The sequence below is a fragment of the Zalophus californianus genome, chromosome 10, assembly GCF_009762305.2.
Source record: "Zalophus californianus isolate mZalCal1 chromosome 10, mZalCal1.pri.v2, whole genome shotgun sequence".
Taxonomy (NCBI): domain Eukaryota; kingdom Metazoa; phylum Chordata; class Mammalia; order Carnivora; family Otariidae; genus Zalophus; species Zalophus californianus.
Window position 1 is genome coordinate 25,631,653 of NC_045604.1, and position 497,661 is coordinate 26,129,313.

General features: G+C 49.0%; 6 protein-coding genes and 1 non-coding gene across 31 annotated transcripts; 3 read left to right on the forward strand and 4 right to left on the reverse strand.

The window, feature by feature from the left end:
- Nucleotides 1-4,270: 4,270 nt before the first annotated feature.
- Nucleotides 4,271-43,862, reverse strand: TMCC2 (transmembrane and coiled-coil domain family 2). Of its 3 annotated transcripts, none has more exons than XM_027613351.2 (5): nucleotides 43,186-43,862; nucleotides 30,366-30,893; nucleotides 8,200-9,140; nucleotides 6,463-6,598; nucleotides 4,271-5,866 (listed from the first exon to the last, which is right to left on the reverse strand). In XM_027613351.2, the coding sequence occupies exons 1-5, from the start codon at nucleotides 43,390-43,392 to the stop codon at nucleotides 5,555-5,557; spliced, it is 2,124 nt and encodes a 707-aa protein (XP_027469152.1). In that variant the 5' UTR covers nucleotides 43,393-43,862; the 3' UTR covers nucleotides 4,271-5,554. The 3 variants fall into 3 exon arrangements, with proteins under 3 accessions (XP_027469152.1, XP_027469153.1, XP_027469155.1); XM_027613352.2 differs by lacking the exon at nucleotides 43,186-43,862 and adding an exon at nucleotides 42,145-42,797; XM_027613354.2 differs by lacking the exons at nucleotides 30,366-30,893; nucleotides 43,186-43,862 and adding an exon at nucleotides 9,882-10,378.
- A 6,564-nt stretch (nucleotides 43,863-50,426) lies between these two features.
- On the reverse strand, nucleotides 50,427-50,534 carry LOC113933830. The gene has a single exon (XR_003523525.1). It is a non-coding gene; the product is annotated as a U6 spliceosomal RNA (small nuclear RNA).
- A 9,786-nt stretch (nucleotides 50,535-60,320) lies between these two features.
- Nucleotides 60,321-107,830, forward strand: DSTYK (dual serine/threonine and tyrosine protein kinase). 2 transcript variants are annotated; one of them, XM_027611992.2, is made up of 13 exons: nucleotides 60,606-61,027; nucleotides 77,857-78,245; nucleotides 88,703-89,372; nucleotides 93,090-93,322; nucleotides 93,724-93,807; nucleotides 94,442-94,618; nucleotides 95,419-95,548; nucleotides 96,283-96,439; nucleotides 96,882-97,014; nucleotides 99,029-99,142; nucleotides 100,579-100,693; nucleotides 102,678-102,812; nucleotides 103,432-107,830. In XM_027611992.2, the coding sequence occupies exons 1-13, from the start codon at nucleotides 60,763-60,765 to the stop codon at nucleotides 103,617-103,619; spliced, it is 2,790 nt and encodes a 929-aa protein (XP_027467793.1). In that variant the 5' UTR covers nucleotides 60,606-60,762; the 3' UTR covers nucleotides 103,620-107,830. The 2 variants fall into 2 exon arrangements, with proteins under 2 accessions (XP_027467794.1, XP_027467793.1); XM_027611993.2 differs by lacking the exons at nucleotides 100,579-100,693; nucleotides 102,678-102,812; nucleotides 103,432-107,830 and adding an exon at nucleotides 100,167-100,549 and having other exon boundaries at nucleotides 60,321-61,027.
- A 19,377-nt stretch (nucleotides 107,831-127,207) lies between these two features.
- Nucleotides 127,208-164,596, forward strand: RBBP5 (RB binding protein 5, histone lysine methyltransferase complex subunit). Of its 2 annotated transcripts, none has more exons than XM_027612383.2 (14): nucleotides 127,208-127,354; nucleotides 139,709-139,734; nucleotides 140,601-140,773; nucleotides 147,618-147,758; nucleotides 148,613-148,775; nucleotides 150,602-150,711; nucleotides 151,735-151,854; nucleotides 151,943-152,096; nucleotides 152,193-152,264; nucleotides 152,893-153,010; nucleotides 154,672-154,741; nucleotides 155,126-155,355; nucleotides 156,403-156,594; nucleotides 162,538-164,596. In XM_027612383.2, the coding sequence occupies exons 1-14, from the start codon at nucleotides 127,336-127,338 to the stop codon at nucleotides 162,564-162,566; spliced, it is 1,617 nt and encodes a 538-aa protein (XP_027468184.1). In that variant the 5' UTR covers nucleotides 127,208-127,335; the 3' UTR covers nucleotides 162,567-164,596. The 2 variants fall into 2 exon arrangements, with proteins under 2 accessions (XP_027468184.1, XP_027468185.1); XM_027612384.2 differs by having other exon boundaries at nucleotides 156,403-156,480.
- Nucleotides 164,597-165,806: 1,210 nt separating this feature from the next.
- On the forward strand, nucleotides 165,807-167,408 carry TMEM81 (transmembrane protein 81). Its single transcript, XM_027613384.1, has one exon. It carries the CDS (start codon nucleotides 166,120-166,122, stop codon nucleotides 167,062-167,064), a length of 945 nt encoding a protein of 314 aa, XP_027469185.1. The 5' UTR covers nucleotides 165,807-166,119; the 3' UTR covers nucleotides 167,065-167,408.
- Nucleotides 167,409-174,018: 6,610 nt separating this feature from the next.
- Nucleotides 174,019-202,642, reverse strand: CNTN2 (contactin 2). The gene is made up of 23 exons (XM_027613933.2): nucleotides 202,452-202,642; nucleotides 193,082-193,237; nucleotides 189,045-189,189; nucleotides 188,734-188,909; nucleotides 188,507-188,602; nucleotides 187,920-188,129; nucleotides 187,544-187,643; nucleotides 186,019-186,194; nucleotides 185,497-185,633; nucleotides 184,872-185,001; nucleotides 183,302-183,452; nucleotides 183,049-183,176; nucleotides 182,532-182,707; nucleotides 181,886-182,006; nucleotides 181,202-181,360; nucleotides 180,639-180,788; nucleotides 178,710-178,780; nucleotides 178,153-178,387; nucleotides 177,709-177,821; nucleotides 177,066-177,252; nucleotides 176,418-176,530; nucleotides 175,790-175,958; nucleotides 174,019-175,357 (listed from the first exon to the last, which is right to left on the reverse strand). Exons 2-23 carry the CDS (start codon nucleotides 193,149-193,151, stop codon nucleotides 175,248-175,250), a joined length of 3,123 nt encoding a protein of 1,040 aa, XP_027469734.1. The 5' UTR covers nucleotides 193,152-193,237; nucleotides 202,452-202,642; the 3' UTR covers nucleotides 174,019-175,247.
- An 18,367-nt stretch (nucleotides 202,643-221,009) lies between these two features.
- On the reverse strand, nucleotides 221,010-399,086 carry NFASC (neurofascin). 21 transcript variants are annotated; one of them, XR_003523066.2, is made up of 34 exons: nucleotides 398,961-399,079; nucleotides 314,680-314,824; nucleotides 292,908-293,088; nucleotides 286,835-286,852; nucleotides 285,946-286,051; nucleotides 284,020-284,216; nucleotides 283,424-283,546; nucleotides 280,865-281,035; nucleotides 276,679-276,729; nucleotides 270,551-270,662; nucleotides 269,941-270,125; nucleotides 268,502-268,633; nucleotides 266,224-266,367; nucleotides 265,510-265,621; nucleotides 265,070-265,236; nucleotides 264,464-264,611; nucleotides 263,082-263,206; nucleotides 262,320-262,364; nucleotides 260,973-261,074; nucleotides 260,473-260,670; nucleotides 259,596-259,666; nucleotides 258,088-258,310; nucleotides 256,011-256,126; nucleotides 254,154-254,358; nucleotides 252,809-252,931; nucleotides 251,611-251,784; nucleotides 249,143-249,157; nucleotides 243,575-243,775; nucleotides 240,586-240,702; nucleotides 239,178-239,330; nucleotides 232,358-232,489; nucleotides 230,235-230,304; nucleotides 225,453-227,274; nucleotides 221,010-222,060 (listed from the first exon to the last, which is right to left on the reverse strand). XR_003523066.2 is itself a non-coding variant. In XM_027611565.2 (34 exons), the coding sequence occupies exons 4-34, from the start codon at nucleotides 292,996-292,998 to the stop codon at nucleotides 227,043-227,045; spliced, it is 4,059 nt and encodes a 1,352-aa protein (XP_027467366.1). In that variant the 5' UTR covers nucleotides 292,999-293,088; nucleotides 295,593-295,816; nucleotides 314,680-314,785; nucleotides 398,936-399,032; the 3' UTR covers nucleotides 221,010-227,042. The 21 variants fall into 21 exon arrangements, 20 of the variants coding, with proteins under 20 accessions (XP_027467366.1, XP_027467356.1, XP_027467354.1 ...); XM_027611565.2 differs by adding an exon at nucleotides 295,593-295,816 and having other exon boundaries at nucleotides 221,010-227,274; nucleotides 314,680-314,785; nucleotides 398,936-399,032; XM_027611555.2 differs by having other exon boundaries at nucleotides 221,010-227,274; nucleotides 314,680-314,785; nucleotides 398,961-399,086.
- Nucleotides 399,087-497,661: the final 98,575 nt, after the last annotated feature.

A 497,661-nucleotide genomic window follows, 5' to 3' on the forward strand; every position in this document is an offset into this window, starting at 1 on the left:
GTCCCAGAACCTCCCACCCCAGCCCCGGCTCCAGCATTTACCTCTGCCTTCCCTTGTTTCGGAGGGGTGTGTGTGTGTCCGTGTGTGTGTGTCCACTAGGCTGTGAGCTCCATGAGGGCAGGGACCATGTCTTACTTTACTTACTGCTCTGAATCGTGTTTCTGAAATTTAACTGAACCTAAGGTGGGGTGGTTTGGAGGCCACACACCTGGACCCTCGGCCACTAAACTATGATGAGAGTTCCAAGACTAGTAGAGGAGGAAGAGGAAGGAGAAGAAGGAAGGAGACCCCCTTTTAGCCCCTTTCTCCTAAGCAACCATGTTGCATCTCTCAGGTCTTCCCATCCGTGGCCCCACCTGGCTGAGAAGATGAGGAAGAAGTTCCAGTCGGAGACACATAACAGGTCCGTGTTGGTGACTTGTCTCTTGCATGAGTTCATTTAATGCCCAGTTTCGTGGGAAACCCTCTCCTCCTCACCTCCACAGAGCTGGGGACCCAAGAGGGTGGGAACGAGCCAACTCAGCCTTCCTGCAGGAGACCAGAGAGCAGAGCCCCCAGACCAGCCAGAGAGACCCAGATATTTCTGAAGCATTTACTTCAAACTTGTCTCCTGTGAGCTGAAATTGTGGCAAGCACAACCAAAAGGGGCACCTGGGTGGCTCAGTTGGCTAAGCATCTGTCTTCAGCTCAGGTCATGATCCCAGGGTCCTGGGATCAAGCCCTGCATCGGGCTCCCTGCTCAGCGGGGAGCCTGCTTCTCCCTCTCCTTCTGCCTGTCGCTCCCCCTGCTTGTGTTCCCTCTCTCTCTCTCTCTCTCTCTCTCTCTCTCTCTCACTCTGTCAAATAAATAAATAAAACTTAAAAAAAAAAAAAAAGACAACCAAAGGAAGGCAACCAAAGAACCTTTAGCTGGAAGGTACATGGGCAGCAGAGCCCAGGCACCTGATCAGAATTCAGGGAATCTCCTCTGGGTGCTTTTGGAAGCAGAGCCAGCTTGGTGGGTTGCTGCCTGGATCTGGTGCACAGTGGAGGGGACCTGTCCAGCACCGCTGGGTCCAGGCTACCTCATCTGGACAGTTGGCCTTGGGAAAGGGGAATCAAAGGCCAGAGATGGGCTGCTGGGGAGGGAGAGTCGCTCCTGGGGAGGGAGAGTCGCTCCTGGGAGGAGCTGAGTGTGGGAGGCAGGGCCGCCATCTCCAGCCTAGACTGCCCTTCTGGCTGACTCAGGTCCTGCCTGCAGGTCTGGATGTGCTGGGGCAAGTCCCAGCCTCCCCACCCTCCCCAAGTGCCGTGCCAGCACACTGGGTGGGGGCCGAGGTGCGTCCTTCCATTTTCATTCGGAGGTTGGCTACAACCCGTCCGGCTGAGGGGTCACTGTTGGCCACTTTTTCAATCCCTGCCCGCAAGGAGGTCAGAGCCCTCTCTGGGGGCCCCAGATGGCCCAGCAGCGGCCTTACAATATCTCCCCTAGGGCAGATCTGGGGGTGGCCTCGGGCAGGCACCCACATCGGACGTCTCCTCTGAGCCTCACAGAAGTCCTGCCACTCGGGTAGCACAAGCATCATCACATTTCAGATGAGGAAACTGAGGCCCGTGACCTCACAGACAGGGAGTGGCTGAGTCTCTGCTCAAACCTGGGCCTCTGGATGCTGATTCCGGAGCCCCCCTCGGGCTGGAGGAGGGAAGGCCCTGCGTACTCGTATACTTGTAGGACCGGGGTGGCCCCGGCAGCTGGCCTGGGCCAAGCGGGCCTCATTCCGTCCTCCCTCAAGCTGGGGCCTGACTCCTTGGGACTGGGGTTTGTCCATAAGACTTAGGTGAAAGGCCTCTGGAATAAGAAGGTTCTCAGCTCCCGGGAAAGGGGAGCTGTGAGGGCCTCTCCTGGGCTGTCGGGGATCAGAGGCCAACTCCCCGAGTCACCCTCAGCCTTGAAGTTTTCTGCAGGGTCTGCCTTTCACTTCCTGGGCAATTCTTCTGCACTTGAACGTCCCCTGGGGTCAGGAACGAAGAGAAAATTACAGCTGCCTTGAGTTAGTCTCTGACCATATTCTAGGTGCTGGCTACAGCCTCGAGGCGCAGAATGTCATCTTTCTTGTACCCCAGACCCACGAGCCCACACTCCTAGCCTGCTCCGAGGGCAGCTGGAGCCTTGTCTAGGGTGAGTGGCAGTGCTGGCATTTGAGCCCAGGTTGGCAGGCTCCAAAGCCCACGCTGTAATACTGGGATCTGGACTTCACTTCATGGCCCCCGCTCTGATGGGGGAATGAAGCCTGCCATGAGGATCCTTCCAGGTGCCCCAGCTCCAGCTCCCTCTTCTTCCACCCTGTGGCCCCAGGTCTCTCCTTCTGCCCCCTCCCTCCCCACCCTAGAATCAACCCAAGAAAACTGGAGTAACCTGGAGCAGCGAGGGGTGAGTCACCTGCCTCTGCCGGTTGGCTGTCAGAGGGCTTGATGTCTGCCAGGGCCCCTGCTGCCGCTGGATCTTTCCGCCGGGCCTCCAGCAAAGCAAGCTCTGCACGGGCACGGTCAACAGTGCTGCTCCGGCCAGCCGCCTGCGTGCCCAGCGCTGCCCGAGTGCGAACACCAGCGCCAGGCCGAGATGCGGTCTCAACTGCCCCCACCAGGGGCTGCACACGGCCTGGCTGAGCCCCCCGGGCCCCCACGGGTGGCGCTGGGGCTCGCAGGACAGAGCCCCTGGGAAGGAGACCGGCCCTGTCGGTCCTGCAGTCTGAAGGAGGATGGTCCCCTGCAGAGCAGGCCACCCCAGGAACCCGCGGTGGGAGAAGGAGGCAGGTGTGGAGTGGGGACAATTCACCCCCTTTTTACAGAGGGAAGGAGAGGCTCAGACACAAGCAAGGAAGTGTCGGTGACCATCGGAGGAACAAAACCCCACTCCCAGTCAGGGCAGAGCAGGGCTTTACTAGCTGCCTCCCCTGTCAACTGAGGCCTGGGTGGCTCCCTCCTTTCTGCAGATGACCCTGTGGCTGGGGCTGATCTGTCCCCTTTTCTTGGACTTGTCACTTTGCAGCTTCAGTTATCAGCTGAGAATGACCCCTGCACTCCCTCCTTCCCTCCTCCCTTTTAGTGCGGACTGGGGTTGGCAGGGACATTTAAGAGCCAATGCGGGGCGGGGGGGGGGGGGGGGGGGACAGGGGGGAAAGCACCTGACCTTGGGGAGGAATGTGGGAAATGTCTGCACCCTGGAGCAGCCACCCCCCACCTGGGGCCCAGGAATGCGGCCCTCAAGGGAGGTGTGTGTGTGGTTGGAAGAGAAGGGGGGTGCAGAGCCCAGGAGTGCCGAAGTGTGGGGTGGCCCCATAAGGTCACCTGCTGAGACTCCTACATGGTTACAGAGGGTGAGGATGAACTAATTCTGCCCTCCAGGGGGCGCCAGCACGCCACTCTCTCGGACCGGTTAGGGAGTGGTCCCTGACTCCTAGGGCCACCTCAAGCCCAGGGCCACAGATGCAGCTGCAACTTGTGACTTCTCAGAGCCCTTTGAAACCAGCAGCTACCACATCCATCCCCCATTACAGATGTGGGAACTGAGGCCCAAGAGGGGAATAGGAAATCGGCCACAGGTGTGCTAATTATGGGCCAGGACTCTGGGATGGGTGCCTTCCCCACACATCCTCCTGGCACCCGGCTCCCTCCTCTCATTAGGAAGATTTGGTGGCACCCCCATCCCCCTCCACACACACACACAAGGTCCTACAGGGTTCCTGCTGGGATTCCAGTGCCTTCTGTGAGTGCCCTGGACTGCCAGGGCCAGGAGCTGCACCCACAGGGCAGAGACTGGGGGCCCGGCCTCCGTGCTCAAAGCCTCACCGCAGCTCCTGGTGAGCAGGTGATCTGTGCTCTGGCTGGACAGCGGATAAGGTCCAGGTAACTCCAGCAGATGCCCCTCCTTGGGACTGCACCGGGAGACAAGGGTGAGTAAGGACTCTGCTGCCCTCTCGTGGCCACACGCGGGGCTTGCCTGATGCTGTCCAGGCCTCGGGCATCTCTCTCCCAATCCCCTCCCCCTGGAAAGGGCTCCTGGCAGCCGGATGGGCTGTCATCGGCTCACTTCCCTACCGCCGAGGCCACAGCTTTGGCTGCACAAAGCAGGACGGGAAGGGTGCGTGATGGTTTGTTCAGCGGTGGATCCTGGAAGAAGGCAGCTTCGGGCCAACAGGGGAGGCCCAATCTGTTACCCAGAATGCCTGGGTGTGGGGAGAGACCCGGTGCTTTCCACAGAGATGGCCCCATCAACCAACACTAGACAGGATGCTCTGAAAACTTAGAGGATATTTATTTTTCAGGAAAGTCCACCACAGCTGACGGGCACTACCCTCCACCGCTCCAGGGGATTTCTCTTTCGCTTTGCGAGAAATGCCCTCTCTTCTTGGAAGTGCCCGTGGGAAGGCTGGGATGTGAAGAGAAACCATACACAACACTCCAGAGCCTTAAAAAAATAAAGCAACAAACAACCTCCTCCACACAAATACACACATACAAAATAAATAGATGTATAAAAGAGAGGCTACGTTCCTCCCATCCTGGCCGAGGGGCTACTTTGGGAGAGTGGGGCTGGGTGGCTCTGTCCCCTTTCCCCCAGCCAGGATTATCCAGAGGCGAAATGGTATGGAAATGCCGGACAGCCGAGAACAAGCCAAGAACAAGCCCTGGCTTCCGGGAGAGGACCAGGCAGGCCCTCTCCCCGGAGCTCAGTGGGGGTAAGGTAACAAAGGAACAAATAAATAAATAAATAAATAGAACCCGTGCTCCCAGAGGCCTAAGGGCTTAGGCTGAGGCTCGAGGCCCCTGGGGCCTGTTTCCCTGAAAAGAGCAGATCCAGGGACAGGCAGAAAGAATCACAGGGAAAACACAAGTCCAAAGCCACCCCCCACCTGGCCTCCAGAGCCTGCATCCTTCATACCCTGGGAAAGGCCTGGCCCAGAAGTGAGCCTCAAACCAGTTCTGGAAGGAGGGGTGGACGGCGCCTACTCTCTGGCCCAGCAGGTGCCCAGAGGGTGGAAGGCCCTACCCTCTCTCCCTGGCATTCTCTGAGGCCAGCAGAACCCCTCCCCACCCCCACCCTTGCCCTCTGACCTCTACCCTGGCCATTTCTGTAGGAGGGAACTGTCCAGCCTCCGGGTTGGGCTCTTCCCTGGAAGGGAGAAGGGTTGGGGCCTGGCCCTCTCCTGCTCCTATTCTTATTGGCCTTCCTGACTTGCCGCATCCTGAGTCAGCTGGGACAAGTCCTGGGGTGACTAAATAATCTGGAACAGTCCATCCTGGTGTCCTCCTCTGCTCCCTTTGGCCACAGATGTCCCCACCGTCTCCGGTCGGGGCTGCCCTCGAAGCTCCCTTCAGAACATCGGGGGGAAGGCGGCAGACAGAAGCGAGAACAGAGAAGGGGGCAGGAGCTGCTAGAATGGACAGTTTGGGCAAGAGGCCAAACCAGACACACGAAGAAGTTCTGGGGACTCGGGAATGCCCGGGTCCCTCCTGGAGAAGCGCGGGCACCCTGGGGCCCCGGGAGAGCATGGGGTGGGGGCGGGCCGGCCGCTCAGCTGGGCAGCAGCACGTGCTCCAGGAGGTAGGTGAGGGAGTCCCAGTGCTTCCAGAGGAGGAAGAGGGCGAGGACCAAGAGGGCGGTGCTGGTGATGCGCAGGCGCGTCTTCATGAGGGGTGTGATGAAGCTGGCGACGGCGGACACGAACACCAGGAGCACGGCCATGAGCGCCAGGATCACATTGATGAGCTTGCCCAGCAGAGCCCGCGCGTTGGCATTCTCCACGCCCTCCAGCTGCACCACCTGCTGCTGCTGCTGCTGCAGCTCCAACTTGGTGACCCGGGTCAGGCAGGACTCCACGGCCTCCTGCGGGGGGTGGGGCGCACGCGGGGGCTCAGGGAGGGTGTGGCCCCCCACCCCCACCCCAGGGGGGCTGCACCCTACTGCCCCTCGGAGAAGGTGACTGCGCCCAGCGGCGGGGAGAGGCTGATCAGCTGCAGCAGGCGGCAGGCCTTTGATTACAACTATTTGGGGACGATGGCAGGAAACAGGAGTGGGGTGTGTGCGTGTGTATGTGTGTGCATGTGCGTGTGTATGTGTGTGCATGTGCGTGCGTGCGTAGGAGACACAGCTGGCCCAATCCCCGGGAGCTCCCTCTCCAGGCAGTCTGGAGCCTGGAAATCCCAACTACTCATTGGCAAGGCTGCCATCAAAGAGCCAGGGGCACAGGAGGCCCCGGCCCATCGGCTCGCACAAACTTGGCTTCGGGCCTGCCTCGCCCCTGTCTCCCCCCCGCCCCACGCTGCCCCCCGCGTGCCCAACTGCCCCGCCAATGGAACAGCCTGCGCCCATCATCCCCCCCTTGGTGGGGCCCTCCCCCTCCGGCGGCTCCCAGCTATCTCCGCACGTCCAGGCCCCCCCACCCCCTGCCCCCAGCCCCAAGGGTCAGGGTCGGGTCGCACCTGGATGTCCCGGGCCCTCTCATAGGACTGGTAGGCCACCTTCTCCTCCATGCTAGCCAGCTCCTGTTTCAGGTTGGTCATCTCATTCTGGTGAAGCTCCGTCAGGTCATTGAGCTGCTCCTCCAGGCGCTCGTACCTGGCCAAGGGACAAGGTGTGACAGCAGTCCTGGCCCCCTCACCTCCCTTCTCTCCCCACAATCCATTTCATTCCGCCACCCACCCAGGGTGTTCAGCCCTGTTCCAATTTTAACAGCAAGGACAATGGAAGTTACTACAGACACAGCCCTGCTTCCATGTAGACACCGGGCCAGGACTTCACGCACATTATCTCGTAGGTTCCCCGCCACCCTCAACCCCACAAGACAAGTACCAATGTCATCCCATTTTACAGATAAGACTAACACACAGAGAGGTGAAGGAACCTGCCAAAGATCAGAGCGCTCACGAATGGAGGAGTCAGGGACTAACGGACTTCAACAGAAGCCTGTGAGCCCTGGACTAAGAGGCTCTCCTGGGCACCAGGGACACAGCGGGACAGACACACGATCCCTGCTCTGCAGGTACACAATCTCCAAACACACACAGTGTGGGCTAGTTCGTTTTCAGGCAGGGTTTCCCTTCGACTTCCCAAAACTTCATATATATAAAGAAGAAAAAGGAAAAGTGCTAATTAAGGAAAAGATGGCCAAGAATCCCAGGGAGCAAGTGCCAAGTGCCATGCGAGAGGCACCGAGCACAAGGGTGGAAGGCGCAGAGGGGAAGGAGGGACCAGAGACTCCAGCATCAGCCAAAGCTTTAAACTGAGCATGCCAGATGTTCACGTACTTTGACTTTACAGGTTTGGACTCATTTAACCTTCAGGAACCCTCGGAGTAAGGATTCATGTTATTCCCGCTGCACAGACAAGGAGACCAGGTGTGGAGAGCAGTATTTTGCTCAAGGTAAACAGCAGAGTAGAGCTGGGCGGGCTGGGGGGGATGAGGAGGTGTGGGGCGGTGGGAGGGCGCCTGGGTGGCTCAGTCAGTTAAGCGCCTGCCTTCAGCTCAGGTCATGATCCCAGGGTCCTGGGATGGAGTCCCGCATTGGGCTCCCTGCTCAGTGGGGAGCCTGCTTCTCCCTCTCCCTCTGCCTGCCACTCCCCCGGCTTCTGCTCTCTCTCTCCCTCTCTTAAATGAATAAAATCTTTAAAAAAAGAAAGAAAAAAAGAAAGAAAAAAGAAAGAAAGAAAGAAAGAAAAAGAAAGAAAGAAAAAGAAAGAAAGAGAAGAAAGAAAGAAAGAAAGAAAGAAAGAAAGAAAGAAAGAAAGAAAGAAAGAAAGAAAGAAAGAAAAAGAAAGAAAAAGAAAAAGAAAGAAAGAGAATAGAGCTGGGGTTTAAACGCAGGTAACTTGGCCTCAGAGTCAGTGCTCTTAATCTTTCCAGATGAGAAGCCACATAGCTGGTCCCTGCCTCAGTTTCCCCTCCTGTACACGGACCCCATAACCACCAAGGAGGGGCATTCAGTGCTCCTGAGACCGGCAGCACCTTCTCCCCACACACAGGTCCCATAACCCTATCTTCCAGAGGCTCTGACCAGTCTGGAGGAAGCCTTCCCAGGGCCTTCCCAGGGCCTCTTCTGGCTCCTTCCAGCAGCCTGGGACCTTTCTACGTGCACCTCCGTCTGCCTCCGCCACCTGGAGTCTGCAGACCGGGGCCCATCACTGACGGCCAGGGCCCCGCGGGCGGGGGCAGCGCCTACCTGTAGCGCTCCTCCTGCAGACACTGGGTCATGTAGGTGTAGTCCCTCTGCAGCTGAGCCTTCAGGTCCTCCATCGAGTCCTCCAGGTGGGACTGTCCGTCCTTGATGTCCCGCAGCTCCTCCAGCAGAGCGTCCAGGTTGCCAGGGGCCCCATACAGCGCGTTCAACTTGGGGCTCCCCAGCGCCCCTGCTGGCCCGGCCCCCGAGTTGCTGCCCGCCCCGGCCGAACTGGCACTGGCGCTAGAACACTCGTCGTCACTGCCGTACTTGGGGCTGGACACCAGGGTGGCACTGCCGCTCAGCGCCCGGGCCGCCTCCTCGGGAGGCCCGTCCTCCAGAGGGTCCTTCAGGTGGGCAATGTTGTCGGCGCTGCCGAACTTGTTGCGGATGAGGCTGGCGAACTCCCGGGGCTTGGACACCACAGCGGTGTGGGTGGCCTGCGAGAGGCCCGAGAGGCTGCCCTTGACGCCCTCCACCACGCCACCCCCGAAGCCACTGATGCCTGCGCGCACATTGGCGCCCACGTCCTTCAGCCCCTGCTGCATGTCCCGCAGCACGTCCTTGGGCTGCCGCGAGGGCCCATTCTGCTCAATCTCCTTCAGGCGCCGGCGGTAGTGCTCCAGCTTCTTGTGCAGCTGTGCGATGGTCTGTGCCGACTTCTGGTTCTTCTTCTCGAACACCTGCTTGATGCGTGAAGCCTGCTGCTTGTCCGCGTTGTTGGCCAGCTTCAGGTACTCGGCCACGTTGTCGTCCCGCGCCTCCTGCTCGATCTTGATCTGCTCGGTGATCTTCAGGATCTTCTGGTGCAGGTGGTCAATGGCAGCCTTGGTCCGCTGGGGGTCCGGGGCCCCGTCTGGCACGTCCAGGCTGATGGGGCCATCGGTGTCACCGTGGCCAGGGCCGCCGGGGAGGCTCAGGGCCACCGGGTCTCCCTTGTCGACCTGGGGGAGAAGGGAAGCAGGGCAAGCATGGGTAAATCGCGAAACCATGGCAGGGGACACAGTGGGGATCTCTCGTGTGTCCCTGGACACCCCCAGACTTGGTTGCTCTGCCTGGAGGACAGATGCAGGATGAACAGGAAGCTTCAGGGCAAGAGTCCAAAATAACAACAACATAGTATTCCTTTTACAGCTACCATTAAAAAAAAAAAAGATTGTATTTCTAAGTAATCTCTGCATCCAAAGTGGGGCTTGAACCCACAGCTCTGATATCAAGAGTGGCATGCATGTTCCACCGATCAAGCCAGCCAGGTGCCCCTACAGAGGCCGTATTTGAAGGGCTCTCGCATCTGTGATCTACCTAATCCTCACAACTTCCCTAAAGTGCAGTCTAGGCAGATCTACCTTTGGCCCAGAGAGTTAAGCAAGTTGCTCAGGGACACACAGTTATGAAAGGATGGAACCTCTGACCCAGAACTCTTGTTCCTCCATCACATGGACTAAGCCGGTCTGAGGCTTCAGGGGAGAGTCACAGGACTGACTTGTCAGGGATGAGAAAACTTGTCCCTCTGGACCCAACCTCCCCAGAAGGCTCCTGCCTGGAGCAGGCCTCTCCCCGAGAGCTATAGTCTGGCCCCACACAGGTGCAGGAAGCCTCCCCGCCCTCCTCACCCCGGCTTCCCTGATGCAGTTCAGCAGGTCGCCGGCCTCTGCTGACACCCCCCCCCGCAGCCCCTCCATCACCTTCCAGCTCTCTTGAGTCGTCAGCAACCTCTTCCGCTTCATGATGGTGGGAGCACCAGGCCCTGCCCAGTCTCCCCGATGCGGGAGAAGAGCACAGCCCCACCCGCCCTGTGGGCCAGGGCCTGGGGACTCGGGTCCCAGGAGCAACCCCCGGGGCCAAGGGCAGCAAGGGCTGGTCCGGGGGCCTGAGGGCAGCAGGGCCCAGCTCAGAGGGGGTGAAGGTGCAGGAAGGAGGAGACAGCCCCTTTCCACACCAGCAGGTAGGCTTCCCAAGTGCATTAGGATGACACAGAGGAGAGAGGCTGAGAAAAGATGGCAAGATGGGGCCGGTAGGGAGAAAGGAAAGAGGTCACAAGAGATAGGAAAGATGGGAAACCCAGGGTCAGATGAACGCGGGCGGGCCTGGAGTCCTGCTCTCCCAGGGCCGGCTCCCCCTCGGCTGCTGGAGGATCTCTCTGTCTGCAGCTGGGTCCCCAGTGTCTTATCGCCATGCAAGAACGGAAGCGGCAGGAAATGGCTCAACCCTATGTATTTTTACACACAGCAACCCCCAGGACGGCCGGGTCGGATCATTCGCTCTTCGTGTGTGTGGGGCGGGAGGAGGTATGTGTGGGGGAAGGGGTTAAACACAAAGAGAGTGGCCCGGTCACACACACCGGAACCGGAAGCAGCCTGTGCCAACTGCAGGCAGAAGTCACTGCACTCGGCTTCTGCTGAGGTGCAAAGTTATTGGAAAACACTATTGAAAACAAAAGCCCTGCTAAAAATCATCAGGGGAGGGTGGCTCCTCTGGGGCCTGTTCAGGTCACAGAGTCACTGGGGATGCTGGGGACCACGCTGATCCCTTTTCCAATTTCTCCCCTTACATTTGCTTTGGGTCTCCCCTGGTGTCTCCTGGCCCTCCCTCCAGGTGCTCAGACCTCCAGAACCCTGGCTTCTCGGATTTTCTGACCTTGTATACCAGAGGAGGCAATTCCACAGTCTCCTTTAAATGATCTGTCCCAAGGTCTGTCACGCCAGTCCGACTTAAAACCCCATCCTGCAGTTAAAACCCCTTCTGCCTGTGCTGTTCCTGCAGTGAAGACAAACAGCCTGCCTCTCCACTGTCCTGACCCTCAGTACCCCCACCTGAGAAATGGAAAAATCCTGCCTATTCTCAGGTCTTTGTGAGGATTACACAAGATGATGTCTAGCAAGCACTTAGCCCAGTGCGGGGCATACAGAAGGCACTCATAAATGCTGTCTGAATCTAGGCAGCATAATTTGTGGTGGGGCGGGGTGGGGGATGAAGTTTAATTAAGAGATTATGCAAATCAATTCACTCAATACTGATACTACAGCACAGATATGCAATACAAAAAATTAAGTTTTCTAGGAATACATGACTTTTTTTTCTTAAGAGGGGAGAGCACATGTGAGCAAGTGGAGGGGGGCAGGAGGGAGGGGCAGAGAGAGAATCTGAAGCAGGCTCCATGCTCAGCACGGAGCCCGACACACAGCTTGATCCCACGCCCCTGTGATCATGACCCAAGCCAAATACAAGAGTCACACACTCAACCGACTGAGCCACCCAGGCGCCCCTAGGAACACATGACTTTTAGGATTAAATAATCCAGTCCTCTGCTAAGGCCACTGTGCTTCCCAAAGAGGCTCAATTCTCTTTCCCCCTCTTTGTGGGAGAAAAAAAATCCAAAAAGCGAGTTTTGGATCTGGCTGAAGCCTGGCTTGATGCTCAGCGCTAGGCGGTTTTTTGTCTCTATGAGGAGCAGAGCATCTGTTGCAGGGACTGGGAGGGGTGTGGGAGGAGCTAACGAGACAGGGATGCTTTAGGACTCCAAGGGTGTATAAAATAGCAACTCTTCCCCCTACCTTGGCCTTAGTCCGGCAGCTTGGTGTGTCTCCTCCCGTGATTTAGAGTCTGTCTAGCTTACAAACGGAAAAGCAGAGTGGAAGCTGGCTGTGAAATCCCCATGAATGAGAGGAGAACAGACATTCCTGGGGAAATGAGCTGGGGCCTGATGATGGGCTGCAGTGGCCTGGGGCTGGGGTCCCGGCCCCCTTGCCTGCCCCTCTCCCCTGTCCTGGGGCCCAGACTCGAGCCTGGGGGTCCCGCAGCAGGACACCAGCTCCTTCCTGCCCCTCCACTGGCGTCTACCACATCTGGATCCCGCTGGGCACCTCCAGTCACGGAACACCTCCGCTCTGCCCTCCTCTCCCATGGAGGAAGGCACATGTTGGAGTTGGAGGAAGGTGGGGAGCTCTCCACGCTCCCCCACCCCAGCACACCCCCCCCATGGCAGCAGGGCCCTTTCAGGGCTGAACCAAGACAGAGTGATTAAGGAACAGAAAGCCAAGAAGGTGGCAGACGGCAGGCAGAGGTACAAAGAGGGAGAATACTTTACCAAAGGAAGGAAAATTCAGGCGTAAGATGACAAAACGATGATGGATGGAATAAGCAGAAGAGGAGAAAGATATCTGAAAAAAAAAAAAGCACACACAGAAAACAAAAAGCACAAAGAAAAGCGATGAGACCGTGGCATTACTGACAAGAGCCAAGGAGGGAAGCAGCCCCAGTGTCCACGGACCGACGAGTGGATAAAGATGAGGCGGTGCGCGCATACGGTGGACCCTCCCTCAGCCGTAAGGAGGAGGGAAAGCTTGCCGTTCGCAAGGACATGGACGGAGCTAGAGAGTATAATGCTAAGCAAAATAAGTCAGTCAGAGGAAGACAAACACCATATGATTTCACTCACATGTGGAATCTTAAAAAACAAACAAAACGAGAAACAGACGCCTAAATACAGAGAACACACTGGTGCTCACCAGAGGGGCGGTGGGGGAGGGGTGGGTGAAACAGGTGAAGGGGACGAGGATTTAGATTGAGAAGCCCGGCTCTGTCCCTCACACGCTGTGTGCCCTTGGAAGTGTCATTAACTCTTCTGGGCCTGCATCTTCTCATCTGGAAAGGGGAGGCGATTCTACCTGCCTTAAAGGGCTGTCGGGAGGATGAAATCAGACACAGTACAATCTCAGGGCAGCCGGCAGGTGCTCAAAAACAAAAATAAATCGGTACTTCACACTCACTCGCATGGCTGCAATGTTTAAAGGGAAAATAACAAGTGTTGGCGAGGATGCGGAGAAACTAGAGCCCTCGCACCTGCTGGTGGGAACGGAAAGAGGTGCAGCCGCTGCGGGAAGCGGTTTGGGGGTCCCTCAGTAAGTTAAACATCGGTCTGCCATATGATCCCCCAATTCCACTCCTGGGTCTACACCCAGAGGAATTAAAAATGGGTGTTCAGGGGCGCCTGGGTGGTGCAGTCAGTTAAGAGTCCAACTCTTGGTGTCAGCTCGGGTTGTGATCTCAGGGTCCTGAGATCGAGTCCAGCATCTGGCTCCACACTCAGTGCGGAATCTGCTTGAGACTCTCTCCCTCTGCCTCCGTCACTACCCCCTGCTCACTCTCTCTCTCTAAAATAAATAAATCTTGGGACGCCTGGGTGGCTCAGTTGGTTAAGCGTCTGCCTTCAGCGCCGGTCATGATCCCGGGGTCCTGGGTCAAGCCCCACATCAGACTCCCTGCTTAGCGGGGAGTCTGCTTCTCCCTCTGTCCTCTGTCCCTTTCCCCTGCTCATTATCTCTCTCTCAAAAAAATAAATAAAATCATGGGGCGCCTGGGTGGCTCAGTTGTTGGGCGTCTGCCTTTGGCTCAGGTCGTGATCCCAGGGTTCTGGGATCCAGCCCCACATCAGGCTCCCTGCTCAGCAGGAAGCCTGCTTCTCCCTCTCCCACTCCCCCTGCTTGTGTTCCCTCTCTCGCTGTGTCTCTCTCTGTCAAATAAATAAATAAAATCTGTAAAATAAATAAATAAATAAATAAAATCTTAAAAAATAATAAAATAAATCTTAAAAAAATTAAAATTAAAATATTTTAAAAAATAAAAATGGGTGTTCGAACACGTGCTTACACACAGATGCTCACGGCAGCACTTCTCACAATAGCCAAAGGGTGGACACAACTCAGATGTCCATTAGCCAGTGAATGGCCAACAACACTGGTACATCCACACGGTGGAATATTATTTGGCTATAAAAGGAATGAAGCAGCTCCGATACATACTACAACATGGATGAACTTTGAGAACATCCCACTAAGCAAGAGAAGCCAGACACAAAGGTCACATACTGAAGGATTCCATTTATGTGAAATGTCCAGAATGGTTAAATCCATAGAGACAGAGGCAGGGTAGTGGTGGCCCCAGGGGCTGGGAGCAGGGGAGGAATGGATGTGGAGTGGCTGCTTCACGGGTCTGAGTTTCCTTTGGGGTGATGACCGTCTTCTGGAACTAGACAGAGGTGGTGATTACAAAACCGGGATGTGGAAGGCAAGGGGTCCTCCAGCCTGCTGGCTCTGGCCACAGCTCCAATTAATGTCCTATCACTGCGTGGGCCTATGGGAGGGTACCTGGTCCTTCGTCTTACTGTCTCATTTTCAACAGGGCAGAAGCTCTTTCTAACTCACTCCCAACCCCCTGTCCTGGGGCTGGGTCCAGATCGTTCAAGTCCTGGTCACTGGGGGATGAAAATCCCCTGGGTCCCCCAGCTGGGGCATGGCAGTGAGAGGGCTACACGGGCATCACCTCTCCTCTCTCCAAACTGTCACAGAGCCTCACGCGGCCCAGGTCGCCCAGCCCTCCGTCCATGCCCTGCGGCCAGCACCACACCTGGAGTTGTGGCCCCAGCACCATGGCCTCCCCACCCCTCTCTCCTGAGGCACCTGACCCCAACACGAATCCCTGTGCACGGGCCAGGCAAGTTCTTACAAAGGGAGAATGGTGGAGGGAGGGTCATGCTTCCTTCCACGATGCCATTCCATCCCCAGGAGGCCACGTCATGCCCCCCGCTCACAACAGTACCTACCGGCCAGGGCTGAGGTCATAGACCTTGTTCTAAACAGTGACTGAGATCCATGAAGTCCTGGTGAATGTTCTGGAAGAGCCAGAGATGCGACGTTGTCTGAAGTGTCCAGGGTGCAACTTTCTTCCTCTCCCTGCTTCCTGCACCTGGAAGCACCCCCTCCACGTGGCCTCACGGAGCTGTGGACTCTCCTCCCTGCCCCCTTCTGGCAACTCTGAATGAAGCCAGATTAGGCACGCTGCCAGATTACAGGAGCTCCCAGGCCCGGGCTCCTGTGGGCCTCCTGGGGCTCCCAGCTCCTCCCAGGCCTGAGCTCACATCCTCTGTTAACTTGGGCCCAGACATGGGGCAAAGGCTTGCCCTCCTGCACACCACCCAGCCTGGCCGCCCGGATCCCTGAGGCCAGGAGCACACCGTACACGCTCCAGGGCCCGGAAAGCGTCCCGGCTTTCGTGAAGCTCTGTGCAGGGAGGGCAAGGGACCAGCTCTTGTGAGATGGGGATCATGGTTCTATTTCTCCAGCAATGGACTAAATACACGAAGCGTTCTTCAAGGTGAGCCGTACAACAAGCACCACTTGCAAGGAGGGTGTGCTCCACACCTGGGCTCCCACGTTCCCACGAGGCTGCAGAGGGCTCCCAGCCTGACTCCCCGCCCCAGGGTACAAGAGCCCCTTCCCGGATTTACAAAGTACTACTGTTAGGGACCCCAGGGCAGGCTGACCCAGAAGATGAGGACTGCCCATCCTAGCTCTCTGCCCGGGGATCGGAAAGCCAACACTAAGGTCACTCCTAGACCTAAAAAAAAAAAAAAAAAAAAGGAGAAGGGAGGGGAGAAGAGCCCTAGAGCTTCTGTGCTTCCCTTTAGGAGAGCAGGCAGCCCCTGCCATCCTAGGACAGGTGGCCTTCAGGCTCCCTCCCAGGGTGGGAACAAGAGGGTCTGTGGATCTGGCCAAGCAGGCTGAGATCTATGCAGGATGCTGCTCCTGAGCAGGCCTGGGCTTCCAGGGGCTAAGAGCCCAGAAGGCAAGTGTGTTGGGGGCCGTGGGGCCCACGTGACTGAGCAGAGATGCTTCCATCTGCTGACTTCTGGCCCCAGGACGCTGATCTGAGCACCCCTCTCGGGAGGGAGAACACTCAGATTCAACTCTTTCTACCAGTTCCCAGGGGGAAAGGGAGGCAAGGCCGGGACCAGGACAGAAAAGAACGCTGATGGCCAGCTAACATCCTTCTGCCTAAACAGGCAGTTTGACCTGATGGAGAAGCAGAGAGGACAGGGACCTGACATCTCCCACAACAACCTGATATTCCAGCCGGAGCTGGAAACATGATCCCAACCCCTGGTCCTGGAGTCAGGGGCTGCCCCCATCCTCCCAGATCGGTAGGCATAGCCCGTGGGGCTGCAGGCTCTTTCTCTGCCTGGCGGGGGTGGGAGGGCAATTTGCAGTCCCCCAGTGCCGGCTCTGGACACACCACCCCCGCTGAGCCAGGCACCCCCACATGGGAAAGGTGCAGGGCAAGGGGGATGGGGACGGTCCCCACCCACCCGGCGGTCCCACTGGTGCCTGGGAGCCTAAGCGGCTTTTCTCCAGAAGGCAGGGACGCAAATGCTGAGGCACTTAATGGGGTACACGTGGGGGGCCGTATGTACACCCAGGTCTGTTCCCCGGGGTACAGTGGGGTGAAGAACTGCTGCAGCGAGGCCCCAGCCACCACAAGGGGGATTCACGGGGTAGGAGTCCTAGGGCCCTGGCTCTTCCTGTGGTGCCCCTTCCCTCCTGCCATGGCATGGCCTCAGCGGCTTTACAGGGAACTGCAAGCTGCAACAAGGGATTTGAGGGCGCGGAGCGCAGATGAGGAAATACACTCGCTCATCCTTTGGGACAGCACGTGCGATCTCACGGCAGCTGGGCACTGGGGTGGAGGCCTACCTCAGCCTCTGCCTGCAGCCGGCAGGCGCCCCCTCCCACCTGGCCCTCAGGGCCACCCTCTTCTCTCTCTCCCCTAGCTTCCCGTCCTTTCTGACAGGCCCATCCACTGGTTCTGGTCAAATCCATACCCTCCCCTCAGTTACCTCATCCCCTGCTTTGCTGACAACAATGTCCTTCTCCACACAAATGTCCTGCACCCTCCCCTGCCTCCTCACACTGGTTCCTGGGTTGGCCCGGAGCTACCCTCCTGCCCTGGGGCGTCCTCCGTTTGCCATCCTGCAAATTCTCCAAAAGCTCCAGGCACCAAGCACTTTGCTCCTTCTGGACCCCCCACCGTCCACCTGGGGTCAGTGCTCATGGGACCTTCACGCCCCTCCCTCCCTGGCAATGTTTGTAGGCAGAAGTGATCGAAACCAGGCACACACCTCCCACCTGATTTCACATCAGCTCCTCGGGCTGCGAGAGGAGTGACGCATGGCCACCGGTTTCTAGAGGCATCTGTGCTAGGGTTCAGCCATGCTCCCACACAAGACCCCCCACCCGACCCCAGGGGCCCTCCAGACACTCCTCAGCCGAGGCCTGGTGTTCACCCCCTCCTCCCTTCTCCTATCCACAAAGAGTTCTAAGGGAGAGAGGGGGCCACACCTTGAGAGACCAGAGGGTAAGCACAAAGGCGCCTGGCTTTCTCCCAACCCTGCCCAGTGAGCTTCTCTTCTCCCACCCCCCAGGGGCCTCACCTGTGTGGGTACCGCTTCCCGAAGCCGTGCTGGTGATGGGGTGCCAGGACCTCTGGGGCTCCAGCTTTCCCCGGGCTGGGTCAGGCCCCCGGGGTCACAGTCCCTGGGCAGCACAGGGCTTGCCAAGGGAAGCCGGGGTCTGCGAGCAGGTGTTCCCAAGCTCCCAGGCTCTGCAGCCGCCATCTCCAGCCTGAGGCCCAGCCTGGGGATTAGGGGCGGATTGCTCTGGGAGATTCCCCTCCCCTGGGCTCATAGGCTGTTCCTTCCCAACTGGGAGGAGACAGGCAGGATCACTGAGCGGGCAGACCCAGCTCTGATGAGGTGCCCCCCTGCTCTGCCCATCCGCAAGTCCAGCTGTTGCCATAGTGAGGTCAGTGTGCATGAGAACCCCCAGGTGTGACAGGCAGCAACTCCAGCCCCGGTGGGGGTGGGGCAGTACATGGGGACACAGGTACCTGCACCACGCACCCACCTAGACGGGTGCTCTGCTCATCCCCTCCCATCGCGCATGCCTCCCACCATCAGAAGCCCTTCTCATAGAGGCACGGTCCCATGGACTCCCCTTTTTCACCTTCTAATGGAAGTAGGGCTCCTAGCCAGCCTTCCGGGATGGAGGTCTCGAAAGCCAGAAAGGCTGGAGCCTGGAGGGGACTTCTTGTCAGATCCTAACACAGCGAGCTCAGCCTGGAGCCCCTTACCCCTCTCCCTGCTGCTCTGCTCACTGGCTTATGGCACCGTCACTCCCAAGGCGCCCTCCCCATCCAAGAAGTCCCTGGGGGAGTCAGAACTCAGCCAGCCTCATCTGCGGGACTCCTCTGCTCTCAGATTTTCTTCCACAAATCCACTTTTCTTGGACACCACTGCAACTACTTCTCCTCTGGCTTCTGCTCCCCATTCCCTGCTCTCCTCCCCACCCCATCCCCACCCCTCCACCCCCAGCATGGCCCAGGCAAAAACACCCAAGAGCAAACACAGATGGCAAACTCACAGCAGTCCCGACCTCCTGGGACTTCATCTCGACTCTCCCAGCAGGAAATCCTAGGAGTGGCCAGCAGAGGGGGCGAGAGGGCCACAGTTGAGGAGAGGACGCTGTGAGCAGGCAGACAGGACGGCCTGCCCGGTTCAGGGCCCAGCTGGGTCTCTCAGGGAGGCTTCGGAAGCAGACTCACCAAAGGCACGGATCCTGCACCTACTTGAGCCAGGCAAGGGGCTCAGGGCTTAAATACGGAGGGTCCACACGTGGTAGGGTGGTCCCAAGAAGGTGCAAAGAGATAAGGAAGGCCCAGGGCTATCTCTGGGGCCCAAGGCCAGGGCAACCAGCCAAAAACACCAAGAGCAGGAGTCCCCACACCCTGGGCTCGTGAAACCTTACAAACATTAATGGTGGCCGATGACTTGGAGTTTGTGACGACAGGAACCTAGCAAAAGCCCATCACATAGGTCCCAATTTCTGAGGCCAGCTCAGCCAGGAGCAGTCAGGAAACACTTCCATCAGTTCCCGACATCTGCAAACGATCTCCCTCCTATGATACCCGATTTTTACTTTAGCATTATGCACCACTCCTCTTGCATAATGGTTATGTGTAAATAGGCCTTAGGTCTTACTTCCCCGAGGAAGGCACGAATCACATCTTAAATATATCCGAGCCCCTCACGGTGCCCAGCATAGGACTGACCCTCCCTGCATATGCAGAATGACCGAATGACCTGACTCATCAAGCAGCAACAAACATAGTGCATCTACTACAGCTCTGTCCTGCATGGCCACACAACACAGCTGGGTCTTCTCGAGCAAAGACATCTCTCTCCTTCCAAGACGAATGACGGTCCTATAAAGTAATAATATCTAAGGCAAAGTGTAGCAGGACCAAAATTTTTTAAAGCATATTTTTGCACTCATTCTTAACGCAGTCTAGATAATAACATTTTGGCTACTTCAAAATTATCATCAAAAGACTACCTTTTTCTAAATCCAGAGCAGCTCTTACTGATTTTTTTCCCCAGTCTTTCTCACTGCAAAAGTGTTTTGTTTTAAGATTTTATTTATAAATCATCTCCACACCCCACGTGGGGCTCAAACTCACAGCCCTGAGATCAAAAGTCACACGCTCCACCGACCTAGCCAGCCAGATGCCCCTGCAGAAGTGTTCTGTTTAAGAAATTTTGGTTGGAAAACATCCATAACCAATCAAAAAAGCCATAATTTTAAAGGCCTTATTTTTGTATATCATGTGTCAAGTCAAATTCAGCATAATAACTAGGAGTGCTTCAAAAAATGTTTGTTGAATAAATGGAACAATTAAAAAACAAAAAAACAAAAAACAACAAAAACCACCCATCTCTCCCCTGCCTCCCTCCTTTCTAGGCTCCACCAAGCTAAGATCTGTAACTTTCCCTACAAGCAGAGCAGAAGGCCGTGCCAAAAGGCCAGAGCTGAGGGGGCTGGGGGAAGCTAAGCTCTGGGGCTCTCTCATGAGTCTCATTCCCTGGGCTGCCCAGGATCGTGAAGGCTCAGATGCACCAGAAAGAGGTTCCTGCAAAACACACTGCACCACCAAGATGACCCGGAGGAGAGTCACCGTACACAGGCCTCCGGTGTCTCCCTCAAGGGAGGGTTCAGCTCCTCGGCTCCGGGGACAACCCACCCATCTGCACAATAACCGAACAGCAGGAAAAAGGGGGGTGGAGCGCAGGGGTGAACCAACAGTCTGCTAAGAGAAAAAGAACAAACAGGAATCAGGGGGAGGTCTGCCAGGCAAGCCAGAGGGAGAGAGATCCCTTTTCCTCTAGAGTCTGTTCTTGTCTTTACACATATGAAATGTCCCCAGACCTATCAAGGACACAGAATTCCCTGCCCTGGGGGTGGGAAGCAGGGAGCCCGAGGCGTCGTGAGGTGGTAGGAGAGGTGATGCGAGGCCTGGATTTGGGTCTGAGTTCCATACTTGCTCTGGGACCTCGGTCAAGTCCGCACAGGCCGTGAGGCTCAGTGTCCCCAAGTGCAATGGGAGGAGGCATGTGGGAAGAGCAGGGGAGCCTGGGAAGCCCTGGCGGAAGGAGACTGCATCACAGGAAGACTCGCCGAGGCTGGGCTCTGTGAGGGATGGCTAAGCCTTTCAGTGGCACAGCACAGGGCCTGGAGCCTGAGGCCTGCCCTAAATCCTGCCCCTGCCACTCGCTAGCTTCCTCACCAGTCCAGGAGAAAGCAGCAGGACCCACACGGCAGCAGCCTGGGAGAAGAGGCCTTCAGGAATGAGACCGGGGGCATCGGGAGGCGGGCGGAGAGGGTTAATGAGCCCAGCACTGGAGGCTCTCCGTAGCTAAGCCTCAGTTTTCCTGGCGGCAAAATGGTACATATGATCATGAACTCCCCGGGCTGCAGTGAAGATCAAATGGGAACATGCCTGACACGTAGGTTTTACTGAACAAGATGACCAGCGCTGAGGCTCCCTCACCCCATGTGTATGTCCTCGCACACACCACAGTCGCCCCACGCGGTACCTGGGAGACGGGGCCTGGGACAGAAAGAGCCAGAAAAGCAGCTGCCATCTGAAGCCAAGAGGACAGGGGCAGGCAGATGTGGAAGGGCTGCAGTAGGCACTCAAGCACTGGGCTTGGAAAGGACCCCGAGCCCCAGAGCAGAGAAGGTGCTGCTGGGTGCATGCCACTGCGTGTACTTGCTGGTAAAGTCCTGGCCGGCCCGAGAGCCCTCTGGCTGGCCAAGACGCAGCCCCACATTGGCCAAGGCAGGGTAGTCCCTGTTCCTCCAGCGCACGGGCCCAGGCAGCTGGGCTGGGGTAGGTGTCTCCGGTGGCACATCCTCCACTTTCCCAGCTAGCCTGAGTCTGGGGTGACAGATGGGTTGGCGCCATCCTGGGAGGGGACACTGGACAGGAGCCCAGCTCCTGCACTGAACCAGCAGGGCCCCGGCCTCTCCACTGCTGTGCTCCCCTCAGTTTAGACTCTCCTCAGAATTCTCAAGCCAGGCCCCTTCTTTCTCTAACACTCTAAGTATCACATTTTTCTGGTCTCTTCCTCTGCCCTTGTTATGGTTCAGCCCCCTCCCCTTTTATCCTTCTACTTACTCTTCTTTCTCTTAGGGGGAAAAAAAAAAGCACAAAGCACATATTCTGAAGGATGGGAAACCAGAGAAGCCATTGGCTTTAGGAGCTAAAGACAGCTAAATTTAGGAGCTCAGAATAGAAGGTGAGGCCTTCAAACTCTCGGGCTCCAGGTGCACTGTGAAAATCTCCCCGGTAGGATCCCTCCGTGGGAGGGTGCTGCTTCTCTACCACTCACCTCTTTTTTTTTTTTTTTTAAAGCTTTTCTTTTTTTTACTTATTTATTTGAGAAAATGAGATGGAGCATGAGAGAGGGCAGGGTCAGAGGGAGAAGCAGACTCCCGGCCGAGCGGGGAGCCCGATGCGGGACTCGATCCTGGGACTCCAGGATCATGACCTGAGCCGAAGGCAGTCGCTTAACCAACTGAGCCACCCAGGTACCCTCTACCACTCACCTCTTAGAAATGCGGCTCAGCGAGGGGTCAGCATTCCGAGCCCCTCCCCTAACACTCACTTGTTGACCCTGCCAGAAGGTGCATTTTCTTAGAAACTCACGTTACCGTAAAGAGCCCTGCTTTTCCCCCGGGGAAAGGCGGGAGGGGAGGAAGGTTCACAGTCTTCAGGATGAAGTACAGCAACCAAGGTGGGCATGTTTTCTAGGAGCAGGTAGAGAGGCTTGGCCCCCAGGCAGCAAAGGCCACAGCGGAGAAGGCTGGGGGGGGGGGCGACGAGCATGTACACACCAGGCCACCTTTCGGCTCCGTCCAGGGAGGGAGGAGGCCACCTCTCCCACCTGCTGCTCCTTTGCCCGGCCGATGCTGAGGACCCTCCTGTAGGAAGCCCTCCACAGGCACGGTCGTGAAGCAGGTGCTGGGCAGTGGGGAGAACCACTGACCTTGGTCACTTTTAGGAAAATCAAAATTGGGTGTCAGGTGAATAGAACAAGCCACTCCATCTCCTGGGTGGTAAGGACACTGGGGAGAGGTCCAGGAGAAAGTGACCCAGAGAAGATGTAGCATCTCCTTTTTGGACAGATTTTAGGAAAGCAGAGCACTCCCCCCCCCACCCCCACTCTGTCTGCCAAGAAGAATTCAGAATGATTCCTCTCGAAAAACACAGGACTGAAATGCAGAACTCTTGGGGCATCCTGCTGACTCCAGGGCTCCTCACTTCCCATGAGCTGCCCTGATTAAATGAGAAATGGGTGTGACAGCACTCTGCAAGGTGCGACACGTTGCTCTGCTGTGTGCCCGAAGCCAGCTGGGCTCAGAGCGATGCGAGCAGCGAGTCCTAGGGGCCTGTCACCATGCCCCTGCACCCCTGAGAAGTCGGGACCCAGGCGCGGGGCCCAGATCACATGTGGGCCTGAAGCCGCCTGCTCCGGCAGTGAAGAAACTTTATATAATGACGTTAAGATTACAGAGCCCTTGTCTCTCCAGCCACCCGAAGGAGGTCACGGTATCGCTTCGGATCTGACTGAGCTTCTGCTGAGAATGCTCAATTATTCACTAGCCCTGGATACTGGCCCAGCTCTGGGGTCCTAGAAGTGGGCTATCTGGAGAGATGGAAAAGGATGCCGTGAGAACGCCCCCAATCCAGACTGGGGTGAAGGTCCAAGAGGACAAAAGAAGCAGAAGCATGAGAGTCAGCCTCTGGAGGATGTGGGGGGCAGGGGGCAAGAACAGTCAGACATCCCAGCGCCTGGCAGAGAGAGAGAGAGAGTGAGAGTGAGAGACGGGAAGGCTGGACAAGGCTACTGTTCCCAGAAACGTCGCTCATTGCCTCCAGCCCCCACACTGTAGGGCAGGGGAGCCCTTGGTTCCTGGAGCCTAGCAGGAAGGCAGTAGGGTGTGTGTATTCACCCCTGCTTCTGTTTCAGAGCCCTCTGCCCTGCGGGGTATAAACAGAGAAAGCCCAGACCGCCCGTGAGAAGAAAGAAGAGGCAGAAGAGGGGATCAGGTTAACGATACTATATTTCCATTGCCTCATCTGGCACCAGAGGGGACCAGGGTCATGTTTCGCATCTCAGGGATGTGGTGGATCCAGGGAGGAATGGGCACGGTGCTGGGGAGACCTGTTGCCAGCTCCCATGACCCATGCCCACATCACCAGCGCTGGCTCCTCACTGTCTGGAACTGGATAAGAGAGAGCTCCTACTGCTGCTGACTGTTACTGGCTCTGGCGTGGGGCTCACACCCCAGGGCACGCCTTCCACTGGGGTGCACCTGAGGGGGCTGAGGATCCCAAGGGAAGAGGCTGGGGACCCATGTCTGGGCTGGAGTCCACTCAGTCCCCAGGGGCTGCAGAGAGCCACAGGGTCTCCCACAAGTTTTTCACCTGAGCTAAGACACAAGAGGGTTGAAAATGCAAGACCATGGGTCTTATTAGGTAACTTGGACATGATCTAACTTCACCACCCACCCCCGGAACTCTGTACTTCCAGAAGCCAGGGCTAATCTGGAGAACAATGGGAACTTTCCATCTAGAAAGAAAGTCATGGGTGTCAGTGGGGAAAAGATGAACAAAGGCTAATTCTAGAAGCCAGGTGCCTCCTGGGACAACTAACTGAGCCCATGATCCTATTCAAAAAGAGAAGGCTGTAGCTCATGATCTCTGGGGTCAGAGCTTTAGGTAAGGGGCAGACTCCTCACCTTTTAGCCCCTCTCCTGCTCGGACAGGACCCCTACAAGGCAAGGCGCTTCACCCGAACATGAGGAACTCAGACTAAAAGCAGAACCCCTTGATTTGCCAGGTACCACAAGACAGACTGCTGTGTGAGGCCCGAAGGACCCTGGCAAACAGGGTCTTTGAATCACTGAGACAGGGAACAAAGGTTCATGGCAAATCACAGAGCTATCCTGCCTAGCTGACGGCACGGGCACAGCCTCAGGAGTCTCTTTGGAGGCCACCGGGCTGGCTGCCTCTGGTTCTCCCTCCACCTGAGGAGCCTTCCCATGCAGAGAAGAAGAGAATGGAAGAGGGCACGGGATGGGTGGCAGCGGGGAACAGAGACGGTGGCTATCCCTCCAGCAATTGGGTGTGAGCTCTGGCTGGCACAGACCCTAATGTGTACAGGAACAACTGAGCCGGCAGAGTGCCACATGGCTCTGAAGGTGGATGTATTCGTATGGACAGGCCAGTTGACCCTAGAGCAGGGGCCCCTTGGCCTCCCATGTTATCTGGCCTACAAGCTCAGACATACGAGGAGGCCCCACAGAAGAACGGTCTGGCCTCCCCCAGCTGCTGAGGGGCCATGGTTTGAAAACCTCTCTCAGCAGAGCAGCCCCACCCACCTCTGCCCCAGCAGGCTCTCAGGCATAAATAAACCAGGGCTCCTTTGCACCTGCCAACATCAATCGTCTCGGCAAGTACCTAGGGCTAAGGGTGGCCCCTCACTTGCCATCCCTAGGTGTAAACAGGGGTGCTTATTTATGCCAGGGCGGAGAAGAAATCTCGTTGTCGAATAAGTCTGGTGGAAGAGTCTGCTCTGTGTCCAGAGTCTGCTCTGGTTTGGGTGATGAGCTGAACATCCCTGGTTTCCCCACCTGGAGCCTGGAGATAAGACCTCCCCAAGGCCACAGGAAGTATCCAGTCATGACATGATTCCTCCACCCTCTGCACTTCACTGTGTGCACCTGGCCCTCCCCCACCCTGACTATTCTTGTTCAGCAGGGGCAGCAGGCCGGCCTGTCAGCAAAAGTCCTGCCACACGGAGCACCTCCAAACTGGTCTCCTAAGGCTATCCAGACACCCTCTGTGAGCTCCAGGCTCCCATCGCATACCCCTCCTTGTCCTCAGAGCGCACCCACCATACCACACAGAAGGGGAAGGTCAGGCACCAGCCTGGCAGAGCTGGCCATCAACCCAGCGTTCCTGCACGATCCCTCTCCCGAGACCCTCCAGCTGGGTGCCCCTTGCAGAAGCCCAGAAGGGGTGTGGGACATGGGGTGACAGCTGGGGCAAAGTTTTGACCAAGGCCAAGAGGGAAGCAATGACCAAGCCAGATGTGGAAGAAATGAGGAAAGGGGGATATAAGCCTCTGACCCCGGCAGGGGCTAATCTGCTCCCTGAAAGGCTGGGAGCAGGAAGTGAAGGTGGGACAGGAAAAGTTACTAGGTTTCTCTGAGAGTACACATTTTCTAGGAACTGCTGCTCAGCAAAAAGAGGCAGAGACAGGGAGGGAGGGAAGGAGAGAGAGAATGAACTCATCTGCCGGGAAACCAGGCAGCCCAACTCCAAGGCCCCTGCACCCAGTGGTTCCTGCTGCAGCCCCGGGGCCCAGGATTCCCAGAGGTTAAGGCCACGCTACACACAGATGGAGAACCCAGATGTCACCAGCATTCTCTATGCACCTGCCAGTGTCCCAGTGCCCCAACAAATGGTGACAATTTTTTTCCGCTTTCTAGCTATCAGGCAGAGGGAGAAGCTACACTGCTCAGTGCTCCACAAATGGTAGAGAGCAAGATAGGGGACAGAGATGGGCATCTGTTTTTGCTTTTAAGGGGAAATCATTTAAGGCACAATGTCAAAAACAGCTCACTGGATCTGGAGGGAACAATGACAGCCCAATGATGTCACCAAGGCTGAGCTGCTTCCCAGGACTGTGAGCCCCTGGCTTGTCCCCCTGCTGCACTCCTGCTGTCCTCGGGGCACCAGGCCCTCTGCTCTCTTTGGGTGGGGGCTAGGTGAGCCTCTCCATGACAGTTGAGGAGCTAGAGCTGCTTCCAGGCTGTTCCAGGAACTCAACCCCCGCCAGGGCCGCTCTGGTCCGAAAGCCAGCTGGTGAGTTCCAAACAATGGCAAGGGGTGTGGGTAGTGGGGGAGGCTTATGAATTAAAAATAGATGCTCGTAATCACCAGGGAGCTTGCAGAGAGCATGTGGGGAGCTGTGTTTACTAGAGAGAAGAATACCTTCTATTCATGCCCAGAGACTGGGGAGGAACCACCAGAGCATCTCACACGGACCAATGGTCTCTGGGTCTGGGAGAGTCAGCTGACACGGCGGACTTTCCTGGAGGCTAGAAGACCCCTTTCCTCCTCAGGAGCTCCCCAGGGCCTCGCCTATGCCTGGCGGGACAGTTACAGGGCAGGAAAGCTGTGTAACTGGGGGGGGGGGGGGAGGCAACCAAGCCATAGTGTCACCCTCTTGAGCCTAGGCAGACCCGCGCCCTGTGGATACTGCATAAAAGGGTCCCTACTACTTGTAGTGACTTCACGTCTGTTTGGCCCGACGAACCCCCTAGAATGTGGGATCCGTTCTCCTCTCTGCCAGGAAGTGGCCGGGTGTCCTCGGGAAGCAGTGTCCTCATTCGTCTAGGCCTTGTCTCTTCAGCTGGAAAACGGAGATAGGGCCCACTCTGGCAGCTTCATGGGGATGTTATTAACCAGGCAATAATACGGCAGAGTTTGGGAAAGCTGAAAGTTCTAAATACTGATAGAAGACAATCACAGGAACTACCCTTTCCCCTGTGACCACCCTGAACCCAGGGAACCGTCCTTCCCAGCAGGTCGCCCAAGAGTGTCCAGCCCTGGTCTTCCCCCAATGGCAAGAGGAGAACTCGGGCCACGTCGGGGGCAGTGTGAAGATCAAGCACCAGCCACGGGCAAAAGCCTGGGGAGAAGCTCCCCAGCGGATGCGCCTGCCCCCAAGCCCCAAGCCCCAAGCCCCCTGCACGCCCAGTCACCAAACATCAACAAGCCTTCATCAGCTTCGAACCACCGCCCGCCGCCCACCCACTCCGTCTGCTCAGGCAGCCGGAGAATACAAGGTTCACATTCCCCCCCTCAGAAAGCAGCTGTGGTCCCAGGGACCCTCGCTTGACAGGATCGTTCTAATTTCATTTTTAAAGTGTTTTCACTGGGCGCCTGGGTGGCTCAGTCGTTAAGCGTCTGCCTTCGGCTCAGGTCATGGTCCCGGAATCCTGGGATCGAGCCCCGCATCGAGTCCCACATCGGGCTCCCTGCTCCGCGGGAAGCCTGCTTCTCCCTCTCCTACTCCCCCTGCTTGTGTTCCTGCTCTTGCTATGTCTCTCTCTGTCAAATAAATAAATAAAATCTTAAAAAAAAATTAAAAAAAAAAAAAGTGTTTTCACTGACTCAGCACAGAGAGGTGGGCCGGGCTACGGTTGCACGCAGAGCACTCGCTCACTACAAGCTGATAACTCGGTTCATTCTGCTGGGCCCCTCCAGGTCCCCACTCCACAAGGCCTTTCAGCTGACAGAGGCAGATCTCACTCTTGGAACACACCCTCCACAGCGAAACGACGCTTGCAAATGGTCCAGTGCCATCGTTTTAAATCCTGTCTCTACAATGACAATTCCCAAACGTATGCCTCCAGCCTGGATCTCTCCCCAAGAATCCACTCACATATCTGACTGCTTCTTTGGCATTTCCACGTGGATGTTGAATAGTCATCTCAAACATAATCCGTCCAAAACCTTACTCTGATTTCTGGCCCCAATGGCCCCTGCCAGATATCTGTTCCATTTGCCTGTTTCCCCAACTCAATTAATGGCAATTTCTTCTTTCCAGCTGCCAGGCCAAAAACCTGTGTGCTATCTTTGCCTGCTTCCTTCCTGTCATGCTCCACATCCGTCAGAGATGGGGGTACCTCGAGCTCGGAAGCAAATCCAGGATCCAGCCCCTCCTCCCCACCTCCACCACTCCCACCCAGCTGCAAGCCACCACCACCTCATGCCCGGGCGATTTCATTAGCTTCCTGGCTGGACTCCAGGTTCGCACCCTGGCTCATAGCCTGTTCTCCACACAACAACCACAGAGATCTTCTTCTTCTTCTTCTTCTTCTTTAAAAGATTATCCGTATTTATTTGACAGAGAGAGAGCGCACAAGCAGGGGGAGCGCCAGAGGGATAGGGAGAAGCAAACTCCCCGCTGAGCAGGGAGCCCGATGTGGGGCTCGATCCCAGGACCCTGGGATCATGACCTGAGCTGAAGACAGACACTTAACCAACTGAGCCACCCAGGCGCCCCTACAGCGATCTTCTTAAAAGGTGTCCCATATCTGTACAAAAACCTTCTAATGACTTCCCATCTCACTTGCGAAAAAAGTCAGAAGTCCTTTTCCTTGCTGGCGAGGCCCTCTGTGATGCACAACTCTCCCCCTGCATCTTTAAAAAACCAACAAAACCCAAAGTGCCTCAATCCAGTATCTGCCATCCTTTCTCCCAGATGAGCAACACATGCTGTCCCCAATGCCACCATCTCCTCAATCCACTGAAACAGGTTTCTTGCTAGTTACCAATGACCCCCACTGCTTGCGACTGCGTGTACATTTCCGAACTCCGAGGTGACCTGTCACTCCTGCTACATTTCGCTCTGTTGAGTACTTCCCTCCTCCTGCAAACTCCTTCCACCTTTTGCTTCAGCATCACCTCTCTCCAGGACGACTCCTACATGTCTGGCTGCTCTGTCCCTTATACGTCGGATCTGTCCTTGGCCTCCCGCTCGCTCGACGCATGCCATGAGTTCCAGCTCAGTGCTGACTCCCAAAGTGCTAGCCCAACCCCAGACCTCTCCCTCAGGAACCCGACTGACTGCCAGTTGGTGCTCTTTAACTGGATGGCTCCCGAAGGTCCCTGCTCCCACTCCCATGTCTCCTGGTCTATTGATTCCAACTTCCAAATGCCTTCTGAATTTGTCTCCTTTCCAGCCTCCCTGCAGCCTAGTCTCCTCTGGTAGCTCCAAACACAGTTTCCTTGACTCCACTCCTGCCTCCACTCCACTCCTGCCTCCACTCCACTCCCAGTCTATCTTTCCAGTCCTACACGGAGACCCAGAGGGACCGCCTCCCCCCAGCTGGCTGCCCAACACCCATGGATAGTTTCACACTGCCCTTGTGATCAGGAGCTGGATGCTCCGACCACAGTGAAGCCCGGGGCCCCCTGCCCCAGCTAGCTGGTTTCTGTGCATGCTACACCCTCCCCTCCCCTCCCCCTCTCCCTTCCCCTCGTTCTTCCCTGGCCAAATTATACTCCTTCAAGATTCAACTCAATGGCTTCCTCCAGAAGGTCTTTGCCAACTCCCCTCTCTTCCCCTGCCCCCAAAACCCCCCATAGCCTCTATCACAACCTTATCACCCTATTCTGCCCATCCACCCACCTGCCTCCCCTCTGCTCAGTAAGCTGCGTGAACACAGCACCTTCATCTTGTTCACTCTCACAGCCCATAACAAGTGTTCAGTAAGTACTTGTCATGTGAAGAAAGGAATGAAGACAGAAATTCAGGAAGTGCCAAACTAGATGTTCTCCTTACCAAACAACCCTTCATGGATTCCTCTCCTATCTTCTTTGGTTGGTAATAATAATAAAAATGATACTGTGCCAGGCTCCATGCCAAATATTTATATAAATATGAACCCATTCGATCCTAAAACAACTCTACTGTTATTATTCTCACCTTCAGTTGGTGAAACTGAGGTACACAGAGGTTAAGTGACTGGTGCACCAGCATGTGGCAGAGCCAGGGTCGGTGCTAGTCTGGGCTTTTAACCAACTGCACAAAGGGCTTCTCAATAGCATGTTTAAGGTAAACAAGCTGGAATTCACATCAGCCGGAGCAAACTAAAATTTTGAAAAGCCCTGAAACAGAAATGCGCCATTCAGGGATCATCTCTTGCTTTGGGTCAGTCCTACCTCTGACTCCTGGAACAGGGCAGAGAGGTCTGAGGGGAGCAGGGTCTGGGTACCCGCCAGGCAGGGCCCTCAGCTCAGCCCCTCTCCACACCCCCCGGGGGGGTGGGTATCCGGCGGCCCCTCCGCCACCGCCGCCGGCTCTGGCCTCTGAGGACCTCCTCGCCCCACGGAGGCCCCCTTGCGCCCCGCCTCACCTTGTCGCCGCCGCCCTCGGCCTCCTCGGCCAGGAGGTACACATTGGCCCCGTCGGCCAGCAGCAGGGCCGTGTCGGTGGTGGAGGAGGAGCGGGGGCGGCACTGGTGCTGGTGCAGGATGGCGGCCAGACTGCTGTCCTGGGGGGCCTTGCGCAGCAGGTGGGGGCTGCTGCGCTGGGGCTCCAGGGAGCTGCTCTTGGTGCGCCGGCTGCCGCCGCCACCCCCGCCGGCCCCGCTGCCGTGCAGGCTGGCGCCCCGCTTGATCGATGGCCGGGAGCGGATCTGCTGCAGCACGCGGTTGAAGGCGGTGGGCCGCGCGGGCAGGTCGTGCAGGGACATGGCGTAGGAGACACGGTGCATCTCCGGGGAGCGCTCCTTCTCGTCTGGGGAGTCATGGTCGGACATGCCCTGCTGCTGCTGGGAATCCTGAGACGGCTGATGCTCCCTCTCCCGTGACCGGCGCCGGCTGTGGAACAGGTGCTTCAGGCCGTGGCCAAACATGGAGCCCTCTGAGAGCTGCTGGATTTTCTTAAGGGAGAGAGATGAAGAAGCTAGTGAGTGGAATGCTCTGGAACACCCAGTTGGTGAGGACAGAGCTGGGGGGGGGGGTGTCTGTCTGTCTGTTTGTTTGTTTTAAAGATTTTCTTTATTTGACAGAGAGAGACACAGCGAGAGAGGGAACACAAGCAGGAGGAGTGGGAGAGGGAGAAGCAGGCTTCCCGCTGAGCGGGGAGCCCGATGTGGGGCTCGATCCCAGGACTCTGGGACCACAACCTCAGCCGAGGGCAGACACCTAACGACTGAGCCACCCAGGCTCCCCTATGGGGGGGGGTCTGTTCTTGGGAGACCAGTGAAACCACTACAACTGTCTGAATCTGGAAGATCCCTGCAAATGGCCTGTCATGCCAAGGAAGGTGGTAAACTCTGACCCACTCCTCTTTTAGTCCCAAAGAGATGTACCCCCCACGACCCTCCATAGGACATTCCCAACCAATACATGGTTCGGGGTTACTGGGCATGATATCCTGTGGCTAGCCTGGGGCTCAGTGGCACCCACCAGTAGCACTTGGCCCCCAGGGTTGTATCCCTCTGGATTGATTCCCCAGCCCCTCCCTACCCTCTGGTCCCTCCCTCCTTCTAAGTTAGGTTCTCCTTCAAGCTGCACTGGCTCTTTCAGACCACCAGGCAGCCATTTCCAGAGATGCCTCGTTGCAACATCCTCTGAGAAAATCGGGGCCATACTGTTGCGGTACACTGCTAAGTGCCTACTGCACGTCTATTCCCCTTTCTTACCAGCCAAACTGCCTGGCCTTCATGCACCTTGCTGAAAATCCTTCCTTCATCACACTCCCTTGCAGCTAGGAGTAGCCACATGATAGCTTTAGCCAGTGAAAAGCAAGGTGAGAGTTTCTAGCAACACTTGCTTTCCTGATAAAGATCCTCGCCCTTCCTACTTCTTCCCGTCTGGAATGTAGATGTAATGTCTGGACCTGCAGCAGCCATCCTGCAGACACAAGATGACTGGCATGATGATGAAGGGCTGCACACACACACAAGAGCCGCAAGACACAGGCTTGGGAATGTGATGGCCCCATGGTGCCACCAGCACAGTTGTGAATGCCTATCTTGGAATTCTGGCTGCATGAAATAAATAAACTGATTTTTGTCTACAGAACTCCAGTACGACTTTCTGTTATTTGTAGCCAATCTGATTCCTTTTTTAAAAAAAAATTCAATTATTTTCGAGTAATCTCTACACCCAACATGGGACTCGAACTCACAACCCTGAGATCAAGAGCCACAGGCTCTGCTGACTGAGTCTCATTTCTGATATAGTTAGCAATAAAATAACCTTTACTGGAACTTCCAGGTTGGTGAACACATCCACATGCCGGAGGGTGGTGCACCCTCGTTCCATCAGAATAGAAGCTTCTGCCCTCAGGACCCTTCCACACTTCGTCCCAGGTACCTCTCCATCTGGCTAGTCATCTGTAGCCTTTGTAATACCTTTTATAATAAACTGGTAAACATAAAAAATAAATAATAAACTTTACTTCTGTGGGCATGCCTTGTAGTGCAGTCAGTAATGTGACCGCTTCTTTAGAATGTGGTTTCTAAATGAGTGTCTTGCCCCTCAGATTGGAACCAACCACTTAGGCTGCAGAGCCCGGCGCTGCCCTGGCCCCAGCCTTCCCCCGCAGCTCTGCTGCTCCTACAGGCAGGACGGCTCAGGCCAGGGCGAGACAGCGTGTGGTCTAATTCCAGACAGCATCTGTCCGGGGGTTGACTGATTTGGCCAGACCGAGCCCCAGGCAGAGAGCTTCGGAGCCAAAGTGGGGGACGAGGATGTGCAGGAGCTGGTGAGAACCACACTGTGTAACTCCTAAGAGGGAACCTCAGAACCCGGCCATGTGGGGCTCATGGAGCCACAGCAGGTCTTTGTGAGGAACAACCCATAATCTCACGAGACAAACTCATTTTTTTTTTAAAGATTTTATTTATTTATTTGAGAGAGAGAGAATGAGAGATAGAGAGCATGAGAGGGAAGAGGGTCAGAGGGAGAAGCAGACTCCCCGCTGAGCAGAGAGCCCGACGTGGGACTCGATCCCGGGACTGCAGGATCATGACCTGAGCCGAAGGCAGTCGCTCAACCAACTGAGCCACCCAGGCGCCCCGAGACAAACTCATTTTTGAAAAACAGTTCAAGAGGCACCTGGGTGGCACAGTTGGTTGAGCATCTGCCTCCAGCTCGGGTCATGATCCCGGGGTCCTGGGATCAAGTCCCACATTGGGGGTGGGGGGGGGTCCCTGCTCAGCGGGGAGTCTGCTTCTCCTTCTCCCTTGGCCACTCCCCCTGCTTGTGCTCTCTCTCTCTCTGTTAAATAAATAAAATTTTAAAATCTTTAAAAAAAAAGGAATATCATAAGGAAAAGAAAGTACCTTAAAAAACTAATTAAAAAAAAAAAACAGTTCAAAGAGATGGGATGCCTGGGTGGTTCAGTCAGTGAAACATCTGCCTTCAGCTAGGTCATGATCTAAGGGCCTTGGGATCTGCATCAGGCTCCCTGCTCAGTGGGGAGTCTGCTTCTCCCTCTCCCTCTGCCACACCCCCCTACTCGTGCTCTGTCTGCTCTCTTTCAAATAAGTAAATAAAGTCTTAAAAAAAAAGTTAAAAGAGTTACATGGACTGAATTTTCTTTTTTTCTAGAAACAAGCTCACAGAGCAGAAAACCTTAGACCGCCTGGGTGGCTCCATTGGTTAAGCGTCTGCCTTCAGCTCAGGTCATGATCTCGGGGTCCTGGGATCAATTCCCACATCGGGCTCCCTGCTCAGTGCGGAGTCTGCTTCTCCCTCTATCCTTCCCCTCCACCCCCGCTCATGATCTCCTTCTTTCTCTCTCTCTCAAATAAATAAACAAAATCTTTAAAAAAAAAAAGAAAACCTTAGACCATGCAGAAACCAAGAAAAAAACCCCACGTTTAGATCTGAATGAGCTGACCCAGCTCCTTCTGTGTCTTTACACCTCTGGGCTGTTTGTGGAGCAGCTGTGCCGACATCTGGATGTCAGTAACTACACTACCGTGGATTTGTGTAAAAGTTTAGGATTTCCATTTTTGGCCTCATTTGAGTCTCCCCACCACCATCCTCAAAGTAGGCAGGGCCCTTCCATCACCCATTTTACAGACCAGATATGTCACCTCAGCACAACTCACCATGGACTCACGGTTTACAGTTTTCAAGGTGTTTTTCCTTCTCACGTTATCTTACTCGATTTTCCCAGACACTAATAAAAGCAACAGTAGAAACACTTCTACGTTTCAATGAGGAGATGAAGGCTACCACCATTCCTTCTCAAGAATTTAATTCCAGAGTAGCCCTGGCGCCGTCAGGTTGCGCTGCGCCAGGCTCCCCCGTGGGAGGAACCCTCCCCGCAGGGCCAGCCTGAGGCAGGGCCAGGAGGCCCACCTGCATCTGCTCCGGGCAGAGCCAACATGTGCACGGCAGACGAACTGGGGAGCGCACTCTGCCATCAACCTGGAAATGACCAGATCCTGTGGCCTCCAGACCAGAGATGGCCAGGACATGCCTTCCTCCTCAGGCCCAAGCTGATACCAGCCCTCCCTCCAGGCATCACGGATGGGGCCAGCTGGCTCTGGCATTGGCCCAGCTGCTCCTGCCAAACAGTCACATTACATATTACACATCGTCCTTCTAGTATTCCATTCCAGGTCTCTTTGTCCTCTCCCGACCACTTCTGACCTAGCTTCTCCAACTCCGAGGCCCATCTTCTAGATCTGCTCGGTTCCCCTCAAAAGACTTCACCAGAGTTCCCCAGAGCTCGGAGCCATTTCCTCCCCCCTGGGCCCCGGGAAACGGGCAGAGGTGTGGTGGCCAGCAGCCACCGTCTGTCCTGTTGCCTCGAATCCTAAAATCCTTGGTCAGTTTACTTTAAAACCATACAGCATTTTTAAAAGCGCTTTCCAATTGACGCGGTCATTCTAACCTGATGCTAGAGCTTCATCTCAGGAGGGAGAGCGGGACTAGTATCAGCGTCTCCGTTTTGCAGATAAAAAAACTGAGGTTCAGCACAGTGCAGTGGCTCATCCAAGTTACACAGACAAGGCTCCGACCTCCGGTCTAATTTACCTTCACTGGCTCACACACTGATTCCAAGACTAAAGCAGACGTAGTATTTACAGACATCCCAGAACAGTCTCACGGGCAGGTTTAAAACAAACCCAAAACACCTGGGCCAGGGGGAGATGGGCCCCCCCCCCCCACCAACTGTGGTGGTTGATCTGCCCATGCTACATTGTAGGATGCAGGTAAGGGCTTTAACCACTGTCGGCCTTCAGTTCACGCCTTCCCCATCTGTTCTGCGGGTGAAGGAAAGCTACGGATGGCGGCTGGATGACCACAGGACCTTTGCCCCAGCAGCACCGAGGAGCCTGCTAAAGTCTGCAGTAGGCAGGAGGGGAAAGAACAAAAAAGAAGTAAAAAAATAATGGGACGGGGGTGTTGCTCCAAATGAAGGGGTTTTCCCTCACAAAGTGCAAGGCCAGAAAGCTGGGTGACACAGGAGCTGGGGTGCTTCTGCAGGTAGGTGTCAGAGAGGAGACAGTTGAGGAGTTTTGACATAACATGGTAAGTAAGTGTTCCAAAAAAAAAAAAAAAAAACACAACACCAACAACTCAGCCCGTACACATAACCAGCCACAAGTTTTGGAAATGAGGAAAACCATGGTGACTAGCTTCAGGGAACTTGGCCACCAACGCAGCAGAAAGCACCACCTGCTCTGACTAACAGGTTCCAGCTACTAAATGTCACTTGCTTTTCCACACTGACTTTTGCTTTTCCCCAGCTGCCAGAAACCATTTTGGTGGCCAAACGAAGCCATGTATTAGAAGAGAGCTGAGATGTTTCAAAGTTAGGGGTGAGACATAAACAAGAGCTCTTCCGATGTAATAGAATGCGGGAAAACTGTCCCGGAGCTGCCCGGAAGCCAGGACTTAGCCAGAAAGGACGGCTTCCCAGGGCAGGTGCCGAAGCCCGGGGAGGGGAAGGCCAGGGCATTTGCTGTCCCCTCCCCCGGAACTATTTTTCAGGGCAGAGAGGACCCCCTGTCCTTGGGGTGCCATCATCCTCTCAGGAAGAAAGGGTGACTTGGATGATTTCTGAAAGATCCTTCCTGAGAAGGCTGTGGTCTCTATAAACATTTAGGCTTCATCCGTTTTCCTCCCTGCGTGTGGGTCCCCCAAAGGGGAAGTGTGCTCCAAAATCTGCCAACACAGCTGCATGAGGCCAGAAGTGAAATGCTTTGGGGTACAGCGTCTTTGGCACCATCTGGTTAAAAATAGCCAAAAGCGGTTTCTGATTCCTACAGGTCCCTGTGTTCTTAACTCCCAGAAAAGCTGTGAGGCTCTTAACAAGTCACGCTAACCTATAGCTATTTACCCCAACCTGACAGCTCACCACACGTCCCTTCCTCCCACCTGGGTTCGGAACTCCCTCTGCCCCACCACAGCGTCGGCTGTGAGGGTTCAGTGGGGTGACTGGGTCACCATGAGCCTTAGCAAGCCTAGGTCGCCAACGTTCCTCTATTTATAGGGTCTCTATGGAAACAGGGCCAGCATTAGAGAGCTAATCGCTGTCAAAACCCACAGAGTCCTACTCTCAGGATACAAAGTGGATTGCGGAAGTCTCCAATTGCCCTTAAGAAGCTTTGGGTGGGAAGCCTGGGGCTGGAGTGGGAGAGGCACCCTGACTCCAGGTCTGGCACCCACGAAGATGATGTGGGAGAAGAGTGAGGAGCTGCCAGTGTTCAGGCCTGTCTGGGGTTTCTGTTAGAAACAGTGATGAAAGATTTTTCGAATCATTTTTTTCTTCCCCAGTATCACAGCTGACACTTAGAAAAACAGATCTCAACCCAGGGGCAAAAATGACTTCCCCACTCTCAATTTTATTTTAATTCCTCCTTCCTTTATCGCTTAGAGAATTCTGCCTGGTGCCAGTGCAAGTCTGGGAAGGTGGCCACAGCCCCTGGGTCTCTAGGCAGAACTGACTCAACATATACCAGCACAGAAGATTTAAAAAGTTACCTGTGTACCTCCTGTGGTCCTCCCCACCCTTCCCTGCCTGCCCCCTCTGTGAAGCCATCCCCGACCAGGTCTCACGGCCCTGCTCTGAGCTCCAGAGAGCTCATTATCTGCACCACTCACCTTGCAATTAATCATGTGCGTTGTGACATGTTCCTAGTGCTCTCTCAAATTGTTATCCAACTTTTCACTGGCTTATGGACAGAATCCTCAATGAGACTATGAGTGAACAGAGGGCAGGAGTTACACCATCTATATCTTTGTGTCCCTAATATTACCCGGCGATTGCTGCCTCATTATTTATTTTCTGACCAGAAACCATCCAAGCCTACAAAACCCTCTGAAAAAGGATTTAATCCTTAGACAACGACCTTTTCCAAAGACATAAAATGCTCAGTCAGGCAGCTTTCTCTTGTGTCTAACCCACATCCCTCCTGCTACAGTTCAAAGCCTTATCTGAGTCTATGTCATCCCAGTAAGCGCCAAGACTGAGCTGGCTTGGAAGGAGATGAACAGAGACCCAGAACCCTGAGTGCGTTTACCGACTTCACACACAGCTTGGGTCAGGGCTCGTGGGCTCACAAGCCAGCTTTGTTTTCCAGGGTGGACATGACTCAGTTAACTTGGCTGGAATAAGGAAGCCGTTAGCCACTTGATTTGCAAAGTCAAATACTGCTTTTCTCACACAACCACAAAACATACCTGCCGTCCTTCAACCGCTTTGTTCTAACTTCTTAACATGGAGAGAGGTTTAAGTGTTTGGCTGATAAAGGGGCACACTGTCCAGTCCTGGCCTCCTTCTAAGAACGTACCCTCCTGGTCTGTGAGGATTTCAAAGGGAGAGGCCATTTCTTAGAGGAGAGATGAAAACACAGAGGAATTTTGAGTTGGCCTCCAAAACTACCACTAAGAAGCCTTGTGAGCTTTTTTTCCCCCAGCTCCTGACACTCACTTTTTTTTTTATTAACTTATACCCAAAATTCAGGTCTCATCTGATGTTTCAATTCCTTTTTGAGGGAGAAGGAGACAGTGCTGTTCATGGGATTGGCTGCTAAGGATGGTTAGATACACAAACAGAAGCACATTCTGTAAATACTGAGCCTGCAAGACAGTTCGCACTAGAAACAAGAGGGCAGCTGCGAATTCATCTAGAACCCGAGATGTGGCAGGGGAACAGAGAGCTGCCTTTGCCACGTGCTTTCCCATCGGTCACCAATTCCTCTGGAGCCCACAAACAGGGCCGCTCCGAAAATTACCAAAGGCAAGAGGGGGTGGGAGTGGAGCAGCCTTGGGCCTCAGGATCCCCTGCCCTCCGCACATTAGGTGCAGGTGGGGTAAACACCAGGCAACCTCGACATTCCTGCTGCCCCTCAGCTATCCCTGACTATTTACAGGGCTGGGACAACAACCGCGTTCTAGTCAAGAAGGACCCGGGACCCACAAAGCCCCTGGCACTTGCTATCCTACTGCCCCCATTTAGAAGGCCCCTCTTATTTGGCCATTAACATCCTATTCTCTCTCTAATACCCTGCTCTAGGGGCGCTTGGCTGGCTCAGGTGGTTGAGCGTCCGAATCTTAATTTCAGCTCAGGTCATGATCTCAGGGTTGTGGGATCGAGCCCCATGTCAAGCTCCCTGCTCAGCAGAGTCTGCTGGTCCCTCTCCCTCTGCTCCTCCATCCACACATGCTCTCTCTCTCTCTCTCAAATAAATAAATAAAAGCTTTTAAAAAAGCATCTTGCTCTCAGCCCATCTCTTCTGATCGACTCCATCGAATGTTGCTCAAAGCACCCTTAAACCTATGTGTCCTCTGATGGATGATTTTCTTGCAAGTATTGCGTCCTGTTTGAGCGGGAGCTTACCTGGAAGGCCAAGGTACCACCTGCTGCCAAAGAACGAATTTCCCCTTCCCCTGATCCGAGGTCTACAGCAATCCTACTTCCCTGAGGAAATCTATTCTAGCCTCTCGTCAAGCCTGAACATATCACCTCTAAAGCAGAACTAGGAGAAGGCCACAGAGGGTCCGCTCTACCACCAGAACCCTCCACTGGAGTCCCAGAGCACACACACTCCTTCACCCCACCCACGTTCCCATGAAGGAGCTTGTCTTCTCCTCCACTGAACGAGCGGAGACGCTGAAACCCATCAACTTGATCAAGAGCCATGGTCTTAAACAAACAAACAAACAAACAAAACAACAAAAACAAATAAGGGGTGCCTGGCTGGCTCAGTCGGTGAAGCACACGACTCTTGATTTTGGGGTCATGAGTTCAAGTCCCACGTTGGGTGTACAGCCTACTTAAAAAAAAAAAAAAGTCAAACAGAAAAACAAGCAGGGCTTTTGGGAATGTCAATGTTCTCTTTCTTGACTTGGGCGGCAGGTAGATGGGGTGTCTGTTTTGCTGTTGTAAACTGTACATACGTTTTCAGACACTTTTCCATACATGTCCTACGTCACAGCTTAGAACCGTGCCTTTCCCACTGCAGTTGTTCAGTATCTGTCGACTCCTGACCCCTTCCCCATGGACTCTCTACAGGAGTGCTGAAGGAACACGGGCCATTCGCGGGGGGCTCCCACGCCCGTGCTCACCAGGAAAGGTGGTCTCCCACACAGTCTCCGGCTGGGACTTCCCCCCAGCTATTTGGCTTCTCCTTGCCTTTTCTCATCTTCACTGTGATCAGGCAGGAAGGCCAGGGCATGGTGTGAATGAGAGAACATAAGCTGGAACCCACATGAGTCTTGAGTCAAAAGCAGTTCGAACCAGGACTGTAGTAATGGACCTCAGGGTACCCCCTTTTTTCTCCTGGGAGAAATATGAATAGTGCCCAGAAATCCCTGGGGAAATTATTCATAGGGGCTTTTGTGAGGGGAAAAGAACATCAGGGGAAGGCCTCTGGCCGGCACACCCAGAGTCTTCCTTTCAGGAAGGGCTCGATTCTTCTGGCTGCAGAAGGGGTGGGAGAGGTGCTGAGGCTGGTGATTTCCTCCTTGCCTTGAGGCTTCTAGAACTCAGGGACAGAACCAGCTGACTCTTAATGCTTAGCCACTCATCCCAGGCCTCAGCAACAGCTACCACATGCTATGTTGTTAACAGGAATGTGCGTTCCGTGTCCCTCTCTGTAGTTACCCCTGAGCTCCTCCCTACCCCCATTCTTACTGGAGCTGGGTTTTCTTCCTAGAGAATTCCAGTGTACTTTGGGTCCGCAAACTCTCTCCATTACCAGCTATCCTGGCCTGTCCCCCCAACTAGCAGGGAATGTGGTAGCAGCACATGATGAGCACAAATGAACCAAGACATGAACCGAGGTGGTTAAATAGGACTTCCAGGCCACATGGGGCTGGGCAATGGGACTCTGGACTGTGGGTTCCTGTTGCAGGCAGTGTCACATCAAGTGTGTGGAGCAGCGAAGAAGGCCCCCAAGTACCCACATGAGCCTCCTGTGAGGCAATGTCCCTTTTCAGGTGATTTTTCAGTAACAATTATATAATTGCTCCTTTAAGATTGCTGTGTAACTATTTTTCCTTCTTTTCACTGGCCCTCCCACCCCATAATCCCGGATCCCAGACCCAGAAATTTACAGTGCAGAGTAATACACTCCACAACACTGCAGGACCGTGGAGAGAGGCCAAAGGAGCCCCTGAAACCAGTGGCGACCACCAGTTCGGGCATTCAGATCTCTTTGGCAAACACTAAAATCCCCCTGCCCCAATTGCCACTGGAGGTAGTTCAGACAAATCTTCTTATTTTTTTGCCCCTTTCTCAGGAAGATTTCCTCCAATGCACTTAATCTATCACAATGCCTGGAGTTGTCACAAGAAAACAGAAGCGGGACCAGGGGACCCAGAGTCCGTATCTCCCAAGTTTAAAATGAAAACAAAACCAGAGCTGCTGATGTTCCTAGGCCAAACACAGGTGTCGGGGGGGGGGAGGGAGTTACAAAAAAATGAAACTTGCCCCTTTCCGGTACCACCGGAAGAAACAAGCCTGCTTCTACCCAGTGCTAGAGCCAGGCACGGAATTTTTCCATCATTGGAAAACCGTGCCACCACTGGTAAACAACTTTTCCGGCCCTGTAAACCAAGTTTGGACACACTTCAATATTCCTATTCCCTTTTCCCAGAAAAAGGCTCAGAAAAGTTGAGTGATTTGCCTGCAATCACCCAGCAAATCAAATTCCGATGGCCCCCAAGTTCCTATCTGGTTTCCAAAGTCCGTACCTTGTAAACATGTTTTGATAAAGCAGACAGAGATAAACACGAAAAGGCGCTGCTTGTCTCCCCACACTCCCACTGAGCAGATAGCAGCTACGTTTTTTCCTCCTTGTTGCCAGCCTGGGTCCACACGGCTGTGATCTACCTCAGGGATATGTGTTGCGGGGGGCGGGATGAGGCTCCCGTTCCCACATCGAATCTCAATTCTGCTTCAGGGAAGTTCAGCAGTTAATATCAGGTGCGGAGCTGCTGCTGAGTCTGCCCTAACCACAGTGAGGGTGTCGCCAAAAAAAAAAAAAAAAGGATGAAGAAGAGAGAGAGAGACGATATAGGAGGGTGGAGATGAACGAGCTCCCTAAGGCAGCATTATCTACAGAGACAAAGACACCACAGCCCCCACACCAGCAGCAGCCCACCTTCGCTCGTGTAGGCAACCGAGGGGAATGAATAGAGCTGGCAGTCTCCACGGCTGGCCTGAGCTGGAGAGTGGGGGAGTTCCCAAGGCAGCTTCTCATCAACTCAGGGCAAGGGACCCATCTGGCCATGGAATCGGGGTTTGCTGGCCAGACTCATCTTGGACGGGCCCGGGATGAGGCTCAAGTGTGCAGCAGAAGGCTCCCCTCCTTCCCACATCCACATTAAGGGCACCCATGTCCGTTCATCATCTCACTGAAAATAGGAACCGCACCTCTTGACCACACAGGGTGGGCTCAGAGCTGACAGCTGGGACAGGCACCAAGGACTCCTTGGGCCTGACTAAAAGCACAAGCCTCCTGCGCAGGGCCTCTCCAGTGGAGCTCAGCGTTAGACATAAGGCTTGCCCCCAAACTCCGGAAAGGGCAGCCACAGCCCCAGAGGTCACACTCACGTAAATACCACAGTTTTTCTGAAGTACACACAAGGAGCTAGCTGTGTCCCTTCCTACCCCTCCCCAAGGCACACAAGACAGGTAACACAGAGCACACTCACCTGCGCTCTGACTTCCTGACTCTGAGCTGCTCAGGCCAAACGAGGAATGTCATTGGCTTATTCTGGTAAGCTCCTTAGTGGTTGCTGCCATAGGATACAGGCTCTATTTAACATAATGGAGTCCTTTGGCTCCCCTAGCCCAGACCTTGCACCCCCTCTGGAGAATATCTCCCCGGAGGCATCAGTCTCCAAGGCATCTAAGTTCCTTCCTCGGGCTGACATCTTGCTCAGCCCCGTGGTGAGCCGGCTTGCAAATCCTGAGCCTGCAGTCTCCGGGGCAGCTCCAGCAAAGGTGCATTATGTTTTAATTAATATAGAGACATATTCAACATAGCTCGATAATTGTCTCGGCAACCGCAGGCCAGAAAATAAAGGACTCCCAGCTGCATGTGACAGGCTCTTTCGGATTCTGGTTCTAACTGCCGGCTCAGCATGTGTGCCCCAAACCAGCCCAAGCACCGCTTGGCCACCTGTCAGTTCTCCACCCTGGGGGTTGGTTCAGCAGGCAGGCAGGGATCTCCAAGCACTAGCTTAACCTCTGGCTCCACCTAACGGCAAGAACTCCACACTCCCCTTTCACAGATGGACAAACTGAGCTTCAGCCAGGAAGATCCCAAAAGGAGGAAATTAATTCAGCAAAGGAAATGAATGGTCCTCTGCTTGGCCTCCCACGCGGCAATTCTCTTCCCCTGCCATCTTACAGGAGGGAAAGTGATGTCAAGTTTTTAGTTAGCATCTTGGATTTCTCCAGCCCTTTGTCTGCGAACAGCACTTCACACACATTATTCAAACAATCTCGGGTGGGTGAGTCACTAGAACGGTCTGCTGAATAATGAGGAACAAACACAGAGGCCTGAAATGGAGCTGAAAGACGGAGGCACAAATGGTACCTGACGTCCAGCCCAGGGTTCTAAGGCCGAACATCCTCTCTGACCTTTGCCTGGCTTCCCCATCACTTTCAATCCGTGAAAGCACTTTTCTGCGTGGAGCGGGGAAAGCTAAGTCGCCGGCCGGACTTGCCAGGGGATGGTCTGCGCTCACCTTTAAATCAGGAGGCTTGCTTCGGGGCCCCGGGTTGGGCGCCGCGGCAGCGCCCGCATCTGAAGTTGGCCCGGCTGCCGAGTTAGCACCCGTGGCCTCCCCAGGCCGGAGGTCCGCGCCCGGCAGGTGGCCAGCGACATCTTCCAGCCCAGCTCCATCCTCCTCGCCCTGCTGTTGCTGCAGCTCGTCCGATTTGCACCTCTTCATGGTGTATGTGGGTCGGCAAGGGGAATCTGTCCTTCCAGCGCGCCGTCTTGGGGGAGACCGCACCCCCTCTTACACTCAGAAAACGAGGCCCGGGGTCTAAATTAGTAACGGGGGGGGGGAGTCGGCGGGTCACAATTTCTTGAATTAAAAAATAAATCTTTTTTAAAGGAGGGTGAGGGAGGGGCGAGGACACGGAGCCTCGGTTACAGCCTGGAATAGTTCATTCCGACCTGGGGAGCGGAGGCAGGTCACAGTCGAGGCTGGGCAGCAGGAGTCCTTGGGCAGTCATTGGAGCGGGAGGAGGAAGACAGCCCCCGGCCCCCCAAACTTTCTGCTCCAGGGTGCGGGCACGGCGGAGGGGAGCTGGGCGGCACGGCGCATCCCTCCCGGCGGGCCGGGCTGCTGGGCGAGGCAAGGCACCCGGCAGCCGGCCGGGCAGGTCGTCGGCGGCCGCCCGCGGCGCGGGCTGCGGCCCGCCCCCCCCGGCCCTGCCGCCGGCCCCCGCCCCGCATGGGCCGGCCGCGGAGCCCGCAGGGCGCCCGGGCCCCTCCCCGGCCGCGCGCCCGGCTCCCCGCCCGGCGCGCCGCTTGCTGCAAAGCCGCGACCGCGGCCCGAGCCAGCGGCGAGCGCGCAACCTACCCCGCCCGCTGCCTCCGCCCGCGAGGGGGAAGGCGAGGCAAGCAGCGAGTGACAACGGCAACGGGCCAATGGGAAGCCCGGAGGGCTGAGGGGGCGCCGCGCGGCCACGTTTTTAGGGTTGGTTGCACCGCGCGGTCCCCCAGGAGAGGTCTGGAGGGCTCTGCTGCTGCTGCGTTTTGGCATTGCAGAGAGCGGGCTGCGAAGTAGAGGCGGGGCGGCGCGCCACCCCCGACGCGGTCTTGGCAGGGGTGGGCGGGACCCTCCCAGAAAAGGCTCTCTCGGGATTTCCCCCACCCACTCGTTTTATTTGGCAGGGAGGGGGCGGGACAGGGATGTTTATCATCAGTGCATTTTGCTCTAACTTTGCACATTACGTGTGTAGAGCCCTTCAGCGAAGGAGATACTGATCCCCTCCAGGATGCCTGGTCTGAAACACAAACATATGCCTACATGCAGAGCTGCAAATGCAGAGGGAGGGGGTGATCTTCTGTCCCTTCACCCCTTCTCCCACTTTAAGTAGCTATCTCGTATGAGTTTTAGCTTTATGCTCAGAAATTAGAAAGTATTAAATTATTTAACATAATAATGCAAACTGTGAGAAGGCTTTTAAATAAGGGGTGTTAATGGCAGGAAGTTGATACATATGGAAGAGAAGAAAAAGGAATGCAACCTTTTTTTCCCCTGAATCTCAGCCAAACTGTGCTAGTAATCTGGAGGCAGAAGAGAGTAAATATTGGGGCTACCAAGATATGGAGCAGAGTAATAACAACTCCATCTGAGTGTCTACTGTACGCTTACTATGGATACGATGCTTTTTGCCCACCCAGCAACCTAGACCAATGGTTCTCAAAGGATGGTCCTGGAACCAGCAGCATCAGTATCACCTGGAAACTTAACAGAAATGCAAATTCTTAGACACCAGCAAGACCGACAGAATCAGAAATAGAGAGCCCAGACGTCTGGGGTTTTTAATTTTTTTTTTTAAGATTTATTTATTTATTTATTTATTTGAGCGAGGAAGAGGGAGGAGGGGCAGAGGGAGAGAGAGAGAAAATCCTAAGCAGACTCCCCACTGAGCGTGGAGTCCTACGCAGGACTCGATCCCAGTTCCCGGAGATCCTGACCGGAGCTGAAATCACGAGTCAGACGCTTAACCGACTGAGCCACCCCGGAACCCCCAGAAGTCTGTTTTCACAAGCCCTCCAGGTAATTCTGATGCTAACATCTGAGACCCATTCATTGGCTTAGACTATAGTGAAGGGGCCACTCAGTCTGTGAGTCACAGTGACGATCCCTAAAGTGTTTTATGGTTTACCAATCGCTTTTACACCTGTCATGTCATGCTAGCCTTGCCTCTGTCCTACCAGGCTATGAGTTTCCTGACTCTGTCCTCCCATTCCAACCACTCATTTTAATGTGTATCCTAGAAGAGCCTAAGTTGTTAAGAATTTACTTCAGTCAGGCAGCTACTTTCTAAACTAGGCAGCTCCATTTTTAGAAGATAGGAATTTAGGATGGGCTGGGAACACAGAACCACCCCCTACATCCACTACCCGGTATCGGGTACAACGCGGAAACACAAAGCTTCCCTAGCACTCTGCCGTGAGCATTTTAAATGATGAGGGATCAAGACAGAAAGCCGGTGAAGTCCGTGGCAGGACTAAGCAGAACAAGAGGGAGCAGATTCCCATGTGCTGAATGTCAGGCAGAATGGTCTGCTACCCCCTACCTGACTCCTGACTCGCTCTAAAGAAGTATAGGGACCCCTACAGATCCTGGGCAAGTCCTAGGCTGGGAGGTAAGTGGTAGCCTTGGGCAAATGGTGAGCACGCGTTCATGACCTGACTGGAAGCTGAAAGAAAAGTGGAGGGAGTCACTGTGAGGTTTTAAGAAAGCAGAGGCCATTATCATTTGAATTATGCCCCATTTCTATGGTAGGTTGAAGTTGGCCTTAACTTTGACTATTATCATACACAATAGCATGATGGCCAAATTTCCTATTTGTGGCCATATTTAGTAAGGTGTCGTGCAGGTCAACAAAAAAGTCTGTGGTGCGTTTCATGAAATCAGTTAATGCTGTATATTCCATTTTGGAGAGGCAGTGTTGCATAGTGGAAGTTAAGAGCTCTAGACTCTGTGGCCAGACTGCTTGGGGACAAATCCTCGCTCTGTTCTACGCTCACCGTGTGATTGGGGCCAAGTTATCCAGCCTCTTTATGCCCCAGTTTCCTAATTTGCGAGTGAGGATCGTGACAGAACCTATCTTATAGGGTGTTGGGGTAGTGAATGTAAAGCATTTAGGCATTGCCTGGCACAGACTGAGGGCCCTAGCTATTATCAGAGATGTCATCCAGTTTCAGAAGTGTTACACATCCCATTTCAAGTGTTCTAACCTTGTTTCTCACCCATTCCAACTTTCTCTGAGGTCATATTATAGAATGAATACACTACTGCCAAAGAAGTTTGGGTGGGAATTCTATAAAGAGACCTGTGTGACTTGCAACTGCCAGTTTGAAGCTGATGGCAAATTTTCATTAGCCATAGTAAATTCTTGAGTACCTAAGATAACTAGAACTTGAAATGACTTTGAATGAAATTCTGTTGAAAGGATCGATCATTCTATTTTTCTAGGCTTCTTTGGAAGAACACAGGCACATAGTATGCTTTTTTTAAAGATTTTATTTATTTATATGACGGGGAGAGAGAGACAGCAAGCGAGGGAACACAAGCAGGGGGAGTGGGAGAGGGAGAAGCAGGCTTCCTGAGGAGCAGGGAGCCCGCCGTGGGGCTGGATCCCAGGACCCTGGGATCATGACCTGAGCCGAAGGCAGATGCTTAACGACTGAGCCACCCAGGCGCTCCAGGCACATAGTATGTTTTGATGCTCAAGATAAGACAAAAATTTGCAGATTCCCAATGCAAGAGATTATATTTGGTATGTAAGAGTAGCATTTTCCATTCTGCTTTGACACCACTAGTTAATTATAAATAAATAACATGGTGTTGAGGGAAGCACACAGGTCTTGGTGTTAGACCATCCATGTAAGAATTCCGGTTCTGTTACTCCCTGTGTGTTTTTGGTCAACCAGTTAACTTCTCTCACCCTTGGTTTTCTTATCTATAAATAGGCACTAATAATATCTATCCTCACACTGTTATCCTAAGGATAAAACTAGATAATGCATGTGAAAACATTTGACACATAGATGTGCTCAGTAAACCTAAATGAAACAAAAATAATTAGCAAACTTATCTAAGCCCCCAGTCTGCCACATGAAAAAAGCATAATTATTTCACCAAGCTTAATGCTTTTTGTGAAAGGAAATCCCGGGTAGGCTAATGAAAGGGGGCACTCCTGGTAGGATCAAATTTGCCAAACGAGTACGTGTATAACCAAGAAGGATTAAGATCAGGGTTATGGAATCCTGTTCCCTTGTCAACAGCCAGTTCAATTAGCTTGATAAACGGAAGAGGCTTTAATGATAGAGGATAAAGTGCCAAGATCAACAGGTAAACATAGAGTAGAGTTTGTTTTTTCTTTTTTCAAAAGGCTTCTCTTTATGCCGTTAGCAAGGAGTTTGCAGATTATCCAAGAAAATTCTGTTTCCTACACTGTAGGAATTCTTTAAAAAACATTTTAAACATCAAATGGGTAATAGTGGCCAGCTCTTGTGAGATTTAACATATTGAGAAGAATGCTTTGCTTAGAAGGTAGAAGTACTCTCTCCTGAGACCAGATATAATAATTTCCATCACTGTATTTTGATACCAACATCATTATAAATATTCCTTTGTTAATGTAATTTTCCTCCCTTTCTTTTAGAGATTTCCACTTCCACTCAATGCTCCTCTTAAAAGAAATTGGGTTCCGTTGGATTAGGAGAAGTAAACTATGCAAATAATCGTCAGGGAGATTGGCCGGATTGTCAATGACATCACCATCCCACCACCTAAATACAGGCTTTTTATTGGCTGTTCTAAGAGGCAGACAGGACCGGGAAGGCTCTGTCTGCATCACTGGTGAGTTGGAGAAAGCTCTGAGTCTATACTAAATTTTATTGTTTTTTACTTAAAATGTACTCAGAATCATTATCCACATATTATTACATCTTCCATGTTATTCCACATGGAAATATGTCTAAACAAATATTTTTAGTGACTACTTATCCATTCTATCAGGTGAATATATCATGGTTTATTTACCCACCACCATCTACCTTATTCTTAGATACTTAGGTGTTTCAATTTTTTGCCTTCAGAAATAAATCTGTAATTACTATTTTTATTCAAAATTGTACGTGTTATTTCCTCCATAGCATAGAATCTCTGATACCTAACTGGCAATGTTTTAAAAGAGTAACACTGAACAGTTTGCCATTCCTGTGTTGCTTCCTCTCACATCCCTGAGACCTGCATGGGAGATCCCAGCGTCCGGCTCATTCCTGGGACTGCTAAATCTCCTCTCTGTAATAGAAAAACCTGGAAGTGCCTGCATTTCATTGCAGGTAGGATGCATATTCTTCATTCTGGGTGCTTGTTGCTCCTTAGTATGGGAGAAAGGTCACAATAATCATGGCTATGAACAGAGGAGGTTTGTGAAGTGTAAACTTAAACCCTGATTGTACTGCTCTGGGTGAAAGCCTGGGACTGGTAAAATGGCTGCTTTGTGTCCTTTTCCATCTCTATAGGGAATCCATAGAAAACCTCTGGACAATCTGTTACTTAAAGCTGAAAAGGCTAGACCTTAAAAAAATAAAATAAAATGAAAGAAGAGGAAAAAAAAGAGAAAATATCAGCTTTGCTCAGAGAGAATCAGTGGTTTATTATTTTATATCTGAAGACAGATGTCTATGGCAGTTGCATCTATTATTCTAATGTGGTACTTTTAGATATGATAATAAGAATAAGCAGTTATACCATTGAAAGAGAACTCAGGTGTTGTGCATTTTGCTGGGAACCTTGTGAACACTGTCTTACTTAATCCCCACAGCAGCTCTGCAACGTAAATTATTCCCGCTGTACAAATGAGAAAACAGGCTCAGAGGGATTCTAGCACTTTCTTTCATAGGCCTGAGATCTGCACCTGCCCTGTCTGGCTCTAAACGTGAAAAAGCCCAGTAGCTCACCCTTCACAGCTATAATTCTGAGCCATTCCTGTGGTAAAGAATTTATCAATGAGAACTAGTCTACAGTTAAATATATCTGCATTCATTCAAACATATTTTTTTTAAAAGATTTTATTTATTCATCCGACAGAGAGAGACACAGCGAGAGAGGGAACACAAGCAGGGGGAGTGGGAGAGGAAGAAGCAGGCTTCCCGTGGAGCAGGGAGACCAATGCGGGGCTCGATCCCAGGACCCTGGGACCATGACCTGAGCCAAAGGCAGACGCTTAACGACTGAGCCACCCAGGCGCCCCCATTCAAACATATTTATGAACCACATATCATGTACAAAGGCTTTACAAGATGCCTGTGAAGACAGAGAACCAGAAAACACATGGGTCCCTGCCTTTGGACTTAAAGTCCAGGTGGGGAAATAAAAGGCACAAACAAAATGTAAAACAACAAAAGATTGAAATGGTGATGTGTGTCAACATTCCAAAGGGGAAATAGTTAAGGCCCCCAGTGCAGAGGGGAGAGAGGTTTCCTACAAGGGACGGAAATGACTCTGAGAAAGAAGTGTTTACACACATTCACCCATATCATGAGTGTTTAAAAGAATAATATGTTGTTTTAGGATGATTCAGAAGCCTTTAAGTAGGTAAGAACTATATAAGTCATCTTTTAAAAAAAAGATTTTATTTATTTATTTGAGAGAGAGAGAGAGAGAGAGCACACAAGCAGGGGGGAGGGGCAGAGGGAGAAGAAGAAGCAGTCCAGACTCCCCGCTGAGCAGGGAGCCTGCCGCAGGGCTCAATCCCAGGACCCTGAGATCAGGACCTGAGCTGAAGGCAGACGCTTAACCGACTGTGCCACCCAGGCGCCCCAAGTCATCTTGAAAATAGAGTCATTCAATATTCAGATCTCTTTAATTTTACATCTGTATATTATAGAGTTTTTATGGTATATTCATGATGGGAAAAACATTTTTTTTCTTTTTATTCTCTGAGACCATAGGACAGTGTTTCTCAAAAAGTATGTTTCATGGATTACTGGCAACATAAATCACCTTGGAGTTTAGTTATATATTCAGATCTCCAGACCCTACACCAAAAGGATAGAAACAGAATTTCCTGGGGAGAGGGGGAGGCTGAAAACCTGCACCTGAAACAAGGATCCGAAGTGATTCTTATACACAGTGAAGTTTAAGAACCCCTGATACAGGGGAAGACTTAGTTGATCACATTTATTATTTTTTTAATTCAATAAACATGTAGATTTATTTTAAATCAGAAAAATACGGAGTGCTTCACAAATTTGCATGTCATCCTTGTGCAGGGGCCGTGCTGATCTTGTCTGTAATCGTTCCAATTTTGGTATATGTGCTGCTGAAGCGAGCAGAGTTGATCACATTTATCGATAGGTTTGTGAATTAATAATATCTCCAGGGGCGCCTGGGTGGCTCAGTCTGTTGAGCATCTGGCCCTCGATCTCAGCTCAAGTCTTGATTTCAGGGTCATGAGTTCAAGCCCTGCTTTGGGCTCCATGCTGGATGTGGAACCTACTTACAAAAAAATATAACAGTGTTGAAAAAATAATAATATCTCCTATTTATTGAGCACTTACTATTTGCCTGTCACAAGCTCCCATCTGGGCTATAAAACAAACTTTGTAGGTAAGTTCATAACCTCCTTTTCACAGATGGGAAACTGAGGCTCAAAGAGGATTAAAACTTACCTGACGTCACCTGACTAGGAAGAGCTAGCCCAGCCAGTTCTGTTTGCCTTCAGTGTCTTCTCCCACAATGCCCACTGCCCTGTTGCTTACGCATGCTGTGGCTACACGCTTATTAATAATAACAACAGCTATCATCTGAGTGCCTTTTATGTGCCATATAATTTCGGCCTAAACCTTTCAATAAGTTCAAATGGTACTTTGCCATGTAAGTAACTAAGAGGCAGAGATATTAATGCATCTCTCAAAATTACCTTCCACCCATTGAAACAGCGCTTTCTTATTCTGGTAGGACTTTTCCTCACTTTTACTTCCTCTAGACTGTTTCTAAAACCTTTTTCAGCTCTGCTGAAAAAGGGACTTCCTTTCCTTGGTGTAATATATCCTGACCCTCTTGCACCTAGTTTGGAATGGCAAACCAAGGGTGGAATGTCGGCTTTCTCACAGCTACTACACCTTTTCCCAACACAGGAACGGACAGCTGTAGTCTGAATTAAGAGGGAAGTGTCAGTTGCTGGAAAAACCTGTTGATCTTGTGACTGCAAAAAGAAAAAGACAATTTAATTAAGGAAGTCTTTCTGGGAAAGGGGGATCACACTATCCCATGTGAGATCTTATTCTGGATTATGTCATAAATCATTTTCAGGGAGTCTCATATGGCCCCGGGGCATCCCCAAGCAGCTAGAGGGACAAAGGGCTGTTTTCATTGCTGAGTCCACCCAGGCTTGCCTTATGCCTCTCACAGGGTATGGTGAAGGAAGATAATATTCTCTTTCAAGATGCAATGATTTTGTACAATTCAGTCACATAAATAGCCAAAAATATATACATGTCTATACCCTTTTACCCAGTAATACCCTCCTGGGAAATAATTCAAAAGAAGGAAACAAAGCAAAAACACAACAAAAAATATATAAAGCAGCATTGTTTACAGCAGGGGAAAACCTGAAACGACCTACATGCCCAAGAATAGGAAGTGGGTGAGTAACAATGGTGTAAGAATGTAATGGAATGTTAGCTGCTATTGAAGAGATCCCTATGATAAGTATATAGAAACACAAAAACCTTCTTTAAGTAACATAAAATGAAAGCATTAGAGTGGGAAATTGTCTTGAGCTAGATAGAATAAGGAGTCAGGCAAACATGTGTTCTTAGCTATATGGACAAATCACTTAACCTGAGTCTTGATTTCCCCATTTATAAAACAAAGATAAAATACCCATCTTTCCAGGGTCATTGTAAGAACTAAAGTTGATATAAACCATGGATAAAGACGGGCAGGGAGTACTAAGTAATAATTGTAAGTTTTATGCTGGGGTATGGAACCATTGAAAACTTTATTTGGAAAGTACTTATTTTTTTAATATTTTATTTTTATTTTTATTATTTTAATATTTTATTTATTTATTTTTTAAAGATTTTATTTATTTATTTGAGAGAGAGAGCAAGCATGAGCAGGGGAAGCAGCAGAGGGAGAGAGAAGCAGACTCTCCACTGAGCAGGGAGCCCATGCGGGACTTGATCCTAGAACCCTGGGATCATGACCTGTGCCAAAGGTAGGCACTAAACTGACTGAGCCACCCCAGCACCCCAGAAAGTACTTATTTTTATGATGTTTTAAATGTTATACTATTTTCCTCCTTTCTTCCTCCACGCCCTTAAAAAATTGCATACTCCCTATGTGGGAAGTATGTGCACATGTCATCAGGAAACTTGCCTAAATGGATCACTAAGCCCTATTGGGAGAAGGGTCCTAAATCCGAGCATCTGGAATCAGCTCTAGGAAAATAATAGGAACCCCAAACACTAACATGTAGAAAGGTGGCTCAGTGAGGTTCCAGGGCCTGTTTTCTAAGCAAAGGGAGGGAACACAAGCAGGGGGAAACACAAGCAGGGGGACCAGGAGTGGGAGAAGCAGGCCTCCCGCCAAGCAGGGAGCCCAACGTGGAGCTCGATCCCAGGACCCTGGGGCTCATGGTCCTGGGATCATGACCTGAGCCGAAGGCAGATGCTTAACAACTGAGCCACCCAGGGGCCCTAGAAAAAGGTATTATTGTTAGATTTTCATCTGTCCATCTTCATCCAAGACCAGCGGAGAGATACAAGAATATAACTTGTTGCAAGGTTTTATTCTGGGCAAGTAAAGAAATTGATTTAAAATGGGTCCCCTTGAAGTGTCAGGCAACATAGTGCAGAAAGGATGAAAATCATTTAGACTTGAAAAAGCAGTAGCAATCTTCTCTTACTAATGAGAAATGAATTATGGCAACAGTATGTCCAGGGCTTCTTCTGGAAAGCTTTGGGTCAGTTACTTTAGTTCCTCTAAAAAATTTCTGGAAACTTTGTTCTACTTGGCAGTAAAACAAAGATGAACTCTATTTAGGGTTATACCAAATTCTTTTTAATTGATTGTTTTTCCTCCCCATGCTCTACCTTCCAACAGCCGGGGACACCACTGATGAAATATTCAGCATTGGAATATTTGATGTATAATTAAATAGAATACATTTAGAAGTTCAGTTTTATAGACCTTTAATCTTTTTTTTTTAAAGATTTTATTTATTCATTTGAGAGAGAGGGAATGAGAGATAGAGAGCACGAGAGGGAAGAGGGTCAGAGGGAGAAGCAGACTCCCCGCCAAGCAGAAAGCCCGATGTGGGACTCAATCCCGGGACTCCAGGACCATGACCCTAGCCGAAGGCAGTCGCCTAACCAACTGAGCCACCCAGGCGCCCTAGACCTTTAATCTTCAAGTTAATAAATCTTCATGGAGAGAATCTCACAAACCAAACCAAAATATTTTTGGAAATACCATTCTCCTTGGAAAAATAATCTTGAATGTAATTACTATACATAGGAAAAAAAAAACATTCATCAAGCACTTTTATATGCCAGGCAAGGTACTAAACGCTTTACACGTTATTTCATTTAATCCTCATGACCCTGTAAGTCGGTATTATTAGCCCCACTATATGGATGAAGTAACTGAGGCTCCAAGGAGTTAAGCCATTTGCTTAAGATCACAAAGTAACATGTTAGCACATCTAGGGCTAGAACTCAGGTCAGATTCTGACTCTCATGCTTTTGCTTAAATCTTTACAGGAGTTCATTTCCAAAACACTTTCATTTATGGCTATGGCTCATTCCATCCTCCCACCAACACAGTGATGTTGAATACAACCTTGGTATCCTCTCTTTTACCAGAAGTCACAGAGCCAGGGGCAGAACCAAGTCTTAGAGCAATCATAACTTCAGTGACCTTCTGTTGAGTGCCTTCTATATGGTAGGCTCTGTAATAAGTATTTTTTATACTTTTTCCCCCATGTTAATCTTCACAATAACCTTTTGAGGTGGGCACTATTATTATCCCCTTTGATGGATGAGAAAACTAAGACTCAGAAGGGCCAACCTCTTCCCCAAGTTTATATAGCAGCATGTCAGGACTAGAATTCAGGTTTGTAATAATGATAACATAATTGATATAAGCAATTGCCATTTACTGATCTGTTGTCATGTGTTAGATATTGCTTTAAAAATTTTTTCTCAACATACTTTGAGATTTACAATTGGCATCGCTCTTTTTTTTAGACTATTTTTTTTTAAAGATTTTATTTACGTATTTGATAGAGAGAGAGAGAGTGAGAGCACAAGCAGGGGTAGAGGCAAAGGGAGAGGGAGAAGCAGGCTCCCCATGGAGCAGGGAACCCGACGTGGGGCTCAATCCCAGGACCCTGAGATCATGACCTGAGCCGAAGGCAGATGCTCAACCAACCAAGCTACCCAGGCGCCCCTAAAGACTTTATTTTTAAGTAATCTCTACACCCAGTGTGGGACTTAAACTTACAATCCTGAGAGCAAGAGTTGCATGCTCTACTGACTGAGTCAGCCAGGCACCCCTGGCATTGCTCTTGTGATGCTCACAATTTTTCAGATAAGGAACTAAGATTTATAGAAAATAAGTTAATGCCTCCAAGGCATACAAATGGGAAAGGGTAGAGCCAGGATTTGAAAGCAGGTCTCTGGAGCACCTGGCTGGCTCAGTCGGTAGAGTGTACAACTCTTGATCTCAGGGTTGTGAGTTTGAGCCCCACACTGGGTGTAGAGATTACTTAAAAATAAAATCTTAAAAAAAAAAATGAATGCAGGTCTCTTTGACTCCAAGACCTATGTCCTTAACCCTGAAGCTTTGCTCACTCCTATTCTGTCTCTGTATATCCTTGCTACTCAAAGTGTCGTCCCCAGACCAGCAGCATTGGCACTTGTTATAAATGTAGAACCCCAAGCCATGCCCCACACCTATTGAATCACAAGTGTATTTTGACAATATCCCCGCATGATTCTTGCGTCCATTAAGCTTTGAGAAGCACTGCTCTGCAGCACCACCAGCAATATATGAAATAGAGATGAGAAACCAGATTGTCAAGAACAGAGATTCTCGAGCATATTCCCTTGGAAATCAGTTTTGAGCTGGAGGAAGGTATGTCCTGCTGCTAAACTTGATAATGGTGACCTTTTTTCAATTCATAGATCAAATTAAGTCAACGAATTATATTTTCTTTTTTTTTAAGATTTTATTTATTTGACAGATAGAGACAGCGAGAGCAGGAACACAAGCAGGAGGAGTGGGAGAGGGAGAAGCAGGTCTCCCGCTGAGCAGGGAGCCGGATGGGGGACTCGATCCCAGGACCCTGGGATCATGACCTGAGCCGAAGGCAGACACCTAACGACTGAGCCACCCAGGCGCCCAACAAATTATATTTTCTTGTCTTTTCTTCCATCATTTTCTTTCTCTTCTTTAGAGCGGACTATCACTTGCCTGTCAGTAACTTCGGAAGATGACAATAATTGAACAGTAGTAAAGAAATACCTATGGAAAACTCGAAGTGTTGTTTGTTGTATTTTTTCCCCCTTTAATTTGTAGGTTTTTAAATTCTTGGATTTTTGGGGGGTACCTGGGTGGCTCAGTCATTAAGCGTCTGCCAGCTGTTCAGGTCATGATCCCAGGATCCTGGGATCAAGCCCGGCATCAGGCTCCCTGCTTCACGGGAAGCCTGCTTTTCCCTTTCCCACTCCCCCTGCTTGTGTTCCCTCTCTCGCTGTGTCTCTCTGTCAGATGAATAAATGAGATCTTTAATAAATAAATAAATTAATAAATAAATAAATTAATTAATTCTTGGATTTTTTTTTTTAAAGATTTTATTTTTAAGTAATCTCTACACCCGATGTGGGGCTCGAACTCACAAGCCCAAGATCAGGAGTTGCATGCTCTACCAGGTAAGCCAGCCAGGCACCCCCTAAATTCTTGGATTTGTGATTGTGATTTTATATTGCATAATAGAGAACAGTTATTCTTTCTCTTCGTAAACTTGTTCCTAATTCACACTGCAGAAATGAATGTTACTGTCTTTTGGTGTCCCACAAAAAAACACCCGATTTCCACCTACATGAACATGAGGATCAAGACTCCAGAATCTTGGGGCACCTGGCTGGCTCAGTTGGTAGAGGTGATCTCTTGATCTCAGGGTCATGATTTCAAGCCGGGCATTGGGCATGGAGCCTACTTAAGAAAAATTAAAAATAGGGGTGCCTGGGTGGCTCAGATGGTTAAGCTTCTGCCTTCGGCTCAGGTCATGATCCCAAGGTCCTGGGATCGAGCCCCACATTGGACTCCCTGCTCAGCAGGGAGTTTACTTCTCCCTCTCCCTCTGCCCCTCCCCCTGCTTGTGTGTTCTCTCTGTCTCTCTCTCTCTCAAGTGAATAAATAAAATCTTAAAAAGAAAAAATATTAAAAATATAAAAATAAACCTAAAAAAAAAAAGACTTCGGAATCTCTCTAGAAATCAAATCATCTAACCAAGAGGAACTTGTCATAGTTCCAAGAGGAACTTGTTCTTACTGGATAGTAAAAATGTTAGTTTTTATGTTCTCCTTTGTGCTTTCCTGAATATTTAAAAATATCTACAGTGAACATTCATTCATTTGACAAATATCTAGGTGCTGGAGAGAGAGCAGTGAACAAGCCAGGAAAAAATCTGTGTTCTGGATTGGTGGTTGCCAGAGGCAGGGCAGGGGGATGGGGCAAAATAGGTAAAGGGAGTCAAAAGGCACAAACTTCCAGGTAGGGAATAAATCAGTCACAGGGATGTCACCCACAGCATGGGGACTGGTGTTAATCATACTTTATCGCATATTTGAAAGTTGCTAAGAGAGTAAGTCTTGAAAGTTCTCATCACAAGAAAAAAATTCTTTATGTATGGTAATAGATGTTAACTAGACTTATGGTGAATATATATTCATATACTGAATCATTATGTTGTATACCTGAAACTAATATAAACTTCAATGTCAATTATATCTCAGTTCAAAAAAAAAAAAATCTCTGTTCTGATATATCTTTGGGCTTTTCCTTTTGGCCTGGTCAGAGTCCTTGAAGAAGACACGTCACATTTCCTCTGTGGAAGGTCAACGCCTGGTAGCCAGACATCTAGGAATTGAATGGAGGAAGAGGGCTGGGAATCTAAGCATCCAATATCCATAAATCCACTTATCTCCCTGTTTATACAGAGACCCGCTCTGGAGAATAAATACTTCAGTTTTCTTTTAGAGGAAGGAGTGCAGCCATTGAAGAAGGGGGAGGTAAACTGGAGATGTTAAACAGCTCTTGAAATTCTTATTTTAATCCCTGCCCAGGGTACAACATGTAGGTGGCTCCTAGGCATCGCTGGTGGGTAGTGTGTGTGGGGGGTAACGCCACCAAGTTTGGAGACTTGAGGGATTTGGCACGTATAAATCAGGTTGGGCCTCGGCTTTATCCACTTTGGATTTAGGGTTCAGGTTTCTCCAGGTTAACTTAGTTAACGCTTGTCCATTTGCTTTCCAGCTTCTACTTTTTTTTGTTTTTGTTTTTCCTACTGGCTCCTCTCATTATTGTGGGTTCATGCTTAAAAAATCCCATTACTGTCATTTTCGTGGTGTTGTAGGAAGAAACAAAAGTAGATCTGTGTATTCATCCTTATTAACTGCTTAACTCTCATCACTTTTGAGGAACATTTTCCTATCTTAAGTTCTCTCTTGATACCATTCAAATCTTTATTCTCCTCCATTTGTCCTTAGATATTTGAATAAAATATGTGTTTTTACGTGTAGCTCATTGTAATTTAGGAAGAGTTCACTGACAGTCGCATATTTAAGATTTTAAGTAGCAGGAAACAAACGATCCCTTTCCTCAGCGAAGCAAAAATAAAGATGAGACATACACATACTCAGATTTTTAAATTACATATGTAGAAGGTTCGTTATGGTAGCATTATTTGTAATAGCAAAAGACTGCAAAAAACCTACAGGCCCATCAGTAGAGGACTTTTTTTTTTAAACATTTTATTTATTTATTTGAGAGAGAGAGAGAGCCCGAGCATGCATGCACAAGCAGGGGGAGGGGCACAGGAAGAGGAAGAAGCAGCCTCCCTGCTGGGAGCCTGATGTGGCTCAATCCCAGGGTCCTGGGCAGAAGGCAGACGCTTAACCAACTGAGCCACCCAGGCACCCTAGTCAGTAGAGGACTTGTTAAATAAAACATACCAATCCACATGGTAGCATATTATACAGTTAAAAAGAATGAAGCAGATCTTTATGTTCTGGTATGGAAGAGTCTGTAAAGGCAGAATAGAGTAAGTATAGTATGCTATCTTCTGGTTTAAAGATACATACCTATTTCTGCAACAGGGTTACCTCCTGGGAGGAGAACTAGGTGACTGGGAGACAGGAAATAGAAGACTTAGTTTTCCCTTGTATAACCTTTGTAGCATGTGCATTTTATACTACAGTCTTATATTACTTATTTTAAAAATAAAGTACTAGTGAATAGTTTTTTAAAGAATGAGCAGGGGCGCATGGGTGGCTCAGTCAGTTGAGTATCTGACTCTTGGTCTCAGCTCAGATCTCCATCTCAGGGTCCTGAGTTCAGACCCTATGTAAAAAAAATATAAATAAATAAAAGAATGAGCTCCATGACCTTTACTTGACATAATGCTCTCCCTGGTGACTTCCATCTTTCCAATTGTTACTTCTTCAAGATGGATATTGATTCCCAAATCCTTTTCTGGACAACTCCAACCCCAGTACTCTCTCATCTGATCTCCTTTGTTAGAAATGATTCTGTGCACGCTGATTTGCTATGCTGCTGCTACTTCTCTTATTTTTTAAAGATTTATTTTAGAGAGAGAGAGCGCACGAGCAGGAGGGGCAGAGAGACAGGGAGAGAGAGAACCTCAAGCCGACTCCGTGGAGTGTGGAGCGCGACATGGGGCTCAATCCCATGACCCTAAGATCATGACCTGAGCCAGAGTTGGATGCTCAACCAACTACACCACGCAGGCACCCCTGCTGCTGCTGCTTTTAAATAGTATCAACCATCTTGTATTAAACTTTCCATTTTGTATTTTCATTTGTGTTTTACTAAGCCTTTTAGGGGTTGCATGGGGGGTCTTGCAAAATGAGGAGTGGCCAGTGGAGAATATGTGAGCAAGTAAAAGGGAGGAAGTACATGAGAAAGAGTTTAGAGGCTCCCTCCTGACCTTAGTCTTTCACATGCACTTACCAAGCAGAGATTCATGTGAACCAGCGACCCCTTTTTATAAAATCCTAAAAGCCCCTGGAAATGTAAAGGCTTCACATTTTACGTTGAATTAACACAATTATCATGACATCACTTTGCTAAAACACTTGCACTCAAGGGATGACAGGTTGGGAGACAGAAGCAAATATTTTGAAGCAAGACTCGCAAAATTTTAGAGCCAGAAGGGCTTGAAGATCAACTAGTCCAAACCCTTAGGTCCAAGACAAGACATTGGAGGAATTCAGGCTCAAACCCAAGTCTCTTCTTAAATCCAGTTGAACTACACCATCCAGCCTGTGGGAGCAGAGGTCCGGCCTGGATGAAAGATGGGGTACAAGAAAGACAGGAGGGTACTGTGTCTGAAGAAGAGAAAAGAAAGCAGCAGGCGAAAAAGGGGTGGTTGTTAAGTTTTGTCTCCTCCGTAATTGTGTCCAGGGCTCCGTGGGAGTCTGTGTCAATAAAAGTCTATATTAGCAGAAGCCAAATTAAGATAATCAGAACTGGTTTGAAAAGCTGCAAACCTCAACTTCCCCTTACCCAGCCCAGTCTCTTGACTTCCAGAAACCAATGAACTTCAGCTTAAAGCTCTTAAACGACCTTTTCACAACCCCCTTTTCCACACCTGGAGAAGGAAAGTCAGAAGAGGACGCAATACAAACAGGAGCGGTTTCCCTATTTCTAGGGAATTTTCAGCAGATTCCCCAGTATCTACTGTATCGGGAAAGTGAGAACCATTTAGGGTAGGGTAGCCATGGAGGCATTACTGGCTTCAGTCTTGTTTCCTTCCTTCTCTTTGCTATTGAAATCTTTTGCTTTGATTTCAGTAAGACACCCCACTTCTGCTGACGCCGGATTCTGCAGCCACCTCTCTCTCGTCTCCATGCAGGGCGCGGGAACACGTTTTGGAACGAGCAGAGCGGGTGAGCACAAGAACCCGCGAGGTTCAATGGGGAATCAGTCCCATCCACCGTCTCCAGGCTTCGGAGCCCGCCCGGCCCAGACTACAAATCCCAGGAGACGCCGCTGAGGGACGGCGCGTTCCAGTGATCCTTCCCTCACTCTCCCGGAGAGTGGAGACAAAGGTTCCGTTGGCAGCGCACTGCGGGTTGGTTTATTTTCCTACGGCGGTGACGGAGGTTGGAAGCCCGGCCGACAGCAGGCGGAGGCGTCAGGAGGCGGAATCCTCCTGTCCGGAGCACTGGGGTGGGGAGGGGGGCGGGGAGGAGGGAAGCGAGGCCACGGGCCGCGAACCGAGCCGCCCGGACAGAGCAGGCTAAGGAGATGGAAGGCGACGGGGTGCCGTGGGGGAGCGAGCCCGTCTCGGGTCCCGGCCCGGGCGGCGGCGGATTGATCCGCGAGCTGTGCCGGGGCTTCGGCCGCTACCGCCGGTACCTGGGCCGCCTGCGGCAGAACCTGCGCGAAACCCAGAAGTTCTTCCGCGACATCAAGTGCTCCCACAGCCACAGTTGTCCCTCCTCCCCCACGGGCGGCGGCGGGGCCGAGCGCGGCCCTGCCGGCGACGTCGCCGAGCCCGGGCTGCAGGCGGGTAAGGAGGGCAGCGGCGGCGGAGACAGGGCTGGAGGGAGCAGCTGGAGGGCGGACCGCACCCCTGTCCCTGCAAAACAAGCCGGGAAGGGGCGGAAAGTGGGAGAAGGGCAGCTTGGCGGGGCCGCGGGGCCTGGGCCGGTCGGGTCGGCGAGGCCGTGGGCGGGCATCCCTCGGGGCGGGGGTGGGCGAGGGGCGCCCGGGGCCGCCCCGAACTCCGGGAGCGGGCTCCGGGGCCCCGGGTCAGCAGGCCGTGCGTAGGGGCCGGGGTCCCCCGAGGAGCGGGGAGGGTGGCTCTGAGTGAGGGGTGGGCCGCTGTGGTCGGAGACCCGCTTAGGGATGGAGGAGTGGACAGGCAGAGGAAGAGTAGCAGGCAGGGTGCCCCTGGAGCCCGAGGAGGCCAGGGAACTGGAGTGGATTGTGTGTGTTGTGCGCGTGTGTGTGGTTTTGTGCAATGTTTTTGCACCAATCGCGAGGCAACTCTGTGAAGAAGCAGGAATGTACTCTAAATGGGGCTGGGGTCGCTGAAGCAAATATGTGTCTGATGGGTGCCAGCGAGTTGCCTGAGAGGTTGATCGTGCTTATGGTGAAGAAGTTAGAGAGGAAGGGATGGGTTTTTTGGTGGTGGGGGTGGTGGGGCTGGTGCTGGTGCTGAGACTTATTGCCTTGCTTCTCCCTGGGATGTGCTAGAGTTCCTAAAGCACTTAGAATCGTGCAGGGGCTTTAATCTTTTCTAATTTCTCGCTTCATTTTCAAATGCTCTTGGTGGGGAACCGGAGGGTTTGTTAAGTACTCTGTCTAATTAGGAAATAGATTGGAAGGGAGAAGGGACTGGCGTCCTATGTGGACAAGTACCCTGGAGCCAACATAGCAAATAAGTCAGTGGGTTTAATGTAGTGATTCTCAAACTTAAGTGTGCACTAAAACCAAATTAGCATGAAAAATGTCTCATGCTCTACCCCACAGATAGAGTAGGTCTCATGGGTGGATCCTGAGAATCTAAACATGAAATGCCTCTGGGGTTTCTGTTGGAAGTGGTCTACAAACACACTTTGGGAAGCACAAATTAGTTGCTGATAGCACATTTGAACAGGAGGCTCAGAACAGAATGAATTGTTCAACTCTTCAGAGTTTGTGTGTTGGGTCCTGCATTTCCAAAGTTGCATGTTTGATATCCTAAATTTGTCGGAGACTCCAGAAATGGTGACCCAAGTAAGATAATAAGATTCTGATATGATCTTAAATGATACTATTCCATTTAGTTGGCCTGGATGTAATAAACATGGGAGGAAAGGCATGATAGCTTTTTTGGAGTTGTGGTTTTGACATGTGTGCCCAGAGATTTGCTGTTCTGAAAATGGACCTACCTACAGAGGCTGTCAGAACTGGCAAGAAGGACTAATGTTTTCAGAGATGATCCTCAGAATGTGTACTTTCACCCTCTCCCCCCGAGCAGTGCTTTCTAGCAGCTTCCCTGCTCACAAGTTTTTCTTATAGCTTACCTCAAAGAGTCCTCTATTGCTGTTACTTTATAACAACTATTTATTTTAGAATCACTACTGAAAAAACAGAGAGATGGAGGTTTTCAAGGCACTTTGACGCGGTCTTGTTTTTATTCTTTAAAAGCCAAGTTAAGAAAGACAGATGTACCCTTTGTATTTTGCCTCATTGGCTTTTCTAGTTGACTGCATCATGAACTAATCTTTGCATATTGTATTTAACTAATTCTCTTCACACTCTGGAGTCTGTCCATCTGAAATAAAAACCAGGGTAGGGTGCAGATGACTGGGAACAATTTGATTTTGTTCCATAAAATGCTTCCATTCTTTTCAGTATGGAGAGTTTTGTCCTTGGAGGTGAAAATGAGCTGATATCAGGGAAGATTAGTGAGGTGGCACTTACTATTTATATTTTGGGAATGCCATTTTCCCAGCTGTTTAGGTAACTGTGTTAGAAAGTAGAAACCACTCCTTAAAAGACAACTAGCTCTTGTTTTCTCCTTTTACAGGCTATCTGTGCAAGGTCAAGTTCACTCAGAGATTGTCTCAACTTTCTTTTGTGAATGTTGGTTTCTGAATAGGAACTTGGAATATTAAGAGAAGGAACACTCAAAAAAATTTTTTTATTCCCTTTATCTAACCAACCCCTACCCACCTCCCCTCTGGCAACCACAAGTTCTGTTTTGTTTGTCCCTTTTTTTTTTCTGTGCCCATTTCTTTTGTTTCTTCAGTTCCACATATGAGTGAAAGAAACAGTCAATTCCTAACCTAACAAACCTCTAGAAGTTTTGTGTTTTTTTTTTTTTTTTAAGATTTTATTTATTTATTCGAGAGAGAGAGGGAGCTTGCACAAGTCGGGGGAGCGTTTGAGGGACAAGCGGACTTCCCGTTGAGCAAGGAGCCCGCCATGGGACTCGATCCCAGACTGGGATCATGACCTGAGCGGAAGGTAGATGCTTAACTGACTGAGCCACCCGCCCCCTCTAGAAGGTTTTAATCATCATTTCAGAGTGGAAGTGTACTTCTAGGTTGGAGGTAGTATAGTATTTGAGCAACTGAAGATCATCGATTAACTCCAGATTTTTATTATATCACTTTTAACCACAAAGGAGATGGGAAGGACCCCAGAATAATGCTTTCTTCTTAATTTTGACAGTTTTGTATTCGTTGGAGTCAGTTTAGAGAGTATATAACATACATGATGTTTCAGGAACTAAAAAGTACGTGTGCCTGGCCCGTACAAAGTAAACTGAATTACAAGTGAAATTTCTTTAATTCCATTCCTCCCCTGCTGCCCAAATCATTGGCCTTCTTTTCACCAAACTCCAGAAGATGAGTTAATTTTCCAGCTTCAGAAGTAATGAGAAAAAGACTTTGAAAACTTCTTTGAAAAAAGTCAGAATGGAGTGTTACAAAGTAGCAGAGGGAAAAGTATTTTTCTTGTTTTGTGATCCAACAGAGTTCTTAGCTGTTGTAACATATCATAAACGTTTGAAGACATTGGAATGAGTTGGAATGCTTGCCTCTGTGCTGCATTCCTTCAATCCTGTTTCCACTCCTTAGTATCTGGATGACCTTGGGCACATCACAACTGTGCTGTGCCAGTTTCCTCATCTGGAATCGGAGATTCCGACAGTAGTGCTTGCCCTTAGGGTTGTTGGGAGTTAATATATGGTAATGTGTATGTTTAGAATAGTGCCTGTTACCGTGCTGTGTGGGTATTATAGGTAGGTCATATTATTCCATAGTTATTCAGTAAACATTTAAGTATCTGGTATAGGGGACAAAGAGTCAAATAAAGACATTGGCCTTCACCTTAGGCTAGTGGGAAGCAGTCTTTCCCTTCTATACTTTTCTCCTAAAAAAGAAAAAAGAATTATAATTATCATCATTACAGTGCACCTATTATTTGTTTCTGTTGGAGGAAGGATGAAAAGGACTAGGTAGACCTGAAGTCCGTCCTCTAGAAAGAGACAGTCTGACTTCAACCATATACATAGGCAGCACCTAAAGCAGAACAATGGCGGAGAGCTAAGGTATGGCTAGATTATAGGCATTTTATGGGAGTTACAATTCTTAGATTTTTATAGCTTTTTGCCTTTGGTTAGCAAACAGCTTAGTTTCTCCGACATTCTTCGCCTTCTTTTTTTCACACCTAGTATAAACTGGTTGCCAGAATTTAAAAGAAGAGGAAAAGCACTACTGCACTTATTTGAAATAGACATTTTTCTTGGACTCCTTAGACGGAAATCGGTATAGGTAATTAAGTGGCAGAGTGACATCTGGGGAAGAGACAGAAAACTGGGGAGAAAGGAGGTTGTTTACAGCCTGGTTTCATGGGGCTGCCTTCTTACCCGGCTGCGTGGTGGGAAGCCAGGTTGTGGGGTGAAACAGCCAGAGACTGGGACAGGTGTGCTTTCTAGAAAGTAGTTTGCCCTGATCTGTTTTGGCTCTTCGGTATAACCTCTGCAGGGATGGTCCTGTAATTGTGGTTCTTACCTATGACTTTTATTACCCCAAGCATATCGAAAACTTTTGCTTTCTCTCTCAGTTTTCTTCCTGTATGGAAGCGGTGATAGTGGTTCAAAAGCAAGCACAAGCATTGGAATCAGACCTGGGTTTCCTGTTGTAGTTCAGCCTCTCCTTCACAGTGTGACTTGGGCAAGTTGCTCAACCTCGTTGAGTCTTGGCTTCTTCCTATGTGAAATGGTAGTGGTATGAAATGCTATATATCGTATGATTCCATCTGTGTGAAATGCCCAGAATAGACGAATTCATAAAGATAGTAGGTATGTTAGTGATTGCCAGCGAATGAGGAGAGAGGAAAATGCGGAGTGACTGCTAATGGGTGTGGGATTTCTTTAGGGAGAATGAAAATGTTCTGGAACTAGATTGTGGTGATGGGTGCACAGCTTTGTGAATATGCTAAAAAAGACTGAATTATACACTTTAAGAGGGTGAATTGTATCTAAATACATACATACATACATAAAATGGGAGTGCTAATGTCTGTCTCCCAAAGTTGTTGTGACATTTAGAGATGATCTACTTTAAAGCACTTAGCGCAGGCATATAGTTAGCGCTAAGTAGATGTGGCTGTTTGAGTGTGTGTACGTATGTAGTTGGTGAGCACTAGATTAGGAGGTTGGAGCATGGTAGGTTGGGGGAAGAATAAGAGGAGCAGAAAGATGGAATGTGGGACAGAACAGTTTTGAGCTGGAGCCAGATTCAGCCCCGCGTCTCTAAACTCCCCAGTCCAGTTCTGCTTCTGTGATTCCTTCCTTGTTTTCTGACCTGGCCATGAGAATATAAAATGCACCCTGGCAATGGAGAGATTTTGTTACAAATGAGTCATAGCCCAGCTATGGAGCCATAATTGACTTCAGTGGGAGACTTTATCTGATTGAATTGAGTATAATATGACTCTACCTACCCTAGCCTCATACTCGTTTCTAGTCCCCAACATTTAGGACACCCAGCCCTCCTTTGCTGATTTTGCTACCTCCCATACCCTGGGAGGAGCCTGGGAGGAAGCCCCCCACCCTCCCATCCCCAAACACAATGGCTCTTTGCACCTTTACTTTTATCAGACTCTCCCTTCCTGGGATAATCTGTTTCCCATGGCACAGGGCAGCCCACTATGAAAAGGCTTAGATAATTTTGCCTGCCTTTAGAAGAAAAGACGTAATTACCTTTAAGATGTGCCGTGCGTGTAGTTTAGTCTGAAATGTCATCACTGATTTCAATACATTTAGTTCTTCAGCCTTGGAAGTGGTTTTTAAGGAAAGCATGGATTTAAACAAAAATCCATTCTGGTTTGTAAATTTTGTTTTGCTCTGTCCACTTTCCCAGCATCTCCTTTTATTTCTCTATGCTTCTCTTCTCCATCTCATTTCCTGCATTAAATGTACTTCTCAAAAACGGTCTTTTGAAAATAAAACCTCAAGAAATATGTTGTTGAAGTAAAGGGAAATGTGAATTTCACCTTGTACCTTTTGCTCAATTCCTGTAGGTTCTGGACATACAGAACATGCTTTTGTATATATGTTGTTTTGTTTGTATGATTGCTATGGATGTATTTGTTTTATCCCGCTTACTAGATAGTGAACCCTTAAGGCTAAAGGCTGTGTTTTATTCATCTTTGTATCCCCTGCAATGCCTGCCATAGTGCTTTATACATGGTAGGCAAATAAAATACCTGTTAGGGGCACCTGGGTGGCTCAGTCATTAAGCATCTGCCTTCGGCTCAGGTCATGGTCCCAGAGTCCTGGGATCGAGCCTCACATTGGGCTCCCAGCTCAGCGGGGAGCCTGCTTTTCCCTCTCCCACTCCCCCTGCTTGTGTTCCCTCTCTCGCTGTGTCTCTCTCTGTCAAATAAATAAAATCTTTAAAAAATATATAAATACCTGTTAAATTATTTCCATGGCTGGTAGATATTGGAATGACGTTTTTTTTCCACTTCAGAAGGACGTTTCCTCCCCATAAAAGATAGGGATTTTTGTAAATTTGCCCACATTTTACTAGCTGGACCCCTAAAAAAGAACAGTGATGCATTTGAGAGATGACTGACTAGGCTGGGTTGCATTCTGTGCTGATACCCAAATGATTTTCATGCCCCAAAGAATGAGTTGCATGCAATCCCAGTATGGCGGAGCATCACCATGGTAAGGGAAATAAATCCTTAATATTCATTCACTCAACAAATCTTTATTAATGCCTGATTCAGTAGTGGGCACAGGATACGCAATGGTGAACCACCATCCCACTAGCTGATATTATTACAAGTTGATGTTATGGAAAGAAGGATTAGTGTTTCATCATGTTCCCTCTAGAGGATTGTCTACAAATTGGTTATCTACTTAACTCTTACCTGTCTTTGAGGGCATGGGATAAGGCATATGGGAAGTTGTAAGATTAAATGACATTGACAGAAAGAGGAGTTGAGATGCTTTACTAACTTTCTGACAGAGTTCATAAAAATTAGCCCCAGTCTGTCTTTGATGGAGTAATTGTGATTGTCTTGTTTGTATGGCTCAAAAGCAGAATGCATTCACAAAGATTGTTGTTAGAGTGGCTTTCATCTTCCTAGCTTCTCTCAGAGCTTACTCAGAGGGAAGCCAGCAGGAAGAATATGAGGTGTGTGGGTGGGTGCATGTGGTTATCTCCCTAACAGTGTTAAGACCTAAGGTGAGTTTGGTGTAGGAAAATAGTTCACCTCTGGGGATGAAGGGCTCTGCTTCTTACACAGCGCAGGGAGTCTGGTGGTGGTATTCATAGCCAGGGTATAGAGTGAGTCCACGTGGAAGATGCAGTCTTTCTTGACTCTCAAAGGTTGGTCTGGAGTCCCCCGTAGGATTTCCAGTCTAAGTCTAGGCCACCCCATGCTTTGAAGATGTATTCAATTCTTTGCCAAATGAGGATCCTGGAATCTGACACCTTAATGAAGAACAGATGTAGCTGTGGTGGAGCTAGGTGCCCCTTGCTCAGAGCTATCTCTGAGAAAGTCTCCTTAGATAGGATACTCGTCCAAAGTCCAAACCAAAACTCTCTGAAGCAAAGTTGGCCAGAGCATGGGGACTCCTTGTGTCGCCTGTGGCCCCTGGTTGAAGTGCCCATCACATGCAGCGCTTTCTGTCTCCTTTAGCAGGCAGTGTGAATGGTTTGGACTGTTCCCCCAGCCTTGGGCCATGCGGCTGTGGGAGCCTTTTGACCACAGCTCTCTTTGGAGTTGGGCTTTGTAATGTGCTTCCGTTCCCTGGGGTGGTGTTCTCTGGGCAGGAAGATGGGAAGTAGGACTTGAGGATTGTTTTGCTTTTCACTTGTCTAATGAATAATGCCTCAAAACTATCCCGAAGAATGATGATAGGTTATATACTCATAAAGGCCTTTGATTAAAAACACACACACACACACACACACACACACACACACACACACACACAACTCGCATTTAAAAAAAAATGCTTTTATCCCTTGTCTTTAATCAGATGTTAAAAAAAAAGTCCAACTTTAGCTTCATCAGATTAAGAACTTTAGTGCCTTATTTATGCTGGACATATTTTATAGCTTAGTGGTTTTTACCCTTTCCAGTTGATGTAATGGGGAGAAAATTACATTTCCCAGGATTTTTTTTTTTTAATCAAGCCAAACTTTCCAGAGCAAAGACTAAGGCCCTGTCATAAATGCAGTTAGATTCAAGACTAATTTGAATAAAAGCTCACTCTTTATTTAATTAGAGGGCTAGTGTCTGAGCCCATATGGAGTGTATTTTTTAAGAATATTGTGTACAACATACTATAGCCTTAACTTTTTAAAGAGTTATTTATTTATTTGAGAGAGAAGGAGAATCCTAAGCAGACTCCCCGTTGAGTGCAGAGCCTGAACAGGGCTCAATTCCCCTCTGAGATCATGACCTGAGCAGAAACCGAGTCAAAGGTTTGATTGAGCCACCCAGACACCCCCCCCAATTTTTTTAAAGATTTATTTATTTATTTATTTTAGAGAGAGAGAGAGAGTGCGCCGGGGGGAGGGGCAGAGGGAGAGAGAGAGAATCTCCCCGCTGAGCGTGAAGCCCTGTGTGGGGGGGGGGGGGGCTTGATCCCACACCGCTGAGATCATGACCTGAGCCGAAACCAAGAGCCAGACACTTACCCACTGAGTCACCCAGGTGCCCCTAGCTTTAACTTTTAATATTATGGAGATATGTAGGTGCAAGGGGGCAATGTAGGGGGGAAATAGCCAGTAGGAGAAAAGTCGTTCATACTCTTCCTCTTCTGGCGTACAAGACCCCACTGGGGGAGCCTGTTTCAATTTTTCCTGAGTGAGTGATTGGCCTCCTCTGCAACCTCTTATTCCATGGAGAGAAATGGAGGAGTTCTGCTGCCCCAACTTGGAAACGTGCTTTGTAACTATGGGATACAAGTAGTTACATGGTATGAAGAGGTGGAGAGGTGTTCCCTACTGCTGAGTAATCAGAAGGGACTTCTGCAAGCGATGCAAAGTCATGCAGCTTCTGGTGGTTTCTCATTCAATGCACTGGATGCTTACAGGTAATTTTTAGCAGCTCCTGTCCTGGAGCATGTTTGTGTGTGCTGCTTAGCCTTGAGGATTTGGTTTCTAAGTCTGCTCCTGAACTGCCTACTTAGATGAGTGCCTTGAACTCCCCAGACAGAACCGCCCACAGTACACTATCACAGGAAGGTAGAGGAGAGAGGAGGTGATGTGCCAGGCAAAAGGAGGGGCAGTGAGGAAACAGTTCCTATTTCAGTTCTGTTAGGGCTGTATTTGATGTGTTTTTTACCTGTTGGGCTTTTTGTCAAGTAAAATTCTCTCTCCATCTCCTTTCCTGTGAGATCCAGAACTGGGTACACTTTGCTGGGTATCCTTCTGGCTCATTAAAAAAAAAAAAAATTCCTTTGAAATAATTTCAAATTTACATAAATGTTGCCAGAACAGTGTAAAGAACTCTACCCACCTCAGGCAGATTCCCCAGTTGTTAACATTTTATTGCTTTTGCACTTGCTGATGTTCGTGGGTGTGCTCTAAATCTCTCTCTCTCTTCCTCTATTATATCTGTTTCTCTGAACCTTTTGAAAACAGACTATTGATAGGTGGTCTTCTCTCCTCTAAGCACTCCAGTGTGCCATTGTCCCCAGCAAGGACTTGCTTCTACATACCAGCGCGCAACTCCCCAAGTCAGGGCATGAACAGTGATGCGGTGCCACCATCCAGTGCACGGGCCCCACTCACATTTTGCCAACTGTCCCAAGAATGGCTTTTTTTCTTTCTGATCCAGGATCCTGCCCAGCAACACATGTTGCGTTAGCTGTCATGTGTCTTCGGACTCCCCGAATGTGTAACAGGCCCTCGGCCTCTCCTTGGCATTTAGATCTTGGACAGGTTTAAAGAGTAGGCTTTATATTCCATAGGATGACCCTCAACCTGGATCTGCCTGTTGTTTCCTCACGACTAGACTCGGTCCTGAGCTTTTAGCAAGACGAGGCATGGAAATGATGGAATGTGCATCACATCGGGGTACTTGATGCCAATAACCCCCATCCCTGGAGATGTTAAGCTTTATCACTGGTTGTGTTGCTGTCGTCTAGGTCTCTTCACTTTAAGTCACCATCTTTTCCCTTTGCAGTTGATTAGTCTTTAGTGGGAGGTGTTCTAAGATTTTTGCTGAGAATCCCATTCCTGAAAACACCTCCCTCCGCTAGACCTTAGCACCCATTCACAACTCCCACCTGGCTCAGTGGGATTTTCATATCTATCATCCTTCTGTATTTCTTAGTTGGTATTCCATGGTAAGGAAGAGTTTTCCTTTTCCTTTCTTTGCTTAGCAGTTTATTCAGTTTTTTCAATGGATTATAATCCCTTACTATTATTTAAGAACATTTTTATGCCTGATTGTCCCTGATTTGGTCAGTGATCCCCTCCCCCTCCACCCCAGGTTCCTCTGTCCTTTTAACCCATTCCCATCATGGAGTCATTCTTAATGGTTATTCAGTGTAAGAGGCTCCCAAGGGACAGAAGCTAAGCCATCTCTGGAGCTTGGGATTGGCTTTGTTGGTGGAGCTCCTTCCATCTCTGCATCCCATAAGCTACAGCTGCCCACTGCCTTTCTGTTCCCTCTGCAGCGCCACCGGCCTCAGCAGCAGTTTTGCCTGGAAGGGAGCTTGTCAGCAGGCTGCTGAGTTTGGGCTCTGCATTTCAGGGCTCCCACGGTGTGGAAGTTTCCAGGGCTGGCCCTCTCCCTCTTCCAGGTGCCAGTACAATCTTCTTCTTAAAAAAATCATAAGAGACCTTAACATGACCTCCAGGTAGGATAAGTTACTGACATTTCTGCCAGCTCGACTTTTCAGCTTTCGAGAAGAGCTTTGGCTACTTGAGAACATTTCAATCTCTAATCTCCAAAACCATTCCCGTTCCACCACAATGTACTTGTCCGACTTGGTCCTGAGGATTCTGAAAACCAGACTACCTGGGCATATGTTTTCCTTAAATTCTCCTGGGCTCCTAATGTCTCCCCTGTAATTCAGAAGCCTTTAAATTGAGCTGACAGTCAGAGCTTGTTTGGGAATGATAAATAAATGTTTCGTGGAAGAATTCTTTCTCTCAGCTCCTGGGATTTTTGTACCTCAGTAGAAAATTTTTCTACAGTAGTAGAAAAATTTTCTATGGTAGTAGAAAAACCATATGACATTCACTTCTCAACTTAGGAGTTTGTCTTTTTCTCTACTCTTGGCACATGTAGTTCGTAAGAAATAAAAATGTCTCACTGCTTATTTGTGGAAATGCATATTTATGTCACTGATTACCTGAGCGAATTATTAAATCCTCCCATAAAATCCTGTGCATGTCACTCACTTTCAGAGAGGACTACAAGTTCACTGTTAAAAGCGAGGTAAACAAACTGGACCCAGTAGAGGGAAGTCCTCGGGTGCCAGGAACAAGGCTTGCAGTAGTGACTATCGGGATCTAAATTGACTATGAAGCCCCACCAACTGTGTGAGTTTTAATAGTATGAGAAGGCCACGGTAGAGTCCTGTTCACCTCCGTTCACCTGCTCCATACCATGCCTTCCCTACGTTGGCCGTGCTCTGGCCTTCACTCACCTCTCCAGTGTGTGTTAGTGATGGGAATGGAAAACAGGCAAGGAGTGTGCATTGACATAGATCCATTGCCATTACTCCAGAAACAATTTAAATAAAGTATCCTAATGGGTCACTAGAGACATAAGAGGTCGTTAGCATTTCTTCCCTCCAATTCTTCCTTTTTATAATAGTCTTAACCTCAAATGCAAAGGATAATACAAGCTGATAAGAGGAGCATGAAAAATTTCTCTGAAAATTTATTTTTGTTTTTTTTTTTTAAGATTTATTTATTGTTTTAGAGTGTGCATGTGGGGGTGGGGGGAGGGGCAGGGGGAGAGGGAGAATCTCAAGCAGACCCTGTGCTGAGCGTGGAGCCCGACATGGGACTCGATCCCACAATCCTGAGATCATGACCTGAGCCAAAATCAAGAGTTGGATGCTCAACTGATTGAGCCACCCAGGCACCCCCCCCCCCAACCTTTTCTTTTAGAAAGGGACTCTAGAGATCTTGGGCAGAATAACAACTTTCTTTAAAAAATGTGCACCAGCTAGTGGTACTAATGTGTTTTTTTTCCCCAGGCTTTATTTATTCCTCATGATTTGGGAGAGTTTTTGACAGTTTTCATAGAGACTCCGTCAGTCTGCTTTAAATTGGGTTCCTGGGGTACAGAGCCCACCTGAGGATTCTTTCCCCCCTCCCTCTGCTAGAGCTCTCTCTCTCTCTCAAATAAATAAATCTTAAAAAAAATAATAAATTGGCGTCCTGCAATCACCAAATTGTGTTTGGCTCCAAACTGGGAAAAATGTGGTAGTGGGTGCAGGGGAGGAAAAATTTCTCCTCTGTCCTTCTGGAGTCTCCAGCTGGGCCTAAGAAACTGATGTAAGCGGGTACACAAGAGAAAAGCATACACATTTTATTACGTTTTACATGTACGTGGAGTTGCCATGAGAGATGAAGACACAAAGAAGCAGAGCTGAACATTTATATACTGAATTGGACAAAGAGAAGTAAGTTATGAAAATGTGACAAGATAGAGGGGCTAGGCAGTTCCTAGTGGCAAAGTGACTAGGAAGATAAGGGTTAGTGTAACAAGGCTTATTTGTACTGATTTTCCTTGGCCTTGACTCCAGGTCTCTGGTGATAAGAATGTTCCTTTACTTCTGGTATAGGGAGTTCATCATCCAGATGGGGGTTTTATCTCCTGCTTTCAGGAAGAAAAAGCGGAGGAGGTCAGAATGCCCTTCTTATAGTGCTGTGTGTCAAGTCCCTTGAGCTCAAAATATCCTTTTGGATGACATATTCTGCGGCTCTTCACGGACCCTGTTTACCACCAGGTATTGAGCTGGCCCCCTGAGACCTAGGTCTAGCTCCTGCACTGTCCCGTGTTCCATCTCTTATTTGCTTCGATAAATGGAGAAACATGGGCTCTGCTTTGTTTTGTTTTTCAAGCTGCTGGTTCCTCGTCTGTAAATGGGGATAATAATAGTCCTCGTCTGGTAGAATTGTGAGCATTAAATGAGATGAGGCAAATAAAGAGATGTACTTAGAAAGGGCTTAGTAAATGTAACTGTGGGGAGGAAAATACTTCTTCCTTTGCCCTTCTAGGTTCTTGGCCAAGACACCTCTGTGATAAAAAGACACATTAACAGGAGAAAAACAAACAAGTTTAATAATGTGTATACCTCCTATATGCGTGTTTTTTCTCCAGGAAGAACTCTCCAAAAAGGTCCATGCCACCACCTTAAACATCATCTCCAGCTAGAGACAAAGATGTTGGGGGTAGGGAGTCAGTTATGGGAGGTTACCAGGAGGAGCGCTGTGAACAAGGGTAAACGTTATGCATTAAGATAAGGGTTTCTAGAGATTTAGACTCATCTTTCCCTTCCTGGTACAGAGAGGGAGACGCCCTTGCAAATGGAGATTTCCCTTGTACTACTGTAAGTGTCAGTGTTTCTTATAAAAGGGTAACTTGTGCTGAGTTTTTAGAGCTTCACCTGTGTCTGCTGTTTATTTAAAAATAACTAGCTTAAAATAGCATGCCAAAGAGGCATATCTTGGAGTGGTATATTTTGCTCCTCTTTGTGATGGAAAACAAATAAACAAAATGGGTTGCTACTGTAGATGCTTTTCTCCTCCCCCTTCTAGTTGGAAACCTTTGTTTAGAAGTAACCCTAATCAAGATGATCTGTATTTAAGAAGCATCCAGAAAAATAAATAAATAAATAAGAGCCTTGGCTTGCACTTAAGACCATTTGAGTCGCATTTCCCTGTAGCTAATGTTGGCAGGGTTATTGTGCTCCAGCTGAGAAGCCCTGCTGGTCCCTTCTGGCAGCCCCAGATGCAGATGCTGTTATATTAATTACAAAAGAAAACCTGATTAACTCGGAAGTCCTTAAACTGTCAGCAAGGCAGCTGCTCACGCTCTGGAGCAGGTCTTCTTCCTCCCTCCTACTGTCAGGCCACAGTTTGGAATCTCTTTTTTTAGAGAGCTGTTGAGAATGCACTCTCTCTAGGTCCTCGGAGCCCCTGGCTAGTTCAGTGAACTTTTTGATCTGCTGTTATAGTAGTCCAGGGAGAGCTTGCATGATTAAATTCACAGATAATTTAAGATAAAAACAACCAGCCCAGCCACTCATCCCCCTCAACTGTTCGTCTTGCACCAGTTAAAACCTGATGGCGTCCTGGAATTTTAGAACTGGAAAGATGTTAACGATGATGTCATGCACTTCCCTGAGTTCACAGATGAGAAATCCAAGGCTGAGGAAACTCAAGTGAATTGCCAAGTCACAGAGCTGATGAGCAGTGGAGCCTGGGATTCACAATCTCTGCCCTCCTCCCTCTGCTTTTCCTCTTGCTGCACTCTTCCTTCCCTGGACCCTTTGCCCTTGGAGAGGCAGGGAGGGAACCGATCTAGTGTTGACTTTCTGTCCCGACCGTGCCCTTGTTCAAATCTGGTAGACCTATGTCGGAGATCAGTGGAAAAGCTCAAGATTAGTGGCAGAAGTGAAGCACTTGAATCGTGACGTATTGAACAACAGATGGCGATACTCATATTGAAGATTTTATGCAGTCCACTAGTTGCCTGGAGAACCCCAGCAGGACAGTGCATGGAAACAAAACACCAGCCCCCTCTCCCATTGCACTGGTCTCTATGGTGGTATGAGCCTAGCTAGTTTATTTGTAGTGGCTGTTTTTGTCACTACAGAGATGGAGGGGAGAGTGATCATTTGGGTCAGATGATTAATGGGGTGTGTCTGCTGTGGTTTTGGCAGAGGCAGCATGTTTTACTGGCTTTCCTATAGTTGACACTTTGTCTCAGAGGTTTTTGTGATCTCGCCCTCTGGTCCTGAAAAATGATGAGTTGGTTTTAGTTCTCTGTTATCCACTTTCCACGCTCATTTAGGTTTCTTTTTATCATGTGTCAACTTTTGTGGTAGGAGTTATGGAGGCCGTCAGCGTGAGCTTACACCTGGAGCCTCTCTGAGCATCTGAGCAGCACTGGGAAAAGAGGAAGGGATGGAAAGTATGGCTGAGAGTGATTCCAGCTGGTGAATCTGTCTTTCTCACAGCTCAGGCTGACACCATTGTAGTTCATTTCTGCGCGGTGAAGGGGGAGGTCCTCTTCTGTTGTCCACATCCACCCTCTGCGTTGAAATGAAGGTTTTTAGGAACGACGGTTGCCCCTGGACTTTCTTGAGTACTTAGTGGAGCTACTTACAGCTTTTGGTAGATAATTCTCCATAGTAAATGGATTCTTACACAGAGCAAACAAGCACATAACTTGAGTCCTTGCTAATTGTCAGTCACTGGGTTAGGTGTTGAGGATACAGAGAGAAATCTGATGGTCCTTCTTGCTTTCAATCATTATAAACAGATAACCAGAATAGACTGTGATAAGTGTTGTTGAGTTGGGAACAAGATAAAAAGGGACTCAGGACAAGCCCGTTGCTACTTGCTCAGTGCACATACAAGCAATTGGCTACGTCCCCTTCCTTTTATTTATTTATTTGAAAGATTTTATTTTGAAGTAATCTCTACACTCAATGTGGGGTTTGAACTCACAACCTCAAGATCAAGAGTTGCCTGCTGTACTGACTGAGCCAGCCAGACACCCCTGTCCCCTTGCTTTTAGATTGTGGGTCAAAGGTTAGACCAGTGGTCTGGTGTGTTACGCTCGGGCGTGGTAAATGCCTTGCACACAGTTAGGCACTCTGTTACCACTCCTTGCTTTTTCGAAGGAACCCATCTCTTTCCCAGGAGAGTTGATTTCCTTATCTTGGTGTCCCGATGTACACACACAGGCCAGGTGTTGGGCTTACAGACAGACACGGAAGGAAGGGCTTAATGAAACGCACAGAGGGGTTTGGGCGAAAGCAAAACCTTCTTGAAACCTTTTGGTGGTGCCGTTTGTGGAAGGGAAGGGGGTTTGAGGATTTGTAACAGGATAGATAGAGGCTGAAGCAGAAGAGCCTCTTAAATCAGACCTCCCTTACACGGACGAAATAAACAGCTTACGAATGGCTTAACAGGTCACGCACGGTGAAGTGACTAAATCTAAAGTGAATACTTTTCAGCTGGTGCCACACAAAATTTCAAAAAGGTGTATTTGGCCCAGAGATCAGCCTTCTTCCGGCCTAAGAACCCTGGGTCTGTGCCTTTCTGAACAAGCTCAGGGGTTGCCTGAATCATAGACAGGAGCAGGCACTGGGACCGAACAGGTCGGGAATGATTGCATTCAGAATCTGAGAGGTTCAGGTCAATGAATTTCTGGTTCCTTTTCCCAGGCAGAGGTTTCTGCCCCTTTAAGAAGCTTTTTGTTCTCTCTTGAACGATACTTGGTGTGTTTGTGGAAGCTTGCCATTTACATGAGCGTGGTTGTCCTGAGTGGATGTTTCTGAGATAGATCACGTTCCTCCTAGATTTACCCAGATTTTCTCCTAACAGGCAGTTCTTCCCTTTGTCTTACTCAACGCCTTGTCCTCTGTAAACTGAAGGAATGTGTCTTGATCAGGAGTTACTGATCCTCACCGATCACCCGAAGTTATATGAGAACGGACAGGGCAGCTGGGATGCTGTCACCAGCTATCAGAGGGACGAACTGGAAAAGATTCTAGAACTAAGGCAAACTTGAATAACATTTTATTTTGATGTATGCATATGTAAAGATTAGCTCTCTCTCACATACACAGAGAAGATTAGTTCACACATTTAGTTATAAAAGATGTCACAAATGAGGAAAGTAACAAGCTAAAACTGCAGATGGTAGAGCCATTTAAAAGGGCCTTCTGTGTGCAAGTATTAGGTGTTCTGTCACGAAGGTTTTCATTTTGACATCTTCAGGTACAGTTTCTCCTTGGATTCATGTCCTAGTTTGTATAGTCTTCTCTGGCTCTGCCAATTTAAGGATCTCGAGATTGTGGTGGAGTCCTGTTGTACTCCTTGGGCTGGCCCTGCACTGCATGCAAAAGGAGTGGGGAAGGATCAGGTCCCTGCCACCTTTCTAGGTAGAGACACCTGCTCTGGAGACAAGCCAGGAAGGGGACTCCTGTTCGATCTTTGAAGAGCCTTTTCTGGCTGAGATGTTTTCCTGGTGTCTCGTCCAACCAAGAGCTTCCTGGAAATTGCTTCCCTAGGGCCCTGCCGTCCTGACTGGGTCTCTGGGAAAGTCTCTGTCTACCCCTCCTCACTGTCTCTCTGTACTCCTTTCTCCTCCACCCTCCCCTTCCCCAACCAGGCCAGCTGAGCTGCATCGCCTTCCCACCTAAGGAAGAGAAGTACCTCCAGCAGGTTGTGGACTGCCTTCCCTGCATCTTGATCCTCGGCCAGGATTGTAATGTCAAGTGCCAGCTGCTGAACCTGCTGTTGGGGGTGCAGGTGCTTCCCACCGCCAGGCTGGGCAGTGAGGAGAACTGTAAGCTTCGGCGCCTCCGCTTCACCTATGGGACTCAGACTCGGGTCAGCCTGGCGCTCCCTGGCCAGTACGAACTAGTGCACACACTGGTTGCTCACCAGGGCAACTGGGAGACCATCCCTGAGGAGGACCTGGAGGTCCAAGATGATGGTGAGGACGCCGCCCCTGTTTTAGCCGAACTGGAGGTGACGATGCACCACGCTCTCTTACAGGTACCAGTCTCATATTTATACAATTGCATACATGTGTACCAGCTTTTCCTGTATTTGAGCTTTCTCACAGAGCGATTTGGCAACATACAGTCTTGGCTCTGAGCATCAGCTGATAGAGCACATAACCTAGGAAGTTGAAAAACAGACAAGGCCTTAGCAGTGCCTGTCCGGAAGTCTGCTACCACGTGGCAGGAGCCTGAGCAATTTGCTTATCTCCTTGCCCCCCATCTCCCTTTCTACAATAGAAGGGATGTGCTGCTTGCATCTCGACAGACTTTTACAGAGTAATTATGATCAGGGCCAGAAATCCTTTTCCATTTCTCAGCAGGAAGGCATGGCTAGAATTGTCTCCAGCCATCCCTTTCTAAAAGGACTGCTAAGATGATGGATTATTAATGCCCTTACTCGAGTTGAGACCGAGTAAAGAATTTTATGAGTTTTTCCTTAGACCTAGCCATTATTTACTAAGCGGGACAGAGCATGTCTCCTACTTTCTAAGGAACTGGAGAACCTGAGGACAGGTCTGGCTCAGTGTAAGGAGATACGGAGATCCCGTCATCATGAAGGATATCTTCTTGGCTTCTCTCTTAAAGTAAACTCCCGAGAGAGCACAGCTCTTGCGGTGACTTCCAAGAGGTCATATCGACTCTCTGGTACTCATTTCTCCACTTAGGAAGGACTCAACTCTGGTGCTAGGCTTCCTGTCCTGCTCTATAAGCTGGGACCGGGCTATGTGATTAGACCGAGTGGGATCCACAAAGAATGTGACTGTGTCAGGGGTCAGGAGTGGGTAAGATGAAAATGCAGACCTGCTCGGAACAGAGAGTCCCATCACCTTGATTAGCCGTGCCAGGAAGGAAGGGCTAGTTTAGCAGGACTAGGAAGTTTTGTTTCTTCTTTCTTATAATCTCTGCACCTACCCCTGTTCTGAAAGGCCTGATCTCCCAGTCAATGAATGAGTCTGGTTGTGGCCATGGCCTTTGACACTCTAGAAGTAGAAACTGTCATCTTATTTCCTTCCAGAGACTACATTTCTTTTATCTTGATAAATGCCAGAGGGGCTATGTACATAAGCCAGCACTTTCTCTGAGCAGAGGTTCATCAGTGGCTTTCCTCTGTTTTCAGACCAAGAGCTCACACTCCTTAGGTCCAGGATGCTGAGAGGGTTCTTGCATAACTCTGACCGCAGCTCTGACAGTAATCCTTGTTTATTAACTGAGGCTGCTTGGTTGACCGTGAACTTCTTCACAGTTCATAAGTGTTTGAGCCACACACAATCTCTCTGTGATATACTGGCCCGATCTGGTTCCTTCAGGTTCCAGGGGTTCAGTGGCTTTCAAACTTTTCTAGAATTTCATTCACTGGGTCATCTGGCTGGCTCAGTTGGTAGAGCATGCTACTCTTGATCTTGGGGTTGTGACTTTGAGCCCCACATTGGGTGTAGAGATTACTTAAAAATATTTATATATATGGGGGCGCCTGGGTGGCTCAGTCATTAAGTGTCTGCCTTCGGCTCAGGTCATGGTCCCAGGGTCCTGGGATCAAGCCCCGCATTGGGCTCCCTGCTCCGCGGGAAGCCTGCTTCTCCCTCTCCCACTTCCCCTGCTTGTGTTCCCTCTCTTGCTGTCTCTCTCTGTCAAATAAATAAATAAAATCTTAAAAAAAGAGAGAACGTCCTGCCCCTTCTTTAAAAAAAATATATACATATACATATATATATACACATATATAAAGAATTTCACTGTAAGAAATAACATTTTGTATCAGGACCTAGTACATATATACACGTATACTTTTTTTAAAAGATTTTATTTATTTATTTGGGAGAGAGAGAGAGAAAACACAAGCAGAGGGAAGGGGTAGAGGGAGAAGCAGACTCCCCACTGAGCAGACAGCCTGACGCAGGACTCAGTCCCAGGACCCTGGGATCATGACCTGAGCCGAAGACAGATGCCCAACCGACTGAGCCACCGAAGTGTCCCTACACACATAGAAATAACATTTCATGAAACAATACTTTTACTTTTTGTAAAACACACTATTGTCTTCTCTTTTCTATTTGATTTCATTTTTTAAAACTGATGGTAGCAACCCACTAAATTGATGCTGTGAGCTGCTACACTCTAACCTGCAGCTTAAAAAACACTGTTAAATAGCTGGTCTGACTGCTATTGGTCAGGTGGCAATTCTTCCTGTTCTTGCCTTTTAAAAACAATCTTGGACTGTGAACAGAGCCATGTGCAGGAGAGGCACATGACTGGATTGATTTCTCTGGGTCCCTTCATTTTTTTGGCTTTAATTTTTAATGCTCATTTACTTTTGTTGCATGAATTGAGGCAGTTTGAGCAAGTGCCAGGCAGGAAAGTGAGAGCCGTCCCCCGTGCGCACAGCGGAGTGCACCCTCACTGGGGAGAGCTCGCCTGGTTGCTCCCGACATGGGCTAAGCACTCCACTGAGGTAACAGGTGAGGGGGGGCTACTTGGTTGGGAAGTGGAGGTACCAAATCAGCTTTCTCTCTGCACAGGTGAAATATGTATTTTCTTTCTTGAGGAATACTCTCTTGTCTTGAGGAATTCTCTAGCCTCTTGCATTCTGTTTCATGTGGTTTGTGAGGCTTCCTTAGCCCTTGTTTTTCCGGATCTGCTTTATTCTCCAGTGGTTTTGATGTAGAAATAACAACGGACCCCAACGGTTCTAAGTTTGGAACCCCTTGATGCCATGCCTCAGGTGTCCTTAGGAGCCCTTGTGGAGCTCAGGCCCTGCTGGGCCACCACAGTCAGGCTCCTGGCTTCATTGCATTTGTGGCCTCGGTTTCAGGAGCTCACTGCTGGGGGCGCTTCCCAGTTACCTTGAAGATTTGTGTGCCGGTGAAAAAGATCTTTTTGTTTAGCTCCAGTTATATTTAGGACCAGTGAGTTAGCTCCAAACAGCCCTTCCATTTGGTTTGCAAAGGGGCTGGTAAAGAAAGGAAAACTTGGCTCAAGGAAACCAAGACTGAATTAGGGGAAATGAGTTATTCATTTTCAACTGTCAGATTAGCAAAGCAGAGTTTCCCCTACCCTCTTATACAATGGTCATTCTTCTAATATGGTGCTTTAAAGTCCTCATAAATTAGCCACTTTCAGTGTGTTCCAGAATAGGCTGACCCACATGGACCCACAGTGCTTGGTATTCCCACCTTTTTAGCTCTGGGTCCCCTGAGATTCTCAGAGGAACAACATCAAGCTGTTAGTTTCCGTAACCTCTGTTATTGTTAAAACATAGTAATTTTCCCATTGGCAACACATTTCACCAGGTCTGTCTCCACTCACACGCCTCCCCTTCTCTACCCTCCCCCGCTGTGTGGCATGCATACCACCACCTCCTCTCATCAGTCCGGGGGAACACGGCTGTCTGCTTTGGAGTTGCCTCAGTCCGATGTGTGTGTGTGTGTGTGCGTGTGTGTATTTTTCCTGTGAACACCTATGAGAAAAGGAGTAGCAAGGAGCCAAGAGGATTAAACTCTCGCAGTCTGAGGTGGGACTCCTGCAGCCTGGCCGGTGTTTCACTCGTGGTGGTGCTGACAGAGCTTTCGGTTCTTCTGCCGGCCTGTTTATCTCCACCCTTTGGACAAACGTACGTGTTGCCTGACGGCCAGACTGCCACACGCGGACACAGTCATTGGCTCAGGATGGTGTCTGATGGGGTATCTTTCCCGGGGAACTGAGGTAGACTATAATGTTTCCAGGAAAGGTCTGATGACTTGCAAATAAACTTTATTTTTAACTCTAACCAGTTGGAGTAGTCAGTCTCAGTCAATCGCTAGCAATGGAAATCTATTTTTAATATCATACAGACCCAGGTGTTTTTAATTTCTCAGCAGTTAACACTTTCACAACCCAAAATCATTAAAGGATTTTACTTAAAAATAACAAAAGTTTATGCAAAATTTTAGCCCCCAAATTTACTAAATACTGTTTGTTGCTAGAAAACTAGCTTCTCTCAATTTTTGTCTAGTTTTTGGCATTTATGATGATGCCTTATAAAACTAAATCTTTTGTGTGTTGTTCAGGTTTACTTAGATACCATATCTTATCTTGAATGTCTCTAGATTGAAAGATAACAGTTGATTTGTAACAAAACGGAAAGAAGGCTGGGTAAAGGTCCTCAGGGCAAAAAGATAACCGTTAGGGGGAGATAGTATATGGAATTGGGTCAAAAATGGCCATTCTAAGGAAAAAGACCCAAAGTTGGGATAACATGTATAAGATGGAGAATGGCACTCTGGAAATAAAATTACAGTAAAGAAACCATGATTTTATGGGGCAAAGAAAAAGGGGAACTAAAGTGTTATCTTAGAGAAGGGTATCAGAAGTCCAGGCAAATGCGAAAATATAAATTCTTTCTAGGCAGCGAGCCTGTACCCTTCATATTTAACATCTCTCTTGCCTCTCCCCTAACACACTAACAGGTGTAGTGGAATGTAAGCATCCTGCATATCTGCATGTGTTGCTCTTGGCCAAGAAACCTGCAAATACCTAGTGCAGTGTAATTTACCTATTGAGGATGGTGGGTGGTTTAGAGGCAAGTTTTTTTTTTTAATCCCCATGCTCACTAAGATAAAAGTAAAAAGAATAGCTTGAATCTGAGGCTGTTTTCTCAGTTCACCACCAGGGATTCATTTGTGGCCTTCCAAGGTTAGCTCTTGGGGAGAAAATCTGGCAGAGATTATAGTCTTAATCTTCCTCTTTTGTCTCTTTTCTAGAATCCCATCTACCTCTTTTTTTTTTTTTTTTTAAGATTTTATTTATTTGTCAGAGAGAGAGGGAGAGAGAGCACAAGCAGGAGAAGAGGGAGAAGCAAGCTCTCCACCGAGCAGGGAGCCCGATGTGGGGCTCGATCCCAGGACCCTGGAATCATGACTGAGCTGAAGGCAGACACTCAACTGACTGAGCCACCCAGCCCCCTGCCCCCTTTCTTACACCCAGAGCCTTCCCTGTTTTCACTATGTCAAAGATCTGTGTGGGTTTCACCTGGAGGCGAGGATGGTGGGGATTGGGAATTCAGAGACTCAGGGGTGGAAAGTACTGTCACCAGGCAGAAACTCTGTTGTTTGGGCTATTAAAAATGTTCTTTTTTGACTTCTTTCATGGTATCTCAACCAGTCCCTGCAAGTTTGTTTCATGGCAGAGCCTTTCCTTCGTAGGATACACTTTTTAACCTGGGACACTAGAATTGTCAGGGTCCCTAAAGGTATCTTGTCCGTCCTTTATTCATCTTTCAGAACTTGCCCAACATCAGCCCAGACAGTTGCTGACAAACCGTGGACATTCAGTAACTGTTAAAGTGTGCTCTTTGTGGTCAGGCGGACCTGGATTTACATCCTGGCTTTGTCAGTTCCCTGACCAGGGGACTGGGCTGGTTCCATCTTGTGCAAGATGGGGGTAGCGATCCATATCTTCTAGGACTGGTGGGAGGCCTCAGTGAGAGGGTGTGTGGGAGGACTCAGCACAGTGTCTGGCACGGAGTAAGCCAGTTCCCTCCTCCCTTTGAATGTATTAATCAGCATCCTTGAGGAGAGAATTTCCCCCTCTCTCAGTCACCAGTCCCTTCCCTGACAACCATGGTGGAACGCCTTCCTTTTGTCAAACATGTAAGTCCTTCTGGTTCCAACTTACTTATCGTCATTATTCTGCTCCAGTTAGACACAGAGTTCTTCATCATTCATTTTAGAGGTTCTTTTGTAATGGAAGAAGAGAAAGATGTTATTAAAAGCTACATAAGACAAAAGTTAAAGTTATAAAGTTAAAAGGTAAAGTTTTCCCTTCTGCCTTCTCTCTTCTCCATTCTACTACTTCATCTCTCTGCTTTGATGAATCTAGTAAGTGACAAGAGAATAAAGTTTCAGATTCCTGCTTTTGTCTGTATCTCTGGGTACTGGATGTTTGAATAGCTGCAAGGTAGATTGCATAGAGGCTATTCAGTATGTATTCAGCCAGATATTTTCTACAATGTAGCAAGAACGGAGAGGTATTTTCCTTAATATGTAATTAACGTTTAAGAATGATCCTTCTGGGAATCACGTAGAAATGAAGAAGAATCAACCTGTGTAAAAACAAACAGGAAAAACCTCTGGACTGCCCCGTGAGAATGACGTGGGAGGAGAATGGACAGTAAAGGTAGGTAGATATGGGGACAGGGATTGAGGTCGAGACGGGATTTGTTGCTGAGCTTGGGCAGAGCTATGTTACATAGGCGTGTACTTCTTTTCGGTGTGATGTGAACCTGAGGCTTCAGAACTGTAGAGAAAGTGAAGACCTTTGTGACCTTCCTGAGAGCATGGCTGTCTTCTGCTTGAACCATCAGTTAGTATACTCATTCTTGGCCAGAACTGAGTTTCAGGGATGTGCCAGGAGCTGTAAGAGCCAGTGTTCTTAGGAAGTGGTCAGGCTTCTTCAGTGATTGAGCCATTTCTTGGCATTTAACACAGTATCATCTTACACCAAAGACAAAACCTAAGCTGGTGTTTGCAGAGTAACACTCTCCTGTTCATTCTCTTGATCTTGCAGAGAAAACTGATGGTTAGCACACCAACTTCTATCGATTCTGTAGATTTGTGCAGAACTCATTCTACAAGAGAAATCTCTTTAGGAATTCACTGTGACTCCCAGTGGGAATTTTGGGGGTACTCTCATTATTCCCTGAGATTCTTTTTCCCTGATTGAGTTAGGAGCAAAATGCTTACTCACTGCTTTATTCTTGGAGTAGGGGCAAACAAATCAGAGCTAAATGTATGGGATATGGGTTGAAAGATAGGAAATTTTACATATGATTATTGAAAATGGTTTTGAGCAGGTAGTGAAGGCCTCATTTATTCATCCATTCATTCCACATGTATTTGTTGGATGCTCACAAAGTGCCAAGTGCCATTCTAGGTCCTAGGAAGGCAAATAGCCTTCCACGAAACCATCTGAGGTCAGACTTCCCTCTCAGGGAGCCAGAATAGGTCTGGCTCCTCCTCTATATATTACTGATGACTTTTTTCACTCCCTCTCTCCAGGAGACAGTGCTGGCTTCCCTTTTTGTTTATAACTGTCAGAGATGAGTCATCCCTTCACCGTAAGTGTCACAGAATCACACAGCACATTCCAGCCTGGTTTGTACTGCTGCCAGGATGTCAGGCAGGCAGCTCTTTCTGCCTCTCTCCCGCACGCACGGTCATCGGCGCGGTGAGACTACCTGGGGAATGGAGGAGAGAGAGAGCATCGTACTTGTTGTCTATCCATTTTTGTTTAGTACAGGATATATTTAGGAGTGGACAACTTCTTCCTATTTGCCAGTATATCAGGTGGTATCTACCATTAGAAAGCCCTGAAGCCTTTAAAAAATGAATTTGCACCTGTGAGCAAATGAAGTCAGCAGTCTCCTAGGAAGGATATTGGTTCTGCAAGTGGACCCCACAGCTTTTGGTTTTCTTGCACACACAAAATGGTTCTTTGAGGAAACCCTGTGAATTTATTTTAGAATTTAGAATAAACAAGCAAACAAAATTATTCCTGACGATTTTCAAAGAACTCTTACTTTGGTTTTGCATATTTAGGCTTTTTTCTCATGATATTCCTGTAATAAGTTTGGTTGGTTTATATCTTTCAAAATGTATATATTTAAGAGAGGTTTGCAACTTTAAAATACATATTTTTAAAAACATGTTCACCTGTAATTCTCTATCTTACTATAACTTTTCATTTCTTGGGATTCTCTCCTAGTCTTTATTAAATTATTATATGTATTATAATGTTGGTATTTAGGCATTTGTGTGTTCTACTCTAAGCCATAAAAGTTCTTACCCACTTTTTGAATATGCCTCATGAAGTGATTCATACTCCAGCATTGTGACTCAGTGTAGTGAAGGGGGTTTGTCTTGAACAGTGGGGTGAGTGTCGACTAGTCTACCGACCAGAAAACATTTCATGCAATTCAAGGCATAGATGAAATAGCAGATCTCTTTTTGGCCTAGACTTGGATGGAAAGTAGCCGGATTTTCAGTGTTTGCTCAAATTAGAAATGGTGAGATGCTAAAAGCACTTTTAGCTTTAGAGAGTTCAGAGTGGCCAAATAATAGTTTTGTGATCTACCTGAGAATTAAACTTGCTAATTCTTTATTAGGGAAGATGAGATCTTTGTAAAGCTTTTCTGGGGATGGGAGATCTCTCTCTCTCTTACACACACACACACACACACACACACACACACACACACACACACACACACAGTACAAGAAATAATAGGCTGGCATTTCCCAGCCCTTTCTTATCTAGGCAAGGAGATCAAAAAGGAAAAGGTCCCAGGTTTTTATTTAAAATTTTTTTTTCATCAAAAATACCTGCTACTCAATAGGGTAAGGAATGAAAACAATATAAGCCCGAAAGAAAACAAATTGCATATTTTTTACATTTCAAATAAAGTACATTTGCAACATCTGATAAATGTTAAGGACACAAACTTGAACAGGTTTGTGTTGAATTCTTTTACAACTCTGTAAAATGTGCTAGAATTCCGTGGAGGATTGATTTTGAGTTTGCGGGTCGCTGAAGACATCCCCTTGGTGTGCCTACAATGGTGATACAGGTATGAGCCTCCTGGTCGACCCTTAGGTCTGGAATGCCAGGCAGAGTAGACAATTTCAAAGATAGAGAAGAGCAGCCTATGCCATGGATGGAAACATATGCTCTCTAAGTGCCTCAGGATCCTCAGGAAAGAAGTAGAACACAAAGCAAAAGCTATTGGCTAGAAAAGGACCTGTAGAGGTTTGTTTCTAAACCAAAGATCATTCTTGAAACTCACTTTAAGATCTTGGGTGTATGGGGGCGCCTGGGTGGCTCAGTCGTTAAGCGTCTTGCCTTCGGCTCAGGTCGTGATCCCAGGGTCCTGGGATCGAGCCCCGCATCAGGGTCCCTGCTCGGCGGGAAGCCTGCTTCTCCCTCTCCCACTCCCCCGTTTGTGTTCCCTCTCTCACTGTGTGTCTCTCTCTGTCAAATAAATAAAATCTTAAAAAAAAAAAAAAGACCTTGGGTGTATGAGTTATGATTGGGTTCAATCATATGTAACAGACGATCAGAAAAATGCGCTTGCTTAAACAAGATAGAAGTTAATTTTTTTTCCCTCACATGAAAGGAGTCTGAAGCCAGACTGGTGTGCCCACTCTGCTGTCACCAGGGACCCAGGCCCCCTATTTCTTTTTGCTTCATCATCCTCAATGCTGGCTTCTACCCTCAGGTTTGCTTTTGGGCTGTAGGCAAAAAGGGTGAGGCCAAAGAGCATACTTCCTGGTAGAATTGAACCCCCTCTAAAGAACCTTCCTGAAAGCCCCATGCACTTACCGGGCAGCCTTGTCTGTAAAGGCCATTGCCTTCCCAATAATGCAGAGGGTAAACATTGGATAGGCAAACCTTAGTCTCTGTCATACCACGTGATCACGAGAATAAAGGTATTACCAGGACTTTGGCGGCTAAGACTTTGGGATACCTGCAAACTTTTAGAACAGGACAGTAATGTTTGGCAAACCTGGTTTTAATTTGCTCCTTGATTGATTCAACAATAGTGAGGGCTATATGTTAGGCACTGGAATTACCATAGTTAACAAGGTAGACATGGTCCCTGCCCTCAAAGGGTTGACAGGCTATTGGGGAAACATGGATTTTATTTATTTTTTATTTTTTTTAAGGATTTTATTTATTTGTGGTGGGGGGGCAGCACAAGCTGGGGAAGAAGCAGAGAGAGAGGCAGGCTCCCCGCTGAGCAAGGAGCCTGATGCAGACTCGATCCTAGGATCCTGGGATCATGACCTGAGCCAAAGGCAGAATCTCAACCACCTGAGCCACCCAGGTACCCCGAAAAATGGGTTCGAAATAAATACATTATAAATGTGTTGAACATTAAGGAAAGGAGAAGTAGAGAGTGCTTGGGATTGTGTACTAGGAAGGACTCACTTAAGAGCATGATAGGAATACGCAGGGAGATCGGAAAGCTGCTTGGGAGTTAGCCTGGGAGTTAGCCACTTTAGAAAGGTGGGGCTGGGAAGATGAGCAAAGAGGAGAGTGGGAGGAATGTTCCAGGCAGCCTCAATCCCGATCTGATCATGTCCACATTAATTCTTTCTCCTTCCATCATTTGTCTTACTCCTTCATCGGAGGTCATCAGTGGGTTTCCAAACAGCAAAGGAAGCCAGGAACTGAAGTCTTTTTATCTGCCAGCCTTTCTACAGACTGTTTTCTCACTCACTCTAGATGAGTGCCTGCCTCTTAGGCTGCGGCAGGGAGTGTTGGGAACTCAGGGAAGGAGGTGGGCAAGTCGTTGGGGCGTCCCGAAGTCCCACTGCCCCGTCACAGGTCTGGATTTTGGTCTCATTGTGGGACTTTGGGGAGGCAAGGATTGGTTCTGACCCTGAAGTGCTGATACGACCCCCCTTCCCCTTCCAGGATGTGGACATTGTGGTAGCACCATGCCAAGGCCTCCGGCCTGCAGTGGATGTTCTGGGTGACTTGGTGAACGATTTCTTGCCTGTGATAACCTATGCACTCCACAAAGACGAACTGTCTGAGAGGGACGAGCAAGAGCTTCAGGAAATCCGAAAGTATTTCTCCTTTCCCGTATTCTTTTTCAAAGTGCCGCAGCTGGGCTCGGAGATCATTGCCTCATGTACCAGAAGAATAGAGAGTGAAAGATCAGCCCTCCATCACCAGCTGATGGGCCTGGGCTACCTGAGTAGCAGTCACTGCAACTGTGGGGCCCCTGGCCAAGACACTAAAGCTCAGAGCATGTTGGTGGAACAAAGTGAGAAACTGAGGCACTTGAGCACATTTTCCCAGCAGGTGCTACAGACTCGCCTGGTGGACGCAGCCAAGGCCCTGAACCGGGTGCATTGTCTCTGCCTCGACATCTTTATTAACCAGGCCTTTGACATGCAGCGGGACCTACAGATCACTCCCAAACGTCTGGAATATACTCGAAAAAAGGAAAATGAGTTGTACGAATCACTGATGAATATTGCTAACCGAAAGCAGGAGGAAATGAAGGACATGATTGTTGAGACGCTTAACACCATGAAGGAGGAACTTCTGGATGATGCTGCCAACATGGAATTTAAAGGTAGGTCTCGAGAGCTTGGTGTGGGCTGCTGGGACCACAGGATTCTTTAACCCTTTCTTAGCTGGAAACTGAGTCCCATGAATTCCAAAGGCCAAAGGCAGCTCAGGAACATCTTGTCTACCCAACTGTCATGAGTAGGAGCCCACCTTAAATCACTTAGCCAGAGTGGCCTCTCTTCTCAGAGGCCTTCCTGGAAGATTCCACTGTCATTCCTTCCTGGGACTGGTAGTCCAGCTTCTGGTAAGTTCATCCTAATAGCGCTCTTAAATTTCCAGTTTATATCTATATCCCCTCGACCTTGACGGAGCTGGAAAAGAGCTGCCTGAAGAGCATTACTAAGTCATGCTTTAACCTTGGCTTTAACCTTCAGCATGGCCCGTGCTTCCTTATTGGTTCTTTTTTGTGTGCTTTGGTCTCATTTTCTTTCCAAGCTGCTCCTGAAACCCAGCTCAGGAGTATTTCCCAAAGTTGTGTTTACAACTTTTCTGGAAGTCCATTCTTCATGAGTGGCTATTAACAACATTGGACCAAAGTGATCCGTCAGGTCTTTTGGGGTTGAGGTCTTGATGTGGCTGACTTTGTATACTGACTACTCTGTAAACCTCCCTGTAGGAACATTAGCCCTACCACCCATTAAGAACAGTGATGTGGTTTGCAAGTTACCTTGAGGTTCTCAATCATTGCTGTACATCCAAATCTCCTGGGGGGCTTTTTAAAAATAGATGTTTGAAATCACCCCAGAGCGCTCCAGACCGATTAATCAGAATTTCTGACGTGGGACCTCGCATCAGTTTTTTCTCAGTCCCTCCATAGATTCTGCATATTGCCATCTTCCTGATGAGAGAACTGAGGCTTAGGCAGGTTAAGTAATTTGCTCAAGGTCACAGGTACTGAAGAGTAAAGGCAAGAGTTTGAAACTAGCACTCTGATACCTGAGCCCATACTCTGAATTTCCATGCTTTACTGCCTCTGAATCTCTTCCCAGTTACTGCCGCCGCCATCTTCCTAGTAACCGGCTTCGGAACCTTAGCATGGTCTCCAGCTCTTTGCTCTCCCTTGTCCCCACATCCGGTCAGCGGCCAAGTTCTGATGTGTCTTCTTCCATATTTCATATCTACCTTTGCTTTTCTGTTCCCTCTTCCTCAGTCCACCTGAGCTACTGCTCTCCCTATAGCTCCTAGCTACCTATTGTTCTCCCAGACATCTTTCTCTCCTTTCTCCAGTTCATCTGCATTGGTTCTGTGTTCCTACAGACTAAGTTTAGACTTGTTAGCCTAGTGGTAAGGATCTTCCAAAGCCTAGCCCTGACCAACTTTCCTGGTCCTGTTTCCCACTAGGCACCTTCTGCTAATTTCACTTTCTCTTGCTCTCAGCTGCTTGCTGTCCTCCATCTCTTCTTTTGCTTTTTCTTTACTCCTGCCCTGCCCTAAACCCAAAAAGTCTTTTATTTGTGAATTTCCAAATCCTACCTACCCTTCAAGGCTTCTTCTAAATAACATCTTTCGTGAAGGTGTCTTTAATTTTCTTAGCTAATAGATATCACATCCATCTGAACTCCCACTGCATTTCATGCGTACCTGAAATTTCTGGCATATTTCATTTTCTTTTATTACAATTGTTTATGTTCTTCTGAGTGTTTTCTAAAATCTGAGAGAGGAAGGAGAATAGGGTCTTGTTTATCATCATATCTCCTACAGCAGTTCACACAGATGTGTACACTACCTCATGGGAGTTTGAATGAGTATGTGAATTTTGGTATATAGCTGTGTCACACTTACACAGAGGAAACAGAGTCCACTTTAGCAAGCACAGGAAGCTTTATTTCTTATAGGTCTTTCTAAAGATGAGCAAAGGTAACTCTGGTGAATTCCCAGTGTGGGGAGGACTTGCAGTGGAGATCCTAAGAAGGCTCCTGACCAACTTAGGATGCTGGGGCATCAGCGTCGGCATCATAGCGCACAGGATAAAGGGGGCAGGGCAGGGAGGTTGGGCAGTCTGTGAAATATTTGATTGTTTATTATGTGCCAGGGATACCATGTCTGGTACCTGGGACGCAGTGGTTAGTTCAACAGACGCAGGGGGAACTGGGAACAAGTAGATCAGACATCTGGCTCTGTTAACTACATGGTGGATTTGTGAAGCCACTTTCCGAGTTAGCTGTGTATTAGATGGGACTAACCTTGTTCTAAGTTCTTTCTGGGGATCCTTGAGGCAATGGTAAGTAGATTTAGAAGAGAGCTACCACGTAACCTAAGGAGCTGGATTTCTGGTATTGGTTTTTGTTTTAAAATAAAGGTAACGTGGGGCACCTGGGTGGCTCAGGCGGTTAAACGTCTGTCTGACTTGGGCTCAGGTCATGATCTCGGGGTCCTGGGATCAGGCCCCATGGCAGGCTCCCCCCTCAGTGGGGAGTCTACTTGTCCCTCTCCCTCTGCCCTTTCCCCTGCTCGTGCACATGTGCGTGCTCTCGCTCTCTCTCAAATAAAATCTTAAAAAAATAATAAAATAGAGGTAATGCATTACATACATACTTCAGAAAATACTTTTTTTTTAAAGATAATACCTACATGCATAGTACTAGATATAAAGATACTGTCCTCCAGCCACCTAGTTTTCCTCCATGTGTTCTTCTGCCCCTTGCTTTTTCACTGAACTCATATCGTAGAGATCTTCCCATAAATGTACACATGGATTTGTCTTCTTCTAATAGATGTACCTGATTTTATTCAACTATACCCCTACTGATGGACATTTAGGCTCATTCTTTCTTTTTTCTTTTTTGCTGTTACAAACTCTACTGCGTTATCATTTACATGCATATCTTTGGGGCTTGTAAAGGTATATTTCTAGAAAAACAGTTCCTAGAAGCAGAATAGTTAGGTCAAAGGCTATGTAGATATTTTTGTTTGTTGGTTGGTTAGTTTAAAATTTTGATAGGTTAAAAAAATTTTTTTGGTAGATATTATGAGATTTCCTCTAAAGAGGTGGCACCAATTTAAATTCCCACAGTAGACATCAGAGTGCCTTTTTAGGAGTGGAGTTTTTGCAGGTAATTTGTCTTCTCTTAAGTTCTGTCCTCTGACTTGCAGAACAGATTTCTAATTCTGGGAAGTAGTAGCAGGTTGGCAACAACATTTCAGGCTTACTTTTTATTTAGTAATTGATTAGCATCAAATCCCCAACTCTTGGATTTTTCCAGGAGTTCCGCAGTGTGAAATATTACAAAGATCCAAGGCAGTCCCTGAGCTGGGGTTTAGGTGCTGGCTGTCGCCCTTCCTAACTGTACCGTCGCCTTCCCAGTGCCCCCTCTGTCCTCTCCCTGAGGTTGTTTCCTGATCTATAAAATATCACCAGTAATACCCACCTGACAAAGTTATCATGAGGATTAAATTCGATTACATATATAAAATACTAATTATGGTGCCTCTCAAATTGCACTCAATAAATATTCCCCCTGTCCTATAAATGTGACATAAAAGCTGACAAAATCAATAGGTTCATTCTGGACACAGTTGCTCCCTCTCGGGATTCTTAGATGCCCTAGCAGTAGAGGACCGTGTGGCCCCGGATCACGCTGAGGGTCAGAGTTCGCCAGCCAGCCATGTGTTTTATAGCCGTAGTCATGGCAGCTCCTTGGCTTTGATGGGGAGAGACCTTTATTCTGAGTGCCTGCCCCTTCCCCTCACAGCCAGCTGGCTTCTCTCTCTGCCTCCATAGATGTTATTGTCCCTGAGAATGGAGAGGCAGTGGGCACCAGAGAAATCAAATGCTGCATCCGGCAGATCCAGGAGCTCATCATCTCCCGGCTCAATCAGGCAGTGGCTAACAAGCTGATCAGCTCAGTGGATTACCTGCGTGAGAGCTTCGTCGGGACCCTGGAACGCTGTCTGCAGAGCCTGGAGAAGTCCCAGGACGTCTCTGTTCACATCACCAGTAATTATCTCAAACAGGTACTCGAAGACCAGTTAGACACCACATCACAGATAACACAGGAAACAGAGCCCACACGCAAGCCTGACCTCAAGCTAGCCAAGAATTTCCCTTTCACCACTTTGCCCATCTGGTTGGAATTTTATTTAGTTTTCCCATCACATGACCCCTACCCATCGGAGATGCTTGTGAACTGCAAAATCGCAGTTAAGGCAACACGCAGGACGGTGAAGATGTAAGTAAAGGGGCCCAAAGAGTCACAAAATAGATGATCAACCCATGGAGACTCTGCACGTTTATGGAAGGATATATTTGGGAACCTTGAAACAGGACTCTGTGCTTTAAGTAAATATTTATCACATTTTTTAATCGGCCACTCTGCTCAGGGCATCTTGATTTTCTTTTGTGTGTTCTCTTTCAGATCTTAAATGCCGCCTATCACGTTGAAGTTACGTTTCACTCAGGGTCCTCGGTTACAAGGATGCTATGGGAGCAAATCAAACAGGTGGAGCTTCCGTAGAGAAACATTTTCCGCCCCTCGTTGGCTCAGATGAACCTTAGTCACTAAAAGCAACTGATGTCTAGGATATTCTGTTGGTGTAGGGTGGCCATTTGTCCTGGTTTGTCTGCCTGGGAGAGTTCTGATTTGTGCCTATTCTGAAATAATAAGGAGCAGTGCCCCTTTAACGCTTAAAATAGTGCGTTTAAATGAAATTTTATGCAGCCATAAAACTCTCCTTCACCAGCTTCTTCGTATTCCTTTTTCCCAGCTTAAATGTTTTCTCAGACCCAGGCTTTGTTGCCAGAGGCCATTTGTGTGGTTTCTTTTCCTGAATTTGATGTGGCTCTTTTTCCATACTGAGTTCAGAAAGAGAATTCTCAGGCACCCCTGGCACTAACTGTACATGGTGAGGGCTTGTGAGCACGTAGACTGGGCCTAGTGTTCCTTGATGCTTTCCCTTGGTCTGAGCCCTGATTCTGAGGTCGATGGAATGGGAGAGGGGTCTTAGCCATCACGTGGCTCCTTTCTTCACAGCCTGCTCCTAACTAGTGGCTAGCCCCAAGGGGAAGGGTTGTTGGTTCTTTCTGGTGGTACCTGTCTCCCACCCTTGAGTGTTCTCACTGACCTCATCCTGCAGATCATACAGCGCATCACATGGGTGAGCCCACCTGCCATCACGCTGGAATGGAAGAGAAAGGTAGCCCAGGAAGCCATCGAGAGCCTCAGCGCCTCCAAGTTGGCCAAGAGCATCTGTAGCCAGTTCCGGACCCGGCTCAACAGTTCTCACGAAGCGTTTGCAGCCTCCTTGCGGCAGGTGGGTGTGTGGGAAGAGAGAGAGAGGAATCTACCCTCTGGGGAATATTTTGCCCACTGCTCTTCATATAATTTTTATAAAATTACCGGTTATTTTCTTCCTAGCTATTAAATGATAATATTATGGGAATTTTCATCGGTACATTTTTCATGTGGAGATTTTTCTAACTCCAGGGAACATGGAGGGAACTCAGTTAATATCTCCCCATTTCACTGAGTGAGGAATGAAAATCAAGGGGTAGGAATTTTGGGCGCCTGGGTGGCTCAGTTGTTAAGCGTCTGCCTTCGGCTCAGGTCATGATCCCTGGGTCCTGGGATCGAGCCCCGCATCGGGCTCCCTGCTCCGCGGGAAGCCTGCTTCTTCCCCTCCCACTCCCCCTGCTTGTGTTTCCTCTCTCGCTGTGTCTCTCTCTGTCAAATAAATAAATAAAATCTTTAAAAAAAGGGGGTAGGAATTTTATTTAAGTTATTTAGTATTTTAGGAATGAGTCAGAAAAAGGATGACTTTGTAACTGTCATACTGGTTCACAGTTATGTGACATCTGCTTGTCCCCTTGGGGTGGATGTGCGTGCATGTGTGTGTATGTGTGTGTAGAGTGTGGGGTGCAGAGATGTGGGTATGCATCCAGGAGGAACAGTTATTGCTTACCAAGAGTTCACTGTGTACCAGTCACGTTACAAACGTCTTGTGTAACTCTCATAGTTACCTTAGGAGGTAGCTGTTATTACCCCATATAATAGGTGAGGAAGCCAAGCTGGGGACTTGATAAGTCACATGACTTTTTTCTGTTTCCCTCCCAGCTAGAAGCTGGCCACTCAGGCCGGTTGGAGAAAACAGAGGATCTGTGGTTGAAGGTTCGGAAAGATCATGCCCCACGCCTGGCTCGCCTTTCTTTGGAAAGCCGTTCTTTACAGGATGTCTTGCTGCATCGTGAGTCCTTGTTTTTCCCAAGTAGATGGGAAGAAGGTTCTGGATACCTGACATTCTCCTGTTCTACCTTGGAGAATCCCAGTGTCTAAAGCTGCTTCCTTGCAAAGCTGCCTCAGCACCCCCTGATGTGTTTTTGAATTCCTAAAGTCTGTTTGGTCCTGCTATTTATACAGTTCAGACAAGATGACTGAAGTTTATTTAAATCGGAGCAGTTAGGTTACTTTCTACTAGTTTCCAGTAGTATCAGAATTTCTCCCCCCAGCATAATTACGACTTCCTACTCCTAGGTCCACATCTAAGAATCTTTTTTTTTTTTTTAAGATTTTATTTATTTGTTGGAGAGAGAGAGCAAGCAAGAGAGCACGAGCGGGGGACAAGGGCAAAGTGAGAAGCAGACTCCCAGCTGAGCAGGGAGCCTGACGTGGGGCACGATCGCAGGACCCCAGGATCATGACCTGAGCCAAAAGAAGATGCTTAACTGAGCCACCCAAGCACCCTAAAAATCTTTTTTTTTAACAAGAGATTTTATATATTTTTTAATCTGCAGTCTTCAAGATTTTATTTTTAAGTAATCTGTACACCCACTGTGGGGCTCGAACCCACAACCCTGAGATCAAGAGTCACGTGCTCCACTGACCAAGCCAGCCAGGTGCCCTGCGTGTCTAAGAGTCTTAGGGAGGTTGCCCAGCAAGTTCTCATTCCTCCTGCCTTATCTCTGTGTCCATACTTGATAGGTAAACCTAAACTGGGACAGGAGCTAGGCCGGGGCCAGTATGGTGTGGTGTACCTGTGTGACAACTGGGGAGGACACTTCCCTTGTGCCCTCAAGTCGGTCGTCCCTCCGGATGAGAAGCACTGGAATGACCTGGCTTTGGAGTTCCACTACATGAGGTAGGTTCTCCTGTCATTCATCTCTATGGGAGAAGATCCAGAGAAGAAGCCAGAAGCCTGGTACGAATTTTGTACCAAGAGCTACAGCACGCCGTGCCTCTCCGTGCCTGTGTCCGCAGATGTTGTAGCCAGTGTTCCCGTGTTGGGCCCAGAAATGTGCTCTCTTGCAGGCCTTCGTGGTCTCTTCCCTCTCCCTCCCATCCCAATTTCTCAGACTCTGCCTTCCGTTTGACTTCTTAGTCCTGAAGGCCTTTCAGTCTTCAGATTCCGTAATTCCGACTCCTTGTTAGAGGGGCCATTCTCTTGGCCCTCCCTCTGCACTGAGGGCCATGACATCCGGCCCTGGACAAGAGCGGTCTCAGGGGACTCCTGCCTATGTGGCAGCACGCTGTCGCGATTGGAGCCGGAGCGTTGCAGCCCCGGCCTCTCTCGTTCGCACCAGGTCTCTGCCGAAGCACGAGCGCTTGGTGGATCTGCACGGCTCGGTCATCGACTACGGCTATGGCGGGGGCTCCAGCGTCGCCGTGCTGCTCATCATGGAGAGGCTGCGCCGGGACCTCTACACTGGGCTGAAGGTGAGGCAGGAAGAGGGGGCTGCGGCGCTGCCGGCAGCCACACCCGCAGGGTCCTCTCCGGCCTGTCTTCTGTTCCTGTTCATCCAGACCTTCTGGCTTTCACAGGACATTTTTGGGCAATAATCAAGCTTTATTACCCTTACTTCCAAAAAACCTTAAACATTTCTCAGAATCGATTTTTTGGCCCAGTTTATATCTAGAATACCACTTTTACCTCTTGTGGTGGTGGTAAAAATCTAGATGACTCAGAAGAGCAGAAAGGTGTCCTGTAACTTTGCTGTTTTTCCTCTTTTTTTGCTCTTGATGGATACAGCCAGTGTTTGTTTAGTCAACAAATATTTATTCGTGACTACTTTGTACAAGACCCTGTGTTAAGCACCATAAGGGGATATCAAAAAGTGTAATTGCGAGGGACACATGACTGACTCAGTCGGGAGAGCATGTGACTCTTGATCTTGGGGTCCTGAGTTCAAGTCCCATGTTGGGCATAGAGCTTACTTAAAAAAAAAAAGTGCAATTGCTAGAAGCTTTTAAGAGACTTGCTGTTGGTGAATATTTCATTAAGATTTGGTGTTTGAGTGTGATAAATCCACCTTGATGGGTAAAATTTGGGCAGGTAGAAGGAAGAGGCTGTCCCAGCAGGAAGGAATAGCATAATGCCCAGAGAATTTGAAGGACACTAGTATGTTGGAACAGCTGTCTGGGAATAGAGGGGCATGATGTGCAAAAAAATGTTGAGAAGAAAGTACAGAACACCAAAATTAAGAGTTTCCATAGAATTCAAATTTCATTGTACATCATGAAATGCTGTTGAAATATTTTTTTTTTAGATTTTTATTTATTTATTTGACAGATAGAGAGATAGAGCAGGAACACAAGCAGGGGGAGTGGGAGAAGGAGAAGCAGGCCTCCTGCTGAGCAGGGAGCCCGATGAGGGGCTCAATCCCAGGACCCTGGGATCACGACCTGAGCTGAAGGCAGACTCTTAACAACTGAACCACCCGGGCGCCCCGCTGTTGAAAGATTTTGAGTGAAGGTGAAGTACCCTCAGATGGATGTCGAATTTCTCGCACCCAAAGCAACCACAAGGGACATGGAGACGTTCCTTTGTCTGGTCCCTACATGGGGGCAGAGTGGGACGGGGGAAGCTAATCATTGAGTATCTGGGTAGGTCCCTTCTCACAGATTACCTGGAAGCTTCTGGATAGAAGACGGGAATCCTTAGAAATGATTGCAAGAGCCATGAGAAATCAGTAGGGTGGAGGAAATGACTCTCCTACTGGCTCTCCCTCTTCATTTCAGAGGAGTTAGGCTCAGCACTGTCTGATGCTTTCCCACAAGTGGGCTGAGCTTCTGGATGAGTGATGTAATGTTCTCTGGAATTCAAGAGGCCCTAAGTTGGAGGCATGGTAAAAGTAAGATGAATGACTTTGATATTTGAATCCTTAAAGCCAAACCTGGGCTAACCAGGCCTACAAAGCAGTGGAAGGCAGTCTGCCCGAGAGACCTAGAAATCCTTTTTTTTTTTTTCTAATACTTTTATTTTTTAACTTTTTAAAAATAATCTCTACGCCCAATACAGGGCTGGAACTCACAACCCTGAGATCAAGAGTCACATGCTCTACCGACTGAGCCGGTCAGGCACCCCGAGACCTAGAACTACTTTGAGCCTCAAGGGCAGTTCCAGAGTCTGTTCAGGGCTTGGAAATGAGCTCATGCCTCCAGGTGTTGGCCTGCGCCACCTCTAGTGCCATGTGGGGTCATCCGGCCACTGCATGCGGCCTCCGAGGGGTGTTATCAGGCCTCACAGCTTGTCCTTCCTTGCTTTCCCTTGGCTTCCTTCTAACTGCTTTCCTCTTCCTTTCTTCCCGCCTGCTTCTCTGCCCTTGTCCTCTGTGTGCCCCAGCACCGGCTGCCTCGCAGTGCCCCGCAGAAGGAGCTCTTAGTGGGTTTAAGCACGCTGGACTGAGGAGTTGTCTTGTTAGTGACGAGTGAGCCCTTTTGTCTCCCCAAGGCTGGGCTGACGCTGGAGACCCGTCTGCAGATAGCACTAGATGTGGTGGAAGGGATCCGCTTCCTGCACAGCCAGGGACTCGTGCACCGTGATATCAAGCTAAAAAATGTTCTGGTAAGTAGAGCTGTTTCCCCGAGATAACGCCCTGCCTCTGTGGCTTAAGTGGCTGTCCGAGGGTCCGCCTACATGTGAGTGGGCTCACGGGGTGCGCCTGCCAAGAACGCACTGGAGTTGACAGCAGATAGGTTGATGGCATCTTGGACGTAAGGCTTGGGGAGTGTCAGGCTGCCTCCTAGGCCAAGCTTCTGTTGCTTAAAGTTTTTTTCTGCCGACACTGTTGGGAACATGTAAACGTACAGAACAGAGTGGTCCGATGGAGACCCACATACCGTTCATCCGGATTCATGTTCTCTTTCTCTGGGGTTCATCTCTCTCTGTTCCTCAGTCTCTCTCTCTCTCTCACACACACGTGCACACACACACACACACACACACACACACTTTTTTACTCAACTATAGGAAAGTAAGTTACAGATAGCACAGTACTCCTAAATACTTGATCTCGTATCTCCTATAAAGGACATTTTTCTGTGTAATAAAAATGCTATTATCACACCAAAGAAATTTAACATCAATACAATACTGTTAGTTAATAAACAGTTTATATTAACATTTCCCAGTTACTCAGACACAGTCCGTTTGTTTGCTGGTTTGATCCAGGGTCACTCCAGGGATCAGACGGGGTACTTTGTTGTCATGTTTTCCTGTCCTCCTTTAATCTAGAATAGTCCTTCTGCCCTTTTTTGCTTTTGTGATGTTTTTGAGGATTCCAGGTCTGGTTGTTGTTTAGGGTTTGGTCAGAGGTGCTGGATAAGGGCTGAGATGGGTAAATGCACCGTCAAAGAGAAGGTGATCATGAACCCAGCAGTCCTGGTATCTCAGTTCTAAAGAACCTTCTGAGCCGCTCCTCTTGAAGCTGTATTGGGTACCATCAGGGTGTCTCTGGCAACAGACATGATACATAGAAAGATGGCAGTGGTGTGGGGGAGGGGAGAGGTTGCCCTAAAGTCATAGGCTGAAACCTGAGAGGCTTATCAGTAGTCAAATGAGGCACAGATTTATTCTCTTGGACCTTTAGGAAAGGAAACTGCAGGGAATCCAAGCAACTCTCCTCAGCTGACCAGAGGACCTCAGCCTTCTTCCTTCGTGACTTTCTGCCCTGGGGTCTGGAGGTCCGAGGACAATCATCAGGAACTGAAATACTTTCCTCGGTGTCTTTCACTTTATTCATTCTTCCAAGACTTACCAAGTTTCTGCGATGTGCCAGGCACTACGCTAAGGGCGAGGTATACAAAGGCGAAGAAGATAGCCCCTGCCATCCAGGTTGCTGACAGTCTGGGAAGAAGGCAGGAGTGGGAACAAATCTGGAGACAGGGAGGCTTGATTAAGTGCTACTTGAAGGAGGACACCTGCTTCTGAGCTTGAGTGTGCATCTGAGTGCTGTGTGCAGGATCTGACGCAGGCTCACTCTCACCCTGCTTTGTTGGCAGCTGGACAAGCAGAACCGTGCCAAGATCACTGACTTAGGATTCTGCAAGCCAGAGGCCATGATGTCAGGCAGCATTGTGGGGACGCCAATCCATATGGCCCCTGAACTTTTCACAGGTAAGCCATGGGGCAGGGAGTGGGCTTCAGCAGGGCTCCGTACTTTAACCCTGAGGGCTACCCCTTGGGCTGAGTAGTATCCACAAGTACTCCTGGCAGATCTGGTGCAGGCAAGGGAGAAGCAGAGGAGGGAGACCTAAGGCAGGGCAGGTCGAAGGGAAGAGGTAGAGCGGGGAGAAGGAAAAATGCACACAGGAGACACCAGGTCTTCTTGTGCAGGTTTCTCTAGCTGTTCGCGCTGTAATTGCCATAATCAGCCAATTGGTTGATCAGTAAATACTGATTGAATGCTTTCTATATGCCGGGAGTTGGCCCTGATCATTAAGGAACTTGCAGATGACAGAGATGCACTGAGAGAGGTAGGATAATTAGGAAGCAGTATAGGACAGCATGTGACAAGGCACTAAAATGGGTGCCACCTAATGTGACGTTGGTGTTCAGACAGGTGATAAAGGAAGGTTGAAATGTTTGACTTTTGTGGTAGAAGTGAGATGTTGGGTAGAACTTGAGTCAGGTCTGGAAAAATTGGTCTGTGGGAAGGGAACCTGTAGGAAGTGTGTTTTTTGAGCTGGGCAGCATGAGTATGCTTTTTCATATATTTTGTTCCATTTAATACTCACGGCCCTTCTGTGGTGATGGTGATGCATTTTTATGGCCACGTCACAGATAAAGTCGAGTCCAGATTGGTGAACTTCAGAAAGCCACCCCAAAACACTAGAGTTGATGGAGCTGGGATTGGAATCTAGGTTTTTCTGGCTCTAGAATCTAACCATGTGTCACGAAGGAGAGAACATTCTGGAGGCTGAGGAAAGGGAAGTAGGAAAATTGCAGCATCAGCATGACAGGAAGGAAATCCACGTGGGGAGTTAACAGCAGACAAGGCTGGAGATGAAATGCTCTGAGCTTGAACTCCGCGTGGAGGAGCGAAGGCTCAGTGTGGGGGCCGTGAGGAACTTGAGCTTGTGCGCAGGCGCGGGCAGAAAACATGTTCGCGGAAGGTTAGCTTAGCAGCAGGAGGTGGAGGGGTTCGAGTGGGCAAAGCAGTGGGGCCCCTGTCCAGGAGCAGGCTGCTAGTGGTGTGTCGGGTGCCAGGGCAGCTCGGGGGGGGGGGGGGCGGGGGGAGCGGGCAAGATCGTGTGATCAACCGAACACCTGCGACCAATAGCAAGGAAGGGCCGGACGAGGACCCGAGGGCTCGAGCCTCACGGACGGGGCATGGTTGTGGCGTTTGCCGAGGCAGATTCGAAGGTCACGGCAGGCCCCTCGGCCGCGCGGGGAAGAGCTGGAATCGGCGACCTGCACGGCCTCCGCTCGTTAGCCTCGCGCACAGGGCTGCCCCCGGCCCTCCGCGGAGTCGGGCATGGAAAGATTGGGGTTAGCTGGACCCACAGCGCAGCCAAGCGCGCACGCAGCGTTTCTCTTCTAGATTTACTTCCTAAAGAAGTTCTATTGCCACTGCTTTTGTTTTCCTTTGGCGACTTCATATTTCATTTCCCTGGATTGTTTCTCTGCAGTCCTATTGCTGACAGAAGAATCTTCCAAAATACATTCTTCGTGTCACCTGCTGCCCTAAAACATAAGGGACTTCCTGCTGTCCATTGAATCAAGACTTTTCTGTCGGACTTTTAAGATCTTTACGTTCTGGTTCCAATCTACCCACCCACCTGTTTCCCAGCCTTATTTCCCTAATCCGACCTTTCAGGATGAATCGTTTTGGCTGTTCCATCAGAATCAAAGGCCTGTCCTCCTTCTTTGTCAGGCTCTAGCCTCGCTCTCCTGGTGTCTAGCACTACCCTCCCGGTGCTGTGGTTTTGGGTGTAGTAAGATGGGCGTTGTAAACGGTCCTGCCAATCAGGGTTCTTAGGGTAGGCAATGGATGTTAAAAGCTTTCGGAAAAAAGGTGTGGAGACCTCTGCAGACCCTGTGAGCGGGGATGCAGTCGCTCTCTGTCCCTGGCTCACTGTCTCGACCCTTCTCGCTCCAGGGAAGTACGATAATTCCGTCGATGTCTACGCCTTTGGCATTCTCTTCTGGTATATCTGCTCGGGCTCTGTCAAGCTCCCTGAAGCATTTGAGAGGTGTGCCAGCAAAGACCATCTCTGGAACAATGTGCGGAGAGGTAAGAGCCACAAGTCCTACCTTGTCCTGACCCCCCACCGCCCCACCACCACCACCACTGAGAGCAGCAGGACCACATACCGTCACGGAATCCAGGAAAGACACTGAAGTCAGGCCTTTGCTTTCAGGCAGTACTGTACTGAATTGTTTTTCTTTCTTTCTTTCTTTCCTTTCTCTTTCCCTTTCCCTTTCCCTTTCTTTTTCAATATTTTATTTATTTGACAGAGAGAGAGCACAAGTAGGCAGAGCGGCAGACAGAGGTAGAGGGAGAAGCAGGTTCTCTACTGAGCCGGGAGCCCGATGTGGGGCTCGATCCCAGGACCCCGGGATCATGACCTGAGCTGAAGGCAGACGCTTAACCAACCGAGCCACCCAGGCACCCCTGTACTGAACTGTTTCAAGAAGGCTTTTTTCTTGAACACTTCCAATTCTTCAACTTCCTATGCCAGTGCATTCCAATTTGTTGTCACAGTTACTACTAGGTTCTGACCTCAGTGTTTGCGGTTGAAGCCAGAACTCCTGAGCCCCGCCTGGGTGATTGGTCTGTGAGCTGGTCGGGCCTCATCGTGGCACGGGCCCTCTCCCTGACTCTGGCTTTGTTTCCATGTGCCTTTCTCCAGGGGCCCGGCCAGAGCGTCTTCCTGTGTTTGACGAGGAGTGCTGGCAGTTGATGGAGGCCTGCTGGGATGGGGACCCCTCTCAGAGACCTCTCTTGGGCATCGTCCAGCCCATGCTCCAGGGCATCATGGACCGGCTATGCAAGTCAAATTCTGAGCGGCCAAACAGAGGACTCGATGATTCTACTTGAAAGCAAAGACCTTTCTCCTTTACTCTCTATTTCTTTCCTTCCCCTCACCTTTTGGCCATGGGAAGAATTTGACATTTATTCAGAGAGCTCCCGAGGGAACTGATGCTTGCTGGGCAGCTTGAGACCTTCCCAGGCAGTGATGCCTCCCGGATAGTGAAGAGTTGGCTGGCTGTGGGGCGTGTTAAGCACCTCACTGATGCCCCAAGCCATCCTGTTAGCAAAAGATTGTCTAGGACATGTAAACGCCGAAGAATGCAATGTTCCAGCCTCAGTACTGAAAAGGAGGCAAATGTACCAATTGTCTGTTCACTGTATGTTGCTAAGACAGGCGGGGCACTGCAGTGGCGATAGTATTAAAAACTATAATTTTCATAATTTGGGCTCTAGCTAGGAATAGTTTGGTTCTATCCCGTCGTCGGGACCCTTAGGAAATTTGAACTAAGTTCCGGGATTGTGAGAACATAGGAGCAAAACAGCAACTTGCTGCTCCCTGCACCCGGATCTCAGGTTGCAGAGGTCAGAGGCCCCAGTGAGGGAGCTAGAAACAGAGCTGTCTGTTCCTTTTAGTGCCAGCATGTTTACATTTATAGGACTGACTACTGGGGGTGGGTGTCACGGTTACATCACCAAGAGGCCACAGAAAGAAAAAAAAATGTGTACACATATGTATATGTATACATATGTGATTGGATTTTGAGTTACTGCTAACCCCAGGATAGAATCTCTTCTTCTTCCCTTTGGTCTTGATTTTTTTCCCCCCTTTTTGGTCTCAAGATGGGGAAATTCCATTTAACATGGTATCTGAGTAAAACTGACCGGTACGGAGTAACTGGTGAGACCGGAGATGTGGGCAGTGATCTGGAGGCCGTGGGCTTCCCTGCAAACCTACTAGAAGGATACCAGGTTGTTTCTAAAACTTAGAAGAATCAAAAATTCCCATTTTTGTGTTTGAATCTAACACACTGATGTTTTTAAATTCCATCAGTGAGCTTTTTAACCGAGATTTCTTTTGCAACTTGTCCCTTCATTTTACTTTATTTTGAATATAACGTAAGAAGGAAAGCACCAGATGAAAGAGAATGCTTTTTGTAGCTCTGTGTGTGCCTCTCACATCTGTGTGTGTGCGTCTGGGACGGTTCCCCTCCCCTTCAGCTGGGAGGCGTGCTGGTGGGCTTTTGGAGCGTGTGTCAGGAAGTGTGCCTAAGTGGAGAAATTCTGGAGGGGAACAATTTACATGTTGATGCATCTCAGATCTTGACTTAAAGCCCCCCTCAACCAAGATGGTCCATTTGATTTAGAACACCAGGTGGGTGAAGGAATAGACAGTGGAGGTCAGTAGCCTCTGTCCATCTGCCTAATTTCCAAGCACTCTGGTCTCTCCCCTGTGCCTGGCCCCCAAGTCCGTGAAGCAGGTCCCTGAGTAGGTGTGTAAGGAAATGGGCAGACTTGCTGCTAGAATTTTGTAGGGTTGTTTCTGAGAGAATGACCTCTTCAACATTAATAGAGTGTAAATGTCATCTACAAGAAAATTTTCATATAACTCTTAAAGTTCAGTTTTCACTCTTTGACTCTGCTGGGCTCTGATGATGATACACTTGAGCGTAGTAAGCCTCCAAGCACTTGGAGCCTTTTAGAAACTCCGTATAGTGCTAAGAACCTTTTTACTTGCAAACAGTAAAGTGACCGACCCAGTGTCTTTGGGTTCTGTGTGAGCTCCAGCCTTGTTCTGGTGGAATGTTCAGTAGATCTTTTAGAATTGTTAACAGCCATTTATAGCTTTACTTCTTCAAGTCCACTCTATTCTTGTCTGCATTAACTTGTTTGTCCTCCTGGGGACTATGTTGGGGCTTCCAGGAAGCCAGATTTTCAAGTTTAAAAAGGAGAGGTGAATAGTGTCTACCTGCCGAAAAATCAGTCTGTTCTGTACGAAATTTCAGGAAAGGTCTTCTATAGTTCCCTTTCCCAGAGAGTCTTCCTTTACTCCAGCTCAAATCAGGAGTCCGTGCTTATGCTGTGGAAGCCGCATTCCTAACATTCTTCCGAAGTCTTAGTCCCTCCCCCCATTCAGGCAGGGGCTGGGGGGGGGGTCCTCTACCCAGTGGCCCTTTTCAGTTTGTCCCCTTCCCGCAGCTTAATCTGCTCCCAGGCACCAGTTTCCCAGCAGATTCCCACATTTTTTGCCTGAGTGAGAAGGGAGGATGGGAGAGACCAATGCTAAGTGAGACAGTAGTTGTGTTAACAATGCATTACAAAAAAAGCATTTTGAGAAAAGGTGCAAGATATTCCTGAAGATCTCCAGGCCAGCCAAAGTCCACGTGGAGATATTTGGAGGTGTTGTTTGAACACTCAGCGGGCTGAGTGCGGGAATACATATATACAACATATGCATACTTTGCTTCTGTTTTATAACATTGTCAGCTAATTTGGGATTCTTTGTTCCTTGGCATCCATTATTATTAAAGTGATGGAATGCCATGAAATGTACTGTACTGTATATTACTTGGGAAGACACTAGGTATTCAAAGAAGTCTGGGAGCACTTGGGCTGTAGCGGGCTCAACAAGACCAAAGTCCTAAAGATTTTACCTCCTAGCTTTGGTTGTATGTGCTCCCAAGTGGTGAGGTGAGATTGTGGCTGGGGGAAGAGGAAAGATGGGTCGGGTTACCCTTACTGTGTTCCATCCTTCTAATCAACTTCATTGGGGCAACTTACCCCAGCCTGAAAATGATCACCTGGCCATTTTTAACACGCTTGAAGTCCAGTCACTTGCGTTACTTCAGAACTGAGTGAGGGACCTTCTTGCAGAGCAATCAAGAAATGGCGGAGCCTGGGACCCCGGAGCCTGGGGCCCTGGAGCAGCTGACCCTGTGCCTAGGGAGCTGGCAGGGAGGTCAGTCTGGCATGAGTTGGGGAACGCTTGTCTGGCTGAGGTTTCCACGGGCGTGCCCTAGTTCCTTGACCCTCTTTATAAAGAGTGGCTCATTGATGGAGCAAGCCTTCCACTTCTCTAGGAAGGAGGGCTGTGCGGGTTCTTCCCAGACCAAAGAGAATCACTTGTGACTCCATCAGTTTCAAGGGGACAGAGCCTATGTAGCAGCTTCTCCTAATTTTTAACACTACAATTCAAGGAAACAGTGAAGGAAAGGACATATTACTGCCACAGATGGAAACGGGGGCAACGGTAGAACTCCCCCCAGTACGTGCCAGCTCTCCGGTACATTTTGGTGCATCCTTGCTGAGCTGCCAAAGATGGCTTGGAAGTTGTTTCCCGACGAGAGAGGGGGTTTGGGGCGGCAGGGCTCCAAAGTAGTAACTGCACTGAATGACACTTTATTTTTTTGGCTTATTATTTAGCACTGAGAAGCCAAGAGGGATCGGTGATTATAGTAGCACTTAGGGGGCAGAGGTCCCCTGTGGCCTCGCTTTGGAGAGAAGGCAGGCTTGCTGTTCATCTGGCTAATCAGGGAGTCTCCGAAGCCCATACTTCGCAGCAGGATAAAGGGCCCTTGAAGAGTCCTTCGCCAAAAGAGTAGTTGCTTTCTTTGAGTTTTCAAAGTTTGACTTCTGGATTTGCTGGATCATATAACCCACTTTTTCTTTAAAAGAAAAAAGTGGTTTTATCCTTCTAAATATGGGGGGAAGCGGTTAGGGCTAGCGCTGTATTTAAGTGGGTGAGGAGGGAGCAACCTTCAGAAACTTGCATCGCAAACTCCTTTGGAGGTTGCGAGGAACACTGCTGTTCTTAAAGGGGTTTTATTTTTAACTTCATCTGCTTTGTTAACATCCAGTCCAGTCGAGATGCACGTGGAGACCATGGGAATACCTGGCCATCCGACTCAGAGGGTTGAGAAGGAAACCGGTCTGGACAGCGTGTTGTCTTTTATCCTTATGTAATATTTTTGTTTGTTTTAAAGGACTAATGTCTATTACAGTGTTAATAAAAGTGTAACATACTAAGTGTGTAGAATAAAAGTGCAATAACAAGAGGAAGTTACCTTGGCACAAACCTCAGTCCTTCACTCTCCCTGTGCCGTCTCTTTCCATAATATGGCAAACAAGACTGTGTTGTGTTTTTAAGAGTCATACCTATGGGTTAAATCTTTAGTGTCGTTTTGGATGGTTGGGTTTGGTTTTATAGAGTGTTCTGTATCCTTGTGGGGTTGCACAGATACCACACGTGCTGTAGAATAAAGATCACATTAACGTTTGAAGTTCACCTCCCTTTGGCTTTGTTTCCCTTCCCTCCTGGGGACAGAAGGATGCTGGAGCACCTTACTCCCCCGGACACTGCTCCGGATCTCTGGGTGCTTGACGTTATCACTACCAGAGGCTGGGGCAGGAGGATGGGAGGAGCAAGTAGGGTGAGAGCAGTTTATTTTTCAGAACCTTTCCTGGATTCACACCCTTTTCCCCAGCTTCTCTTCAGCACGGACTTGCTGCATTGGGAGCTCGTGTATGAGCCGGACTACTCTCTATTCCGCCGTGAGAGAATCTGAGGGTGGAAGCTACATACTGGCCCATCTGCATTTTCTATCTGGGCTCACCCCACTGTTGGGATCCGCTTGCTCGGCATTGCGTGGCGGGCACCAGCATCGGCCCCTCGCAGCCGAGGGCCACCCCTGGCCGTCACCGCTACCGTGGAAGGTCAGCAGGCAGCTTGCCGGGCTCTTGCACAGGGTGTGTGCCGGGTGGTTTTTTTTTGTTACAGGATCCTGCTAGTGTGGCGGCCTCACTTTTTGCTGCAACTGGTGCTCCAACTGCAGCACCCGTTCAGCCAGGAGGGGGCAGCACACCCCAAACAGTTGCTGTGTTTGTGCCCGAGTCTTCCAGGAAAAGCCGCAGTGGAACCCCAGCGGTTCCCAGCCCGCCCTGCCACCATAGACGTTTCATGCACATAAGCCTCTCCCCCTGGAGAAACTTTCCACCGGCTCCAGCCACCCTTCACAGCTAAATGCATCCGTCCTGGATGCATGTTCTCTCTTGTCATGTAAAGTTCAGGGGGACAGTTCGCTTCACTTCCTCTCTTACCAGGACGACTTTGGAGAACGTAGCTGGTGGTAACACCTTTTTAGCCTGGGCATGCTTTCCCAAGAACACCTCCCTCAGCAGGCGACTGTGCAGGGTAATCGGGGTGGCCTTCCCGGTCCTGTGTTTGGGTGGGGCTCAGAGGGGAGAGGCCACCAAGTGTCTGAACATTATTAAATTCAGCTTCAAAACGTCTGCCTTTAGCAGGATCCCAAGGAGGCCCCAAAGTACTCACTGACTAGCCTCCTTTCAAGTGCAGTTATCATGGGGGGCTGTGCGCTGGTTGAGCCTCGTGGGGCCCTCCTCGGGATGACCTGCTCCTCAGTCTATTCTAACGGTAGCATTTCAAGTCAGTGGAAAAACAGACTGTTTTATAAAACTGGCTATCCACCTGAGGAAAAGATCATGCAACAGAAAAGGTAAAGATCTAAATGTTAAAAAAATAATAAAAATGAAGGAGTTTTTCTATCTGCTAGGCACTATTCTAAATGCTTTCCATATATTAACTCATTAATCCCCACCACCACAACCCCATGTTACCGATGAGAAAATGAAGGCACAGAGAGATTAGCCAGAGCTCGGATCTGAACTTAAGAACTGCAGCTAGCTCCAGAATTTCCGCTTCTACAACTAACTGGTACACCATGCTGCCTCTGGGGGAAATGCACGTCAGTATGCTCATGGATAGTTTGGGGACAGGGAGAACTTTCTTGAGTGTGGTCAGGAACCCAAAAGCCATAAAGAAAAAAATTATAGAAATTACAAAGAATGTAGGGGTGCCTGGGTGGTGCAGTCAGTTGAGTGTCTGACTTGGTTTCAGCTCGGGTCGTGATCTCAGGGTTGTGAGATCGAGCCCCGTTTTGGGCTCTGCACTCAGCAGGGGGTTTGCTTAAGACTTTCTCTGCCTCTGCCTCTGCCCCTCCCCCCTGCTCTCCCTCTCTCTCTCTCAAATAAAGAAATTTAAAAAAATTATAAAGAATGTGTATGCAGCCAAAGACACCAAAACCAAGATTTAAGACAAATCACTAATTTGGAGAGAATAATTGCAATATATAACTGATAAAGTGTTCACATTTCTTTTTTTTTAAAAGATTTTATTTATTTGACAGAGAGACATCAAGAGCAGGAACACAAGCAGGGGGAGCGGGAGAAGCAGAAGCAAGACTCCCCGCTGAGTAGGGGGGCCAATGCAGGGCTCGATCCCAGGGCCCTGGGATCATGACCGGAGCGGAAGGCAGATGCTTAACGACTGAGCCACCCAGGTGCCCCAAATGTTCACATTTCTAATACATGAAGAAATCAAACAATAAAAAAATCTACAAGCAAATCGGCTAATGCATTTTTGAAAAAGATGTGCATCCTCATCAATAGGGAAATACATATGAGAAACAAAGATTTCCATCTATTGAATTACTAAAATATACTGAACTATTCGTAACTGGGGGGGTGAGCACTTCCCTACATTGTTGGGAAGTGGGTGTAACTGCAGAAGGGCAATTTAGCAGTATCTTTTATGAAAATTTTAAATGCATATATCCTTTTCTCCAGAAATGATTTCTATGCAGTCCTTACCTACAGAAGTATTTTCACAGGTATGCAAAATTATGTAAGTATAAGGATATTTACTGCATCATTATTTGTAATACTAGAAAGTTGGAGGCAATGTTCATGTCTGGCAACAAATGAGGATTAAATTGTGCTCACCCAGTGGAATACTATGCAGCCATTAAAAGGAATGACACAGATCTCTATGTACTGACAAGGATGTTTATACTAGGTCACTGAGGGAAAGAATAAATAAGAATATATTTCATATGATCCCTTTTTGGGGTAATAATCCCTCCCATCTCCCATAACCCCAAATTCTCTAGAGATCTAGTCTCTCTGTATATGGCTAGAAAAAGGTTTGTAAAGATACATAACAAACTAATAACAGTGGTTTTCCTGGGAGAGAACTCCAACTTCAATGTATTGCATTTCTGTTATTCTTTTGTTCATCTGCTGTGAACACCTATTTTACTTGCAATTTAAGAAAATAAGTGGAATGGCTAATTCAAGAGAAAGGAAATAAGTATTGGAAAGATATTACAGGCCCACAGACCAGTGGGTAGGAACCTCGGTAGATCTGCAGGCAGCTGCCAAGGGCTTCACTGTGGCTGTGAACAGTCCCCTTCACTCCCTCATGAGGCGACAGGGAGAATTTTCTCACTTGGCCCAGCACAGGTCCCAGGCCCATCTCGTAGCTGTGTTGGCTCGCAGCTGGAAGGCTCTGTCCCCTCCAGATTCCACGGCGGGAGGCAGGCATCTAGACCTGTCTGCCCATCAAAACTGCATTCAGTGGAGGAGATGTAATTCCTGAAAGGAAATCAAAGAACCGTTAGGAAAGGGACCTACGTTCAGGACAGGCTCAGATGACGTATGTCCACTATAGTTCACCTCTTGAGCTGCTCAGCATCCGCCCCCTCCCTTCTGGCACTACTGGGAGGCAAGGCGGTGAAAGTAGATGTACAGATTGAAGCCCAAGCATGGAGGGGTCATGGCTGGGGCTCTGGGAAGGACATTAAAGAGAAGACCCCCTTGGCTTCTCTTTCTTCTCCCTTCCTTGTTGTCTCAGCAGGGCGTCCCAAGGAGATCAATCCTAAAGATGCTCAAGCATCTAAGAAGATGCTAAATGACAGCCTTTCTATATGTAGAATCCAGGAGTTGAAAAGGTAGAAGGATGGGCCAATGCCAGACTCAATGTGAAGCCACAGGCTCTGAGATCCAAGCTGGGAATGTGCCGAAATGATGCTTAGTCTGAGACCTCTTAGTGAGCAGGATTTGCTTACAATTTCTAAAAACTATTACTTTCTATTTGATGCCTGCTAAAAATATATGCATAACATCCTTGCAAACTATGAACCATGATAATTTTAAAACCATGTGAACTTACCACAGTGTTGAAGCCCCTGTGTGTTCTTCCAGATGCCAGCCCTGTGTCTCTCTCCTGCTCCATGGTTACCGTTGTGCTCGTCATTCTCTTGCTCAAAAAACAAAAAGCTTTTCCAAATATACATGCATTTTAAACAATATATAATTTTGGATTGCATGTTCTTGAGCTTTAAAAATGGTATTACCGGGGCACCTGGGTGGCTCAGTCGGTTAAGCTTCTGCCTTCGGCTCAGGTCATGGTGGGATCGATCCTGCATCGGGCTCCTTTCTCAGTGGGGAGCCTGCTTCTCCCTCTCCCTCTGCCGCCACCCCCTCCCCCCGCCGCCGCTCATGCTCTCTCTCAAATAAAATCTTTTTTAAAAATGGTGTTACTTGTATTTCATCTTCTATAACTTTTTTCTCTTCACTCAGTATGTCTGACTTTTATCCAAGCTAATTGGCTGTCACTGCAGTTTGTTCTCACCATGAGAGATCATTCTAATGTGTGAATGTACTGCGATGTGGCCCCTTTCTCAGAGAACCCACTTTCGGTTTGCTTGTTTCTCTAACTGCACCTGTTTCCTAGCCCACTAATTCCTTCTGTCTTATTTATCGTCTTGGTTCTCCCTTTAAGGGTGAGTTCCAAAGTCCATTGTTTTCCCCCATCTTTTTTAAAGTTTTTATTTTTACTTATTTATTTGAGAGAGGGAAATCACGAGTGGAGGGAGGGGCAGAGGGAGAGGGAGAAGCGGACTCCCCACTGAGTGGGGAGCCCTATGAGGAAGAGGGACTCGATCCCAGGACCCTGGGACCATGACCTGAGCTGGAGGCAGATGCTTAACCAACTAAGCTACCCAGGCGCCCCTGCCCCATCTTCTTAAGTTGGATACTTAGCTCATGAATTTTCAATTTTCTTCCTTCCTCACACAAATGCTGATGTTTCAAATTTCCCTTGAATTATAACTGTTGCTGCAACCCGTAAGTTTTACTATGAAACATGTTTGTTATGGTTCAGTTTCAGTGTTTTCTATTTGCTGTTACTATTTCTTCTCTGCTCTGAGTTTTACGTGGGTATGTTTTTAAATTTCCAAGTGTGAGGAAGAATTTCTTTGTGTTTTTGTTAATGACTTACAACGACGACGTTGTGGGCAGAGAACGCGGTCTGTATGACGCCAGTTTTTAGAAATTTGTTGGAACTTGCTCTGTGGGCTAGCTTGTGGTAAATTTTTGTAAGTGTTTTATGTGTTCCTGAAAGTACTGGGTATATTCATTACTTTTTTATGATTCATTGATGTGAGTCCAGTGTCCTCTTTGAGACTGGAAACGGCAGGATGGCAAATGCTCTTCTGTTTTGCCCGGTGTCTGGCACACGGCAGGGCCCACACTGAGTGCTCTCTTTGCCCCTCCACACACACTCTGTCCCCTCTCCGCTCAGCTCCCTGGCCTTTGTGCACCCGATCTTTTGCTCTGCGCTTCCATTGCTCTCGTGGGAGTTTGGAGGGTGGCGGGAGAAAGGCTGCGGAATTTTTCACCCTAGCTCACCTTCAGCAACGGCTGCCTTCCTTCCCCCTGAAGGTCAGAGCTCCCGTCTGATGGCGCTCCTGTCTGATGGCACTCCTGCAACTACAGCTTTTTTTTTTTTTTTTTTTTTTTTACGATTTTCTTTTTTTCTTTTTTTAAGGAATCTCTCCCCGCAGCGTGGGGCTCGCACTCAGACCCGGAGATCAGGAGCGGCGCGCTCCGCGACTGAGCCGGCCGGGCGCCCCGAGCTCGCACCCTGCACCCTCCACGCACCACCCCTCCCTTTACCCATCGCTCTCGAGCTTCCGTGGCTAGGAGTCTTGGCTGCTTTGCTGGCCGCCCATCGCCCTGCTTCCGTCCTTTCGACAGCCCTTCCCTCACCTTTCCTCAGTTCCCCGTTTCGAGGACGCCCTCTCTTTCCTGTGGTTGACACCGTAGCATGACGAATACGTGTTGAACAAATTATGTGGAAACATCATGCACGGAGTCACACAGAGCTCAAGAGGGCATCTGGTGTCTGGGGAGCTGAGAGTTTGGTGAGGCCGAGGGGTTAGCGGGCAAGGTGGCCCTGGAGAGAAAGACTGGAAAGCCTGGCAGGGGCCCGAGGGCGAAGGAACCTGCAGGCCACGTGTCACGTTCCCAGAGCTCGGGTTCCTGAGCCACAGACTCCCAGGCAGAGACCCGTGCGCAGGAAGTAGCAGGGAGCCCTCCGGGCCTCCTTGGATCAGCAGTGAGAGGAGTGAAGGAAGCATGAGTGAGCCCAGGGGCATCTGCAGCGTAGGAAGTGGCCAAGGAGGCCTCCGCCGGCCCGCAGAGAACCGCAGGCTGCAGACAACACTTCCCACCTGTCCCACCTCGAGGCTGCAGGGAGGAAATCCAAGGTCTCGGCTTGTTTTACCCAAGAGAGGGCACAGCCCATGTCTTTGGCCCCAGAGGCAGATCTTAAGAGCCTGCATTCTTCCGCCCCAGACTTACACTTTCTCCCCCTCCAGCTTCTAGGGCCCTCACCAACTCAGGGAATACTTGATCATGTGGCCTCGTGAAGACCTAGTAAGTAGAATGAGAAGCTGTGATAAATATCCCTGCTGTTACCTTTTTCTCTCCTGAGACACGTGAGCCCTGGGCAGCAGCTCAGGAGGCTTTCAGAGACAGAAGTGGAGTTGGGAAGACCACTTAAAGCATCCCATTTAGGGGTGTCTGGGTGGCTCAGCCAGTCAGGCGTCCAGCTCTTGGTTTCGGCTCAGGTCATGATCTTGTGGACTGGGGGATTGAGCCCTGCATCAGGCTCTGCTCAGCATGGAGTCTGCTTGAAAGATTCTTTCCCTCTGCCCTGCCCCCTGCTCGCTCACACACTCTCTCTCTTTCAAATAAATAAATCTTAAAAAAAAAAAATAAAGCATCCCATCTAAGCTCCTCTGTGACAGCAGAGAACACGGAGATGCAGAGAAGTAAGGATGTTGCACAGCCAGCTGGCAGGGAGGACAACACTAACACCCATGTCTCCTGATCCCAAGCTGGTTCTCCTTTCGTAATTATGGCTCCCACTGGCCCTCTGAGTTGAAGAGCAGGCTGGCCGACGGGTTTCTTCATCTCCCTTCCAGTGGTGGGGTCTCAGGTATGGCATCCCCATCCAATTTCAGGCACGAAGGAGGAGTCTGTGGCCTGAGATACAAGAAGAGCTTTGGAAGAAGAGCTTGCTGAACCAGAAACTGAGGTGAGGGATGAAGGCCAGGGCAGGTGAGCAGAGAGGCAGCCTGAGGATGCTGCCAGGTGCTCACAAGTTGTGTAGTTGAGGTGGGGGGGTCACCAGCTGGGCTGGGGTTTGTTTGACAGGTAACTTCTCCATCCCCTGACCCGAGGAGGAGGACCTTTGGCTGGACAACACCACAGGCTGGATCCAGAAGAGCCAGCAGGAAAAGAAGGGTCTGGCAGAGCAGAGAATGAGGGCTCTGGGCAGCTTGAGAAGGTTTCCATTTGTCTTTGGTGGGTCTGTTGAGCTGCGGGAGGTAAGAGATTAAATTTTAGAAGGTAAGGCCTGGCCCAAGGAGGTAGAAGATTTAAAGATTTTATTTATTTATTTGACAAGAGAGAGCACAAGCAAGGGGAGTGGCAGGCAGAGGGAGAAGCAGGCTCCCCGCTGAGCAGGGAACCCGACGCAGGGCTCAATCCCAGGACCCTGAGATCATGACCTGAGCTGAAGGCAGATGTTTACCCGTTTACCCGTTTAACCAACTGAGCCACCCAGGCACCCTACCCTTGAGCTCTTGAGGCTGGTGTTTCTGGAATAAATTAGCGTTTGAATTGGCAAACTGAGTAAAGTGAACAACCCTTCCCAGTATGGGTGAGTATCATCTAATCCACTGAGGGCAGAGGAAGGATAAATTTACTTCCTCTGTTTGGGCTAGGACATCCATTTCTCCTGCCCTTGGATTGGAACTCCTGGTTCTCAGGCCTTTAGCTTTGGACTGGGACTTACACTATCAGTCCCACCTGGTTCTCAGGCCTTTGGACCCAGACTGAATTACACCACCAGTTTTCCTGGTTCTACAGCTTGCAGAAGGCATAATATGGGATTCTTAGCCTTCATAATCACATGAGCCAATTCCTAGAATAAATCTCTCATATATATTCCATACACACACACACACATATTCCATTTCTCTGGAGAACCCTGACTAATATACCAGTACTTAGAGGGAAATTCATAGCACTGAATGCATATATTATTTTATTTATTTATTGAGAGAGAGAGGGAGAGAGGGAAGAAGGGAGGAAGGGAGAGACAGAATCTTAAGCAGGCTCCAAGCCCAGTGCGGAGCCCAATGTGGGGCTTGAGCGCATGACCCTGAGATCATGATCTGAGACAAAATCAAGAGTCAGATGCTTCCCAGATGCCCCTGAATGCATATATTAGAAAAGAAAAAAGCTCTAAAACCAATAATCTAAGCTTCCACCTTAAGAAAAACTAGAAAAAGAAGAGCAAATCTGTCATCGCACACTGAAGTAAAGTTCTCAGATACCAGTCCGAATGGCTCTGCAGGGCTGCCTCTGCAAGGGAGAGTCGCAGCAGCTGAACCCCACACATAGCTTTTGTTTTATTTTTTATCAGAAAAGCAAGGACAGATGCCTCCAGGCGTGGGAAAGGAGTACAAAGGGATGGCAAATGAAGCAGGCTTGCATTTTCCCCTATGCGTAGGCATGCAGGGAGTCAGTCATGGGATAAGGGAGGAGTGGGATGTTTGGGCTGGCAATCACCAGGTGCAGAAAGCGGAGCCTGAGGGTTACACTCCTTCATAGCTCCTAACTTATGCCCTGTCCCTGGGGATCATGGGATCCTGCTCCTACGGGGCCATTGCGTTCAACAGTCTGCGAACAGGAACACTGCTGATGTTTCAGCTGCTTCCACAATCACTCCTTTGGGTTTATAATATATTTTCTAAGAAAAACTCCACAAGATCAAATCCAAAGTCAGCAGAAGAAAAGAAATAATAAAAATTCGTATTACATCATAAGTTACTTACATTGAAAACAGGAAATCAACAAAACCAAAAACTGGTTCTCTGAAAATATCACTAAAGTTGATAAGGCCCCACTGAGCAGGGAGCCGAATGCAGTTCGCAGTTCCCTTCCAGGACCCTGGGATCATGACCTCAGCCAAAGGCAGAAGCTCAACCAACTAAGCCACCCAGGTGCTCCTAATATCATTCTTAATAATGAGAAACTAGAAGCTTTTCTATTAAGATCAGGAACAAGGCAAGGATGTCCTCTATCACCACTCCTTTTCAACATTGTACTGGAAGTCCTAACTAATGCAGTAAGGGAAGAATAGGAAATAAAAAGCATACTCACTGGGAAGGAAGAAACAAAGCTGTCTTTGTTTGCAGATGACCTAATTGTCTATGTACAGAATCTGAAAGAATTGCCTAAAGCTTCCTGGAACTAGGGAGTGATTATGGCAAGGTTGCAGGAAACAAGGTGAATATCAAAAGTCAATTGCTTAACAATAAAAAAAAGTTTAAAAAAAAAAAAGTCAATTGCTTTCCTATATATTAGCAAGAAACAAGTAGAATTTGAAATTAATAAAACACAATACAATTTACATTAGCACCCCCAAAATGAAATACTTTGGTATAAATCTAACAGAAATGTCTAAGATCTATGTGAGGAACACTACAAAACTCCGATGAAAGAAATCAAAGGAGAACTAAATAAATGGAAAGATATTCCATACTGATGGCTCAGAAGACTCATTATTGTCATGATCAGTTGTTCCCAACTTGCTTTATAGTTTCAATGCAATCCCAATCAAAATCCCAGTAAGTTATTTTGTGGGTAGCAAGAAATTGACTCTAATGTTTATATGGAGAGGCAAAAGACCCAGAATAGCCAACACAATATTGAAGGAAAAGAACAAAGTCAGAGGATTGACACTATGTGACTTACTATAAAGCTACACTAATTAAGACAGTGTGGTGTTGGTGAAAGAATAAATAGACCCACCTAAATACAGTCAACTGATCTTTGACAAAGGAGCAAAGGCAGTACAGTGGAGGAAGATTATCTTTTCAACAAATGGTACTGCAGTAACTGGACATCCACCTGTAAAAAAAAAAAACCTGGCCTTCTTCTGCCGCTCCTGGTGCTGCTTGTGTGCTCGTTCGGTGCGGACCTGGTACCTCTTTTGTGAAGCGGCAGCTGAGGAGACTCCGGCGCTCGCTATGGCCGACGAAAAGCCCAAGGAAGGAGTCAAGACTGAGAACAATGATCATATTAATTTGAAGGGTTTGTCAATGAGGCAGATCAGATTCCGATTTGATGGGCAGCCAATCAATGAAACAGACACACCTGCACAGTTGGAAATGGAGGATGAAGATACAATTGATGTGTTCCAGCAGCAGACAGGAGGTATCTACTAAAAAGGGAACCTGCTACTTTACTCCAGAACTCTGTTCCTCCAGACCAAGAAGACATTCTCAATTAGGAGGCCGCAATTTGGTTCCACCACATCCTGACTACTACAGTATAGTTTTCTCTATTCTTTCATTTTCCCCTTCCCCATTCCTTTATTGTACATAAAGTAACTGTGTATGTGCACAAGCATATTGCATTTTTTTTTTTAACTAAATGGCCAATGGTATGTTTTGATCGACATCAAATGGAGATGGGATGGGGGAAAATACTGCTTCTGTGAAAATACCCTCTCTCTCCATTAGTGGCATGCTCAGTCAGCTCTTATCTTTATATTCCAGTAAGTTATTTTGCTCTCACTGTTTAACAAAAAAAGAACAACATAAAAATCCTTGCATACCTTGTTCGATTGGAGAATTTTCATGTTTTTCATTTATCATTGTAAAACCAAGGACAATTTTATAACTTTTTTGTACGTAGCTGTTACATGTAGGGCAATCTGTCTTTAAGTAGGGATAAATTACTCTAAAAGAAATGAATCCTAGATAGTTTTCCCTTCAAGTCAAGCGTCTTGTTGTTTAAATAAACTTCTTGTTTAAAAAAAAAAAAAACCTGAATCTAGGGGCACCTGGCTGGCTCAGTCAGTACAGCATGCAACTCCTGACCTTGGGGTTTTGAGTTCAAGCCCCACGTTGGGCATAGAACTTACTTAAATGAAAATGAATCTAGACACAGAACTTACACCTTTCGCAAAAGTTAACCTAAATGGCTCACAGAACTAAATGTGGGGCACCTGGGTGGCTCAGTCAGTTAAGCAGCTGACTCTTGATTTCGGCTCAGGTCGTGATCTCAGGGTTGTGGGATCCAGCCCCACGTTGGGCTCCGCGCTCAGCACAGAGTCTGCTTGTCCCTCTCCCTGCCCCTTTCCCCACTCTCTCTAATTAATAAATAAAGAAACTAAATATAAAATGCAAAACTACGAAGTTTTTAGAAGTTAAAATAGGAAAAATACAGATGACCTTGCACAGAGTGATAACTTTTAGGTACAACTCTAGGCAGGATCTATGAAAGAAAGAATTGATAAACTGGACTTCATCAAAATTAGAATGGTCTGTTCTGTGAAAGACACTGTTAAAAGAATGAAAACACAAGTCACAGACTGGGAGGAAATGTTTGCAAAAGACATATCTGATAAAGGACAGTTATCCAAAATATACAAAGAACTCTTAACACTCAACAAATAGAAAATGACCTGATTAAAAAATGGGCAGAAGATCTAAACAGACACCTCACCAAAGAAGATACAAAGATGGCAGATAAGCATATGAAAATATGCCCCACATCATATGCCACCAGCAAAATGCAAATTAAAAGAAGAGATACCACTATACACCTATTGGAATGGCCCAAATCCAGAAAACTGAAAACACCTTATGTTGATGAGGATGTAGCAACAGGAACTTTTCATTGTTGCTGGGAATGCAAACTGGTACAGTCACGTTGGAAGAGAGTTTGGTGGTTTCTTAGAAAACTAAACATATTCTTACCACACAAACAAGTGATCATACTTCTTGGTATTTATTTAAAGGAAGTGAAAAGTGTGTCCACACAAAAACCTGCACATGGATGTTTTTGGCAGCTTTATTCCTAATTGCCAAACTTAGAAGCAACCAAGATATCCTTCAGTAGATGAATGGATAAACATTGTCTGGTACATCCAGACAATGGAATATTGTTTGATGCTAAAAAGAAATAAGCTGTCAAGCCATGGAAAGACATCGAGGAAACTTGAATGTATATCGCTGGGGCGCCTGGGTAGCTCAGTCGTTAAGCGTCTGCCTTCGGCTCAGGTCATGATCCCAGGGTCCTGGGATCCAGCCCCGCATCGGGCTCCCTGCTCAGCGGGAAGCCTGTGTCTCCCTCTCCCACTCCCCCTGCTTGTGTTCCTGCTCTTGCTACCTCTCTCTCTGTGAAATAAATAAATAAAATCTTAAAAAAATTATTAACAAAATGCATATCGCTAAGTAAAAGAAGTCAATCTGAAGAGGCTACATATTGTATGAGTCCAACTATACGATGGTCTTGAGAAGGCAAAAAAACCAACGGAGATCATGTAAGGATCACTGGAGGCCAGCAGTTGCGGGTAGGGCAGGATAAGTTGGCAGAGCCCAGAAGGATTTTAGGGCAGTAAAATTACACTGTATGACACTATAATGGTGGATATATGTCATATATTTGTCAAAACCCATAGAATATACAATAGCAAGAGTGAACCCTAATGTAAACTAAGGACTTTGGGTGATAATGATGTGTCATTTCTTGTATGTTCATCAAAGGTAACAAGAGTACCACTCTGGTGGGAGATGTTGATAATGGGAGGTTTATGCATGTGTGGGGGCAGGTGGTGTATGGGAAATCTCTGTATCTTCTGCTCAATATTGCCGTCAACCTAAAACTGCTCTAAAAAATAAAGTGTATTAAAAAAATAAAGACATTCATTTTTGACTTAAAAAAACTAAAGAATAAAGAAAAGAATTACTGACTTTTCAACTCATTTTATGATGCTAATGTGATATCAATAGCAAAACCTGATAAAGATACTAAGAAAACTATATAGACCAAACTCAAGACCCTGAGATCATGACCTGAGCCAAAATCAAGAGTTGAATGCTTAAATGACTGAGCCACCCAGGTGCCCCCGTATTTCTTGATATATTCTGGATGTAAACCCTTTTGAGGTTGTCTGGATGAATAAGCCTCTACAAGAGAACCTCCCAGTTTCTGGGAGCACTGCATCAGGTTTCCACACCCCCTAGCAGATGAACACTCTCAGTATTTGGATTCTGGCCTGGGATGAGGTAGACCTCAGATTCTATTTATAGATCACTGAGGTTGGGAGACATTAGAGAATAAACTCTTCTTCCTTCCCTCTATACAGATTCATTGCCAAACAGAACAGTTCTCTTTCCTTAAAGTGCCCATAGCTTGAAGTCTGACTTGTATAACAAGTTATGTAAGTTTTCTTTAAAAAAGAAAAAAGGTAAGGGGTGCCCGGGTGGCTCAGTTGGTTAAGCGTCCGACTCTTGATTTTGGCTCAGATCAAGATATCTCAGGGTTGTGAGATCAAGCCCCGTATCAAGCCCTGTGTTGGGCCTTCAGACTCAGTGGGGAGTCTACTTAGGATTCTCCCTCTCTCTCTCTGCCCCCCTCCCCCGCTCATACTCTATCTCTCTCTAAAATAAATAAATAAAATCTTTTAAAAAAAGAAAAAAGGTAAAAATAGGCGTTATAGAAGGAAAAACAGGTAAATGGGGAAAAAAAGCTACACTGAAAATCTCATCAGGTGTTTTATCTAATTTTTTTTTAAAGGGCTTGAATTTGAACTTCATCAAGTATATTAGCATCCAGTCCAGTAAAGACGATTGAAATGACTACATTGGATCGGAGACTCAGAGACTTGAAAGAAACCAATGTGTTGTCTTTATATAATATTTTTTTGTTGCTTTTTCCTTTATGCAATGTTTTCCTTTGTTTTTGACAAGGAGCAACTGTGGGTTTTCTTTATTTAAAGCAACTTTGAATGGTTGTTTTGGTTTTAGAAATGGTTTTGTAAATCTTTTCAGTTTGAAATGATACTCCCTTCCAACAGAAATGGGGTTTGAGCATTCTGCCTTGTTGGGGATTGGAATGAATTAGGACTTTTGTAATCAACAGAACATGTTTTGGAATAGCACAAGCAAAAAAGGTTTTCTTTTATAAAGGTCCAAGGATATTTAACAGAATGAGAGGATGTTAATGCAGTATGTTCTTGGGAACAAACTGGGTGCAGAAAGTATTATCTTTGATTTGCTTCTGAACCTCTGCTTTATTGTGCAATCTGAAGCCAACTACCATGGTTTCCATTTGTTAGATGCCAGTAGCCCTCTCATTCATATCTGTTCTCTTCAACAGATGTGCCAGACTACAGGGCCACTTAGTCCACATTACAAATTCTTGGGAAGGAATCTAATTGGGTTCAGCTTGGGTCAGGGGCTTATCCACAGAGCAATCAACTGTGGCCTGGGGGGACAGGGTGCACCATGTGAATGAGGCTTCTCTTTCTGCTAAATTATGGTTGACAAGTGGAGGCAGACCGAACTCGCTACCTAATTTGTGGGGCCCTGTGCAAAATGAAAATACAGGGCTCCCTTGTTCAGAGATTATTAAGGATTTCAAGATTGCAACAGCAGAACAGTAAACCAAGGGTGGGACCCTTCTAAGCGTAGGGCCCTGGATTACTGCACAGGTCTCATGCCAAGAGGCTGCTCCACGCTCTGGACCTGGAGGAAGAGCCTCCAAAATGAATTTCTAGACTCCATATGTCGAAACTTGGAATAAGGGATTCTTGTTTTTGGAATTCATAACTTAGACTAAGGGAAACCTCCACCCCCCTCCACTTCTTTATCTTCTTCTCAGATCCAGTAACTTTATGTGGAATGGCTTGAGTGTGAATAAGTTGGTTTTTTAAGTCTTCTGTATCTTCCTTTCTATTATGAGGCAATGATCTGGAAGGTTGTACAAAGTGTGCATTTGACTTGGGTCAGTCATCCTCATAAGAGTTGATGAAGAAGGAGTTAATGTCCTTTTTTAAAAAAAGCTTTTTACCAACCCCCCCCACCTTTTTACCTTGAATTATTTTAGACTTACAGAAAAGTTGCAAATATAGTCTTGAGAGTCTTCATACATCCCTCCCGCATCTTCCCCTAATGTTAACGTCTTACATAACTATAGTACAATTGTCAGAACCAAAAAAATTAACGTTGGTACAATACTACTAACCAAAGACCTTTCTTGAATTTTATCAGCTTTTTTGCTCATGACTTTTTCTTATTCTAGGCTCCTGACCAGATCCCACACGGCATGTAGTTATTTCTCCTTGGTCTCATGCAGTCTGTAAAAGCTCCTTTGACTTTGTCTTTCATGACTTTGACTTTTTTGAAGACTACCGATCAGTTATTTTGTCAAATGTCCCACAATTTGGGTTTGTCTGACATTTTCTTATGATTAAGCTGAACGTTACGGGTAACATTGTGTCCTCAGCGCATTGTATCAGGTTCATGATTTTGCTTTGTCTTGTTACTGGTGATGTTGACCTTTATCACCGGACCAAGGGATCAGGTGGCTTCGGCTAGATTTTGCACTGTAAAACTACTATCTTTCCCTTTGTAGTTAATAGATATCTTGCAGGAGATATTCTGAGACTATGCAAATTCTGCTTCTCTTCAAACTTCTGCCCACTCATTTTTGCACTCATCAATGGCGCTTGTGTGCGACAATTACTAGTGTTTAGCTAATGGAAGTGTTCTCTGTAGTTCTTCTTTTGTCTCTAGGCTTGTGGTATCCAACCGAGGGCTCATGTTAGTTCTTCCCATCCTTTTTAGTGTAGCTATGTTTTTAACTTACAGTAGGTTCACTTAGTATTTATTCCATTTGGGCTCTCTCCACGTCCCAGTTGGTTTTAGTTATTTCTTTACTTTGGGGGTATGGGAAACACTACCATTGTTCTAAGAGTCAGAGCTACACAAATGTATACTCTGAGTATCACTACCTCCTCACTCCTGCTACCCCATTCTCATTTACCTCCCTTTTCCATCTTTTTCCCACCTACCCCCTACAGGAAACCAATCTCCTTAGTTTGTAGTTTATCTTTCCTGTACTGCATTTCTTTTGCACAAACAGACAAATGCAGCATATCTTCTTATATACCCTTCTTTCTTAGGGCAGCATTTGTGCTTTGCATTTTTCACTTAGAAATATGTCTTGGCAACCACTTTCCATCAATTCACAGAGTTCTTCCTCATTTTTTCTAACAGCTGCTGAGTATGACATTGTGTATTGTACCATAAATGTACAAACAGTTAGATTGTTTCCAAAATATTGCAATTACAAATAATACTGCAACAAATAACCTTCTGTGTGTGCCTTTTCCCCATTGTTGGAGAGTATCTTCAAGGGAATGTCATAGACACATATATACGGATATCTATTTCTTTCCTTCCAATCCTTCTCGCCAGAACGGAGAGCTATGTTGATGTTACTGTCTCTTTCATGCTTTGTTTCTTAGCTCCCATGGCTGTAAGCTCTGACAGTAAGCACAGATGGTGGTCATGAGTACATGAGTCCATTTTCTCAGAAAGTCTTCATTCCCTGACTAGGCCAATAATTTGGGTGGCACCCCCAGTCTTGCATTATGGAAATGGTTCTCAACCTTGTTTGAACATGAGAATCACTAAGAATCTTTTAAATATATCAGTGCCTAGGAATGCTCTAGGTAGATTCTGCAATTAATGCAGAATCTCTGGGTGGGGGACTCAGGCATTTGTATTATTCTAAGGTGCCCCAGAAATTGCAATGTGCAGCTTAGGTTGAGAACCACTGGGTTAAATCCTTGAAATGTGACAAAAATCTCCTGGACCTTACCATATTTCCTCTGATTTGAACCAGCTGCCGGAGTGTATCCTGGCTGACTTGGGAGGTGTTCCACTCAGAGAATTCCTGATTTTTACCTGGAGGAGAGGTAAGTACCAGTTGGCTTAATTTAGGAAGATCTGTAAAAGTCTTTAGTGAGATGGAATTTCAACCTAGCCAAGAAATAAGTTTTTTTCAGGTGCCTGGATGGCTTAGTTGTTAAGCATCTGTGGCTCAGGTTGTGATTCTGGGGTCCTGGGATCGAGCCCCGCATCGGGCTCCCTGCTCTGTGGGAGGCCTGCTTCTCCCTCTCCCGCTCCCCCTGCTTGTGTTCCCTTTCTCGCTGTGTCTCTCTCTGTCAAATAAATACAATTTTAAAAAACAAAAATTAAGTTTTTTCTCATATAGAGTCTGAATGACAGCGACAAGTTGCTTCAGGCCAAGAAGGAAGAATGTTAAATTTCCTTTCTCCCCTTCAACACACAAATCAGGGTACCTTCCTTTGTAGTTGGCAGTATTAATAAGCTCCAACTAACACTTGTAAAACAGAGCCCACTGGTTATGCTGTTTTTCATCAAATCAAAAATACCATGACTTATAAGACACACAGTTATCTTATGTAACACTAAATAAGAAAAAGCCCATTGCTAAATAATTACGAGATACAATTAAATAGAAGAGATTTTTAAATGTGGGGACATATTCATATTAGAATTGATGAAGTATAGTAGATCTTTAGCCTAAACCTCTTCTTTGAACTCCAAGTCACTTGAATTTCTCACAGGCTCTTTAAACCTAACATGTCCCATGGGGCGCCTGGGTGGCTCAGTCGGTTAAGCGTCTGCCTTTGGCTCAGGTCATGATCTCAGGGTCTTGGGATGGAGCCCCGCATCATAGTGATCCCTGCTCAGGGGGGAGACTTCTTCTCCCTCTCCCTCTGCCCCTACCCCTGCTTGCACACACACTCTCTCAAAAAAATAAATAAAATCTTAAAAAAAAAAAAAAATGAGCATACCTCTTTTAAAAACCCCCGAAAACCTAACATGTCCCAGTCGGGACTCTCCATCTACCTTGCCAAAGCTGTTCATTTTCCTGCATTCTCTGCCCTGTCAAACGGAGTCCCCCATCAAACTAGAAAAATGGAAGTTGAGCCAGTCTCCTGAAGTTCTTTGCTTTCCACATACAAAAGATCTTTCCCATTCTATCAGTTCTGTCTCTTACCCCTCTCTTGAAAGCACTGCCTTCCTCTTTCCCTCTGTCGTGGCTTTGGGTCAGATCTTCCTCACCTCTCCACAGGATTACTGCCGTGATCCCCTACCTGCTCTCTACTCCTTGAATCAATCCTACTTCACACCGTCCTTGTTTTTCTTCTTAAACATCGATCCGATCACATTATTCCTAGCTTAAATATCCTACAAGACAAATTACTGCCTCCGAAAAACAAGCAAAGTTCACGAACGGGCCACCTCACAGAAGAGAAAAATACACATTGATACATGTGAAAAGTTGCTCATGCTCATCACGAAATAAATGTAACAAAGACAATTCCCCACCTGTGCAACGGGCAGAGTTTGAGAGAACTGATGGTAACGAATGATTACAAGAGTGTGCAGAAGTACTCCTATTTACGGCTGTTGGTAGTCCAATATTTTGGGACGTCGTTTTTGCCACGTTTTGGGTTTGTGAACGAACGCAAACTGCCTCCTGTCTCTGAGCCTCGATTACTGAATTTGGTCAAATGGGGCTGATACCTACCTTAGGGCCTCAAGGAAGTGAAATAATTCTGGGTAAAGTGATCTGTGAATAATAATAGCTAACATTTTACAGGGCGCTTGCTGTTCTAAGGGCTTCATATGTGTTAGCTCATCTAACCTTCACAATAATCCTGAGGGTACTCTCATTATCACCCTCATTTTTACATACAATAAAACATTGCCCAAGGGGCGGGGTTACCAAGGAGTGGAGCTGGGATTACGGACTTTAAATCCACACAGGGGGATGTAGCTCGAGTCCTGTTTTTCCAGAAAGCCTACGCCATTATTTTCCTTCTTAGGATAGCCCACAGAACCCATAGTCAAAACTTGTTTATGTAGCTTTTGCTCTTCGTTAGCAACCACCAACTGGCTTCTCTAATTGCTTTGTGTATCTCATCACAGTCTCGTCTGATAGAGCTCCGGGGACCTCAGCCCACCTCTCATTCCAATTCGTTTTCGGCGTCCTGCTCATTGCTGGGTATACTGTAAACCCTTAGACAGAGGCCTAACAAATGCTATTGTACATTTCCGTGGGACCAAAGGCATAGCCTTACAAATATGAAGTAATTTTCACGAGACTGAAACATACACAGTAAGAAGGCTACATACTGAGGAGTACGCGCCTTGGGGACTAATAGCTCCGCTCCACACCGCAGCACTGCGGGCGAACCCTCCCCGCTTTCCTACGTCCCTCGGACCTTGCCCGGAACCTTTCCTGCGGCATCGGAAGCAACCTGCCCGGACATCGCCCCTGAACACACAACACGGCAAGGACTAGTAGTCTAGCTATATGCCTGAAATTTCTAGCTCACTTACATGATTCGGGAGAAAACGGCTTCAAATTCTTGCACTTTTTAAAGTACTAAATGACGATAACATTTTTGTCCCTTAGTCAATAGCGTCCTCAAATGATTCCGAGGAGTTTGTTCTTTTTTTTTTTTGATTAGGCATTTATATGGACAGCCCACTCGAAACGAACAAGGAAGGCGGGGGAAGAAAGCGGAAGCCGCGGGGTCTTCTAAACCAGAAAGTCTCCGGAGCTTGCGCTAAGCTATTTGCTGCGCCCCCGACTTACACGCTGGTCTCAGAAACAGGCGGGGGGGAAAGGCATCGTTCCTGGAGCTGAGACCAGGTGGCCGGAGTCCTCAGGGATGAACCTCGAGTTGCTGGGTGAGGAGGGCTATGGTTGCGTCTTAGAAAACCCTTTGGTCCTGGAAAGGAGGGAACCCGGGCGGGAGAGACTCAGGCTGCAACCTTAGGGACGTAGTTCTGCTGTGGATCATTGGGCGTTCCTGTTAAGGAGCAGCAACGGGAGGAGGAAGCCCAGCTTCTGCCTAAGCAGAGTGCATTGCCTTTCCCGAGGCTACTTTCATATCAGTGGTGGAGCGGTAGGCACAGTTTGTGACTTCGGTTTGATTACAAGGATCGAAGGTGCTGAAGTAGCCCAGAGCAGGCAGGACCAGAGTTTTTGGAGAAGAAGGAATCTGAGGATGTGAGGCTTGAGGTGAAGCTTGGAAGACTTGTCAGGGGTTTGGGTGCATAGAAAAGTTAGACTGTTTTGTAGAAATACAGGATGCCTAAGGAGGGGAACTTGGAGATCTTCTAGTTGAAGTCCCTCATTGGACAGATGAAAAAAGTCTTAGTGGGTAGTGACTGGAAGGCACTGAGTAAATGGCATAGTTGGCACTGGGATCCAGTTAATCTTGACTTTCTATTTAACTCCTCAACTACCGGGGACGGTGTGTAAAACACTGAGAACTACAGAAGCAGTTGCTTTTTGTCACCCTTTCTGTGAGTCATTTCCTCCCTGTCCCTTATCCAAGTTGTTTAAAAGCTTAGGCCCTTTCTTCTAGGTTTTCATTTGGTGTTTAGCGTGATAGCCTAGGGGTGTCTGAGGTTTTCCAGATTCCTAAATGACTTGCTGTAAAGTTAAGTTTCTTTAAAAAAAAAAAAAACACACAAACAAAACTCAGAAGTTCTACTGGATGTTAAAAGGGCTGCAAAGATTTTAAAGAATTTAAGGAGCTTTTTGTAAAGCAAGGAGATTAAGGTGATTATCTAAATAGCCATAATATATTGCAGAACATAGGTCTTTAAGGGTCATTACCAAGTGCTAAGAACATTTAGAAGAGGGAGTGAATGTCTTTGAGGCAGGGGAAGAAGGGTATCCAGGAACAAAAAATCTATGGAGAAGTTGGAGTTTTGAGTGGACCTTTAAGATTAGTAAAATAGTGACAGACTGAAGCATGAAGGTACAAGGAGAAGTGCAGGTTAGGAATGTTTGAGCTAAGACATCAGTGTGAGAACACCTAAAGAATGTTCCTGCTTGGCCACGTTGTGGGTACTGTGAATAAAGGGAAGGCTAAGAGATGCTGTCTGTTCTTTGGAGGCTCTTGAATGCCCAGCTGAAAAGTTTGTGTTTTTTCAGGGAGGTAGGGCAGATCCATTGAAGGGTTTTGACCTGGTAAGTAACTTAATCAGAGCTATGATTTTTATTTTTTTTTTAAGATTTATATGACAGTGGAACGCCTGGGTGGCTTGGTCGTTAAGCGTCTGCCTTTGGCTCAGGTCATGATCCCAGGGTCCTGGGATCGAGCCCCGCGTCGGGCTCCCTGCACGGTGGGGAACCTGCTTCTCCCTCTCCCACTTCCCCTGCTTGTGTTCCCTCTCTCTGTCTCTCTCTCTGTCAAATAAATAAATAAAATCTTTAAAAAAAAAAAAGATTTATCTGACAGCAACATGTCGTTGAGTCTTGGATGGTGTCAAACCACAGTTTGGAGGGCTAGAGTAAATGAGTGATAAAGAAGGCCTGAGCTAGGAAATGGAACGAAGAGACACTGAGGAGGTAGAGTTGACAAAATTTGAGTATTGATTGCGTGTGGTGGTGGTGCCGGTGGTGAGGAACTATGAAGTGAGAATAATGGGAGCCAATGGTGGTATTACTGATAAACTTTTACGGAAATTGGGAAAAGAGAGCATTGGGCATGTGGAGTGTGGATCTGGGGTTCAGGAGGTAGGTTTACATTTATGAGAGAGATGTGTACTTTTCCTGCATGTGGGCTTGTTGAAACCTTGTGAGTGGATGACAAGACCAGGGGAAAAGGTGGGAGGGGCAGAAAGAGAAAACTGCAGAGGGCAGAATCTTGGACAATTACCTATATTTTAGAGTTAAGAGGAGGAATAAATGATAGTAAATTAAGAGTTATATAGTACTTAGTAGCTAGGCAAATTTTTGCATGCTTCTATATATTTATCCATGTAGAGGCGGAAGAGGATACTCGTTGGTGTGTGCTCAGAAGCCAGGTGAAGAGCACTTGAGGCTGAGAGCTGAGAAGGGGCCGCTTGGTATAGGCCTTAGGCACTTGGCACCCCTCAGCAACTTGAGTGGAAGCCAGATTCCAGTCATTTTAGGAAGGTAGGCGGAGTGGAGACCAGAGGTCGACCCTTATTTTTAAAAACTTCAGGGTGGAGGAAAGGTGATAGGCTAGTACATTGAAAGAAGTAGCCCTGGGAAAGGTTTTTCTTGAATGATACAGAAGATTTGGGAGGGTGAAATTTAGGAATATTTAGCATTGGAAGTTTAGACAATTTATTTTTAAAGATTTTATTTATTTGAGAAAGAGCGTGTTGAGGGGGGCAGGAGCAGAGGGAGAGGGACAAGCGGACTGATTCCATGCTGAGTGTGGAGCCTGATGTGGGGCTTGATCCCTTCACCCTGAGATCATGACCTGAACCGAAATCAAGAGTCGACACTTAACTGACTGAGCCACCCAGGCATCCAAAGAAGGTTAGACAATTTAAAAGAAGGCTGGGCCCAGAAATCTACATTTCTATGGAAATGACTGAGGTTTAAAGGAGAAAGTTGATTGCAGATAAAAAGCTTGAAGGAGCAGAAGTGAGTGATTGTGGGAGCATGCATATGAAAGAATATCTGGCCGGATAAAGGAAAGGAATGATAACGTGCTCCTAATGTGAACTCAGGATACTAATTTAAAAATTTCTGCAATCACTTTTGAGCCCTTGCTATGTATCCAACAGTATTCACTGGAGATACAAAGTTAAATAAGAGTTTTTCAGAACTATTTTTACTACAACTCACAGTAAGAAGTCTCTTTTTCTTTTTCTTGAGGGAGAGGACAGGGAGGGGCAAAGGGAGAGAGAGAGATCTTAAGCAGGCTCCATGCCCAGTGCTGAGCCCGATGCGGGGGCTCGATCTCACAATCCTGAGATCGTGACCTGAGCCGAAATCAAGAGTCAGATGCTCAAATGATTGAGCCACCCAAGATGCCCAAGAAATCCGTTTTCTATCACAACTCATCATATATTCAAATATGTATAACTGACTTTCTCAAAATTATACTTAATCCCTGTTATGGCCAGTGTCCTCTGATGTCTTCTGTTCTAATCTATTAAAAACCTTGGGGCTCACTAAATTGATTTATCCACTTATGGTGGGTTGGTTCCTACTGCTTGAAAAACACTGAAATAAGATACAGCCTTTGCCCTGAATAAATATTTAGAACTAGGGGGAGCGAAACATAAATAATTGTGTCTAATATGGAACCGTAATAAGTGAATGCATTATGGGAATTCAGCTGAAAGCAATTAATTCTGCATTGCTGAGGTTGGCAGTAGAATTTGGGGATGATAAGCATCATTTAACCCAGACAGTACAGATAGGGTAGGGTTTTTCCAGAGGAAGTAGTTAGAGAAGGTAATTAGTGCAGAGAAGAGTTGAGGCAAATGTTCTGAGGCATGACTGCATGTGGTATGTTCAAGAAATGGTCAGTGATCTACAGTTGGTGCTTAGGGTGGTTTATGCGAGGTTCTGTACTAGGTGCTGATGGGAAGTTAGCTAAACATGCCGTGGAAAATACTGGTTGGGGCCAGAATGAAATCACTTTTTTAAAAAAATTGTACTTAAAAGTTTAGTATATTGTGGGGTGAGGAAGATTTTTAAGCAGCTAAGTGACAGGTGAGATTTGAGTCTTCAGAAGTTGGCTGTGGCAGCTCAGTGATGGAGGCGAGACTGGAGTCGAGGACGTGTAGTAATTACGGTAGTGAAGGCATCGGATGAGGGTGGGGTGGGATCCGTTATCTAGACACCTGCAAGTTGCATTTCTCTAAAAGAAACGCCACCGACTGTGTCCTCACTTTTTAGATTGAGGAAACAATGGAAACTGCTACTCCGCACCTAACCGTTACAACAGGGAGGAATTGGCTGGAATCGAAAATAATAGGGCCATTGGGAGAAAAGGTCCGTGCAGCTTTAGAGCTCATGATAATCAGGTCTTTAAGGAGGTGGATGTTCAGCAGTGTAGAGAATAGACGTTATTCCATGTCAGGATACCAGGAGGAAGAAGGCTGGAAAGGCCTGCAAGCTGAAGGGCAGTTTGGAGAAAGGATCTTCACAGGACAGAAAGGAGGAGGCCCCTTGGGGAACCTGGTGTGGCTGCGCTGGAAGCAGGGTGAACTCGGATTCCAGAAGGGCGGCTACAAAGAAAGGGCGCATAGCTGAAGTGAAGGTCTAAGCGGGCACAGGCTTGGAAGAACAGTGTCAGGAAAATTAATGTGGTGGAAGGCCAGGATTGTAAAAGTGAGGCAACTAGAAAGGATTTGTAACATTGTGTGGAGAGTGAAGAGTAAAAAAAGTTTCCTGCTTGGTTGGGCTCGTTGGTGTAATACCAAAAATTATTCATTCAGCACTCAGCAAAGACCTTTTGTGTGCCTCCTGTGGGCTTTATTGGCAGAGGGGAGGTGGGAAGCTTCTAATTTTTCTTTTGTCTTTTCTGGGGAAAAGGATGGTTTTTTGGAACAAATAAAGTGAACGCTGGTTGTTGCCAAGAAAAACCCTCAATAGGTGGAGATTTTAGGTAGGTCACTTAGCTCACTTCTCTTGGTTGAATTACATTCCTTGGCCGTGATGGAGTAACTGGTGGTGATCTTTGAGATTTGTGGAGAGAAAGGAAGATGTACTGAAGGAAAGCAGATGGACACATTTTGACTTTCAATAAAGGGTGGGTGTGTTGTGTTTTACAGATGATAAGACTAATAACCTTGAGGTCAGATTTGGGCAAGATTCTAGAGGCTTTTTAGTGTAGTTAAGAGTATGGTTTCTGGGTCAGGTTCCAATTTTGCTGGTTTTTAACTGTGTGAAGTTGGGAAGTGACTTAACCTTGAAGCCTAACTTTATCTGTGAAATGGAATGTAATAGTGTCACTGAACCAATGGGAGTTTGCTCCTTGGTGAGTCACAGATATACCAGATGGAGTTGGTGCACAAAATAAACTTTATTTGAAGCAAGTAAGGAGATCATGGAGAATAACTTCCAAAACTATGACTCTCTGAGCAAGCGTGAATGGGTTCCTTCTATTTACGGTTAGGATGAATACTTAGTTGGGAAGCCTTGTCCTTGCATGTAGAGGTGAACAGAAGGCCACATAAGCGCCTTAAGGAAACCTGCTATACATACATTGTTACGTAAATGAAGCTTGTGCTCCTCGTCTGGCAGAGATTTTAGTATTATAATGAGGTAGAGGTAGTTGGAGGTCACTCCATGGTCCTTCTGCATAGGCACCAGGCAAGGGTTATACTCAAACTGGTCTGGGTGGTCTGGCCCCTGCTGCTTGAGGGGTGGTTTCAGTTTCCTTTTGCCTGAGTGAAGAGATCAATGGGAAAGAGGAGCTTAAGGAAGAATGTGGGACAGAGGTTGGTGAGTACAAGCAGGTGGGCAGTAAAGGTCAGGTCTTGGGGTCTAGCTGCTGACAGCAGTAGTCACTAGTGAATTGAGAGGACTGAATGGGAATATATGAAAGACCTCAGTACAGAGTCGGAAACATCAGCATTCAATAAGTGGTAGCTGCTAATGATAAATACAGGTTTGAGCACTGGAGAGAAATGATGAGCCACTGTGAGTTTAAGTCTGGAAATCTCATTGTGGTTCTAATTTCTTGCTTTTCAAATGAACAAATACAACACATATTTATCACAACAGTGGAAACAGTTCAAACACGCATACAGAAAAAACTCTTTCTCCCCTTCTCCGAATGGTAACTGTCTAGAGTTTATCCTTTTATAGCTTACTTCTTGCTCACACAAACATTTAAACAAATTTATTAGGGCTTTGTTTTTGCCTTTTTACAGAAATAGAACCTTTTTATACACATTATTTGAAACTTGCTTTATTCACTTAACACTGTAGGATACTATGCCTACACATTAGGAGATAATAGATCTAAAAGTAGATTTTAATGCATTCATGTGGGTACACAGGATACATAATTTTAACAGTAAAATTTCCATGCTTTTTAAAAAAATGGTCTTTTTTTCCATTGCTGCCTCCTTTTTGTTGGTAATCCCATGTATTTCCTACCATATTTTTCTCTGTGCTTATATATACTTGTGTGTGTGTGCATGCGCACACGCACATGATAATAAAAAATGAGATTATATAATATACACTTTGTGTTTTGCCTTTTTTTCTACTTAGTAACACCAATGCAAATTTCTCTAAGGGAATTAGCATAATTTATTAGTATTTTTATTTGAATACAATGTAATTTATTCATCCATTCCACTATTAATGGACATTTACTTTGTTTCCAGTTTGGGTAAGTTTTCTTTGTTTTTTCGCCACCAAGAACAGTACTTGAAATATTTGTACTTCTATCTCACTGTTGTGTTTACATCTATGGAGATTAGATTTCCAATTGTAGGATGGCTGAAGTAAGGACTGTATGTGTTTTGCTTTAATTTTTTATTTTATTTTTTTAAATATTTATTTATTAATGAGAGAGAGAGAGAGAGAGAGAGGCAGAGGCAGAGGGAGAGGGAGAAGCAAGCTCCCCGCCTAGCGGGAAGCCGGATGCGGGACTCGATCCCAGGACCCTGGGATCATGACCTCAGCTGAAGGCAGACGCTTAACCATCTGAGCCACCCAGGCGCCCCTTTGTTTTGCTTTTAATAGATGCTGTCAGGTCCATTTTCCAAAAGGCTATAACAATTCCCATTTTTACAGGTAAGGTGTAAAATGTCCCTTTGCCCTCCCCTCCATCCCCAGGTGTTCTCTCCCTAAATTTTCCTTTTTTTTTTTTTTTTTTAAGATTTTATTTATTTAAGAGAAATAGAGCAGGAGCGCAAGAAGGGGGAGAGGCAGAGGGAGAAAGGGAGAAGCAGACCCTCTGCTGAGCAGGGAGCCTAATGCGGGGCTCAATCCCAGGCCCCTGGGATCATGACCTGAGCTGAAGGCAGACGCTTAACCGACTGAGCCACCAACGTGCCCCTAAATTTATCTGTTTGTTGGATGAAAGTGGCGTCTCCTCTTTATTTCTCCAACTACAGCTGAGTTTGATTACATTTTCCTGTTTAGAGGCCATCTGATTTTGTTCTTCTGTGACTTGTTTATTCATGTTCTTTTTGTCTTTTGGGTTTTTTCTTACTGATGTATAAACTTGCTTTGTAATACAGGTATCAACTCCTATCAGTCATCTGCCTTGAAAATTTGTTTCTAAATCTTGACTGTTTATGGGAGCTTTTGCCATGCAAAATGTTCAATTTTTATTTAATTAAACCTATTTCTCTTTTCTTTTGGTGTTCCTCACTTGGTTAAGGTCTCCCTACCCTAGATTATACATGTATGTAGTCTCCTAGATTTTCTTCTAAGATTTTTGTTCTTTTAAACTTTAATTTACCAGGGCACCTGGGTGGCTCAGTCGTTAAGCGCCTGCCTCCGGCTCGGGTCATGATCCCAGGACGAGACCCTAATTGTGCTCCCTGCTCGGTGGGAAGCCTGTTTCTCCCTCTCCCATTCCCCCTGCTTGTGTTCCCTCTCTCGCTGTGTCTCCCTCTGTCAAATAAATAAAATCTTAAAAAAATAAAAAAAATAAAAACCTTAATTTACCTGAAATTTATATGTAATATGAGAGGAATTATAACTTTTTCCTCCTTCCAGATGGTCACTTGTCATTCCCTATGTGTTAAAGAAATCTTCCACTAAATTGAAATGCCACCTTTATTACATATCAGCAGCCTTACAGTACATTTAGAATTTTTTTTTCACATTTGTCTTTATTCCATCTGGAATTATGTAAAATTTATTTTTAGGGAAAACCATTAAGTTTTCCCATCCCAGAATGTAGATTGTCTTTTCATTTATTTAGATTTTATGGCCTTACCTAAGATTTTATAGTTTTCTTCATACATGTCTGTGTCTTCTTTATTACCTTATTACCTATTCCTTAAATATTTTATATGTTTGTAGCCATTCTGAATGGAATTTTTCCTTGTATTTCCATTTTTGGATAGTAATTGCTAATGTAAAGAAAAGCTATTAGTGTTTGAATATTTTTCTTGTAGTAAGCCACCTTACCCTATTTTCTTATTTTTTAAAAAAGTTTAAGTAATCTCTGCACCCAACGTGGGGCTGGAACTCATGACCCTGAGATCAGGAGTTGCTAGCTCTTCTGACTGAGCTAGGCAGGAGCCCCTTCCCTATTTTATTATTAATTTAAATAGTTTTCTTATTAGAGTCTCTTGTGTTTTCTGGGTATTCAAGGATGGCAAAAGAGAAATAGTTTTATCTCCTTATATTCAGTGGTTAAGCCAGTTATTTCATTTCTTTATTTTTTTTCTTTTCTTTATTTATTTGACATAGAGAGACACAGCGAGAGAGGGAACACAAGCAGGGAGAGTGGGAGAGGGAGAAGCAGGCTTCCCGGAGCAGGGAGCCCGATGCGGGGCTCGATCCCAGGACCCTGGGATCATGACCTGAGCTGAAGGCAGCTGCTTAACGACTGAGCCACCCAGGTGCCCCAGTTATTCCATTTTCTTATTCCATTGACTGGAACCACCAAGATGATATTACCTAATGATATGTCCCTTCCTAGTTGCTGATATGAATTGAAATGGTTTCAATATTTCATCTTTTTGAATGATAATTGTGTTTTTGATAGATTTTGTCATTTATTGTAGTCCTCTCTTATTAGAAGTGATTATGGAGTTTTAGCAAATGTGTTTTCAGTATCTACTGATAGGATTGTGTGGCCGTTATATAAACATTCTTGACTAAGGATGTACATTAGAATGCATTGTGCCCTGAAGGTGTTTAGAGTGCCCTTGCCATAACCCTGTTCCTTGTTTTTCCTGCTATATAGTAATGTCTTCTTACATGGTACAAGAACAAACTTCAGATGCTTTGTGTTTGGAATTTGGTTATAATTGTATATGCTGTTAGAAGTTACTTTGCAAGTCTGCAGAGTATAAAAGAGAAACCATTTATGTTGAGAAAATTCTTCTCTTTTTTGTATTGTCTCTGAGGGTTTGGTGTCAGTTATGTTGGCTTTATAAAACACTATAGTGTTTTTTCTGCTCAGAATAGCTTGAATAACGTAGTAATTATCTGCAGCTTGAGGTTAGGAGAAACTGCTCTTAAAACCTTTATGGGTCTGCTCCCCCCCCCACTTTGAATGGTATGTCTTTAACAACCTTTCAGTGTGTTTTTTACTCATTGATCCAGTCAAGGATTTTTCTTCTGTAATCAGTTTTGGAAATGTATGTTTTTGGGGCGCCTGGGTGGCTCAGATGGTTAAGCGTCTGCCTTCGGCTCAGGTCATGATCCCGGGGTCCTGGGATCGAGTCCCGCATCAGGCTCCCTGCTCCTTGGGAGCCTGCTTCTCCCTCTGCCTCTCTCTCTCTCTCTCTCTCTCTGTCTCTCATGAATAAATAAATAAAAAGTTTAAAAAAAGAAGGAAATGTGTGTTTTGCTATAGAAGCCACTCATGTTTTTTGTATCAAGTGTATTATGAAGTTAAATCTCTGACGAGGGTTTTATTTCTCCTTGGCATCCACATCTTTGGGCATCTTTTTTTCCCCCCTGCGTGGTGTTTAAAACCTAAGAAATCTAATTGTTACATAAAACAGTAGATGGTGGCAAGATGGAGAATATAAAAGTGATTTTGAGCATTCTCTGAGGAAAGGGCCTTGTGTCCCTGTAATCCCGTTTAACAGCAGTCTTGCTCAGGCCCTCCAAAAGAACTGCCCCAGGTTAGCCTAGTCTTTCTTTCTTTTTTTTTTTTTTTTAAGATTTTATTTATTTGACAGAGAGAGACACGGCAAAAGAGGGAACACAAGCAGGGGGAGTGGGAGAAAGAGAGAAGCAGGCTTCCCACTAAGTGGAGAGCCCTATGTGGGACTCGATCCGAGGACCCCGGGATCATGACGTGAGCCGAAGGCAGACGCTTCACGACTGAGCCACCCAGGCGCCCTAGCCTAGTCTTTCTTACGTGTCGCTTTTTCTTTGTGCTCCTTAAACACCTTATTGTAATTCTGTTAACTAGGATGATCCACAAAAAAGAAAAACCCACCCTAAAAACATAAACCAGAAATATAAGGGGTAGTCTGTGTTGAGAGGTGATCATACATTAAAATGGTCCCTGGATTCTGGACTTGCTCAGAATCTTCTATGTGGATTTCCTTTATCTCACTCAACACAGCATGTTGCACTCTGCTCCTTCCCCAGTACTTTATAGTTTCAGGTTGTGTTTTTTGTTTGTTTTTTTTAATTTTTGGATAAATGCTGTTTTTTTTTCTTTTTCTCTTTTGTTCCTCAACCATGTGAATATAGATCTATCTTAACTGATTTGGAAAGATGTATAAGCTAAATTGCTAATGAAACAAGTCACATTGTATGTGTAATGTTTTATTTAAAAACACAACTATAAATATGAACGCTTATACAAATATATGCTTCTATATTTGCTTATACAAATAAGCATATAGAAACATATGGAAGCTTTTACCTTGGTGGTGGGTTGCAGGGAGGAAACGATCGTTTGTTAATTACACATTTCTGTATTACATGTATTACTTCAGTAACTTGAGAATATTTATTTCAAAAACCTCTCGATCTGGGGCACCTGGGTGGCTCAGTCGGTTGGGCTGGGCGTCTGCCTTCTGACCTGGTTGTGAACTCCCGGGCTCCCTGCTTGGTGGGGGGCCTGCTTCTCCCTCTGCCCCTCCCCCCCAGACTCACTCTTTCGTGCTGTCTGAAATGAATAAATAAAATCTTTAAAAATAAAAAAATAAAACCCCTCTATCTGGTTTCAGCATTTCAGTTCATTCTTTCATAATTGAATGCAGTCAGCCACCTTCAATCTGGTTCACATTAGATACATCAGGGTAATTTGGGGACATTTGCTTTTAGTTTCATCTTTTAGTGTTGTTTGTTGTAGGGCGGGTGTTTTTTTTTGATAGGTTTTGTTTTTATTTATTTATTTTTATTTATTTATTTTTTTTAAAGATCTTATTTGACAGAGAGCACAAGCAGGGAGAGTGGCAGGCAGAGGGAGAAGCAGACTCCCTGCTGAGCAAAGGCGCCTGATGCAGGGCTCTATTCCGGGACCCTGGACTGAGCCGAAGGGAGTTGCTTAACCAACTGAGTCACCAGGGTGCCCCTTGATTGGTTTTAATGTTTTCGCTCTAGTTTTTCTTTTCTTTCTTCTTCTTCTTCTTCTTTTTTTTAGTAATTCCTACACCCAACATGGGGCTCAAACTCATGACCCCAAGATCAGGAGTCACATGCTCTTCCAACTGAGCCAGCCAAATGCCCCCACTCTTTAGTTTTCAGTTAATTTTTATAAGTTTTTTTTTTTTTTTTAAGCAGTAGACTTCTTTTTTAAAATGAAATCTGATTTGGATGCCTTATGTGTGAAACAACTTTCATGGATCTGTAGTTCTCAGTATAGTTTAAAAAGCACTGTAATACAATACTTAGGTAATGTTGTTAAGTACATCCTGACAAAGACAGTGTTGCTGCTGATGGGACACTTCTGAGAAGCAGGGGGTAGCATCATGCTGTCATTTGCAGCTTAAGATGTTTGTGTCTTGTGTGAACACTGCATTTCATACAGGAAAAGCATTCAGAGGTGTTGGCCTCCAAATGTCATTTGCTTAAGAAATTAATACAGAGAATTGCATCTTTAATCAACTACCAGACTGACAACATAAATGTCATTATTAGGAAGGAAATGACACTGCTGGTTGGTGTTCGTGAAGGTTTTAGAGAGTTCATCCGACTTAAGATAGTTTGACAGATTGGATATTTAAAAGTTTGTAATTCAAAATAACTAACATAACCCCATTACCTGTTTACATAAATAACATTTTTTTTGTGAAAAATAACTTTTCTAAAACAAAAATAGTGAGAAGAGCATTGTTTCACAGTTTTACAAATTGTCCTTAATGCTTGCCTAAGTAGAAGTTGGCAGAATTCTTCCGTCTACTTTTGTATGCACTCTGTTACAATATCACTGCTGCTGTGGCCTCAGGAGAGCTCATCTGTAAACTTAGGAGATAGGAGAGTAAAGAGGCAGATGCCATCTTGGTATGATAATGAAAATAGGTGTGACCCCCTGGAATCCCTGAGCCAGCCATCCACACTTTGCAAACCATTGCGTCCACCATTTGAGAGCTGGAGGATTCCTGCTATGTTGCAAATGCTCCATGAACTCTTTCTGTGCTTTGTTGCAGAGTCCTTTGGGCAGAATTATCCAGAGGTAAGAGTATAGTCTTTTTTTTTTTTTTTTTTAAAGAATATAGTCTTATTGTGAATTTAGGAGTATGATAACTTGCTAGCTTTTGTGTTTGAGCGTTATTTGATCCCCCCCCATTTTCTTTGACAACAGAAGCTTTAAGTGCTATAATAAAGAACTCAGTGTTTAATTTTGAGGAGAGAGGAAATAGATAGGCAGTACTGGTGGGAAATCTCACCATAACCTTTTAATCTTACGCAATTCATTTGCCAGTAAATTAAAAAAAAATACTTTGAAGGATTTTTCACAAACAGTACCATCACCTACATGTAGATTTTTTTTTCTGCGTGCTTTTCTAGTTTCAGTCAGTGTTTTTGCATAGTAATAATATGTATGCCGTAAGTGTGTTTTACTTTTTTAAATGTAAAAATATTTTGTAATATTTGAAATGTGTTTCAGTGTAGCCATTATGGTTATTTTAAATAGCTTGATATGAATATAAAATAATGTATTTGACTTCCCTAATGTTGCACATACAGGTTGTTCTAGGGGTTTTGTTTTAAATTATTTTTCTTGTAATAAATCCCAAGAACTATGATGACTGGGTCAGTAGGATGACTCTTTTCAATGAATCTTATTATATTTTGCCTAATTGCCGTGCACAGTGGGTACAAAGTCATACTGGTAATGTATGGGATTTATCACATCTGTTTATAAATATTTCCTTGTTTTGGCTAGTTTAATAGGTATAAGAACATACGTAGAGTTTCTTTTGGTATACATCGTAATTTAAATTAAAAGAGAAGTGTCATAGGTGATAGAGAATCTTTAAGAAATAATTGGGTACCTGGTGGCATTGTCTATATTCTTGTATTCATTTTAATTTTTAGGAAGCTGATGGAACTTTGGATTGTATCAGCATGGCCCTGACTTGCACCTTTAACAGGTGGGGCACGCTGCTTGCAGTTGGCTGTAATGATGGCCGAATTGTCATCTGGGATTTCCTGACAAGAGGCATTGCTAAAATAATTAGTGCACACATCCATCCAGTTTGTTCTCTATGGTAAGGAATTTTAATATTAATGTGTTGAATATGAGTTGAATTAGGGGGATGAATGGTGACTGTGATATTGCCAGTCTCATTGTACTAGATATTTTAATACTTAGCATTTTAAGTGTTCAGTCATTAGTAGTACAATTTCTCATAGCATCTGTAGACCTTGAAAAAAAATGCTGTCCTTGGAATACCTTTGTGGGGGAGAAATTGAGTGTACTTGTGGATCTGTATCAGGCTCTATCTGAGAATATTTCAGTACTGAAACGAGATATTTACAGTTTTCAGCTGTAGTAGTATTTGTGATGTTGACCTTTCATTTAGAATGGAAAATCTTGATTCGGAGGGAAACTTGGAAGTCCTCTCCTTCAGCTTTGTCCAGGTTCTTGAATTCCAAGCAGTTTTAGTGATCATAGGCATGTCTGTTTCTTCACTAAATTATAGTTAAGGCTTTCTATCAAATAGATTGAGCTAAAATCTAGTGGAATATAAATTCCCATTGATTTCTTTCTTACTCTCTGGGACTATGGGTTTGCTTTGGAAAGTTTTATTTTAGGGCAGCTCTTCTAAATGAACTTGGGGCCAGAAACACCTAATCAGATCTAGATTTTTTTTTTTAAGATTTTATTTATTTATTTTTTTTAGAGAGAGCAAGCAAGTGCACACAAGCGAGCTGGGGGAAGAACAGAGGGGGAGGGAGAGGAACAAGCAGATTCCACACTGAGCATGAGTCCCATGTGTGGCTCAGTCTCACAACCCCGACATCAGGACCTGAGCCAAAATCAAGAGTAAGATGTCCAACTGACTGAGCCACCCAGGCGCCCCGTAATCAGATCTAGATTTATGAGGCTTGTAACCTATTTCTTTTTGTGTAAATGGAAATGGGAGCTATATTGTAAAGCACCGGATTGGGAGGAGGCCTGAATCCCAATCTAGGTTTGGCTGCTAATAAACTAACTTTGGCCAAAACTTGTCTGTAATATGCAAAATGAGAGTACCAGCCACTCCCACCTGTTAAAAATAATGCATTTGTTTTTATTATAAAATAATACATAATCATGTAGAACCTTATGGAAAATATAGCAAAGCAAAAGGAAGTACTAGTATCTCCCATAGTCCCACCACCCAAGTATTCCTACTGTAAAGATTTTAGTATGTTTCTATATATAGTTTTTAAAGAGCAGAATTTGGGGGTGCCTAGGTGGCTCAGTCGTTAAGTGTCTGCCTTCGGCTCAGGTCATGATCCCAGGGTCTTGGGATTGAGCCCCCTCATCGGGCTCTCTGCTCTGCGGGAAGCCTGCTTCTCCCTCTCCCGCTCCCCCTGCTTGTGTTCCTTCTCTCGCTGTGTCTCTCTCTGTCAAATAAATAAATAAAATCTTAAAAAAAAAAAAGTCAGAATTTGTAATCATGCTATGTTCTGTTTTATATTTTGCTTTTTTTCTCCCTAACACCGGACAGTTTCCTACTTGCATACCTCTAAAAACCTTTTTTATGGCTATATGTCTTCTCAAATTATAATTTATTTAACAGTTTTTTTGCTAGTTTCTCTGCTACATGTTTAGTAAATGTCTTTGTGCATAAACTTTTTCACTTATACATTCATTCAGCAACATTGAGCATGAATTACGTGGCAGGTACAGGTACTGAAGCTTTATGGTTCCTATACAAGAACTGTGTTTGAGATTTAGTGGAGGCGAAGGTGCAAAGGAAGAGATGATCCATGTACTGGAGGAGAACAGTGGTCAGGAAAGGCTTCCTAGGCAAGATAATTTCTAACCTCAAACTTGTGAGATATAGGTGTTTGCCAGTTGTATTCCAAGCAAAGGACGCTGCCCAGGCAAAGGTCCATCAGCTTCAAACAAGCATGGTAAGATGGGGAAACCGCAGGTAGTCCAAGATAGCTGGATTGTGGTGTGGGCGATGTGGTAATGTCAAGAGCCCGTAAACTGAGATCCTCATGGAGGATGCTGTGTTACCATAGTATGAATTTGAACTTCATCTCGTAGGTAACTGTGAAGCCATTAAGGCATTGTAGGAAAGAAAGTGACATGGTGAGCTTTTTATTTTTAAAAAAATCTCTAGGACAGCATGTGTTAAAGAGATTGAAGAAGAGAGAATGAAGATAAGGGAAGTGCAGAGAACTTGGCTAGAGATGATGAGCACAGTGGCAGCAGGACTGGGGCTGAGCAGTGGGGAGAGGGGAGAGGGCAGAAGTAAGAGTCCTGGTCATTAGTCTGATGTGGAGTCTGAGTGAAGTGCAGAAATTAGGATGATCCTTAGACTTCTGGCTTGCATGAAGATACTAATGTAAAATCGAGGGGGGAAATGTAAGTTTGAGATCATGGCTGTGTGTCTCCTGTTATTTTATTGCAAATATTTGTCATAATTATGAGTATCTTCCCTGCGAGATGGTAAGTGCTGTGATTTATGAACCTTGTTTGCTGTTTTACTGCTATAATCCCAGTTTCTGGGTTTTGTGTGTTTTTTTCCCCAAGCTTCTAATTTTGTGCCTGCTTATGGAGTTTGGAATTGTTGGATATATTAATACTATGTTTTTTAGTGGGAGAGCCCCTCTTAGTTTTCACTTGTTTATAATTTCATTTTCAAAATTAGAGTCCCTTCTATTTTAACAGAAATACAAGCTTACTGTGGGGAAAAGAGAAAAGGATATTATAGTACAAAAGGGCTTAAAGAAAAAAATGGAATGATAGCTAACATTCTATTCTGTAGTCAGGCTATAGGCTACACTGTAAGGCTTACAAGAACAGCAGTGAAAGCTGTCCCTTGTTTCGCCCCACTCCATCATGGCCTGGTCCCCTGTCTGCTTTCATTTTTTTGTCTGTTTCTCCTGATATTTATCTCCATATTTCTAAATAACATGTGTATGTTACTTTTTCTTGGTTGTTAATTTCAGAAATTATCCATGGACGTACTGTTACACCGTATGCAAGTTTTAGCTCACCCTCTTACCCTCCTATCATTCACTGAAATGGGATGGGTCACTGGCATTTTTTTGTGAGTCCTTACAGAAGGGCATCTTCAGGCCTCTTTTTTTTAGGTTCGCATTCTCTAGAAGGATCTACTTGCCTTTCTGAGGGGTAAGCATGACTGCAAGTGTTCTAGAGCTGGTGGGAGAGAGGCACAAGAGTCCTCTGGTATGCAGACTCGAACTTGATCCCTTTATATTCACTTCCTTATTTTACCCCTGCCTTCCTCTGCCCCTTGAGTCCCAAGTCTGGGAGTACATTCATCTTGTCTCTGATACAAATAATTGTTAATGTTTTTGAGCACTCGTTATGTGCCAGGCATTGGGGTAGGAATTTTATATATACTGATCTTAATTCTGTCAACAGTCTTCTGCTGGTTAGGTAATATTATTGAGCCCATGTTATAGGAGAGGAAATTGAAGCTCAGAGGGTATATAACTTGCCCAAGATCACACAGCTAAAAGGTGGTAATGTCCAGGCTTCAGCATAAGTCTGACTCTTGAGCCTATGTTCTTAACCACGGAGGTATTCAGCCAGCCAAGTTCCTCAGTAGCAACTCCTCTTTATTGTAAAATTTGGGTAAATACTGGTTTTGGGTTTCTCTGTCTCTTCTGTCTCTTTTTTTTTATGTTTTAAATTTATTTATTTTTGTCCCTTCTGTTTTTCATTTTTTCCCCTGCCTTCCTGTGGGTTTCTTGAACATTTTTTAAGAATTCCACTTCATCTGCAGTAGTCCCCCTTATCGGTGGCTTCCCTTTTTGTGGTTTCAGTTACCTGTGGTCAACCACAATTAGGAGCAGATGATTCTGACGTGTTGTCAGAAGGGCGGTAGTGGCCTAAGGCTGCATCACGATGCCTTTGTCCCTCCCTCCCTGTGCTTCCGGTCCTCACTTAGGCACTTGATCATTTCACACCATCACAAGAGTGAGTACAGTAAGAGAATTTGAGAGAGACCGCATTCAGACAACTTTGATTACAGTATATTGTTAATTGTTCTGTTTTGTTATCGGTCATTGTTAATCTTTTGCTGTGCCTAACTTATAAATGAAACTTTCTCATAGGTATGTTACGTACGGGAAAACAGTCTGCATGGCATTCGATACTGTTGGTGGCTTCAGGCATCCATTGGGGGGTCTTAATAGCCCCCATGGATAAGAGGGAACTGTATAGTATTTTTGAGGGTATTGGTATAACTTTTGGGTGGTTACTAGGTATTACATTGTGTACACCTAACTATAACTACAGTCTACTGGTGTTGACATTTTACCAGTTCAAGTGAAGTGTAGAAACCGTACTTCGATTTACCCTTCTTTGTATATAATTGCCTTAAGTATTTCTTCTATATATGTTGAGACCCACATAAGATGACAGTGTTACAATTTTTCGTTCAAATGTCAAAACTAGAGGGAAAAAATTGATCTTATTTACCTATATTTTTATTCGTTTTCATTGTTCTTTTTCCCTCATGTTCTAAGATTCCTTCTTTTATCATTTCCTTTCCATTTAGAGAACTTCTTTGAATCATCCTTTTAGGGTAGATCTTCTGGCCAAATATCTTGATTTACCTTTTTGTTCCTGAAGGATATTTTTGCTGATAATAGAATTTGGGTTGGCAGTTCTTTTTCTCTCAGCACTTGAGTGTGCCACTTCCTTCCATGCTTTCTGGTGAGAAATCTGCTGTCATGAATTTTTTGTGTGTTTGCCTGTTTGTTTTGTTTGTTTCCATGGGTAAGATGTCCTTCCTCTCACTGCTTTAAGGACTTTTTTTTCTTTGTCTTTAGGTTTCAGAGGTTTGTCTCTGTATCTTGCAAGTGGATTTCTTTGAGCTCACCCTGTTTGACGTTTGCTCATCTTCTTGAATCTGTAGGTTTTATATCTTTTGCCAAGTTTGGGAAAATTTCAGCCATTATTCCTTCAATACTTTGAAGCCCCATTCTTCTCTTCTAGGACTCTGATGATGTGGATCTTAGATCTTTTATTATAGTTCCACAAGTCCCTGAGGTTCTGTTCATTTTTTTTAGTCTGTTTTTTCTCTTATTCAGATTGGATAACTATTATTCTGTTTTCCAGTTCACTGATTCTATCCTCTTTTTTTCTCCATTGGCTCCTGAACCCATCTGTTGGGTTTCTTATTTTAGTTGTTTCATTTCTAAAATTCAGGTCTTCTCTGCATCTTTTATTTCTTTGCTGAGACTTTCTTTTTTTTTTTTCATTTATTTCAAGCATGTTCATAATTGCTTATTGAAACATATTTATGATGACTGCATTAAAATCCTTGTCAGATAATTCTAACATCTATGTTATCTCACCGTTAGTATCTGTTGATTGTCTTTTCTCATTCAAGTTGAGTTTTTTTGTTCTTGGATTGATAGTCGTTTTCAATTGAAACTTGGGCGTTTTGGGTATCCTAAGACTGTAGGGCTTATTTAAATCTTATGTTTTAACTGGCCTCCTTTGACACCGTATCAGCAGAGAAGAGAGGGCTCTATCTTGTTAATTGCCAGATGGATTAGAAGTCCGGGCTTCTTACTTGGCTTCATTATGCTAGGTGCGGTCGGAAGTTCAGGCTCCCCACTGGCCTCCTGGTCTGGACCATGCTGGTGGGGAAGGATAGGAATACCTTGTTCCTGTTCTCCATGTGGCCTCCACTCACACTCAGTGGGAGTCCTCATTACAGGCTGGTGGCTATGGAAATCTGGCTGCCCCCTGAGCTTTCTCTGACACCAGTGCAGTGAGTGGAGAAGGGTACCTTGCTATAACTAGGCAAGGATGGAGGCCTAGATTCTATTTAGATTTTGTTGACTGGGATGGAGGTGGGGCTGCAATTTTTTTCACGGTGGTTGCTGGAGGAGTCATTATTGCCTAAAAGTTTTCTGTCTCTCTGTGCTGTCCAGTACTGGTCCTTTGGCTATGAAAGCAGGCTCTTCTTGAGGCTTTATTTGTGTGAGTGAGCCCATTGGTGTTACTGGGCTGTTGGCTTCTCCATCACTCAGTCTGGGATATATAAGGCAAAAAAGAAAATCGAAGGAACTTTCTATTGTGTCATTCCTCATATCCTGTAGTCTCTAGCCAATCAGTGTTTGCTCTGCCCTTCAGTCTTTTTTTTTTTAAATAAAGATTTTATTTATTTATTTGAGAGAGGTTGAGAGAGAACAACAAGCAGGAACAGCAGCAGAGGCCGGGAGAGAGGGAGAAACAGACTCCCCACTGAGCAGGGAGCCCGACGCGGGGCTCAGTCTCAGGACCCCGGGATTGTGACCTGAGCGAAAAGCAGACGCTTAACTGACTGAGCCACCTAGGCGCCCCCCGGAGTCTTTGTGTTTTATGTGTAATGTCCAGTGTGTTTAGCTATACTTAGCAGGAGGAATTGATTCCTTTCTTAGTTATTTTAAATAACAGATACTTATTTTTATTGTTTACGCTGTGATGGTGCTGTTTCTGGGACAACCTCAGAAAGCTCAGATACTCCCTTACCTCCCACTCCCTAAATAACTTGTTACATCAACATTTAAGGGCAAGCCAATGATAGACTCTTTTAAACGTTTGAGTTTTATTTCCTGGAGCCACTTGTTACTGTTAGCTTGAACTATTACGAGCTTTTGTTGCTACATACAAAAATGTCATGAAAATATTCTTATTCATTGTTTAGTTGGGAAAGTTTGTGGTTTTTGAGTGTGTGTGTGTATATATATATATATATATATATATATATATATATATAAAGGAATACTGTTGACTCCTGCTGCTAGGGCAGATGTGTGACTCATACATTTTTATCCTTAAGAGTGGTACAGTGTACTTAGAATTTGTGCTAAATTACTTTAACTTAGAATATGTGCTAAATTACCCACTTTTTTTTTTTCCAGCTGGAGTCGAGATGGTCATAAGCTCGTGAGTGCTTCCACTGATAACATAGTGTCACAGTGGGATGTTCTTTCAGGCGACTGCGACCAGAGGTTTCGGTTCCCTTCACCCATCCTAAAAGTCCAGTACCATCCACGAGATCAGTATGTTTAATCTGTGCTGTTCTTTCCTGGGGCAGGGTCTCATTCTCTGTGGACTAGCTCCAGGCTCATGACAATTGCATTTTAAGGTTGTGGGAGGCAAAAGCACACATCTCTTCAAATCTTCTACATAAAATAATGTTTCTGTCTAGGTTGTCTCTACTGAACAGATTTTTTAAGGAGAGTGTTATTGTATCATATAATTAAAAACTGGGCAGTATTCAGACTTTGGAAGTGGGCAGAGGTAGGAAGAAGAATAATAACTGGTCCTTGACCTGGAGCTTTCCACACCAACCCCCCCCCCCCCCCGGTTATTTGAATTTCTTTAGAGGGAAGTAGTTCAAATATTAAAACTACATTTTAAAAAAAATGAAACTACATTTAATAGTACATTTAAGAAAGAGTTACCCACCATTCCATTACCCAGACATAACTGTCTTCATTTCTCTTGGTTCTTCATTAGTCAAGTTCTTTAAGTGTAATGCTTGTTATCTGGTGCTTTATAGCCCACAAAGCAAGTTATATGCATATGACATGTATATTAAATTACGTACTTTTACATAGTTTTAGTTAGCATTTTGCATTTTTATTGCATACATATTTCTTCTACTAGTTTGCTACTTCTTCGTACTTGTTTTTAATGACTACATTTTATTTTGTCAAACTAGGATCCCATGGTTTATATTTAGTCATTTCCCTATTGTTAGACATTTAGACTTCAGGCTTTTTCACTATTTTAAATTTGCTTGAGCTGGGAGAGTTGATGGAGGTAGTGACAGGAATTAGGGAAAAGGGCAGGAGAATCAGCCTTCTGATACCAAAGCAACAGCCAATGTACTGTTCATATTTTTAAACAGGAACAAGGTTCTCGTGTGTCCCATGAAATCTGCTCCTGTCATGTTGACCCTTTCAGATTCCAAGCATGTTGTTCTGCCGGTAGACGATGACTCCGATTTGAACGTGGTTGCATCTTTTGATAGGCGAGGGGAATATATCTATACAGGAAATGCAAAAGGCAAGGTAAGCCTGGAAGCTAGTGAAATAAGCGTCAGTCATCCTGTGCATTGGCTTATTTCATGTTTACTTGTTCTGCTTCCTTTGAAATATCTTTTATCCCTGGACTAAGCATGTCTCGTGCTTTTGGCAAATGTGGCCTATTTTTCTCTCATGCCTTCATGATAATTGTTTTTTTTTTTTTTTAAAGATTTTATTTATTTGACAGAGAGAGACACAACGAGAGAGGGAACACAAACAGAGGGAGTGGGGGAGGGAGAAGCAGGCTCCCCTGTGGAGCAGGGAGCCCAATGCGGGGCTTGATCCCACATGACCTGAGCCGACGGCAGATACCTAACGACTGAGCCACCCAGGCGCCCTGCCTTCATGATAATTTCTGTTCTTTTGATTTAGAGTGATCAGAGACTACTCAGCCTAGGAAGGGTAGAAGGGCATTTTGCTAATAACAAAGGGCTGTTACTCATTTATAAAGTTTAAAAGTCAGAGTATAAAATGGAATACATTTGATAAAAATGTCTTAATACCTAGTTCTGTAAATATTGTATAATTTAAGCCCGCTTAACCTGTAGTTTTGTGGAGTAAGAAGTTAGCTGGGCTTTTAAGGTCCTGTTTTATTTTGTTTTGTCTTGTTTTTAAAGATTTATTTATTTATTTTAGAGAGAGAGAGAGAGTGCGCACATGCATGTGTGCGAGTGGAGGGGCAGGGCAGAGGGAGTTGCGGGGGAGAGAAGCAGATTCCCTGCCACTTGATCTCATGACCCTGAGATCACAAACTGAGCCAAAACCAAGAGTCTGATGCTCAACTGACTGAGCTACCCAGCACCCCTTTAATAAAGGTTAGAGTTTGTAGTTCCATTAGGCAACTTGTTTTTTTTTTTTTTTTGGTGATTGGGGTGTATAGGCTAATATAATTTCATGGCTACCTTAGAAAGTGGCCATTTTTGGAAATGGTGGTAAAATACACATAAAATACAACATAACATTTACCATCTTAACCATTCTTAAGTGTACGGTTTTGTGGTATTAAGTACATTCACATTACTGTGTACCCATCACCACCATGTATCTGCAAAGCTTTTTTCATCTTATAAAACTGAAACTCTGTACTTGTTAAGCAGGAACCTCCTAGTCCTTGTTACCTCCCCGGCCCCTGGCAACCGTCACTCTACTTTCTATATCTGTGAATTTGGCTACCCTAGGTACCTCATGTAAGTGGACTCATACGGCATTGTGTCTTCTTGTGACTGGCTTATTTCACTCAGCCTGATGTCCTGAGGATTCCTTCATGCCCAGCATGTGCCCGAATTTCCCTCCTTTTCCTGGCTGAGTACTGTCCCACTGGAGTACCTTCCCCCTTGTGTTTATCCCTTCATCTGTTGATGTATCCTTGGGTTGCTTCCACCTTTTGACTATTGTGAATAACACTAAACATTGTATTTTGAGAATAGATTAAGACATGGTTCTTTATTTGAAAAATTAGAAGACACTATCAGTTAATCAGGTTGAATACATGAGATGTTATATTTTTTTAAAGATTTTATTTATCTATCTGAGAGAAAGAGAGCGAGCACAAGCGGGTGGAGGGGCAGAGGGAGAGGGAGAAGTGGGCTCCCCGCGGAGCAGGGAGCCCGATGCGGGATTCAATCCCGGGATCCTGGGATCATGACCTGAGCCGAAGGCAGACGCTCGACCAACTGAGCCACCCAGGCACCCCCGAGATGTTTATATTTTTACCCAGTCTCTGCCCAGTTTTAGAAATGGAAGCCAATTCTAATTACTGTAAGTTATCAGAATACTTAATGGTATTGTTTTTTTTTTCCTTTGAACTTTAGATTTTGGTCCTAAAAACAGATTCTCAGGATCTTGTTGCTTCCTTCAGAGTAACAACTGGAACAAGCAATACCACAGCTATTAAGTCCATAGAGTTTGCCCGGAAGGGGAGGTGAGACCTTGTCTTTTTAGGGACAGTTTTAAAAGTGAGTAGAATGCAAAAATACATTGAGATTCACAGTTTTTGTGTCTATTAAATCTTTAAGAAAGTTTACTTAAAAAATAACTAGAAACTGTCAGTATCTGGTTCTTATGTTCGTAAAATTTATTGCATTGAACCAGTAGTCACATCTTCTTTTTCTGGAGATGATCAGGCAGAAAAGATATCGGGGTGGTATATGCTTAGAACTAAAATGCCTGCCACATAGTACGCTCTGGGTAAAGATCAGCTGTTTTTATAATCCAGAGTCATGTCACAGATTTCACATAGTAATTGGACATACACTCTATTTACATAAAACTATTTACCCTTTTACTTTCAGATGTTTTTCTGATAAGTGTGGTTACCCAACTAGAAGTAGATAGGTCAACAGAAACGAGAAGAATTAGGTTGTCGGTGTCAGGAAGAGAGGTGACAGTCCTTCTGTCTTGTATAGGAGCATGCATGTGTACTTAGAGGACTTTCATGTTCAAAATTCTTTTGAATTCAGGAAGGCTTAGTGAAATCTGTAGGAAGGTAGTGAAGTAACTTACATTTTAGACAGATTTCCAATGTCATTACAGTAAAAGAACATTTTAAAATGACATAGTTTATTAACTAACTCATTAGGAAGAATATGTTATGTATAAGATAGGCCAGAGAAATGAAGTATGCATTGTACGTCTAACTATAAGTTTGTGAATTCAACAAACTGGTTTCAGTTTAGAGGTCATGGATTTCAATCAAATACTAAAGATTAAAAAAAAAATACTGAAGATCAGTTTGTGCATATAGGGTTCAGGGATACACAGAAAGTATACAACATATCTTCACTTCAAATTCTATTTTGCTTTGGAAGGTGACAAGTGCATAAGTGTTCTAGCTTATGTGGAGTAGTTGTTCTATGGTACTGTTCTAAGTAACAGATATTAATAGAAAATGTTAACAGAAACAGATTTCTGACCTCTTGTGTTGATATTTTTATCCTTTCTCTAGTTGCTTTTTAATTAACACAGCAGATCGGATAATCCGAGTTTATGATGGCAGAGAAATCTTAACTTGTGGAAGAGATGGAGAGCCTGAACCCATGCAGAAGTTACAGGACTTGGTAAATAGGTGTGTATCACCACATAGAAGAATATGGGGCAATACATGACCTGAGCTCAGCTTCTGGTTCTCCTTGGGTACTTTCTTTGTCCTTCAGGACCCCGTGGAAGAAATGTTGTTTCTCTGGGGATGGAGAATACATAGTGGCTGGTTCAGCCCGGCAGCATGCCTTGTACATCTGGGAGAAAAGCATTGGCAACCTGGTGAAGATTCTCCACGGGACAAGAGGAGAACTCCTCTTGGATGTAGCTGTGAGTAGAACAAGAGGTTGCTCTTGTTACTGATGTGAAACAGATAATCTTGGATCCATTCTTAGAGCTGATTTTTCTTTCCTTCCTTAAATTTAGTGGCACCCTGTTCGACCCATCATAGCATCCATTTCAAGTGGAGTGGTATCTATCTGGGCACAAAATCAAGTAGTAAGTATTTTTTCTGGTTTAATTGCTTTGAGGCTAGATATCCATTCTTTATATCAGAGAACCTTACAGGTAGTAAGCAAAAAATGACCTATTTAATTTCTTTTGCATGTGATTCTTGTAACCTAATTAAAATTGATTCAGTTTTGCTTTATTTTGATGTGAAGGTCTTGGTCCAAAGCTGATTTACTACCTCTGTCTTCAGGGAGAAAGTCTGGTGTACTTCCTGTTACATTTTTCTGTTACCTGAGAGAGTTTTCTTTTGCTTTTCTTATTTTCAGCTCAATTAGTTTCTGTTTTATATCTTGGTTTTATTTTAAACAACTTTAATCATGTTTGTAATCCGTGTACTCCTAAGAAAATGCAGTGTTTTACCTGATAATTATATCTTTAAAAGATTAAAGATGGCAGTTCTCATGAGAGAACTGTAGTTAATAACTTGGAATGTTTAAGATCTAAATACCTTAAGACAGTAAAACCTATAGATACCTAATTTTTGTTATCTGCCAGATTTGTTCTCAGAGTTCTGAGTCTCGTATGTGCTCCGATCTTCCATTTCTATCAGTAATGTCAAGCTCACAGACCGTTGCTTTCTAATACGGTTAAGTAGTGTATTTTGTTTGCGGCATAGGAAAATTGGAGCGCATTTGCCCCAGACTTCAAGGAGTTGGATGAAAATGTAGAATATGAGGAAAGGGAATCAGAGTTTGATATTGAAGATGAAGATAAGAGTGAGCCTGAGCAGACAGGTAATGTTTCTCGACTGCAGTCTCTTTTTCTTTACACTTACACAGTTTTGACGGTGTTCTGAGAGTCTCTGTGTGGAACACACCAACTGAGGGCCTCTGTGAGCATTTTTACTAGGGTTTAACAGCTCTCTTACTATTTCACTGTGTTTCCTGATGAATTGCTGATGATCACCTGATCACCTGCACATGCTGGGTGCTCAGTCTGTATTAGGTATTATCACCCCCATGGCAGGAAGATGAAGGTAAACAGCATGAGCTCTGGAGTCCAGCTGCCTGGGGCAAAATGCTTATTACTCTTTAAACCTGAATTTCCTCATCTGTAAAATAGTGGTAATAATAGAGCCTGCCTTTTAGGGTTGCGGGGAGTAATTTGTCTAAGGGACCCAGTGTAGCGTCTAGGCCAAGGTAAGCATTCAGATGTTACTCGATTAGGATTGTGATAGTGCTCATTGTTTGTTTGCTTTTTAAGTAAATTCTGTGCCTGACATGGGGCTTGAACTCACAGCCCCAAGATCAAGAGTTGCCTACTCTACTGACTGACCCAGGCAGGCGCCCCTCATTGTTATTCTTATCTTGTTTTCTGAACTAGATAGGAAGCTCCTTTAGAATAAAGATTTGACTTTTTAATCCCCATGGTTGTCTAACACAGGGCTTTATACCTAATGGGGGTTCGTGTGTATGAATGCTTAGTATTCCCGGTTGTAAGTTAATTACTCACTAAGTAATTAATGTCACAGGTCATTGCCTGCTGGACCACTTGATGGTGACAGGAATCAGGGAATTGGGACTGAGGTTGGTTCTTCCAGCTTGGAAGTGCTGGTCCTCATTTGTGTGATATTATTATTTTTTTTTAAAGATTTTATTTATTTATTCATGAGAGACAGAGGGAGAGAGAGGGAGAGAGAGAGAGAGAGAAGCAGAGGGAGAAGCAGGCTCCCGCGGAGCAGGGAGGCCGATGCGGGACTCGATCCCAGGACCCTGGGATCATGACCTGAGCCCAAGGCAGACGCTTAACCATCTGAGCCACCCAGGCGCCCCATTTGTGTGATATTAGATCACATATATGCCCCCGTGTTTTAGGAAGATCACCGGGGGGGCGGCCTGTTTTGTATTCTATTGATGTTGCTGGATTATGTTGTGTGAAGCCTTTCCAAACTCAGATAACTTGTTCCTCCTTCTCATATTCGTAGCACATCACACTTACTGTATTGAATGGAAATTATCGGGCGCCTGGGTGGTGCAGTTGGTTGAGCGACTGCCTTCGGCTCAGGTCCTGATCCCAGAGTCCTGGGATCGAGTCCCGCATCAGGCTCCCTGCTCAGTGGGGAGTCTCCTTCTCCCTCGGACCCTTCCCCCCTCTCATGCTCTCTCTCTCTTGCTCTCAAATAAGTTAAAAAAATTTTTTTGAATGGAAATTATCTGTTGATACCTGTCTCCCTGGTTAGGCTGTGAAGTTTTTACTGGAGAACTGTGTGCGGCTTTCTTGGTCATCACTGTATCCCCAGTGCCCAGGATAGGGTGGAGATTCAGCACCTCCTTTTGAATTACTGAGTAAAACGAATTGTTTGGCTGTCCTCCTTTGTTTCTCCTGAATTTAGTTTATGGAAATCATTAGGCTGCAAAGAAAAACTTCTTACACCTGTGCCGTTTCTCTTCTGCAGGGGCTGATGCTGCCGAGGATGAGGAAGTGGATGTTACCAGCGTGGACCCAATTGCTGCCTTCTGTAGCAGGTGAGCCACCTCTGCAGGCGAGGCTGTGGGGCGCTCCTCCCCCTCCTCCTCAGGCTCTGGTGTACGCTCACCTCCCCCGGCTGTCCTCCGTTTGTTAGTTCAAAGTGATAACTCCTTTGGTGTACGAGAAATCCCTTCCCTTTTCCCCTGATAGAAAATCTTAAGAGAAACTGAGATAATTCATTTATACCATTTGTTTTTACTACTGATTTTGTTATTCATATTGTCTGATTTTCTTTTACTCATCTTGGCTTTCTTAAAGTTCTAGATCCATACCTGTTGCTTATGGTTAATATAGGTGATTCTGCCCTAGAGGAAGGGTTCATGGTTTAAGCAACTGTCTCCTCTTTTTTCCAATCCCTTGCCTGATCCTGTTCCAAATAGTGATGAAGAGCTGGAAGATTCAAAGGCTCTATTGTATTTACCCATTGCCCCTGAGGTAGAAGATCCAGAAGAAAATCCTTATGGCCCCCCACCGGATGCGGTCCAAACCTCCCTGATGGATGAAGGGGCTAGTTCAGAGAAGAAGAGGCAGTCTTCAACAGATGGGTCCCAGCCACCGAAGAAGAAACCCAAAACAACCAATATAGAACTTCAAGGAGTACCTAATGATGGTAAGGGCTGCATGTTCTCCCTATTGCCTGATAGACATCACTTCTTACTCTCTGACACAGTCTGGTAACTTCCCATTTGAGTGATCTTATCTTGGAGGAAATTTCCTATGAGTCTTTTTTTTTTTTTTAATAACTCCTTATGACTTTGTAACGATTTCATCTGCTTTCACTTCCCTTTTAAAGTGGAGAAATTGTGCCTCTAGTACTTGCCTAAATGACAACGTGCTGTCTTCCGACTTCTGGCTCAGAGTTTGTTTCATTATACCATTCTTCTTTTTTTCATGTAGAGTGGTTTTATTAGGTGGTAAAGTACTGGTCAGACCTGGATAATCTTTTCATTCTTCCTCCCTGCTTTTAGTCTGACTGGGCAGCCTTTATTCTCATCTTTTAGGATAGGTTGGGGGGTGTATGTGTGTGTGTTTACTGTTGACTATCATCCTCTGTCTTTTAGCTGAGCGCAGTCAGTTCATGATGCAGCTCTGTGTCTCCGTGATGCTGCTGATGGTGCACCTGCTTGTTTCAGGCACTGTTTGCGTTTCTGTGTCACTGCTGAGTTTTACAACAACTCTGCAAGTTGTTTTTATTCTCTCTGCTTTACAAAGGAGAAAATTTAGGCTTGGAGAGCTCAGGCGGCTTGCCCAAGGTCTCAGGGAGTGGAGGAGTCAGGACTGTCACCCCGGTTGGCCTGGATCCAAAGCCCCACTCCCTTTCTCTCCTCACCTGCCAGTGTGCTTGTGTGTGTTCCTGGTCCGGCTCAGTGTGCTCTGTTGTCACTGTCTCTCAGCTGCCTTTTTGGTTTGGAGCTGTTGTATGAGCCATGGAGGACTTGCGTGCCTGTGGGCCAAGCAGCGATTTCTCCTGCAATAGCCACTCTTTTATAGTTTTATAATTAGTAAGTGCACACTTCTCTCCTGGTATTAAGGGGTCTGGGACATGAGGGCGGCACTCCTTGTTCCCGGGTAGTCACGGTGTGTGGCCTGTGCCTGGTTGGGGCGCTGGGATGGGCGGTTTGTGGATCCCTTCCCGTGCCTCTCTGTCCTTTTACAGAAGTCCATCCACTACTGGGTGTGAAGGGGGATGGCAAATCCAAGAAGAAGCAAGCAGGCCGGCCTAAAGGATCAAAAGGTAAAGAGAAAGATTCTCCATTTAAACCGAAACTCTACAAAGGGGACAGAGGTTTACCTCTGGAAGGATCAGCGAAGGGTAAAGTGCAGGCGGAGCTCAGCCAGCCATTGGCAGGTAAGGACACACTGGGAGCGCTGTCTGGCTTGCTTCACGGCCTTGCTTTGTACAGCCCCTGACTCCGTTTAACTGCAGCACCCTTTCCTTCCTTCCCTCCTTTTCCTGCTGGTGGACTTTCGCAGAGTGTTAGGCTGCCACCAAGGGTAGGCTAAACCAGATTTGGCTTAATTCAGTGGCTCTTAACCTTGGGTCCATCAGTAGATTTCAGGGGATCTGTATTCCCCTGATATTATATACAAAATACTGTGTGAATATTTTTGTGGGGAAGATATGCCCATAGCTTTCATCAGATTCCTGTAGGAATCCGTGGCCCCCCAGAAGGGTAAGAACCCCTGGTTTAATTCATTTCTTTGCCTGTATTTGCTTCTAGATTTTTTGTTTTTGTTTTGCCTCAAATGTAAGAGCCAGATTACCAGAAGTAGAAGTTTGCTTTGTACAACCCTGTCTGTAGTGTTTTGTCTTTCTTTAAACTATTCAAATCCCAGAGGTGGTGGTTCTTTCTGTCCGTAGTCTAGAAGCAATAACAAAAAACTTGTCAGTAGTACCATCATGTTAAGGAAGAAGGTGAAATGTTTTTCCATATAGGAGATTATTAACCAATAAGACAGCAATTACAGTATCTGTGTAGCTTCTTAACACCTACACCTTTGAAACTTCCTGATTTTTGTCACTTTTATATGATGGAGGGAGTTTATTGGGGGACGGAGAACTATTTGAATTTCCTATCAAGTACTTGTGAATGTAGGCTAGATGGTCTCTTGTTTGGAAAACAGTAATCAAATGGAGTCCATTTCTATTCAAACATTTTCGGCTTTTGGAAAATGTTCTGTATATGAGCACCACTTTCGTGAATACAGTGCTCTGAATTTCCTGTGGCTAGCTTAGTAGACTCAGAGATAGGACTGAGAAAATACCAGTGGTTGTATTCAGGTTTTCTTCCTCTTGCTTTAAAATTTTCAACCTCAGGGTATGACCTCCAGTGTGCTGATGAGACGTGACAGACGGTGAAACCGAGTTACTTGTTTGAGGTACACCTGCAGTTAATCGTGTGAACGGGAATTCTCTTCTTTTGGGAAGCTAAAGCCGACTCAGTTACTCATTTTGAGTAATTCCACCTCACATGCGCTGGATTTGGATTTTAGGTGTTCACAGCAAACACATGACACTTGAGCCACCAACATTTTTTCCTTAACAGCAGTATTTATGGTGTTCCACTGAATACCAGTTCGCACCTCCACGTTCAGTCCACTTAAGGCTCTCTATATATTTTAGAATAGCTGAGAAGAGTTACATGGCCATTGCCAACAAAGATTGCAGGTCAGTAATTGATTGATGTAAAAAAAAAAAATAGATCCCTCTATAACCTATTTTTTGTACAAGCTGATGCCACTGCAGAAAAACAGTTTAAATTTCAGTAGATTCCTCTGACTTAAAAAGCTGAAATGCTTCAGGGTGATTTAAAATGTGGCCAGAGGGATGCCTAGGTGGCTCAGTCAGTTAAGTGTCCAACTCTTGATCTCAGCTCAGGTCTTCATCTCAGGTTCGTGAGCTCAGGCCCTACATTAGGCTCCACCCTGGGCATGAGGCCTACTTAAAATAAAATAAATTAAAGATAAGTAAATAAATAAAATGTGGCCAGACATACTGAATTAATTGAAATACTGTAGGACATAGTCTCCTAGCTTCTTCAAAACCTGCCAGTAATTAATCATTCGCTTATTAACAGTATGTGTATGGCATATAAACCATTTAAAAGTTTTAGAAAATTCACATTTTCCTCTCTTTAATACAGTGATTTCAGCTTTTAATTATAATTGATGCGGTCACTAGCAGTAAGTAAGTATCTCTGGCCTTTCCCACTTGGTTTTCTGTCAGAGACACCATGAGCCACTGTTAGATTTTAAGCTCAAGAGTATAAGAGCAGTGGTGTTTCCCAGCTATACTTCAAAAATGTCTAAATGAGAGTCAAAATCAAATGTCGGAAAGTTTACTCAGCCATTTTTATTTTCTAAAATTCTCAAAATATTGAATAGCTTGCAGTGAAATTTTGAACTGTATGTGAAATAGGTACTTCAATATTAGAAGTCAGTGTTTCAAAGCTCCTAGCAAGAGTGCATACTAGGATCTAGGGCTTATTAGAAGTGTATTTCTGCTCACTTTGCTGACAAGATTAAATGAGGTTCTGACCTCAGTAAAGGCTAGAACCTGTATCCTGAGCAGGTGCTGTAAACTGGACTTTCACTTTGTGCATTATTTTTATTGGGTGCTTGAGTTGATCAGCCTTGGAGAGAGGCAGCTGTTTTAACAGCTTCACCCTCCAAAGGGACTGGAGGAGACTTCCGCATGCAGGCCAGGGCGCTGGTACCTTTTCTGACGACACACACACAGAGCAACTACATTGATGATGCAAACATCCCACCAGCTTCTCATGACTGTGCAGTGCATCCTTCCCCGTCTAAACTACACTTTCTTCCTCCCATTTTCTCCTTGCTCCTCTGGCCCTGTTCCTTGACCTTTTCCTGAATGGACACCTCCAAAACTGCAGTGACCGGATTAAACCAGAGTGCTGAGGAGCAGGATCTTTAAAAAAACCTCAAAGCGGGGGCATTGTGGTTTGCTTCCACGACTTTCTCAGAAGGGCTGCACCCTGTGTCATGCTCCAGCTGCAGTGTGGTCTGGAGCTTTGTGGAGGCTGCACGTCACAGGCGGTGAAACTGGGTGTCTTATAACTCTGTCAGACGTCTGAGTTTCGGGACAACCTAGCATATCTTTTGTGTGGGATTCTTGGGGCAAAGGCCATGGTCGACCTGCAGGGTCCAGAGCAGGCAAAGGTTGGCTGGCACATGCTGCTGATTTTTCACTTGGTTCTCTTGCCACGCCTCCCTGCAAAGGCCACTGAGGTAAAAAAAAACCTCTTTGGCAGTTGAGTTCTGTATCCTTCCACACCTCAGAGATTTTCCGTGAAAAGTGGTATGCGGTCATTGTAGATTCTCCGAGAGATAACTAAGAAGCGAAACTTGATCCAGAATGCCTGAGGTTGAAGCGTCTTCAAGAATCAATTCCGTCCAGAGATTGTACTTGCAGATTCAAGGCTTTGTGGATCTCGCCTCTGCCCCCAGTGCCTTACTTTTCCATTAGAGCTAAATTGTTGTTGTTGTTCTTTTTAAAGATTTTATTTATTTATTTGACAGAGACACAGCGAGAGCGGGAACACAAGCAGGGGGAGTGGGAGAGGGAGAAGCAGGCTTCCTGCGGAGTAGGGAGCCTGATGTGGGGCTTGATCCCAGGACCCTGGGATCATGACCTGAGCTGAAGGCAGCCGCTTAATGCCTGAGCCACGCAGGCGCCCCTAGAGCTAAATTGTTTGAAGGGATTATAGGCGCAGGCTGTGTTGTTGCTCAGCCTAGATAAATGGCAACTGTTTGTTAAAATCTGCAGTTGACCACTTATGGAAGGAGCTATTGCGTAAGCCTTCACCGGCCCTGACAAAGCTGCTACGGTCTGTCAGATGTTGCTGCAGGATATTATGCAGGAAGATTGGAAGACACCTAGACCGCTATAGAAATAATCTGGCCATCTGGAATCTGGGGCTACAGAAAATTCTTCCATATCAAACAGCTCATTGGTCTTAGCTAGCATCAGTGGACCCACACCCATGAAGACACACCTTGTCTGATGAATGAGGACCCATCAGTGGAAGCTTACTTAGTGAGGGTAGCCCTGAGCTTGGGACTTTTCGGAAAGGCCAGATCAACATCAGCACCGTCTATGTGATTCCCCTAAATTTCCTTATTAGATTCTCTCCAGAGTACAGTCCTCAGAACAGAAACTTGACATTGAGTAGAACCACCAGGGTCCTTGTTGTCCTGTGAGGGCTCAAGGATTGCCCAAGAACTAGGGCTTCTTGGCAGTAAATGTCATCAGTAGCGAGTGTGACAGAGTTGTGGCCCATCACATACATGGTCTAAAGGCCTCTTGGAAAGGTGGGCATGAAGTGGTTGGTATATACCTGGGTCTCTTGGGGGTGGCAAAGGCCAAAGTGAGCAGAGGTGGTGCTTCTGGGGGCGCATGGACATGCGGATTTCCCTGCGTGTGGCCGTGCCACCGCCATCCTGGTGCTGGCCACCACCCCAGGCCTCTGAGCCACCTCCTCAATCCGATTGTTTTGAGTGCTTGGTAGGGAGTGAGGGTTTTTTCCCCACCTCTTCTCTTTTTTTTTTTTAAATGTCAGTCTTTCAAAGACTAATTCATGAACTCCTACTAAAATCAGATAGCTAGTAGATAATTCTTTTTCATTCTTTGTGATCTTGCTAGCGGACTAAAGTAATATCTGAGAGTTCATATCCAGCGTTTTCTTAGGCCACCTTGGCTTTGGATGCCGTCGGGAGGACCAGTAACAGCTCATCGTGAGCCCAGTTTTTCTTAATTTTATGTTATTGGCGATTTCCTTTATGTTGCAGCAAAATACTGTGGATCCTTGGGGCAGAATTTTAAATAGCCTGGAGCTCTTCTCTTGTGTTGCTGTTGCTCTGTATTTTATCTACTCATAGTAGTATTGCTGGCTGTGGTTTTGGTTTGTTACCTGATGCCTTAGCAAGCCTTTATTTATTTACTTATTTTGGTCTATCCACGTGAATGAGGACTATACAGAAACATTAACTGATCTCAGATAATCAGTATAATGTACCTCATTAGTCCTCTTGAGTGCTCATTATTAATACTATTGATTTGTGATCAAACCAGTTTTTCCTCTTGTGATTTAGGCTTAAAACGTTAGTGGTGTGTTCATTTTTAAACGGCTAAGAGAAGATTGGTCAGGGTACCTGTGGGAACACTCAGTCAGATTGGCCTTAATGCGGTAAAGGCATGGTGTTGCGCCCTGTGGAGTAGATTCCCCCACCGCAAGGATTTTTTTAAAAAATCAATTCAAGAAGTTGGTATGTTTTGAAAAACAAGTGCTAAAGAAACTTTTTCTCTTACTGAAATATATAAAGTTTAAATTTGATTTTTAACAATGTAGCATCCAGAAGAGTTTATATCTCCTAATTTCTCATCTGTCCTCAGAGAAATGGGAATATATTTTTATTGCCTGTTTTCATCTGTGCTTGAACTTTTACTTGAAAAATCAGGTTAAAAGCAAAGTTTATAAATGGATACTTTTCTTTCATAACTGGGACAATTATTTTTTAACCATTTTATACCTTCAAGTGGCATGTTTCCCCCACCCCCCACCCCAATTCCAGATGATATCTGGAAGGATTTTCTTCACCTTGTTCTCTTCTTACACTTCCTAGTTAATATTTCACAGCAGCCCATTTAAGGATGTCCCTCAGAGGTTGAACAGCTTCTATGGAATAATCAGGGAAGTGTTCATTTGATTTTACTATTGAGGATTTTATTTATTGATCAGTTGTTGGCGCATAGAAATGCCGGCAGTAGGTTTCTTTAACATTTCACCATGTTGGGATTCTAAGGTGAGGAGGATGTCACTTAAGGCCCAGGGGTGCTTGGAAAAGGGTCTGTTGCTCATTGTTAATTATTTAGTGACTCACTAATCTAATATATGAAAGATGAAGAGAAGTAGCACCCTAGAATTTCCTTTCCTCTACTTACTGCACTCCTTGGATAATAAAGCATTTATCAACATGTTGGAGAATGGTTAGCAGCTTAGAAAATGTGTAGAACTCTGACCATTTTGCCTTTTTTTCCCCTTTGGGGCAGTACTAAGGGAACTGGTAGGATGTGAGTTTGGGATTTGGATTATTTGTTGCTTCAGTAAAGAGCAAATGGGAGTTGCGTTGGTTTTAACTTAAAGAGGGAATTCTTAGCGCATGTGTGCGTTGTCAGGCGTCATCCAGCATCTGTCAGTATTTCTGTTCTTGCACGCTGCTGGTCCAAGTTGCTGCTAAAAGACGTCTTTTTTGTGTCTCATCTCTTTAGCAGGGGGAGCAATCTCAGAACTGTTATGAAGACGCTTGAAGTTCTTCGTTCTTCCCCACTTTGCCATCATGTGGCATCTGGACACTGTGGTCAGTCATTTGAGATTGACTTTAATTTAAAACAAAGGCCTCTGCCTCCAGCCCAGGAGGTGGAAGGAGTGAATCATATATTTGAATGAAGAAGTGAATTATGGAAGAAGAGTACACGGCCCTTCCCTTTCAAGCATAAGTCCAAATAGGCTCTCAGGAATGAGGATTTGTGAAGACATCAAACAGGAGTTTTGACTCATTCAGACTTCAATGCTTAGTTATGTTGCTGGAGAAAAGAGACCGGTTTTGCTCATCTAACCATTGTGCCCAGGACCATTTTGACCTGACATTTCCTATCCTATTTGCCTTCCATCCTCCGTGCATGTCCTCGAGTGACTTACTCTCATCTGAAGTTTTGCTGCCGGTATCCTAGAAAAACCTCTGTTGCATACTCTGTCTTCCATTTTTAACCTTAACTCTCTCACCAGATACCTCCTGTATTTCCCTGTTGTGTACAGAGGATGGGCAGAAAAGAAAGTGCTCGAAAGCTTTCAAGTTTTCAGAAACGGAAGAAAGATAAGAAAGGCCCCCTCTTCTTAACATACCCCATTTTGCTCAAGAAGCTGGGCTGTAAGAGGGTCAAGGTTTTTCTTTGTTTTCCTTCCATTGCATGTTTTCCTCCAGTAGTGGTTCTTTCTCATTAATCATGGTTTTTGAAGATAGCTAGTTTTATCCATCTGCAGCAAAGAATCATCAGTAGGTCATATTGCTTCACCTGTGCTGGCGCCCAGAGAGGGAAACAAACCAAGGGGTCTCTCCACGAGCTTCTTTTTTATTGGGGTGGGGGAATCTATGCAAGGACTAAAGTCAAACCGTCCGCAATCAAAGCAGCAACAACACAGTTCAAATCAAAGATCAAGGAGAAAAAAATTTTTTTTATCGCGTGTGGATCTCTGTCCCTTCCCTCCTGTCGTGACATTTTCCCCTTCTTGCATCCCCGCTCCTGCGTACGACATGTTTTCAGTCTCTTCCTTTCTGTGAAAGGTTGCTTAGCTTTTTAAAAAAATTTTTTTACTTCCTGCTTCGTGCTTTTTGCTGTTCTTCATATACAAAGTAGCAGATAGGATGGATGTGTACATGAGGTGTTTGAAATTCTCTGAACCCAGAGTTCCCAGGTGTGGAGAGGACTCTCTGCAGAGAGCTTTTAGCTGACCTGGCCTGTCATCGGTGCGGCATCCTCCGGGGAGAGTCCCACCAACAGCCGGGTGCTCCTGTGGGGCAGCCCCACACGAGTGGGTTACCTTTGGGATTTTAAGATAGCAATCAAAGTAGACTTACATCGGGAAGAGCCTCTTTCTCCTCCATCTTTTAGAACCAAAATATTCGGTAGTTGAAGTAAGAGCTCCCCCTGAGTCAGTTGTGAAATGCCTATTTTTAGCCGCCATGGCTTTTTTCGGCTTTTTTCCTTAAACGCTCATTTTGTGAATTTCATTTCTGATTTCACATCCTACCAGTGGTTCAGATTGGCAGGTGGCTCACTGGGCGGGTTTTTTGTTTTGCACACATTGTTTCCATTCCATTTCGCTGTGGATGTGCACCGCGATCTCGATCTTGCACAAACTGTGATACAGAAGGTCTTTGCCCTACTTACAGGGGCAGAGTTGCTCGGTGTCCTCTGCCTGTGTGTTGGGATGTTTCTGCCATGTCCGGACACCTCCTTGACTGGCTCCTGAGAAGATCGGCTTTAGCCCTGCCAGATGGTGTCTGGCAGCACTTCCTAATAATTATTTATGCTTCGGGAATTTTTTTCAGCTCCTGAAACTTTCTATCCAGTTTTATTGTTTTCTCAATATGTACAATATATGCGTATTCTCTTCTCTTTTGTCATTCCCCCCCCCCCCCCGTCTGCCCCATCCCGCCATTTCGTTTTTTAATGTTCCATAGTTTTGTACAAGACGAGACTTAGCCTTGGGTTACTTCTTGCTGAAGCTTTAATGCTTTGTAAATAAAATTGGATGTTTATTAAAGAACAGGTGTGGATGTTGGTTTGTGGACACTGCTTCTGAAAACTCACTAGCCCCTTTGGTTTGTAGGACAGGAAATGCAGTTTACTGTGCTGATGTTAGATCTTTCTGTGCAGAGATGCAGACCTGGGAGGAGTAGGGGGTGCTCGGGGAGTCCAGAGTTCTGCCTCTGGACAAGATTATAAATGAATGATTCAAGCAAAGAGTTGGTGTTATACCACAAAGATCATCTAGGAATGACCTCTCTCCAGATTCTTTAACTCCGTAAGTGTGTGTCAGTGCTTGGCAGAGGCCACGGTGCTGGGATATTCTGTATATTACAAAAACGCATGCGAGGCCATCCCTGCCTTCCAGGGGTCTTTCTTAAAATGTAAGTACTGTTAAATTCCTCTTTGACTTTTTTTTTTCCCCCCTTAGGTTAAATTGCTTTCAAACTCATAAAGTCTATTCAAGTCTTTGGTTTTAATCATTGTCAAATCTGAGTGTCTGCCGCTCATTTTTTGTTTTGTTTTGTTTTGTTCTGGGACTAAGAATCCGTCTTTGACATCATAGCTGTTTCATAGCAACCTTGACCCAAGTGAATGACGAGCTCCTCCGTTCTGTGGAGGTAAGGGAGTAGGCCGAGAGGTGGGCAGGATTATGTATCCCCCTCCCCCCAAAAATACCTTCAGTGCCCTCGGGAGGGAAGAGTGTCTAGAATGGGGAGAGGGTCTGTGTGGGGTATCACCCCTCTTGTGGATAAACATTCGGTTTCTAAAAGGGCAGCTCGGTCCTTGTCTTCATGAATTCTTCATTTCTGTTTAAAATTCCTTACCCATGAACAGTGTTTCACACTTTCCAAAGTGTTTTCAATGTACAGTTTATCATTTATTGCCCAAAGTGACCCTCCTGAAGTAGGCCAGGCGGTCTTAATTTACAAAGGAGGAAATAGAAATAGAAATTCAGGAAGGAATGCTCACTTGGCTTCCAGTCCAGAGTTCTTAATCCTTTTTTACAGAAGGGTTTAGGAGCCTTTGAAGTCAATAACTTAATGCAAGGTAATCCTCTTTTTTTTATTTATTTTTTTAGACCTGGTATTTGATTTCTTGGTCAGATTTAACTGGGTTTTCGAAGCCCTTTAATTTGGATCCTATAGTTCGGAGAGGGGTGGCAGGGGTGCGGAAGAGTAGCTTTGCTATGCATTTGAAGTAATTTGGACATTGACTTCAGAAGCTGAAATCTCTTCATCTTTGTCTTCCCAAGAGGGTGGATTTAAGTTCATTACAAGGGCGTGGACAGAATGGGGACTGGTGAGGTGGTCACTGACAAGCAAGAGCTAGTAAAGCAGCCACGTGATGACTTTTTCCCTGCCTGTGGGGACTGGATTTGTTCATAAGGACTGGATTTGTGTTGATCGAGTTGCAGTGTTTCATTGACAACAGGTGCATCCTGTCTTTTGATGCTGAAGGAGAACTTGTGTCAAGGGAATGAAGTGACGCTATAGAGGATTCACCTGGGACACCTCGGGTGCCGGCTGACGGAGGTGAGACATGAGGACTTCGGCCGCTGGTTTCCTCCTCGGGAGCCTGGTGTTGGCCTTTTGTCTGCCTTTGGTGGTGACTTTACCAAAAACACTGGCCATCCCAAAGAAACTGCAGCAAGCCGTGGGGAGGGTTATTGTCAATGCCACCAGCTGCACGGTCACCTGTGGCCTTGGCTATAAGGAAGAGACCGTCTGCGAGGTGGGCCCTGATGGCGTGAGAAGGAAGTGTACGTCTCAGCGCTTGGAATGTCTGACCAACTGGATCTGTGGGATGCTCCATTTCACCATTCTCATAGGCAAGGAATTCGAGCTGAGCTGCCTGAGTTCAGACATCCTGGAGGTGGGGAAGGAAGCTTTCCGGTTCACCTGGCGACTTGCTCGCGGTATCATCTCAACTGATGATGAAATCTTCAAACCCTTCCGGGCCAGCTCGCACTTTGTGAGGTTTGAGTCTATTCAGGAGTATGACTCTGGGACATACCGGTGTGATGTGCAGCTGTTAAGAAACTTGAGGTTTGTCAAGAGGCTCTATTTTGGGCTTCGGGTCCTTCCCCCTAACTTGGTGAACCTGAATTTCCATCAGTCCCTTACTGAGCATCAGAAGTTAGTCGATAAGGGCCTGGAAGTGAATCTGGACAACGGTTCTAAGCCTCATGGCCCACCGTGGAAAAAGAAGGTGGCTGTAGCTTTGGGAATAGGGATTACCAGTGGAATGGCTGGTGGTGTGTTGGTGATCATTGCCCTGGGCAGTGGGCTGAGGCTGATCTACAGCAGTGCTGGCCTTGAGTCCTTCAGAGCCTCCCTCCGGAAAGGCTGGCTGCCCAGGAACCTGGACCTGTTCAGGAAGGCAGGCTTGCTTTTTAAAGGAGTATCTGGTGGTCTGATTGTGGCCTGGCTAGGAGGGAGGGCTTCTACCGCCAAAGGAGTGAGTGGGGCACATGGAGAGGGGTAACATCGTGGTAGCGCAATGGGCAATACTCCAGATGGATGTCTTCCTGATCTTCCTGCCACTAGGCCCCCAGAAAGCCTAACCGTAGGCACTGCCGCTGCTCCTGGGAAGTTCTGGCTTCTGGGTTTGCATTCACTATCTCTTACAACTTGATGCCTCTCCACCTCTGTCCCTTCTGAGCATATGATCACATAGAAGGACATGTTAATAGCTTTTCTAGTGGAAACCTTTTTTTCCTCTTCAATAAAAATCATTCATAGTAGCTGCGTGGAGACTAACCTTCTCTACTCTTTAGTTAAAAATCTCTTGCATCTGTTTAAATTGTCCCATAATCTGTCTAGCTTTCCTTTTCCTCCGATTTCTTAGAACAGACATTGCACACATTGCTTTGTAGGAGGGCGTATGCCCTCGTGTGGCGGAGCCAAGGCTGTTAGAAATGACATCTGACCTGGGTATGTTAACAGTCACTAAATGTTAATAAGTTGTCTGCCCCTTCTGTACTCCCTGGGCGAACCCTCTGTGCGGTGTTACATTGATTCCTGGCGGAACACTGGATTCCTCACGTCTGGTAGGTTTCCCCTGAACAGTTCCTTGACTTGCTCCCTGCTCCTATCCTCCTTGCTCTTCCAGTGCCCGGAAGCATGTGTTCCTGGAGAAATCAAGTGTATTAGTTTCTTAGAGCAGCCAAGGCTGCCCAAGGAGGGACTAAGACCTTCCTACCTCCATAGGAAATCAATCCTAAGACCCTCAGAGGCCATTCAGACTGTGTGAGATGATAATTGGCTTGTGCGATTGTCAGGGAAAAGGCTCTTGGCCACCAGCTGAACTCATTCTGAGAGAATTTGGAGCATTTCTTCCCCTTACTTTGCTCCAGCTGCAGACGTGGGGTAGATGTGAAGACTTGGACTAGCGGTCCTCTTCTCTGGCTGTGTGAATGAGCTTTTGAAGAATGAGATTCCTGAGCCCCAACCCCGAGGATGCTAATAAATCAGTTTAAATTATGGCTAATGGCTCTCTATTATTCTACTGTTAAAAATAATTTCAGGGGCACCTGGCTGGCTCAGTTGGAGTGTGTGACTCTTGATCTCGGGGTTGAGTTCAACCCCCCATGTGAGGCGTAGAACTTAATTAAAAAAACAGTTAAAATAATTTCAACCCCATAGAAAAGTGGGAAGAAAAATTTGATGACACCCCATAGATCCTCTACTTAGAGTCACCAGTTGTGAATGTTTTTCTACGTTTATCTTTCTCTCTAAATAGATGCTGATTTTACTGAACCACTTGTGAGTTAGTCACAGACTTTGTGACCCTTTACTCCGAAATCATGTACGCCTCTGCTAATCAAGACGTTCTCCTGTAGGACTACAGTGTCGTCGCCCCACCTCAGAAAATTAACAATTCCCTAATCTTACGTATGGTTGAGGTCATCTTCCTGGCTTCTGAAATCTTAAGAGCCTTTTAGTTGTTGATCCAGGATCAAGTGAAGCTTCACATAATACATTTGGTTGTTTCTCTTAAGTCTTATTTTACAACAGACCTGCATTTTGGTTGTTGATGACACCGATTTTATCCAAGAGTCGAGCTGGTTGTCTTGGATAGTGACGCACCATCCAGGTTTGTCATGACTGTCCCCCGATTAGATTCCTGAGGAACAGATCTTCCACAGTTTTGACCACAGCCCCCCACAAACGGTGCGTGCTCCTTGTATCACCTCAGGCACACGGTGTCGGGGCGACTCGCAGCTGACAGGTGCGGTGATTGGGTTAAGGTGCTGACTGCCCGGTCTCTGCAAAGGTGTATGTTTTTTCCTCTTGTAATTAGTAATTTGTTGGGGGGGATACTTTGTGATATTCCTAATAACCATTAACGCCTTAGAATCCATTCATGATCCTTGCCTGTTGTCTGCCAGGAACTGTAGGATGGCAACGCCAACATGCCCTTGGCTATATTCCTTAGCCTGCATTTTTCTGTAAAGAACAGCTGCTCTTTTTATTTTTGAGGATGCTCCATGGATTCTCTCTTTCAGTGAATTATATATAATCCATGACTGTTGTCCTCTATTTTTGATGTTTAAGTTGTCCCCAGTTTTGGCTGGTAGGAATCTCTTCAAGCCAGCGCTTTTCATCCTTTTGTTGTGGTCCCATTTGACCTGGAGCATGTCCTTGCTTTCTAGAACAAGATGCCTTAGATCCACATTTGGACTTTGTTTTCTCCAAACCCAGACTTGCTGTTTGCCCAAGGGATTCTGGTTCCCTTTTAGTGTGGGGAGGAGTATTCAGGAGGCAAGGTCTGGGTGCTAGATGTGCTCACGGCCACTGGGGAGTCATGCCCTTAGGCCCTTTCAGTGTCCCCGAAACACATAGATCACGAGTTCAGAGTGTCTATGTTTTTCAGAAGTTCTATAGGTAATTCTGCTAGAGAGCAAAGACCGAGGACCACTGCTGTGGCCCATGCACAAGTTTACAATTTACGATCGCTCTTATTTCGAAAAGGTCTTATATTTTCCACATGCTCTTTCTTTCCCCCATCCTCTGCCTCAGAGGGGCTGGGTTCCAGCAGAGCTGGGTTCTGGCCCCGGTTCCGCTGTTGAGCATGTCACGGAGCAGGCAGACTGACCCCGTGAGTGGGCGGGCACGGCGAGAAGCATGCTGTGCCTGGAAGGGCAGGAGGGAGGGGATCACCTGGGGCCTCGGTTCAGGGCCAGGCAGTTTGCTCAAGCACTCGGGAGAGCGCTTGCTGGTCTTGAAAAGAGGATAAAATAGTGTCTTTGATCTAATGAACTCAGTACGGCGGGGCTGAGGAGGGAGGGGGCTGATGGGGGCAGTTCCCCATTTTATAGCCGCAGAGCCAGACCCGAGGTGGGGCGGGGGGTGAGGAGCTCGGCCGGCACCTGTCGCAAACCAGTGGGACTCGGCGATGGGAGCCTGTGCAGCTCTGGGCTCACAGCCCTCTGTGCTTGGGGCTCTGAAATTCTGACTCTGAGACTGTGAAGAGATTGAACAGGCAGGAGGAAAACAAACACCCCAAACCCTCCGATGTGTCAGTAAAGACAGGAACTCTGTCCAGTTCATTGAATTCTGTGCATGTGATCTGCCTCTGGAGGGAGGGTGAAACACATGCTGACTAAAATTTGGGTGCCGGACTGGCCGGTGCTCCCAGCAGCCCCTCTGGGTGCAAGGTGGAAGGGATTAGCCCACCGTCCCGCTGCCCTTGGGCAGGCCCCTCCTGGGGGCTCCCCGTCGGCCCTGGGCACGGAGCTCAGCCCCGAGGGGCGGGGGCTCTGCTCACCCTTGTCTCCCTCTTCCCGGACGGGGGTGCCGGGGCGCAGTTGGCTGGGAGCCCTGCCCGCTGTGCACTGAAGGACTCAAGTACTCGCAGGGCTGTGCACGTGTGTCTAAGATGTAAGGGAGGCTTAATGAGTGTGTGTGTGTGTGTGTGTTTTTAAAGATTTTATTTATTTGAGAGAGAGAACGAGAGAGAGCACATGAGGGGGGGGGGTCAGAGGGAGAAGCAGACTCCCCGCCGAGCAGGGAGCCCGACGTGGGACTCGATCCCGGGACTCCAGGATCATGGCGTGAGCCGAAGGCAGTCGCTTAACCAACTGAGCCACCCAGGCGCCCGATGAGTGTGCGTTGAGTGCAGGAGAGAATGTGGCCGCTGTCAAATGTGAGTAGGGATTCACAGCCTCCTGGCACCTTGCTAGGTGGGGGTCACTGTGTCCCTGCCGGGGGGGAAGGCTTCCCTTTGGTACCATTGAGTCATTGCTGTCAAACGTCTGAAAAGCCAGGGAAGCCTGAAGCACCGTTTGCCCCCCTGTGCTGGGTAGAGCCCGTGCGGGCTTGTAAAATGCCTGCTTCTGTTCTGCTTGGGCCTGCCTTACAGTCCCTTGGCCTCATTCTCCCCGTCCCAGGCCTGCGCGACGCAGTAGGGGACTGTGTGCTGTGACTTCCTTCGAGCTGACCGTGTGAAGGGGGGCGGGCGCTGGCCACCGGCCTGGGCCAGTGAACAGGATGGACCGTGCGCTCTAGCCTGATGATAAACACCCACAGCAGGTGCCCACTGCCCCAGCACGTTGAGAAATCATCTTTATTTAAGAACTGCCTGCTACCAGAGTCAATAAATAACTACCATCAGAAGTATAAGAGAAACGAACAATAGGCCAGTGGGAGTGGTTCCATTTCAACAAGAACAGGGTCAAGTCAGGGGGATCTGATGGAGCCCTAGCCCTTGCCCAGCCGTGAGCCCGTGAGCCTGCAGGCCCTGGATGGGGCTGGGTAATTTGGAGTCGGGGCCAAGGCAGGGTGCACCCCATCGAAGGGTGCTAGGTTCCTTGGGGCTCTGGGCAAAGTTATCTGGCCTAATTTTCCCCCCTCTCCAGTTTCCCTTTATTATCCTGCCTTCTCAAAGCCTATGACCATATATACAGCTACCAGGCACCTCTTTCCATGCAGCTTTTAGAAGTCCCTTACGGATGCCCACCTAATCCCTCACACCCCTCCAGGAGCCTCTCGGGCAACCTCGTTCATCCCAGGACAAAGCCCCGCTTAGGTCTGACCTGGGGAAATGGCACCACACCTGGGCCTCGGAACCAGGTTTGAGGCTAGCCCTAGCCCGCCAGCACTACCCTCTGGTTGGTGGTCACATTCTGAGCCAGGAAGAGAAAAGAGTCCTCTAGGTAGGGAGGAGAGGAAAGGGAGTGAAACACCCTTAGCCAGCTTGGGTTCTTGCCCTGAGGAGCCTCCGTGGCCCCTGGGGCTGCTGAGAGGCAGTGTCTGCCACCAAGGAATGCCCGAGGCGAGCCTCCCCACTCCGTGACAGTGACTGTGGTCGCTACATCTGCGGGAAGGGACCACGGCGGGAAGGAGTGCCGAGACCCCTCCTGTGCTGACCGCAGAATCGCGGTCCTGCAAGGACGCTCAACAGCATCTCCTCACCCTCCAGACTTCACCGGGCGTAGACCCCGGACCGACAGCTGTCAGAATTCCCCAGAGGTCCCTAGAAAAGGAAGCAGCCTCTTCATCCCTCATCCCGGGCTCTCCCTGCAGAAGCTCTTCCTGATGTCGGACCTCAGACTCTCCTGTTATTTTATCAAAAGAAAAAGAGCCCCTTTTTTCATGGCTTTTCTGTTCCCCGGCCCATCTCTGTCATTTGACGACCTGAATGGAAGTGGGTAGCCTGACCTCGCTGGCCCCCAAGACCTGAGCTGGAGAGAGCTGTCCGCCTGAGGGCGAGGTATACGTCCAGACTGTTAGAGCAACGAGGACCAAGTACCCCAGACCAGGGGGCAGAGGGCCCTGTAGGCCGAGCCCAGACGTATGTAGAACTGTGAGACTGTTCCCTGTGGCCCCGAGGCCGTGTCTGCAGGCTGTCTCTGTCCCTAGTCCTCAAGGCACTTACTGGCCACTAAGCTGTGGGTAAAGGATTTCTTTGTGGCTGTCCCCCTTGTCGCCTCCTCTGGGGCTTGGTGTGTGGGAGAGGAGAGATCCAGAATCGAGTACTGACCACAGCAGGGGCGAGACTCAGCCTATGCGAGCAGAGAAGGTGGAAATCAGAGGCCCCCCGGGCGGGAAGGGGCTCTTCTGCGTAAGCCACCTCAGCTGGGGGCTATTCTGTTTTATGCGCTTGCATGTCCTCCAGTCACCCACTGTCTTACTGAACCCGAATCCGTCCTCTGCCTGACGTCTGAGGCTGCAGGTGCACGAGTTTCCAGACAGCTCTGCATCCCCCGGACAAGTTCTGGTGAGGTTTTCCTGGGCTGAGTTCTCCTAGTTCAAAGCCCTTGCTAGGTTTTCCAGACGGTCTGCTCTCCTCCCCTTTGCCAAGGGGCCTCATTGGAACTAAGGTTCTTAGTCAAGAGTGCCTTTTGCCTCAAGCAAGCTCAGGGACCTCAGCCTCCCCCTCCCTGGTTAGGCCCTGTGCACACCAGCTCATCCTTCCTGCCCCAGCATCTACGCACCGTCCTGCTTCCCCTGCGACAGCCCGAGGCAGTGAGGAGAGACTCAGCTAAGCCTTAGAAGGTTTTTTTTGTTTTGTTTTTTACCCTCAGCATCCCCTTTCTGATAGACCTGGGGACAGGCGGGATCCCGGCCACGGGGGACCAGGAAGGGTGCTAGACCATCTGGGGTCTCCGTGTTCGGGTGTGGCCACTTAGCTGAGCCCCCAGCAGCGCGCCTAGGGGGAGGGGAGGATCGCTGGAGCAGGTGAGGAGGGTTTGGTCAGTGTCCCCAGGGAGGCAGCCCCGGGCCGGGGCCGGAGTGGTGGGTGCAGCGGTGGCCCGGAGAAGTGGTGTGAGCTGACATTTTAAAAAAATTGTAGCGGGTAAACATCAACAGAAACCTGCCCAGGAAAACAGAGCAGGACTTAAAAGTTAAAAACCCATAACAAAATAGAGCTCTAACTGTAAACTACAGAGGCCAGGCTCTGGGGTCCTCCATGGGCCTGTCCCCTACGAGATGCCGTCCCGCTGCTCTCGTAAGTGAAGGGCCACCTGTCAGAGCATGGGCCTTGGGGTTTCCTGGTTGTGTCACCACTGCTGCCTGGGTTTGGGGAATCCCTGTCCTTGCCTTGGCCCCTTTTCTTGGAGCCAGGGTGAGGGCAGCAGGGGGCTTCAAGCCAGCGCTGCATGTCGAGGGCCCAGCAGAAGCTCGGCTTGGAAGGCGAAAGACCGGTGTCTCCTGGCATTGGCCCATGCCTCGGGCGGGGACCCAGCCATGCCGGTCACCCCACGATCACCCACCTGAACCTCCTGAAGCAGAATTGTCATGACGCCCACCGCCCTTCTTAAGACCTTCTTAACCAGGCTGTAGCCATTGGGTGCTGCCCCCTTCCTCTGGACAGACAGCCCGGAATAGGAAGGCAGGACAGGCTGTGTGACCTTGGGAAGTCCCTCACCCTTCCATTTCATCTGTAAAGTGAGGGGCTGGGGCAGGTGGAGCTCGAAAGCCGCCTCCAGCTCTGTTGTCCCGTGACTGGGAATGTACCCAGAGCGCATGATTTATTAATGCCTTTTTCTCCTGGGGAAATGCAAAAGAGCAGTCGGAGGTGGCCTGGGCGACAGGTCTGGCTCGGTGGCCCAGGGCATTCCTGGGAGCAGGCAGGGCCACAGGTATCCCTGGCCCTTCTCGGAAGACTCCCGACTGCAGAACGCACAGAACTGAGGCCGCCTCCCTGTCCCCAGGCTTGCGAGAGTCGGTGCCGGAGAGCCGCGGCCCGGGGCCTGCAGGCAGAGCGGGAGGCAGGGGGTGGGCACATGAGCCCGGTCTCCTGTCTCCTGCCCACACCCTGGAGGAGCCGTGCAGGATGGGTCTTGGTGGGGTGGGGGACCTCCCCAAGATGAGCCCTTTAGTCACTCAGCCACTGGTGGTGGCTTCTGTCACTCTGGGGGTGACAGGGTCAGATTGGCAGTGTTGGCTAAGACAGCAGCGTCACCTGCCTTGGGACCGTGCCTCAGGCCAAGTCTGGTGCCCCTTTCTACCCGGTGTCCCAGCCTCTCAACCCCTTTGAGCTCCCACCCTCGGCAGTCTGGAGTATCATCCACCAAAGCTGCAGGGACTCAGGCTCCTGGCCTCGGACTCTGGCGCACTGGTTTTCAGCCACCTGGGTAGGTGGCAGGGGCCTCTAGGGGGCATCAAGGATAATATCAGGGGCCAGCTCTGTGGCCCCTGGGGAAAGTAGGGGAGTTCTTGGTCCTGGGTCTGGCTCTATCCTTAGACTGAGGGACGTTGATGTTTATGCTTCATCCTACTGCAGCCCATTGGTGTCCAGTGTTCCCACTGGGCCAGGCACTCTGCTCCAAGGGGGTGGAGTGCGTCTGCAGGACCAGAGCGCCATCTCCCCCGATGTGCCGATACGTGTTTCAAACCCCCTTCTTCCCATGGGCCTGTTCCTTCCGTCCAGGCGCCCGAGAGGGCCCAGGCATAGGGTTCAGTATCATCATGGAAGTTACTGCCTGGTGTCTTTTGATTTAAAGAAAAAAAAAAAAATCCTTGCACGGGTTCTATCCTGTGGCAGAATATGAAATATCCTACCTCCTACAAAAAAGGGCACTGTTTAAGATAGGTACTGAAAGCCAGCCATTCTCAGGCCCAGTGTTGGGCCACCTTGGCATCAGGAAGGGGCCAGGGCCAGCTGGCTGTGTCCATCAGAGGCGGGGGTCCGGCTGTGGCAGAGAGGGAGGGATGCCAAGATCAGAGCTCCAGGTAGCCTTCGAGGACCAGCATTGCCACCAATGAGGAGAGAATGGTGCCAGGATGTGGGGCCGGGCTGATTGCAGAGTTCTCCACCATCATGCTTGTGCCTGAAACCAGCAGGTGGAAAAGTGGGGCTGTGGTCCGCTGGGCTTGGGGCCAGCCTGCCCCCGACCCACCCCCAGGACAGGATCCAAACCTTGGCTAAGGAGACTCGGGGAGGGCGGCTTCAGGCCTGGGAGGTGTTCTCAGCCCTGCTCCTACAGCATTTTCTAAGACCTTTGCTTCTGCAGTCTCGAGACCGGCCCTGTACCCCGTGAAGGGAGCTCACTCCTCCCTGGCCCTCAGGGATGTGTGGGGGTGGGGCACGGGTGGCAGGGAGGGCCGTGCCAGGACTCGGTTACACTCCGTTCCTGCCTCCCTTCCTCTTTCCCCTGGGGGTCTGGCTGAGTTGGGGTTGGTTTGGGTGGGAATGGTTCCTTCATCAGGCATCTGGATGGACCCTGATGCTCCTGGGGGATAAGGTGGGGAAGAGACAGCACCTCCATTCCTCACAATGTGGACTTCTGCTGGGGTCCCGTCCCCTCCAGGTCCTGTGGTCCGAATCTGCACCAGGGCATGGCCGATGTCTTCCGGAACGGCAATGTCTATCCAGTTCCTGCTGGTGAGGTGGAGCGTGGGAGTCGGGTGTAAGTCATTCTGGTACAGCATCTGGGGGGAGGAGGTTAGCCAAGTTAGAGTTTACTTACAGCCTCTGATTCTTCTCTCTTCCCCAGCTCTGGGCACGGGGAGGTGCCCATTTGGTGCTGGTCCTCACCTTTCCTGTTGCCCGTTGACCCGGACCAGGCTCTTGAACAAGCTCCTCACTGGTGGGAGGAAAGCTTGCAAGCAGCTGAACCATCTTTGCAGACTCCTTAGGCTGGAAGGACCCTCAGGCTTCACCTAGTCCATCGCCGCCCCCTTGAGCCCTGCCTTCCCGCCGTCCTCCCTCCAGACCCTTTTCTTCTGTCTCTGCTACAAGCTACCTATATTTTGTGTCTCCGACAATCCCAAACTCTGCTTATGTCTGACTCGGAGCCCTCTTGCTCCACACTGCAGCTCCCTGTGTCCCCTGGAAATGCAGAGGCGCTGTGCCCGACCACTCAGTGCCTGGTGGGGGCCCTTCCTTACCTTATAGCCTGTGACTGCAGACTCATTACGGAGAGGAACCACAGGATCCCACTTGATACTAAGACTGGAGCTTGAGAAAGTCCAGGAGATGTTGCCAGGAGGGCGCTGTGGGGCTGCCGGAGGAGGGAGAAAATTGAGAAATGTTCCCAATGTTTCCTCATCAGCCGCCCCCTTGCCTTAGCCGGTCTTTTTCTAGGTGTCTGCCCACAGCCGTTAAACCCAGAACATTCTATCTATCTGCTGCCTAAGAAACAAACCTCATGAAAACCCAAAGGCTGGAGAAGGGAGAGGTGCTTCAGAGGCCATGAATTCTCCCTATTTTCATTAGTCTTTTTTTTTCTTTAAACATTTCATTTATTTATTTAGAGAAAGAATTTGAGCATGAGTGGGGGGAGGGGCAGAGGGAAGGGGAGAAGCAGGCTCCCTGATGAGCAGGGAGCCCAATGCGGGGTTTGATCCCAGCACCCCAGGATCACAGCCTGAGCTGAAGTGATACTTAACCCACTGAGCTACCGAGGCACCCCTATTTTCATTAGTCTTGTGGTTTTGTATCTGTCCAGCCCGGGGTTAGTGGGCTAGAACATTAGTCTTATCGCAGGGGAGAGAGTGGTTCTAGAGGCCCTCCCACCCCCCAGGGGACAGACTCACGGGGCTTCATGGTGGTGGCATCGGCAGAAGGACTGGCGGGCCCAGTGCCTGCCCGGTTGTAGGCCCGCACGGTCACGTGGTACTTGGTGTTGGGGTGCAGGCCAGTGACTAGGGCACTGGTGTCCAGCCCGGCTGTCCTCACTCGGTCAGCGGCTGCTTCTTTGTCGCCAGCCTTCCAGTAGCGGAGCTGAAAGGGGCAGGGAGACCCCTAGGGTCAGCAGCCAAGCCCACACCTCAGGGCGACCCTGACCCTGACCCTGGCCCTGGCCACCGACATTCTATTCCTCTCCTGCTCCCTCTGGTCCTTCTGACCTGGTCTCGGGTCTCAGACCCCGGACACTAGGTCATGAGCTCCAAGACAGCAGGGACACGTGCGCGTCGCCGCCGGCTTGCTGGCGCCCCGCAGAGAGCCCAGGCAGGGCTGGCTCTAGGCAAGCACTTCACTTCAAGGCTGTCCACAGGTCAGTCTTCGGCTCTGGACATCAGCCACAGGGGCTTGGCTAAGGCTGCCTCCCCAGGGCCGCCCAGACTGCGGCAGTTCCCCACGTCAGTGAATGAGTGATCCCAGGAGGAGCGACCAGTGAGTGAGCTGTGAGGTGCCCCCAGCCCCCCTTCCTCTCCCAGGTCCCAGGTCAGTGCTCACCTCATACCCCAAGAGGATGCCATTCATGTCCTGCTGCACCGGTTCCCAGGTCACGTTCATCTCTGAAGATGACACCCCCTTGGCCCAGACCTTGGTAGGGGCCACCCTGGGCTCTGGGGACCGATAGAGAATGGGTTTGGATTCCCCGGGGCCTCCCTGTGTCCTACAGAGAAGCTGTCGCCCGGGACTGCCCTTGCTTAGGGTATTCGAGACCGCAGGGCCCTGGATGAAGGCCACAGCATCCCCCAGGCCCGCTTCTCTTCCCAGAGAGCCCCCCTCCTCCTTCCCCCAGGCCTGGGCGGGAGACAAGGTAGCCAGGGCTGGGAATGAGGCCGGGGGCCCTCCCGAGCCCCTGGGGTGGCACCGAGCTGCGGTGTGAGCAGCACCCTCCGCACGCACACCCCACGGCCGAGTGGCGGGGGCGGGGCCGGGGGAGGGGCGCACCTTCCTCGGCGGAGTACACCAGCGCCAGGAGGCTCTCGGGCCCTTCCCCGCGGCGGTTGTAGCTGCGGATCTTGACCTCGAAGGGCGTGTAGGGCCGGACGCTGTCGTTGCTGTAGACGAAGTGCTGGGTGTGGGCGCCGGGCACCCGGGCGGTTTGCCAGCGGTCGCTGCCCTGCCTGCGGAAGGACAGCAGGTAGCCGAAGCCGTCTCCGTTCTGGTACTCCCGCGACATGGGCTGGGGGGCAAGAGTGTGGCGTGGGCGAGGGGCCACCGGGCGTTTGCCTGGCCGGCCTCCGGCCCCAGGCAGCCTCGGCCAAGCGGGGCAGCCCCGGGGCTGGGCGGGGGGGGGGGGGGGGGGGGGGGGGGAGGGTCCTGCAGTGAGTGCCAGGGGAGGGGAGAGGATGCTGCCCGCCCCCACTCAGGGCCGCACGGCGGCTCTGTCTGGGTCCTCTCTACACGCAGCGCAAATCTGGAGGTGCGTGGGGACGGGTGGGGGGCAGGACGTGTCCCTCCAGAGAGCTTGGAGGCACGGTTCTGCCTCTGTCCCTGCAGCTTACCGTCCAGTTGACGATGAGCTCTCCGGGGGCTCCACCCCCTCCGCTGAGTCCTGAGGGTGCCACCGAGGGGGCTGTCAGGGCCAAGGGACACAGATGTGGCTTGTGAATGGACCGTGACGGGGCATAAGCCTCGCGCCCGTGCCCATGCAGCAGACTAGGAAGGGGACACCCCTTCACCCTGGCCGTAGTTTTGTCCTCCAACAGGCCCTCTGGATGTGGGCTCTGGAGTCAACGGAGACGTGACATCAAGTCCCACCTCTGCCACTTACTAGCTCTATGTCCCTGGGCAAGTTACTTAACCTCTCTGAGCCTGAGTCCCCTCTCCGTAAGATGAGGATAATAATGTTTCTCTCAAAGGGCTCTAAGAAGAATAAAATCGAACACGATGGTGCCTAGCTCGTGTACCAATCCATGCTCCGTACTAGTTGATGCTCCATAAGTGATCTTTGTCTTCTTCTCTCCTGTCAGTTTAAAGTAAATAAAAGAGACCAACTCCAGTTTGCTCTAAAATGAGGGCAATAAATCATCTGGAACAGCAGTTAATGCAAAAAATATTTCTTTTGGGTTGCAGGGGGTTTTATTATTATTTTTCTCTTCATGGCAGATTTAATTTCCTAATTGTCTCTAGTATTCAACAAAGCTGATATTAAAACAAGACTCTATTTAATTAGATCACGAATCTTGGCAGGGGGTAACTTGCCTGAGCATCAAAATATTTCCACAAAGAATCCCGCAAGGGGAAACTTACCACTTGATTCTGATGTCAGTAGTTTAGGGCCTTGTAATGTGCAAGGGGTGCTTAACCACATTGCCCATGTGATCCTGTGAGGTGGGCGTTCTCATCACCCTTGTCAAGTGGAAAGACCAAGGCCCAGAGCAGTTGAGTGACTTGCCTAAGGTCACACAGCTAATAAATGGCACAGTTCAAATTTGAACTCAACTCTTCTGATTTCAAAGCCCATCATCTTTGTTCTGCACCCTAGCTGTCTTTTGCTCACCAACTCCTGGGATACCAGAATGAAGGAGACCACTCCCCTCCCTTCATTTGTCTCTCTGAGAAGTTCAACCAAAGAAGGGGCTTTTTCTGGAATTCCTTACTCTGGAGAGGTACCGGTTAAAAATGTTGACTGACTGGAGAGTTGGCCTGGGGCATATGGGAAACCATGTTTAAGGGACACAGGGAGACAGACCCTTACTACACATGGTGGCGGGGGGCGGGGGATGGCTGGGTGGCCGGGGAAAGGGAGACAGGGTCCTGATTCCATGTTGCCCATCTCAGGACCCCAAGGTTCTCATTCTGGAGCTTCAGCTGTGAAAGTCTCAGAGGGTGGGCAGGTGCCTCTCCTGGCTTCTCTCTCCTTCCTTCCCCACTCAAGATGTGACACCTACCTGCCTTTCAGGGAGGCTTATGGGAAGATTGTCCCATTCCACCTGCTCTGAAGGATTTAGAGACACGGACTTCTTCCCTACACACACACACAAACACACACACCTTCCTTATTAACTGATTTCAGCAGCTCACGTACTACCAGGGAGGACGTCTGCCCATCACCCCATGGTCCTGGGTTCAAGTCCAGGCTCTGCCGATGTGACTCTTCTTTTCTCCAGACTTCGATTTTTCCTTTTATTTTGAGATCATCGTAGATTCACATGCGGTTATAAGGTTGGGCCATTTTTTAAAAGGAGGAGTTTGGACTGGATGGTTCTTCCAGCCCCAACAGGCCCAGGCCATGGCCCAGGGCAGAATGAATCGTGTGGTGCAACGGCCTTGCCCTGACTGTGTCCCTTTCTCATCTGTTTTGTTACAGTCCGAAGCCTGGTGAGCAAGGTGGGAACTCCCGTAATTGCTGCTCCCCTGGGGTTCCCTCTCAGGAGGGCTAGGGGCTGTGCCCTGACGTTACTTCTCTTTGGGACCCCCAGGACTCTGACCTGCTTCCTTGGTCCGGATTTTGCTAGAGGGCCCACTGGGCTCCCCGGTGCCCAGGATGTTGCTGGCTAAGACCCGGAACTCATAGTCCATCCAGGGTGTGAGGCCCAGCACCTGGGCGGTCTCGGCGTTGCCCTCGATGTTGGCGGGATCTGCAAGGGACCCGGAGTCAGGGTGCTGGCACTTGTTAGTCTAGATGGAAAGGGCAGGGACTAGGCCTGACTCACCTCATATCCAGCCCTCACGGTGGTGCCTGCCATATGCTCAGTGCTCAGCACCTCTTTTAGAAAGGATGGGAAAACTAGTAGACTTCCCTTCCCCGGGGGCCTCTGTTGATGCTGTGTGCATCAGTGTGAGCCCCAGAGATGGTCTGTCAATGTTCTAAGGGCACAGACTGAGCGCTCCCTTCTCCAGCTCTCTTCCCACTCTCTTGCCATCTGTGGGACCGCCTCCCCCAAGGGCCGGGGAGCTCCCTGCAGGCAGAGGAACTAAGCTTGTCCCTCTCGGAAGTTCCCGGCTCAGCCAGGCCTTATCTGCACTGACCTGGGTGGAACCTCACACTTACTGGTGCGAACCTGCTTCCACTTCCCTGCAGGTGGAGTGCGGGCTTGCAGGGTGTACTTGGCAATGGGGCTGTGGTTGTCGAAACCTCGGCTCCAGCTGAGCTGGACGGTGGTGTCGCCAATGTTCCTCACCACCACGCCTCCTGGGGGACCTGGTGGACCTGCACCAGGGGGTCAGAGTGCAGTGAGTCAGAACTGGGCAGCTTCAAATGTGAGCCAATCTCCTCCCGGCTGGCTCGGGCTGGTGCAGTACCCAGAGGAGGCAGCAGGGGGCGCAGTAAACACGTTCGGGGTGGGAGGGCCAGGAATGGGGGCAGCAGCAGATGGGGGACTGGGAGGTTGGAGAAATGTGTCCCAGGCTGGAGGGGCTCACAGAGGCCCTCACGAAAAGATGTGTATAGATTTCCCAGCACTAGGCTTTGAAAACTGCTGGCCTCAGCCGAGTTCTCCTGTCTTGGGAAGTGGATCTTTAAAATTGTGACTCTGGAGGAGGAATATTTTATTCATCTGGGACCTTCAAAAAACCATGGGATAAGTTCGGCTCCGGGGACTTAGAAGCCCTTCTCTGTCAAAAGCTCTTCCCCACAGCCTTCTGGGAGAGGAGGGGAGTAAGGGAGGAAAGGACAGAGTAGCCCAGCTGGCCCCTGAGGGCGCTGGGGCAGGAGCGGGTTGGGAAACCCCATCACCTCGGACCAGGACTGTGGCCTCCTTGGACGCACTGTCCACCACCGTTTGGGCCATGCACGTGTACTTCCCGCCGTGACGCAGCTGCGCATTCAGGATGGTCAGATCCCCAACTGTCTCCTTCTGCACATGGGGGACAGAGAGTGGGCGAGCAGGTCAGAGGATGGGGCCCTGGCTAGTGCAGTGAGCCATGAGACATGAGGTAGGGCTCAGAGTCCCCTGCTCTGTTATGTCCATGGACCCCTCAGCATCTCGGGGTTTCTGTCTGTTCAGCGGGAGGTATCAGCTTCTCCTCTCTTAGTACCATGGGACTAAACAACAGTTTGTTATGGAGACAGTCAACTGTGGTCCAAGTTGATGATGTCATTTGCGTTGGGGTCAGGAAACAAGAACAGTAGTGGAGGCTTTGCTGGGCGCCTGGCATTCCAGGTTTGTCCCTAACCCTCTCCTAAATGCATGGCCTTCAGGTGGGATCCAGGGAATTGCCTGTCTAAGGTAGGGGCTTCTTCTGAATCCAAGGATGAGTTTGCCATGCATGCATTCCTGAGGGAATGGGGAAAGGCTCTGGGGGTAGTCACAGTTAAGGACATCTTGGGTCCCCTTTCTGTCGGAGGGAGGAGCCGTGAGTTTTCTGGTTTCAGGCCTTACCGTGCTGGCTCTCCGGTAGTGACCCCCAGGCTTATCAAGGTCTATGGGGAAGTCATCCAGGGTCCAGATGAAGGTGAGATCCATGGTGGGGTCATGGGAGGCGTGGCATTGCAGGGTCAGGCTATCTCCCAAGTTGATGTCCGCACTCGAGGGGGCTAGAGTGATCTTGGTTGCATCTGCCAAGCAAAACAATGTCCCTGGGTGGATGGGGGAGGAAAGAGGCCCAGGCAGAGGCAGCAGGGCAGGGTGAGAGGGTTTGACCCTAAGCCCCAGGAAAGAGAAGAGGCAGCATGGCCAACAGGATCTTGACCTCCTAGGAGCCTCACGAATGTGTGAGAGGGAGGCAGGAGTAGATTCTGGATGGTGGCAAGGGGGTGGTCCCAAATGAAGTCCAATCCTGGGATAGCCTCAAAACTCAACTAGGAGGAAGGTGGAAACACAAGAGCAGGGTGGTGAGGAGGGACTGGCACCCCGTGGCAGCTGGGCTACCTGCCATCCGCCACGCCACACCCCTCACCTCGCACAGATAGGATGCCCGTGCTGTTGGCTTTCCCCATGAAGTTCTCAGCAAAGCAGGTGTATTTGCCTTCATCTGACCGACTGATGTTTCTTATGATCAAGGTGCCTTCCGGAGTTACAGTCACTCTGCAGCAAGGAGAAAGCAGATCTGGCCAACCTAGGGTCACAGTGTCGTCATCGCGGGAAGGGGACTTGCCTTCAGGGTGGATGAGGAGGAGCAGGAATTGGGCCGGGTGGAGTAGGGGTTGTACCTGCTGCTGTTGACCAAAATCTCAGTGCCTTTGCTCCAGAGTACCACGGCCTTCGGAGCCGCCCGGGGCTGACAGGGGATAGCAATCTCTCCCCCGCGGGCTGCAGGGATCAGACGCTTTACAGGGTTCAGCCTGAAGTCGGGGGCCAGGGCTAGAAGGAAAGGGGAGTGCCCTGCAGTCACCCAGGGAATCCTAACCCTGCCCATTGCCTTGATGAAGACGTCCCCCGGCTCCACGTTACACACTTTACTTGCTTTACGTACCCTCCGAGGCCAATCCATGAGTGACTTGCAGTAGCTGCACTGCCCAAATACACCCAGAATCCAGCCCCTTCTGGTCACCCCCCCTAACCGCCACCACGCAGGCCCAAGCCACCAAATCTCCTGCAGAACTATTGAAAAGCACCCCCCCTCCCCAGTTGGTCTTCCTGTTTTTGCACTTTCTTTCTACAATCTCTTCCTCCACTCAGCAGCCTGGCATATCTTTTAAGAAACTGAAACACACACTCAGGATGAAGTCCAGCTCCTCACAAGGGCTCACAAATATGACCCTACCCCTCCACTCACTTCTCACCCCACTCTCCTTCATTTATTATGCTCCAACCACCTGGGCCATTTTCTGTCCTTTGGGGATGCCAACGTTTTTTCCTGCCTCAGGACCTTTGCACTTGCCATACATTTTGCTTAAAAATCCCTCAGATCTTTGTATGGCTGGCTCCTTGTTAACACTCAGGTCACACTCCAAATATGACTTCCTCCAAGAGGTCTGGCCACCCTAACTGGCCCACCTTCCTCCTACCACTCCGCTGGATTTTCTTTATACTGTAATTTTATTATGGCTGTCCAAAATTGTTTAATTACATGATTTTGTGCTTGTCCCTCTCTCTCCACTGGATTGTAAGATACTTGAAGGCAGAGATCTTATCTTTCATGTTCACTCCTTAGAAGGTGTTGAATAAATATTGGTTGAAGGAACGAATAAAAGAACGAGTCTTAGTTAAGCTCACTACAACTTGATGAGGTAGGTACCACTATACCCATTTTACAGATGAGGAAACCAAGGCCCCGTGAGCTCAAATCATATAACTAAGAACACTAGCACCAGTGGACATTTATTGGGCACCTGTTCCGTGACAGACAGGTCCTCTCTATCTCATTTCCTCTTCCAAAGAGCAGCACAAGGGCAGGACTGTTATTGCCCACCTTTTATACATCAAGAAACTGAGACACAGAAAATTAAGTTGCCAAAGGTCACATAGCGGAAGGGGCTGGTTTAAACACAAATCTAATTGATTTGGTTGCCAATGATTTTCGCCCCCTTGTTCATAGCAGCCAACAACTTAATTTAAACATGCCAGATATGGTACAAGCCAGAGACCCCGTCTTTGGGACGCTCCCAATCTAGTGTCTCGTCTCCTTTCTTCGATCCCTCTGTTCTGCTCAGAAGCCACTGGAAGACTGCGGGAAGCTGCCCGCGTGTGTTCATGTGTTTAGAAACGCTGCAGTTCAGAACGCTGGAAGCCCCTACCTGCGTGTCTTTGCCGATGGCCCCTGCCCACCTGGGCCCGTACCTTGCACAGCCAGCTCGGCACTGGCATAGATGGTGCCGTGCTTGTTCTCTGCCACACACTGGTACATGCCCGAGTCCTCCAGGCTCAGCTTGGAGAAGCGCAGGTCCCCAGCCAGCACCTCGACACGGGACTGTGCCCAAGAGAGTAGGGGTGGGGCATGAGGGGCATGAGGACTGCTGGAGTGCTGGAGGACGGGGCAGGGGGGAAGGGAGGTGCTGGGGGCAGTGGAGACTCTAGGCGGCCACCGCCCCGTCAATGGGGCTCATTTGCCCATCTCAGGACCTCCTGGAATCCCAGGACTCGTGTTCCCCAGGCCCCTGCAGATCAGCACACTGAAGCCAGAGGGACAAGGTGACCTACCCAGGACCACAAAGTGATTTTGTGACTCAATTGTGCCCGGATCCAGGTCTCTGGACCCTCGAGTCAGGACTCTGTCCTGGTGACCAGCTGGTGGCCATGTGAATCTGGGATGGAAAGAAGCACCTAGAACCACCCGCCCCGTGGTGCCTTAATTGTCCCATAGAGGCTGCCAGTGGTGGTGCAGAGTCAGGGAGGAAAGTCTGGAAGGTGAGGGAACCAGGTGAGCAGTGGACTGCTGATGTGTGGGAAGCCCCAAGTGTCCTACCTGGGAGGCCAGAGGCTCCCCGTTCCGCAGCCAGCGCACCGTGGGCCGGGGTTTGCCGGCCGCTGCACAGCCCCAACGCAGGTTGGAACCTATGTCAGCCTCCATGTCTGAGATCACCTTCAGCCACTCGGGCTGAGCTGCGGGAGGAAGGGGGAGAAAGGCCGGGGATGAGCTGGGAGGAGCCTCCCGCTCACAGTGGACCCGGATTGCAGTTCCTGTGATAGACAGCAGAGGGCGCCCTCCGCGTTCCGGGACGGGGTTGGGGGGGGGTGGGGAGGAAGCCGGTTGAAGGAAGTTGGCACTTGGTGTCTGTGCCAGTGGCTCTTTTAGCAACTTAAAAGCATTCTAAAGCCTTCCATGTGCTCTCTGCAACCCCGAGTGAAGCTCTGAGCTTCTGTTTCCACATCCAGTGCAATCCTGGGGCAGGAGGGCTTAAGTAAGGGGGCCTCCCCTCCTTCACTTTTGGATCTGCTTCCTCAGGGGTAAGAGTGAAGGCAGGGGGAGCGTGTCCCAGCTGTGTACCCTGCACGATGATGCGGCCCTGGACGGTGTCGCGGCCCTTGGAGTTCTCCGCCTCACACTCATAGGTGCCTTCGTCCTCGAAGCTGACGCTGGGGATCTGCAGGGTGGGCTCAGCGGTGGCCCACTGGGGGGACAAGGAGCCGTCCACTTTGCGCCACTTGATCTGGGGGACGGGGCTGGCAGGGGAGACAAAGCCAGAGCAGGTGGGCTGCGCTAGGCAGACTCCCCTGTGCCCGCAGCTCTTGTTGAAGATTCTCACGCCCTCCTGAGGTGCTGGGCAGGTGGGGATGGGGAGGAGGGCGGGAAGGAGAGGGGCAAGGGGGAAGGGCGGGGCCTCTCCCAGGTAGGCTCAGAGCACAGGCAGGGGAGAAGCCAGAAGTAGGGTTCCTCTCTCCTCTCCCCTGCAGTACTTGTGACACCAGTGAACTTCCTTGTGGTTTGTACCCTGAAGCTGGTTTGCTCTCCCTGCCCCCACCCTGCACTGGCCACCGAGCGTCTTCTGGGACTGCCTTCCTCAGCAATGGTCTGTGACCTGTGGTTCTGTGGGTCCCCTTCCCCTCTCCCCAACAGGCTTTGCCTTTACTTTTCAAAAGGCCTCTACTTATTAGTGATTCATTTACTAAAATGGACTAAGGTATCAGTGAGTCTGAAAGGGTTAATACATTAACCTTCCATGTACTTTCTTTCTTTCTTTTTTTTTAAAGTAGGCTCCCCTCCCAGCGTGGAGCCGGACATGGGGCTCAAACCCAGGACCCTGAGATCAAGACCTGGGCTGAGATAAGAGAAGCTTAACGAACTGAGCCACCCAGGTGCCCCCCACATGCTTTAAATATGAATTTTCTGGAAGCCCAATAACTTTTCACAGAGCAGGGACATCCTAGGTATCCACAGGAGACATGAGGGAAGAGGAGACCAATGTGCAAATCACACTGTTCTACAAACATTTGTTGAGCACCTGCTATTTGCTTAGCCCTGTTCCAACGAATCCTTTCTCTGGGAGAACAGGATTTCTATTGCAATTTTTAAAAGAGAACTGTTAGCATGCATAGAACACTTACTAAATGCCAGACACTGTTCTAGGCACGTCATGTGTATTAACCCACTTAACCCACTTCTTGCCTCTCCCCTGCCTGTGATGCAGGTACTATTTATGATGATTACCACGTACAAGTAAGGACGCAGAGGCACAGAGAGGTTAAGTAGTTTATCCACGGCCTCGCAGCCAGCCAGTGACAGAGCTGGGATTTGAACCAGGCCGCCCAGGTTGGGATTCGTGCGTGGCGCTACCTGCCTCCAGCCTGGGGTGTGCATCAGCCCCCTGAGCCTGTCCCGCCTTGCTGGGAGCACCCAGAATGTGTCAGGCCCCTTCACTCCGAGTGACAGTGCTCAGTGAGGGGTGGTCCCTACCCACTGTCGTCCACCGCGCTGCCGGACCCTGCCTGCCCTCTCCCTGGGGTCACCCGGGCCCCGGAGGGGCTCTGAGAGGCTGTGCCCTGGCCTGCCCCCTCCCTCCTCCACCACTCACTTCCCGAAGGCGAAGCACTCCAGGGTGACCTGCTGCCCTACCAGCGCATAGGTCTCTGCTGGGAACCGAGCCTTGATGCTGGGTGCGAAGAGCCTGGTATCTGGGAAGAGAGGGATTTTGCAGATCGGACACAAGGGTTGCAGGCCAGGTGCTGCTGGGCTTAGGACCTCAGCACAGCTCAGAGCCGACTCTTTCTTGACCCCTGTTCCCCCTTGGGGGCCTGGTCTGGGACCCTGCAGCCGGAGGACCCGGGGTTCAGGCCCCAGACCCTGGGCTCTGTGAACCACTCTTCACAACTTCTGAGGGGAACTCTCTTTTCCCATTATCCGCCGAGCCTTCCAGCTCCCCCTTCCGCACCATGCCCACCGACCCTGACCTTCAGCAGCCAGGTTGAGCTGAGCGAACTTGCTGAAGACACTCTTGGTGGAGAAGTCCATGTGGCTGGTGGCCAGGCAGGAGTAGTTGCCCAGGTCTGAGGCATTGGTCCGGGCGATGTACAGGTTCCCCGTGGTCTGGGACACGAAGTGACGCCCGTCCGTCGGGATGAAGTTGGGGAACTCATTGAGGAGCCAGCGGTAGGACAGGCCTATGGGACGTGGGGAGTTTGAGGAAACCACGGGGCGCTGGGCTGAGGGGGCAGCTGTGGGTGGGCCCCTCAGCATGCAGACCCTAGGGATCTCTAGACCTAGTCCTGAGGCCTGGGGCTCTGAGGTGGCCCTGAGGGAGCCCTAGAAGAAAGATGTGACGTTGCCCCTGCCCTTGGGGTGCTCCCAGTCTGAAGGCGGAGGCAGGGCACAGAGCTAGAAAATGACAGACCCATGAAGGAAACACAAAATCATTTTGAGCTGGGGAACCAGGGGTCCGTGCTTCCAAGGGCCACTCACTAGCTTTTACTCCATCCCTGAGTGACTGGAGGTCCCTCCTGTGCCCTGTGTCTAACCGTGGGCCAGGGTCCCGACTCACCTGGGTAGTGCGCGGGCGGGTTACAGGGCAGCATCACCCCCCAGCCTTCGTGGGTTTTCACCGGGTCTCGCTCCTCCTTCGAGAACTCCTGCAGAACTGGAGATAAAGACCAGGCACTCGGGCACCGTCCTCCAAGCCTCCACGGGACGTAGTTACCTGCCCTTTCTGGACACTCTTCCCAGCCCCCTACTGCCCTCCCCCGAAGCGCAGCACCCCATGGGTCTCACAGCCGAAGCGGAGAACAGCCTCCCTGCTGACGACGGTGCCCACTGCGTTGGAGGCTAGGCACTGGTAGACGCCGGCGTCCTGGGCCTTGGTGGGGTTCATGATGACCAGGTTACCCCCCACCAGCTGGTGGCGGGAGTCTGGCTCCAGCTTCATCTCGGTGCCGTTCATCTTCCACCTGCAGCCAGGGGCAGAGGGGGAGACCCTCCTGAGTCCCGCTTGGCTGGACCCAGCCTGGGGGCAGGGTTGGGGTGAGGAAAACCTGCATGGCTGCCTGGGGCCTCCAGCACCCGCCATGGGGGGGGGGTCTCACCTATAGGTGGCTGGAGGGCTGGCCCGGGCCCGGCAAGCCAGCGTCACCTTCTCCTCCGTGGACTCCTCTGGGAATAGCAGACCGAGGGGCTGATCTTCAAAGACTGGCCCAAAGGTGGCCGGGGATCCCCGGGCTGAACTCTGAGCTGTAGATGGGGGACACCACCAGAGGCCTCAGGGCCTAGGGCCCGATAGGGCAGTGCTGTCCAATAGAACATTCTGTGAGGATGGCAAGATGCCATTTTCTGCACTGCCCAATACTGTAGCCAAGAGCCCCAGCTATCAAGCCCTCAAAATGTGGCCAGTGCAGCCGAGGAACCTGCCCCCCTGGGTCTGGAGGAGTGTTCCGTCTGGCACAGGGTGTGTGCTCTGGAAATGTCTGCGGGACCCAAGCACGGGGTAGGGTGGAGGGTAGGGGAAGAAGGAAGGGGTTATGGGGGGGGTGCAGTTTGCTTTGGAGGCATCTTTATACAGTTCCAGTGTGACAATTCAAGAGAGAGAGGCCTGGGAGACGAAATGACTCGTTTGTGGTCACAAGGCAAGTCTGTGGCACATGCAGGTCTAGACTCCCGTCTCCTGAATTTGCTGAGCAAATGGGTATCCCTGGTACAAATGGAGTTTTCATGCCTGGCCTCCTGCCAGGGCGGATGCCTCTTTCTCCAGGCCCCATTGTTCAACCTCATCTGGGCAGGGGACACTGAGGCACAGAGGGCAGTGTTTCACACCTGCCTTCCCACAGGGCTGGGGAGCGGGCTCTGTTTGCTGACTCGTGGGGTCCGTCATGCTTTTGGCCTTTGTGGTGTCGGGCAGGAACCAGGCCACCCCTAATTGGCTCCTACCCCTCAATGCAGCTGGTTTCAGGCCCTCCTTGGTGGGTTGTGGGGGGTGAGCTCCCCATTAACCAATTAGTGCCTCCTCTCCCTGCGCATCCAGCTGCCGGCCCCGCTCCAGGGGTGGGGGGTGCACCCCCATGCCACAGCTGAGGCCAAGCCCTGTACCCCAGGGAATGAGGGCGGCTGTTAAGCAGCTCTCAGAATGAGGAAGGAGGCAGGGCTCCCTGAAATGGCATCCCCCATCGCCCTCCCCACCACCCATCGCTCTCCCTCCCTGCCGCCCCAGGCCTCAGAGGCCACAGCAGCGGTGCCAGCATCATCTGGGTCAGAGAGCGCAGCTTAATCCCAAGTTAATGATGGTGGTGGGGCGTAGGGACCCCTGCCCCAGCTGGGACTGCCAGGACCGAAGGGGAAGGGGGGGCGGCAGGGGCAGCCGGGCAGCTGGAGGCCACCTTGTGTAACAGGCGCTTCCAGTAACTGTGGGGGTGGGGCGGTGGCTGAGGGGGCCTGGGGCGCACTGAGGCTTTAAGACTGGCTTTCTTCCTGAGAAAGCTTTGTCCTCTGCACTCAGCCATGTACGCACCCTCGGCCCAATATCCGCCCACACCTCTCTCTCGCCTACACATACTTCTTTACATGCGTGTGCGTGCACGTGCACGCACACACACATACGTACTTACCTCTCTGAGCTATCCCGTCAGATACACAGTCATGCACACATCTGTTCCACGCACATCCAGCTACAAATGTCTGCGTGCGCTTATTTATACACACGCACGTATTCCTACTGATAAAAACAGGTGCTATTTGAGTGCTTACTCTTTTTTTTTTTTTTAAGATTTTATTTATTTATTTGACAGAGCGAGACACAGCGAGAGAAGGAACACAAGCAGCAGGGGTGGGAGAGGGAGACGCAGGCTTCCTGCCAAACAGGGAGCCCAATGCGGGGCTCGATCCCAGGACCCTGGGATCATGACCTGAGCCAAAGGCAGACACTTAACGACTGAGCCACCCAGGCGCCCCTTGCGTGCTTACTCTTTATCGGATGCCACACTTCGTATTTCTTCTCCTACCCTCGTTACAAGACAGGCACTGACATTTCCTTACTTCCCTAATGTGGAAACTGAGATTTAGGAAAGTTCAATAGTTTGCCCCAAATCGCACAGCGAGGAGGAGCAGATCCAGGGATTTGGATCCTGGCCAGCCGCACCCGTAGCCGGCGTCCTCAGCCACAGTGGCCATGATTCTTCCCCTCAGTTCCCATCAGAGCCATCAAAGGCCGGTCCTCCCCACCACCCCCACCCCGCAGAGGGGCGCTCCCTCTGGAGGGCGACGGGGGCCGAGAGCCATCACTCTTGCTGGAAGGTTTTCCATGCACATTCGTCATCCCCCCAAATGTAGCACCCGGTCCACGCAACAACTCGCTGGCATTGCCACCGTCTTAAACATCCACAAACACACTCTCATTCACCCCACACCTTCCTCTGAGGCTGCACTCGCGCCCACCACACACACACATACGCCCCCTTCCTTGCTGCCCGTGTTCCACATCCTCTCTGATTCTGATTCCCTGTTCTGGCAACTCTGCTCCCCCAAACATGGGCATCTGGAAGCCTCAGAGGAAGGGGCTAGAGAGACGCAAACATAGAGGGGCCTCCTCGCTGCCTTTCCTGGCCTGGGTGCCAGCGACCCAAGGCTGCTTCTCCAGGGCAGGTTAGCGAGGGGAGCCACCTTTCTGGGAGGGGTGAGAGCCAGTGATGGGATGTTCCACTCGGGTCTCTGGGGCTCGGGGATGTGGCAGACTGGGTCCCCTCTCCCTGGGCCTTCCTGCATCCCTGGGTCTAAGAGCCCAGCAGCTACCCACACCCCCTGCCTCAGGTGATGTGGTCCCGGCCTGAGCTGTCCCCGACACGGGGGGCCAGTGCTGAGGACCCCCGGAGCCTCTCCTCTGCTCTCTCAGGGGTGGCTGTCTGCTGCTCGGTGCAGCCTGAGCTCCCCACCCTCCACGGCTCCTTTGGCCCCGGGCAGGGGGCGGGGCGCTGAGAGCCTCAGTCCGGCCTTTGGGTCAGCCCTGTTTCCCTGCAGCCTCACTGATTCGGGGGCAGGCCTGGAAGGCAGTTAGGAGGTAATGAGAACATCGGGAAGTGTGCCAGTGGAGTCCCCCCGGGTGAGACAGAACCTAAAACGGGCCTGCCGCAGTCTTGCAGGGGCGTGGGGCCGGGAGGAGGAGTGGAAGCGGCTAGGACTCCGGAAGGGCGGGGGACGGGGACGCCTTCTCCCATGGAGGTCTCTACGGAGAAAGGAGGCGTCTATTGATCTGGGCTGGGGGTCAGGGCGGAGAGGCCAGGCAGTCCCAACAGGCCCCCCCAGGGCAGGAGCAGGTAGCGGGGGACCTCCCTCCAGCTCTTGGATGGACTGGGTCTCCGGCACCTTCTTCCCCGCATACTCCCCAGCGGCCGGCCAGCCTGGGTCTGGGCCCCAGCTGCCCTCTTCTGCCCGCCTGCCTCCAGTGCGCTCCCTACCTCACGGCTCCCCTGGCAAGAGAACGCTTGCCTCCGGCCTTCAGCCTCGGCCGCCCTGTGCTCTGTCTCCCGTCTTCTCACGTCCTGCACTTGGTCTGTCTGCCAGGCCACAGCGTGGCCCTGGGGAGCCCTCCTAGAGTTTTGTGGTATCGATCCCCGTCTCCTCATGTCAGAGGACGCTAGAGCGGGAGGATCCGATAGAACTTCCTGTGATGATGGAAATGTTCTAGAATCTGTGCTATCCAATATGGTTATTAGCCCTTAAAATGTGGCTTGCACAACGGAAAGACTAATTGTAAAATTTAATTTAATCTCGGTTCTAATCGTTCCATGTGGCTATTGGCTACCCTATTGGACAGCACGGCTCCTTAGGGGTTGCAGCTAGATGACAAGATCATGGAGATCTGATCGTGCCATAATCTTGCCGTGGGGCCCAAGGCAAGCCTCAGCCTCTCTGGATCGTGCTTCCTTCATCTATATTATGGTGGAGACTCATTCCTTCTGACCTCGAAGGGAAGGTAAGATCCACAAATGGGAAAATTTTAGCAAGGAAATGGCCTCAAAAATCTAAGTGCCACAGCAATGCAGGGTCAATGATTTCTGAAGTCATCACTAAAATAATAGCAATGATAGAGCAATAGAATCATCCTGCTGGGCTTTGGAGCCCAGATGAACCCTCATACCTGGAGAGGAGACAAGGACCACAGCGACCAGCAGCAGCAGGTGTGACTTCCTCCTGGTGGGTATCCCCATGGTGGGTGTCCTGGGCGGCAATGGGGGGCAGAGGAGAGGAGGCTCAGCCCAGCGCGGGGAGAGTCCAGCTGGAGGCTGAGAAGGACCTGGGGAGGCAGAGGATGGGGAGGACTCTGAGCCGAGGAGCGCCCCTCCCGGCTTCGTCCTGGCTCACTGGTAAGTAGGCAGTGCTTCTCCCCCAGCCTGGGGAGAGGCCGGAATTGCTCTGCACTCACCCTCCCCAAGCCCCCAGGGGAAGGGGCTTGGCTGTTACAGAGGAGCTCTTTCCGGGCTGAGTGCCTACCAGGGGGGCCCCTGGGAGTCTGGCTCTGCCCTGTACATGCCCCCCCCTCCCCTGCAGCCAGCAGGGGTTTGCTCGGGAAGTAAAAGCAGTAACTAATTGGGAGGCAAGAACCCACCTGCCCCTCAGCGGTAATAGCTCTTGATGTAGGGTCCAGAAGAGAACAGGGCCCTGCCTGGGTGGTGGGGAGCATCTTCCTCCTCCAGGGTTTGGGGCCCAATTCCCCCTGCCCCTCCCCCACAGCTGCCAGGGTTTGGGGGTGATAAGCCCCTCTGGGAGCTGCCTTAAGTCTCTCAGGGTCGGGGTGCCTGGGTGGCTCAGTCGTTAAGCATCTGCCTTTGGCTCAGGTCATGATCTCAGGGTCCTGGGATCAAGCCCCACATCGGGCTCTCTGCTCAGCGGGAAGCCTGCTTCTCCCTCTCCCCCTCTTTGTATTCCCTCTCTTGCTGTGTCTCTCTCTGTCAAATAAATAAAATCTTTAAAAAAGGGGGGGTCTTCCTTGTTTTTCTAGCAGTGAGGAGGAGTTTCACTGGTTTATTCACACCCTCTCACCTGGGCCCCAGGTGAGGCACTTATCTTCTGTGCACCAGGGAGCCCTAGCCTTGGCCCCATCAGCGGTGCTCCCCAGCTAGGAGGGCTGATGGGCCCCACAGGCCTTCTAGGATCCAAGCTTAATGTGGCTCCCAGAGGAGCCTTCCTCTTATACAGAGACTTGGTTAAATCCTGGAGCTCTGGAGAACCTGTTCCCTGGGCAGGGGCACCCAGAGCAAGTCAGAGCTCCCTTCCATCAGGAAGCGAGATGGGGCCTCATCCTGAGAGGGGCGGGCAGGCCCAGCCTTTCCATCTGCTCCCCATCTCCAGGCTGGCGTTCTGAGTTCTGGGGGTAGTGTGGAATCTCAGGGGTCTGCTTTTCGGTTTTAGAGGGAGCCTGGGTCACTGGGCTCCCAGGGCTCCCCATCAGAGCTGCCATGGGGAGCAGATAACCCAGATGCAGATTCTGCTTCTCTGCCTTGCACCTTTCCAGAAGCCTGAAAAGGCAGAGGGGGCTGAGACTGGGGGAGAGCCTGGTGGCAAGACCCACACCATCTCTGGGTCTGAGTGTCTTCATCTGTAAGATGGGTGCTCTGAGACTGCAGTGCCCCCAGAGAATGCAGCGTGGCTGAGGGCCTGGGATGCTATCCCCTGAAGGGGGGGGACGGCGGGGGGAGGGGAAGGCAGGCTATAAATGACTTCAGAGTCTGCCGCCAGGGCCAGTGCAGGGTCTAAAGACCAATGCAAGGCCAGGATCTCCCGGTCTCACTTCATGCTCTAGTCCTTTGGAAAGCAAGGACTCCCAAACCCCTTTGAACCTCAACATCTGGCCGCCTGCAGCCTTTCTCAGCCTCCTGAGAGGGAGGGGAGGGGGAGTCAGGGAGGCTGTGGGCTGAGAAGCTGGGTGTTGGTGGGGGTGGGGCAGTGGTGTTTAAACATATGGCACTCCCTCTTCTGCCCCACGGCCAGCCTCATATCCACTTCCCTTTGTCAGGAAGGCGCCCAGGTGCCACCTCTCCATGCCCCTGCACCCCCTCTCTGTCCTTGCCACTTTCAGTTCCAGACTGGAGCCCAGAAATTCTGTACTGGCCAGGAAGCCCTTCAGAGGCCCCCACAGGCACACAGACTGCAGCTCTGCTCGCGACTAGACCCTTGGCGCCACCCCCCCCCCCCCGTGGAGGTGCATCTGCCTCCATTCAGAGCCTGTGCGCTCCCCAAGGACAGAGACCCACTCCTTCATCTTGGTATGGCTGGTGCCCAGCAAGTGCCCCGCGAACAGTAGGTGTGACTTGTGGGTCGCATTCAACTGATGGCAAGCGGCTGTGACCAGCTCCTCCAGCAGTGGACACACGCTGTCACACACTCCCACTCTCCGCAGAGCTGATTCGGGGGCGCCAGGCTTCATGCTCCCCAAGGGCTGCCCGAGGGCCAACTCCCCAGGCCACACACCCTCACACACACTCTCTCTCATACTCATAGACTCACGGACACACTGTCTCTCAGACACACCCTCTCACATGCACACACGCACACTCCGTCTCTTCGTCTCACATACTTTCTCAGACACTTTTATACACTTTCACACATACTCCCACTCTCTTCCCCACACACCTTCACATACACACTCACACACACACGCACACACATACACACACACGCACACTCACACACTCAGGTCTCTAAGGTCAGCAGGGTCTTTTGTCATGGAAGAATCTAGAAGTATGGCCCTGGATGCTATGCTCCTGATAGGGAGCCACGAGGGCACTGCGAATCATCACAGGCTTTGGAATCCACAGATAGGAGTCAGTGATATGCCTTCCTTTCCTCACAGCTTTGTGAGCCTGGACAGGTTATTCCTCCTGGGGGAAGCTCGGTTTGCTCATCTACCACGTGGATGTCATAACACTTAGGTTCCAGAGCTGTTCTGAGTGGGAAAGGAGGTGATGGAGCGCCCTGCAGAAGTCCGGGGCTGTTTGGACTTGCCTTGGGGTCACGGTTCGGATGGGGGAATGGAGAGAGGATGGGGCTCCAGATCCCTTCCCCATTTCAGCCAGAGCAGGTCCACTTGTACCCGCTTCACCTCCTGGAAGTTCCCTTTAAACAAAGGGTTCCTTGGTTCCAAAATTTTGAAAACGCCCCTGGGTGCTGGTGCGGCGCGTCCTGGAGTCTGGCACAGAGAAGGTGCTCCATCATCGTTTGCTTCCTGCCCTTTGTCTGCCTGCCATTCCTAGGAGCTCAGGGAGGGGGCAGGGTGCGCGCTCAGGGAGGAGCCTGGGCTGGGCTCCGGGCAGTCATCCTGAGTGTGCCCAAGCAAAGCAGAAACAGATGACCGAGGGAGCTGGGGCTGGGGCTGGAGGCTCCGGGGCAGGAGTCTGGTGCTGCCCACCAGCAGTGCTGGCGAGTGTTGGGCGGGGGAGTGTGTGTGCACGTGCATGCGCACGCAGGTATGTGATGTCTATTTGCATCTGTGTGCTGTGTCTCTATGTCCCTGTGTATATGTGTGGTCTGGTCTTTGTTTCTATGCATGTGTCTGTGTCTGTTTATGGGTACGTCTGGTGTGTGTGTGTGTGTGTGTGTGTGTGTGTGTGTGTGTGTCCTCAGCACAGGGCATGACGACCCAGTTCCTGCCTTGTTTCTCTGTGACCTGCCAGGAGGACCACTCACCCTGGAGCACTTCTCACTGCAGTGGTCAGAATTACCTGTTAGCTCTTACCATGGGCGTACATCATGCATAACACAATCCCACTGCTCATTCTACACTTCAGTTTAATCCAGACTTTTATCAGTCACCTTGGGCTGATGGGCCCTGGGCAGCCCCTGGGGACTGAGACCTGCCTCAGAAGGGACATGGCTTGGGGAGGGGCTGGGATCGAGGAACTCTTGGGGTTGCCTTTGGGGAACACTAGAGACCAGTCAGGCCAATCATATGTACATTGACTCCACTGTGTGCCAAGGACTTGTGTGAACACACACACACACACACACACACACACACACACACGGAGCCTGGGTCAAAGTTTGAGCTTCTTGCCTCCCTGAAGGTGAGGCAGCTGGCATCCAGTTTTGCCCCATATCCCTTTCCCTTCCAGTGTTTATTACCACGTGCCAGGCATTGTGCTAAGCCCTGGGGAGAGACTGATGAACACACAGCCTTTGCAGAGCTTCCTGACCCACTAAGTGGCCCAGTCATTTCCCTATACCATCTGCCCTATGACACATTCTAGAATGCCCAGGAGGGAGGAGGCCTTTTTGTCGGGAGCAAGGCAGGAGTGGAGCTATGCCAGGCCCAGAGACGGCCCTCTGAGCCCGGAGCCAGCCAAGCCTGGCCCAGGCCAGCTGCCCTGGTGCAGGGGTGCAGGGGTGCAGGCTGGCACAGGCTGGCACAGGCAGATGCAGGCTGGCACCATCAGGGGTTGGTCCTGTGTGGCGGCAGCACACGAGGGAATGGGCTGCTTGGGGGTTCAGGGGCACCAGGGGAAGTGGGCTGAATTGCTGGGTGTGTTCACGCGCGTGTGTTCACCCCCTGGGGGACAGCTGCAGGATGGAAAGCTGTGAGCCAGACTCCAGCACACGACAGGGTTTTCTGGGCTGAGGACCCCTGCACGGAACCAGCTAGAAAATGACAGATACACTCTGCCTGAATGCAACCACTTGGGACACCCAGCTCCTGGCCCTGACTTGGTCTCTCCTTCCCCTGGCTAATGGAGATTTCAGTACTGAGGGGTTTGGCGACTTTGAAATGGGTGCTGGTAGGATAAGGGGAAGTTTGGAGCCCAGTTGAGGGCAGAGACTAAGTGACTTATTATAAGCCAAGAAGTACTGCGGGAGCCTCTCGGCTACCCACCATCCTCCATCCTGCAGCGCAGCATAGTGGTTAACAGCCTGAGCTCTGTGCCAACCGGCTTGGCCCTTACTAGTTAGCATACAACTAACTAGCATAACCCTAGCTCTTACATTCATTACCTACCCTCTCCGAGCCTCAGTTTCCCCACCTGCAAAATGGGGATGAGAAGGGGCTCTGGGGGGGTCAGCAGCGGGCCTGGCCTTAGTGAGTACTCAGAAAAGATCAGATCTTACCCCTGACAACCCTCCCGGGACCTCCAGCATGGGCCCCGGCACACCGAGGGACACAGACAGACGCCGCCCAAGGCCGACTCACTCCCACACAGTCATGACATTCGGGCGGCGCTCACAGATGTGTGGGATGCTGACGGATTCCCACAGTCTCCCTGGGCAGGCGCCTTCCTCTGCTCTGCCCCACAGGTGCAACAGGCCCGGGCAAGTAGCTGCAAGCACACCATCCAAGACGAGGGCACAAGCACATCGAATCACACCCAGAGCGCGTGTGTTCAGGAGGGCACCTGGTGAGGGCATGCACGTGGGCGCTCCCAGCAGGCCCTGCTCCTCGATCACCCCCACCTCCTGCCTGCAGGGTCCAGGATGGGAGGGGCACTCTGCCTAGGGAGGGAACAGCCACCCAGGATAGGATCACTGTCCTCCACACCTCTCTGGAAGGACAGGGGTCTGTGGTGGCCTGGTGGGGCCACAGGCCAGGAAGGGCCGGAGCTGCTGGGAGAGGAGGGTAGTGGTGGAAAGGTCTCGGTGGGAAAGGCTGGTGCCCTGAACTGGAGGAGGTCCTTAGGACAGATTTGGGTGGGATGGGGACCTCCTCAGTCCCCAGTGGGGGACAGGGACTGGGTGGGGACAGGGGAGTTGTGCAGCTGGGTCTCTCCCCAGCCCCCTCCATGTGCTCCCTCCCTTCCCACTCCCCAGTTTTCTCTGCAGGTTCTTTGTACTAGCAGCTGGTTCCGAGCCCCGAGCCAAGGCACTGCTGTGCCCTCTGGGGGGGAGCTGTGACCCCAGGCTCCCGCATTTGTCTGAGCTTTGGGCACCAGGGGAGTCTGGCCCGTCCTCTGCTGCCTGGAGTCTCTGACTCTCCTGCCCTGGGCCTCTCCCTTGGAGAGAAGCCTCAGAGTGGGCACTGGAAGAAGGGAGAGCCTTGCGTCCTCCCGGGAGGAGCTCGTGGTAGGGGGCAAGCCGTACCGAGACCCAGATTTTCCCCACTCCCCTGCCAGGGTGGAGCGGGACAGACTGAGCAAGGGGTTTGGAAGGACCATCCCTGTTTGAGAGGCCAGAATTAGGATGTTGCAACTTGGTTCTGAAGAACCATATTAGGAAGAAATCAGCGGACCAATTTCCCTATGTCCCATGATCTCTGCAGAGCGGAGACTTCCCCCAGTTCCTGGACAGTTTCCTGCAGGCTGCTTCAGAGCCAAGCCTGGTGGGGGTGCATTTGGACCTGCTCCTCCCCTCAGATTGGTTTCTGCTCCGGGGCCCAGATTAACTGTGTCTCTTGGGCCCTACTGCAGGAAGGCTGCCTTCCAGCCAAACGCAGGATGGGGGCCTAGGAGTCGGCACACTTTGAGAGGATGGGGGCTACGGCTGGAGGAGATCCAGCAGGTTCATCTGGACGGTTGCGGGGTGGGGGTGGGCTCGTTAGATGAGAAGGGTGCTGAGGTGCGCTTGGGCCTGCATGTGTCCTGGGGCAGGGAGTGCTCAGTTTTGGGTGACAGCGTCACACCTTTGCATGAACACGCAAACATGGGCTCATTGTGCACGAAGAGAAGTCATTAAGCCAAAGAAAGGACTTCTCTACTCCAAGATGGTTCCCATCAGGGCGCAGAGTCCACGGAAACCCCCATGAACTTTCCAGGTTCGCAAACCCCCTTGTGAGGTGTGAGGGAGAGGTTGGTCTAGATTAGGGTGGTTCAGAAGAATGAGAGACGGCCAGCCTGCGGAAGGGGCTGAAAAGGATCTCTGTCTTCTTATGAGTCACCCCGTTACCTTTTGAAAGAACATAACCCGAGGCTGGAAGGAATTTAGAGGGCCGTCCACCCCACATCTGCCTCCAGTCAGGGCTGTCTAGCTGTGGCCCAGACCCCAGTCGTCAAACCCTCTGAATAGTCCCCGGAGAGGAGAGGAGATTGCCCCTCCTCCTCATGGCTCATCTTCCTGGCTAGGAGGTGTCTTTAGCAGTCTGACTTCAATCCCTCCTGTTCCACTGGCATATTCTTTGCTCTGGTTCTTCTTTCCCTGTGTATCGCCCACCTCTTGCTCAGCCCCTGGTTCTGCCCTAGGAATCTTCCCTAGATCACAAATAGCACCCATGGTCAGGTTTACAGATCATCTCTGAGATATGCTTTCTCACAAACATTTGGCTTGAGGACGTGGGAGCAGGGGACACATACATCCTCCCACCCACCCCAAATGTATTGCTTCCCTCATGGCCTCAGGGTCCGAGAGGGTGCCCTGGGGAGACCCCATTCTGTGTACTCGCTCCTGAGGACTAAATTCGGTCAGTCAGAGACAATATGTACAACCATCCCGTTGAACACAGAAGCCCAACTACACGTGTCTCTATTTGAACAACTGCCGGCAGAGAAGGTGCTGGAAGAGAGTTGCATAAGGAGTGAAATCTGGCAGGGCAATGGTGTGGAGGGAGGTTGAGACCTGAGGCTGGAGGGGTACACTCGGCCAGGGAAGGGAGTGTGAGCGAAGAGCTTGGCCAGGTGGGGGAGTAGAAGATGAAGGAGTTGTAAGAGTTAAAAGAGCAGGGGACCCAGCTCCAGGCACCTGTCCGCCTGGGTGCCTCTGCTTCCCTTCCTGCTGGGGAGCACCAGAAGGACGGGTGAACCTTACGTGACTTTGATGCCCCCTTCCCATCTGTCTCCCTCCTCCCTTCTGCTGGCTGAGGACTCCCGATAGATCCCTTGGGAAATTAGGAATAACTCTGACCTTGTGGCAAAAGCCTTGCTCGAGTAGTTTTGCAGCCTGGCTAGGAAGGGGTTAACTGGTGAGGCACCCTGGGGAGGGGCTTGGATGTTGCCATCTCTGGGGGTGGGGGGAGCAGAAGTCCCTCCTCCCAAGGCCAGGAGTCAGGGTACCATTTCCCTGCTCCACCCTCAGGAGCCAGGGTCCCATCAGCCTCTCCCACAGGTGGCCCACCCTTTGCTGCCCTTGATCTCCAGTGGCTCATCTGGTCCCTCTGAGGGTGAATGGGAGGCTAAGTGGACAGAGCATCTCTCTGGCCAGAGGGTCAGGGGAGGAGCCCCAGGCTGCAGCCCAGAAGAAGATCTTGGGAGCCTCCTGAGGGACTGGGTTATTCGGGCTGTTCTTCTTCTGCCCGCCCCTGAACAGAGGGAAAAGGATGCTGGGCTGGGAAGGGGGCTGGGGGTTCTGGGGGAGTCAGGCTGAAAGGAAGGGCAATGGGGTCTGACCAGTCACAGGCTGATTGTTGGAGAAGGGGGAACGTTAAGGGCACATACTTTGGGGGCCAGAGAACCTGCCCTTCTCATGGGCCACCCTCTCCTGGTCTGCCTGGATTCCCAAACCTCCAGACAACCTTGACTGACAGCTTTTCCTCCCGGGACACAGGCTCAGCCCCCAGTGTTGTGTGGCTGAAGGGTCCCGACTTTGTCTCCACGTAGCACCTGGACTGTCCCCTTCCACAGGTGCTGTGTCATCTCAGCCCCTTTTTTGTTTCCCATACCTGGGAATCCCTCCTGGGGAAGGCAACAGGATTCAGCTCTGGACACGGGCTGAGGCTGCTTCCCCCACCTCTCTGGTGGGTGATGTAAGCCCCATGGTACTCTCTCTTTCTGGACCAAGATGAGCCCTCCCCCCTTCTCCCCGGGCCCCTTTCCTCTAGGGAAAGGCGAACTTGATGCCAATCCTTCCCTCCCACCAGTGAGGAGGAGGGGAGGGAATCTGGGGAGAAGGCAAGGTTGGGGTGGGGGAAGAAAAGGAATTTCAGCCCTGGCTTCCCAGCTTCTCACCCTTGGGGATGGGACTTGCCTCAGTTTCTCCTCCCTAAGTCCCCACTCCTGGACAGGCTTTTGCCCAAACTTGAGTTCCACTCCCCCCTCTCTCTTCCACAGCCTCTAACTGAAGCAAGACTTTGCAAAGGGGTCACCCCACAGAGGTAGACTCAAGGCCACCTCAGGTCTGGATGGTCAGGCTCAATTCCACCCAGGGACTCCTGGGGGAGGTGGGGGCGGGTGGTGGTGTGTGCAGGCCAGAGTCTGGGGCTTGGCCTCGTGGACCATCTGGTCCTGGCCCTGGGCGCCGGGCAGGCCCTGGGGCCCCTGCCCTCTCTGTAGGCAGGTGTCAGGACCGGCTGGAATTCCTGGACACCTGGACACCACTAGGGTCCAGCTTCCCGGCCAGGATCGGCCTGCCAGGCCCCTGAGGATGCCACCCACGTAGACAGGGTGGAGGGGACCTCCGGTTCGGTGGCTGCCCCCCCAGGGGCTGGGCGAGAAGTCAGACTGGCCGCAGCCGCAACGGGTCGGGGCTCCTGCTCTGCCCCTGCCCCCTCCCAAGTTGCAAGGAAACTGAGCCGGAGACCCTGAGCCGCAGCAGCGCCGGGAAGCCCCCTTCCCCTCCCCCCCCGCCCCGAGTTGGGGGAGACAAAAGCGGTTGGCACCTACCTGGGGAGAAAGAAGGGTGTTGGCTGGGGCAGGTGAACGCTGCCCGAGGCGGTGAGCCGGAGCCAGCCCGGCCGCTGGCCCCCGGGGCCGCCCTTCTCTCCTCCCCTGCTCCCCTCGGCGGCGGGCCGCGGTCCTGGGGTGGCAGGGGCGGCCGCGGTGGCGGCGGCGGCGGCGGCGGTGGCGGTGGCGGGCGAGGGCGCCTGTGTGTGTGCGCGCCCGCCCAGAGCCACTGCAGCATCTCTGCATCAAGATGTGCTCCTCCCTCTTCCAGGCTCCGCTCACTGGCTGGCTCCGGTCCTCAGCCAACGCTCGGGGCCCCGGAGATGGCTTCCTTCTGCCCCCCCTCCCGCCCCCTTCCAGTCCCCACCCTTCTGGCTTTACCTCATTTGCTGTCATTTAAGGACCAGGGAGCAAGCCAGGGCGCCCGCGTCTTCCATAATGCATGGGCGCTGTCTGGCCTGCCTGCCCCAGCCCCCCATCGCTGCCCAGCCTGGAGCCCAAGGGGCCTGGCGAGGGGTGCGGTGCGGTGCCAGCAGAAAGTGGCTTTTGCTCCTCAAGCCCTGGGCACCCACAAAAGCAAACTCCTCGCCTCCCCCAGAAGTCCCCTTACTACAGGAAGGCGTCCAGATCAGAAATCTCCAGCTTGCTGTGCGGGGCAAGTGGGATGGAGGGGCCCTCCTTTGCCCGCCCCACAGGTTCATCTTTATTGTTCCCCTAGCTTATGAAAGTAACAGGGCTCTGACAAAATATCCACACACTAGAGGAAATTTAAAAATAGATAGTGAAAGTCCCTTAACAAATCTGACTTATGTGCCCCCTGGTTTATTATTTTCATGTATATAATTATGTGGGTTGCTAGTATTATTTTATGGGAATGGGATCGCACACTACAGCATGATTTGTAAAATATTTTTTAAACTGTCTAATAGATCTTGGACAGCTTTCCACATCAGTACTTATGGATCCAAGCCCACTTTTAATCAACCAGCAGTGTGAAGGTCATGAAGAGCTCGCTAGATTGAGGGTCTGAATGTCTGAAGGGTAGTCTGGGCTCTGCTGCGGACTGACTGTGTGTGCTCGGCTATGTATCCCGCCCTCTCTGAGCCTCACTGGTAATGTGAAGGGGTTAAAGACGGCCAAGTTTCCTGCCAGCTCTGAGAGGCTAGGTGCTCATCCAGGTCAGTGGCACACCTCTTCTGCTCTGTTCCTATCACGTGGGGGGGCTGTGCCCGGGAAGGCTGGGGCCTGGAGGTGGAGGTACAGCCATCTGCCGTGGCAGTCAGCCCTGTCAGGCTGTCACTGTCATCTCACTGCCCCCTCTGCTCCACCTGCTGTCCGGCTCACATCGGCAAGACTAGGGAGTGGTCCAGATGCTGAAATAGCTGGCTGGGCCAGGCCAGCCTCGGAGTTTGAGATGGCCAGACCTGTCAAGCCCGGAATGCAGCTCTGTGGCTTCCGGAGTTGGGGTGAGGAGGGCGCCGGGGCTCGGGGCAGACCTGGGTTGAGTGAGAAGTCCCGGAAAAGGAGAGGACGTGGAAGGGGGGAGGTTCTGTTGCCCAGACTCCGAATCCAGAATGCCTGCCCAGGTCCCATCTGCTCTCCCCTCCCGCCCTTCTGCTCGGCTCTGAGGGGCTCTCCCAGCTCAGGGTCTTCTTTGTTCCTGACGGAGAGACATCTGATCGTGCTGATGATGCTTTTCGGGGAACTTGTGCTGTTCATCCCTTCCAGGACGTCCTTCCCTTTCCTGCCTCTGCCCACACTGTCCTTGTCGGTCTGTCTGTCTGTCTCGCTAGGGCTGGCATGTCAGCCCTGAGCATCTGAGGTGAGCCTTGCCCTCTGATGCCATGCAGGTCAACTTGGGCTCTGAGGGAGGGCCTCAAGTTCTCTCCAAGCAGAAACCAGCTGCCAAGAGAAGAGATGGTGCATCTGTGGCCGCGGGGCTGACGGGCCAGGGGACGTGCTGACTCAGGGGCCGAGGGTCTGGAAATGCTTGCAAGGATTGCTTTCGATTGAGACAGCTGTCTTTGTGACTCTATTTTAGGACAGCTGCTGCCCTTGCCGTGAGGGCTGGGTGCTTGGAAAGGACACAGTTCCCTCCGGATCAGATCAGCCCGGTGACTTGGGTCTCAGATTCTCTGATTCCTCTGCCACCTGCCTGCCCCGCCCCAGGGGCACTCTTGCAGCCACAGTGAGAGCACTTACTGAGTGCTTACAAGCAAGAGTACTTACAAAGCTGAGATCTAGATGCGGGGAGACAATTCCCAAAGTTTCATCTTCTTGCCTGTTTCATCAGCTGAGCCTGGTCCTGATGGATTTGGGGGATTCCCGGGGATCCTCACTGCCAGCTTCTAGGGTGCTCCTGCTCCTGAGGAGAGAGTGGGGTAGACGTTTGGGGGTCCAGGCTGAGTTTTGCCTGTGGGGTCAATTTGTCTGGTAATAACGAAAGTATTTCATAATATTATTATTAATCATTATATACATTATTAACTATAATTCAAGTGTCTCCAACGTGCCAGGAGCTGTGCCGAGAGCTTCATCTGACTTATCCCCCCAAAGGGAACATGTCATTATCATTGTTCTCATTTCACGCACGATGCCCGCAGAGGTTAAGGAACTTGCTCGAAGTAAACAGTGAACAATCGGAGAAGCAGAGGTTGCTGGTCTGCTCCCAGCATCGCGTCCATGGTTTAATCACTATGCCGTGTCCTCCAGTCACCAGCGACTGCCCTTCTGGTGGGGGCAGGGGTCAAAGTTGGGGACAGGACAATTTCCTCTCTTTTAGCATCTGCCAGATCCTGGAATCCTCACTATAGTTGACTTAGAGGGCACCTCTCCCCTCTGTGGCTAATCACTATGTCTCTGTGTAGCCCGGAGCAGGACACCGTATCCCCGAGTTGAGTCCCCACAGGCCCCCAGACGGCGCAGAGCGGGGCCAGTGGAGGACGATCAGGTGGCTCATTTGCCTGTAAACATGTGGTGGCCCCTGGAGGGGGTGCCCCCAGAAGGCATCTTGAGGGCCACACAACCCTTCCTAGACCATCTGCTCCGTCGCTTTACAGCTCCACCAGATCAATAGTGGAGTCCAGTGCATCTCTAAACGGTCGAGGAAGGCTGGGCTCAGAGGCCCAGCCCCAGAGGACAAATGGGGAGGGAGCGGGGGACTGATTGTCTTCAGGTGTCTGATGGCGTTCAGGCCTCTTTCTTCATCAGTCCAAACCTCACTGAGGTTGACTTGGCTTCTCTAGCCACCGGCATCTTTGCCTCTGGTTCCAGACTTCAGATCCTTGCCTAGAGCTCCCAGGAGACCATGTGTTCATGGAGCAGCATCTCTGCCTATAGGAGTGGGGGTTCAAGAGCCATAGGCTGTGGTCTGTCTTCAGTGTGCCTGTAACTTTCCGGGAAGCAGTCGGTTAGTGGTAGCAGACTTGACCGTACCCAGCTTTGGGGGAGGGGGACAAGGCATTTCGGACAAAGCTCTGCAACCAGACCAGCTTGACGTGCAGTCCTGCGACCTCGAGCCCTGTGATCACGGCAAGCTGCTTCCCACCTCAGAGCCCCAGTTTCCTCACCTGGAAAAATGGGAATCAAGACTCAAATTTCCCTGAATTGACGTGAGCATTGAATCACGCATGAAGTGTCTAGCATGGTGCCAAGCCCATAGTAGGGGCTCAATAAATGCCGGTACTTCCCTTTGGGCCTCTTGGGCACTCAGCTTCCCCAACTGTATCACAAGGGTGTGCACCTATGAGGCTGAGTCTTTCTCTGCTGCAGTGGTTGGGGTGGCTCTGGATTTGCTGTCAAGACAACTGGACTGTGTCTCAGCTCTGTCACTCTTAGCTGGGTGACCCTGGGCAGATCACTGAAAGATACTTAATTGCTCTGAGAATCCACTTCTTCATCAGTAAAATGGGAATAATCCTATTCCTACTTAGGATAGTTGTGAAGACATGTGGAGTAAACACAATGATTTTTTAAATTTTTTAAGGATTTTATTTATTTTGAGAGAGAGAGAGAGAGAGCAAAGCAGGGGAGAGGGGCAGAAGGAGAGGGGGGAGAAGCAGACTTCCCGCTGAGCTGGGAGCCTGATGCAGGGCTCGATCCCAGGACCCTGGGATCATGACCTGAGCCAAAGGCAGACGCTTAACGACTGAGCCACCCGGGCGCCCCCACAGTGATTTTTTTGAAAGATTTATTTATTTATTGGGCGGGGGAGGGGCAGAGAAATCCTCAGAACTACTCCTAGCTGAGCTCAGAGCCTGACGCGGGGCTCAATCCCAGGACCCCAAGATCATGACCAGAGCCGAAATCAAGAGTTGGCCGCTTAACTGACTGAGCCACCCAGGTGCCCCTAAACACAATGACTTTTTTAAAAAGTGCTTTTTGTGTTGCCAAGAGCCATGCAAAATACTGCTCATTGTTCCCTCAATTGTGTGGTATCTAAAGGTAGGGATTATCTCCTGAATGTCTGCATTCGCCCCCCACCCTCCTGCTGAGCACAGTGCCTGGCGCAGGCTCAGTAAATACTTGCAGGCTGGGAGTGCAGAATAACTGCCAGAAATTCAGATGTGGGGGAGAGAGGGTGCTGGGAGGGGTGAAGGGTTCGGTGGATGGGGGTGTGTGCCTCTGGGATGGGGCCTGAGTAGACAGAGGAAGTGAGGAGTGCACTCCTGGCAGGGGGGCGTTGGGGATTGGAAAGAACGTGATTTGCATGAGGCGGGGGGAGCCCAGTGGAACTGAGCAGGTGGACCTGGAAGGGAAAGCTCACAAGTCTATCTACACTTGCCTTCCTAATTTTGCTTGAGGGCCAGAAGGGGTCTGTGGGCTGGAGGGGCCTAATTATTCTTTTAGCCATTTCGACCCAGGGCTCTTGGAGCTTCTTTTTCAGGCTTATAATAGACAATGCTAATGTCCTTATTAATATTTAATAGTAATGATGCTAATAATGCCCTGCATTTATGTGGTCTCTCCAAAGAGCTCAAGGAACCCTGAGTTCTTTTATTTTAATGGAACAATATGGCCAATGTGGGGGTGGGGTGGGGTGGGGGGCAGGGGCAGTGGAGAGAGACTGAGTCATGGGGAGGGTGAAGCACAGAGAAGTCAGATGACTGAGCCAAGGTCACAGAGTGGGGGAGGTGGAGCCAGGACTAGGACTGGGTGCTTGGGCTCCCCGCCTGGAGCTCTGCCTTCAAGTCCACTGGGGCACCGGGGTCTGAGAAGGACACACCTGGTGGGGGCATCTTTTGGTCCTGGCAAGACCAAACGGTCCCTGGTTGGGGGCAGCTGTGACTCTGCACATGGGCTGGGCTGCAGAGAAGTGGCCACTGAGTATGGTTTATGACGCCTGCCTAGGGTGGCTAATGGGCAGCCATGGAACATGGGAGCTGGGGCAGGTGAGGACACTGGGGGCCCTCGACCAGACTCTGCAGGGCTCCCAGAGTCTCAGACCAGACCCCAGTTTTCCAGGATCCCTGGATATCTGATGCCTAACCTCTTAAAAGCAGCTTCAATCAACCCATGTCAGCACACAGACCCTCCCTCTAATCGCTCAGGCTACTTGTGCTGACTTTGCTATCTTTATGTTCCCCACCATAATTTGTTAGGGCCAAAGACATAATCCAAATCTATAGTTATGCAAAAGATGGTACATTAGAATTTTGAGGCTGCAGTGTGCTGGTGCACCACCCAGGGGGCCGTATTTACGTAAGACCAGTGACTTGTGCCCCCTGGAAGGAGACCGTGCACAGCAGAGTGGAAGCCAATGGGCTTTGGAGTCAGACAAATATTGATTTCGGTTCCACCTTCTCTACTGATTCGTTGTGTGACCTTAGGCTTCTCTAAGCCTCAGTTTTCTCATCTGTAAAATGGAGGCGAGACTATCTGCCTTTTTAAAGGGTTGTATGGATCAGATGAAGCGACATGTACATGTGTTGGACAGCAGAAGAGGGGGCGGTGGAAGGTTCTGGCACCCTCATAGGAAGTGTCCAGTGTGGGCGATGCCAGAGACGGTGTCCTGATCGGGCTTGTTCCTGAGATGTGACCTCAGTGAGTCTCTGATGGCTAGCCTCCCTTGATTTCTGCCCATTTCTGAGTCGTCTTCTTTAGCCATTGATTCTGTGATCCATGTGATAGCTGAAGTTCTTCGCTGCTTATGATGGCCAAAGTCTGCAACTGTTGCCTGCAACCAAGAACCTGGATTGATTCAGAACTTAAAGCTCCTAGTACAGTGCCTTTCACAAGGCAAAAGAAGCGTTCCACTGTGATAGCCAGAAATTGTTAGAAAATTATATCCATTCATCCATCCCTCCATGCATTCATGCATCCATCCATCCATCCTTCCATCTGTCTTTCCATCCATCCATCCATCCATCCATCCATCCATCCATCCATCATCCATCCATCCATCATCCATCCATCCATCATCCATCCATCCATCCATCCATCCATCATCCATCCATCCATCATCCATCCATCCATCTATCCATCCACCATCCATCCATCCATCATCCATCCATCCATCCATCCATCCATCATCCATCCATCATCCATCCATCCATCCATCCATCATCCATCATCCATCATCCATCATCCATCCATCCACTTAACAAGCAAGTATCGAGTACCTTTGTACTAAGCACTATACCAAATGCTGGGGATACTGAGGACGATAAGATATGATACATCCTCTTGAGAGGCTCACGGTATAATGGTGGGATGATATGTACAAATAATTAAAATATAATCCAGTAAGAGCTGTCACCCAAGTTTGCACAAAATATTATGGAGGGGTGCCTGCCTTGGCCTAGTGAGGATCAGAAACAGAGAAAATATTTAACCCGAGTCCTGAAGGAAGTCTCTGAACTCACCAGGTAGAGGTGGCACGGGCTGGGAGGAGGTAGGGGCGGGTGGGGCTCCAGGAAGCCCTAAGAGTTTGTGCAAAGGCAGCTGCAGAACGTGGAGAGCTTAGAGAGTGAGGAGTCATCACATCTGCACTTTTGAAGTTTCAAGGAAGGAAGGAGGCTGGAGGGGTAGGCCAGTCCAGTCCATGAAGAGCCTTATGAGCCCTAAGGGGCTTTATCCAAGAGCCATTGGGAGCTCCTGGAGGGGTCTGAGCAAGCAAGAGGCAGGCTGAGACATGTACTTTGGAAGTCCACTTTGGGGTGGTGGGGCGGGTAGAATGCACAGAGCAGATGCAGACCTGGAGGCAGGGAGGCCAGCTAGTCAGGCATGGGCAGAGGAGAGGTGATGAGGACTTAGAAGGATCCTTGGGGCTTCAACCTGCACTGGCCAGATGGAAGTCTTCACTTGAATGCCTGTGGGCCTCTCACATTCCCAACCCCCTACCTCATTCCCCCTGATGGTCAGTTTCACATGTCAACTTGGCTAGGCTATAGTGATTTAATCAAACACTGATCTAGGGATTGCTGTGAAGGTATTTTGTAGATGTGGTTAACATCTACGATCAGTTGACTTTAAAGAGATTACCCTCAGAGCACCTGGGTGGCTCAGTTGGTTAAGCGTCTGCCTTCGCTCAGGTCATGATCTCAGGGTCCTGGGATGGAGCCCCATGTCAGTTTCCCTGCTCAGCAGGGAGTCTGCTTCTCCCTCTCCCTCTGCCCCTGCCCCTGCCCCTGCTTGCACTCTCTCTCCCTCAAGTAAATAAATAAAATCTTCTTTTTAAAAAAAGAAAATATTATTTGAAAAAATAAAGAGATTACCCTCCATAGTGGGGGTGGGCCTCATCCAATCAGTTGAAGGGTCTTAAAAGCGCAACTCAGGTTTTCCTGAGGAAGAAGAAATTCTGCCCTCAAACTACAGCTTCAGCACTTGCCTGAGTTTCCAGCCTTCCTGCTGTCTATGGAAGACAGAGCCAGCCCCCACAATTGGGTAAGTCAATTCCTTGAAGTGAATCACACCTGTGCATCTATGTGTACACACTCATAGGTAGGACACGCGTGTACTAGACACACACATACACATGTCCCACCTGTTCTGTTTCTCCGGAGAATGCTGACTGATACACCTCCCCCGTCTACCTGCTGCTCCTCTTGGGTTCCCTGCCCCCATGAATGGCACCCTCCAGACCTTCCCATCCTCCCCTCCACCCCCGTGTTCTGCCGACCACTCAGCCCTGCCGCTCGTGCCCCTTGGAGGCCTCTCCTCTGTGTGCCCCACAGTCTTGGCTCTGACCCTCACAGGCTTCATCTGAATTCTGGCCATCTCATCCTCACCAGCCTTCATGTCTAGTCTCAGCCTCCTATCCCCTCTCCAGACTGCAGCCGGAGTGAGCTCTCTAAAATGCAAATCAGAGCCTGTCACTCTCCTGCTAAAAATTCTTCAGCTTCTCCTGCCTCCAGGTTGGTGACGGGCTCCGTCCCGTGACCCAGGAGATCATCGGGTCTGCCCCTTCTTTAGCTCTGCCCTTTTCTCTAGCCTTGCCTCACCTGGCTCACTCCTGCCATGTTGACATACCTGTCCTTTCTGGAAGGGGCTAGACTGTCTCATTTCACCCTCTTCATGCTGTTCCTGGTTTGGAACAGTCATCTTTCTCCCTTGGGTATACCTGCCTAAGTCCTCTGTGCTCTCAAAAACTGGCCCAGCGGTCACCGACTCTCTCTTAGGCCCTCGGCGGCGCTGTCCCTTTGTGCGCACACGTCTCACGGATCTGTCCCGGGTGGGTGTTTCCACGCTGGATCTCCTAGCTTTGCGCTTTCGGCAGAGCGTCCAGTGTACACTATATGCTTGTTAAATGAACTGATGAGTGCAGCATCCATTCCTCTGCATTTCGGGATGAGGGTGGAGGAGCCCATGTTGGGGCGCAGCTGACTCCTTCTCTCCCAATGCTGGGTGTCCCAGAGGCAGGGCAAGCGCCAGCCCATTTAGTGCAAGCTCCTTTGAATGGAGGCAGCATGGCCCTGGGGGTGCACAGCATGCAAGGGGAGCGTGAGCTAGTTTGAAGCCCCCAGTCACCACCTCGGCCAGGCCAGATGTCACGGTGCAGGGCACAGTCCTTCATGCTGGCCCAGCCTGAGGGTCTGTGGGAGAAGCTGCCCCCAGGGTCGGAGAGCCTGCCTGATGGGCCGGTCCTCTGCCCGGCAGAGGCTGCAAGGTGGGTGCAGACCTTCCCGGGAGAAGACTGAGGTCTGGGGCCGGCTTGGTGGGTGTGCAGCCTGTGTGGCCGCCCAGGCACTGTGCTCAGAATGTCCCTGCCGGTTTCATGCTCTTCTGCTACTGTCTTGGAATTATTAATAATTTTTGAAGAAGAGCCTCGCATTCTCATTTTGCATCAGGCACTGTGAATTATGTAGTCAGTCCTGCTGAGCTTAGTGGGGCTGCCCCACTGAAAACGGTACCTGGAGTTATTGGGCCAAAGGGACTGGGGGTGACTGGCTCCCTCCTCGGAGGAGGAGGACCAGGACCCCATTCATACCATCAGCCTCTGCGCCTGACTTCGTTCATTTTGTGGGGGCAGGTCAGCAGGAACCTCGGTGTTTTGATTCCTCTGAGATCCTTGAAGCCAGGATCTCACGGTCCCTGTGCTGAGAATGAATGCATTTGATGTTTTTAAATGGTTGAAAAAACTAAAGAGGAGACTATTTTGTGACACATGAAAATAATATGAAATTCAAATTTCAACGTTCATAAATAAAGATGTATTGGAACACGGCCATGCTTGTTCACTTATGTATGGTCTGGCCGCCTTCATGCCACACCGGGGGCCGTGTGGCTTCCAAAGCTGAAAATATTTACTATCTGGACCTTTACAGAGGAGGCTTGCCAAACCCTAGCGAAGCCATCCCTCAGTTGCCTGGAGCCTGGTGGAGGCGTCAGTCACTGACGCTCAGGTTTTGGGTTTCCTTCTTGCCTTAGCTCAGTGGTTCTCAACCAGGGGACCTCTGGCAGTGTCTGGGGACATTTTTGGTTCTCATGAAGGGTGCGTGTGGGGTGGAATGTGTGCTAGCAACATCTAGGGGGAGGTCAGGGATGCCGCTAAACATCCTATAATGCACAGGGCAGCCCCCACCCCTAGGGTTACCCAGCCCCAAATGTCAGTAGTAATGAGGCTGGGGATCTCTGTGTGGAAGCTCAGGATGTGGGCATGGCAAATTCCTGCTAGGCCTTCTGGGCTAAGGAACCAGCCAGAACATCCACTGCCCTGCAGATGAGCAGCCCAAAGACTGCGTGTACAGGATGTGTGTGGGGCGGGGGGGGGGGGGGGACAATGAGAAGGACCAAGTAAGGGGTTTCCCTTTCCTTGGCCCCTTGAAGCTCCTATACCTGTTAGGGCCCTCAAAGGGAGGACTAGCTTCCTTCCCTGAAGTCCCCCGAGGCACAGGACTGTGCTCATCTACTTAGGCAGGTGAACTTGGTCCTGGAAGGGGAGATGGTTACTGAGGCTGCCGGGGGGCCAGGGACACAGAGAGGACCTGGAGGTGTTCCCAGGGGACCAGGTGAGCAGGGCGCTCAAGCTGATGGAAGGAGCGTGAGGTGTCGGGAGCCTCAGGGAAGGGGCTGGCACGGCTCCCACCCGACCTTCTGGAGAGTGACAGGAACAGATGCGGTGACTGTCAAATGAGAGGCTCGCGGCACTTGGGGAAATTGCAGAATTAACAAAAGGAGGGCTGCTTTCAGGGAACGCAAGCAGGGGCACGGTGTGTACAGCTGGGCTGGCCTCTGGGGACTCCCTTTGCTTGAAGGGCAGGGAGCAGGGGTCGTCCTGCTTGGCCTCTGGGCTGCTTGTGGGCTGGGAAAGGGTGGGCAGAGGCAGAGTTGTCAGGCCTGGGGGCAGGACAGGGTCAGGTTAGAGCCAAGGCCGGGGCCAGGCTGCATGTAGCCTGGAGTCTGGCAAGTGGCAGGGCTGTCTGGAGGTCATCTCATCTCTCCTCCTGCCTCTAGGGCCAGCCCCAGCAGATGGCATCTTGCCAGCTGAGGATCCAAGCAGAGGGGCCCTCAGCAGGAATGGGAACTCACCAGCTGTTACTTGCGAAGCCCCCTGAAGAAGCAGCCAGCTCTCTCGGAAACTCCATGGACAAAGAGGCATGTGTCTGAGGGTCTGCAGGGAGCCTGCACCTTCTCCTGGTGGGGGTAGGCCGTGGGAGTGGCCGGAGCTGGTGTGGCCTTAGCCCGGAGGCTTACCTGGCCTGCCCGGAGAGGCAGGATGCTGCGATGCGCACTGTATGGCCCGGAGGAACTAAGGAAGGTTCCGGGTAGGGCCGGTTAGAGGCAGGAGGCTTGGACTCCATGCTCCTAAAACCTATTAAAAGATCAGTAAAAGAGAAGGACAATAAGCCATTTCCCAAGTGGGGATGGTTTTAATTGTAACGTGGGGCTAATTTAGACCCAAAGAAAACTCTTTCTAAGGCTGAGTTATGGGGTGCCAGATAGACAGGGAAGCTGTGGAATCCTTCCGAGGTGTCAGGGACCTGCCTGCTTGATCTGGTGGCCGGGGCTTGGTTAAGGTTCCCCCAGCCAGATGGTCCTGAGCGCAGCTTCGTTCTTGCTTGGCAGACCCTCTTCTTCCTTGTTCCTGGAGCTGCAGCAGCTGAAGTATATAGATGGTAGACCGGGGGGCAGGGAAGCCGGGGGCTCCCGACGTTCTAGAGGCCCCTGGGCATTGGTTCCAAGAGCCCCCCACGGGAAAAGCCTGCCCTGTCCTTCCGAGAAGTGACTGGAAGCAGGAGTCGGAGGGGGGCTGGAGGGTGGAAGACAGCAGACAGATGCAAGGGGTCACTCATTTGCTGGAGTGCCATCCTTCTCCCTGTCAAAGATCTGGGGTGGGGGCAGCCCGCCCGACAGACGCGCTGCAGAGGTGGGGGCTGCTGGCCTCTCCCCACTGGCCAGCCATCCTGGCTTCTTCCCCCTTCCTTGCTGGTTTCCCCGGAGCCTGCCACATTGTTAGCTGGCGCCCCAGGGGACAGACTTCAGATGGAGGGAAGCGGGTGTGTGTTTTGTTTTGTGGGGTGGGGGGAATCTCTGAACCAAGAACCTCTTTGGCTAATGAAGTCGTAATTACTCCCAGCTCACTAATAGGATGAAAGCGGGGGCGGGGGGCTCCGTTAAAAGCCACTGATGGACCCACGAGAGGGTGCCTGACAGCACTGAAGGGGGGCTAGGTGATCGGAAATGGATGTCAGGGCTGGGGGGAAGGAGGAAAGGGAACGCAGAGGCTCCCCCCTGGCCTAGGGCCTGCCTGTGTGTCTGGGAACTAAAGTTGCACCTCCATGGTCCTCAGTTTAGGATAGGACGAGATTCTGGAGAATGACCATATTGCCTCTTCCGGCCGCCAACTTCCCCAGAGCAGCACAGCTCCCAGCTGTCTGCTGTGGGGTATGTGTCGGGTGGGGGGTGGGAGGCTAGAGGGCCAGGGAGAGTCTAGAGCGGCTGAAGCTCTCAAACTGTTTCTGTTGGCTTTGGAATGAGTGTATTTGTAAGTTTGTGTATTTCTCTCCCCCTGGGAAAAACTCTGAGCCCTTTTAGATGCAGTCTGGTTGGCCACAATCTGAAATGGGCACCTGCTCTCCCCAAGGAGCTTAGCTACTGTGGAAGGGAGGGGCGGTGCATTCACTGGGTCCCTGAGCAGCTGGGTGGCCGGGTGGCTGGGTCGGGGGAGCCAGTTTGGGATTTCGCATTTGATGTGGGGAACCTACGGAATGAAGGGGTGGGCCAGGGCTCACACCAGCCCTACCCGTCTGCAGGTCTGGGGCAGGTGCACGTAACTGAGGAGGGACTGGGCCTTCTCCAGGGGGCCTGCTGACTGACCACTGAACATATGCCTTCTCCCCAACCCCTCGAGTCCAGAGCATGTTCTCTTCCCAGCAGCGAGCCTGCAGCCTTGACTACCCCGGCTGGACCAGGGAAGGAGGCCCAGGTGGCTCTACGGAGGGACTTTCTGTTTTAGCCCTTCTGGACCTCCAAGAGGATTGACTGGATGATGGTCTTTGCGAAACTCCCCTTCCCTGGAAAGAAATGCTGTTGGTGTTGAGAAGGAAGGAGCCGTGTGGCCTGGAAGAAGTGCTTTCTCCTACCCTAAGCTTGGGAGTTGGGCTCTGGAATCCCGGGGAGGGAGGGGGGGATTTCCTCCCTGACCCACTCCTGTGGGGATCAGGGCTGCGCATGCTCAGGGAGGGGGTGCTGGCTGAGTCCCTGTCTTTCTCTCTTAGGACAAACCTGGGCCTTATGGATGTCTGGCCTCATCTTCTTCCAACCCAGGGACTGCCTGGTGGGTAGAGGGTCGTGCTGTGTCTTAACCACCAGGCTGGAGCAAGAAGGAACGGGAGGGAGGGAGGTGGAAGATGGACAGTCCTTTCCGATAAATGAGAGTGGGTTCCTAGGCTTTAAAGAGAGACAAGAGCCCTTAAGGGACTTTGGGAAAGTTAATTAATGGGGCTGTAGAATGAACCTCTAGCTCTCAATACCCATCACTGGCCCTTGCATTCAGCCACTCGGAACCTTGTAAACGTGCTTTTAGGAAGACGCATACTGCCTGCCCCCTGTGCCCCCTTGTCAATACCACACAGACTGAGCCACTAGCTGGGCAGTAAATACGGTAACGCAGCCGGCCTGAATACAAATGAGGCCTGCTCACTCTGGGGGGGCCACCTGCGTGGGAAGGGCAGGGCTGGGTGCCACAAAGGTGCAAGCGGGCATGAGTACTGGTCCTGCCCTCCAGAGTTTATAGACTGGCCAGGCATAGAAGAGACAAGTCCCTGCAGTGGCAGTGAACTGATGCTGAAGGCCAAGGTGTGTGAGGGTTGGCAGGGCGGGGAGAGGGTGGGGAGGGGCAGTGGGGAAGGTCAAGAGCAGCTCCTGGAGAGAAACAGCCCTGGGGGCTCGGCTGGTCACAAAAGGTGGGATTTGAGCCTGCCTGGAAGGATGGGGAGGACTTTTAAGGAAGAAGTAGAGGCTAGGGAGAACATTCTAGGATGCAGAAGAAGGGCAAAGCCTAAGGGGATTCATTCATTTATGTACATTTAACGCATTATTATATAATACCTACCATGCATCAGGCACTTTTCTTAGAACTTCCCACATTTTAACAGATTTCATCCTTACGTCAACCTACGAGAGAGCTACAGTTACAATCCTTGTTTTGTGGATGAAGAAACGAAGGCAAGGAGAGGGTGTGTAACTTGCCTGAGGTCACACAGCTAGTGCCTGACTTACCTTCCGAGTCCTGGCGCTTCTTTTCCTGGTACTCAAGGCAGACTTGGAGCAGAATGAGTCCCTGTGGCTTCACTGGCCCCCCCATCGCAGGACCACTGAGCGGCCCGGCACCCACACCCCTCTCCCCTGGGCTCTCCCGGGCTGGGGTCGGGAGCCTATGGGTGCTCCCCCCAGCAGAGCCAAGTAGTAAGGGGCAAATCGTGGCTGGGCCACGTCGACAAGCCGCCAGGGGCTGCGGGGGCATGATGCCTTTGCAGCACCGAGCGCCGGGCCCGTTTGTCACGGAGATGCCTGGTTTTGTCACAGAGATGCCCGTTCATACCCGAGTGTCATGACCCACGGGGAGGTTTTAGAGTCAGACAGGCCTGGCAGCGAGTTCTGGCTTTGTCATTTCCCCGGGCGTAGCAGTCAGCCCTTTGCCGCCGCAGCTTCCTCCTGCATGACCTGGCCTGACGCTAGGGCCTCAGAGGGCTGGTGTGGGGGTCACAGGAGAGAATTTGCATAAAGTGCGCATCACTCTCCCCGCACAGACCACAGACGGCGGGCGTCAACGTCATTAGTGGCTCTTCTCTGAAGTCACTTAATGTAAATGTATTGTGACCCAGATACCATCTGGTGCCCTCGTGCCTCTGACATGGATGAAAATGGATCAGTTCCCCTGCCAGTTCCATGCTCCGTGAAAAGTTGAAGACTCTCCCACGATGTGTGCTAATGCCTACGCGTTTGTGTTCTGACCCCTACATTCTCCCCCGGTCTCTGCTTCACCCTGCATCAATTTGGATGTAGAATTCACCAGCTTGCCTGGTTTTTCTAAAAGATCCGCTCCCGTGAAGCAAATTCATCCACTGGGTAGACACGACTGACGCTTCGGGGAGCACGCGGAGGGGATGCAGCCCAGAGTATCCAGTCTTGCCACCGTCCCTCTCATCTAGAGGTCCTCACACATTAGCCTGCATCAGAATCACCTGCAGGCCTTGTGAAACAGATTCCAGAGTTTCTGCTGCAGTTGATTGGGGTAGGGCCCAAGAATGTACCTGTCTGTAAGTTCCCAGGAGATCCAGATGCTGCCGGTCTAGGGACCATACTAACAGAAGTACGAATCTTCCTGCTGCCTGTCTCTGCTCCTCATCTGCCCCCCGCCCCCGCTCTCGCCCTGGGGCTCCAAAAGCTCCCCCCTCTAATAACGCAGGACTCTCCCACGGCCTATCTGCAAACTCCCTACCCACATCAGTCCCGGACCCTCCACTGAATAGGATTCAGCCTTGTTAGAGGGCAATTGTGATGTTAAATACTCACTAAGCAATTTCATTTGTTTGCTTTGGAGTGATTGTTCCACTGTCTACACAAAGCCGTGCTCCTCTGCCGTGGGGTCTGGGGCTAATCAGCAGCAAGTTCAGGGGCAGGGGTGGGGGTGGGAGTGGAGCTTGGGAGCAGGGCTGCTGGGCCGCAGCTGTGGCTCCAAATTGCTCTGAGGCCCACTGCCTGGTCCTCGCTCCAGCAGGAGCCAACATCAAACAAATGGGCTCTGATGCATTAAGTGGGGAGGGGAGGCTAAAATGGCCCTCCCCTACTTTCCTCCACCTAATATGGTTTTGAGCAGTAGCAGTTGCCTTGATGAGAGGGGCTATAATGAATTCCCAGATCCCATCCCTTTGGGGGCAGCTGGGCAAGATGGGTAGAGCCTTCACTCTTAATGAAGATTGGAAGATGACTTGTCGCCTCCCACTGGGTCGGTTAATCCAGCTCCATGCTGGAGATTAGCATTTCTAATGGGCTGGGAGGCACAACCTTCAGGAGACAGGGATGAGGGATGACAGATATTCTGGGAATCCCTTGGGCCCTGAAGAGAGGCAGCCGCTTTGTTTGGCCTCAGCTGAATTGAGGTTGGCTTTCTTCAAATAAGATGCTTGCTTCATCTCTCCATTTCTGTCCCCTTGAGGGGGGCCTCCTGCTCCCAAAGTGGGCCAGTGGACTGCCCACGGCCCCCCAAAAGTCATGCAAATCCAATATCCAAAGAGGATGACACAGAAGTCTTGAATTCACCTAGCCACTTCTTTCAAAGGAACGACTGTTCACCCATTCATTCAAATTCATTCATATTCATTCATATTCATTCGTTTTGTCGTTGCTGCGTGCTGGCCACTGTGTGGACACACAGATGAAGCAAATCTCTCATACTCAGGATGTTCACGATTTCGTGAAAGAAATAGGCAATACATGCATGCGGACTCTCTGGGAAAGACAAAACAGAGATGTTCTGGGGGCAGAGCAAGGGGGTCTGAACTAGACTGTGCAGCCCGCGCACGCGCACACACACATACTTGCACGGTCTACATCAGGTGGTGGGGAAGACTTCACCTGAGCTGACAAAGATCAGCACTTTGTGACCCAGCACGAGGCCACTGCCTGCCTTCAAGGAGCCCGGGAGAGATGATCTGTAAGGAGAAAGAAGATTGGAGGGGTTTGAAATGGGAGAGAGGAAAAAGCCTGGAATCAGTTGTTGCAGGGGCTGGTTGTGAGCATCAATTCCAGTGATTATGAGTTATCTAGAAGAAGGGGCGTATGGAAGGCCAGGAGGAGGGTGTACCAAGCAGACCCACCTTTGGGCCATCATTCATTTGTTGAACCCACATTTATTGAGCCCTTTGTCCTGGATACTATAACATTGATTTTTTTTTTAAAGTAAACTCTCGTCCCAATGTGGGGCTCGAATTCACGACGCAAAGATCAAGAACTGCATGCTCTACAGACTGAGCCAGGTAGGCACTCCTATAACATTGCTTTTGCTTACTTGACTGTTTCTCATGACAGTCTGAGCTTCCTGAGGACTGGAACTCTATCCTACTTACCTTATAGCATTAATTAGCACAGAGTAGGTTATTAATAGGTGCTTTTGAGTGGAATTGAATTGCCAACGCTGAGAAGTGTGAGAAATAATTGCATGTCAGGGGGAGCAGGAAACAGAATAGAATGGGAATTTAGGATACACGTGGAGGAGTGGTTAAAAACAAGGCTGCCGAAGGAGGGGTCAGATCCACAAAAGGTCTAACATGCCAAGCCAAGGCGTTACGATTTTATCCCATTGTAGCAGACTGAAGGTATTGTAGCAAACTTGAAGGTCTTCAGTAAAGAAGGGACATGATCACGTTTGTATTTTAGCAGACCCTCTTGGCTGCAGTTTCGAGCAGGGAGTAGGTGCCAGGAGAGGCAAGGACTCTGTCGATTCAGGATGAGGGCTTGGGTTACTGGTGGGAGGGTGCACATGGACATGAAGGGCAGATTTCAGAGACAGCTTGTGAACTTGAGAGTGATGGAAAAAGATCTTCCACGTATTCCAAGGAGTGATCAGGGAGGTTCAGGGGTGTTACGTGGCATACCCAACGAGACACCCAAAAATTCAGGAGGAGTCAGACCCAGAAATAAGGCCTCAGGTCCCGATCTGTTCTGAGGACTTTTGAAGGGAGAGGAAACACAGGTGGGTTGGATAGTTACCTGATGGTCCTTTATCCAGGAGAGTGGGGCCTGCATTTTCAGGGGAATCCTTTGCCCTTATTTCCCATTTCTGCCTGTAAACCATCAGTTATCTTTCTACCTGAGCAGAGCCATCTCCCAGCCCTGCCCACTCTCTAGCCCCCACACCACCCTGAGGCTAGGGAGGGGAGTTACACCATCTGGGCGCCCCTCGCTATTCATCCTGCCTGGGTGACGGCCGATGGGGCACTCCTCAGTGAGAATTAGCCCAACTCAGGCTGAAGAATCAAGAAAGGACGCCTAACTGTGGACCAGTGCCCCTTCACCAACACAGCCCTCTCTGCCTCCTTCCCTCCCCTATTTGCTGGTTGGTTGAGATTCCTTTGAGTCTACTGAGAGAGGTTTTTGGTTTGTTGTAGGCAGTATTATTCATTCCTTCAACAATATTAAATGTGCTGGTATTCTCCCACCTAAGGGCCGGGGTACAGAAGAAGGTGGGGGGACACAGAGCTTCATCACACACTTCTCCCCTTCTCCCAGCATCCCCATCACAGCACTTCTTAAATGGTCCACAAGCACACATACGGTTGCGTTGAATCAGGCTATCGCCACGGCTGCACACATATCAGTCACTGTACAGTTAGAACACAAATTGTGCCGATGAGGCTTCCAGGATAAGACCAACTTCAAGATGGGTCTTGCAGAATCCCCGAAGTGGAATCATGGAACATTACATCAAAAACTAATGATGTAATATATGGTGATTAACATAACAATAAAAAAATTAAAAAAAAAAAAGAATCCCCGAAGTGTGTGCTGTCTGGTGCCCCTGAGAAATCCTTTTTGATTCTGTTTTCAATCCCAACACCCCTCTCCCTCTTCCCATTAACTAAAGAAAATGAACAAATCACTTGGCCAGAGTCCATTTTGAACAACTTTTATTATACGTTTAGTGTTCTCTATACAAAAGAAATCAGTTTTTTTTTTTTACAGTGATTCCAAAAAAAAAAAAATTCTGAATAATTTGGCCTTTTCATTGCTCATGCAGTCAGTTTATAAGTCCATGTATTAGATGGTCCTCCGCGGCCCGGAAGTCTTCCCTGCTGAAGGTCGTGTGTGACACCCTCAGATCCGCATCTGTCGCTGACAAGGTTGGTTAATGCAAAATAACTCGCAAAGAGGAAAGAACATGATGTGAGAGGGGTTAAAACAAGGTCTGCCATGGAGAGTTAAATCTTTAACCAATGGAAAAAAGATCAGACCACTCTGTAGGTATGTGGGTGTGCAGGAAGGCATGGAGAGGTCGGGGAAAAAATAACCCCCCCCCCCGGGAAGAAATAATGCGGCACGGTGTGTGTGTGTGTGTGTGTGTGTGTGTGTGTGTGTGTGTGTGTGTGTGTGTGTAGGGGAAAGGGGTGCTGGTGGGGGGAGGCAGGGCGAGAGGTCCTCTCGGGCCAGGGTGAGCTGGAGGTGGGACCGGGACAGAAGGCGGCCATGTCACAGGCGACTGATGCTCAGCCCAGGAGGAGGGTGAAGTTGGCAAAGAGCTGGGAGCTGGGCAGAGGGACAACACTGACTGAGGATGTCCAATTGGGGGGATCAAAAAAAAAAAAAAAACAGGGGCAGGGTCATCCGATCGGCATCGTTTTTTGAAAAAGAAACAGAGTAGGGCACAAAATTCTGGATTTCTTCTCCCAGATTTTTGTGTTTATTGCTTCACTGAACTCTTCACGTGTGCTGAACTCCAGCCCAGTGAGCCCTGGGGTGGCCGAGCCTCCATGGCTGAGGGCCCGAGGGACGCAGCCTGCTGGGGGCCCCAAGTATCACGAAACGAGAGACGCCACTCCAGAGTACAGTCGAGACTTCACAGTGACAAACACCAGTCAGCTCGTCACTCTCTCCTGGCCCGGGTCTTCCCCGCGAGGCTGGCTTCCCCGTGGGCTGCCGCAGACGGCCCGGTCTTGGCCTCCGAAAAATCCTTTGTGATTTTCATTTTGGGAGGCGTACGGAGGATGGGGGAGAAGTGATAAGAGGTACAGACAGATGTGAAGTTACACCTCTATTTCTAAGGAGGCCCCTGCGGGCAGGTGGAGAACCCTAGATAAGGACTCAGAAGGCCCGGGTTCAAGCCCTCACCTCCCCCTGATTTACCAGCCGAGGGACCTCGGGCAAGTCCCTTCCCCTCTGTGGATTTTAGTGTCCTCGTCTGCACTAAGAGTCCTGTCTATGAGATCAGCTCTGTGATTCCTCTGCGTGCTGCAGTCTGAGGCTATCCAAAGCAACGCACCCTGGGACGGAGCTCGTTTCCAGCCTTAGCGTCACAGGACTTCTGTTTAATACTATGTTGATAGAGGTGCGCTGGTTAGGGGTGCGGCACAAGACACGGCTCGGCGGGGTCTCGTGGCTCCCCCGGGTGGTTGTCCCATCTCTCCGATCCTGCTCTGAACCTGTCTCAGGAAGGCTCTTCTCAACAGGGGGGAGAAGGCAGGGCGCTGCCCGGGCTTGGGCTGGGCCTGCTGGCGACGGCGGCAAGGTTGGTTCGAACTCCCAAGGACCGGCCCCCGCCTGGTTTAGGGGACGGGACTGCCCGGAGTTGGCTCTGCCTGGGGCACTGTCTCCTCCTGGCATTTCAAGATTTTTGTCTCATTCGTTTGTCTCCTCCGATTTTTTTTTTTTTTTTTTTAAATCAGGGCCCTCCTACGTGCTACTCCTAAGCCACCATGCAAAGCTCGACCAGGATCCGCCAGGTGATTTCTTCCTAGCAGATGTGTGTGTGTTTGGCAGGGGCTGTAGGAGTGGTGACCAAGGTGTCACAAATGGGCAGCACGCCCTGTGCCAGCATCCGAGGAACCTGCTGCCCACCCCCTGAGAGCTGGGGGAGCCTCCCTGCCTCAGTGTTAGTGAAGCAGCCTTGCTAAGACTGAGGCAAAGTGTTTGAAATTCCCACTGCTTCCGTCCCATGGGCTGTCTGTGACTCTCTGTGGCTTGGCTCAGATCCTGCAAAGGGCCCCAGGATCCTTAAAGAACCTCTGCCCCGCGCTGTTCCCGGGGAAGCTTCCCTCTCCTTTGGATCAGACTTTCTTTCTCTCTCAGTTCTGCCTGCAGGAATCACTCAAATGGGGTCCAACCTGGGCAGCCTCTTCCCCCCTTGCCCCGAGCTGCACACTGCACCCCATGCAGCCCTTCACATCTCGTCTCAGGCAGGTTAGGGTGTGAACTCACCCTAAGATGTCATAATCCGTACTGTTGCCCCTGAAAGTGCTGCCCTACTGTGTGGGTTGGCCTGTGCGTGGGTGCTAGGTGTGGGCGGGGGAGGCAGCCCCTTAGCTGGAAAACCCATGTGTCCTCAGCCCTCCCCGAAGGCTGTGTTCAGGAAAGCTATGGACGCAGTATCTGGCCCAGGTTGCAGATACCCCTTGCAGGGTGAGCAGGGGTGGCACTGGCTGCCTCTTGGACAGGTGGACACTTCTTCAGACCTTGGGACTTGCCAGGAAGGGGTGGGCCAGATGCCTCCCACCTCCCAGGGTCAAGGCAATGGACAAGGGAAAGAGCTAGTCTGGTTTTCCCTTCAACTGAACGTCAACCATCTCTTCAGTAGCAAGGTAAGGAAAGATGGGTCCCCTCCACCAAAAGCCAGGCAAGGTGGGAGGCAGCTGTCCCCTGGCCCTGCAGCATTCTACTCCTTACACGCTGGCCTTCCTGCTCCTTCAGGTGGGCCCCTGCCCCTCTGTGGGGGGAGGTATTCAAAGGATGGATGACACAGCGGAGACGGGGGCACCAACATACAGACAGGTTAAGCAACTTGCCCCAAGGGGCAGAGCAAAGAGGCTCAGGAAGCAGGACTTGTCCTTGACCCCACCCGGCAGCCTCTGACTGCCCCGTCTTGCTCAGCCTTGTGGACCATGTGCTCTCGCCGAAGCATCTCCCTTTGAACCTGGAGCCATCGGTGGCTTAAGCACTCAGGGTGCTCCCAACCAATGTCCTCTGTGTCCTGAGCCTCAGCTCCAGGCCTGTGAGCCCTGGGAGGGCGGGGGCCACGCATGACTGTGGCTCAGAGCCCGGCTCACTCTAGAAGTTCAAGAGTGTCTCCTGAGCCCACAGCCTGGTGGCCGAGCACAGCAGCTGGGCCTGCAGCACAGGCAATGGGGCTTCTGGGGTCACTGCAAGATGCCCCCCCAACAGCCAGGCAGGTGGAAGCACCAGTGGTGTCCCATCTCCTGGCTCCACGGTTGGTAGGTTTTCGGGGGGCTGCTTGGGCGCCCCAGCTGGCCGGGCGGTGTGGGCCAATACGGCTTTCCGGCTACGCGGGCTGGGCTCTGGCATGGGCCCATGGAAAATGGACATCCTCTTCCTGGAAGGGCTGCTCTCGAACCCTGCCAGCCACACACCTCTCTAAGCATCTCTGCTTGAGGAAGACTGCTTCTCCAGGCTCAGGGTGGCGCCTGCCTGCCACAAGGGCTGGGAGGTGTGTGGCGCGGGCAGCGCCTCTCCTCGTGGCTGCCGAGGGCAGCTGTGGCTCAGAGCCGGCAGGACACACACGAGGAGCAGCCGGGCTGAGGGACCCTCCCTCCCCCAGACCCTGCGCAGGCAGAAGCCCTCCTGCGGTCCTTGGCTGCGCGGCAGGCGGACGGGCACTGTGACAGCACACAGTCCCCTCACCCTATGAACCTGTCTGCGGTACACTGAGCTCACTAGTGTGTGGGATGTCCCATGGAGTGAGAGGCCCGAGACTGCTCTGCTCAGATCCAGAGTGTTTTCTGGAAAGGCTGGTCCTTTAATTCAGTGCACAGGCACACTTCCCTGACATTCCCTTGAGGGACGCTGGGCTTGGGTGCAGGAATGCCCCGCTGTATGCAGGCAGGTGTCAGAGGAAAGCCAGGGGAGGGGACCCCTGAGCCCACTCCTAGCCCCCTGTTATTCACCCTGTCCCCTTTCACCATGAGAGAACTGCCCCTCGGGCTTCTGGGCCGCAAGGCTGGCCATGGCTGGGGCCAAAGGCCTGTTACCTGCTCTCAGGTTCAAACAACATAATTGGCTCAGCTCTGGGCTATGGTTTCTTACCTGCAGACAGAGTGCATGTGTCTACGGGCTTGACCTTCAAATGACTGATTACTAAGTGATGCAAGCATTGCTAATACCTTTGTGGTTTAAAACGTGTGGCAAACGATGCTTTAATCGAGCCTCTGAAGGACAGAGCCCCGTTCCTGCCCAGGCCACCCTGCAAGCAGCTGGAGGCTCGAATCAGAGGCTGTGCCCGTGGCAGGCAGGCCATCGCTGGGGGTCAGCTTTACCCTCCCGAAATCGACTCTAGCTGTAGCGACAGCTACCGGCTTGCTCTCAGGCTCAAGATCTCTCTCTGGGGCTAGGTACCTTTGGTTTCAGAAACGGATGAGGTGGGGAGGATGAAGGCTGTGCCTTCGGTCTCGGAGAACTGCAGTCAGCCAGGGTCTCGGGCTGGGGCAAGAGGATGCAGGGCACACGTCGAGTGGTTGCTCTCGTTCTGCGGTGACGTTTGCAGGGGCCGCCCCGCTCTCGAGACTGACGTCGCTGGAGGCTTCGAGGCTTGCGGGCAGGGGCTGGGAACTGGGAGCTGCAGGGCCAGGTCAGAGCTGCGTAAGGCATCCGGAGGGCGTGGGGTCCCCAGGCCAGGCTCTCTGGCGCGGTCAGCGTGGTGTTCCCGCGGGCTCTCCTGATATGTAAATACCCCAAGGAGAGGACACGCTGGTTCGGTCTCGGTTGGGGGGGGGGGCGGGGAACCACTCGGTTGGGGTGTAAAACACCACTTTCAGTGTCTTACAGAATTGACCGAGGAGATGCTCTCTGCTAGAGACGAGAGGGGGAGCAGCACGTTATACCCCCAAACACACCAGCAAAGCTTCTGCATCGCCTGGTTCCATCTCCGTGAGGGCAGCGGCAGGGATCCCTGACCAGGTGGGGGGCACCCTCTCCCCTGCAGGCAGGGGGCATGGTCCTCTCTCCCACATCCTGGGTTTCACTGATGGGGAGGAAGGGAGTCCAAACCCAGCCCTTTCCCTCTCTCCTGAGGTGAGCACAGCTCCCCAGGGACCAGACGCCCGGTTTTCCTTCTGGCTTGAGGTACTTGGCCCCTGGTGTCGAAGCTCTTCCCATCGTGGCCGCTGCTGTTCCTCAGACTCCTTCAGAGCCGGCGCAGCTCTTGTCTGGGACACTCTGGAGGAAGGGGCAGGGTGACAGCGAAGGAGCAAGAGGTAAGCCCCCCTCCCAACTGAACCAGAGTGAGGCAAGCAGGCCTGCCCACTCTCTCCTGCCAAAAGTCCTGCCATTTTCCAGAAAAGAGCCAAGCCCAGCTCAGCAACGGACAAGGCCAAGGTGCATGGGTTGGGGGCCCAGGGAGGCATCTGGCGAGAAAGGCATCCTTCGGAAATACATTGGCCAGGTGGCGGTGTGAATACGACAGCTTTTCTCGATGTCCTTTTACAGGTCAATCCTTTTGCCTATCTGGGGGAGAAGCCACCTATTCTTTCTTTGTCCAGGGACACTTCTTCGAAAGGAAAAGAAAATGGAGATGCTAGGTCTGGATGGGGAAGATGCACAAAGCAAAAATGAAGAGACAACACGAAGGGCCATAACCAACAGAAACTGGTGTGTGTGCCGAGGTCAAGGGTGGGCAGTGGGGGTGGAAGGCTCAAGGTGGTCATGAGGCTGAGCAAAGGGCTGGGCTCCCTCCAGCTGAGCTTAGCCTGGACTCTGGCTCTTCCACATGGTGGCACCCCGGGGGTGCGGGGCGGGGGGGGGGCGGCTTGGGGTTGGCTGGGCGGTCACTGGTCCTCACAGCTTGGCAGACCCCCTTGTTGTACCCTTGCTTGTCCCTGAAGGTGGTGGCGGCCGTGTGGTAGGTCTGCGGTGGCTTCATCTCCCCCTCTCCCCTCCTCCCGCTTGCAGAGTAGTGGCTGTGCCCTGGGTTGGGGGGGAGGGGCTCCGTTAGGCCAGAGAATAGATGGCGTTGACAGGCGACGTGGCCTCGGAGCTTTCGTTGCCCTCTGTCTCCTCCTTGTCCTTTTTGACCGTGTACTGGCCGATGAAGGACCCGTCCTCGTTGAACTGCCCCTCGCCACCCTCGCCATAGTCCACCAGGCTGTCGTCACTCTCCTGCTGCTTGATGGTGCCATCCAGGGACGTCTGGCTGCCCTGCAGGGGCTTGTTGTCCTCGTCACTGGCCAGAGAGAGACAGAGAATCAGGGTCCGGCCCCGTCCAGTGGCGCTTAGAGCCCGGTGGGGTAGCACCAGGCTGCTGGTCTCCCTCCAGGCGTATGTGCTCCGCAGCTCAGAGAGGGGAGGGCCTCGGAGGTCACCAGTCAGCGCCCCCACCCCCCAGGCCTCCCCCGTCCGGCTGGGTTACAGAAGGGAACCCAAGGCCCGGAGAGGACCGGTGTCTCCTCCCAGGTGAGGTGGCAAGGTGGTGGAAGCTCACTCTTCCAGACTCCCGGGCTGGGGTCCCCGTCACGAGGCAGAGACAGCCACCCCACAGTGAGGAGAGCCAGCTGCTGTAAGACGAAGCAGGATGGGGTGGGCCGAGGAGCTGGGGGGCTAGAGCCGCGTGCGTCACTGTGTGGTTCTGGGGTCTCGGGAAAGCCTTTCTTCTCCCTGGGCCTTAATCTCTCCATCAAGAGGGGCTGAACTCGCTTTGACCCTCTGTGATCTGGGTGGCCCTGTCTCGAGAGGCTCTGCCCTTAACAAAAAGCAACGGGTCTGGGCCACAGGGCAACAGACCTCTCCCCTTCTCACCGTGGTGTGGTTTCCGCTTGCTCTCTGGTTTACCAACGAGCAGATGCGGTTGCTGGGGCCTCGAGTGAAAGAGGGTGGCACGAGCGGAGGGGCACAGACAAGAGTGTGGGGCCAGCACCCGGAGACAAAGCTCAGCAAGGCTCTGGCAACCCTGCCCAGCCTCCTTGGAGGCCCCGAGGTCCTGCCCTTGGGCTCCGAGGGGGGGCCAGGTGCTCCTGGCCCCATTTCAGAGAGGAGACGGCCCCCAGGCAGGAGGCAGCCAGGCGGCAGTGGGAGTCTGGGTCCCAGCCAGCGGGGCCCCCACGGTGCCAGGTGTGCAGCAGACACATAATGTCCCCTCCCCGGCCCCCAGGCCACAATTAGTCCTTCCTGGGTGTGTGTGTGATGGGGGTGCTGGAAACAGCCGGCTGAGTTGCTATTAGAGGGGGCAATGCATGGTGGCTTCTAACACTGGTGCTGGGCAGAGACAGCTAGCAGGGGAGACCTAGAGCCCGAGCCCGAGGGGGCGTCAGTCCATATGCAAAGCTATCAGGCCTCCCTCTTTTGCCCCATTACCTCGGCCTGTTCTCCGATGGCAGGGCTACAGGGAGGTGGTGGGTCTGCCGGGCTGCACTGAGTCTGTACGGAGAGTGGGGCTCACGTTTTGAAAAACTAGCAGCTTCTTGCTGGTCCTGGTCCTACTCACGGGTCTTTTTTACACACACTCCCTCCCAGAAGCATGAGGATTGTGTGTGTGATTCTAGGGGATTCCAGGTACCTAAGCCAAATGCAGCCGCTGGACAGGAATGGCCCAGCTTGGACAGAGGGAGCGTCTCTAGTGTGTCAGGTTCTTACAGAGAAAGAGGATCTAGATCTGGAAAGAACAGACCTCTTCCAAGGGAAGCTTGAAAGGAACCAGAAGGACTAGGGGGTCCCTGGTCTAGTCACCTGTCAGCCCATCTTCCGAGAGACCCTGGAGACGCAGGTGGGCAGATGAGGGAGAGAGAAGCAGAGAGACCCACAGGGAGGTGCTTCGCTGCCAAGCTGAAACCGAGGTGGGTGTGTGCGCATGTGCGTGTGCGTCCGTGGTGTGTGGGCCCATGCATGCACCTGTGTATGTATATCCAGCCTCAGTGTGGGTGGGACAGGGGAGTGGGTGGGGAGAAGGCAGATATTTTTGTCCAACAGCTTCGGCGTCTGGGGGAGGAGAGGTGCCTGAGGGAGCAACTTCTCATAGCACAGGAGGTGGGGTTGCACTGAGGGCCTGGGGAAGGGAAAGCCCCATGTTCTTTGGAACCGGTAGCCAGGAAGGAAATAGGGCTCAGCCCCTGGGGAAGATGGGCCCTGCCAGGGCTGCTGAGGACAGTCAGGGGAGGGGCCTCTCCTGCTTGCCCTTTTAGGAGGCTTTTGGAGATGTCGGGACCGGGCAGACGGATTTGGTACGTAAGTCTCCAGATAGGCTCCCGGCTGGGCAGCGGCTCTGGGCAGCGTCTGCCTGCCAGGCTGCTGATGAGCGGAGTGGTGGAGGCCGAGGGTAGGATAAGGAGAGATCAGGGGAAGACGGGGTGATCTCGCCCCAGAGAGTAACAGAGTGGGGGTGGGGGAGTAGGGTTCTGATCAGAGCACTTCCTCCCGCCGGCCTTAATTTGGGAATGAGGCCTCCGTGACCCCCCCCCCCCCGCCCCAACATCATTCCTTAGCGCAGGACACACTTGCCATCAAAATGGAGATTACAACTTGGTAATCTGTCTCTCTCACACCAGCCACAAAGGCCCGTCCAGATCTGAGAGGGATGGGTCGTGGTGCGACCCTGCTGGGAGTCAGGCCCTGGCTTCTCCAGCTCTGCCACCAGCTTGCTGGGCGGCAAGTGTGGGTGGGATTCCTGGGCAGGTCACGCGTCCCTGTCTGGGCCTCGGTCCTCTGATTTGGGGCAGGCCCCGACCAGGTGCTTCTCCAAGACATGCTTTGGGCTAGGGCCCAGAGCTATCATTCAAGTTCATGAGGAAAAGATCGAGAACCCCCCCACCCCTGCCCCTCATCCCTCACTAAGTTGAGGTTTCAAGACAATACAGTTTCCCCGGGTCCCTGTCTTCAGGGTGAGGGTGGGGGGTGGGGGGTGGGCAGAGAGGAAGCCAACAGCTCATTGCATGGCCACGGTGTTCCCAGCATCTGCTTTCAGAGGAAAGAGATGGAAACACACATCGAAGGAGCTCAGTAAATTGGAGCTGTGCGGGTGAATGAATGGAACAGTGTCCCTCAAATCCGTGTGAGTGCGCAGGGCCGTGTCCTCCCTGCGGGGAGGCAGCCTCATCCAGCCCGCTCAGCACAAGCAGGGGCTGTTGGAGAGGCGGAGGGGAAGAGCCGGGATGGGTGGCGGGGTGGGGGCCAGGAGCCAGACAGATCACCCACCTGTAGTCAAAGGAGCCGTCTTCTTCCTTGGGGTCCTCGGGGCCCAGGGGAACATCCTTCTTTTCTCGCACTTGGCCGGTAAGAGAAGCAGAGACACAGACATGGGGATTATGCCCCTGCCCCCGCTCCCCGGACCCCGACTGTAGTTAGTGACTCTCTCCCTTTCAACGAGGCACCCGTCGATGCCTCCCCCATTCTTGCTTCCGGCATTTAACCAGCTGTCAAGTTGACGCCCCCGCCTCCTCCTCAACCCCGGCGTTTCCACACATCTCCGTTGACAACTGAAACCTCCTCCCACCAGGCCCCCTGCCACCTCTCCACGGGGTTGCCCCCAAACACCGAATAGATGTGATCCTTTCTTTGGCACCTCTCCTATGCTGCTCTGCAGGGTAATCATTTGTGCACGGTTGTAAAAGCCCCTAGCAGAGTGCCCTGGGCAGAGGGGGCGCTCCCTACGCACTTTCGGGCTGGAAAACGCTCCTGTGCCTGTGGCCTCCCTAGTGTGTGGGACCCCCTTCTCCCACACCTGCTCTGCGGTTTGCACACACCCAGCCCAGGCCCGTCTCCTGGGCCCTGATCTTCCCGCGGTGCCAACTGCAGTGTCTTGGGGGAGAGATCATCCTTCCTTCTCATGTCCTTCCCACCCAGCAGGGCCCGGCACACGGGGACACTTATGCGAGGGACTATGTATCCTTCCTGAGGTACAGGGCAAGATAATCTCCCCCATTTTAGGAGAGGGAAACCGAGCCCTTCAGAGGTGAAGAACATATCCCAGAACTTATTAGTGACTGACTCAAGTTTAGCATGAAGGCTAGAGCCCAGGCCTCATGGTTTGCTCATCTTTCCAGTGGACTAGGGCCTTACCTTGCAGCTGGAGGGAAGGAGGTAAGCTGTGAGAAGAACTTTCTGGAAAAGGACACTGTCTAAATGGGCAAAGGAAGCCTCCAAGCTTATCTGATGAGTTGGGGGGTGAGCTCAGTAAGGTTGTTCTTCTCCCTGACTCTGGCTTTCTAATTTACAGGAGAAAAACAATCCCAACACAGCACAACAAAGTGAAAGAAAACGTCATTAGCCAATAAAGAATTATAACTTCCTGCCCTCCCTCACAGACATCTCCCTCACTTAAAGCAGAGACAGAACTCTTTAGAATCCTAGGGTCTGAGGGTATGTGGCGGTGGGGAGGTGGGGAGAGGAAATAAAAGAGAATCTTCTCTCTGAGTTGAGTTTTAGGGGGACCCTGGAGGAGGTCTTGTTTAGAGGCAGAGAGAGGCGGCATTTGGGGAGCACGGCCTGTGCTTGGCCATGGGGTTTTGGGGGGCAGGGAGCAATTTCTTTCTGCAGCCCAGCGGGATTTTCGCTCCCTGGGTCATCCATTGCCCTGTCCCCTGTCATTCTACTCACCCCGTCCCAGACAGATGGCTTTGTTGCCCCTGTTTGAAAAAACAATCAATATTTCCAGAAGCAAGAATGCCAGAGGTCCTTGTCCTTGACCTTGGTCTGTCTGGGCTGGTGGATCTTGAGGCCCCCAGAAGAGCAACGGCTCTTTGGGACGCTAGGGAAGTCCAAAGCTCCTTCCCGATGGGGTCTGTACCAATGCAAGCCACCCCTCAACCTCTGCCTGCTCTTCAAGCAGGAGCTCCTGACCCTCTGCTGGGGAATCGGTCATTACAGCCCAGTCACCGACAGCCTCTCTCATGGGCGTGCTTGTTCCGTCCAGACCCTCCCCTCTCTGTTCTCTCTCATGGTTAGAGAAAATGCCTTTCTTCCTTAGGACACAGGATCCTAATGAGATTCAGGCTGAAAAAAGCCAATTTACTGAGCAGACGGCTGGTGAGTCAAGGGGAGGGAAGGTCATTCTTAATAGGAGCCAGGGTTCCTTCTATCCCCTCTTTGGAGCTGCCTGGACCGTTCCATCCACCCACCTCGGATAAACTTAATTAACTCAAGTGCTTTCTGGCAGCTTTAAGATGCACGGACCAGGTGAGAGGACTCTATGTCCAAGCTTGGCAAGGGTTAGGCTCGCTGGGAGAACTGAGCCCCCTGGATCTGGTCAGGGTCCTGGTGGCTCCCAGGAAAGCTTGCCGGCCCCATTCCCCCAAGCCCATTCCTCCCATATATCCTACCTGGGTACTTGCCACCTCGACTCCTCTTGATGAAACAGACGATGAGCAGGATCAGCACCAGGAGGGCGATGGCACACATGAGCCCAATGAACCAGCCCTGGGTGGCGATGTCTGCCTGGTTGTTGGTGTAAGCTGGGGGGGTGGGGGGAGGGCCAGAAGCAAACACACAAGTGATTTCCCATGGGCGGAGGTGAGGAGGGAGACGTGGGGGGGAGAATGGCTATTTCATGTCGATGTTCCTCTTTGAGCCTTACGCTACTACCTAGCAGTCCTCTGGCCTGAACCACCCCGCTACAGGGACAAAGAGAAAATAATTAAAGAGCCAAGGTCCAGAGGTCAGAAAAGAGGCACAGGAAAGGGGTATAGGGAGCAGAATAAGCAGCAGAAGGCTGAACAGGTCCTTTAGGAAGGGGAAGTTTCCTAAGGATGGGGCATGGCACTCTTGCAAACCAGACGGCTGGTCACAGCCTGGTGGGGATGGAGGGAAGGCCAGGGGTTGGCCCTGGAGGTACAATTCCCCATCAGCGAGCCTGGGGTGAGGAAATGGGACTCTGCTACCCATCAGGGAACGGGGGCCGTGGTTACATTGCAAAAACCTGTTCTAAGAACACCTTCACAGGCCTGCACTGGCTCCGAACAGCGACCTTTCCCACCAATATGGCCCCGAAGCCAACCAGGTCTCCTGGCTGTGGGTCCCGGGCAGGGTGTTGTTCCAGAATGCCCTGTGCTTTCTCACATTCCCCCAACTGTCTCCCTTACAGCAGAGACAGTCCCTGCACGGGTACCCCCAGATGGGCTGGGGCGAGGCCTTCAGTGCACCCCATGCCACTTCCGACCACTTTCACGCATGGAGACCCCCCCAGCCCCGTGAGCGTGAGTCTCTCCCTAGCCCCTCAGGGAGCGTGTGAGGACATGTCTCAACCGGAGCAGACCCCTTCACAAGTCAAGGGGCATGTGAGTGGGCCTAGAGGACCAGGGCTCAGCTGCCATCTGACGGTGTCCTGGATGACCCAACGGTTGGCATTAGGGTTTGGGAAGGGGTGTGGAGTGGGCAGGACCCCCTCACTCTTCTTTCTATGGACTAGAGAACACAAGCACCCCCTCTTGAAACCCAGCCTGCATTGGGAACCAAGACTTGGGAGGAGAGGCAGGATCCAAGCAACCCTGAGCAGACCCAAAGTAACCCCGGAGCCCTCCGAGTGCGCCGAGGGGTGTCTCAGAGCGCCGGTCGACAGCAGGGTCCCAGAGAGCCCACAGAGCCCAAGCCAAGCACGGGGCCTCCTCCTGGCGGCGGGGGAGGAGAGCACAAGGAACAGAGGGGTGACCCAGAGCCCTCGTGCCCCACGGTCTTTATCCCATGCCCTTTTGTGGGGCAGGTGTCTGGGTGCAATCTTACTCTTTGTTCTTCTTGGACAGAGAAACTGTCTCTATAGCCTTCTCTGTGCCTAGGCAAGGGCATGGCACCAGGAAGGGTCTGGACAAATGGGGAAGACTGATGAGCAAAGGCTTTCATGCTCTCTGCCCTGGTTGTGCTCACCCGATCTATGGATGTTGTGGGGGGAATCCCACCCCCCCACTCCTGCTCCTGCAGGCCATTCCCTGGACAGTGTCACAGAGATCCTCCCAGAACCCCACGTACGAGCAAATTACTTCCTCGCTCCAACCCTCCAATGCTGCCCACTGCTACCAGGGAAATGCCTACCTTCCTAACCTGTCCCGGCGGGCTCCACCCGAGCTGGCCCCGGACACTTCTCTGGGCCTGTCTCCCACCCTCTCTCCGCCAGCCACACTGGCCGCTCACATCCCTACTTCAGGCCCTTACATGTGCAGCTCTTCCTTCAGATGGCCGCCTCGGTCAACTGGCCGCCCAGACCTTCTCAGCTAAAGCCAAAGCCTTCTCCCCCAACCAGCCACCCTCTGAGGGCTCTCATTCCCCTTTCTCCTAGCGCTCGTTCTCAGCCGGAAGCCGGAAGGCTTTATCATCCCCATTTTACTGATGAGACGACTGAGGCACAGAGAGTTTATGTGATTTGCTCAAGGTCACAGAGCTGGTAAGCTACGTGCGCCTCAACTGGACCTCTGCTGCTGCCGGGCAGTCCCTCCACTCGCTGCTGCCTGACCCCCAAACTGGTGCTCCCTCTCGTGCCACTCCACGCCACCCTGTCCCCATGCCGGCGACATCAGTGTGACCACCGAAACCTCACAGCCGCCGCAGCTGTCCCTGCCTCCAGAGCAGTGGCAGCAGCTCGCCCCTTCCGGGGGGTGGGGGTGGGGGTGGGGCTCAGTCCTAGAAGGATCTCCGACCCCCAGCGTCTTCCTCTTTGCTTTCCCCTCCCTCCTGCTGTTAACCACATTGAAGCTTCCTGGATCTTAAAACAAAAACCCTGCAGGAGCCCAGGACTTTTCAGCTCTAGATGAGGCACTGTCCTTTTCTAGGTGAACTCCTTCATCTTCCGTGGTCTCTGGGTCCCATCAACTCCTTCCCCCAATCCCGTCAGGCCAACCTCAAGCCTCTCTCTACTCAACAACTACCACCATGGAGTGGGTCTTTCCCAAACCTGCCTCTACCTCCTTGGCTCCTACCTTCCCCTGTCCTCCAGGCCTGACTTTCCAACCGGCGATACCTCTACTCATCTCGCATCGTCCCTCCAGCCAGGTCCGCAGCTGTAAGCCCAGCGTTCCCAGCTAACATCCTAACATCTCCTTGGATGGTCCGTCTGCTTGAAATTCAACCCATGTCTTCCCGCCCCTCGATGCTCCCCACTCCCGCCAGTGGCTTCCCCATTCCTGCCATCCCTAAGGCTTATCCTTTCTCCTTCCAGTGTCCTTCATATTTGCCCCATTGCTCTAGGCTAGCGGGGTCCCCTCCTTACCCTGGGTCTATCAGGTCCCAAGGATATAATGGCACCTCATGGCATTATGCTCTCAGGACACCTCCCGTCAGGCCTGGCCTTCCAGGCGCTCTGCGCGTCCCCTCCCTGCAGCTCCCCCCCTACCCCCGTGCCCAAGAGAGCCTGGCCTGCTGCCCTTCTTGCTCTCCACCTCCACACTCCACCCCTCCTTCCTGAATCTCCCACTCCTCCAGCTCACACCAATCTCAGAAGTCCGATTTTACCTGTTTACTCCGCGAAATGTAACATTCAATCGCTCCGTTTCCTGGGTCTGGATTTTTAATGATACTATTAAAGGCTTGAGAACAGGGGAGTCTTTGGGCCCCCTAGTGCTTAGCACGATGCTGGTCACATAGCAAGCAGGCAGTGACTGCTTATTAAAGATCAGTTTAATCCTAATTTAATATGGTTAATTTGGGATACTTGCCGGGGTCACAGGGAGATTGGCTTGACCATGTGCCACCTTGAGATTGGATGGTGGTTCCCACCTTCTGCAGAACAGTTGGTTTGCTCCACTACCATCTTCCTGATGCTTGTTCTGATATGTCCTGACAAGCCATCTCCCCGAGACTCCTTTTCTCTTGGGACAGGAAGTCACAATCGCAGGGAGAGAGGCCATATGGGCAATCTGGAAAGCGAATGTAGCTCTCCATTCCTGACAGCACCTGAAGCTCAGATGTTACCTTCAGTCCTTACCAAAAAGGTCAAAGAATGTTCTGGACCCAGAAGGCTGTTCAAATCCAAATGGGTTTTGTAAATACGCGTGGTGCTGGCTGTTAACTAAACTTCTTGTGGCCATGACTTTGCAATATATACATATATCAAATCGTCATGTTGTACACCTGAAACTAATACAAGGTTCTATGTCAATGATATGTCAATAAAAACCAAAACCCCAACCCAAACCAGGTGGGATCTGGGGTGAGGTGAGCTCAACCAGACTCCATCAAAATGACTTAGTTTCTCGAGAACCAAAAGCAATTTAGGACAAGATGATCTCACTCACAACGTGACCCGACAGAGTGGACTCTGAGAGGCGGAAGGCCTTGTAGTGAGGCTTCAGCGCATTACATTTGGCTGCCAACATCATTCTTAATCGATCTGCTCAACGTGTTTCAAGATTCCTAATGGAGACAGTAATGACAACATTCAAAGACCGGGGTGCATTTACACTCACCACCTTCCACTGGAATGGGGAGCAGAACAGCACCTGCTCCTCCGGCCCACAAGGCCTGGCAACCTCAGGCCCAAAATGCCTCTGACTCTAGACCAGAGGCCATATTTTGTGTGCCTCCCACACACCTCAGCCTGCAACACTGCTCAGAAATGGGCTATTCGTGTGCAAGGCAGGCAGTTCTCACGACTCAAAGGCCAATCACTCAGAGTCCGCAGGAGAATTACATTTCAGAAATAGGGGTAGATGAACATGCAGAACAGGGATGGACTTCCTTCAGACGCATCTGGGCTTAGCTGCTCTTACTGAAGCACCATCTGACGCCTCTGCAACACCACTGTGCCCCATGGTGGGATTCTTCCAAACACAACCGAAAGAGGCTGACTACAGGGAGGTCCCCTAATGTCCCTCCTCCCGCTTCCCTGAGGTCTGAGGCAGTTTGCAGTCGGTCCTGCTGGCCCACCGTCAGCACCTGCCTGCTGCCGCCTGGCCCCACCCCGCCCACCCCAGGACAGAAGAGCTGGCGAGCCCCCCGGAGTCCAGAGTTATGTGTTTGTGGCCCCTTGGGTCTCTTTGCCTTCAAAAGCTTCAAAGAGGTGATTAACTTTCCATGTGGGATCTTCCCGCCGAGGGTCAGGGAGCTGGTTAGCATTCCTAGTGGTTTTCTTCCATATCCCCCGTGAACCACTGCCGCATGTTTGAGTCTGTGGACTCAAGTGATGGCCTGTGGTCACCTAAATGACCCGTGGTTGGACCCAGAGATGCTCATGAACTCTTGCTTTGATGAGACGCTGGGGCCTAGGGGATCGTGTGAATTTGGCTTGGGAGTCCACCCACAGGATACACAGCGTGCATTTTCAAAGAATCCAGAAACACACAAACTTCAGAAAGTGAAAATATTTCCTTTTCCTCTGTGATTTGCACATAGTAATCTCTAGCCAGCCAGCGATGTCAGTAAGTAATACGTACTCAGGGCTGGGGTTGCAAACCTGCTCACCCAGCTCGCACGGAGAGGAAGCGGGGAAAACTCGCTCACTCTGAAAGCAATCTATCAGGAAGAGTGTCTCCAGAACAACCACAGGAAAAGAGAAAAGGACACTGAGTCAATGTTCAGAAGTGTATTATCAATCGTCTTATTTTTCTTTTCCCCCCTGTACCGCATGTTTTATATGGGGAAGCAGATTGGGATGTCCCCGAGGGCAGGGCCTGGTCCTTTCCTCTCTGGCTCTTTCTCCGCACCCCTCACTCACAGCCCCAGGACTTAGCGCTGGGAGAAGTCAAACTCTGGAAGCAGGCTGCCCTGGCTTTTGTAGCATTCCCTAGGAGGGGGCTCTAGCCTGGGATCTTATCTGTGCTTCCTGCCTCTGTGCTGGACTCAGGTTGATAACGAAGCAAAATCAAACGCACGCACCAATAAGCAACAGCTTGGGATCCTGACTGGGTCAGACAGAGTCCAGCCACCTGCTCTGCTCGTCAACTGTCCGGTTCCCTTGCCTGGCTCCCAAGCTGGCCAGGCCACTTGCTCAGATGTCTTGCCTGAGTTGGCTGGGCTGGCCTCAAGCAGGCAGCTGGACTCTCAGACTCCCTGCGTCTCGACAGCCTGGACATGGGCAGTACAGGTAGAGGCACGGGGCGGAGGACAGGACGTCCAGACCAGGAGGGACCAGGCCAGAAGGGGTGGAGTGAGACATTTATACAGATGGGTAGTGACTCTTAAGATGCAGGCTACCAGGCTGAGCCTGGCCAGGCTCAGGAAGAGTGATGAATATTTCAGCCAACATTCAGAATGCCATATAAATCATTGTGTGGTTTTTTTTCTCTATGCGTGCGTCTACTACCCCGCATCTGATTAGGACATCCTGGGGGCAGGGACTGGTCCTTTTCTCTCTCTGGCTGTTTCCCCAACACTCGCCCTTGGCCCCAGGGCTTAGCGTGGCCACCTGCCTGGCCGACTGTGAAGATACACATGAACACATGAGCGGGTGCCCTCAAGTCTCCAAGCTGCCTGCCCACCCTGACCTTCTCCCGTTTCCGGAGCCCCTACTGGCCTTCCTTTGGCACACTGAGGTTGCTTCTCTAGCAACAGCCGAAGTCCCTTTCGAGCCAGAACTCGGCTCCTACTGGAGAGCTTCCTCCTCTCCCCCAACTCGACGAAGATCAACTACTGTGAAGCCATGGCAAACTTGGGATAAAAATTAAGCCAAAATAAAGCCCCCAACAACTCGTGTCACACACTTTGGAATTTTTTTTAACAGATGACAGTGGCAAGGCAGGGATATACATGCTGATCCTGGGAAGATTTCTGGGTCGAGACCCTTGGATGGCCCTATCTCTTAATGCCACGTGAGGAAGCAAGGTCCTGTGCACACGGGGCAGGCTGCCCTGCGCTCCTCCAGCCCCCAGACCCACACACAGGGCCCAAGTTTGCACCTATGCCAAGCCCTTTTGTTTTAAGCACAGCGAGGAGGGCCAGGCGCCTCCTCCGTCCTCAGCCTACAATCCTATTTCCCTCGGACTCCCCATGCACGCCTCGGGGTCGGAAGGGCGCTTCCTCGCCACTGTGCATGCACTCTGGCTCCTCTTGGCTTCCTGGGAGCTGTGGACTGATGTACAATAAGAGCCGAGACACGCCATGCAAGGTGGGGAATGGGTGGGATGAGTCTTCTTTCCAAGAAGGAGAGACAAGCAGGAAGCTGAGAATGGAATGAAATGCCCCATGCTTGCAGGGGGGGGGCCAGGCCAGACCCTCTCTCACCTGTACTGGTCATAAAGGTGATGACGGTACTGCTGATGCCCTCGTTGTCCCGGGAATAAACGCGCAACGTGTATGTCATCCCGGGATAGAGGTCTGTCAGCTGTACAGGCTGGGCCTGGGCCTTAACAGGGACAGTTTTTTTCGTATGGTTGCCTGGGGAACAGAAACCTCAGTCAGCCTAGGGCCAGGCACGAGGAGCTGGAGAGGCAGTGCTTAGGTTCCTGGTCACCGGTCAAGGGCAGAAGTATGGGGGGAGGGCCAGGCTGCTGCGCAGACCAGGAGGTCACTGGACAGCTCACCAGGCTTCCACGCGGTGCTGACTCTCCCCGCACAGCAGCCTTCCCGCCAAGGGCGCTCTTTCTCTCTCCTCAAGCTTTCTTTCCTCACTACAGTCTCAAACACTAAACACTATGACCTACTTCCTGGGTGGGAGCTTTCCCGGTGAGGGTCCGAGAGCCACTCAGCATCCCTCATGGTAAAGGGAGGTGAGGCGGGACTCTACTTCTTGGCTCTCACCCCTGGTGTTTCACCTCTCCTTTCTCACTGTGTGGAGGATTCACACATCAGGAGAAGCCAGTGCCCTGGCATCTGGGGTGCAGGGTGCATGGTGGCCGTAGGAAGCTGCAAAATCGGGGTGCCGATTCTATGGAGGTGAACCCCTCCAACCACAGAGGACTGACAGTTGGCTTTGCTCTTTCCTTACAGATCTTCGGGTAGCTCGCCCAGGTGGATCTCCTGGCTGGGTGAGCTGGTTTCGTTCATTGCTAAGGATAACACCATAGTGGGTCTGAGTCTTCAGGGGCAGGGCCCTTCCCTCAAAGAAGGCAGATATCTTGACCACACTCTACAGTCTGATAAATATGTACCCTTGATCCTAAGATCTAATAAAGAGGAACAGCTCAGCTCCAGCCACCCGCTCTCTGCGACAAAGTGGCCCCGGTCAGTGCCTTGGATAGGAGGCCACTGGCATTCCTCTGTGAGGAAAGCACAGCTATACCCAGAAGTCTGAACTGGCCTAGCCTGTCTAGTGGACACACCAGAAACAGGGATTGTGAGTTAAGGAAATCCAGGCAGAAGTGAGGTTTGGCTCATGGCGGCGGGGGCGGGGTGCTATTCAGAACCCTCATCCTGGGCGGGAAGCGGACGCCAGGCCCCATTACCCAGGTCCTCCCCAGCACATGCAACCCTAGACCTCCACTAATGGCTTCAGAAGCCCTCTTCCTTCTCTTTTAGCTGCTCTTCCCACCCCACTGCTGCCGGAGCGCGTATCGATTTCATTAAGTCATAATTAAGCCGGACTAACAGGCCCCTCGGAGCCTGGGGGAGTTCGCAGCATCTCTCTAATGGCATCTACACCACCCGCCGCAGCTGCTGCCACCGCCCCCCCCCACCGCTCAGCAATGCTTACTGTCGGTGTACTCAACCACAAAGTCAGTTCCGGGCCCGAAATTGTGCTTCCAGGTGATGTTGGCCCATTTACTGTTGGGGAGCACCGTGACGTTCCATATGGACTGCCTGTCGGGGGCTGGTGGGCAGGTTAGAAGAGGGGTTAGTGGTGAGGGCGGAGGCAGCTCTGGAGACACACACATGTGCACACACACATGCACACACATATACACACGTGCGCAGCTCGGAAAGGGAGGACTCAGAAGAGGCTGTGCACGGGGCCCGACAGAGCTCCAAGCTGCAGCCTTGGTGGCCAGGCCAGAGGTCGCCATCCAGGGACGAGTGGGTGCAGTCAGGAGGACCTGTGAGTGAGGGAGAGTTGGAGATGGTCTGTGTGTCCACACAGGTAGGGGCAGGAATGAAAGAGTGGGTTTTGACCTATGCCACTGGAGGCTCGAACGTGGGCTCTTTCCCTTTTTAGATCCCTTGTCATGGATTGGAATGGGGCGGTGGAAGGGACCCGGAGAAAGCTCCGTTGGCCCACGTACGGACCGAGGGCGAGAGATGTGCCAGCCTCGTTCCCTTCAACCACAGACATTCTACAGGAAGGAGAGAGGGATCTTCCAAAGGCCCTCGAGAGTCGTGATGTGTAGGAAGGGCAGGACCAAAAGTCGGAAAGCTTTACAGGGCTCCTGAGACTGGAGGAGAACAGTAACCCAGACGGGTGACTCTGGAGTCCCTGTGGTCCTTCTTGGTCAGCAAGATCTTGGATTATGTGGAACAGGGCCTTGGACTCTCTGAGGAGACTTGGGGTCTACAACCCCAGGGTCCCAAGTAGAGAGGAGAGGTATGAACCCCTCTTCTCCCTCTCCTGGCTAGGTGGGACCCAAAGAAGGAAACTCCTTCTTGGCCCCCCACCCTCGAAGGTTCAGACACCAGAAGAATCCAGTTCTTTTGGCTTCTCAGCACTAAATTGTCTTTGAGGCTTGATCTCCATGCAATACGGAAGACATTAATTATCTAGTGCCTACGAGCTGGGAGCTACTTTATCAAAGCCACGGCACCATCTGAAACCATAGCCTGTGGACAGGAGAGTGGCACTAATCTTCAAGCGTAATCATTTTTCACGAGTCCCAGCAGTCTGATTACCCCATTTCCCAGCAAAGATTTAATAGTGGAGTACTAGCGTGAAGCCTTGTATTTCAAAGACTTTACAAGTGTGGCTCCTGTATATTTTATCAGCATGCAAGGGGGCACTGTCACCAACTCACTTGTCAAAAATAAATGAATAGAGTACGTTGGTGATGCATTTATTCATTATCTATTTGACACGTGACTGAGTCTGCAGGGCTGGGAAGTGATAAAAGATCTCTTGGTCTTCACTTCAAAGAAGTGCCTTCTCTACTACAACCTTGTCAGTTGCTGGTTGCCCCAGGTGAATATGATTCTTGTTAGGTGAGGGGCCAAGAAAGAGACTCCACTGATGGTGCCATGGGGCATTCTCTGTGGGAAGCGCAGAACACAGGCTTCTTTGCTCATCTGCCTGGGGTCTCCATTGTACTGGTGGCTTTTAGCCACCCCAAATCCCAGCTCCTTGGAATCTCAAGTTCTTGTGAGTGGGAATGAACTAGGAGAACTCATGATTTGGGAACTTGAGCTTCTTGCTCCTCAGCTCTGGGGCCTGGAAATAGCCAGAGAATTTGGGTTTAAACAGTTTGGCCACCAATACAATACTGACCCAAATCTGATGGTCTCAAAGGTAGTGGAGATTGGGGCACTGCTAGAAAAGGTGAAGTGATGGGGAAGCAAAAGACTTAGAGGTGGGAGCTGGGGGAAGGCAGTGCCATGTAGAGAGACCTAGATACCGACCGCTAAAGAAAATGTTCAAAGAGAAAGACCAGGAAGAAGGGCTATCAATTGCTATAAAGAACAGAAAGCGTGAGAGGAAGTATGGATTGTTCTGCCGAGTCCTGGAATGGGAGAATTAGGGGGTATCCCTTGAAATTTGAAAGAAACAACTTAAGGACAAATAAAAAGTCCCATTTCACCCCGAAAAAAGTAAACTTAGGAAATGTGGTCCTAAGGCATAAGACATGATAAAGATGAACGATCATTTAAAAAAATCATGGATGACAGAGCCACTCTGCTGCATTAAGGGAAGTGAGGACGTTTGAGGGGTGTCCCCAGGCTCTAAGGATAAGTTCAGGGGCACGGGCAGGTCCTCTGCGGTGTCTTGGGCAGTTAGAAGTTGCACATGAGAGTCCATGGGGTTAGTGCTATGTGGTAGCAAGGCCGACCTCTCCAGAGGGCACGTAACTCTGCTGGGGAGCAAGATCCAGTCCCTTCTTCATCCTTTGTGCATCTCCTCTGTGACCTCACAGCATCCATGGGGACACAGAGCCCTGTTACAAGGTAAAGTGCCTCCCTGTGGCCCCAAAGAACACCCATCTTTGGTGGTAGCTTCTAATAACCTGCCAGGCTTCTCCTCAGCCAACCCTTTCCTAAAGCCCGTATTGTTTAAATTCTAGATATTGTATCTTTAAAGCAAATCGGTGTTTTCAAGGCCTGAAGAACATAGTGTCAGTTATGTATCCCTTGTCCCCTTAGGGCTCACGTAACTCCATGTAACTGAATTAAAGATGATACTCACACTCCTCTTGCCTCTTAGTTGCCTGAGTTAGGTGTTATTTCTTTGCTCCCACCAAAAAGCCCGTAGACCGAGGGAGTGTGGAGGCAGCCCTCCCATCCGGGACCCAGGGGTCCTGCCTGAGGAGGGTGGGCCTCTGTCATCAAGGATCTGAGGCTAGAACGCGGCTGTGGAGCCACGGAGGGCCACCCAAGGTGGAGAGCGCCTAGGGGGTGCTCCATGCCCCCAGGCTCCCGGACTGGGAATCCCTGTACGCTCTCCAGGTAGAAACAACCGGAGGTGTCGGCCAACCGCACCCCAGGCCCGCCCTCGTACGCGGGGGGCCTCCGGCGGAGGGACGGGGTGCGGGGACAGTGGGCAGTACCGGATTCGGGCATCTTAGTCCCGGAGGTGGTGGTGGGAGGCCTCTCCGTGGTGGCGGCGGCAGTGGTTGTGGTCGTGGCGACGGTGGTGGTGGCCACAGTGGTAGGTGCGACACTTGGGATGGTGGGGACTGTTGTGGCTTCGGTGGTGGCAGCGGGGGCGCCCGTGGCACCCACCGTGGTCGGGGGCCACGTGGGAGGAGCTGGGAGGGAAATGTAAAACAGCCACGTCCGGTCGGTCCGGGCGTCCCCCAGCCGGGACTCGCGGCCCCGCGTGCAAGGCAGGCAGCCCCGGGGAGGCGATGGGGCTCGGGGACCAGAAGCCTCCCACAGCGTGACGGACAGGGTCGGACGGGTCACAGTGAGAGAACACAGCCATGGGCCAGGAAGAGAATGAAGCCCTGTGTTTCATTTTCTTCTCATGGTCTGTGTGGCTCGAAGCACCCAGCATGCACCCCGCCCAGAGTGAGGGTGAGGATGGGTGAATCGCTCAGGCCCCAGAGACGGCATGGGGTCCCCGGCCAGCACCACCCAGACACAGGCCAGTTAGCAGCGCTTGGGTCCAGCCCTGGAGCTCCCGCCTTGGAGGGGGGCAGGTGGTGGCCGTGTCCTGCAGGAGCACTGGGAAGACTCCCATTCCCAGCCATTCAAGCCAAAAGTACTCTTGTTCACAGCTGCTTGAGTTCTAACACCCCCAAACCCAACGACAGAGCGAGAAGAGTCCCTACTCTGTGGGTCAGCCTCCCAGCGGGGTCTGTGTCTCCTGTCTCACTGTCTGCCTGTCCCCAGGCTCTCAGCTCTTGTCCGTGGCCCTGCCTCTCCTCCCTTCTTCCCTGCCCAGTGATGCTCCTTCCTGCAATTACCCTGCTCCACCCTAACTCCTCTCTTCCGAGGACATCTGGGCTCCAGGGAGCCCCAAGTCCTTTCCCTTCACATTAAGCCGTGGGATGGGCACTAATGGAGTCGCAGTGTACTCTGTTCTCGGTAGCTGGAGAAATCCCAGGACACAAGTGACACACATTTGTGGGCCTCTTTGTTGCGTAAGTCTTCGGGGAGATTGGTTCAAATCTGTGCCCTTTCTCACACTCTCGTCTCCCACCCAAAGCTACCCGGGGTGTCAGTCAGCCCTACGGGGCTAAGTCTATCCGTGTGACACTGTCCCCACAGGCCCGCTTTCCTTCTACAGAAGGGTCGTGGAAGCTAACTGAGGGCGGCCCTACTACTCTCTAGTTCCAAAATTACCGAAAGCCGAGAGGATGACGAAGATGGGGGCAAATCTGGGAGAGGCAGAAGGCAGGGACGTTAAGACATAAGAAGATACCTGTAAACCCCCGAGGAATAGCCACATCCCAGCCCTATCTCAAAGCTTCAGAAGTTTAGGAAGATAAGATCCCCAACTGCCCAGAAGTGGGCCAGGGCAGGGAGGGAGACAGAGAGCTTTCTCAGGGGTGGGGGGTGAATGAAGAGACCCGAGGCCTTTTCAATAAGAGCCTGACCAACAAAGGCGCTTTCATTCCCCTGGGTCTCCAATATTATAAGTCCCCACAGAGAAGGAGGGAGTGTTCTGGGATCCCAGCCGCTTCCCTATTCGCAAGATCAGAGGCGGTACTGGACACTGAGGGTGCTGACCACAGAAGTCACATTGGGTAGCTAGCTACGTCCCACGCATTCCAAACATTCCTGGGCAGGGTGAAAGCAGACTGCACTCTAGTCCCTATACCCCAGGCAATGCAGACATCAGGAAGGTGTGGGGTGGGGACAACTCTCCCTGTCAAAGTCACTGTTCAAGGATGTATTAGTGCAAGGCGGCCCCAGGCCTGGAATGCCCAGTGCTATAAAAGCTCCACACGAGGGAATCCACCTATCCCACTCACCAAGACAGATAGACAAACACACAGAAAAGCCAGAGAGACACACAGGGCAAAGGTCAGCTCTCTCCCAGGCCTGACTCCTTGCAGCTCCCGTGGCCACGGACACACATGGGCTTTTCCCATGCTGCTCTGTGCTGCAGGAAGGACTTTGGAGAGGCTACCTTGCCCCTGTGGGCAGGACCTGCTCTGACTTGGCTCCTTATCAATGGTGTATTTTCTAATCATTTCTGGCAAGTACAATGTTCACAGGGCCCTCCTTTTCTACGACTATTTAAAAGGCATCACCAAAAAGCTTTGCGGGGGGGCGGGGGAAACTCTTTTGGAGTTAAAACCATCCCGCTCTGTGTAGTGCACACCTGGGCAGTGGTGTTACATTTCCTGGGCCCCCAGAATCAGTGGCATTTCCCCGCAAAGCTATACACACTCTCACATGCCCCTTGGTTCTCGTAAAGCGGAGACACACACACTACACTCCCACAGGCCCACAGCTAGGCTCACACACGCTTCCCTGTGCATTCCAGTGAGCAGCCCTGGGAACAGAGATGCTAAGAGAAGCTAGGTTAGGGTGACTTTTCTCCTGGGCCCTGCTGGTCAGAGACAATAATGGGAAATGACTCCGAGGCTGCTTCTCAGTCTTGCCCGTCCCCCGCCAACGGTCCCTTCTGCCAAACGTGCCAAGAAGGAAGCATTTCTGATGACGGCCACCTAACTGCTTTTCCTTCAGCTCAGCGGCCACATTCCAGCCCTATCTCAAAGCTCCAAAAGTTGAGGGGTATCAGTAAGAGGGAAACAGGAGGCAAGGAGTGGCTTCCCTAGTGCCCTCCCATTGGAGTCACTGTGGAGGTGGCAGCCTCAGCTGGCTGAGGTCACAGATGGAAAAACAATGCTCTCTCTGACCCACTCATTAGCGGTGTCTATTGTCCCATGGCTGGACAGGACAAGAGAGACAGGGAGACAGGGAGACAGGGAGGGCAGAGGCGAGACGGAAAGGCTCTGAGTCAGGGGAGTGAGTTGTTGGAGGCTCACATAGGCGAGAGGGGAAGGCAGGTTTCCATGGGGAAACTGTCCGGTGCTCAGGTCACAGGGGACCCAGAGGATTTCATCCCCTGGGGTGGGGTTTGGGTAGAGGACAGAAGGGGACAAAGGGCTTAGAGACAGAGAGGCTCACAGGCTGGACAGGCACGTCGCTGAGCTCGGATGTCATCTCCAATTAAAGCAGGAATTATGGGCTGGAGAACCACCCTGGTCAATGATCGATGGAGAGCACCTGCCTGGCAACTGAGAGGAAGCCGGGGGTTGGGGGGGGGTGGGCACGGTGGGCCTGGAGCTGGAAGCACAGCACCCCTACCCAATGGCCATGTCAGCCTAATGGGTTACCTCATGCACACTGGAAGGCACCCCAGCCGTGCCTGAGGGTTTGCCACCAGAGTTTCAGGGAACGCCACAGAAGAGATGGAGAAAATTGAGGAGAGAGGACTTGTCTTATTCATCTTCCTGACCCCAGTACCTGCCACGGAGCTGCCCAGCAAACATTTGCCAATCTGAGTCACAGAGGAGGCCAGCAGTTTCCAGACATTCCAAGGTGGAAGGTTCAGTCCAAAAATGGCCACATGGCGCATGGACTACCCTGGCCAAACCACAGATGGCCAGGCCAGATGGGCAGCCATCCTGAGAGGCTACAGACACGGGTGCGCGAGAGGGATTATTTTCAGCGGGTAAAATATGAACAGAGTAGTGTGGGGAAAAAACTCCCAGGCTCGGGGAAGAGGAGAGGGAAGGGAGCAGTGGGCTGGACAACAGACCCACGTCAGAAATGTCGAACCTGGGCTCCATTGCTTGGCACCTGCAGATTGTGCAGAAGGTTCTTGAGGATTCACAGCTGAGAACAGCCGAAGCCATGAGCACATCTCATTTACGAAGACGTGCACGGTGCCTCTACCGCCATGTCACAGGGAAGCTGGCGCCCAGGAAGCACATTTGATCGAGGGTCAGCGACCGTGCACACATGGTGCATGCCATGATGGGCTTGGATCTTTTCTAAATGGGTGGCAGAAGGTGGGGGGTTTGGAATGATCACCTCTCCCTCGCAGGTGCCACTCATGAGAGGGGCAGCCCAGGCTGGCTCAGATGCTCGCTGAGCAAGGCGGACTCCCTGCTACCCGACCCACCTGCCTTGGGTCCCAGGGTGCCAGAAAGGGGGAGGCAGGCTGGGAGCTGCTTGACCAATGAGCTTCCAGAGGATTCTCTTGGTGTCCTGTGTCTCCACCTTCTATGTTCACTAAGCCTGCTTAGGCTACCCTGAGCACCTGCTAGAATAGTTCCAAAGAGACCCATGTGCCAAGTTGCATCGGAAAGCCAGGGCAGCCCCTGGAGTACAAGGATGGCTTTCTCCACAGTCCCCAGGCCCAGGACATCTCTCTACTTCATATCCCAGCGGAGGTGTTCGGGCCCTGTGGGGAGGCACTGGGACCCACCAGCCTGGTGATGATGTGGAGGGGGGATGGGGAGCTGGAGGGGTGGGGACACGGAAGGATGATGACTGCGCACCACCCACAGATCTGGCAACACAAACACAAACTGAAGGAAGCAGGGTGTGCAACAGAAATAGAATCAACCTAAAATGGGGGCGGGAGGAAACCAGATCAGGCAGTCATCTTCATAAGCCAACCCTCCGGTTCCTCACCTGCTTCTCAGCCCTCCCTGCTGCCTAGAGCTTCTAGTGATCCCCTGCCCCCTAGCCTTTGCTCTGCCAGGGTGAGCCTTGCCCTCAGCATCGGTGGAGGACAGGGGAAGGAACCCTGGGGTTCCCTGCCTAGCACCTCCAGCTTGAGGATAGGCCTTCTGCGGTGACACACCCTTTGGTGTCCTCGAACCCACAACATGAGGGCTTGAGAGGACTGTGATCAGCAGGCCATTTCCTAAGCCGGGACCTGCCCGCCCACTCCTCACTGCTGCTATGCATTTACCTCCCAGACCCCGAGAGTGGAGGCTGTTCTTCATGCTGAAGACTCTGAGGAGCTGGGTTTCTAAGGGGCGAGGGAACAATCAGCCCATGGTGCCCACTAAGACTCCAGGTCCTGGAGCACCTGGCCCTATCCAAGGACAAGCTCACTCATGGTCACTGACCAGAACCCATGGTAGATGGCAGTGCTGGTGCTGGGCCCCCATGCAGCAAGCGTGGTCAGCATGCACAGTGTTGCACAGTGTGCTCCCCCATAGGTCACCCTTTCAGGGGATGGCAGCCTGACCAGAAGACAGGAGCCAGCTCCCTCCACTCATGGTACAGCATTCCTTCAAGGGGCACGGCCGGCCACCCAAGGGCTGCAGATCCTTTCTCTGCGCTCCGAGATGTCAAAACTAGGCAAGGGCCCAGGTCAGTCCGGGGAAGGAATCACTCGGCTTCCAAGAAAGCTGCAGGTGCAGAGGCTAGGTCTGGAGCCCATGTGTGTGTGGGGGCCCCTCCTAAGCCATCCGAGGGGGGCCAAGAGTATGTGAAGGGAAGAGGGGGAGGGTCTGAGCTCCTCTGGTCCCGTCCTCCTCATACATCCGTCTTGACAGTCTGGCTTCCCAACCCCTGAAAGGTTAAGTCTGGAGCATGCTTTCATCCCGAGCTTCTCCCTCCTTCTCCACCCTGGCTGGGCTGGGCTCCACCTGCATTGTCCCATGCCATGCCCATTACCTCTGCTGCTGGTACGGTACCTGCAGTTGGAGTAGCTTCAGAACACAGCGCCCAAGATGGCCAGAGAGAGGGAGAAAGGATGAGAGAGGGAAGACAAAACAGAGCACAGGTGAAACCACAGGACAAGCAAGCAGAGAAGCGTCTGGCTCAAACCTGACCCAGACAGTGTGGCCAGGTACTGGCTACTGCCCTGAGGATGCTGACTGGTGTCCAGGGTTTGTGGTCAGCTCCATGGGGGGTCTGGTATGTTCCTACAGAAAATTTTCCACCCGGATCTTGGAGACCTTTCTAATATACTCTGATTCTACCTCCACTCACAGACTATCATCTAAGGGGTGGCCGTAGGGACGGTCTACCTAGAGTGCTTTTGTTTCCAGGTCTTTCCCCAAGAGTGTGTCCTTCCATAGCCGGGCTGATCTTTACGAGCAGGCCGGGTGACCTTTCAGGGTGCCAAGAATTGAGGGCAGAAGGTGTAGGTGGCATAGGAGGACGCCAAGTCCAGTCAAAAGGATGGTTCCTGTATCTTTGGGGGAAGATGGTGAGTAGTGTTGGGGTGGATGGAGGAGGGGCGAGCATATTTCGTGAACCCTCTCCCACACCATCTCGGCCTTGGAAGGCCCGGGAGCTGTCACAGATGGCAGGCCTTGAGGTCCCTGCCTGGAGGGTCTGCTGCCCAGTTTTTTCCCACCAGCTGTACTTTATGAAATAAGAAACCCAACTGTGGATTGGGAGCCCTAACAAGAATCCCTGAATTTAGTGCAAACCCCTAAATGGAGAAGAAAGTCTCCCTTTGTCTTCTTGTCCCCTGGGGCCCCAGAACGTACCCTGTGGTGGTCACTAGGCTGGACAATGGGGTACTTGTTGATCTGATGTTCTGTGTTGGGCTCAGGATGGGGAGGGGCAAGAGGCTCTCTCTATGTCTCTCCTTCTAGAATTAAGGAATCAGAAAGTGCACTATCCCCTGTCTGGCCAGGCTTTTGGTAAGAGGCATATTATCAGCCACTTACCCAAAGTCCCCCAGCCCTAATAAACTGCCCGAACGCCCAGGCGGGTTGATGAGCACACTAGGAGGGGAGCTTATTGAGTGGCTCACGCCTGGTTTACAAGACCAGAGAAGGACCGTTAGCCTTTTTCTAGTTTCTGCCTGTCCCTGCTCCCGCCTGCCTCAGCACCGGCCTGCCGGCCCTGGGGGGCTGGGGGAGGCAGGGCTGGGGAGGGGAGGCAGGGCAGCTCTGAAGCTGAGCTGGGAGCCCCGGCAGCATGACTGGCAGCGCCAGTGAAGGAAGCCCTGAAGCTCTCCTGGGGTGGGGAGGAGGTGCTCAGGAGGTCCAATCTGGGCCAGAGTCAGGCCGTCGGACCTCAGCCTTCTGGGACAAGCACCGCACAGAGTAACCTGTTATCTGCTTCTAGAATCCCAGGTCACACTGCCTCTTCCCTTGCAGAACGGACCCCTCCTCCGCCCAGCCTCTGCCCAGCCACTGCACCTGCCTCAGCTAAACCTAACATTCCTCATGTTGAACAGCAAGGAGATACTCTTGTGGATGTCTCCTCTTCTAGACCTTATCCCTTGTTTTTGGCGCAGTGTCCAGCACCTCATGTTGCATGTGCTCCGGAAATGGCTGTTGAATACACCACTGCACCTCCGAAGAGGCAGGGGTCCCCTCCTTCGGTAGGGCGCCTGCCAATATCTAGGCTTCTAAAGCCTGGTATCGTGGAGCTTCTGGGCGCCAGCACGGGTACAAACGGGCCTGGAGTCCCCCCTAGTGGACTTCTTGGGCAGGCGCACGCCGGTGGGGATGCTCCGTGGCTGGGAAGATGCCAGGAGCCAAGAGCTGAGTGCATTTGCTCTTGGGGAAGCTAGCTTGGCCAGTGGCTGCTTCCCAACACCCCCCCTCCCCACAGCCTGACACCCCACCAGCTCAGGCTGCAAGCAGGGACGACACATCCGGCTCTGCTCATGATACTGGCAGGTAGCCTCAATCAAGGCTGCTTCCCTCCCTCCTTGGCTCCATGTGCCCTCGGGAGAAGGGAGCTCCCAGAGCCCTCCCCAGGCACCCTTAGTAACCCTGCTGCCCCTCTTGATGGGCGAACACTGCCGCGATCCTCTGAAGTTCATTAGCACGTTTACCTCGCACATGCTTTCCCTCATGTCATCTCTACTATGGACTTAGGCTCTATTTCTAACCCCCCGCCCCGCAGGAGGACAGATGATAGATGTTGGGTAGCTGGGCAAGTCAAGGCAAAGTGGCGATCAGGTCTGACTGCAATCGTCTAAGAAGATCTGAGTTTTCCAGATACATCGTCAGCACCTACCTCTCAGCATAGGAGATGGGATCTCTTGTATCCTACTGGGGGGCTGGAGGACCCGCAGCCTTATTTTCTCCCCATCCCAGAAGGCCGTCTGGCCAGAAGGCCAGGTCAGGGTGTTTCTCTAGGCATCGGAATTAGCCGGGACCTTCCACCCCCAAGGCTGCTGTGATGCACCTACCTTCGTTCGGGGGTGCCGGTGACTCCTCTGTGACTGCTTCCCCAGAGCCCACCTGCGTCCTGGCACTGAGGGTAAAGCGGTAGCGCGACACGGGGTCTGCTCTTCGCACCGTGAACTTGGTCTGATTGGGAGAGAAGTTTTCCACTATCTGCTTTCCTAATTTGGTTCCATTAACTGGGGAGAGATAGGTAAGTGAAATTGAACTTCAGCAGCAATTGACCATGGTGGGTTATATAATCTGCAGCTGGAAGGAGAAAGCCTTCCAGTGGAGCCTGCCCCAGGGCCTTAGTGACCCGGGGGGATGGGAGACTGGCGTTCAAGGGCAGAGACCTGGGCAAGAACTTTCCAGCTCTTCAATGACACACCAGTGTTAAGACTTTTTCACTGATCTCATTATCTCCAGCTCACTGCAAAGTTATGTGGCTGATTCTGAAAGATTTAGTTTATAATCCCCAGGCCTTTTCAACAAGGACAAAAGTTTTGAGGTCCTTTCTTCCTTTCAAACAGAACTAGGGCAAAACCACTAGAGCTTTTGATCATTAATGCCTCCTTTGTAAAAGGCCTGTTCAGTATACCTCAAAGGGGGACAGTCAGGTCCAGAGATCATTCAGAACGGCATATAAGGACACAGTTGGCTACTAAAATCGTGAACAACACAACACCTGGCCCTTTGAGCTTCCCAACAAGGTACAACATCGTCTACTTTAGAGGCTTTTCAAATGTAACCACACTCATGTCCTCGCAGGGTGACACTAAGCTCTTTCAGTGAGGTCTTCCCTACCAAATCCTTCTAGATACAAGCCGCCTTACCATAAACGACACCTTATTTAGCGCCCCTGAGTGTTGTGTGAATTCCCTTGCATGTAGTCTACCCCATCGGATGAGGTGCAAAACTGTCTTTCCTAGACTCACTTGTATGTGTCGGAGACTCTAAGATCCTCGAGGGGCCGGGGTTGAATCCCTCATTAGACCAGAAGTTCCCTTTGTCTCACGGACCAACTAGAAGCTCCCTGCAGAAGGAGCTGTGTCAGGTGAGCAGGGGGCTGGGTCTCACCTGCCTCCCCTAATCCTCTGGGGAACTTTCTCCGTGGCACCTCCATCATTCTGCACCCATAGGCTTTCTACCTCGATTCCTTAGTGAAAGGGTGAGAATGGGGTTTCTGAATCCCGGATTAAGAGAAAGAAGGGAAGAACGTACAGGCCACGTATTTGAGAGTGTATCCAATCAGGATCCCATTGGGGTGTTCTGGATGATCCCATTCCAGGTTGATTGTCTCCAGGTTGGGCTGCCGGACTCGGAAACGCCTGGGGGCACTGGGTACTTGGGGAAGGAGGAGAGGGCAGGGGAAAAGAGGGGGAGGGCGGAGGCAGGATGAGGAAACACAAAAAAACAAAGCACAAGTATGAAGGCATTGACCTCGGGGCAAGCCCCATGCTGGACAGCTGCTAAGCCAGAATCCAGGAGAACCACAGGGGGGGCCAGAGCCCTTTGCCCCATCCAGGATGCTGTTCCCCTCACCCTGTTTAGGACAAGCATGGCTCAGACTCCGTTTAAATGGGGAAGAAATCAGTCAGGTTTGCCTTTAGCAACTACCGTGGATTCAGCACACGTTAGGCTCTGCCCCTGCAAAGATGCCTTCGAGCCAGCAGGGAACCAACCAGAGCTGTGGGCACAGAGGATGTGGTTCCCAGTCCTCAGATGAGGAGTCTCACCCTGGGGCCCAGCAGCAGGCCCAGGCTTCCGGGCTGAGAATGCGGGGTTCAGGGGTGAGGAGAAAGAAGCCCAAGATGGAACTCATGGACAGAGCACCAGGAGCAGGGGCGATGGGGAGAGGCTGGAGGTGAAAAGCAAAACAAGGGAGCGGGACAGATAGGAATAAAGAAAACAAGAGGGAAGAACAAAGAAGGAGGAAGAGAAGAAAAATGGGGGGAAAAGCGGTTAAGAAGGGAGGGAGGAGAAACAGAAGAGGGCAAAGCCAACGCCGGGCTGATAAAGGAGGACGTGGTGAACTTCACAAGTGTCTGCCTCCCAGGCCCCGGGGGGACCTGGAACCAGCAGCAGGCAGGGCGCCCCCTGCAGGGCTGCCGCGCACGCGGGCCAGCTGTCCCAACAGAAGCTTCTGGATCACAGTGCAGAGAGAATTCTGAATGAAGGTCCTGGGTGCTGGGGAACAAGCCGGGTGCTTCTGGTGGTCAGGGTGACCGTGCTTCGGCCTCCAGACGTGGGGGTGGCCCGGGCTCCCGCAGTGCCCTTGGCGGGGGGTGGGGAGGGAGAATGCCAGTCTGCTAGCCCATCTGGAATTTTGTCAGCAGGCGGCCCAGGTCTTCTCTTGAGATACAACGTCCTGTCAGGACAGGCCACCCCGGTGATGGGGCACTCTGGGAATGGCAGGAGCTGCTCGGCTCGCAGGACTTCAGCGCCTTGGGGTCACGCAGAGGTCACCTTGTGCTGTCGGGCCCAGGCCCGATGGCGCTGCTCTGGACCCACCTGGCTGTGCTGCCCTTGTCCTGCCCCACCCCGAAGAGCTGCAGGCCAGACCTACCTCCTTCCGGGGTGGTGAACTCCTTGGTTTCACTGCGAGGCCCGTCGCCTCTCCCATTGACCACAACCATCTCCAGCTTGTAGTTACTGTAGGGGAAGAGGCGGGACACCACGCCCCGGGGGCGGTCACCAGGGAAGCTGGCTTGCTGCCTCTTCTGAGACACCCACAGGTTCTTCAGCAAGCTGCTCTCCCTCCAGTAGTAGGCCTTCGGGACAGAGGCGGGGCCGGTGAGGGGTCGGGCAGGCGGAGCTGGGTTAGTTGTTAGTGCCCGTGGTGGTAACTGGTCTTCGCTTTGCTTGCCACAGGCTCCAAGTCCCGAATGCCCTCAGCAGCCCCGCCTAGGGCTGGGGGAGCGGCCCGAGAGGCCCTGTTCATTAGCCCCTAGCGAGGACCAACTGACGTCAAACAGGAAACAGGGGCTTGGGGTTCGATCATTTTCTGAGCCCCATGAGCTCTCTGGGAAATAGGCAAGTTGGCCAAAGTTACTGATGGAGCGGACACTTATTTCCAAGCTGGGGAACAAGGGTCCAGGCATGGAAAGCTCTCTTCTGGGCTCAAAGGCTACATCGCCTTGAGTTGGATTAGTATGGTTTAGATCGGCAGTAGGCAGGAGTTGAAAAGGAACAGGTTACCCTCAGAAGTCTGAATAGGGGAGTTGATTTAATCCTTTGAAGTCAAACAGTTTCTTTTAAAATTGTTTGAAGACCTTTAGAATGGGCTAGACACATGTCCAGGTCAGTGGACACCAGGCTGCCTGGTGGCAAGAGCTTGGATGGGATGGCCTTCAGAAGGTGGTGGTGTTAGGGGTAGAGTCGAGAGAGTTTGGGACACAAGGTACGGTTAGCAATATGTAAGAAGGCCCAGGTCAGGCTGCCATACCAGCGCCACCTGGGCCTCCAACAGCAAAGGAAGGCGGAAGTCCACACTTAAGAAGGGGACCCCTTAAGAAGCGGACCCAGTGGGAGCTTTAGCCAGAAAAATCTCCAGGCAAGTAGGTTAAGGGTGCAAGTGCTGGGGAAGAGCTCATTCAAGTGTATACATCTTCTTGCCTTCCTTCCCCTACCTACCGAATTCCCATCCCCAAAGAGACTGATCCCCTCTATTCTGCCCACAATTGTCCATCAGCCAACTCTCAATGACCTCTAAGTCACAGAACCTGCAGTATCCCATGCTTACGGCTGCCGTCACTTCCCAGACAAGTTTTAAATGAAGCTACGTGTAAGGGAGAGCCTAGAGTGGCCTGGTTTTCTCTCCCCCTTGCCTGCCTCAGCTCGCCCTTGCCAAGAGGAGAGATACGTGAGCAGAAACTGCCTGCAGGGAGACCAGGAGAAGCCAAGGGCCTCGATAATCCATATGCCAGGTAATCCGGAGTTGGCTGCGACAACAGGGAAGATGTTTACACCTTTTGGTGGCTCTGCCTGTTAGTGAAAGTTTCATGAAACCAGACTGGGTGAGGCAAGCAGCCCAGTGGGGGCCATTAAGAGAGGGGAGGGGTGTAGCTCAGTGGTGCCTCAACACTGCTCCTAAGATCCATGTGTGTGTCTGCTCACACATGTATTATGAGCATAACATGCCATATACAGCATCAACCCAAACCCACCACCCTCCGTGTGATTTTCTGCTGAGTAGAATCTCTCAGCATATCTGCTGCAGAACACACCTGGATATATACAAATAATTTTTTTTCTGGGTGTATTTTTGAACAACTAATACTAGACATCATCTTCTTGAATCTACTCTGGGTCCAACAACTATCCCTAGGACCCCTTCCAAGTAGCCTATGGCCCGCATCTGCTACCCCCTTGCCCTGGTTAGCAAGCTGGGTGGTTAGGCGGGGCTGAGAGCTGGTTTCCTCACTCGGTACTCTCTGAGTTGGCCCTGCACCGTGTCGGGGTAGACGCGGTTCCACTGAAGGCTGATGGCTGTGCTGTTCAGGACTCGGATTTTAACGTCAGTGGGTGCAGCCCTGGGATCTGCAATGTGTTGGGACAGAGAGCTAGTTAAGCAAGCGGGGCTGGCCCCTGGAGTCTAGGGTCTCCTCACACTTGTTCTCTGCTGGCTGGTGCCTCCACCCCACTCTGGACACAGGGTACTCCATGAGGGCAGGGGCTAGGACTGTTCCAGGAGATGGCCCTTGGGGGGAATGGGGGAAGGGCCGGACAAAAAGGCGGCCATCTGGGTGGGAGGGATCGGCCTCCATGTTTAGAGGGCAATTATTTGCTATCCTCCCAGCTGGGTAGCCTCTGTTTGCCCTTCCATCCCATGTGCTACCCTTCTCCACCTGCTCTGTGTCCCAGCAGGCTGCCCTCTCTGGACTGTGTGGGCTGGCCCCCTGTTCACAGGTCCACGGATGGGTTTGCTCAATAGGTAAGGTCAACAGGAGGAGATGGAGGGTGGGTACCTAGTCCCTGGCCGCCTCTCTGTGGGGCTGCAGGTTGGCAGCATTGCACTTTGTTACCCAAGGTTCTACCCCTTGGTCGTGGGGACTCCCCCGTCTGCTGCCCCTTCAAGGCTCGGAAGGTTGCACTGGGGTCCTGCTGTTGTTAGGCCTCTGGGTGGTTTCTGATACCTTGCTGTTTTCCCTCGAACCCTGTCCTCACATTAGAGATAGTCCCCTTTGAGTGACACTCATTTCCCACCAGGACCCTGCAGGAAACGTCAGCTACAAGCTGAAGATGCCCTAACCTCGTTCAGGAGTGGGTTCCGATCCTTGACTCCCTGAAGAGGGAGACCCACGCCCTCCCCCAGAACGGATTCTCGCCCCCATTTTCTGCACTCTGCTGCAGAAGAACTCTGCCCCACCCCTCGCATCCAGCAGAGCACAGGCCCGGGGCGGACGGCAGGTGCCACGGAAACTGTGGGCGGGTCCACGAAGTCCATGACTAGACACTGCTCATTCCATACTCACCAGCTGGTAGTTCCTGCCAGTCTCCTGTCTGGAAGTGTTTGCCACCACAAGACAAGGAGCAGGATGGGCAGAGAGTCTGCTGATACCACCCACTTATTTGCCAGTGGGTCCAATCCATAATCACCTCCAGGAAAGCAGTGCATGGGGCCCACCCCTCACTTCTTCCCGTCTGTCATGCACAACACGGGCCCTACTCCTAACCCCGGCATTGGCCTTTGCAACTCCCTAAGACTCTCCTCTTCCTCGCCTTCTGGTCACCCCATCCGCCTAAATGATCTTTTCTTGGGTCACCCTGACCGGGAGGAGCTCCACTGACCCTCCTGCTTCGCTCAGCAGCCTACTGATCGATGTGCCGGGAAGAGGGAGGCTGCCACCATCTTAAAAGCCGGGCAGATACTTCCACATATGTGCCCAGAATCTTGTTGATTTGCCAAGGCTAGCCTCCAAAGAACTTCTCTTTGTGTGCTCAATTCCAAGGCTTAAGAGCAACACGGGGATGCCAGCAGGTAGCTGGTCTGGATCATTCCAGTCTGGGGCTCTTCTCTATTTCTCCAGGTCTCCCCTGGGGAGCCAAGGAGGAGTCTGGCCTGTGGCCCTGCTTCCTGTGGAGGAGTCTAATTATGGCTCTTTGGGAGGGACAGTCCTGAAGTCTTGGCACTAGCAAGGCTTGGCATTAAGGTAGATTAGAAGGCCTGGCCTCTGTTTTCAAGCATTGGGTAATATTGGCAAGGGTGTTCCTTTGCAGGGTCTCTGTTTTCACACCCGTAAAATGGGAGTATTGGACCAGGCGATGATTGTTCAGTAATTCTAGCTAGCGCTCGGGTGATGCCATTTTGGCTCCTGACATTAACAGGGGCCTGTTTGCCCGAGGTCACCATAGGGGATTTCTCTTTCCTGGGAACCGGCTGTCCTCCCAGGATGTTCTTGGCAGTCCCATGACCCACCCTGAGGTTCCTGGTCTGTGAGGCTGGCTTTGTGCAGCCCGGCTGTGAGGATCCTTGCTCGGGGACGGGGGAGGGTACTCACAATCTTCCCCGGAGTAACCGATGACAGTGTCTGGCTCAGGGCCCTTCCCAAAGTCATTTTCGGCCTGGACTCGGATCTCATAGGGCACATAGACAGGGGTCTGCCCCACCACGTAGCGGGAGCCCCATACTGTGACGTTGTTCCACGTCTCTCGAGTTTCTCTCCGCCGCCACTTGACGATGTAGCGCAGGTTGGGGCCAAAGGCGGAGGTGGCGTTCATGGGCTGAGCAGGGAGAGATTGAGGGCAGGGGTGGAGCCCACACCCACCCACAGCCTGCACTCTCCTTCTGTGCCAGGCACCCTGCCCCGATCTGCCCAGCACTGGCCCCCTTGCAGCACTGGGAGAGCATGCCACCCTCACACTGAGTCCCCCGAAGCCCAGAGTCTTATGAATTCAGCAGCCTGTAGATTTTCTGTGACAAAGGCTTCACCCGAGACCTAGTCACTCTGACTCCCAGAGCCACTGACATTTGTAAGTGCACAGGGAGCCAAAGATTTATTTTCAACAGGACTTTCCTGTGACTGATCGGTAAGCAGAACAAAACAAGAAAATCACAGAATATTCTTTAACGTTGGAGAGGGATGAGTTTTGGTTTAGCCACAGCATGCTTACTGCCAATGGACTCAAAATTCCAGAACTGGCTTGGGTTCTACTGAATCCATGCGTGACTTGTCCTGTCCTGCCCAGCAGCTAAGGGTGGGTGCAGCTCTGGTCTTCATTGCCTAAGGGCCTAGTCCCCGAAGCCATCCTCTAGGCTGTAGACCAGGAGCAGGTCCTTGCAAGGTCCTGAAGATGAGCCCTGGTGTCTTGGATCTGGGCTCAGCCCAGCTACCCAGGCTGCTGTGAGACTGGGCCCTCACAAAGATGGGGACAGCCATGATCCCACACGTTGTAGCTCCCTGCTTCTCTGTTACTCATGGCGACAGCACAGAAATGTTAGTATTTCCATGGCTGAATGTGCGTCTCTCAGACTTGGAATTGGTTTAGAAAAAAAGTCATTTTGAGACCACGTATCCCAATTCTGGTTTGGAAAACAGTCAGTGAGCCCAGATGAAGATGGGAATTTTTTCAGTCCTGGCCCAGAGAGAAGCTTTTACATCCTCTCGTTCATTCCTGGACTAAAAGAAAGCCTGCCCTCAGAGCAGCTTGAGTGCTGGTCTCCTCTCTACCCCCAACCATCTCCAGTGGGAGGACCCCAGAACACACCAACACTAGGCACCAACGTTTAGGCTAAATCTTTTTTAGACCCCTCCTTCCCCTAGAGAAGTCCATTTTCGTTTGCTGGTACTCTCTGATTTTGCCAGACTGGCTGTCTATGTTCCTCGGTCACCTCTGCTCCCGTCTCCTGTCTGAAATCTTGCTCTTCGACAATGCTCCTGTTTTGTCCCTGGATGTCCGTGCAGAGAGTGGCCTTGGGGGCTCAGGGGTGTAAAGAGCAAAAGGACTCCCAGGTGCTCAAGGCCAAGAGGACAGGCCCATTGAGAGGTGGGCTGGGAGGGACCCTTACCGTCCACGTGATCTCCATGTTGTTCTTTCTGGTGCCTTCTCCCCTCACGTCGGCGGGATTGGACTCGGGGGCTGGAACCCAAGGGGACGCAAAGTTCAAGCCCGATGTGTGTTGTGGGCACAGTGAGCAACTTCCCTCCCTTCTAGCTGACCAGCCCCTTCTGTGGCTGTCTTTCCTCAGCATCTCTCTGCACACTATCCCCTAGGCCACCGAACTCGTTCTTTGGTTTTCTCATGAGGAGGATGTGCCTTCCTAAGACGGAACTTTTCCCCCCTCCACCAAGCAGGGCTAATTTCTTTTGAATTTTAATCCCTCACTAGACAGCATTTATCATAAGGCTTTCCATACTTTGGGTGGTCCTGACAGCCAACTCAATGTGGGTTAATTATCCCCTTCATGGATTATCCACTAAATAAGTTTAATACCAGACCGGTTTATCCCCAGCATTCATTTTGGGGGAGCAGCTCCACTCTCAATGGGCTGGTATATTTTCGGAAATCTAAGGAAAAGAAATCTGCCATAACACCAGCTTACATATTTCTACTGCAAATCTTCGCCATAGCACTTCCCTTTCAAGCAGATGACCAAGAATTATTAAGGCTATTAGTAATAATAACCACAGTTAGTGTTGGCTGGGTGCTTACAATACGCCAGGCACCACGGGAGGTACCCAAACAGCATTTTCACACCCAAGCCTCCCGACAGCCCCGTGATGGAGGCGGTGTTGCTATCATTCCCTGTCTTAGAGCTGAGGAAGCCCGGCCTTGGAGCGGTTAAGTGACCCGCCCACGCTCACGTGGCCAGGAACTGGGGGAACTCAGTGGGGCCTTGGGGCACCTGGCTCCAGCACGCTGGCCGTCAGCCCTCGGGTACTCACGCGCCCCGCTGGTCCGGTAGCGCTCGGAGGGGAGGCTGGGATGGCTGCTGCCCACCTCGTTGACGGCAATGACCCGGAACTGGTAGTTGACATATGGGGACAGCTGGAGGACGGCGGAGTTGACACTGCCCGGGAACTTGGAATGGTCATGCCAGACCCCGGGCTGGAACTGGTCCTCTTCAAACTGGACGACGTAGTCTGAGTGGGCAAGGAAGACAGTGCTGTTTGGGAGCTGAGGTAGCGGAGTTCTGCAGCGTACTCCCGCATGGTTGCCGCTAGTCTTTACACTCTCCCTTGGGTGGACAAAGGCACAGGGAGAAGTCCTCCCCGGACATGGAGAGGGGAACCAAGGCCTGCATGTGCCCTGCAAATAGCCCGGGGCACGCGTCAGGTGAGGTGGGAGCCGGACCAGAAACCGGGGCAAGGCCTCCGGCTGCTACCACAAACCAGGCTGCCATCCATCCCTCTTTTCTGGACTGAGCGCAGGGCCCCTGGCTGACCTGTGATGGGGCTGTTGTTATCATCCCCTGGGATCCAGGTCAGCCTCACGCTCCTCTCGGCCAGGTCCGTGAGCTCCAGGTCCCGGGGTCGGTCTGGCCGTCCTGGGAGCAGAGGAAGAAGACACCACGCAGGACTCCCCAGTTAAGAGCCAGCCTGTCCCTGTGCTGGCCCCAGCCTTGGACACTGCCCTATGACAGGTCCCCGACGGGCCGAGGTCAGCACCCGCAGGAACCAGCCCTGGCCTGCCTGGCAGGGTCAGCACAGGGACCACCCCATTCCCTCAGGGAGCTGAGGAAGAACAAAGAGGAGACTTCAAATTCCACCACCCCCAGAAAAGCATGAAAGGACGTAGGTAGGGCACAGAGAGAACCAGGACCAACCCATCCCATTTCTGTGGCTGTTCTTAGGGGGTGCGCATTTGGAAAACACTGCCCTTTTCATGAGACCCATGCTTGCCACCTGCAGGGAGGCTGGTGAGGAAGTGCGGGATTTGGTCTCATCTTCTCGGGATGATTACCTCCTACTCTATGTGCCAAGGCTTCGAGGGGGCAGGAGCCCAGGGGCGTGCTTGGAGCTGAGCAAGGCAGACCAGTTAGGAGCATGGGAGGGATAGAGGCAGAGGACCAGGCCAGGGAGGACATAGGGACTTAGAGTTTCAGTGATGGACAGCAGGATAGAGGAGCCCCAGCAAGCGTCCAAACAGGGCTGGGGCAGCACCTTCGGGGGCTCCAGTCTCACTGGACTTCCTCAGTGGGTGTAAGGGCCATCCTGGCCTGGGGATAAGGCCACCTCACCTGTGCCTAGTGGGGTACGTGGGATGTCTCCCCATCCCGGCTGCTTGAACCAGTTATTTTGGTACTCTGGCTGGCTACTGGGAGGATCTGGAAGGTAGGTCATGTGAACCCACATCTGTGTATGTGTGCACGCGTGTGAATGCAGACTGTGAAGGGGTGTGCAGCAGCAGACTCGGGGAGGCTGCAAACAAGACGGGCCTACAGGTAATCTGAAGTGAGTGGGCGTTCCCGACTGGACCTCCATATTTCTGAGGCCAAAGCTGGGGAGAGAGAACAGGCCCCCACAAGGAAGTGTTGAGTGCGGCCAGAAGTAAGGGATGGGATGGATCGGCTTCCAAGGACTTCCGAGCCCAGCCTATGAAAGGCGCAGGAAGCCCGAGTGGGGCTGGCAGGGCTGCGAGGTGAGGGGCGCGACCCTTGAAAGGAATCAGATTTGGCAGCGAGTGGCCTCCACACGGTACGTCTTGTCCTGCAGCACCTTCGTCCTCAGACCCCACCCCCCAGCCACCTAGAGAGGGCTTTGGCAGGGGTCCTGTGATTAGTATGAATTACCTTTGGGCAGGGCAGCCAAACGGTTAGTTGGAGTGGCCTGATCAGCTGCAAGGTAAGACGGGTTATCCAGGTTAGCAAGTTATCCAGGGTTACAGGTGTTCTAGAAGGATGGGAGTAGGTGGCCGAGGGTTGAACAGCTGCCCCGAGCAGAGGTGTACTGCGCACAGCTTCACCTTTGCTTCCATGGAGAAACCCCCTGTGCTTCCTCCACGGCTGGCGGGGTGGAGGGGGGGACTTGTCTCCTCCCCATCCCAAAGCAACTGTGTGCCTGGGACCGCCATCCCCAGTGACCGTGCGCTGCTGCCACCGGAGAGATGGAGTGTACCAACGGTAATGGCAACAGGATGCCCAGAGAGAGGACAGAGGTGAGGAGGGCACGGCAGGGGATGTGCGTCCCTGGATGGGCAAGACTGTCCTCCCCTGGCGTTGGGATGGCTCAGTATTTACAGTCTGGCTTAGACACGGGCAGGACATGACAGAATCAGTTTGCTCAGTGCAGAGCGCCCTATAAAATCCCATCAGGAAACAGGAGCGGGGTGGCAGAGAGAGGGAGGCTAGCCGAGGGTGCTGGCGGGACAAACTCAAAATGCAGTCTTGCTTCAACAATGGGTTCTTTTAACTGGTACAGAGGTCAAAATGATCACAAGAAGAACCCCCGTCCACCTTCCCTCTCTCGCTCACCCATCCGTTGAGGATTTGGGCAAGTTTCGGGAAGGGGTGGGGTGGGGGGAGGTCAGAGCATGCGTGAGCAGCGGCAGTTACCTAACACAGTAAGGTGGGCCTTGGCCAGGTCCTGGTCCAGCTCAGTGCTGGCAATGCAGGTGTAACTGCCCTGGTCCCGCTCGGCCACACCGAAGATGGTCAGGGAGTCGTCTTCCTTCTTCATCCTGCAAGGGCACCAGGGAGGGGTTGGGAGGAGGGCGAGTGGGCCGACAGCGGGGGGGTGGGGGGGTGCCCTGGGCACTGCCTGCTTTCTCCCTGGAGTGGGGATGGCGAGCGAGACGGCAGCCACAGCCCCTAGCAGGGGCCACGAGTCTCCCTCCCAGTGCTTTGAGAGAGTCATGGTCTTCACCGTTACCTGGAGCACTGTGGTGCTTGACGGAGGGGAAAAGGCAAGTGGGTGAAGCAGAAGCGGCTCTGACTCTGTTCACTGTCCTCAAACTCCCTAGTGTCTATCCTCCGTGCCTTTCTTATGCTGTGCCCCCCTCCCAAATCAAGGCACAGTGAGGTCCACTGCCCGAAAGGCAGGCTGGTGTCCCTCCTCTTCCCCTGCTTCCAGCTCCCCCTTCAGCCCAGGCCAGTCTGCGCACCCAGGCTCAGGCCAGATGTCCTGGGCTCCTTTGAACTGTCTCCTGTGGAGGGAGGTGGGCACCACAGAGCACGGTGGGCTGCGAAAGCTGTGGGTACCCACTGAGTGCAAGGATGCCTGCGCCTGTCTGCAGGGTGCACCCCTGGAAAAGCCAGATGAGCGTGCAAACAGCTGCTCCTTATGCCAACCTCAGGGCCCTGCACCACCAGCCCCCGAGATGTGAGGGGCTACGACAAAGAGCCCTGCAGAGGGAAAGGCTCGGACCAGCCCTCCCCATCACTGACTGCACATCAGAGACACCTGTGGGACTTTTAGACACGATAGGTGCCTCCCCTCCCCCCACATCACTTAAATCTGGACAAAGGAGGCCGGTGTGGTCTAGTAAAAGCGTCCCAGGTGCCTCAGCTGAGATGCCCCACTAACACCCTCGTGGCCGGCAGCTTGGATCGGCCCTGCCCTCTGCTGGAGAACAGGGGCACTGCAAGCGGGGCTGAGGCCGGAGCGCCAAGGGGACCCGCCAAGGGGACCCGCCAAGGGGACCCCGCAGCAGAAGAGGAAGGGAGGAGGAAAAGGGGTGAGGGGAGAGGGGAGAGAAGTGAGGGAAGAGAGAAAGGAGTGGGAAAAAGAGGAGAGGGAGAAGAAGAGAAGGAGAGAGGCAGAGAGCACGCAGGGTGGGGGAGCCGCTGGGTGCCGCCGCCACCTCCGCAGCAGTTCCTGGGGGACACGCGTGATGCAGGCTCCCGGTCCCCGGGTTCCTTCAGTGTGTCACCGAGGACAAGGGGGAAGAAAACGGGCCCAGACTCGCGCCCGGAAGAGAGAAGGAAAGAGCGGAAACCTGTTTCCAATGTAGAGAGGCTCGTCGTCCTTCAGCCAGGAGACTGTGAGCTTCAGGGAGGGGTCGTGCTTCACCCGACACTCCAGCTGCACTGTGGTGCCCCTTTTGGCCACCTGGTCCTCAGGCATCCGGTAGATCCTGGTGGGGTCTGTGGAGAAGCCGAGGGAGCTCATCACTGGCATGGCCTCTGCCCACCACCCGACGTGGCCACATGGCACGACGCACATTAGACGGGCCACGGAAGGTGGCAGAAATAACGTTCAGTTATATGAATGGTGGCGGGGCGGGTGTGGGCGATTCCAAGGAGGAAACAATCCCCAAGTCCTTTCTCTCTGGCTTGGGAATCTATGATGTCCTTCCTGGGCTGGTAGTGGGGTGTGGGTGGGGTCTCAGACTTCCCTTTCTAATCCCACGTGGACTGGGCTCAAGAGGACCTTGTGCTCCCAGCACCCAGCCTAGCTGGAAGCCCTGTGAGGAAATGGAGGCCCAAGGGGAGGGCCCCACTAGCGGAGCATTTTCAAAGGGAATGGCACGCAGGAATCACCTTGAGGAGATGGCTTCCTTGGCTGTCCCACCCTGCACTCTCCCTGCGAAACTCTCCTTTACCTTTGACCTCCAGGCGGACCTGGTTTTCAGCTTTGCCCAAGATGTTGGTGGCGACACAGGTGTAGATGCCTTGGTCCTCTTTGCGGATCATCTTGATTTCCAGGCTGCCGTTCTCGTAGACGTGGTAGTTACCACCATCCAGGTTACTTCCCTGCCCGTTCTTAAACCTCACAACAGAGCAGCGGAACACACAGCACACTGAGAGAGGACCGGCCCCCTCGAGCAGGGGTCTGCCTCCCACTGCTGGGTGGCCCTGGCAAGTCTCTGGCCCTCTCTGGGCTTCAGTTTTCGTCTCTGCACAGTAAGGGGGCTGACCTCGATGATCGGGCAACTTTCTCCCAGGTTCGACCCTATAAGGTTACCTGGTCTTGCTGAATACCTATTTTGGGCCGGAGGGGAATGAGGACTCCCGGGGGTGGGGCTGGTCTCCTGGAACTTACCATCGGAGTGTGGGGATGGGGGACCCAAAGAACGGGCAGTCAAGCCGTGTCCGGTTGTACAGGATCACCCTAATGAGCTGGTTCCGGGGTGACAGCATCCGGGGCGGCACGTCTGCAATTCCCAGAGAACGGACCTTGGCTGGGGGGCCTACCTCCTCCAGTACCCCCCTACCCCGGCTGGGGCTTCCACGTGCCCTGGCAGCACAGCAGCTTTCCAAGCGCCCCATCCCTTCCCCCATCAACCTCCCTCCTTTAAGAAGCCTCCCAGGGTTAGGGGAGGGAAGAGGAAGCTCACCTGTCTGCCCACAACCTACCCTACGTGCAATCCAGCTTTTGCAAAGGGTCTCCCCGGATTACCTAGCAGGTTCTGAAACTGCTCCTCCACAACCCCAAGGCATCTCCAAGCTGCCCCCGCCCTCTCCCTGATCTAGGAGTGACCCTAGTACTCAGAACCACTTCCTACCCTAGGGCCACTGAGAACGCAGGCAGAGTTGGCCTGGATATGCGGAGGGGGTGAGACAGGCCCCTCCCCCTCATCTGGAGACATGATCCAACATGGAACTAACCGTCTGCACACCCAGCTCCATGGATCTGAAGTTCCCTACCCTCCCCGGCAAATTCATCTTCAGTCTCCATGCTTCCTCCATCCCACGCTCTCCTACCCCTCCCAGCCTGGCTGACCTCCCCACGACAGGAGCAAGCCCCAGGGCTCACCGAGCACGCTGACGAAGGCGTTGGCCAGCAGGTAGCCATGCTCATTGGAGGTGTTGCACTGGTACACAGCCCTGCTGCTGATCTGGGTGTCCCGGAAGATGATGGTGTCCCCAGCCACCTCACGGTTTGGGTTGGGTGGTGCCGCTACAGACAGGAAAGACGCTCCTCGTGAGAAATGGGCAGGGCATGGCAGAGGGCACTTGGGGCTCTGGCCAGGGCTCCCTAAGACAACTGGGGTGCTGTGGAAGCAGCCGCCCTGGGTGGCTCCCAGGAGACCCGGCTTCTGGCTCTACTGCTGCCCAGCTGTGTGGCTTCAGGCCCATCATCAAACCTACTGGAGTTTGTTTCTCAGTCTGTCCAATGGGACTGTGAGTTCCTGCTGGACCTATGTAACAGACGGGCAGATGTGGTTGAGAGCATAAGCCGTGGAAACAGAAAGGGGTTTGAATTCCAACCACATCACCTGCCAGGGTCATTCAACTCCTCTGAACTCCAGCATCGCTGTATGCAGAATGGGGATGACATATCACCTTGCAGGGTTCTTATGAGGATAACCCGAGATTTTAATGCATGTCTAAAGTCATCAGCAGAGGCCCGGCACACGCTGATTACTACTGTTGTTATTATTTTAATCGACTGTGCCTATACTTAAAGGTTTTGAAAAGGACAAAGGAATATACAACTGGATGAGACCTACCACCTTCCCATCCTCGGAGCAGAGCATTCTTCAAACATTCACAGAGTGAGACCCATAAGCCAATGCCTGTTGAAACTGAATGAGTCCTTAAATTTGCCAAAGCTACCTGATCGTCCCAAGAGATGTGTCCTAAACTGAGAGAGAATATTTCCTCACACAGCTCTCCCAGCATGGATGGCTTGGGATGCAGAGAGCAGAGGCTGGAGAGTGGCCGTTGGGTCTCAGTCCTGTTCACACGTCAATCTGGGACTGGGACAAATCAATAAATCTGGGTCTCATTTCCCTCATCTGTCAAGTGGGGGAGAATTACTCCCATCCTTCTCCCACTCCGAGGAGCTTTATTAAAAAGAATGACAACGAGCGGTATAAATAAAGTTTTTTAGAAATGTAAAGAATCGCCACTTTTTTCATCTTTCACTGGAAGGTGACTTTCCTCTGTAAGGTTTCTGGACTGAGCCAGGTGACTTGGTTTGGATGGTCTGTGAACACATCCAGGATCACTCAGACCAACAGCAGCGGTGGGCAGAGGACCACCTCGGGTCTGGTCCCCGAGGCGCCACTCCACAGATAGCAAGTCTGAGCCCGGAACTGGGCAATCAGCAGGAGGTAAATGAAGATGAGGGCAGCATCCTTATCATCCGTCCCCAAGTCCCCACTCAGCAAAAGGGCATGAAGAAGTCCGCGCCAGCAACTTCAATGCCTCCTTCCCTGGCAATTCTCATGGAGCCAACTTTCTTCTCGGCCACTCCCCTAAAGTGACAGGTGATCTTTCCAGGGCCAAGGCTCAGCTGCAAGTCCTGAGCTCTGCATTTATTCAGTGGTGCTATGGAGTCTGGGCCTTTGTCGGCCTTGTTCCCAAAGTGCCGTCGGGACAGGGAGAACAGCAGAGGGCAGGCAATGTCCCTATCTCTGCTTGTGCCCAGGGCAAGGACACGGACTGGGAGGGAGACCGTGCAGGTGTATGGTATTCTCACAGAGACCCACAAGGACATTTTATAAAGTACATGCAACCAGAGAGACTATGATGGGAAAATCTGACGGAGATCCCTGGCCAGAAGGGGCCCTGGAGTCACCTACTCCAGCCAGAGGGCAGGACTCAATTTCCCCAAATCTGGGCATACCCAGTAACTGCATCAGTGCATCTCTGCTCTCATGGGTGAAGTTCTTCCTCCTATCCAGCCTGGCTCTCATTTTGCCCTCAGCAGAGAGTGGGGCCTGGGTTACTGAGCTCTGCTCTACCTTCCACGCCCCACCCCCACTCAGAGGACAGCTCTTCACAGACCTTGAACTGAGCTGTGTGGTTGTTTAGGGCAGAACGCAAGATTCAAGAAAAACCCAAGGGATTTTTATGTTCCCTAAATATGGGAACATAAGCACAGATTTCCTGTTCTCACACACAAATGAGGCAGGTTTCCCGCCTCTTGAGATGTCCAAAGAGCTGGGCTGCTCCAGAAGCAGTGGCCAAGGGGCTATTCTTTAACCTCATTCTGGTACAACTGGGGCTGGCCCATAGGGATGGGGATCTGGAGCCTCTGACAGGAGACGCAGCAGAGTCAGGTGGGACAATGGCTTGTTACTTACATTGCAGAGGTTCCCCATTTACCATCCACTGGACAGTGGGCTTGGGGTTCCCATTGGCTCGACACACCAGTCTCCCGTCCTCCCCAGGAGCCAGGATAAGGTTCTTGGGTTCGTCCAGCCAGTAGGGAGCAGCTGGAAGACAAGCAGAGCGCAGGCAGCCGAGTTAGATGCCTCGGGGCAGGCAGGAGACAGCAGACTGGCTCCTGCTAGGAAGGCAGGAGCCCCTGAGTGCCAGCTCCAGGCCCTCACCAGCTGCCCAGGGGTCATCCTCGCGGGATGACTCCATCCAGCCTGCCTTTGGCTGGCTTGGCACCACAGAGGCTGCCCACTCTATTTCGAGTTCACAGAATAGTTCTAAACTGGGGCTGCTCGTTAGACTCCTCTGAAGAGCTTTTAACAAACATGGACACTGGGGCCCGTCTTAGGCCCACTGAGTCAGAATCCTCAGAGGAGGCTGGAGCAGTGGATGCTTTTAGAGCCCCACAGGTGTCCACGATGGGCACCCAAAGGCAACAGCCGAGGCAGTTGGTAAAGAGCACCCGGGGCTGGCCCCTCTGTATTCCATTGCTATTGCTGTGACATCAGACCATTGAGAAAAAGGCCTCATAGTCATTCTTTGGCATTGGGCTTTGGTTAGAGCAGAGCTGGCTATCCCTTCCAATTGTGAGTATGTGGATATGTGGATTTTTTTTTTCCTGAGAAGTTCCTGTGGATCAGATTCTCAAAGATCTTGATACCCCCAAAAGGGTTAAGAACCCCTGGTTTGAGTATAGTGCTGAAGCCAAAGTCATAAGGTCAATGGAGCGTGCGCTTCAAAAGTTCTTGCACTTGGTATCAGACCTCATCGTCCCCATCATCTGGTCAGCCCCAGGCTGAGAAGGGACAGGTGTACCCCACCACCCACGGCCGGGACCCATCACGGCACGTGCTCTATTGCGGGCAAAGCTCACATGGGCCATCTGCGCTGCAGAGGGAGGGAAGTGATTTTTAAAAAAAAATAATTTGTGCCATGATAACTCCCCATTTTTAAGAAAGAACCATGCACAAGTACACAGACAGGACAGGGCTAAGACGACACACTGTGAACGGGAATGCAAAATGAAGAAGGAAAGGTGCTGCATGAAATCCGAATGGCCCACGGGGGTACATTCACCTGCGGAGGGAGCCTCAGGCATCACAGAGAGGTGGGGGATGGTCAGGGTGGATCTCTCCTTCCCCTCATACCCACCGTGCGTGCGCGTGCACACACACCCACACATGCACACACACACTCACATCCAGAGGGTGACACTATCCCTGGCAGGTCACCATGGCCACTAACCCATGTGTTATCGGCTCTCCCCTACTCCCCCCCGCCCCTCCCCCACCCGCAGAGGGAAAGGTGGTTGTGGCGTGTAGGGCTGGCAAAATCATCATAATGAGAAATACACACAACGTACCCTTTACTCTCACCGAGATCGTGTGCCGGATGCTGCCCATCTTGTTGGAAGCCAGGCAGAAATACTCCCCAGAGTCTTCCTCGGAGACGTTGGTAATACGGAGAGCCTTGTTAAAGTTCTCAAACTTGGCCTTATCAGAGGGGAGGTCCCCACCCTTCTTGTACCACGCGATGTCTGGTGTTGGGCTGGGAGAGAGACCGAGCAGGAAACAGGGATTAGCACCAACTGCGGCCCTGCTCTTCTTCTACAGAGCCCGGGACACCCGGGCGTCCTTGAAGTGTACGTGCAACCAGAAGGACGCAGGTCCTCTGAGAGAGGCCCTCTCCTGTACAGAGGGGATGCTTGGCCATAGAGCCCCAAGGGGCTGCTGTAAAGTCACACGGGGTGTTTACACACGTGCGGGACGCCTACCTATCTCCCTTCCTGGTCCGTTACCCATAAAAGAGACAGCCAGAGCGGGATGGGAATGATGATGCTTTGCAAAGGCCTTGCTAGAGGCTGTCTGTGTCTCTTTTTGCCTCCCCACACCGTGGCAAGAAGAGAGCCTGCGTGAATTCCCAGCCCCGTCCTCCTGGGGAGGGACCAGAGTGGGGGTGCAAGCTGTACGTACACCCCGGAGGCGATGCACTCCAGCAAGAGATCCATGCCACGCAGCACCATCTGACTGCTCGCCGTGCCCTGGGGATACATGAAGCTGGGTGTTCTTTCTGCAACTCCTCGTGCTGAAATAGGATAGAAGACGCTCTCATGAGCCTCCTGCCCAGAGCTGACCCAGCTAGGCCCAAGCAGTCAGGCTAGGAAGAAGTGTCATCACGCCCCCTACTTACCCCCTTACCCTCAGAGGCACCAAGTCCCAGACCCTCCCAGCTGAAACCGCCCCCCCCCCAAGAGCCAGGGCATCATTAAGAGAGGCATGTTAGGAAGCGCGGGGCTCCCCGGCCCCATTGGCACATGTGTGTGAGCAGCTCTAAGATCTGAAAGGATCTGCCAAGAGGAGCCCAGCTTCCTGCCCGGTTCAGTAAACCCCACCTTCCTGGGAAAGGCGGAGGGGGTTGTCTGAGCAGTGAGCAGTTTACTCCCTGAGCATCTTGTGCTGGGACCCCAGAGACCAATGTGGTGGCCCCCCGGGAGGCCGTCTCAGCACCAGTGGATGAATGAGAAGGCACGTACCGGGGCCACAGGACAGACAACCTGCTCTCTGGGACCCTGGAGACAAGGAGCTGGGATGAAGCCACAGAGACCCAGATGAACAGTCAGAGATGCAGGCAACATTATTAATGGTTTAGCAAAGACATGGAGAGAATGAATGAGCAGAGATGACAGGAAATCACTCTGGGGCCAAGAGCATTCTGCTTCTTCACTAATGACTCTGGAAGGGGGCTGGGAGGAGGGTGTTAATTGGATGTGAGAGACTGGGGGAGGGGGAGTGGAAAGTGGCAGCCGAGATGGGGGAGGTGATCTACAGTTCAACTAGGCTGGAGCAGCCACGTCCACAAACAGTGCCATGCACGCAGGGTTTGAAGGCCAGGTGGCTCACAGAGGTCGACACGGCCAGGGTGGCTGTTTGGCTGTGGACGGGGTCATGCAAGTCTGGGCACACCCCCAGCACGGCGGACCCCACCTTACCTGCGCCTCACCTCTCCTGGGGAGCTCTTTGCACAGTTCTATGGACACAGGTAAGGCAGAAGGGAGAAGAGCAGGGGTTTTCCAACCAGGAACCCCAAAGCAAAGGGAAGCTAGAGGAGACACCCCTGCCCAAAGGGGTAGGGTTATGAACAAGAAGAGTTAAAGCTAGAAGCTGAGTCTACCCAGGGCTGCAGTGGGTCTTAGGCTCAGTTGGAGAAGCGAGAGGAGAAAGGCAGGCAGAGCTGCCAGGAGCTGGGAGCTGTCAGAGATGACTCGAGTGGGGACAAAGGCATCTTCCCGGCTGGGGGCCATTAACGGGTCCTGGCGGTGAGGACAGGGTGGCAGGGGAACTCTTGTCTCTGTGACACTGGTGTCTCCTAAAAGAGCTTGTTGGATAGGCTGGTGCCTGGCTGGATCAGCAGGGCTCCTGTCTCAGAGGCACTCAGCTTCTCTCCATTAGCCATCGGGGAGTGCGTTTCATAGAGCTGGGGTCTATTTTATGCTTTTGTCAGGGGAAGAAATGATGAGACGTACGCGGAGTTAGTGAGGCGGCCGGCACAACGCGTGGCACATACAGCAAGCGTTCCATAAGTGTTGTGGGATGAATGAATTCAAGGGGAGAAGGGAACAAAAAAGAAGGCGAAAGTGTACCCCATGTGTTATTTCTCTTTCTGTAGATGTCCTCATGTGTCCCACCAGCACACACATATACACCAGTGGCTACTGACCGGGTTAATCCATTATGTGGTTAATCGGTTACCGTCTATGACCCTTGTAGCAGCCAGCTCTCAGTACCAAGGAAGCCTGATACCAAAGCAGCAGCTTCCTCCCACCCGTTATCATGGAATCACCAAAACAGTCCAGACAACACAAGGTCAAGGGAACTATGAGGAGAAGGGTATTTCAGGGCAGGAGGCTCTGGTATTAGGCTGGTGACTCTGAATGAGTGCTGGGAACGCTGGCACTACATGAAGAGGTCCCAGCCCGGCTGGCATTCTCCTTCCACGAAGTGAGGGAATCTGCAGAAACCAACCTGCGACCCCATGGACATTTAATTCACACCATAGCAGGCAGCAGCGTGAGCGCACTTGACCAGCAAAGCACCAAGTATGGGAAGGAGGAGAAACGAGCTGAGTCTCGCTGTGGGGGCCTTGACATGCTGTCGCTGTGACTATAAAAAGGTTACAGCAATACTTCACTTGTAGGATGTGGGCTAGCAACCATAGAATTATCCCAAAGGAAGAGAAGCTCCTGGGAAACAAGCCAAAGTTCAAAAATATAGGGAAGAGCATCCTAAAAGTCAGAGGTAATAATCAGGGCCACCATTTGGTGGGCATTCATGAGGGGCCAAGCCTGTGCTATAGCCCTCTCTAGATATCATAGTCATGCTTAATCCTCACAACAAACCTTCGGGGTACCACCTCCATTTTCAGCAGAGGGAACTGAGGCTCAAGGAAATCCATAGACTTGGCAAGGTCACAGGCCAGTTATGTTTTGGATTCTGGACCATTTGGCACCAAAGCGTGTACTCTGATAGTTATACTATCTCCCCTCTTTAAATATGGCTACCCCATCGGTCCCTCCTTCTGACAGTCAGCTTTGGGAGTATCAAACCAAAGAAAACCCAAATCCAAGGGTAAAAGAGGTGAAGGAAAAAGACATAGTATCTTGTTGAGCTGCTCTGCTGAACCTCTTCCACTCGGCTAAGATCCCATCCCTCCTTGGTTTCTAAGGCCCAAGCTGGAGAGAGAAGCTGGGCTAGGAATTAAGAGGTTCCAAAGGCATTTCAACTGGATTCTTAAGGCCATGGAAAGCTTGAAGAGGAGTCAGGGTGACATGTGGTTTCATTAAGGGATGAGAAGCTGAACCCAAAGGGGAGGTTATGAAGAACTGTGGTCAGCTGCAACAGGAGGGATTTACATGAAAATTGATGAAGGACAATCCAGCTGGTGGCTCTGGGGGCCACTGCTCCCAAGGGAAGGTGGCTGATTTCTTTCTCTGGAGAAGGAGATCCAGGAAGAATCTCTAAGACAAAGGTGATTCCTCTCTAGGACTGTGCATGGTAGAGGATGACAGTTTCCTAGGGTCATACGATCTCACCCACCCTCTTAGAGATGGGGATTCAGCCTGTCCAGCCTCATGACGCTGCTCTTATTCTCCCTGATCTTCAGGGCTGAGGTTGGACCTAATATCGGATCAAACTCAGAACCCTGATACCAAAGCTCACGTCGGTGGATTCAGAAAGAGCTTCCCACGTGGGCCCCTCTGACCTCTAGCCCAAGGACTGTCTGCCCTTTCCTGCTCTCCCTGGCTCATGAGTGGGATCATGGGTTTCCAGGGAAATCTGGGCAGCAGGGAGACATCAAGATATGACACTGCCTCAGCCACCTTGGCTTTAAAGGGCCAATGAAAAAATGTCTTAATCAACTCCTATGAGAGGAAAGGTCAAGATTGCCGAAAACTTGAGTTGCTCCCCTCTGTTAAGCACTGTAGGTTAGCGGAAGAGAGTCCAATCCATCAGATGTATCTGAGAACCTTTGCCAAACACAGCTTTTAGGGGCAGCTGGATCCCACATTTGCTGCTTTCCATTCTCAGAATTAAGAACCGGGGTTGGATCTGTGGCATTTCATCCACCTCTCTGGCTCCAGGAATGGCTGACCAAACAATCCCAGAATATAAGAAAAACTCTCTGCCTAGTACCATTTGATACCCTCCACTGTCAGGAAATCTCTTCCATAAGCCTAACCCCAATCCCTCATGCGATAGTTGGAGCTTTTTCTGATCCAGGTCTCAGCAGAGCTGAGGATCTGAATAGCTTTCATTTTTCTAATCTGCCCTAAAATCCCTCTCTCCACAACACTTTCTTCCCATAGTGGTGCTTGCTGAACCCCTTGGCTTCTCTTCAAGTTCTCTGTGTCCATCTTAACTTCCGTCAACACTAAACCTTTCCCTTCAATACCAATACTGTAGTAACACGTACTAATCATTGATGTGTCTGACACCATGCTAGCGACCAGATGCACATTATCCTGGTTATTCTTCATGACAACACTACGGGGCAGGTCATATACCTATTTTACAGATGAGAAGATTAAGGTTTTCACACACTAAATGACTTGCCCAAGGTCACTCAGAAGCCTGCATTTAATTCGAGGCTGTCTACCTCAGAGTGCCCACTCTTCTCTTCCTTGTCTCCTTGCTGGGTGAATTCTACGTGGCAAGCTACAATCTCAGACCAGCTGCCCCCTGCCACTCAGCAGGTCAGGGGACATCTGGCATAGGTTCAAAGGATACTAAACCACTGGAGAAATCACTAGAACAAAGTGTAGTTATGGGGTGGCCCTATTGCCACAAGAGACATGCCATATTTCAAAGCCAAGCAGACAGATGCACTGGGCATTTTTCACTGCCTTGTGTCTCACTGTCCAGCCCCGTACTCAGGAAGGACCTTATCTTCCTTCCTTCTCACTTTCTGTTTCTTTCTAGAAGCATTCAACCTAGCTGTCCTTTGTTCAGCATGTGTCTCACTTTGACTTCATATCCCTTCCAGCTGGCTTCATGCTTGGGTCAGCCCCATTCATTCTACCCTGGATTGAGGAGAAGGGGTCGATCTCCATGTGAGTTCTTGTGAGCTTTGCTGGGTTTTATAGCCCTGGATGGTTCTTAGAACTCCCACTCATTCACTTGTAATCACATCTACCACTGGCCACAAAGTTTAAGTGGCTGGAATCACTCAAACTTATCCCACTGAGAAAACAATTCTACATGCATGTTCCCCTGAATGGTTTATCTAACACAAAGGAGGCGCTTGGACCAGATGGTCTCTATGGGACCTTCTGGCTCTGATATACTCTAGCTTCAAGAATACTTCCATAATAGATTACCTGAAATCCAATTTAGAGAAAGGCACATTCCACACCAACGCTCTGGGGCTCTTGACACAGTGGTGGTTGGCCCCATTATTTTGAAAACAAACAACGCCCCCGAATCCAACAAAGATCCCCTGCCTCCTTGGGCAGTAAATCTCTTTGGCATAATCTCAGTGTGGCTCTAGGGGCTTGATGCCAAGTTAGAGCCTTTGCCTCTCTCTGGGACTCTCCCTCCCTCTTCCCTTCCCCCACTCCAGACACCAATCATTGTTTATATTAGCACATCACAATGCAGACACTTCCTATCTACTGGAGGCCACAATGCTGGCCCTGGGGACCTGCAGCCTCAGCTTCCGAGGCATAACTGATGATGGGGGCCAGCTGCCTCGCCAAAGCCAGCAAATGACTGTTCCCTTTGGCTGCTCAAGGAAAACAAGACATTCTTGAGCCATGGTGGGGGGGCAGGGACTCAGGTGTGGAAATAGCCAATTACTCTACTCATCAGCTGAGCAACCAGTTGTGCGATGAGTTAGAAATATGCCTCACGGAAACTGTTCCAAGTGTGTGGACAGCTGGGCACTGGATTTGCACACGCCGCGGGAGGAGAGAAGCAGCCCAGGCAACAGAGACCAGGCATGGCCCACCTGCATTTATATTTACCTTCAAAGAGAACTCAGAGCTGGACGCTTACTCATTTTTTCCAGAAGGATTTTTAAAGAGACATGGGGCCGGTGAAATGGTACCCTCAGTAACTAAGCCTAGATTACAAGGTAGGCAGGTCACTTCCAGACATGTACAGGTTAACTAACTATATCACAAAGCTCTCTGCATCCTTCAAACCGCTAACAGGAACCAGACTCCCTGTTTCCTCCTCACTGTGCAGACTCCCCTCTCCTCGGATATTCTCCATCCATCCACCACAGATTCCTACGTTTCTACAGGACCCTCCAAGAAGCTCTTTCGGAGTCCTACCCTGGTCTGACCAACCTGTCCAGATTTCAGCAACTGGCAGCTTGCATGTTCCCAGAAACCGGAGCACCACGTGAGTTACCTCAAACTCCCACACTGGCCACACCGTCCTCCCGGAGAGCAGTGTCCGGAAGGGGGCCTCTTGGCACCCTGGTCTGGCCGACTGTCAGCCCTGCCACCCAGCGTGAGTTAATGAGACACGGTATCAGTCAAGTTAGGCAAACTGGGGTTAGGACAGGCAAGGTTACTCCCAAGGTTACCGCGGCGACTCACCACTATACATGTCAGGGTGGTTTCTTAAGGACGAGTCATTATAGGGGTTGTCTGCAATAAACAAAAGAGGGTGAGCAAACAGGAGGCCACGGACAGCTCATGGAGGCATAAATAGGGAGAGAACAACAGAAATGCAAAGCCGCAGAAAACAACCGGGGATTTTGCAAAGGAAAGACACAGCATATTTGGAAAGGAAATGGGCTTGGTGAAGAACAAGCAACATAAAACAGCCCAAAAAAGGGAAGAAAAGGTTAAATCCTGCAAAAAAAGGCAATAATAAAAGAAATTTCTTTTTAATGAAAAAAATTAGGCTTGACCTTTAATGGCTTGATCCTACTGTATTTCAAACAAATGAGATAAGGATTAGTGGCATCCCGTAGCCGTCTTTTGAACAACTTCCCATCAAAATCCTCAGTTCCCAGGACTCTGGATCAGGCCAGCTCCCAGGGCAGCTAAAGAGAAAGGAGTGTGAGTGAGCCCTGAGGAAAAGTGCAAAGCCCTCCCTGGGCAGAAGCTAAGGTGCAAAGGTGGGAGGTGAGTGAGAGAAGACAGTCCAAGAGATACAGTTCATCAGCTGAGAGGGAGGGACAGAGGGACCCTTGGCAAGCGCCCCGGCCCCCCCACCTGACCAGCGGGCACCACCCTGGTCTGTGAGATGTCTCTGGTGGCAGAAAGTCCTCCTTCCGAGGAGGTCGGGAGTGCTCCAGGGAGGCAGACAGAACCAGGCTGCGGTTCAGATTTTCGGAACAGAAACAGAAACAGAAAGGGCGCCTGGGACAGGAGAGAAAGAGCATATGGACTAAGCTGGAGATTCAGAGCTCCTAGACTGGCTTGGGCTGAAGTCATTCCTTAAGTAGCAGACCGGTGCCTTTGGTTCCAATGTTAGGTAATTAAGACTGCTGGGCATTTAATCCTCAGTGAAAGACGTTTTGGAATAGGGCACTTGAGCCCGCCAAGGCTAGGCTTTTCATTCTACTGCCATCCGCGTCCAGCTACTGGGTTCAAGTTTTGACGGTACCCACAGGGGGTGGGGGGCGGTACAGCTGACTGGAAGCCAAGCAGACAGCCTTGAGAAGCCGACCCGGTCCAAGCAAGCGCCTGAGGGAGGCGAGGTGCTGTGCCAGAATATTTGCATATTTGAAAACAGATCAACTCCTGTTAAAACGGATTGCAGAGGCTGTGTGCACTCTTTGCTGGGACCTGTACTGCTTCCCAAATGTGCTTAAAGCCTGGTAGGGAGATTTGCATTATTCAGAACTATCCCTTAAGATGGGGTGTGTTGCAAGACCGAGCCTGTTTGGGAAGTCAGCTTGGGTTTGTCCGGTGCTAAGTGTGGGAACCAACCTGCAGTGGAATGGAGAGGCAGGGTGGCAGAAGGGACGAGGGGCTGAGGACGCACTCAGGAGGGGACATCCCTCTCTGTGGGGAGGACAGGGGCACACAGCTTAAAGGGCCCTGGCTTCATGCTCCTAAGCTCCCATGCCACCAGGTGAAACAGAACTGCTCTCTTTCCAGAGAAGTGACCCAAGTTTGGAACTGATCTTACAGTTTGCGGATTCTGCAGCACATCTGAGCAATTCAGGGAGACTTTCTGACTCCTAAGAGTGCCACTTAGATAGCAGACATTAGGAGGAAGTGGGGTTAGTGCTCCATGGTCTGCCTCAGGAGAGACTCCTTCTCCCTCACCATGGTCACCAAAGGGACCTGTTCTGGCATGGGCAAAGTGGGACAGGCACATCACCCCTCTGTGAGGCTGACTCCGTTTGTCTTTGGCTGCATCCCAAAACAAATTTTAAAAAATGGTTTCAGATCGCCCAGCGTTTTGTATCAGATATCTTTCCCCCCTGCCCTTCCTTAAATGTAGGTAACGCACGATCAGCCATGATGAGATCGGTGTCTTTCCCTAAGAGGCAAACTGTGACGGAAACCCGCGGTGAGGAGAGACTTGGAAGCTGCCCCAGCTTGGCTGTTTTTCCTCCCACCCCAGACCTGGTTCTGAAGGTACAAGAAAGAGCCTGTGTCCTCTCCAGGCAGGAAAGCAAAGAGAGCACAACTGTGCTATTTTAAGCAACTGTACCCAATTCTGGGCTGGCTCAGATGCCCAGAACTTGCTCCTGGCCAAAGCTGCCCCTGGGAGAACTCCAGGAGGCAGACAGGGCTCTGTTCCCATCACCGGGGCGGGGGGGCGGGGGGGGGCCGTTCTTGGCATTTGGTGGAAAGAGTTTTCAGTGGAGTAGGGGACTCAGAAATGAAGCAGAAACAAACAGCCCTTACCTCCTCTGGTAGAGAAAAGGATGTTTCTGGAAAGCCCAACTTCTAAATGTTGCTGAAAATCTCTATGCCTAATTCCACAGAGAAAGGCTCTTTAGCACCTCCATCTCCCTGCCTCTACCCTGTGTGATCTTGAGGGCTTCTGCCCAGGACCACAGAAGGTCACCTGACTCAGTCCCCAAACAGGAGTCTGACTTTAAGCATCGCACTGGGCAGGCAGAGGAAGCCAGGTGATGGCACTGAGGACCATCCAGGGATCGGCTCAGTGAGCATCCTGCTCGATGCTCCCGCCGCCCTCACTGCCCCATGCTGTCACCCCGTCCTGGCTCCAGAGGCCACTCTGAGGTCCTGGGCAGACCACACTGTCCTCCGTAGCTCAGCCAGCTGGTCGGCGATCGCTCCTGACATGAACTGAGACACTTCAGACAACCCAACTTTCTTCTCCAAGGGTCCCCTCTGGGCCTGGGTCTGGAATAGGAAGGCCAGCGAGGGGGCAGCAAAGTAGACTGAAGCTGGGTCTACTGCCAGGAGCATGTGGGGGCTTATCCCGGGTTTTCCAGCCATCCTGTTGGTCAGCAAACTGTGGGCAGCCCGACTCCAACTTGGAACAGTGTGTGGGGAGCTGCAGGAGCGGGGGCGCTGGAGGAGGGTAGGTGGGGTTCCGAGAGAGAGAGATGATGAGAGGCGGAAAGAGGCAAGGAAGAAGGCGGGAGGGAAATAGAGAGGAAGGGAGTGAGAAAGCAAAGAGAAGACAATGAAAAGGAGAGGAAGAACTCCCACACAGGAGAAGGAGAACAAGAAGGAAGCTGCTTCTTGTGGGTCCACCTCAAAGCCAGGTGGAGACAGAGTGTGGGGCTGGGGTTCTCAGCACCACCTGCTTCCATCACTGGCAGGAGCAGCTGAGGAAAGAAGACCAGGCCCCCAGCTGTCCTGAGTGAGGAGCAAGCTCCCTTGGCCTCTCCCTGACGCCCCCTGAGAGGCGTGTGGGCTCGGGAAAGCCGGGGTTCAGGCCCTCTTCTCCAACCCGGGGCAGCTGTCAGCACCCACATAAGGTTCTTTGCTTGGCTTCCCTCACAACCACCACTGTCCCCAGTGTGGAAAACAGCATCCACAGCTGAGTCACACAGACCAAGGTCTTTTGGGGGTGGGGGGCTCCTCCAGAGAAGGCCTGTTACAAATCCACGGTGCAGACGAACACAGCCCCTTGGAATTCAATGTCCTAGGCAGGCTGAGGACTTGCAGCCAGAGCTCCAGGTCGGTGGGGCCCCAGCAAGAAACGTGTCTGGGAACTGACTACTCGCTTCTCTCCTCTGCGGGGCCACCCACGCTATCCTGGGTGAGGCAGTGCTGACCCCTTTGGTACCAGCCAAACAGAATACAGAAATAAAAACGAAAACAAATAAAACAAGAACATGGACCTCCAGCTTGCAAATGTAGTCATCCCATGTGGTCTGGCATCAAACACAGTTCGTGTTGGGGTCCCTGCTAAGGTGGATAGTCTGTCCTGTGGCTTTGTTTCTAGAAGTACAGACTACCAGGCAGGGACTAGATGACCACTCAAAGCAGTGCTGCTGTGTGTCCCGAGCGCCCGGAGAGCAGAGGGAGGTCACGGAGCCAGGGCCGTGGAGGCAGGCTCGGGCTGGGCTGGGGATGGCTGCCCTGTGGGCCAGGTGATTCGGACTGCCCCCGAAGCTTGAGAGGCATTGACTCAGAGTAGGACCAAGTTTAACTCAAGGCTTCAGAATCAAGTGAGGTGGTTTCAGAGCCACTGAAGGAGCTCAGGCCTCATAAGCTGGAAGGATTTCTGGGTCAGTCTCGGGGACAAGGCTGCCCCCAGACCCAGGTACCTGGGGCTCCTCGGGCTCCGTGGGCTTCCGCCCCCAGCTCCCAGCCCCGGGCCGGGACCTGCACTTACTGGTGAGGACCTTGAGGGTGAAGGCATTCTTCTGCTGGATGGTGTGCGTAAAGTGGAAGCGCGCGTTGCAGCTGTAGTCTGTCTGCATGTCCTGCAGCATCACGTTAGAGAAATACAGGTCGCCATTATGGCCCTGAGAGACGCGCTTGTCTTGGGTGATGGGCTCCATGGCTGTAAGGAAGCAGAGGTACCGACGGAGATTAGCGGTCACGGTAACAGGAGTGCCAGTTGTGATCGGTCTGGCGACTGAGCACCAACAGAGCGCCAGGTGGGGCCAGGAGTAGAACACGATTCCCTCTCATCCTCTCAACTCTGAGGGAGGGCTTATTCCCATTTTACAGACAAGAAAGCAATGGGTTTAACTTGTCCTAGGTTGCAAAAGCAATGAGAGAACAGGAGGATTTAGATTCGGACCCGCCTGCCCACCACGCCCATGCTCCGGGACCAGTCTTTTCTAGCTCCTGTTCGCATCACGAAAGCTCCGACTGGCCCTGAACCGGAGGGAGGGGACACAATCCTTCAGATGCTCCCCAAGTCAGGAGTCAAATTCACTTGTTTTCTTTTTTAAGCCCTCACTCCCACCAGGAAAGGGGAAAGCACTGCCAATTATAATTGTAAGATACATACTAATCAATGATGCACACCATCAATTTTAGGATGCTTTCTACTTTTAGAGATGTTAAAAGATGAAAATGGTGCTTTTTAGAATTAATGACATCATGGGAGTGGCAGTGGATGCGGACTACATTATCTATGATTTTTGAAGCATCAGATGTCAATTCAAATGACCAGGTCTGCAGGTTATTCGACTTGTAAAAGCATATTTGTCAGGCTGACTATTAATTGCTAACTCCTTCCCATCCACCACAACGGTTTATTAAGTTACCATTTCGTAAAGTGCAAAGTTAATGATGCCATCTTTCCAATGATGGGCTGGGCAGTTCTTCAAATGACTTATTATCAAAGATTTCCTGCAGGCCTACTGTGTGCCAGGCACTGTGCCCGGGACTGGTGAAAGAGAAATGAGTAAGACAGTTCCTGCCCTCAAGGAGCCTGTAGCCTAGAAGAGGCGGTAGATAAATCGTTGCTATGCAGTGTGGTGAGTGGGAAGGGGATGAGCTGAGAGAGGAGCACCGAGTCCCTGCCAGGGGGCCCTAAGCTCCACCTTGGGGGCTCCATGACACCAGGCAGAAGAGACAGGGGCCCTAGGAGGTTTCCAAGCAGCAGGAACAGTGGGTGCTAAAGGTTAAGAGCATGCAGCTGGGGCAGGGGTAGGAGAAAGGCCAGGGAGGGAGAGGGAACTAGATCAGGAAGGGAAAGAAGTGTGGACTTTGTCCGAGGTGATGGAGGAGCCGGTAAAGGGCGGGGAGCATATGAATGAAACGATCAGATGTATGTTTTTAGAAAGACCGGGGAGGCCAGTTATGGATGATTACTGCCACCCAGGGAAAAGCTGATGGTGGCCTACACTGGGGAGATGCCAGTGATGATGGAAAGAGGAGGGGCATGAGATCTGCTCAGGACACAGCTTGGACAGAAGCTGGTGACAGGTGTGATGCAGGGACGAGAGAGTCTGAAGAATTAGCGAATCAACCAGCACTCCAGCCTGTGGCCAGGCAGACCTTCCCAAGCACTTGCACTGAGATGACAAAGAGAGAGACAATGGGTGAGCACAAAGCCACACCCTCTCTGCAAAACAGCTCACAACCCTGCCTCTTTTGGAAACAGGCTGGCAAAAACTCAGGGATGGACGGATGATGGATGCTAAGCAGGCAGGCAGATCTATAGATTGACCGATGGATGGAGAGACCAGGGGTGGGGGTGGGGGGCGGGGGGCAAGTATGGAGGAGGGGGAGGGGAAGCCAGGAAGACACAGACAGCTAGCAATGCTCTAGGCCCCTTTATAACACGCCCCCACTTACTTTAATTGAAAACATGGGAAGAAACTGAGGTCCAGAGTGGTTAAATGAATCTCCAAATGTCCAAAATGAAACAGGACAAGCTCTCAGTGATGATACTCTGTCCCCCTGCTACAAACATCCTGTCTCCCTGTCGCTCCTTCATCAAAGGTTTCATTCCTGTGCCCCTCTGTCCTAGCAGGGCAGCACTTAGTAAATCCAGACGGACCAAAGATTGAATTCAAGGAGGCTTGGTGTCAACCCGCCTTCCTCCTCTTTTCTTTTCTCTTGCTTTTCTTCTTCATCATCACAAACTTACTGCGTGTCTGGTTCTGTTATAAGCACTTTGGATGTATTAACTCGTCGATCCTTATAATGCTCCTATTAGATAAGTACAATTATTAGCCCTATTTTTTTCCAGAAAAGCAAACTGAGGCCCAGAGATGTTACACAACTTGCTCAGGATCACACAGCTAACAGCAGCTGGGCTAGGAAATGAGCCTGAGCCACCTCTCAATGTGTTCTCAGCCACGAGGCCCCCTTACACCTGCTTCTCACAAGTCGACGTCTTCCAACCTTGGGCAAGCCCCTCCTATTTAGTACACTGGCCCCACTCCCTAAGATGAAAGCAGAAATCAAACGCCAGGCCCCCAAGACTTACAGCTGCTCATCCAGAAGATGACTGGGGATGGAAGTCCGGGCGGGGGGTTGCACTGGAGCGTCAAGGGAGCGCCTTCTTGAACCACGACAGGGTCTAGGTTTTCCTTGGGCCACAGGGGAGACTCTGGGGAGAATCAGACGGAAGATCATGAAGTGAGGGTGATGGAGGGCAAGGAGCAAGGAGCTCGGCTACAGGCAGGCATACAAGGAAGAAAGGCAGAAGGGCAAACAGGAGAACAAGGGAGCGGGCGAAGAGGGCCCGTGAGTCTAGGACAGGTGCAGCAAGAGAGGAGAGGCCTTCTGTCTAAACAGATACACCTCTCCAAAGGCTCCTCTCCTTCCTCTCCTCCTATGCCCAGAGTACCAGTGAAGTTGTTCAAGACTCTGGCTTGGAAGCCTCCTTTCCAAGGATTATCTTTTTGAGCAGGGAGAGATGTGCTCCTGCCCAGGGGCAGAAAAGCAGGCAGGACATGCAGGGCACCAAGGCACCCACTGGCCAAGGACCGGGGCGGCCCTTCTGGAATGATCCTCCATCCCCCCCCCCAACCGCCATGCACCCAGGAGCAAGGCATGCCAGTCCCACCGTGTGCTACTCACTGGACACCTGCAGACGGATCCTATTGGATAGGGCTGTGCCAAATTTGTTGCGGGCAAAGCACTGGTATTCCCCCTCATATTCTTCGGGCCGCCCCCCACTGCGGAAGTCGATCACCAGGGTCCCAGATCGCCTCCTCATTGACACCCGGGGGTCCTTGGCGATGTTGAAGAACCTGCTGTTTCGAGTCCAGTGGAAGCTGTGGGCAGTTGCGGGGGGAGGCAGAGAAGCAGGGACAATATGGAAGAACATGGTGGGCTCTGGGTTCCAGGTGAGAACCTCAGGGCCCCGGTCCCTGGCCCAGTCCCATAACCACACCTCCATACCACCCTGGCTAAGTGGCAGAACTGGCTGGGAAGCCAGATAAAATGCAGAGTCCCAGGTCACAGCCACAGGTGAAACTCTGGGGGCAGGCTCCTGACATTAGAGCTTTTAGCCAGCAAAGGCTGGGAGTCATGGCTGTGATAGGTACCCAAACAGCCACTGGGGGTTTATGTTCTTTGCAGGAGCAGGCAGGGAATTTGAGTTTTTTAAAAATCCAGAGTCAGCTCAGCTTCCACCCCAGGGCATCTCAACCTCTGACTATGAATGAAACCTAAATTCATATTTCACCAGAGCCAAACATATTAGGGAGTTAGCTCTGGTCCTCCTGTCTCCTTGTTTGAGAGCTGACTCTAAAGCCAAAGGGCAATGGCTCAGGTTATCTGTGCTCTGCTCAGTGGGTGCAGAGTATAAAGCAGTGGCTGCACATTATAGCCCAGGAGGGGCAGCTTTGAAAGAACCAGCAGCCTTCAAAAGATCCCAGAGGTGAAGAGACTAGAATCTCCCTTTGCTTCTGGAGGTGGGGGATACATCTGCACCTGCCCAGGACATAACCTTAAAAGAAGCTGGCGCAGTAGTGGCTGCTCAGTGTCATGGAATCATTGTCCCTGCAAAAGAACCACGGTGGAAAGGACCAAACTTCAGAAGGCCATCTATGCGCTGCCTGACCCTCCCAGGTGACCCTGCTTCTTCCAGCCTGGATGAGAGAGGCCCTGCTTGTTCTCAGGCTCATGCAAACTGGGTGGGGGGTGGGCAGAAGGAGGCTGCCACATACCCGAGGTTCCACCCTGCCTCGTTTTTCCTGACAGATGCCCAGCATGGGGTCCTGTCATGTCTGGTCTGAACGGTCCAGCCTGTGGATGCTGCTTCAAAGGTGGGGGACAAATAGCAGAACAATCTCTAGATCTCCAGTGTCTTTTGTTTGGTAGAAACAAACTGGCCTGGGGTGGGGGGGCGGGCAGGGTGCCATCAGAGGTCTGGGTTTAAATCCAGGCTCTGCCCCCTTTCAAGCTGGGTGACCTTGGCAAAAGTACATAATATCTCTGTCCTTCCATTTCACTTCCTCTTCATGAGGACATGGGTCCGCCTGTGAAGGGCAGCGAGGTGCTCTAACGAGACAGTGAGGAGCAACATCGCACTCAGCCTGCACACTGCAGGCCTTCAGTTCTTGTCTGCTGACGCTTCATTTGATGCTGATGTGCTCACAAGCCGAGATGTGCTCAGAATGGAAGACTCAAGTTAGCCAGCAAGAGGAACTTCCTATAAGCTAGGAATGGGGGGCAGGATGTTGGGGACATAAGGCATTGGAAAGAATGTCTGACACCGACAGTCAGGAAACTTAATATCTAGTCCTGGCTTCGTGGTGTGACCTTAAGCCACTTCAGATTTCTGGATCCCAGTCTCATCAGCTAAATGTCTTAGTTCTCTGAATTGTACTTTCCACCAGGTAGGTATCCAAGAGATGTCTGCTGGATAATTTTAATTTTCCAGCTGCTTCAACTATGCTCAGAGCCAGGGCCAGGACGTGGTTTCAACACCTCTTCAATACCTGCACTCTTTGCAGGGGTTGGTAGGGGGGGTTTGGATTTACCTGCCAGCGCACTCACCTGGGGGCAGGGTTCCCCTTTGCTTCACACTCAATCAAGATGTTATCGCGGGGATCCACGATGTGGTCCTTCACTGACTGCTTGGTGATGGTTGGGGGCTGGGATACTGCAACAGCACAAACAGAGGGTGGTCAGGGCTTCAGGGCCCTGGCTTGGGGAATGGCTGAAATGAAGAGCTTCTGGAGCCATGTGTCAAGCAGGCAAGCAGGGGGTGGGCAGTGCCCCATGCCAGGGACCCAGCTCCTTAAACCGGGCCGCTGGAAAGGGAGTTATGTTAAGGACTGAGCATAAGAAGAATCCCTTTAAGATCTCATGGAATCCCTATGAGAAACTTCTGTTTTACCCATTCTTACATCCCAATGCTTAGTAAATGCTTGGTGCACAAGAGTCCTTGAGATACATTTACTGAATGGATCAAGGAACACAAAGCAGCTCCTTTCCAGAACCCAGTGGCCAGGATGGTTCTGAGCCCATGGAGAGTCAAAGGATGGCCAAACTGCGGTGAGGCTGGAGCTCAGAGGCTTACGTCCCCAGGGACTTGTCTGCATGCCAAAGAGCTAGCTCCTCTCACTCTTGGCCCCCACCTCCAATGTTCATGGTGCTCCTGCACAGGCCACCAGAGCATGGGGAGTCGCGGCCCTTCTTACCCACCTGCTCTTCTGCCGTTCCCAGCAACAGGATGCTCAGGGTGAGCCCCTTCCCTCCCCGTGTGGCAAGGGGCCGCACTACAGGGGCTCCGGTATCAAGAAGCCCCAGCAGGCAGGGTGGAGAGGCGGTTAATCCACCCCCCCCCCCCACCGTCTCTCCTCACTTGGCCTTCTCCCGCCCCTCCTTGCTGCCCGCCTACCTCCCAGAGGCACGAGTGCAGAGAGGTGCCTGGGGGACTTACGCTCATTCTGAATGCTTGCTGTTAGTTCCGGTGGGTTAGCATTTCGAGGGGAGAAAAGAAGACATTGGTTATAGGTTATCGCACATGACTGCTCACCCGGGTTGCTGACGCCCCAGCCTGCAGGGAGAACGCTGAGGCCGGCCTGGGCAGGGCGCGGCGCCTGGGCTCTCTGCTCCCGGTGGCAGAGCTCAGTGGGACAGCCACACAGAGAGGGGACAGACCCAGCGAGTGCTTTGTGGAGGAGGTGACACCTCCACAGGGAGTTCAAACCACGCAGCTGAGCAGAAAGACCAGCCTCTGACCAAATTATGTCATCAAGGGAAGTCCAAATATGAAGAGTGACAAGGCTGCTTGAAAGAGACTGGGCGCTGAAGATGCTGCCCATCCTTCTAGATGCTACTGAGGAAAGTGGGCTCCCTGGCCAGAGGTGTGGGGCTGAGAAGCCTGGGCGGCAGCAGACCTGAACCAGGGCTTCAGAGCAAAGCCCCACGGGCCGCAAGCATGGTCCACAGGCTTCACTCCTCCCACCACACCTTCCTCTCTGTCACACATGCAAGCACCTTCTTGCCTACCCTTTGGAAAATTCTAGGGACCGATGAATCACTGCGGCTCTGCTCATGGCAGAAGTACATTGCCCTACAGAAATCCTTCTTCCAAACAACTGCAGGGATGAAGCGGAGCCCCCACCACTCCTTTCTGCGCTTTTTATGGAAGAGATAAAGAGGCAGGTAGCACAAATCTCCCCCATCCCTCACCTGAGACCTGCACGGGCCTGTGTACAGGTATGAGTCTATTTGAGGTCGGGCTTCTCACACTCTGACAAGTATATGAATCACCTGAGGGGCGGGTCTAGTTAGAATGCAGGTTCTAACTGAGCAGATCCTACATTTCTGACAAGCAGCCAGGTGGTGCTGATGCTGGTGGTCTGGGTACCACGCTTCGCACAGCAGGACTTTCGATGGTAATGAACTTTCTGGGAAGGGCGGCCTTGGTTTAAAATTTGCAGAAAAGAGAACAAGTGTTTCTGTAACTTTGTAAGAGGTCTTTTCTTTATGGCTCTAGCATGAAGTCATATGCCAAGCTTCTTCCACGTTGGCGCTGACATCAGGGACGTGTTGGTGTCGCAGGCTTTTTCAGGGGAAAGCAGAGGCTGCGGGTGAGCCCAGGTGACCTCGAAGCTTCCTGACTCAGCCACCATGAGATGGCTGAGGAGATGGAAGAGGAGCTTAGGGGCCCAGAGAGGGGGCAGCGTGGAGAAGGCAGAGTTAAGGCAGGACCAAGAGGTGCCAGAAGAATCCCAAAAGAGAAGACAGACATCAGGGAGGAGAGGCTGAGTGTGGCAGGAAGGGGTTCCCTGCTATGCATGCTGTCAGTAAGTCAAAGTCTTGAGTAAGACACACTAAAAGGTCCGGAATAATTCTTTCAAGTGGGCCAGGGTTGTGTGGCCTGCTGGGGCACCGAAAAGTAATTTTATCTGCTTTACCATTTGCCTGGGTGCAGCCTTGGCAGGAAACAAAAAGAAACAAAAAGTCCTGGGGAAAAGCAGAAATCTGTGGTTTCTGAACACATGCTCCCTGGAGAGCCCCACAGTGGCATCTTCACCCATATAAGATTTTCCGGCCAGGGGCCCAAGAAAGGTTAATTCTGGAAAGCCACTGTAGTTGGGCATGGAGGGCAGGTGGGGAGAAGGGCTCATTTTCAGGAGAAGCAGGGCTGACACTGACCTTCTCCTTTGGACCACCAACCCAGGCCTGCAGTTTCTTCATCTCAAGACAGAGTTGATGCTTCTCGGGTCCCCACGCACAGTGGAGGGCTCTGACCTTGCCCTGGCCGAGGTTGCATTTTGCCCACATAGCCTTCAAGCCTCTCTTATAAAATCAACGGCTGGCTCAATGGAAAGAGCCCTAGACATTATCCAGGGAATCTCAGATTCTTGGAAGGGAAGTCACTTGGTTAAGGTCACATAGGAAATTTGCTGCAGAACTGGAATGAGAACCAGCTCTTCTGTAGTCTGGTCCAGAGCTCTTTTTACGAATCTATCCTTGGCCAGAGAGGTGGGTTGGCCAGGTGGGGCCCCAGCACGCTCTTCTCCTTGACATTCCAGACAAAGGTGAGTAAGGGGGAGTGGAGACTCTCAGAGCCGGCCGGATGCTGTCCCCAACCCCACGATGAAATCAGTCCAGGGGCCTCTTGAGAGTCTACTTCCCTAAAGAGGTCATGACATCTGCAACCACTGTTGTGTCACCAAGGAATTTATTACAGAGATTCAACCAACCCAGAAGACAAGCCAGCACAGGGAGATGACAGTGAGGACTGCCTGCTTGGGGATAAGGGCAACCTACCTTGTCCTGTGACACCTCGCAAACCCCATGTCATGCCACCTGCCCTTCTCCCCATCTACAAAACTTGCTGCTGATGTCAAGTGGAAAATGAGTCTGCTCTTGTGGCTTCCGAGGGGGAGGGAAAAATTTTCCAATGAGCTCTGCAGTGGGTAAGGCAGAGGCCTGCCCCATCTGTAAGGTTTCTGTATGCCTGCATGTCTTCTCTTTCCCTGGCTGATATCCACAGCCCCTGGCACCGGTCCCTGGAGGATGGAGTGTGAGTGAATGTGTGTGTGTGTGTGTGTGTGTGTGTGTGTGTGTGTGTGTGTGTGTGTGTGTGTTGAGGTCATCTTGCAGCACAATTTGGGATGAGAGTGAGGACAAAATGTGTCTCCTCTGTGGGTTCCTAGGAGAAAAAGGCCGAGTCCCTTGATGTGGGGAGGGGGACGGGGGGGCGAGCTGCCAGCAGACTCACTTTTTGGCAGACCCGCTCTTGTTGATGAGGTGACCCTTTGCTTTCTTCAAAGGTCATGTTGTTCTCCTTGGGGTGGGCAGGGGGGTGGGTGCGTGTGACTCTGTTGGCCAAGCAGCAGGGGCTGGAGGCTGGTGTTTCAATGAGGGATTGTGTCGCAGCCTGGGGCTGTTCCAGGAAGCCTGCGGGGCCCAAACTCCCCAGAGCAGAAGCAATGCCCCGGTCCTCAAGGCACAGATACTGCCCCCTGAAGGGGCAGGCGAGTGGAAGGGCGCCCCTGACAGGGCAGTCTCCAGCCTCCAGCCTCAGCCCCCTCAGCCGCTCCCGGGCAACACACACAGAAAGTTTTGGGTGCCTGATCTTCACTTGCCCCACACCTGGGCGATCGCGAATAATGCTGCAGGGAACACTGTAGATATCTCTCTTGCCTTTTGTGACAACATGGGTAGGCCTTGAGGACGTCATGCTAAGTGAAATTAAGTCAGAGAAAGCTCTGGTATGTTCTCACTATATGTAGAATCTAAAAAAGTCAAACTCAAAGAAGCAGTGGAATGCTGGTTGTCAGGGGCTGGGGGATGGGGGGAAGCGGGGAGATGCTGGTGAAGGGGTACAAACGTCCAGCTGTAAGACGGCCATGTTCCGGGGGCTGAACGCACAGCATACTGTACTGTACACTTGAGAGCTGTTCCGAGAGTAGATCTTCCAAGCTGTCACTGCACGCACACAAGGTAATTATGGGATGGGGTGGATGGGTAAACTAACCCATGTGGCAATCATTTCATAATACATATGTGTAGCAAATCACCAAGTTGTCCACCTTACACTTACATAGGTTGTATATCAATAAATACCTCAGTAACTCTGAGGGGGAAAGGAAAAAGAATGTGTGATCTTTCCCCAGCCCAGCCCCCTGGGCCTCAGCCCAGGGTAAGAGGGAAGGATGGGCTCAGGTAACTTGGGCGGAGGGTGCCTGTCATGCTTGGGCCCGCAGGAGGGGAAAAGCTGGCTGAAGAGGACTTCTTCCCAGGGCCACTGGGTCCCCTCTGAAGGGCTGGCCTTCCCTTGTCTTGCGTTCAGCTGTAGCAGACTCATTCTGGAGAGGTCGCCATGGCCACTGTGCCTGCAGCCACCTCAGATACACTTGCTCTGGGAAGCCCTCATGGGTTTCCTGCTGTGACAGAGCCGGGGAATCAGACATGGTGTCACAAAAGGATCCCCTTCCTCATTCAGAGAGGGGCTGTGGCCATGCGCCGGCCCTACCACTTAAGTGCTGGAGAGTGGTACCTCCATTTTCTAACCTGTCAGCAAAGGAGTCACTGTGAGAATCACAGGAGATGCTCCTAACGCACTTAGCTCTCGGCCGGGCACACAGCAGCTGCTACCCTGGTGATTCCAAGAACTAAAAGAAGGCAGGATTAATGGAGGTCAGGGTGCGGTGTGTTGAGTGCCAACCTGGTGGCAGGTCAAGAGACCCAGGATCTATTCATGAATCCAGCACCCATTTGCTGTGTAGGGTCTCCGTGTCCCTGACGACAATTCCAGAAGTGGAGACTCTCCGGGGCCCTCCCTCCTCATGGACACCGAGGAGATGCGGAGATGGTGCTGGGGAGGTCAGGGCACCTGCAGCTCTCTGCCCCACATGCGGTACTTTGGAGACACCCACTGCTGGGTCACCTGCCCACGGTCCCAACAGCGCTTTAGAAATCCAGATTCCTAACAGAGAGGTCAAAGCCATCTATTTATAAGTTCATCTTGGAGGAACCCCTCACCCACTAGCCCAAGGGATCAAAGTGGCAGGTGAATGAGTGAGGAGAAGCAGCAGAAGAGAAATGAGCCTTCACCACTTCCTTGATAACCCAATTTCCTCGGCACACCCTCTCCTCTCCAGGGACATGGCCTTATCGTGCTCCTTATTAGATTGTCTGCCTGGGATTGTTAATGAGACACTCTTCTTTGAGTTAGCAGCACAGATGGTCTCCATGGGAACAGTTCCTTTCACGACACCGCCCCTTCCCACTGAATGCACACACACATACATACACATGCGTGTACACACACACACACACACACACACGGGGCTGTTGGGAGGGCAGCAGGGGCCTTGACCATCTTGCTTCTGGGTCCAACTTATAGTTTCTGCTAGTCTTCTCTTACCCAGAAGTGCCTACTCCTCTGGGCAGCTATTATTGGTAGGGTTGGGCGGGACAGGGTTGAAGTATGTGCAACTCTTCTCCAAACTGGGCTAACTCCAGGCCCCAGGCCCTGGCTTAGGAGAGCTCGGTGGGTACTCCTTGGAGGCTGTATCACTCTCCCAACCCTCCCCGGACATCTGTCACCTGGATAGAGCCCAAGTCAGGGTTGGCATCATGTGGGTCCCATCTATTTCTGGAAGCAGGGAACAGGCGACAGAGGTGGTATGCCCACATCAGAGCACTGGAATGCCAAGACATTCTGATGGAAGAGCCAGAATTATGGCAAAGGTGGTACACATCTAAATGCGGGGCAAAGGAACGGGGCTGCCAGTCCATGGGCCCCTTCTGAACATAACAACAGATATGGCTGCTAGAGATGGGGCTATTAGATCAGCATCCTAAGCCCCTTGCCTGATGATTCTGATGGCCAAATAACACCCCCACCGTGGGACACAGAATGACACAGGTTTTACTTCCCAACTTTGCCATGGGAGAGCTGAAAACAAACACGAGAAATCAGTGCCTGGTTTTCCCACAGTGGCATTATAATGGAGCTCTTTTTTAATGTTTCATTTAGACCCAGTCTTTTGCAGAATAATTCCCTTCCCCAACCCTCCCCAGGCCATCCACCCTGATTCAGTCCAGCCAAGACAGCCCAAGGGTCCAGCTCAGATATTAGAAAGGCAAATAACTATCTGCTACACTGGGTCCTTGGAAGCTCCACGTTGATGGGCAAGTCAAGACCGCAGAGGGCCGTGGGAGGGGAGCAGAGGGAAGAACTCCTGAGTGACACACAGACTTGCAAACCCTGCCACCTCCGGTCCTGCTCAGCAGGCTCCAGACAGCGCAAGCCTCGGCTCAGCCACAGTCCTCAGAGATTGTGCTACACGATTCGTCTCACGGTCCCAAACACAAGCCTGCCGGCCTCCATTCTTTGGAGGGAAACCCAGCTCTGCACCCAGAATCCACCGCTACCCCGCTCTCCAGCCTCTTTGAAAGCTGATCTTAACTCCCCCTGACCATCCCTCCCCTCCAACTCCTCTGCCCCAAATCAGGAGAATTAAAGAAGAGGATGGAGCAGTACTCACGATCCATAGGAATCTCGATGGCCCCAGTGAGGCTAAGGAGGCAGAGCAGGATGGCTGTGTGGACCCAGGGCGGCGGCTGCTGCCTGGCCATCCTCAGCACGGGGCCCCGCTCCCTGCACCCCGGCCTGCGAGGTCTTGCTGCCTCCAGCCGCTCTACCTGGGCCTCCCGGACAGAGCTCAGCTGTGGAAAGAAATACAATGCCAAGTGAGTTTTTCTGGAACTTGTGGTTTGTTCTAGCAACCCTACAGGGCCTGAAGAACTCAAGGGTTTGGTCATAGACCGATGTTCTTAAATAAGGTTTCTTAACCTTGTGCTATTGACATTGGGGACCCACAATTCTTTGTGCGGGCAACGATCTTCGGTATTGCAGGATGCTTAGCAGCATCCCTGGCCTCTATTCACGAGATGCCAGTAGGGCCCATTCCTCCCCCCAGTCAAAAATGTCTTTAGACATTGCCAACTGTCCCCTGGAGGAAAAACCACTCCCAGTTGAGAACCACTGTTCTAGAAGGAAGGGCAACTCTGCATGGAAGAGTCATGAAAAAACACTGTCCCACTGGTCCAGCACCTAGGATGCCATGCACTGGGCCAGTAAGCAACACACCAATCTCATAGCTTCTCTGGACCCTATGTATTGTGTGGGGTTAGACAGGTGAAAGCTGGCTGCTTAAAGGATTTTTTTTTAAAAAAATGGATTTCTGCAGATATTTTGTGCAGCAAAGATACAGTGGTCCCGGATGCTGACCCTTTAGATAGAATGGCAATGCTGAGACTATGACCCAGAAGAAGGGGAATCCACCAGGTTGGTAGAATGAGAGATATTATGACAGCCCAATGTTCACATTCTCAAGCACAACAAATCATTCCAGGCCCTCTAAGGGGAAAGATTAAAAATGACTGTCCAAGGGGCCTAGAATGAGTCTTTAAGAGATAAACCCCTTTCCCCACCTCCTGAGAGAGAATGGCCTATGGGAGGTGGGTGGGGGATGAGTGAAACAGATTAAGGGATTAAGAGTACACTTATCCTGATGAGCACTGAGTAATGTCTGGAACTGCTGAATCACTATATTGTACACCTGAAACTAATACAATCCTGTATGTTAACTATGCTTGAAAAAAGAACAGAGTGGCCTAGGGAAGGCCCTGAGATAGAGTGCTTTAAGCCTGCCATGGGGTCTGAAACGTGGAGTCTTCAAACTGGGTGCAGTGGGCTGTTCTGCCCTGAGGCCGAGTCAAAGAGGGTGGCAGGAGAAGGTTCCCCCAGAATGCTCCTCTTCTTTGTACCCCACCACCGTCTCCCATCTATCCTGCCTGAGGCTGTTGGCAAAAGGAGCAGGGCTCCAGGGCTGGCTCCTGGGAGACAAGGTTACCCTTCTGAAGACCTGGAGGATGAGGCACCTCCTCTGGGCGGGGATGTGGGGCCAGCTAAAGGATTCGGATTCCAACTGCAGCAGTTTCTTTCCTGGAAGCTGGGCCCAACAGCAGCCCCCCAGCCTCAGGTATATTTCTGGACTCCATCCACTTGCTTTCCTTCCCACGGCTTCCACCCTGGTTCTGGTCACCATTGTTTCATGACAGTGACCACAACAGCTTCCTGAGGGCTCTCGCCGCTTCTACTCTTACTCCTCTGACTCATTCTCCACCATCACCAGAGTTGTCCTTCTCTAAAGTGCAGATGCAAGTGTGCCGCTCCCCAATCAAACTCACTAGCTCACAGTGGCCAGAGAGCTAAATCCTTCGAGGTGGCTCAGATGTCCTCCCGGCCCCCTCTGCAATCTTGCCTCCCATCACCCTCCCTCTGTGTTCTGTGTTCCAGCCAACACTGGTCACCTGCCAGGTCCCCTCATGCGTCCTGCTCTGTGACTTCTGTGCAGATTAGCTTCTGTCTAGAACATGCTTTGAATCTGCCCTCTCATGAGGATCTGCCAAGTATGACTTGTGTGTCCCTCGTCTGTACTCCTGAACATCATTTACGATCCCCTCCCCATTATATAGCATTTGTCACTTTTGTTTTAAAGGTTTATTTATTTTGGAGAGAGAGAGAGAGAGCTCATGAGTGGGCTGGAGGCGCAGAGAGAGAGAGAGAGAGAATCTCAAGCAGATTCCCTGCTGAGCATGGAATCTGATGGGGGCTCGAACTCATGACACTGAGATCATGACCTGAGCTGAAGTCAAGAGTTGGATGCTTAACTGACTGAGCCACCCAGGCGCCCCAGCATTTGTCACTTTGTATTCATTGTATTCATTCCAAAAGCCACTCGTCTGTATTCTCTATTAAAAAAGGAAGGCACCATAGGGAAGGTGCCTCATCTTGTTTATTCCTAAAATCTAACGTGGTGCTGAAAACACAGGAGGCACTCAAAAGTATGGGATGGATGGATGAAAAATGAGCAAATAAATGGCTGGCCGAATGAAATAAAACACTTGGATCACGTGTTTTTTTAAAACCTCATGCTTCCCCCAGAAAGCCAGCAGGCAGCTCAGGAGAACACATGCTTTGGACCTGGATGGCATACTGTGGAGGCTATCGATTAGTGGAGGAAAAACTCCCTCCCTACCGAGGCACTGCACTCGGGCCAGGGAATCAGTCAGCTGAAAGAGGCTCAGGAGAGTAGAAATCCCCCAAGGAGGAAAACCTCCTGGCTGGACAATATCACAGGAGGTCCTTGGTTCTTCCTCCTAACCTTCTAAGATGGTCTTTACATGGACTGAAGAAGAGTCTGCTAACTCCTCTCCTTGGATCCGACATCTCCAAAGACCAGACAGACTCAGGTGATCCAGCTGACACCTTAGTGATGAGAGAACTAGCAGGGGAGGAGGCTCAGCATTCCTTCAGACAGGACCGTGGGGATGGAATGGCTCCAGTCTTGGCTTCATGACGGCCACGTTTTGCTCAGGAGTTGCCAAGCTGTAGGAAGTGATGGGCAAGAGAAGGATATCTTGTTCTGGGAATCTTGATGGAAATAAGCCAGAAGCTACTCATTAGCTAGAAACACATAGGCAGGGGGAAAAAAAGCCCAATTACTTGGGGTGCTTTTAACTCACAATTTAAAAACACGGTAGAGAATGCATATAGAGATAATCATGTATAGCTGTTTGACAATTCTCTCTCTTCTCTCTGGAACCCAATTTTTCCAATAAAATCTTAAAAGACGAAGAGAATTGAAAGATGATTTAGCTTTATGCAGTCCCCTTACTTTTCAAATGAGGAAACAAGAGCCCAGAAAGGGGAAATGATTTGCTCAAGGTCACCCGGCTTGTTAGCGGCAAGGCCAGGAAAAGAACCCAGATCTCCTGACTCCTCACCTACTTCCCCTGTCTCTCCATATGCAGGAAAGCTCCAGAGTAGAGTTGCTATTTAAAAAAGAAATGTATAGCTTCCTTAAAAAATTAAACATAGACTTATCATAAGACCCCATATTTCTACTTCTAGATATATGCCCCAAAGAATTAAAAACCAGGACTCAAACAAGTACATGTGCACACATGTTCATTGCAGCATTATTCGCAACAGCAAGAAGGCGGAAACAGCCCAAATGTCCATCAAGAGAGGAACAAATAAGCAATATGGCAGTATGTATGTTCCGTGAAATATTATTTGGCCGTGGAAGATAATGAAGTACTACACATGCTGTGATGTGCATGAAACCTGAGAGGGTTATGCTCAATGAGAGAAGCAAGACACAAAAGGTCCCATATAGAATGATCTCATTTATATTCAAGATGCAAAAGGTAAATCCATACAGCCAGGACACAGAGGGGTGCTCACCAGAGGCAGAGGGGAAGGGAGAATGGGGAGCGATGGCTTAATGGGTATGGGGTTTCCTTTGGGGGTGAGAAAGGGATTGCACCGGAGTAATAAGCAATAGTCGATTGAGGTGATGGTTGCACACACTGTGAATGCGCTGAATGACAGTGAATTGTTCACTATACATTGGTTAACTTTATGATATGTCAATTTTAGCTCAATAACAAAGAAATGTAAGCACTGGTGTCTATAAAGGGCTCATACAGATAAAACAGCAGAGGATGAGGAGGGGGGGGTTATTCCACATGGGGATATAGGCACCCTCAGCAACCTGTGCCCGGTCCACTCAGCCTGGAAGATAGGTACATGACTTGCAATCCTTCCAGTACATCCTGAAGGACCTTCCACCTACATCTAAGGAAGGGAGTGTCAACTGGTATCTGGGCATGGGGCTTCTAGTGCTGCGCTCAGAGAACCCAAGGTGGAGTGAGGAGGGAGATGCCCCACCTGAAGCTACCCCCACACCACCGAGACTTACAGTTCCCCTATCCTGATAACCAGGCAGAAAAGGCCAAGGGCAGGGATGTCCAACCGAAAACAGTTAAATGCATGCTTCTAACCAAATCTTACTTCTTACACTATCTTGCTGTATGGCCCAGTCACATAGTATCTCAGGTTCCTCTCCTGCTAGGAGTAGAGAAGTACATCATCCAGATGTGGCTGCGGGGGTGGGTGGAGTGGTCAGGACCCTTCAAGGGGAATGCCATCTAACTACAGAGCATCCTGGGGAGGAATAAGGAAAATCCCATATCCTGTGAGAGGGCAGATGGGGGCTGCAGAAGAGGGACCATGATGACTGTCTTGGAATGGTGGGAGAGGGTGTGGGGTTTTTTTGTTTAGCTCCATGAGGGCAAAACTAGAACCAAATGGGAGAAAGTTCAGAGAGGTAGCTGCTTCTCTGAGATGCAAAGAAGAATAACCTAACGACTATAGCCACCCTACAGTACCGTCCATGATAATAAAGACTCCGCCCGCACACACTACCATACGATGTGTTTGAAAGATCCTTTTATATCAGATTGAACAGGTAAGAGGTGGACTGCAAGGATATAAAATACATTAAAGGGAGGGCGATTGCAGGGGGAGAGAGTGAGGAAAGGAACAAAAATAAAAAAAACTGAAAGAGAAATCTTGTGTGGACTAATGGTGTACTATGAACTGGGGAAGACGATGAACTCAAATCTTGTATATCTGAAGTTCTCCCCCCAACCCCACAACCCCTGTGTGAAAAGACAAGAAATAAAAGAGAGAGAACAGAGTTATCCAAACATGAAATGTTCTGCCCTGTGAAGTACTGAGCTCACTGTTTCATAAAGAATCCAAATAGCATTCGGTAAGGTGCTGTGATGACAATGTACCCATACAGGAAGGAAACTGGATGCTTATCAGAATCTCCTGGGCACTACTTAAACACACAAATCCCTGGACCCTCAAACTTCTAGGCAGTGGCCAAACCAGGCCTTCGGATTCAAAAAAACCTTTTTTGAATTCGAATGCCCTTAGAACCTCTATTATCTTACACAGAGATGCTTCATTCACTTACGCAACCTCCCTGAACTGAAGCTCTCAAGTTTCCTAAACTTTAAATTTGCAAGCCTTGTGGGAGATTTGGACTCAAAATGTCTAAGATGGGACCAGGATGGGTATGTGAGTTGGGTGACTCAGTGGGGACTTCTGGACATGACAGCCTCCGTCCGTGGAGTTCGAGAGCATGGACTGTGTGGGTTTGAAGCTGCCCTCTACAACAAGATGGGGATCATGGGCAAGTCCTGAACCTTCGGAGCTTTGTATTTCTCATCTGAAAAATGCACACAGTCATATTCCGGAGGGCTTCTGGGATGACTTAACACACAATTTCCACATAGAGCACATGGCAAAGCATGGGACACAGAGTAAACCTCGGTAAATGTTAACTGCCATCACTGAGCAGGCTTTGAACTCACAGGGATGAAGGAAGCATCCTGGTTACATACATGAGGTTACTGGTAACAGCAGCAAGGAGTAATAATTAGCCACTCCGCATCAGTCTGCTTTCCTATTTTTCCTTCTCTCTGCATCCTGGTTTGCTTTCTTTCCCCAGACTGGGGGGCCCCTGGTGTTGGTGCCACAAGCTGTCCCTGGCAGACGGAGGAGAGGCACACGGCTCCAGCAAGCTGTCATCGTGGGAAGCCCCCCACATTCCCGCAGCCCCGCTCTGGGCGGGCTGTGCCCGTGGTCACAACACATCTGTGATGATGGGAGGAAAGACGGATAGTGCTGGAACACGGCTCAGCGGGCAGTCCCACGTCTCCGCAAGCAGAGCCCACCTGGGACCTGTGGGCAGCAGGCAGTGGGCCATTCATTCATTTCACAGACCTGGCAGCAGGGACCACTTTAGAGAATATACAAGTTCAAGACACAAGGTTTCTCTGCTCTCATGGAGCCTTCTTTCCAGTGAGGAAGACAGGAAATAAATGCCGAACAAAAACAAATGGGGTAGCAATAAGCACAATGAAGAAAACACGATCTGACCCGCACAGGGGTGTTGAGAGCAGCCTTGTCTGTAATCGCCGCAACGTGGGAGCGACTGAGATGTCCTCTGTCCTTCAGTGGGTGAATGGATACACGTATTGGGGCCCATCCACACAATGGAATGCTATTCAGCACTAGGAAGAAATGAGCTATCAAGCTGTGGAAAGACATGGAGGAAACTTAAATGCCTATCACTAAGTGAAAGAAGCCAGTCTGAAGAGGCTACGTACTGTATGATTCCAGCTGAGTGACCTTCTGCAAAAGGCAAAACCATATATGGAGACAGTAAAAAGATTAGAGCTTGCCAGAGGTTGGGCAGGAGGGAGGGATGAACAGGTGGAGCACAGAGGATTTTTAGGGCAGTGAAACTCTGTATGAGACTCTAATGGTCGGCCCATGTCATTACACATTTGTCCAAACCCACAGAATGGACAACCCCGGGAGTGAGCCCTCATGTCAACCATGGACTGTGGGTGATGATGATGCGTCAGGGTAGGTTCATCAGCTGTAACAAATGCACCCCTCTGGTGGGGATGGTGATGGTGTGGGGGAGCTGTGTGTGCGGGGGGGTGCTGGGGGTAAATGGGAAATCTCTGTACCTTCCACTTAATTTTGCTATGAATCTATAAGTGCACTCTAAAAAATAAAGTCTATTAATAAAAAAGAAAAGAAAAGAAACCACACTAGGGTGATGAGGGAAAGGGAAGTGAATGGTCAAGGCCTCTGTGAGAAGGTGACATTTGACTAAGATCTAAAGGGCAAGGAGTAGCCAACTTTGTAAAGATGGGTCAGAAAAACATCCCAAGCCAGGGGAACCGCTCGTGCAAAGACCCTGTGGCAGGAAGCAGAGGGGTAGGTGCAAGGAACTGAACGAAACCAGCGTGGCCAGAGCCTGGGGAAGCACACGGGGAAGAACGGAATAAGTCACGCAAGGGCATACTCACAGAGGGCTCTGAAGGCCAAAGCAGGGAATTTATTTTTTTTTTTAAGATTTTATTTATTTATTTGACAGAGAGAGACAGAGAGAGAGAGGAAACACAAGCAGGGGGAGAGGGAGAGGGAGAGCAGGCTTCCCACCGAGCAGGGAGCCTGATGTGGGGCTCGATCCCAGGACCCTGGGATCATGACCTGAGCCGAAGGCAGACACTTAACAACTGAGCCACCCAGGTGCCCCCAAAGCAGAGAATTTAAATTCTATTCTAAGCACGTCAGGAGGTTATTGCAGGGTTCTATGTGGTGGGGTATCTGAGGATATTTGTTCACAAAGACCACCCTGGCTGCTCTGTGGAGGGTGGCAGGTTGACAGGCAATGGTGGAGGCAGGAAGACCCTTTAGAAGGCTCTGCAGCCTCTGGGGACCTTCTCTAAGTGGGGAGGGCATTTGGGGAGGAGGAGCAGGTGGGGCTCAGCCGCCGCCCTACACTTGACTCTCACCAGGGCTGCCTCAGAGTCCCCGTTTTTACACTGGGTTTTGCCTAAGGTTTTATTTAAGGAAAGGATTCTATTAGTAAAACAAAGAACTGAAAATCCTGGTACAACTGTCTAACTCTCCAAATGCAGAAGCCCTGCACCACAGCAATAATGCATGGGCACAAGAGCGAGGCATGCCGGCCAGGAAGAACACACCAGGCTGGGGTGGCAGTGCCAGACTTGGAAACCCACCCGTCCGGCTTCCCAGCATTAGCATTTTTGCCTTGAGGCCTGGGGGCTTCTTGGGACTGCTTCACGATCCCCGGTATACCCCAAGTGGGTGGGAGAGGGGGGGTGTCTCCATGTGTCATATGAGGATAATGGAACACTGCAGAAGGCAGAGGGAAGATGTGGGAAGACATGATTCTTCATGCCACTGTTTGTGTCGCTGATGGAGCGTTTGCTGAAGCAAGCCCTAACTGTGGGTTTTTACATTGCATATATGCTCACATTAAAACTTCCCTTTAATTTTTAAGCCGCTTGGAAGCGAGTTTTCTATCACTAGCAACTGAAATGCCCCTGGAAATGTTGGTTGGATGCCTAAGCTTCCCATGGCCTCCACTTTCTGTGTAAGAAATGTCCCTCCCTCCTCCTGTCTGCCTCTGCTGGACCCAGCCCCACCCTTCTGCAGAGACCTGCCCTCGACCATCAGCTATCCGCTTAGCATGCTCCTCAATTTCCAAACTCTTCTCAACTGGCTCCAGGCCTCAGCAGAGAAACGCCTTCAAGTTTCTCTCATAACAAAACCAAAAGAATCTTCTCTGGATCCCACAGCTCCTCTATATATACCTGAACTTTTTCCACCTCCGTCTCATCTCATGCAAGTTCCTTTGTTTAAAGAGTGGGCTATGGCTTCTGCCTTTACTTACTGAGTTCTCTTTCACTCCTCCAACCAAACTCTAGAACTCTCTCTCCAGACCTCCCGTTGGCCTCCCAATGGCTGACTCCAGAGTTCCCAGTCTTTATCTTGCTAGACCTCTTGGAAGCATCAGCAATTGTCAACCACTCCATCCATCCCTCCTCACCTTCTTCCTCCTTGGCCTCTGAAACAGCACTCCAGAGCTCCTCTTCTTTCTGGCCCTGCCAACCTCCATGGCTGCACTGATCACACTGCCAGATCCTCTACTTCTGCCTGATGTTCTCTGTGTCTCCGCTGGGGTCCTGTCCCTCTATCTCTATTCTCTGTCTTTGTTGGTGGCACCCACCCGAGCCACCCAAGCCAGACACCTGGGAATCACCCTGAAATCCCAGCTCTTCTCGTACCCCACACCAAGCACCGAGAACCTTGGACCATGCCCTCCTGGTGTCTCTTGCTCCCATTCCCTTCGCCACACTCACTCCCACTCTCTTACCTTTAATACACGCCATGTTTCATGGACTGCAGCAATAACCTCCCAACTGGTCTCTGTCCAATCCATTTGCCACGCTGCTATTACAGTGATTTTTCTAAACCCCCGTCTGATCCTATCAGTGCTGGTGAAAACCCTTCCATATCACCCCAGTCAGTCTATACAATCATATCTAAACTCCCGAGTACAGCAAGGCTCTGGGATTTCAGGCTCCTGCAGGGCTCTCGGACCCTACCCAAATGCTGAACGCTAAGTGGCATGCCATTTTCTAAGCATGCCACACCATTTACAACCTCCACACTTTACGAGTGCCAATCCTCTGTGCCCGAAAGGCCTTCTCTCCTTGTCACGTGATTAATTCCTACTCGGTCTGCAACATCCTGCTGCTCAGGCATCTTCTGCTTTGTGACTAATTCGTTGTGCCTCCCACCCCCACCCCACTGCCCACCCCCAGCGGAGCTGAGAGTGTCCATCTCTATCCTACCTCTTTGGGGCACTTAGCACACTGGTAAAACTATATGTTTAAACTAAGGATTGGAGACCTTTTCTGTAAAGGTCTAGATCGTGTTTTCGGCTTTGTGAGAGCTTTGTGAGACACACAGCCTCTTTCACAACTACTGAACTTTATTACTGTAGTGAAAGAGCCATCACCGACAATAAGAGAGTGAATAGGCATAGCTATCTCCCAGTGAAACTTTATTTACAAAAACAGGCAGTGGGCTGGAATTGGCCTGAGGGCTGTAGTTTGCTTGCCACTGGCTTAACCTTTCTCTTTTCTTTGTGGCTTGTTTTTTATTTTTTATTTTTTATTTTTTAAGAAGAAGAGAGAGTGCATGTGCATGCGCAGCGAGGGGTGGGAGGGACAGAGAGACAGGGAGAGAGAATCTTAAGCAGGCTCCACGCTCAGCACGGAGCCTAACCTGGGGCTCGATCTCACAGCCCTGAGATCATGCTTGAGCTGAAATCAAGAGTCAGGTGCTTAACCGACTGAGCCGCCCAGGGACCTCTGTAATTCTTGAGGCTTAGACCATGTCCCGATCATTCTTGTGTCCCAGTGCCTGGCATGGTGCCTGGTAGGGAATATTTATGGGATGGAAGATCCAAGTAAAGGCCTCAATCCTGTCACTTATTTTTTTGTAAATTACTTGTTTCCCAAGCCTCCTTAAAATTTTCAAAAATGGAAATAAATATTCCTGCTTCTGATGGTTGTTGCTGGAGAATCAGATGGATACAGCATAAGAAAGTGAACCACAACACCAATTAAGCTGCTTTTACTATTCTTATTGTGTTCCTTCCTGACAACCTCAAATGACTCTGCTCCACACAAGACTTTTCTTCTCTTTTCTTTCCTTTTCTTTTCTTTTTAAAGACTTATTTAGTTAGAGAGAGAGAACACGAGTGGGAGAGGCAGAGGGAGAGAGATTCTCAAGCAGACTCTGCTCTGAGCACTGAGCCCAATGCAGGGCTTGATCTCATAACCCTGAGATCTCGACCTGAGCTGAAACCAAGAGTTGGACGCCTAACTTACTGTGCCATCCAGGCACCCCAAGACTTTTCTTTGAACATTGGGTAAACCTAAGTCCAAGACAGGGCCTGTGACCTGCCCATCATTCTGCCCATCAGATGGCTGGTCTGGGCTTAGTTGCAGGCCATTCTCTGCTCTACAGCATCCTCCTGCTGTGGCAGGAAACCCCCAGGGTGAGGTTCCTCAGACCACATCTCCTCTCCTTGTCACTCCACTTATCTTCTCCCAGATTCCAGATACCACAGGTTTCTCTAGATACAGTGTAAGAGAGCATGTGTGCAACAGGTTGATGGCTTAACAGTATCCAAGGACCCCTGAGATGTGAGGATATTTTCTGAGTTAGAATCACCAGAAGCTGATGATTGATTGGTAGCGGGCAGTGAGAAGAAGGACGGCATCAAGGTTTCTAGGTTGCAAAACCGGATTAGGATGATGCTAATGATTGGTATCAAAACTACAGAAAGGGGAATGAATCTGTTAGTGGTTGGGGAGCAGGGAGAGCATGAGCTTGGAACTGAATATGTTCAGTTTGATGCCTCAGAGCCATGAACGAAGCAGTTCTGCAGGTACTTGGAGGCTGTGCTCCTGAATGAATAATGCCTAGGATATACCAACAAATTAGAACCATGAGGCCACGTGCCAGCAATTAGTTCTCAGAATAAATAATGAAATGACTAGAATAGTACTACAAAAACCAACTAAGGAATACATTCACATATCACTGCCACAGGCTATTGTGAGGGAACAGAGAGATAATAAAAGCCCAACAGAGCCCACATAAAACTCCACCATTCTGCATTAGATTAAAAAAAAAAAAAAAGCAATAGGGCGTATTACTATAACCATCCGGAAGCAACCTGTTCGGAAATCAGAGAGGGCAGCTGAAAGACAAGAGACAATAAAGGCACCTCAAAATAAGAAGTGGGCAGGGCCAGGTGTGTGGGAGCTGAAAGAGCTCAGAGGTGTCCTACCCTGGGCCGGAGGGCACGCAGACAGGCAGGCGCCTCTCTTAGCTGGAACCCGGAACTCAGAGCTAGGGTATTTCTCAGCTAATTTGTTCCCAATACAAACCAGTAATAGTTGCAAATGATTTATGCATCAATATAAATCAGTGGCTCAGGGGGAGGAGGGCACCTGGGTGGTTCAGTCAGTTAAGCATCCGATTCTTGATTTCAGCTCAGGTCATGATTTCAGGGTAATCAGATTGAGCCCCACTTCAGGCTCTGCGCTCAGCAGGGAGTCTGCTTGAGATTCTTTCTTTCTCTCTCCGCACCCCCCCCGCCCCCATTTCCCTTTGCCCCTCCCCACTGCGCTCGTGAGCTCTTTCTCTAAATAAATAAATAAATCTTTAAAAAATTCAGTGGCTCGGGTTCCCACTATAATAACCACATTCTCACTCACTTCCCGTTTTCTTTCTTGAAGAAGAAACAAAGAGCCAGTGTATGTCCTGCCTGTGGTCATCTCTATCATATCTGTCTGGGCAGAGAAAGTGGTCACAGAGCTGCCCTGCACTCTGTGGCCAGCACTCAAGCCCCTGTGATCTGGCTCCCGCCCCATGCAGCCTCTCCTCCAGCAGGACCTGGTCCAGCGCTAGGCCCCACGCCACTCCCCGAACAGGCCAAGTGCCTTCTGTACCTTCGGCCACCTTTGCTCCTGCTTTGCCTAGGCCAGAAATGCTATCCCCTTACTTCGCTCCAGTGCAGATCCCCTTCCTCACCAAGGCCCTGAACGGTGACCCCCGCCCCCCATCCCAACACTGACCCCGCTTTCCCGCTAATAGTAGCCTGCATTTCCCTTGTATTCCCCAGGATGCCACCAACTCTGTTCCCGCAGTCATTTCTTCCTGCCCATGGGATTCCCATGTCTGTCTCCTGCATCAAACTCTGAACTTCTTGAGCTCAGAGTCCACGTCTTGCCTCCCTCTGTAGTGAGACAGTATAAAAAAATGTGTGTAGGATGAGTGAACAGCCATCTCATCAGACACTGCCTATTACTGGGAGATATTTATCCCATCAGCAAATCAGTATATTATAAATCCTTGGTTAATATCACATATGACAAAGCCATTGTTACAGTATAAGCCTGAGTCATGAAAACAGCAATAACCGAAGAGGAGCATCTATCCAGCATCCTCTCAGCAGACATTCTCATCTCCTTTTTTTCTGAAATTCTCCCCCCAACCCCCTTCTCAGAGCTTTCTGTCTGATCTGTCAGGGCCACCCTGTTTTCTCTATCCCACAGACTGGTCTCAGAATCCAGGGACTCCGCTGTGCCAGGCACTAGTCCCAGAACTGCTTTCCCATCCACCCCCAGCCTGCCTATTCCCTCCCAGGGCTTCCTTGTAGCTGTCCTGCGTCCTGAAGTCCACCGGCAGCTTGGTGTAGCTGTCCTGGGTCCTGAAGCTGTCCTGGGTCCTGAAGTCCACCTGCAGCACAGGGACTGCCCTGGGCGCTACAGCGGACCCTCCTCCCCACCCCCCCTCCTGCTCTTTGATCCCCACCGCCACCTCCCTTCCATCTCTCTCATGCCAAGGAATAAACGATGCAACAGATGGTGACCCGAGCCTGCTCCGCTCCCTCTGCTCACGGGCATCTGAAGGCCAGGGGGTGGGTTTCCTAGGAAACTGGAAATGCCCCCTACTGACAATCAACAGCCTGTCCCAAAGAGACAGAGCGCTAAGCAAGGAGGAGAAAGACAGAAGGATCTCTGGAATAAGACAAGCGTAGAAGGGGAAGCAGCGGGGAGGAGTCCTTGGCTTCCTCTTCTGGGAGCACTTGCCAAAAGATTACATTTCCCCACATCCCCCTCCTCACCCCCACGGAATGACCGCATGTCTCAGCATCTTTAAGAAAGTGTCTGCCCACACAATGCCCCCACCTCCCACTCTAAAGTGCAATCTGTAACTACACCAAACCCTCTGGGGCACCAGGGCTTGACAGCCTAAGAAATCACTCACCAGCCTGCTTCTAGACGCTGGCCTCTCCCCATGCCCAGGAGCAGAGAGACCCAGCTTCCTCGCCTTCATGGAGTTGAACCAGTTGCCTTGTAGGATTTTTCCAATAGCCAAGGAAACCCAGTATATGGGATTCGACTCCCCCCTTCCCCCACCTCCCTTCTCAGGGTTGGAGGGGGGTGGTCTCCATCTGCTCAGTGGCTGTTACAGCCTTGGCTCCCTTTCATTGTCACAGGGAGAGAACTGGGAGGAGTAAGGGGCTGTGTTTAACCGTTGTTAGTGATCCATTTGGTGGCAGTGGCAGGCACGGGCACCCAGCAGACCCAGCACCTCTTCTTCTTGCCTCAGCTAAGTTTACAGAGGCCACAGGGGTCAGCAGGAGTGGGGGATGGGGGAACAACTGTATCAGGTGGCCCTTGATTCCCACCTGGGGAGGGAGCCGAGGGGGGACACCTGGGTTTAAGATTAAGGATTTGGCTGAAAACAGCTGCTTTCTGCTCAACACCCAGAACTAATCTTAGGTTGAAACCTGAACCACTTGGCTGGGGTCGAGGGAGGGAGAGAATGGAAGAGAAGAAAGGGGGAAGAGGCCCTTCCCTCAAGGGGACCGCCACGAATATCTAGTGAATATCCAGTTTTTGCACCAGGCTCTATAGGGGCACAAAGTACTTTACAGGGCACCCTGGTATTCATAAGCCACCAGGCAGGCTGGGGCCCCACAAGAAGGTTGCACCCACCAAGAGAGTGTAGCCACTTCCAGGGGGGCAGGGCAGTGCCCTCATCTGACTGCCACAGCCTAAGTGGTTGGGTCACCAAGCCAGTGGAGCTTGGACACAGAGGCCTGCAGTGATTCTCTTTCCTAACTGCACCGTGAGGGTCCACCACACAGCTTTTAGCCATCTCCTTGTCAAAGACCTTTTTAGGTTGTTCTTCCTTATTTTTTCTCCATTACAATAATGCCACAATGAACATCCTTGTACATAGAGCCTGATATATGGAGGAAGTGGGGTTGCTGTATCATCTCATCTCTCCATCGTCTCATCCAGGCCAGCTGGAGCCTGGCACATCTTAGCCTGGCCTGGCAGGGAAGCCCAAAGTATACAGGTGGCCTGGTCCATAGCCTGGTCCTGTTGGCAGCTCCCGTATGGGCCAGCGGTTTGCTGTCCACGCGGGGAAGGGCAATACTGGTGCTACAATCCAGCCAGCTTTCTGAAGTTCTTTGGGGCTGCACGTTTCCTCCCCCTATTATTATTGCTTATTCATTCATCCTCTAGGAGGCAGGGCTCGGAAACAGACGTGGAATGGGATAGGCTCTCCAATGTTGTCAGTGTAGCTGAGGACTAGCTGGGCTAACATGCTGTGCAGGGGCTGGCTTAAATAAGGTTTGTGGCTATCTGTGACTTTCCATGCGTCAGGCTCCACTCGCTGGCCCTGCTTGTGGTTAACTGAGCTCTGGCCAGTCTCCTTCTGCATAAAGATTAGCAGGTAAAGCAGATTGTAAAGGAAACAGAAGCTAACATATATGGACAGCCCCCACCTCGGAGCCATTAGCATAAACCAAGCTGACGCCAGGAAAGGTGGCCTGGGAGGCCGGGTAGGGAATAACTCCCTTGGGGAGGAATTCTGGCACCTCCAGGAAGAAGAAAGGAGCTCCACCTCTCTCCAATTCAGCAACCTAGCTTCTCACTGTCTGGCTTCCTGTCTTCTACCCTCAGGGACAAAGTTTCACAGCAATTAGGCACACATCTTTCTTCACAGCTGGAGAGACACGGTTGTGAGGCCCCCACCCTCATGCTGAGGGGGTGGGGAAACATCCACAGTAGCAGCAGCTGTCTCCCTGGGGCCTGTCATTAAAGGAAAGTGGCTGAGCGTTAAGGCTGGAGGGAAGTGATCATAATCCTATGTGACAGGTCTCTAAGGGTGGGGTCCAAGGTTTGGGTAGGGTAAGGAGGAGGGGCCCAGGAGGAAGAAAATATGGACATGGAAGGTAGAAGGCCAGAAAGAGAGGCTTGCATTTAGTATGAAAAGACATAGGGTCCTTCAGAAGGTGACATAGAGTGATCCGATGACCCAGCAACGCCACTCCTGGTTAGGTACAAAGAGAACGGAAGACATATGTCCACAGGAAAATCTGCACAGGAACGTTCACGGCAGCATAACCGAAAATCACCAGGAAGTGGAATGACTCAAATGTCCATCACCTGATGGATGGATAAATAAAATGTGGTACATCCATATAATGCAATACTGCTCAGCCATAAAAAGGAGTGAGGTGCCGAGGCACGCTACAACATGGATGCACCTTGAAACCATTGTGCGAAGTGAAAGAGGCCAGTTGTAAAAGATCACATATTGCACATATTAGTCCCACTAATATAAAATGTCCAGAGTAGGTACATCTGTAGAGGTAGAAAGTAGATCAGTATTGTCTAGGGCTAGAGGAAGACCACAGTGGCGGAAGGGGAGGGACCCCTAATGGGTATGGGGCTTTTGGGGGTTGGAGGGCAAAGGCAATGAAAATGTTTTAAAATTAACTGTGGTGATGGTATGGGAATTGTATCTCATTACAGCTGTTATTTAAAATATCAATAAGAAAAAAGAATTACATAAGGAATGGGAAGGCTTTGTTAGAGGACTGTGATATTTCAAAAAGGAAAGTGAATGATAAAATTTACAAACATAGTTTCAAATGTTGAAAGGGATTTAATGAGCTAAGTTTCTTTTTTTAAGATTTATTTATTATAGATAGAAAGAGAGAGAGTGCACACTTTCCCACAAGCAGGGGCAGAGGGAGAGAATCCTCGAGCAGAGGACCCTGAGATCATGACCTGACCTGAGCTGAAACCAAGAGCTCAACTGACTGAACCATCCAGGCACCCCACTGAGCTAAGTCAGTTTCTTTCTTTCTTTTTTAAAAAGATTTATTTATTTTATTTATTTTTGAACTAAGTTTCTTAATGGGACCCGACAAATTCTGGTTAAAATGAAGATAATTGTAGAATTTGTCAGTTGAAAAGTTTAAGGAAGAATTTGGTTTGGGGACTTGGAACTTTCATATATTGGATATTGATTTAAAACAGACGACGGAGGGCTACGAGTTTGTATGCCACCTTTGGCGAGTCACAGCTCTGTCCCTCAGTCCACAGTACATTGCAAAATGCTGTACAGAGGGCATGCTACAGAGATAACAGGTAGGAAACTCAACCCCTCAGAAGCTTTCCTGAAGGAAGACCACTGTACGTCTAAGCCCTAGCCATCTTTCAAATTCTGCTTCCTACACCAGGCACTGACCGGTGGGTTCCCAGGTTCCCTGAGTCCAGCCCACTGTCCATCTGAGGACCTACCATCTGGATCCATCCCCTCACAACATCACCCATGTTAAGCTGCTTACTCCGTCCTCTGTTTGTGGGATTCTAAGCCTGGTTTCACAGACCAGGGTTCGGAAGCCATTTGAAAAGCACAAGCTTTTGAAAAGACTGAGCTCAAACAGGAAAAAAAGAGGCCAAGGTTAGAGGAGAAGCTTGTTTAGGATGCAGGAGAGAGGACCTTCAGCCCCTTAATCAGACTGTGAGCCTCCTGAGGGCGGGGGCAGTGGCTTCTACTTCTTTCCCGTGTCCTTCACAGGATCAAGGGCCTGTTTGTTCAAAGCCAAAGAGGGCTGGGTTTAATCAATAGAGATAAACAATGAACTCCCTAGGACATCATGCAGACCAGGGGAAACACACCAGACATAGATTCAGAGACGTGGCTTCAAGAGGAAGTGACACAGAATGCCTCCGGCATGTGTCAAAGTCATGGGCTTGGAGCCACACACCCGGGCTTCGACACCCCCTCAGCCATCCACCTGCTGTGTGGTTTTCAACAATGTGTTTACTCTCTCTTAGAGCCTCAGTTTTCTTGTCTTTAAGAGTGGGATGAAGACACTTACTAAAAGGTTGTTGTGATGATTATGAATTAAATGGATTGTTTTGAGTCAGTTCATTTTACATCAGTTAGTGAGCTAAAGTTTACGTACAGCATCTAACTCAAGGCCTGGCACACACTTGGCATTCAAAAACCACATAGGTCCTTTCTCCTATTCCCCAAGTTACAGCTGGTGTATTGCATTGTTACATGGCTTTGGATGAGCTGGGCTTTCGAATCTACAAGCCTATTTTGTAGATCTACAAAATGCACAATGCCTGTGCAAATAACCAAACGTTGGCTCTGTGGCCAAGCAGTTACTATTCACTCTTAAAACCAACATATGGTTATCTGCATAGGCATTGTCTACTTCAGACCAGAGAGAAAGGGAGGCTCCTGTAAGATCCCAGACCAGCCAAAGCAGCTCTGGGCTCTCCTCTTTCCTGCTTCTGCCAGGGTCTTCTTAACCCAAGCACTTCACACTGCTGGAGACCCCTACCCTTTATTCATGTCAGCTCCTTCCACCATGCCCCATGACCTGTGATGTCAACTGTGCCTGGCTGGAGTCAGCCCCAGAGAGGGAGAGCCACGTCAGTTCTTCGGCGGTAACTTCCATCCTGCTCTCCTTACTGGTGTAGCCGCTGATATTCCAAGGATAGCACATCCCCAGTTGCATTTTTAAAAATTCCCGCTGGACTGATAAAGGGGCACTGGGAGAAAAGGACGAAGACAGCAGGAAGGAGTGGCTTCTGCCACCCCCCTCCAGCCTCCTCCATTTACATCCTAGACAGACATCAGTCTGGATCTAACTGCCATCCCGCAGGCTTCTGCAGGCTGGGGGTGTGAAAATACAGGAGCCTGGAGGAGGGGAGGTGGCACAGACGGGAAGGTGGCTGCCTGTGTTAGAAGATGCGCCATGTGTCTGGGAGTCTGGTGCAAAGTGCTGGCAGCCACAGTGCTTACACCAGAGACTGGCTCCAGCGGTGCAGAGGAAAGCTCTGCATCCTATGCCCTGAGAAGTGCATCCATCCTCAAGTAGAACCGCCTCTCTCTTGGCTAGAGATGCGGTCCTCTTGTTAGAAATAGAAACTCAGAGGTGACTTGCTGTCTCACACTCACCAGACCCGCTTCTGCTAAAAAGGTGGGTTTCTCGGGGTGGCAGCAAAGGCCGAGGGGTGGAGAAGAGATTGCATCACTTTGGGAGAAATGAGGTAGACAGCTGTTAGGGGTTGTATCTATCACCGACTTCGCTGCTGCAGCTACCACGTCCCCACACCTATAGCCTGCAGATCTCAGCACCCCAGGAGAAGGTGGCTAAGCACGGGTGCTGCCTCAGGGCCTGGGAATCAGTCTTGGGGCAGGGGGTGGACATGCAAAACAGCTCCTAATGAAGATCCCTGACCCCTCTCCAGCAGCCCACAGCCATGCATCCTGAGCTCGCGTTGTCCGAGGTGGCCTGTTAGAATGTTTCTGGACAGAGGAGGCCCAGCTTCTCCACAACAGGCAGAAGGGCTTAGGAGCGTGAGTGCAATTAACCCAACGGATCTATCTGAGAAGCGGAAGGCCTGGGGAACTGGGAGGTTTCTCTGCCTTGCATCAGAGGGCAGGTGTCTGCTCCAAGTGCCTCGTGAGGACCCGGAGCCGCAGCCCTGGGGTGGGGGAGAGAAGGGGAGAGATTAGGCTGAGTGGGGAAGGTGCCTCACGGGGGAGGGAGGGGTGTGTTGAGAGCAGATGCCTGGAGCAGCTCCAGATGGCAGTGGCCTCACAACAAAAGGGGAAGAGCCAGAGGGAAGGAGGACAAACAGAGGACTGGCCTGGTGAGGCTTCCGAAATCAGATTCCCACCTGGAACCTGGCTGGAGGCGGGCCTAGAGAAGGCTACCCAGAGTTTCCAGGAAGACTTGGAAGCGACCACCCCAAACCCAACTGTTAGGGTCCCAGGGCTGGACTTCTGGGCTTCAGATTCAAGGCCTGGCACTTTCTTAGATATGCAGCTTTGGGCACAGGCCTTCATCTTTCTGTATTTCTGTCACCGGCAGCATGTGAGCAATAACGGGCCCTATCTCATAGGTGTGTTGTGAGGATTACATGGGAGAGCGATGTCAAGAACAGAGCACAGCGCCTGGTGCATATGGGGAGCACTCAGAATGTGGATTATTATAAGGATGATGATTATCACATTCTGAAGAAACCTGGATCAGCTCCCCTTCTCTCAGAACTCATTGTTTCCTCAATAGCCATATGGGCCTGCTCATATGTACTCTCTGCACTCATTTTTTTTTCTTTTTAAAGGTTTCTCTGTGTGTCTGAAAGTCCTCTGACCCACTGACCCCTCATGAGGTGCCAGTGCCTGAGACTGGAGAAGGCAGTGTGATGTCACGGCAAGAAAAACAGCCTATAATTCAGGGCATCTCACTTCTAGGATGCGCTCCGCTGCTAATGAATTTTGTGGATTTCTTGAGCCTCAGTATATTCCTCAGTCAAATGGAATGAAGACCCTAGCCTTGCTCGCACCACAGAATGGTCATGAAAGTCAAATGGCATAATTAAATGGATGCACTACAAAAATAAAGCTCTGAACACATACTGGGGATTGCTGGTTAGGTTGGAAGTGTTCAGAGGTGCAAGCCAGCACAAGTTTTCTCGTGGGAGTGACTGCAGCTGCCGGCCAGATGTGCCGTTGGCCTGTGGTGCCGCTATCACCTGAGAAGGGGTGGGGGTCCTCAGGCGGGGCTCTGGGGAGGCAATCTACAGTGCTGGTGTCCAGGGAGGGCAATGAGGGCCTCCGGCGGGTACAGGGACAGACAAGAGGGAGGGTACCTGAAAAAGCACCAAGAGGGGAGGGGCATGGTAACGCAACGCTGACTACCTCCCGATTCTGTCCCAGACCCGGGGGGTCTGTTCCCATGCTGTTTTCCATATCCTTACATGCCCATGAAAATAGCCTGGTATACCACTTTTACGATCACAGTCCTCCAAAAACAGTAAGACAAAAGAATGGTGCCTCCCACCCCCAAAGTCAGGCTGTATGTTCAAGTTTAATATTTAGTAACAATGATTCAGCGAAAAGCCCTGTGGTCAGATGGATTTCCCATGCAGTCCTTGAAACCTGACAGTGTTTTAAGAGCTTGCCCACACAGAAACTACCTTGATAAGACAAGTATATCTGAGTTCTGTTGATAGGCTAGATAATAATAACTTTCCTTTACTGAACACCTGCTACGTGTCAAGCACTGTGCAGGGCTCTTTTTACATTTAATCTTAAATCTTTCCAAGATGTCCATTATTATCCCCATTGTATAAACCTGGAAACTCAGGCCTAGAGCAGTCAGAAACACTCCTAAAGTCACCAAGCAAGTAGAGCTGGATTTTGTCCAGATCTGAAATCCATGTCATCAGCATGCTCTGCTCCCACCCTTCAAACCCCTCCCTGCATCCCGCCCCCAGCAACGCACCCCCCACCCCCCGCCCCAGTCAGCCCCATCTCCAACTCCTGGAAGAACAGAAGACATCTGGAAAGGGGGCTGGAGAGAGAAAGACAAAATGCCGTGAGGCAGAGGTGCCCAGAGTCAGGAATAAGGAAACCTTTCTCTGTGCAGGCCTCCAGGCCGCTAGCTTGTAATCTGTCACCAGTGACTCCTCCTCCGTTAAAACTGCAGGCTTCACTTCCCGAGTTTCCTCCCCTGCCACCCCAGCCTGGGACTAAAACAGGAGCTGCAGGCTGCAGGAAATTCTAGCTGAGAATGGAACAATGCAGACTGTGCACACAGGGTCTGCTTTAGTGATGTGGGCCTCGGGTTGCTCACTGGGCCATGGACAGCTGTCCATCTGCTGGGGCCCAATGCCCCGCCCAGAGGAGGGGTTCTCGGGACTGCCCCCCATATGCCGAGGCTGTCACTCAGGAGGCTCCCAGGTTGTGGATGCCAGGCTATGTGGGGCGGGGCGGGGAGTGCGGGTCACAAAGCTGTTTCCCAATTTTTCAATTCAGGTGGACAGTTGGGACAATGACAAGACTAATGCCACTGACTGCATCTGCTGGAGATGCACTTCCCCAGTGCAAGCCTCCTTGCAAAGGAGAGCCTGGAGGTCTGGCTCTGTGGCCAGCTCCAGGGAGAAGGAAGGAGATGTCCTTTCACGGGACTCGGGAAGCCAAAGTCCCTTGGCTCATCAAAGAGAAGGGGAGAGGCAAGAATCTCCCCCCACCCCCACCTCTGAGCCACGTGCACCAGGACAAGCCCCACTCACCCTACTCACCGTCTCTGCCTCATTCAGCCTCCTTCTTGCAGTACCAGAGGCTCTCTTCCAGCCTGCAGCGTGAAGGAAAACTCCAGGGTCCCAAATTGCACATAAGTCAATCAACCTGTCACAAAGCAAAAGCACAAAGAGCCCCAGGGTCACTCTAGGAAAGAAAGAGAAAAGGTTTGTGGTTTGCAGTCTGTTCATTCACTGGGAAATTACATCGTTGTCCACACCCATTTGGAAAGTTTTGCTTAGCATAATGACATCTTTGTTTAAAGAAATTCAAGGCACTGTGCAAGAAACGAGAGCAATTCTGCAAGGTGCCTAAAGATGTCAGACTTTGGTGGTCTCTCGCGTCCATAAGATCATTATTAGTGTCCTGACATCATAATCTAATTGCTTGATTCCCTGTTCACCTAAAGAAGTTAAGCCGTATCTTGGAGAATTTCTCCTATACTCATGGGGGAATTTACCCATAATTATCTCATTAATTGTCTTAACTTAGGAGAACTATTATTAGGTTTTCTTCCCCACCTACAGATAATCAAACTGAGTTCACCATAAATAAATCTATAACATTGAAAGGAGATCTAATTTTAGGGTCAGGGGACATGGATTTGAAGTTCTAATTTGTTATGTTATTTAGGGTGGATCACTTCCCTGCATGTGTCTCACAGTTTCTTCATCTGTAAAATGGGGAGAAGTTACTGCTAGTTAGTTAGAACTTACAGGTTCAAGCCCAGTGCTAGTCCTTGGCAACCATTTAACCTTTCTTGGTGCAGATAACATATCTCACTTAATCATTTGCTTTAACGTTAAAATGTGACTGCAGGAAATGGTAAAATCCACCTTTGTAAAGGGGAATGTGGCAATGTCTATCAAAATATGCATGCACTCACTCTTTGATTGGCAACCCCAGTTCTAGGAATCTAAAATATATCCTATGTGCCTATGTTGTGATCTCTACTATTAAGTGGAAAAAACATGATAGGGAAAAGTGCGTTTAATGTGCTATCATTTATTTAAGAAAGGGAGAGAAATGTGAAGATAAATATGTATCTGCTTATTTTTTTAAAAAAGACGATAAAAAGATAAAGCATAAAATAAAATTTAAGGAGTGCCTGGGTGGCGCAGTTAGTTAAGCATCAGACTCTTGGTTTGGGCTCAGGTCGTGATCTCAGGGTCGTGAGATAAAGCCCCACGTTGGGCTCCTCGCTCAATGAGGAGTCTGCTGAGACTCTCTTTTCCCCCTCCCTCTGTCCATCCACCTTGTGCAAGCACTCTCTCTCTCTCTCTCAAATAAATAAATAAATCTTAAAAAAATTTTTTTTTAAAAAACCTACAGAGAGGGGGAGGGATGAGGTGGATGGGACAGGGATAAAAGCTGGGTTTTATTTATTTATTTTTAAAGATTTTATTTAGAGAGAGAGAGAGATAGTGGGAGAGGGAACACAAGCAGGGGGAGTGGGAGAGGGAGAAGCAGACTCCCTGCTGAGCAGGGAGCCCGATGCTGGGACTCGATCCCAGGACCCTGGGATCATGACCTGAGCCGAAGGCAGACACTAAAAGACTGAGCCACCCAGGCGCCCCAAAAGCTGGGTTTTAAATAGACCTTGTTGTGTGAATTTGCTTTGGAACATGTAAATATCTGACATAATTATAAAAGCACAATGAATATTTTTAAAAGAAATGCCTAAAATTCAAATAAAATGCAACAAATGAGTTCATGTGTCCAGTTGGTTGGCACTATACATAGAGAAATTAAAACACAGTAATCTGACTGAATATCCTTGGAAGAATATACTTAAGCATAAAAGGAACTGCCCTACTCCCTGTGCCCCTCCAACCCTAAACTGTTTTCAATAATCATATTATTGATGGTACTATTATATTCTTCTTATTGTTATTCTGAGAATTTTGTAGTGTACTGTGGGATAAGTCAAAGGAATAATACTACTGATGTTGCTGAGAAAAAAGATTTTCTTCTTGAATGGTGATACAGATGTAAGATTGATGAGATCAGGTAAAAAGTCTGTAGCCCTGATTGTTAACAGCAGTAACAGAATGACCTTCCTATGTTTTATCTTCCATACATGCATGCATGCATGCATGAACACATATGCACACACAAGCATACTCCCTAGCTCTGTTCACTGTAAGACCTAGAAACAAGGATCAACCCAGGAGTATTAAGCACCCCTGGCAATCCAGTTTATGAACTCTAAATACTATCCGCCCCCACCCCAAAGTAATCAGGCTTCCTTGGGGAAATGTCTGAAGCAGCAATTGTACAAGATAAGCCTAGAACATCTTATCAAACCAAAAGAACAAAAGCAGTGTCAAAGACTACAAGAGTCATGCCAAAAGGACTCAAAAGCCAACCAGAATAAGGTTTCCTTGGTCAAACTGGACATCAACAAGGATCATAACTGCAACAGATTGAAACATAACAAATATGCTACGAATCCCTAAGAATATCTTTTAAAACTCCAAATAACCCATTTTGAGGCTGTCAGGGAAATACTTCATTATTTTGAAAATGGGTCAATAAAGCAAAAGAAGAAAAGGTGGGTGGGGGTATAGCTGAGACAGGATTGGCCTTGTACTGATGACTGTTGCAGACAATGATGGGCATGTCTGGTTCATTACGTAATTCTCTCCTTTGCAAAACATTTTCAAAATACAAATACATTTTAAGTGATAGAACAGACTGAGAAACAAGAAATCATTAGAATGCTAATTCTTTCAAATCATAGTTATTTAATCCTAACAGCAGTCCAGTCTGATGATGAAGGATGCAGATATCATCATCCCCATTTCACACTGGAGGAAACAGGTGGAATAAACCCACTGAGTCAGTATTCAAACCCCCATGTTCTTATCCCAAAGGCCCACTGTTCCACAGCTGCTTCTTTAATATCCCCATTTGCATATCTGGGTTAATAAAAGTTTCCTTGCCTATATGAGGGCATCAGGGAGCTACAGTGAGATATGTGCGGGAAACACTTGCAAAACAAATCCTTGTACAAATATTTTACTGTCATTTGAAAACTGGGGATCAGATCTGCCCTATGAGGTTGCTGTATCAAATGAGAGCTGTGATTTGAAGAGAGATGGATAGATATAAAGACAGACAGACAGAGAACCTTAAAGATGAGGAGGTTATGGGGTGCCTGGGTGGCTCAGATGGTTGAGCATCTGCCTTCGGCTCAGGTCATGATCCCAGGGTCCTGGGATCGAGCCCCGCATTGGGCTCCCTGCTTGGCGGGGAGCCTGCTTCTCCCTCACCCTCTACTGTTCCCCCAGCTTGTGCTCCCTTGCTCTCTCTGTCAAATAAATAAAATCTTAAAAAAAAAAGATGAGGAGGTTAACTATCCCCAATGTTTTTATCATTATTGCTCACAGGACTTCAGGGTTAAGTGAGAAGGGAGACTTAGAATCCATGGTAAAGACTCTCTACCTGACCCTGGGGTAAGAAAGTTCCAGGAAGGACACCTGATGCTCTGGGGAGGAACCATGATCAAGAAAGACACCCAATATCCCACAGGCTGCAAGAAGAGTGGCTCTCAGTCACAGATGGGTGGGGACCACTCCCAGGTTGCTGGGCATCCTATGTACTGCTTCCAGCTTCTAGAAGGCCAGACACCTGCTGGGTTTCTCTGAATGAGGCCTGGGTTACAGGGGGCACAGTGGGCAGTGGAACGTGCTCCCCAGCAATAAGGGGCAGGCAAAGCATGTCCGACTGGTCACCAGAAGGAATGTCTGGGGCTGCTCACTGGCTCCCAATCTGCTATCTCTTGGTCTTCTTACCTCAGCGTCTGTGTGGGGGAGTGTTTACAGATTTTTTCTTAGCAAATGTTTATTCTCAGATTGTCCTGCCCTTGGCCGCAGAATAAAAGTGGGTCTGGGGAATCTCCAACACTTTTTTGCCTTAGAATTCTATGATTCTATAAGTGCATATTTCTGAAGACATACAAAATCAAAATTCTCCTGAATCCTGGCTCATGCCCCTCCTCCCCTTGGGTATTTCATCTGTGCACAGGGAACAAAGACTTATTTTGTCTCTGTCTCTATTTCCTTCTGGAGGTTCTTACTTAAGCTAAGCATTTAAAAAATTATTTTACTTTTTTTGAATAGGTAATCCCGTCACATGATATGAAATTCAAAAGATGCCAAAGAGTATATAAAAGTATATTAAAAAGTTTATATGAGTATATATATATATAAGTAAATTCCCCTCCCAACCCCATCCCCCAGCTTCCCAGTTCCACTTAGCCCCTCTCCCTGACCTGCCACTCTTACCAGTCTCTTGTGTATCCTTACAGAGGCTGGCTATTTATACAGAGATATACTTTTTTTTTTAATTACAACATACGATACATATTTTTTACCTATCTTGCTTTTCTTGGTTAACAAACATATTAGATATCTTTCTATATTAGCTCAGGTAAAACTGCTTTTAGGAACTTCATAGCACTTCATTGTATGAACATATCATATTTATGTGCTCAATCCTCTACTCTTAGACATTTAAGATGTTTATAATCATCAGATGTGGAAAATTGCTCCAATACATATCCTTGGATATATGTGATTTCTCACACTTGCAAGATTATTTTTAAGATAAATTCTTGGATACAGAATTTCTGGGTCAAAGGGAATGTGGCCAAATTGCTCTCCATGAAGGCTGTAGCAGTTTATACTCCCACAAACAATATTTAGTTTCTAATTCCCACTTCTCCAATATGCTGTATTATTAGGGGGTTTTTGTTTGTTTGTTTTTGTTTTTTGGTCTTTGACAATTTAATTGCCTTTTGTGGTTCACTTATTATGAATGAATTTGAGTATTTTCTTTTTCTTTAATTGTTCCTATTCTTTGCTCATTTCTCTACTGGGTAGTTGGTTTATTCTTATCAGTTTGAAGGAACTCTTTAGTTACGAGGAAAATTACCTCTTTATCTAGAAGAGGAGCTTAAAATTGTCCACATCATTATTTTTATCCTGAATGTATCTGTGCACTAAATACATACTTTAGAAAAGAAGAAAAATCTCAAATCAATAATACGAGGTCCCACTTCAAGAAAGTTAGAGAGGACCAAATAAACTCAAAGCAAGCAGAAGGACGGAAACAAGAAATAGCAGAAATCAATGAACTAGAAAGCAAAACCAATATAGAAAATCAATGAAATGAGCTGGTTCTTTTTTCTTTTTTTCCCCCTAACATGAGCTAGTTCTTTGTAAAGATCAATACAATCAACAAACCTCTAGCAAAACTGAAAAAGAAAAAATTGCCAGTATCAGGAATGAAAAAGGGGATGTCATTAAAGACCCTCCAGACATCAAAAAGATAATAAGAAAACACTACAAAGAACTCTACACACATAAATTTAAAACCTTACTCAAAATGGACCAATTCCTCAAAAATGCAAACAACCACAACTCCTAATATGTAACAGATAATTTAAATGGCTTTATAATTATTAAAGAAATTTAATTCATAATTTAAAAACTCCCAAAGAGATATTTCCAGGCCTAGACTGTTTCACTGAAGAATTCTAACAAACTTTTAAAGAAGAATCAACATCAATTTTAGAAAATCTCTTCCATACTATAAAGAGAACACTTCCCAATTCATTTTATGAAGCTATGTGACTCTGGTACCAAAATCAGAAGACAGAAAAAAAAAAAAAGAAAAAGAAAACTAGAGATCAATAATACCTCTCATGACTGTAGATAAAAAACCTTAAAAAAATTCGCAAATAGAATTCAGCAATATATAAAAAGAATTGTACACTATGACCAAGTAGGTTCATTCCAGGGAAGCAACGCTGGCTTACTATTCTAAAATCATCAAAGAATTCCACCGTATTAACAAGCTAAGGAAGAAAAATCACATGATCCTATCAATCAAGGCAGAAAAAGCTTGACAAAATTCAACACCCACTCACGATTAAAAAAAAAAAAACAAAAAAACCTCTCAGAAAAAAATTCGAGAGAAACTTCCACAACTTGATTTTTAAAAATCTACAAAACATCCACAGCTAACATTATACTTAATGGTGAAAGACTGAATGCTTTCCCCCTAAAATTAGAGATAAGGCAAGGATGTGCACTTTCACTAATCTTACTCAAGATAGTGCATGAAGTTCTAGCCAGTGGAATAAAGCAAGAAAAAGAAATCAAGGCCAAATAGGACAGAAAAGAAGAAACAAAACTGTTTCTATTTGCAGATAACATGGTGGTCTATGTAGAAAATCTCAAGGAATCTATAAAATAAAAAACAAAAAGCCCATTTGGAGCTAATAAATGGAATTATCAAGATTTCAGGATATAAGGCAAGCATTTGAAAACCAACTGTGTTTCTATATACAAGCAATGAACACATGGAAAAATAAAAAATACAATACCATTTACAATCCCTCAAAAAATGAAATACTTAGGTATAAAATGAACAAAATGTACAGGATTTATATGCAGAAAACTATGCAATGCCTATGAAAGAAATCAAAGATCTAAATGCACAGAGAGACACATCATGTTCATGGATTAGAAGACTCAACACAGTAAAGTTGTGAATTCTCCCCAAACTGATACACTGGCTCAATGCAATCTCTATCAAAATCCCAGCAGGATTTTAGTAGATACAGACAGATTATTCTAAAATATATATGGAAACATAAAGGAACTAGAATAGCTAACAAGATCTGGAAAAAGAAGAAAAACAGGGGAGGGAGCAGTCTACCCCACTGACAGACTCATTATTTAGCTCCAGTAATAAAAAAAAATGTGTGGTACTGGTAAAGGAACAGCCACATATTCAATGTAACAGAACAGAGAATCCAGAAGTAGACCCACACAGATATGCTCAACTGATTTTTGTCAAAGATGCAAAGGCGATGGAGGAATGGAGGAAGAGTCTTTTCAACAAATGGTGCTGGAGCAACTGGACATCCATGGGCAATCAATCAATCAATCAATCTCAACCTAAGTCCTTATACAAAAATGGACTCAAAATGGATGACAGACTTAAATGTAAAATGTAAACTTATAAAACTTGTAGAATTATAACAAGAGAGAATCTTTGAGAACTAGGGGTAGGCAAACAGTTTTTAAGTTTGATGCCAAAAGCACCATCCATAAAAGAAAAAAACTGATAAACTGGATTTCATCAAAATTAAAAACTGCTCTGCAAAAAGGATGAAGAGTGTGAGAAATCACACATGACAAAGAACTAGTTCTGGAACATATAAAGAATTTCCAAAACTCAGCAGCAAAGATGCAAACAATCCAATTGGAACACAGCCAAAAGACATTTCACTGAAGTAGATATTCAGATGGCAAATAAGCACTTGAAAAGTTCAACATCACTAGCCATTAGCGGAATGCAAATTAAAAATGCAATGAAAGGAAAGAAACAAGACAACAATGAGCTATCACTACACACCTATCAGAATGGCTAAAATAAAAAATAGTGACAACATCAAACACCGGTAGATGCAGAAAAACTAAATCACTCATACATTGCTGGTGGAAATGTAAAATGGTACAGCCAGGTTACAACACAATGTGGCAGTTTCTTAAGAAATTAAACATGTAACTATAATATGACCCAGAAAGTACACTTCTGCACATTTATCCCAGAGAAACAAGGACTTATATCCACACAAAAACCTGTACAGGATTGTATATAGCAGTTTTATTCATAGTAGCCTGAAAATGGAAACAACCCAAGTATCCTTCAATGAGTGAAAGTTTACACTGTGGTATAGTATAGTGGAATACTACAGCAGCAATAATAAGGGAAGACTTATTGATACATGTGGTAACTTAGATACATCTCCAGAGATTTATGCTGAATGAAAGAAGCCAATCCCCTAAAGTTAATATACTGTGATTCCATTTACATAACATTCTGGAAATGACGAAATTATAGAAATGGAGAACAGATTAGTGGTTGCCACAGATGAAGGAAGTTGGGTTGTGGTGGGAGGAGCTGGGTGTGGCTTTAAAATGTCAACAAGAGGAGGGGGCGCCGGGTGGCTCAGTAGGTTAAGCATCTGACTCTTAGTTACGGCTCTGATCACAGTCTTGTGGTTGTAGGATCCAGCCCCGTGTCGGGCTCTGTTCTCAGTGTGGAGTCTGCTTCAGATTCTCTCTCCCTCTCCCTTCTGCTCACTCTCTCTCTCAAACAAATAATAAATAAATAAAATCTTTGAAAAAAAATGTCAACAAGGGGGATCCTGACTGTGAGGAAAATAGTTTCCATCCTGACAGTCTATTGTCAATATGCTGGCTGTTAGGTTGTGCTATCGTTTGTTTGTTTGTTTAGAGGGGCAGAGGGAGAGAGAAAATTTTAAGCAGGCTCCATGCCCAGTGTGGAGTCCACTGGGGGGCTTGATCTCATGACCTGAGATCATGACCTGAGCCGAAATCAGGAGCCAGATGCTTAAGCAACTGAGCCAGCCAGGAGCCCCAGGTTGTGTTATCCTTTTGCAAGCTACTATTGGGGGAAGCTGGGCAAAGTACATAACGGATCTATCTGTATTATTTGCTACAACTGCCAATGAATCTATAATTGTTTCAAAATAAAAAGTTTAATTAAAAATAGTTTTCAGTTGATTCTCTGCATTCTATGTAAATATAACATCTCTTCCTTTCCAATTTTTATACCTCATTTCTTTCTCTCAGCAGAGTAAATTTAAAATGCAAAAACAAATGCAAAACAAATTAGGAAGAAAAATCTGCTACTACATAAAATAATACAAACTAGACGGAAATAACTTTTTTAACATATTTTCATTATGGGCTAGCATGGTTTACAGAGTTTTGACAGTATTTCTAAAAACAAAAACACTTTCTCAGATGTATTTAAAAGCTATTTCTCCTCAAAATAAAGTGCCCCGTGCTGAGCATCATGACTGTTCAATAATGACATTTCCAAGAAAAGAGATTCGTTAACTTTCCTTGATAACTTGCTTCACTGAGTGGATCTCACATTCCAAAGGTGCAAAAAATCCAGCTAAAATCAGACACTGTTATTTCAGTACAGTTGGACCTGTGTTGTGATGCCAAAAGAGATTCCTAACTGTAAGGAAGATGGGCATTTGCTCTGGAAAGTTCAAGATCGATGTGAGTACTCTCGCCCACAGATCCAACAAAATCAAACCAGTCCAAACAGAACAGTAAACAAGGTGGAGAAGAATCAGTAGCTTCAAAAAGTACCCCAGGTGATTGCTGGTGATAGTGGGGAATCCAGCATCAAGCATGTCTCTGCAGCTATGCCTGCCCCAGTCAGTAGGGAGAATGACCAGGGTGGGCAAGGAAGCCCTGCATGGCCATTTGAAAGACACTGGTGAGAGTATAAAGGACAAGCCACAAACTGGGGGAGAATGTTTGAAAAACACAAGTCTGATAAAAGTCCAGTCACAGAATATATCAAGAATTGTCAACTGATAATGAGAAAACAAATAACCCAGTCTATGGCCATACCAGCCTGACTGCGCCTAATCTCATCTGATCTCATCTGATCTCAGAAGCTAAGCAGGGTTGGGCCTGGTTAGTACTTGGATGGGAGAAAAGAAATAACCCAATAAAAAAACAAGCAAAGGATGTAAACAGACATTTTCCCAAAGAAGATATGTTTGGCAAATAAGCACAGAAAGAGATACTCATCATCTTTAGTCAATAGGGAAATGCAAACTAAAACTACAATGTGATATGATGATATATACCTGTTAGAAGAGCTCAAAAAACAAAAAAGCTCATGATACCAAGTCCTGGTGAGCATGTGAAGCAAACAGAACTTGCATACATTGCTAATAGGAATAAAAAATGGCACATCACTTTGGAAAACAGTTTGGCGGTTGTTTAGAAAGTTAAACATCCAGTTAATATATGACCTAGTATTCCTACTCTTAGGTATTTATCCAAGAGTAATAAAAGTATATGTCCCACAAAAACCTACATGTGGATATTTATAGTAAGTTTATTCATAATTGCCAAAAACTAGACACAAGCCAAATATCTGTTAACAGGTGAGTGGGCAAATAAACTGTGGCACATAATACAATAGAATAGTACTTATCAATAAAAAGAAATGATCTACTGATACATGTAGCAAGTTAGAGGCATCTCGAAGGCATTGTGTTAAGTAAAAGAAGCCAGTCCCAAAGGTTACATATTGTATGGTTTAATTTATATGACATTCTAGAAAATGCAAACTCTAGAGACCTAATAAGGGCTAGGGTCAGTGGGAAGAGGATTAATCAAAAAGGAGTACATGAGAACTTCTTAGAATGATGGAGAGGTTCTGTATCTTGATTAGGGTGGTGGTTACATAACTATATGTACTTGTAAAATTCATAGGGCTCTATACCTAACACAGGTGAATTTTATTTTTTGTAAGTAATACCTTAATAAATCTGACTTGGAAAAAAGAAATCTTATGGTACGTAAGAACACCAGTTAAGACCTAAGAGAAGATACTGGGTATGCACACACCTGACAAAAGATTACCATCAAGAATATATACAAGGAGCTTCTATAAGCAAATAAGAGGATAACAAACCAACAGAAATAAAGGCAGGAGACAGACTGTAATATATGTGGCTAATAAACATAATGGTGATCTGGGAAATGCAAATCAAGACCATAATAAGATACCAGTTTACACTCACTCAACGAGCAAAAATTACTAAGTCTAACCATATCAAGTGTTGAAAGAGGCTGAAGATTTCTTATACATTGCTAAGGGTACAAGCACTCTGGAAAAAGGTTTACATTACCTCCTAAAATTGAACAATCACAAACTATGATTTAGTAAATCTGCTCTTAGATATATACCCATGAGACACTCTTGTACCTGCACAAAAATGTTCCTCACGTTCCTATTCACCATAGCAGAAACCTAGAAAGAGCCCAAAAGCTCATCAATGGAGAAATGGATAATTAAACTGTGGTAGAGTCAAACAATGCAATATTACACAGCAGGTGAAATAAGTGTGAGTGCTATGCAATAAAACCATACAATAAGCAAGAGGAGGTAAGAGAAACTAGGATTCAGGATAACGATTACACAACTCAACAACAAAACCAACAACCTGACTCAAAAATGGGCAAATGGCTTGAGTAGACGTTTCTCCAAAGATTTACAAATGGCCAAAAAGCACATGAAAAGATGTTCAACATCACTAACCACTAGCGAAATGTAAATCCAAACTACAATGAGTTATTACCTCACACGCATTAGGATGGCTATTACTAAGAAAACCAGAAAATAACAAGTCGCTAAGGATGTGGAAAACTGGAGCCCTCCTACATTGCTGGTAGGAATGTAAAATGGGGCAGCCTCTACAGAAAACAGTACGGCAGTTCCTCAAAAAATTAAAAATAGAATTACCATATGATTCAGCAATCCCATGTCTGGGTTCCCAAAAGAACTGGAAGCAGAGTCTTCAAAGAGGTATTTATATGTCCATGTTCATCCCAGCATTATTCACAACAGCCAAAAGGTGGAAGTAACCCAAGTGTCCATGGATGGATGAGTGGATAAACAAAGTGTGGCGCACACACACAATGGAACATTACTCAGCCACAGAAAGGAAGGAAATTCTAACATGTGCTACAACATGGATGAACTTTGAGGACATTATGCTAAGTGAAATAAGCCAGCCAGTCACCAACGGACAACAACTGTATGCTCCCACTTATATGAGGTGCCTCGTGTAGTCAGGTTCATAGGTGTGGAAAGGGGAAGGGTGGTGGTTAGGGACTGGGGGGGTGGGGAATGGAGTGTAGTTGTTTAATGGGTACTACTGAGTTTCAGTGTTGCAAGATGAATGGAATTCTGGAGGTCAGTTTCACAACAATGTGAATGTAACTTAACCCTACTGAGTTGTACACTTGAAAATGGTTAAGATGGCATTATGTCATGTATATTTATCACAATTAAAAATTAAAAAAATTTTTAAATTAATGATTACTTCTGGTAGTAGGGAGCTAGAGAGGATGGCTTGGTGGTGGTGGTCTCTTTCTCTAATCCTAAGATTAGATATTTTCTAATTATCAACGTTCTATCATTGGTTGTGGGTGTGGGTTTGCAGGTACTTACTATGTAAATAAATAAGTAAATGGATGGATGGATAAATGGAAAAGGGAAAAAAGTCAGAAAGGAGAGACGTTACGGAGATGGAAGAGAGGGAGAGAACAGAAATAAAAGAGAAAGAAAAATAGCAAGGGCATGCAAGTCTGATGATAAGAGTGAGTCATGAACCAAAGATCATGGCTAACCCAAGGCTGTGCACCTGAGGTCCAAAAATAAAAGAAAGTTTGTTCCAATGTGTCAAAAGAATCCTAGATTATCTACAATGAAAGGGATCTCAGAAATTTCTAATTGAAGTCCATCATTTGATGGGATGAGAAAAGTGACTCAGAGAAGGCGCCTGGGTGGCTCAGATGGTTGGGCGTCTGCCTTTGGCTCGGGTCATGATACCAGGGTCCTGGGATCGAGTCCCGCATTGGGCTCCTTGCTCAGCGGGGGGTCTGCTTCTCCCTCTCCCTCTGCCTCTCCCCCTGCTTGTTCTCTGTCTCTCTCGCAAATGAATAAATAAAATCTTAAAAAAAAAAAGTGACTCAGGGATACATGAGAAATGTTAATGAAGCTCAAAGATGTTCTGTAATCTATCTAAGGTCACACAAACATCTACATTCTAATCCTTTCACAGTTATGTTTGCCAAAAAAGGCAGCAGCAACGAAGGAAAGTTAAGAATATTCACTCCCAGAGCAACCATCTCTTTTAGTCCTTACAACATTCCTCTAAGGAAGGCATTATTACCCTGGCTCTACACATTAGAAACCTGAAGCCCAGTGATGTTAAACATCTCATCTAGGGGTTCCCAGCTGGTGAGTGGCAGAGCCAAACTCCAACCCATGTTGGTGGCCCCAAAGCCTATGCTATTTGATGCCATGCCAAAATCGACTTCATAGCAATACAACAAAATGTCAATCAGTACTTTGTGAATGGCCCTGTGGAAGACACGGAGACGAGCAAACTACATAAGGGATTTCTTGAAAAAGTCTTCTTGTGATTATCTCAGAAAATTGTTGTTATTCCCAAGGGAAAACAAGAAGAGTGGCTATACTTGGTTTATATATTCAGTATGTCTTGGTTTTAAAATATACCATGAATCAGAGACAAATTTGTCCTGATCATATGACCTGGCCAGAGAAATATTTGCTTTATGAAACATCTCTTCTTAAGGAAAATAAGGCAGGTAAGCCATAGCACCTGGGTGTCCAGTCCTATGGCTCGGACCTACAAAGAAATGATCCAGTGAAAGAGAACTCCTGCTTGAGATGGAAGTCTTGGGACGCTATTAGACAAGAGGAGCCCATGGAGCACCCTACAAAGGATGAGTCATAATCAGGGATGTGGGAAACATCTGCACTTTTAGATGATGCTTTGCTTCCCAACTGGCCCTCAAGGACACCCTCCACAGGACAAGCTAACACATGAACACGGATTTGATGCAGAAATTATTGTCACCAGAGGAATTAATGTCACACCTGCCCAGCCACGTGCACACAGAGAGAAAACACTCAAACCAAGATCGCCTGTACTTAGGGCCAAAGGGGAGGAACATGGGACACAAGGCAATTGGAACCACTTCTTATTTTTTTTAATTTAAATTCAATTAATTAACATATAGTATACTATTAGTTTCAGAGGTAGAGTTTAGTGATTCATCCATTGCGTATAACATCCAGTGCTCATTACATCATGTGCCGTCCTTAATGCTCATCACCCAGTTACCCCAGCCCCCCGCCCACCTCCCCTCCAGCAACCCTCAGTTTGTTCCTTATACTTAAGGGTCTCTTATGGTTTATCTCCCTCTCTGATTTCATCTTACTTTTCCCTACCTTCCCCTATGATCCTCTGTTTTGTTTCTTAAATTCCACATGAGTGACATCATACCATAACTGTCTTTCTCTGATTGACTTATTTCGCATAGCATAATACCCTCTAGTTCCATCCATGATGTTGCAAATGGCAAGATTTCATTATTTTGATGGCTGAGATAAAGAAGATGTGGTATACCACATCTTCTTTATCCATTCATCTGCCGATGGACATCTGGGCTCTTTCCATAGTTTGGCTATTGTGGACATTGCTGCTATAAACATCGGGGTACGGGTGCCCCTTCAGATCACTATGTTTATATCCTTTTGGTAAATACCTAGTAGTGCAATTGCTGGGTTGTAGGGTAGCTCTATTTTTAACTTTCTGAAGAACCTCCATACTGTTTTCCAGAGTGGCTGCACCAGCTTGCATTCAGTTGGAACCCCTTCTATTTCCACTTTATTTTTTCTCATAGGTGCAACCAGGTAAAATCTTTTTAAAAAGACCATGGTAGAATAGACATTACACAACATTTACCATTCTAATCATTTTAAGTGTACAGTCCGGGGGTATTAAGTACATTCCTATTGTGCAACCACCACCACCAGTACCAAACCGGAACTCCATATCCATTCAGCAATCTCCATTTCCCCCCGTCCTTAGCACTTCCAAATATTGTGATAAAGTATTAAATTCAGTCAACACCTGTGGGTGGACTGGGGAATCAGCTAGTCAAATTAGCTGTGACGTCACAGAAGCAAAGACACCCCCCCCCCCCCCGGTCCTTCAAGACATGATGGGCGAATGATATTTTCAATTCCTTGTGCATAGCTGGCTAAACCCACAACTCTGGTTAAATCCAGCTCTCTGCCTACTCTGTGCCTGCACATGTGTAGTGAACATGGCTGAGAAAATACACACCTCCATGCTGCCTGACCTCACTTTCAATTCAAGTTCTCTAATCTCCAGTGGGCCCTTAATGGCATCTGAAAATCAAATGCATCTCCCCCTCATCTGCCCTCTCAGATGGTAATTCATATCTTCCCTTTTCTTCTTAAACCCCTCACCTCTCCTTCCCCGTTCTTTTTTCTTTTAATTTTTATTATGAAGTGTAATGAAGCTCCATGTGCACACCAGCCAACCTCAACAATGACTGACCCCAGGCCAACCACACACCATCTACACACCCTGCCCCACGTCTCCACTGGATTATTTTGAAGCAAACCCCTGTCACTGCATAATATCATTTACAATACCTCAGCATCTATCTCTAAAAGATGACCCCTACACAAAACACAACCTCAATAACATCACAACTCCAAAATTAACAATAATTTTTTACTAGCAAATATCTATTCAGTATCCAGATTTCCAATGGTCTCACAAATGTCTTGGTTTGTTTTTGTTTTTGTTTTTTGCTATTTGTTTGAATCAGAATCCAAATAATCCCAAGGTCCTAACTAATAACATTAGTTCCTATGTGTATTATGTCTCTTTTAATCTATCAGTTCCATCTCGCTTTTTTCCCCCTTACACTTTATTTTTTAAAGAAAAAATGCTTCCCCATCATTCCTTGTTCACTGGATCTTTCCCACCAGTTTACAAACATGCTGTGATTTCTCCTAAGCTAAAGAGCCTTCCCTTAACCCCACTTTCCTCTCTGGCAACTGCCCTGTTTCTCTTCCCTTTACAAGAAAACGCCTTATGAGCCCTGCTCACATTTAGGTCCTCCAATTTCTCTTCTCCAAACTTCTTTTAAACCCATTCCAATCAAGATCCCCCTCCCTCTCCAACTCAACCCAAACTGGTCTCATCAAGGTCACCTTAACAGTGTAAGCCCAATGGCAAATAAATTCCTAGTTCTCATCTTTCTTGATCTAACACAAGTGATCACTCCATCTTCCTGGAAATGCTTCCTTCCCTTGGCACCTGGAACAGCACAATCTCTACAATCCCCTCCTTACCACTTCCTTATCAGTCTCCTGTGCTGGTTCCTCCTCTTCTTCCCAACTTCTGTTAGAGGGCTATGTCCTAGGATTTCTCTTCTACTTACGCTCTCTTCCTGGGTGACCTCATGTAGTCCTGTAGCATTAAATACCATCTACATGCTGAAAACTCTCAATTTTACATCTCTAGCCCAGAACCCTTCCAATGAACTTTGGACCCACATATCTAACTGCCTACTTGGCATTTCTCACTGTATCTTCTTCCACCTTTCCCACCAACACACGATTTGAGTTAATGATAACTCTTCTTCTAAGGTGTTCATGACAAACCCTTAGAGTCATCTGTGACTCTTCTCCCTCTCTCTCACCTCACACCTGAGCCATCAGCAAATTCTAGTGCCTCTTGCTTCATAAGGAATCTGTTCTGTCCTCATTTCCTTTCCTGTTATTCCCCTGGTCCACACCACCATTCTTGCCTGCTATCTTATTTTTCTCCCTTGGGTCTTCGTTCCATTGTCTCTTTAGGAACCACCTCGTCAACACTACCTGAAATTGCAGACCATGTTGCCCCAACACTGCTTATGCCCCTTACACTTGCTCTATTTTATAACTCGTCACACTTACTACCTCCTAATGTACAACTTATTTTATTTTCCTTATTTATTGCCCAACTTTCCCCCATTAAAATGTAAGCCCCTTCAAAGGCAGGCATTTTATCTATTTCCCACTACATCTCTGACTTCTAGAACAGTGCCCAGCCCACAGACGGGGCTCAAAAAGTATTTGTTCAGTAAATGAATATATTTTTACATGCAGCTATAATAAAAAGTGTTTTCTCCATGCAGGCTTCCTGGATTCCTTTGAACCTCCCCAGGACTTTGAGTATGAAATACAATGGTCAATATTACGCATTACTGCCATGTTCTTAGTCTGAGTTTCTCTGAGCCTGTGACCTGGTTTCCCATTTATCCTTTCTCCCCCTCAGCCCTGGCATGGTATTGATCGCGAGTTAGCTGTTCCTACTGCTCTGGCTCTCAGGCTTGAGTGAACTCAGTATTTATTTTGGCTACGTTAATCTCTTATATTTTAATGAACTTTTTGTTTTCATATATGATCTCCCCCCCAATATTATCAACACCACAATCATGTGAGGAGAAAAGGGAAACTTACTCATTTCCCCTTCACTGGTTATTGAATGCTTTAAAATTCTCAGAGCACTTCAACATATTCACTGCACTTGATCATCACAACCACCCAGCATCATCATTCCCATCCTACGGGCAAGAAAACTTAACTCAAATTATTTTTAAAGATCCTTTATCTGAGGACAAAGAGAATCACCTCATCCAAGGTCATGCAGCCTGGAGTAGGAGAGCTAAGACTTGAACCTGGGTCATATGGTCTTACATGTCCACCATACTTCCTTAGTTTAATACTGGTGGGAAAAGAGTGGTCCTGGTGGCAGAGTAAAGGAATGGAGGAGAACTTGCTCAAGACAACATGTAAATCATTTGTGGGCCAAAAGCAAGAACCTCCTGGTTAATCCACTGTCCTGTTCAGCAAAACTCAAGCTCTTCTTCTTTCTTCCCTGCTATCAGCAGTCATGGTCTCCAGAGGAGGTGTTAAGGAGGAAGAGCAGGGAGACAGAAGGATCCCCTTTTTGCCAAGGCCAGAAAAATATACCACCTGCTAGACAGTGCTCTAGAGCAACAGCTGGAAGGCACAGCTGTTCTTTAGAGGTGGGAACTGGCAAATGTGTCACCCACTCCTGGTGCCACGGGCCTTGGCTGTGCAGGGGAGTGTGAACTGTGATCAAAGTTTGTGTTCAGATGAGGGGAAAGGGGGAGAGATGGCTTGAGTATTGCCCAGCTACCTGTCTCAGCCTCAGGAGTACTTCCGTCTCTTCTGTCGGGGTTATAAGTAACAACCTAAAATAAACCCTGCGCAGAGATAACCCATTTAATTAAGAGGAGCATGATCTGGGACATTACTGTCTTCATTGGCTTCTACTTTTGCCATGTGATGAGTACTTATGGCTTTTGCAGCTGGCCAGGAAAAACTGTCATATTTCAAAGTCCTGATGGCAACGTGGAGCCAGGAATGCTGTGACTTTTTTTTTTTTTTACAGCTTTGGTAACGTTGATAATTGTGCTGCTTGCTGTGTCTCCCATCAGCCTGGAGGCTCCCTGGGGCAGGTCTGTTTCTTCCCTTCAGTCTAGACTTTATGAAGACAGGAGCTGTGCCTCCCCCATCGCACTTGCAAGCTCTCCAAAGTCAGGGACTGTGCCTCTCCTGTTAGACTGGAAGCTCCCCAAGGCTAAAAGTCATACCTCCCAAAAGCTTGGAATCCCCTGAGCTCCAGGGCTCCTATCTCCTCTTTTCACCTCCCCTACACCAAGGACAGGAGTCTGCTTTCACTCATCCCCTGCAGTGGTTGGGTTGGCCAATGTGACCTCTTAGAAAGCAGTGAACCACTTGAAACCTGGTGGGTCCCCTGAGAAGAGGTCCTCTGAGCTGGTGCCAATGCCAAATCTCACATATCTGGACTGTGGAGCACTGATATCCTCACCGTGAGCAGACAGGATGGAGGGAGGCTAGGTCTTGCTCAGCCTAGCGGCACAAGGGAAGGAAACAACCCTAGTTTAATCATATTATGCTTTACCCTCACAATTCACCACTTCATGCTTCCTCTCACACTTTATGATAAGAAAAATAAAAAGGTTCTTTTTGAGAGAGTCATCCATTTCTTTAGATAATCAGAGTTATCTATATGGTGTATATGTCTCCTTTTACACTCCATCTCCCAACAAACTTTTATACTGTACCTTCCCGCCCCTAAGAGGGTAAAATCTGTGCTCAAAATGAATTTATATCTCTTTTGACTTCACAAATTTTATTATGTTATTCCAAGTGTAATCATCTTGTTTTACTGAAGCCACTTTATTATAAGATCATTCAAATCCTAACTACTACAGAGATGCATTAAAAATTATATCATATTTTGTCTTCTTAATTACCTGAGAAGACAAAATCATGAAGAGGTTTGGAAAAGGGGCTTTGGAATTAGCGACCCAGATATAAATTCCAGCCCATATTAGTTTACCAAAGAGTTCCTAGCTCTGTGGCCTTGGGCCAGTTATTCAACCTGTCTGAGCTCTGGTTTGATCCTCATCTATAAAGCGGGGACAGTATTTCTCTTCAATCCATTCACACTGGATCTAAGTTCTCTACCCTGGTTTACAAGGCTTTCCCCCAGCTGGCCCATGTCTACCCCTGAGCTCTGCTATCATACTGCATGTCACAGCCCCAGCATGCACATGCTGCTCCCTCTGCCTGAAGCTTCCTCCACCTCACCTTCCACCTGTTACCTTCTTTCCTGCTAGGCCCTCATCATTTCTTAGCTTAAAAGTCACTTCCGCAGAGAACCTTCTTTGATCTGCCATCCTGGAGCAAGCTAAATCCCAGTTTGCTGGCAGTGCCTTCTTTGCAGCACATACAAATGAATCACCCAGTGATCTTGTTAAAATGCAGCATATCTGGGGCTACATTCTACTAACAAGCTCCAGTGATCTGATGCAGCTGGGAAGAGCACCCTTAAGAGTGGCAAGGCACCCATACACACTTGTAATTACTTGCTTAAGGCTAGTTGTCTTTCCTGCTGGCCTAAGTTCCCTCCCAACCCCTAGCATCGGGCCTGGGAAAAAAAACCACTCAAGAAATGTTTAACGATTACACTTAGCGATATCTATAATGTTTCTAGCCTAGTTTCTGGTCAGAGTCAAAGAAATTCAATAAGTAGTGTCAGCCATTTATAATAATATTGTATACTGACTACACTATGTCTTTTACTTCTTTTCCACCCCCAAGTAGTTCCTAGAATGGTCCTGGACTGTGTCAAACCAAGGCCTGCAAAGTGTCGAATGGATGCCTAAAGGGAAAAAGGAAAGAGAGACCCTGGCCCACAACCCTTGACGAGTGTCCAATATACGTAGAACAGCACAATTAACACATCACCAGCCTTTCATAAAAACCCAAACCCTCCCTCCTACCAATTCCTACATTGTGGTTAGGAGCACAGAGGTTAAACACAAACAACAGAGACCAAAGAGTTACTGAGAAATCCTCAGAGCAAACAAATAAGTGACAGCCCAGGAAGGAGGGTATTGTTTTAAAAATTATTTCCTTAGTCCTCAAAGAACTAGAACAAAGCAGGATTGTGCTGGCTGCCTCCTCTGCAAGAATTCGCATTCTGGGCCTGACTAAATGCCAGTCTAAATGCTACTCAGAAAACAATTATTAAAGCCATGGAGCACCAGCCACAGTGGGGTGGGGGGGGAGGAGGGGCTGCGCTGCTCCCCCTCCCACCAATTTTGCAGCAACCTCAGGCAATGGGCCTCAGTTCTCTGCGTTCAGCTTTTCTGATTACCCCACTCTGGCTCCCCCGCCTCCATTTCGTTCCTTCTGGCCCACTCCTTGCGCTCTCCTTCAGGCCAGAGAGTGGGCAGAGCTGTGTGCTGTTCAGAAGCTTCTACACAACACAGTCTCAAGGAAACCAGTGGATCAGGCCATTTCCAGGCAACTTATCCCATTTGCAGAACCAATTCCCTTCATTCTCAACCTCCTACAGATCGGGGAGAAAAGTAGAAACCCAGAGAAGGCTCTTCCAGTCGTTGAACCTCCAAGTAGGTGATTATAGGGTTAGAGGGGTCACTTACATAAAGGAGACTGGAAACAACAACCTTCAAATTCAAATGCGGGGTCTTAAGTATTTAAAAAATGAGTAAGTCTATGAGTGCTGGTTTGAAAATATAGCTATGAAGAAAATGTTGTAAGGAAATTGGATTAAAATCAAAACAATAAATTATTTACTGAGAACGATGCTGGGGGGTAGTACATAGAAATAAATAAGATATGATACTGCCCTTTATGCCATTACAATCTTATTAAGGGGATAAGATATATAGGAAGCAGTGGGTAACGATGTGCCATTTAAGCAATGCCTCAAGGCTACAATATCAGAGGTATAACCAGGAAGTAAACATCTAAAAGCCAAATGAATAGTGCAAGTGTTTTCAGTTCATGGTCAGTGCATTTTGGAAGACCATATCTTAAAGCCCACTACCGTCAGCTGACATTCTGCCTCAGCCACGCCAGTCACATTCAGTGTCACCAGCAAAAATCAGAATGAATGAATAAAGGCAGCGAGAGCGGATGTGCTATCAGGCATCACCAAAAGAGCAGAGCTGAGTGACATAGGGGTCGCCGTGTCCGGGACCCTGATGTACAACAGGAAAAGCTCACAGAGAATGCAAGAGATCCCAGCACGCTTATGGGGAGGGGGAGGGGCTAGCAGGAGGTGAGATGGGGCTGCTGGGCAAGGTGTTAGTCAGTCTAGGTCTTGGAAGCTTGAGGAAGGGGTAGAGATTGATTAAGTCAGAAGGGAAAGGCACAGGTCATTTGATAATGGGTTGTATCTTGTGCAACAGTTCAAGGCTGGTTTCGAGGGGAGGAAGGATGCCAATCTGAATGGAGAGGAAAGTTCACATAGAAGAGTAGTGGGAGAGGAGCTGGAAAGAATGTGGAAAGCTCAGAATGCTGGGCTAGAGGTTTCTTGTTTTGTTTTTTAATTATGCAAGTCACACAGAATACTTTGCTGCAGTAAAAGTCTCAAGTAATACAGATGACGTTAAGGAACCCCTCACCCAAGTCCCCTCTACAAAGGCAACACTGTTGTTGGCTAGGTATCTATCTTTTTATCAGATTTCAGACTTCATGTAACAGGCAATGGGGACTTATTGGAACTTTCTGAGCCACAGACTGTCCAAATTGGGAACAGTCAGCAGAGGTCAGCAGGTGACTTCGGAGGAACAGAGTGATACAAGGCCCAAGGTGGGAAGAGAGTGAAGAGGGTAGGAAGAAAAAGAGAGTGAGCACACCAGCGAGAAGGTGACATTGACGTTGACAGATGGAAACTGAGACTGAGGGAGATGGATCAGAGATAGATAGGAGAATAGGCAGGAAAATATTTTAAAGGGAGGAGACCAGGAGTATAGAGGACAAGGTCCACCGAAACACAACAAAGATGATGGGAATCCAGGATTTTGAAAGTCAGGGGTAGCACCAACCAAGATGGTGAGGGAACTGGCCACATTACCAGTTTAGAACTGAGCAGAACCTAGAGGGTTGGTTCAGGATCCCAAGCGAGAAAAGTCCACCAAGGAGTAACAGAGCTCAACAAGAGGTGGTAGGCAGAAGGATCTACTCAGATTTTAAAATCTGACCTGTTATCTGCCTCAGTGGTGAAATAACTATTCTTGATACATTGAGTAAGTACTCGATAAATGTTGAATTGAATGTTTTCAAACCTAAGTCACAAGGACCAAAAATACGGGTAAGGAAGACACCACTGATTTCTTTCCACAGCCATTCCCTCCTTCTTCCCTAGTTTATGGGGCACAGTTTTGTTTTTTGTTTTTGTTTTTTCTGGTAGTACCATGCCCAAGGAAGGTGGATCTTCCTCCAGCTCCAAAGGATGAGCCATGATCTGGTTAAGCCAAGCATGGTAATACCATTCCCCTTAGCTAGTAGTTGGCTTAGGGATGGACATATGGCCAACCTGGCTGATGAGGCATAACAGGAAGTCAGCTGGGGAAACTTCTGATGAAGATTTTTATCTCCGTCAAAGATACAGCAGAGGCCTGACATTTTATTCTTACCAAGAACTTGACTATTTTAGGACATGATGCTTGGAATTATGGAGCCATCTCAAAACCATGAGGTAGTAAATGTAGGAACTGAGAGTTGACAAAGTAAAGATACGAAATTTGAAAGATTAAAAAAAAAAAAAAAGCACAGGTCCTTTACAACCAAAGTCCTGCCTCAGAACTGAAACCACCTACCTTCCGACTGTTTCATTATGAGAGGTCATTCCATGTCCTTTTACCTAAGCCTCTGTTACCTTGGGCATTCTGCTCACTATCACCTGAAGGTAGGCAAATGGTAATGGTGAGATAATCGGTAGCTTTTCCTTAGACTCTGAAATGTTTAATTGGGCAACAAAGTTCTTGTTGTGTCCTGGACTTGGTGAACAAGAGAAAGGAAAGGGGAGAATCTGGGCAGAGCAGAGCGAAAGCCTAAAACTCCTAGAGCAGCCCAGGAAGTAGTAAACTCAATTCAGCTCAAATCAGTGCAGTGCACTATAATGCAACTTAATTCAATTTAACAAACATTAATTGTGTGTCTTCTAAAAGCCCTTTGGGAGATAAAAAGACGAACAACACATGGCTCACTACATTCCAGGAATCTCTTTCTCCTTTTCGTTAGCAATTACAGATGAAGTCCCAGGCCCTATGGCTGGATCACTTCTTGGACTTCTTCAAAGGTTCTGTTTCCTTTCCCTGCACTGGAAACATGCCTATTTCCCAGGGTCTCACTCTCGGTCATGTTGTCTTCTGAGTCTCCACAACCCCCCTGAAGAAGCTTATCTCCACCAATGGTTTCAACCACCTGCTGCTACTCAATATCAATTGCTGGTGTCCTTCCTTCTCTTCCACAATTAAATCTGTTATCTCTAGCTATTTACTGATCTTCTCCCCAAGGGTCTCCCATACACCACCTTAAAAACAACATAATTACACCAGACCTATGATCTCTATCAAACCTCCACCTCTTCCTTATAGTCGCATTATCAGTGAAGGAGATCATCATCCAGCAGGTTCACCCAGCTAGACGCAAGAACCAGACTCCTCTCTCCAAGCCTCCCACACCCAATTCCTATCAATTTTAGCTCCTAAGTATCTAATTGCTTGGTCCCTTCCTATTCATGCTTCCTGCTGTGCTTTAGTTCAAGTCTCAACCAGATCACTAGAAAACGTGATAATTGTTTCCCTGCTGTCTAATGATATTTGTGTTGGAGCTTCTGCAAGGGGTGCAGCACAGCTTTGCTTTGCTGTAGCCATGGAAGCTACAGACTCCCTTAGGACCTCGGAGCATTTGGGCCAAAAGGCGAGGCAGATGTGCTTTAGCCCAGCTAGCTCAGTGATGGTCAGTAATAATCATAGGCTCTACTTTTCATTCTTGGTTCCAGGCTGATTTGGGAGCCCTGCTCCCAGTCTGGTCCCACCTGTGTAGGTTAGGTGAGTGAACAACAGCTGATTACAGCAGAATGTCAAATGGCAGTACTCTGAGCTCCTGCATCTGCTTCTGTCGCTTGGGATTGAGTATAAAATGTCAGGTTGCCTGTGGCACGAAGGCAAGGCATGCGATTGGGGTAGGGAAGGGTTTTAGGGTGTCTGGAAAGAGGAGAGCACCTCAGCTGGAGAAGCAGATGGTCTACGGAGAAGTCTGGGATTCAACCAAGTGTCACTGAAGGGTGTGAGTAGCATAGACAGGCCTGGATAGCAGGAATCCTGGGTTCTAGTCCTTACTAAGTCATTTCCCTCCCTGGGCTTTCTTCCCTTTCTTCACAAAACAGAGGTGCTGCAAAACAAGGCTCTGCATCCTAGCCCAGGCTCCCCAAATGTAAGTGATTCTGGATCCTTCCACCAGAAGTGAAATGTATGGGCAAGAGAAGAAAGGCAGGAACATACATCTGTTTTATCAGTTACATGTGTAAACCATGAAATGTATGTTCTAGATCCACGTGTCATGCAACTACACATTTCCTTCACATGGCGCAATGTAGTCCAACAGAAATATAACAGCACAAGCCACATGTATAATTTTTAATTTTCTAATAGTTGTATTAAAACACTACAAAACAGTCTAATAGAAACAGGTAACATTAACTTCCATATACTTTATTTAACCCAATCTCCAAAAGTTATTTCAACATGTAATGAATATATAAAAATTACTAAATGAGATGGTTTGCAGTAGACATAGTTACAAAGTCTTCAAAATCCGCTGTGTGTGTGGTTTGCATTTACAGGACATCTCAGCTCAGGGCAGCCACATTCCAGGTGTTCAATCAATGGCCTTATGCAGCAAGCTGCTACCATCTTGCTACCATCTAGCAGAGCCCCGGACCAATCAGCTGAGATCATCCAGCCCCCTTTGAGCCACCAGGGGACTGCAGCCACATGAGTCCAGGCATGACCATCAGAAGAACGTCCCAACCAAGCCCCGCTGAAATTGCTGACCCCCAGAATTGTGAATAAGTGATAGGTTGTTGTTTTAAGTCTGGGGGTGGCCTGGTAGGCAGCAGTAGGTCACGGAGACAGAGCTGAGTCTTAAGAGTTCAGGGAAGGAAGGGGTTAACTATTCAAGAGGGTCAAGAAGGATTAATGCAGCCTCACAAAAGCAACCTTCCCAGGTATAGCAGGTGTCAGAGAATCCACTTTACTCGAAATGTTTCTATTTTTACCAACCCTGAGCTACCTTCATATGCTCATATAGTGCTTACTGTGGGGCTCATTGATGAACTCGAATTTAAAACAACCCAGCACGACAGGCCTATACCAGGACAAGGCACACACTGGTGCTTAGTACTAACAGGGGAGTACACAGAATCTTTTGCCCTGGGCTGGGTTAGGTGCAGAGCTCCAGGGAGGCCAGGACCAGAAAGAAAATGGTCTCCCCGCGGACTGGGTTAGTCTGACCAGAGCTTTGGCCGCAGCAGACTCAGTGGCAGGTGCTGCTGCTCCTCTGGGCATCCTTCCTCTTCATCTTTATCTCCATCTCTCTTGGGAAAACCAATAATGCTTCTTGGGCTACCCCTGCCCCACCCCCCCAATCCCTCCGTTCCACTCTACGCCCCACACTTTTGCCAATATTGAAAGAAAATTTCTCTTGCCTCCTGTCCATTGTGGTGTGCAGGTATGTGGTCAAGTGCCTCTCAAGCCACATCTGTCCCCAGAGCCTTTGGCCTTTTCTTATAGTCCCGGACACTACTGGAGTGACCGCCTCTGTGAGAGCTACCCACTTCACATGGGCACCACCAGCAGTGCCTCGATGAATTCCTACTTCCTGTACCTCTTGCTTCCATCTCTAGGGCTTCTTACTGACGCTGGGGAGTGAGACAATGCAAGGCCACTCGGGAGCCTGGCCATGTGCCACCCAGAGAGGCAGGGGAATGGATGCCCAGTGGGACGAGCTCTTTACCATTGGGAGAAGGTAGCCCTTCCTCTCCTGACTGACTGTCCCAAGGAGCAATCTGTTTTTATAATCCTGAAAGACCGAGCCACTGGTTGGGCTTGATACCAAGAGGCGACCAGATCAATAATGTATCCTCACGGCCTTGCCCTCTTTCCCTGTATCTCTCACCTTTTCCTTCGCTTCTGTTCTCTGAGATCATGCTCCCTCATGAAGTTGTAGCACAAAAGCCCTTGCCTTTCCAGGGGCTCCGGGCCAAGATGCCAAGTTATCAAGAATCCTGTCTGGGGGAGGAGATTTTTACATTCTACCCTCAAATATGACTCAAGACACCTTATATATCTAGCTCCTGTGATGGAGACCCAAATTTCATTGGCTCTCAGTTGAGGTAATACCTTCTCTGTCCATCCCACTATGCTTGCCCAAGAAGGCCTGGCCCACTCCCACGGCACCAGACCACTGGGCGAGCACCAGGGGATGCATGCACAGTCACCCCCCCATAACCCCCTCTTAGAAAAGGCCCCCCAACTTTCCAAAGATACAGACACCATGTTTCTTAAATACTTTTCCTTAAGATACTTAAAATACTTGACTTCTCCCCCACTCCTGGTATTACTTCATGTCTTGTTTAGGAGCAAGAGCTTGAGTTTAACATGCTCTTTATTTACCTAGAACACAACGGGGTTGTTGGCCCAAGGCCTGCCCTGTATTGCTGCCTACATTTTCCTGTAGAACAGTCTGGCTTCCTCAAGCATCCTGGAGGCTCTGAGACAGCACACGCCAGGTCTCACACAGCTCTGGCCGCAGGGCTGCTCCCAGCACAAGTACCTGAATGCTCAGCAAACACTACCTGAAAGAATGGATGGAGGAAGGGATGGATGTTACCAAGGAGGCGCCTCATGGCCTCTATCTCGGGGGATTTAAAGCACTGAATAACTCTTCCTGAAGGTCTAACACCTGGCAAGTCAGCCGCATCTGCCTGGGTGCTGTGCCTCACCCTAAGCAGATGTATGCAGACAGCTCTCAGGGACAGGGGAGGCCCATAAAGACTGTGCTGGTCTCATTTGAAGACTCTACTGCAGCCTTCAGCAAATAAACATCCTCTCATTTTTATACACAGAGCAGCAGGAAAGGGTAATCAGCTCCTGGAGGGGAACTGCCCTTTTCAAGCAGCAGCAAGATGCTGAGATAAGGTGGGGGTCTGGTTACAATTAGCAGCAAGCATCGATGTTAATGGATTCTACAAATTTGTCTTCTGAAGACCTGATGACGGGCTCCCAGCAGCCAGGCAGATATCTCCAATTGCCACCCGGTACATTTACTTTCCCTGATTGTTCCTGGGATCTGGGAACCCTTAGCTGCCTTCCTTCCGACCGGAGGGAAGGAAACAAGGATGTAACACGTTTAGGGCTGGCAGTCTGGACCACCTCCCTCCGAGAAAATGGCCGGAAGGAAGAGAAAGTCAAAGTATCCAGATCTGACAAGCCATTTACCAATGTGTAGAGACATGTCAGTAAAAGTGGACTGTAACCATAAAACTCTACACAGAAAGGCTGCATCACCTGCTGATACAAAATCAACAAAAAGGATGTTATTCCTAGCCAACAAGGATTCCGTGAATTAACTACCACATCTACTTCACTTTACCCTCTGTTAATTTGGATAATGGGGCACTAGAACTAGACCAAAAAAGTAATTTCTGATGACATCAATAACGGGCATCTTGTCACTTTAAAAAAAATTTTAAGTGACCTAGCCACTCCGTTAAGTGACCCTGGAAAGGGTGGAAAAGTGATACGCACCCACTTGAAGGAATTCCACACTTGCCTGCTATTGCATCATGGATAGAAGGGTTCTGCAAATCAACCAGGAAGAGAATGCTGCGTAGTCTCAATTTTCCTTAAACTTAAAATACAGTCATTTTGGTTTTGAAGTTTCACAGTATCCTCTTGAGTCAGCTGAAGAGACATTTGGGTTTTTGCAGACTTGGGCTGGAACCAAGTTGACAAGTCTAGAGCCTATTCTTCCTTCTTCTTTTACTCCCAGTGCTCCCTCTGCTGATTTCGGGAGTCGCTGCTCTAGATCCCCCCAGATGAGGGTGGAAGACTCGTCCTCCAACCCTCAAGCTGGCACCTATTCAGAAGCAGAAGGCACTAGACTTCCCAACTGCCCTCTTTATTCCCAGGGCAGCACCAGGGTCCCTGCAGGTGGTGTAGCCCCAGAGACTGCTGGGTGGTGGCAAAAGCCAAGCCAAGTAGTTGGCTATTTCTTGCAAAATGCCCAGCCCCCAAACCCTGCCTGAGAGCATTCTAGGCTCTTCGTCATACTCATTCATTAACTGTGTATTTCTTACTCTCCATTCTGTGTGAGGTCTTCCCACCCCACCCCCTGACATGCTGCCTTCCTGGGAGGACAGTTGTATTCCACCCAGAGAATGGAAGGTGCAGTGCGATGGGGTTGGCCCCATTCATTCCAGACTTCGTTCTGCAATGCAGTGGGAGCCTTCTGGGGCTGGTGAGATTTGGTGGACGGGAACACAAACACATAAATGTCCCAAGACAAATACGAATGGAGATTGGTGACAGTGAAGTCGGAGCAGAGTCAAGGAGTGGAAGAGAGAAAGCCTGAAAGACCACCTACAGCCTCTAGGAGTAAACTGGGAATAACAGGGTTGCTCTATCACGAGGCCTAGGGGCAGCCGACTCACCTCCCAACATGGGCACCAGAGGAGTAAGAGCCAGGGCCTATTCAGACTCTGTTATCCACAAATTTGTTCATGGCAGATCCTTAAGCTCCTGGAATCAAAAGCAAAGCAGGTTCCTCAGAAAAGTAAACACAGAGGGCACCTAGGTGGCTCAGTCAGTTGAGCATCTGACTCTTGATTTCAGCTCAGGCCATGATCTCAGGGTCATGAGATCCAGCCCCACACTCAGCAGAGTATCTGCTTGAGATTCTCTCTCCCTCTCCCTTTGTCTCTCCCCCTCCACCACCTCATGCTCATGAGCTCTCTCTCTCTCTCTAATAAATAAATAATTCTTAAAAAAAAAAAGGAAGAAAATGAAACACAGAATTGCCATATGACCCAGTAATTCCACTTCTGGACATATACCCAAAAGAACTGAAGGCAGGGACTCAAACAGATACTTGCACACCCATGTTCACAGCAGTATTATTCATAAAAACCAAAAAGTGGAGGCCACTCAAGTGTCCATCAACAGATGGATGGACAAACAAAATGTAGTATATACAGACAACAGGATATTACTCAGTTTTAAAATGGAAAGAAATTCTGATATATGGTACAACACGGATGAACCATGAAGACCTGATTGTGCTCAGTGAAAAAAGCCAGTCACAAAAGGACAAGTACTGTCTGATTCCGCTTAGCTGAGGTACCTGGAATCGTTCACGTCAGAGACAGGAAGTAGGATGGTGGTTACCGGGGGCTGGGGGAGGGGGCTACAGGGAGGTACTGTTTAACGGGGACAGATGTTCAGGTGGGGAAGATGAGAGAGTTCTGGAGATAGACGGTGGTAACAGTCACACAACAATGTGAATGCGCTTCATGCTACAGAATTAACTGCACACGAAAAATAGTGAAGAAAGTAAATTTTAGGTTGCAGATATGTTATCACAATAAAAAAAAAAAAGCAAATTAAACACAAGCTATTCCGGCAGTGAGATGAAAATCATGACTTGGTCATACTAAAGGGGCTAACAGGCCAGACTACTATTTTTTTTTTTTTATTCATTTGAGAGAGAGAGTGAGAGACCACAAGCAGGGGGAACAGCAGAGGGAGAGGCAGAGTGAGAAGCAGGTTCCCCGCTGAACAGGGAACCCCACGCGGGACTCGATCCCAGGACCCTGGGATCACAACTCAAGCCGAAGGCAGTCGCCCAATCAACTGAGCCACCCAGGCGTCCCCAGGCCAGATTATTTGAAATTAAGAAGGTTTTGCAGGGCGCCTGGGTGGCTCAGTCATTAAGCGTCTGCCTTTGGCTCAGGTCATGATCCCAGGGTCCTGGGATCGAGCCCCGCCTTGGGCTCCCTGCTCCACGGGAGGCCTGCTTCTCCCTCTCCCACTCCCCCTGCTTGTGATCCCTCTCTTGCTGTGTCTCTCTCTGTCAAATAAATAAATAAAATCTTAAAAAAAAAAAGAAGGTTTTGCAAAATCCTAAAAACTGGTGTCCTGTTAACTATTCCCAAATCAAGAGACAGGAGTTTGAGAAGCACCAGACGGGGCATATAGGATGTTTGGATTTCACTGCCAGCTTTGCAAGGGAGGCACATCTCCCTGTACCTCAGTTTACCAATCTGTACAACAAAGGGAGTTGGATTTGATCACCAAAACCCCTTTCAGTTAGGCCAGGGGTTCGCAAAATATGGTCCCAGGGCAGCAGCATCACCTGGGAGTCTATTAAAAATGCAAATTACAAAGCCCCCCTAGACTTACCAAATCAGAAAGTGTGTGAGCCCAGAAGTCTGGGTTTGAGCGAGCTGAGGTAGGTCTGAGAACCATGAAACGGGACGTTTTATGTTTTTATAACTGATAATGATCAGGGCAAGCCACATTTTTAGGAAAATAAAAATCACAGACACCCTAACATAAAACAAATGCATTAGGAAATGAACAGGAACAAAGAGGATAATTGCCTTTTTAAAACATGCAGTATAAATATATAAAGTAGAAATTCATTTTTTTAAAAACAGAATTAATGTATCCAAATGAGTGTTGTCCTTAAAATTACAAAAGTCTACCCCCTGTGTTCTCAGGATGCAGTGCTTGCTCAAAACGTTCTTAAAATTTTACTTGGAACTGACTTCTGAGTCAGTTTAAAGCAGAACAAAATCAGCCTCATTTGTTTGGAACTAGAAGTGTCTTCATTCAGTTTGATCATATCCTTATTGTCATGACACGTGTGTATACTACATGACTTACTGTCCTGATTCGGAAACCAACTTCCCTCTAAGAGGAAGAAGACTGTCCATCACTGAGGATATTGAATGAATGTGCCCAAGCTCAAAGGCAAATTCCAAAGCAGAGCTCAAACGTGTTTTGGATCATGGCAGAATTGTATGTTTGACATCCCGGAGTGCCCATCTGGAAAAGGGGCAACACTCGCGTCATCCAAGCTCAGACCTGAGAGCTGGAGGCGAGCAAGAGACCACCAGGTCAGAACTCCCCTTCAGAGGGAGCAGAGCTGGTATGGCCATTTCACCCGTGAAGCAACTCAGGCCAGAGGGGCCCAAGGAGTTGTCTACGGCTGTTCAACAAACAAGTGGAACCAGAAATGAGCTTTCCTAAAGAATCCTGAATAGGCGAACTGCCTTTCAGCCCCGGAGTGGGGGCTGGACGAGAATGGAAGGCCCAACCCACCAGGCTGTGATGTCAGATCAGAAGAGGAGGCGCCAGGCCAGCCACTTTCTTCATCAAACAAAAGCCTTTTGAATTTACTGAATATTTTGGCACAGGCCCTGGTCAGTTCTTTCTCCTTCGGTGGGTTGAAAAATATTTCTAGCATCCCACAGAGTCCAGCGAGAGCAAAGAGGGTGGAAGATTCTTCCTCCATTGGGCCATGCAGACGCTCTGATCTTTGAGAAGGAGGCTCCTTCTCTGCCCCCAGGAGAGCAAGGTGAATGTGAAGATGGAGGGTTTTATTCCCTGGGCTACTGGCCACCTGGCCAAGGACTTCCTCCTTGAAACCCACTGTGTTATTCTCAATTGTTCACTTAGGGAGAGAAGGGTGGGGAGAGATACTAAAACTGGAATATTATTTTGAAAATATGCCAAGCTTCTTCCTAATCCCACAATCAATGCCTCAAAAGGCCTTCCCTTATGGATTTCTCCCCAACACCCTTGTTTAGTTTGAAATCCCCCCATTTTAGATTGATGTGTATGTTTTGCAGGGTACTCTCTTTTATGTCATTCTCTCTATTCAGACCCATCCATGCCCAATGGCTGGGGCAGAAATCCCCTTGATCTTCTGTAATACACACCACAGTGCTGGGCACAATGTAGGCACTGGGCCATCATGTGATGATGATGACGATGCTGAGTTACGTTATCATGTTTACCTACTAGGGACTGGGCACTTGGATGAGTGCTCTATTGATATATATTATTTCAGGGAGTCCTCATCACAGTGCTGTGTGCGAGGTGCTGCCTTTTTTTAAAAAGACTTTATTTATCTGAGAGAGAGAGTGCACAAGCAGGGGGAGTGGTAGGCAGAGGGAGAAGCAGGCTCCCCACTGAGCAGAGAGCCCAACCTGGGGCTCCATCCCAGGACCCCAGGATCATGACCTGAGCCAAAGGCAGACACTTAATGGGCTGAGCCACCCAGGTGCCCCATGTGTTCAAGGCACTTTTAACTCTACTTTTTAGATGAGGAAACTGAAGCTTGGAAAGGTTAAGTAGCCTGATCAAGGTCAGGGCAAGGGACTTGAGTGCAAATCTCAGGCTCCAAATCTCAGGCTCCAAAACCAGAGCCCTTAACACTCAGACACTGCTCACTCCCTCCTCAAGATCCCAAACCGAACAGGCCTTCAGTTTATCTTCTAGGTCAGGCATTCTCTCTGCCCCATTCCCCTTCTGCTGGCCTCCACACGATCCCATCCTCCAAGCCAGGGAGGGGGCACGAGAAAGGGACCTCAAAACACAGACGGTGACTTCAGGAACCACCCCCAGGATGAGGGACCCTGGAAGCACCTGGGCAGGTAGAAGGGAAGCCGGCCGACAGAGAAGGGTGGAGCCCTGCCAGGCACAGGCCCCTCTCTTTCATTTCAGGGCTATTCATTATGCACACTTCACCCCCATGGCTGAAAGTCTCCCAAGCACAGTCCTGGAGCGTGTGTGTTCCGCCACCTCCGGCAGGGTGATGAAGCCACATCACAGCCGCATGTTCAAGGAGAACAACCGTCACTCCAGCAGAGAGCGGGATACTTTTAATCCCCCTGAGCAGACCTTAATACTTCGGAGTGAAGTATAGGAAGCAAGGTGCAGGGTGCTGGAGCCCCCATCTCACTGCCCACCTGGGCCCCTGTCCCAAACTGTAGGTGTCAGAAAGAGTGTTGAGCTGGTCTGGGTCCCAGCTCTGCAGTAACTCTGGGTACCTCGTCCCTATAACAAGGAAGTCACTGCCTGGTTGGTAAAGGGTCTCCCAGCGGCTCGCGTCTGGTTCGGTGACCAGGCTGCAGAGGCCACCTTGCCAGTCACCTGGTGCTGGCACCAGCCAGACTGCAGACAGTGGAGAGCTGATTCGGGAGATAGGGCCTGATCCTGGCCCACTCCCTGGGAACTTGACCCTGCTCCCCCTTAACCATAGGCAGGCTCTGACAGTCTTCCAAGGAAAATGCTGACCTCTGGCCTGGTTGATTCCCAGTTAAACAAAGGACTGCAAGCTGGTGAGCTGGGGACCAGCCTCCGCGGGCTGGGTAATCTTCCACCTGCCAGCTGACTCCTGCACACACCCTCCACCCCAGCTGCACCGGCCACGGTGGGGGGGGGGGCACTTCCTGGAGGGGCCGTCACACCAACAAGGCTGCAGTGAGCCGTAAGTGATGGGGAGGGGGCCAGAGAGCAGAGTTTATGGGTCACCGCTCCAGTGCAGTCCCAGCCCTGCATGGCTGTCACTCAAATGCAGGCTCCCAGGGCAGGAAGTGCTCTCAGCTTAACCGCTTCACCTTGCTCTATCCAAGTTCAGACTCCACTTCAGCCAAGTAGATATGCTGGGACCCCATGGCCCATGGGGGCTTGCCCCATATGGCCCCTTACCATCACAAGCCAGACCCCGAACGCAAGCCCAATGCCTTTCTGTCTTGTATAAAGACCTGCTCCTTTCTTTCAACTTGCTGCTCAAGATCTGCTTCCCAGAAAGTTCTCCGGAGGCCACCTCCAATGCACCCTACCTCATAAGACTTATGTACATGATTTCCAGCAACTTACACATGGGTCCTCCAAACTTGACCATGTACACCTTCCAAAAGTAACCCAAATCCCCAAACTCCCATGATCATATCTAAGAACCACCCGGGGTCCGTATACCCCCATGTGAGAGATATTGTCTTAGGAAACCAAAATCTAATTTTAAGAAGAATGTCTTTCCATCACAAATTAGGATTCCAAGTAAGAAGTTTTTTCTTTACAATTGGTGGGCGACTAGAAAAGCATTTGTCGACATTCTCGGAGAATGCAAAGCTAACCATGTGCTACACACTTTGTCGCTCACTCATCCAGTATTTATTGAGTACCTCCCAGGTGCCAGGTGATACTCTTCGCAGTGGGACACAGTGGTAAACAAGGCACTGTCCCAGCACTGGAGGAGTTGACTGTCCAGCAGTGGAGGCAGACAATCCAGCAGTAAACTAGTTAGCCGCACAGGTGCCATGAAGAAAAGCCAAGCAGGCGGAGAGGCTAAGGGAGGGGTCTTAGGTCTTCCCGGTCCCGGAAGCCGGGAAATGCTGCTTGCCACAGGGTGGTCCGGAAATTGTACCAAAGCAGAGATCTGAATAAATAAGGTGAAACAGTGAGGCAGCTGGGAGGTGATGGAGAAAACAGCCCCTGGCCAAGGGAACGGCAAGGCAGGGCCCAAGTGCCCCAGCTGCTGGGGTCTCAGAAGAGCCCAGGGCCTGGTGTGGCAGACGTGGAGGGAGGCTAGGGAAAGGGCGGCGATACTGAGTCCAGAGGGGCAGGAAAGGCCCATGTACAGTACCTGGTACACCCCAGGCGTGTTTGACTTTATGGGAAGTGTGCAGTGATGGGCTTTTTCTACCCTGTCTCTGTCCGTGACCCTGGATCCTTGGTGTACCTCTGGTGGTCCCCATCGGGCTGGGAGCTCAAGGAGGGCATGGGCTGTGTCTCTCTCCTCATACCAGGCATGTCCGGATGGCATAAAGTATGTTCCCCCTACCTTTTCATACCTTTCCTGCAGCCTCCAGGACAGAGCCCCACTCATAGTATAAAGGTTCACCAGGTAATGCCTCCAATCCAGGAATGCTCTCCTGGGTCTGGGGAGCTATTAGCATTAGCCCCGCCAGCCTCCAAAATAAGGAGAAAAGAGGAGAGAACTGCACATGCAGCACCGACGGACAGGCCCCCCCATGTGGCACCTAAAGCCCAGAGACTCTGCACAGGTGGTGTGGCCTTAGGTACACAGGGCCCCCAGGGTGGGCCCTGAGGAGGCACCGCTCAGGCCAGGCAGGTCCCCTGTCCCTCACCGTGTGGCTCCACGGTGAGGAAAGCACAGACACTACCCCCAGACATTGCAACAAACAGCCTCACACCTTCAGCTCCCCACTGCCCCAGGGGAGCCCCAGTTGCCCGTATCCATGGCAACCGTCATCTGCGAGTTGCAGTCCCAGGAGGGCAGGCAGGCTGCCACATTCTGGCTTGTTCTGAAAGGCCACATGCATTTGTCTTGCCAGTTTGGGACACCCTCCGTTCCTGCAAGAGGTGTCCTCATGCACTTTCATGTTTCTTCTCTCTGTCAGCAGGGTCCAGATGGAGATGATGCACTGATTGGAAGACAGCATTTTCTTTTGGGTTCTAAAGGAAGCTGATCTTGAACTCAGTCTTGCTTTTAAATTACCGGGGACCCCAAGATGGGGACAACGAGGGAAGAAGACCAAAATGACATAGTTGGAAGGAACCTGGGATGTTCCTTCTTCCTGCTTCCGGTCCAGATGGCACCTCACACCTCGTCTCATGGTAGAAAAACCTCTTTATTTTTTTAAAATAAATTAAAAATTAAAAGAAAAAAGCAGAATGCTAATAATAAATGCTTTCCTTTTCTCTCTTCTTAAAGGAGAGCCTGGCCTTTGGGACTCTCATTTCAATGTTTCAAATCCCTTTTTGGGTGGGCAGGCAGAGCCTTCTAAGTTTACCCTAACCCTGCAGGTCATGGCTGACCCACGGCCGGGGAGGAGGGGCTGCCTGGGGAGAGTGGAAAGAGGTTCATAGGTTGTCTTTTAAAATAAATCATTTACTGCCCCCTGCTAGACACATTAGCCGAGCCGATTGTAGAAAATCTGTTCAAACTCACAAGGCAGGCTTCCATGCAGAAACTGGGCACCAGAGCCCCCCTCCCCCCAGGAGGACAGGGATGACGCTGTCAGCTGTTCCCCCACCCACCACAAGAACCCCAAACCACCTGATCACTGGGCAGAGTCAGCCCAGATCAGAAACTGCTCCTTCCTTATCCTTAAAACAACCTCTTTCAGTGCCACCAGTTTGAAAGACACCAAATCTTCTTTTAAATAAAAGCCAAACAAACAAACTATCCATCCCTTCCGGCAGCTCCAGGAAAGAACTCTTTCTTAAGTTCCAGTCTTGACTCCTCCCCTCCTCCTGAAGAATGGCCCCGTTTTTAAATAAAAATCAATCCCGTGGTCCTCGATAAAGTCCAGAGAAAAAAATGCGCCATTTGGCTGCCCTCAATCCTCTGAGAACACACATCTGGCGGGGTTTCTACAGAAGCACATTCCTGCAGCCTGAGAGAAGGTCCGGGTCCCCTCAGCCCTCCTCTGACCCTCGGCCCTCCCCAACCTACACGTATTCTGCACACGCAGCACAGGATGAAGCCCCAGCTTCCTTGTCTGCACCATGGACATAATGCTTACAGACTGTTTGGGGCCGGGGTATAAATGAGGCAATGCACATAAAGTGCACTGGCACACACAAGTGTGAATTGCTCTTAGTTATTATTTTTGTGGACCGCAGACTTCTTGAGAGCTGATACCAATGTGTCAGAGTTGGATGGGCCGCATTTAGCTCAGTGCCTGGTGCACTGAGGTATTCGTAAAAAACTAAAAGTGAAAAAAAAAAAGTGGAAATGTTTGTTAACTCAATCTAGCTGAAGAGGCTAGAGGCTTATTTCCCACCAGTCCCTGTTCCTCCTCAACACTGCTTTGGCTTAGCGTTGTTCCCCTAAGGGGACAGTTATCCTCACATAACCTTCTCTCTCGCCACTCAGAATTCCAATAAAATCAAACAGTAGGAGGAAAATGCTCTAAGAAAGGGAAGCCTCTCTGCATACCACCCTGCCAGGTCCTGCCAGGCCTCTCAAAAGATCTGCCCTCCTCCCCTGCCTCCTGGATGGTGTTCAGTAACCAGCTGAATAATGAACCATCAGAGGGAATTCCAACCGGTGGCGATTAACACTCCTCCAGCTGGGAAGAGATTTCGGTCTGCGACTCCCAGATCTGCTGATTTCCCTTCTCTCTTCCAGAAAACACCAACTGCTGCCATTCCACTTGGGAGGACCTCACGGATCAAAAAGAAGAACCCGACTGATAAAACAAGACAGACCAAGTGTCCATAATTATTGAAGCTGGGGAATGGGTATATGGGGATTCATGATATTCTTTTCTACTTTTGTGTATTTGGAAAAACAAAACAAAACCTTAATTAATAATTCCATATTTTACCGAAACTAGGGCAAGGAAGCCCAAAGGATTATTCTTTTCTAAGCAAAGGGGGAACTCCAGGCTTGGATTTCCATTGTAAAAGACAAGGTCCCAGAAATTTCTCTGGCTCATTTGCATTTGAAAGACCAGGGAGGTTGTTAAGTGCGGTATGGAGTGCTGGCCTCTGTGAGCTTGGGCAAGTGACTTAACTTCTCTGAGCCTCTCCTTGGTTTCCTTCCCTTGACACTCAGGTTGGAGTGTTATCTTATCTATCTATCTATCTATCTATCTATCTCACAGGAGAGCCCTTTAAAAGGATGTGAAGCTATAACTGTACATTTAGAATACCTTGAATGGTACCTAATAGCACAGGTACCTGATAGCACATAATAGATACTTGATAAAATTTAGTTTCTTTTCTTTCCTTGATGAACCAAAGATGTTCTGTTGTATTCTGGTATTAAGAAACTTAATGAACTCAAATTCCAAAAGTCAGCTGGTGGCCAAGAGTAGTTAAACACACTGAAAAGAAAGCTTCTAGGGAAAGGAACTCAAAACTCCTAAGTGCCCCATGCTCATCAAAGACTGAAGTATTTGAAGCATACCATTGGCCACAGGCATGAATTTAAGAAGAGACAGGCTGCCAGGCTAGGATAGCAGGAATGCACACCACTCTGGGCGGTAGGTCGCAGCAAATTTAAGCAGGAGGAGCTGCTGAGCATTTAAATACCATAATGGCTCGAACAGATATTTGTATACAAATGTTCATAATAGCAGCATAATTCACAACAGCCAAAAGGCAGAAACAACTCAGATGCCCATTGGCAGATGAGGCAGATGAATGGATAAACAAAAATGTGGTATACCTATACAATGAAATGTTAATTCAGCTTTAAAAAGGAATGGAATTCTGACACTTGCTACAACATGGATGAATCTGGAAAATATTATGCTAAGTGATATAAGTCAGACACGCAAATACTGCATGATTCTGCTTATATGAAATACCTAGAGTAGTGGAATTCATAGAGATAAAGTACAATGGTGGTTGCCAGGTGCCAGTGGGAGTGGGGAATGGGGAGTTAATGTTTAATGGGTATGGAATTTCAGTTTGGGAAGATGAAAAGTTCTGGAGACGGATGGTGGTAATGGTTGCACCATAATGTAAATCTGTTTAATACCACTTAGCGGTATAATTAAAAATGGTTAAAATGGTCAATTTTATGTTGTGCATTGCAGCAGCCAAGGGCAGGCCACCCCAAGATGGGCCACATTGACATGCAGATTATAAAAAGATTATTAAGCTGAAAACAATCAAGACCCAAAAGACTCAGGAAGAAACTTTCACCTCTGCCTCCTACACATACACAACTGCCTAAAATAATTTAGGTAGAGGACAGGCTCCAGGAAGGGAGATATCACCACAGATAACTACATTATGATATAAACTAGGTAGGGTAGACAGGGAGGAACCTAGCAAAGCCTGACTGATCAAAGTCCTCTATGTCCCATTGTTTCTGAGTGGTCCAGCAAATATTTGTTTACCAAATGTTGAGGCTTTTTCATTTTTTCTGTGAATTGTATTCCTTTCCTTTGAAGTTCCAGACCCCACCCCTTCTCCTTAGTTCAGGATGACATATACCTCATCTTGCCTGGCTGTCTTTGGATAGTCATGTCTGTGTAGAGACCCTGGATGTATGAAATTAAACTTGATTTTCTCCTGTTACTCTCTTTCATGTCAACCTATTCTCAATCTAGCTAGAAGAATCTTGAAGGACATAGAGAAATTTCTTCCTCCCCAACAATGTATTTTACCACAATGAAATAATAATGAAGATGATGATAAAACAAAAGAAAAAAATATCATAATGACAGCATCCTGGCTTTAGTTTGTATCCCTTTTTTCCCAAGAAATGAAAGCACCCTTAAAATATCCTTCAAATATGCCCACTTGTAGAGATCAGTCAACAAGATCCCCAAAAGGCTATGCAAATTGCAGCAAATTCTTAGCACTGTGTCCTTCTCTACCAGGTTGGCACCTAGGATCACTGCCACACACCCCACAGGCTGGACCTGAAGTCGGCTTCCTCCCCTTCCCTGACCCTCAATTCATTCAAAAGAACCCCTGAATTCTAGGAGAGCAGCTTTCACACCCACATTGATGCAAAGAATGGCAGCAACAGTGGTAACAAAGCCAGCGGCAGGAGAGAGGCCAGCTCATTTGCCTGTCCACCTCCACATTAGCCAGGGTCTACCTCCTGGAACCCCACAGCCATTTCTCATGGTTGAGAGTCATCCCCCACATCTTGAGCTCTGCAGCCATAGGCCACAATTCCCCAAACCTCCTCTCCCTACCATTTCCCTAGACTCAGTGCCAAAGCAAAGGGAAGGGAGGGATCTTTCTCCTGTCACAGACTCAAGGTGTATCACGTCCACACACCAGGTAAGAGTAGGCTGAAGGGTTTGAGAAGGACGGAGAGGGTGCAGAGACAGGAGATCTCCTGGCAGGGGCTATGCCCGTGCGGGAGTCTCAAATAACTTATTCTCCCCTGAGGCTTATCAAACCCTAGCAGTGACACAAGACCATACTGCACACACATGGATATCTAGAACGGGCAAATCAATCTACAGTGACCGAAAACTCCTCTGGTGGTTGCCTGGGGCCAGGAGCTGGGGGGAGGAGGCTGCCTGCAGATGGGATGAGGGCATTTTCAGGGGTGATGAAATAGTCTATAACTTGATTGGAGTGGTGGTTACATGGGTATATACATATGTCAAATCTCATCTGACTATACCCTTAAAATGAGTACATTTTATTGAATGTAAATTATACCCCAATACAGTTGATTTTAAGAGTGAAAAAAATAAAGACACTAAGAGCTTGGGTAAGAGACACACACTTTAGTAGTGATTTAGAAGGCAGATCTTAAAGGCTTAGGAAGGAAGACAATATATTCCAAATGCCTGTGTATTTATCAGGCGATTCTCCACGGAGTCTAAAGGGCCTGCGGAGCCTTCCTGCTCCACCTCTTCCCCCCACCTCTCCCCCCAACCCCAGAATTTCAGAGTCAGGCAAACAAAGACTCCATCAGACCTCTCCTCAAGCCGCTGGAAGCTGTGTTCCAAATGCCCCGCAGAAGTAGCTAATCACATCCTGTCTTGGTTGGAGATTTGTGGAGGGGGAAGAGGGCGGCTGGTACCTACCATCGGCTCTTGGTGTGTGCTTAGGCCCATTACCATGTCATTTACAACGCCCTCCCCTACCAAGGGTCCCCAGCAGGGGAGCTGAGGGGCGCCAGGGGAGAGAAAGCCCTGAGAACAGCCCGGAGATTGGGAGGAGTTATTCCTACAGATTGTACAGGTTTCTGGCTCTCAGGCCTCTGGTCCATCTGCAAACATTTTGCAGACTGTTCCCTCACAGACTGTTTTTAGGGAGGAGAAGCACTTCAGTTATTTTTTTTTTTTTAAACACTTGATTTTTATTTATTTGACGGAGAGAGACACAGCGAGAGAGGGAACACAAGCAGGGGGAGTGGGAGAGGGAGAAGCAGGCTTCCCGCGGAGCAGGGAGCCCAATGCGGGGCTCGATCCCAGGACCCTGGGATCATGACCCGAGCCGAAGGCAGACGCTCAACGACTGAGCCACCCGGGCGCCCCGCACTTCAGTTATTTTTTAAAAAGATTTATTTATTTATTTATTTATTTATTTATTTGACAGAGAGAGAGAGACAGAGAGCTCAAGCAGGGGGAGTGGCTGGCAGAGGGAGAGGGAGAGGCAGACTCCCTGCTGAGCAGGGAGCCCAGGGATGCAGGGCTTGATCCCAGGACCTGATCTGAAGGCAGATGCTTAACTGACTGAGCCACCCAGGTGCCCCTTTAAAGTAGCTTTTTTTTTTTTTAAGAAAGATTTTTATTTATTTATTTTAGGGAGAGAGAGAGAGAGAGTGTGTGCACAAGTTGGGGGTGGGGAGCAGAGAGAGAGAGAAACTTAAGCAGACTCCGCACTGAGTGTGGAGCCTGATGCGGGGCTCGGTCCCAGGACAGGACCCTGAGACCATGACCTGAGCCAAAATCAAGAGCCATCCACTTAACGGACTGAGCCACCCGGGTGCCCCCAGGAGGAGAAGCACTTTAACTTTCTAATACTGTATTATTCAGGCACCTCCAGATTCCTCATTCTGTTTTTTATCCCCCTTCTTCCAGCAAAATATAGCGTATTCTCTGGCATGTGTGGTCTGTGGGAGGCTGACGGCTTCAGCAGTGTGACTGCACTGCTGGCCCACCCTGGGGCCTGACAGGTTCAAGGTGGGGGTCTCCCCTCTTCCCTTCAGAGATCCACAGCCAGGGAATGGGAGGTTAGGAGGAAGGGACATGAATAGGACACTTGGGTTTATTCAGAGTCAAAAATCCAGCTCCAGATGGGTCTGCATTCAGAGGTGTCTGCATTAATATCCCCTGTCCAACCCACCTTCTTCTAGAGGATATGTGATTCTAGGAAAAACAGACCCACACTCAAATCCTGACTCTCCCACTCAATCACTGTGTGACCTTAGGCAAGTCACTCAACCTCTCTGTTTCCCCTTCTACAGACAGAATGGGATTGTGTATCTGACTCATCAGGTTCTCAAAGGGACTGCATGAGGAGATATATCAAAAGGATAGGGCAGTGACTGGGGGCAGCCAGAAAGCATTACGTCACCCTCCTCCACTCAACCCCCTCATTCTGACCCTGCTTAGTCTGGGGCAAAGTGGAAAGTTACCTCTCCTTTTCAAAAATGATCATGGCTGTGGGGCGGACTCTCTCACAGGTCCCAGCTTTAAGCTTCCTATACCAGAAGGAGAGTATGCGGCATTCACACAGAAATGAAAATGTGGGTCCTTCGGCATTTCTAAATGTCAACAGATGTTTGCTTTGGGCATGCAAAGTGTCCTCAGATCCCGGAGAAGTCTAAACTGGACGATGTTCAGCCCAGGGACAAGGCAGAGGCGGGAGAAGGAGAAGGCTCCTGGCCGAGAGAGGGAGGGACCTGGGGCAGAGACACACAGGCCAGGAAGCCAGAAAGATGGAGAGAAGCAGGTGGACGCAGGACGCTGGGCTGGAGGTGCAGCAGCTGGAACTGGAGAGCCTGTCATCGGGCAGAAGCGGGGCAGAAGAAAGCCCTGACTCAATCCCAGGTCCCCGAGCAGCAGGTAACGGCTGAGCTGTGAGGAAGACCCGCCAAGTCAGACACGTAGACTAAACCAGAAGTGGACTCTTACTTCTACAGAGCCCAAAATAAATGGGGCTGAACGCAGCCCAGGGAGCAGAAATCCTGGACCTTGAGCATCTGGCCTCGCCCCGGCTCCTGCAGCTAAAGGGAGTGGCAGCAGGACACAGCTGCGTTATTTACCCTGAGCCAAGGGCAGGAGCAGAGGACCGAGCTACCAGCGCTTGATGAGGCCGCCTGTCCGACGTAGGCCCAGGCCCCAGTGTAAGACCGAGCGGAGCGGCGTGGGAGAGAGACCAAAGTGGCTGCATAGCCCCGGACTGAGGGGTCTTCTTCCTTCCTCCTGTGCTAAATGACGTCATGGATTCATTCATTTATCTTCACGAAGTCCAAGAGACAGGTGCTATTGATGTCACTCTTGACAGCTGAGGACACTGGGAGGTCACGCAGCTCAGGGTGGAAGTTGGACAGGAAGCCAGGCAGCCTGATGCTGGAAGCCATGTGTCTGACCTCTACCCCACACTATCTCCAGGCGCTGGTGCACCATTCCTCCCTGCAGCAGATCAAGGCGGGAGACATCATCCATTCTTCTCTGTGGCTGCCCCCGTGGTACAGATCCGGGTGACACAGGGCAAGAAATGGGGTGAGTAGCCCTGTAGCTGCCTGGCGAAAGGAGCCCGTGTCCTACCCAGGTGGCTCACCAGTCCCACCTCCGCTTGGAAAGCCCCTAGCAGTAGTCCCTAAGCACACGGGAACTAGAGACACTTGCATCCTCTGGAAGGCGGCTGGTTGCAGGAACAGAGCTCGAGCAAAGCCAGAGATTTTTCTGGGTAAAGAGGCACATCTGACGGGAAGGCCAAAATGAAAAGCCTATTAACCCACAAGCTGCTCCAGAGCTCCCAGGGGTGGCTTCCCTCTCTTGGCTTCTTCTCCCTACTGGAGAATTCTCAGCACCATCCCCCACCTCCCAGCCTTTTTCCCAGATCCCAAATCCCAGTTGGCGTGCCCAGACGCTGCTGGTTGGTTATGCCCTGGGCCACTAATGCATGGTCCAGCATCTCTCACAGAGAGGCTGCTGACAGAAGATCCCTCCAGTGGTCATCAATCCAGAGTCCAGCCTGCAGGAATGCCCCCTCCTGAGGCACTAGATGCTTCTCAAAGATCTCCAAGGAAGATTCCATGTGGCCCTTCTCACTGTCAGGAAGTCCTCCTTTGCATCTGACCTCAATCCTTCCTGTGGCCTCCAAAACAAAGCATCTGTTGCCTTCTACGGGGAGGCAGCCCAGCACAAGGGCTCAAGAGTTAACAGGGTCTTGGGCTGGGGAGGGCGATTGGCTTGGTCATGGACAGTGTGACACTGGGCAACATGCTTAACTTCTCTGGGTCTCAGTTTTCTCGATTCTAAAAGGACAGTAGCATGGGTTACAAGAGACAACAGACGTCAAAAGCTCAGAGGACAGCCTATCCCGGGAAAAGCTCTCAGTGAGCAGTCGCCTGTGACGTCGCAATGGCTCTCCCATCCCTGGGGAGAGGCCACTTTGCCCAACCCTCCTGGTACATACCGGCCTTGTCTTCTTGAGAGGGGCACGCCCATGGCATGACTCAGCCTGCCTGCCTCTCTGAGGAAGACCCTTGTCTCTGCTCCTGGACCTTCCAGGAACCTCCCAAAGCAACTGACAGCCACATAGTAGTCAGTAGGAACCTCTGAAAATCTTGGTGGAACATGCTGGGTCATTCCTCCAGGCCAGATGCCCAGGCGGGTGGACCGCAGTGGGGCTGATCACACCCCGCCCCACTCCTGACCACCAGCTGTTTTGCTAGCTCCGGTGCCCTGTGTTAGTAGAAGAGCATCCAGCCTGGCACACACATCACAGGAACAGTGCTCCTAGGAGCAGGCAGATGCTTCTAAAAATAGTCACCACCTCTTCAGACCGTGGGAGGGGAAGGGAAGCGAGTGCCCACAGCGCCTGCAGGAGTGGAGAGCCCAAGGAGGAGCTACAAGTTCTCCAATCCAAACAAAAAGTTCAAGTCACTGGATCCAAGCGCTGTCGCAGGGAGCCATGAGGAGTGCTGGAGAGACAGTCCCTGCCACCGGCCCCCTTCTCCCTCCCAGCTCACAGCCAAACCAGCACACAGCCCCTCAGAGCTGGCTTGACATGGAAACGCGTCCCAAATCAGGGGAACTCCAGGCCAGAGCCATTTGCAAAGGCCAAAGGGAGCACCATTAGCTCCTGACAGAGCCAGGTGACCCAGGCCTGCCTGGGCCCTGGCTTCCCTCTTGTTTTGGTTCAACTCTAAGTGAAAGGGAATCGGGACTCCCTGAATCAAAACCAGCTCTGCATCCCTAGAAGAGTGGAGAGCAAAATGGCCTGTTCTCACTTCTTCCCAGCCAGCAGCTTCTGCATCCCTGGCCTGAGATCCAGAGATGCCAAGACTAAGTCGGATAGGCTCTGCTGGAAGGAGAGGGCTATTTGGGGATGGTGGGGCCCAGAGCCAAGGGCTAAGGGAGAGAAAGGGAGGGGCTCGGGAGGGCTAACCCAAAGGGACAACAAGTCCCAGAGTTAATACGGGCTTTGCAATCAGATGCGCAGCCTGAGTCCCCTCTGACAAATGCTCCTCAGCCTCTCACTTCCCCAGATACCCTTCAGACCAAAGCTCCCCTGCGCAGCCTTGCCAGGGTGTGGGAGCCTCATCCCTTGCCACTCTTCCTCCGAAACTGAAGCTAATCCCTCCTTATTGCTTCTGTCCCTTCTGGCCTGCTTGCTTCATGTTCCACATCCTAACACCAAACCGGTCCGCTCCCTGGCTAGGAAGCTTCTTATAGATCTTGCCCACAAACACAACTCCAGCATCTTCAGGAAACAAGGCACCATCCCAACACAGGACACTTCAGAGTCCAGGAGGGCCAAAGTAGAGGGACTCACCTGGAAGGAGGAATGGGGTGGGGACAGGAGGCCGGGAGTAGGGTAGAGGTGACCATCCCACCTCTCTCCTGAACGTGTCGTGTTCCAGTTCATCCAGTGTCTTCTCACTCTCCCTCCATGGGGACAGATGGGGATGGAGAGCTAGGCATCTCTCAGGACCCAGGCCATTCCAATGGGCAGACAGAGGCCTGAGCAAAAACCCCAGCTAGACCTTCCCCCTGGATGCTGGCCTCAGAGCAAACACAGCAGCCCTGCCCCGGGGCAAATCAAAATAATTCCTGGCTTCCCTGCTCCTTGCCACCTCCCACTTGCCACCTCCCCAGCCCTCGGTGGCATAAACAGGGCTTTCTTATCTCAAGCCCACCAGGTCCTCTGAAAGTGCTGTGAATGGAATCCCACACAATACACTTGTTTATTAATAACCACTCAGCCTCCCACCCCCCCACCCTGGCTTGCTCATTCGCTCACCGCCGGGTCCCCCTCATGCATAATGGAGGAGTTATGTGGCCCATGACACAAGCCAGGCTGTGCTGCTCAGTCTCCAAAGGGATAGACAGACAGAAGTACCAGGCTGGGCCAGGCTCCCCAAGGCAGGGGTGGAAGGAGGAGCAGACCCCTTGGTTAAGACTAGAAGATGTAATGTTCTGTGAGTGATATCGACCCCCCCATATGCACACCCTACTCGAACCCAAGCCGGGATGGCAGCAGGTCGTGTAAAATTTATTCACACCCACCCCGCCCAACCAAAGCCCAGTGAAGGACGAGGGCTCTCACAATGTCAGCTTCAGCCCACTGGTCCACTTCTGCTCTAGGGCCTCAGGACAAACCACTCTCTCTTCTGCTCAACAGCCCGTTGCACATTTGACTATTGCCAGGAGTGTAACCTCGCCTCCAGTCCCTTCAGCTGCCCCCCACGCAACTCCTTCCATTCTCTGTACCGTCCCGTTCCCCATACGTGGTCAAGCTTCTGAGGGTCAGGCTCTCTCTTAAAGTGTAAGGCCCAGTCCTCCTATTTTGCTGGTTAAGAGTGGACCTTGCTAACGTTCTTCTGGAGGGAAATCTGGAAATGCATCTACAAGTCTTAAAAATGTTTATGCCCTGGGGTGCTTCAGTGGGTCAGTCCATTAAGCATCTGACTCTTGATTTTGGTTCAGGTCATGATCTCAGGGTCGTGGGATTGAGCCCCGCATTCGGGCTCCATGCTCCAATTGGAGTCGGCTTGAGATTCTCTCTCTCCCCCTACCCCTCCCCTGCTTGTGCTTTCTCCCTCTCTCTCAAAATAAATATATTAAATCTTTTTAAAAAATGTTTATGCCTTGTTTCATAAATTCTACCTCTGAGAGTCGATCTTAGGTAAATAACTGAGGATAATGAGAATATGTAAGTCACACAAATGTTCATCAGAATATTGTTTGTAATGGTAAAAAGTTAGAAACAATCTGAAGAGCCATCACTAGGGGAAATGATGAACTATGGCATGTCCATGGTTTGACAGGAAGTAGTGTGTAAAAATAAGGGTTCGGGAGCCAGATGACCTGGGTTCAAAATCTAGCTCTGCCATTTACTGGTTGTGTTACCTTGGGCAAGTTATTTAGCCTCTCTGTGCCTCATTCTCTTTAGTTGTATAACTGGAGTAATGATAGTATCAATCTCAAGTTACAAAATTCAATGAATGATAATGCCTGATGCATATGGTAAATACTAAAAAAAAAAGGTTGGATTCTTATTACTATCATAAGCCATGAAATATTATATAGTTATTAAAGCAATGAAATAATATAGAACAATATTTTAATGATATAAAAGATTATTCAGTGCAGAGCAGATTGCACAGAGTAAGAATGGCTCTCTCTGGGTGATGAAATGATGGATGATCTGCATTTTCTTATTTGTGCTTATATGTATTTTCTAAATTTTCTGCGAAGAACATAAACTATTTTCGTGAATAGGAAAAGGTATGTGTGACAGTATGGTGCAATCCCTAGCATAGAACACAGGCCAGCCCTGGTTCCAGATGCTGCCTTTCCTCTGGGGAAGGGTGTGCACGGTCTCTCTGACCATCACATCACAGCTTCTTACTGAACTTCAAGTCCACAACGCAGCCCCCTGGCCCTGGCTCCCCCCTGCCCCACACCTTGCCCCCAGCCTGGCCTTCTTCCAGGGGCTACTGTTGAGCCATTTCTCTTGTCTATAATGAACACGGGTTAGTGGACTTTGTAAGGATGTGGGAAGGAGAGTTGAGAAAACCCCAACCAGACTGGAAGGTGTCAGCCCTACGGTTCAGAGCCAGAGCAGGAGGGCACACCCCAGGTGGGGGCAGAGGGAGTCCGTTTTCCATATCAGCAGGGTAAGAGAGGGGTTAAGGGAGAGACCAGATTTATCCCTCACTGAAGAGGAGTAAAAGGAGGTTAGAGTCTGAGAAAATCAGGAAAGCATTCAGATGCGGGGGGGGGGGAGGGGGGCGACCCAGAGGGCAGGGCTGCCCCACTGCTTTGGAGTTCTCCTGGCTTCTGGAGGTTTCTTTGGAGACAGCCACACTGGTCAGTCCCCCAGAGCCAGCTGTGTCACAGCCCCCTTCTCAAGTAAGGACAACTGTCTCAGCCCAGGACAGCGAGTGGGGAAGGGTTGGCAGCCAGCAGGGAGGGACGCAGTAGGGAGCAGGGAGAGCTGATGGGGCTGGTCGGCCTGAACGTGGGTCACATCTGCAGAGGACGGCCCACACCAGCACAGGATGGCTGTGAAGACAGCTGGCTGCCTGCAGGAGAGCTCCATCTCGTCCCAGGTCCTAGGCAGGACTCCCCACCCCCTCCCCCTGCAGGCTCACCCCCTGCCACCCACTGTCCTCCCCTGGGAGGACTGGTGTGCCAAGCTCTGCCCACCCACTCTGCCATACCAAATAGATCCGCAATACAGTGATCTGGGGGACGGTTACCTTGCCAGAGAGTGGCCAAGGGACTGCCGACAGGAATTGAGGGGACAGTGTGGGGCGGGGTGAGCCTGAGGCCCGCAAGCTGCAGTTGTTAACTGGCTGTTGACTGACCCGGCTAAAGGTTTCGTTTCCTCTCTGTGGGCATAACCCTCACTTCCCGAGATGGAAAGTGACTTCCATTACAACAGGAAACTTGTGGTATTTTGTCCGAAGGATTTAAGCAGAACTGGGGGTGGCCCGTTTCAGGGGAGCTGTAGAAATCCCAGCACTGAGTGGGAGGGTGCATCTGAGGGCCCATCCAGCGCTGAGACCCCAGATCACACATTCATGGGGGGCCTGCAAGGGGAACGTGAGGAACCCCCCCAGCAGCACGGACTGAGTCTGCACCCACTTGAGTCTGTACCCACTTGAGTCTGTGTGTGCCTCTGCGGTGGTGTGACTGCCTCGTAGGTGTACCTACATGTGAGCATGTGTTTGTGAGCATGCGTGAAGGACATACCTGTGCGTCCCTGGGCAGAGTTTCAGTTCCCAAGTGTATGGCTCCATGAGTGTAAGCACTCTGCTTGGCTGTGTGTGCGTGTGTGTGTGTGTGTGTGTGTGTGAAAGTGTGACAGTGTTTCAGGGTGTGCATATGTCTCCCTGCCTGGCTTGGTGGGCATATGGGTATGTCTGTCCCATGGTTTCTGTCTCGTATGCATGACTTATACCATTAGTGTGGTCCAATATGTGTGGGTACCTGTCTTAGTGAATCTACAGATGTTCCAGCCCATGTACGTGGCACTGACTGCATGCCTCCTTCCGTTTACAGGATGGTATCATTCCATATGTGCCTGTGAGTGTGAACTCGTGTGTGTGTGTGTGTGTGTGTGTGTGTGTGTGTTCAGTAAGTTCTCATATATGGGTATGTGTTTCGATGTGTGGGTCTCTTGGTCTCAGTGCATGTGTCTGACCTGGTTCCCAGATCTATGTACATCTACCTTGATGTGTGTACTGCCTGCGCTTCTCCTTACGTGTTGGTCTGTGTGTGCAGAAGCAGAAGCCAGAGAGGGTTGGGCATTCGCATCTGCGAACTACCCCGCATTACCAGAACGCTCTCCAGTCAGGAACCACGCTGCATGACTCGTCCACCTGCAAACCCGGCAGGGGCTCCCTGCTCCTACAGAATAAAATCCACCCCCCCACCCCCCAGCGGACATCTAGGAAATTCCTTGTCAGCATCCAGTAATCTGACTACACTTGCTTTTCTCCAAATGCCCGGAACAGCCAACCTCCACTTCTGCTTTTTATGTTTCTTTTCCTGGAGTTCCCTTATTCCATTTCTGCTCAACAGAATCCTACTCATCCTCTAAGGCCCAGGGCCAATGCCGCCCTTTGGCTGGACATGAACATCCTGCCTCTGGCTTCCAAAGCACATTATGTATATCCTCACTAAGCACAGACCTCGTCCTCCTTTCATTGCAGTGATGTGTGCAAGTATTTCCTCCCCTACAGGATGATGAATAACACATAGTTAGCGACTTCATCCTCAATTTTGCAGGTCCCAAGGTGCCTGGTTCCATGCCTGGTACACAGAGGCCTGCAATAAATATTTACTGAACTACATGACTTGAGTTTGGCTAACCAGCAAGCTGAACATGGAAAGAGCAGTCACTGCCCTGGGCAAGCACAAGACACAGGTCTGAGAGTCTCCAGCCCTAGTGTGCTGTAGGGCTAGGAAAAGCCACTTACTCTCCTTGGACTCAGGCTCTGTGTCTGAAGGAGCCTCTTCTAGGAGCAAATGCCCAAGGTCAAATGGGACAGCTCTGCTAGCTTCCTCGTTCTTGTGAAGCAGTTCCCTAAGAACTGATCTCTCTCAGAGGCTAGGCACAGCTCCAAAAGCCTCATCCACCATGACGTTCATACGCCTGACTGCTGCAGCCAGGACAGAACCCAATGACCAATTCTCCTTTAGCACCTTAATAGGCACACTCCAAATCCCAAGGTTCTCTCGCATAAGCTGACCTTTTGTGCTGTAAAGATGCAACTCACTGGCCAGATCTCCAGCCTCTGTTGCTGAGCAAGACCCTGGCTGCTGCTGATGGGGCATGGAGCAGGTAGCACTTTCCAAGACTTGGTGCCAAGAGAAAGATCACCTGAACAAAGATGTAGATGCTTACACTGCCCCTGAAAAATACAGCAATGTTTCACTCATAATTTGGGGGCAAACTACCAGAAAGGTTAAAACTTTACAAAAGAATTGAGATGACCAAATGTTGGTAAAAGACGCGGCACAACTGGAACGCTCATAGATTGTTGGTGTATATAAACTGGCACAATCACTTCGTGAAACAGACAGTGCGTACTAAAGCTGAACATACTGATATTGTATGGCACAGCAGTATCTCTGGGTATTCACCCAGTAGAAACCAGCACTTATAGATCCATAAAAAGATATGTTCAAAAATGACTATATTCAAATACATAAGGAATCACAAGAAGCCCTAAATAGCCAAAACAATCCTGAAGAAGAACAACAAATCAAGTCAGAGACTTGCATTTCCTGATTTCAAAACTTACTCTCAAACCATAAAACTAGAGTAGTCAAATCAGTATGGTACTAGCATAAGGACAGACATATAGACCAGGGGAACAGAACTGAGAGTCCTATACATCTATGGCCAATTGATTTTTGACAAGAGTGCTCAATGGGGAAAGAATGGTTTCCCCTCAATGGGGAAAGAATGGTTTCTTTAACAAGTGGTGCTGGGACAGCTGGATTTACACATGCAAAGGAACTGAATTTGGACCCCTACCTCACACCATATTAAAAAAATTAACTCAAAATGGATCAATCAACAACCTAACTATAAGAGCCAAAACCTAAAACTCTTGGAAGAAAACAAGAGGTAAATCTTTATGACCTTGGGTTTGACAACAGATCCTTACATGTGACACCAAAAGCATAAGCAACAAGAGAAAAAAATAGATAAACTGGACTTTATCAACATTTAAAACTGTGCATGAAAGGACATTATCAAGACAATGGAAAGACAACCTGAAGAATGGAAGAAAATATTTGCAAATCATACATCTGGTAAGCGTTTAATATCCAGAATCTGCAAAGAATTCCTAAAACTCAACAACAAAAAGACAAACAACCCAAATTTAAAAATGGGCAAAGGACTTGAGTAGACATTTCTCCAAAGAAGATATACAAATGGCCAACACGCAAATTTGGCAGTTCCTCAAAAAGTTAAACATAAAATTATCATATGAGCCAGCAATTCCACTCCTAGGTATACACCCAAAAGAATGGAAAACAGGGATGCAAACACATGCTTATAGACCAGTGTTCATCACTGCATTATTCACAATAGCCAAAGGGTAAAAACAACCCAAGTGTCCATGGATGGATGAGTGGCTAAATAAAATGTGGTATATCCATACAATAGAATGTTATCCAGCCATAAAAAGCAATGGCATTCTGATACACACTCCAATATTGATGAATCTTGAAAACATTATGCTAAGTGAAATAAGCCAGACACAAAGGGACAAATCCTGTATGATGCCACTTATAGGAGGTACCCAGTGTAGTCAAATTCATACAAACAGAAAGTAAATTAGAGGTTACCAGGGGCTGGAGAGCAGGGAATGTGGAGTTGTGCTTAATGGCCACAGAGTTTCTATTTGGGGTGATGGGAAAGTTTGGAAATAGACTGTAGTGACAGTTAGATAACACTGTGAATATACTAAATACCACTGAATTATACATTTTAAATTGTTCAAATGGCAAATTATATATATATATATATAATATAAACATAAAATACATATATAAAAATATATGTAACATACATAAATATAAAATATATATATTTAGTGTAATTTTTAAAAAATCCCTGCAACATCCTTCTCTGCTTTGCTGTCAAATTCATCAATATCTGGCCCCAAATAAATGACTGTGGGAATAAACGAGACAAAGATGTGAAACAGGTTTCAGAAGCACTATTTCCCCAGAGGGGGATATTCTTCAAACCTTGGAATGAGTTACTGAGGTGACAGAGTGAAAGAGGATCTATTCTTGACTCTGAAATTCCACTGACCTTGTCATCCACTTCCCGGGCCCGGGTGTAAAGTGGGGACAGTGTCAGCAGCCTCCAATCTAACTCTGAAATCTTCTAAGAGCCAACCTAGCTGCTCTAACCCCCCACCTTCCCTCCGGGCCTCTCTAGCTGTCTTTAGTCTCACCTCCTTCGCTGATGACTTCAGCTTTTTGAACGAGGACAAAAAACACCACTACCCCAGTAGTTCAAATAGATCCAGGACATTGGCCTAGGGGCTTTGCCCAAAGCTTCTTTGCCAGACTTTCAAAGCTGGCTACAAATATTTAACCTTCAAAGGGAAGCCCTGGTCATGCAGGCTACAGCAAGAGATAGGCTATTTAAAAAAATTTAAAACTCAACTCACCAACGTAGCAGCTCACCCAGACTTCTCACCAGCCTCCTTTCTCATCGTCCCTGAAGATAGAGAATGCCCCTCTCCTAGCCAGATGGATGGCTGTAATAACCTGTCTTCTAACCCTTATGAAGATGGGGATGCTGTTCTAAGCTTTTGGGCTCCCCCACTGACCTCTCTCCTCCCCAGCAGCTGGGCAACACTATTTTGTGTTAACCATCCAACTGCATGCTGAGGCTATAATTTGAACTTCATCTTCTTAAAATTCCTAAAATGCATATCTTTCTTTGATTTCCTGGAGGTGTACATAACTCAATAACCATTCACATCATCTTTTTATTGTATGCCCATAAAGCCTTCTGACTGATCATTTAAATGAACACACCAGAATTTATACATTTAAATGAGCGCCGCCTCTTTCAAAGCTGTCCCCTCTGGAGGCTATAGCCATATTCCAACAATGTGCCCGCCCATGCTTAGAACATTCTGTAGCTTCTCTTTTGGAAGTGCTTTCAAAGCCTACAGCATATTCTTTTGGTGGGCCCCCATGGTGGCAAATTTCTAGCCTATGAGGGTTGATTTTTTTTTTTTCTTAAGTTCAAAGATCGGGCCAAGAATGAAAAAGACAGTGGGTGATGCAGTTGGGAATATTGTTTCATGTCAAAAGCAAAGAATGATTATCAAGGAAAGATCTCTGAAGACAATTCTCGGGGAGGATGAAACAAGGTTCTGAGCACTGGTACTACTGCAGGAACAAATGTGCAGCCCCCAAGCGGCTTTGGGAGACAGCCCATGTGTGGGTGCACAAGATCTGGTAACATCATTAGACACAATCAGAAATCACCCCATTGTCACCACTAAGATCCCTTTGTTGTGTCCATTCATGTCACCGTGTCTTGACCAGGGGCTAGGAACCAGAAACTTTCCCAAAGTGGCTGCCTAACGTCATAGCCTGGAGTGGGCATAGGGAGCAAGCCCCCTCTCAAAGGAAGACGGCGTCTGAAAAAAAAAACAGGGGCATCTGGGTGGTGCAATTGGTTAAGTGTCTGACTCTTGGTTTCAGCTCAGGTCATGATCTCAGAGTCGTGAGATTGAGCCCCCCATGTTTGGCTCCACACTCAGCTTGGAGTCTGCTTAAGCCTCTCTCCTTTAGTGTAACTGGGTGGCTCAGTAGGTTAAGCATCTGCCTTTGGCTCAGATCATGATCTCAGGGTCCTGGAATCAAGCCCCTCATCGGGCTCTGCTCAGCGAGGAGTCTGCTTCTCCCTCTCACTCTCCCTCTGTGTGCTCTCTTTCTCTCTCAAATAAATAAATGAAATCTTAAAAAAAAAAAAGACTCTCTCCCTCTCCCTCTGCCCCTCCCCTCCCAAATAAAAAATTTTTTTAAAAAAGAAGAAGACAGAGTCTGGCACGTGCAAAGAAGTGGGCAAAGTCTGGCAGTTCCTCCACAAGTTAAACATTGAATTATCATGTGACCCAGAAATTCCACTCCTAGGTATATACCTAAAAGAACTGAACACAGGTGCTCAAACAAAAATTTGTAAACAAATGTTCATAACAGCACTATTCACAAGAAACAACCCAAATATCCATCCACAGATGATGGATCAACGAAAAGCTCACACATCATATGATTCCATTTATACGACATATCCAGAACAGGCAAATTGGCAGAGAAACAACAGAAGAGATTCATGGTTGCTAGGGGCTAGGGGGAAGGGAGTATGGGGAGTGACTGCTTAATGGGTACGGGATTTCCTTTTGGGGTGAGGAAAGTGCTCTGGAACCAGACAGCGATGATGGCGCATGACATTGTGAATGGACTAAATGCCACTGAATTGTACACTTTACAATGATTAAAAATGTAAATTTTATGTTATGTGTACTTTATCACAAAAAAGAAGGAGAAAGCAGCGAGCAGAGTTTCCATGCTCATTCCTGGCAGGAAAGTGGTATGCAGAGGGCAGGGGTGCAGGCCCTGGTTGTGAGCACTCTCAGGCAGCAGGGTTGAGGCCTTCACAGGGAGAAGAGCAGAGAGGGTAGTGCAGGGATACTGGCCCACAAACCAGTGACAACCAGCCATGTACCCTGGCCCTTCACCTCAGCAATACTCTCAAACCCATAATAAACCCCTTCTCAACGAGAACTCAAGAGAGCCATGTGTAGTAAAAGATCCCCTATGGGGAGAGGCAGGGACAGTTCCCAAGATAAAGCCAGGGGAGGACATTTCTAATACAGCTGGTTTTCCTGTCGACTCTAATCTCTGCCTACAGCATCATGACCATCTGATTAGGACATCACTGCCATCTCTTCTGGGCCATCAGGGCTGTGAGCCTCTGGGCTGGGGAGGGGGCAGGGAAGGAAAGTCCTTTCCCTGGAGATAACGCTCTTCTCTCCACCAGCAGCTGCTTGTCATGAGGGCAACCCAGGTCACACTCCTCTGCAGGGCACCGCCCCTCCTTCCCCAATTCCCCAAGAGGGCTCCCAGATGCTCCCAAGGCATATCTGCATCTCTGGCCCCAGGCTTTGTTGGGGAAACTCACACCCCAGCCAGGCAGCTGAGGCTGGTCTCCAACCACCCGGCCCCCTTGGCAGCCTCTAGCTTAGGGGTATATTTTCCTAATCTTTGTGCATGAGGCTTTACAAATTCAGAGAACAGAGAAGACTCTTAGCAGCAATTACAAGACTAATAACATTAAGTCTTAAATGGTTATTACAGGCCCAGATCCCCTATGAGTCATGACAGCCAGTGAATCAGGGGAGCAGTGAATTGTAATGCATATGAAAAATAACTTTAAAAATTCAAAGGTCTCAATCACCGAGGCTCTGTGCAGCTGTTGGACCTGAGGGCCGGTCTCTGGGAAAGACTGGGAGAGAGAGCCCAGAGGGAGCCTGCGTGGTATAAGGACCTGCTCCTGACTCCCAGGCCTCCTCCAGACCTCTCTTTCATTCATTCCACAACAAAGCACAAATATTTACTGAGCACCTACTATGTGGCACCTTGGAGCTTATGGGACAGCGGGGAGGACAGGCTTGCCGGTTGGCTGCATGCTCCTGGCATCTTCCTGCCCACTGAGGCCAGGAGGATGGAATGAAAGGTCAGCCGCTGTAGCCAACAATGGCAGAGCCAAGAGTGACTCATGGGGAGCTAAGGCCGGGGAAGGCCCTGCCCAGCTGCCCTGTGGGGGCGGATCTCTGCGGGGATGGGGGCACCTAGCGCAGTGACAGGGTTAGAAGACAATGCGTTCAACATGCTAGCTGAGGTGCAGCGACAGTGTCAGACAGGCTGGCAGAAGACACAGCGCTTTGAGCGCCTGCAGCAAGAGGCCTGGTGGTCTCTGGTTGGGAAGCCAGGGGGTAACCCCTGGAGGGAGTCAGGCTTTGGCCCCGGTCACCCCCCTGCCCAGGGCCACACGGGGCTAGGGAAGGAGCCACTGCAACTGTCGAGAGCCCAGAGTCCCCACCCCGAGAGCAGGCACGCTGCAGGCCACAAAAAAGCTCCTGAGACACACACAAGAAAACCCGAGGGGGAGGGAGAGCGGAGCCGGGAGGAGAGGCAGCTCTGGGAGGCCACTGTCAGGACCAACCACCAGCAGCCCACCCGTTGCCATGACAACGCCCTCCTGTGGGGCATCCAGGAATAAATTATTGATCGTGGACACTGTTTCCCCGCCTCCCCAAAGCCCCCAGTGCCCTCCTGGTTGCCGCCATGTCTCTCCTCTCCTCCACCTGTTCTGTATTTGCCTGGAAGCTAGTCCCTCCGAAACCAAACAGGAGCCCAGAAGAATCACAAGTCCCCCCCCCGCCACCCGCCACAGCCCCCAATCTCCTCCCGGCCTCTCTGCCTCCCTCACCATTATGCATCCTTGCTGCTCTGCCCCCCTGCTCTGGGCAGAACTGGGGCCCCCCTCCCCCAACTCGTCTGCTGAAGTCCTAACTCCCAGTACCTCAGAATGTGACTGAGTTGGGAGATGGGGTACGTTAAAGAGATAATTAAAATTAAGGTAAGTGAGGTCATTAGGGTTGGGCGGAATCCAGTATCACTGGTGTCCTTATGCGGAGAGAAGCTCTGGACAGAGACGTGCACAGAGGGAAGACCGCGTGAGGACACGGGGATAAGACAACCATCTGCAAGCCAAGGAGAGAAGCTTCAGAAGAAGCCAACCCTGCTGACCCTTTGATCTTGGGACTTCCAGCCTCCAGAACTGTGAGGAAGCAAATTTCTGTTTGTTTAAGCCACCCAGTCTGTGGTCCTTTGTTATGGCAGCCCGAGCCGACTGATCAATACCCCACCCAAGGAGGACCCTCTTAAAGCCAGCTGTTGTTTTGGGGTGCCCAAACAGACCAAACACATCATCTCAGCAGCAGGGCCAGAGAACTGTGAGGTCACTGGTGTTCACACAATGGGCTTCAGGCGCCTGGGGCTGATGGGCAGGGCACGTGAGAGGCAGGCCAGCTCAGCCAGAAAGCAGCCAGCAGGCCTGGAGCTGGGGAGTCAGGGGCAGGCGGTGCAGGAAACTGCAGTCCTGGGTTCCTCTGCTCAGGATGGCCAGAGCACACAAGGCCCAGCCTCGGGGTCCAATCCCTACCCTAAGAGAACCCACAGCTGAATGAAGGCAGGACCCGCATGAGACATGGGATGAGAAGAGCTAGAAGCAGCCAAGGCCCCTGGCCCAAGGTGGGTGGATGTCAGGGCCTATTCTGAGAAAGACGGAGCGCCCGCGATCCAGAGTCCAGTACATAAAACTGTGAGGGAAGATGTTAAGTCACACGGTAAGCACTGGGGGAAGATGTGGAGAAACGGGAACCCTCGTGCATGGCTGCTGGGGGCGTAACATGGTGCGGCTGCGGGGAACACGGTTGGGCGGTTCCTCACAAGTTAAACACAGAATGACCCCTAGGGCCCTGCAATTCCACTCTGAGGTAGGCACCCAAAAGATTGAAAACAGGTACTCACAGAAGCACACACACACATTTTCATAGCAGAACTATTCACAGGAGCCAAAGGATAGGAAGAACCCTAAAGTCCATCAGCGGATGAAGAAAGAAACAGCTTGTGGTCTAGCCCCACACTGGAATAGTATTCAGCCATAAAAAGGAACACAGTCCTGACACCTGCTACAACATGGATTAGTGAAAACTAAGTGAAAGGCGCCAGACACAAAAGGCCCCACAGTGTATGATTTCCTTCATATGAGATGTCCAGAACAGATAAATCCATACACATGGCGGATGAGTGGTTGCCATGGGGTAGGGGAAGGGGACATGGGGAGCAATGGTCCAATGGATATGGAGTGTTCTGAGGGTGAACAAGTTTTGAAACTAGACAGAGGTGGTGGTCCCGCAAGACTGTGAATCTACCAAATGTCACTGAACTCTTCACTTTAAAATTGTGAATCTTATGTCATGCAAATTGTACCTGAATTGTTAAGTTAAGCACTAGGTGTATGGGAGGTCATTCTAGTCTCTCTACCTCTGTGTATGTTTGACTGTTATTTACACACAGACACACACACACACACACACACACACACACACACACACACACACACACACACCCTTCTGCCTCTCTCCTTGGCACTTTTGTGGCCATCCCCATCTGGACTGCCCTCCTTCCCGTCTACCCCCTCCCTGATGTCCTTGACGCCCAGCTTCCCCTGCGAAGCTCTGTCTGCAACAGCTCATGGTGGCTCTCCCACCTTGACTCCCCACACTATCAGAGAACAATGACTACACTTCCCTCACCATGTCCTTGTGAAGGTTAACAAGACAAACATTCATGAAAGGCCCAACAGAAATGGTCTTTAACAAATATTCTCCTTCTCCTTCTCCCTCTTTAAAATTTGTTCATGGCCAGTCCCAGTTACACAGTTTCCATTTTAGCTACCTCACTGGATGGTGCCACAGTATCTGCTGCGTGGCCAGTCATTTCAACAAGCAGAGGTCCCGGGGCTCACTGGGGTGGGAGTGGGGCCCCGGCAGGAAAGGCTGGAGGGTGAGGTCGAGGCCGGGCTCAAGAGCAAGGCCGGGCTGGCACTGTGTCTCTCCTCTAAGCACTCTTCAGAGCAGCCCTGCCCTCTTCCCTTCCAGTTCTTGAGGATAACTGGGTCTGATCTTCAGCCTGGAATTCAACCCCCCACAATGAGGTATCACTCCATCTCCCCCTACTCAACAGAGACCCTAGCCCTGAGGTGAGAGGTCTCCTCCCCTTTCCACCTCCCTATGCCTCCTTAATCCTAAAGACCTCTCTCCTTTTTCTCCATGTGTTAAAATATCAATCTTTTAAAGATTTTATTTGAGAGAGAGAGACAGAGAGCGATAGTGATTGAGAGAACACGAGCGGGGTGGAGGGCAGAGGGAGAGGGAGAAGCAGACTCCCCGCTGAGCAGGGAGCCCGATGCGGGACTTGATGCCAGGACTCCAGGTCCACCGCCTGAGCCGAACCCAGATGCTTAACCGACTGAGCTACCCAGCCACCCCTCAGGATATCGATCTTTTATGGCCCACCCCAAAGCCTGCCTTTTCCACAAAGCCTTCCGCAAGGACCCTGGTCAATAACGGCCTTTCTCTATCCTCATCCCATCACTGCCCATCCACCGGTTCCCGTCATACTCAGTCATGTCTGAGCACGGAATGGCGTCCTTGAGTCTTTTTCACATGTGTAAATCTGACTCCCACTGAGATTATCACCTTGAGGAAGAGACTCAGTTCCATACACATGCTTTTTCTGCCGAGTGCTAATGCTGAGCTGGAGCAGTGGGAAAGGCCCTTTGCTGGCGTCACGCGGGCTGAGCACATCCTGGCTCGATCCCTCACTCACTGACTGAGCCTGAGTCCCAGCGGGCTTCATGCAGGCTCCAGGCCAGAATTCTCCCAGTGTTGTAACGAGGCTCCAGTGAGGCCTTGCAGGTAAAAGAGCCTTGCCCAGTGTGAAGCAGGAGACAATGTGACACCTGACTGTTAAAGCACATGCTCCGTGACTGTTCGATGGGCTGGGTGAATGTGCTGTGCAACCACCCTCCAGGACTGCAGCTTCTCTGAAGGTGGTGGGTCTGGAAGAGTAGCTGACGGTCCAGAGAGGCTTCGGTGGAAAACTGCTTCTCACCAAAGGGCTCATCAGGGGGCTGAATGGCTCCTGTTCAGACGGGGTTGGGAGGGGACCCTGGAGGAGTAAAGATTAGGGCTTCTCACTAAACACACCATCTCCTGATCATCCCCTGCCAGGAGAGAGGAGCAGAAATGCCCTGGATCAGGCAGATCTGTGCGAAACTGGGACTGTGATTCCTTGGGTCACTGAGATGAAGGCATCCCTAGGGGAGGGCTGACTGGCCTGGAAGAACACCAAAGGATGGCATAGTAGTGAAAGCAGACACTTGTCCTAAGGAGGAGCAACCAGAGGGTTAATCCCAGAGTGGCACGTGCCCACCTGTCCAAGGATTCCCCCTCCCACAAATAGCAACATCTGCTGGGAATCCATATGCCACCCCACACTGCAGGTAATTAGGTCAGCTTAGAGGATTTCCCAGGTCAGGAGGGTGGGAGGCGGCAACCCAACCAGCTCTAGTGTCTCAGTCAAGCTCCCACCAGCAGAGCTGGCCCCTTCCCCGCCAAGACAGGCAGCCACCTGCTGAGTGTTGGCCAAAAAATGAAGGAGCCTGGTGTGGGGGGAAAAGGAAGAAAGTAAGGCTACCCACATGCAAGCCCCCACTCATAGGCCCCCTGGACAAGTCCCTTGCCCAAGGAACAGGATGAACAAGAGGAGAACTCTTAAGGATTTTGGATCTTGCTGTGTCTATGAGGAGGTCAGACAGAAAGGCTGGAGGGTGAGAGTAGGGAATTGTCAGCCTAATGGCCGTCAGTGAACAATCTAGCTGCAAGATTATGCTCACGGTCAAGTCTAGGTTTGAGAGACACTCAGGAAGCTTGCCTGCAGCCTCTTGGAAGAAAAAGCAGAAAAGGAGCCAATCAGCTCTCCTGCAGCCTGTCTCTCTAGCTCTTCTCCCATCGCTTGGGGTGTGGGGGAGCTCCCCACTGCCAGCAGAGATCCAGGAGTGTGCCTAGCAGACCCTAATAGTGGGAGGAGGAGGCAGAAAGGGCATGTCCAGAGAAGCCCAGCTGAGAAACTTGCTCACACCCTCCCCATGGGGGATTCCCTTCCCCCTTCTCACTCTCCAAGTGGGTGAGCCAAGAGCATCAGAGACTTCTCTCAACTTGTTAGTGAAATACGGAGCTGGCACGGGTTTGACACAATACCAGGAGGTATGGGCTGTGTGGACAGTGGTGTTCAGGACCCATACGTACACAGCAAACGTCTCCCCTAGACATGCACAGAAGACAAAGGAGTGGCTCAGGGTTATACACCCTATGCTTCAGTTGACTTCATCTTAATGTACCCTAAAATAACAAGGGGAGCCAGTTACTGAGCCCTGCTAGAGAGAGATGCAGAAAGGTCTCTGCTGGGGCTCCGGGAAGCCAGTCAAGTCTAAATGGAGTAAATGGGACGGGTGGACACACACACACACACACACACACACACAGGAAATGACCAAAGTTGAAAAGGATTAACATAAAAATATAAGCTAATGTGATTATGGGGAACTGAAAGCAATCAATTATCCGCAGTAAATGTTCAGGCCCAGGACAGCTTACTTCTGAGCCTGAGCTCATCTAGGCTATCCACTTCTGATGTGGACTCCAAGTATATAAAAGCATTTGCTTTCAGCCTCAACAAAAGACAAATGAGGAAGGTTAATCTGCATAAAAATAAATGACATCCAATAGATCATTCCTAAACCAAATGTAGGTTGTAGATTATCTGGGGTTGGGGCTTTCTGTAGCATTGCTTTCCATCTGTTAGGGTGGTCATAAAAGCAGCGAGCCAGGCTTTGAGGAAATGGCACAGAGACGGTGTCCACTGATAGTGCAGAGGAGGCTTTGGCTGAGTTGAGGTCTCAGGTGTGTCTCCAGCCCAAGTCCAAGGGCCTTTCCTCCAGACTAGGCCGTCGGCACCTCTTTCAAAGTTGCTGTCCCCTCCCCACAAACATGTAACTAAAATTATGCTGCCATACCAGCTAGTTCATCAGGCAAGCCTGGTGAGAGTCCCCACGGGGTCACATCAGTGTTCCCAGAAGCCCTAGGACCAGGCCGCAAATTCATTCATCCACGGACTGACTTTTAGCAAAGATAACTTTTAGCTGGTGGGAGAAGAGAGGAGGGGGTCCTGACCATGTGGCTGCACCGGTTTCTGAGTCCCACTGGCAGGTCCCAGCCAGGATGCCAACAGAGCAGGCCATCAGCCCAGCCACTGGGTCAACAGCCTCTGCTGTTTTTAAACACACCCTAAGACACAGGGCTCCAACCTTGGGGGCTTCTTACTCCCCTTTCTATTTGGGGGCAGCTCTAATAGCTCAGGTGATGTCTAATGTCCCTTCCTACTCTACGATCTGGTGATTCTAACAGACAGTTCTTGGGTAAACTGGATGGTAGTTCTGACGTCTGGACTTTCGAAAAACATGTCTCATCCCATTTCCAACAACATTCTGTGGGGAATGGGGCACCCTGCCTCCCCTACCCTCAGCCAGACTATTACACTCTCCTGCTCTTCATCATGGTTCCCAGACCCCACACCATTCTAGAATCCCAGTGTGTCACAGCCAGAAGGACTCTCAGAGATTGTTCTTGTTACGCTTTCCATCCTTTATCTTGTGATCACCCTAAGGAAATGTTAACACAATTTGGTTATTTTTGCATGTTTTTAAGTTTAAAAATACGCCATTTTAGGTCAGCTTGTTATAATTTTTATCAAGTGTAGTTTAAATACAATCTTTAACAATGGTGATCACGTGCATAAATTCAACTTTCCCCCTCATTTGGCAAGTGGCACATATTGTCCAATTTATTTCAGATTAACTAGAGAAGAAGCAACGGGATTTGTTAACACATTTGTAGATGTCGTATTATATCACGTCAGCCCTGGGGATCCAATTCCATTAAAATAATTTAATCAAATGTTAAGGTATAAAAATAGTCAAAAGCTGCTCTCACACCCTGAAGTTAGAAATTCTTATCCTTGGTGCTTTGGAAGTTTTAAATTTTCTTTCTAAAAGAAAGAAGCTTTCAGAGGGATTTATGTGCACTTCTCTGTTACAGCTGTGGATGGTGTTTTTTCCCAGTGAATGAAAATCCACTTTAAGTATAACAATCACTTTTTTGAATACTAGAAACATCTTGATGTCCTATATAAAAATTCTGGTCCAATGAATACAATCTGGTAACCATCATGTTCAGGCAAATTGGCAGAATTATTATTACTGTCATTGCGCTCCTCGTCAACTCTATGAAGTTCCATATGTCTCCCATCTCCGTTCATGGCTCCTTATGGATAAACTAAACAATAGATGGCTAAGAAGAAAAGCAACTAAAACCAAGAGGCCAAAATCAGCCCTGGGGTCATTGGGCAGTGCTTGGCTCATAACATACCACCCGATCTCCTGGAACTCCTCATACCTCACACACTAGGACAGCCCCAGTCTGTTTCATATTAAGGAGGGGAAAATGGAATAAAGGTATTAATCAATTGAGCTGAAGTCAGATGCCATTTAGTCCTTGGAGAATCCCCAGAGCCTTAGAATCACAGGCTGGGAAAGGAGTCTTGTTTAACCATCACCTCACTTGGGGCTGCACTGAATTTTCTTTCCTGTTTTAGATCTTATTTATTTATTTGTCAGAGAGAGAGGTGGGGAGAGAGAGGGAACACAAGCAGGGGGAGCGGCAGACAGAGGGAGAAGCAGGCTCCCCGCCCAACAAAGAGCCCGATGCGGGACTTGATCCCAGGGCACTGGGATCATGACCTGAGCCGAAGGCAGACGCTTAACCGACTGAGCCACCCAGGTGCCCCTTGCACTGAATTTTCTTACGAAGAAATCGAGGCCTAGAGAGAAGACTGAGCTGAGGTCATCAGAGCAGAGCAACGGTTGGTATCCAGGGGCCTGACTGAGCACTCTCCTCTTACTGTGCACCCAGAGCCCGTTCAAGGGTAAGGCAGTGTCAAGGGGTCAGAAAGGATGAAGTGGGCAGTAGGGCCCCAGCACTCGGACTGTGTCCTGTTTGCCTGGTTACCCCACCCAGTGCCAGGCCCAGCTCTTTCCCCATGGGAGATACATGATAAACATTTATCATGTATCCCCGCTGAGCAAGGAGCCTGATGCGGGACTCGATCCCAGGGCTCTGGGATCATGACCTGATAGGTGACCAGGTATTTGAAGCACTGGGCTGGGAATCCAGAGACCTGGGTTTGATCCCAGCTGTGCAACCAAAGAGAACTAAGACCATTACTGTTTTCCCTCAGGCCCTGTCTTAGTCTGTTCGGGCTGCTGTAACAAAATGCCAGACTACGTGGCTTGTCAACTAAAGAACTTTACTTCTCAGGGTTCTGGAGGCTGGAAGTCCAAGCTCAGGGTGCCAGCATGATCAGGTTCTGTAATGGCCCTCTTCTGGGCTACAGACTGCTGACTCCTCACTGTGTCCTGACTTGGTGGAAGGGGTGACCTGGCTCTCTAGGGGCTCCTTTATAATTGCAATTATCTCATGTACGAGGGCTCTGCCCTCATGACCTACTCACCTCCCAAAGTCCCCACCTTCGAATACCATCACCTTGGGCATATACATTTTGGGGGGATATAAACATTCAGACCATAGCAATCTCCTGCCTGCAAAGATGAAAGAGTTGATTCAGTGGCTCTGCAAGTGTGGTCCCTAAAGCAGCAAGAACAGCATCACCAGGAAACTTGTCAGAAATGCATCTTCTTGGGGCCACCCCAGACCTCCTGACTCAGAAACCGTGGGAGTGAGGCCTGCCCTGTGTTCTGAGCCTGCATTCCCAGCCCTCCAGGGAACTCTGGTGCAGGTTAACGTCTGAGCATCACAGACTACCCTGCCTTTCAGGTCCCCTGCAGCTCTGACAGTTTCCGGCCCAGTCTGCACAAGCAGGAGATGATGGTGATCTTCATGATGATGGCCACAGCCAACACCTGCTGACTCTTGGCAGCACCAAACACTCCTCTGAGCACTTCACATCAAATCATTCCATGCCCAGCAGATCTCAGTAGGGAGGCTCAGACACAAATGGTTGAGGCTGACGAGCCCAGGGATAAGGCCACATCTTCTCACCCAGTGGCTGCTGCCCTCTGAGCCTTGTTCAGAGGCCCAGAATGGGAGTCTAAGAAATAGGCTGGAAGCAGACACCAATTCAGATGTGTGCAAACACACAGCCTGTTCCCAGGCCAACTGGTCTCCCTGGGGACATACCTGCCCCCAGGCACTCCAGGACTCATCCCAACGTGTCAAACCCAACTTTTGTATTTTGAACAATGCGGGCTGTTCAATAAATCATGGCCTGCGTGATGTTATCACTGATTATTTGACTTAGCAGCAGTGAGGGCAGGGGTGATCATGTTTCTGAGTTGTAGGTAAAGGATCAAAAGTTGGGCTATAGCCTGGCAGCAGTGAAACGTCCTGGGGAAGGGCAAAGGACCCTCCGTGACCCCCCGTCCTTATCACCTCTCTCCTCTACAGCCAGCGTTAGCAACGACACTCCAATCAGAACAAGACCAACTGAAAGCACAGACATAAAATCTTAATGGTTGTCATTTCCAAGTGATTAGGCTTTCTGGTTCGTGGCTTGTTGTTTTTCACCTTTATAACCAGAAAACTAATGTTTAAGAAATAAAAAGTATGGATTTGTGTACTTTACTACATGTTTTACTTGAATAAAAATTATTGAAAAAGTAATGACAAAGGGGATTGCCTCCAACTCACTGAGTCCCTGCTGACCTAAGATAGGGTTAGTTCCTGGACAGAGTGGGTGACAGGGAGAGGCTGAAGTCTCCAGGATGAATTTTTCCCTCTGAGTCTCTCGGTGTGTCCCTCTGGGAAATGGGGAAATTCTCACTATTTCCAGAGGGTTCATGGGCAGACAAAGACAGAGCCAGAGGTGAGTCCCCAAACTGCCCTTCACCCTATCTTTGAATTCATGTTTTTATCAGCATCCTAAATGTGACTGATGTAGTTGAATTCCTCCGCCCCTGGAGATCCTGTGAGCTTTCACCTCAGAAAGGGACAGACAGACAAACCTGACAACTGCCCCCGCTCCTTGCTCCCCTTGCCTACTGTTCATAGGGAAAGAAGCAAAATATAAGGCGGCCCACCTTCAAGTGGAGTTGGAGGTACATCCAACATGGGGCCGGGAAGAGTCACTCAGAACCTACTGGGTTTGCAGAATTTTCTAGAAAGAATGGGTCACAGTGGGTGGGCAGTGGCGAAGGGAGTCAAGTCCTCTACAGCCCCCAGACTTCCCAAGAGCACCAGTGGGTGAAGAGACATAAGAGAACAGAGGCTGGTGGATTTTCAGGGAAAGGGTCAGTTGGGACACCCCCCCAACTCACAAGCCTACGCAGCCCAAAGCAAGTCAGCAGCCCCATGATAATAAGAGAATTCCGCCTGTCCCTCCTTCGTCCCTCCTGTCTCGCACTGGCATCTTGGGTCAGAGGATGGACAGTTGTGGGGCAGCAAAGGTATTCTACAAATAGACAGGTGGTGAGAAAATTCTGGCTACCAATTAGGAGGCTGGGTTCTACTCCTGGCTTTGCCACTGGGTTGCTGCACAGCTTTGAGTGAGGTCCTTCCTCAGGCTTCACTTCCTCCTGTGCAAAATTTGGAGACCTGACATAATAGTCCCAAAGTCTCCCTAAGCTCAGACATGAGATACTAAGGTCTTCCTCATAACCCAGGAATCTATCAGCAGCTCAGACCTGTGCGTCTCTTACTCCAGCAGGAGGGAATAGGGCCTCTACCCAGAGTTACAGTGGACTTTATGGCTGGGAAGTGTCCTTTCAGCACTCACGGGAGCACGGAGTTTAAGAGCTCCAACAGATGAAATCTGATTGGAGTCAGATGGATCTGATCTGAAGCCCCAGCTGCACAGTTCAGTAGCTGATAGACCGCGGGAAAAAGCCACTCAAGTACCTGGGCTTCACTTTCCTGTAAAATAAGGCTACTGAAAACACATCATAAATGAAGTGTGGAGTGAGACGATACCTATTAAAAGCCCTTATTGCATTGCCTAGCACATAGTAAGATCTGAATATCTGGTGGCTGCCATTATTCTAACCTCGCTCTCCTTATTACGACTATTGCTGCTATAACAATAACCAGGAATGGGAGAGGTTACGGGCCACTCATGCCTAGAACACAGTATACCTCCTGTCCTCCCACTGCTGATGAGGCTGATAACCATGGTCGATATACACATATCTGCAAGAAGAAAACCACAGGCACTCCTAGTTGTCTCAACCCAGAACCAAGCCCCCCTGGAGAAAGAGGTCTCTTACTATTCAGGAAGCTTTATACCTTTGTCACCCCCCTTCTTCTCTTACACACACACACGCGCGCACACACACACACACACACACACACACACACACACACACGGCCAGCAGTCTTCCAGCAGTACCATGGAGAATTCTAGGATAGACTAGGGCAAAGGTTGAGCAGGTGCCAGCTACCCAGCTGTGCCTGAATATAGGGCTCAGAGCAGCCTACACAAAACAAACAGAAAATGAACAAGCAAGCTAACCAGCAGCCACACAACCAGGGATGATGCAAGAAGACAATGGGCTCTTCCCAGGCCTGGCCACCAAGTCCCGTGGCTGTTGAGACTAGGACTTGAAACCCAGCCAGAGCTGGGGGGGGGGGGGGTGGTGGTGGTTGTGGGGGGTGTGCAGTGATGGTCACATGGTATTCTGGACCAGAGCTACTTGAACTGGAAGAGGTCTTGTGTTGGGTGGGTTGCTCTCCATCCCCCGCCTAGAGATCCAGGGCTGCCTTATGCTAGAACCCAGCTGAGACCTGAATCACAGGAGAAGCCCAGGAGAGAGCTAGACTAGGAATCCTTAGGCCACGAGTCAGGAGGTAAATATCCAGCCTTGGCTCTGCCCTGATTCGTGCCACTTCCTCAACTGGCCACCCACCTCTCTGTGCTTTGATTTCCTCACCTGGAAATGATATATTGCCTAAAAGTGATATATTAACTTGGTGTGGCCAGGGGTATGATAAGGATACAGTTCAGTAAAAAAAAAAAAAAAAAAAAAAGAGGAAGTAAGACAAGGGGACCAAAATGGTTTATTATGAGAAATGGACTCTCATTCCCTGTCCTGAGATGTGCTAATTGATAGTGGCTTCCTCACTATCTCTGAGCCTCAGAAAAACCACCCTTCCTCCCTGCTCTCCTTTTTCCCTGTGGGTGTGGCCAGCATGAAATGAGGAAATTCAGTCTTGAGGATAACAGACTGTCCCTTTCTTCCTAATCTCTGCCCCTCTCCTGTTTGGAGATACTCCCTAATGAGCTTGCTGGAGCACAGAAAGAGCCAAGAGCTCCATCTTTCAAGGGTCCGCCGTAAATCTCCTCCTTGAAGTCTTCCAGGTCTCCATAGATTGTATGTACTCTCTCTGCTAAACTGCAAGAGCTCTGTGGTCGGAACCAGCCCTTTGCATCTATCCTTTATGACTTTGTGTAGTTAGTTATCGTCATCACACACACAGGTGCCTGGTGCACTTTGTCAACCAGAGTACCAGGTACAACTAGGGTCCCAGAAGAGATGGCCGCTTCTTCCCGCTGCAATTCTCACCATACCTAGTGCACAGCAGGGCACCTTGCTGAGGTTCGAAAATATTTTCTATCGCTCACCAAAGTCATGAGGTGATAAGGCAGAGCATGAAGCTACTATAAGGAAGGGAGGTGGGAAGTATCAAGAGCTCACTTTCATGGGCCACTTCTTACTTGGCAAAGGGGTTCACTTGCATTTTCTAATTTCATTCTAATAACTCCATGCAGGGCAAGCACCACTTAATTCCCCAGTTTACAGATGAAAAGTAGAGGAGATTTAAGTCATTTGCAAAAGGTCACACAATTAGTGACTAGAGAGCCAGATGTGAACCCAAGCCCTTGCTCTTGGGCTATTTTCCCCTTCCAAGACCAGATGCATGCCCTTGGGCTTTCCACAATGGGAACTGGGAAAAACAAACCTGGGGAAGGAAGAAGGAGGAGAAGGCTGACAATCGATCTGGAGCAAACACACTCCGAGCCAGTAGAATAGCTTTAGCCACCTCCGAGTAGTCGTTGGCCTGTTTTGGTCTGTCCCGGACTCGCCAGCATCTGGGTAGACCTCGGATGATGTCACCAGCCCATTAAGAAACAAAACATTCTTGCTCTCAGAAGCCCCAGCTGCAACTTTTTGGGGTGCCATCTAAAAGCTCTCTCTTTACTTCTCAGGGTGTAAGAACACAAACAACCTGGGGGATATGCTCAGAGAGGGTTTTCCCAATCAGACTCAGAATGGGGCCAGCGCCTGACCCAGACCTGAACCCCACTCTCACACCAGACTTCCAGAACCTTCCAGCCAGGCCCAGCCCCACACCATTCATAGTCTTTTGCAACATTTCCTTTAACCTCGGCTCTCCCGCTTAACCTGCCCATCTCACCAAGGCCCCCAGCTGCCAATGCCGCATGACAACGCATCAGCCGCCCCGCGGCTGAGGGCAGCCAGATGGAGAAGGAAAAGGGTCAGAGGCCTGGGGGCCCACCAGCCAAATCCATTCTAGCCCCAGAAGCCCGGTAGGCTTCATACTGATTGCTAAGATACACAGGATAGGTGGGGCTGGAATAGCCACACATCCATGGGAGGGCAAAGACGAAGCACTAAGGCCCCAGACCTCTGCAGCTGGATGGGGTATTTCATGGTGTTGCAGCAAGGCGTCACGGTGACCAGTCTTCCAGGCGACAGGGGATTCATTTTTAGCCTGGGCCTAACTGGGAGTCTTTATTCCTACCAGAGAGGCAGCATGCTGACCATGCGGAACCGCAGACAGGAAGCAGAGTTCTCAGACACAGAAAACCCTAGGGACGCTCAAAGAGAAAAGAGAGAGAAAAAAAGCCAAAATGGCTTAAAAATATACATGGGGATTTAGCAGAGAAAATACTGAAGCAACACAATGGATAAACCCTCTGTACTTAAAAGTAAACTCCGCACAATTCATAAAGCTGAAGAAAAGTTCTGGATGTTGTAATCCTGGCCCTGATACAGGAAAGTAATATACCAGCACCGAATTTCACAGAATGCATAAGAGAAAGATCAGCCAAATTAGAACACAGCAAGAGGATGGATGTGGACCAGATATGAACAGAGACTGAGTCACATCTCAGGGAGGAACGTTAGGTAGTTATACCCAAAGCCCACCATGGGATATGCTTGTAGTGCCTGTGAAGCCCCTTGAGTTTCCTCTCTAGTTCTCTTTCTCGGTGTGGACTCAGTCTCAGCTGATACCCGACAAGGCCTCCAGGGGCGCCTGGGTGGCTCAATGGGTTAAGCGTCTTGCCTTCCGCTCAGGACTGGGCTCCCTGCTCAGCGGGGAGTCTGCTTCTCCCTCTCCTCCCCACTGTTGCTCTCTCTCACTCTCTCTGTCATTCTCTCTGTCTCTCCCTCTCAAATAAATAAAATCTTAAAAAAAAATAAATAAAGCTACTCCAGGTATACACAGATGAGTACCTGGACCAGGTGGATCCCTCTGTAACTGGTCAAACCGCGCAAATCAGTCCTCCCCCCTCTCTTCCGAACAACTTAGCCAGACTGACTTCGGCCAGGATGTGTCCTTGTCATCACGGCAGCACTGCTGAAGCCAGAGAGGTGGACAGGAGGACAGCAGACACTAGGACCTCGTCTCTGTGCTGAAGCTGTTGGAGGAGACGGGCCCCTCCCCCACCTCGCCCGAGGAGGGGAGCACTAACGCCAGGCGATGAGAATAACACACTGACGTTACACCCGTGGATGAGGAGAGGCTCAGGGGATTGCTCCCTTTTGTGCTTCCATTTTCTTTTAGGACCAGAATGAAAGGGAAACCTAGATAGGCCAGAAACAGACGAGAGCTGGGTCAGTGGCTCTGTCAAGCACGGAGGGGACCGTGGGGGCAGATGCTGATTCTTCTACAGGGGAAGGTGTCACAGCCTTTGCCTCGGGGCCTGAGGAAGACTCTGAGCAGTGGCCTTCCAGTGCAGCGTTGGCCAAGACTCGGAAGGCTCCGGGGCCATGGACTCTAATGTTCCCTAATGGAAGACTGGCGTTTCTGTGATAGCCAGGATCTTACGTCACTCTTCAAAACAAGTGACCCCCCCAGACAAGGAAGCTTCTCAAACCAAGGGACCATCAATCAGCCTGTGCTGGAACCCAGCACTGCCTGTTGGGTAACGAGCCAGGATGAGGAGACTCTGGAATCAGATCCGATCCCAGCTCTGCCACTTACAGAGCTGTCCTACTTTGGGCAAGTTGGTTCCCATTCTGAGCCCACATTTTCTCGGTGTGATCAGGATCACAACACCCGATCCAAGGGTTGTGATGAATCAGGGAGATGACAAAAGCCAAGCCACTAGCGCAGTCCTTGACAGAGAGTAGACGACCAGTCAGTGTGGTACCTCCCTGAGCCCCTCACTGTTCCTATAGACAGAGGCACACGTGGCGGGACCTGGGAGGGTCTGCTAGAACAAGAGCTTGCGACAACACCCATGGCTGCATCCCACCACTTTAAAAAATGAATTCTTACACAATCTCTTGTCTGCGTAATACTAGCATTTACAGAGCCCCTTTTCCGACATTATTTTCTATTTAAATAGCCCTGTTAGGTAGGCGTTATTATTCTCATTTTTACAACTAAGAAAATTAAAGCTAAGGAATGTTAAATAACTTGCCCTACTCCCTTTGGACCCTCTAATCCTTCTGGCCTTCAGTTCCTTGATCCAGTGCCCGTTCTGCCACCCCACACTGGAGTCATCATCCATTCAATATAAACTTCCTGAAAGTTTACTAGGTGCCAGGCGTGGTTCTAGGCACTGGATGCCCACTCTGACTTGTTGTCCCAAGAATAGAACTGGCCTGCTCTAAGCCAGCCATGTTCTTTGATCCTTCGTGGCTGATGGTACATGCATGGGAACAGTGGCCAGAGTGCTAGATGGTGACACATCATGCTGTTACCAGCTGAGCTGACCGAGGATGACTGTAGGGCATGACTGGTAATCTGATATAAGACGTTCTGTGCCCTGGAGGCACTTACAGTCTCTCGGGGTAAGGAGGGCATAGGCAGGTGAAAAGCCTATCTGGGGGAAGAGAAAAACCATCCAGAGAGCCAGTGGTTCTCAGCCTGGGCTGTATATTGGAATCATTGAGGAGGCTTTTAAAACATTCTGGTGCCTTGACCTAACTCTCAGAGATTATGTTATTGGGTTGTAGAGTGGGTCCCAGCATCTGCATATTTTAAAATCTCCCCAGGTGAGACTAGCATGTTTCCAGGTTGACAACCCACATACAGGGCCTTACCAATCAGCATGTGGTTTGCTGACCAGCAGTACTGGCATCCCCTGGGGGCTGGTAAGGAATGCAGAAACTCAGGCCCAATGCAGACCCAATCATTCTGCCTGTGCACTTTAACAAGATCCCAGGTGACTTGTGTGCCCACAGAAGATGGGGAAGGATAGGCTCCTTCCTGTGAGTCAACCAGAGAAGTCCCCCACCCCGGCCCCAGCTGGGAGATACGACCCACCTGCTCCCCACCAGGCAGTGCATACTCCATGAGGGTAAAGCAGGGGGGCTCAGGTGACTGTAGGGAGCCATGCCACCAAGATCTGCTTTTCCTGTCTCCCCCAGAGCTGCACCTGGGCCTGCATCATGGGGCTCCATGTATAAGAGCTGTTGGGGTCCCCACAAACCCTTTCTGTGCCTAGAAGGAAGTTCGAGAGCTAGACCCTGTCACCATTTCAGTGACCAGAAGAAAAGGGAGTTTCTTCCCCTTCCGCACAGTCCTCTCCCCCTTCCCGAGTGCTCTTTAAAGGAAGAGGCAAGCTCAGGACAGCACCGCCTCAGCCCAGCCCCAGTGAGACATCAAGCTGCCCGGCCAACCATAAAGGCAGCACTGTCCTTGCAGGCATGGAAGTGGCTGGTACCAGCTATGCCTCATGAAGAAGGGAATCCTCGAGAGAAGGCCAGACAGAGACACACACAAAATCTGGCCCCTGCCAGCACCCTGCGACCCACTCCCAGCTCTGTATCCCGGCTACCACTTCTGTCTTTGTTTCTAGCAGTCGTGTGTGTGTGTGTGTGTGTGTGTGTGTGTGTGTGTGTGTGTTGTTTTCACACGTACTTGCCTTTGCTCTTGCATTAGACTGAGAGCAGCCATCCTTGCTCCTCCTTTGTCACTGCCCACAGTACCAAGTACAGAGACTTACGCCCAGCAGGGGCTCAATAAATATTATTTGTATTCATGTGCACACATTTTCTAGGAGTCAAACCCATAGCTCCAGGCTAACAAAGAGCTACTCACTAGCAGGGGTTTATTAAGGATTACTATCAGCACATTGAGATTCTATGGGAGAGAACAAGAAAACTATAAGGCATGTCTTCAAAAAGCATGCACTCTGGTTTAGGAAATCGGATTTATATGTGCCAAGCCTAAGACCAGAGACCCACGGAAATCGAGCATGTTTATGATAAGGTTAGGCACACCTATGTACACTGCATATGCCAACACAATGGAAATTTTCTACTCCAGTCTTTTGGCAGGTTATTATTACTTACCGATTGGCATTTTTTTAAAGATTTTATTTATTTATTTATTTGACAGAGAGAGAGAGAGCACAAGCAAGGGGAGCTGCAGAGGGAGAGGGAGAAGCAGACTCCCCACTGAGCAGGGAGCCAGACGTGGGGCTCGATCCCAGGACCCTGGGATCATGACCTGAGCTGAAGGCAGATGCTTAACCGACTGAGCCACCCACGTGCCCCCTGATCGGCATTTTTGAGCATTTTTTTCCTCTGGTACCTCTACTATTTACTCATACCCCTCATCCTGGGCCATGTCCACTATATCAGATAAACAGGATGTAAAGACGCCTAGAGTTAGAAGGAGAGATGGATCAAGACCAGAAACTTCTCTCTGCCAGATTTCCACAAACATCCAACACAATAGCACATCATCTATCTGCCAGCTCAACCCATAGCCAGGTTTCCTGGGCCATACACACTACGTTGCTTGCCCATTCAAGTCTCCAAAGAGTCTTGGATCAAGTCCCTGGGACCCCAGCCAGAATTCAAGGAGCATGCTCTCTGTCCTTAAAAGGAAAACCACAGGGGCACCTGGATGGCTCAGTTGGTTAAGTGTCTGCCTTGGGCTCGGGTCATGATCCCAGGGTCCTGGGATCGAGCCCCACATCAGGCTCCCTGCTCTGTGGGGATCCTGCTTCTCCCTCTGCCTCTACCTGCTGCTCTGCCTACTAGTGCGCTTGCTCTCTCTCTCTCTCTCTCTCTCAATAAATAAATAAATAAATAAATAAATAAATAAATAAATAAATAAAATCTTTAAAAAAAAGGAAAAGGAAAACCACAATACATCATGTATGGTTGTTTTCACTGTGACAATAAGAAAGTCAGGGCAAAACTCACAGCCAAAAGCAGACTTCCAGTCAGATTTAGCATGGGACTTTCCCAGCAATGTGTCAAACTCACCCCCATTCAAAAGTCCACTTTGCTCTATGTCAAAGAGGTCTAGGTATGACAGACCAATAAACAAGGGTAAGTGGCAAACGTGGAAGGTTCTGACTATAGAGCTGTGCAGTCCAATACAGTGGCCACTAGCCACACATGGCTATTTAAATTAAATTAAATTAAATTAAGTTAAAAATTCAATCCTCATATTAGCCACATTTCAAGTGCTCAAGAGCCACACGTGCCAGTGCTACCATGTTGGACGGTGCAGATACAGAACATTTCTATCATCACAGAAAGCTCTATTGGAAAGCACTAATATTGAGCATTTAAATGTTCCATTTGAACTAATGAGTTGGGTATTCTGGGAGCTTTTGTTGCTCTCTCCATGTTTGCTAGAGAAGTTTTTTTTTTTTTTTTAAGATTTCATTTATTTATTTATTTATTTATTTATTTATTTATTTATTTATTTGAGAGAGAGAAAGAGCATGAGCAGGGGGAGGAGCAGAGGGGGAGGGGGAGCGCAAACCCAACGTATAGCTGGATCTCACGACCCTGAGATGGGCACCTGAGCAGAAACCAAGAGTCAGATGCTTAAAGGACTGAGCCACCCAGGTGCCTTCTGGAGAGGTTTCAGATACTCTGAAATGGTGAGTAGAGGGAGTGCATTCTCACAATGAAAGAAGAAATGGGCTGAGATTCTCATGTAAATACAAAGACTCTAAGGCAAAATTTACTAGGCTACAAATTGGGTCATTTTAGCATGCATATGTGCACACACGTGGTCTCTCCTTAAAAGGGCCATTTACTAGTTCCCCCCATCCATAATTTTGCTTTCGTTACAAGGACTGCAAAGTCAGATGCTGTAAACTAGGCTGATGCCAGAAAGCCCACGCACTACTTAGTCCTGGCCAGAACTGTTTTCTAGATCCCTTTGGGTTGCTCTAAACATTCTCTGGCTTTACATTCTAACCTGGCATCATCGGAGAGAAAAATCTTGCAGAGGCAGGTCAGCACCCCGGACAGCAGCAAGCTCCCTGCCCAGCACCCAAGAGAAAGTTCCAGCATTCCCCTTCGCCCAAACACCTCTTCAGAAGGAACTATCTCTCAAACACTGAGCAAGCTCAGTTAAGAAGCTTCAAATGCTCCTGGCCAACCACTCAGTCAGAGTCAAGATTCTCTGCACTCTGGCCCCAGCCAGTCCCTCCAGCTATACCGTCCACTGCTCTAGCCTGGCCAGTGCAATGCCTGACCACAGCTTCCCTCCTGTAAACCTTTGATTATGCTCCCTTACCCCACCAGAAAGGCCCATTTCTTCTACCGATTCAAAACCTACCCATCCCTAAGAGCCCAAACCAGCCCCTGCTTCACTTCAAAACCTTCCCAAAGGACTTTAGTCTACATTAACTTCCTCTCTTCTCTGATATCCCAAAGCATTATTGGTTTAGATAATGCTTTAGGGAACTTAGTTACTTATCCTCTTGCACAATTACTAGGTTTATCTGTAGTTTTTAAAGTTCCCAGTGGTCCAGTATGTGGAAGAGCTACCTTTGCTAGCAACTAGCCATGCAGCCACAAGCAAAATATGTAGCCCTTTTGAGTCGTTTCTTGATCCGTAAAATAATGATCTTGGATTAGACCATCTCTAACATTCTACGAGATTAAAGATGCTCTCAAAACAAGAAGCCACCTAGAAGTGTGCCATGCAAATAGTAGAATCTTTGAAGACAGACTGCAGGAGCAACAAATATTATATATATTTTATAATATATTTTTAAAAAACCCACAAGGCATAGCCCAGGGCTTGGGTCAGTCAGAGAACTGGTTTAGTTCCCAACATGAGTCCCAAAGCCTTCAATCCCACTCAGTGTGTGATGATGATCAGAAAGAGATCTAGTTTCTGTCCTGTCCTTGCCTACGTCAGCATAGGAAAATTGCCTGTGGCCTCAAAGGCATTTTCTTTCATAAAGAACACGTCACCACCAACGTGTGGAAAAATACCACACAATGGGTATTATAAGTGTCTCTCATATAAACACAACAACTGACCAACAGGCCAACCAACAGCTGACAGCAGTGTTAACTTCACCACTAATTATGCATAAGCCCAGACAGACTCTGGCAAATAACAAAAGGCATCATCATCTTTGGTGATGCCCCAAAATAAAACGTTGTCTAGTCTCACAGGTAGAAGTTCCAAGGGGGACAGAGAACTGACTTAAAATTTCAGCTCAGTATTATACTTCCTGTCAAAATCCTCGTTATAATACCTCCTCATGTTTAAAATCCTATTCTCAAAGCATTCAGCTTATGGACCTACACACAATAAGATACAGGGATGACTCTTCCTCTCTTGCACCTGGAGAAATTAAGGCTCACAAATGTTCCGTTGTGTTGCAAATAAAGATCAAACTAGAATCAGAATCTAGTCAGAATAATTTCACTAATCATGGGCAACATGCATGCACAATCACAGACACACATGCACATACACACACTCTGAGAACTCTTAGTAATATAAAGAGACAAGTTATGAAACTCACTGACCCTGGAACTGGAAGATTCCACTGAATACTTGCAAAAGATGCTACTGCCAAGGCAAATTGGCCAGCATCAGTAAAGAAGGAGGAACTCTCACCGGGAAGAGTCCTTGGAATTGTTCTGCCAGCCATTCACTCGCATCCCAGAAAATCACAAGATCAGAGAACAAAACTTAGCATCTGGTCAATCCACCCCCCCTTGGCCTAAACTAGATCCGGGACAGTGAGCTCAGCACAAAAACCATCCTGTTTTAGGCCCTTCCCCAAGCTGGCCATGCTGTTTCCGGAAAAGGAAAGCAGGGAGACTCCAGCACAACCAGGTTAGGAGAGTAAAGACTCCTGCACTCAGGGTCCTCTACAATTACATCTCAATAAATTGCCCCAGATACATACCTCACTGCTGAATTACATGCACCTAATACCCAAGCCATACCATTTATTCATCCTGACTCAAAGGTCCCCCGCACATTCCTGCTCTTACTCCAGGAGTTCTGATTATTAAGTCTTCAAGTTTTGGTATCTCAAGACCTCAAGTACTTCCTCTCGCAAGAGGCTTTTCCAGATCACCAACGCCCAACGTAACGTCCTGCCAATTTTCTAGCATTTACTGTCTGAAATTAGCAAATGTTTCTTATATTTGAACACATATCTTCTTTCCTTTTTAGGGAGGAGACGGGGTCTCATGAGCCTCCAGAAGATGGTGCAGTACCCCTTATGCACACAGCAGGTGCTCAACAAATACTTGGTGATGATGATGACAATGACAGGACCTTCTCCGGAGATTCATCTGCCACTGAAGGGCAGAACTAGGTATGAAGCTCTGAACATGGGGCTGGGTGGGGCCGGCGGAAAGAGCCCAAATGGGAGCCCACATGTCGGACAGCAGCTCACACAGCCTTCCTCCAACTCTGGGTGAGGGGGCTTACCTCATTCTAGGACTGAGTGAGAAATCCTCTCTTCCTACCCCTGAGCCGCTGATCCCAGGCTGTTTATCTCGTTAACTCTGTTTATTGTGATCCTGGTAAGAGGTTCTGAAGCCCTCCAAGCCCCTCTCTAATTAAATTCATTAGAACAGATTGGGGCTTTCTTTCTGTAGCTCAGAAAAATTAACAACACGATTAGCATCATAATAACGGGGAGAGGGGCTGCCGGGGAGGCCTTTGAGGAGGGGCTGGCCCATCCTGGGAGGGGATGAGTGAGGAGGAGCAGGTGAAGGAGGAGAAGGCAGATGCTCAGGCAGCTGCTTCCCAGAGAAGGGAGCTGTAGGAGCGAGGAGGGGATGATAACAGCCCAAGGGAATGAGCCCACCGTACCCCAGGCGCTCTAACTTTATCAAGGCATGACATCTGGGAGAAGAAGGGTAGGACAACAAATCAGTCAATGACATAAATTCCAGAGACATGAGCTTCTGGGACAAGAGACTTCGAGCAATCTTCTAGTTTTACAGAGAGAGAAACACATTTAAGGTCTGTTAATGATGGGGCCAGACGTAAAACTGAAGGCCCTCATGCTTTTCAGGGTGATGTCCTTTTGCTGTAAGACTTTACTGCAAGGACCGGGAGAGAGCAGGCCAGATGAGGCAGGTCACTTCTTTCCCAGAGAACCTGAACCCATCAGGTTTTTATTTATATACGTGGTGGGTTCCCTCTTCTGGGATACTTTCCTCTTCTACTAATTCTACCAATACTTCAGGGCTCAGCTCCATTCTCACCTCCTCTGTGAAGAGCAGCTAGCATTTGATGAGTATTTATTTTTTTTTTAAGATTTATTTATTTATTTGACAGAGAGAGACACAGCGAGAGAGGGAACACAAGCAGGGGGAGCGGGAGAGGGAGAAAGGCTTCCCGCGGAGCAGGGAGCCCGATGCGGGACTCGGATCCCAGGACCCTGGGATCATGACCTGAGCCCAAGGCAGACGCTTAACAACTGAGCCACCCAGGCACCCCTTGATGAGTATTTATTACCAGCCAGGTACTCTTCTGGGGCCTTCGTTGCCTTATCACATTTAATCCTTATAACAGCCCTGCAAGGTTCATGTTAATATCCCCACGTTACAGATGGGGAAGCTGCAGCTCCTCAGCTAGTAAATGGAAGAACCAAGGTTTTTTTTTTTTTTAAAGATTTTATTTATTTATTCATGAGCGACAGAGGTGGGGAGAGAGGGGGAGGGGGAGAGAGAGAGAGAGAGAAGCAGAGGGAGAAGCAGGCTCCCAAGGAGCAGGGAGCCCGATGCGGGACTTGATCCCAGGACCCTGGGATCATGACCTGAGCCGAAGGCAGACGCTTAACCATCTGAGCCACCTAGGCGCCCAGAACCAAGGTTTGAATGTAAGTCTGACCTCAAAGGCTGAGTAGTTTCTACTATGTGGATCACTTCCCTGACTCCACTAGCCATACTCAGCGATCACTCCTTCCTTTTAAGTTCTACTCTCCAGGGTCTGAAGACTTAATTACATACTGTCTTACATGATTCCTAAGAGTTGTCATATGTTTCCATTTATTTCCCCCATTTGAAAGCAGGAACCATGTTTCTGTATCCTTCAGAAGGATATAGTAGGTACTCAAATATGCATGATAACTGAGCCTTCCAACAGATTTTCCTAGAGAGCCTTGGGCCACTGGATAAAACATCCCAGGTTTTTATTTTTCCTCTAATATATAGTAGAGGTGCATGGGCTTCGATGGCAAACAAAAACAGGTTTAAATTCTAGCTCTACAACTTACCTGTTCTTCAATCTTAAATAACCACATTTCTGGGTCTGCTTCCTTATCTATAAAACCAGAATCCTGGGTGGCTCAGTTGTTAAGCATCTGCCTTGGGCTCAGGTCATGATCCCAGGGTCCTGGGATCGAGCCCCGCATCAGGCTCCCTGCTCAGTGGGAAGCCTGCTTCTCCCTCTCCCGCTCCCCCTGCTTGTGTTCCTTCTCTTTTGTGTGTCTCTCTCTGTCAAATAAATAAAATCAAATATGTATATTTATATATGTATATATATATGTATATATATATATATATATATATATATATGTAAAACCAGAATCCTAACAATACTTTTTTATAGGGTTAACCCTTATGAAGATTAAATGAAATGATGCATATAAAGCACATAGTAGAGTGCCTAGCACATAGCAAACAATCTGTAATGATGACTATTATAGTATGACACTTTTATTTTTCTTGGCCTGCCTCAAGATCTAAGGAAAGGAGAGTGGCTCAAGAGTTCTCAAGTTGGCTGGCACAATCTGACCGGTGCTCCAGGTCAGCAAAGCTTTGGAAGTGCCTACTCAAGCACGCAGCATAGCCATTAGCTCCCAGAGCCCTCCCCTACAGTCCCAAGGACCAAGCCATATGCATCTAACCTCTGCCCTTGCAGTTAGGCATGGGCTCTAGCTGGGCATTTTGAGTAAATGCTCAAAAGTTTGACATCAAGCTGCTCTGGCCAAAACAGGGTCTATCTAAACAGTGGAATACAATCACTCCAGGTCCTACTGTCTACCATGACCCCTCAGCCATGCTCCTACAATGCCAGGAACTCACCTAACCTCTGTTATAGCGTTTCTGGTACTGAATTTTAATTTGTTTTCGTTTCTGTCTCTCCAACTCACTCATATACCCAACCCCTAGCACAATTCCCGGGATATATTCAAAGACTCAGGACACACTAATGAAATGAACTAAATTTAGTGTGTAGGGAAGAAGGGTGCTCCTCAGACAGATACGACTGAGTGTCCCCATCCTTACGTTCTTTCCCAGTTCAAATATGGATGTGCACGGTGACCTGTGCTCAAGAGTGTAACTTCAAAACCACCCCCCTCCCCAGTCGGGACTTCTCTGATGACTCCCACCTGACTCTGACCTCCCCAGGACTCCAAGACCCTTCCCCACATACCAGAGCTCCTGATTTTCCTACTTATCTTGTTTCTGAGCATGCACCTGTGCATGTTACTTGCTGCTTCCCCATCAGATAGTCAGCTCCCGGAGAGCAGACTGGGCTTCTTTTCCTTTGACTCTCTCTAACCTTCTAAGCACACCCAGACCACAAGGAAAACCTTAGTCAACTTCAGGGCCAGGCCTGACCTACTCTTCTGGAAAGAATCACCCAGTCGTCTCCATGGTTCTGGAGGAGAGGGGGCGGATACCACGGGGATGAAGGCCACGCCTCTCAACATCCTTGTCGGGATGTTCTCACTCAAGCTTATCTGAGGCATTTGTCTGTTTACTTGTCTCTCCTTCCCGTGACACTGGGAGCTCTAAAAGACCAGATGCTGCCTCACTTTTCATCCCTACAATCCCCACGCGGAGCAGAACAGCACACTGTGGGGTTCATTTGTATTTGCTAAATAAGTAAGTATGTAGCCGGCCTTAAGTTCTTCTCACTTCTCTCCACCCCCACCCCCCACCCCCAGTGCTCCAGGCCAAACAGACTGAGGACTGAACTCTGCTTCCCCCGCTTCTGGCCTTCTGGTGTCCTAAGGATTTCTTTTTTCTAAAGACTAGGTGATGGTCCTCACATCCCAGCTCTCGGATGGTCTTGGAGGACAGTGGTGCCAAGGGAAGAGAACACGACGCAACAACAGAGTGATGGGAGCCTTGGAATTCTGTCCCTCGGTCACTGCAGGAAAGGGACCTCCCTCTGCACCTCCCCCTCAGACATCCAAGCCAGAACTCCCCCCACCCCAGAGAGCAGCCACCTCCCTGTGCCCCTGAACGCAGCAGCCCCGGAAGCCAATCTGCTTCAGCCCACGGGGAGCTCGCTACACCTCGCTCCAGCTCTCCGGGGAGCCGGCTCGTCTTTCTATGTGCCTTGGTTTATCTCTGCGAAGCCTCTGTGATGCCAAACAAGGGATGTGGGGTGAGATTCATGGCGCAGAACCAGCAAAATATGTACATTGTTATCAGAATCCCCCACGTAACTGCAGCCCCAATCAAGCATTTCAACGTCAGAACCTTAATCCAATCAGCTCTCCCGGACAGCTCCAGGTGTTGCCTCCTCCCCGGGCCAGGAAACGCCTGGGGCAGCTTCCCGCCCCGCCCCCTATGAGGGGAAGGGGCGCAGAAAGGTGACAAAGGGTAGGACAGCCATCCCCCTAGACTCACGTCCCTCCCCGCCCCCACCAGGCAGTGCCTAAGTCCCCTTCAGGGTTGTCGCATGTGAGCTGGAGTCCAAACACTTGGATTTCTAAAGTGAGGGACTCAGAGAGATGGGACAGAACCCATCAGCAATATGGTCTTAACCCCCAATTTAAGCCCTGGGGATTTAGCTGAAGTCCCCAAGACAGGAATTGGGCTGCCATTCCCTGTCCGAGGGAGCAAACTCAATTGTGGGGTTAAATGTGAATGAGTCTCATTCCTCATTTGTGCTATTCTCATTCTTTATCTACACACACACACACACTTTCAGCTGAATCCAAAGGTGAAGATATTAACCCCTCAGAAGTGCGACTCAAAAAAAAAAAAGAAAAAGAAAAAGAAAAAAAGAAAACCCATCAGTTTTCTCAACACAGACACACACACAAAGAAGTGCCAACTTGGTCAAGACAAAAGGTTAGAATGACACCCCCCCCCCCCCCCCGCATTTCCTTCAATTCCTCCTGCAGTGCAATTCCACCAGATCTAACCATCCCCAAACCAGAGAGGAGGACAGGTCTCTGCCTTCCCTCTTCTGGCTCCCCACTCTCACAGCTGGTATGGCCCCTATCCTCGGGAGCTTCCACTCACCACACACATTTTCCCTGGGCTTCTCCTACTCGTGTCTCAAGTTCGGTGGGCTCTGAACCTGCCAGTCTCTGGCCCCATACAAACAATTCAACTCCTGCCCAACCATGTCTCAAAGGCCTGCAGTCTGCCCCCTTTCTGGACCTTTGATTGGGCCCCAGCAGGGCTCATCACAGTTCCAAGGGTAGGTAAGATACATCAGGCCCTCATCCCAGGCAGACAGACAGGCTGGAAAGGGGCACTGTCATCCATTCCTCCAGACTGAGGGAGGAGGCATCTCTGCCCAACACACACACACACACACACACACACACACACACACACACACAGCCCACTGCCAAATGCCAAGGAAGGACTCAGGAGCAGAACCTGGCTCAGGGCAGAGGAGGGGCGGCCATGGGGACCAGAGTCTAGGTGATTCAGCACTCTGCCCTCTCTCAGCCCAGCCCATGGGCCACACTCATGATAGCGCTTGATGCCAAAATGCTGACTTGGAGGCTGAGGAAGAATTCTCTCTAAAATCCCAAATTCTCCAACCCTCCAGTGGGGCTCCACATCCAGGTCTTTGCATCCCAGGGCTCAGAACAAGACCAGGAAGAGGCCCTCCGCCATTCCCTTGGACCCTGCCTCTTGCCCAACCTAGTTTCCCTATGCTTAGCACTCCCTCCCCCAGTCCATCTAGGAAACAAACCTGAATAGCTAGGGGAAGAGGGTGGCTGAGGAGGAACATAAGAGGCCTACTAGCCCCCAGCATCCGTCACCCCCAAACCGTGAATTAGATCAAACATGCAGAAAGGGGTTATAGGTGGATCCCGCAACTGCGAGTACATCGGGCCTTCGGAGCCCTAGGCCTCCCCAAGCAGGGAAGGAGGGCCCGGTGTCAGGTGATGGGGGCTCAGTACAATCCGTGTGGCTAGACAGAGCACCAGGAAGGGCAAATGGCAAAGGTGATGGGTGGTGGCAGGCCAGCTAACAGCCCAGGAGGGGAAGAGAGGGTTCTTGAGAGGGACTACGGCGCAGAAGGAAACCAAGAGAACTGGGAAGGGGCTGGGACAGGGTGTGCAGGGGGACCTGGGGAGGACAGAAACTGAGGGAGCAGATGGAGAGACAGGCACACGGAGTGATGGGGATACGAGATGGGGATGAGGACAGGGGAGGCCAAGGAGAGGGGCTGATGGGAGGGGTAGTAAAGATGGGGTTAGACAAAGTGGGGCGCGGAGGTAAACAGGTGTAAGAGCAGGGCTGTGGATGGGGCAGGGACACAAGGCAAGGGGAAGAGGTCGAGGATGCAGGAAGGGGGAGGGGAGGCCGCCAATGAGACATTAAGGGTGCTGGGGTAGGTAGGGGGGTGGGAGCTGAATGGGGGGGTGCAGACACCCCACTGGGGATGGATTCTGGGCAGGGGATGGTGTGGAGACGAGAAGGGACGGGGATATGGTCAGAGGGGGATGGACTCTGGGCAGGGGATGGTGTGGAGACGAGAAGGGAGGGGGGATATGGTCAGAGGGGGATGGGGACAGGTCGGGGGATGGAGACGGGCAGAGGAGGGCGCGAACAAGGGGGTGTCGCTAGACGGGTTTCCACGACCCCCGTTCTACCGCACCCTCACCTTTCCGGTATCCGCGCTCGCCTACCTCGGAGGGCGCGGGCTCCGGCCCTGGGCGCAGTCGGTGCTGTCCGCCGCCGGCGCCGCCACTTCTCCCGCGTCCCCTGCAGCGCCTCTCGCCGCCAGCCGCCGCATTAGGGCAGAGAAGAGCCCGTGCGCGTCCCCGGGCGGCCGGCGCGCCCCCACCACCCTGCGTGCGCGCCCCCGCGCCCCTCCCTTCGCGCGCCGAGCGGGGACCCGGACGGAGGAGGGCGGGGGAAGATGCTCAGGGCGCCGTTGCGCCCCGGCGCGTCCGGGAGCGGCTCGCAAGGCCTGCGCCGCGTGGGAAGACAAGCTCCTGCTTCCTCTTCTCACCCAGCCACCGGCATTGAAAAGGAGCGTCCGTGAAGCCCTCGCGGTATCCGGTTTTGTCCTGTAAATGCCCGTCCACCATCAGACTGTGACTTCTTGGAGGCAGAAATGTGTCGGAGAGCTTGTGTTCCCAGGGAGGCTTGCTTGCTTGGGGTAGACTCTCCAGGGATGTTAGTTGACTGAAGAATTGTTGGATCCCGAATTGGGGATGTAAGAAAGTTGTGATTCCTGCTGGGGCTAGCGTGGTCGTTTAAAAACGGGAGATTTTGTTCTGCCCTACTGGGGCCCAGGCCCCGTCCCAAACTTGAGATAGGGTGGAAGAAATCCAGTGACTGGGAGGCCAGAGATCTCAGTGTTATTCCTGGCGCCGTGACTGTCTCTCACAAGGACGTGACACTTCCTCAGTGTCCTCCTCCACTGAACAGTGAAAAGTTGAGGACAGAATCCTCCAGGTAACTGACAAAATGTTCCCCTCTTCCGTTGGCTGCTTCGAGACCTGCAATCAGAGCTATTGGATAAGGACCATGTCATGGGAAACAGAGGAAGGTCCATACGGCAGGGCCTGAAAGCATAGCCGCCGGTGGGCGCCAGGGACCCTGGGCAAAAGTTTCTGCAGGACCCTCGTCTATATGAACAATCTGATTTCACTCAGAATCTTTTCTCAGCATCATTCCGGCAGCCTGACCTCACACAGTCCTCTGACCACAGGCCCTGGGATGGCCCTGTAGCAGCCAGTCTTGGGGCTTCTGGGGGTGTGTGGTCAACGCCGCTGGGGAGAGGCAGGAGGGAATGTACAGTGTTGGAAAATTCTCTGAAGGGGAGAATCTGGAAACTGGGGAGCCCCATCCAGATGACACTGTCCCCAGGCACTGGAGGGACACTTAGCTTAGAGAAAGGTGCTTCAGAGCACCGGGGCCCCTCAGGCCTGAACCCAGGGCAGGACACCCCTCCCTTCCTTACCAGAAGTGTCCGCGTGGCTAGCTCAACAGGAGAAAGAAAATAATTTTTCTTTTCTAAGCACTTACTGTCTCTTAGCCACCGGGTTTCTTGTATATATCAGTCACTTGCTTTTTACAGCACTAGGATGTAGATATTTTATAGGCTGTATTGCACAATGGCTGTGGCATCAGCTCCAAGGCAGCCTGCTGGGGTTCAAATCCCACCTCCACAACGTCAGCTCTGGGTCAGCTTGGGCAATTTACTTATTTTCCTTTTATTTCTTTAAAGAAATATAATTCAAGCTATACAAGCATATAACTGAATCAGAGTCAAATCATTCTATGAGATTTTTATAAAATATATCTCCCTCATGCTCTGCCCTCTCCAGAAGCCATCACTTTCAACTCTTCTGAGCTGTTTCTTTGGCTCTTTTCCTCCCTATCTCTAAACAACATGCTAAATTGCTACTTCTTGCTTCTGGTTTAGGCATTATCTCTTGATGAATAGTGAAAACCCCATAAAAGACACTCTTTCATCCCTGCCTTCATCTCTCACATAGCCTTCCTATCCCCCTCCTGACCTCCTAATTTAGTCACATCTTGATATTGGTTATATCAAAAGAAATATTTATTATGACAACTTAAATCCTATTCACAACTGACTTTTTCATTTCCTGCAAACTTTGTTTTTTTCTGGACTTAATAATTATCATGTTTTGTTTCCTTGTTTTGTGTACAGTAATTATAATTCAACTCTAAATTTTCCATCAATTGTCTCTATCCATATGTTCAGAACTGTCAGAGATTCTATCAGTTGTATATCCTTGCAGATTCTCTCTGGAGCATTTTGACAGGTTCCAATCTCTATTGGTTTCTCTATGTGCAGGACACTGCTATTGACCTCATCAAGCTCAGTTTCTTCATCTGGAAAACGGGGTAATTATATTACCTCATAGAGTTGTTGTGAGGATAAGCAAAATAATTCACGTAGCACAATGTTTGTCATATAATAAACACTTAACAAATATTGCCTTATTATTATTCAAGAGGAGAAAACCAAAGCTCAAGTAACCTGCCCAACTAATGGTTCAAAACCCAGACGTGTCTGAAGGCTCCTACTTAAAACTACTTCACTATTTTAGGGCAGGCCCTAAAAATCTTAGATTTACAATGTTAGAATCTTCCAGTATGGGCGAGTTGAAGAAACACAGGATTTTCCAGGAAAGTCCTGGCTGACCAGCAGGGTGAACGTGGGCAGATCACCTAATCCCTCTATGACTTACTTTTCTCATCTGTAAAGTGGGGATAAAGTGAGGACCAAGGAGATAAGACACTTTGTAAACCAACTGCTCTGCACAAATGTTAGTTACTGCTTCTCTTCCTTTCCTTCATTTTTTTTTAAATAGCGAAGATAACCGAGTCCTAGAGAGAAGATGATGCAGAGAGGAATCATGCAGTGATTTGCTGGTTCAAACTGAACTGGAGCTCCAACTCATGGCCTTAGCATAAAGAAATACAGGCCTGATGGGGGTGTAAGGCCCCCAGATGCCCAGATGGGGTGGAGGCAGGGGTTTCCTTGGCCTCAGTGTCCCCAGCCACTGGCCCGTCCTGATCAGGCGACACCACCTGCTGGTGATGGACACCGGGGATGAAGGCAGGCCTGGATCTGGTGCAGGCTGTTCTGCTAGTGTGTCAGGAACAGAACTTCTCGGTGCCAAGGGCAGACAGTGGTTGCTTTTTTCTTTCCAGACATTCATCTGGCCTCCCTGCTTCCTTTCCTTCCCTGAGTTTGTATTTTGAGTTCGGGCTGAAACCCCATTGGGCATGGACTTTGTTGACCCTAGACCTGAAACCCTACTGACTGTCTCCTGTCTCATGGTAAATGGCAAGTCACCAATGACTTCCACATTCTCTAGCATGTCATTGCTCCCAATCAATGGCAAAAGCCCTGCCTAACCCCAGGCTCAAGTGAAGAGAAAGCCCCATGCACTGAGTCTCAGATGCAGTAGGACACTGGGCATGCGTAGGGATAGTGGATGCAGAGGGACAGGGCTGGGCCTCAGCAGTGTCTGTTATGCCCTCCAGGCCACTCTCCTGCGCATGGCCCTCAGAAGGTATGGGGAAACTGGCTGTTCCATGCATTTGGGGTAGAGGCTTAACTTCATACAGGCTTTAGGGAGAACAGTTTGGCAGTACCATCAAGACTTTGAATGGACCCTTAACCCCATCAGTGTCACCTCAAAGGATCCAGGCTATAGAAACACTAGCACAAGTCACAAAGACGCGTATGCATAGGGGTGTTCTCTGTAGCCCATCCAGAGGGCAATGATCCACTATGTTGTGTTAATTTGTGCAATGAAGAGGTATGGAGCCACTTAAAAAAAAATGCACACACATCTTTTTTTAAAAGAAGAACAGCTTAATAACAACGTGTAGGGTATTACCCTTTTCTGGGGGAAAGTAAGTCGGTATAAGCGGTGCGAGGAAGAGGAGAGAGAGAGTGATGCCCTGGGCCAGTATAGGAGATGAGAACTGAGCACTTGGAGGATATCAGGAGGGACCTAATTTTCACTGAAGGCTCTCACATACCAGGTCCTTTACATCTGTCATATCACTTAGTAGTCACAAAAACCCAGGCAGTTCGGTGGTCATTGCCTCCAGTGTGCTTATGAGGAAAGAGAGACCCAGTGAGGCTAGGAAGATCTCAACATCACACAGATGAGATGTGGTCAAGGATTAACCTGGCCCAAAGAGAGGCCTAGCCTTGCCCTTGGCTTCTGGGAGGTCATCTCTGAACCCATGGGATGTCCTGCCTGATAAAAGTGTCTTTACCTGGGGGCCTGAGGCCACGCTAGGTAGTCTATGCAAACACCGTGATTTACGGTGGGCGCTTTGGGCACGTATCAGCTCAACCTCCAGAGAGGCTGGAAATAAAGGTTAGCTACACGGGTGGTTAGCCATGTCTACATGACTGAACCTCAGTAAAGACTCTGGACACTAAGGCTTGGATGAGCTTCCCTGGTTGGCAACACATTACTGGAACGTAGTGCTGTCTCCAGGTCTCCATGGGGAGAGGAGAGCTGGAAGCTCTGCATGTGGAGCTCTCCGAAACTCTGCCTCAGGCGTCTCTTCTCTGGGCTGACTTTAATCTGTGTCCTTTCACTGTAATAAAACATAACTATGGGTATTCTAGCTTCCGGTGAGTTCTGGATGTTCTACTAGCACCTCATAGAACCTGACGGTGGTCTTGAGAATGCCCAAGCTTGCGAGTGATGTCAGAAGTGAGGGTGGTCTTGGGGGCTGCTGCTAACTGTAAAGATGGTAAAGGGTGGAATTGGGATTTGCACAAAGATCTCAGAGACTCCAGAGTGTGCCCCCCTCCCAGTTCACCACACTCTCTTACACTGACCCACTGGGGATAAGTGCTGTAGGGAAGAAGTTCTGGCACCGTGAGGAAGAACAAGAGCAGAGTGATGGCCACACTCAGTGACAGCAAGGTGGGCGGATGAAAACATAGGAAAGCAAGGTGAAGAGCATGCGCAAAGGGACAATAGAAGGAGTTCCCGGAATCTGTGTCCCCCACAAGGCAGGAGGGCAGGAAGGCAGGTGCAGAGAAAGCTGATGGGAGAAGCATCCAGGGAGCCCCGGTTTCTGATAGATTCTCCAAGAAGATACAAGCCACGATAGACAAGCTTCTCCTCTTGTCTCTCTCTCAGCATCTCCTCCCTGCTCCCTATAGGCCAAGAGGGAAGATCACAGTTCAATTTATATATAGAATTGAGGGAAGGAGGGAAGGAACCAGGAGACTGCCCTTGATCCTTCTCCCATTTGGCCACCCGCACAGTGCTGGTGGTCCTCAACAGCCATACGGATGGAGACCTCATGCTTCCCCCAGCCCTATTATTGCCCCCACATCCGGCACATGCTTAGGTACCTAGCCTTTTCTGCCCCCCACCCAGTTCTAGGCTAGAGAGCCTCTTTCCACCTGCTTCCCCACTTCCTGCTTTGGAATGTAAAAATAAAAAATAAAGTCTCCTTTGGATTAGCCTCCTGCCCAGTACTGCTGAGGGCAGAACTGAGCTTCTGATCACCAGGCTGTTGGCTCCCAGATGCAGGACCCCCCCTCCCAGTACATGGAATTAGTCTTCTACCCTAGGCAGGTGACATTCCACTCCCAGTAGACTGGGCAGTAAACAAGGAGGCAGGTGGAGAGGAGGAGAGGCCCTAGAACGGCAGGTAGCCAGCCCCGAGTCTAGGTGTGTGTCCTAGCCCAGTCCTTGCTCCGAGTGAGGCAGAGTGGAGTCACACAGGGCACATTTCCCCTTTAAGACTATCTGCAATGATCATTTGGAGCAAATTGCATCTGCATCAGTGTATTAGAGAAGGATTTTTTGGAGCTGTTCTCTACTGCAGTGGAAGGCCTCCACCTGTTTACCAGCAATAGTAGGGAAAGTGTACATTTCTCTCTCTCCGACTTCCCACCAGCCAGCTGGGAAGAAGACAAGCTCAGCTTCAGACTCTTTCTCTCTCTAAATGTATGAGACCTCGGTTTTCCAGGGGCCTTTAAGGACTGATCTTCCAGGCAGGTTGCTTTCTGCTCCTGTCCCCAAACAGGAAAATGAACACAGTCCCTCCCCAGCTAGGAAATCCTGGCATTTAGAAAACCCTTGTCAAAGGAGCTTTTTCTTAAAACTAAAAAAATAATAATAAGATTTAAAAATGGGGCGGCTGGCTGGCTAAGTTGGAAGAGCATGCAACTCTTGATATCGGGGTCGTGAGTTCGAACCTCACATGGGGTGTAGAGATTCCTTAACTAAATAAAACTTTTAAAAAATTTAAAAGAGCTTTCTCTTTTGCCGTTGTCTTGCAAACCTATCTGTATGAGTAGCCTTCAGAGTGATCGTCATTGCTAAGCACAAAGGCATCCGTGTCATCACGATCAAATGGGTAAGATACATTAAACAACTTCTTTTCCAAAACCCTCTCACTCATTTTAACTTTGTGGTGTACTACTATTTTAAGACCCAGATTAAACACAATTCCTGTGGGAAAAACTCTCCTTCTGCCAGACCCAGCCTCTCATCTGGGCAGCAGTGCACACGATAAATGCTCCTTCCCCGCACCCACCGCACCGTGTTTCCTTATATGTGTGTCTTCCCTGTTAGACTGGAAGTTTCCTGAGAGCAGGGAATCCTGTAATCCACAGAGCCCAGCCACAACACACTGATCAGGGCTGAAGATCCATGAGTATTTGTTGAATGGGTGAATGGAGGCATGAATAAAAGCAGAGCTGTGGTGAACATGGATCATAGTGTGGAATGATGGCAGCCACTAGCCACATGTGACTATTTAAATTTAAATTAAAATTGAGAAACTGTTCAGAGTGGGTCATTCGAAGTACCTCCCTACATGCAGTGCTGTGCTCCTTGCTGGTCAAAGAATTACACAGACATTTATTTGTAGTCTAAGACAGGCATGAAACCATCTAGAAGCACACTATAAAGAATGCCCCCTTGAATAAATATGGGCTAAATGAAGCAAGCGGATTGCCATTAGGTATTGTCAAATATACAAAAATTGAACAGACCAAAGGAAAAAAATATAAAGAAGTCTGGCTGTCCTTACAGCCTGAAAACTAATGTGTTTCCCTACTTATATTTTAAAGGGACATTACTTTGCTAGAATTATTTCTTAGAGAAATAAACATAGCAGCCGGAAATAATCATGCCGGGTATCAAAACATAGCCAAAGAAAATATTTGTCCTCATGTAGCAACGAGAGAAGATCTCTAACATGGAGCCACTGATTTTCTGGGTGAGGTAAGATTTACAATGGTCTTCCCTATTGTTTTCCATAAACCATTGCAATGTCCCATCCATTGCAACATTTCAACCTCCAAACTATCTTTCGGACGCTGCCTCTGTACACAGCAAATGTATAAATATCCAGTGACCGTGTGTCTCAGTTTTCTATCAGGAAAATGTGGTTTCTGTGTCTCTCCATCCTGTCCATCTCCTATGGGCTATGATGTTACTCTGCCAAGGGAACTATACATCCAAATGGTCAAGAGTGCCTCCTTCTGCACCGGACCCAAATCAGCGGGCTGGAGAAAAGCAGAGGAGGCGTCACCTGTGGTTTGTAGCAAAGCAGGGGTTTTGTGTTCCAGACCCTGGGCTCCTCTGTTTCTTCCCCATCCCCCACCCCGCCTCTCGTCCCCAGCACGATTCCTGCTGGCTGCCAGTGCTGGGAGCCAGGAGGTAGCAGCTGAGAGCCTGGCCTGTGAGCCAGGCCACCCCCAATTAGTTTGTCTTATTAATGCCAATTTATTAGCACGGAACCCCTGGGAGGGGAGCAGGAGGATGTTTTAAATAAGCATCCGCATTTCCTGTCTGTAAGCTTTACACCTGAGCTCAGTGCTCAGCCAGGCCCAAGATGGGTGGCCTCCTGCCTCCCACCTCCTCTGGGTGGGTGGCCCCAGGAGGGTGGATCTGACTGGGCAGATGGGACAGTGTATGCTTCTCAACACAAGATTTGTCACAATATCATAAACCTTTGTGCAGGCTTCCCGTTAAGGGTCTTCTAAGGGTTCATTTACGACAAAGAATTTGTCTATCAAATAACAATGGCTTTGTAAATACAATAGCCTTAATAATTAAATCTTACTCCCTCTCAGGGCTCCAAATGGACTAACTGCTTCAAGTTCTTATGTGTTAGGATCAGGGGAAAATGCTATCTTCCCACTAGGGACTTCCTGGCTCGGAAAGGGTCCTATCATTCACTCCGTCTTTGAGGCTGGGGCCTAAATAAGGGGGGCCACATGCTTTTAGACAGAGGAGCGCATTTTAAATGAATTGATAAATGGCCATAATTTAACATTATTCCAAGCACCTGAGAAGTTTTCATGGGCCATGAGCTCTTTTTGCTTCATAGGGACCAAGTACCATGACCAGTTAGATCCTACCTGCCAAGGTGCGTGTTTGGTAGAGGAGAAGACACCCACCCACCCCACCCACCCTGCCCCACACTGTTTCTTACCTCACTAACACCCAGCTTTAAAAATTCCAAGAACAAACAGGGCACCTGGCTGCTCAGTTAGTGGGGTATGTGACTCTTGATCTCGGGATTGTAGGTTTGAGCCCCACATTGGGTGTAGAAATTACTTAAAAATAAAATCTAAAAAAAAAAAAAAAATCCATGGGGCACCTAAGCATCCGACTGTTGATTTTGGCTGAGGTCACAATCTCAGGGTCTTGGGATGGAGCCCTGTGTTGGGATCCGTGCTGGGGGGGGAGTCTGCTGGAGATTCTCTGTCTCCCTCTCCCTCTGCCCCTCCCCCTGCTTGTGTGCGTGCTCTGTCCCTCTCTAAATAAATGAAATCTTAAAAAAAAAAAAAAATCCAAGAAGAAACACCACCCCTCTCCTTACCCAGAGAGAACCTTCTCTTAAACAGGCATTTGACCATTGTGTGCCTATTTTTGTGTGTTAGGGGGAGAATGAGTTGGTCTGTAGCAGTGATGTACCAGTAAAGGTTTAATATCGGTTCACTGAGAAAAAAAGAGAAGCCCTGATTTGTAGCGTTTTCCAGTTTCTGTGGTGTAAATTCTCCCACCACGGTCAATTTCAAGGTAGCGGCATGAGGAGGTCATTGAGCACGGAGTTGGGAAAAGCTGTGCCGCAGCTCCCCATGATAGAATATCTCCACGATATCAATACCATAGATGTAAATAACCTCAAGATCATAGACCCCCAGCTTAGAATTTCTATTTCCTGGCTCCCACAGCACCCTCAATGAGGTCAGTGTGTTATGCCTGTGTTATAGAAGAGGAAGCCAGATGTGGTAGACGTTGGCACTAACTGCGCATACCTACCTCAATGGCTGGCGCTCCCACCCCCGCCGCCGTGAGTGGGGCAGGAATGACGAAGACTGATGCCTGTGTCCTCTGGAGGCCAGCTCTGGCTGATGGGAGCACCTCTCCCTGAGATGCCTGCAGGTTACAGTGGCCAACAGTGCATGCAGCGTCCAAAGCCTGGCCCCTTGCTCGGGGAGGACTCTGCTGTCATGTGAGTCACACCCAGAGCATCTGTGGATGAGGCCAAGTCTTCACCCGAGACACAGCCTGGTTTGGCAGCCGCCTCTTCAGCATGCTTCCCACATTCCCTTTCTCTGAAGGCCCTCCCTTCCTCCGCCGTATGCATCTGCATTCCTGTCTCAGGCTCTGCTTCTAGGAAACTTGACCAAAGACATGAAGCCTCAGAGGGACAGCCCTGATGTCCCACAGTGACCAAGGCAAAATGAACCCAAGACTTCCGATTCCTAAGAAAGTATTCTTGTTGTCATCCTACAGCTGCTGCTTCTACTTTAAGCCTCTTCAGTGCCTATAGAACGAAGCTAAAGCCCAAACACTCAAGTGTGGCATTCGAGGCCCTACCACTTTGCCCCCAACCTTCCCTCCCAGCCCTGCTTCCTAAGATTCTCTCTACTCACACCCGTGACTTCAGCCAGAGCAGAAGTTCCTCAAACCTGCCCTGGGTTTCTTGTCTCTGTGCTTTTGATTCTGTTGTTTCTTCTTCACGACAAGTAAATTTAAATGTACTGAGTGCCCAGTGCATTCAGGGCCCTGTCCTCTGGAACAGCAGTCCTCAAAATGGGGCATATCTATCCTTGTAGGTAGCAGAAGACTTTTCAAGAAGTATGTGCCCAAGAGTAGTTTTAAGGGAACTGGTCTCTAGGTCCTCAAATTCCACATTTGCACTTCCTTAAAATTTTCTGAGAAGGGGCCTACATTCAAAATAGTCCTCTTCTCACCTTACAAAAGAAAAGAAAATCTCCATTTTACTATCGTGCATTGCCCTAGGGTATAGGAATGATGTTTCCAAAATAACAGTTTTGGGGAAGGCTCCTTTCATGATTAGTCAAGGCATGATTACCCTTAGGATGTTCAGGAGCAGTAAGAAACCGTGATAGAAACCCATAGTCAGGCAAGGTTGATCTGGGCTTTGGTGCCAGGCAAAAGGGTTTTAGCCTTGGTATGGGAGGAAATGGGGTCAGTTGGCACCAAATACATAGATACTGGGATTTTTGCTCTGGGGTCAACTTTCCTCTAGCTCCATGCTTTATAAACATGGGGTCATCAGTATTGTATGAAGGGTTCTAGAACATGGTATATCTCCAGGGATCTTAGTTCTTTCGCTCAGATCTGATGGGGACAGAGATGGGATGGGGGAAGTTTAGTAATCTAGCTATTAAGTAATTCTATACATTTTCATGTTAAAGTAATAATAGCTAACACAGGTCATGCTTACTGGGTACCTGTCCCCAGTCTAAGGACTTGTTATCTATTTTTTTTTTTTTTAAGGAAGCTCCACTCCCAGTGTGGAGCCCAACATGGGGCTTGAACTCACCACCCTGAGACCAAGACCTGAGCTGAGATCGAGAGTTGACTGCTCAATGGACTGAGCTACCAGGCACCCCAGAAATCTGATATGTATTAAACACATTGAATCACTACCTCAAGACTATGAGGGAACCAAGGTTGAAAATGGAGATAAAGTACCTTGTCCAAGGTCTCCCATCTGGCAAACTGGAAAGCCAGATCCAAACCCATGTGCTATGGTTCCAGAGCCTGTGCCTTTAAACAAAACTGGATGCCTTCAAGCAAATGCAGACTTGTTTTAAAGTAGAAAGCAAAAGTTGATGACTATTTCAGCTAAAATGTTAGGTTTTTAGGTTTTTGTGAACTGCTTCTTTTCTTAAAGGTGGGATGGTGGGGGGATATCGTTGCTCTACTATGACCTTAGGGTAGTAGGCACAAAAGATTTTTCATCGTTCTGGTCTCTCTTCTGCTGGGTGGGGAACAAGATGAGGGAACAAACGGAGGAGGGATTGAGGATGTCTTGTGGAGGAATAAGGACAGACCCTGATCCTGGGAGTGCCATTTGCCTATTGATGAAGTTAATTTCCCTCTGTTTTCCAGCTCATTAGAGATGTTGGGGGTGGGGGGGGGGCGGGGCTCAGGCTGGGGCACCTGCTGGAGTCACCGCATGGGCTATCTCACCACCTGGGCTGTGGTCTTTCTGGGAAAACCCTCCACCAATGGGAATGCTGTGTCTGTTTCATGCAGGGATCAGCTGGGGCAACCACAGAAGGGGACAAGGGAGCAGGAAAGTCCCTAGAACGATGGGGGAAGGGCAAGGGATCACAGTGAAAGTGGAACCTATGGTCAAGGCTGACTTGCCTTGGTGAACAGGAGAGAAGAGTGTTATATTTAATGTGGAGGGGAAAGAACAATTCTCTATGTTACAGCCAATTAAAAAGATGCTTATAAAGAATTAGGGGCAGGAATTCATAAAAGCGTGAACGAGTATGTTCCTTTGTTCTACATTCTATTTTTTTCTTAATTAAGACTATTTTTTTTAGAGAAGTTTTAAATCAAAAATTGAGGGGAAAGTACAGAGATTTCACATATCCCCTCAGCCTCACACATGCACAGCCGCCCCCACCATCCACACCCCCACCAGAGGGGTGCATTTGTTATAGCTGACGAACTACACAGCATTATCACCCAAAGTCTATAGTTTATGTTTCAGTTCCACTCCTGGCGTTGTACATTGTATGGATTTGAACAAATGTATAATGACATGTATCGATCATTATGGTATCCTACAAAGTGTTTTCACTGTCCTAAAAATCCTGTGGTCCAACAATTTATCCCACCCCTCCCCACCCCATCCCCTGGCAACCGTGGATCTTTTTACCATCTCCATAGTTGCCTTTTCCAGAATGTCCCATAGTTGGAAATATACAGTATGTAGCCTTTTCGGATTGGCTTCCTTCACTTAGTAAGGAAGTAACATGCATTTACGTTTCCTTCGTGTCTTTTCATGGCTTGCTAGCTCATTTCTTTTTAGTGCTGAATAGCATTTCATTGTGTGGATGTACCAGTTTTTCCATTCACCTACTGAAGGACATCTTGATCGCTTCCAAGTTTTGGCAATTATGAATAAATCTGCTATGAGCATCTGTGTAGAATTTTTCATATGGACATAAACTTCAACTCCTTCAGGCAAATACCAAGAAGCACAATTGTTGGATCATATGATAAGAGTATGTTCAGTGGTTTAAGAAACTGTCACCTGTCTTGCAAAGTGGCTGCGCCATTTTGCATTCCCACCAGCAGTGAATGAGAGCCCCTGTTGTTCCACACCCTACCCAGCATTTGGCTTTTAGTGGTTTGGTGTCAGCATTCTGGATTTTGGCTACTCTCATAGGTAGGTAGTGATATCTCATTGTTGGTTTAATTTGCATTTCCCCGATGACACATGATGTGGAGCATTACATTCTATTTTTCAAACTTTCCTCAAGTTTTTCTTTGCTAACAACAAAATATTTCTTTTCTAAGGGAAGTGGAGACTCGGGAAACATACACAAAACTTTTTCCTTCTGTCTGACACTAGTGAGGACAGAACCCTCTGAAAATGTCCTTCCTGAAGTTTGCAGATCACCCTGCAGTGTGTAAAGCACTCACAGACACTATAAGTTATGAGTAGTTGCCCCCCCAAAAGCTAGGGAAGTGAAGCCTGGAGAAGGGAAGTGAGCTGTTGGAGATCTCACTGTGACCATACAGTTTCCCCACAGGGTGGGGATCAAGGCAAGTTGGGTATATAGGATCTTATGAAGTCATTGCTAGTAAACTGTTACGTCCAAAACACATTTCTAGTCCCCAGATTGGACTTGTGGTAGGGAAGTGGCCCAGAAGCCAGAAAGGGAGGGTGCCGAATGGAAGAAGAATCCTCTGACTGGTGCCGATGGAAAGCTCAGGGAGCTGTCCTGGCTTCCATGGGCCCCGACCTTGGGGATGAAACGAGACTTGCAATGACAGCACACTGATCTGCAGAGGACACCCAACTGGTCACTGAAGACTCGGGATGGGAGACACGTGGAAGAGTGAGAATGGTACAGAAGACCTTGGCTTTCAAGTTTGACTTAGAGTCTGATTTAGGGAGGAAGTCAGGACTACGGTTTTGGAGATCCTCAAGACCACCTGCAAGTTCAGGGATTTATTAGAAGGACTCACAGAACTCAGAAAAACTGTTGTACTCATGGTTACAGTTCATCACAGTGGAAGGAAACAGATTAAAATCTGCAGAGGAGATAGCTGCATAGGGCAGGACCCAGGAGAGACCAGGAGCAAACTTCCAGCAGTCCTCTCCCCCTAGAGACATGGGGACAGCACTTATTTTTCCCAGCAACGTTATGTGGCGACATGTAGAGAGTACTGCCAGCCAGGGAAGCTCACCCAAGGCCTGGGTGTCATGTAGGTATGTCTGACCTTGGTGTTCAGCCCTTCCGGAGGTCAAGTTGATGCTGTTTGGCCCAAGGCCTCCAGCATATACCACCTTATTAGCATAGACTATCTGGTATGACCCACAGCATCCCTGGTAAACAAAGACACTCTTGTCAGGTAGGATATTCCAAGGCTGAGAGGTTACCTCCCAGGAGCTGGGCAAGGACCAAGTCTTTCCTTGGACAAGGTTAATACTTTGCTGCACAGGGACCAACCCAAGTCACTGTGGTTTCTAGGCCTGGAGGGATTCTTTATCCCTCTTCCCTTTCAGACCTCGGTGCTATGCTCTGCCTGCGGAAGGAACATTTCTAGATTCCGGTCCACACCCAATTTCAGAGGCCAAACCAGGCCTTAGCAGGGAGAGACTTAGGTTACCATAGATCCTTATCTGCAACTCAGCAACCAGGCAGCCTTGCTGCTGAGACCCAGTCCCTACCTTCATCCCAGCCAGGTACCTGGTCATCTGTGCAATCTCCAGCCACTGAGCGCTTGTCCTGACAGCTTCTCAGACTGACTGTTTGCTCCTTCCTGTGCCTTTCTCTGGGGCTGGGGCCCTGCTCTGAACCCCCTGTCTAGGATTTGGACCTTGCTGCCCACCTCTTGGCCTGGACTCTACATGTCCTCACCCTGGATTTGCCATTGCTGGGTTGCCCCCAGCTGCTTGGGGAATTGCTCTCTCCTGCCAGGCCCTGAGTGACTCAGGCACTGACTCTGGGACAGAGGCTCAGGGTCACTGCCCAGCAACTGTAGCAGGGACTGTCCTGGCTCTGTGGGTCAATGCAGTCTGGTTGTCCCTTTCGGCCACCATTTTCAAAACTGGTCATACCATATCCCAGGTTATGTTGTGATGCTCTGGAAGGTTCCCCAGGCAAGCTGGGTCCAGTGCTCCGCAACAGGAGAAGTTCAAAGAGCCTAAATGACCCACATAAAATTACTGGCGCTCTTACGTTTGTATCTTAGTGGTGTATTTGTATCTTAGCAGTCATTCAGAGGCTCTTTATGGGGAGTTCTGGCTTCATCATGGCCATGAACTTCAAACCTCCGGAATTCCTCCTGGACCAAAAGGACTTAAAGAAACACAGGTGGGCAATCTCTTATCAGAAGCCCCAGGGAGAGTGAAAACCCTTAGGCCAGATGTATTTTAGAATTCAGAATCGTTTCGATTTTAGGACGATAATTTGGTGCAGATACTGTATATTATGTAACAACCCCCGTGACGTCTGGGGCAGCACACTGTGAATCAAACACATTAATATTTCCGCAGTGAAGTGTATGAAGAGTCACACTAAACAAGATGAATAAGGCTGTAATTCATTGCCTTATGACAGTTCAGGTCAGGTTTTCCTACCAAATGACTTCACGTTAAATTAGGTGTTGCTACCATATAAATTATGGAAAAAAATTCATTTCACAAAACTTTTTGAGTAGGTTAAATATTTTCCATGTATTCTTTATATAGTTCATAAGCACCTTGAGAACAGGAGTGGTGTCTCATCTTTTTATCCCTAACGCCGACCCCAATTCCTGGCACACACCTGACACTTAATAAACGCTAAATGAATAGATGAAATGTCCTTTCATTTCCAGATTATTTCCTCACGGGTAACACAAGGGCAAGCAAAGCCCTTCCTGGAATGAGTCATGACAAATGGTTGGTCATCCCGGACAAATCCGTGCAGGGTTCTCAACTTTCCCCTCAAACTTCCATGAAGTCTCAATGATTTACAAAACGTTTATTCCTCTCCCTGTGTGAAAAGTGAGCAAGAGCCAAGAGCAGGAAACTGAGAGAAACTTTTACGGAGGGTCACTTGGGACAGCGGCGGAGTGTGCAGGAAAGAACACCGGGTGGGGAGCTCCAAGAGCTGGGCTCTGGGCACGGGCTTCTCATTCCCGGGGTCTGACTGCTGCTGCATCCGGGCCTCTATCCCCACCTGCTAGAAAAGTAGTCCCCAAACTTGCCAGTCATCATAGTCACCCAGGGAGCTTTAAAAAATACAGGTTCTGATTCTGTAGGTCTGGGGGTGGAGGGCAGAAATCTTACTTTTTAAAAAATATTTTCAGAATTTAAAAGGTAGTGGTAATAGAGGAATATAGCTATATTTGTGATAGAACAAATACCTAGAAATATAGGTGTTAGGCTTCACACATTTTAAAAAATTTTTTTATTTATTTATGTATGAGAAAGAGAGAGAGAGAGAAAGAGAGAGCTGGAGCAGGGGAAAGGGGCAGAGGGAGAAGCAGGCTTCCCGCGGAGCAGGGAGCCTGACGCGGAACTCTATCCCGGGACCCTGGGATCATGACCCGAGCCGAAGGCAGATGCCTAACGACTGACCCACCCAGGCGCCCTGCTTCACACATTTTTAAAAAAGATTTTATTTATTTATATGAGAGAGAGAACGAGTCGGGGGAGGGGAAGAGGGAAAGGGACAAGCAGACTCGCCAGTGTGCGTGGTGCCTCACGTGGGACTCGATCCCAGGACCCTGACACCATGACCTGAGCCAAAGTCAGATGCTTAACTGGCTGAACCACCCAGGTACCCCTGCTTCATACATTTTAATGTTGGATTTTACTCCATTGGCAACAAAGGAGAAGGTCAGAATGAATTGGATTTTAATACTAGTATTAATAATAATAGCATTGATTTTTAACAATTTATAGGGTTTTTGCATGTGCAACTACTCATTTATTTATTAATGGTTTTTAAAATTTTTTTAAAGATTTCATTTTTAAGTAATCTCTATACCCAACGTGGGGCTTGAACTCACGACCCTGAGATCAAGAGTCACATGCTCCACTGACTGAGCCAGTCAGGCACCCCTATTGTTTTTTAAGTTTTAAAATTGAGATATAATTGACATATAATATTATATTAGTTTCAGGTGTATAACATAATTATTACACATAATCACACGTATTATATATAATATAATCATTATATATATATATATTGCAAAATGATCACCAGAATAATCCTTGTTAACATTCATCACCACACATAATCACAAAATATTTTTCTTGTAATGCGAGTTTTTATGCTCTACTCTTTTAACAACTTTCAGATATTTAGGAAAGTATCATTAATTATACTCTCCATGCTGTACATTACATTGCTGGGGCTTATTTATTTTATAACTGGAAGCTTGTATCTTTTGACCCCCTTCCCCCTCTCTCCCACCCTCCCACGCCCTGCCTCTGGCAGCCACCAGTTTGTTTTCTCTATCTGCATGCAGGTTGGGTGTTTTTTGTTTCCTTTTTTTGTGTGTTTTTAGATTCCGCACGTGAGATCATATGGTATTTATCTTCCTTAGTTCACTTAGCATAACACCCTCAAGGCCTATCCATGTTGTTGCAAATGGTGGGATTTCCTTCCTTTTTATGGCTGAATAATATTCTATTATATACATACACTGCATGTTCCTTATCCATTCAACCACTGATGGACACTTAGGTTGTTTCCATGTCTTGGCTACTGTATGTAATGCTGCAGTGAACATGGCAGGGGGGGCAGATACCTTTATTTTTTTTACTATGTTATGTTAATCACCATACATTACATCATTAGTTTTTGGTGTAGTGTTTCATGATTCATTGTTTGCGCATAACACCCAATGCTCCATTCAATGCATGCCCTCTTTAATACCCATCAGCAGGCTAACTGCAGATACCTTTTCAAGTTAATTTTTCATTTCCTTCAGGTAAATACCCAAAAGTAGAATTACTGAATCATATGGTAATTCTATTTTTAATTTTTTTGAGGAAACTCCATACTGTTTTCCACAGTGGCTGAACCAGTTTGCATTCCCACCAACAGTGCATGAGGGTTCCTTTTTCTCCACATTCTCGCCAACACTTGTTATTTTTTGTCTTGTTGGTAAAAACTATTTTAACACTTGTGAGGTAATATCTCATAGTGGTTTTAATTTGCATTTCCCTGATGATGAGTGATGTTGAGCACCATTTAATGTACCTGTTGGCCATCTATATATCTTTTGGAAAACTGTCTGAAGATCCTCTGCCCATCTTTAAATCAAATCATTTGTTTTTTTGCTGTTGAATTGTATGAGTTCTTTATATATTTTGGATATTAATCCCTTACCAGATATGTGCTTTGCAAATATTTTCTGTAAGTTATTTTTTCATTTTGTTGATGATTTCCTTTGCTGTACAGAAGCTTTTTAGTTTGATGTAGAAATCCGTACTTTAGAAAAGTTCCTTATACAACAATAATACCATAATAAGAAGAAAGGAAGGATGAAATAGAGCTATACGTTTCTATATATCCCTGGAATTAAGCTAGTATAAATATGAAGCTGATTCTGATGATTTAAGATGTATATGGTAAGGCCTAGCACAACCATTAAAATAATAGCTTAAAAAACAGTGAAAAAAATCATTAAAAGATTAAAACATTACATTGGAAAGATTCACTTCATGCAAAAGAAAGCAGTGAAGGAGGAACAGAGGAACAAAAAAGACATGAGACATACAGAAAATGAAAGGTAAAATTGCAAATGTAAATCCAACAAGATCAATGAAACATTAAACATGAGTAGATCAGACAATCCAAATAAAGATAAGAAATTGTCAGAATGGGTTGAAAACACACCCAATCCAACTATAGGAGACCCAGTTCATATTGAAAGATACAAACTGTATCTTTCCATCCTGAAGGTGGAAGGTTAGAAACAGACACATCATGCAAACAGCAACTATGAGGAAGCTAGAATGGCCAGAGTGATAGCAGACAAAATAGATCTTAAAATAAAAAATGTTGGGGCACCTGGGTGGCTCTGTCAGTTAAGCATCTGCCTTCAGCTCAGGTCATGATCCCAGAGCCCCGGCGAGCTCGATGCCCCCTCATCAGACTCCCTGCTCAGCGGGGAGTCTGCTTCTCCATTTCCCACTTCCCCTGCTCATGTTTTTTTTCTCTCTCTCTCAAATAAATAAATAAAATCTTTTTTAAAAATAAATAAAAATATAAATAAATAAATAAATAAATAATGTTCCAGATATAAAGTAGGACACTTCCTAATGGCAAAAGGGTCCATCCATCAGGAAGATATGACAATTATAAACATAGGTGCACCTAATGACAGACAGAGCCCCAGATACATGAAGCAAAATCTGATGGAAACAAAGAAACAGACAATTCAACAATAACAGTCGGAGACCTCCACACCCCACTTTCAAAAATAGATGGAGCAACTAGACAGAACATCAACTAGGATACAGAAAGTGTTAACAACACTATGAACCAGGCAGACCCAACATACATCTATGCAACACTGTAGCCAACAACGGGATATACTTTCTTCTTGAGTGCACACACAGCATTCTCCAGGATAGACCATATGCTAGGCCATAAAACAAGTCTCAATTGCACTCTTGGGCATTTATGTCAGAGAAATGGTAGCATGCTCACACAACAACCTGTATGTAAACGTGTACGGCAACTTTATTTGAAATAACAAAAACCCCAAAACAGCCCAGATGTCCTTCAACAGGTGAATGATTAAACAAACTGTATTTTTGTCATAGTTATTAAAAGTATTGTTTTTATTCTTTCTTTCTTTATTTTTTTTAAAAGTATTGTTTTTATTCCTGAAAAATCATTTGGAAATCTCACCACCCAGAAATAACTCCTGCTACCATGCTAGGGACATCCCACCAACATCCCATACGCATGCACATCCCGAGAGCAAATAGGTATGTGAACACCTCCAGCATTGTTGTGCCCCCCACCCCCAGCAATGATTCTCAAAAGGAAGCTGTTGTTCCCAGGGGCACACATCAGTTTACTGGGGCCAGGGTTGGGGAAGGCTGTGCGCTTTGAAAAACTCCCCAGGTGATGCTGAATGACTACCCTCTTTAGGGAGGCACCCCGCCTTCACACCACTACAAAGAGACTCCCTGGACACTTAATGCGAATGGCTCATTGCACACATACTACTTTGTACACTCCCTTTTACATTCTACATCACTATGCCTAATGGTTGCACAGTATACATTTTTTGTTGTAGCAGAATTTAAAAACGAATTCCATGTTGACATTATTTAATATTTTCCATTAAAGATATATAATTTGGTAGCAAACATCTTTGTATATATAATTAGTACCTTGCATTAAACTCCTACTGGTAGAACTTCTGGCTTGAACACGTAAAAAATTTGAAACAGAATGACAGAATACTTTTCAGGAGGATTGCACAGATTTATATTTCTATCAGAGCTCTTTCAACAAATATTGCATCGGGCATTATATGGTCATAAGTGTATCCCCTATACCCTTGAACCTCTAAAAGTAAGTAAATTCCAAAGGTCTTTGGTAGAATACTGCCTTTAAGCCTCTGACCTCCAGTGACGCTGCTGATAGAATTCATTTACCTCCTAGGTTAAAGCACCTGTCAGGAGCCTTTTTCCTTGCCACCAGCGAGGCTGTTTGCTTCCCTCTGCTGCCACCTCGTGCTGGAACAGGGGAAGTTCATCCGGGAGGACGTGAGAGACAGCCGCGGACAACCCCTGACTTCAGGCACCAGAAGGAAGGAGCCTGCGGTCAGATCCTGAGAGGCCATCCTAACTGGATCAGGGCCACGGAAAGTGAGGTCTCTGTGCTTCAGTGCAAAGGAAGCCCTGGGACAGAGCCCAGAGGAGACCTTCCTAGTGTGATGGCCGAAGAGCTCAGAGAGCTGAATTCGAGATCTGGATCTGCCCCTGATTTACTATTAAGCACACTTGTTCTTTCTTTGCCCTCTGTTTCTTCTCTGAAATGAGGGGTTGGCCTCAGACTGCTGGTGAGACTATTGGCCCCACCATTGGAGGAAGCGTTGGTGCTGTGCTGACATGGTCTCTTCTCTTTCCCTCCTCTTCTCATCTGCCCTGAGGTCACAGGAAGCCCAGCTCTCATGCAGATGACTGGTGAGAGTTTCTCACGGGGCCCCAAAGCAAAACCAGCAACAAACCACACCTCTTAAGTCCGAATTCTCTTAGAGCAGCTCTTCTCAGGGATGCCCAGTAGGGGGGCTGACAATGTAGGTGCCTATGCACCCTGACCGGGCAGAGGAACCGGGTGGAGCTACCGAGCCAGGTAAAGACCCGTTTGCTCTGCTTATCAATACCTCGAGGGAACTGCAGAGGGCAGTGAGAACCTAGGAATCCAGGATGGAGAGGGAGCAGCAGGGCTGGAGAGCCTGGGGTGCTCTGAACCGGCCGCCCTTGGGTTCCAGAAGGCTGGGGTGGGAGGGGGAGATTGTTTAACTTGCGGGGGAGCCTCTGATCCTGCCACGTTGCTGGTGGGTCCTGCGGTGAGGAAGCTCCCAGGCAGCTGCAGAGGGCAGAAGCTGCCACTAGGGGGCAGCAGAACATTGATGTTGGAAACGTGGGGTCTGGCTTCAAGGTTGGGGACAAGAGGTAGCGAGACTCAAACGGGGCCGGAAGCAAAGGACTTGCAGAGGAGAGTCACCTTGCTTGCTCTCTTCCAGAGGCCTCAGGAAAGGGGGAGACTCCGAAGTGCAAGATAAACGCCCTCCAGGGGTGTGTTGGTGCTGGCACCTACAAGCTCCCGAGAGCGGATGCTTGCATTTTCAAAACGTTTACAAGTCAGTTGTTAAACACGGCCATCTTTAAAAACTTAGAGCGAAATAAGTCGTATTCCAAATAAAAGTAATAAACACTAAAAAAGGCATCACTTTCTGTTGTACTGCAATCTGTTATGTATATTCTTCAGGCCACTTGCGTTTATCCTGTGTGGTGACGCCTAACAAAGTTGCGCTGCTGTGCTCGGTGACCTCACGTTGCTGGCCTGAAACTCCGCGTGGGAGCTGGACAGCGAACACTCCCGATCGGGGAGGGGTCTTCTCCTCTCCCAGAGCCAGTTGGTAAGCATTTACCAGCACACCACCGGGGCCACTTGTCCCGCTTATCTTCGGTTCTTGGGTCCCTCCTCCACCCCATCCAGCCCCTCCCACCACCGGCTGTGGGAGGGCGAGTCCTCTTCAAAGGTAGGGAGATGCGAGACATGGCTTTGACCTTTCACACTGGGAAGACTTAATGACCTCACCGGGACAAGCAGACATGGGAGAACGTACAACAGAGACTGGAGTTTGAAAGGAGGAAGCTGGGGCAGGGCAGCAGACTTCCCGGTGCCCTCCCAGCCCCCTCCCCTGCCCTGTGGGGAGCAGGTGAGGAAGAGGAGCCCGCTCAGCCTGAACAAAGAAAGGAAAGAAACCCGTCTAGCAGTAATGTGAAGGGTTGGCATGTGAGTGACGGTTCCGACTCGATCCATCTAGATCCAGGAAATAAAACTAGGGCCAAGAAAAACAGATTTAACTTAATATGAAGAATAATGTCAACCGGAGCCATTCGAAGATGTAATGAGATGGCTCAATCACCTTCTTCCTTCCTAGGGAACCGGCTGCATATGAGAGAATTTAAGAACTCTCAGGAAGTTGGCTAAACCTTGCTACTCAATATGAGGTCCATAGACCAGCATCATGGTATCTGCTGGGGCCATGTTAGAAATGCAGGCTCTTAGGCCTCACCCAGACCTACTGAATCTGAACAAGATCCCCACATGATTCCTAGGCACATGATAGTTTCAGAAGCATTAAACATTTTAGATGTCTCTGAGGGGGGTTACTCATTAAATTGTTTAAATGGCACATTATATAGAAATAATCTCATAATCTATAATTCTGGAAACCAGTTAATAAACTAATAAATCCATATGATAGAATAACTAGTCACAGCAGAAAGAATGAGATGACTTTCGTATGCTGGTAAGGATGAGCTCTAGTCACATGAGCAAAACGAACATAATGTTGTTAGCACAGTGATAGGGGGATGCCCCGGGTGTTATGAGGACGCAGAGGAAAGGGGGTTACCCTGGTCATGGGGGTGCGTGAAATGAGGGACATTTTCCTGGTGGAGAAGGTTCTAGGGCCCAGCCTTACTGATACATGAGAGTCTGGAGTGCCCAGCCCAGCTTCTACAGCTAGCTGAGTTTTTATCCTTGATACTCTCCATCACCCTTTCTCCCTTTCTTGCTCAGCAGAGGAACTGTTCAAAGTAGGGGAAAGGAAACCAGTTTTGTCAGAGGGTCACATGGAGGGAAGTGAGGTACTGTGCAGAGTCCAAGACACTGCGGGGAGCAGTAGTACCTTAGAAGGCACGTTGGGAAGGGGATGGAGGTGGGGCTCTGGGGTGATGAAATCCCGCCTTATCCAGGGTCCTACTGGCATTTATTCTACGCCCTTTCAGGAAACACTCTCCTCTCCAGTGTAGGCTCTGCCCCTGTGGGTGCTCCCAGGCAAGGGCCCAGGGGGCAGGTGCATTCTTTGCCCCTCTCTCACACTCCTTTGCCCACCACACCTCACAACGCCCTTCAGAGTCCAGAGCACGATGTACCTTCAGTCCCAGGATGCTCAGAAGTACCGTCACACTGAGGGCATTAGCTGGCCAGCCCTAGGAGGAGCGCACATGTATGTGAGCTCTTGGCTAGCCCATTGAAAGTCTTTGAAGTATTTGCATTTCCTGACCTGTGAGCTATGTGCTGGGGATGTTGGGGAGTGGCTTTAGCAGGGATTTTTTTTGGAGATTAGAGGCAGTCATCTAGGACTTCCCTGACTCAGCTCTGGAGGAAATCTGGAAGCCAGTGGGGGTGGGGAATAAGAACCCTCTGTTCTGCCCTCTCAAAGGCTCAACCTCAGGGCAGCGAGGTGAGGAGTGCTTTAGACCCCTCTGATGAGGGACCCATTCATCCTGAGGCCTGGCCTAGCAGAGCCAGGGAGGGGCTTCTTACGTAAACGCCTTCAAAGGCTGATTCTCAATGCCCAGGGCCCAAGGTGGCCGCTGACCCTCCCTTCAAATTTAGATCCTGGGGCTGCTGCCGTGAAGGGCAAGCTTCCAGAACACTCAGAGAAGCCAAGAGGCTCCTCTCTGCTGGCCTGAATCCTCCACTCCCTGTCCAGGACCCCTCCCCAGATAAAAGTCTTCTCGTGCAAAAACCTCCCATCTGAAGCGTTGGAAATCCTATAAGCCGACTGCATGAGCTACATGTCATAAATATTTATGCTCCTGCTAACGTGTGTCAGAGCGTGTGTGTGTACGCAGGGTAGGGCCTGCTGACAGACACAGAGAAGGCAGATTTCAGGTCAGTGAAAGGAAGAATGTTCTAACCCTGAGTGCTGTCTGGGGCTCCAACATGTGTTGAACCTGGGCGTCTGGACTGGACCACGCAGAGACGGGGTGACCACCACCAGGGATACTGCAAGGGGAGTTCTTACTAGGGCAGGAAGGGAAATCTACAACCCCCTCAGCCCACTCCAGGCCCAGCCTCTGTGGTTCTGTAGAATATAAATGTCACTGTAGTTTAGTGAATTACACAGGGAGGCCCAGGATTTGAGCCCTGGGAGCCTAGCTTTCACGGAGGCCATCTGGTTTGGCCCTCCACAATGCCCAGAGGGCCGTCCCAACCATTTCCCACCTCATGGAGGAGGAGAATGAAGCCCAGAATGGTGACGTGACCCATCTATCTGTAAGCAACTCCAATTCAAGTTCTTGGCTCCAAGACCATGGCTCTTCTCTCTATGATGCAACCACCTGCCCTTTCAGCACAGACTTGGGCCACGTCACCATCCTGTCTGCAGGGGGAATGCCACTCATCCTGGCCACTGGGGGCAGGGGGTGCTTTGAAGATGGGCTGGGGGCACTGGGGGCTGTGTGCACAGCACAGACACCCGGCAGGAGGCTCACCTGATCTGACACCGTGATTGGGAGCACTAGGGGTGGGAGGGTAGCGCGGCTGGACTCTGTGTTCACCTGTAGCAGTCAGTAGGTGCCCTGCGGGCAGTGCCCAAACAGGGCCCGGAGGCCAGGAGCAATCCTCTGCTGTCTCCCCAGAGTAGGATGGCCCAGGGGAGCATGAAGGGGTGACTGACTTGGGGGTACTTTAGAGCCCCCACCCCCAAGAATTCAGCGGGTTGCTGGACCTACTGGCATGAGCTCCTGAGAGCCCGCAGTCTGCACCTCTTAGCTCTGCCTTCACTGCCCGCCCGCTGGTAGCATGAGACCGGCCGTGGTGGGCACATGCACTCTGAGGACTTCGTGTCACAGTGAATCAGGAGAGCCCACCCCCAGCTGGTCGTTAACCACCGGCCAGCACACCACTGCATACAAAAACAAAGTCCAGCAAAGCTTTCAGAGAAATTCCCAATGATCAACCTTAAGGACCTTCTTTGAAGAAATTTGGACCTACTGGCACACAGTTACTAATTCTCATAGAGCCCTGCACTTTTTGTCCAAAATTCATATATATGCATTAAAATGAAGTTTGTACTTAAACTAAAATACATATTTTAATTACTTACCTATAAATATGGCCATGATTTTTTTTTAATTGAAAATTCACCTCCTCCCGAGTTTGCAGGTTCCATGAAGGCAGACACTGTGTCTGCTCTGCTCCCTGGCATAACCCCAGGACCCAGCTCTGGGTGTTCAAGAAATACTTGTTGAATGAATGAATGAGCGCCCGACTCCTGCCCTGCCACTGCCACAAAGGGGGTCAGTAATTCAGTCTGTATTGGGGGAAGTGTGTAGGAAGTGGATGGGAGAGAAAGGGAAGGAAAAAGGGAGGGAGGAAGGAATTCTTCATCCCAGTCAAGAAAGGAAGTTTGATGGAGAGAAAGAGGCATTTCCTCGCCTTTGCCCTCTTGCAGACTCAAAGAGGAAAGAGATGCTTTGTCCCCGATTTGATGGGTTAACAAAATTCACCTCTTAAATAGCTGCAGCCTGGGCTGGGACAAGCCTGGTGGGAGATTCCTTAGACCCTGGCCCCTGGAGTCTTTCCCTGTCCCCACTGGAAAATGCCATGGAAACATGCCCCGTAGGACCTGATCTGCCCAGCATCAGATGGGGTAGGCCCTAGCCAGGAAGCTATGGGCCCAGGGATGGCAGCTCAGGGGTCTTGCTCTCCTGGGGCTGGCGGCGGGGGGGTGCCCTCCCTGCCCCAGGGCCCTCCCAGCCCTCTTGAAGTAACTGGCTGGAGGGCCCCAACAGACTAGATGCTGCCAAGTGGCAGCTCCCACATAGCCCAGCCTTTTCCCTTGAAGCCAAGAGGGGACACTGGAGACCAAATCCTGCAGGGGGTGGGGGGAGGGGCCGGGGGGATAGCAGGTGGTCTCTGAAGGCAGGAAGCATGTGCTGTAATGGGAAGTTCTCCAGGTTTAGAGCCCATAGTCCCGGGTTCAAATCCTTGTTCTTCCATTTGCCAGCCATGTGACCCGGGGACGGTCGCTTCTCCTCTCTAAACTCAGGGTCTTCTTCAAAAAAGGGCTGTATGGTTAACCCTCATCAAGGAATTAAGGTCAGCTGAGACGCTCTCCGTGAAGGCACCTGACACAAAGCCCCGCGCTCCCTCCAGACTCAGCACGTGTTTATTCACACCGGGCATGGGCACTGCCCACTGCCTGTGCCCCCCCAGCCCATCCTTCAACCTCTGCCAGCCTCGTAAAGCGAGGTCGCTGCGGTCTAGTCCCGAAGGTCTGTCGGAGCAGGAGAGACGCCCTAACTCCGGGCTGGCAGATGCAACATTGCCCTGAGGCAGGGCATACTCTTTTGCCTCTGGCGGGCCCTGCCGGCGGGTAGCATCCAGAAAGCTCTGTGCATGTTTGCCTAGGAAGCTGCGGCCTGCTCCTGGAGCCAACAGGGCCACACTGGGTATGCTGGCCCTGGCACGGACACAGCCCCGAGAGAAAGGGTGGTTGGCAGGGGAGGTGTGAGGGAGTCCGGGGGAACTTGGAGGACCCGGAGAAGCTCACCTCACCTCCACACCCCCAGAAGGTAAGCGGGACAGCCCAGAGCAGGGCCTGGAGCCCCAGCCCTCTCCGGCCCTCACCAGGGCTCTCTCTGGAAGGCCTGGCATGTATACAGCGGTCACAGGAGGCCTGCTTTGGCTGCCCCCAACCCAGGATCTGGGCAGCAACCAGGCCAGGAAATTTTAACTCCAGATATGGAAAACCTACAGGTTGGTTATCTGGTCCAACCCCTCCCCTGGCCAGTGAGGGAAGTGAACGCCAGAGGGGCTGGGTAAGCTGCCCAAGTGTGTAAGCCGGCTGGTGGCAGAGAGGCTGCGGTCAGGGAGACGGCCCACGGCCTCTTGCCCTGGGCGCATGGGGTCAGGAAGCTGCCCATCCCCCAGAGCAGCCCTCACTCGGGCCCCACTGGCTGCAGGTGTGAGGGGGAGCCAGACACGCTGACCCACCAGGAGCGGGCCTCCTGCAGGTGCTCCTCAGTGCCACCGGAAGGGGCGGGACAGTGGGTGGCGGGGTGTCTACCTGTGTAGCCCATAGTAGGTGTTCAATGAACATTTAATAAAGAAATGGGGGAGGGCTGTGATGGCTAAGCTCCCCGAAGGACACAGGAGACACACTCAAACTAGGAGAATTTGAGGAAGGCTGAGCAAAGGGGCTATTTGCAAAGGTATGGCAGGCTATGGGTAGACCACAAAACATGGTGGGCGTACCCCAGCATGAACACAGCGGGGCTCTGACACCCCCTAGCCTAGAAGGGGCAAAGGGGGACAACCTGCAGGTCGTTAGCAGAACCGGTAAGGAGCGACTGGTGTGGGGGTGCTGCCTGGAGAGGAGCTGTGACTTTGGTTGAGGAAGGCAGCCTGCCTGAGGCAAGCCCACAGAGAGGGGCTGGGACCAATGCCCCTTCCTGGTGCTTCTCCTGCCCTTGGACCCTCTGCTGGGGCTCCCCTTGGCCAAGCACCGCTGGAAGCTTCGTGGGGCAGAGATCTCAGTAAAGAAGGGCAGAGGGGCAACTGGAAGGACTCCAGTGCTGAATGAAGGGGCTCCCCATCCCAGCCAACCCAAACCTGACCCCTCCTGGGGACACCGGCTGAGTCTTTTTCTTTCCCAAGGTGCTCTTCCTTCTCCTGTGACCCCAGTGGGAGACCCACCGTCTTCTGGTGATTGAGGAGAGGAGCCCTCTCAGCTGGTCCATCTTCCCAGCCGGGTTCAGGAACGCTGGCTTCCTGTTTTTACTCTTGGTACCTAGAACTAGCCTACCCTTAAGTCAGGTTTTCACAAGTTAAGCTCTGTTGACATTTGGGACTGGATCATTCTTGTGGGGCTGCTTTGTAGGATGCTCAGCAGCTTCTACGGCCTCGACCCACCCAATGCCAGCAGCAGGGCCAGAGGCCCACCCGCCCCCAGCCTCCAGTTGTGACCACCAAAAATGCCACCAGATATTGCCAGATGGCCCTGGGGAGGTAAAATAAGCCCCGGTTGAGAACCAGTGCCTTAAATGGCCTCTTCCTAGGGCAGACACCTGGGCCCAACCCTTTCTTTTATACTGCAAACTAAAACACTGTTTCCTTCCTCCCTGGGTACTTATCAGAGCACCCAGTGTTAAATCCAGCCAGTTACACAATTAGCAAAGCACAAACACAGCCGCTTGCAAGAAGCAGCCGGCAGTAATTTTTGGAAAAGAGATACACAAGAATATATACATATACAATGGGAAGCTGTTTAAATACAGATAGGATGTATTTATTTATCCCCACCTTGTTTCAAAATGGCTTTAAGGCAGCTTGAAGTAAATTAAAACAAGTGGAGGGAAATGAGACAAAGGGAACATAAGAGTGTGCATTTTAGTTGGAGGTTCATAACCAAATGTAGAAAATGAAGGATTATGTGCTTGCTAGAGATGGGCCATAAATTTAGCTCCATGCTCTTGGTATCCAACTGAAAAAAGGAAGCAGGACCGGTTATAGTATTGGCGGGGAGCTTTTTATCACCCAGACCCTCAGAGTTCAGTCACCCTGATGTCTGGTTTCCCACACTGACCTGTCTCTGGGCCCCAGCACCTGCCCCAGGCAGCATGTGTTTGGGATTAGCAGCCTCATTGTGGCAGGTGATCCAGCAGGTTGGGGTTCTGCCGTGAACCTCCCTTGGGGGGCTGGCCGAGATGCTCCAGCCATGCCCAGAATTGTTTCAGGAGCTGGAGGGATGAGCAGAGAGTGCTATCTTTCTGGTGGTTTCCAGGAATGGAAGAGAGCACTATTGCTCTATTGGGCTTTTTCTCTTTCCTTCTAGATTTTATGATGTCTCTTTAGCATACAATTGTCTCACTTTGGGACTGAGGACATGATACCCATTTCACAGATAAAAATAATAACTAATGTTTATCAAGCATTTAATATGGACCCCCCTCCATTAAGTGCTTTATGCACATTATCTCACTTGATCTCCAAAATAACCCAACAGGGCAGGCACAGATGAGAAAACTGAGGTTTATAGATAGGAAACTGAGGCTTATCAAATGTGAAGCAACTAGCCCAATATCCCATAGCTCGTAAAGAACGGAGCAGGGACTGAAATCAGTCCTGCCTGCCTTTAGGGGGAAAGGCAGACGGCAGAGAAGAAAAGGAGTCATACCCTGAGCTGGGAGGTCAAGAGGGAAATCCTAATGCAGAGTCCCGGGCACTTCAGGGAATCCTGGCCTCTGCGCTCAGGGGGAAGGAAGGAAGAGCTTGTTTTATAAGATGAGGACTGACCTTGTCTTTATTTAAAAATGAGATACTTTGTTCCTGATGGAGTTTTGCCTTAATTTTGATTTTTTAAAATATTGCATTAAAATACTATTCACCTTGATTACTGAGTTGTTGGTGCCCCCTGAAATTCTGCAGGCCAGAGGTGAGTGCCTTGCTCACCTCCCCCTAGTCCCAGCTTCCAGAGGGCCTGACCCTGACTCTCTATTCTGGGCTTTCCACCTGGCCCACTGCTCAGCCCCACTTTCCTTGTCACGTGAGAGGGACTAGCCTCTCCCCTGCCTGACAATCAGGGCTGATGTAAGAACCAAGGGATGAGGAGGCTGGGAAAGTAAACCCCACGGAGCTGTTTTTGCCAATGATTATACCAAGTGCTCCCAGACTTCTCAGTCTCCACCCTGCCACACCAGCCTGGATGATCATCCTGTTTTACAGGGCGGGGTGGGGGTAGGGGACTGAGATTTAAAGTCAGAGTGTCTCACCTGGGGCCACAGAGCCCGGGGAAGGTTCTTGGTCCAAGGCTTTCCCCACCACCCCACTCTGCCTCCCAGTCCTGGTCTCCTCGGGTCCTGCTGGAGAGCATGGCCCAGGGGACTCCTGCCCCTGATGATCCCTCTCTCCAGGAGTCTGAAGGATGCCTCTCTGTGTTGCCTCCGCAGGCTGTGAAAGCCAATCCAATCCAATCTGTAGGAAAAGCAAATGGACTCTATGGAGAAACCATAAGATGTTGTCCGAGTTAATAAGATAACAATTTAATATGCTTCTCTTCCCCTACCCCCAGCCTCCGTCTTAAACAAGCTAGCAAGTGTTCACAGTTTGCCTTTGAGTAATTTAGAGAAGGCATTTGAAATTCCCATCTGCCCTGCTCCCTAACCAGCGTTGTTTCTTGTCACTGGCTAACAGCATTTAAAATATTTACAGCCCTTTCTTTGCCCTGGGGGTGTATCAGAATAAATCATTGTTACCACCAATAAATCAAAAATTAATCTCCAGAAAGCTCGATACCTGTCCTATCCCTCAAATAACCAGTAGCAGAATCTATCCAGGCGACTTGGCATCAACGGATTCCTGTTTCCCCAGCATCCCTGGGGAGAAGGTGAATTATAGGCAAAGGGAGCAAGGGCTCCACACTGCCCCCTGGTGGAGCTGCTGCAGGATCCATGCCCGCAGAGCCCTCCCGACGGTGAGTCTGGACTCCGCAGCTCTGATTAATTCCCAATTCTCCCAGACACCACAGGCCCCTTTCATCCTGGGAAGGTACCTCCTCCTTTGCCATTTTTCCTTCATTATTTTCGTTTCCTCCCTTTGGATGTCTCTCCTCTCATCATCTCAGTCCCTCACTTCTCCCTCTCTCTTTCTAAAAGATTTTATTTATTTATTTTAGAGAGAGAGAATTCGCAGGGAGTGTGGGTATGGAGGGGGCGGGGAGGGGGAGGGGGAGAGGGAGAGAGAGAGAGAATCTCAGGCAGACCCCCACTGAGCTGGAGCCCCACGGAGATCTACTGGAGACTCGATCCCTCCACCCTGAGATCATGACCTGAGCCAATATCAAGAATCCTATGCTTAATTGACTGAGTCACCAAGGCACAACTCTCTCTTCTCTCTTCTCCAACTCTTCGCTTATCTCGACTGATCCCTTTCTCTTTCCTTCCCTCTCCCTTCCTTTGAGAGTTCCCTCCCTCCTCTTCCTTCCACTTTCCTCTCTTGCTTTGGAATTCAGGGCAGAAGAGTTAGAAATCTGGCATGTATATTACGTGCCAACTAGTGTGCTAGGGAATTTGCCCATCTCAGTTAATCCCCAGACAGCCCCACCATGCTATCCCCATTTGACAGGTGTGGAAACTGAGGCTCAGAGAAGTTAAATAACCGAGAAGCTATTTGCATAAGCTGTTGAGTGGTAGACTCCACAGCCCACTCTCTTAACCACTAGGGTACTGCAGACAGTCTCAGAAGACTGGTCAAGGAGTTCGAAAGTTATGTTGAGTGCCATTTAGGTCCACTGAGACTTTTTAATCAAGAAAGTGACATTGTAAAAATTTTAAATCTCTGTGGGATTTTCGGTAAGATTGATTTATTTATTTTAGAGAGAGAGTGAATGAGTGAGCATGAGCAGGAGGTACAGAGGGAGAGGGAGAATCTCAGGCAGACTCCATGCTGAGCTGGGACTCGATCTCATGGCCCTAAGATCATGACCTGAGCCGAAGGAATCAGATGTTCAACCAACTGCGCTACCCAGGCGCCCCTAAATCTCTGGTTTAGAAATACTTATCTGTAAGAAAATAGGCAGAAAATGCTCTCATCAGTTAATCCTGGATGAGGGGGTGGATAATAGAGATGTTTATGGTTATTATGTATTCTCAATGTCCTTTTCTGTATATAAGAAGTATTTCATGGGGCTTCTGGGTGGCTCAATGGATTAAGCGTTTGCCTTCGGCTCAGGCCATGATCCCAGGGTCCTGGGATCGAGCCCCACTTTGGGCTCCCTGCTCAGCAGAGAGTCTGCTTCTCCCTCTCCTTCTGCATGCGCTCTCATTCTCTCTCTCTCTCTCAAATAAATAAAATCTTTTTTTAAAAAAAGAAGTATTTCATAAATTTATTTACTTATTTTTAAAGTTTTATTTATTTAAGTAATCTCTGCGCCCAACGTAGGGCTCAAACCCACGACCCTGAGATCAAGAGTCGCCTGCTCTTCTGACTGAGTCAGCCAGGAGCCCCTCATAATTTTTTTAAATTAGAAAAAATACGTTCTTGGGGCTGCATGGAAAATGAAAGGCCCTGAGTTTCTGGATGTGAATTAAGGAATGATAGAGAAATATGGGAGAAATCAGGTAGCTTGAACAGAGGCCATAACAGCAGTGATGAAGGGAATGAGACACACTGAAAAGATATTAAAGAAGTAGCCTGGGCATGAGCCAATGAGGCTAACACACAGGTTTCTTTGGCTGGATAGTAGTGAGTTGGGTCCTTGGAAGGAAGTAGGAAGTGGTGGTGCTTGACAGAGAGAGGTGAGGCCGTTGTCCGTCTGGGTTTGGAGCTACACTGGAGGGTAGCCTTGGGGCGACATGGGAAAGGATGAGCCCACTTCAGAAGGGAGTGTGGCAGGAGCACAGGCCCAAGGGTGGACCCTTAAGGAACCAAAAAGATGGGCAGAGAAAAGTACCTGGGGCCAAAGGGGCCAGAGACATAAAAAGAGCCACAGGAATTTATGTTCTCATGGAAGCCAAAGGAGGGATGAGTTTCAGGAATGGATTTGGAGGAACAGAAAATGTGTGTGTCATCTTCACACCATTGGTGCCCCTTTGTGAACATCTGACTCTCCTTTCCCCATCTTCTGGTGCTAGAATGTCTCTCTGTCAGCTTCGTGTAGAGCCTCAGCCTCCCTAAACTACATGAAGGAAGATACAAAACGAAGCTACACAACGAAGCTACACGGCCCCCTCCCCCGGCAGCACCAGCCGTGCAGGGGCTGGACCAAGGCTCTGGGCAGGGGGTAAGAATGCAGGGGAGGGAGGCATGGCCTGGGCTCTCCTCTGTTGTGCCCTACTCTTTCCCTTTACATGATCAGATCCTCAATAAGTGTGGCATCAGTTTTTTTTTTCTTACTTTTCCTCTGCTTTTATCCACCCTTAACTTCTACCTGAATAGACTTTCTACATGCCTCCTGCTAATGAGGTTCTTCCTCAACTTGCTATTATCTCTGTAACTACCTGAATTTAGAGAATTTATATTTGTCATGACTATAAAATAACCTACTCATTGGAACCAATTTGGAAAAGGCAGGAAATTACAGAGGAAAGGAAATCCACCCATAATTCCACCACCCAAAGACAACTGCCATTATTAACAACTTGGTATACTTCATTGCATTTTCCCCCACATGTAGGTATATTTTAGAAAGTTTTCATAAATGCACCATAATCAGAATGTATTATGCAGGATAGGTCATACTGCAACAATAAAGATTATTCAAAATTTGCCACGGCGTAACACATTACAAGTTTATTTGTTGCTCATGAAACAATCTTGGCTGATTATTCAGGAGGGCAGGGCAGCTCTGCTCCACAAAGTCATTCGAAGACCTGAGCTCCTTCCTTCCATTTTGTGGGTCCGCTATCTCCGTAGGGCCCCATTAGGTCTCTATCCAGTTCTCAAACAGGGAAAGAACACATGAAGGAGGCACACCCACTCTTCAAAAGCCTTGGCTCAAAGGGGATGGACCCTTCTGCTCATTGGTGATAACTTCGTCATGTGTCCCCAGCCGACACCAAGGGAGGCTGGGAAATGTAGTCCAGTCATACCCATGTCTACCACCCCCGTTTCTGTTAGAGACAATGGATTTTGGTGGACAGCTAGGGACTTAGGCAATGTCTCCTGTGATACTTACATGCTGTAATATTTCCCTAACACACCTTCCCCCACCCCTGCAATCTGACCTGTTTGCTGTAAATGCCTTGCTCTCCCACACTTCACGTAGATTACACATGCATTCGTGCTCCTTTGTAGGTGCTGTCCCAGAGCCTGGAGCTCCTTTACCTGCCCTAATCCCCCTAAGCTGCTTTGGGTGTTATTCCTCTGTACTCACACATCACACTGCAGTGATAGATGACTCAGTGGTCTCCCCAGCTAGACCATGAGCTTCTTGAGTGCGTCCTCTGACATGCCCCCCAACCCCTGCCCCCCCGGCCCTGGAAATCAGTAATTCTTGTTGTTGAGTTCTATCACACAGTAGTACTCAGTATGTATTTGCTAGGAGAAAAAGTGTTGGTGCTGATCAAGAAAGATAAGCCCCAGGAGCCCACTTGATGGAACCCGTGGGGAGAGAGTGGTGGATGCTTCTAGTACAGGGCTGGGCTCGGGGAAGTAGCATGAGTGGAGACCAGGCAAAGGGCAGTCTCACCAAGCACTCTCCACAGGTAACTCCTCATCAATCATTTTTAAGGTAATGTGTTGACGTGATGATTCTTTAGACAGTAACACAAAGACAAGAGAGGAAACCAAGAAGCAAGACTCTGAAACCCCAAGAGAAAGTAGTCAAAGGTCTTCCCAGTCCCCACCTCCATCCAGGCCTGGCTCTCCAGCCCTGCCGTTGCAAACCGGGGGTGGTAAAATGTGTATGCTCTCGCTTCCCTAGACGTTAGCACCTGACTGTGCCTGTGGGTCCATGACTTTGCCAGAGATTTCCCAGTGCAGTGGTGGGAATATGCCAAAGAGGCCAGGGGCTTGGACGATGTAGATAGAGTAAATGAAGACTGTTGTTTTGAAGTACTTGGCTGTGAGAAGAGGGAGAAAGATACATAGTAGCTTGAAAAGGATATGAGTCTAATAAAGGGCTAATGGAGGTGGTAGGGGGAGGTGGTGGTTGCCTTGTTTTGGTTTACTTCGTTTTGTAGTTATTAGACTTAAGCATGTTTACTTTTTTAAAGATTTTATTTATTTATTGGAGAGAGAGAGAAAGAGTTGGGGGGAAGGGCGGAGGGAGAGAGAGAAGCAGACTCCCTGCTGAGCAAGGAGCCCCACATGGGGCTCCATCCCAGGACCCTGAGATCATGATCTGAGCTGAAGGCCTGGGATCATGACCGGAGCTGAAGGCAGATGCTTAACCAACTGAGCCACCCAGGCAGCCCTTTAAGCATGTTTATATGTTGAAGGGAAGGAGCCAGCAGAGGTTAAAATTATAGGAGAGATAAATTGGACTCCATCAAAATGTAAAGTTTGTGCTCTTTGAAAGACACTGTTAAGAAAATGAAAAGACAAGTATATATGGATATATATGTATAATATTTTTATATAAAGATATACATATATATTTAGGAGTTAGAAGAGTGTAACCCTCAATAGTAAGAGAACCAAAAAATGGGCAAAAGATTTGAATGGACCCTTCACAAAAGAAGATACAGATAGCCAACGAGCACATGAAAAGATGCTCAACGTCTTTAGTCGTCAGAGGAGTGAAAATTAAAAACACAACAAGGCACCACTACACACCCACTAAAATGGCAAAAATTAAAAAGACTGACAATACCAAGTGTTCGTAAGGCTATGAAGCTGGTAGACCTCTCACATAATCCTGGCAGGAAGTAAAATTGTACAGCCACTTTGGGAAACAATTTGGCGGTTTCTTATAAAGTAAACATACACTTATCATACAATTCAAAATTCCGCTTCCAGGTGTTTACCCAAGAGATGTGAAAACATGTCCACACAAAGCTTGTATACATATGTTTATAGCAATGTTATTCATAATAGCCCTAAACTGAAGACACCCCAAATGTTCATTAACGGGCACATGGATAAATAATTGCAGTGCATCTATCTACACCATGGAAATACTGCTCAGCAATACAACGGGTGAGCTACTGATTTGCACAAAACCGTGATGAATTTTGAAGCATTATCCTGAGCAAAAAAAGTCAGACTAAGAGTGTATACTGTAGGATTCCTTTTCTATGAAGTTCTATCACAGCCCAAATTAATCCACAGCGACAGAAAGCAGATCTGCCACAACTCAGCAGTGGTTGATGGGGAGGGAGGCGGATTTGAGGGAGAACTGACTGCAGGAGGCAGCTTTTGGGGGCAACAGAACTGTTCTGTACCTTGATTGTAGTACGAACGCTCACATAGTATATTCATTTGTCAAAACTCATCCATTTGTTAAAACGGTTTTAACAAATGTTTTACTGTATGTAAATTTTTAAAATATGGATGAGAGGGACTCACCGGAGACCAAGTCCTAAGTGTAGAATGGGATCAATACAATAGAGGGAAGGGCTGATCTTGAACAAAACAAGATAGACTTTCTCCTCTGAGCTATACCCGGAAGAAAGAAAGTGACATTCAGGAGAACAGAGAGATTGGAGGGAGTCTGTCTGTAGTTGTGGGGAGTGAGAAGTCTCTTAGCACCACAGCGGAACATAACCTGGTAACTTCAGGAGCCCTGAAGCTCTATCTCCCACAAGGAAGACTATGATGGCCGGTATTATTTACTTGAGAGAGAGAGAGAGAGAGTGGGCAGGGGGGAGGGCAGACAGAGTCTCAAGCAGACTTCCCTGCTGAGTGTAGAGCTCGATTCCACAACCCTGAGATCTTGACCTGAGCTGAAATCAAGAGTTGGACACCTAACCGACTGAGCCACCCAGGTTCCCTAGGTATTTTTTGTAGTTGTAAAGGTTGGCCAGGTGGGTTTCACTGCCTAGTGAACCCAGGAGGTCAGGCTGTGAGCCTGGGTTTACACCTAGGCCCATGTTACATTTGCATAAGGGCATTTCACAGTTGCAGGGGCAACAGCAGGTCCTATAAACCATCCAGGAGTGTTCGAGATCTCAGGAAGCCTCTGACCGAACATTATCATGTACCCAGAACGGCAGACTCCTCTTGATGTTTTTCGCCTTGGGTTTTAGGGAAAGAGAGACAGCCCTGTGAAGTCTTACACATGTTATTTGGAAGTATTGTGACAGCCAAGAAATTGAGCTGGTGTCGAAAGAAACCACAGTGGCTGTTTCCTTTTTATTATTTTTTAAAATGCAATTTTGATCTTTCAAGCCCTGTGAGGAAAAAAGTTTACTAAATATACCTCTGTGGGGGTGTGTGTTGACTCAAGCATTTATCTTGTCTTTGATCCCAGAGGATATATTCCACCACCCCAGGCCTCCTTGCCCTCTGCCTTCACACAAGCCTCTTCCATCTGGGGCCCCACTCCCCAGGCTCCTAAAACCTGCGGGGTAAGGGGCAAAGGTTGGAGCACTTTCTGGAGAAGGTAGGGCCAGCTCCCCGCCTTGCCACATTTGTCTTATGATAACCAAAAGCAGAAACCTCTTGGATTTATGGCTTATGTAACAAAAAGTCTGGGGATGGGCCGGCTGTGGCTGTGGTTGGATTCAGGGCTCCACCTGTCACAGGGGCATGATTTGGGTCGTCTCTGTTTGCCCTCCTGTCGGCACTTACAGAGATCACGATCCTTCGCGTTCCTGAGACCAGCCTTCAAAGCTTTCCGTGCTTTGGTCCCAGCCTTTCTCGCCACTTCTCTAATTGAACCCTCTCCTCCAGCCTGACTAATCTCATGTAGCACAATCTAGAAACTCCAGTTCAACTTGTCCAGATTAAAGCTGCAGCCCCCACCACTTACTATCTATACAATCTTGAGCAAGCCTGCTTCCTCACCTATAAAATGGAGATAATAGTATACATCTTACTGACACTAGGTTAAAAGAATGAAAGGAGATTGTTAGGTAAAGGCAACACCTGGAGGGCTGGCCCTCCTCTCTCAAATCCACTGTCAGCCCTTCTTTACCCTGCTTGAGACGCAGGATACCACATACCTTTTTTAGACTGCATCATCTGGGCTCCTTTGTCCTCTGGCTTCCAATTGCGTTCGACAGCGGGGTTGGAGTGTTTCTCTCCTGCCCCTTCCCTGCGCATCTCTCACATCTCTGGCAGTGGCTGTGACCCTCCCGGACTGCAATTCCCTCCACGTGCCCCCTCCCCCATGACTCCACCTCCCCCTTTTTCTTTTGGTGACATTATGTGTTTCCATTGCCTTTTCAGCCCTGGATCGGGATGGCTTTCCACCATTGCTAAGTCCTGAGTTCCTTAGCATCCCTCATCTGGTCCCTTAACCCTGCTCATATGTCCTTCATACGTCTTCATTAAGGTATCTTCATTTACACCACCTGGCATAGATGCTGCTTCCTGCTCAGACCCTGATGAATACAATGGTTGGTAATCGGAATGGCTCCAGGAAACAACCTTCAAAATGAGATTCTGGGACCAGGTTTCTCACTTATTTAATGAAGGCATGAATGACCTAATTGCTGGGGGAAATGGGGCACTGATCATCTGTGGCATAAAGAACCACTGAGATGATTCAAATCATCACTGATAGTGATGTAGGATGAAGACCCAGTGGAAGACAAGGTTTTAAGTGATCAAGTGACCACTGCACTTGATTGCTATGGCAACAGTAGTAATTACAAGAACTGCTGACAACATCTGACTGCACTGGAGAGTGTGTGAGTGTGTGTGTGAGTGTGTGTGTGTGTGTGAGAGAGAGAGAGAGAGAAATAGAGAGGAGCTTTGAGCTTTGAACATACAACCCAAGACATGAGTTTAGAACCAGAAATTTTCTATGGAGGCCTTAAAAGAATCCCTTATTGCATGCAGCCTTGGAGAAGACATAGCTGTGCATTAGGCCTAAAGTCTAATTGTGCAGTTTGAAGGTTTGCAAGGCATATTACATGTACAACCTTATCAAGTTTCTATGCTGATGTTGGGGTACTGGTTGAGAAGGAGTTGGATGCTAAGGTTGGGGTGAGGACATTTGGAGTGATGCAAATGAAACTGAGATTGGTAGACCCCTAGGTCCCCTGAATCTCCCTTGCTAGAGAAAGCAGTCCCTTGCATAAAGACTTCCCTACAGTGTCATACAGAGCAGTTGCCCTGCAAGAGATGTACCTACTGTCTTCTAAACTTAGCCCCACCTTATCTCATTGCCTGAAGGCTCATATGGGAGTTACATCTCACCATAGCCCAAAGAAAAATTTGAAAGATCTTCTCCAGGAGGAGTTATTTATACTGCAAAGGAATTGCAACATCTTTTCATTTGTAGTGTCAGGAATCTCAGGAACATGTATATGCAAATAGACTCCAAGAATATTAGGCCAAGGAAGATGAAATATAGTTGGATTGGATCAAATTAGTCAATATGGGTGAATTCACCTGGGACTCAAGATGTAACATGGTAGCTCAAGCAATTGGGAGTGGCTCTAATCGTTTGCTTGGATGACTAGTTAAATCCTGGGTTTAATAGTGTCTTTGTCTTATATCGGCAGAGGATCATAGGGGAAGGGAGGGAAGAATGAAACAAGACGAAACCAGAGAGGGAGACAAACCATAAGAGACTCTTAATCTCAGGAAACAAACTGAGGGTTGCTGGAGTGGAGGGGGGTGGGAGGGATGGGTGGCTGGGTGATGGACGTTGGGGAGGGTATGTGCTATGGTGAGCACTGTGAATTGTGTAAGACTGATGAATCACAGACCTGTACCCCTGAAATAAATAATACATTATATGTCAATTAAAAAAAATATTGTCTTATATCTAATGAGGCTGAGAATACCAGAACTTCCTAGCATTGTTGAAGGAATCCAAAGCTTAGGGTGACCGGAAATTGAAATATATCTACCATGTGTGACCTATTTAATCCCTCTTCTAAAGGCCCGGAGGATAATGCCCCTCAAAAACGCATTTAAAAGTTCATTAGTAAGAACATCTGCCTCCTTGAGAGGCTCTGTGTGGCTCTTCTCTATAGGTCAGAGATGTCAGTGGATGATGCTGTCATTAAGTTGAGATCTCTAATATTAACTGTAAAAATTGGAATCCCCAGTGACAGACTGTCAGAGACAAGGTGGGCTCACTTACTCTAATAAGCCACAGGAAAGAATGATAATCAGATTGCTCCACATGGGTTTATGGTGGTGGCTAATTGATCATAGGGTTGAAAGGAAAAAAATAGAGTAAGCTTACTATGATATTGCTTAATCCATATCAGCCATGATCCGACATAAATATAATGTGAGCCACATTTGTAGTTTTAAATTTTCTAGTAGCCACATATTTAAAAAGTAAAAAGAAACCATGATAATAATTTTAAATATTTGATTTAACTCCTATCTAAAGTGTTAGCACTTTAACATGTAATCAATATAAGCATTACTGATGTGCTATTTTACATTTTTTGGTACTGTCTTTGAAACCTAGGTGTATTTCTCATGTAAGCATAGCTCAGTCAGGACTGGCCACATACCAAGTGCTCAATAACCACACGTGACTAGTAGCTACCACATTAGAAAGCATAGATCTATATAATTAAGAAAATTATTGTTGTGGCAGCAGACACCTGATTCAAGCAACCATAGTCATAGTTTTTACTTCCCCACCCAGTTTGCTGAGATAAGGTAGTGCTCAAACTCAGAACCCTTTGACCAAGGAAGAGGCCGGGTCCCCTTAAGGAAGAAGCCTGAAATGTATGAGTGTATTCTGTGCATTTCTTCAAGGCTTCCTGAGCGGTACCTGAGGGGCCATTTGCTGGGGTCACTGAGCACAAGAGAAAGGAAACACACGGACCTTGGATACTAGCTCTGAACTGATGCTAATTTCTGAAGACCCTAAAACCACCATGGTCCACCAGCCAGAGTGGGGACTTATGAAGGTCTGATGATGAACGAAATCTTGGCCTGAGCTGTCTTATAATGACTCCAGGAGACCCATGTAATAGACATAGATGGCAACTGGAAGAATCCCCACGTAGGCTTCCTGATCCATGGAATGAGAACTAGTAGGTGAACAAAGCCAGGAGGAAGCCTCTGGAAAGCCAACAGCACCCATTCTCCTGCCTACCAGAAGACTAAACCAAAAGAAATACCACATTCCCGGGGGTACTGCAGTGATTAGAGTCACCATACAAGCTGTGAAAGATGGAGAGATGATGGTTTCCAACATATCCTTGTTTAATACCTATTTGGTCAGGGAAAATGCCATCTGCGTTGTGGAGAATGACTATGGCTCATGCTAGGCTTGGTTAGGCAGTTGTTGCTGACCGAAGCTGTTATTCTGGATGTAGTATCTTTACTAGGGCAATGGCACTTGGTGTATAGCTAGTGACTGGGCAGATTATTTCTCCATCTTAATTAGTAAGAACAATCAGCAGCAGCCTGCTTTCACCTGGCTGGCAAGTTAGGATACACTCATGGTCTTCAGGATTATGTCAACTCTCCTGCTTTCATATAATCCAAAGGAGCTATGAGACCTCACAATATTTCCTGCTGGTCCATTATATTGATGACATTATGTCAGTTGAACCTGGTGAGCTGGATGCAGCAAGAAACTTGAATCCTCTCTAAGATATACGCATGACAGAGGACAGGAAGAAAAAAAGACCCACAAAATTTAGAAGCCTGACACGCTGATGCAATGCCTATGGATCCAGTGGTCTAAAATATCTTGGAAAAGCTCTTCCAAAGCTAAAGTTAAATCTCTCCACTTGGCACTATGCACCACAAAGAAAAGGGCCCAATGCTTGGTGAGTCTCTCTGAAGTTTAAAAGCAAACATTCAGGTGTTCTACTCTGACCCTCTGGCTCAGCAACTCATAAGGCTGCCATGTCAGGGTGAGTCCCAGAGCCACAGAGGACTGTGTACCAAGCCCAGGCAGAAGAACAAATGACTCTGCCACTTAACTTCAATAACACTTGAAGTACCTGAATGTTTAACCAAAGGGTGCCAAGCAGTGATGTGACCTGAGCTGTTCATTATGAATTGAGTGTTATCCACCAAATCATAAAGTTAGGAGTGCACAGCATGATTCCATTATTCTATGGAGGTGGTGGAGACTTGTGTAGGCACAGGTGAATTGAGACTCCCATGGCATCTACTCATGCTGTTTTATCATCTCTTCTTCACCCTGCATCAATGGTCTCATGGGAACTTCCCCTGTTAACAAAAGAAGGAAAAACTATAGGCCTGGTTTATAGATAAGTCTGTTTGCATTCTGGCAGAAGCTGGAAGTGGATGTCTGATGCATTACGGGGATGGCGCTGAAAGACAGTGATAAAGAAAATTCTCCCAGAAACTTGGACAAAAGGTCTGATTCACTTGGAAGGAAAATGGGCTGAAGTACAAATCTGTACAGTCTCATGGACAGTGGCTGACACTTTGGTTTGATTGGTCAGAGCCTTGGAAAGACTAAGAGTGAAAATATGACAGAAAGAGCTGAGGAAGAAAGGTGTGGATACAACTTTTGGATTGAATGAAGACTGTGAAGATATTTATGACCCAAGGGAATGATCACCAGAGACCACTCACTGCAGAGAAAGCTTCCAAAAGTATGGTAGACAAGATGACCCACCTTGTGGCAGTAGTCAACTTCTTTCCCCAGCCACCCTGCTGCTCACTCCATGGGCCCATGTACAGAGTGGCCACAGTGGCCGAACTGTTCACAACAGGGATTTCCCCTCACTCCAGTTACTCTGAAGACTACCGCTGTGAGCACCTATCACCAGAGGGCAACACTGAGCCCTGGAAAGCGTTCTAATCCTTTGGGAAGCAGCCAGTCACCTAATTTTATTGAATTCCTTCCACCTTGGAGGGGGCAATGCCTTGACTTCATGGAGATAGATACATATTCTATACAGATTTACCTTCTTTGCCTGAAACTCTTCTGCCAATGCTATCATTAGGGAACCCACAGAATCCCATATTCATGATCTTAGTGTCTTATACAACATTGCCTCTGACAAAGGGACTCACATTAATACAAAAATTGTTCAGTGATAAGCTCAGCCTATGGAATGCAGTGATCCTACCATGTACCTCATCAGGTGGAGGCAGCTGGTCTAGGAAAAGAATGGAATGGCCAAGAGAGGCCCACTTATGATTCTAGCTGAGGGACAACACCCTGAGAGATTGAGGTGTCACCTGATAAGATACCAAATATGCTTTAAACCTGTGACCAAATGATGGTGCCTTTTCTCTCAAAGCCAAAATATGAAGGTCCAAAAAAATCAAATGAAAGAGGCAGAAATGATATTTCTCATGATTACATCTAAAAATACATTTATATAATTTTTTTTAGATGTGCACATTCTCCTGGTCTTGGCAGGTTCTGAGGCCCTAGTTCCCAACGGAGGAACACTTGCCCAAGGGAAGATACACAGCCATGGTTCCATGAGGTTGGAAGCTGACGCTCCCCCACTCCCCGGACATTTGGGGCTTCTCTTTTCACTGAACCAACAGGCAGAGGAGGTTCCATAACTAGCTAAGGTGATTGGTTTCAGTTACCAAGAAGAAATCGGGCTGTTGCTATACCCCAAGATTACTGGGGTTTTTTCAGGGCTCCATGGGATGATGGCTCTAGAATGCTGCCCACCGGGACCTTGCCAGTGGCAGAGAGGAACCCCCAGCTCACTACAAGGAGCACAGGCTGGAGGGCCTTGGCCCGGTTCCATTCTTCATCCTTCTCCAGCCCTAGTGAGTGAGAAGACAGGGTTTGTGGAGTTCAATCCAACTCAACAAACATTTATTGGAGAGCTTTTGGAGGTAACAATGCAGCATAACTGACTAAGCAGAGCGTTCATGAACATTCATGAAACGAATTGTTCTGGTAAATTGAGCTTTCTAAGTAACTAAGTTTTATTCTGAAAACTCTTGTTCAATATCTTTCTGAAATGTCTGCTTCTACTTTCTCCCCACCGTAAGTGCAGCCTCGTGAGCGTGGTTGATGCTTTCTTTGATGAATAGGGATTTTAAAGGCCCTCAAGGTGATTTTTTTCCAGAAGACCAAGTCTTGAGGTGATAATGTAGATAAAGAAAGGGAAGGTGATGGGGCTGAAGAACTGCACAGGACAGAAGTTACTTTATCAAAAGGTAAATTCTTGATATCGGCTTGATTTGCCATCATTTGCCTTCTGAAAGAAGAGTTCTGTAGGAGCCCTGGTTAGCAGAAAGCTTCTGGGAGCTGAGGATTTATTGTCATAATGATCATGGCTGTTAACCTGTGATGCTCGTGTTTATATGGCATGCTACATTTTCATGCCTCTTTCATATTTATGCTCACATTTGGGTCTTACATCGGCCCTTGGAGATGCCAAGGGCATGTTTTGTCATTCTCACCAAACAGTTGGAACACCTGAGGCCCGGAAAGGGTGGTGACAGGCTAGGATACAAATCCCTTGAACTGTTCTTCTCTATTTATTTGGTTTCTGTTCTGGGGTATTTTCTTAGGGTAGATGATGGGAAGAAGATGACATTCTCATGGATCTTGAGAAAAAAAAAAAAGAATAAGAAAACTCAATGTGGGGGTCATGTTGTAATGAAAAATCTCAGTGGAGGGGGAAGAGTAGACAGACGGTTGAGGGCTATCCCCCCAAAGTCCCACGAGTGGAACTGAGAGTGGCATGGCCCCGGCACGTGGTCAGAGCCCAGGTGTTCTCCTCCGAAGGTGGCAACCTCCTGCCGTTGCCCTGACATTCTCCTCCAGATCTCCGGCATCTGCTGTGGGGACAAAATCAAGAGATGCCTCCACCTTAGGAGAAGGGTTCTACCCAAGGGGATGCACCTTTTGCTTCCTGCTTCTTCCCCAAGGGGAGGGGTACAGCCCTTGTGGGCTGACAAAATGGCTCTTCACAGGAGGGCAACTAGGGATACAGAGAGAGGAGCAGACAGTCAGGGACCCGGGTTCGAAGTCCTGGCCCTACAGCCATGGGCAAATCAAGTGAGCTCTCTCCTGCATGCTGATTTCCCAGGCCCACATGCGGGAGGGGAGAATTATCCAGGCCCCTCTGGAATGCCAAGACTATTCTGAAAGTAAATGCGATCATATGGAAAGAAAGACGTTCTGTACTTTTTAGAACCAGGAGCACTAATGACATCGAAGTGACCCTCAGTGACCCCAGGACACAGGCTGTCTGCAAATTTCTGAGGCCACCTCCTCCCATCCCTAGGGTTCTGCCCCTGTCTGCACCTTGCTGTGTGCTACCTTATGCGTGTCTGCCTCGGGTCTAACCGGTCCTGATGATGGGGTGCACGTTAGTGTCTGACTGTGATCTGAACGAACACAAGGAGTCACTTTTTCCTCCACACATCAGTTTGTACAACTATAAAATGGAGACGGGGTGGTAGGGGTAGGGTAGCCCATCTATTAGATAATTTCTAAAGCCCTTTCCAGTCTAACAGTCAACGGATTGAGAACTGTCCCCCTAAAGAGAAACTTGCCTGTTGCGGGCTAGGAACCTGCAGGCCTTAGCACTGGACCTCAGTCTTCTGTGCGTCGCACTGGTGCGAGGTCCCTGCAAATACAAGGACATGTCACATCCTTGTGCATGTGTTCCTGCAGGGTTTCCTACACTGGGAGAGCCTGGCGGCTTCCTCTCTGTGAGTCCAGGGAAACCAAGATGCAGACTCGTTGATCACCTCTGAGGATAGTGAAGGCAGAACATCACAACCCAGGCAGCCCAGGGCCAGATGCTGAGCTAACATGGCTGGAGACACAACATCTGAACAGGGTAGAAATGCTGGTCAGAGTCCATTAGCACGTCGACTCGGGTCCCGGTCATGGCTCATAGTCAAAACAGGCTCAAAGAACAAGTGTAGGTGGTCACCCCTGTGGGAAGTCTTGGGGTGCCCTGCTTACAAACACACTCTTCATGGCACTCCTAATGACAGGGCCCTCCCCCCAGGGCCTGTCAGGCCTAAGGCGTTTTGGTGTTAGGTTGATTTCCTCTGAGGAGGAAGCGGGGAGGTAAAGGAGGTGTACATTTCTGAGGATGAAACCACCAAACAGCCCTGCACGCCGTCCCCTCTTGGCAGTGAAGTTTCAATAGAAAGCCTGGGCAGGGTGAAGACCTTGGCAGGCACAGGGGGGATCAGCGGTGAGCCCCTCTGACTCCTGGGAAGAACTAGGCCAGAGTTTCTCAAAGTGTGAGCCAAGAGACTTTCCTATCAGAATAACCAGGCTTGCTCATTTAGAAGGGCATATTCCTGGACTCTATACCACTGAATCTGAATCTTTGGGGGAACTGGCATCATTTTTTTTAGCAAGCTACTCAGAATAATTCCTATGCCCGGTGGTGTTGAAAACCATATGCATTCTTTGAAGGCGATGACCCCCCCTCAATGCCTGGCAAATAGTAGGTCCTCAGCAAAAATGTGTTGAAAGACTGAATGCATAAATGAATGTGTGTGGGGGGGAGAAGGCTCATTCTCAGTGAGCTAGGAAGTGCCAGAGGTGACTGGAACAAGAGCCAGGGTTTACTGGGCCTGGAAATGGGTTCAAAGGCTTCCAAAGGGGTCACATTCTCCTATAGCGATATAGAGCACTTTGTAGTTTACAAAGCTTTCGTCACTCTTCCCTTTTGAATTCTGATGAAAAAACCCTAAGCTAGATATCACGCCTGTTAACTAATTTTACACATGAAAAGAAAATTGAAATTCACAGACTTATTCATCATTTGCCGAATATCATGCAGCTCATAAGGAACAGAGACACGGCAGGTCCTTTGACAAGGAGCTCCAGGCCAGGCTTTCATACAGTGTCTTGGCTACTACCTTGCTTACCAAGTACAGGATGAGGACGTTGGACTTGAGCAATACCACCACGGGCCTGCAGGTGAACACGCATGGTTAGGGCAGACTGGTGAAGTTGAGGGCAGGGCAGGACAGGGGGAGAGGGCGCAGCTGACATTCACTGAGCACCTACTGTATGCCACAGCCATCCACTTTCTATGTATTATCTCACGTAATGCTTACAACCACCCTGCAAAGAGTTCGTTGCCCCATTTTATAGCTGAGGCAAATGAAGCTGAGTAAGTAACTTGCCCGTGACATCGGCCAGCAAAGCCAAGTTTTGAACTCAAGTCTGACCAAATTCAAAAGCCCATTTACTAAGCCTATTCTTTCTCACCTTTTTTTTTTTTAAATTTTATTTATGTTATTCGACAGAGAGAGAGCGCGCAAGCAGGGCGAGCGGCAGGCAGAGGGAGAGGGAGAAGCAGACTCCCCGCTGAGCAGAAAGCCGGACATGGGGCTCGATCCCAGGACCCCGGGATCATGACCTGAGCCAAAGGCAGACGCTTAACCGACTGAGCCACCCAGGCGTCCCTCTTTGTCACCTTTTTTTCTCCCTCCCTGCCTACCCTGGATCCAGGATTTTTAAATTTGTTTTTCTTTTTTTTTTTTCCCTTTGGTTAAGTAGTTATGCATTCAGTTTTTTCCCTTTTAGAAATTATACTTAATTTTTAATATATTTTTATTTTGAATTATATACCTTTAACATTTTAACATAAGTACTTAACAAAGTCTAACATGATTTACCTCTACCTTTCTCCTGAGCTGTACAAGATCTTTACAATGCTGTCCATCTGACTTCTCCTCCCATTTTCCAAGCTACTGCTGTCTATCAGGTTGAGGTACATGAAACTGTCAATATTTAACTATTAACCTACAAAAATGTAATTCACACAAACAATGTTTTCAATAAAACTAGGTTTTTGTTACATCTTATATTTAAACTCCCCCAAATTAGACATTTAAAATATTTGTCACTTAGATTTACCAACATATAAACCGATTTCCTCACTCACTATTAGTTTTTTTTATTTTGTTTTTTTAAACACAGAATTTGTCTATTTAATCACAAAACACCACACAGAAACGGTGGGAATCTGCCCAATAAATATCATACCAGACAGAACTGAACAAATCTGTACTAGAGCAACACATCGTGTCTTCTCACTTTTCTTTTTATAACTGCCCTGGTTTGAGGCCTCTCCACCCAAGCTAAACAATCTCTGAGACATATGGTCGGAAAATTATATAAGAACATCCTCTGTGTAAGACTGATGAATCACAGACCTGTACCCCTGAGACAAATAACACATTATATGTTAGTTAAAAAATTATTAGGCAGCATGGAAGGCCACTTACTAAAAACTATTGGTGACTGTATGATTTCATTTACATGAAATTCTAGAAGAGACAAAACTAAGACGGCATGAAAAATTTATTTTTATTTTTATTTTTTTTTTTTTTTGAAAAATTTAAAACAGTGCTTTTATCCAGGGAGCAGGATAGGGGTTGATGGAGAAGGGGCATGAGGGGACGTGGGTTAATGGTAATGTCTTTAATTTAATTGGGACTTGGGATATGTGGGTGCATGCATTTGTCAGAGCTTGTGGAATTAAGAATTGTGTAATCCACAAAGAAAAAAAAAATGGTACAATCCACTTTATAGAAGTTATATCTGAAAAGAAATGTATAAACAAATATTAAAGTTAATAATATGCATGCTAAAGTGTTTAGAGGTGAAGTGTACCGATATCCATAACTTCCTTTGAAATGCACCAAAGATAAAATGAATTAGTAAATGATAGGCAAATACAGCAAAAGGTTCATTGTAAATACAGGTGAAGGTTCATTGTAAATACAGGTGATGAGTACATCAATGTTAAATGTATAATTCTTTCAATTTGCCCATATGTTTGAAATTTTCTGTAATAAAATATTAGGGAAAAGAAAAAAGAACATCTCTGCCTCTTTCACACAATTTGAACAAGATTCGATGCACACAGTTTGTCTGGATTTGACCTTGGGTAAGACATCTTTACCTCTCAGAATCTGTTTTCACTTAACTAAAATGAAGGTTTGGATCTGAATCTAAGGGTCTCAGCCCAGGTTTCCATCAGAGTCACACAAGTTGTTTCAATATTACTGTTAGTTGTTGAGACCCACTTCTTCTTTATGTCAGTTTCGTTAAAAGTTTTTTTTTTTTTCAGTGTATGTCTGTGAGTAGTAAACTCAGCCTTTGAAGGTCTAAAAGCATTTTGATTTCACATTCCTTCTTTTTTTATTTTTTAAGATTTTATTTATTTATTTGACAGAGAGAGAAACACAGCGAGAGAGGGAACCCAAGCAGGGGCAGAAGGAGAGGGAGAAGCAGGCTTCCCGCGGAGCAGGGAGCCCGATGCGGGGCTTGATCCCAGGACCCTGGGATCACGACCTGAGCCGAAGGCAGACGCTTCACGACTGAGCCACCCAGGCGCCCCTCACATTCCTTCTTGCGTGACAGGTGAATGGGGTATAGAAGTCTAGGCTGACAAGTTCCTTACCCTAAGCATCTTGTCTTTCCTTCTCTCCCCCTTTTCATGACTCTCGTTAAGTGTATGTCCCACCTCCCTGCTGTATCCTCTTGACCTCTTAGGGCTGGTTTTCACCTTTTCTCTCTCTGAACTGCATTCTGGGTAACCACCTCAGATGCAGCTTTTTAAAAATTCACGAATTCTTACAAGGATCCCACAGGTTTCAGTTTCTGGCTGGTTTTCATGTTAATTTCTCACATGGGGGGTCCCTGTACCGTGTGACTACTGGGAACTTAGAACCCAAACCTGTCAAATTGGTTTCTTAAGAATAACTCTTTGGACACCCATGGCCAGAGTGGACATCAAGCTTTTTCCTCACCAATTTCCTAGACGGTTGGGGAAGTTTCCTTATCTCATTTCATGGATAGATCAACTCTTCATAATCCCCAGCTTTATGACAGCTCAACTCTACCACATGGGGCCTGCAGCCTAGGCTTGTCTCCCCAGACGGATACCAGAATTCCAGGCCCACGCTAATTTTGTAATTTCATGAGCCATTATGGTTCGGTGGCTGTTAACCACCCTGACTTTGAGTCTCCTCTTTGTTAACCCAGCATTAGGGATTTCTCTCCCTTAACTTTGAGCTCGGCTCTGTTTTAAATTTTTCTTTCAAGTTTTATATTTTAAATTTTTATATAAAAATTACAATACACAGCTCCTTCTTCAGTGTGGGAAGTCTTATTTAATTCATGTTCTGTTTGGTTTGATGCCTCTACAGAAGGAATAAAGGCCTAATTCCCTTGGAAGCCAGATGATAAAATGAAGACTTCTCTCATTGGAAGGAAGGAACCCAAGTGAGCAAGTTAGAAGGGGCCAAGGGACGATACTGGCAAGAGTACCTCTTTTAAAAAGAAGTTCAGAGCTACTTGAGGGGAGTTGAAAATGGAACCAATCTCTGAGGCTTGGAGCTCTGAACAAAGAGGCAGAGGTGCTGGTGATCTAAGCAGAAACTCCGTGCAAGCCATATCAGGCCTGTGAAAAGGCCCGAGGCTGCCTGGAGGTGGGAAAAAAGACAAACAAGCAAATGTTCAGAGAAAAGGAATTTATAACAGTTTTGTTAATGACAAAGCATTCAGTTTGTTCTGTGGAGGTTTTATTTCTTTTAACCCTTCTCTAACTGGAGTGTTTCATATCTTCTAAGAACAGTTGCTATACCACTAGCTAATTAAATACATGTTTTAAAATGGAAAACAAGAGAATGTATCCAGTGCTATTTTCTTTTCTCTGTCAGCCCTGCCTACAGTGGTATGACCACCAATCTGGTGCTCACCTTCATCAGGCAACACTGATCACATGGGGGCCAGTCTCTAGGACTCTGTGGGAATCAAAGGGCATCCACCTGCCTTTCAAGATGCTCGGGTCCCTTGAATGGTGGGAATACTGCAGATATCACAATGGAGACGCCTAAGTCAGTAAAAGTGGGGTCCGTGTAGCATAAACAAGGGGAAAGGAGGCAGATTTCTGGCTACTTCATGCTAAGAGCGGAGTGAGCTACTCCAGCAGATGCTAGATGAGTTCAGGAGACGGATAAACCCCAACCCCTCCCTCCCATCCTGCCCACCTGCCCAGCCATGAGCAGTGGCCGTCAGTGAGGTCTCTAAGGGAGCTAATGACCATGAATTCTATTCTTACCCTGCTTGTATGACTCCAATCACCACAGCATAAGCAGTCTGATTATGGAAGCTAAATAAGTACCAGGGACACAAATATCCCCAAGGACAAGGGGTTTGAGAGAAGAAGAGCATGGGGAGAGAAGGGTCCTCACCCACTGGTTTAAAGCAGGCCGGAAAGGAGAAGATGCTTTTAGCAGGGAGGGAAAGGAGACTGGCAGAAGCTTTTGAAACCTGTTCTGCAAGGGGTGGGGGTTGAGACTCTGTCAAAGCAGTGGGGAGGGCCCACTTCTCGTTATGCTGGGGCACCATGGATTGAGCGCTAGCTTGGCGCCTGGACACCAGGGATGCCGAAGTCCAGAGGATTCCGGAACTTTGTCCTGGTCCTGATAATGATGCTGCTGATGGCACACACTTCCACAGTGCTTACTATTTGCCTAGCACCCTTCCAAACACTTTATATATAACTCACTTAATCCTCATGACGGCCTTGTAAGTCAGGTAAACTGAGGCACTTCCCCACAGTCACACAGTCAGTGGTGGAGCTGGGATTCAAACCTTGGCAGACAGACTCAGGTGCCCATGTTCTTACACAGGAGGCTCAGCTGCATTTATATATGGAGAAACATATCAGGATATAATGATAGTAATATCAACACTAACAGTAGTAACAGCTCCTGAGCACTTGCCATATGCCAGGCACTGTACCAAGCATTTCAGATACATGATCATGTTTTACCCTCAGGACAACTCCATGAGGAAAGTGGCAAGATTCCTCCAGTTTTGAAATGAGACAAGAGACATTCTTAATGGTTCAGTAACCCGGAACAGGTCACCCCGTTAATGAGTGGCAGTGCTGGGCACCAGCTTCTGTCTCTAATACACGAGCCTGTCAGGAGGAAAGGGTGAAATGAGAGACCTATTTAAGGGCCAGGAGAAAAGCTTAGTTGATCTGGTGAAAAGAGGCTCACCTCCATATATAAACACATGCACACGACCACAGAAGGCTATACTACCCCTTCCTAAGTGACTTCTGGAAGAAGGTAGAAGGCACTGAAGATGGCTCTTTTTCCCAGCGTGATTTTCTTTGGTAAGAACCAATTTGGGGATATGCTATAGAGCACAGTTCTGCAAACAAAGCCAAATCCCATCCACAACTGTTTTTGCAAATAAAACTTTATTGTAACACGGCCATACCCATTCATTTACATAGTGTCTCTGGCTGCTTTCATACCTGATGGTAGAATGAGTAGTTACGGTGGAGACCATGTGGCCCATACACGAACAATATCTGCCATCTGAGACTTTACAGAAAACGTTTGCTGTTCTCTGCCATAGAGGTCAAAACTAAAGGGGTCTGCTAGTGGATTGGATGTGGAAGGGGCAGGAACCGGAGGAATCCAGTGTGACTTTGAGGTCTGGGGCACTCAGCAACTCATCACTCTTTTATTGAGCCCTACCCATGTGTCAAGCAGTAGTTTGCTGCTACACACCAAGGATCCAAACACGCAAAGTATAACCTTCTGGGAGAAGCACATACAAATGCCAACGACAGATGGAAATAAAACTGAGATGAGCCTAGAAAGGTGGTCTTGGTACAGCTCCATGAACGATGGAAGCAGTCATGGTTTCATCTTTATCCATCTTCTCAGATGCCTAAGCCAATGCGATGGGATCTTCCTCCCTCCCCTCCAGAAGGTTGTAAACAATGAACATGACCCGATAAATCAGGAAAGGGGTAGAAGAGTCACTCATTCATTCATCATCAATTTCGAGAGCTCCACGATGTGCCAGGCACTGTGCTAGGTGCTGAGAACCATACAGGTCCCTGCCCTCATGGAGCTTTCTCAATGGTGCCCAGAGGGCAGGAAAAGGGGGAGATAGGAGAGATGAGGGAGTGCACGTCAGATGGTTCTGTTCTCCCAGTAAAGAGGTGAAGGAGCCGGGATGGGAGGCTTACGGAGAGAAGAACCTGCGCCAGACGGCATCTCTGTAGTGGGAAAGTTTTCCTCGGAAAAGTAACGAAGTGGAGTCACCAGGCAGCATTGTGCCAGTTTGAAGGATGAGGTCATGAATGTAAAGTAAAAGCAGGCTCAGCAGTAAGGTTCTCTTCCAGCAACATGGCACTGCTCAGGGGCTGCACAAAGATGGATGTGTGTGGTGAGGGACCCAACAGGAGACAGCCTCACTGCTGGGAGAGCCACTGGGAAATGACGCCTCTCAGGAAGTGTAAGCATCTGTTAACTGGACTCAGGTCATGGGTCATGATATTGGAAGTATTGATTAAGTCCAGGTCTGCTGAATAAAGAACCCTGCTTCCTTGTGGAAATGTGAAGACCTATCTCTCGCTGACAGGCACTAATGATTCTAATGCAGCTAGGACACTTTAGTTCAAAGAGATGATTAGCGTTGTCAATTAGGCCTGGATGCATCGATTTTCTAATTAGCCTTTGGGGTGTGCCGTGGCCTCTTTGCTAGCTAGGTTCTGGAAGCACCGGCTGCCGCCCGCACCAGGTGAGATAACTCCTTTCAGTGGGGACGCAGCCAAGCGATTTCCTACGTGAAATGCTACTTTACCGTAAAAATTATAAATGGACATTTGCTAATTTTTTGATGTAGAACCGTGACCTTTTGTGTAAGGAGAGACCCACTCTTTTGTTTCTCCTTATCTTTCTTCCGTGAGTCATGTCCATAAGTCATCAGCAAGGATTTCTATCCTACCCAAGGACCTGAGAACAGTTGTGTAGCAACCTGAACGCAGGGCCCTTGGGATTTTTATAATTCCTCTCCCCAGCCTCATCCTTGCTGATCTTCTACAGACAAGTCAACCACATCCCGAAAGCTTTTTCCTTCCTTCCTTCCTTCCTTCCTTCCTTCCTTCCTTCCTTCCTTTTTCCTTCCTTCCTTCCTTCCAAGCTGCCTTTATGGGCTCTCTCCAAAGTATTGAAGTTAATTTTCATTGAAACAACTCTTTTTTTGGCTCATATTTTATCAGTTTACATATTTTTTAAAAGATTTTATTTATTGGGATGCCTGGGTGGCTCAGCTGGTTAAGTGTCTGCCTTCGGCCCAGGTCGTGATTCCAGGGTCCTGGGATCAAGCCTCGCATTGGGCTCTCTGCTCAGCAGGGAGCCTGCTTCTCCCTCTGCCTGCCGCTCCCTCTGCTTGTGCTCTCTGTCTCTCTCTCTCTCTGACAAATAAAGAAAGAAAGAAAATCGTTGAAAAAAGATTTTCTTTATTTATTTGTCAGAGAGAAATCACAAGTGGGGGGGGGAAGGGAAGAGTGAGAGGCAGACTCCCCGCTAAGCGGGGAGCCCCATGCGGGGCTCGATTCCAGGACCCTGGGATTGTGACCTGAGCTGAAGGCAGACACTTAACCGACTGAGCCACCAGGAACCCAGTTTACGTAATATTTAATGAAAAGTATGTATTTACAAAAAAGTACACTGGCATGAACAGACTTTGGACCAAACAGAGCTGGCTCTAGGTAAGCAGGCAACATGAGGGGTGGGGGGGGTGGGGCTGGCAGGAGGCCACCTCGATGGGCAGAAGCAATGTGTCTTTTCTGAGAGACCGCAGGGTTGGTTAAAAGAGGTGGTGGGCTAAGGGGGCTTCTGCTAAAGCCCCCTCCACATCAGGGGAACCTGCAGTCTCCCCAACAGAGGCCAGACTGATGGCTGACCCTGCTGGGGTCTGGGCAGCACAATGCCTTCCACGTGGATGCCTCGATATCACACAGTCCTTTCTCTAGGCTTGGAGCTGCCCCTTCTCTTGATCGTCTTTCAGGCTATAGCTTGGTCTTGGGTGAGGGAGGGGGATTCATTATGTCTCCGGTGTCTAGGAGAAGTGGACCAGATTGTCTTTCTTCCGTGTTGAGAGCTGACAGTGCTCATGTGTAGAAACACAGCCTCTCTGAACTGACCGGCTTTTGTCCAGGTGCTCCCTTTAGAGGCTGCCATGAGTGTGAAGCTGTCCCGGGGCCCCTGAGGCTGAGATGGCTTCCCAGGTGTGGAATCTGGGGCTCTGTGCCCACCATGGGAGGCCACGGGGCTCAGGGAGAAGGCTTCCTGCCACCCTGGCCTCCACTGCTCCGCGGGAGGATGTGGGGGTAGAGAGCCCGGGCAGTGGCACTTGAGTGGATAAGAGACGCTCAGCCCCCATCACTGTTGACCTTGACTGCAGCTGCTGCCAGGACTGAAGACTGAGCTGATGGTGCTCTGCGTGACCCCGGTACCCCGGCGTTAATAAAGGGGGTTGGTGACATGGGAGCTCTGGATAAACAGAGGGGGTGGATTCCTGGCTCCCATTTCCAGGATTCTGGCAAGGCAAACCTGCCGGGAGAGTGAGGGAAGTGGGCTTGAACACTGCTTCCCTGCAAAGGAACCTCAGACCTCTGGCTTCTGCATTTCTGAGAACCCCATCCTTGCTGGAGGCCATTAAGAGGTGTCCAGGGACCATGGAGATAGCAGAACAGACGTAATTCTAGGAGCTGGAACATTTGGGATGTGGGAAGATGTTAGGATTAAGCAGCTTAGCTTTGGAGTCAGTCAGGTGGGGTTAGAATCACAGTGGCTGAGTGACCTCGGGCTACTTCTTCTACAGCATAACCTTTTAGACCTGTGCCTCAGTTTCTTCATCAGTGAAATGGGGGAATCTGTACCTACCATAGTGGGTTGGGAGGAGGATGAAGCGACATACAAACGCTTAGCGCACTGCTTGCTTGTTGGAAGTTTCCCATAAACGCCCCCCTTCCTAGAACGCCGGGAGGAGATGCTACAGCATGGAGAGGTAGGGTATACAGGTCAGACCTTTCTAGAATCCTCCCTCCCACTGCCTGTGCCTCACTAGGGGACAACCTCTTCTGGCCTCAGTTTCCCTTTCTATACCACAGGAAGGTGCTTTCTAGTGAGGAGGCCACAAATCTTGACAGCAAAAGTGACTTGTAGTTTGGGGCCTCCTCGGCATTGGTACTGCCTAAATAGAGGCATTCCTGAGACAACGTCAGAGCCACCTGGCGTTCGGGGATTTTTGTATTAGATCATAGGATCCTCCATTGATGACCTAACCCAACATAATTTTCCACGGTTACCGTCAAATTCCTGGAGGCTTGAGGATGAAGCTCATACTCTCCCTCCAATTCCACTTCTGGCTTCCTCCATCCCAGGATCTGCAAGACCTAAGCCCTACGTTGTGGTTGTACAATATTTTTGCTAATTCTTTGACACCCTTCCTTCCCCTCTCCTTGACTGTGTAAGTAGATTCTAAAGAATAGAATGTGGTAGAAAGATGCAGATCCTGAGGCTAGGTCGTCCCAAAGTAGCTTCTGCCTGGCTCTGTCCCCTGGCTCTCTCATTCTGGGGGAAGCCAGCTGCCCCCATGAGGATAGTCAGGCAGCTCCGGAAGAGGTCATCAAGGAGAGGAACGGAGCCTTCTTGACAAAGGCCAGGACCATCTTGCTAGTCATATGGGGGGGGGGGTTGCTGCTGCCTTGGAAGTGGCCCCTCCAGTTCCAGTCAAGTCTTCAGATGACCGCGGCCCCAGCCAATGTCTTGACAGCAACCTCAACCGCCTGGCCTAGTCGCTCCCAGATTCCTGACTCACAGAAATGGAGTTTATTATTTTTGTTTTTATTATGTGTGGTTTTTATATTGCGTTAAGATTAAGGGGTGCCTGGGTGGCTCAGTCATTAAGCATCTGCCTTCGGCTCAGGTCGTGATCCCAGGGTCCTGGGCTGGAGCCCCACATTGGGCTCCCTGCTCGGCGGGAAGCTTGCTTCTCCCTCTGCCCACTCTCCCTGCTTGAGTTCCCTCTCTCGCTGTATCTCTCTGTCAAATAAATAAATAAAATCTTTAAAAAAAAGAAAAGACTTAAAAGTACTATGCTTTAGGGTGAATAGACATGTAACAAGCATCGCAAACACACCCCATTTCCCTGGAGTTAAATGTAGTGTGGGCAGCCTACTTTTGCCGCCCCGGCCGGTCTGTCGGCCGTCCCAGGTGAAGGCAGCAGGGGCTGGAAGGTCCAGAGCAGTACTCAGAGGACAGAGAAGTTTGGCTCCTGGAGCAAAGCTGGCCCAACCTTTTGACCCCACATTCACAAAGGAGGGGGAAGGCCCTGGGACCCAGAGCATAAAAGGAGCGCTTCTAGAGCAGGTCTGGTTTCCAGAAGGGTCTCTGATTGGGTGACGCTCTGCCCCCAACCACAGTTGGGGTTAACACTGGGACACCCGTGTCCGTGTCCCTCTCTCTCCATCTGAGAAACAGCCCCGGCCCACTCCAGCCCCAACCTTGGCAAACTCACTGATGCAGACAGAGTAGAGGTTTGTTCAGTGAAGGTGACCAGTCAGCTGGGTACTCAGGGTCCTCACCAGACACATGGATTCCTCATTTTCCTCTTCCTCTCCCCAGATGGTGGTGTTCGCCAGGGTTCTATCTGCAATGGGTGGTGATGGGGGCGGGGTGCAGGCAAGCACATTCCTGAAAAGCAGCTCTGTTCCTTTTTCAAGGTAATAGATTGTGTGACGATCGCAGACTGAGGGCAGTTGGTTAGAAGAAAAATCAGTGTGAACATGGCACCGTGAGATGAGATATGAAGAGACACTGATCAAATGGTGCTACCTTTCACACCCTCGGCCTTCACCAGCCCCGCCCCCAAGCAAGCACCACCAAGGTCAGAACCTGAATAGACCTCTTTCCTCTCATCTCACCCTACCTGTGATACTAAGGGAGCTCAAACTCCCATTCTCCAACACTCTACCTGTGTTCTGATGACTCCCAGAAGATATTCCCAGTTCCCCACTGAGGTGCAGATCCCGTTCATCCAACCAGCAACTAATATGTTAGTCAAGGCTGTCCACAGTTTGGTCTGAGCCTCATTCCTACAACCTAACCCCAACCGCTATGTTGGAGTGTGCCTATTGGAGCTTATCTGTGATTCCCTGTGGCAGAGTCTGCAAGGGATGAGAGAAACAAAGGGGGAAGGAAATGTAGATAAAATTAAATATCCTTATAACCTGCAGCCCATTGACAAATACTTGAGATAGGCAGATGAGAGCATTCCTCCAGGATCCTGAGTCTTCTTTAGTATATGAAAATCCTTCTGGAACTTCCCTTACCTTTACTTCTCCCAACCCCAAGGTATATATAATCACTTGCTCCTTGCCACCGGCAGCAGCTCTTTCTGCCCATGGTCCTGTCCCTGTGCCTTAATAAAACCACCATTCTGCACCAAAGACGTCTCAAGAATTCTTTCTTGGCCGTCAGCTCTGGACCCCACCAAGCTCACCAACACCCCTTCAAAAAAAAAAAAAATCACAAGTTGCTGATTAAAAGTGTTCTGAACCCAATTCCAATGTGTGTGGGGGGTGGGGGGTAGTTTTCCCACATCAGCAAGCGCTGCTCCAACACCAGCGGGTTGTCTGATTCAAGTCAGTTCCGACACTATCTATTTGATCCCACAGGTTCGGGGTTCAGTCCTACAAGACTGCCCCCCACCCTTCAGATGCCAATCAGAAGTCCAGGTTGTCACCTATAGATTGGAGGTTCCAACAACCCCCAGCTCCCAAGCTCTCATTTAATTTGCTAGGGTGGCTCACAGAACTCACACACACACAAAAAAACAAAAAACCACATTTAACTGACTAGGTTGTCAGTTTATTATAAAATGTTTTAACTCAGTAACAGCCAGATGGAAGAGATGCATATTGCGAGCTAGGTAAGAAGGTGCAGAGCTCCCGTGCCCTCCCTAAGTACCGCACTGTCCCCATACCTCCATGGTGCACCAACACACCTCTCCGAACCCAGTCCTTTGAGTTTTTATGGAGGCTTTCTTACATAGGCAAGATTGATTAAAGGGTTGGCCATTAGCGATTGAACTCAGTCTTCACGCCTTCTTCCCTTCCTGGAAGCCGCGGGTTGGGACTGCAAGTTCCAACCTTCTGATCAATTTCTAATCACATGGTTGGTTCTCTCCCTTCACTCTCTCACCCCTCCAATCAACCCTCAATCTTTGTTACCTCAGGGCACTCTGGAAATCACCTCATTAACATAACGAAGACAACTTTATCATTCTTATCATAGGAAATTCCAAGGATTTTAGGAGCTCTGAAAAGGGTACCCAATATATACTTCTTATCACAAATCACAATATCATGCCAATGAAAATTCATATCCCTTATTCTTTCTTTCTAATAGAACCCAGCTAAAAGATCATGGTTCCAAACCTCCCTTGCAACTATATGAGGCCAAGTGACCAAGTTCAGGCCAGTGACATATAAGCACAAGTGGTGTGTTGGGAATTCTGGAAAGCCACTTAAAGGAAGCTGACCCAGCTGGAGGGAGAGGCCTTTGTCCTCTTCCCCTTTCTTATTTCAGCTGCCTAGAACTGGGATGTGATGGCTGGAGCACCAGCAGCCATTCTGGACCGTGTGGTGACCTTGAGAATGAAAGCCAAGCTCTAAGGATGATGAACAGAAAAATAGAATATTTAATAAATATGGCCCCATTATGCACCTGGTTCTGTTCAAAACACATTTCCAACTGAAATCATTTAATCCTCACAGCAATTCAGTGAGATGGGTCCTTTTATCACCCTCATTTTACAGCTGAGAAAACAGAGGAAAGAGGTAACCTCCTCATGGTCTCTTGGCCTGAGAAAGAATTAAAACCCAGACAGTGTGACTCCAGAGTCCATGCTCTAAGCATCTGCCTTGCACTGCCTGGTTTCCCAATGACCGCAGAGCTGCCACATCAGTCAGCCCTGGGCTGCCTGGCTCTGCACTGCTTTTATGTGAGAGAGAAATAAACCTCAAGCTTGCTTAAGCCCCTGCTATTTTGAGTTTTCTATTGTCAGCCGCCAAGCCGAGGCCTACCTGATACATTCTCCAAATTGATTTTCATACCTCCAGGCACTTGTTCAAACTGTTCCTTCTGCCTGAAAAGCCCTTTTTCTTGTACACTCCTCTGTTAGCACACCTCTTATGCAGAACACCATCAGCTACTTGTTTACACATCTGCCTCCCAAGCTAGAGGGTCACCTTCCACAGGTGAGAACACTGTCTTAGAATAGTCTTTACCCACAAAACTTAACCTGGTCTGGCACGTAGTCAGTGTTCAATAAATGTTTCCTGAATTTAATCAAATTGGGGAGCCAACACCAGCCCTGTACAAAAGCAGGATAACATAGTATGACATCAGATATGTCAGGGCTCCTTACTCTTCTTTCCTCCCTCCATGACCAAGACTGCACCAAATCTTCTTACTTGCTTATTGACCCTCCGACAAAGTTTGCCTTTTATTCCGCAGTGAAATGACACTGACTTTAATGAGCACACTGTATATGATATGCACTTTATAGGTATTTGAGTCTCTACAACCCTGAGAGGTTACAGATGATGAAGTTTTGTTCAGAGAAGTCAGGTGATGCTCCCAAGATCACACAGCTAGTGAGAGGCCGATTTAGATGAAACCAGGACTGTCCTCCGTCACACACTTGTGTTCTTAATCAATGACAGCCCATTGTTTAAAAATTGTCACATGACAGCAAGAGGACTAACGGGGGCGATTCCACAGGCCTAATTTCTAATCAAGCCTCTGATCTCTGGCCTCAGTTTCTTCAGCAGTACATTGTGGGTGATCTCTGAGGACCCTGCTGGCTCTCACGGTGGATGATTCTATGACTTAAACTCTCATCAGGTTTAGGTGAACAAGAGTCTTTTTCATGTAGGAAAGTAAAGAGAGCAAACAGGTACACAAAGGGAGCAACTGGAAGGCTCTGCTTTAATGGCAAACTCGGTGTTAATTCCGCCAGGCACCGACGCTGTCCGGCCGGCCTGGATCCCAGGGGTCATCAAGCCCATCCCCCTCCTCATATCCTATCTGACACAGTTGCCATTCTGAGCCAGTGAAACCACAGCAGGAAGGACATTTGATGGGAGCAGCCCAAGTCTATGAACAGATCGTTTCCATCAGAGTCTCTGAGGATGGTGCGGTGGGGGTGGGGGTGTCCACACCGGAAGTTGTGGGCTCCCATGGACCTGTGCATATTGACATTCACCAGGAAAGCTCCTACTGCATCAGGAATTCTGGGGCGGCTGTCACCTTGGGAGTCTGGGAGAGGGAGAGTGAGTGTGAACAAATACAGTGTGTACTCTTGGAGGAACCAGAGTTCCGGAAAATTCCCCAAGGGGCTTCCAAGAGCCACAGAATGCTAAATGCACACGGGCTGGAAGGCTGGCGGGCCACCGCTCTCTCACAGACCCACAGCACTCTGCAAGACATCCCTTGGCCTCCTCACCCCACTTGGGGGCCCACCCCAGCCCGTGGTCCTTCTGCTCACAGTTCCTGAGTTCCAATCCAGCTTTGACACCACCTGTCATGTGAATTTGACATTTTAATTTGTTTCTTCCAATTGCTATTTATTATACAAACAGAATTACCTAAAATGATTCTACTCAAGTAGAGTAGCTAGTCTAACTTGCCACGCATCCCGGATACTAAACAACAGTGACATTTGTGTGGCACTTCACAGCTTGTAAATCATTCTCACAGCCATTACCTCATCTGGGCCTCCCTTCAGCCCTAAGGTGTGAGAATTATGTTGAGGCATAAAAATTGCTGATATTCAATTGTTTTTGACCTACAAAAATGGCACTTTCCTCTGATTTGGCTTATATGCATGCTGTCATCTTTATTTTGCTGATGAGCAAACTGAGACTTTTACTCACTGCGTGACTTATCCAAGGTTTCTTAATAAACAGCAGAACGAAAAACAAACTGAGGGTTCTAGAGGGGAGGGGGGTGGGGGGATGGGTTAGCCTGGTGATGGGTATTAAAGAGGGCACATTCTGCGTGGAGCCCTGGGTGTTATGCACAAACAATGAATCATGGAACACTACATCAAAAACTAATGATGTAATGTATGGTGATTAACATAACAATAAAAAATTATTTAAAAAAAATAAATAGCAGAACGGGGTCTTCTATCTCTGATTCCTGTACCTCTGATTCTGATTCCAGACATTGTTTATTCATCCCACGAGTGGTTTTTTTGTTTTTTTCCTAAGATTGTATGTATTTGAGAAACACAGAGAGAGAGAGAGCATGCAAGCATGTGCGGGGGAGGGGCAGGCAGAGAGGGAGAGAATCTCCAGCAGACTCCCCACCGAGCCCGGAGCCAGCTGTGGGGCTCGATCTCAGGACCCTGAGATCAAACCTGAGTTGAAACCAAGAGTCTGATACTTAACCAACTGCTCCACCGAGGAGCAGTTGGTTATTTGACTCTCTACAACCCTGATAGGTGGGAGAGCCCCTCATGCCACGACTGTTTATTGCAAGCTGCTATATGTCAGACCCTTGCTGGGTGCAGAGGGGAGAGCGTCTTCACCCTGTCTGCCTGGGCATATGTACATGGTACCAGGGATCACCGGACCAAGAGCATCTAATAGCAGCAATTAATGAGCACCTACGGAGCACTCACTCTGCCGGACCCAATTCTGCTTTTATATTTCTGCTTCTGTGTTATTTACTTATTTATTTATATTTTTTAATTGATAAACATAAATGTCTTATTATTACTAATACATATTGATTAATATGTAAGCCTTGCCTACTTTACAGGTGAGGAAATGGAGCATCAAAAGGCTAAGTAACGTGCCCAAAGTGAAGTGACAGAGCTGGGATCGCGGCCCAAGCAGTGTGGCTCTAGAGTCGGTTATAGGAGCTGGCCTGAATCTGCCTGGGAACATCTGGGCCGGGGGTGGCCTCTGAGCTGGGACCTGGAGGATGAATAGAGCAGAGTCCTTCCGGACAAAGGGAAAAACATGGAGGCTGCGGTACAGAAACCTGAGGCATTCTTTGGGAAATCAGCCTGGATCACCGAGTGTTAGGGAAGGAATGGTAAGAGATAAGGCTGGACAAACAGGCTATGTGAAGAGTTTATATTTTATTCGTAAGCAATAGGGAGCGGTTAAAATTCTATCAGGGTAAAGACACGATCAGATCGGCTTACTGCAAGGTCACTTGGAAGACAAGGTGGAGACACATTGGAGGCGGGAGGGTTTTGTTATTTTGGGGTAGGCGTCCACTCACAGACCCCTTCTCAAAACCCCTTTGTCACTAATTCTATCTGGTTCCTTTCAAATCCCTGGCCATCGGGCCAGACCCTTCACTGCCACTCGTGAATCACTTTAGAAGCTCACCTTAGGCCATCTCTTCTCTTGAGAGGAGTGGTCAAAAGATACTGTGGAACGTTCTGTCCCTGGGAGGATCTGCCTACTCAGCTGTCCTCCAAGGCTGGTTCTGAGGGCAGCCCTGATACCACAGCAGTCCCTTCCCATGTGAGGCCAGCATATCATACAGAGCCTCCTGTACATCAGGCTCCAGTTTCCTCTTCCTGCAGACAACAGGTATAGGGAAGTCTCCATGAGGTCACAAGTGTGTGCTGAGAGTGGGGTGACAGCAGAACAGAAGCAAGTGTGTTGGGAGTGTGAGCCACGTGCAACTGGCTTGTGTCCCCAGGCCCTGCTTGACCCAGGCTCAACTATGCTGCTTCCACCTGATGGCGTAGTGGTGCTGGGTGCACCCTTCTTGGCTGATTGATCAGATCATACCCAGTCCATGATGGGCAACGTGGGCGGCATGGTCATCCGGAATCCCATGCTCTGGTGTTCAGTCTATGAGGTCTAGTAGAAAGTCAAGAGCTGTTTCTCACATGAATAATTACTGAGCAAAGAGATGAGATCATTGTTCCCAAACCTCAGAGGCCCTCAGTGGGATTCCCGCATTGGTGCTCTCGGGTGGCTCCAGGTGGAATCCTGATCTACCACACACGATGATCATCCCTCCATCTGCTGGGTCATGGGAGGCACGGGACACAAACACTTACATTTCAACCTGGACCCGCAACAGAACCTTCCCTTGCTCTTGGCCCCTCTCAAAACTGGAAGCTGTTGATGTCTGCATTAATCTCTGCAACTCCCTCATGGCAGTGGGGGGACTCCAGAGACTCCCCTTTGGTCCTTCCAATGGCAATAAACCTTTCTCCACAGATCAGGAGCCAGGCTAGGGATTCTGCCAGTTGCTAAGGTTATCTATTGTAATTATTTAGCCAGAAACTGAGAAAATAACCATGGGATAGGCTAAAGACCTATTGGGTCTACTGTGAGATTGACTCAGGCAAAAATCCATTTATCAGCTGGCCCCCAAAAGCCTCACATTGACCAAGGGATAAAGTAGTGTTCTCGGTCTCCAAGAATTAATGTTATACCAGAGCCAGTGTCCAATAATCCTTAAAAGGCCTGGGTCATCCAGGTACCTTGATCAACACATGGTCACTCTGTAAGTGGCCACAGATCCTTTAGAGCAGGCTAGAAGATTCACAATGCATTCTTGTGGTATTACTGCAGGATCATCCCTCAAGAGTTCTTGACCTTGTCTTTGTTCACAAGACTGCATGTCTGTGAACTGGTTTAGGAAAGAGAAAGAGGGGAGGGGTCATCATTCTCCGTTATAGCTCAAATCAGGCCTCTCCTAGAGTTTTTGGCAGTTATACCACTAGGCAAAGAGGAACACGAGGGAACGGGGAAAGCATCCCCCTTCTTCCGTGGGTACAGTTGCAGTCTTCATTCCTTCCTGTTTGTTGCTGCTTCTCCAGCAGGTCATCAAGCCCCTTGCAGGGCAAGCATTGAAGGCTGGGCTCTGTGCCATATGTGAGCTGTGTGTGGGGCTGGGGGAGATGGGACCCTGTGGGGACCTGCAATGTACATTTCCCTGACCAGGAGATTGACTCTGGTTTGCCTCATTTCCCCACCACCCGTCAGCTCTTGCCAAATGTACTCAACACTGAGCCTCCAGCTGCTGGGATGACTTTGGTGGGCCTGCAGTCCTTGGGTGGAGTCACTGACAACTCAAGACCAGGTCCATTCAGATACTGCACAGTATCTACACCCAACCAACTATTCAGAAATTCATGGGTCTTTACCATGTGAAATGGTAAGAGTATAGGCTAACTACCCTCTGCCCTCTCCCTCAATACACATACCTCACCCCTGCCCGCCCCCCCTCCCGCCCCCGGCCCGGGCCTCCTTCCCCTTGTTCAGGTCAGCTGAACAGACATCCAACCAGGATGTAAATGGCAGTTTTCTCTACTTCTTTCTTTATAAGTGATTCTCTTGAGCACCCCCTCTCCTTACCCATAAGGGTATGAGGGAGAGAATAGCTTCTTATCATGAACACTGCACTGACCCCCTCTGCAAAAGGCTAGCAGATCGTTCTCAGGGATCACCACACACTGTGGGAGCAGGCAGGGTGTTGGTGGTGATGGTACCCCTCAGTATGTCCTGCATAGAGGTGGGCTGATGACTCTGGATTTTGAATGTTATACTTAGCATTTTCTATTTTAACCTTTGGCCTTACCCATAATTCCAGGGCAACAAGACATGTCCCATTAGACTTCTTGGTAAATATATACTTCTTGAGACAATGCGGGAAAGAAACATCTTCTGAGTCCTCTCAGAGTAAGTGACTGTGTCTCACATAAATCCATTTCCACATTTCCACCCCTCCAAATTCTATGCATTCCTTCGCAATGTCCCAAGAATTTCTGCCTCCTTAACTCCATTTGGTGGGAACAAGTGTGGAGTCTATGCCTCCATCAACCAAACACAGAATTAGAACTTAGAAGTAGTGACTTAGGCTAGGACATTCAATCGAGAACCTTCAAACTGAGATAATCTCAGACTGTGTTCCTTTCTCCTTCATCTTTTTCTCTCATAATTCATTCTCATACGAATGCCCCAGACTTTTGGTGATTCAAATTAATAAAAACATGCCATACTTTTGGTGCATACACTTTCTCCTGCAGAGTTTGACTATGAAATTAACTACTACTGCTGCCGCCCAGCTTGCTGAGGTCTGCCCTTGATCATTTCTTTTTAGCCTGGAGGTAACAAGGAGAGTGACTCCTTCCCTTGCAAAGTAATCACATAAAGTGGGTCCACATAGGGTTACCAAACAAGGCAGGAACAGCTGCATTAGACAGAGGGAGAGGAGCTACTCTTCTGGCAAGAAAGACTCAGTGGGGGCGAGAGGTTCAGGGTACATTGAGTTCCCCAAATCTCGCTGGCTATCCTCATTCCCGCTGTTGGGGCCCCACTTTTTCCTGGCCTATGCCCTATCTTTCACATCAGAAATGCAGAGAAGCTGTGATTTTTTTTTTTTCAGATTTTATTTATTTGTCAGAGAGAGAGAGCACGTGCAGGAGCACAAGCAGGGGGAGCTGCAGGCAGAGGGAGAAGTAGGCTCCCTGCAGAGCAAGGAGCCCGATGCGGGACTCGATCCCATGACCTGAGCCGAAGGCAGACGCTTAACAGACTGAGCCACCCAGGCACCCCGAGAAGCTGTGATTTTTAACTACATTTATTATTTGACCACCTCTAGGATAAAGTGCTATGATTGGTCTTGCAACTGAGCTGGGAGAAAGGCTTTCAATAAGGTCATCGAAAGTCCCTTGGGTTTCTGTCCATGCCTTGGACTGAAGCGTGTGAATTGGAGTTTTCCTTCTCTCCTTAAGCTTCCCAGTGCGGGCAGAAGCAGCCCTACAGCCACCTGCTTCCACCTCCCCCAACACCACCCCCACTTCCAGTCCTTTAATTCCTTTCCTCTTCCCACCGTCCCCTGTCTGTTACTTTGGGCTCTCCTGAAACAGGCTCAAGGCTCAGACTTGGGTGCAGGTAGTTTATCTGGAATTTCCATCAGGAAGCAGGGAGAGTGAGGTGGGAAAGGGAGAAAAGTCAACTAAGGGGGCCCGGTGGGGTTGCTAAATGTAGTGGGCTCTCTTCACAGGGGCTCCTGAAGCACACGGTTGAAGGCGCCTCCACATTGTCCTTGGAAGGGAAGGAAGGAATGGGACTGCTTATCCACCGGTTCTCACCCCCCTTGGGATTTGCCTTCAGGGAGGTGAATTTCCCCCACACTGGCGGCTAGCTGTACTGATGATGACTGAGAGTTCTTCTGTGGCTTTACAGAAAACCTTGAGGAAGAGAACAGAGAGAAACTGGCACACACTAGAGTGTGGCCATCCCACAGCTGCACCGAAGTCAGGAGGGCAGGGATGTGCCACAGGCACCAAGAGCATCTGCTAGGGAACTTCCATCTCCTTACCTGCAGTGGGTGCTTCATTCCAGGGACCATGGCTGATGACTTAAGGAGCTGTTTCAGCACTTGAGCCACAGGTCGCTAGAGTTCCTGGCTGGATTTCCACTGCCTTCAGCTCCAACCAGGCAGATAACAAATCCTGACTCCCCCTTGTTTCTCTGAAGGTCTGTTTCCTGCTACCACTTAAGACACCAATTTCTGTATTTGTTAGGGTTCCTGATTATAAATATCAGGACTGACTTAGACTGATATAATTTGAAAAGGGGATTTATTGAAAAAAACACTAGATGATTCATTTAAAAAACTGCTGAGAAAAAAAAAAAAGAAGGGGAATCAGGCAGGGCGCCTGGGTGCCTCAGTCGTTAAGCGTATGCCTTCGGCTTAGGTCATGATCCCAGGGTCCTGGGATTGAGCCCCACATTAGGCTCCCTGCTCCGTGGGAAGCCTGCTTCTCCCTCTCCCTCTGCCCCTGCTTGTGTTCCCTCTCTCGCTGTGTCTCTCTCTCTGTGTCAAATAAATAGATAAATAAATAAATAAATAAATAAAATCTTTAAAAAAAAAAAGGAGAATCATGCTCCAAACTAGCAGGAAGGAAGGCAATCAGACCTCAGCCAAGCCAGCCCTCCATTCAGAATTTACTAAGGGTCTCCCAGGTACTTGCCTGGGGATGCTGCCCTGAGAGCCTAGGTGAACACATTAAGGAAGAGTTGAACAACCCAACCATTGTGTAAGAGGACAGTTCTATCGGTCTGGAGTCCTCAGGGAAGGAGGCATGCCAGCTAGATAGGTAAGGCATGAGAAACCATCAAGGTCATGGTCACCAGAGGACATTCTGCACTCACCATAGTTGTGGGTAATGGGAAGAGCTCCTCTTGCTTCTTGGACCTCAGGACATAAGCCCTTCCTTCTTGTGTTCTCATATACCTCTGTTCTAGAGAAGGTTATTAGAATTAATAAGCTCAGTCATTCAGACTGTAAATCTACTTTGCTATGGGGAAAGAAAATCTTTAAAACGTATACACATTAAATCTAGTGGAGTAATTTATAGGTACCCAGCCCGATCATTGAGTCAGCTTGGCAACCACATAAGTCTGACTTGTGCAGTTTTAACTTTTAATGGCTCCATACTCCCTGTAGGCCTCCCTTCCCACTCTCTAGTGGAGACTGCAAGAGACTCTAGACCCTAGACTCTAGCACTTGAGTCCCGTCTGCGTGCTCAACGCTGCCTCAACCTTGGGAACTCATTCTGACCTCGGTCATGACGAGTTTAAAGAGCCTTACCCAGTTCAGGAGCTCAAGGATACATCACCCAGTCCTGCTTTAACCTAGCTCTGGGGCCTTGTCTGGGCCCCAATATCTACCTAGAAACTTTGGCAAGGACCCAGGGCTTCCAAAGCCAAGAGCCAGACTTCCTCCCATCCATCTTCCCAGGATTTTTTCATTCCATCATTCCTTCCCAAAAATCTTGGCAGGAACCCAGCCTACTCAGTTCCCCCCTGATGCTGACTACCTACTCATTTAGCTCTCTCATGGTTCCTGTTCATAACACCTCACCACCCCTTACCATAGTCCAACACTGTTGGGGTTCTCCCTTTTTCCCTTCGAAGGCTTCCCTAAAACCACCATCCACACCATCACTTATGCCCATCCACGTATGGCCAGAGGGCAGTGCCTGGCTAGATTTCCCCTACTGCCTACAGTATGACCTCCCCACCCTCCCCCAGTGAGTAGGACTGGTTTTTCTATTCTTTTTTTTTTTTAAGATTTATTTATTAGAGAGAGAGAGAGAGAGTGGGAGGAGGGGCTGAGGGAGAGATTCCCAAGCAGACTCCCTGCTAAACACGGAGCTTGACTTGGGGCTAGATCCCACCACCCATGAAATCATGACCTGAGATGAAATCACGAATCAGACTCTCAACTGATGAGTCACCCAGGCGCCCCCGGTTTTTCTATTCTGACCACTCCTGGTCTGCCCCTTTCTACTGTTTCCTGAGTTCTAGGCTACCATTTATAACACATTTTATTTCTTTCCTTGAGCCTGCCTGCTTATAATTTGTGCCAGCCCTAGATAATGGTTCTTTTGTGCTAGTCTCCAGGAATGAACAATCCATTGATTTCGGGTAAAAGCTGTTCTCTCTACAAGAGAATGGCTTCAATCAAGTTGTTTATTCCTATGAGAAAACAACCTTTCTCTTATCTGTATGTTATTACATTTTGTTCATTCACTTAACTCATATTTATTGAGCAGTACTATATACCAGGCTCTATATCAAGTGGTAAGAATATAGAGGCAATTAAGGCATGGTTCTTCTCCTCAAAGGGCTTATAGTCTAGAGGAATAAGAAGTCCTGTATATATATATATAAAAAAAGTACAAAGCAACATAGCAAGTGCTATTTTATTTGAAGCATAAGCAAGATCTGATCATTTTTCTAAATGATTTTTATTATTGTAGGGGATATTTGACTAGAATCGTGCATGCAGAAAAGATGGGAACTGGGTTCTAGGAAGCCTTGAAAATGCCTAGGCCTCAAGCTGCTGGACAGAAACCAGAGAACAAGGGTGGTGAAGCAGCTAATGGGTAAGGACAGGCATGGTGGGAAGGAAGCTGAGAAGGTTCCAGAAGTGAATGAAAGTGAGAATATTAACTAAGTAAAAATTCTCAATCCAGGGTGTGTATGTCAATCATCATTGGTCAGCAAATGAACTCTGAAAGAGCATCACTCCTTACCTTAGAAATGCATTTTGTATTATTGGAAACTAAACCCAAGGGCTGGGGGGAGCCCAAGCAGTTAAGAAAAAATAAGCCAGTGAATTTCCCTATGTCTTAAAAGGGTGTGTGGGATGACGTCGGTTGCTGGGTCAGGCCAAGATGACACGTACCATCTTCTGTGATATGGACCGGAAGAATTAACAAAGAATAATGGGTAAACGATGGGATTCAATAAAAACAAAAATATAAAAACCCACTCACTTACTCCTTTTTTTAGAATCAAGAATTTTTCTTAATGAGACAAAATTCATATAACATAAACTTAATCATTTTAAAGTCAACAATTCAATGGCATTTAGTACACTCACAATGTTGTGTAACCACCACCTCTGTCTACTTCCAAACCATTTTCATGACTCCCAAAGGAGACCCTGTGCCCGTAAGCAGTCACTCTCTACTCTGTCCCCCTGCTCCTTGATAGCCACCAATCTGCTTTCTAGCTCTATGGACTTTCCTATTGGGACATTTCACATAAATGGAATCATGCAGTATGTGACCTTTTATGTCTGGTTTCTTTTACTTAGCATAAGGTTTTGAAGTTCACATATATAAGTACTTCATTCTTTTTATGGCTAATACCCCATTGTATGTATATAGCACAATTTGTTTATCCAGTCATTCTATCAATGGATGTTTGGGTTTTTTTCTACTTTTTGGCTCCTGTGAATAGTACTGCTATGAATATACATGTATTAAGTATTTGTTGGAGTACTGTTTTAAATGCTTTGGTCTACACCAAGGAGTAGAATTGTAGGGTCATATGGTAATGCTATGTTTCACTTTTTGAAAAATCAGCCACTTATTCTTAACCAGGAAATGCTGTATACCAGCCAAAAATGGTAGAGAAAAATGACAGTGGGATTCTAAAATCTTACACATGGGAGGATTGGGGCAGAAACTCTTGGTTTATGATCAAATCCAATCCTTTGTCTTCCTAGACACACAGCTAGACTACAGTTCCCAGTCTCTCTTGGAGGCTGGTGAGGTCATGTGTCTGTGTTCCTGCCAGGAGAACATGACCGGAAGCAATGTGTGGCAATTCCAGGTCTGGTCCATTAAAACCACCCACATGCAATCCTCCAGGCTCTTTGCTCTTCTTCAGGCTTCATGCAGACAAGATGGCCGCCTTAGAAACCACATGTCAAAGATGGAGGAACCACCAGATGGAAGGAGCCTAAGTCGAGAATTACCACCTGGAGGAGAATTACTACCAATCAAGAACACTTGTTCTAGACTAGAAGTGAGTGAAAAACAAACTTTTATTCTGTTAAGTCACAGGAGTTTATGAGTACTCCATTATGGCTGTTAGCATTACCTTATCCTTACCCTAAAAGGCAAACGAGAAGACCACAACTTGTTCAGACAGACCTGATGCTTGGGCCTAGTGTGTGGAACCAGAGATTAAGAAGAGCCCAGAAGACCAAGGCAGCTTGAGACTGGAGTAGATTTGGACCCACCGTTTGTCTGGGTCATACCCAGAGAGAGGTCCAGGAACTGGCCTCTGAAAAGCTTACACAGGACAGCAGCAGGACCAGCCTGAGCCATGAATGGCTGTGGCGTCCTTAGAGTAAAGAGAGAAATGAGGACTCTGTACCTTGAAAATTGTTTCAATCAGAAAAAAAATGTGAAGTTTTAAAAAAAGCGCTTCTGTGACTGGACTAAATAGATTTGATCTTCCTTAGATTTAGAAGTCTGTTGATGCTCATCTGTTTTTATGCTTTGTTGCTTTCCTTGATAATTTCCCATCTGTCTTCTCTTAGTTTCTTAAGAAAGTTCCATTGGAAAATTCCAAATCAGACTGTCTGATAGGGGAACACAGGCAATCAGGGCGAACTCAGGCCGGCTGAATGAGGAGAAAGAGCACCTCTAGGGGCCAGGTGAGATAGTGCAGGACTTAATGTTTCTTAATCTGAGTATCTTGGTTACTTGAATAGGTAGTTCTTTCATGTGCAAGACTATTCCAAAAACTTCAGAATTCTCAGCATTCCTGGCCCTGCCCATTAAATGGCAGTAGAGTTCCGGTTATTGTGACAATCAAAACTCCCCCAGACACTTCCAAGCATCCTGGGCAGGGCAGTACCCTAATCCCCAGGTTGAGAATCATTGAATGAAAGGTTGAAAAACCAGGAAAAGAAGACTTACAGATCTAGGGGAGACTTATAAGGACCCCTGAAAATGCCCCTGCCTTCCTCATAGCAGGATTCTTCTCTAGAACCTTTGTAAAGACTCCCTCCCTCTTAAGTCTTTTTATTGACTATCTTTTCCCTGGACCTCTCTATCCCCCTTGTTCGTTCGCTCAGCCCCTCACCAGTTCCTTCCACTCTCCAGTGTGGATCAAAATTTTCTGATTTTCATTGTCTCAAAGATGCTTTCCCTCCACACACACACACTTCCAACCTCAGACCTCAGACCTTCCTGACATCCTGCTGGCTTGTTGTTAGGGCCACTACATAATCGAGTGTGTGTATAAAGCCCAACCTTATTGCCTCTGTTTACCAGGAGCATCCAACACCCTCCAGGTTAGGAGAACAGCGTCTAGAAAAGCTTACATCAGGAGGAAGCCTGGAGTGATAGAGAGAGAGTGACAGTTTGGCAGCAGGTTTTGGAGTGTACTGGGAGAGAAGGTGGGAGAGACAGGCTGGAGGCAAATGGTAATAGTCTCACTCAGTCCTCACCTGGATGATGTGCAGGAGGAGAATGTCCAACCCTTTCTGATACAGTCCTGAGGTGTGGGCCTTTGAGGATGGGGACACCATAGATCTGAATCCCTGAGGAACTGAGTGGAGGAACTGAGCTCAGAAGACAATGCCAGATGAAAGAGATGAGCCTATCTTCTTGCCTTTAATTCTGGGAATCACCTAGTTAGAATCAGATGCCTGTCATGACAGTAAATACTCCTCGTATGGGAAGGGGCCCTTGAGAACTGGCAAAGGATGGGGCATGATGATTGAACTCAAGGCTGTTGGGTCATAGGCTAGGGCGCCCTCCCTCCCCAATCACACAAAAATCCCTCACCCAACAAGGCTCTCTCTCACAGTACAGACCAATAAATCATACTGACTGCATTTATTGATGAATTCAATCAGGCAATTTGTTTGACTATCTCCCAATTACCATTTTCTCTTAATTGTAGTATGCATCTATTTCCCTGCTTCCCCTACACACATTTGAACATTTCTGAAATAGAGATGTGTCTTAAAATAGATGTGCATGTTTATTGTAAAGTTTCTTTCTTTTCTGAAGCAGCTATTAAATCAATGGTGCATCTTATAATCAATGGCATATTAGAATGGAGGCAGTAGGGTAATTACCAGAATTGATCTCCCATTTTGATGTAGCATAGACAAGATTATTCACTGGGTATCTGGAAACACCTGCGCTTACTCTTACATGAAAAACTGTTTGTGGACAGCCTCAGCAGGATCTATACACACACACACACACACACACACACACACACACACACACCCCTATGGTGCTGGCTGGCTATAGGTTTAGATGCCATCATATCCTTAGGGAACCCAGAGAAATGCACAATATGTGCTAAATCCCACCCTCCCTTGGAAATGTCATGAAAAAATTGCTTTTGGCTTACTCTGCTGCTGACTGTGCTGCTGATTGGTCTCAGTGAGGGGCAAAGACTCTGCTCCTGGCAGGAGACAAGGCCTGGCCAATGAGATTCAGGCAGGCGAATTTGATGGTTGCTGCCAACACAGAAGTATCCTGAAAGCTGAGGTGCTCCCCATCTGGCACACCAGCCCTGGTCCCCTTGGGGGCTCAGCCACTCTACAGGAGCCCCCACTGTTTAACCGTCTGCTCTCACTCCCTAACATGGCTTAGTTATCTTCCCTCTTCCTAGAAGAAAAGAGGGATTTGGGTGATGGGGTGATCAAGGCTTGTCATGAGGAGAGCAAGAGGATGGACCACCATTAAACCCCGTCAGCTAGGCCAAGGCAGTGGAGAATGTGAGCAGGTGGTCTGACAAGGCAGCAGGCTGCTACTGGAGATTTCAAGAACTTTCCATCAGGCAGAGTTAAGAGCTGTGACGAAGCCCATGCTAAAAGAGATGGGAAGTAACTCATGCTCCAAACTTCTAAGTCTCTAAGCCCCAAATGGGCTTCAGAGTAGGCTCCCTGCCCCAGAGCTGCCCTCCTTGGCAGAAGTGGTCAAGGACCACTTGGACCCAATGGACAAGGACCCCCTCTTCTTAATCTGAAGCCTCTGGGATTCTCAAAGAACCTAGGATCAGGCTATGTTGAGATAAAGAAAGTCCCTCCTGGCACCATTCCACAATGGCCTCTCTGCCCAGGACACTGCTCCAACCTAAATTTTGTGGCCATGGAAATTTCTTGGACAGAGAATTTTGCCTCTACCTGGCTCCCTTTGAGGGGTGGCTTTGTGCCATGGGGTGGAGTGGGGTGGGATGGGATGAGGAATATGCTTTGACCATGATCCAGACCTGCTTGTTTGGGTCTTTCTCTCCCACCAGGAGAGAGGAAAACTGATCAAGTGGACCAAGTTCTGCAGTTGCTGGCAGAGAAACAGCGACAGCCCCCTGAAGGATCATCCCCACCCTCACTGCACAATGTCTGCAGAAAAACCCCAAGGAAATTGATCAGCCAGCATCTCTGCTTTGTAATTTCACTTAATGCTATTAAGGGGGCAGTTTGGGCCATTTGCTAGAGAGGGCTGGCAAGGTTCCAGAATCCTTGGCTAATGAATCTCAAGTATTAATCCCATCAGTCTTCTACTGTCGGCTACTTCCAACTAGGTCCCTCCCTCTTCCCCCAGTCTTCCTTTCCTTGGAGGAAGCTCCCTGATGCCTGAGGCTCATGGCATGTTCCTGTTAACAAGGACTGGGTTGGCCTTGCTCACCACGCTAGTTTTAGCAGAAATTGCAAGAGCAGCATGGGCAGTCACTCATACAGGACGACTGGGGCAATTTCCTCAGGAGAATCATAGAGTCTCAGTGTGAAGAGCTCGAAGAGGTCAGGGAATTCTCCCCTTTTTTTTCTCTATATCAGTGATTAACAATCTACAGGGGCACACACACAGACAATCACCTCGGTATCTGCATTTCTAACAGACATGTTTAACATTCTTATGGACCATACTTTCAGAGACTCTGTTTCATAGCATCTCTGATGGATGGTTTCTGCTCTCTGATTGGACAGCTCTGCAAGTCTAATCCTTATCTCATGCGACCACTCTTCTCGTATTTGGACCTAGGCCACGTAGGCTTGTGTGGCACAGGAGAAGATTAGCAGTTATAGAGTGACACAAATGCGAGATTATATTCCAGTTCTGCTATTTACGTCCTGTGTGATTTGTGATCCTGTGGATGGATGGGCCCCCCTCCCCTGCTGGCTCTTACAGATTTGGGGTAGGAGGGGAAGCTACATGATAATTTTAGTCTGTATCCTGCTCTGAATTTTGTGAATTTAGACACATATAATTAAGTCTGTTTCCTCACTTATGAAATGGAAGATATAATGTATTGGGAACTTCTGCTTCTGGGATGATGGAATAGACATACTTTCCCCTGTTCTTCCTGCTAAATACATCTAAAAATGCTGGACATTACATATAACACAAACCTAAGAAAACTCTGAAAGGTGGAGAGCTAAAGGCTAGGGATCAGCTAGGGACTTCAGGACCTGTGGAATGACAAGGTAGTGAGGTCCTTGGGTTTTCTTTTTGCCTCATTCATTCAACCCAGACTCAGAAGAAGCCAGCAGCCCAGAAAAACCAATAGGCACATAAAAAAAAAAAAAAAGGCCTTAGCAAAAGCCTTATCAAGGCAAAGGACCAGGGAAGGGGAAGTCTAGCAAGACCGAAAATTTTAAGACAATAACTCTTCCACTCCAGCTAATTCCCACAGAGAAAACCATGGTCCCATTCCCACTCATGCCAGCAAAGATTAAATGGGAAGCTGAGCCTTCCACCCTCACAAAACTATAATGAGGTTTCTATATATAATGAGGTTCAGGATGTTGTCAGAGAAGGCCAAATAGGGACACGGGACTTTCATCCCTAACGGCTGGTAACAAGATACCACCCCCATAGTGTTAGTGGAGATCACAGGGGAAGCCTGGACTTCATCTCCACCCAGCTGTAATGATGCTCCCTTTCCCTTCTACACTGGAATGGTATTGGAGACCTAGTGGAAAGTCAGGACTTTCGCCATCAATGAGTGCTAACAGAATCTCACCACTGTGCCAGAGGAGACTGATATAATGTGGGGTCCAGGAGCAAATGGTCAAGAAAGAATTCTTCAGATGTTTTTGGTGCAAAAAGGTGGTTTTATTAAAGCATGGGGACAGGACCTATGGGCAGAAAGAGCTGCACTGGGATTGTGAGGAGCGATTGATTATATACTTCTGAGTTGGTGGGGGTTAGGGGTAGTGTAAGTCTCTAAGGCATTTGGAAGCAAGGCTTCCAGGACCTTGAGGGGTTGGTTGCTGTTAAGATAAGGTTATTTACTACTGTCTAGTAAAACATGAGTCATGAGACCCTTCAGATGTGTATCAGTGGGCCATATGTTTGAAGGATGATTGCTAACATATATCTTGGCAGGGGTAGAGATACAAGAAGTTTCCAAAGGGATTTTTATATATTAAAGAAGACTTGCAGGATCCTGGAGGTCTGGCTAATGTCAAGCTAAGGTTGCTTTTTGCCTCTAGCAGAGCATTAACAATAAAGTAGATGTGAGTTCCTTGAGGAAGGTCACTGCCTGTCTCAAGTACTTGTCAATGCTTGCAAATTGTACAGAAATTAAATTTATCTACATTTCTTTTGTCTTTGTAGCAATGAGGAACCTTCCTCCCTTAGCTGTCAACAGCGGCTGAGTGAGGAACCAGACTTCTACCTTCACCTAGCAATAACAAGGTGGTTACCCCATGCCCACCCCATTCCCCTACCAGAGTTTTGAGAAAGCCAGATAAAATTGAAGGTTTAAATAAGATGTGGAGTTTCATAACATAATAAAAAAGTATCCAGGTTTCAATAAATCATTTGTCACATCAAGAACAGGAAGAGCTCAAACTAAATGAAAAAAAAAAAAAAAAGACAATCAATAGATGCCAAAACCAAGATGACAAAGGTGTTACAATTATCTGACAAAGATTTTAAAGCACCCATGATAAAATGCTTCAACAAGCAATTATGGACACAGTTGAAACAAGTGAGGAGAGGTCTCAGCAAAGAAATAGAAGGTATAAAGGAGAACCAAGTGGAAATTTTATAACTTAACAATACAATACTCAAAATAAAAAGCTCAGTGGATGGGTTCAACAACAGAATGAAGGAGACGGAAAAAAGAATCAGTGTACTTGAGGATACAACGATAGAAATTACCAAAGTTAAATAACTGAGGGAAAATAGACTGTAAACAAGTTAACAAGAGTCTCAAGAAATCTGTGGGACTGTAACAAAAGCTCTAGTATCCATGTCATCAGAGTCCCAGAAGAAGAAGAAAAAACGCGTGGGGCTGGAAAAGTACTGGCAGAATCAATGGCTGAAAACTCCCCAAATTTGACAAAAGATATAAACCTACAGATTCAAGAATCGGAGTGAACCACAAACAAGGCAAACCAAAAATATACATACATATCTGTACCAAAACACATCATAATTAAGCTTCTGAGAACTAAAGACAAAAAATCTAGATACAGTTCGGAGAAAAATGGCACTACCTATAGGAGAAAAATAATTTGAATGACAGTGGATTCCTCATCAGAAGCTATATAGGCCAGAGTAAAGTGACATAAGATTTTTCAAGAAGTGAAAGAAAAGAACTGCCAACCTTAGGATCATAGAGACAGTGAAAATATTCTCCAAGAATGGAGGGAAGTTGAGATATTCTCACATGAAGAAAAACTAGAGAATTTGTCCCTAGTGGGTCTACCCTAAAAGAATGGCTAAAGGACATTTTTGAAACAGAAAGGAAATTATAAAAGAAGGAATCTTGGAATATCAGGAAGGAAAAAGAACAATAGAAAGAGTAAAAATATGAGTAAATATAATAAGCTTTCCTGCTTGAGTTTTCTAAATTATATTTGACAGTTGAAGGGAAAATTATGACATAGTCTGATGTGGTTCTAAATGTTTGTAGAGGAAATATATAAGAAAATTATATTGCAAATAGGGAGGGTAAAGGGACATAAAAGATAGTAAGGTTTCTCTACAATACTCTGATAAAATGATGATATCAATAGACTGTGATAAGTTATTGTATATAATGTAATGCCTAGAGCAATCACTGAAAATACTATGCAAAGGGATATTCTCGAGAACACCATTACTAAATCAAAATGGCATTCTGAAAAGTGTTTGAGTAGTACACAGAAAGTCAGGAAGAAGAATACAAAGAAATAAAAACAGAGAGACCAAACAGAAAATGGAAATAAAATGCCAGGTTTAAGCCCTACCATATCAATAATTACATTTAATGTAAATGGTCTAAATATACCAATTAAAAGGCAGAGATGGGCAGAGTGGATTAAAAAACATGACCAGGGGTGCCTGGCTGGCTCAGTTGGTAGAGCATGCAACGTCTTGATCTCGGGGTTGTGAGTTCAAGCCCCACGTGTAGTGTAGAGATTACTTAAGGAAATAAAAAAAAAAAATTACAAAAAAACCCGTGACCAACTATATGCTATCTACAAGAAATTCATCGCAAATTTAACAATATAGTCAGATTGAAGGTAAAAGGATGGGAAAAGACATATCATGGAAACATTAATCATAAGAAAGCAGATGTGGCTGTACTAATATCAGATAAAATTGAGGGACTTTACGTAATGACAAAAAAATTCGGTTCATCAAAAGACACAGCAATTCTAAATGTGCACACACCAAACAACAGAGCTGCAAAATATGTAAAGTAAAACCTGATAGAACTGAGAAGAAATAGACAAAATAATTATAGTTGAAGATGTTAACATTTCTCTCTCAACAATTGATAGAACAATTACACAAAAATCAGCAAGGATATAGGGCCTGAAGATTTCTTTTGGAAGAATGTTATAATTATGAATTCAACTTCTTTAACACAGAGCTATTCAAATTATCTATTTCATATTGGGTGAATGATGGTAGTTTGTGTTTTCCAGAAAGTGGTCTGTTCCCTTCTTATCCTTTTGATGTCTGCAGGGATTTCAGGGTTGTCTTTTGCTTCATTCCTGATGTTGATAATTTGTGTCCTCTCTTTTCTTGTCAGTCTTGCTAGAGGTTTGTCAGTTTTAGCATTCTTTACAAAGAACCAGCTCATTGATTTTCTCTATTGTTTTACTGTTTTCAATTTTATTAATTTATACTGTTATCTTTATTATTTCCTTTCTCCTGCTTGTTTTGGGTTTATTTCACTTCTCTTTTTCTCAGTTTTTGAGGTGAGAACTTCGATTACTGATTTGAGAATTATTTTACTGGGAGTCCAGAGGCTGTGAGAACTGACATGGAGAATACTGACTGCACCTCAGTGAGGTGACTCCCAAAGGATGTGGAATCATCTTCTTTAAAAAGGAAGTAATAGTTTCCTTTAAAACACAACAGATTGATTATACACACTTACCTGAGCTTCTTTCCAATATCTGACTAAAGTTAGAGCAAAACAGTTTAAAGTCATAAACCCTCAAGTTCAAAGAGGATAAGAGTTAAAAATAAAAAAGACATGTTTAAAAATGTTTTAGAACTTGAGAAGTTGATGTGCAAATGATAACTGACTTAGCAGACCAGAAAAACTGAACCTTAGGAAAGCCATTGAGAGGAAACCAATTAGCACCCCAGAGCCTTGTAAAGGTTTTAGTATTGGAGGCACCTGAAGTCTCTGAAGTGGGAGCTGTGGGGTGGGGCTGAAATTGGTGGATTGGTTGAAGGTCATTATAAGAAGTATTTAGATTCCCCAGATCCAACTATGTACTTACCTCAATCCCAGCCTAGCAAATGATGGACGTTTATTCTCCTAAGAGACTGAACAAGAGGGGCTCTATACTAGGAATACCAACATAGATGAGCCAAGGGTGAGTAAAAGGGAATTTAATCAAAGTTTATATCCCAAAATATGAGTCCCCTGCCTGCCTAGTCCTCCTCTTCCCCACTTGGCCTCCTAGAACATTGGCAGACAATCCCACACCTATCTCCCACCCTCAGGCAGGAGATTAAAGAATTGTTTGTGGTGGAAAAGAGAAAAAAGAGAAATTTATATTTGATCTTCTCTTCCTTTCTCGCAAAAAGGCAGGTTCCCTGTCTAATCACCCGTGAAGCACACTAGTTAACAAGCCTAGCTGAGTTTCTAATCAGATTTTAAGTCTCTCACTCTTAAATTCAAATGGCTAGTCAAGTATTCACAAACAGGAGGAAAACATCTAGACAAGTCACCCTTTTCTCAAAGAAAAAACACAGAAAAAAAGATAAGGAAGCACACAATGAAAAAAGCAAAAGAACACTTAAAACATTTTTTAAAATAGAGGTGTAAGAGAATGTATTACATTCATGAAGCAAAAACAGGATTCTATAAAAGAGAACATTCAGAGAATAAGAAAAAGTTCTTGGAATTAAATATATATATATATAATATATATAAAAAAGAGGCAGAAATTTAAATATATATAAAAGAGTCAGAAATTTCAAAATTCAAAAAAAGGTTGAAAAATTAAGTTGAGGAAATCTCCTATGAGTCAGAATAAAAAGATTGATTAAGGGTGGGGGCGGGGACAATAGAGAAACATTTAAAAAACTAGAAGACCAATTCATGAATAACAGGAGTTCAGGAAGGAGAGAACACCAAAATGGGAAAGAAATTAGGAAAGAAATAATACTAAACATTTTTTCCAGAACTAAAGGAATATATATTTCCATGTTGATAGTTTTCATATTAACAGTTTTCTTAGTATAATAAAGAAAAAAGACCTATACCAGAACACATCCTTGAGAAACTTCTATAAATCAGAGATAAATAGAATATAAATGCTTTCAGAGAGAAAGCAATCCCCCAAAAAAGATGACATAAAAGGTTGAGGAAAGAGACTGAAAGAGGATAGAGCAATGCCTTTGGAATTTTAAAACAGGGGTTGGCTAACTAGGGTCTGTGGGCCAAATCCAGGTTACAGCCTGTTTTTCTATGGTCCCTGCACTAAGAATGGCTTTTGAAATTTTAAAGAGTTATAGAAACAAAAACATAAAACAAAAGCAAAGAAGAATATGTGCGAGAGACTATGTGTGGCCCCTAAAACCCAAAATATTTATTATCTGCTCTTTCACATGTTTGCTAGCTAGCTCCTGTTCTAGAGAAAAACTCTTTTCAACCAACCAAACTATTAAACAAGCATATGAAGACATAAAGCACACTTCTCAACTCATTCCATGAAACCAGTATTACCCTGATATCAAAACCAAAGATATCACAAGAAAAGAAAAAAAGACCAATATCTGCTATGAATATAAATGCAAAAATGCTCAACAAATACTAGAAACCAAATACAGCAATATATATGAAGGATTATATACTGTGAGCAAATAAAATTTATTCCAGGAATGCAAGGTTGATTTAACCTACTAAACCAATCACTGTAATACAACATATTAATAGAATAAAGGATAAAAAGCACAATGACAAAGAAAAGGCATTTGATAAATTCAACACTCTTTCATGATAAAAACACTCAACAACTTAGGAATAGAAGGGGATTTCCTCAATCTGATAAAAAGCACTTATGAAAACCCACAGCTGACATCATACTCAATGGAGAAAGACTGAATGCTTTCCCCCCAAGATCAAGAATAAAACAAGGAAGTTTGCTCTCATCACTTTTATTCAATATTATACTGAAAGGTCTAGCCAGGTCAATTAGTCAACAGATGGGATTGAAGTGATACATGTTAGAAAGGAAGAAATAAAACTAGACTGGCAGATGACATCATCCGGCATATAGAAAATTCTAAGGAATCCACTAAAAACTAGTAGAATTAATAAGTGAGTTTATTGAGGTGCATTTATTAATAAGTAAGTTTATTAAGTGAGTTTATTAATATGTTTAAAAAGCCAATTAAATCTCTATATACTAACAATGAACACACATTATGAAAACAATCCCATTTAGAATCACAGCAAAAATTAGAAAATACTTAGGAACAAATATAACTAAAGAAATGCAAGACTTGAACACCAAAAACTGCAAAACATTTTAAAAAGAAATTAAAGATCTAAATAAATAGAAAGGAATCCCATGTTCATAGATTGGAAGATTTAACATTGTCAAGGTGGCAATAATCCCCAAATTGATCTACAGATTCAATGCAATTACTATCAAAATTCCAGATTCCTTTTGCAGAAATTGACAAGCTGATTCTAAACTTCATGTGCAAATGCAAAAGATCCAGAGTAGCCAAAACAATATTGAAAAAGAGCAAAGTTGAAGGACTTCTACTTGCCAAGTCAAAACCTACTACAAAGCTACATTAATCAAGACAATGTATCACTGGTGAAATGACTGACATATAAATCAATGGAATAGAATTGAGAGTCCAGAAAACATACCCTCTTATTTATGGTCAATTGATTTTCAACAATGGTACCAAGACAATTCAATGAGGGAAAAGACAGGGTTTTGTCTATTTTTCCAACAAATGGTCAGAGAAAACTAGATATCTACATGCAAAAGAATGAAGTTAGACTTTTACCTCACACTATATACAAAATTAACTCAAAATGGATTATAGACTCAAATATAAGAGCTAAAACTATAAATCTCCTAAAAGAAAAAATGGAGTACACTTTTGTGATCTTTGAGTATGTAATGGGTTCTTAGATACAACACTAAAACTAATTGACAAAAGGAAAACTAGATTAGACTTTATCAAATTTTAAAACCTTTGTGTACCAAAGGATATTAGCAAGAAAGTGAAAAGGTAATTGATAGAATGATAAATATTTGCAAATCATATGTATTTAGGATATGTAAAAAATTCTTTAAAATCAAAAATAAAACTCAAATAAGTCAATTAAAAAATTGGCAAATGAAGGGCACATGGGTGACTCAGTCAGTTGAACATCTGACTCCTGATTTCAGCTCAGGGTTGTGATTGTAAGATTGAGCCTCGCATCTGGCTCCATGCTGTGTGTGGAGCCTGCTTGGGATTCTCTCTCTCCCTCTGCCTCTGCCCCTCCCCACCCCCACTCACTCTCTAAAAAAATAAATTAAAAATAAAATAAAATAAAAATTGGCAAATAATTAAAATAGACATTTCTCCAAAAAAAGATAAATAAGGTATCAATCAATACATGAAAAAATGCTCAGCATCATTAGTCATGAGGAAAAAGTATACTCAACCAAAATGTGATACTACTTCACACTCACTAGGATGGCTAAAATAAAAAAGATAGACAATAACAAGTGTTGGTGGGGATGTAGAGAAATTGGAACACTCATCTATTGCTGGAAGGAATGTAAAATGGTGCAGTCACTTTGGAAAATAGTTTGGCAAGTGTTCAAAATGCTAAGCATAGAGTTATCATATGACCTAATGATTCTACTCCTAGGTATTTAGCCAAAAGAAATAAAATATATGCCCACACAAAAATTTGTACATGAATGTTCGCATGAATGTTCACAGCAGCATTATTCAAAACAGCCAAAAGTGGAAATAACCTAAATATCCATCAACTGAAGAATGGAGAAAGAAAATGTGGTATATTCATACACCAGAATGTTATTCAGCAGTTTAAAAAAATGAGGTACTGATACATGGCAAAACATGACTTAACCTTGAAAGGGTTATGCTAAGTTGAAGAAGTTTGTCGTAAAAGACTATATATTATATGATTCCACTTACGTGAAATGTCCAAAATGGGTAAAACCATAAGAACAGAAAGTAAATTAGTAGCTGCCTTGGGTCAAGGATTTGGGGAAAGAGACGTGAGCAGAAAAAGTGAATGTCTGCTAATGTGTGCAGGGTTTCTTTTTTGGAATGTTGAAAATGTTTCACATTAAATTGTGATGTTTGTACAATTCTGTGAAAATACTAAAAAAACCATTGAACTGTACACTTAAGTGGGTGACTTTTACAGTTTATGAACTATATCTCAATAAAGCTGTAAAAAAATATATAAAGACATTTACAGATATGCAAAACTTCAAAAAATTAACCTCCCACTTATCTTTTCACAAGAAGCTACCTGCAGGTGTATTCTGCCAAAAAGAGTGGATAAACTAAGAAAGAAGAAAACATGGAATCCAAAAAACAAGAAATTTAACATAAGAGAGAGGCAAAAGGAATTCTCAGATTATGATGAAGGAAAGCTCAGTATGACAATTGTGCAACAAGCTTAGAGACCTACCAGTCAGATGTGACAGAGAGACAAAGAGCACCAGGAAGGGCATCTTTGAGGGGGAGAAAAAGAAAAGTAAGAAACAGACTTCCTAATATATTTAGGCCATTTTTATTGTTTTAGCAGGAATTTGAAATTAATTTGTGATAGATACATGGAAAACTAAGCAAGCAAACAGTGAGGCAACCATTAACTCCAGGTAAAACATAAAACTGTCCAAAAGATAAAATTGTTTTATTGTATCCCCTAGATCATAAGTGAATTGCAGGGCGCCTGGGTGGCTCTGTTGGTTAGGTGACTGCCTTCGGCTCAGGTCATGATCCTGGAGTCCCGGGATCGAGTCCCGCATCGGGCTCCCTGCTCAGCAGGGAGTCTGCTTCTCCCTCTGACCCTCCCCCCTCTTGTGCTGTCTCTCTCTCTCTCTCTCTCTCTCATTCTCTCTCTCAAATAAATAAAATCTTAAAAAAAAAAAGAAGTGAATTGCATTTCCATGACCATAACATAGTAAACACTGAACATTGATTTCACCTACAAGGTGACAATACTATAATGGCAGGATGGAAAGAAAGGATTGAATAAATATATTGGGCAATAGGAGTGTGGGAAAGATTGCTATAAGAGAACACAGTTCTCATCTTCTATATAGGAACCAAAATCTAAAACTGAAAAACCAAAATATAGCAGTATAATCCTGCTATTTAGAAATTGGGGCGGGGGGGGGAGGAGACAGAAGAAACAGAGAAGAGAGTTGAAAGCAGTTTGTTCTAGGAAGAAGTCAAAAAAGTAGGGCAAAAGACCACAATTTTTCAATGTAGATTTAGTGATACCATTTAATTGTATAAAACCTATACCCATGCATTAGTTGATTTTTTTTAAAAAGATAGTTTTAAAAATAAGGTAGATAGTGGTACTGTACCTTCCTCAAAGCAACCAGACTTTCCCGGAAGAGTTCCTGAGCTGCAGCACTCCAACCTGCTCTTCCTTTACTTCAGCCCTCATCAACTTCCCTCCTCAGTAATTGACCACCTGCTCCTGTTTGCTTCAGTATGGTTTGCTTTGACTTTTCCACCTGGTCCTCTTGCAGACATCCAGGTCCATTCCCTATCTCTGTTGACTCTCCCTTCTGCTGTAGAATCTTGGATATGAGTACGGGCCAGCTTGACTCTGTCAGCCTCAGCCAATTAGTCTGCTCCAGTCTGGTTCTTTTGGTCTTTAAGTACTTGGCATAGCTGTTGGTCCCTGTGCTCTCCCTGAACCTAGAGAAGGCAGCACTAAGCACAGTTGGGCAGGAGTGGTCTGGCAAGATGGGCAGGAGGGGTCTGGCACAGTGTGCTCTCCTGAAATCTGGATGCTGCATCTGCTAAGAAAGCCATAGACCACACAAGTTTATCAGCCACTAGGTCATTCTTCTCACTCATTCTGAGTCCATTAAACTCAGGGTTCTCTCTCAAGCTGTGATGCTAAGTGCCCCCATTTGTGGACTTACGTAATTCATTTTTTAACCTGCATGTAGGCTATTTGCCTGTATAACACTTTACCCTGTTTTGTTTCTTTAATCTTGTTGTTTTAACTCAACTATGGAGCCAGGGACAAAGATAAACACTATAGATGACAAACAATGCAGACCCAAAGCAGAGGTCCTCAGGCTCATGGCTGGAAAGACAGACACAGTCCTCCCAGACCCTTGCCATCCTATGAAGAGACATGCTTGGGCCATATTGCCTTACATCTTAATAATAAAGATGGGAAAGTAAAATAAAAAATAAAAATGAAATTGTTTTATTGTATCCCCTAGATCAGCAGTGAGTTACATTTCCATGACTATAATATCATAAACACTGAACACTGAAAGAGGAGCTAGATCTTGAGCTTTGAAACTTGGGTTACAACCTTGTTGGCATGAGAAATATCCTGTTCCCTAATGCAAGTCACATGAGGACTTCACATGGCTTCATCGGTTCCAACCTGAGTTCCTAGAGCCCTCCTCCAGAGCCTGCATTTTGCTGGGCTGCCCCAGGGAGAGCCTCCACTGTCATTCAGCAGACAATCTAGTTTGTCTCTCCTCATCTAGTCTTTCAATGTCTGAGTTTGTCAATTTTTGTATTATTTTTTTCCTTTAAGCTTTGTGTCCTTTAGTCTTTATCCATGCCACTGATTACAATATTGGAAAAGTCAAGGTCAATGGAAAAGCTTGTTGTATACCTCTGTGATGACAAGAATCAGCACTCCTTCTGACTGTTATGCCAACAAGGCCTCCTTCTAATATACTATCATCCAACTTATTCCTCTAGTTTGTTCACAGAGATAGTCACGGGAGCCTTTATCCAGTTCCTGCTAAAACCAAGAAACCCCACATTCATCCAGTCCTATCTGTGTCTAGGACATGGCAGGAAAGGGCTGGCCTCAGAGGCAGAGGTAAGCAAGGGGTTCAGGAAGCCATACCAGGCTATATGGAGATGGAACTTTCAATTTCCCCCAAGAGATGCTCCGAAGAAGGGAAGAAAACAGAGCTGTGAGGACAGCCCAGATCATGAGCCTATTGGTATAGTGTGTTTGTTAATGTGCTTATCAAATCTTCCCCTCTAAGATTAGAGAGAACCCCGCAGACATCCAGAAAGCCTTGGCACCTGCAAATGGAGACAACTGAAAGTGGAGAGGGGGCAGAGAACTGGGAGGAGGGTTCCTCACACATTCTGTCAGCTCTCCTCACATGGTACCTAGTCTCCTCCGTGCAGGAAGGTCAGCTCATGAATTGTGTAACGTGTTAGTTACTCTTTCAGGAATACCAATTATGTTCAAGCCATAGGAAGAGGACAATGCTTAACCCATATGACTGAATTCATATTCCAGAAATTGGGAGCACTTCAAACCAGACCACAAGGTGACACATCACTCAACTTCTAGTTCAACACAGGTACCACTCCTGTGTGAGTCCCCCACATACATTGCTGTTGTACTTATCACCATGCGTTTGCGGACATTTGTTTACATGTATCTCACATCTACTAGATTGTCAGCCCCTTGATTGATGCTCGTACTGAGCTATTCATCTTTGCATTCCCAGGGCCCAGCATGCACCTGGCATACTCTACCCATTTGCACAATGAAGGCTGGCCCTGGAGGGTCCTGGATAGGGCTAGGTGGCATCATTCCAACCTCCCCTCCCTTCTTCTCCACTCAACCCAAGTCAGTCAGCTCAGTGATTGGCATATAGTAGGTGCCCAATAAATATTTGTTGAACAAATGAAAGTAAAATATCTGCCTGCCTCTGAGGAAGATCTTAGGGCACCCTTTTAGGGGAACTTCGCACTGTTCATCCCTGCCCTCAACCAACCAAAGCCAGTGAAAGAGCCCTGTGGCATACCACTATGGACTTCCCCTAGGATGACGACAATCAACGTGGGTCAGAAAGGATCCCATCAATTTAGGGAATTCAGAGCTGCTTTGCAAAGCTCCTCAGGAGTCTCTGGTGTGGAAGGCAACATGTCCTTTTCATACTTGCTAACAGTTCTGACATTTGACACATACGGATGGGTCACATACTAGGCACCAGGCCCTGGAGGTAGAGCGGTGAACACATAGTTAAATATCCTGCCTTCATGAAGCTTATGTCCTTTCTTAGGGAGGCAGGCCATTCAAAGACATAATATGCTGATGGCGGTGGGGGTAAGGGACAGAGTGTTGGGGCCAGAGCGCCATGTTGAGTGCAGTGATCATCGAGAAAGGTCTCCATGGGAGGCACCATCTGACCTGAGGCTGATTCAGTCATTCACTCATGTGGAAGTCAACAGGAGCTGCCCACGCCTCCTGCCCCCCTCTGCTGCGTGCTGCTTCTCCCACAGGCCAGACCCTCCCACCTCAGGGCCTTTGCTCTAGTCGTTTCCGTGGCCTGTGAATGCCCCTCCTTCACCTCTTCAGGTTTTTGCTTCAATGTCGCCTTCCCAGGGAGGCCTGCCCTGAGCTCCCTGTTTGAAATTGCAGCGCTCTCCCCTCCCCATCCCCTTTGCTCTGCTCCGTCTTCCCTGCAATGCTTAGCCCCTCCAGCAGACGTAATTTACTTGTTTGTTATGTTGGTTGCTTATTGCCCTCCTACCCTCCCTCGAGCGGAAGCTGCACTGATGCAGGAGCTCCTATCGCTTTGGTTCACTGACATGCCCCAGGCCCCTGGAACCCTGGCTGGTACAAGGCAAGGGTACAGTAAGTACTTCAAACATCCCCCTGTTCATTCAACGCTGGAATGCCCACCCTGTGCCAGGTGCTGCACGTTATGGGCAACAAGACCCTTCATAATGGGGTGCGGTGCGGGAAACACACCCTACGTCCTAGGGGCTGTGTCTGCTTAAGCCTGCTGGGGGCAAAGTGCATGCCTTCTCTCTAGGCTCCACCTCCCTGCTGCCCCCTCCTGCCCTCTTCTCCCCCAGGGCACATGGTGTAGGACCTTGCTCAGATCAGGAAACTGACTTGGGACCCGGAGAGGTAGGCCTGGCCAGAGACCTGGGGCAGAGTCAGAGGAGGGCTGGGAGCCCAGGACCAGGGGCCGGCAGAGGGACTGGGCCTGCCAGCGTGGGCAGGAATTGAGGCAGAAAGGCACAGAACCCCCTGCAGAGGCCCAGGGAGGGGAAGCCCCGTCTCTATGGAGTCTCTCCAGGATTCTGTGATGAGCCTTGCACCCTATCCCACTGTCAACTCTACAAGGCTCCTGGTGCCCTCAGCAGCCCGTCTGGGAGAATTAACTGCCTGAATGCTTAACGACGGACATGGGGTGCAGAAAGCCCGTGTGTGCGTGTGCGTGTGTGTGTGTGCGTGTGTAAGCATGTGTATGTGTGATGGTGGGAAGCAGCAGTGCCTTCTCTCCTTAGCATCCCTGCAGTATTGCACATTTCCGCTTTCCAAGCCTCCACCTCCCAGCACCTCGCCACTCCTCTCTGCACCACCACCACCATTCCTGAGTCTCTGCCCAGGGGACTGGCCTCTCGGATCTCCCAAGCGGAGCTTTTCAGATGCCCTTTCCTCCAGCTTAGCACAGATGCCTGCCATGCCTGGTGGCTTGCTCGCTGTGGCCACTCCTGGCCGACACAGTCACTTTCTCCAAGGGTCCCAGTCACTCCACTGCCAACAAGTGTTCCCTGGGGCTGGTCCGAGTTACGTCCAGAGCAGTGCATTTCTTCCTTGCTTCCTCCACTTCTGAGCTATGATATTATCCGTTGAGCAAATCAATAATTCATCAGATTATCCACATTTAGTCTAAATTAGATCTCATTGCCTCAGGCTGGACTTTGAAGTCTTGCTTTACCTGACTCCACTACCCCACCGGCTGTCCGGTAGAGTCCAGCCAGCTCATCCCCGTGCTGGACGCCTTCTCCCCCCACGATGTATTCCCCACGCCGCTGCCCCCTGCCCCCGAAGTCTTAGCCCAGTCTGATCCCCTGTCCAGAAGCCCACCCTTCTCTCTTCATTGCAATCCAGCCTGCTCTTCATGGTCCCATCTTAAACCTAGTCTTTGTCATGAGCTTCCCTGGGCTTCTGCAGCAGACAGAACTATTTTACAATTAGAAGCACACAACTTTGCATGTAATTGCACTCTGTTTGTTTCATGTTTGCAAACTCTGTCTTCCCCCGTTGTTGTTAAGCAACACAGGGGCAGGACCCCACAAGAGACCCCTTTAAGCCCCCTGCCAATGCCAAGCAAGCACATCAATGAGTGCTTGTTGAATTGTATACACCTGTTTCCACCCTTCTTTCCAGCTTTTCCCTCCAGTCCTCAGGGATTAGACAACCCAGGGTATAGGATCAGACTTTGGATTTTGGAAGATCGTGCTGGTAGCAAGCCCACTGAGGAGATGAGAAGTGGGGCCAGAGCAGAGGCAGTCCAGGGGCTATTGCAGCAGACAGGAGGACGGATGGTGGGAGCTGACAGAGATGGACAGAAGAGGATGAATATAAGAGACAGTCAGCAGGTCATAGGATGACCCACGTGTCTAGCACCATACTGTCTCCAAAGCAATTTGCATCTACTATGTCCTTTGAGATTTGTCTCCCTCAACAACCATGACAGATACTGAGTAGATAGAATTATCTCAGTGTAGGGGATGGAACGGAGGTTGGGAAGGGCGGTGTCCATCACCCAAGTGTGCACTGCCGGCTAGGACAGGCTTGGGACTCACATCCAGTCCTCAGCCCTCACAGCCAGTCCCTGGGGCCGGGACTCACACTGGAGCTGCCACGGGAGGGCAGGTGTTAAGCTAAGGAACCCTGACTCGGCTACCTGCCTGAGGCTATTTACACAGCTCCAATTGATTTGTTGTAACCTGTAATTATTTTTGCTGAATTTTTTTCACGCTCCATTTGTTTTTTTACTCTTCAGCAGACACATTACAGGAAAAGGCAGGCTGGGAGGTAAGTGGGAGCAGGGGAACCTGCTTGTGGTTCTGGGATGGAAGGGTTTTCTGGCTTGCTCCACCTCCCCTCCCCTTGGCTCTTTCCCCAGGCTCTCTCCCTCTCCAGCAGTGGGAGGTGGAAAACCTTGAGCCATGTCTCCCTCCTCAGTGGCTCTGAGGTCTGTCTCTGACCAGAAACCTGTCAGAAGAGGAAGAACCGGTCCGGAGCCCCTTACCCGCTCTCTGCCGTGTGGCCAGCTCCCACTGGCACATCTCGCAAGACACTGACTTTTGAGGGGGGGAGGAAGGAGGGAACACTGCAAGGATGGATTGTTAATTTTTTTAATTAAATGTGACTGAGATGCCACCTACCTAGCTGGCGGGACGCCACTCTATGCTGGGAGTAACCTCTTCTCCTCTCTGAGGCTGTTTGAGTGTTTGGGATAGTTAGTCAATTCAGAAAGCTTGGAGAAAGGCTTCTGCCCTTTGTTAGAACCTGTAGGGTCCCTTCAGGGAGGTGGAGGCTGCTCACAGAGTCCAGTCCTTCCATACCGACTCGGCCATAGGCCCTGAGACCCCGTAAGATACCCACTCTTGTCCTGGGTGACTGTGGGGGTGTGGAGGGCTAGTCCCCACCGCAAGGAAAACCTGCTCTTCCCCCGATGCTCATTCTCCCCTGGGCTCCAACCACCCCTAGTTCCCACCAAAGCAGCAGCCTCCCCATGGACCCAACTCTTCCTCAGCAAAGGCTTTGGAAAGGTTGGTTTCCTTTCTTTCTTTTCTTTCTTTCTTTCTTTCTTTTTCTTTCTTTCTTTCTTTCTTTCTTTCTTTCTTTCTTTCTTTCTTTCTTTCTTTCTTTCTTTCTAAGATTTTATTTATTTATTTGACAGAGAGAGAGACAGCGAGAGAGGGAACACAAGCAGGGGGAGTGGGAGAGGGAGAAGCAGGCTTCCCGCGGAGCAGGGAGCCCGATGCAGGGCTTGATCCCAGGACCCAGGGATCCCGATGAAGGCAGACTCAACGACTAAGCCACCCAGGTGCCCCCTTTCGTTTCGTTTTGTTTTGTTTGTTTTTTTTTTAATTAGAGTGGAAACACAAAGAAGCTGTTAAAGCCTTCCAGGAGTGAGAAGAGCCTAAACCTCAGTGCTCAGTGCTTGGATGGCCTTCCCAGAGTAGAGCTGGGGTGAAGTTGGAAATAGCTCTAGGCTTCTGTGACATTCCTATCGTCAGGACAACAGACAGTTGATTTCTCAGTCTGGTTATCCTACCACACTGTCATTCACCAGGTAATTCACCCGCACAATTTGAGATCCTCACTACCATTATCTCAAGACAGTTATTAACCACATTTGATATGTGAGGAGGCTCAAAGAAATTAAAAACAAAAATTTGTTGGGGCGCCTGGCTGGGTGACTCAGCCAGTTAATGCCCAACTCTTGATTTTGGCTCAGGTCATGATCTCAGGGTTGTGAGATCAAGCCCCACGTAGGGCTGCTTGAGATTCTCTCTCTCCCTCTGCCCCTCTGCTCATGCATGGCTCTCTGTCTTTCTCTCTCTCTGCAACAAAATGAATAAAAATAAAATCTTTAAAAAAAATTTTTGTCTAAAGACACACAGCTATGAAGTGATGGAGCAGGGACTCAAACCCAGGCCTGACCAGAAGCTGCATCCGCTGCGTCAGCCACCACCTGGTGGAGCTGAGTTCTCTCCACCAAAGGAATTTGCATTATCAAAGCTGAGGAAAGACCAAAGGAAGAAATGCCCACGTGAAGTCTTTAGGGGTCAGGATCGTGGGGAGCTATTTTCTGGAGGCAGCTTCCAGAGCCTCTCAAATGTATGCCAGGTCAAAAAATAAATAAATAAGAGGCATGAACAAATACTAGGCTCTAGTGAATGACAAGGGTTTAGAGGTTAATTGTACTGCTGTCCACAACTTATGCTGAAATACGTGGAAAACTGGAGAATGGACTGACGGATGGATAGATGGACAGATATGTGATAAAAAAAAATATAGCAAAATGGGCGCCTGGGTGGCTCAGTCGTTAAGCGTCTGCCTTCGGCTCAGGTCATGATCCCGGGGTCCTGGGACCGAGCCCCGCATCGGGCTCCCTGCTCCACGGGAAGCCTGCTTCTCCCTCTGCCACTCCCCCTGCTTGTGTTCCCTCTCTTGCTGTGTCTCTCTCTGTCCAAGAAATAAATAAAATCTTAAAAAAAAAAAAGATTCTCTCTCTCTCTCCCTCTGCCCCTCCCCCCCAATCACGTGCACAGGCACATATGCTCTCTCTTTCTCTCTAGAAAAAAAAGTCCCTAAACTATTGCCTACAGTCAGATTCTGTCTGCGGCTTGTTTTGATGTTGTGTAAGTTGAGAATGATTTTTACATTTTGAAACGGTTAAAAAAAATCACAAGAAGAAGAATATTTTGTGACACATGAAAATTATATGAAATTCAAATTTCATTGTCCCTGAGTCAAGTTTATTGGAGCATGGCTGCTCTCAGTTTCTTACGCATTGTCTACTGCTGCTTTCAACCTGCAACCACAGAGTCGGGTAGTTGCCGTAGAGACCACATGGCCTGCAAAGCCCTAACGCTTTCCTCTCTAGCTCTTTACAGAAAAAGTGTGCTGACCCGGTGTGAAATGGCCCATCCACTAACTTTACGGCTCCATTAACCTCACTTCACAGAGCTGCTATGAGAATTAATATGAGAATTTAGGCTTAGTAAACTGTAAGGTTCCATAAGACGCAAGGTGTTACTACTGCCCTGATCTTATTTCTCTCAATACCATCCCTGCAATGGAGGGAGACTCTGGGTGGAATGTCTTCTATGATAGATGGCAAAACTGAGGTTTAAAAAGGGAGACAAGGGGTGCCTGGGTGGCTCAGTCAGTTAAGCGTCTGACTCTTGATCTCGGCTCAGGTCTTGATCTCAGGGTTGTGAGTTCAAGCCCTGCATTGGGCTCCACGCCCAGCCTGGAGCCAACTCTAAAAAATTAAAATTAAAATAATAATAATAATAAATAAATAAAAAGGGAAACAAAACAGGCATGCAGAAATCAGTGCCCCTACTTTATCCACAAGGCTCCCACAGCAGGGGCCTCAACTGTGTACCTCGGCAAATTCCAGCATGTACAGTCCTGTCTGAGAAGGACTGAATGGGGAGGACCATGCATTTTTCAGGAATTCTGTGAGACAGTTGTTAAAACACAGCCATTATTTTTTTTCAAATTTGTATTTAAATTCAATTTAGTTAACATACAGTATATTATTAGTTCCAGGGGTAGTATTTAGTGATTCATCAGTTGCATATAACACCCAGTGCTCATTACATCAAGTGCCCTTAATGCCCATCACCCAGTTACCCCATCCTTCCATCCACCTCCCCTCCAGCAACCCTTAGTTTGTTCCCTAGAGTTAAGAGTCTCTTGCGGTTTGCTTCCCTCTCTGTTCTTATCCAAACACAGTTATCATTAAAAAGGAAATTACAAAGGGGCACCTGGGTGGCTCAGTCGTTAAGTTAAGCATCTGCCTTCTGCTCAGGTCATGATCCCAGGGTCCTGGGATGGAGTGCTGCATCGGGCTCCCTGCTCAGCGGTGACCCTGCTTTTCCCTCTCCCACTCCCCCTGCTTGTGTTCCCTCTCTCGCTGTCTCTCTCTCTCTGTCAAATAAATAAATAAAATCTTTTTTTTAAGGTAATCTTTACTATATTTTCTTGGAAGTATGTTGGGTACTATGAAATGAATTCAATAAATGCAGTTATTGCAGTGTGTAGTCTGGCTTACACTTCAAGACTGAGAGATGGGGGTGTTGCCTGGGTGGCTCAGTAGGTTAAGCGTCTGACTCTTGGTTTCAGCTCAGGTCATGATCTCAGAGTCATGAGATCAAGCCCTGCATCAGGCTCCACTCTCAGAGGGGAGACTGCTTGGGATTCTCTCTCTCCCTCTGCCCTTCACTCTGCTCATACACACACTCTCTCTCTCTCAAATAAATAAATAAATCTTAAAAAAAAAAAAAAAAAAAAAGACCGGGAGATGGACACAGAAAGGGGACTTGGGTTTAGGAAATGGTATATGAAGAGAATTTGCCTTCTCTGACTGGTGACCATAAGTGTAAGCTTGCTGTAGGGAAGGCATGGGGTTGAGAAACAGACCTACCTGAGTTGAAATCCTATCTTAGCTGCTCATTAGCTCTGTGATCTTGGGCGAGCTACTCAGCTTTTCAAAACCTCAGATTCCCTGACTGTAATAACATTTAACAAGGATGTTATGAGGATCAAATGAGATGTTTATAAAGGACTTAGTATAGTACCTGGAGCATACCAGATGTTCAAATAATGGTGACTAATATTATTACTTAGTGCATTACAGAGAGCACAAGGTGCCCCGAGTAGGTAGAGCCAGGAACATGTGAACTGGGGAAGAAAATGATTTGCTCTCTGGTGTCGGTCACAGTAACTGCAAAAATGCCTCATCTTTGCCTTTCTCCTCATGATACACAGAGAGCCTGAGAGACAAAGCGGTGTGGGTCCTATTTCACAAGCTAACAGACAGTCGTATTTTTTCAGTTCAGATTTGTAGTTCCGGGCACGTTCTAGATTAGGGGTCTATTGGATTGCACAAGCAAAGATTCGTAGGAAATGCAATCACCCCAGACTCTGACCCTGGTTTCTCTAGGCTGGCATCTCTTCCAGGCCTCACTCCTGCTTCTAGGAAAGGCCCGGAATACCTGAAATGTCCCCGATTTTGAGGAGGAAAAAGGAGGGACAAAGAGGCTGCCATGTGCTGACTCACCGTGTGGCTCGCCACAGCACTGCTGAGGAGTAGGGGTCCCCTACGGGGGCCTCTTCCCTTGATGGGCCTTCCGGAGTTGGCCTGCACCCATCCCGGGCTCAGGGAGGCTCATTCCCTCAGGACAATTGCTGCCAGGTTGCTGCTCTGGGCTCTGTGCCAACAGACTCTGGCATTCAACCCAGTCGAAGCCGAGTGCAGAGAACTACAGACAGGACAGGTGCTGCATGTCAATGGCAGCAGGGAGGTGGAGAATGCTCCCTGCTCTGCCAGTCCGCGTGTGCACTGGTCCAGCCTAGCAAGAGCCCGCGGGAGAGAGAGTGAGAGTACCTAGGCGTACCAACGTGGGGCATGAGCAGGCCTCAGAGTGCCCGGGTCCGGGCAGGAGCTCTCCTGCAGGGGGGATGGAAGAGGCACGTCTGTTTGTGTGCATGTGAATGTGTTTATGGCATTGACGTTTGAGTGCGCGCTGTGTGTTGTGAGAAGGGTGGGTGGGTGTGAATGTGTGTGAGCTATACACATCCAAGACGTAAATAGAGGCAGAGAGGCTGATGCCATAAGCCACAGACAAAAACTTTGCAGATGAGTGCTTTCAGCAGGAATCTGTGGGTGTGGTCTGTACTCGCCATTGGCATTTGGTCTGGTCTAATGTTGTGTGTGCTTCAAAGTGTGTCCGAGTACACGGGGGAGTGTTGTGCGTATCTGTACATGAGGTTCTACGTGTGAGTGCTGGCCTGGTACGTGTGCATCTGTGTAAGTCTGGCTGTGCCTCTGGCCAGGGTTGGGAACAGTCATGGGATTCCTATTTTCCTATAGGCCTAGGATTCTCTCTCTCATGGTCTGTTACCATTTATCCAGCTTGAGTGAAACCCTAAAGGTCTAAATATATCAAATAAGGCTTTTACCCCCAATTGCATCCACTCGCTGCTCACACCCAAGCCACCCAGCGACACCTCTCTGATGGGTCCCACTACCCAGAGGAGCCACTGACCCAAGGCCTGGGCAATCCAGAAGGCAGTCTGTCCCTCAGTGAGCAGGGTCTGTGGCTGCAACCAAACAGCTTTGCAGATCGTTGTCACAAATGTCCCAGTTTCCCACCCAGAGCCTAGAGGGGCTGGTTGGAAGACCCCGATAATTTCCTCACTACCTTGTCATCTCTTGAAAGCTGCTTGCTCTAACAGGCCCCCTCTGCTCTGGGGCTGATGTTCCTTCTTTGCTCATTTCTCTCCACTTTTGTCTAATGAGGTACAGGAGGCTGCTGAAACTGGCAATAGAATTACCTGGGATGCTAGATTCTGTCAATCTCCATTAGGAGTCCAGGGAGGGAGCAGTCAAAGCACAGGGACACCTTGGTGCTGTTATTGCAACGGGGCTCACTGCGAGGGCAGACAAAACAAGCTTTCCCCTAGACGCTCAGCTTGGGCCAGTGAGTCAACCTGGCCTCTAGCCCAGGCTGCAGCATCTACCTCACCCATCCATGCCAGGCTGGGGAGCCAGAATGTGGGAGAGAAATGCATGTCCCTGCTGGGGGGGGCTTGGATGTCAACAAGGTTCTCACCGTTCCCCAGAAGGGCTGCGTGAGGTTGGCTCAACAACCCTTCCCCACCATAATGACTTGTGCAAAGTCCAAAGCCTTTCCGTAATTTCCTGGGTGACGTTCTATAACTTCCAGTTGTATGAACTGCCCTAGCAAATGAGTGGAACCTCTGATTTATAGCCAGTCAGTCAGAGGCACAGGTGACAATCTGTACTTGTGATTGGCACCTGCAGGGAGAGAGGATAGGGCAGTCTTGTTGGACTGAGCCCTTAATCTGTGGGATCTGATGCTATCTCCAGGTGGACAGTGTCATTATTGAGTTAATTACCTGGTGGTGTTGGAAAAAACAAAACAAAACATTGGAATTGGTGTCAGAATTGGACAGTTTCAACCCGTCGGGAAAGTCAGTTTCTTCCTCAATTGACTAAAAAAGACTACTCAAAGGTTAGTCTTTTCAACAATGGAGCTAACACAATGGGACAAACATGTCCAAAAAAATGAATTGCAAACTATACTTCATACCTCATTAAAAAATTAACTCAAAATTGGTTTAAAATGGATCATATGGGTCATTTTACATATGGGTGGTGCATAAAACATAAAACTGTAAAACTTCTAGAAGAAAGTGTAGGAGAAAATCTTTGTGACCTTGACTAAGTAAGGAGTTTTTCAATATAACGCCAAAAACATGATTCCTTAAAGAAAAAATGAAAAATTAGATACTCTCAAAATTCAAAACTTTTGTTCTGCAGATGACACCATTAAGATAATAGAAATACAAACCACAGATAGGGAGAAAATATTTGCACATCACATTTTTGAAGAAGGACTTGTATCCACACTATATAAAAAACCCTCAAAATTCAATAATAAGGAAGCAAACCCCCACTAAGAAAAGGGACAAAAAATTAGAACAGGCAGTTCTCGAGAGAAGATACAGAGATGGCAAAGAGCATGTGGGAAAAGGTTCAAAACCACTAGTCATTAGGGAACTGTTACCTTAAAACCACAATGAGATACCACTACGAACCTATTAGAGTGGCTAAAATTTTTTAAAAACTCTGACAAAACCAAGTGCTGGGAAGCTTGTAGGACAATAGAAGCTCTCCCACCCTGCCAGAGAGACTACTGATGGAACGGCCACTTTGGGAAACAGTGTGGCGGCTCCATATAAAGTTAAACATGCACCTACTATATGACCCCTACTATATGGCCCCTTTTCTCTGCTTAAGAGAAACAGAAACTCATGCTCACACGAAAACCTGTTCATGAGTGTTTATAGCAGCTTTATTCAAAACCTTCAAGAGCTGGAGCAACCCACATGTTCTTTAACCAGTAAATGGATAAACCCAGTGTGGTACCTCCACAGAGTGGAATACTCCTCAGCAGTGGACAGGAACAAACTACGGATTGACACACAACGTGGATGAGTCTTAAATGCATCTTACAAAGTGAAGGAAGTCAGATCTAGATGGCTATCATTGCACGATTCCACTTGCAAGATCTTCTGGAAGAGGCACGGCTGTAGGGACAACAAGACTCTTAGGTGCCAGGGTTAGAGATGGGGAGAGGGGCCAACTGCAAAGGAGCAGGCCAAGGGAATTTGGGGAGTAATGGAATTGTTCTGTATCATGTCTGTGGTGGTGGATACATGACTTTGCATTTGTCAAGACCTGTTACCTTTTAGACCACCAAGAGTGAATTTCACTGTATGCAAATCTTAAAAAAATAACCAGAATGTCAGGGGAACCCACCATGGAATAGAAACTAAGAGGTAAACCAAACTACATTATACACGAATCATGTTACCCGCACTAAAGGGGATGGGAAAGAACAGAACCAAGAAACTTTGGAAAACAGTTTTGACTGGACACTCGAAAGACAAAAAGAACTGTCCTCAGGTTCTGTTCTCTAGTTAATAAATTCACTTCTCACAGCGGTATGGGTTAGCCGTCCTGAAACAATGTTCTGTGTGGGCATACGAGGGTTTAACAAACAACTAAATACAGTCAATTCTCCTTATTCACAGTAGTTATTGTCTATAAATCTCTGCAAACACTGAATTAGCAAATACTGAACCATTGCTCCTAAGGGAAATACAGGGTGAGGTTCCTGTGAGCCCCTGTCACAATGTTTTCATCAATCAATCCAGAACCTTGTTTTATGTGTGTTTCTGCGTAAAGACACCTAATTTAATACATATTGTTGATTCATTAACACTGAACTCACAGCCAACAGCCCTATAACTCATGCCTGAACGAGGCTTATCTAAACACATATTTTCTCCATAAGACACATCACAGCC

Bases quoted from the DNA above. Each gene is read 5' to 3' on its own strand.
- TMCC2 (XM_027613351.2), bottom strand. From the start codon at position 43,392: ATGAAGAGGTGCAAATCGGACGAGCTGCAGCAACAGCAGGGCGAGGAG. The intron at 30,894-43,185 runs GTGAGCGCAGAC...CTCTCCCTTAAG, and splicing joins GCAAGCCTCCTGATTTAAAG to AAAATCCAGCAGCTCTCAGA. The intron at 9,141-30,365 runs GTGAGGCGGGGC...CTTCTCCCCCAG, and splicing joins CCGAGGGCGGCGGCGACAAG to GTCGACAAGGGAGACCCGGT.
- DSTYK (XM_027611992.2), top strand. From the start codon at position 60,763: ATGGAAGGCGACGGGGTGCCGTGGGGGAGCGAGCCCGTCTCGGGTCCC. The intron at 96,440-96,881 runs GTAGGTTCTCCT...CGTTCGCACCAG, and splicing joins TTGGAGTTCCACTACATGAG to GTCTCTGCCGAAGCACGAGC. The intron at 97,015-99,028 runs GTGAGGCAGGAA...TGTCTCCCCAAG, and splicing joins ACCTCTACACTGGGCTGAAG to GCTGGGCTGACGCTGGAGAC.
- RBBP5 (XM_027612383.2), top strand. The intron at 154,742-155,125 runs GTGAGCCACCTC...TGTTCCAAATAG, and splicing joins ATTGCTGCCTTCTGTAGCAG to TGATGAAGAGCTGGAAGATT. The intron at 155,356-156,402 runs GTAAGGGCTGCA...GTCCTTTTACAG, and splicing joins TCAAGGAGTACCTAATGATG to AAGTCCATCCACTACTGGGT.
- TMEM81 (XM_027613384.1), top strand. From the start codon at position 166,120: ATGAGGACTTCGGCCGCTGGTTTCCTCCTCGGGAGCCTGGTGTTGGCC.
- CNTN2 (XM_027613933.2), bottom strand. From the start codon at position 193,151: ATGGGGATACCCACCAGGAGGAAGTCACACCTGCTGCTGCTGGTCGCT. The intron at 187,644-187,919 runs GTCAGGGTCGGT...CTCTCTTCCCAG, and splicing joins GCTCAACCTGGCTGCTGAAG to ATACCAGGCTCTTCGCACCC. The intron at 178,781-180,638 runs GTCAGAGTCCTG...TGGCCCTGACAG, and splicing joins AATCCGGACCAAGGAAGCAG to CCCCCTCGGTGGCACCCTCA.
- NFASC (XM_027611553.2), bottom strand. From the start codon at position 399,067: ATGCGGCGGCTGGCGGCGAGAGGCGCTGCAGGGGACGCGGGAGAAGTG. The intron at 254,359-256,010 runs GTGAGGAAACCA...TCTGTCCCGAAG, and splicing joins GCCAACTCAGAGAGTACCGA to GCCTACTACTGGAGGGAGAG. The intron at 252,932-254,153 runs GTAGGTCTGGCC...TCCTTCCCCAAG, and splicing joins GTTCACCACCCCGGAAGGAG to TACCCAGTGCCCCCAGGCGT.